Source organism: Penicillium cinerascens, assembly GCF_028974065.1.
Source record: "Penicillium cinerascens strain IBT 15544 chromosome Unknown contig_1_segment0_segment0, whole genome shotgun sequence".
NCBI classification, from domain to species: Eukaryota; Fungi; Ascomycota; class Eurotiomycetes; order Eurotiales; family Aspergillaceae; genus Penicillium; species Penicillium cinerascens.
Window position 1 is genome coordinate 3,131,501 of NW_026695287.1, and position 471,481 is coordinate 3,602,981.

Genomic DNA, 471,481 nt, shown 5'->3' on the forward strand with positions numbered 1-471,481 from the left:
AGCTAGGAAAAATAGGAATTAAGTCTTCTTCGATTTATTACTAAATCGAGGCTACCCTTCTAGCTTCTAGAGCATCTAGGGTTCTATAATATAATATCTATAGCCTAAAATGCCCTAAGATAGCTTAATATTCTATCTATAAAGGTAGTATAGCGCTAGCTATAAAGTATAGTGCTCGAACGCTATTAGAATATACTATAGAAACTTCCTAAAGATAGAAAGATTTCTATTACCCTTAACTATTAGATATCTCCTTTCCAGTAGGCATTTATAGTAGTTATAGGCTACTTCCTTAATAAAGACTAGAATTATTAGGAGCTACTTCTAGGATTTAAGCCTCTTTATAAAATACACTTAGGTATTAACCTTAGCGCTATTCTATTCTAGCTTCTATAGAAGTATAATTTAACCAATCGAGTACTTATAATCACTACTAATAATATATTAAATAATAATACTTTAGTAGTAAGTATCTAAGAGACTATCTAGTCCCTTAATCTTAGCGATGATACCGTAATCATTCGCGTTCTATATATTACCTATATTATCTAACTAAGCTTAAAGTAACTCCTAGGTTAGATAAAGGCAAATCTAAAGAACGACACTACTTAAATATAATAGACTAAATCCTAGGACTAATTAATTCGTTCTAGATAACAAAAATAGGAGATTATTAACACTTTAAATAAGGCTCGTCACTATTAAACCTATTAAAAACCTACTTCTAATCTATTTTTATAGCTTCGAAGCTTAGCTATCTTTATTAACGTAAGCCTATAGCGCTATAAAGCTTTCTATAGCCTCTAGATAGGTTCTATAGCTCTTATTCCGATATAAGACGTTCGTACGCGATAGAATTCGACGTTTCTAATGCTTCGTTGTGCTAAACGACTATAATCTATCTTAGATGAGTTTTGCTTAAAGTATAGCTATCCGTATCTTATACTTAACTAAGAGTAATAGCGTTAGATTAACTATTTACTCTAGATTATATAGCCGTTCTTCTAGTTCACCACTACGCTATCGAAAACTAAAGATATTATCGTCTACCTTATCTTTGCTATCTATAATAAGCTCTTCGACTATCTTAAGAAGTCGATTAAGTAGCTTATAAGAAAGAAGATAGCCTAGAAGAAGCTTATGCTTACCACTCTCTATATAATAGAGGAAAAGCTTAGGTAGTACTATAGTAAGACGGATAATATTCCTAGTGATCTCTTTACTATTAGTATAATACTCGCACTATAATATAAGCTCTAGTTCTTCTAGAGTAAAGATTAGGGCCCTAAGTGGCTTACTAGATATAGGTAAAGCCTCGTAGACTACTTTAAACTATATAAGTAATATCTATTAGAGGAATAGATAGAGAACGGTGAAGGATCTTCTACGTAGAGTGTAGGCATAGACCTTAATTAGATAATTAGTCTAGATTAGACTATCTAAGCTAGCTAGTAGGACGAGCTTATAAGATATCTTAATAGTAGTAAGTATCCTTATTTTATTAATCACTAGGCTTATACTAATATATATATCTTAGCCACCGTTTCTAGTATTCTAATACGAGCGTTCTAGAAGGAGAACTAGATTATATTCCCTACGCTTATAAAGCTCGCGCGTGATATACTTTTAATTCCTATAATTGGCGTTAGCGTTGAGTGGCTATTTAACACTACTTAGGATATCTGTTACTATCGTCGAGGCTCACTAAATACTATAATAATCCAGGAGATTATGTTATATAGATATACGACGTAATTTAAAGTCGAAGAGGACGAAATCGCTTTTCGGAAGGAGTATCTTTCTATAGGGGAGATAGAAGCGGATCATAAAGAGAAAGATGCCCAATAATAAGAGGGTACTGTCGACCTAATTAGTGACAATGAGGAGAGTAATAAGGACGATATATAGGTGGGTTTAGTCCTTATTTAAACGTAATTAATAACGGAAGGTCCCTCGAAATATGCTCTTGGAAAGAGAAGAAAGAGTGTTATATCTAAACTAGACACTAAAGGCTATAAGGATAGTAACGAGGAGGAAGATATTCCTCTACTAGAGACATAATAGCGTATCTTAGGAAGATCTAGGAAGCGGCCGCGGTATGATGATGATTAGTTTATAGTTTATTAGTTTGGTTCTAGAATTGAAGACATTTATACTTATTCTTAACCTTATTTCTATAGGAATACACTACCTATAAGCTAGATACCTATAAATATAGCCTATAAATGCATAATATATATATATCACGAGGTTCTTTATGTTTATATTGTTTACTAACCCGCGGGTTTAATATCTCAACCTGTACCCGACCTTTGGGTCTATACCCTCGACCCAAAACCCACCAAGAAACGGGTACGGGTCGGGTCCAACCCGTCTACCCGCGGGTTTGGGCGAGGTCTAAGCTAGGGATCCAGCACTAACCGCACTAGCGATCGCCGCTACGAATTCCCGTTATAAATCCTTAGATAGGGAAGGTGAAGATACTATAAGCTATTGCACGAGAGTTTCCTTTAAAGCGATATCGCTAGAGCCGAGCCTAGCGAAGCGAGTAACAACCGAAGCCTTAGACCGAGAGGAGGCTTTCGGAGATCGGACGCTAATTAATTATACCGCCTAGTCTATTCCTGGAGGGTCTAAGGCTAAAAATTTATTAAATATTGGTTAATATAATAGGAATCGGGGATTAGATATATTTATTACTGATTTAAGGAGAGCCTAGGAAGAGGAGGAGCGATTAGAAGAAGGATTAGCGTCTAAGTGGATTAACAACGAGTTAGGACTCTCTAGTAAAATATATATGCTTCCTGATTAGCCTAAGCGGCCTATTCAATCTAAGAATAGGCAAATTCCATCACTATTGCCGCCGCTACGCGATGAGGAGCCGACTGACGAGTCGACGGAATCAGTGCATATAGATATAAAGCACCCTACGACTATTATATACACCCAAGAACTATAGTTAGCTCCTATTCCTGCGAAACGGTCGGAACCCTTAGGGAACTCCAACTCTATTAACACTAGTTAGCGACAGCCCTAGTTAGGCTTCACTATAGTATAATTATGTCGCCTTAGTAACGGAATAAACGAAACGTCGAACGTCGCGAGAAGCTATTGAGATTTAATTCTAGTATTTTGAGCGAGAGCAGTGGAGGCGGTCGGACCGCCTTTAAGTGAATCCGGTAGATATATCGTTAGTGGAGCGACTTATAGATAAATATTTTTGGAAAAACTATAATTTTTATCTTCAAGACGTTAAACCTACCTAGACTGCGGCAAGAACCGCAAAGACCATGGTTAACCAAGACCGCAAACCGCTTGCGGTTAGTGTTGGTCTTTAACTCAAAACCGCATTGCGGTCTTAGTTAACTAGCGGTTTTATAAATATTACAAAACGCTAAGCATCGTGACTTTCTAGAGTACGCAATCTTTATGCAGTTTTTCTTTATATTTTATAGTATTAAGTTAGTAAACGTTTCCTGCCTAATTTTAAGAATTTAGTATAACTATAAATTATTTATTTAATATCTATAGAGTATCAATCTTAAATCCTTCTAGCATTTTTGGCTTCTTTCGTATTCTCCTATTTCGCTGTATGCTACTTTCCCTAACTAGAATCTCTTAAAGATATTAGTTATTATCTTCATTATCATCCTAGGAATGTAGGCCTATACGCCGTGGCCTTTTATATCTTGCCTGTTCACTATAGATAGCTAGTTATTTAGATAATAGCTCGTTTACTAACTTATTTTCCTCGTTATTACTAATTAGATCAAGAAGAGGGAGGGCCGATATAGAACCTCTTTCCTGGTCTATGATGGTAGCCTCTCTAGCTAAAATAAGCTCTTTTATAAAGTCTATCTCCCTTTACTTAATCTCAAACTTTAACGCATATATATAGAGTATTAGCTGCCTAATTGTATTAGGCTTGAGTTTCCCTCGTCGATAATGATAGATGTCACGAGCATAATTAAAGAGACGTTTAACGCCTACACCACTTACAGGAATAGAGAGAATATTATAGGTAAGTATTGCAAGCACTAGAAACTTATGCTAATGCTCTTTCTAGAAAGTTCTAGGGTGTAGTTATATAAGCCCTATTTAATTAGCATCGCTCGTTTAAAACCGAAGTAATATAAATTAATAAATATACCTTTTGCAAGATAGCGTACGAGCTTATCGTTATTATCTATAATTTTATTGGGTTGTATAGATATCTACGAGTCGACGAGCATCTTAATTAAATTATCTGCGCTAAGTGGGTCTATTAACCCCTTAGATATGATAGGCCCGTTGCTTTCTGAAAGTCGTTGCTTATAGCGCTAGAATTCCTTCTCTAAATAGTCACGATATCGCTAAACGTAGTCAATATCGCTACGCTAATCCTAAGTAGTGAAGAAGCGGAGCTTCTTTGATAGAGCAAGGATAGTTATAATCGCGTAAATGTCACTATAAGCCTTATCGTTGGTTATAGTATAGTACTCTAAGAGCTTTTTCCTTATGGCTTAGAGAGCCTAGAGCATAGTCCGCTTCTAGGGAAGCTTCTTACGAATAAGTTATTTCTTAGAAGCCTCGAGGTGAGTGAAAAGCTTATTATATACTCTAAAAATAAGGTGAACTATGATATCTCTTGACTTCAAGAGGGCTATCGTAAATTTAAAGAATAGCTCTATAATACAAAGTCGATCTAGCGCTATTCTTCTTTGTCTAGTTGGAACTAGGGGTATTTATACGTTATATAATATAGATTGAAGGTCGATTGTAATCGTTTCGCACGACCTAGCATCAAAAAAGTCGAATTCCACTAAGTGTGGACGTCTTAGATAGGAATTAGACGAGGCTCTTCGGTCTAAAGGCTTAAAAAGGCCTCGTGGTGTTATAGACTTACATTAACAAATATAACGAGGTTCCGGACCTAGAATAAGAATTAGTTGATTAATAGTGGGATAAATATTCTATACTAGAGCTTATACCTTGTTTAGCGTATTAATAATCTCCCTTTTTAAGCGGTTTGAATATAGCGAGTGGGCGCGCTTATCTAACTAGTCCACTTCAGCCTCATTATTTATTGGAGCCGCCTTTATCTTGCCAAGAAGCTGATTTAGACTAAGCTAAATAATATAAAAAGATATTTGCATTGCTATTACCTTGCGCCCAAATTTCGTCTTGGATACTCGATATTATAGTATTATTATTCGTCGTATTATCGGTAGTAACGGATAATACCTAGTTGGCTATACTATGCTTCTAAAGGATTTCAATAATAGTTATACTAAGGTTACTTCTAGTATATAAACCGTGGAGAGGCTCGAACCTAAGAAGAACCTCCTAATACTCCTAGTCCTAGTTAAGAAAGTAACTAGTGATAGTTATAAAAGCCTAGCTAAAGGGAGATATCTAGTAATTAAGTGTAATTGAAATCTAGCTTCCCTTAGGGAGCCTATCGAGTACGCGTCTTTGTCCTTATATAATATCCTCGTCTAACTAGCGCTATATAGACCTAGGCGAAGGTAGTTTGATCTTAGAATCGGCTAGTTATATCACATCGTATAGTTCTTATAGCTTAGGACGTTCGAGGATACGAAATAGGAGTCGGGCGATAGATATTAGCTAGAGAAGTTTCTAGGAAAGAACGTCTTAAGAAAATCCTCGGTTTAATATAGTTTATGGCTTTATTGTAAAGCGGTTAGCTAAGAAAGAAGGCCTATATAGAGTATTTTGGCTTACTAAGTTTTGTATAAGCTAATTAATACCTCGCTTTAGTAGACTTAGGTGGTAAGTACTACCTTTAAGATATATTCTTATTAGAGAAGTCCCTCCATAACGGAAATAGGGATAGACAAGAAGCGTATTATATCGCTAATATATAATCTTAGGCTCTCTAGTCTTCTGATAGGCAACTTAACTAAAGTTATCCTAAATACTAGACTTCTTCTTACCGCTCTAGTTAATTAACTCTTATATATCTTTCTTTAATCCAAAATCAGTTAATAGCCACTATTCTATAAACTTCGAGCGAGAGTGATCTATATTAGGCTTAGTATTATAGATTACCTAGAACTGCTAAAGTCGAGGTCCGACACGCTAAAGTGATACTAGTGCTAATATAGGATACGAAGGTAGGTGATTCTTAGATAGAGCGATCGAGGTGACCGTTCTATAGGTACTTATAAGGATAGGTAGGTCGTCTAACTGAAGGAAGTTAGTTTTAGAGAACTAGTCCGTAAAGTAAGATACTTAGGAAAAGGCTATTTTAGGTAACGTCTTATAGAGTAAATATAAAGAGAGTGTATCGGAACTAAGAACTTATAGAGAATAGTATATAGGGGGAAACGAGCAATTAAGTCGCGACTAGGGTTAGACGCTATAGCAAAAGAAATTATAGATTACCTAAAATACTACGTGTTAATTAGGTATATACGTATAATAGTGCGGTTATCTATAGTTATCTTACTATTAACCGCTAAAGACCACCAAAAATCGCAAGGTAACTATATAAAAACCATAAATAACCGCAAAGTAACCGCTAAAGACTATACAATCATTTCTTTAGATAGCGAATTCTTTATTATTTTATATAGGAACTTATTTTCTAAATTTATCTATATAAATAGATATCTCAACTATATATTTGAGTGTCGTAATAGGATTGTAAACTACGTAATTGATAAAGTCAAGTCCTGTAAGTGAGTTTTGTAGGAAGGTGCACTAACTGATGTACGCAAAAATATATATTTCTTAAGATATATCCGACCCTTTCGCTGACAATAAATTTACTGGCTATATATATTTCACATCCCTTATCTCAAGGTAAAAACACTATTAGCCCTGGTCCTTGCAACTGAATACAGTTATATTTCTAAAAGTTTCGGTGGATAATAGGCATTACGAGCATAATAGTCTTGTTATAACTAAAACGTAGGTAAACTAGCATTAAAACCTAGAGTGTGTCAGCTATATAAAGGTTATATACGTGGTTATAATAGGCAAGATCGACAAGAATTATACTAGTGCGGTTAACCGTTGGTTAACCGCAATATAGGTTTAGTTAACCGCAAAATAACGGTCTTGGTCTTAGTTATCACTTTACTAACCAAGACCGCAAATTTGCGGTTACAGTTAGCAAAGTGATAACCAAGACCAAGACCATCCCGCAGTCTAATTCTATCTATCGGCCTAAATAGCAAAGTTGATTATTTTTGTAGGGACTTCTTTATCTACTATAAACTACTAGCCCTCTATTATAGGCATCACATTAACTAGGTTTGGATTCACAACTATCTTTTAGGGAGCCCTTAATTATTTAGTCGATATATTCACTCGCTTCAGTGCTAGTGCGATGGCCGCTAACACCTTCCTTCGATTAATGATAGCTGGTGCATTTCCTTTATTCGTTATCCCTATGTACTATAATCTCGGCGTTGATTAGGGCACGACTATTTTCGGTTGCATTGCAGCAGTCTTGATTCTCGTTCCATTTTTGTTCTTTTTCTGGGGAAAGCGAATCCATGCTCGAGGCGAGTGGAGCAAGCACACCGTTTAGTGTTTCAGTGTTCAGGATTTGCTTCTTGCTCGAAGGCATTTGCCCAGATGGAAGGTGGTCAAGAAACATATAGACGGGTGTTCATAGGCGGCGTTGCTAGTGTTGATCTGAATAATTATCTATACTTAAGTGAAAGGGGTTTCAGGTTCAAGTTCCGCTCAAGTTCCGCGATTTCAGTAAGTTGGGGGAATATATGACCACGATCGCAAACTATTTCCACATTTTGGAATGATCCTATACGGCTTCGGGATATCTCTGGGTTGCAGATTTGTCCATTCCTTCACGGCGTGGTCCATGATGGTGTTATCTCCGTCGTATCTTCCCAATGTGCCATTTCAATTTCTGTTGGCCGCAGATTCTGGGTCCCATTTGACGACCTCATGGATCTTTTGCGGTATCCTACTCTCCATCGTATCAATAAACAAGACCTCCATTGACGGGAGATATTTGAAGCCTGAGAGAAGTGCTTCTGTTAGCCAAATCGAGGGACGAAAGACTTGATTCGATTGAGTATTCGATGGATCTTCTGAGCTCAGCTTCCGTCACGATATCTTTGTACTGGGAACCCGACGTACATGGGTAGAACTAAAAGATTCCGAGTTTCGCATGCCGTTATACCAGCATGTTTCCAGCCGGGCTCAAGAATCCTTTCAAACTCACCTGGGGATGAGCATATGTTGAAATTGTGTCGGGTTTGGTGTCTTCACAAGGTTATTCGAGGGCCCACAGTTCGCGCGGCTTTGCAGAGCCGGAGGCCGGTATCGTTTGATCGCTGGGTTGCAGCTGCGATGCACTCGGCACTCGCTTGATGCGGGTTACTGCAAACACCGGCAGAGTGGCGTCAGGGGTCCCTGTTTAAGCAGCGTCTACGGGCATTAGTAACGGCCACTAGGACAGATGTAACATGGGAATTTATGAGCGATCGGTATGGCTTCAACGTCAAGTCCTCCATTATCTTTCTTTTAGATATCATTTTTGACTTATTTCTGGGTATGTTTCCTTGGAAGTGTCTCCTGGGGCCTTTAAACGTGCCCAAGGCCTTTACTACATAATCTACTGCTATACGAAAGCAGGCTATATCATTGTGTCCCGGTAACCTATATCAGGCCCGTAACGGTCTCATAAACCCCTTCACTGCAGGAATTGATGGGACCACGGCCATCCAGAAGAAGGCATGCCAACGATAACCTACACGCGACCTTCCTCAATTGATGATTATCTTCTCATTTCACATTGCTTATTTCACGACCCTGCATCACCTAACAAAATTTCTTACCCCGGTATGCCATCCCCAATTGAAATACCCTCTCACAAAGTCAAAAATGAGAAATTGGCTTCATGGGGCTATCTGATATACTGTACCACCTGCAACCCCGATCTTCTCTTCGATGGCGCATCGGTAGATTCCATTTGTGCATATTTCGATACCAAAGATACGTGAGGATTCTATCAAGTATCATATGTATATTGCGGTTGATGAAAAATGTCTGCAGAGGCTAATGGGTGCTCCGCTAGCGGCAGAGTTCCCGAATCGGAAGATGGGCGCTTTACATATTGGGAAGGTAGTGGAGGTCTGCCCGGATGTTGACAAGTATATCGATTTTCAAGGCTGAATGAGGCGCTCAATCAATTCATTGTGAGAGCCGTGGAAGATTATGGTGGTTGGGGGGTCAGATTCATGCTTTGTTCATCTATCTATACCTGGTGGCTCATGTCTCTTCCGGAATTCGAGAAAGCGTCCATCGGGATTAAACCCTCAATGGGAGAGAACTGGAATTGAACGGCCTGGGGAGCGGTAAAGCAATTGAATTAGTGCCGAGGCTGCACATGTGTGTTACTCGAATCAACAGTGGAATGAACAATGGTTTTCATTTCGCCAAAGAATATAAGGTTTGAAAAAGGGTTGTGTGGATCTAATTCGTTTTCGGTAGGTCGTCCCAATACCAATTGAGTTGGCGGACGGGTCGATTTTCAATCACCCTCAAACCTCCTATTTTCATTCAATGTCCACGTGGATTATAACCCCTACCGGGGCTTCTCTTGTACGTTCACGCGACAGCTGCCCGAGTGGATCGTCTTGATCAAATCTTCCGTAATAGACTTTTGCGGTCGGGTTTGGTTTGAGTGAAACCCGCCCCAGGAATGAGTGGGCCAGCCACGAAAAAGGGTCCTTGGTAGAGCATTGCTGCCTGGAGGCTGTTATCCTGCGTGACACCCATTAATGACAAGCACAATTTGATGAAATCTGCTTGCGCGGGCGGAATCTGAAAAGGGTCTTTGGTTCACACGGCCTCCAAAGATAATCCCGAGCTCGTATGTTGGCACCGCAGTCCGAACGGTACTTAGTCCACGAGGCTGTCGAGAATTGGGCACGGATGGATGGTCAATTGCCTGGCAAATGCGCTGTTTTTTCGTTCTCTCAATTGTATCCGACATTGAATCCCCGCGTGTTTTCGTTCCTCGCCAGAAATAGATTCATCCGTGGGAGAAGAAGTCGAGATGATCCTCAGGGTTCTGTCACATGTGGCCGTTTCCATGGTCCCCACCAACACCGGCAATTTCCAATTCAATCACCAAATCCCGCCGTGAAAACCGAACTCCTTATCTTTGAGACATACGTCGTGGACCGCGGACGAGTTGGCCCACCCGTCATCATCTAGACATGGAATTCCCTTATCTGCATTTCCAAAGGCACACCCCCGTCAGTGGCGACTGGTCAGTAGCAGGGCTACGAAGCCGATTATGTCATTTCGTTCAAGGATTGAAGGCGCCCCTGCAGTCACGGCTTAAATGGCTTGACGGACTCGGGTGGAAACCAGAAAGGGAATAGGAGAAATCTTATCCGCCAATGATCAAGTAGACCGGGGATATAGCCTCATCCAACCACGGCGCCCCATCTCTTCCCGGAATACCGTGATTGGAAGGGTACCTGTGTTGTTCGGTGATCATTGGTCCGATCAGCGTGAGCGAAGCTTGGCCTGTTACATCCGAAGTGATGGCCTGCATAAGCGTACTCGGCGCCCAGCTGTAGCCATCCTCAAATGTCCCAGGCCCTCGAGATCCTCTTTGACAGCAAATGCCGCACCCTGCACAAGGTCGATTCCCCGCCTTATCCACACGTTTCTCTTATCTACACGTTTCCAGTGGGTCGTAGCTGGGGTCCGCAGGTTCAAGATCGGAAGGGATACGAAGAGCACACGGGCGCACGTCTCGGGCCACTCCACTGGCCATTGCTTGAGTTCAACTCAAGGCGTCAAATCCCAGCTTGGCGAAAGTCATGGTCTGTCGATCGCGTTTCCCCGTGTTAGACATAGAAGACCCCGTTGATCCCGCTGATCCCGTTGATCCCGAAGAAACCGACGAAACAGAGTATGGCGTTTAGGCCGCCGAACCTGTTCAAGTCGTATGGTCTAGATCTCCTTCGTGAACCTGCAATGTGGATAGATTCATGCTCAACAGCCCCCCGGCCCCCCTGCTCGATGGAGAATTACCCCGGAATTTGCCACGGGAGGACAGCCACGGCCTTTCACAGTAGCGCATCCATCGGATTCTGACCGCTTCTTCGATCGAGCTCCCGTGCTGGGATGCTAGCATTACGCTACGTCTCGAACGGGCAGGCACTAAGGTCTCTGCAGGGTCACTTATATTGCACTTGGTAATTAAGTGGAGCCAAGCTGTGGAGATGCAAGAAGCGAACCTCGGACGGAATGTCCCATCTCGCAAGGTCACTCAGCACCACTCAGCAACCGCGATTGAAAAAGACTTTCCGCGGCCTCTTGATTCGCGTTTCGAGCTAAATAGCCAGTCGGTTCCGATCCACCGCCATTGAGCCTGGACGCATCGGGGGGCAAAAATGCCAACTTCGGTCGATCAGTCGAGAGTATAACTTATTCCCGAAGTATTTCCAAAGTTTCCAGGCGGCGACAGCGGGTAACGATTGCCATTGCTGCCTGCCAAGGGAGCCCTCGGGCGACACTTGCTGGACCGTGCTCTCCCTAGAGTTCGTCAATGGGCGCTAGTTCTCACTGCACTCCTCGATTCGATATCGAGTCTGGTCGCTAAGGATAAAGCTAGCAGGGGCCCATGCAATACCCGGGTAGAGATCCGGCGTTAGCCGGGCCCAGAAAGTTACAATGTCGCATTGCTTCGAACACCCCTGGCCACCACTCACTGATTAGCCTGGGGAAGCCCTTTCAGCCGACAGATTGCTGCGGGACATTTGCACATGCTCGACAAATTTCCCGAGCCTTGTTCTTTCTTTTGTTCTTCTCCACTTCCGTGCCTATCCACGACCCACCTCACGATAGGATATCAACCCCACTTCGCACGATCGATTCGGACGGTGCCAGGATTTGGGGGAATTAACCAATTGCCTATACAGTAGCGCCATGTATGTAGAACGGTTCGGAGATTTCCGGCATTCCCAACTTCCCGTCCTCTTACACAAAAGAATGGCGAAAGGAGTAGATAAGACCGGCAGGGGGAAGTTCACGATAAGGCCAAGGATGGCTTTTAGCGAAGACCGAAGCAGAATGGGGGCTACGGGCTACTTTCCAACCCCTCACGGAACGTTTCTAGACGGCTGACACCGGCGAAGTTGTCAAGAGGGGGTCAGCGAAGCAGCCAATACGCGCCTATCAACCCCTCTCTTTCCAGAAAGTCTGCAGCAAAGCATGGTCATCGCTACCTTTCTAGAAGCCTGGTACAGAAGGTTCGGATTGGTGGATGCCTGCGATTACCCCAGGTCCGCTGCGAGTGGATCACGTACCTGCGCACGGCGGAGTCGATATCGTCACTAAGTAGTCGCTTGTCGCAATTGGCTACCACCGCCTGCTCTGCTATCTGTTATAAGCCTTGCTCTCTCCACCTGGCCCTCAATGATCTCCATAAATTTGAAACTCGGCGAGAAAGGGTCCAACCGTTGAGTTCTCGTTCTTCGCCACTAATTACACCTCAGCCTCCCCCCCCCTTATTCACTCTCCGGGTTGTCCGAATAAATGTTTTCCTAAAGATCTGACCTGATTACCATCCGATCGCCATGACGCGCACCGAGCCTGCCCATAGCAGCATGTCGTGGGAGACCAAAAGTATTGCTGCTACTGATGATGGCAACCGAATTGAGTCGGTCGGCCAAGATCCTCGGCCAAGAGGACGAATCCGCCGGTCGATGACCGCGTGCAATACGTGTCGCAAGCTGAAGACCCGCTGCGATTTGGATCCGCGTGGCCATGCATGCCGTCGCTGCCTTTCACTCAGGTTTGTAACACCTTCCGTTTCATCCCCCGGGACGGTCATGGTCGCGTGAACGGTCACTGTTCTTTCGTTCGGGAGCCGCCGAAGTCCTCGACGATCAGCATCCTACGATCAGCGCTGATGGCCCGTTGTACATGACGCTAACTCCTTGAAAGACTCGAATGTGAACTACCGGAAACCCAAGATCGTTTCTTCCAGGACAATGCGTCGACATGGTCCGAAGCTAATGCCGCCATTCCCTCTATTGAAGAGCGGCTTGTCTCACTGGAACGCGGCATGGGCGAAATGATACATCTGATGCGGCAGATGGTAAATCAACCGTCCAACGCCTCCGGCAGTCCAAGTTCCTTTGCAGGTCGGGGCTTGGATGAAACGTCCAACGAGAATAATGGCCCGGTGCCCTCGTTCTCGCTCAAGCCCGTTCAACTCATTAGAGACCTGCAGATCGAATGCTTTAACGGACGAGAGAACTTCCCCACCGATGTCGATCTCCTGGGCGACATCGTTTCCCAGGGAATCATAGATGCCAAACTATCTTTGAAACTTATTGAACTGTATGTGTTCCGTGAACCTTGGGTTGATGACTTGGCTAACGATGCGTGCAGCTTTGTGGAGTACTTTAGTCCGTGGGTGTCAATAGATCTTTCATCTGGCATCCAGCGGACGGATACTCTTCTTTTCAACACTGCCTGTCTACTTGCTTCTCGATACCTGCCCGGCATGCCTTCAAACACCGTCCATGAAATCTCCCTTCAAGTGCAGCATGCCGTAACCAAAGCGATGTGGCGAAAAACGCCCTTGTCCAATGAATGCCTCCAGGCACTGGCACTTCTCTGTCTATATCCTACGTCCGGCCACAAGGAGGGATTCATGGACGGCTGGTTGTTGAGCGGGATCTCAATCAACCACGCCTTACTTTCTTTCTCTTTTCTCAACCAACCATCTAATAATAAAAGCCTTTTGAGCGACGAGATGCTTTCTCAACTGCGTCTCTGGAACACATTCTGTCTTACCCATTTACAGTATGTCTAACCCAATCTGATGAACGGACTTTACTAACCAAAACCCCAGTTCTGCCCTCGGCTATGGCCGTGCCATCAATGTGCAGCCACAATACCTCGATCACTGCGTTCGCATTCTGGATCATCCCAGAGCCACCTCTGAAGATGGAAGAATCCTCGCAGAGATTCAACTCTACCGAATTGCATTGAAACTCCAAAATAACCCTCAACGGCTCCGTTTCGCCGAGCCCGAATACGAGGAGATTGAACGCTGGAAAGTGGAATGGGCTCACCTGCTCAGTACGTCCGTCCAAACTCCAACACCGTTCCAAGTATCTAACCAAATCACAGCCAACGAAGGCCAATCGACCCTCGAACTAAGCCTCTGGTTCACCCAACTCCTTCTACACCGTACAGCAACCCGCCTCCAACCAGAATCCGACCGCCTAGCACCCGAAATATGCAGCAACGCACGGCTGATCTTTTCCCGCTCCCTGCAAACCCGCTTCTCAGCCGCACCAGGGCTAATCGATAATGTCTACTACATCCTCGGCTACGCCGCACTTACACTCTGCGACTACAACCCCTCCGACCCGCTCATCAACCAAGTGCGCTCGTTCCTCTTGCACCTCGCCCCGAACAGCGACCACATTGCGTACAGAATCGCCTACATCGTCAGCGAAGTTCAGCGCCGCTACGGTGAAGGTGCTTCGGACCAGGCGTCCCCAGGTGCGGACGTGATGAAGACTGGAATCTTCGCGGCGCCTCGGACGGAGAACATCGATCTGTCGCACCTTATTACTGCAGGCTCCATGGAGAGTCTTGTTGATGGGTATGGGTGCTTCGATCAGCTTATCCCGGCTGGGTATGTGCCGCCGCAACCGCCCTTCCAGGCGCAGACTATGTTCCAGCAGTCGACGCATGTCGTAGGCGGGTCGATGCCTGTTAGTCAGGTGCCGAGGATGATTCATGACTTTTGAGCGCGAGGTTAGGCTTGGGTTTTGCGGGATTGGGAATATGGGCAATGGTTTGGCGAATGGGTAATGGTGGATTTGGTGGAATAGCTTTGGTTTTAATTAAGATGCAACGATTTCATCCTTCTATTGGAGAGTAAAGTACATTCTTGGAAGAGAACTTGTCAAGTGGCTTGGTGTTGGAATGAGCACGGGCAGATCTGAAGCGGTCATGTGGCGTGGATGAGTGTGGTTGGACCTGTCAGCTGCTTTAATGGCATCCCTGCAATCTTCACTTTAGCTGAGCATTGACCGACAAACCATGAGATCTGCGAGGTGGCGACTACCTCTTATGGAGCGATTGCATTCCAACGGCCCGAGCCATGTAGATCTTGAACCATCTTGAGATTGAAATTGTAGATATTTAGTTGCGGTGAGGAGATCATGTACAATATCTAGAGAAGATCATGCCCCGCCACTATTCAGTTCCGCTGTGTACTACGGCGACCCCAATATTCTGCTTTCCACGTATAGTTTTCTTGGATCGTTCTTGTAATAATGTAGCCAGCAGATCCATCTTTGGCACTCAGCCACTCTGCAGAGTGACGCTCTTGAGTCTCATCTAGACTTATCAAACTTCATCCGTTTCGATGATCAGTTGCCATGTAGTCTACACCAAATTTTCTGCGCAGACTACGCATCAATAGCACCCTAGTTTAATTGTTGTAAATGTCATGGACATTCTCTAGGTACTAAACTCCATTGTAGACACCCTCCCTGAATAATGCCCAAGAACCACAGTACCTCCTCGAATGAATGAACAAGTAGGGCGGTACTCAGGAGGCATCCATAAGGCTCTATCACCTTGAAGAGCTATCCATTGATCGTGAAGGGATACTTTGACAGTGGGCTGCTTCGAAGAGCGGACGCTATTCTCATGCTGCGACTGAATATCGAACGACCCGATGCTGGTCTCAAGACACTGACCATTATCAGACCACACCATGGACTTAATATGGCCCGGATGGCGCTCCACGGTATCTTTTAGTATGCCAGTGGCGATTTCCCAAATTTTGATTGTCAGACTGCCGGAGCTCGATGCTAGGAAATTGCCATCTGGCGAGAACGCCACAGACTGGACTAAGTGCGGTCTACCCTGCGCTAACCAATTGTCTAGGAAGTCCTTTGTCACGTCATCGAAGCCTGACTCTGACAGATTACCCCTTGGTGTGAACTCGATACTCTGTTTCAGGATGCCGGTGGTGATGTCCCAGAGCTCGATTTGCTCGTAATCAAAACCCGCTGCTAGCAGCTCTCCATCTGGTGAGAATGCTACACACCCGAGCCCACCTCGATGACCCTTTAGACCCTTTAGTTTCTGTCGGATAGTTCCGTCAAAGGTAGCCCAAGTGCTTATAGTTCCATCAATGGTACCTGCTGCCAGCAGTCTGCTATCTGAGGAGAAGGCCACTGATTCAATTGGACCTATATTTACCTCCAGTGTGTGTTGCAATATTCCAGTGGTAGTGTCCCAGAATTTGACTTTGTGATCAGCAGAGCCCGTAGCCACCATCTTGCCATCTGGCGAGAAGGCGACAGCCCGGACTCTGTTTGAATGACCTTCTAGGCTGTGTTGGATGGTCCCACTTACAGCATCCCATAATTTGGTTGTCTCATCATCGGAAGAGTAGGATGCTACCAGCTTTCCATTCGGGGAGACCGTGACACAGACAACTGGTTCTAGATGCCTCTCAATTTCCGCAGCCGGCGGGAAGTTTCGCGTGGTGATTTCCCAGAGGTGGATCAGGCCAGACCAAGAGCCCGATTCCAATAGCTTGCCATCTGGTGAGAATGCGAGAGAGTACAAGTAATTCCCGTGACCTGTCAGGGCTTGCAGTTCGGTTCCAGTGGTAATGTCCCTAACTTTAGCTATACCTCTGAACGCTGATGCTAATCGCTTCCAATCCGGTGAAAACGCGACACAATCAACGTAAGATAAGTCTTCGTGTATGGTATGTTGAAGAGTTCCAGTGGCGATATCCCAGATTTGGAATGTTTTGTAAACGCATACAGCCAGTTGCTTGCCATTCGGTGAAAATGAGAAGCCCAAAACTGGAGATTCACACTCCAGTGTCTGTTGCAATGTTCCAGAAGCCGCATCCCATAGCTTGACGGTGCGATCCGCAGATCCTGATGCCACCAGTTTGTTATCCGGTGAGAATTTCACGGATCGCATGTGAGATAAGTGTCCCTTTAGTGTGTGTTGCAGCCCTCTAGCAGAGTCCCAGATTTTGATGGTGCCATCCATATGGCCCGTTGCAATGATCTGGTCATCTGACGAATATGCGACAGTATTGAATCTACCCCTACCATATTCGTCAGTTTTGACTATATCCGGGTGGCCTTCCAGAATCCTTTGTAGGCTTCCAGTGGCTGTATCCCAGAATTGGACCATTCTTCCGTTCCCTGCTACCACCAGCTTGCTATCGGGTGAAAATTTTACCGATGTAACTGCGCCGAGGTGTGTCTCAAGTGTCTGCTTTAATGCCCCACTAGCCGGTTCCCAGAGTTGGATCGTGCCAAGCAGAGAGCCTGATGCCAGTAGCCTGCCATCTGGTGAGAATGTGACAGACGTGACTGCTTGTGAATGACCTTCCAAAGTCTGCATTTGGGTATCCCATTCATCATCCACCCAAGGCAACCTTGTGATCCAGCCAGGAATCTTTTTCTCAAATGCCTTTCTGATGCAGCACTTCCATGGTGCGTACACGAGGCACGAGCAGTATAGCTGCAACGGTGCGGTGTCAGCTATCTGTATGTTTTTCAGAATGAATCGTTTTGCATCTTGGAGGAACCCTGATATTTTGGGTTCCGTTTGATCCTAAGGTGCCAAGTAAATGAATGATTCCGAGTAATATTTTTGCCCATCCACTTACTTGAGTGAGAGACTGTAGAGTGTGGATCATGTCAACACATTCGAATATAAGCTCTAAAAGACTCATTGCTTCAAGCCAGTGCAGGAAATGTTGTTGAAGAAACATATTAAGCCGGTTAGGGACACAGAATCCACCCTGGTCGAGGTGGTATACCCAATATCGACAGGAGTACTGTAAATCGGTCGACAGGTAGCAGTTGATTGCTTGAGAATCGAGGTCTGCGCGACTCGTTCCGTGGCTTGGTAAATCGCAGATATTCTCCTTCAGACCCCTTTGCATGATGGTAAGACATTGATTGGCTATCTTTCGGTGCATTTCTTTCTCGTCTATCCAGAATGGACTTTTACCTTTCCTGTCCGGATTCACAAGAAAGTCCCGAAACGACAAGTGCAGAATTCGTAAAGGAGTATCAGGATCCTTCGGAACACTGAGGACCGAATGGAATGAATCCAGTCGATTGCAGATGTCATCTTTGGGGATATCCAGGAAGCGAGAGAGGGCATTAACCGAGAGAGGGGAAGCAAGAAGGACGATGATCCCGATAATATCTTGGAACTCTCGCAACAGCTGCTTTGAATCTTCTTCATCCTGGCCGGTGAGAAGCTGATTCAAGATTGGAAGGTATGTTCTGTCCAGTCGCGATGTGCGGTTCAGCGCTTGGTCTTGGAGGATTGCTGCAAGGCGCTTCTCTGGACTCCAGTTCCTATCTCCAACGAAGAGGCACACGGTGGCGGCAAAAATGAATAATGGAGCGGATAGGGCCGCCAGAGCTTCGATATTCTCACCTCCCGGCCAGTCTGGGGCTAGTGCACGCTCGCATCTAATCTTTGCGAGTTTGTTGTTCAGAAACAAAGACAGATCGCGCTTTATCACCAACTCGGGTATCTCATGGAGTATCAGGTCCTGATGTTCATTGGCAATTTGCTTGAAGCCCAGTCGTATCGGTAATTCAGGCCTGCTTGTCAAAAATATACGGATTGGCACGCCCGAATCCCGCATTCGTGGTAGCAACTGGAGGAGAACCCGCACATCTTCTTCCCGGTCGCATTCATCCAAGGCATCGATCACTATCACAATTTTCGAACTATTTTGGACCGGCCGTAGTTCTCGGAGCGGCTGGTAGATGAGATTTTGAAATTGATCCCTGAGTGACTTTCCTACAATACCAGGATCGGCCTCAAGTGACCTCCTTACGGCTGGTATTAACTGAGGCATATGGTGCATCAATTGAGTCACGAGTGTACTGAAGAACCTGGTCGCATTTCCCCGGTCCCCTTCGCCTCTCTTAAAGAGAAAGCTAGCGCCCAGTAGTCTTCTCCCCTGGAATGTTCTGGCCACAGTTCGGGAAATCGTTGATTTGCCTGTTCCAGCCATTCCATTCAACCAGAAGATGCACCTCCCTTGTGAAAGCTCTACCCAATCATTGATCTCTCCAAGTATTTCACTTCTGGTTCCCGGTAGACATTGATCTTCGTGTTGGTCTGAATATGAATCGAACTCGGCGCCTAGGGCAGTTGGCAGCTTCGCAAGGTCGATCGTTTGGCTCAGGGCATTTATAAGTGTCCTGGTTGATTTTAGACGTCTTCAATCCTCATAGAGAATCATGAATATGCAGACGTACGTTTGATCAACTTGCAAAGCTAAGTTCAAAGCCGTCTTGCATCTCTCGATGTCTTCAACGGTTTTTCTCAACTCGTCCTTTTTTAGAGGCCACTTGAGAGCTCGAATACCCCATTTGGTCATTATCTTGTGTCTGTTGCCCGGGTCGATCCTTTTATCCAAGGCCGTGAGCGTTGAGAAACACTCGTTCATACTGTCAACCATCATCTTAGAGGCCGAAAGGTCCGTGCCGTCTGGACTGTGCAGAAGTTCTGACACCTTGTTCAGTAAGCCAGTAAGACTTGCAACCTCCAGGTGTAGGCGATGAATATCATTCTTGGCATCTTTCACCTCATTGAAGTAAGTCACACAAGTCGTTAGAACAGTCCCGGCAAGTTGGATGACTGCTATAATGCTGGCTGCATTGGAAACGCCGTCCATTTTGTCGGAGAGCAAACGTGTCGCGCTCAGATTGTCACCATGGTAGACATGAATCTGTGTTGATAGCAAGGGAGAGGAGAGCGGAAAAAAGACCAAAGGTGGAAGGCTGCCCCTGATAACCCCGCCTCAATCATGAAGAGCTGAGGGCACGTGTGATTGGTGTGGGTTTGGGGGCTGAAGATAACTGGTTTGAGGTGTTTCGGTGAGCTGGCTATTTGTGTGGGCTATGAAAAGATCGGTAACTGGATTCCTGCTTCTGTTTGTCGGTGGTACAAATTACGGGATATTCGGAGATCGGGTTTACGGAGCGAGCACTCGCTGTACTTGAGGATTTAGTTTTGTTTCAAGGATTGTCTTCATGTCTTACGCAAGCAGAGGCTGAGGATAGGTAATTAACGATCGGGTTTAAGGGTCTGTATTCAATCCGACTCCCCAGGTCGTCATTGGGCTCGGGCTGGGTGTGCATTGGGTCGGAATCAGCGGTGTGCCCGGGGTGAGACCGGAGGATGACGGAAATGAAGATGGACATTGGAATCAATTGAATAGGAAAGATTTGCATTCACTTTGGAAGTTCTTAACGCGTGCAAGTTGCTGTTCAGGACATGATCTGGTCTTATCATTCGTGGTCAAATTATCATCATTCTCCCTTCATTCACCACTTCAGGACCCAGTTCTTGCTGAATGCTCCCTCTGAGGTAGTATCCTGCAGACCGTTCACAGACAGTACGTGTGAAGTAGCATTGTACTGCACAGCCGAGTCGGGGATAGCCTTGCCATTGAGAGTCACGCCGTTAGGTTTCTGGGACACACCCAAGACGGTAACCTTGGAAAGCGGGTTGGTCTCCTTCCAGTTACCACAAGCCATGGCACTAAGACTAGACTTGGTGGCATGGAACTTCACATCGAGGGTAGCGTTAGGCGAGATGCTCACGCCGTCGTCGAGGTAGAGCTCGCCCGAGGCCGTGCCGTTGCCGCTCAGCGAGGTGAGGAGGGACCAGGGTGTGTTCCGGGCGTCACGGGTGGTGAGAGCAGGCTCTTGCATGGGGAGGACGCTACCACCACGGACAAAGACGGGGATGTGGCCCAGAGGAGCGGGAATGGTAGTGTTGACGCCGGGCTTGGCATCGACAGCGGTCTGGGTGTACCAGTCGTACCAGACTTCACCCTGCTTCACGCCGGGGAAGACGCCCTTCACGGTGTCGACCTGGGGCGCGAGGACTGGGACAACCATGATCGCGGGGCCGAGGAGGAATTGGGTGTCGACTGCGGCAAGCGAGGGATCTTGCGGGAACTCCCAGGCGAGTGCGCGCATGACGGTTGATCCGGTGGTGTGTGCCAGGTGGAACAGTGTGTAGAAATACGGCAGGATGGCGTAACGGATCTTCATGGCAGTCTTGGAAGAGTCGATAACGGATGCCCATCGGTACGGCTCCTGGGGTATGGCGCCGAGAGTGTTGTGGTTTCGGTAGAAGGGGAAGAATGCAGACAACTGCATCCAGCGGTTGCAGAGCTCCTCATCAGTGTTATCTTGGAATCCACAGGTGTCAACACCGAACATGGGGATACCAAATAGAGAGAAAGAGAGCGCCTGTGGGATAGAGAAGAACATGTATGCCCACCTGGAGAAGTTGTCACCTCCCCAGTGGCCTGCCCACCTGCCAGAGCCTGCAAAAGTCGAGCGTCCAATAATGAATGGGCGCTTCTCGGGGGAGACAGCAAGCAGACCGTGGTAAGTGGCATTGAGGATCTGGGTGCCAAAGAGGTTGTGCACGTCGTATTCTTGAACGCCATCCGAGTGTGTCGCGTTAGGAGACATGGCGTGCACGGCGAGGTCGTGGCCAGTCTGGACGTTGTTGATCACGTACGGAGGATAGTTAATATCGCGCACGCCTGGAGTAGGAGTGGTTCGTAGATAATCCGGGGTGGATGAGGAGCTGGTAGCACTTCCAGCAGCTTGACTCGCCGAGGCCGCCGAAGCCGAAGCAGCCTCAGTCGAGTTAGTGATGTTGAATTCTTCCGGATAATCAAGAACCAGGTTTCCAGGAGTTCCAGGAAGCGAAGTGCCCATGATGGGGTTCAAACTAAGATTGTGAGACCCGCAGCTTCCGACGCAGAAGGATGACACCTCGCTCATATCAATCCAGATGCCATCGAAGGGAATCTTGTCGTGCCAGGTGACAATTTCGTTGGCCCAGAAGGCGCCGGCCTTAGGACTATGCCAGTCAGGGAACACGGTGTATCCAGGCCAGACAGCACCGATGTAAGTACTTCCGTCAGGGTTCTTCATGAAGACATCATCCTTCGCACCACGTGTGTACGTATCATAGCTGTCTTTGGGTCAGCAGAACTCTTCAAGAAGGAGTGTATGGTACTCACGCATCGGACTTGTTGTGCGGGTTCGGGATATACAGCGCAGAGTCGACAATAGGAATATAGTGGCGGCCACTCTTGTGCAATTTCTCCAGGAATGCTCGTCCCTCGCTGTAGGAGTACCGAATAGGATCGTTGTCGAAATCACGCCAAGTCTTCATGTAATCAATGTCGTTCCTACCATTGAATCAGCTGGTGTTCCACAAAGGATCACATGGAGGTTTGTGCCCAACTTACCACATGTTCTCGAGAGGAATCTCAAACTTTTCAAAGTTTGCTACGACATTCTCCACTTCGGACCAGTTGGTGTAACCCCAGCGGCACTGATGGTAGCCAAACGTGAAGTACTGCTGCATCGCAGGCAGCCCAATGGTACTCATCTGGTAGTTCTTCGTCACCTCAGGCTGAGTCGGACCCGCGTAGAAGGTCAAGTCGAGGCCACCACCGAGCGTGCGCCAGGTGAGATTCTGAGCCCCAGTGAGGATCTCCTGACCGTGTGCGTTTCGAAGGAAAACACCATGGGAATAGGAGGTATAGTCCTTGTCAGGATTTGCATCATCGCTCGAAACGGGAGTTCGGCAGCCCTCGTCATCGACCTCGTAGTAGCGGGTATCCAGATAGAACGGATGAGCTCCATATATGTTGCTAGCACCATGTCAGTCTCAATGATAGCGCAGTATTTCATCAACAGATGAGTTACTTACCGATCTATTGGATCTCCAGCATCCGCGTTATAGATAGTCAGAGTAGCATTCGGCAAAAGGCGCAGTTGCTGGATATGCTCTCCAAGACCATACAAGTTGTAGTTATCGGGCAGGGCCGTGACAAATTCGATGAACTGGTCCTGGTACACCAGAACGGAGCCCACAGTGTCAAAGACCACATCCCCAGTGGACTTTCGGGTCACGGTGAAACCGAAAGAAGGGTCGTTGGACCACGTGAACTCGAGATCACTGTCGTTCTCTGAAGAGCCATCCTTGTCGGCCAAGGGGCGGGGCACCATATGTTCGTTGAGCAGGTACCAAGAAGCATTGGAGGCATCAATATGAGTCGGGATGATCACGACATTCAAGCGGTCTTTGGCAAGGTACTCGACCGTCAAGTTCAGGGACTCGATATCCGTTCCATATGCATTGCAAGCCTGACCAGCCAGCTGCAAGGTTGCCGTAACCCCGCTAGACGTCTTCTGTACATTGGATGCCTTATATCCAGGACAAGCGGACTGTGCGTTGATAGCCTGCGGGTCATCGATATTGGCGATCAAATTGGCACCGACGTCCGCAGAGGCAGGGAGGCTGAACTGATGGTATGCCGAACTAGTGGTGGCGCTTGGCGAGGGCGTCGAGCTCGCGCCATAGACGGCCGGGAGAAGGCAAGCGCCGACCAAAAGATCCACAAAGCCAACCATGGTGATCAGATGTGCACTTGGGGATACAGTCGGAACTTCGAGCTTCCACCCTTCTTATAGTCCTGAGAAACGACCCGATGCAATCGTAGCACTGCAGAACAGTTTTCCCGAGATCAAAACCCGAAGGCATCCCGATGGACAACGCGCTTCAAAATTTCCGCTGAATCCCCGTGCTCGGCGGGGGCGCGCTGTGGACAGAGTCACATTCCTCAGAAGTGAGTGGCCGAATACTTTTGCGGGGTTGATCAGTCTCGATGAGTCCGGGCATTGCGGGGACGATCGTCAGCGTCCCTGCCACTTTCCGTCCGTGCGACCCTGAAACCGGTCAAGACGGGGTTCTCAACCCAGAAAGAAGCCCAGACCTAGCAAGTGCAGCTCCAGCACAGTGTGAAGGTTTCACCCACTCTGTTCTATGCCTGTTACGTAGCATGGGAATCCCGGGCCGTGATTGGCGGATCGCCCGATAAATGCCCGAACCCCTTCGGCGGACACTCTTGAGGGCAAAGTGGGACTCAGCTTTCATATAAGACACTGTTCAGCAGTCAGAGATGATAGTGTTGGAGACACTGGCTAGCCCACTTGTCTATAACAGACTACGTGGGGGTAAAAGGCAATCGTGAACTCCCGGAAGGTAAATACAGCACCACAAGTTTATTCAGCACAAACCCGGGGAAAGTGGGGACGAATGGCCTTAGGTTCACAAGGTTTCCAGAACGGGTTCACCGGTGAGTGTTTTCTCTCTAGCCGATACAACGGATGGCGATGCAAGTGATGCAATAATGTCAGGGCCCTCTGAATCTTACGAGGGCGATCCGGGGACGCAAAACCGGCCTCTGGGGATAACTGGGGAACCCGCTCGCAGGTACTTCGGGGATTTTCCGGCAACTTTTGTTGTTGGGTTCAAAGCAGGAACCGGCAGTCTCCGTCAGTTCCACCCGCTGAAGATGGCCTGATCTTTCTGGTTGTTGGGGATGGGGTCCTTCTGTGACTTCCTCGGCTTCCCGAGGTAAAGTAATCTCGGCATCTCCGTCCAATCCTGATGGAGTTTGCCCTGGACGCCTCCAGCGGCCGGGTTGCTGTCATGATTGGGTCGGCCTACGATGCCAACCCCGAGAAAGTCGAATCCGTTGAAGACTGCGGAGACGGCTCGAGGTCTAATGTAGCTAAGTGGGTGCTATACGGCCGAATTAATCTGCAATCCCAGAAAATCGCGCATCGCCCCGCTCACCAAGCCTTTGGTCGGCCTCCGGATTTGCCGATGTCAGTGTAGCCGAGTGTGCTATTTCTGCGTTGACCCTTTGCCCCTGTTGATAGACAGGGGATCGCTGCCAGATTGGAGATTTCGCTTAGCTACCGACGGCTCAATAACGTGCATCAGAATTCCGGAAGGCTACTTGGCACGCTCCTATCATTGGGTCCAATTCAATAATTGAGTTTCTTGTAGCCTAAGTTAAGCCGGAATCACGCCCATGGCACGGCTAGTCTCGATGTTAGGCATGGGTCTTACCGAACACTTAATGTAGAGGAGGCTACAGAAGTTGTAGTATCAGGGCCTCATCTCCTCTCTTCTCGTGCAGGGGCCTTTGCGGGGTCTCAACCAGCCCCGCGCTTCCCCAGATACTCTCTATTTTCTATTTTAAATTTCAATCTTCACATCGACTCGACAATTACCCCCTACCATGCGCTACGCGGCTTGATTCAGACTCGACCACCATGGACCTTGCACCACCGTCCAAGCCGGCGCCGAAACAGGCATGTGATAATTGTCGCCGACGCAAAATCAAATGCTCGCGCGAACTGCCCTGCGACAAATGCCAACGCCTGCTTCTGTCCTGCTCCTACAGTGATGTGCTCCGGCGCAAAGGCCCCAAATTCCGAACGCTCTATCCTCTTGCGCCTATCCACCCGCTGTCGAACCAAAATGAAATAGAGCGAAAACAAACATATACCGACTCATCCTATGGGCTAAGTTCGCCAGCATCGCCAGCATTCGCGGTCAGCGATGCACAGTTTATGCCCCATGATCTTTCGGATACTCTCTCTCTTCTCCCGCCTCCAGACCTGGTGTCTTCGCCGGACTCCACGGAATCCACGGTGGAATCAGCAAATGGTCGGGTACTTCCGCACGCTCGTCGTCTCTCGCCGCAAATTTTATTGGCGCATGTCAACGTCTACTTGAAGTACTTGTTCCCGATCATGCCGGTTGTGCGCGGGGAGGAGCTGCATTTGGATAGTCAGCAGCCTGAACGGCTCTCCCCACGACGATATGCCTTTTTGGCCTCCTTGTGTGCGGCCACGCATATTCAACTTAAACTAGACGGAACCACTCCGGTACCGGACCATGTTCGTCTCCAGAGCTTGGGCGATGGTCATTCTTTGGTTTCAGGCGAGAAGCTATTAGCCGAAGCCGTGCGGGCGCGACAGGAGTGTGATCCTGTAGAAGATATCAGCATCGAGACACTCTTAACCTCTTTCTTTTTATTTGCGTCCTACGGCAACATGGACAAGCAAACCCATGCCTGGTTCTATTTGTGTCAATCTACCTCGATGGCATTTACATTGGGTCTGCAACGCGAGGCAACTTATGCGGAACTCGGTGTCGAGGAAGCCGAGGAGAGGCGGCGTGTCTTTTGGCTGCTTTTTATCACGGAAAGGTGAGTTGACCCCGCCATCTCTTTTCTTTCTCAATACTAATCAACCGAACAGAGGATACGCTCTACAACAATCTAAACCAGTTATGCTCCGCAGTACCATACACAAACCGCAGGTTCTCTGCTCAGAAGACCCAATCCTAGCATACGGATTCATCAACTTGATCAATATCTTCGAGAAACTCACTGCCAATCTGTATGACTGGGTCTCTGCTGGCGGCGGTGACGGACTCTTGGAGAAACCACCTACATCTGTCATCCAATCAAGCCTCTCCAAACCGATCTCGCTAGATGGGGTTCTTGAAATTCAGCAGGTGGATATCCTGATCACACAGCAGTGGTTACAGGCGATGATGTGGAAATTGTCCATAACCCATGCCACGCAACCTGGCCCGCGAGATGATGGCGTATTGCCATTCCATCTGCCAGTACTGGTTGGTAAAGCAGTAATGAGTGTTATCGGAAGCGCGTCACAAGGGGCGGTCGACGCCCATGGAATTGGCATGGTACGTCCCTCAAACAGCGACACAATGAAGATTCTAACCAAGTGAGTACAGGAGCAAAAGCTATTCGATATGGGTTCTTCGGTCGCCGATGTAACTCGCTCGCTCGGATCAAAATCTATGCATCGTCTATCTGAGTCGTCTATTGATCCTAGGGAACTCCTTTGGGGTATTCTGCACACACTATCGCAGATCCGAGGCTCACCTTCCTACCTTTTTCCATCGCTCCTGGAACGTTGCAAAACGGTGCTGGGACTCGACTGCACGATTACCATGGGCAATTTCCTGCCAACTCTTGGTGCACCCATGCCCGACCAGTTCAGTTCATGGGCTGGTGAGCAACGCTGGGATATGCTCACCGGCCGGAATCCTCACAGCATGGGCGAAATGGACGGTGAACAAAACGAGTCGGTGCCTCATTTAGCCGCAGTGTCCCATGGAGAACTCGGATTCCCAGACTGTCTTTTGCCATGAATATGCATTTCTGCAACGATTACGTGCGTTTGTATGACTGTTTTGGTTTGATCATGATACCATAGGCGTTATATAGATCGATGTCTTTGTCGCGATGTACATTTACCGCGACAAGATGTGTGTTGGAAAATAACTGGATAGGATATATTGCGTAAAGCCCCACTGTGAATACATTGCTCAACTCTACCAATTCAAAATGGCTTGTGTAGGATTGTTCCTGAGTGGGTGGGAATGGGATCGGCCCGTCAAACGGTCTTGGCGTGTTTGTTTCGGCTCGGAGATTCCATCGAATGTGGATAGCTTCAACTTTCTTCCTTTCCGACTTCAATTGAAACCGACAGCAATTGAGGATGCGCTAATACTTCTGGTACGTCCCTTTGTGCCTGCGCGAACCTGTGACGGACTGCGGAGCCATGCTAACTGCGACCAACCACGTAGCTTACGTCCAAATACTCGAATTCGCAAAGCTCATCAAGCAATCCAAAACATAAACCCGGCCCTTCATATCCCATATAACCAAAACAGAGGAGACATTCTCCTCTCCAAGCCACCATGGCATCCCTCCGCACCCGCTCTCTGCCTCTCCATGCCCTCCGCACTGCACCAACTGCGACACGGCCATCATCATTCCTCCGCCAGATCTCCCCTCTTCCCGCAACCAAGCCAGGGAACCCCTCGACATTACGATGGCACTCCACTTCATCCGTCTCGCCGGATGAACTATCCCACTTCTCTGCCCTGGCCAGCTCATGGTGGGACCCAATGGGCCCCTCCCGAATCCTGCATCTGTTCAACCCCCTCCGGCACGAATTCATCGCGACTTGCCTAGCAGACAGCCCACCACCAGCAATCCAAGACCCTACCTTCAACACCGCAAACCTCCATTACCTCGACATCGGCTGCGGCGGCGGCATCTTCGCCGAATCGCTCGCGCGCACAATCCCACTCGACCCTTCCGCCGCATCCCCCACACCCACGCGCGCAGCATCCATGACAGCCGTCGATCCCTCACCAACACTAATCCAGATCGCCCGCGATCATGGACGCATGGATCCAACGGTAGAGTCACACCTGCGTAGCGGCAAGCTACGATACCTAAACACAACCCTCGAAGACGTCCTCTTCACCTCCACGCCAGAAACACCCGCGCAATTTGACATGGTTACCCTCTTCGAAGTAATTGAGCACATTGACCCAACAACGACAACACCACAAGCCTTCCTGGCCAATTGCCTTCGAGCCCTGAAGCCAGGTGGCTGGTTAATCGGCTCCACAATCGCACGCACGTTCCCATCCTGGATCCTGAACCAGGTTATTGCCGAAGCGCCGTGGCCGATTGGTGTTGTTCCTCGGGGTACGCACGAGTGGAGCAAGTTTGTGAACCCGCCGGAGTTGAAGTCGTGGGCGCAGGAGGGGTTGATGCGTGCCGCTGATACGGCTACTACTCGTGGCGGGGCGAGAGACCTTGAGGGGATGCGGTGGAAATGTGTTGGGACTGTTTATGTACCTGGGCTTGGGTGGAAGATTGTACCTGGGTCTGAGGATTGGGGGAATTATTTCTGGGCCGTGCAGAAGAGTGTCTGAGTTATCGGAGGATATAAACTATCATGTAAAATAGATCCTTTTTGTTGTATACTATGTTAAACTTTTGATATCTCGTGGTTTGTTCACGTATCAGTGTCTATTCTTTGACTGGGTTATCATTTTTCATCTTGCAGAACTCAAAGAAAGTTCCTGGTTCTCTGCATTGGATTAGCCTCTCTCTTCAACAGTTCAATCATATCTGCCGAATCCTTATATCATTCGCTACTCAGGAAAACCCTATTTTTTTTTTTTACTTGAAGCCCAAACTTCTAAGTAGTCATCCTCATCCTTGAAAGCATCCATCAAAATCGTTGCTGAATGCCCAGGTGTAGCCCGGATAACGATGAAGGGCATAGTTTGGAGGGCCGTTGAGCGATCAGTGTCTATCTGCTGGCCAATGAGCTCCTTTCAAACCAAAACCAAATTAAACTCCTATGATACAATAATCTTACTGTAAGTGCCTCATCTGACACCCATCATAGATAACAGCGGGAGAGGTGGTAAAAGGTGCCTCAGGCGGCTCTTTGATCAGCACAAAAACCGATTAAATGCTGCCCAAGTAGCCTTGGGCTTCAACCCCAGGGGCTGAGTGTTATCCTGCGCTACTTGCATCCAATAATAGCATCTAGCTTAATCTGGCACAAGCCTGGAATGCGGTCTTGGCTGCAGGGCTGCTAGTTCCAGTAGTCGTCGTTGAATGGAGCGGGACAGGCCCAAAACCAAGCTTTTGGGCGGCCCGGAGTCATCATTCGGGTCAACAAAGAACATAGACAATCAACATAGACCATTTCCAGGTACCCAAGTAAGAGCAAAAGGTACTACTGTAAGTAGTAACAGCCCACTTGATCGACCCGCAGCTGTTAAAGGTCCACACATAGTTCAGCTGGCAACAAAGTCAGCCCTGTCCCAAGTCCGCGGGTCAGGCCCCAGCAGACCGCCTTCAGGGCGGGGGCAAACGTGACTGGTACTTGCCAGGCACGCTATTTTTGTGTACGGCCAGATGTACCCGGCCCTCGTAAGGCTTCCCCTTTAACTTCCTTTCTCCCCACCCTTCGCCTGTTAACCCCTCTACACCTTCCCTATCCCCTCCACGACCACTAATTTCATTCACGATGGTACGCTACGAAATTCACCCGGTTATCTCCCTTTCTGCATTCGCCAGCCTGATAAATGACTCCCCGCAAAGCGGGGCAGTCCGACTTTCCATTCGAGACCTCGTGCTGACCGCGCCATCGCACCTCTCTAGGCCGATTCTCTGACCGAAGAGCAAGTCTCCGAGTACAAGGAGGCCTTCTCCCTGTTTGTGAGTGACCGGGCCCAATTGAAGATGGCGCCGAGAACGCTTGACTGATAAGACTTTTTTCCACAACAGGACAAGGATGGCGATGGTGAGTGCGATCGTTCCTGACAGCTCGTCGCGGGTGTTTTTTTCTGCCAATCGGCGATACACAATCCACACGAGAAAGATGTATACTGAGACGAATGACCAATAGGCCAGATCACCACCAAGGAGCTGGGCACTGTCATGCGCTCTCTTGGCCAGAACCCTTCCGAGTCTGAGCTCCAGGACATGATCAACGAGGTTGACGCCGACAACAATGGCACCATTGACTTCCCCGGTATGATTCTTTTTCTTCGCGCTGATTGCGCCCGCGGTACTGATCTCCGCCCGCAGAGTTCCTCACCATGATGGCTCGTAAGATGAAGGACACCGATTCCGAGGAGGAGATCCGGGAGGCGTTCAAGGTTTTCGATCGCGACAACAACGGCTTCATCTCCGCTGCTGAGCTGCGCCACGTGATGACCTCCATCGGTGAGAAGCTGACCGACGACGAGGTGGACGAGATGATCCGCGAGGCGGATCAGGATGGCGATGGCCGGATCGACTGTACGTCATACACGGGATGGACCATGATTGCAGATGCTAACCATAACCATACACAGACAACGAGTTCGTCCAGCTCATGATGCAAAAATAATCTCATAGCCGTCATGTTTTTCCCCCCTTTAGCTGAAGTCGCGGTTTCTTTCCAACGAGGATGTTTACTACTCTTCTCCTTCTGTTTTCCATCTCCGTTTCCACCGTCTCTGTAGTCGATGCTTCCCGGCTACGGCTTGGATGTGTTCATGATCAAGCGTGCTCTTTGAAATGCGGTTCATACTTTCTGGTGGTGGAACCATAGGTTGTCCTTTGGGCTTGTTCGTACCTAGAAGCTATAGGATATGAACTTATTTTATGAGTACCCACTGAGCTTGCAGTAGAACTTGAGATCTAGCTATAGATGCTTAGTATACCTTCGCCCGACTACTATAGCAGACCCATCCTCTAAATAATACCCAAAATCTACCGATTAAACCTCAACACCTCCATATACTGCCTCGCAACATCCGTCCCAGCGGACGGGTCAGGATCCTCCTCCTCACCCTCAACCAGCGGCACCGTCACAACCCCATTACTCCCTTTCTTCTCTCCCCTCCTCTTCAACTTCTCCTTAACTTCCTTCCCAACTCCAGGGACCAAAATAGCCTCCCTAGCCCCCTCAAACCTCAGCCTCGTCCAAAACTCCCTTATCAACTGCGCCGTCGCGGCATACTCAGCATCAACATCCGCCTCCTCCACCCCCGCAAACCCCATCTCATCCCCATCCTCCTGCCCTAAAGCAACAGATTCCACAACCGACGGCCCCAGCCACTCAATCTCCACAACCGTCCCCCGAACACGGGCAGTTGGATACGTCTGCCGCACGTCACCCATCCGAACCCGGAAGTCACCAACCTCGTACACAACACCAGCCGGCACGGCCATCGTCAACCGATGGCACCAGAACGGTTGCGCAGCGTACACGAAATGCTGGAATAACGTCCCGTACGACGACGGGGGGACCGTCGTCATAACCATCGACGTTTCCGCCGCGGCATTAGCTCCCGTGGGCGTCGCGGGCGTCGGCGTAGAAGCCGGCGGATGGAAAGGCTTCTCTGCAGGCTCAGAGGCGTAGATGAACCCGTGAGATGGGTAGTGGCTTAGTGTGAGGAATTGCATGTAGCGGGGTTTTTTGGACTGTGGTGAGGCGGGGAGTAGACCGGGAGTGTCGCGCATCAGTTTGTGTTCTAGGGCCCACCGGCCGGCTGGGACGAGGTCTTGTTCTGGGTAAGCGGTGCGGAGGCGCTCTGTTAGGGTTGGAAGGGCGGTTGTGGTGTTTGGGTGGGAGGGAATGAAGTATATTCTTCTTCGTTGTTAGTTTTCCATGGTTGGTTTTTTTAGATAGGGCTTGGTTGGTGGGATGTACCCGGTGATTGGCATGGTGGGTGGTTGGCCTGCGGTGCAGGGTTGATATCAATTTGAGATTGGATTGATTGGGTGGTCGGATGGATGAGCAGGCCTGATGTGGTGGGCTCTGGCGAGTGGTAAGAGTTCAATCTCTCAGTTTCGAGTCAATTGGCCTGATTCAATCATGCAAATTGGTGGGCTTAAGGCTTTATGCACAGGTTTGAGGCGTCGAGCTCTCAAAGCTTTGTGTTACGGAGCTCTTGGCTGGGTGGTCAGGTGACTAGAGCCCCTTATCTCGTCTACGGACGCAGCTTAGATAGCATCATCAAGAATCTATTATAACCTCAGTCTTGCGTTCCATTTCCTTCTTACTTTTTAATGACTATTAGTTTATCCGTGTTACGGCCAGTGAGCCCTCCTAGTGTTCTTTTCGTTCCCAGGCTGTGTCGCACGCTGGGTGGCGTTCAACTGTGTTTAGTCCAGCAATAGAGAACTTCAATGGAGAACTTACGTTCAATTACCGACGGCGTATGATAATTTTTCTATCTGTTGCCATTTTCGTCATAGTCAACGCGCGAACCAAGCCCAGTGGCAGCGTAGACGAAAGTTCGGCATTTGTGTGGGGTAAATAACTGGGGTAATCATGGAGAAGTGCCGAGACGGCACTTACAACCAGAGGTTACCATGAATGAAATGGGCAAAGCTGGGATTCTTACACGTGGTGATCCTCTTCAATTGCCGTTTGTTTTTGATAGCCGTGTGGGAGCGAAATATAAATTGCAGCTATATGGAGTGGTTTGATCTATCAACGACAGGCAGACCACGAAGACAGTCTATGATTGAGCAATATGCGGTTTTCGAGCTCGGCACTGTTGGGTTCAGCCCTCCTCATCGGTCAGGGACTCTGCAATAGTAACCCCGAGAACAAGCCTAGAGCCATTCCAACACCGCGGTGGGATACTCCCACTGTGCCCAACGACCTCCAGGCGTTCTCCATTGAATTTGCCTTCTTTCCTGACTATGCGGGAAACAAATCTCATCCCAATGAGTTCTCCAAGAACCTTCTTACCAACTTCAAGACTCTCACGGGCGTGCCGCCGACAGTGAGAGTCGGGGGGTACTACTCAGTATGTCGTGATCCATTGAAAAGCTGCCTTTACTTTAACCAGAGAAACTGACAAGCACACAGAGATCATTCATATTATCATCCCGACCAAAAGGAGAACGTCGAGCTCATCTATGCGAACCCGAATAATGACCAGCCAGACACGATCTACTATGGCCCAGCATTCTTCGAGTCCTACCATACACTGGGCAACGTCAAGTTCTTCCACGGACTGAACTTGAACCAGAACCGCTCTATCCAGATACTTCAAGAGGCTGCGATTGAGGCATGCATTTCTATCGGTCCTCAATTGGAGCTCTTCGAGTTGGGTAATGAGTGGAATTTCGCGCCTGGAGAATACCGCACAGCTAACTACTCAATGCTGGACTATGTGCATGAGTGGAACCAGAAAGCTGCCGCGGTCAAGGCCGCTGTTCAGAAAGCTTGCCCTGGACATTTCCCCGGGTTCTTCGCGCCTAGTTTTGCGCTGCTTAACTTCATCAAGAGCCAGTGGTCTGCGGAAGACCTCTTCAAACTTGGCTACGATCCTCATAACTTGATAAAAGAGCTTTCGTTCCACAAGTGAGTTCCCCTCCCTTTATCACTCCCATTTACCCAACTGACTTTGCTCGCCTCAAGCTACATGGGTGTCAACGAGCCACCTAATAATCCTCCGGTGGATTGGGATCTCCAACGTATGATTTCTGAATGTAACATGTCCAAACAAAATCTGACTGCAACAGGCCTCCTTATGAACCATACCAGTATCCAAGAGAGCCTAGCGACCCAGATCCAGCGCGCCAAGAACCTCGCGTACCTCGGACATCCTTATGTTCTTGGAGAGCTCAACTCCATCGCGAATCAGGGCATCACTGGCGAAACCAATACATTTGGAGATGCATTGTGGCTAGTTGATTTCTCCTTCTGGGCTGGCGCTCATGTACGATCATTCCAATGCCCCTTCTCATTGCGATGAACCCTCGTTAACGTATCCCTGCAGAACATCAAGCGCCTCCATTTCCACCAAGGCCTTGACTACCGCTACGCCTCATGGCAACCAATCCTCGGCAAGGGCCAACCCCCTACCACTCGTCCCCCGTACTACGGCCAGATCATGGTTGCCTCTGCTCTTGGCCACTCGCACAACGCTCGCGTTGTCAACATTCCCTTGAATGAGGAAACCGAGTCCGCTTACGCCATCTACGATGGAGACAGGCTATCCAAGCTTGCCATCGTGAATATGCAAGCTTTCAACGAGACAACTACTGGTACCCGCCCGAGCAAGGAGTACAAGTTCGAGGTCCCAGGCCACTACCGTCAGGCCAAGGTTGAGAGTCTGATTGCGCCAGGAAGCGATGCTACAGAGGAAGTGACCTTTGCCGGCATTTCGTATGACCATGACCTTGCGATGGGCAAGCCCGTTGTGGTTGATCCCAAAGAGAAGTTTGTGATGATTGAGGATGGTGTACTTCGTGTTGATGTACCTGATTCCTCTGCCGTTGTTGTGTCGCTTAATTGAGGTATCATGTTCTGAGGTCGTCGCACACCTACTAGCAGTAGATAACAAAACTGAAAATGATCGGCAATACCAATCGATGCCGAAGTTAAATACTTCATAGTGCGAGGAAGCAATTTGTTTTCTAGTCGGGCAGATATTACGGAGCCCCTTATCTCGTCTACGGACGTAGCTTAGATAGCATCATCAAGAATTTATCCATGACCTCAGCCTTGCGTTCCGTTTCCTTCTTACTTCATAACACTTTGTTTCAACTACCAGCCAGGATATGTGCTTGCGCGGTGCTGAGGTTCGCAATCTATCATTATTATTAGCGTGCATTCTCAACTAGAGGGCATTATGTTTTTCTATGCAACCTTAAGGTATAATTTATGTATCGAATGATGTATGGCGAGTCTGAAGATGTCGACCTTCAATCGAGGTGTTCCAAGGTGCGGACCCCCGCCAGTTGAATACTAAGCACTCTACCGGGAACTTGCCATCCAGAGAGGCGGCGTCTAGTCGCAGAGCTTCACTTCACCAAGAACCAATGTTGGCAATGTCTGCGAAATAAAATGCAATTCAGAATATATGTATAATGATGTTCCTCTATGTGCAACCCCGCTATATCCATGACTCGAGCCAAAAGAAGCATCCAAAAATAAAAACTCCCCGCAAACCAGTATCAAAATAAAACATTTCCCAAATCAAATATGCACCCCTCTTAAACATGCTAAAGCTGCTGCTTGTCAATAAAATGCAAAAGGATGGATCAGAAAAAGTCCTGCTCAGCCAACCATTGCGAATCCATCGCATAAGCAACCAAATCAGCCGCACAGCACATGTCCTCGTGACCATGCTCGATATCCAGAAGCTCGAGGACAGATTTCAGCCTGTCTTGTAGCGTCTGCTTGAGATTTGAAACCCGTGCAGAGAGGTCCTTGGCTTGTCGCTTTTTCACCAATGCACCTGCTACCTCGTGGTCTTTAGCTTTTGGCTTGCCTCTGGCAGATCCCCCTTCTGTGAGTTTCTTGTTCGGAGAACAGGGTGCAAGGGCTCTTCTTTGGACAGAGACAGCTGGCTGTTCGGGCTCCATCTTTCGATTCTTGAGGAGGTTCTTCAGGATGAAGAGCAGCCAGACCAGGTTCGTTCGCGGGACATATTCCGCCCAAATGCCCGGGATGTCGGGTGTTTTCTCGGTCTCCGCGGGGTTTCCAGTATAAAGTGTTGCGCGCATACTATTGGTGACTGTTAGAAACTTCGTTCCTAGGGAAAGGAAATGCTGGGCCCAACGTACTGTCTATATGTGTTTCGCAACAAGATTTCGTCCTTATCGCGACCAACAGCATCGAAAATCTGCTTCTTGTCCAGATCGGATGAAGCAATCTCAATAACCCCCTCCGGATCATCGAGCAAGTCGGCAAGGCGAAGATCAGCACGCGAAAGTGAATAATCGATGATGGTTGTCTCGAGGGAACTAGCTCCAAATCCACTAGATGATTGCTGACGTGCAACCTCTAACTCCGTAGGGGGCTCCATCGAACCATCTGGTCGTGTGGAGCGAATGCAGACATTGCCCAAGTGAAGATCGCGATGCTGAACATAAGTTAGAAAGCGCTAAACAGGATATCATGCTTTAGATGAACCCACCTCGAAAAGAGCATACTCTTCGGCGCGCGCCAACGCCATAGCCACGCCCCAGAAGATATCATAAATCTGGAAGATCGACGCCCAACTAAACTTTTCAAGCTCACATCCCGCATCGTCCATCTCCACAATCGCCCAGAGCTGCGTATCAGGGTATGCCTTCTTACTCGACGGATTGGGATTCATGCAGTCATCTTTGGTCTTCTTGTAGTAATCCCAAGCACTTTGGAAAGACTCTGGGAATCGACCCTGTACCACATGGATCTCCCTGAACCGCGCAAACCCTGGAATCGGATCAAGGTACTTGAGCATCTTGACCTCGGACACAATTTCATCAATGGTGGTGAATTTCTTCGAGCCGGGGCCGCTCTGCGCTCGCAACGGGACGACCTTGAAAACACCATCGCCGTAAGCTTGCAGCTTGGCTAGTTTGGACTTGGATACTGCAGGTCGACAGCTCTCTTCCCGCAGATGGAGCTTGTATACCTCGCCGTATGAACCTTCTGCTAGCTTCGCGACGTGGAACATTGTTGCGGATCTGGAGGCCCATGTGCTGAATTTCTGGATATTTTGAGATGCGACTGCGGACAGGGCCTCGTTGAGGATTGGGCGAACGTAGGTGTTGGCTTTGGTGTCGTGGACAAGGCCGGACGACCGCCGCCCGATGGGAATCTTTTGCCTTGGGACTCTTCGGTCTATTGAGGGAATGCTTGATTTGCCTTGAGGCTTTGAGGGTGTAGGTTGTAAGGTTTTGGCGCTGATTCTGACCTCCACCATGGTTTCGTAGGGCTTCGCTTTCTCGGGGGAGGTCTGCGGGGTTGAAGTTTCGGATTGTTGAGAGGCCGGGCTTGAAGGTTCGGGGGTAGCGTCTTTTTCTTCCTGCTGAGTCTCTTCCGCTGCACTGTCGACATCTGCTGGTGGAGATACCGACTCATCTTGAATGGTCACTGCGGCCAATTTGGATTGTATGGCCTCGACGGTATCATCTGATTTTGTGGGTGGTGGTGAGACCTCCTTGGCGGGGCTTTTCTTCTCAAAGACAGCTCTAGCCGCATTGTTTCTTCGTTTGCCGTAGACTCTCCGTTGGGTACCAGCTCTGGTTGAGGATTTTCGTAGCATTGGTGTCGCGTGACCCGCAAATGGGGACGATGGGGGAGAGGGCATGATCCCTGTGGTGTCGTAGGGCCTCTTTCGGTATAATTAGCTGTAAGGAGTCCGTCAAAGGTGATATGAGGAAATTCAGAATCGAAGACAACAGATAGAAGGAGTGACGATGTTGGATTCGAAATCGTATTGACGTTTAGCCGAAAAGGGTTTAGCGCTCCGTTGCTCTGGTGAGCCATTCTTCTACCTGCAGCCAATCACAGGCCGTACTTATACTCCCTTGACTCCCTGCGTTGCTACCTTCTTTGCTTTGTCTATTGACGTCAAGTAGATCTGGTTTAATCATCTACAGAGAGTGAATATCAAGGATGTGACTCGAGAGTACTTTTTTTTAAAAAAAAAAAAGGTGCAGGCTGGTGGTGGTGGTTCGGCGCTTCTGCCTCGTCTAACAAACAGCCACACCCGTGGACCCCTACAATATAGAAACCCCCGATATGTACACCGACGTTCCAGAAGACTCTTTATCAGACCAAGAAATGGTTCTTGTTATTGTATTGAAACATCTTCCCCTTCGACGGTTCTGTAATTCGAAAGAAAAAAATCTTTGCGACGTCGTATTGTTGATTACCATTCTCGCCGACGGGATGTGGGTTCACTACAACATATGACGAAGTGTCAAAAGTGAACGTCAGACATGCAGGAGTGGAGCATTTCTCCCTTACTCCAATCATTGATCAATCAGAAATCGAAATTCTCCTTTTTAGGCTTACGAGACAGAACGTGGGCTGGACTCAGGAGTAGACTCGGATCTACAAAGACCAGGCCGTTTTTGGCCCGCGGTCGACCGAGAGTTCGGCGTCAGCAATTATTTTGTTTTGTCGCGTCGAGACCCCCTTTCCCCGGGCAGGTGGGTGCTTAGCAGGGCGTAGCGCTTAGACTTATGCGGCAGCGGGCGATGAAGGTGATGTGAATGGCCTAGAGAGGGCGAAGTGGGAATACTACTCGGGGCGGGTCGGGGGGAAATCCAAGTTCCTGGAATGACGTTACCCATGCACAACAACGTCCACGAGATCGATAACTAACTCTAGATTCTAAAATACAGCAATGCATACCAGGAGAATAACGAGACAAGTAATACAGGAAAAAAACAAAAAAAGAAACACGCGTAGGGACAGCAAATTTGCAAAAAGCAGAGGGCGAAGTGGTCCGGGCACGCGACGACTTCGGAAAAGCTCGCTTTAGGATTTTCACATTCCTCCTGACCTCGCCATCCACCCTCCACCCTCGCCTCACGCCTTAATCTCTCCACCACCCTTCTTTGTTTCATTCTTTGCTTTCTATCCCAATGCGAGGGCATGGCGTTCAACTTCAACTGGTCGCCTTTGATGGCGGACGCGAGTTTTTACTCGCGCGCCCAAGAACTGCTGACGGCCGCGCTCAATAAATCTCCCAAGCCGCCCATCATCGTCGATGATATTATCGTCACCGAGCTCAACCTGGGCTCCATGCCCCCCGACCTGGAGATCCTGGAGATCGGCGACCTTGCCGAGGATCGCTTTCGCGGCATCTTCAAGATGTCTTATTCCGGCGACGCCTTCTTGACCCTCAAGACCCGAGTCCAGGCGAATCCCCTCAATACCTACCTTCTCACGAGGCCTGCTTTCGCATCGCCGCAACCTCTCGCCGCTGCGTAAGTTCTTCCTGTTGCGCTCGCACGGTCGCAATAATTTATTTTTTGGTCGGCTTTGGCTAACGTCGCGCCTCTAGTACCCCTCTTACCATTCCTCTCCAAATTACCCTCTCCGATTTTAAGCTGTCCGGCTTTGTGATTCTCGTTTTTTCTAAGCAAAAAGGCATTACCGTCGTCTTCCGCAACGATCCACTCGAGTCGCTCAAGGTATCCTCGACCTTCGATTCAATCCCATTTGTGCGCGACTTCCTCCAGAAAGAAATCGAAGCTCAACTACGAATACTGTTCATGGACGAACTGCCCGCCATCATTCATCGCTTGTCGCTTCGTCTGTGGGTTCCGGAATATCGCACGGGCGACGAAGTGCAGAACGAGACCGACAATACGGAAGCGGCATCAAGCGAGGGCCCCGGCCAAGATCCTTTGGCTAGCCCTCCGCAGGACCCCGTTGATTCGCTTGGAAATGCTTTGAACGAGACGGAAATTGCCTCCCTTTCGCTGGATTCCTCCGTCGAGACGCACTCGCTCTTCTCGCAGAAGAACCTCCTTCGCCTCGCCGCTCTGACAGACTCGCAACGGACCCTATCGCTCTTCACACCTTCCATCAATGAAGTCGTGTACCGCGCATGGACTTCTCCTTCCGACCCCAGCGAAATACCGTCCAGCGTCATCTCTCCTTTGAGCCCCACGCTTTCCCGAACGCATTCTCAAGTCGGCAGTATTTCGTCATCGCTCCACGAGACCGCCAGCAACGCTTCTCTGCACAGTCGTCCTTCTTTGGGAGGTCACTCGTTCAGCAGTTATGGTTTGAATCTCGGGACCGGACGTCACTCGAAGGCTCATTCTCGGAGGCGGAAGAGGCGCGTGGTGGATATGCGTCGCCCCAAGACAACCGATGATGCCATGAGCGTGAGCGACGACAGCTCAATGAGGGAATCTAGCAGCCCTCCTTCCATCTACTCCGCCCCGCTACCCTTCGTCAGCGAGCAGGCGGATGACCCTGTTACGCCTCCGCTGTCCCCCGAGATCGACTCTCTCCTGCCTTCGATCCCCGAGCGCCACCGGGCGAGCCTTTCCGGACTGCAACAGCGCCAGGGTGCCCATGAATCTGGAGACCTCTCTTACTCCTTGGAAACCATTCGCGCCTCTAGATTGGAGGATGTGGAAGCCACTCCTCGTGCGACTATGCGCGGTGGCTACCCTAATGAGAAGGCCGAGGCGGGATCCTCCCGACCACCCCTGCCCGCTACAGTTCTTCCATTTACCAAGGAAGGCAGCGCCGAAGAACCAGTCGACTCTCTCCTGGTGGAGCGACTGGCCGGGGAAATTGCCCGTCGCATGCGCGACGAGAAGATGATGACCGGCAATGCATGCAGCAACTTCTGGTCTCGTGCCCACGATGATACTCCCCCGCCGGCCTACGGCCACTAAGATTGCGACCTCCCACCTCTATTTCCTTTGTTTTCTCTTTCCTCGAGATTTTTAATGACCCTTACGACTTTTTATTCATCTTTTGTTTGGAAGCGGGATTGTACAAAACTGGGTTTTTGGCTGAAAGATTTGGCGCCTTTGTTCTTTTTCGCTAGATACCACACTCACTCGAGCATTTTGTGTATTATGTTGGATTTGCGGTATTTGGATTCGGAATATAGGACAGGAACATGAATTGGACTATTTTTCTTTTTACAACGGATGTGTGTGCTGTCATATTGTAAATGCGAGGCTCGAAGGCAAAAAAACTGGAGAAGTCCCGTGGGGCGGGCGCTAGAAGCAGCTTAGCTCCGCACCGATTCTCTCAACCTCCTTTCTCTTCCACCCACCATCCTATCTCTATCACAACCATGGCGGGCATGCTCAAGAACGTGTTCGGCTCGTCCTCCGGACCGGCCAACCCTGACGATGGTAGGCTCCCGTTTGCGCCCCAATTGCCGCCGTGCGCGATGATCTAACGCCGTTCTATCATAGACTTCGCTGATTTCGTCGAGGCCCCGAACCCGTCGCCTGCGTCCCTCGTCGCCGACTCGACTACCGTCCAGGCATCGAGCACTGGTGCCGTGCCCTTCACGGCATGGTACCGGGTCTGGGAGCGCACCTCCCCCCGCGACTTCATGCAGGAGGCAATGATCATGCCCTTCATCCTGGTCATCCTCCTCTTCCACGTCTGGGGCACGCGCAAGAACCGTCGCAAGGCGAAGGAGTGGGCCCGGGCTCACATTCCTGCCCTCCAGAAGGAGTTCGCCGTCGTTGGCTTCGACGGCGTGCCGCGCTCCGAGGAGGGTGACTCCGTCACCGTGGAGCTGGTCAACCCGGAGAAGAGCCTGAAGGAGAAGTCGGCCAACGAATTCTCCACATATGCGACTGGACGCCAGAATGTGGCTTTCTTGGACATTGCGCTCAAGATGCCCAAGCGCTATAACCCTATCACCTACCTCATGGAATACGCCTTCAGCTTCTTCTTCGATAGCTGGGAGGCCCCCTCCGAGAAGTACGAGGCTGTGATGTACACTTTTGACGGCAAGGAGAAGGACCTGGTTCCTGTTCTTGGCAAGGACACTGCGTCTCTGAAGGTGAACAACTCGACCTATGATGGCTTCATCTGGGCTGTTGTTCACAAGAGTCACATGCGCAAGTTCCGCACTGATCGCTATGATGCTTCCATCACTTTCTCCAAGGATCACCCCAAGCTTCCCTCCTGGGTGACTGTCATGTCCGAGAGCGCTGAGATCACCGACACTCTACTCACCCCGGACCTTATCAAGGCTATTGAGGAGGCTGGCCACGACTTTGAGTTCCTGATTATCTCCGACCAGCCTGTTGACAAGCCGACCAAGTAAGTCTTAACCGCACGATATCGGTCATGCCCAGCTAACCTCCAATAGGATCGATGAGACCGTCCCCAAGAAGCGTATCCAGCTTTCCATCAACCTTGCATCGGCCTACACCGCGACTCTGCCCCTCTTCAACCAGTTCCTGCGTCTCGCTGATAAGCTCGTTGCCTCCGCCCACTTCCGCGCCGAGGTGATGCGCAAGCTCCGTAATGTCCGCGAGGAGGAGATCAAGAAGCTGCGCCGCATCGAGGAGGAGGAGAAGGCCGAGGAGCGTAAAACTGCCGCCGAGAAGATCAAGAAGGAGGAGCGTGAGCGTATCCTGCGCGGCATGACCGCCGATGAGCAGCGGAAGTTCCTGGAGCGCGAGACCCAGAAGGACCAACGCCGTTCCCAGAAGAAGCAAACCCGCCGAGGCTAAGCGGTTGGAAATGGGATCTAGGGAACAACAATAACATTCGTTCCCCTCCACTCGCAAACCTCGAAGTGGTGGAGTTGAATGCGAGGGGAAATTGTCTTACTCCTCTTTTTGATACCTTTGCTCCCCTGGATGTATTCATACGGAGGGATTATATGCACGGTGTGGATGATGTCTTCATGTTAATTTTACACGTTATACTTCCACCACCCTGGCTATTGCCATGTTCCAGTCGTAGGCAGCGGCGATGCCGTGCTTGCCCCGAGTCAATCTCCGGGAGCAACCAGACTTCAACCCAACAACTTTCAAAGTTGTCATCAACTATCTATACCCATAAACAGCCCATTACATTCATTACAACCATGCAGCTACTCGCCTTCCTGGCCACAGTCACTCTTTTGGCAGTCCTATCCTCAGCAGCCGTGATCCCTCGACCACAACACGAGCTCCGCTCACTCTTCAACGCAAGCCTCCAAGACCATATCCAAAGCCGTCGAGACAACATCCAAACCAATCAACTCCCAGCCGGCGCAGTGCTCAACCAATGCACCGTCCCAGGCACAGTGGCCCTAACATTCGACGACGGTCCTTACATCTACACTCCCCAACTCCTAGACACCCTATCCGCCCACCATGCAGTCGCAACCTTTTTCCTAAACGGCGTGAACAAAGGCAGCATCGCAGCCTTCCCAGACCTCGTCCGCCGAACCCTGGCCGAAGGTCACCAACTCGGTTCCCACACGTTCGTCCCCTTAACCCCCCCCCAAACCCATCCCAAAACCCAACTAACCCGCCAATATAGATGGGGCCACCTCTCGCTCCCCAGCCTCCCGTACCCGTCGATCCTCGACCAAATGATCTCCCTCGAAGACTCGCTCTCCGCTCTTTTGGGGTTCTACCCAACATACATGCGCTTCCCGTACCTGCAGTACGACGGCGTGTCCCTAGCTGCGATGGCGGAGCTAGGGTATAGGGTCATCGGCGCGAGTGTCGATACGAAAGACTACGAAAATGATGACCCTGGGCTGAGCTGGCGCAGTTTCGAGAAGTTTAAAACGGAGCTCAATGCTGGTGGGACGATTGTGTTGGCGCATGATTCTCATCAGACGACCGCGGAGGTATTGGTTGATAACATGCTTGCGGAGATTGAGAGGAGGGGGTTAAAGAGTATGTTTTGCCTTTGGGAGTGGTTTTTGGGTGTATGGGTGGCTTTTGGCTAATGCGTTGTAGTGGTTACGGTTGGGGAGTGTCTTGGGGAACCGGCTGAGTTTTGGTATCGGCAGGGTCGTTGAGGACTTGAAGGTGAAGTGGGATTGGTTGTTGGAATGTGGTGTGAGGGATCATGGCTGCGTTTGAGTTCTCTTATGTTGTAGATAGACTTATTGTGTTAATCAGTATCCAATAATCTTTGCTGCTTTTGCATGAAATGCATACATCTTGTGGCTGGAGACCTTGGTTGTAATATACAACAGAGCGCAGTGAAACGATGGGCAAGGAGCAGGACACTAAGCATTCATAGAAATATAACGCAGACAAAGCCATAGGACCTATAGCCAAAATCATCTGGTCCGAAGAAAGCGATAATAACGAAGGCGAATGGGCGCGCGCGGCAGTACACTAGAATTCGAACACAGATTACCCCCAAACACTCACGAGTTGTTTCTCGGCTAGGCGTGAATAGTCCTTTCCCGGCCGTGTCTGGCCATGCAATTTGCGTGCTATTCTCATCCCCATCGTCAGGTGAAATGCTCTTGTGGGAATGAGGGAGAATGGGAACGGGAAACAACAATGATCAATAAATTCAACGGATTTACATAGAGTATCCTTCGCAACATCTAAGTGCCGTCCGGCATAGCATGTCCTTGTTCAAGTATTCGTCCGATTGCGGCGACAGCTCGGGAAACATCATCTTCATCTGTCTGCCAATTGAGTACGGAGACACGCATACAGCGTTGTCCTCTCCAGGTAGTACCGCTGAAAAACGCTTCGCCTGTTTCTGCAACGGCTGAGATCAACGTATCCGTCCATCGATTGTGATCTGCCAAAGTCGTATCGGCCCTCCGGTCCAGAAAGCGCACCAATCCTCGGTTCACCGAGGACTTCCATACCAGCTCCGCTCCTGGCAGGGCTCCAATTTGGACGAGCAGACTTTGAGCGTGGGAACAACACCGTTGAATTAGATCGGCCACCCCTGTCTTTCCGAGGTGATGCAATGCGGCGTACGTCGCAAAACCTCGACCCCGTCGGGACCATTCCGGATTCCAATCGATTTGGTCACGAGCATCTGCATGATGTGTGAGATAACTCGCGCGATATGACATTGAATTCCGGTGAGCCTCCGAGTGGGCTGCAAAAGCATATCCAGAATCGTACGGCACGTTCAGCCACTTATGGCCGTCGGTGGCCCAGGAGTCCGCTTGCTCGGCTCCCGCCAGCAGATGGCGATGGGTCGGACTTGCTGCCGCCCAGAGCCCGAATGCGCCATCAATATGAACCCAGGCGCCCCAGAGGTGAGCTAGAGGAATGAGCTCAGAGAACGGGTCGTAGGCTCCGATGTTCAGATCACCAGCTTGCAACACCACGATCACAGGTCCGTCAGAATACTCCGCCAAAGCTTCATTTAGTGTTACCGGTGCAAGACTGCCATTTTCCCCGGCCGCCAACTCCACCACACATCGGCTCCCCATTCCGAGCAAACGGACTGATCGATCAATAGAACCATGCCTTTGACCGCTACTCAATACCCGAATACGAGGAGCCGCGCTCGCAAGTCCATCAAGCTCATGGTCCCAGCCATATCGGGCCAAGAGGCCGTTGCATGCGGCCGCGAGACAGGTGGTGTGCGCCATTTGACAACCTGAAACAAGAGCAAAGCTAGCTGAAGATGGCAAGCCTAGAAGCTCTTTAAGCCACATCCCACACACTTCTTCCGTCACGGCCGCTGCAGGGCTGCAATCCGATAGAGCTGCATTTTGATTCCACGTGGATGTAAGCCAATCTGCCGCGAGGGCGACGGGAAGAGTGCCTCCTATGGCCCAGGCAAAAAAGAGACCTCCGGCATTGCCCATGATTCCTCCCTCCGTACTGGCCATTAATTCATCAAGGACCTGTTTTGCATCTGTTGGGTTGTCCGGCAGCGGTTTGGTTAATCGGCGACGAAGGTCGGGAAGAGAGGCCATAGGGCGAACGGAGTTCGTCTCGAGCCCCTCGAGGAATTGGAGTGCATGCTCTAGAGCTGATCGCAAAACAGTAGGAAAGGTCGACCCCTTCATCTTTTCCTGGTTCATGATGCGAGGGTCGCGAGGGTCGCGAGGTTCTTGCTCCTTGAGCTCCATTCCAGGAACCGAAGTAATAAATCAAAAGATGTGCAGAAATTTTAAGACTGGGAATATTTCACGATCTTCATTGCAAGTCCTCTTCGAATCGAATTTATAGAAAAGCCAGGAAGGCCCCTCGTGCTGTTGCTGCCGAATTGGCGAATCAGAACCGGGTATTCACTTTTAACTTCCGTATTTTCGGCCAGCATCTTACATCGGAGATGAAGTTAGATTTCTGTTTACTATCGAGCTTAGTACGCCTCTTCAACCAGCTAAAGATGGCCCTGGAGCCTCAAGGTCATGGCAGTCTCCTTTTTCTCGCAATAATGCAACTTTTCGGGTATCCTTATTTACAAAATTGAGCTTCTAAAAGAAAGGTTCGTACCAAATCACCCCCTAGAGAGCACATGCGCCATCATGATAGATCGGAGAGCGAATTTCAGCTGGTAATGTTGGAGAGTCGAAGATAAGCTGAGCGACGAGTGGAATGAATTATTATGGAGGACTAGGCGCAGTACAAAATTATCTAAAATTGGATTGACCCATCATTCTACTGTGTTGCGTAAAGCATCTTTATATGGAGCGCTGAAGAAACTATTTTACCTGCAAAAGTCACATAAACTTCTCAGGTTTCCCACCTACTAGTCCACAGGAGAATATGGCGAACAAAAATTATGGAAGATGATCGTCAGAACGGAGGAATAGTTAACTAACGTAAGTCTTAAACGAGTAGCACACCAAGCGTGCGGCCATCTCCAAAAGACCATAGTAAATCTTCGGATGGTGGTGGAGATACACACTTGGGTCCGGCGCGATCGTGATGTCGTCCATGATGGAAGGGGTTGAAAAGTCAAAAGGCAGGCCGGGATCAGGGATCACCCTGTACGGATGATGAACTGTGCATACGATCACGTGAGACTTGCGGATACTTTTGGTTGTGATCCTAATTAACAAAATTAACAAAACAGAATCAACGCGCCGTTCCATGGGATATTTCGAGAGAAGAAAAAGCCACTCGGACCTCCCCGCCCCTTTCTTTTTGACCTCTTCGGCAGTGCAATTCTGGAGGGGAAAGTGTTTGCTGATCCCAACGAGTAGTGCGGCCCCCTGGTCAATTCCTGACGAAAAATAGTGGGTACTTCATGCAGGAAGCTGGTTTTCGTCGTGGGTGCCGTCATCTCTTCTGTTAACACCAATAGCGCCGTCTCACTGTATCCCGCTAAACCACGAAGGTTTTATAATCATTATTATTTGGGAAATCCTGCAGGGTAACCAGCATCCATGGCCAGATCATTGAATGCAGTGGCCCGCTGAATATAATTTGCGGGCAGAGTGGGGATCGGCTTTTGGAAGGCAGCGGTTATCACACGGGCGCTCGTCCGCAAAGCCAACTAGTGCTTTTGAGCTCTCGACGCGGGATCCGACCACGAACGCCAGTAAAGTATAAGTTCCATTGCATAGTCACTCCACCTGCCAATTTTGGGTTTTCTGACACTTGGCCTGGAAGCGACGGCATCTAATCAGAGTGCAAGGAATTATCATCCCTTTGCCCACTCGTCATCCTAGTATAAATCGCCACTGTGCCGTTCCCCTATTCTCATGCTAGTCGTGAGAGTCGGGAACACCCCAGCACTCTGCCGACACGCAAATTTTAACGTCACGTCTCATGGTACCCGACCTCATGCCGTCAGTTTACACTTGGGGTCCCTGGGCACTGGCTCTTGTAAGCGCAGTCTTTGTGCGCGCCATCTTTAGACGATATTGGACCTCGATTAGAGATGTTCCCGGCCCGTTTTTGGCGTCTTTTTCGACTTTGTGGCAGGTCGTGCAGATTCTGAAAGGCCACACCGAATCGGAAACAATTAGATTACACAGACAGCACGGTAAGCTTGTGTCTTGTATCCCAAGAGCCCCTTTATAAGACAACCTGTATTCTTATCTTATTTAATGCAAGGATACTTTGTTCGCATCGCGCCAAATGAAGTCAGCGTTTCTCATCCGGATGCCGTCCGACAACTACTTCATGCACAGATTGCCAAGGTATAGTGAGCTGCTTTGCTTTATATGATGTAAGCTTCGCGCCTAACGTCCATCCTACAGGGCCCATGGTATGCAATCATGAGTCTACCGGATTATCGCTATGTGAACCAGATGTCAGAATTAGATCCCAAAGAACATATCAGAAAACAGCGCAACATCGCGTCGGGATATGCACTTTCCAATATCATTCAGCATGAGCCACATTTCGACGCAATTCTGCGGCTCTTGACCACCCGTCTAAACGACTTTTGTGAATCCGGGCAACCGGTTGAATTGGATCGGTGGTTCACCTTTTTTGCATTTGACGCCGTGGGCGAAGTTATCTTCTCCAAGTCTTTTGGCTTCCTGGAGCAAGGGAAAGACGTCAGGGACGCCATTGCAAACCAGAGACTATTAGCGCCATATGCCACCGTGATGGGCCACTATTGCTGGTTTCATAACCTGACGCTGGGGAACCCGCTACTTAGTCGACTGGGTATTCAGCCATCTTCGCATGTCTTCGACACATGTATTGCGGCTATCGATGCGCGCAAGAAAAACCCTGCCAAGCGAAACGACATGATGCAGAAGTGGATTGACACCCGTGCCAAGTATCCTGATCGCATGGAAGAAGTTGAGATATTTTCTACTGCTGTCGGTACTCTTGGTGCCGGAGGAGACACTGTTAGTGCAACGATACAAGCACTGTTTTATCTCTTGATTCGTCATCCTCGACATATGATCCGGCTCCAGGATGAACTGGACGCTGCCCACGACCGCAAAGAACTCTCGCCTATTGTTAAATACGACGAAGCTCAACGATTACCTTTCCTTCAAGCTTGTGTATGCCGAAACACTCTCCCCGTTGTGAAAGTCTGGTTTTAACACGGTCATATAGATAAAAGAGACATATCGGTTTCATACCGCCGTTGGCCTTGGCCTTCCACGAGTCGCCCCGAGCGGTGGAATTACGATCGCCGGCAGATTTTTCCCAGAAGGGGTAATATTTTCCCGAAACGCCTTCCCTTCGTGGCCTTGTGTATGGCATTCACTGACGGCAAACTCCAGACCATTCTTAGCGTGAATCCTTGGGTCATTCACCGCAACCCCGAAATATTCGGTGAAGATTGCGATAGCTTCAACCCAGACCGCTGGCTTCAAACAGAAACAAGGCAGATGAATGCCTTCTTGATCCATGTATGTATACGCTATTTCCTGCCACTACCTTGGCAAATTTTTCTAATGACCATTTACCTACCACAGTGGGGGGCCGGGTATAATGCATGCCCCGGACGAAATTTCGCTCAATTTGAAATATCAAAGCTGGCTGCCACTTTATTGCGGGATTATGATATTGAGCAAATAGATCCCAAGCAAGAATGGACGTGGAAAAATCATTTTATTTGCGTGCCATATGAATGGCCCTGCAGAATTCGACATCGTTCGAGGTAAAATAACCTCGGATCAAATCTTCACCAATGATACCCTCTCTTTCAGCGAGTCAGCACCCTCTGGTTAATATCATCATTTGGGGGCACTGCAGAACGTGGTCTCGCCTCTTGAACGAACAATCTAGTATAGTACGCCTTGAAATTGGTGACGTCACCTTACAGCCAAACATAGCACTGGGAATATCATTGATGGGATACCTAACAACAAATGTGATAATCCTATTAGACTACGTGGAATATACAAACTAACCTAAAGAGGAAAGAGACTCGAACCTACAGGAGTGGGGGGGTGCGTTAGTCCCGATTGGGTAGAATCCTTCTGTTACGACTCTTTGCGTCACGATCACCCTTTTCCCAACCCTTCTCGTCATGCCGGACACCGAGCCTTTGTGAAGCTCGAATGCCGTCGTTTTTTGCAAAGCTCAAAGACATCTTCGCTGCCCCAGTCCATGCTCTGTCCACTTGTTGCGCTAAATGGGCTGTCTTGATGCCTGCCAAGAGCCATCTGGATGACCAGTATGGATTTCCGCAAGCAAGAGGGGCGGGGCAAGGACGTGGGTATTAGAGGTTTCACCGAACGAAGGTAGTACTAATAACACCGGATACCTCAAAGTATGGAAATACTGATTCTCCCCAGCAAAAACCATCGGTTTCCAGACCACATTGACAATACCGGGTCTAAAAAGATCTCTATTTCTGTATCTTTCTATATCTAATTTTTTTTTTCACGCTAGAGCAAACAAAGGAAATTCATCAAGACGTCAAGCTCCAATTTACAGCTTGCCGAAGATCTTCACCCGCTCCTCGATAGGCTTCTGCGCCTTCTCGCCAGCCTCGACCTCGGGGCTACCGAAGACCAGCTGTGCGACCAGCCGCCACTCGGTGGGCAGATTCCATTGCTGAGCGACCTTGGCGTCGATCAGAGGGTTGTAGTGCTGCAGGTTGGCGCCGAACCCGACCGATTCCAGAGCCGTCCAGACTGTATCTTTGTTAGCAGGGAACTCTGATCAAAGGAAAAAGAGTGCACGTACGGAAATACTGATGCATGGCGTTGGTGTGGTCGGCCCAGGGCTCGAACTTGTCTGAGAAGGCTGGGAACTTCTCCTGGAAGTCCTTGATGTGGGCTGGGTCTTCGTAGAAGAGGACCTGGTGGTTGTCAGTTCTGTCTCAATGCTTCGTCTTCAACAAAGGGTAAAACCTACAGTTCCAAGAGCAGCTCTGAAGCCCTGCAACTTCGGCAGAGTCTGATTCTTAAACACCTCCTCGGGAACGGCACCAGTCGAAACAAGCCCGCCAAATGCCTCGATGGCGATATCCCAGAGCTTCTCGTGCTCCTCGCGTAGAACAACAACCAGACGAGTCGACTGTGTGTTGAACGAGCTAGGAACGTTCAGAATAGCCGCATTGACCAGCTCTTCGACCTTGGAGTTGGGCACAGGGCTGTTCTTGCCCAGCTTGTAGATGGTGCGGCGGGTCTGGGCGGCCTGGACGAGTGCGTCGGTCATGGTGGGTGGTGTGTACTTGCGGAAGGAGGTTGAGAATGGTCGGAGGGGTGAAATGCGCGAGGCTGATAAGTATTGATGCGTTCCCGTGGAGCCAAGTGCGCGGCTGATGGTGTGGAGATTGAATGGTCGGAGGATGCGTGTTGCCATTGTTGAGCTAGGTTGGTCCTTTTATACCTATGTACGGATACAAGATGTCTTTCTTTTATAATGGATCGATAGTAGGCTTTGAAAAATCTTCAGAGATTTTCAGTGTTGACTAATTCGAGATATTCGTTGTTCGGTGTTGCGATGTCCCGAGGCGTTTCTTATGCGATTCTTATCTCCGGATCTCGGAATTACGGACTTGATATTTTGCATTTTGTCATCCGCTTAAAAATCTGCCGAAGCGCTGAGTCAGATTTTCCCATCAGTGAAAAAGCTGATTGCAGTTTTTCGGTCTATCTTCGTTTTTCACCTCATTTTGTTCGATCGTTTCTCTAAATGTTCGTAGGATTTTCCATACATGGACCCCACATTTCTGTCCCTCCGGTACGAACTATAAATAGTCCACATCAGGTACTTAGCACGCGTGCTTGCATGGTTGAAGAGGCTTATCTGACTCGTGCTAAAATGAGGAGCCGTGAATGACTGGAACGGGGAAATGGGGTCCCACTCGCGGGCAGCAACCCGAGAAGGAAATTAGTCTGAATCATGGCGTCCAATGGTGGCGGAACCAAGCCTCAATGGGGTTTTGCGCGGTAAAAGTAGTAGATTTTAGCGATATCGCCCCCAATCAGGCCCGAAGAGTCCTGACCCGGAGCCTCCGGTGGCCCGGGCCCTTTCTTCTTGGCCTTGGCATCTTCGTGTTGGGCCGTCTAGAACGAGACTTGAGATGAGGCGGTTTCGCCAAGCTGACGGGGCTAGAATATATCCTGATCCCTGATCCCTTTTCTTCAACTTATAATTTTCCCCTTACTCTATACACTCGTTACTACACCTTAAGATATACACTCGTTAAAATGCAGTCCAAGGTCGTCGCCGCTCTTTTCTTCTCTACTCTGGCCCTGGCTGCTCCGGCTCCTCAGGCTACCAGTGACTCGACCGTCACCGACGGCTCGGGATTCGATCTTGGAGATGCTGCTGACGCCCTCTCCGATGTCCCCAGCTCCATCTTGAGTGTTCTGGAGACCGCTATCCCCGCGTCATGGTACAACGATCTCGCCGACCCGGCTTCGCAGTCCTCCATGATCGCTGCTATGGAGGCCGGTACTATGCCCGCTTGGTATAACAACCTGCCCGCCAGCGTCAAGGCCTGGGCTACTTCCGCTGATGAGTTCGGCCTGGCTGATGTCACTGCCACTGCCGACTCTGCCGATTCTACTGACTCTCCCTCTGGCTCGACTGGCTCTGCCGCTGTCCAGACTACTGCTGCATCCACCTCGTCAGCCTCTGAGTCAGCCTCCGTTGCCTCTGTCTCTGGCTCTGCTGCTATGCAAACTACTGCTACATCCACCTCGTCAGCCTCTGAGTCAGCCTCCGTTGCCTCTGTCTCTGGCTCTGCTGCTATGCAAACTACTGCTACATCCACTTCGTCCGGCTCTGCCTCTGCTTCCTCTAAGGCCGCTTCCTCAACCTCCACTGGCGGTGCTCCCATCGCGACTGGCAGTGTTGCCATGAGCCTCGCCGGCGCCGTTGGCCTGCTGGGTCTTGCCATTGCCCTGTAGAGCAATGAGAATCGTTCTACGACACATGTCGGATATGTATACAATGTACCTTAGAATATACATCTAATCAATTTTCCAAGCACATTCGCGATTGGAAATGTTCACTCGGTTATTGGCTGCGCTGGAACGTATGTTGTAACAAATATGACACAACTTACGCCTGGCGTGTTACATCTATGTTTGTCCAGATCCTGTAGAATGCCTCGAGGTGGGTCAGGCTGATGGGCTCGAGCCACGGGTGGGCTGTTTCAATTTGGTTGTTTTCAAAAGTAAGTTGCAAAGAGGAACCTACCAAGCAGGCGGATGCAATTGCGAGATGATCTACCTAGTCAAGGTAGTTTCTGGGGCGACTCATTTGGAAAGCTTTAGTTGGAACATTCACGAATACTAGGCCATGTTCGGGCTTGAATGGATGCCAGTCGGGAAAGAAATGTACTGTGAGATTATCCGCTTTCATCGAACTCCTAACTAGCTGGCTCTACGTGTATTATCCGCTTGTCTTTTTGCAAACTGTCTACGATAAGCAAATTACCGTCCTTAGGAGAGAGTAGATTGACGATAGAAATGATAAAGTATTCATGTAAAAAGGTATACCTGGGCACCAACTACGAGATGGCTCCAAATGCCATCCACCTGTCTCTTCACCGGGCGCGCCGACAGAGACTCAGCCGTGTTCAATGTTCAAATTGGGATTGGCACCAAGAGCGTAGAATAATGAAAACCTGGTCGAACCACGCGAATTAGTGATCATTGACACGAAACGAAGCCAGCATGACGGAATGATAAAAATTTCAAGCTACTCAGAGACCCGTCTTGAAACATAAAAGGTATGTAAGTTTCTCCAAAGTTGTTCAGAGGCAAAATGGAAAAGATGGGTATCATCATCGAAGCTGCGATACGGTCGCAAGGGTGTGGTAAAGGGGACAGGGGTTCCTTACCTGAACCAGTCAGAGCCGTCCCGCCAGTGGGGAGTGGCGGGGACCACCACGGAAGTGTTTTCCAGAGTTATATAGGAGGTTCGCATTGCGATCTTTCGTTCCTGAATTCGGCGTGAGTGTATTTCGGGAGGTCAAAAAAGCATCGACGTTGGCTCCGATCGCGATTGATTAGTAAAGGTGTGCTGGTGGTGGTGCGTGGAAGAAATTGCTGATTTCGGTCTCAGGTCTCAAGGCGGGTTGAGAAGAACATCACTAAAAAGTGATTTGCCTGGCATCGTGGCAGTTTCTTCGCCCTTGAAAGCATGTCAAGAACCAAATCAGAACTCTTTGAGAATTCTACTTTTATAATGTGAAAGGGCTAGGGCCTGCCCTACCCCTGTTTTCACTGTTTTCACCTGAGCGGAGCGGAGAATGTCGTCATAGATCAGCCCATGCGACGGGGTGGAGAATATTCGGCTACTGAGCGTTCACTCATTGGAGAAAAAGAAGATGGTAACCATGAACCGTTCTCTTTCTGGAAATTCGATGGCAACGTGTCGCGTGCTATAGAAAGAAAGCATCCATCACAAGAAGCTAAGGCTCGAGGTTTTTCGCAGACCGGGTGGGTAGCTGCGAAAGGCTCCGTGGAAGGAAGAAGGCATCCTTTTCTAGCTATTGTTTCAACACTTAATGTTTTCAGATCGTCACTTCCGAGAATAACCCTCACCACCAGACATATCACATAAAAATCATTGGCATCCCATACGGTTCCACAAAAGATCATCCTCATGCGCCGAGCAGATCCTCATACCTCTGTAGATTCACCAGACGTTGTCTTCTGCGCCTGATTACCATTCCAATCACTCATCCTAACCGCAACCACCTTATCTCGCTGAACTTTGCGCTGATGGCGACCCCACAGGAGGAACAGCGCGACAGCAATAATAGCAGCACCTGCGACAGACCCAACCACAATACCTGCGATTTGACCTCCAGATAGCCCATCGGACGAAGACTTTGAAGCAGAGCTTATGGATGAGCCCGTGGTCGTGCTGGAACCAGAGCTGGACGTGCTGGACTCGCTGACATTGAAGCACAGTACGTTTGTGGTGAAAGAGGCCGACGGGACGTATTTGATGTCAGCACAGGCGTAGAACGTGCTGTTTGTGTCCGTGTCGAATGTTGATAGGTAGGATAGCTGTAGAGTAGCATTGGCCCCTGAGGAGATGTTGGATGGTGGATTGGGCACTGCGTAGCACTCGTGGCCGGGCTCAAGGTCCGGGAAGTTGCTTGCTGAGACGAGGGTCACGAAATCGTTGTTTGAGGTTGGATCAGTTGGCAGTCAGCGTGATGAAATGTTGTCTTGGATGCGCTCTTACCATTGTCGTAGGAAATAGCTAGGTTGACTCTGTAGGACTCGTCCTGCAAAACAAGGGATACCATGCCGTTTGCTATGCGAGTCAGCGTCTGCGATATTTCTCGCGAAATAGTAAGCTTACTGAGGGGGAAGTCTGTTCGATTCGTCACCCCAGCAGACGAACCGCAGGGCGCGGTGTTGTCCTGCGCAGCTCCCCAAGCTCGATCGGGGGGCCAGAGGAAGGCCGCGGGGCCCATGTCTGTGTCTATATCAGCGGCATTGGACCCGCTTACATAGAGGCTGGCAAGAACCAGAAGTACTGGGAGTCGCTGCATTGGGCTGAATTTTCTGGTAAAGCGTTCCAAAGGAGCTCAATAAAAATACACTAGCTGCAGACAGAGAAGAAAAGGATCGGTGACGGGACTATATAGCCACGCCTAGCAATCTAGCTCCTAACGCGCCCAGTTCACCGACGGGATACACCACGTCGGTAGGACGTACCGAGTCCACCCGCATATCATCCGTAAAGGAAAGTGGACCTAGTTCATGATTGCTCACTAGAAAGAAGCTAGTGACTAAATCTAAACCATGGGTTCGAGCCGAGTACTACCTTGGCGGTGCAATGAGTCTTCAAATGGGCATGTGATGGTACTCGTTCTAGCGCAGACCCAAAGAGGGAAATGGAAGCGGCAGAAGACGAATAGGGTGGGTGATTCATGATGTAAATTGGTCTCAATCATCAAGGGTTAGGCTGCTGGCAGCTCTAGCGTTGCTTTAGTCTCATACTCTAGCAAAGTCTGGTCAGACGTGGTGGCCGGAAGGTCACCGGAAAGTGACTCGCCGGGGTGATGAGATTAGATTGATAAGATCGAGTGGCTCCAGTGATTGGCGCTAAACCAGCCCCTCACTTCGCTTCCTTCAGCTTTCGATCGGTTCCGAATGGAACCCAAGAAAAAAGGCTGGAGACGTGTTCTCTAGCGTCGGCTATTTATCTCCGAAGCGGACAGAGTTCGGGTCCTGTTTGGTCTTCCATGATCAATTTGTCGGGTTGCCAGTAGAGTCGATCTTTTTCTCACTCAGTGTCCAGTGACTTTAAGTTCAGGAAGAGGAAATAAGGCGCTATCAAGATCTTAAAAGGCCCGCTCCCTTGATTTATGGCACTTTGCTTCTCATCCAAGTCTACAGAAAACGTGCGCAGGGCTCGTACGATGCCCGAAATGGGTGGGGCAAGGGTTGACACCCATGGTGGGACAAATGACTAGCCTCAAGCCACAACGGTGGGGCCTCATAGCATGTTGACTCTGGCAAGGTACCTAGCCGAGACTCCGAAGGTAAAAATCGGGGAAAGCGACAACGCCATCGCTTGGTGCAAGTTCCGATCCGCCGCGAAACTGCTATAAAACGCGGCACGTAGCTCGACTGCGCACTTATGACCCCGCGACAGTCATACAAACAGCTAATTGCTTGCGTTATTCTTTTCGCTTTGTATAGTTTTCAAAATGACTCGTTTCTTAATCGCCACGACTGCGCTTCTCGCTATTGTGGTCTCCTCCATGTCCACTCAATTGTCAAATTCGCTTCAAACGCGCGAAGATATTGAGCCAGGAAGCCCCCTGTACAACTGTCATGAAGCTTGCGGTAAGCCCGAATATTTACAGAATCCATTTCCCCCGGGGAAGCTGATCAAGTTCTACCGCGACTAGGCGAAGTCATCCTCATCTCCGAGACTGACAACTACTGCAACAATTCGACATTTACCTCGGACCTCAAATCCTGCCTGAAATGCGCGGAAACATACGACATCTGGAAGTACTATGGTACCAAAGTGAAATTGGCCGCGTCGGGTTGCAACGATGATGCGACCCCCAGCCCATCTTCTGCTACCTCGGAAGCGGCTGTTACTGCCACTACAGGTGTAAACAATACTTCCACTTCCAATACTAGCAACGCCACTGTGTCGACTACTTCCACTGCTTATACTACGGTATGTACTCATTTAATGGACTGATATGAATATAAAGACGGTGTTGGCTAATTGGCGCACTAAAGGGTACAACTCCGGGCACAGCTGCGACTGCCACCAACACCACCACCACTAATGGAGCTGTGTCTTTTGTTCAACAAAACGCGGCTCTTCCTGCAATCATGGGGCTCTTGGCTTGGGCTCTGACAGCATAATCTCTGTGTGGGATACCATTCACTTCGAACACTTAGATGAGTTAAAGTCAATTCCTACAGTGATATATATTCGTTGAAAGGAAAATTCATGTCTGTGCAAATTGGAAGGGCAAATGTATTAAAACTGTTACGAGTAGTTTGAAACCCTGTATTGTAATTAGTTAGTACAAGACTTTTATTAAGCTGAGTTGAAATTGCATACTCAATCAGGTTCCCATCCGGGTCCCTCACATAAACACTCCGAAGCTTCCCGACTGCCCCAATTCTGTCCACGATCTTGGCTCCCTCCAGGACCTGCATATGATTAGCTTATCCTCGATCAAATAAAGCAAAAATGGTGGTTTTACTTCGATCTTTGCTTCTTGGAAAGCCTGCAACACCCTCTCCACATTCTCGTCAGTCAAAAAACACAGATCGCCGCTCCCCGGCATGACATTCTGCGCTTTCGGCTCGAACTCCTTGCCTGATTGGTGAAGATTGATCTTCTGACTTCCGAAAAGGAGGGCATGCCTAGTGATGTTAATCTAGCTTTTCAGGTTGAGATCTGTGTACAATTCAAATTTACCTTTCAATGGCGGGGTTGGCGGGTGAGGTAAAGACTTCGTGCTTCATCCCCAAATGCGTCGTGTAGAAGGCAACTGTCTCTGGAATGGAGTGTACTGTGAGGACAAAATGGTCCAAGGACCTGACTGCGAACTTTGATGCCATATTGGATGGATTACGGTGCTTTGTAGATGGCAATCGAGTGAGAGATTGTTGGTTGCCTTGGAAAAGTCGCATTACTCATCGGATTCTGAGATCGCTCCCGGCTTCCTTTTCCAACCGTACAACCGAAGTTAATTTGAATCTCATTTTGCGATAAATGATAACTGATTTGATGAGAAATAGGTGTGTACCTGAAGCAGTTTGAATCGGATCTTCATTGGGCTTATATTGGCTGGCTTCTGAAAGGTTACTTCAATGCTAAGGATTAACATACTAGTGGCTTAAAACTCCATTTTCAGAAATGGAGAAGTTACATGAGATAAGAAGCTACACTACTGCTTCAAAATCGATTTCATGCCAGCCATTTGGTGTGTAAAGACCATCCTGTCGGAAGATAAAACCACCCTCGGGAATGCCTGGCGGCATCTCACATTTCTTCATACTCGCCTTGTAGACCGCCTTCCTGTGCTCCTTGGTGTCTTGAAAGCTTGAATTGCTATCCTTACAGGATCGCGTGCCATACCGAATGTAGCTGTTATGTGGCCGGGGTGCGCCATTTATCATGAATCGGCCCCCACTACAGATGTTACCCTGGAGGGGAGTTACTAGCCGCAATAAGTCTGTCTCATTGCGCACTCTCTGCCTTGCCAGTAATAATTAACCCAGGGCGCGGTTGGAACGGCTTTCCTCTGTGAATGAAGTCATCTGGCGCAGTAACCATAAAAAATATCGCAACAAACGAACCATGTGGCCTTTAGTGATATGGACACCTATAAAAAGCCTTTCTCGCACATTTTGAAGCGACACCTAGACCATTTCAGCATTATGTCTTACACTTCTTACTCCGACGCGCGCATGTCGCATAGCTTCCACTCCAATCCTCGGAAATCATTAAGATCACCAGAGCGCGAGCTCGCCTTCCGAAAAGAACAAATTGCAACGACCAAGAGATCCCTGATTCTCAAGCCGCAGGGTGACGCGCGCTCTGCGATGTCATATAAAATCACAGACAGCGATGACACACTGGAGTTCACGGTGACTGGACGAAAATACGGCGATCGCTCATGTCGGGAGTTTCGCGATTCTTCAGGTCTGCCTTTTTTCGAGCTTCACACGGCAGGCTTGAGTATATTTTCCTCTCGCTGGTATATTACCTTACCGGGTGGCGGAGATGTGAAGGTTGCCAAGGCGGGACCTCAGGTTTCCTGGAATGGAAGCGTTATGAAATTCACTTTTCAGAATATGGCTGCTGCTGATACCAAGCGCGAAGAGGATAAAGAGCTCACACTCAGCGTGGCGAAGTATGGAGTGGCCCTAAGTTTCTTCGATATCGTGGATAATGATCGAAGGATCGCGGAGGTGCGCGAGAGTATTCAGCATAATGATAAGTTGAATCTGAGGAGGTCGTCGCGTGCACAGGGTCATCGGCCTACTCTTGAGTTGACTGTCATGCCTGGCGTGGATGCTTCGTTAGTGAGTCTCCGTCGCGATGTTGGGGATGCTGAAGTATGGGGCTAATTTTGTTGTGTAGGTTGCGGCGATTGCTGTTATTCTCTCTGATTGGTATTTTGGATCTAATTGATGGCGTGCCGGTCAACCGGTTGATGATCTCAACATTTATCTAGAGTAATATATTCCGTTATTTCTGGCAACAGTGGGAGACCAAGTTTTCTGGACTTCGAAGGGTGGTCAGAAGGGGTTCAATATTTCATCAAATGTGAAAGCTTTTCACATTTTGTTACTTGCTTCTGATCAGCAACAACTGATAGCAGTTTGGTAACATATTTCTGCGCACGCTGAAATTAACAGCGACACCGAGCAGGATATACTCGAAAGTGGTATAGTTAAAAAGATGAAGAAGATTAAATTGACGTATTGGAGGGAGGGGAGACTTGTTGAAAGAGACAGGTGAGGTATCAAGCGAATTTACAAGGATATGGGACTCATTGCCTTCAGCATCACGAGCACTTCCCAATGCAAAACTGAGATATTCAAAAAGGCAGGTTTGTAAAAAAGCGAAAAGGGGCGAAAAAAGTGTATCATCACCTCGCAATATCTGCTTGTGTTGCCGATAATGGAACCCCGCTTTGCCCCACGAAATCCCCTCGCAGGTCAACATCGACCTATCACGCATCTACGAACCAACGAATCCGGTTCAAATTCACGATGGAGCCCAAAGTTGGAGTTGGTGTCTTTGCCTTGAACTCTGAGGGCCAATTCATCCTCGGAGAACGAAAGGGAAGTCACGGTGCCGGTGAGTTCGCCAATTTATGAGTCACAACCAGTCGATCTTCACGCTGGAACACTATTCCACCGCGTAACACACACATCTCACTGTTATTTTGTTTCAGGCACATGGGCTTTACCGGGCGGACATCTTGAATTCGGCGAGTCCTTCGAGACCTGCGCGGCACGCGAGCTCCTCGAGGAAACGGGTCTGCAGATCCGCAACCTGCAATTCCTGACCGCAGTCAACAGCGTCTTCGAAAAGGAAAAAAAGCATTATATTACCATTTTCATGGCTGGAATTGTCGACGCTGGAGCTCAGCCTCAGGTACGTGCAGCAATACTGCTTTTTGCTTTTGATTTCCTCTTATTCGTGCTTGGAATGACACCCAATCAGAATCTCGAACCTGAGAAGTGCTCTGGGTGGGAATGGATCTCGTGGGACGAGCTCAAGGCTGATAATGAAGCCCATATGAGTTCTTCTGGCGGGCGCAACTTATTCTTGCCTTTGGTGGAGCTGTTCCGCCAACGACCTACGTTCAAGGACCAGTTGAGCTACGTATCTGACTGGCATGGCGATGTTATCAACTTATAGACAGCCTTCATTGACCGTCGGCTCTGGTGATATGCAATGGGAAAGACAATACACGATCGACCGCAATTTGATTAGAGCAACAAAGCCGAAGAGTCGGGGAGTGAATCACAGGGTAAGATCAATACGTGCTTTTTTCAACATGAACAATGTATGCGCTGTTGATAATACTCCATCAATAGTTTGGCTCAGTAGAATCCCAATGCCTCAATTATGGAGATTATAGTATTGTAAAACTTTACGCAAGAGAGAGGATGAAAATTTAATTTGAGGTGTATATTGTAAAAAACATTGTGGTAGTCTGTGCCAAGATCGTAAATACCCCTTAGAAACACGGTCACCTTTATCCTTTCTCTCTATCACCACATTTGACCCGCTATAGACCTCAAGGCCTTGAGCAGGTCATCGTCACCCTTCTCCAAAGGAAATGTTTCCCTATCGCCTGGTAAGCCAAATGGTCTATCATAGACCGGGCACAACGTCCCACGAGTTGGAAGTATGCCGGTTTGAAAATAGCGTCGAACAGCTTTTGCGGTGCAAAGAGAGGGTGTTGCAAGTGACAGATGCTGAAATTTGTCATTATATTTTAGTCATTATTCGGGATAGTAAACGTATCGTTTGACTTACACCTTCTGAGTTTTGTTGGATGAGACTCGACCCAGGAAACCTGAGACTCATCCTTTTGGCACTTAGCAAAAAAAAGCGTGTTAATGTATGTGGCCGATTTCGTAGATTTGATATCAAGATTGGCATACTTATCAAGCGACGTGACGGGGTCCAAACTGTTTCCAATAAACAAGATCGGCTCTGTGAGGACTCCAATCGGCCCTTTAGAGATACCAATAGTAGTCAGTGTATGTTTAAGAGCTGGAGAATATACAGAACAAATGCGATCTCTTACCAGAGTACGTGAATTCAAGTCTGGTTTTCCAAAAAAGACAGAGCAGTCGATTTTGACTCCACCGGTCACCAAGGTAGATGCTCTGGTGACGCATCTTCTGCCAATATTCCACAAACTCCCCTTTTGTTGTATTGCTCTGGTCAGGACCATCGGAGCAGGATATGGCTCCGACCACTTCTTCTGCATAATCAGCAGGTTCAAAGAAAATATCCTGTGGCGGTGATGTTTGCTTTCGATTTGCAATGATGCTCCCATCCCCATTAGCTAAGTTGTTTAATGCCCGGGCTAGACCATCAAATTCCTTGAATGGCTCATATAATGAATCTCGGATGATCTTCTGCACGTCGCTATAGGTGACAATCTCAGGTCCGTGTGCGGATAACACGGATTTAGTTGTATTTCTTGCAAACGCGACAATATCGTCAAGCGAGGATTGGATGTATCTCGGACCCTTTTCAGAGAATAAATCGCATTTATCAGGCCCTGCTTGATAGCAATAGATGCTGAATCGCTCCATGATAGCATCTGCATCGTTAATGTTTCCGTCCCAGGTCCCTATGCTCTTAGCAACCAGCAGACCAGGGTAGAATAATGCACTTACCAGCATAATGGCGATCACTATCAACAATACCATCCAGTACCAAACGGCCCACGAGATGTGGATACATACTTGCAAATGTTTCACCTAACAGAGTTCCATATGAGAATCCCCAATATTGCAGCTTATATAGCCGCAGATCCGGCTTTTCTATAGGATTTTGAGGTTCCCGAATTGGCTGGCTGAACTGAGTCCACTTTCCTCTCCATCTCGCTAAGGCTTCTACAATCGCAGCCATATCCATCGCAATGATTGGAGTATTCATTCGTGTACCAATCCCCTCGTCCCCTACTTGGGAATAGCAGGTCTCAGCAAGAGCCTTCTTCCTCGCCCACATACGGCTAAATGCCACATCCGAGCTGCCTAGTAAGCCATCCGTCTCAGAAGCTACCTGCCACAACCACCTCTGCTGGGCGTTGGCAAAGCATGTGAATGATGGAGTAGTAAAGCCGACACCCCGGGGGTCAAAAGCTATGATATCGAAATACTTCTCTATCCTCGTTGATTCAGCGTCATCGGGGCTGAACGGAGAATCGACGATCGTTTGGAGATTGTTCCCATGAAGACGGGCAAACTTAATGCCTGAGCCTCCTGGACCACCTAAGAAGGCTGTATCAGCAGAACTGGGACAGGTACTGCCGTATATTACGTTGCGGAGTGAATGATCATTGGAAATACCTGGGTTAATCAGAATTGAACCGCCGTACCGTGGGTCGCTCACGTCTACTTTTGCGGGCAGTCTGATTAATGCAATGGCGACTCGTTGTGAATCGGTAGCTTCATTCTTCCAGTCCAATGGGACATCAAGGCGGGCGCATTCAAAAGTGGAATAGCAAGAATGGAAGTGGAGATTTGCCGAGGGGAGAATCTTGAGAAAGCACTCAGCATTCGATCGCGCAGAAAGTCTTATGATTGCGGGGGTATATCTTATACGATCCCATATCGAGTGGTGCTGAGGATGTTCCGGGGACTGCGGGGACTGCGGGGACTGCGGCAATACCGAGGAGACGGATGATGGGACTGTGATCGTCTCCCATATCGCCAGAATGAAGGATATCAGGAAATTCATATTTGCGCGTTGAAAGAGAGAAAGACCTGCTTGATTTCAGGGGAAGGGAAGAAAGGCTCTCGCTCTTGGTATTGATTACGCTATATAAACTGACTGGCTTTCGGTTCAGCTCAGCAACTTCCTGGTTAGGCCTCGCTAGGTATGGGCTTATGTAACCCACCTGCGTAGCTCCTCGATTACACAGCAGCACGCTCTGATGGGTTGAATGAGGAAGCGGTCAAAAGGATCATTGAAGGATTCGATTTGCTGTTTCACATTATTAAGTAGCGGTTGGGCTGATCTCTCTATATGACAGAATGCCCCGCAGCGCTGACGTGCCCCCACTTCTGTTCCGGACACTCCAAATTCCATACTAAATACCCATTTCTTTTGGTCCATATCTCAGCAACTGTACGTTGTTTTGATATCAAATTTTTGCCTGTAATTATAGTCTACTGTTTTCAATAGCATGTCCTGACTTGGTGGCAGATATGTAACGCTTATTATTCATTACCTAAAATTATACCTGTCGGGATTTAGGTGTATGCATTTACCCAAAGCTTCCAATTCAACATGAAGTTCCCGTTCTGTCACCTCTCACCGCTTTTCGTCCGATTTTCCTGCTCTCTCATTTATCTCTCACTTAAGTATTTACTATGCTCTCCCTTTACTAACCTATATAATCACGGTTATTAGGCCTACCCCTCACTTCATAACTACATCTATATCTACCACTCCCGACAGCATTATTAACGTCAGAATCAAGGAAAAGAAGGCTAAGAGGTAGAGAGGCTATAGTGGATATAGAAAGAGACATCCAGGTATATTGCCTTGAATATCTATACGCTGGATAGCATCTCCATCCAAGTCCGGATTTGAGTTCTGTCAAGCTCGGCAGATGATTTCAACTGGCGTGGTGGCTCACATCTATCCCTACCATGCAAGGGGTTTGTGGGTAGGAAATTGCCAACCCGGAGTTTAGAAGCCCTTGCTGGTCTTCGGGAAGGGCTGTCCGCTAATGAGCTTACTTTAAGACTATTGTTTTAGTCCGCGTAAACAATGAAGTCACTTTTACTTAGACATTACCCGTCATTGGGCGAGTCAAATCTGGTCTCGATTAGTGCCGCCGTGACAAGGCGTTTCGTATTCGATTTCGAGATAATTCACATGTTCAAATGCTTCAAACCACATCAAGTGCTACTTTCTCCATTATCCCATTATCGTATTAGGATGGTTCAACCTTTGTGTTTGCTAGAGCACACAAGGCCTTTAGTCCCGCAAGGTGATGCGATCCCAAGTAGATCTTAATTTCGACCACCCAGATTTTTAAGGTAATATGAGACATCAAATCTCCAACAGCGATCACCAACCTCCATGACGCTTCATGCAAGGGCCCACCAACTATACAGACAAAGACTATCAAAGACCCAGAGCCAAATACAAAAAGCCCCGTCCTTCCAGAGCACCGTTTGCCATCCATCCAAATCCCATCCAATCCACCAATCCTCCAGCCATGTATTTCAAACAAATCCTCGTAACCTCCCTCCTAGCCCTCCTCAGTGGCTCCGTTGTCGCTCACGGCCAATACGGCGCTGTTCCCAGCCAATCCATGGCCCCCGAGTCCTCTACTGGCCACAACTCCTCCATGGCGTCACAGTCATCCAACACCACGGCTGGCACCTCATCCATGGCACGGACTTCCTCAGTGCAATCTAACTCCACGGCTGGCACCTCATCCATGGCACGAACTTCCTCAATGGCACCTAACTCCACGACAACTACTTCGGGCTCTTACACCTCCACTCCATCCACCCTGAGCTCGTCTATGAGACCTACTTCCTCCAATGCTACCTCCAGCGACTCTGGCGTGCTCGGCGGTCTTCTGGATAACAAGAAGCTGAACCTCCGTGCTGAGCCGGGTCCGATGGACGAGTTTACTCGTGCTATGCCATCTGGCGATTATAGCCAGCCTGCGGCGCAGCCTGCTGCTTATCCTACCAATTAAGTGGTTGTATGAGGACTTTTGGATTTTGGGACTTTGTATGATGTTTTATATTTCTTGTTCTGGGATTGGCTTTATCTATGATTGGCGGTAATGTACATCTATTGGTTCTTGTCGAGTAATCGAGGAGTTTGAATGCCTGTCTTCACGACTTGACGGAGTAAATTATAATCTCTATTTCTGATTTCACAGAGATATCCAAGCTCCGAAGCATTGTAGATAACCGGACCCAAAAATAGTACCTTGAAGTCAACAAGGTGCTGTGCCCTTTTTCAGGTCATAATTGAAGATGCGCACATTAGCAAACCCATTAAACACTACCCAATGGTAGCATGAAACAAGGTCCCCGAAGTATTGTACAAACAATTGTCCACCTCATAAATATGTCAAAAAAGAAAATCGTCGGACCTTGAGTCGTAACATCAAGCCGGTATGGAACTCATAGATCGTTGTTTTCATGTCAGATTTGACCCCGCTGCAACGCACACTCGCTTGGACCTTGACTGTTGAACCCGTGATACCAGCCCCCGTCGATGAGGTTGTTTTCGAGATCTCGCCAGTACTTGGCTTTGCCTCCGGCGCCTGTTTTCAGGTCGAGGTCGCCGAGGCGGATTTCTACTGCAGACATTTCGTCTCGGGGGATCTGGTAACTATATTAGTGAAAACGTAATCTAGCTGGGAGATAAAGGAAATTACCTTGATAAACATCGTACAGTCTCGGAGCGTCATATCAAGTGACATCTCCTGAGACTGTGCCGGCGGTCCAAGCAGGCCGACTTCTCGCCGGGATTTTTGCTGAGATTGAAGCTTTTGCAATGTAGGATTGCGGTGCAATATGCGCGCAAGTCGGTGTCGGTCATTGCATCCTTTTATGAAACCCGTCGCCCGCAGGACGCTATCCAAGCGTTCGGAGACAAGATCCAGCGGACAGAAGGATCGTTGCTCTTTCTGTCCCAGTCTTCGTGCTTCGTGGTTCTTCATCTCTCTTAATGCACACGTCCGGCACCTGCGGGCTGAGGTAGGTGCCGAAGGGGACTGAATTAGCCATTTTGGCTTCAACTCCGCTAATGTGGCGTTGGGATCGTCGGCAGTGGTCATGTCGGTGATCAGTAGACCGAACGGCTCGTTCAAGCACAAGTATCCGCCATGCCGCTTCTTCGGCCGCTTGCCGTTTAGTTCATCGATATGAAGGAGCTCATTGCAGCGCTGGATTAATCCCTCCGGTAGACGGATGAGTGTCTGGTCGACTAGCTCTTCGGGTTTGAAGAGGGGTCGCACGATATTGTTGAAGTTCTGGACGATTTCTTTGTATGATTGGTTTGCGGCGGTTTCTTTGCGCAGACGGAGCAATTTGCCTTTGAATGAGGCCGGTACGGCACGATTCTCGAGACTGTCGATCGCAACTGGTGACAGTGGTCTCTTGGGTTCCTTTTCGAGAGATTTGAGCGGCGCAGAGACAAAGCGATAGATCACATTTGCGCCACCCTCGGCGAGATAGACAAGCTGAACTCCCGGGGGGAGCTCAAGGAGACTGGGTTTTGTCATTCGTGGAGAAATGATGGTAGGTGGGAATGGACAGTCTCCAGGAGCATGACTTTTTTTTCTCTATGGGGGTTAAGGGGGCTTCAAGCCACGGAGTCGATTTCCAGGGATCTGGGATGATTCGGTGGAGATTTGAGATGAGCGGTCGAGGCGATCGATGGCGATTGGCCATGTAAATACAAGCTACTAGGCCGATCGGTTATGCCTGCATCCAGTACTGGAGCTAAGACTGATTCAGCTTGGGTGGGTTTGAGCCGAGCGAGTAGCGAGGAGAGTTGAGGATCGCGGGTATCAGACTGCAGCGTGGCGCAGGTGAATCGGACGAGTCGTCGAGTCTGGCGGTGACGGCGAGGAACACGAACACGCAAGCCGCCAAACCGCCCGTTGGCGGTTCGCCGTTTGGGACGTTGAACGAGTCGGAGAAAAGACGAAACCCGGGGCGGATAACGTGCAGGGTTTAGTCCCAATGGTGGGGGTTCATCACAACAGTGGCGCTGACCCTGGAGGCGATCATTCCAATCCAATCAGAAAGTAAGTTGGTGATAGTTGATGCCAGGTGAAGGTAGAAGAAGAGAACCTAGGTTCGCGGCGGTCAGCGAACGCGCTGATAAAGCAGGGCCAGCGTCACCGAGTTCAGCCCAGTGAAAATAATATACAATCGATTTTCGATGTTTAATTTTCCCATTTTACCGTACAGTCAAAGGTACGGTACTTGACAACTTTTAGGAAATACTTTGCGGTCACTTTGTAGTGCAGACAACACATCTCCCCACACCCCGCCATCGCACCTTCAACCACCCACAATGGACTACACAGGCCTCCCCACTCCTGAGAAGTGCACCGCAGATTTCTGTCTGATCCCGGTAAGCACATAGCTGCTAGGTAGTCATCATTTGCACCCACTCACAGACCTCCAGATTGGTACCGCCTCGGCTTCAGTCTCGGCGCAAATCGCCGACGTCCAGCGGCTGATCGAGCAATCGGGGGTGAAATACACCATGCATTCTGCGGGGACGACTCTGGGTACGTATTCCCTCTTCGCGGCTATCTACCTCGGTGCCTAGATGTACCTCACTTGGGGAGTCTTTCGGATACTGTGGCACACCACGCCAAGTCCGGTTTTACGATCCAACCACCATATATCACCACCCAAGACACTCCCTCAAACACTATGACGGCCTAAAGCTAACCACTGGGTCACCAACAGAAGGTCCCTGGGACCGAGTGCACCAGGTGATCGGGCAGGCGCATACACTCCTCCATCAACAGGGGATCGTGCGGATTCAGACCGATATCCGAGTTGGGTCGAGGTGAGCTTACCTCGTTTTTCTACTTTTGCCTCGTCGCTATCACGTTGCACGTTTCCCTATCCCTGCACCAGAGATCACAATTATACTAACGGCCGGTCTGGTTCCGTTCAGGACGGATAAGGTGCAGACTGCGGAGGATAAGGTGAACAAGGTGCGACAGTTGTTGGGCAAGGATCCTCAATAGAACAGCACTATTCATCTGGACACGGATGTATCGACTTCAAAGTTGAATTTCATTTCCTAATACAGAAGACAAGTCGTTACTCATTCCAGCCCAAACCCAAATCATCCATAACGCCGGGTTTCCTTTTGCGGGAAAGAACCCGTCTCAATAGACCCATATCCCTATCCATATCTATATCTATGCTCTATGTACTGGCCCGAGTCTTTGTGGATACAAGACTCAAGACTCCAAGGAATATCCGAGAAACAAGAACGCTGCACGATAAAACAGAGAATACGAGGTGGTGCGTTTAGAGGGAGATTCCTCCTCCAAGCACACTGCCCCAGTTCCCACCAACCCAGATCCAGTTGCCCATGGTTGGCGTAGAACCCGCCGCCGCCGCCTCAGCCAGTCCAACCAAGTCCTTGAACACGTTGCTGATCGTGGACCCGTCGCTCGACTCTGCGGCGGAGGTGGTGAGCGATGTACGGCCAACGGCATTGGTAACATTATTCAAGTTATCGACTGTTTCAATCGCAGGGCCCCGGTTGAAGAAATCCACCAGGATGAATGTCGGCTGACGCCCGTCCCACGCGGACTTGCACTTGGTCGCCGTGCTGCCGAGGTTACCCACCCCGCCGGACGGGGCGTTGGTGGTGGACACGTAGCTAGCGTTCGGGTACTCGATTCCGAGGGAAGAAAGATCGCTCGAGTACAGGAAGTGGTTCATCAGCGGGAGACGGTTGGAGGAGAGAGCTGTCGAGGCGGAGCCGGAGACGGACGAGGGACGCTGGGGGACGCAGGAGAAGTTCGAGGGCGAGATTACGTTATATGGATTCTCCCAGACGAAAGTGAATTCATCCATGAGATATGGGTAGCTGGAGCTGGTCGTGAGGGAGGCGATGAAGACGACGAGGCGCTTGCCGTCATTGATCATTGTTTGGAGGGTTGGCCAGGAGGTTGGGGCAGAATCGAGTGAGGTAGGCTCGTAGGCGTAGGAAGTTATGTTAGCTGTCTCGAACTCGGTGTTTAGGTCTGAGGCAGATGCGCTGTCTGAGTTGACTAGGAGTACTGTGACGACTGTGCGGGTCTGTTAGTCCGTTCTCCGCATCTGCGTGTTTCAAGTAAACATACCTTCATTGGGATTGTCGTCCAGCCAGGTCTTGATGTCTCCTAGCCAGGAGCTCAATAGACCTGCGTCTAGCAGGTCGCAGCTTGTGTGGCATAGGTGCCATTGCGAGTTGCTCTGGTGTACTTGGCCTGTGACCAGCCGGACGCCGGCATCTAGTTGTGTAGGGGTATCGTAGTATCTACGCGCGAGAATGGGTTAGGATCAAGTTACGACAGGCTTCACAGAAGAACGTACTGGTCGCCTGCGACGGAGTCGCTAGTGGTGGAGTCGCGCACAAAGGGACTGTCGTGGGCACCGAGGTGGGTGATCTCGCCGTAGGACTTGGAGCATAAGTCAGGGGAATTGTTGCAAGCTGTCGAGCGCACATTCAGAGGGTTGGCAAGCGCCACGGGCAACAGAACCAGCAAACTGAAGGCCCTCATTTTGGTGTAGGATGGTATGCTGAGGACAGCCGGAGAGGAGATAGAATAAGAAGGGACCGGGGAATGTTTAGAGTGACGATGAATTGCGGGTCCAGGCCGCGTTGCCGTCTCAACTATTCTTAGATCGTGGATCTGCACCGCCGCCGACTGGTTTTTATTGGTTTTTATTGGCTTATCACCTATTGTTTAATGGTAGGCCAAGGCGTGCGTTAGGTAGAGTACGCATGCCCAGAATGGCTGAAGCGTTGACGAGTGTTGCACAGCCCGTGTTCTCGGACTTTGGGGAGGAGTCCGCTTCTACCGATGGATGACATGCGATCACAGATCAGGCCTGGATTCTAACATTGAAGTCGCTATTATTTGTGAATGGGTATAGTAATGTACATTGGATCACCGCGGCATCCTTCGTGGCAGGATCACTCGCGCAGTGCGCCGTCTCGAATATTTCGTACGCGATGGATTCACCAGTCGCCGTGGGTTTGAGACTTCCATTCCGTTGAACAGGCTGAAATTACCCCAGGCACGAAGGATGTCCACCGCTACTTGTTCCAGACTGTAAGGATTCTCTCGTCGCAGCATACGGTTCATTCGTTGCTGGGAAGGGCACCACCGGCTGAATAGCATGGCCAGCCGAGACCGAGCCGCGCGGCGAATCTCACGCCTCTGGAGTGCAAGACCAGCTTGCTCCAGCTCCCGAAGAAGGATGATACCCCGAGTCCAAGGAATAAGCTTGGCCCCCGTGATGGGATGCGTGTAGGCGAGTTTTGACTTCCTCTCTTGATTCACGGCGAGTTTGAAGCCCCAGTGGACGATGGCATGCTGCATCTGCGGTGTGAAGATGAGTTTAACCATGCGACCGTCTCGTCCATGGACTGGAGCCGTGGTCGATTGTGAGGGGTCCCAGGGTATTCGTGATTGGGACACAGCCTCGTTAGAATATTCACGGGCCAACCAAAGGCAACATTCTCGAAGCCCTACCCAGTGATTTGACATGCCAAGCCGCTTCAGCAACTCCACCCAGAATGCCGCACTGACATAGACTCCTGCGGGGACCACGCGCTGCATGACCTTGAAAATGAACATGGCCTCCTCTGCAGTCGACAGCAGCTTGCCGGGCGGTGGTCGACGGTTCAATCGGCGAGGCGTTAGAACTTTCTCGGCCATGTAATCCACGCTGTCCGCGTTGAGGGATCTTCCTCGTAGGGCCAGCTCATCAACCACTTTGATAGCCGCGTCGAATTCCCCGGCTGCAATGTGCTTGCGGAAATGGATGTCCAGCAAATCCGGGGTATCGGGGAATAGCTCTGCCAAGACGGCGAGAGATATCTTGTATTGGTGTGAATCACGAGCCATGTAGTAGGAGACAAGTAGTGACTCCTGCATTTCGACATCCTCGAGCACGTCGGGGTGCTGATCACTGCCCAGCAGGTCGGAAAGAAGGATATCGCGGTTTTGCACGGCTAGTTTCTGGACCAGGCGCGTGAACACCGTGTTTCTGATGGAAATACCGGATTGTCGGAGCATCTTGAGTTTGTCTAGGATATCCTGGCTGCTGTGAGCTCGGATGGCCATCTCACGTACGGTTCGTGGCCCGATTGCTGATACGCCAAGCATCTTCAGCGTACCAAGTATCATGTCGAAAGTGAGGGCCCTTGTCGCGAACAGTCGGGCTCCTATCTCATCTTTGAAGGGCTTGCCTTCGGTAACATTCTCCTTCGCGTGTCCCAAAGCTGACCTATGCGGGGGTTGTATTTGTTGCTCGGCGGCTGTAATTTCCTCTTCGAATCGATCTTTGGCATAATCTCGAATTCGTGTGAAGTCCTTCTCAAACCCATATTTCTTGACATATTCCATCAAGGGCTGTAGTTCGTCCAAGGATTTTGGATGGTCTTCGTTTCTTATCAAAAAGGCATGCAATGAGATGGCGTCTTCTCCATATCCCTGCCGTAAAAGGGCCGGAATGACTGAACCGTAGACCTGATGGCCTGGAATTTGACGGATCATGGTCTGGAAAGTCGAAAGCCTCTGGAAAGCAGATAGCAGTTGAGGGTTTTTCAATGAGTTTGTGCTGGCTGAAAGGTATTCTGGATGAATGGCTGGCTGGATGACCTGGACCAGATCATCTGGGCGGGCAAGACCGGAGGCTTGAAGCTTTTGGTGCCACTCCACGGCCTGTTTCTGCATCCCCCGGTCAAGAAGACCACCCACGACACTTCGGTAGAATTTGCTCCAGCAAGCATTTTGCGTTTCCCAGATATTTACTGCATATTCCACCACGTCCTTGAGAAATAAATGTCGCTTCAAACCCAGGTCCACAAAGCTTTGCCAAAAGAAGTCTGCCCTTTCTCCGGTCACGGGAAGCTTCACACCATCCAAGCGGATGGTCAAGCCCTCCCAAATATCTTGTGTACCTTTGTCACCATAATGACGCTGGCGAAACCGTAGCAGTTCCTCCCAAAGCTCACAGTCATGCCGATGCGCCAAGCTATCCACTAGTCGTGTTCCAATGTCTTTTGTGTGGCCGATATCCGATTCAAACTCCAGTTGCTCTTGTTGTAGCCGCAGATTTTTTTTGACACGCTCAGCCGTACTATGTCGATCTGTATTGTCCGGGCGATGTGAAGATTCGGAGGAACGGTTCTCGGATGGCGATTCAATCTCGTAGATAGCAAAGCTGAAAGGCCGTTTCTCACCCCCAGTCTGCTGTCTATACCCAGGCTCCTGTATAGACGATCTCTCCTCGGTCTCATCGAGAGAAATTTCACCGGCGCATCGCGATCGGCAGCGCAGACGCGTGTATCTGGACTCCAACTGCTCGACTCCGACCGGGGTGGCTGCAAGGGAATTGAGGATCGAGAAGGCGGACGGCCTCTTCAGGAGTCGAAGAAGAGCCGGTCGCATCGGGCGTGCAAGGGAGGAGGTGCTCGCCGACCATCCTTCTAGTTCAACATTCAATGACGGGACACTTAAATTCACAGATGACGCTTTCCCCTTTTAGGTCCCATGACTCAGCACGGAACGAAGAGGAAAGTCATGTGACCGAGAAGCTCTCCCGAACTCGACGACATCGTCCCATGGCCCTTACACCTTCTCCCACCAGATCCTCGTCTCTCCCCTCCAACCAGCAAAATGTTCCGCACTGTGCCTCGCATGGCCGGGTATGTCTCCCCCGAATTCCGCAACTGTTTCCACGCCAATCGTGCCCCGCGCGCGAGTGCGATCGAATTTCGCTTCGCCAATCCTTGCGAGTGTCTGCAGTCATGCAATTGCAATTGACACTCTGACGGACGATTGCTCGACCCACGATACCAAAAACAGTTTCTAATTCGTGTTGTGCTTCTAGTTTCGTGTTCCGCGAGAACCGTGTCCCCCACTACCAGCGCCTGTTCCAGAACCACGACGGCAAGCGTCAATGGTGGAAGGTCAGTTCGCACCGAAGAACCCGCATTTCGAACCATTCAACGACAGCAATCTAACATCAATTTCGTCGAACAGACCTCCCGTAGCGGTTACCTCGTGTACCCCTACCTGCTCTCCGTCTACGGACTCGGTGCTGGTGAGTGGAGCCTTCTTGAAATTAAGAATGGCCCGACCAGACAACTGACATGACTCCCTTCCAGCTACCACCTACGCCATGTTCCGCATGGTCTTCGTTAGTCTACCCTCACCCCCTCCCCTCGCTATGGAGCGAGGACTACCTACTCGGGGTTTCACGCACTTATATTAACTATGTTAACAGGGCCACAAGACCTGGATTTAAACGCCACCCTTGGATGGGCCTGGCAGCTGAAGCTGCAATGTTAGATTGACTCTATATTGGCGGTGTATTTCTACTCCGGTTGTGGGTTAGATGGATTTGGAAGCAGTTGGTTTGGGCTGTACATAAACCAATTCAAGCCCCGATCCGAGGATTGTTGCCTTTACACAAGTTTGCTCCTAAACTCGTAGCCCGATCCGTTTTTATCATCCACTTGAGTCATGTTTGTCACCGCTTACTTTAATCAGCCTGTCATTGGCTTACGCTAAAATCGCATGTCGCACTTCTGGGGCCAGAACTTTGACTTACAAGCCAGATGATTACAGTTAATCCTCTACATCCTTCTCATGAGTAACATCTTACACAAGACCCAGGACACAACCTACAAAAGACGAATACATCACATCGCTTCAGCTCAGCTGATCCCAAACCGGTGTGAAATGCTTAGTCAGCGGGTTTGACGGCCTCGTAGGATCGTTGTCTGGACCTAACTCTTGTCTTTACTCGATCAAATGAGGGAAAGTATCTTGCTCCTTTCGACGAAGTACTGTTCATCCTGGTAGTTTGGATTTCGTCTGTGGACCTGTCTGTGAATGAACACAATCCTTATCTCGAGATATAAATACATTGGGCAACACCGCAATCCCACCACTTACGGATGCCCACTTTCAGAAACTACGCACATGTGAATGTTCTCTGACATGAAGACTCTATCCTTGAACCATGGACGAAACAAGCTCCACATATCCCGAACGGCCTTCCAAGCGGGTTCGACAGGCCTGTGAGCCTTGCAGGTCAGACCAGAGATGATGTCCCACTTGCAACACCAGACCTGGCTAATAAATACCCCAGAAGAAAGAAAGCAAAATGCCCTGGGGAGCAGCCCGTCTGTTCCCTGTGTGCAAGACTACGTCAGCAATGTGTTTATGCAGATGAGAGACGTCGTCTACCCCCATCTGAAGAGCCGCCTAGGCTGAGTGCCTCAGGAGTCTCAGCATCAAACACGCTGGTTAGCCCCTTTGACACCTCACTGTATCATGTCCCTCTAATGACCTGCCCCTTACTATAGGAAGATAGACTACATAGCCTAGAGAACAAACTAGGAGCTGTACTTGATCACCTAGGGTATGGATATTGAACCCCACGCCGAATCCACTTACTGATCCCCGCTAGTGCCGGTTCAAGAGAAGAGCGCTTAGGCGAAAGCGAGTCCTCTGCATATCCTGGATCCAGCTCATCAATCATCCTTCCATCATGGGATGACATCACCCCTATAGCGAAGCTTTATCTGGTGTATTGCGAGTCTCAGCCTCTTCCTCTCTTTCATAGAAGCAGCTTTCTTGCCAGTCTCCAGACGCGTGAAGTGGAGATTATATATGCCATGCTCGCTTTGAGTCTTCGGTTCTCAGATGCATACCCCAGGACTAGGGACCTGACTGAACTGGTCAACAGCTATGCTGAAGTAGCGCGTGGCTTAGTGATGAAACGGGTCTCAGAGGGTCCTGTGGAGTTGTCAACGCTACAGTGTCTTTGCCTTTTGAGTCTTGTTGATTTTACAAGTAAGCTCCTGACAAAGCGTGAGTGAATTGGGCTAACGGTCTGTATCAGATGGCAATACACATCGTTCCAGCATTCACAGCAGCCTCGCAATGAACCTTGCACAATGCTCCAACCTTGCACTCGAGCCCCGTACCCCAACCAGCAACGTCCTTCGTGAAGAGCGCAGAAGATGCTTTTGGAGCATATGTCTGCTCAAGCGGCTCCATGGCGGCGAATTCTCAACCCTCGACTTTCCAGACGTGGGAGGTCCACCTTTCCCCCAAAGTCCAACCCGACCAGCTCGCGTTATGTCCCCAGGCCCATCATCAGTCGAAGTACGCAGAAGCAATATTCAAGACCAAGGCATAATGGCCTACGCAATAATTCTTAGCGAAGTATTCGCCCGCGCCGCACGGTACGTGCGCCTACGCGGAAGACCAAGCAATGTCCCACCGTGGTCCCCTCATTCCGAGTACTCCAAGATTATCGCGCTTCAGATGGATCTCGAGACACGCATGCCTCTCACTCATCGATTCAAACCAGCCAACCTCAGCGATAGGTCGCTGGATGAACTACAAGCCCATCGAGACTACTGGGGCCCGTGGTTCTTGAACCAATTCATGTATCACACTATCTTGTGTCTTTTAAACCATCCCCTGCTTCTGTCTTTGAGTCTGCGCACTTTTCGCAGCACTATTCCTGAGATCTTTCTCCAGCATACATCTGATTTGATCTCGTCGCACACGACATGGATCATTCATTTCATTAACTTCTTCGAAGAGAAATCGTTTCTGGTGTCTGATCCACTGCTGGGATATAGCGCCGCCGTTGTGGCAACTATCGAGCTACAGCTGAGTTTTACGGATAATTTGACTATCCGGGAGCAGAAGCGTGAAAGGTTCACCAAATGTGTCAAGTTTGTGCAGCAGATAGGGGAGAGATGGCCTCATATGGCTCGCTTGGTAAGTCTCTTATCTGTTCTAACAAGAATATCTCTGATCAATAACCGCTCCGTACAGGCACAAAGGTTGCAACATTTGGAAGACGCCGTTTCGGCAACCTACCAGTCTGATCCGGAGGCACACAACCAAAGTCTCCTCATTGACCTGTCTAAATTCTGGGAAATTCTGGAATACTCCTCGAACAGTGACGCCGACTCCGCGAGGCGATTGTTCGGAGACTCTCTCTATTCCGGATCTCATCTTGCGGCTGCGGAGGTGTCGCAAACTTCGCCCTTGCCCGCCCCAACTCGCATCGGAGAAGAACGGCCCTCTAACTACACAACTCCCAATTTCGGCACCAACGCTGCATTTACCGGTGCACACGACTACCATGCTGGCTCTTTGGTTTCACCACAACAGTTGACCCTTACAAACGACGACTTTTCCATCCTCGCCACCAACTTCTTTTCGCAGGGACAAGAGTTCCTTCGTAGTGGAGATACGTGGGATAATATTGGCAACTTTTGAAAATTTAAATGTGTATGCATGAATAAATTTTGTGTCTATGGTATTGTCATAAAATGCGATATGGTGTGCGCAAGACCCTACACCACCAAAGCAGACTTGAACACCTCCACGAACCGGAACACTTCCGAAAACGTATTATAAAGAGGCACGGGAGCGACACGGACAACATCCGGTTCGCGCTTATCACAAATGATGCCTGCGTCTTGCAACCGCTCAGCCACCTTGTGAAGCAGGCCAGGCTTCAAGAGAAGACTGAGCTGAGCTCCACGAGCAGTGGGAGCTGAGGGGGTAATAATCTGGAACTGACGGTTCTCGTCGGTGGTATCCTTAAGAAGTAGATACTCCAGGTATGCGGTCATCTTAATTGACTTCTGGCGCAGGGCTGCCATGTTTGTCTTGTCGAAGACGGACAATGAAGCGCAGAGAGTTGTCAAGTCAATGACGGAGGGGTTGGAGATCACGAAGCCCCCAGCGCCGGGGATGGGCTTGAATTCTGGAAAATGTTAGCATCGAATCCAGATCCCACAGAGTAGGTTACTCACTGTTATCCATCTTAAACCGCACAGATCGGTCACCGCCGTACCACCCAGTCAACCGGTGGCGGAATTTTGGCTTATCTTCACCTTCACTGTAATCAACTTGTCCATGACGCTCATGCACAAAGAGACCGGCCATAGCGCCAGGACCGGCATTACCGTATTTGTATGTGCACCAGGCTGCAAAATCGACATTCCACTCATGCAGCTTGATCTCCACATTGCCGTAAGCGTGCGCTAAATCCCAGCCAACGATAAGCCCGCGCTCCTGCGCGTACTTGGTGATCCGCGGGATATCGAACAGCTGGCCCGTGTAGTACTGGATTCCAGGCAAAAGAACAAGTGCAGCATCATGCACATGCTGATCAATGTAAGAGAGGATCTTCTCGGTGGAGATCTCATACTGCCCCTCATCTGGACCAATAAGGACCATGTTCTCCTTGGCGTCAAGGCCATGCCATGCAAGGTGGGATTCGATGGCGTACTATTCAAAGATCAGATCCAGCCAATCAAATTTATCGTATGCAGATGCACTGCATTAGCGCATCATCAATTATTTGTACTTACGTGGTCACTGGGGAACGCCTTCCAGTCCATCAGGATCTTGCGCTTCGTCTCAGTCGGCTTGTAAAAACTAGCCAGCAACAGATGCAAGTTCATCGTCAGGGTGCCCATTGCAGCTACTTCAGCGCGCTCAGCACCAACAATCTTGCACATGGAGTTTGCGGCCTGGTCGGATAGCAACTGCCACTGCGAGAGCGGGGAATCCTCGAGATCAGTAAAGTGTCCACAGACACCGATGGATGCCCATGTGTCGAGCTGCGCTTCCATGTACTTGGACGCAGCCTTGGGCTGGAGACCCAGCGAGTTTCCGCAGAAGTAAATGCTGGACTCCGAAGAGAGACCTTATTTGTACTAGTCAGAACAAGCAATGAGCGAAGTACAGAATCGAGAACATACCAGGCTTCGCCAGCTTCTTGCTTGCAAGGTTGGCCTTGGAGGGAATGATAAACTCCTCTCTCATCTTAGTCAAAGGCTCCGCCGCATCGAGAGAAGCGGCATATTCTTTCGATGCCGCGTCGGCGGGGAAGGTGGGCTTGGTGGTCTCTACAGTCATGATGGTGATGGTGGTGGTGGTGATATGTGTGGGCGTGAAGGACGCAAAGGCGACAGCAAGAAAACGCACACCACTTGGACCGAGTTTAGGGAATTGAGACGCAGACAGGACGTAACGCACAATCCAGCTGCACTTTATAAGGTCATCGCCAAATCGGACATCTGGGTGATCGCAACCCGGATGCTACATCCGCTTCCGCCTCTACGATCCGGTTCCACTGATAAGACCGTCAGTGGTTGCGTTTCCGGCGGTGGGGTTTCCGTCCCTTCCCGTGTACATGCGCGGTCTTTCTTATGACAAATTGAAACTACTGAAACCTTGGAAAGTATTGGTCTCGCATGTTTTTGTTTTTGCCATGCGGATTGGTGGAGGTCGAGGTCCAGAGATGTTGGCGGTCAGCAACGCCGACACAACATATGCAGGCGGGATTCGAATTATGGGCTGTCGAGCATAGCAGGAGTACGTTCATGGAAATGTACATGTACACTTTGTGAGACTATGGCACAATGATAATTACCTGCATGTTTCTTTGCAAAGAAAGAACAAGCCGCGAGCTCGTCTCGCAAGATCATATTGCATCATACAAAAACCCAGCAAGCCGGAACACGGATAGAGATCCGTCTAACATCCGGACTTCATAGAATAGCATCGAGGAATTAACACCCGATGCAAGCCGGCAGACAACCATGTTCTATATTATTCTTGATTAACGCCAGCCTTCTGCCGGGATTACTTCACCTATATGAAGACTGGCCAGAACTCACAAACACCGACTTTTTAGTTTTGGCAACTGCGACGCCTCCAGCGCCTGTTCACCTTTACAAACTACATTAGATTGCCTTGCGTCAACTTGCTTCAAATTTTTCTTCATCATGATCCCATCTCCAAACATCTGTCTTGACGACTATGCCGTCTCCCCAGACCATGGATTCCTCCCCAATGGTCTGCCTTTGTCAAGGCTCACTCATTCCTACTACCACCCATGGGAAACGCTGGCCTCCCAGCTCCCATCTCTCATCAAGAACGGCCAGATCAGATCGATGATTGATAACCTTCCCATCCTCACAACATCATGGTTGCGATCTGAACCAGAGTGGCGCCGCGCATATTCCATTCTGGGATTCCTGACGCACGCATACATCTGGGGAGGCGAGAAGCCCAAAGATGTAAGCCCTCATCACTGACATATGAAACCCCGTTCAAATCTAATCTCATTAGATCCTCCCTCCCTGCATCTCCAAACCACTCATGGAGATTTCATCTCGTCTCGGCCTGCCCCCCTGCGCAACATATGCAGCCCTCACCCTGTGGAACTTCACCACAGCCCCAGAAGCAGACCTCACCGACCCAGACAACGTCTCCCTGCTTACCTCATTTACCGGAACAAAAGACGAAGAATGGTTCATGGTCATCTCCGTCGCCATCGAAGCCAAAGGCGCCCGTCTCCTCTCTCTCATGCTGGACGCAATCGCCGCTGCAACGGTCCACGATATCCAACGTCTGACTGCCCTGCTCTACAGCTTCAGCGATGGCCTTCGGGACCTCACCACTACTCTTAACCGTATGTATGAGAAGAATGACCCGAACGTCTTCTTTTACGTGCTGCGGCCTTTCCTCGCTGGAAGCAAGAATATGACCGCGGCTGGGCTGCCAGATGGGGTCTTCTATGATGTTGGTGAGGGCCAGGGAAAATGGCATCAGTACAGTGGTGGTAGCAATGCGCAAAGCTCGTTGATTCAAACGTTTGATATCTTCCTTGGCGTGAACCATTCGGCGACGGGGGATATTAAGCCTGGTACTGGATATATCCAGGTAAGATCATTCCCGGCTACACCTCCTGACACAAATGTTGTCATCTGTTTGATCGATGCTAACAAACCAAAAGGAAATGCGAAACTACATGCCTGCCTCTCACAGGCACTTCCTCGAGAAACTCTCTGACCTCTCCAACATCCGCGCCTACGTGACTTCCGCGCAGGATGCGCCCGAGCTGAAGGAAGCATATAATGCAGCAGTGATGACACTCAGTTCATTCAGAGATGCGCATATCCAGATCGTCACGCGGTACATTGTCATGCCGGCGCGAAGTGGTCTTCCGGCAGAGCACACGAGCGACAAGGTCAATCTCGCTACGGCGAGTTCTCAAATTGACGGGCTGCAGGATAATAAGCCTTCGGGTCTGTATGGGACCGGTGGGACTAGTTTGATTCCGTTTTTGAAGCAGACTAGGGATACCACGAAGAATGCTGCTTGCTAGAGAGGGTTGGAGATAGAGTCACGCTGGCGTGATAGTTTAATGACTTGTTTAAAATAGACGTTGATTGAGCTTAGTTATATTTCATGTGCTCGTATTTTATTTCAGATCTGATTGAAATTTGAGGAATGGTTGACATGAGCGTCGCTATCTTGATCCTCTTTAGACTCGAACATGAAGGGATGTATAGTTCCATCTCGTTAGGAACTGTACCCCTTGAACCCGCATCCACGGACAACGTTATGCTCCCCAGCGTGTGGTGGAATAGCGCTCTGCGCTCACAGAGTCCAATTTGCCCATATCGCGCATGGTGTAGAAGAGACTCACATTCCACAAATGCAAGCCCTTATTGAGTTCGGGCGAGCCGATGGGGGAAACCAGCAATTTAACCTTCCCAGTAGCGGCTTATTTGTCGTCGTTCAATCATGAACCTTCGGGAGGTGTAGTACAGAAAAGACCACAGACAGAAGCTGATGACCATAGGCAATATAGCTGGATTTCCCATCAAGCTCGGGTCATTGGAGGAGAGCGTGGCTCCTATGGGGCGCTCGAAAAGGTTGGGGAGCGGAATGATATGCCAGCGAGAAGACCGTGGTTCGAAGCACTCAGGTTGAACATGTGTCTGGCCTAAGCAGGGCAATCGCAGGTTGAGACGATCGAACGCTCATTTTCTCTTCGTGTTCGCGGGGACACCCTCACTTTCGCGCAACTCAGCCAGCGTCTTCTCCCGCTCAACCAGACGATCCTTCTCCTCCTTGATCATCTGCTCAACGGTCTTCCTAGCCTCGGCCATTCGATCAAGCTCCTTATTCTCAGTCGCCCGACTGTACGGATTCTTAGGACTATCGCCCACAGGAATATCCGCCGTGCGGCCCCCGACCTTGGAGTTCTTCCCTTTACCCCTCGGCACCCCATTAGCCGGCCCACCCGTAAGGATCTCATAGAACGGCTCAACAGGCTCATTGAAAATAACCTCCTCGTAGTTCTGGCTGACAACCACCTCGCGGCGCTCCTTCATACCCTCTGCATCAGGGCCGTAAGGGTGCAGCTTCAAGCTGTGCCAAAGGGTTTGCGGCTTCTCGTTCGACTCCGGTGCAAAGTAAAGCTTGATCTGGATCTCGAATTCACCCCAGCCAGTCTCGACGACTTCGAAGGGGGGTTGCTCGACTGTGCGCACATTTTGCGGGTAGGTCTCGTGGAGCTTGAACTGCACTTTTTTCAACCAGTAGGAGATGTCTTCGCCGTTGATGCCTTTCACGAATATGCGCCATTGGTGCGTGTGGTCGACTGGGGCGTTTGCGGGTTTTTTCTCGGGGTCGAAGGGTTGCGCTTCGCTGCCAAAGACTGTTTGAGTTAGTATCGAGAGTTATGGAGTGGCGAGCGGAGCTGTAAGCGGGACATACTAAATGGCCGGAAGACGGAGACGCCCTGGGAAAGCGTTATTAGTCGGATTCGCACCTTGTAGCTTGAAGGACGAGATACTCACTCGGACGCGCTTGTTTCCAGGATTAGAGGGCATTTTGCGGAGCTGAAGAGAGATGAGGCCTGTGAACGGTCTTGCAGGGCGGAGGGAAATCGACGCGACAGAAGGCATTTGCGGTGCACGTGATCCTGTGACGGCACGCCGGAGCTTCCCATAGCTTGTTTCGTGCAACCATTCGTTGTTGGACTGGGTCTTTGAACTGCGCAACTTGGTTCTAACCATTGAATATCTTCATTCTTGGGATATGGCTGCCAAAAGACTTGTCGTGGCCGGAGGAAGCGGCTTCTTAGGTTCGCATAACATCCCCCACTGAATGCAGGCGGTGCTCAGGAAACTAACGAGCTGCTCCAGGGTCCCGAATTTGCAAATCAGCTGCTGCTCGAGGATGGACAGTAACGTCATTAAGGTTGGTCCCTACTTCCAGTCCTGTCAAATCTCCAATGTTCGAGACGCTAACTTCTCCAGTCGCTCTGGCGAGCCACGGTGGGATACCGTCACAGATTCATCCGAACGTCCAAGCTGGGCCAGCTCAGTAGAATGGGCCAAGGCTGATATGCTCAAGCCGGAAAGCTACAAGCCATTCCTCAACGGTGCTTCTGCTGTTGTTCATTCTATGGGCATCCTTCTCGAGGCCGATTACAAGGGTGTGGTACAAGGACGAGAGCCGATACTCAGTGGGTTGCAACGGGCATTTAGCTCTTCCAAAATGGGAAGCCAGAACCCGCTCTCAAGGAAAGAAGGCGAAACTCTGGTGCCAAAGGAGAAGGATGGTCAATTAACTTATGAATTGATGAACAGAGATTCAGGTACGTCATAGCGCAACTAATGGTAGTGTTCATAGCTGGGTAGAGCTGACTCGTCTGTTATGTAGCTATCGCGCTGGCTCAAGAATCCTCGACCGAACATGTCCCAGCTTTTGTTTACATCTCCGCCGCCGCCGGTGCGCCGGTGCTTCCAGCCCGATACATCACCACCAAGAGAGAAGCCGAAGCGACCATCACATCCAGTCTCCCTGAGCTTCGAAGTATTTTCATTCGCCCGGGCTTCATGTACGATTCCAGCAGGAAGTTCACGCTGCCGATCGCCTTGGGTGGCTTTGTCGCCTCTGAATTCAACACTTTCTTGGGAAACAAGCTTGGCTTCCTTGGGGCCATGGCTGAAAAGCCATTGAAGGTAGATGTGGTGGGTGAGGCCGTGGTCGAGGCATTGGAGGACGAAACGACAAAGGGTGTCGTCGGGACAAAGCAGATTGAAGCGCTGGCAACGAAGGCCTGGAGAAAAACGATGCTTTAAGGACGCCAGGTTGCCGTTTGACAGTTTCAACCCTTTGCAGGACGTGCTCGAAGGAAGTTCTGGGCAAAGTGGTCGAAGTTTTGGCTGAATGATGACTGGCGTCTCCCGGGCGTGACTCAAAGTGTCCAACACATGTATATCATCTCTATTCTCATGCCACGTTAGATCATAGTACCGCGTTCGAAGCTGTCCCGAATCTCGCTTGTGTACTGGTAGAAAGTTAGCATCCAATTACCGTAGTCTTAGGCGTGTGTTTGACATACCTTGTTGTAGAAACGAGCCAGTTTCTGGTTGAACTGCTTGTTCTTCTCGTTGATGTATGTGACGTCTTCCTCCTCATTGCCACGACGCTCCTTGCGCTTCTTCAAGCGGACCTCCTCAGCCTTCTGGATATCACCGACAAGTCTGTCCACAGCAGCACGGTTTGGTTTGTTGTCGGTGAAACCCACGCTGTCCGCGGTGGAGTAGAAGCTTCCATTCTTGTCGATCGCGACCATCTCGCCATCCTCAGTTTCGACAATCTCAAGATCACCGTTGGCCGCAGCCTTCTCGATAGCGGCCAACTTCTCTTTTTCGTACGCCTCCAGGTTAGGAGGGAGTTCTCGCATCTGGCGCTTGTACACCTTCAGCGCATCTTGGGTATAATCTTGGAATGCCACATTGTCACGGTGTCGCTGCTTCTTCTCCATGCGTCGGTCCCACTTCTCGGATTCGTCGATAGTCCAATCCCAAGCTCGCTTGCGCTCGAAATCTTCACCCGCGGCTTCTGTGTCCGCCTTGAGGAGATTGTGGGAGGCGAATGCATGCTTGCGGGATAGCGAGTTCACCAGACCAGGATCAGTGGAAAGTCTCTGAGTTTCTGCGGCGGTTTCTTTCAGGTTGCGTTCCGTGGCGGATTTCTGTGTAAGGTCAGTATCGCGATCCAAAGACACCCAAAAGGACCGTAAAGCAAAAATGGATACTGACAGCTCGAGCCTGAAGGGCTTTAAATCTTGCTTGTCTATCTCGCGCCTTCCCAGCAGCGTCGTCATCTTTCTTTTCTTCATTGGGCTCGGATGAGAAGGGAGCTTCGTTGGTGGCAGTCTCGGCCTGCTCATGCTTTTCAATATTTGAGCTTTCCTCCGCAGAGAGCTCCTGTTTTCGTGTCGTGACCATGGTAAAGCGGGTATGACACCAAATCGTTGGTGTGTTGCGGGCGTTGAGAGGGAAGTGAAGCGCAGGCTCTGGCCGCGAGATGACATCTCGGTCTCACCGCCCACACACACCGCCCGGTATCTGCCACCCCGGACGAGCCCCATATGTTGTTTATCTCCACTCGTGGGTCGTGCTGCCTCCGCATTGATTTGGGTGTTCGCGATGGGGACTCCGTCTGGTCAACTACTTTTGGGTCTCAGGCGACGAGCCTTGGGCGGCTCAGGTTTGCGAGCGATGACCCGCAACTACTCGTCTCTCAATTCCAATATCCGCATCGATGCCCGGTCTCATGAGCCGACCTCCGCAGAGCTACTCCGCTTCGCCCTCACGTCCTCCAAAAACTCCGCCGGCACAATTGAACCTGATCGGAGCTTGCGCAAACAAGTAACTGAGCTTCTCGACTCGGAGTGGAAATCAAATAGTCCACCTCCGGCATTGTGGTTTGCTCTCAAGGGTGTTAATCCAATGTTTGACTCAGAAGAGAGACGTCGTCTCCAATCAGTGGCTGATCTGACTTCACTGAGAAATGTCATCGAGCGATTGGTCGTGGATGACGGAGGAGCCGACCGCTTGCAGCAGAAGGAATGCAACACACTGGGAAAGGCACTGGAACGTTGTCAACGAGATGCCACCTATACAGAAATACTTTCAACCCTGAGCGACATTACCGCGAGGCTCCAACGTCTCAAGCTGAATACTAAGCCCCAGATACTTGAGCTTGGCATGTACTATGCGGCTTTGAATCTATCAGGTCCCGCTCTTCGGCAGTTCTTGCAACGCTATGATCAACTGGCCGGTCCCAGACAGACTTCGTGGCTTAGTGCGAACCGAATCTTGCAGGCGGTTCTTCAGGAAATTAACTCTGCTCTCTTTGAAAACCCGAACCATAACACGGGAGCTTTTCTTGCCGAGATTACCGGCGAAGGAGAACCCAAACCACAAGTCCGGTCCCGATTGGCCAATTGCTTACTTGGAAACCCGGCAAAAGAGCACCAGAATTGGGCTTTATACCTCTCCTTGCTATCAAAGTTACAAAGTGTGAAGAAACTAGACTCCAGATGGAAGAAGTTTATTAAAGCCTTTGATCCGGAGAATCTGCCGGTCTGCCACTACGCTTACAGTGTTATCTTGTCTCTGATACAAGCCGGACGGTCAGAAAAGGCTGCGAAGTTCCTGGAGGATATCTCAATTCGCAGTGGTGATACTTTACCCTACATTGGAGACTTCCAAAACATACATGCTCTACTTGACGATCCTGTTGTTGGCGAGGCCTTGCCTGACTTGGTCCAAGGCGATCACTATGAAAAGCTGCTCGAAGTCCGCATGGAGGACATGGAACGGAGATTAGGTATTCGATGGCAAGGTGGCCAAAAATCAACGGATCAGAAAAGTCATTTTGGCACTGCGCCGGGCGCGTCATGGTCGGTCTTCCAGGATCAACCGTTGTTCACCATCGATGGTGACTGCGCTGGATATGATGACCCAGCACGAGTTTACCCCAGTCTTCAAGCCCACGGTTGTTCCAAGTCAGAAAGTGATTTGAGTCTACTGATGGACATGCTGATTGAGCAGACGGGCAATGAGCAAGAGATAGTCGCTCATCTCAACTTCGACTCGGACCGGCCGAACTCGATTCACCTGGATTTCCCAACCCTTCAATGGCGGTGGTGCATCGAACACTCCCCAATAGAGTTTTCAGACTCTCTACTTGCAGCCGCTACTGAGGGGTCGAGGAATCGGTCGCCCGCATCTCTCGGGCTTATCAGGGCTAGAAGCATCATGAATGGCGTGCCGCAAATGGGGTCAAGAGCCTTGCACCTCATGCAACTGGGATCTTTGGATCTGCGGCATGGACCAGATGAAACATGGCAGCCCTCGGGATACATCGTGACATGGGACCGCCAGTATGGGGGAATGGTTGCCCTCTTCGTTGGGAAGAACCATGGTGTCGTCGATCCGGGAGCAGCACCGTCAAATGCCCCATTTGGAACATTGATGCACATCAAACCCTCAGACATGCCAAATACTTTGCCTCTGCCCACCAGTCGCGTTCTCCGGGATCCAATGGGCCCATACTATGTGGATGTTGATCCGAGCGTGGACCTAGGCTTTCAATAGCGTGGTCGGCCCGTTGGAACACGTTGCAGACGTGAGTGCGAACGCCGCATGACCAGGAAGAACCGTTGGAATAGCTGTGCACGGGTGACAATCTCACATGTAAGAAATACCAGCTATGTGTCCAATTCTTACATAGGTGCAAAAAAATGTGGATATCATTTCCTGTAGACCCGCTTTTGATTGTTCTATGTCTGGTGCACCGGGTGCATGTCACCTCAACTAGCAACTCCTCCAGCTACAACATCCCAATGGAGCTGTTCTATACGACAGTCTCCAACGGAGAACGGTTTCCGGATCGGCAGTGGCCCTGATCAGCGCCGAGATTGAAGATCCGGATTTACATCCCTGCTGAGTCCTCCCACTGGCTTGCCCATCACAGGCCAAACATCAGGAGCACGCACTCGATCCAACCTTTCCACCGAGTGAGTTCAGCTCCAGAGCGAGGCTAAACGCGCGGAAAAGACAAGTCAACCTTTTTGGCAGCCGAAAGTCCCCTGCGTCGACTCCAAGGTGGCGGTCGATGAGTCCAGACCCTGCCTCGTCTAGAGCGGTAGCCATTATCAGACGACATCCGCAGATTAACCAAATTTGTGGCGGTTACAAAAAGCCGATCATAACTCCTTTCGACACTACAGGATATTTCCATTTCGCGGGATTTCACAGCAGGGAATGACCCCGCAAGGCTCGCCCGCCACAGGGAAATCACAGTCTCCCTCTTTATCATGATCCGATACTCGGACCCGGTGAGGGGCTACGCTTCACCCCCATTTGGGCCGCACACGACTGTGGGATTCTCAGTGTCTCTGTACGCGTGGCTCAAGCGCAGAAATTGTGGATATCGATCATGGTCTAAAATCAAATTCTGCCGACCGGCCGCGAGAACCAGTTTGTAGAGCCAATGGCGCCAACGTATCCTTGGCATATTCCGCCTGTTGTGGATATTGCCGAGGAATCAATCACCAGTAGCTCTACAACACGGGTCGTTCGTGGTTCGTGCGGGTTCGTAACCGAACATCGACCGGGCTCGAATGGGGCCTGGGTGAGGCGCTTGAGGCTTGGGTTACGGCGCCCAGTTGTGTGGATTTTGACAATTTCACGGTGGAAAATCTACCTGCGTTGCCTCGCGCGGCCCCATCCGACCCAACTGGCGTCAAATAACGATTCAGACGTGGTCCGCTTCTGCAAGCCCCATAATGGCTGCCTTTGCCGATCAGATCTTGACAGCGTTACGATGTGTCCACGGAAAAAACCGCCAACCCATTTGTGACTGATACAAGACGCGAGGGATGGTTTAAGTTCGCTGCCGTGAAACCCCGATTGACTTTGACGTTCAATTCCCGGAAAACCGACTTACCGACTTTCAAAGGCGTTCGCCCCAAGCTTTCCACCCCCTAACGCGGGCATCGCGCGGAGCATGACTAGGATTATCAAAGCCTGCCACCACGGTGAGCCGGGTGCCACCGACGTACCGTCACGAACCCCTTTGTGGGGTTTCCAGGAAGATCCTCTGGACTCGGAACGATTGCCAAGCCGTCGGTCGCACGCTAATCATCGCCGGTGGACTCGGCGAACCCCATTGCAGCCCTCGTGATTCGAAGTCGGCCTCGACACCGGTTCAAACCCACCCAGATGGCTACTCGTTCAGGCTCCGATCGACGGGACACCCCGTTCGCTACGTTCCGCCGGTACTGTTGGTGTTGTCCACTCTATAAAGCGGGGCACAAGTTTTCCTGGGAAGCTGGGGCCCCGTTCCACCGTTCCATGGGTAACACGGTCTTTAATTGAGAGGGCCCCAAATATGGAGTAGAACCCCTGTGCTCGCCGAACGTATCCGTATTCGATCACGTATATGTCAAAAGATGGTTAAGGTTTGCCGTCGGTGTACTCTCACGCCTGGAGAGTCTCATCCTTACACCCCCTGTACCATCTCCACTCCGAAACGGGCTGGGTTGCAGGCGACTGGACCTGAATAATTCAAAGTCAAAAGCCACCACCAGGATCCTGAATCGCAGGTATGCCAGCGCTAACGGCTCCAAACCGAAAATCCTTTGACCGTCTTTCGCAACAGTCCCCCTCAGGTGTGAGACCTGGCCAGGAACAGCCCCTGACGGTTCGTCGAATCTATCCCACGCACTGGCTCTTTGGAGACACCTCCCACTGCACTGGCCGCTTTCCTTCCGCCAAATACCTGCTCGGCCCGTTCCCCCGGCTCTTCCCTTTTCATTGCCCTCGGTGGAGGCTCGGCACCAATAGCAGTGCTGGAACCAGCTGGGACGGGGGTTGTGCCAAATAATTTAATACACTCGACAGTCCACTCTTGTACCCTTGTCACCCCTACCAAGGGTGATTGGACACGGGAGGACCGGGCGGGGAATTTCCGCATGTGCGTTGACATTTTTCATCAAGCTGAAAAATACCAAAAAATCATTTCCAACCTAGCTCTGCAGGCATAGTTTCCTACGGGGCGACTGACCATCACACCGAAATCAGGGTTTTTGGGTCCCATGGCGCCTCGTTGACGGGCTGCATTCACTTGCGGTCTATCAGATGCTTTCACTCGACCGCAGGCAGATCCAGGATATGCACCATTCTATTCTAACACACAATTCCCCACGCCGCGCACTTTGACGTATAAAAAAGACGATCTCTATTTCTGAGACATCGATTACTCCCGGGCGGGTGTGGCGGACCTGACCGCATCCTGGGTCGCATTTAAATGCTTGCGAGCTGAGTCACGTTCAAAGACGGCATTCATATAAACACAAACGGTCGTACGCCGGCAGTGCTCCGGGGGTTCTGTTCTGTATAGATGTCGAGGACCCCATCGTCACAATGTGGTCATCCCACACCCGACTCGGCGTATATCGACCCTGTCTCTCAACACCACCACGCCCAGATGCCTATGACATATTATCCGTGCTCACGGAACGAGCCTCGACACTTTTCATCTCCCAATGTCGGTTATTCGCGCCCAGTCACATCAGTACGACCTGGTCCTCGTTTACCCTCAATAGGGCATTTTCCAGAGAGAAGCGCGGACCCGGCGCATATGCCCACCTCCGACAATGGCTACAAGCGTCATTCTTCTATCCCGCACACACTGCCACTACGGATGCATCATTATGACCCCGCTGATATTGATCCACGCGGAGGTCCTCCTGTTCCCCATGAAGGAAGATCGAATCCCATGGTGAACCATGGCCGCGAGTATATTCAGCGGGTGCGGACGCACGACCTGGAGTCCCAGTAAAGTCCCTCCCTTCTCGTTTTCCTTTTCGATTGAGCTACCTCTATCTGCCAATCGTTCGTGCTCGGCGATGCCGCCTATCACGAGTAGTTCTTTCATGTTAAAAATGTGAAGAACCTCTGCGCGAGTTCAACCATCAACACAGAATTCATGCTGACAAGCACGGGTATATGGACATAGCAGCAGCTCAACAGCGATGCCGAGCCCAGTCTATTCGGAAAAGAGTCCTCGCACATTTATAGAAGCACCAGCAGCAGCTACGCCACAAGAACCCAGGCCGCGGAATCCAAACTACAGCATGCCCCACGGCTTCGACAAGCTCCTCCATCACGAACCCGAATCATCACCCTCTCCCCCACCCCGACAAAAATCCACACAATCCCGCTACCACCTCCACGTCCGCCAGCAACCGCTCGCCGCACGGGCATGTGGCGCGGGCGACCGAGACCGCCGCCCAGTCGACCCACCCCCAATAGTCCAAATCCTCCTATTGGATTTTGACTCAGAATCGCAAGACGACCGTGACATCCTTCAAGACCCGCGCTTCACAGTGGGCTGCCTATTATTCCCGGTATCAGGCTCATCCGCTCCATCCAATCCCCAAGACGATCAAGAACCAGAACGAGACAGCGAGCGAGAAAAAGACGGTGTAGCCCGCGCAGACGACGATCTCTCAACGCCCCTCCTCTCAGGCAAAGCCTTCATGTCCCCCTTCTACGTCGACGCAGACCCAGACCCCAACTCCGCCCCTACACACCCCTCCTCCGAATACCCACAAAGTCCCTCCCTCACATCAGGCCCCAGCAACCTCCGCAACGCATCGAAACTTCACCAGCCGGCCACGTTCTTCATCTTTGCCGACCTTTCCATTCGCTCGGCTGGGACGTATCGGCTTCAGTTCAGGCTTATGAATTGGGGCTCGGTTGAGGATACGGGTCAGTCTATGCCTATTCTTGCGGAGGCTTGGTCGGATCCTTTTCGTGTTTATCCGGCGAAGGACTTTCCGGGGATGCAGGATTCGTCGATTCTTGCGGAGGGGTTGAAGGAGCTGGGATTTGTGGAGTTGAAGACCAGGGGGAAGGGGAAGGGGAAGGGGAGGAAGAGGTATTGAGCTTGCACCTCCATATCCTTAATGCAACTCTTTTGCCATTTTGGTTCTGGTTTATTCGGTGAGATTTTCAGGTCTATCTTGCTTTGCTTGGGGTTCAGGGGCAATGCTTGGGGTTCAGGGGTAATGAACTTGCATCAGTGGGGATAGATGGATGTGGCGTTTTTTTCCTTTGTTGAATTCATTGTTGGCAATGTTTGTCTTGTTTCTGGATGAGACATGAATGACGAGGCGAGGTGTGGCTTATCTTCTTGATCATGTTTCGTGCCTTCACATCTTTCCAGTGGCCTATTTGGCCCTCTCCGACGTTTTATAACCGTGGAATGCTTGCGATAGAGTAGAGCAGAATGAACAGATGATTAATATAGAAGTGAAGCTCGAGTAGCATAAAATCAATCTACAGTGAGAGTCGAAAACAGATTCCCCTCTGGACATACACGCTTTTTTTTTCGGCCGGTACCCAAAACCACGCTAGCTAGCATTGGGTTCCTTTGTGAAAGCCCTGCTTAGCGTATCATGGCTCGTAACTTACTGGATTTCAGCATTCAGAGAGTCATTTGAAAATATTGTGAATATCGACAAAATGTTTTGGCATGTTCTTAAAGACGCGTGGGATCTGGCGATGTGGCTTGATCCAGCCCGTGTCCTCTCTTCCTTTCCTCCACAGCCTTTGTCTTCGTCTATTTCCTGCTATAACGAGGGCTGTGCTATAGAGAACTGACCCTGGTAGGTTTATATATTCTCGTTTTAGTTGCCCCATGGATCCTGCTCGCTACGGCCGTTTCTATTCGCTCATGGCGTCTCCTTTCAGCTGATATCGCGCACGTAAGCTGACGCTGATTTCCCAAGCTTCAATCATATGTAATAAGGAGCGTTAAATCCCTCAATACATAGCCAAGACTATTAAAGAAGTACATCTTTCGTCTTTCAAAGCCATTTCAGGAAGCATTGTACAGTGTTGGTCTCGGAATAGGATTCCTATGTACAACTCCCTCCTGAGATTTGTACGGACAAATTGCGTTGGAAAGTGCACAGCTGCGGGAGCTTTGGCCTCCACACAGAAGTAGAATTGGAGCCTTGGATTCCTTTTCTCAAATCTAGTCAATATCAAAGCACTCGGAATACTGCCAGCTCCTGGGTTTGATAGACCAGTATCGTTTTGCATATTGGAAAGCAATAAATGCAGAATATGTTCCTTGTAGAAACTGTTGAGAAGCATTTGAACACATTTATTCCCTCGTCTATGGGTGAAATAGTAGCGTTACATAGCCCGACGAGAGCAGTACACTTCTTTAAAGTGTAAGAAGCTTCCAGTCTCTGCTTCCGAAGTTGAGTCCGCTTCCGGAGCTCAACTCCATCTTTATCCAGACTTGATCTCCATCGTTCAAGTAGAACAAAATCCTACCACGAGTCTGTTCAAGGTCAAGCCTAATGGAAAGCTCATCCTTGAGACTCCCATAAAATTTCCTAGGCTGACTGGACGGCTCTCTGGAGTGGGAAAGATCCTCACATTCACGGCAACATCAAGTGTATTGGAATCAACATGTCCAATGGCCTGAACTCAGGTTAGTAAATAAACAATTAGATTCTTACCGACTATCATACCCTAGCAAAGCCAATGTAGAAATCAAATTCCTTGTCAGGCTCGGTGGCAGGGGGGAAGGGGGTGTTTTGGGGGTCGTCAACAACAGTATACCATCCCTGCTGATCATCGTCACAGGTGCTTTTAACTTAATTAATCAATTCAGTGAGTACTCTAGAAATCTTGTCTTTAGGATGATGAAAGACTTACTACCAGACATGATGTGGGCGAAAAACGCGAAGTTCCGTATTCAGAGATCAAGTAAGAGGATAAAGAGTGAATTAAAAAAGTGCAAGGCGAAGATAAATAGGTATAAATAAGTTGAAAGACGACATTTCTCCCGAAACATCACCTGTTTGCAGCACAATGGAAAGCTACAGGTGACGTTATCGAGCACATCAATTCCTGAAGAAGTTCATGATACCCACTTCAGGGCTGAGAAGAGCCTTAACATTACATATATATGCACGTATGAGCTGTACAATAGTCAAGGAAAGGGCCTTTTCTACCCTTTCATAGCTAACAATAATTGATCCACTGGTTCTTGCAAGCTGAACGATCTACATAGATCTTTCAGCTCGCCACAATAGTGGATCCTAGGTGAGGGGTGCTGCGAGCTTAGTGGGGTACGGGCCCACCAAAAAACACCTCGCCAGCTATACAAGTGTCAAAGTGTCTACTGTACAGTATGTCGCAGGGATGCTGCATGTTGTAGAAACTATTACATAAAACCTTCTTAAGAGTCGATCATCACTGCATTGAATTCCATACTCAACTCACCGGTCTATAGGTTCCGACATGATTGGGAACAGTGTTACTGCCCACATATAGGAGCTGGAGAGGAGGAAGGATGAAATCCGAGAGGAGGATCTGCTAACGATTGTTGAAAGGCAGAGCTATGTGGCCCTCACGTGGTCGTCGAGAAGTCAGGCCAATGACCGAGTAAAGGATGAACGAGCCACTTTTACCTTCTTTTGATAGAAATATTTTATCAACTCTTACAAATATTAACTCACGATCACTTCCAGGCCCATGATCAAGTTACACACTAAGACCTGCGTGTCAAAACTGGCCCTTGGGAGTTTCTTCTCTTTCGTGTTTTTCCGTCTCAATATGAATTTCCGACGCCGTTGTTCCGTAGGAAATTCTCAATATCTTTGAAACGCCACGCATCCCACATAACACAGCCCGCATTTCGTTCAACAACGTACTTTTTGCTGAGAGCCTGATCATCGGATAGATGCACCTGACACCAAATGTCCGCAGGCCCGGCATTTAGACCATCGGGATCTTGGTATTGCCAATTATTTCGTAGGGCTTTCATGTAGTTTACACCAAACGATGGCATATGATCAAACCGTTCATTGTGGTAATCGTCGTTAAGATCCCCAATAGCGGTATCCAGCTGGAACCACCTCGGCTTCCTTTCAGCACACAATAGTCCACGTCGGCTTCGTCTGTCTGTGCTGTGACAATTTCGTAGACATAACTAATACTACAGATACCTATGAACATCAACATGCCTTGCATCTTTAGAAATGAGTGCGGACTACTGACAAGAACCCCATTTTCGCCGTTTAGATGGTGTAATCTTTCCGATTGGGCGGCCGTCGAGGAACCCCAGTGGATGTCGTGGGCTGCAAGCTCATCAAAAGCTTCAGGTGAGCAGTTCAGTCAGCTCCACTGCTACCTCTGTAGGGTTGGGACTTAATTGTAGAGAGACAACTCAACAAATACTCGTAAACCGACGCAATCTGCTCGTTTACCCAATGGGGAAATTCCAAATAAACGGGCATTGACAGCGTAGAATCCCATGCAGTAATAAATGGACCTTCGCTCCAGATACAGCAGAAAAATTCAAGCAGAGAGAAGCTGCGCTGCACGCGGTGGATCTCAGTTGGCGATAGCGCGGGCGGGGAATGATGCAGCGTACCCTCAACAGCGAGGAGATCAAGGGCTGTGGATGTAAAGTCGATCGTGAACTTATCGATAGCGCAATGCAGTTGGTGCAATTTGTGAGCTTCGGTCAGATCTACACTGGACATATCTTCCCATGCATCTTCTGATGTGGTGTTTTGGGTTTCTTGGAGAACCAGCCAGGAATCTTTTTCGTTGTGAACTTTGTTGGTTTTTCTGTGGGTTCGCATTTGCCAGATCTTCACTGCGAGAGGCCAAAGCTTAGGGTCAATCTCGTTTGCCAGGACATGGCCGACGATAGTGGGGGATTCGCGTAGACCTTCGGCCAGTGACTGGAGGCTGGAAACTGTCGCGGATAGATCGCTGATATTGGACAGTTTTTGTAAAATGGAGATTCGCAACTCAATAGGAAGGGTCGTTATATTGACCATGACTGCTTGTCCTTGTGGATGCCTTGAAGAGACGGAAGTAATGTGATGATTAGTTTTCAACAAAGACGCTTGAGGGGTGTGTAGGAAGATATGGAGTGACTCAGCGAGGTCGAAGGTTGGAGGGGAGGGCATAAAGTTATTACGACGACGCCACACATGGATAAAGGTTGCCTGTATGAACCAGTATTGCTCCTCGGGCAGCTGCTTCGTTCGTATGGGCGTTATTATAAGAAATTGATGATCGTGATTTATAGCTAAATCAAATATAGATTAGGACAGGTTGAGTAGGCTCTGGTAGGTACGAGTCTTCGCTCGAAACTTGGGCCACACTGGCTAGTGAAAGGTCAAGGAATAAGTCACGAGATCCCACTCAAATTATCATAAATAATATGTGAAAAATGGAGAAGAAAATCGTCTTAGAGAATAGCGGGATTGACAAGTCATTGGTACAAGGTATTTAAAAAGTATACTAGGTAAATTGCCCTTAAATTTAATCGCCGGTGATGGCAACCAGAACAAGGAATAAGCCACAAATCTGTAGTTGCAGAAATATAAAGTCCGAGACGAATTTTAACTTCTAGCCGGTATAGAAAGGGTTCGTGCAGGTCCAAGAAGAAAGGACAGAACCACCAGGGCCATAAGCGGACTCAAGAGCCAAGACAGCGGCCCAGGTACCCATACCAGATGAAGCAAAACCGCAGCAAGTGTAGATCAGAATAGGAATACTGATATACCAGGTCTTCCTGAAACCACGAATCCAACGCTTGTAACCGTTATCCAGGCGAGTGGTCACACCAGTCTCGGGATCGAACCCTTCACCGGGCAACTTAGCACCCTGCTGGATCTTATAAGCCAGACACATGACACCGGAAAGGGAATATGTGAAGTTCAGACTGAACAGGCCTCCGACGAAGTTCGTGAAGGCGTTGAACTGCGGGACGGACATGGAGACCACGAAGGCGAGGATCCAGTAAACGGGACCGAGGGCCCACCAAAGGTATTTGCCCCTCTTTGTTGTAATTGGAGGCAGATTGCAGAGCTGTTGGCCGACCTCGAGGTAGACAGTCTTCATTCCGACGTTGAAGTACAGGACTAGATGTAACCGTTAGTTGATAGGAAATGATATGCGAGGGAACATATAGAAAACTTACAGATGGCGAGCCAACCAGTAATCAGCGAGAGCACGTTGCCAACAACCTGAAGGGGGAGGGGCTTGACGACCTGAGTGATGATGGAATAGGCGTATTGTCCGTAGAAAGTATAGACCTAAGTCGTTGTTAGTTTTAGCCTACAAGCATGCGAGAGATTCTTGTTAGCTTACAAAGACTCCGAAGAAGATATAGACTCCGGTAATGAATGATTGGGCGAGCAACATAGCCTTCCAGAAGTCCATAGGATGGCGCATTTCGGACAAGAAGGCAACGAACATAATAGCTCCGGAGTAAGCATCTGATCAGATATATTAGTCACACTAGATTATGATTTCATGGCGGATATATGTGTCAAACTTACAAACCATGCTGTTGATACCGTTGAACTTGGCAGCAAACAGGTTGCGGTCGGTAGGCTGATAATCGGCGGGAGGGGTGGCGGCAAACGTTTTAACCGGCGCCATGTGGCCCGGCACAGCCCATTCCTTGTTCAGAATACCGCCATTGACTTGAGCGGTCGGGTCGGGGCCATTCTTTGCCGCGGCAGCGCAACTATTTATTCATGTCAGTGCACTGGCATATACGACGCTAGGTTTGTACTCACACAATGATGAAGGAAATAATGTTGAGCCACACTGCCGAATTGCAGAACCAGCCGAGGTGCTTCAGGGAACGCATGTAGCCACTCGCCATACTGACAAGGAGGGAAATAATGCCGGCAACGATGAAGCAGAGGTTAACACTTCCACCGAGCTGGGCAATGATATCAGTCTGGCCAAGAAGGACGACGGCCACAGACAGGAACATCTGGATGGCTTGCATAAAATTGATAAAGTGACGGGTTTTCGGGCCGTACAGACGGAAGAAGGGGTCACCAAAGCTCAGAACGGGGAACCGGGAAGAATCGAGACCGCAGAAGACATGCCAAATCATCCATCCAGATGCGCCCGCAGCGAGGCCCATCAGGGCGAAGATACCAGCGCCGATTCCGTAACCGGTGTTGGAGAACACGTAGGGGGTTTGACCCCAACCCAGAATATCGGTTGTGATCAGATAGAAGATAGTTCCCCATCCAGCAGTTCGGAGGGCTCTTGCAGCCTGGCGCCACTCGGCGTCGTAGTCGTGCGTGCCGACGGGCGCGATAGGGCTGGCGGTGGGATCGTCCACGACAGTTGAGCTCTTCTTTTCGGACCACTCGGTGTTTTCCTCTTGTCCTTGCACCGCGGCCGAGTGAGTTTTGGCATCTTCGTAGGCATTGCTGGTGAAGTAGTTCCTGAGGGAGCCGATGAGGCCTTGCCCGCCGGTGACAGCCTTGTAGCGTTTATACTCCTCTTGTTCCATTTCACGCTCAACCTTGGCCCAGAAGGTGAACTCCTCAAAAGTCACGGTGTGGTCGAGACGTGCTTCCAAGCCCCAGAGGCGTTGGCGAACACCTGGGTGGGCGCCGGCGACGGACATCTTGCGAATATCGTCTTCGTCGGCACCCAGCTCGCGCATCTGCTCCGTGGGAGCGGTGGGAGCCGCCAATTTAGGATACACAGACATCGTGAACAAATGGGACACTTGGTCTCACGATGAACGGTCAAAAAAAAAAAAAAAAAGGGGGAGGGCAGAGGGAAAGAGGCTGTCCGATGTCACGGGATTATAGGCAAACTGCTCGAAACAGTGTAACGAAACCCGCAGCCTTGAATCAACACGGCAGACAGCACGGGGGAGACAAGCAGTTGGTTATATAGCTGGGCACGGCACAGAGGCGCGGCGAAATGGCCACATCGGGCCAGCTGATAGAAGGCACTTTTGTTCTAGTCGGATGTGGCTGCGCCAGGGGCCAGCAAATGGAGGGAGAGGACACGCTAGTTCTGCAACACTGTCCTCGCGTGGCGAAAATGGTGCCCACTCTCCAGCCTTCCTTGAGATAAGCTTCATGGATTGGATTGGGTTTTCATATTCACGGTTGCGGTAGCGCCAATAATCCCCGTCCATTCCATATCTCACGACCGGGATACGCAACAGGCCGTGGATATCCGCTAAGAACGAACACGAGAATAAGCTCTCCGTGCACAGGTACTCCGTAGAACCGCGTACTCCGTGCCTCCGGGTCGAACTTTCTCTGGGTCCTCCCCGAGAAAGTTCACTAAGAACCAAACGTAAGATACCTGACAACGTGGCCGCCCCATTCTCCACTCCGGGGGAGATAAGCCAAACCTTGGAACGAAAAGAAGTATAGTTGCCGGCTCTTTCCAACGTTAGGGCGGGTGGAAATAAGCGAGTCGCCTATTCCATTGGTCCTCAGCAAACAAACCTTTGGCCACCGATGGTTATTCCCACGTGTTGCGGAAGGCTGTTGGATAAACACCCGGTGGTCCGTTCACTCCGGGGGGCGAACAACCGCCAGTCTTCTACCCCGCGTTACCAGAGGCTAAAGAACGTCCAGACCGATCATGCGACATGGGGAAGGAAGGTAAGCAATTCCAAAGGCCCGCTGATTTCCTCGGTCCACGGTCTGTGCACGTGGAAACGACAGATAGGGAAAGTAGGTCCGTTCGCGCTAGGTCGCAATCGAAGCAGGTATAGCCGGGGCCCAACCACCGGGTCGGAAATGGGTTGGCCAACATTGGCCAAGAAGAGTCAAGTGGCGCCACCACGTCGCGTTCAAGGCTTAGCTCTAAAAAAGCTTCGTGACAGGACTGGGGTTATCAATTTCCCGGATATTAAGGAAACCCCGGTTTGAGACAACGGCACAAGCAAGCACCGGGGCACCGACGCGCGACCGACGGCTCAGGACAGACTGGGAAAGTAGGCTTGTGCGCTCGCGTCCCCCAATCATATGGCTATCGCCCGCCGGATTCCCCGGCCGAACATTGAGAACCATTTCCAGGTTTCGCCCCGCATGGCAATCCCCGGATATCCATCTTTCGCAAAGTCAATGGCTCGGCCTCCTTTCCCCAGGTCCCCAGGTCCGCCGTAACCCACCATATACCCACAACGGGACATGTCTCTCGATTTCGTCGGTGTCCTCCGTTCCTGCAATTCCGGGCAGTTGACAGAAATTTCAAAGCCTTTCCATCTGTCGGTAGCGAGCATTGAGACCTCAAGAACGAGTAATATTCGGTGGTCGGTTCATCCAAAGCAATCTACCTTATATCTGCCAAGGACGAACCATCTGCAGTCAGACGGCAGATCAACCATTTCTAGACCGGATTTTCATACTTAAATCCCCGCAGTTTCTATTGATCTACATGGAACCGTGTGATCTGCACCTCGTCAAGTAGAGTGGATGATATTACAAGGTTCGCCTACTCTGGCATACACGGTTCTGAGCCTTAATTAAATAACTATTCTGCGGCCGTAGTCTCTAACAAAGAAACAAAAAAAGAAAGCAAAAGGCATATTGGGCCACAGCGACAAAAGAGAGACCAAGCAATACTCAAGTATGAAGGCGGGCTGCTGCCCCCTCGCTATGAATCGACTCCCATACTGTAATTTCTTCGGTTTCGGTGTACGTCCTTGGACGCACCTGAAATCCCTTACGCTGCAAGCATGAGCACCCGAGGCATTTCACATGCATACGTTGGCAAGTTCCTCGAAGCCCACCCTTTACTTTCTTAAAATGAAGCACTTTAAATAATCCACTCATTGAAGCTTGCCGCTGAAAAATCGCTTACATTGATCTGCTCCACAAACATGGGGCTCGACTGATTTGGCTAGAGTCACCCGGTGGAGCCGAGGTTTTGCGGGTCGGCCAAAAAGTCTCAAACGGGCCGATAGCATCACTCGATAGCCCAAGGGCGAACATTCCGAGCGTGTGACAATTATCGAATGGTGATGGATTCGCTTGCACGCTAATCGGCGTCGGCTCTCGCCGTTTTACTCGCTGCGGAAAACTGGGGCCAATGGAACACGCCGACTCCCGGAACCAGGCAAAGTAGCGGCCCGATATCGCCGAGAATGCTCACCGCCGGTCCAAAGTCGAGGTTTTTTTTAAAAAATCGGCCCCGATACGATGGGGAAAGCTCTAGCCGGAGAGAAACAGGCCTATCGGCAGGAAGGTGCTCGCGATATAACGAAGTAAAGCCGCGGCTCTGGAACACACTTCCCCCATACATTTCTTACAGAAGGATCCGAACCAAGGCATGCCGATCGGCTTCGTCTTGTGGCTCGGTTCGCGCTGCCGGTCATTTGGTGAATGTTTCAAGTGCGATCGCTCGCTTGATTCTACATCTGTAAATGCACAAGGTTGAGAATGTACCCTTGTTGCGTTCTCTACGTAGGGCTGATACGTGACTCGAAAAGTTCCTTATCGGGAAGCGATTTACATCGATGGCATCTCACGAGACAAGCACTTGAATCCCGGGCTTTCTCGGTTGCTCGGGATAGTTTTCCCGCTAGATTCTTTCCAGTATACTTTCCTTTCTGGGATGTCCATTTCGTACAACTATCCGCTGCTCCCACTATCCCCTTTCACAGGTATTCATACCATTATCTGCTCATGATGGCCAAAAGAAATGCTGCTTGGATAGGCCTGGGAAGCATGGGAGAGGAAAGAATGAATCTTCGAACGAATCTCTTGTCAGGGTCCCTCCACCAGTCTCGAGAATATAGACCAATACCGCCGGGTCTTGTGCATTCAGAAAATCGCCATAATTGTTGCCTGAAGAGGCCCCAATCCTTCATGGAAGAAACATTTTCGAAAATCAGAATGTTCTCTCCTATATTCTTATTTTAATCACTTGCATTGCGAAGACAACTCTCACACAACTCGTTATGGTATGGCGGGGTTCATTGCCCTATCTGTTATCAGTGGACCTCAATCTACGCGCAGACGCGCTAAGAAAACATGGTCTCTCGCACAGTGATCCTTTACTTCAAAACAAATAGCAGAGAATTCGAATACAAAAGGGTTATTTCAAAGATGCAATCACCTACATAATTGACAATTATTCTAATGGAACCCATTTTCAAACCTCAAAACTCTTCACCATTCTGTGGTCGCCGAATCGGGCTTAGCGTGCGCCGCGACTTTTCTCTCCGCCGCATTTTATTTTTTTTTCTGCCCCGATTTCCTGCAGTTCGCAGATCAATCGCGCCAAAATGAAGTACGTTTTGGTCTCTGGAGGTAAGTTTCTACCGCTACTTGGCCACAAAATGGAATCGCTGACCATGGGCAGGTGTCATTTCCGGTGTTGGCAAGGGCATCATTGCCTCCAGCACTGGTCTGCTCCTCAAGACCACCGGTCTCACCGTCACCAGCATCAAGATCGATCCTTACATCAACATCGATGCTGGCACTATGTCGCCAATTGAGTGAGTGAGCCGGAATCCGAGGCTTGCGCGATCTAGCGCATGCTAACCTATGCTCCTCCAGGCACGGTGAGGTTTACGTAACGGACGACGGCGGCGAAATGGATCTCGATCTGGGCAACTACGAGCGCTACCTCCTCACGACTCTCACGCGCGATCACAACATTACAACGGGCAAGATCTACAAGTCGGTCATTGAGAGGGAGCGTATCGGCCACTACCTCGGCAAGACGGTCCAGGTCGTACCGCACATCACCAACGCCATTCAGGAATGGATCGAGCGCGTTGCCAAGATCCCCGTCGACGAGTCCGGCGCCGAGCCCGACGTGTGTATCATTGAGCTGGGTGGTACCGTGGGAGATATCGAGAGTGCGCCGTTCATTCACGCTATCAGCCAGCTCCAGCGGCGCGCCGGCAAGGGAAACTTCGTTCAGATTCACGTGTCTTATGTGCCCGTGATCCACGGCGAGCAAAAGACCAAGCCTACGCAAAGAGCTATTAGCGACGTTCGAAGCGCCGGCCTTAACCCCGACTTGATCGCTTGTCGCTGCGAGAGGCCGCTTGAGGATGGCACTATTCAGAAGATTGCGAACATGTGCTCTCTGGATACTGCGCAAGTCGTCGCCGTGCACGATGTCGCAACTACATATCACGTCCCAATCCTTCTTGAGAAACAGAAGCTTATCAACACAATCGGCGATCACCTCGGCCTTGCCTCTGTCCAGAGACCTCCTAAGCTGATCGAGCAGGGTAGTCGCATGTGGAAGGACTGGGTTGAACTTGCCCGCGGCCAAGACCACCTCCACGACACTGTCTCAATTGCGCTTGTTGGCAAGTACACCGCTTTGAAGGACGCTTATATTTCCGTGTCCAAGGCGCTGGAGCACGCATCTATGTACTGCCACAAGAAGGTCGAGGTTATCTGGGTTGATTCGTCGCATCTCGAAGAGGAGATTCTCCAGACCAACCCGGCCAACTACCACAAGGCTTGGCATGCCGTTTGCACTGCGAATGGTGTCCTCGTCCCCGGTGCTTTCGGTACTAGAGCTACCACTGGAATGATCAAGGCTATCGAGTGGGCTCGTACCAAGAAGGTCCCCTTCCTGGGCGTCTGTCTGGGTATGCAGCTCGCTGTCATCGAATTTGCTCGCAATGTGGCTGGCATTGAGGATGCTGGAAGCGAAGAGCTGCATCCCCATGCTGAGAACCACGCTATTATCTACATGCCCGAGGTATGTCTCCCTCTCCCCTTTTTTTTTCGGTGATAAACATGATGCTAATTTTATTTTCAGGTTAACAAGGACCAAATGGGCGGCACGATGCGCCTGGGCAAGCATCTTTCCATCTTCCAAAAGGGCACCGAATGGTCCCGTCTGCGCGCACTGTATGGCCCCAACGTCTCGCATATTTCCGAGCGTCACCGTCACCGCTACGAGGTCAACCCCGAGATGGTGGAGAGCCTCGAAAAGGCCGGTTTGACTTTTATCGGCAAGGATGAGAAGGGTGAGCGTATGGAGATCATTGAGATTAAGGACCACCCGTGGTTCGTGGGTGTTCAGTTCCACCCGGAATACTTGAGTCGCGTCCTGGCGCCGAGCAAGGCTTTCCTCGGTTTCTTCGCTGCGGCTGCTGGCTGCTTGGATGAGGTTACACAGGCCGTTGTCGAGGGCCAGCGGAGTGTCTTGTTGAAGCATTAGACGATACCTGGATTGGGAAGATTGCTGGGCGATAGACGGTCGATTGATGATATGATTTAACGAGTAGTAATAGCAAATAGAATTTTGTCCGTGTTTCCAATGCTCAAGCCTGTAAATGGCCGCCTTTCCACCCGTAACTTTGGACGGCACGCCGCCGCTTAACCGCCCACCGCCCTATATCACCTCTATTCTGCACGGTCCTGATATTAGCGTTCGACTTTAACGGGTGCTTGGTCATTTAGCCGGCCGATTCACCCAAAGCCAGTCAACTGGCTGTAGCCGGATATCAACGGGCTCGATGGGAATACCCCTCCTGCTCAAGTCCAGCAAACCGGGAACAGGTTTTAGATCTAAGCCCCTTCCCAAGCAAGTGCAAACCTATTCCTTAGAGTGGGTATACGTTTCTGCATCCTGATTGGTGACGACCCCACGTGGCCCTAGAGGAGGGCCTAATCCATTTAACATCAAGTTATTAGCACCTACTGTACTGTACATATGTCGGAGATCTAACCCGGACCGGCCGGAACGGAAGTGTTTTATAATCCTCTACCCCGCAATTCCAAAAATAAGCAATGAAAGTACGTGGATACTACTGCAATCGATAACAAGAACATGTGGACTGGAGTCAAGTTGCGATGCCCTGGAAAAGTACAATTGAGCTATCACCCCTAAAGTAATAAGAAGCATGTGATCTTATTGACGAGCTTGCAGGGGACCCTGCTGGTTCCGGACGGAACATAATAGTACCAAGTACGCCACCAATTTGACCGATGGAAGTCACGGCATATGTGACTACTTTTATTGGACGGGTGGTCGTCTGCTTTGACCATAGACTCTATCCTCCCTTGCACCGACGGTGGTGACCGTGGCATCTAGGCCATCCTGAAAGTTTGGGCATTTCATGGCTAATAAAAGCCATCTTCACAGTAGCACTTTTGATAACGTGCTCTGCCATGGTTCAAACAGGTTTTGAGAGTTTCTTCGATTCAGTAGTGAGGCGTATACAGTACCATTGATGTCATTGAAAGATGCGAGAGAAGATTAACCACGATTAGGCTGCAGAAGGTTGGAAGATATATGAGACGACGAATATTACTTTGTACTTAGAATATTGACGAAAGGTAGCGGTCTGTTCACTGTATTACATGCAGTGAACGGCCACATGATCAGGTTCGCGAGGGGATAAAATGTACAAGGTATTTACAATACTACCTCGATATAGCGTACTAATTCGATTTCTGCCTAGTGATGTTGTAGAGCATGGTAACATTTAGTCATATAGTCCATTACACCAATTTTGTGGGTTTAAACACCTTTTTTGTAAAAATAAGAGCTTTGATCTTCTTACATCAACTCCTATTATTTGGAAAACGTGCAATTCATCCTGACGCTTAGTTCTGTTTCGTTATAACAATCACGTCTTGCGCTATTCTGCTACCGCTGCTCTTCTAGTCGCCCTCGGTGGCTTAGTAGCTGCCCATCCAGCAGACGATGCTGTCTTCAACGGGCTCGAACGCCGCTGCCTAGAGTCCGGAAACTTATGCGACCCTGAGGCAAACGGCCAGTGTTGCGGCGACTGCTGCACTTACTGCAGTGTGAAAGTAAGACGCGACGATGATACAGAGTTGGCTGAACGCATGTACTCATCCTGCAGTTCCAGATGCGGCGACAAATGTGGAGACCCGGGTCGAAAATAGAGTCCGCAGTAAATGCAGTGCCTCTGCAATAGCGCTGCGGCGCCTCTTACTAGTCGTACGTCATGGTGTGTACAACCGTCCCTTCATTCTCAGGCTTGTTGTATTTGTTGGATTGATCTAAAGTTATTTAGTCGAAAGTGAGACGTTTCAGCCAGATCTTATGTCGATGGAAACAGCTTGGCAATAGTTTAGCTGCTTGATAATTGGGATGGGTCATTTGTTCTAGAAAACGTTCTTGCGTCGTTTTGTGGCACCCTTTAAGTGATGGCGATTGGGTCTGTGCTGTCAATCTAGCCAAGTCTTGGTCAATACATGTTGATAAGAATTTCAAGTCTGACATATATGGAATGTATTCGTCAAAGCAAATTAACCATCACAGTTCATAAGTAGTGTCACTCAAAACGTCAGATCTTGCTCATCCCGCTCGAATCCTTCGGGAGCCCAAACTTAGAGATATCCTCCTTAGTTTTCCCATCAACAGCCAACTCCGCTAGCGCACGGCCAAAAGCAGGCGCGAATTTAAACGCATGCGCAGCACCCAGCCCCACAATAATATCCTGGTTCTTCTCAAGGGGGCTGATAATGAACCGACGCTCAGGCGTAATCGTATATTGGCACGTAATAGTGCGAAGAGGCTGGCGACCCTGGTCAGGCATCAGACCCTGAAGGAACGTGCACAGTTCCTCTAACAGCTTCGGTGAATGGACAAAGGTTCTCTGCTCCGGAGTCATGAAATTCATTGCCTGGTCGTGCGCTGCTTTAATTGTGGGCTCGCCGTAGGTCGGGAATCCGTAGTAGTTCTGTGGGCCGCCCCAGATCCATACGGGGAACTTGTCCTGTCCGAAGGCGGACGGGTCTGTTGGCTTGAAGTACGTGACTTGTTCCTGCATGATGCGGAGAGGAATGTGCACGCCGAGTGGTGCGAGGAGCTTGTTTGTCCATGCGTCGGTCGTGAGGATCACTCTCTTCGCGTGGAAGGTTCCCTTTGATGTCTCGATCGCGACGCCACCTGAGCTCTTGGGAGTGACGCGTTCCACACGAGTATGATCCTTCAAGGTGGCGCCATTGGAACGTGCTAGGTACTGCATTGTCATGACGGTCTTCGCAGCATGGACGATACCGCTGTCCGCGTCATATACCGTGTCGACTCCCTCCGGCACGTTGAATTGAGGCCAGCGCCTGTTGACCTCCTTGTGATCCAGTACCTCATGCGGAACGTCATTTTCACTTAAAGCTTTTCTATAGTTGTCGATAGGGTAAGGTGCATCCTTGGGAAGGAAGAAAAGACCGCCGGTCGTAGTCAACAATTTCTGACCAGTGAGCTTCTCGAGCTCAGCCCAATCCTTGTAGGCAGATTTAACAAGCTTCACATTCTCTGGCTCCGAGTTCGATTTCCTGACAATGCGCGACGTATCATGAGAAGCGCCCTGTACATGTCCGAATTCAAATTGTTCAAGACCGATCACTTTAGCGCCCTTGAGAGCAGCTTGGTAGCTTGCTGCACTGCCCAGGACACCAAGTCCCACCACTGCGACGTCGTATTGGTCCATTGAGCTTGATGTTCTGAATGATCTCAGGGAGCTGGGATCATGGAATGCGAGATCCATTCTTGGGTGACTCCGCATAGAGCGAGCGTGTGGTTTATGAATGGACTTGCGATGATAGCTTCCATGATAGCTATCGCGGGACACGGCCCGCTCACGTGGTTGCACGAGAAGATTGTGAAATTCAAGGACTACTAGAGTTGTAGGAAAGGCGGGGACGAATATCCAGGCTGTGCTCTGTTGGATGGGTTACCCAAAGTCGGACATGGTATCCCGTTGCCCGTGCAAGTTACCCACTTACCCCACGTCTGTATACTACTTTAAGACATGCTAATAGCCATTGTAAAAATACTACCAGAACTTTTGCTTATATATTATTAAATGTTGAAACTTGATTATGCGCTGATCTTGATAATGCAATTTTAAACAGCATATATACTCGAATGACCTGCCGACGTAGCTCTCATGTTCATGACGGACTGGCGGATCGGTATCCGGACACGTGAGCGGGTAATTGTCAATATTCCTCCTCGTCAATGGTCACAGATAGCAGACTTTAAGTCTGTGCGTTAAGCTGGTAGACGAAGACGAGTCAGCGGAATTGATAATCTGTTTGAGTAATTACTGCAGGTTCAACACGATAGGTAGAATACACCTGATAGCATGAGAGCCCCCATCACTTGTTCTGGATGCATTGTACTAGTATTTCGAAATCAGCCCTCATGAAACCAGTCCTGAATACCAGGTACAACATGGCGTTCGGTATCTTCGATCACCCTGTGGGGGGTAACTCTACTTTGCTCCGATATCAATGCGCTTCACTAGGTGTTGCCTCCTGGCACGTGCATTATGCACGAAGTGATAGCTTGATGTCGGTGAATTAGTGCTTAATCCTGCACATTTGAGAGCTGGTCGCCGGTTTCCACTCAAAACATAGCTACCTTCGACGTATGAAGGTAAAAGTTTCTAAATTGCCCATGAATACTTGTCAGATCGGACCAAGGAATTTCGAAGTACTTGACAACATTGGAAAACTCAACATAGATCATTTTTTCCAGGTTCTCAAGCAAAATTAATCTGCGATAATCTAGACATACCTTCCCATTTTCAGCGAACCTAAACTTAAAATCCATATATCGCCACGAAAGGTCATGATGTCATCGCCGGCATACAAATTTCACAACCATGTGGCCAAGAACCATTTTGAAGCCCGGGGTTATATTAAACTTTGCAGATACTGCAGAATCTCATTCTGATTCAAAATATCTTGACTGGCGGCATGCCGTTGTGAAATATGACCAACATATCCACGGATCCAACATTCTTAACCGACGAGACACTACACGAAGCCTACGAGCTCGAAATCGAGGGCAAGAATGGCGAGCCTGTTCGATTCGGTGAGCTCGTTGCCGGGAAGGGGGATTCAGTAACTACGATAGTCATTTTTGGTGAGTCCTTTCCACCTAGAAACTCGGGATATATCCAGAAGCCAATGCAGCCCGTCTCTTATCAGTCCGCCACTTCTTCTGCATCTACGACCAAGACTACGTCCGCAGTCTATCAAGCCAAATCACCCAAACCCTCCTCGACACGATCCCACAGCACGCCAAGCCAGCACAAGTCATCATCATAGGATGCGGCGATCACACCCTTATCGGCCCATATATGGAAGAGACCTCCGACGCCTTCCCTATATACTCCGACCCTTCAGCCAAGATCTATGAGAAACTGGAGATGAAACGGACTTGGGATGGGTTTAGGAACCCCCCGCCGTACTCGTACGAGTCTTTCCCTAGTGCTTTCTTTAAAGATCTTAAGCAGAGGTGGAAGCGCGGGTGGGGCGCACTGAAGGGTGGACCTGGGAATCAGGACGGTGGGGAGTGGATTTTCCAAAGGGGAAAGTTGAAGTATGCCCATCGCATGCAGGCTGTCAATGATCATCTTACGGCGGATCAGTTGTTGAAGATTTTAATGGCGGATCAGGGTGGGGGGTTGAGGGTGGGGGATTCTCAATGTCCCTCTGGTGAGGATGTACAGGAAGGTCAGGTTGGGGTTGGAACTTCGGCGGGAGAATGACTCCAGTTAAGTTTAAGAAGTTATGTACGAATATAATTGATGTAATTGTTCAGTTTTCAGCTATGCACCTAGATATGCACGGGTATAGGAAGTATATACACCACTCCACGAAAACGGCAGTTATTGCACGTCCAGCATCCTCTTCGGCAGCTTCGGTACATAGTCCGGGTTCTCCCAGTTCATCTTCAATGCCTCCAGTTTACCCGCAAAGTCCCTATCCTTCTCCATCTGCGCCTGCTCGAGGAAGATTAATCCATTCGTCGTATCGCCATCTTCGCGGGCCATCAAGGCCATCATCAGTGATGCTCTCTTATTGCCATGGTGATAGGCAAGATAGTACCAATCCTTGGCAAGGGCACGGTATTCCTCACGTTTCAAGGACTGTCCGAAGAATGAGGTGATCCACACCCACACTGGCGATGCATCTTTCTCGGGAGAGGCAGACGGCTTCGCCTCTGGTTTTGAAGATTCCGCCCCTTGGCTAGCGAGCTTATCCGCTCTCTCGCCGCGAGTTGGGTATCTGCCGTGGAAGGTAAGATAGTAGAAGTTGGCGAGGAAAAAGCAGGCATTCGCTTTTCCGGCAGTGGCAGCTTTCGACATGTACTCCTCGTATAGGTCGAGGTTGTTCTCGTTCATCATCATGGACGCGTATTCAACCAACGCATCGGGGTCCTGGTACTGCGTCGCAGCGATTTTGATCGCCTCGTCTGATTTCAAGCGCGCGTCCGGCACATTATGAAGGCTGTCATACCGCGCCAGAAGCAGCGCATACAATCTCCACGGTGATTCAAGCAGCCCACTGAGCATAACGTCTTCGAAAAAAGTGGGGAGGCGCTGAGTAGGACTCAGGAATGGGAGCACCTCCTTCTCAAGGAGCTCGCAGGCTTCTTTGTATTCGCCGCGTAGACCCAGTATCTTGGCATGCAGAATTAAAGCAGGCGGGAACTTTTGAGCTGCGAGCTTTTCCACTTCAAGCGTCCACTCCGTGCGGGCAGGCACTTTTGACCACTCTATGCTTCTGTTCGTAACAAGAATCAGGGGAATGCGCGCCTTTGCCATCGCACACGACGCGATGATCCATTCTCGAAGGTGTTTCTCAAAGATTGTCGCGCAATACCCAATGCGAAAAACGGCGTCGACGTCTAGCGGAAGTTAGTAAAGCTCAAAATCCAAAACAAACCACAGTTTGAGAGGAGTGAGCACTCACCAACAGAAATTGCCCGAATCGCCTGTGAATTGGGCCGAGCAGCGAATGACGCATCGACCAGCTTCATCTTCACGCTTTTGAAAGTCTTGAAGCTGATCGCGCTTGGAAGAACCCCATCTCGAATAGCTTGATCATACTCGGGCCCGGCCGACTCTTGCATCTGCCTGTACCACAACTCCTTAACTTCATCTTTCATGATGTTGTCAAGACAGTGTATGAAGAATCCATCTCTGTTCATGGTGGTTGCCGTTCCATGCGGCAAGTCTGGCATCTGGATCTGTTGGATGAACTGGTTGTTTTCCCGTTTCCGTCTTGCTGCTGGCGCAGGTCGGGCATTGCGCTGCACATTTTGGACTCGTGTGTTGTGAAATGGTCGTTTAGAGCTGGGTGTGTGTCTTGTGAGGGCGAGAGGATTTGCGGACGGAGAGAGGGTGTTCGCGTGCGAATTCGACGGTGCGCCGGGGGTTGGAGACAATGATTGGCGGAGCTTTAGCCATTGCCGTAGGGCTATCGCTGGCCTCGTCATTGCGGGCGCAATGAGGGAGGTTTGTGGAGGGCGTATGTGGCAGGTGGTGGTTGAGGTTGGCGGAAGGTGGAAAATCGCGGAGATCTGTGTTGGGTCCGCCTTGACGGGGAGAAGGAAACTCGGTCTGCAAAACACAACACGTTCAATAGCTTCTACAAATCCTACAGTCTACGCAGTTAATACAATATCTAAACATGCTCAATGCATCAATTAACCAAACGAGCCCTTTGTACCAGGGGTCCATAACACAATGCGTATAATGTACATTTGCCCTCACACGACCAGGCCATAACGCTCAAATCCTCGAAGCCGAGTCATCCCAGCCATTCCAAGTGCCGCCGCGCAAGAGGGCAAGGAGAGAAAGAGAGAAGAAGAGCAATTCTAAGGAACAGCTCCATCCAAGTCCACCCGACTCAATTTTCTTTTCCCAGAAAGCAAGCTCCGGCCTTTTAGTCCATGGTGACCTTCGCACCAACAGCCTTGAGGGTCTCGATAATCTTCTCGGCCTCATCCTTCGGCACGGACTCCTTCATCACCTTCGGCGCGCCCTCGACGAACTTCTTGCTGTCCACCAGCGAAAGTCCCAGCATGTTCTTGATCTCCTTGATGACCTTGGGCTTGGAGGCGGCTTCGAAGGACTCGAGCTTCAGGTTGAACAGCGTCTTCTCGGCGGCGGCGGGCGCAGCCTCTTCCTCCTCGACGGGTGCGGCGGCACCGGGGGCACCGCCGCCGGGGGCCATGGCGAAGCCGCCGACGGGGAGGTCGGGGATGTTCAGGCGGGTCTGCAAATGGAAATGTTAGTCTCACCATAAACCAAAGAGCATGTCTAGTGATGAAAGTCGAGGAGACGTTCCAATTGACGCAGTGCAGACGTGTGTATGCGAATAATAAATCGGGGCTAACAAACCTTCAAGCTGGACACGAGGTCGGCGGTCTCAAGGAGAGTCAATGTGCTGATCTGGTCGACAATCTGTGCGATCTTGGGGTTGGTAGGAGTAGCAGCCGCGGCCTCGGTGGACTCCCATCGCCGACTGATAGGTGTGCGGCGGGCTGTGTATGAAGTCGCGATGCGCAGGGAGGACGGGCGGACGGAGCCGGAGAGTTGTCTGCAGCAGCGGGCTGCGGCCTGGGTGGGGAAGGACATGGCGGAGGTAAGGACGAGGAGCTCGGAAGGAAAATAGAATCAATACACAATTGGTGGGAATGGAAGAGATATTTCGGCCGCGATTGCGAAGCAAAAAGAAGGACGAGAGTTTCGGGGAAAATCTCGATGTCACGTGATATTATGTAAGCGTATACAATGGCTACGAGCCCCCATCGCAATTTAGTAAACACCAAGATAACTAACTATTGGGTACCGTTGAGGAAACTGTTCACCGAGCAGATAAAAGCAACGAATGTTGTCTCCTTCGGTTACCTGTGACTTGGTGTGTCTCTGCCAGCATCGCAGACTCGTGCCTGGATTCCCGAGGGGCAAATTGACTTCTGGAGAGGATCAATGGTCATTATGGACCGTGACTACTTATAGAATGTTTTGCCTTAATCGAGTGAACAGTGGGTTTCTTAATAACAGAGTAGATTGATTGCGAAGTATTTAAAGTACAAACAACTGTGACCTTATACATACCCTGCTTATCCGCTGTGCCACTCTTTTGGAATAGCTCATGGCGTTGTCATGATGGTGAGCTTGCTGCCATTCAGTGTTATGATATTAAAAAGTTGAGCTCTTCTCCCAGGCAGAGGGTGCGTGCGCCTAACTAGCATCCAATTCCTTTAGCATGGGAAGATACTCATTACTATACCTCCCCAAGGCCCATGCAGTGAAATAGAACTTGTAATTTGGATATCCGATCATGCTTTATTGCAGGTATCAATTGAGTCAGCGATACCTGAGTATTCAAAGAGATAATGCCAAACTTACCATGTGTTATTAAAAACGCCTTCCACGCCCTCCTGGAGCCATTCTCCATTGGCCTGCTGCCGACTCATAATCAACTATAGTAAAACGTCAGTTTATGTGCCATTCCCCATAAAGAGATGCTGTACCTTGAGCCCTTTCTCAATGGCTTCTTTATACGGATAATGTGCATGCATCAGTGCCAAGCACGCCCAGGCAGTATTCACCACCTGGCTTCTCTCATGCTGGACATATTCTTCCACCTCGCAAGAAGTGTAATGCTCACCCCAGCCTCCATCATTCTTCTGTTTGGAAATCAAAAACTTGCAACACTTGCGAACAGCGTTGCTAGTCTGCCAAGTCTGACCAACCACTTCTAGGCTCTGCATGGCAAAGAGCGAAGCATAGGTGAAGCACACTCCCCATGACCCATACCAGCTCCCGTCAGGCCGTTGCGCATTGATGATGTATTTTATCGCACGGTGGATTACCCTATCAATTTCGGTAGACCTGTAGGTGGGGAAATGGCGGCGGAAGAGCGATAGGGCTGTCACTACAGCCGTTGTGCATTCGGGATATGAGTACTCGACCATGATGCGGTCAAACACCTCCGACGCATTTAGATATTCGAGCAGGCTGCTCGCGCGGGTGCGTTCATAACTACTGAACCCACCGCCTGGGTTTTGCATGAGCAGCAGGGTGTCGACACAGTCGTGCAGGCGTTCGTCGGAGATGCGTTTGACAAAATGGCTGCGACAAATTAAAAATCAAGTTTTTCAAAAGAATATCACAAAACCTACCACTGCTCTTGAAGCATCAGAACGGCCTTTAGGCCCTCCGCCGCACAATCGGATACCACATAGCCATTGTCTCTGGTGCTGAATGGCCAACCACCTTTCCGTGGCTGGCGATAAGGATCGGCCAAATCTTCCCTCAATTGGGAGATGTCCAGGTAACTCAGGGCATTTTCCAATGATGAACGGAACTCCGGCTCCATGGCTAGGCCAGCCTCGAAAATAGCCTGGATGCTGAATGCCGTGTCCCAGGCTTGGACACCATTAGTGCCACTGCAGGTCATCCCCGTTTCTCCCATCCACATATATGGAGCTATTTTTTCACGGTGACAGCTCATGCGAGAGCTATTGGGGCCATCAGAATGCCAAACGGTAACCATGTGAAAGGCTTTATTGACTGGAGCCAGACAGTTGTAGGAGGTGTTCTCATCCTCGCGCTGGATCAACGCGCAAACTCGCTGATTAGCCCATTGAGCAATCCAATTTGGTCGAAAATACTGTTCCCAGCAGCGTAGGAATACATTGGCGACGCGAAGTAGTGCGGATATCGGCTTTTTTAGGTCAACAGGTGCCACGGTGTTCCGGAATTGCTCGAATATTATTTCCTCGTACGGTTGTGTATAGATCTCTTGGCGGAGGCTGGTGAGAAGCGGATCTAACGGCTTTGTGACCTTGTTTGCATAAAGATACGAAACAGGGAGATAAACGACGCGGCATTGAACCCACCAACGCCAGGGATGGAACGGAATCCAATCAGGAAGCAACCTAGATCGAGGCACATGTCATGATGAATCCAAGAGACAGATTGCGAGAGATTGGGAAAACATCTTACCAGAATTCCGGGGGGATTGGGTTTACACCGCTCCAACTGTAAAGATTCAATAATGCCAGCCATATCTTTCCCCACTGGGGGATTCCAATGGCCCCTCCTAATAATTTAATCAGTCTAGCCCCGTTTTCATGTTCAGGCAGGTTATATCATACCTAGGGCGTGAAGACGGGCGCGAGCCTTGGTAGACAAAGGATGTGTCGACTCGAGACCCAAGATTCGCAGCGTGATGTAGTAGAGAGTTGTTGCAAAAACTGTCGAATCACCAGCAGAATGTAATCCCCAACCGCCATCTTTGTTAACCGTGCTCATTAGATAGTGTATAATCTCGGTTTTCCATTCTGGAGGGATCTCGGTCTCGGTAATGTACATCGCGATGACCATGCCAGCAAGCAAGAAGCTGGGGCCACCATATGCACATCCCCAATGGCCATCATCCAGCTGGAGATTCTGGTAAAACCGGAACCCATTGCGAGCGGATTCTTGGAAATTCCTTGGAATAGGAAGTTGCGGCAATCCCTAAACAGGTGAGCAAGCAAAAATCGTACTGTGTGGAGCATTACGCACTGTGGGTAGTGCAAGAAAGTATTTCTCAGCCGCAGACTGTGGCAGCCGCGTGGATGCGGGCTCATCAAGATATCGCCACCGGTGGACACCGCTGTCGACGTCAAGTCGCCATCGCTTAGGATCAGTCGCACTTGTCGACATAATGAGATGGGGCGTGGTTGTCAAATACTTGGGGTCTGAGATAAATAGGGTCCTTTTAGTTGTCAACAACCCTTTTTCCTTCTTTGGCCAAAATCTAGCAATTGGGGCATCTGTGCCGGATCGTCTGCGAGGGAAAGGGTTCAAGGGGAAGAGAAACTTTGAACGGAGGTAGGAGACGTTGTATAGCCTATAACCACACTAGTAACATACTAAAGTACCAAAGAAAGCAATGTGAGTAAAGACTTTTGAAAGCGACCTCGGTAGATAACGGATTTCACGAGCGAGCCGCCCACCTAACCATCTACCTTTTACGTTACATCACGATTTCGACGCTAGTACTGGAATTAAATACTTCAAGACACAAGCTAGAAACTCAATTGAAAGAGTCATTGACCAATGTATGGATGTATTATCAAACTCTGCTATACACACACCAGGCGACCTTTTTTTTCGTGATATCGTACGGAGATCTATCCCCCGTCCCAACGGTCTCGAAGCCATATCTTCAATCATTTAATCCTCATCCCAGTTGGGGTTCGGCCCCGGCGGCTTAGGGCCACCAGCTTGCCGAGCCACAATGATCTGGTCAACACTGAGCACAGTCCGAGCAGACTCACTGGCCAGACGGATGGCCCAGCTCTTCGAGGCCATCAGGTCGAGAATACCCTCCTCAACGGTATCCAGGGTGCCGGCGGAGGTGCTGGCCTCCAGGTCGACACCGGTGGTCCAGTAGGGCTCCTCCTCGGATGAGCTGCCCTCGTCCTCTCCGGAGGACTCTTCAGTGGCGGTGCGGTGGTGTGCGGTGTACAGGCGGGAGAGAACCTCAGTGGCATCCAGACCGGCGGAGTCGGCGAGAGTGCGCGGGATCACTTCAAATGCCTCGGCGTACTTGCGGATGGCGTACTGTGGCAGACCCGGGGTCTTGTCAGCGAAAGCTGAGATGCGCTCCACAAGCTGGATCTCGGTGGCTCCAGCACCGGGCACGAGGCGCGGGTCCTTGGTGATGGCCTTGACGACGTTAACGCCGTCATCGATAGCACGCTCGACGTCCTCCAGGTGATTCTGGGTGGCGCCGCGCAGAACGATTGTGGCGGTGCGCGTCACAGCATTGGCATCTTCTTGACGGAACACGGTGACACGGTCACCACCGATCTCGGTAGTCTCAACGACATCGATCTGACCCATCTCGTCGGGCATGGGGGCGCCCAGACGGGCCAGAGGGGTAGCACCGACGACGCGGCAGAGGCGGCGGAGCTCGAACTTGGACAGAATCTTGATGACCAGGATGTTAAAGCGGTTGAGGTAGTGCATGGCAAGATCGCCGACAGTAGAACCAGCAACAACCACGCGAAGGCCGGAGTCATACAGCTCCTTGATGGCAGTCTCCAAGCGCTCCTCCTCACCCTTGGTATAGTCGACCATCTCCTGGGCATTCTTCAGCAGAACAGTGCCCTTGGTCTCGGTCTGCGAGGTGTCAATGGGGCAGCTGAACACGCCGACCTTGGCTCTGCGAGCCTGCTTGACAATTCCATCTGGCTCCCGACCAAACACCATACCCTTCACTACACGAGACTGTTCCAAGCTGCCACCCATGATCTTAACGACCCGCACATTGTCCACGTTGAAGTTGAGGGGGTTCTTAGGCAGAACGGCCAGAACGGCCTCCGCAACCAACCCAGCAAGGATGTCCTCCGTACCGGACTGCTTGCTCGCCACGACCGTCCGAAGCGCCTTGCTGAGTTCCGTAACCGAGCGCATCTCCTTGAGACGATCGACCTCGAGTTCTGCAGAAAATCCAAAATCAGCGAATATTCCAGGAACGCACTTGCTATCCACCGCAACCCCTCGTTCAAAAAATCCCAAATCCGAAATTATAACCTGCAAAAAGACGTACCCTCTAGAACCTTCAAGGCAAAGTTTTGTGCCTTCTCATAACCGGAAGTAATATCACTGGTCTTCAATCCCATCCGAATAAGCTCCTCCGCCTTCTTGAGCAACTCGCCCGCAAGGACGATGACCATGTTGGTACCATCGCCCATCTCAGCATCTTGCTGCTGGCTAGCCATAACAAGCAGCTTAGCAGCGGGGTGGACAACATCGAGCTCGCGGAGGATGGTAGCAGCGTCGGAGGTCAGGATCATCTTCTGCAGGTGGTTGATGACGATCTTGTTGCGGCCGTAGGGTCCCAGGGAGGTCTGCACGGTCTGCGAGATAGCCTGGCAGGCTTCAATGTTACGGATAACGGCTCCATCTTCGGCGTCGTGGCTGGCAATTGGGTTAGCGGATTTGGTCCGTTGGGCCAGATAAGGAGGTGCGGTGGGATGGATAGGTGCGTCTCTGCTGTCTTACCTCTGGTAGCCGGCCTTGAAGAGACCCGCCTGGGAGGGCCCGGGCAGGGAAAGCGACATTGTCAAAGGTCGTGTCCGAAGGATACGACTTGATTTGACGGGGTGGAGGGGGAGAGTTGATGACCTGTGTTTGTGCCGGGGAATTTTTGGGAGCTCGACGGGGAGTTGGGTGCGTTTGCGGTGTTTGCACGAGGGGAACCCGCCAGTTAACTCCGCCCGCTTTCTATCTACTTCGACGGTGCCTTTCACCAGGGAATTTGAATTTGCGGGTGCATTAGGAGAGATGGGTATTGATGTTCGCTAATTCTATTATACAAGAGAGTCTTGTTATATCTCCTCACCACCCATAAGAGGGAGTGTACGACTTGGCCGCATCGTGGAAGCCCGGCACTTTCAGAGTCAGTTCTTGCTCAAATTCATTCTTAGTACTCAGAATCTTACTATATTTTCCAACGGAGCTGCAACCATTGTCCTCGTAGATGCTTTCGGCTTTCTCGAGCCTATGGAAGTTAGCAAGAGAAGCTCAGCTCAATGGGAAATAGATTGGAGCATTCTCACCATCCACGAATGGCTTCCTCTCTGTTGTAGCTCTAGTGGAAACGTTAGTAATTGAATACCCGATCGAAAGGGACAAGACCTACGGAAGGATGGGTGGACATAAACTGCGGGGGGAGAGCCCTTTTCCTGCTTTTGCATCCGAGCCCACCTGATGCGCCATTAGTATTGATTGTCGGAAACATTCAAAGGCGAACTTACAGTCGAACAGCAGCCTCTGGGTTAAAGCAGGCCTTGGACATCATCACTAGCACGAACCGTCAGCATTTCGAAAGTAATCATGTCGGTTCCCTGCATACTCAGCCCAATATTATCCGCCTCGGCCTAGAGCAAGGGTCAGCCAACGCTCGAAACATCTTCCATGACCGGAAATAACTCACCTCCTGCGATCGCGAATTTGGCAAATTATACATCAAATTGAGCACAAGCGAAGAAAGCTGCCCCGAGACGTCAAACAGAAGCGAAACCGCAAACACAGCGCCGAGCGTAAGGAAACTATTGCTCATCCGCTCAGCCGGATGCCGTGCAACAACGTGCGCAATCTCATGTCCCAGAACAGCAGCCAAGCCATCCTCATCTTCGCAGATTGGCAGAATACCAGTGTAGACGAATACCTTTCCTCTGCACCAAACCCAGTCAGCAACCCAGCAAACCAACAAACATTCCGGCTTATAGGATAAGGAGAACTCACCCAGGCAAAACAAACGCATTCGCCATCCCATCATCCTTAATAACATGAACCTTCCAATCAGCCCCCTCAATCGGGGCAAGCGGAATCAACCTCCGCAACACTCGATCCACAGACTTCGTAAGCGGATGATAGTCAGGCAGGATCTTGCCACGCGCCTGATTGAGCGTTTCGCGGTATCCCTCCTCGCCGAACTTGAGTTCTTGTTCGGGCGAAACGCAGATGAACCGGCGACGGCCGGTTTCCTATTCCACAAGTCAGAGACCACCTCTATTGGGAAGTTCGGGATTGCGTTTGGCTTACCGACACGACGTCCGTGTTGTAGAAGTATACGCCTGAGATCCCGAGACCTAGGATGACGAAGTGGTGCGGTTTGGCATTTTGGATTAATGTGAAGAAGAGGGAGCCGCGGTTGTTGCCGAAGCGGTTGTATTGGTTGTAGCGGTTGTATTGGGATTGGGGGTTTGGGTTGGTGGTGAATGCGCGTCGGGTGGAGGAGGGTCCTGGTGCCGCGTGGTTTGCCGGCGTATTAGCTCTTCGTAATGGTAGACTGGATATCCATCGCGAAGACTTGTGAGGGGAGACCCTTTGAGCTATCTGAGACAGTTGCGAGGCGCGAAGAGCAGGTTGTCGCAGGAATGCGGGTTGCGCCAATATCGATATGGGGGCATGGGCGCGGAAACCGCGGAGGGTAGTTTGAGTGAGCATGTTCAGCGGGAGGTTCGCATGGTATGTGCAGAGGTTCCGAAAAGTCAGAGGTGGAAGTTGGAGCTGGAGCTGGAGCTGGGTGAGTCAAAAGTGAAAGTGCCTTCCATATTTCAATGCGGCTGAGCCACACGGCGATAAGCAGCCACTTCCGGCGTTTACGCACCGCCCGCAACTACTATCAAGTAACTTCACAACTATGTAGACCTCAAAGTAGTCAATTAAAATGAATGTCGTTATCAACGCAAATCAATTATGCAGGGGCTATATAATAAGTGCAGTATATCGTCACAGCTAATTTTGAATAACAAGCATCAAAAAAAAAGGAACCCATCCCATCCGCGCACCATTCTCGAGACCGACAGAGCAATTGCAGAGAAACAGATGTATCAACACGGCACCAATCCAAAGGAACCCATAGGATAAGCATGATAAACACATCAAAAACAAAGCCCCTGGTATCATGCTGCACAGTCATGGCGGGAACAAAGTGGTATCATAGGGCAAAAAAGATGAAAATGAACATGAGGAAATCGGGGCATATGGAATACGAGAAACATGGGTAATATGGACGGACAAAAACAAGTCATGAGCCGACTCCGCGTGTATGGAACCCCGAGAAATGAATAAGGGAAGAGATTTTTGTTTACTCTTCGGTCAAAGCATCGTCGCCCATCTCGCGCCAGTCTTTGGACCGGTCGGTCAGCCGGCGGACTCCGGCGATTCGTTGCGCCCAGTGGGCCTCGGAGGGTGTGCGGCAGGTGTAGGCGCGCTGGGAGGAGATTACGCCGATACTTTGGAGTACGGCTTTCCGTGAGTCGCGCGCGAACACGGCGGGGTGGTTGATCCACTCCAGGGCTGAGTCGAGGTCTGCGTTTAGGGCGATCATCGTCTGAACGTCGACTGCGGACGAAGGCGTAATGGTAGCTGTTTCGGAGACCGAGGAGGTGTGGCCATCTCCGAAGGTGGATGGGTTGGGCGAGCCGGAACCTGGTGTGTCACCTCTGCTGCCCGAGTCGCTGCTTCCTGAGGGCCGAGAGACGGTCGGGGGGAGAGGCGGCAGGCCACCTTTGCCGAGACCCTTGAGAATACTACGGGTTTCGTTCAGCAGGTGCTGGCCACGGTCTTGTTGACCGCGGGAAACCAGAGTGAGGGCCCGGGTGAGCATGTCGGATGTGAGCAGTTCCATGCGGCGCTGCACGATCGAGGGATGAGGGGGAATGGGAGGAGTGGAAGGCCGTTGGCCCCTGGCCTTGGGGTTAGCCGGAAGCATAGTAATGGCAAGAAGAGATGGGCGAGGCGAATGAGTCAAGTGTCCATCACGGAGAAGATCACCGTAGGTCAAGTCGGCCTGGATCAACGGAACTTCTTCAACGCTCAGAACCCGCTGCTCATCTCCATCAAGCCCACCACCAAGTGCCTCCAGGCCCGACACCAAGCTTTCCCACGGGTCTTGGGGCATGTTGTCCTGAGTAGCATTGTCCGGCTGGATGACCAGCTGCACCAAGACATCACGCTTATCACCAAATCGAAGATCTCCCAGAGCAGCCTCAGCATCACGGCCAGTTGCACGCTTGGTCGTATGAAGAGCGCCGCTGATCTTAACGAACTTGGCCGGCGAACCTTCTGGCAGACGGAGCTTTAGCTTAACGTTCTGGTGGGAGGTGGACTGCAAAGCACCCAGGCAGCCCGCAACACATTCACGCAACATCATCCAATCCTTGACGTAAAGATACGAGCCCTTGGTGCGAGTGGAAAGCTCGATCATGGTATCGGGCTTATGAGTCAAGCCAAGTCCGAAAGAGTGAATGCTGATCTTGGCGGCTTCCGCGCGAGAAACAACGAAGTCGACGCTTTCGGGGTCCGAGGTAGACGAATCGCTGATCAGAAGAATGGTTGAGACCGGGTTGTTGAACTTGCGCTGCATCAGAAGGTCCATGGCCACATTGGAACCCTCCACCACATCAGCACGGAGACTCTTCTGGCCAACGGGACGAATGGAGTCAAGGATCTTGTTCCAGCCATTCCATGACTTGGTAGTCATGCCTACGAGAGGCACGCCGCCGCCACTTGAACCAAATGTTACCAGGCCCATGCGATCACGAGGACCGAGGTTCTGAACGAGGAACTTGAGGGAATCGCGCAGAAGAGTGATCTTGAGGCCTTGCATCGAGGAGGAAACGGGGATTACAACGACAATATCGAGAGGAATGTGGAAAGAATTGATCGAAGGCTTCTCAGCATCCGGATTGGTGTAGTCGGTGATGGCAGTGTTGTTCGACTTGCTTGCTCCATAGGACGAGTTGAGAGAAGCCTGGCGTTGGATGCGGCTGGTCCGGTAATCATCGTCTTCAGCACCCGAGTTGTCAAAGTCATAGTCGTTCTGGCGCGTCAGACTCTCGACCGGGTGCAGATCCATCAAAGAACGGCGCCACATTTCCAGCTGGTTTCGGCTCTGGAAGCGGAGGAAGAATCGGGGAAGCTCAGTGACTGACAGGTTCAGAGTAAGAACCGACTCGTCGGAGGATGCGTCAATTCCCTTCAAATGCTTTTTGATCAAAATGGAGCCTTTGAGAGTGCATCGTGTCGGCTTGCGCTTGCCCGAATGATCATCGTACTGGTGAGCATCGGCGACTTTCTTCTCCTTGACGCAAATAAGCATCTCTCCGAACAAATAACACTCCAGCTCTTGCCACGATTCCCGGTCTTTGCCAACACGGACCTGCCCGTGCAGGCGCAGCTTGCCAAACCGGTTGAATTCAAGTCCGTGCCAATTGTCAACCCGGTTTCGCAAGTCCTCGGCGATTTCATCCAGGTTCTCCGACTGGTCAAACTGAAGAGATCGGGCATCCTGCGAGCCGCCAAACCGTGCGGAGTACGGCTCGTCGAGCAGTGGTTGGCCGCCAGGCGCTTGTCGGAGATCCTCCGCGTCCGGACGCCAATTGCCCTCCGGCACTTCTACCGTGATCAAGCAGGTGAGGGATTGTTGCTGGCGGGATCGGTTCATGGTGGGGAATTCGCTTCGCACAGTCACCATCGGGGCGGGGATGGGGTTCTTCGTCACGCCCGGGCGGGGGCTCAAATCGGACTCCATAGCCTGAACATCGTAGTCGTGGCGTCGCCCAATGCTTGTGTGCTGGCCCTCATTATAATCGCCGGAAGAACCAGCCGCACTACCGTTCCGAGAATGCGGTTGGCGGGGCTGAGAAACTACCGTCAAGCGCTCCACGCGGTCGCGCTGGTTGGTGGTCTCGCGACTGTCCCGTCGACTGTCCTGTCGGCTATGATTTGACGGCTGGGGGTTGAAGCGGCTGCCGTTATCGCTGGGGGGCGGCTCCTAGAAGACTGATCCCACGGTGTCGGGGTTGTCAATTCGCTGCGTGTCGTCGCGGAATCGCTCATAGTCACCGAGCGAACAATGTTGCTAATTTTTTCTGATATGGCCGGTCAGTAGCTGACAGTCAAATGTGCCGTGCGGTGGAACAAACCAATATCCAAAACATTTCCACCTCGGCTCGTATCAAGGCCCAGGGGGGCATTGCAGGTGGGACAATATTGCGATTCAAATTCGCGAATATACTCGTAGAAGCATGCTTCGTGGGAGACATGGCTGCATGAGAACTGGAGGACGCGCTCACCACGCAGGGTATGTTCCAGCGGCTCCTCACAGACGGCGCATTCGGCGCCGACGAAGGTTCTCTCCCTCCGGGTACGAGTGCGGTCGACCTCCATTGGGCCGGTCATATAACTTCCCGATCTCGAATTGAAGGACACGCGCGAGGCGTTCGAGTGAGCCGGCTGTCGAGCAGAGTCAGGATAGCCGGAATAAATGGAGCTCGAAACGGCAGAGGGCGCTCGTGGGCGAGTGGCCGTGACGTCGGTGTAGTTTGACAACGTACTCTCGGGACGGTCTTTGCCTCGAGTAAATGAACGAAAGGACCGCAGCGTGGAGCTGGTGCGGGATTCCGGCCGCGATGGTGATTCTGTACGTCCCCAGGGTTGCGTTAGCAGTGCGTGGGTGCAAAAAGACCGCTGACGTTGGATGCGAATTGATCAAGAAAGGTCGGAGGCAAAGAAAAGAACTTCTTCAGGGGTGGGATTCAAAAAGAGCATCTAGAACGTCATGGGAGGGTCTCAGATCGGAAGACCGGGTTTTATATGATACTGACCGGAAGTAACCAAGTTCCTCTTTCTGGATCGCCCCAGAAAGCCGATGTCAGATAGATGAAGAAGGTTAGAATCGCTACCAGACTTGGAATCCGATCTGGGCGAAAGTCGAGGTTTCCACATGGGGGGTCTGCCCAGAAACCAAAAACCAGGCGCAAGGTGAATAGGGAGTGGGGGGCGGGTTAGGAATGAGGAAAAAAGACGAGGGGACAAAAAACGAGACACCCGAAACCTAAAAAATAGAAAATAAAGAAAATTAAAAATTGGGAAACAAAAAAAAGTGTAATAAAAAGAGGCCAAGGGCCGCGGAGCTGAGGAGCGTACTGTAGAGGCGTAAAAGGAGGAGGGGGGCAGATCGTGCACTATCGCGAAGTGGACTAGTGGTATACAGAGTACAATTGCAATGTAAAGATGTGTAAGAATGTAAGAAATCAAGGAGCGACAGGGGTTAAGGAGAGAAAGGTTTACGGGGGAAGGCAGAAAGGATTGGATGAAGAGGGGGGGAATAATTTACGCCGGCTGTATTACTAGTCCAAGTACTACTAGTCTCCAAAAGCTTCTGCGGAAAAAAAGATTAAAAAAAAAAAAAAAAAAAGGAAGATCTTGGACAGGACGTATGGAGAAAGGAAGGAACCCGATCGTAGGGATCCACACTGGTGCCGAACATGGAGCGCTAGCAAATGGGTGAGCCATGGGTGATGCTGTGTGCTATTAATTAGATTTGCGTGGGTCACGCCTCGGATAGAGGTCGAAAAAAGAGAGAATGTTCCACGAGGGAAACGTGGCGTGATGACAGACAGGTTCGCCCCCTTGCTGCAGCCGTGCAGTAGTGCATTACTAGCTATGGAGGATAGCGTGCGGACTACGGAGTACAAGGTTGTGAATGTATAGAAGCTAAGTAGTAGAGTGGACACTTCATGCCCTGGAACAGGAAAGTGTTAAACTCTGCCTTCCAACGTGGATCCTATCTGCTACGCCCGAGCTGAATGTGAGAAACATGTCCATTCCCATGAGGCTATACGGAGCAGTGTAAGCACACGCGTTTGCGCCTAGGACGTCGGCTATGGAGATGGCCCCTCTCTTGCCTGGCGACCCATCTCAGCTGGTATCCACGGTTCAGCCTTCAGCGTAACCCGGGGGCGATATCGGGAATCCTGGTCGGACATCGCGCGAGAATGCAACCCTGCGGGCTGTACACGGGTTCTCTACGGGTTATACGGACATCCGTGCACTCGGACTATCGCTATCATCGGCGCGCCATTCAAAAACCCGAATCTCTCTTGATTTTCGACGATTTTTCAAGCCTTCGCCGGCCTGCTCCAGGATAGGGAGACACAGACCTCGGTCGGTCCTGGATCTCCAATCGATCACCCGGTGTCTCCAATTCCCGCGTGCCCGACGAGCCTTTGGATTCATCATGATGGTAGCTTATCGTCAATCTTCCCACGGTCACCAAACTCCAATAGCACCGTAGACTGGTCAACCCCTACCCAAACCCCCGTTTTGCACGGAAACCCGCCACCTGCGATCTGCTGACTAAGGTCGGTTGAACGGTCCCGTGACAATCACACACGGCAATTGGCTCGCCAAGCTGCATATACTGGGCCTCTCGGCAAACCGTCGATCTTCTCCAAGCGTTTCCTGTCACCAAAACTTGGTTCATTTTCAGGGTCACCGTTTAATCTTTTGCCTCAACTCTGCGAACGTCATATCGCTCCGATTCCATGGGAGTCAGCGACCTCTGGACCACGGGAAGGCGAGACGGTACTCCTCCCGGGTCTCACGGGTCTCGCGTGTGGCGTATCTCCTCTGCGCAATGGATCACCGGAGCGTGCACCGACAAGAGGCCCAGATCGTCGTGAACCCCTTTCTACGCGTCCAGCTATTGCGTGTCTTGTTTTTCGCCGCGCTATGGCGTGTCAATCCCTTCTCCACCCTCCCCTTCGGCCTTCGGGTGCTGGCGTTGAAAATAAGAGCTGAACCACCGGCTAATTGCCATTATTAGCTCATCATCGGCTCAATTACCCGTGTCACTGAGGGAGCTACTTCCAGGTGGGCGCCAATATCGCGTGCAAGGTGATCATCCTGGGCCGGAAATTTCGGGGCACTGCGTAGATCGACAAGCCGTTGTCATATTATAGGCCTGCGAGGACTAACTTGCTTTGGAATATCAATGCGTGGTCCAGGCCTGGTTGTGGACGAGAGTCGAGTCGACCTGTCTAGCAGATCCGTCGATGACAAGTCGGAGAATAACATGGTCCTGCACGTGGACTGGTCAGAGCGTCAACTCGTGCTCCTTTTGACCGATGTGTCGAATTCAGTAAATGCCGCTGTCAACCATGTGGTCCCCGCCCCTGAGGAGCTGTCAATCTGGCCCTGTCCGAATTAAATGCGTCATCGCGGCCCCGAAAATCCCTTCGTGCCTCCATTGCTAGCTTCCCAGCCACCTCCTGAATCATGCGAGGACAAGTGCTTTCATGCGTACGTGGTAAAATAAAAAAGAGGGAATCGTGGTGATCCTTATCTCGGCGCCTGACTCCAAATTTCAGTACAACGTGCAGCATGATCACCGCCGTTGAAAGCTTGCAGAGCGGAGACAGTTGCACATCCTCTTGAAACTCCACCATTGTATCCGTTAGTATTTGTGAGTGTCATACGAGTATTCCTGTACGTCTATGCGTAAGTTAACCAGTGCTGTGGGTAAAATTTTTCCTCCATCCGTGCTCAGGGGTGATCGTAGCGGGCCAGTGTTTCAGTCTATTGATCGGCCGGTCCCCTCGCACCCGGGCTGTGCTTGCCAGAACCTCATGAAGGTACGTAGTATTTCTTCATAGTATGTAGAAAGTCAAGAGGCATTTGTCTGCTAGATTAAGGTTCGGAAATGAAACGCCCTGCGCGTGCAGGATGCGGGTCTTCATTGGACGGATCCAGGACCCAGGTGCAGGTCCACATTGACATGCTTTTTGCTGGGCAATGCTGCGTCTGCACCTGCATGACTGGGGGTTATACTTTAGGCTGGCAGGTACGCCGGGCCCGCTCCTGTTGTCCCGGTACCTGTGAAGATGTAAATACGCCAGACATGCGTTTCAGCACGCGATGACAACGTCAGAGTCCAGCAGGATCATGCTGGACTCTGAGATCCTTGCGAGGGCCAGTGTCGCATCGCGATTTCACTTCAAAGCGACCGAGAATGGTGAAACGGCTGGATCGGTGTTGAAACTTGCACAAACCGGCGATCGTCGTGTCACACTATCGCAGGGAATTTCCGTACGGAGAAGGTGTGGAAAGACATCAGATCCGGTGCTTTGGAAAAGCCCAGACCAGTCCGGCTCAGTTCAACTCGTGCAGAGACGTTACCGGTGGATCCGTATGACACTGGTCATCGTTGGTATTTTCCGTAGGTCTGAAGCGGTCGGGCTTTGGGTGTTTCCAGCTTGGCTATCGTACGAACTCGAGTCAATGCACGCCCGGCTGAATCCGTACAAGACTTTCTAAAAATGGTCGCTAGGACTGGTGTTGTTTGTCTTGGCTGTCTGTTTGCTGACTGGGGTCTTCAGTACACGATAGACACTTGACGTTGTCAAGGAAATGATCTGTCGATTCAAGGCGGGGTCACTGGATCCATCGCATGTGATGGTAAGCCGAAATGTAAGCCGTTAGATTGGAACATGCAAACAGACTCCGGGAATCCGACGGGTCACTTTTTGGGATGTGATGCGACGCATTGTAAATTCTACCTTGGGCGATGAGTTAGCTGGAATCTCAATGTTCTTAACACTGACTCGACATGTCGTCGTACTTTTGATATGATATGGGGCCCCGCTCCGGTGTCATCGAATAAGGCCCAGGGAATTGGCGCCACTCCACTGATGCCTGGGTGAGGCGTTGGCCCGATGCCTGGGTAAGATCCGACTGGTTCTGGGAGATCCGAGATACAAATATTTGGATCTTTGTCAGTTTAAACCAGCAGCTCCGCCTTTGAAAGCGACATGACAACCTTGTTATTACGGAAAATTAATGGCTCCAAGGTGGCCTGGGGACAATAACTGGCTACCATTCGTGTTTTCTGTTTCATTCCAATTTAAACCGGACTAAGGTGTTTTCATATCCTTGGAAGGCTTTCGATGAGAAACCTCTCGAGCCCTGCATGCTCAGGTGGAGTTCAGTGATGTGCTCGCCAACCGTGTGACCGTTGTTGGTGGAAAGGGCCATATAATTTACTGCAGGTGGGACTATTATACGTAGCACTTGAACCGTTCTTGGTTTCGACGACTAAGGCAATCAATAGAAAAGGCCCTGCAAGCTTCATACCATAATTCCTAGGAGATGGGACCAAGCTTGGGAGACCTCAACTAGACATTGTGACCGCGTAGCATATTGACCTCCACCAAAATATGTTGTCTTCACACTCAAAATATTTGTGTAGGTAAAGCGTTGGGTTAAAGAGAACATCAAACATAAATGGAATAAAATGGATTCTGCGTTGTGTATGAACATCATTCACCGGAATTCTCCTAGTTTCGAAGTAAATATTTGATCAGCTCTTCAGGAATTGCACCTTTCCCCGCTGGCCTCAGAACCACCAATCCTGCCAGGTCCAAGTCAAAGGTCTGCGGGCTAGTGCTGTGCTCGAGATAAAGATGAATCAAGAAAACCAATCAAGTTTTGCAGGAGGGTGTCACCATTGATCCTCTTCGCTCCAGGTTAGATTTATATATAATCGCTGATACGTTGAATCAAGGGCTTCATGAGGTCAGAAGGAGCTTTCTAAGGCGAATCACTAGTAATGTTTTCTAATTAAAGGACCTAGCATTCTCATCCATTCCCTCGCGTTATCGACGTTATCCTGCACGATATAATCTATATCTCGGCCCGGTGGTACCCATCGTTGGATGCAGCGGGTATCCCCTCCAAGGTCCTGATGTATGCATATGGTCTCCAATAGTAGGGACACTTCTAGTCGACTCCTCAGTTCGGATACTCGTCGACCTTTGAGTACATCATGTTGATGACCCTGTCAAAATTCGGATCACAGAAGCACTAGCAGGAAATGAGAAAGTTATCCTGGGAGCTCCTGGGCTATGCTCGAGACTGCTTCGAGCTCTGGAAGTTCGATAATTGGAAGTAGATCTTCGAACGAAACATTGAAGGATCTTAGGTTCTTCACCTGAGCCTTATTAATTTCTAGATCCATCGTCCCAGTGAATTCCATAATGTCGTTTAATGATTTTAGTACCCCGGGGGAATTAATAACCTTGATAAGAACATTATCTTATTTCAAGTGAGTAGCAGTCCGACCTAACGGCATATTGAGGAACTATTGCGGGGTCAATGAAGTAAAATCTTGCCCTCGAGGCCTGCATAGTCAATATTGATGAAATGTTGGGATGGTCAGCTAAATACCGTTGGGTCACCATGGCGACATTCCCAATCCGTGGCCCCTAACCGTGATGGCCAAGATCACCTCACCGTGCTTTCCGGGTTCAAGAAAGCACAGTTGTCCCTCAGCACTCAATTACTAGTTTTGCTATCGCTCAGCTATTAATGAATGGGCTAGGCAAGCTCCGAGTTTTGCTCTGTTTGCAGCGGACACACCGGCGGCCCCCGAACGGGAAGCGCTTAGGTAATCGGGAAAGTTTGCGTTCCCAACATCTGACGGAAAAGTATCGCTATCTCCCTCTCATCCCTCTCCCATCTTCAATTGGGCTCATTTGCTGCACAATGCTCTTCCGTACTGCGGCCCGCCAGGCTGCGCCTCTTCGGCGTCAGTTCGCTCCTCTTGCCCGTCGTTCCGTCACCACCGACGCCGCCTCTGCGCACGCCGAGAACATCCCGCAGGTTTGTTAAGACCCATCCGGAAAACTGGAAAAGTCGCCGGAGTACCCAGGAACCCTCAATGCTGATTCTGGCGATCGCTGTGTATAGGAAGATGACAAGCCCTTCACCGTGAAGCTCTCCGACGAGAGCTTCGAGACCTACGAGCTCGACCCTCCTCCGTACACTCTGGAGACCACCAAGAAGGAGTTGAAGCAGATGTACTACGACATGGTCTCCATCCGGTATGCGCCAGCTTCACTCTCGATGCTTTGAGCTTTTTCTAACCGCTGTATTACTATTCCAGTCGCATGGAGATGGCCGCCGACCGCCTGTACAAGGAGAAGAAGATCCGTGGTTTCTGCCATCTGTCGACCGGCCAGGAAGCCGTCGCTGTCGGTATCGAGCACGCTATCAACCGCATGGACAAGATCATTACCGCTTACCGTTGCCACGGTTTCGCCCTGATGCGCGGTGGTACCGTCAAGTCGATCATCGGTGAGCTGCTCGGCCGCCGCGAGGGTATCGCTTACGGCAAGGGTGGCTCCATGCACATGTTTGCCGAGAACTTCTACGGTGGTAACGGTATCGTCGGTGCCCAGGTTCCCGTCGGTGCCGGTCTGGCTTTTGCCCAGCAGTACAACGAGCAGCCCAACACCTCCATCATCCTGTACGGTGACGGTGCTTCCAACCAGGGTCAGGTCTTCGAGGCTTTCAACATGGCCAAGCTGTGGAATCTCCCCGCTCTGTTCGGCTGTGAGAGTACGTATTTCATTCTCCGGGTCTTCTCCGAAGTTTCCCGGCGCGCAGTTGAAACTCTACTAACATCTTCTAGACAACAAGTACGGTATGGGTACCTCCGCCGCCCGCTCCTCCGCCCTCACCGAGTACTACAAGCGCGGCCAGTACATCCCCGGTCTCAAGGTCAATGGCATGGACGTCCTGGCCACCAAGGCCGCTGTCCAGTACAGTAAGGAGTACACCGTTTCCGGCAAGGGCCCTCTGGTCTTGGAGTACGTCACCTACCGCTACGGTGGTCACTCCATGTCCGACCCTGGCACCACCTACCGCTCTCGTGAGGAGATCCAGCGCATGCGTTCCACCAACGACCCTATCGCCGGCCTCAAGCAGAAGATGATCGAGTGGGGCGTTACCTCCGAGGAGGAGCTGAAGAGTATCGACAAGACTGCCCGTAGCGCCGTCGACGCCGAGGTCGCCGAGGCTGAGCAGATGGCTGCCCCCGACAACACCTCCCGCATCCTCTTCGAGGACATCTACGTCCGTGGATCCGAGCCCCGCTGGATGCGTGGCCGTACCGTCGATGAGACCTTCTACTACTAGATTGCGTCACGGTACGGGCTGAACTCCGGCTTCTTTTCCTTAAAAGACATGTTTGTTTGAGTGGGCTCGAGGCCTTTGAGAGACTCGAGCAGTGCATCCTTTGTTCCTATCTACCATTATCTGTAATTTAGCCGATGACTACCTAAGGTACTCTTTCTTATGTTTTGTTTCTATTTTAGAATAGAGAAATTGTCATCTCAGATTGTTTTTCTAAGGATTGTCGGTACTCCGTAGTCGTGTCTCGCTGGAAGCTTTCGGCATTTAAACTTTATATCTGGCCCACTGATCGTCATGCTTTTCTATCTCTTCAACAGCCTCAAATCTCATTCCAAAGTTCACCTCCTTGGCCGATGCACTGTCAAAGAAAATAATGCTTTCCAATTGACCTAGGGACAAATAATAGTGGCAACCATGGAACTCCGGGTCCAGCCAAATATGACGACTGCCCTGGTAATCACACACCCCATAACCCACAATCCCACAACATAATCTTCCATCCCCTACATTCATTCTTAAGACCTCCAATCCAAACCATCCATTATCCCCGGGACATCCATGGACATTGGTAGTCCAACAATGGCAATCCAAGGCCCTATAACAAACGACCCAGTCTCCGCATACAACGCCGTCCGCGACGGCTCCCTCAAATACGCAATGTACCACTACTGCCCGGAATCCGACAAAATCGCCGTAAAAGAAACAGGCCTCCCCAACCCCGACGCAGGCGAGGAACGCGCGTGGGAGACGTTCCTTGACCGGCTGAAGAGTGATGAGTGTCGGTATATCGTATATGATTTTGTTTATCAGGGGATTCAGGAAGGGAAGGAGGTTGTCAAAAGGAAGTTGCTGTTTATTCTTTGGTTGGTTTTTCCTGAGCTTGGAAGTGTTTGGAGTTGGCTTGTGGTGATTGTCGCTCATACTTGATAGGGCCCCGGATGGTGCGCACGTTAGGGAGAAGATGAATCTTTCTAGTCATGGGAAGAGGTTTCGAGAGACGTTGGGACATTTTGACGATGAGTTGCATACCACTGAAAAGGAAAGGATCAGATATCCGGAAGGTGTGTATAATCTTGTAAGATTCGTTTGGATGAATGGTGATGCTGATTTTGCTTAGTTGTGAAGAGGTTGGAGCGAGAGGTGAAGTGACCTCGTAAGGTTTCCTTTGCCGGGAATAGAGTTAAGAGAGGACATAAAATACAATCTATTTGGCGTTTCTTTCAACCTTTGCGAGCAGGAGCCCTGCCGAGTACCCCCAGAACGATATACTTTCGTAGAATTACGACTTGACATCCGCCGGAATATGTCCATGAAAAGGTACGATAGATATCACGCATATACGTATGTCAGAAATTAATACAGAATTACCCAGTGCAAATCTCATCTGAACGCCTTGCGTGGACTGGGTATCATTTAAATCATACAGAATTAGGGAAATAGATGGCCACCGCAACCCGTGTGCAGCAGTGCCACAATGGAACACAAATAAGCAGAGACATCATCATCTCACAAACAGCCTCACGTAGATCTCTGCCTCAACATCTCAAGAATCATCTCCTGCGTTCTCTGCACAGAATCCAGCCTCTCTTCCAAGGCAGCACGCTCTTGACGGATCTCGATTCGCATTTCCTGGCGGAGTTCTTTTTTCAGTCGATCATATTCTGTTGTTTGTGAGCTGTTCTGAGCTGATTCGGATGCAGCGTGAACCAATGCTGAAATCACGGGAGAAGAACTCGCGTCAGTACTTCCATCTCTTGAGGCCTCATCGAGATGCTTATTTAGTTTACCGAGGGTATTAATCACAGCGCTGACCGTACGATTGCTCGGTTGATCAGAGCCTGTTAATGGTGATGTGGGGACGGGTGCAGGCGGGGTCGGTGTATGTATGGCGGGCGGAGTGTTGGAGAACATGTTCTCGAACCCTGGTGGCAACTTGACAGATGCAGAGATGGAGTTTGAAGGGAGCTCGAATAGACGTGCGGCTAGATTTGGCGCAGGTGTTGGAGTATGGTTTGTAAGTGGGATAGCAGCGCCAGGAGAGGTCGTGCCGTCATCGTGGAATGAATGACTTCCATCCTCTCCGAGCTCGAGCTGAGGCTTGCTATGCGAGCGCCTCCGGATCACCTCATCGCGTTTTGAGATACGCTGGGCCTCGGCCTCTTCCCAGCGCTGCCACGTGGGGATCCAGGAATCAAGAGCCGCGCACCACTGCGGGTTCATCAGGTCTTGAACCTGATTGGAGCCGGAAAAGTCCCGCTGTCGCTGCCGCTGGTCTTCGAGAAATTTGATGCGCTGCTTCGTGCCGAGTTCCACTTTGCGCCGCACTGAATGCCACGAGTACGGGCGCCCATGGACCTTCGTGAATTCCGTGGCAATAGTTTTCCACCAGTTGCAGATGTCGCTGCGCTTGCCGAACGTGTCCGCATGTTGATTGCAAAGCTCGAAGAGCGATACTTCTTCTTTGGTCGTAAGCCTCTTGCCGTGTTTCCGCGGTATATCCCCGTCGTTCTCGGCATCTTCACGGCCCCGTTTAGTACCTTGCGCATTCGTGGGCGTGAACATGCCCAGCCCGTTCCCCTCCCGAATAGCTCCCACAGTAATCGGCGCGTAATAAAGATTCTTTTCAGCGAGCACGCCACCAGTAGTGCCTTGTCTCCCGTACTCGATCGATGCCTCGCTCCTTTCCGAAACGGTATTATTTTCCGGATTCCGTACCACAACCGAAACAGACGGCGTGTCTGGGCTTAACCCTTGACGCAGACCTGTCGAAAGCCTGGTCTGATCAGACAGAGGAGACTGATATGGTGAGTGCGAATACTCTTGCTGAGCGTGTACCATTGGGTACGGTATTCAGTCTGAGTGGGACTGGTTCATACGGCGGAGGTGCCGCAACCTGCGCGAGCGCAAACGGGAAACTGGCTGATTGCGAAGACAGGATGGAACTGATAACGAGGAGCTCGCTAGCGAAATGGGATGGACAATACGTCGTACAATGTCACGAGCGCCCTGATATTGTTGATCGCGGGGAGGGGAGAAGTGCAAATCCGGGTTCGGGTTTGCAATTTTTAGCGGGCGGTAATTTTCACGCGCGGAGCGGGCCTTGTATACCTATGCCTTGACATCTCATTTCTCGATTACTTTTGACATTCACTGCCTTTCTGCTATATAAACTTGTCGCATGAGAATTGATTTACATATTACCAAATAAATAGATTGGACTATGTATTTCTCCGAATTACCACTTCTCTCGCGCCATTTAATGGCTGTAAATGTTAAGGTCAAAGCTACAGTAAAGGCTCCAAGTCTAAAATACCAGGGGTCGCAATGCCAAGGCCGATCGCTGGCACAGGCTGACAAAACGTGATAAGATCACCGGCCATTACCAGACTTCAGTCTATAGATCAATGACGCTGTATGGTACCATGATCAGTTTTCCTTCTTCTCAATCGAGATTTTTGGTTCCGTTACCGGGCTGACATCCATGACCTCCATTTAATAAGGTAAATTTATGCTGTAAACCTTCTAATCAACATGATGTCTTCCCAGACCGCACAAAAATAAAAAGACAAAGCAAAAACATATAGCAGCAGGGATTCGCTAGTGGTCACCCACCCAACTACTAACCTGCCGGCGTGGCACCGCTTTAGCGTCGCGCGACTTAGACGAGAAAGGTGAGTGCGCAATAGACGAGGTGAGCAGCCTTGGGTCACCCCGCTAGCGGCTTTGACCCTCCTTGTTGGTTTCTTATGGAAAACTATCAAGTCGCCTTGATCCACTTGAAACGCTTGATCCCTTGGCATCTGCACATAGCCATCCGGAGGTTCGGAAGAACCAGAAAGAGCATCCTTTGGATCCTTCTTGGTAATCAACCATTGCCGTGTAATTGTGGGGCCGATTTCGAGGCTGCGCTGGGGAGTTCTCGTTGATAGACGTGTGTGTGTGATATGAGGCGCTTTGACCAGTCTGCCTTCGAGCACCTATCCACTTTGGAGGAAAATTGAAGCGAGTTGAAACAGCTTAGAACCTGGTGATTTTCTAGTGGTTCCTATAATACGGAGAAGTGTACAGCTATATGTAGGAATAATAAGGAAGTGTACGAACCAGAGACTATCTTCAGTAGCCTTTTGAAACGAGTTGGTGGGGTAAAAGCCGTAAAAACATTTCCTGAAGGATTTTCCGCTCGAGAATTGACAATCTTCATCTAAATAACGTTTGACCGTGTACTTTGGGACGTACGTGAAGCATGTGTAGGTGTGTGTATTGGAGAAGCTAGCTGAGGGAGCGAGACTATGTATAGGCCAATCGGCAGGTGCTACAGCACCTGCATCCACCAGCACCCACGCCTACCAACTAACAGACTGTATTAAAGAGGCAATGAACATCATATATTCAAAGAAGCCCAGTCACTTCAGGAAGATTGTTAATGTAGGCCGGCCGCCAATAGCCCACAAGGAAGGTATAACCGCCAGCATGATTGGTCCTGGCAAGTGTACCGCCGCCTGGTATAGCAGTATCATATTGAACAAGCTAGGTTAGTACTGAAGAGGGATAGGCGCGATAGCAGTCTGGCAACGCAGACGGGTCGACCGCTACAAACAACACCGCCAGACCTACACTATAGGGGCGAGCGAGGTGTAAGAGACGATACGATCACAGTAGCACTATAGAGCCTATAGGAAGGGTCTGTTTTTATAATCGAGAACTTGACGGAAGAGGTATGTATCCTTTTTTCTTCTTTCTAAACGTCTCCGCTGTAGTTATAACTAGCTGGAAAACCGCAAAAACTATTCTCTGATTTGTCACGCATCCTCTACATGATGTCACATTATATGCCCGGCTCCCCTACTCCAGTACATTGTTATTTAATTATTTATCTTTTGATTTGAATATTCCAATCTATATACAAAACTGGAGAAAAGATACCTTCCCCGATGCATGTCCCAGAGCAAGTCTGTCGCCATTGATTTTGAAGCGGTTAGGCCGAAACTCGACGGGTAGCCAGAGAATCCTTTCGCCGTCTAATATTATCCATTGCTCGTCCTCAATAGAGATGTCTCGATTCACAGAAGTTGTAAATGACATTTCAACATCAAGGGAGCTTAAACCGGCGTGGAGATATAAACCGTCCTGGGAAAATTCGGAAGTGTCGTCTGTTATTTCGAAAGTCCAAATTTCCGAGAGCCCGCCCGCGTCTAAGGCCCAGAGACACACCGTTTCATCCATAGACCAGGACGCTAGTAGTCGGCTATCAGGTGAGAATGCCAAGGAATTAACCCAATCTGAGTGACCATCAACTGTCTGATACAATGTAGCTGTCGCAAGGTCGCAGATACACACTCTTCCATCATCTGTGCCGACCGCTAGTAGTCTGCCGTCAGATGAGAAGGCCGCCGAGTGAACCGAGTCTGAATGACAATTAAAGGTCTGGTATAGTGTGCTTCTCGCGAGGTCCCAGACGCAAGCTCTTCCATTATCTGTGCAAGACGCTAGTAGCCTGCCATCAGGCGAGAAGGCCGCCGAGTGAACCGAACCGTATCGAGAATTCAGAGTCTGCTGTACAGTGCCTATCGGTAAGCCCCAGAGGCGCACCGTCCCATCAGCAGAGCAGGATGCCAGTAGTCGACTATCGGGCGAGAAGATCACCGAATTTACAGAACGGGAATGCCCATCAAGAGTATGGGTAAGGGCACCTGTGGCTGTGTTCCAAAGGCACACTGCTGAACTTTCGAAAGACCCGGATGCCAGGGAAAGGCCATCAGGCGAGAACTTCATGAATTGCACCGGAGGCTGAGGGTCATCTCCACTAAGAATTTCAGTACTTTCGCCCGCCATCGGGTCCCAAAGACGTATTGTTTCATTTGCAGAGCAAGATGCCAGAAGCTGACCGTCAGGTGAGAAGGCTACAGATTCAGAGGCTGCCGACAGAACGAAGCCCATGGTCATATGGCCATCAATAGTCTTCTGTAGGGTGCCTGTCACCAAGTCCCAGAGACGCACAACCCAATCGACAGAACCAGTAGCTATCACCCGGCCATCAGGCGAGAAGACAATCGTGTTAAACGAGCTCGAATAGCTATCAAGAATCTGCTTTAAGACACCGGTAGTTGTATCCCAGAGGCGTACTGTCCGATCTTCAGACCCAGATGCTAGAAGGTGGCAATCCGGTGAGAAAGTGACCGATGAAACCGAATCCGAATGGCCCTCGAGAATATGCAATTCTTCACCCGTCGCTAGGTTCCAGATCCGCAATGTCTTATCATTAGATCCAGACGCTAGTAGGTGACCATCAGGCGAGAAGGATAATGAGTTAACTGAGTCGGAATGGCCTTCGAGGGTTTGTATAATCGAACCCGTTGCTGGATCCCAGAGATTTATTGTCCGATCTCTAGACCCGGATGCCAAAAGGTGGCCATCCAGTGAGAAAGTGACCGATAAGACCGAATCCGAATGGCCCTCGAGAACATGCAATTCTTGACCCGTCGCTGGGTTCCAGATCCGCAATGTCTTATCATTAGATCCAGACGCTAGTAGGTGACCATCAGGCGAGAAGGATAATGAGTTAACTGAGTCGGAATGGCCTTCGAGGGTTTGTATAATCGAACCCGTTGGCGGGTCCCAGAGATGTATTGTCCGATCTTCAGACCCAGATGCTAGAAGGTGGCCATCCGGTGAGAAAGTGACCGACAAAACCGAATCCGAATGGCCTTCGAGAGCCTGTAGTTCTGCACCCCATATTTTATTAACTATTGGTGACTGGCTTATCCAATGAAAATGCTCGTCCGCGAAAACTGTACGAATTATTGCCGTCTGGGGTGAAAATAGAAGTCCCGCACGATAGACCTGAAGTGGAGCTTGATCAACGATATGTTGATTTTTTAGAATAAAGCGCTTAGCATCGTGGAAAAACTGTGAAATCGGAGAAGAGCCGTTTCCCTAAACCTATTAGTACAAATCATAAGTAGCGTCTTTGAAAACTTACCCCTATAGCTGTTCGGATGAGATCAAGAATACCCGGTATTTCTAACGCATAGCCCAATAGACTCATTGCCTCTACCCAGTGCAAAAAATGCGCTTGGAAAAATAAATGAGCTTCATGGGCTATGCTCGTCAACCCCGCGCATTGCACTAAGTGATGTGCCCAGTACCGACAAGCATACTGTAACTCTGGAGGAAGATGATCATTGATAGTTTGGCAATCAACTTCCACACGTTGGTTCCCATAACTCGGCAGTTGACAGATATTCTCCTTTAGTTTTCGACACACAAGGAGGCATTTTCTGGCCAGCATATTGTGCATTTCTGTCTCGCTTATACCGAGTGGGGTCTTTGTCCTAGTGTCTGGATCAAGAAGAAATTCCCTGAAAGATAGATGAAAAAGCCGTATAGGTGTTATGTCATTGTCTGGCACTCTTAGTACTGACTGAAGCGGGCTTAGTCGAAGATATATAAGCCGCCGAGAGATGCCTAGAAGCTTCGATAGTGCGTCTGTAGAGAGTGGACTCTCTAGCATCACTATAGCACCGACCACCTGATGGAACTGCGAGACCAGCTGTTCTTTTCGGCTCTTATTTTGTCTATTAAGAAGACGATCAAGAACCGGAAGGTATGTCCCAGCTAGCCTTGTTCGATCATCTTGATGCGTCAAGACTTCAGAAAGGCTATCGATAGGGTCCCAATCACGCTCTTTAAATATACGACAGATAGTGGCAGCGAAGATGAATAATGGAACGGATAAGGCGACCAGCCTTTGGAGATCTCTCTCGCCTGGCCATTCTGTGGATAGGCCATGTATTATCCTAATTTCTGCAAGTTGATGAGCAAAGAATAAGGATATATCGTGCTCGATCACTTCTAAAGGAATATCATGGAGAATAAAGTCCTTATAATGATCGTTTTTCATCCTTGAAAATTCGAGACGGGGTAAATCAGGCCTACTTGTTAAAATCACTTGTAGACGTATTGTAGCTGCCTGTTGAATTTGCGGGAGGAGTTGGAGTATAAGCTGTATATCACCATCTCCCTCGCATTCGTCTAATGCGTCAATAACTATCACCACAGTCTGGAGTGAGATATTAGATCGGTTAAGTCTTTGGAGTGGTTGAAGAAGGAGTTTGTCGAATTGCTCCCGCAGTCCCTTTGTTGCAATATCTGGATTTTCATAAACTGCTTGGTGCAAGATTGGCATTAGCGAAGGAATAGTAATTGCTAGTTGCCTTGCAATTGTTGGGAAAAGCTTCCTTGCATTCCCTCTGTCTCCTTCGCCTCTCTCAAAGAAAAAGCTTGCTCCAAGTGAACGCCTTTCGCTGAACGATTTCGCTATCGTTCGAGAGATAGTCGACTTTCCTGTTCCAGCTATTCCATATAACCAGAATATGCCTTCCCTATATGGGGACGTAGCCCATTCTTTGATTTGATTGAGGATATCGGTCCGTGTGCCCGGAAGACATTCATCCTTATGCTGATTCTCATAGGAGTCAAACGCAGCCCCAGACACGATTGCTAGTTTATTGTCAAGATCTGCATAGAAGTTAGCAATGCCGACACTGAGCAACTACGCTCATCAGATACCTAGAGAAATATAAAACTCATTCGTCACCGAGCCATGGTTGATCCCTATCTGTGATCCGTGATTGAAGCCAGGAAATGATATGGCAGGATCCATGATGCTGCCTGTAGCATTTTAGAGAAATTGCGGGGTTCCTCGCCCTTGGGGTCCCCCCCCAAAGTAACATGACCTCCCGGCTCGAATAATCTATTTTCCAGATTTCGGGCCACCCTCGGCGTGGCCCAATAATTGTTGAGCTACGATCCCCACCCTCCCACAATCTAATTGGTTGGCATTTATGCATTATGTTCACATAATCCATAACTAGCTTATGAGATCACGGCCACGGCCACCTAGCTAGCCTCTCTTCTCTAGCTTCACTACCTTTATACAATACACGCTGTCCTATGAATTTGATTTCTCGCATTGGTTTATTATAATTAGTCAGAAATCAACGGAAGGATCACGTTACTTCATCAGCCACGCTCAGCAAGAAATCCTAATCACGTGACATGGCCCTATGCCTGTTTGGATCATCGGCGAGTAGTCTTACCCAGTTCACCAATAGAATCACTACAAGTCTAAGCTTTTCCTGTATCCCTTCCATATTATCCAAAGAGCCTATCTAATGACCAGCATATCTTGCTGTAGAAACTTGGCAATTCCCAGTGCTGTGGATCATTCGTTCCGATCTCTACAGGCCTGTATTCATACCGATATTCTCTTTGGATATTCCCTGGAAGCATCTTGGTTCAAATGATTAGAGAGACAATATCGCGAAAGTAGCAGACAGGAGGTGCACCCTGTAGTTAAGATTTATCACAACAAACTGGTACAGTGAAAGTGGATAATGTTGTCACCCTATTATCACTCCTTCTCACCCTGTTCTCACCTCTGAGATCCCGGACCCCAGAATTCTCACTCTAACGCAAAAAATAGCGCTATTTAAGTATCAGGTATTTTTCAGGATTGATTGCTTTTAGTATGTGGCTTAAGTACGGCTGAGCGGACGGGAAGCTCTGTTCTCCACACCCTATGTGCTTCACTTTCAATGGAAACAACTTATAACAAGAAATGGGCAACAATCACATTGAGGAACCGGGTGAGAATCACACTCCATCGCGCGACTGCCGCACTGAGTCTCATATGAGAGTTAATGGGCAGTCATTAGATCGCAGCGTTCAATCTGAAACACTTATTCTCTTGATACCTGTACACCGCCACTAGGTAGTACCCTCGCAGAAGATTACCCGGATATGCCTGAAAGAAAGGGATCTGAGCGCAAGTGATCTAGAGTACAACTCCGCATCTTGTTCAACCCATGCCTGCCTCACTCCAGGGTTATAACAAATGCTGCATAGGTGTCCATTCTTAGTAAATCCCCGTGCTAAAACTAATACTAGCTATAAGATATTATCCCTTCTAATTTATAAAGGATCTAAAGTTTATATGCGGTAGAGAAAGTAGGATTTCATCGATCTGGTGTAGGATAGTAAATAAGTGATACCTTTCTATATAACAAGCCTTCTTTAGAAGCTCGAGGGGATTAAGGCGCTAGTGGATTATCGCGGTGGTGTAAGTATAGTAGAGATTGCCTCTAGTACGGATAACTATAGCTAATTCCTACTTTACTAGGCACTATTTAGTGATTAGGGTGAACAGGTTAGAGAGATAGGCGACAAAAATAAAGATAAAATTCCTGCCGGTTAACAAATACCGTAAAACTCCGTAAGGCCAACCTGAACATGAATAACCCTTGAGACCATCAAGGCACGATGATATTAAATTATATAGTGAAATCCGATACGAGAATCACGAATATCCTTTCTGTTATAAAAATACTTCCACGAACGTGCCATCAAGCTAATACAGTATGACGTATGGCATGAGGTCTATTCAATCCCTATATTATGGAATATTGTGATAAATCCATAATCAGGCTAGAAAAATCAGAAATATCTTAATGATAATATTTCAAACCTCCCCCGAAACAAAATAAGCCTTATTCTGTAGCTTTTGCATCACTACCTTAGGGTCATATTTGGTCGCAACTGCGTCGATATACTTGAGATTTTCCTCCCCGAATGACTGCAGCGGCTTCTGATTAGGGCCTGCATCATTGACAAAGATGTACGGGAGAAAAATCCCCTCTGACTTTGTACTGGAAGTAAGACTATCCAACACCGAGTCCACAGTCCGTGTTACAACTGACTGGCTGACATTTGCTGGGAACTGGACGAATATGTTGGCCCCTGTACGAGAAGATTGTTAGTCATGTATCCACCGGGACAAGTGCATGGCTACAAGGGTATACGTACAGACTTGAGGGGCAGCCTCCAGACCAAGCAGATTACCTCCATTTTGCGATGCACCTTTAGTCACTAGATTCGTAATGACACCTTGAGGCACATAAGAGAGAACCGCACCCGCAGGCAGAGATGCGGCGGCCTTGAGATAGACTTCATAGGTCTCCTTTAGAAACGTCGGCCCTGTCACTTTATAGGAGAAAGTTCCGCTGTAGGATATGCCGGCGGATGTCAGTCCGGCGGTGCCAATCCCAAGGAGAAACTCAGTCAGTGAGCCATTTTTTGGCGGGTACCGTGTCGAAGCCACTGGTATGTCAGAGAATGGATCGAAGGCCGAGGGTGTGGATATGGGCAAGATAGCCGTAGAAAATCAAAGTATAGCCAGGGTTGATCTGAATTTCCATATTGCTGTTGACGTCGGTATCCAGGAGGTAGGTCGCGTATGCTGCAAGCACGGAGGGTGTGTTGGGGACGGTGTAGGTTTTTATGTCGTAGTAGATATCGATTCCAGTGTTAGTAGCGAGATCATAATCAGTCACGATACCTGGACTCATTAGTCGAGTGAGCGAAAATTTGGATAGATTATTATTCGTCTAACCAAAGTTGTTCAGACCTCCCTTCAGGCCTTTATATAGATCGGCATGCTCTTTTTGGCTGGCGTTGACGATAGTCCCGTCAGGGAGCACCTCCTGAAATCGGGTAACGCTGTCAATGGCCAGGCCATAGCTGTTGTAGAAGGTGCTGAGACCACCTGGCTCTGTCAATGACTTGGCTGACTATTCTGATGAGGTTTTATTCACTTACCACCGATGATGAACCCGCCAACGCCTACGACTGCTTCACGACCGCCCAAAGTTGTGAGATTATACGGCTGGAGGTACTCGTAAACGGACTGCCACTTGTTTCCAGCCCCGATGGTGACTATTTTGTGATCAGTGCTTATAGAAAGGGTGTCCAATTTCTCAAGCGCGATCAACACTCCGTTGCTACCAATTGAACTGAACCCCGGGTTGGTATTGTGTCCACCCGACCTGATAGCGAACTTGGTCTTCAAAATGCTCAAAATACGCAGCAAATGCGAGACTTCTTGAGCGGACTTAGGTGTAACAATGCAGGACGCATGCAATCGGCAATTCTGTGACCAAGCTTCGTCGATCAGAGGATCATACTAATAGGGCGTACCTGCTGTAAAGGTCTCGTTCCGGGGAAAGACGTGGTTCAGAAGGCGACAAGTATACCCGGTGTTCCAGATGAGGATGTCGCCGGAGGGGGGAGAAACTCCCAACGAAGAAAGAGCAGCAGCAGCTGAGGATGGTGCCGGCGAGGTAGTTGTGGTGGCTGTTGCGGTGGCTGCTGCCACCACCACAGCCAGCAGGGCTCGTATGCTTAAGATATTCTTGATCATCGTAATGTATGGTGCAAAACAGCCCATGAAATCGTGTCTCACTAGTGTAGGGTGCTTTTTATATTTCCCCGGCATGGAATCTCGGACGCGACTTTGTCGTAGATGGATGGCATCATTCTCAAACATGAGGCGATGCAAAGAGTTTTTTCTGCACCGTCCGAGCTTCTAGGTGGAGTTGCTGGCAATCTGATCACTTGTTCCTGACTAGCGATGCACCGCTCGGACTACCGATCTAGCTCGGCCGACGAGGCTAAAAGGTATTGGTTCTCGCCCCGCCTGTATGCTGGTGCGACTGGTATATGGGGGCCGTGCGCACACACTTCTGTGCACACACTTCTGTGCCTGACGGCTTCACAGCCCTCTCGGGTATCTTATGGTTAATCTCGTATATCTTGATGGCTCGTAAGGCTTTCAAAGACCGATCATACGCAATGCCTCTTCATTGCCTCTGCCTGAACATCTCCTGGGGGGCAGTCTATGGGTTTGTCTACGGCCCGGGCCTGATCAATCAAATTGTGTTCGCGCAATGGATGATTGTCGATGTGGTCCTCTTCTATGCCATCATTCGATCAGCCCCGCATGCATGGAAGAACTCACCCCTGATTTCACGCCATCTAACAAGTATAATTCTTGTTGGATGTGCAGTCTGTCTATGGCTGCATCTGGCGGTGGCGGCCACTTTCATCCCAAGCATTGAGCGGCAGGTCGTATTCATGACTGCTTGGCCGATGCAGGCTCTTATCAACTTCAGCTCAATCGCACAGTTACTGTCGCGTGGAAATACTCTTGGTCATTCCTGGGGAATTTGGTTAGTTGATGGATTCTGATCTATACAAACACGCGAATTCGATGCTGACTTGGTGAACAGGTGGACAAGAATGTTGGGTACTATCACGGCGGCTTGCTGCTCTTTCTGGCGCGCGAATTACTAGCCTGAACGCTTTGGATACATTTGGACCCCCTATGGGCAGTTCCTACTGCTGGGTAGTATTGCCTCTGACATGGTGTATGCTGTGGTCTACATATATGTTGAAAAAGTAGAGAAGCAGCCGGACACTCTCGTTAGCACCACCGCGAAGAAAAGTCATTGATAGGCGAAGATTGAATGGTAAAACACACAAAGATGAAGGAAACAGTTGTGTATTACCAATTATCGAGGTAAAATATGTATTTGTGTATGTCCATATCTTTGAGTATTCCTATGAATCGAGTCCAGCTAGTCCCTCGATGAATGTATATACCTACTCCTGTAAAGGAACGCGTTCAATAATTCAGAAATGCTGATTCTACTCATTTTTCTCTTTCTTGGCCTTTGCCTCCTGCTCCAGTTGTTCACGAAACTTTTCCCATGCTCGATTTTGTGCTTGTGGATCGGCAAACCTACGTTGGAACCAGCTCTGTTGCATCTTCTCACAGGCTGCCTCCCAGTCGGTCGTTCACTCTGGATAAAAAGGCGCATAGCCAAGCAGCCCACCAATCCAGCGACCCAATACAATCCCAAGAAACAGTCCGACCCACGAGCGAAACGGCACCCACCACGGTGGAGAGAGATAGGTGCCTCCAGCATCAAACATCTACACCCCCGTCAACAAGTCAACATTTCTTCAAAGGAGAATAAATTCGCACTCACCGAGAGCACTTGTAAAAAGTCCAGCTTCTCTCCCCGTTGGAAGACATCCTCCTGGTAACCATACCAATTCTCGAAAAAGGACTGGTCCATGAACGTGGCAACATCCGCATCCTCACCCGGATCACTGGCGCTAACGACAAATTCAACTTCATCCATCTCTGTGCCAGGGGTGTCGTAAATAACGTGATGGGAGTAGGGAGGCACTGCCAGTTCGCCATCACTAGGCGTACGGTGAGTCGGATGCCCATTGATATAGATCGTGAGATTGCCCCGGAGAACGCGGAAAAATTCCCACTGCGAGGGATGGAAATGGGTGGGCAGTTTTTTCCCAGTGGCGATCAGCTTAGCATAGATGCCGCGACTGGGCCGCATGATTCCATGGAAGAGGAATAGGCGATCCGGAGGTCGTGGCAAAGTCCTGACGGAGATGGCTCCATCGAACTTCCTCAGCGGATCCTGACCAGCTGTAAAGGTACGGGGCTTGCAGGGGCCCATTTCAGAGTCATATGAGAGTTGGGAGGTGAGCGTGAAGAGGAGGGAAGCGGGATGAATGAGCTAGTTGATCTAATGTACATAGATTTACATTGATTTAGGTATCCGCTGTTTCACCGAAACTCCGGATAGAAAGAGCAATCTGACGCCGAATGTCTCGAGATTATACGAGAAGAGGTGCCCCCTATTCGGCCGAAGTGTCGTACTTTGAAGTCGACTTCGGCTTGATGGAAGTAGGTGCGCGGGAAGGTCAATAAGTTGCAGCAAATCAGTTGCCATTCATCACTGAAAGCGAGATGGCATTTCCAGAACATTACTCTAGCTCTAGATATTACCAAGGGTAGTGTCAAATAGATACCTTCGGAGCATTACCATTAGAATTTGCCTAAACTTGGAAGACATGGGCATTATCTAAACTACACAGACTGTAAAAATTACAACTCAACAAGGAGACCCTTTGAACATTTGAGTAAGCTATGATAGTTGATATGAGGCTGTAATCTATCGCACCTTCAACTGTGTTTGAGGTTGCTGACGTGTGAGAAGCTTATCAACATCTGCAACCATTAGAATTCCAAGTCCGAAATTAGCTCCAAAGTGCGACACCTCGCCCGAAAGATAGCGCGGTACCGGTCTGTGTAATTAATACGGGAATTTGGGGCCGCCGATTCGCCCATGTTCACCTCGGGGCCTCCCGATTACATTACAGTACGGTATATAGTTGCTCGTAGCTTCGGCCGAATGCTAACTCAGCACCGTCAACCACGAGAGGTGACCGGCACCATTTGTCAGCTCAGTAAACAGAGAACTATAGGGAAATACGATGAAACGAAAAGAAAACCAAGCGATCATGTCAACCTCGACTTCTTCTCCTCTCGGGGCCCAGTGTGATTGCTGTTCTCGTCGACACTGATTATCTCCTCTCCAACCCGTAACCCTCCTCCAATTTCCATCATGGTCAACTTTATCCAGCCAAAGGTCGACCCCTTGCCAACGGGCATTGATCTGACGGGCAAAATTGTCGTCATTACTGGCGCTAGCTCAGGCATGGGCCTAGAAGTGACCCGACAGTTACTTCGACTTCGCGCCTCGACTGTGATTCTCGCCGTCCGCAATGTCGCCAAAGGCGAGTCTTGTGCCACTTCCCTCCGTCATGACCCCCACATCAAGGACCACAACCCTAAGGCTGTCATCAAGGTCATGGAATTCGACATGGACCGCTACGACAGCGTGCAGCAATTCGCGAAAAGGCTGCGCGACGAGATCCCCATTGTCCACATCCTCATCCTCAATGCAGGTATTGGCCTGCTGAAGCTCGAGCGTACCCCAAACGGCCATGACCGAACCACTCAAGTCAATTACCAGTCTAATGTTCTGCTGATCACCGAGCTTCTGCCGTATCTCGTGGCGGGTGCCGAGAAAACGGGCTCTCCTGCGCGCATTAGCTGGGTTGGCAGCCGTGCGCATGAAGTTACGAGCTTCGAGAAGAAATCCCCCATTGAATCCGGCGAAGGTGTGATAGAGCACATGGACAAGGACGAAGCTTTTGTGCCGTTTCAGCGCTACGGGGACTCTAAGCTTCTCTGCGCTCTGTTCATGTACAGTCTGGCGCCGCGGCTGGATCCTAAGAAAGTCGTTTTCAACATGATGTGCCCGGGCATGGTGAATACAAACATGAGCGATGTTCTTCCGCTGCATCTGCGCATGATTGTGAATATTGTCAAGGCGATTCGCGCTAGGCCCGTTGAGGCCGGTGGCTGGATCATCTTGAACAGCGCACTGGTGGCAGGTCCGGAGTCTCATGGGAAGTTCTTGATGGACAAGACCATCGCCGAGTAAGTCCTTCCAACGCTTTTTCCGAGACATCTTTTTGTGTTTTCAATTACTGACGCATCGCTCCCTGTAGCAAATCGGCATTCATCCAGTCGGCGAAGGGACAGGAGACCCAGAAGAAGCTTTGGGAGGAGACAGTTGCCGAGATGAACCTGTTGACCACGCTCCCTGCGGAGTTTAAATAGACTATTTGGATTGCCTGCTCTTGAAACTTTGTTTTTTCTAGTTCAGATCTATACCTAAGTGGACGCCATTAGGGTTACGTTGTCTAATACAAGCCGATTGATCCTGATGCCGTTCATACAGTAGACGTCCCATATACTCTATCCCTTTACACTGTTCACAGCAACCTCGAAATTCCACTGATGTTCATTTAAGAGCCTCCCATACTGTCGCAACGAAATTGCCCGGCACCGCCGGGGCAGATTGTCTGACCAGCTCCAACGCAGCAAACAAGTCTCCCATTTCATCTCGGATCCCCATAGCTAGCGCCATCGGCATGGACTTCAATTTCACACGACTCCAGACATACCATGACAGTGTAATCATATATCCTAACCACCGCCGGATAGTGCCGGAACTTTGTCCTGACCGATCATTAACGCCCAGCGCCCAACAGCCCAAATCCTCAAATATGATTGCCACCCCTTGCAACACAAAATACTTGACATCAGAAAGTGGCAGTCTAAATCTCCGTGACACCTGGTAAGTCCCACACGCATGAATCAATCCAGAAACGACAAAACTCATCAGGAGCAGCGAGTACCGTCTTCCCAATCGAACCGACATCCGCTTAGAAGATCGCACGCTCTCTAGCATGATGCCGAGAAGATATGCACCAGGTGCACCCGCCTGACGCCGGAGCTGCTGGTGCCAGGTATATCCCCAGAAGCGCCGGATACTGTATGCCTCGCGAATACTACCGAAATTCGGTGGCCAGGAGGTACTGCCCTGCCACGAGCGAGGTCCAACTTGGCACCCGACACAGAAATCAGAGAGCGGAAGCATAAGGATCCCAAAATGGCTGTATACGGTTATGGCAAAACCACCGACAATCAGTGCGTAGATGTGCAAGTTGCCCGGAAATGGGAAAAAGATATTAGGATTTAATAAGACTGCCTGACACGTCGTCTCGACAAGGTGTAGTCCCGCGTACATAGCAACCCATCTTAAAAGCTGCGCTGCTGAAAACTTAAACCGGGTGGCTTTTGTAGGTGTCTTGGGGATCCCAGAAACGCGCCAGTTCCAGCCGATACCGCGGGTGACACTATGCAGTACCCGATAAACAGGGCCTGCGTGATGAGCTCCTGACTGTCATCTCCACTGGGGACGACACGATAGGAATTGCCAATACAGTCACCCTCTTCAACATCTACAATAACCGTGAGATTCATGATCGTCTTTTGGAAGAGCTCAGAACTGTTATGCCAACGCCTGATGCTCATGTGCCGTACACCCAGCTTGAAAAGCTGCCGTATCTGGTTTGTCATCTTCATTCCTTCCTCGCTTCATATTTGAGACATCGGCGGGACTCGCCTCTCCTTTAAAGCTCTATCTGACTATAAGGAAGACTGCAGTGATCAAAGAGGGCCTTAGGTACTCGTCTCCCGCGGCCTCCCGGACTCCGAGACTCGTTCCCCCAGGTGGCGTCCGTCTTCCAGACGGCCGGTTCATCCCTGAGGGAACCCGGGTAGGAATGGCCATCTACCATATCCACTAGAACGAGACTCTTTTCGAGGAGCCGCGCAAGTTCGATCCTGAACGTTGGCTCCAGGGACCAGAGGTGACGGCGGAGAGGGCGAAGTTTCTGGTACCTTTCTCGCGCGGGAGTCGGTCGTGTCTGGGAATCAAGTATGTATGAAGTCTATTTTGACAAGTGTTGTCACTAACGTGCTGTGTTTTCAGCCTGGCTTATATGGAGATGTACATGGCCATTGCGTATATTGTGCGACGATTCGAGTTGGACTTGGTGGGGACCAGTGCGGAGGATATGCAGTGGGATGATATGGTGGTGCCGCAATTCCACGGGGAGTTCCTGGCGTTGACGAAAAGGCGGGTTGATTAGATGGCGATTGAGCTGTGGGTTTGTCGGGAACTATTTCTGGAACTCTTCCTCGAGCAGGTCCACCTTGCATGGTACATGTGCATATAAGTAGTCAAGGATCAACAGCCATGCCGTATGCGGAATGCAAACTACAGTATGCGGAATGTGTACACTTATGATAGGTTGGGATGGGCAGGGGGCTATACGTAGTAATAGTGGAAGTATATACGAATGGCTTTTCGGGTCACGTAGTGCTTAAATGCCTAGAGGCTTGAAATAAAGTTATATCCGAGGGGCTGAATTATGGAAGACAACAATAAGCCGCTATCTCTATTCATCGCTTGGGGTACTCTATTGACTTCGCCGTATTTGCCTATCCTCAGCCATAAGCGGTGCACCGCTCTCTTTCAGACCACTGCTCCAGCGTGACCATGCGACCTCGGACGGTCACTCTTATATCAGCGCATGAACCAATGGGCATCTGAGGCTGAGGTTTGCGCCCCTCTACCGACAATATCGGTGGATGCAATGATTGCGATGACTGCCTAGAGTGGCCTAGCCCTGGCCAGGCACACTACACACTAACTAACGTAATAACTCAATTTATAGCTATTAGAGCGTGATTCTATTTAGAATATATCCCCAATATCGGAGGGTTATATGAGGCACGTTAAACCGTCGTGCTGCTTTGATATTAGAACTGATTTCTTCGTTTTTAATAGCTTTATAGCTAAAAGGATGCGGCCCTCCTACTCGATAGATTCATGGCCTGTTTGAGAGCGACCTAGAGACATAGTGGTTGGTAGAAATAGAGGAGACGTGCGTACGAAAAATGGGTAAGAGGGCCGTCCACTCGCTTAGGAATTACGCTACACCTCGTATAAGCACTCCTTGAAGCCGGCGCAAGGATTCCGGGCCTGACTGGCAATCAGGTGGCCCGCAGGAAGCGCCGCCCCTCTCGGGCGAGGGAGGCTTAGCGGGCTAATCTAGTACATTTGTTGTCTGTGGTCGTCCGTCTGTTCTGACTGGATCGATGTCGATTTGCCGTCTCGGCGTCGAGCCCCTTCCGCCTTGACTATCCACCATCCACCTGGCGATCCACCTGGCGACCCACTTGGATATGGCTGCAGTCTCACGGTAGTGGCAGCGGTAGTCTAGACACTTTATAACACACGAGGCATCCCTGCTCCGGCCCCCACGCGTTCGCAAATTAAATATCGCAAGACGCTGAGATTGCGTTAATTCCCCCTCCTCCGCCACCCCGGGGGGGCCCGATGGGATCTATTTCAGCGGGACAAACAAAAGGACAGATCTGAGTTCCAATAAAGAGCCAGTGAAACCCCTCCAGCAGTCCTGGATCCTCCTCCTAGATGCCAGCTCCAGCTCCAGCTCCAAGCTCCAGGTCGCAGCTCGCAGCTCGGAAGATGCCAGCGCCCCAGTCTCGCCCGATCAAAAAACCCCGAATCTCCCTGAGTTGCATTGTATGTCGCCGACGCAAGGTTGGCTGCGGCCGCGAACAGCCAGAATGCGCCAACTGTGTGCGGATGAAAGAGACCTGCGTCTACCGGGCCATGACTCGGGACAAGTCCACCGGCCGTGTACGGCCAGCATCCCCGTCGCCGCAGAACTGTCATTACGGTGGATCAGATCCCCATCACCATCAGCATCGTCTTTCTCATTCTCATCCCCATCCCCATTCCAAACCCCGGCCTGGCGTCTCCTGGACTCAGCGAGATGGACGGGCGCCATATCCCGCCGATCAAAATCAGCATCAGCATCAGCCCTCGCCTTCGAGACCGGCCTCACACTCGAACCAGCTCTCCGATCCCAGTCCCCACACCCCACATTCGCTTCCCCATCCCCATCGACAGTCCGTGGGCCCGTCCTACCTGGCCGTGCCCTCATGGGAAGAGGCCATCCAGCTCCCCAATGAGCCTGATTCGAATCCTCCCTGCGAGCGAGGTAGCACAGCAACGTCCCAGGGTCCTCTCGAGTCCCCAGAGTCAACCGCATACCCCTTTAAAACCTCCACCGATTCCAATGATCCCAGACCGACTCCCCTCTGTCGCGATTATCTCAGTCTACGTCGTGGGGGCCATGTACGATACGTCGGTCCAACGTTCTGGGGCGTCGTTGCAGGAAAGGTGAGCTGCGCCCCGCAAGAAGAGCTGTTCCGTGCCATTCCTCGTTCTTCATGCGGATTTGATATCTAAAACAAAGACAGAAAATAGCTGACCTCGCTGGATGTCTTACAGGAGAGTCTGAGCGATGATTTCTTTGATGAAAATCATCATGCACCCCCCGACCTACCTTTGCCTCATATCTCCTCCATGGGCATGTTCAATCTCCTCCGCTCCTTACCCACAAAGCCTGTCAGTGACGCCCTGCTCGAGTCGTTCTTCGTTGCCGTGTGGCCACTGTCTCCCCTTCTTCACCCGCCTATCCTCCAAGCAGATTACGACCAGTTCTGGGACTGGTGTCGGAATAGCGATAACGCCTTGCCCTCGGAAAAGCTCCGTGATGACCCGACCTTGATCTGTCTTCTTTTTGCAGTCCTCTATTGTGGCGCATCCGCCGCGCCAGCGGCCAGCTGGACAAATTCCAACCTCCAGGGTCTACAAAAGGAGACAACTGTAAGCCACCTTCAGCTGGCATATACGACGAGCCTTTCTTTGTGTCAGCATCAAGAACATCCGACTTTAAATACTCTGATTTCAAGTTTGCTGACTAGACCGTTTCTGGACCGCCCTTTGGACCCGATGCGTAACTTGCTTCATGTTAGCACCACGGTCCGCATCGCCCAAATGATGGGATTACATCAGGAAAGGGCGTGGTATATGCTAAATGCCGTGGACCGCGGAATTCGACGTCGGGTTTGGTGGCACATTGTCTGTCTCGATGTGCAGTCGAGTATCTCCACCGGGCTGAACCTCTGCTGTGGCACCGAGACCCTCGAGACTGTGAGAATGGTGGACTCGGACAATGAAGAAACCAGCGACCTCCCTGGTGAAATTTCTCCACCTAACGACTCTGTGGCTGGTGGACAGTCAGTCGCGATCATATACGCCACCGGGCGCTTTCAGATGGCTCGCTTACAAGCAAGGATCGTCGCGCACCTGCAAAGTCCCCAGGGTCCGACTGAAGAGGGATTTGGAAAGCTTGTCACAGATGCAAAGCAGCTTCTGCGGAAGTTGAACTCGCTTATCGCTCTTGTTTCGACGCGAGGAGTCCCTGAAAGGGGCTACATCTCATCCCGACTAGCCAATGCATCTCCATTCACCCATCCGTCGTTGTACAAGGACGATGCCAGTCAGCCGACTGTCTTTGCAGCATGGACGCGCATCATGTTGACATTGTTGAAGTTTGAACTCGCGATCTTATTGCGGAAACCATTTTTGGTACCTCCTGACAGTGAGAATCCAGAATCACGCAAATCATGGACTAGGTACGACACTTTTTTTTCGTTCGAGTTCATCACTGTTCCCCCTTATATCGCATTGCTGGTATATATGTGCTTTGCCCCCAGAGCGGATCCCGGCTATATCTTGATATCTTTCCACTTCGCCTCGTTGTGGCAACAAGCCTACTGACAAGTGATCGAATCTATAGCATCGTACAGCTCTGCGTGAACTATTTGCGTATATACCTGCAGCTCCACCAAACACCTGCGTTCGCGCCATACGCATGGCTCTGCTGCAGTCATTATGGGCCTTTTCAATGTGTATTCATCACGCTAATGTACCTCCATTCATTCCCAGACGCCGGGGAGATCTTTCTGGCCCGATATCTCGTCGGCGAGGTTATACATCACTGCACGGCTCATTACCAGTTTTCTGACCCCTTGTCAACTTCAACGAGGAACAACCCGGAAGAACTCGAGTCCAATGGAGGCAAATTGCGGATGCCTTTGGCCATCCAGGTTTTGGTAGAACTTCACGATCGCCTCGACTCTTCTCGTGGACCGCAGGAACGACCCCTGTCGCTGCCAGATACAATTGAGTATTCGTATCGCTTTCCCGCGTCTCATCTTGCCAAAAAGGCCACCTCCCACTTGCGCGCTACACCCAATCAGACCTCTCCTGAGACATCCTCCTCCGCCAATCACACCAACCACAGTTGCGAAACTCCGCCCACTGTTACAAGACCTCCACCAGTGGTGGCTGCGGGCAGCAAACCAGGGCTGCCGGATAGCGTCTTTGAAGCTGAAAGTGATTCTGGCCGAGATACGGACTTTCTTCCGACTATCTCCGATCTCGACGCCTGGTCGTCGATGATTATTCTGGACTCTGAAGATATCCTGGCCAATTCTGATAACCTGATGACTGATCACGCAACCATGCCAGGATTGGGCATGTCCAATACGACGTGCGACCCGTCTGCTCTATCTGAAGGTCTTACTTTCTCAACTTAATGGGATTATACACCCGATAGTATCTATTCATCGACACTCACCCTCCTGTCGCATGCTATAGAGAAGAATATATATAGAATCTTCACTTTCATTTCCTTCTCTTTTTCTAACATCAAACCTGTCTCATAAAGTTATTTCAAGTCACGGAATAGTCCACGCCGCTGGCATTCTCCACGACCAGCTGGTCGAGCAAATCACTCCAGAAGCATTCGAGGCTGTCCTGGCGCCCAAAATTTCAGGCGCACTGGCCCTTCATACTGTGTTTCCTCCCAACTCTCCTGGTTTGGACTTCTTCGTACTCTTCTCTTCCTGTGGTCAACTCCTGGGATTCCCGGGACAGGCGTCGTATGCAAGCGGCAATGCTTTCTTGGACGCATTGGCGCGATCGCGCAGAAACTAAAGTGACAATTCTCTCTCGCTCCTCCAACATCTTGGAAAGGGATGGGGATGGGTGCCAGTTCCAGCGGCGCGCTGGAGCTGGAGCTGGAGCTGTACAGCCGGGGAATATCGGATGGGACCCCAGACGAGGCGTTCCGAGCATAGAGTTTCATTTCCGCGGTTCCTGAGGTAGATCATGGAGTTGTTCTTCGAGCTCGGCCGCTCGAAGCTGCAGAAATGCTGCCGCATGCGATTCTGACAGATATTGTCACCCGGAAAGAAAGAGATGTGGATAATGGGCTGCGGGGGACTGAAGGCCAGAGGAAGAAGCTCACTGGCCAAGACCTTTCGGAACATGTGCGAGCTGTTGTGAAGCAGTGCGTATCGAAGACATTGTCGATCCCAGAGGAGGAAGTGGATGATAGAGTGGCATTGACGGAGATGGGGATGGATTCAGTCATGGCGGCGAATTTCCGGATGAACTTGCAACACACCTTGCCAGTGAGTGTTGCGCCAAATTTAGTGTGGAAGTACCCCACGGTGCATCATCTGGTAGAAAACTTTACTCAAATACTTGATGGATAGGTTTGCTGCTCGAATGCAGATAAGTAGATAGCATCATGCAAGTGCGACAAATATTCCTAAAATCAATTTTACAAAATTAATGCAATGACCCCTAAGAATTGCTCTCTTTAACGGATGAGTGCGAGTGCGCCCGTAGAAGTCGACTGGCTAGTCTACTAGATCAGAATTTAAAAACGCGAATCTTCTGCCCACCGGTAGAATTCTTTTGTCTTGTAGACGGGCTTCGAGGATACCATAACTTCTTAAACTATTTGCGGTCCGCTACCTAAACGGGACCCGTCTACCTACACCGCCCCGAGTATTGTAACTTGGTGCAAAGAAGGATTATATAATCCGACGTCGACGTCAATTCTATGTTCTTCACAGAACATGTGGTCTTCATGTCTCAGATCTAGAAGATCGACGCAAGATCCTGACATCGTTAATTCCAAACAGACCAGTGTCTCATGTGCTCGCTTATTACTGCCGATAACTTCCTGGGTCTCGATTCTCCAATCATGTCCAGTCTTCACGAATTCGTTCATCGACAGCGACCAGGACCATGGCAAAAATTCCGGGCCCAGCCTTACGTCTTCCTCGCACGAATGCTTTACAGTTGGTATAAACCTATTCCAGCTGTGCCTCTCACAAGTCCTGTTGCGATTGTCTGTATCTCCGATACTCATAACACCCAACCCAGTGTTCCGGATGGAGATATCCTTATTCATGCTGGTGATCTCACACAATCTGGGTCTTTCCAGGAACTCCAGGACGCACTCGACTGGCTACGCGCCCTGCCTCACCCAATCAAAATCGTGATTGCTGGCAATCATGAGCTATTACTTGATTCAGCATGGGATGATTCATCAGGTCAAGCAGCCTCTGAGCGAGCTCAGCTCGACTGGGGCGACATCACCTACCTGGAAAATGATGAAGTAACAATTTCCTGCCCGAATGGTCGTCAGCTCAGGGTCTACGGGAGTCCTTACTCTACCCGGCACGGCAACTGGGCCTTTCAATACCCCCGAAATGAGGATGTATGGGCTAGCTCCGTACCAGATGGAATTGATGTGCTCATTACTCATGGTCCACCACTTGCTCATCTTGATCTACTCAAGTTTGGCTGCCCTCATCTACTACGGACGCTATGGAGAGTTCGACCAAGGTTGCATGTATTTGGTCATATACATGAGGGTTCAGGAACCGACTTGATGTTGTTTCATGGACTCCAGGAGGCGTACGAGCGCACTGTCGCTGCTGGAGGAGGCCTTAGAAATCTTCTGTTTACAGCGTGGGAATTAGCTATGGCATGTCTTCGTCCGGCCGTGGAAGCAAATTGTTTACTCGTAAACCCGTCCATCGTTGGAGGTTTGCGGGATAATGAACGGAAGCAGCCCGTTACAGTCTTTATTTGATGTTGTAATCTTGTTGACCCACTGAATTGAGTCCCACCTTTCTTGGCTTCCAAATTCCTCTATCGTGGTCCCGCAAGGTTTTGATCGAGGGAGAGCAAATTTGTTCAAAGGTAGGTACATAGGATATACTCGCTACAATAGTATTACTAGATAAAGACGAACAATTTTTTCGTGCTAGCGTGCCTATATCCTCCCAATCTTTGGTTTTACAGACAGCGTAATCTCAGTTCGGTGGGAATGCAGGGAAATTATGGAGTAAATCGTACAAAGTTAGTACTTCGTTCTTCGGAGTGCTAAGTTTTAGAGTAGTTTCCGCCAGCCGAGTCACTGGTAGCCAAAAATCTCTATCGGTGGCTCCACTGCCTCACCATTGAAGTCTTGCTCACCCTCGAGGGTATAGCTGGTATGTAAAATCGATTGAATGTGTCTCTACAGTGGTGTTTCATACTGGGCTCGATGTGCGTATTCATGTAATGTGTGTGGTTTGCGTGGGGTTATGGGAAGACGCTGCCTGAGGCTGAGTGCTGCCTTCCCAGATCAGATCCATGTGCACCTGCCCGATTAATTCGATTATTCACGGATAATTGGACACCCACGAGTCAAAGCAAAGCTTCATCTTGACAATTCCATACTACAAACTTCAACATCGAGCATTATGGGTCAGTCGTTGTCCAGTCTACGTCGACGCCGCAGCGCTCACACTCTCCGGGGCCTTGCCGCTCGTCCAACCCAGAGCAGTCCCCCAGATCTCTCCCGCGAGACCCTCATGAATGCGCTACAAAATGTTGCAGCATACATTGCCTCCAAGAATCAATGTATTACTCTCATTGTCGTTGGTGGCACCATCAATACAATATTACTCCGGAGTCGCCCCAATACCCACGATGTGGACTTTTTCAACGACAATCTTACACCTGCTGAGGTCAAGTGCCTCTCGAAGGCAACAAAGTCAGCATTCAAAAGAAACCGCACGCTGGGGCAAGAATGGCTCAACAATCATATCGTTCTATTCATTCCTCTCCATATACGGCGCATTCTCCTTATGGAGGCTCTTGACCAGCATGCAATTGTTTTTCAAGCTCCGGGGCTCACTATTTTTGCCGCCCCTTGGACATATCTATTTTGTACCAAGATGCATCGCCTATCTGGTAGTGGAATAAGCACTGTACAACCTTATGATCAAGATGACGCGGTTCACTACTTGGAGAAATACCTTTCCCAGCACTCTACCGCAAGTGTGACCCAGGTCATTGTGCGATCATGGTTTGCTCAGTATCTACTTCAGTGGACAACAGAAACAGCAATGTTACTCCCGGCAGTTAACTCAACATACAAAATTATATTCAATGTCCAGCATGATCCAATCAACCTCAATAACTGAGTTTTCAAGTCACTTCCACCATGGTACCGACAACTGCATACGACAACTACAATGTGGGGGCTGTCGTACTGGCAACAGTGTGGGCCCTTACTTCAGCTGTAGTTGTCATCATAGCTTGCGGATCGTCGCCAAGGTCGAGATTTCCCTCTTCGAATTGATGTCGATGATGTTGTGATAATCAGCAGCCTTGTGCTTTGGACCTGTTCCCCTCCCCCGGCAGGACGGAGGGCTGACCCTGTCATTATGCTTCTATTAATTCTAGATGTCTCTCTTATAACAAACCTCTAGCTATTCTATCTCTTTAGCGAGGTGGATAAGTTTAGTAAAGAAATTATTAAAATTATCTTTTAGCTTTAGTATTAAGCCCTGGTATTAGTTATTAATACGCTTTAGCGACGCAATTTAGGTTATTAGAAACGCTCTCTAGATATTCTATAATATTTGAGGCGTCTTGGTAAAGGTCTGAGGTACTTTTCGATAAAAAAGATCAAAATAAAAAAAGCCTTACCCTTATAATAACTCGCGATATAGATTACGCGATCTTTAGTAGTTAGATAGTAATTAGCGTTCGCTACTATTGCTTCTATTAGAACGCATACAAAGATCTTGACTGTAGGCTGAGTCGCTTCCTTAACCCTATTGTTCTCTTATAAATGTACTCTTGGTTACCGTGATTTAGCACGCATAACTCACCTTACAGGTTTCCTATCACACATATGTATTCACATGTATGAGTTTATGTTGGATTGCCAAAGATGCCTGATGCAGGATGAGCACCAAAATTTATAGACACAGTTTCAAATTGCACGTTTATGTCTTGTTGATGCTGCAGTCCCTTTTGCAGTTCTAATTACAGGTGCTCCAAGAATGATCTTTCTATATAGCGAGCTAATAAATAACCTGGAGGAGCCAAGCTCAAGTCTCTATCGCGAAGATTTAAGACATGCCATGACCCCCGCAATCGCTTTCAATGGTCTTGCAATTGGGTTCTTGAGTGACACACCCCATGGTTGATAGCAAATAAACCACCGCATGATGACAATTTGATGTTGCATATTCCAATGGAGTTCGGCGGCACAAATGCTCCTGAAATTCCGTGTCAATTCCTTGTTCAAGCAGACTCACGACCACTGGCAAGTGCCCGTATTCTGCTGCCCAGGACAATGAAGTACGACCCTGTTTGTCCTTGCTATTTGGATCAGCGCAGCTTTCAACTAGAGTATTCACAATAGACACATACCCACCCCAGGCTGCATATGAAAGAGCAGATTTTCCAAATAACTCATCCCCGTCATTGGAATCAGCACCACCCTTGAGAAGAATGCGTATCATAGACTAATTTCCACGTCTTGCTGAGGTTGACAATGGAGACTGGCCATCATTCTTTGAATCTTTTTTATGGATTTACTTTGTTTCAAATTTCATATTAAACGCCTTGCCCCCTCCCGCTGTTGCTTATCTTTATATTATATCCCCAAACCGCGAGGTCTGATGCTTTTGTCTGAATTAGAATTGAAATTCATTCAAATTAATATTTTGAATATTATACTCACTCCATTTTATAATCTAAAAAAGAGACTGTCGTTGTTACCAAGTGCTCCTTATATAGTGAGAGCAGTTTGAGGACAAAGTCCTCAAATCCTAGTCGTTTACCAATAACGCAGCGGTTTAGCTTTTAGAATGCTTCCTAGAGGTTAGGCGGTGACAGTCGTTGCATTACCTTTCTTTGGTAGTAGTTAGTAATCTGACTGAATCGAAACGTTGGGCTTTTGTCTATGTGCTCTGCCCTGCAAGGTATTAATTGATAGAAAGAAACATCTATAAATAGGGGGTAGGCTAGCTGTTTGGGTGGGACGGGAGGTGAATAGGAAGTTCTATTCCTACAAGGGATTTCCCAAAATAATCCTATCCTATCCTTAGCATCCTATTTGCCATCCTAAACGGCCAGCCTCAACTATTACGTGGAGTTGGGCTTCACTTTACCCTATAGATACCTAACTATAGAACAGGAGATAAGAATATCAAGAAGAAAGGATTATAGGTTAAGAAGAAAACAAAGATGTAATGTATTCTAATATACCTCTTATATCCCATATTCTACTACTTTTATAATCATCGATACCAGCTAATGAAGGCGGTGGCTCTCTGCCCTTCTGTCTGTAAGTAAATTCCCTTCGCATTTTCGCTATTCAGATGGCTTCGTAGCGTACACAAACGTCCCTTACCTAACTACTTCAATCTTAGCCTCTCCCACTTACTACCGACTGCGAAGAAAACCGCGACGCCGGCGTAAGCTGTAACAATTAAGAAGACAGCGCGCAGACAATAGAGATAGGCCTGCACGATGCCTGGAACAGCATCGGCGGGGAAAACATGGCGGATCTCAGTAGCGCCTGTGGCGATGACGCTGAGCGGGTCGACACCAGGCGCCATGGACGGAAGCTTCGACAAGAGGACATTGCTTAGCACGGATTGGCCAGCCCCTAGGGAAGTCGAGGAGCCGACACAGAAGGAAACTGGAGGTGGGGTAAGTTATTCATTAGATTTGCATGACTAGAGTGTGCAGGGCTTGACTTACATAACAGCATAGCTGATGTTGAGGCAAGGTCTTCTGGCTGAGCCTTGGCCTGACCCGCGATGATTGCTAGCGGGAGGCCAGACCCGTAGGCAAGCCCAGAGAGGATCTGATAACAAACCCACGCGGCAGTGGGGGATGTAGCACTCAGGGTATAGATAAGGCCAGAGCCAATGCAGCCGCCAGCACTTGCCCACAGCATGAGCGGGACATAGTGGCCATAGACCGAGACGAGGATGCCCGCAAGCCCGGAGCCTATGCCGCAGCTAATGAGCAGCGGGAGATTATGGACACCAGCCTCGGAGGGCGAGACACCCACGACGACCTGGAAGTAGATTGGGACGTAATAGAGCAGGAGATAAAAAGCTCCCTCGTGAAGGAAGCCGTATGCCATGCCCACAGCGACGACACGTTTCCTGAGAAGCCGCGACACAAGGAGGGCATGGTCACCCTGGAGGTACTGTGAGACTATAAAGGCTATTGCGGCGACGACGCAGGCGACGAGCAAGCCAATGACCTCAGCCGAGTTCCATGCATTGTAGATACCAGCTACCTCGAGCGCACGTGTGAAGAAGATGAGCGAGCCGAGGGCGAGCACGATGCCGATTGGATCCATGTGCGACAATTTCTCCTTCAGCGGAACCTTGGCCCGACGAGCGGATTTGGGGGGCTGGAACAGCAGAAAGATAATGATAGCAGCGGTGCCGCCAATTGGTAGGTTAACATAGAAGCACCAGCGCCAGGTCGTCTTCTGCGTGAAGACACCGCCTATGATGGGACCGAGGACGTTGGCAACGCTATAAACGGTGGTGATGAAGCCTGTGAAAATAGGCCGAAGCTGTGGGCGCACAACGACTCCCAGGATGGCGTATCCGCCCGACGCGATGCCTGCGCCTCCCGCGCCCATGATGGCTCGCCCGACAATGAGGACGGTGCTGTTGGGCGCAACGCCTATAGAAAGCAAGCTAGTCAGTTCTGGGACGGTATTCATGTAGATGTAGTGTTTGATTCCTTACCTGCAAGGAGTGAACCAAGGTCAAATATAAAAACGGAGGCTAAGAAGGTGTACTTGATCGAGAAGAAAGGATATACCTTGCCCCTGCGAATTTTGAGTTAGTAAAACCTATGCAGGAGGTGTAGACGACTTAAGGTGTGGAGAGAAAGAACTAGGTACTTACCAGAAGGGCTGGAAGCAAGCCAGCGCAATAAAAAAGGCCGAAGCGTACCAACCAACGAGGTTGATGCCTTTGAAATCATCAGTGATGCGAGGGATGGCAGTCGCAATGATAGTCTACTGCGACCAAAATAATAAGAAACGCAAGCATGAGCGAGTAAAAGAGGCAATAAGCGATCAACACTTACCATATCCAAACCGACCTATGACATCCACGTTAGCATTTGATAGTTACAGTAAGAGTGATGGTTAATACCAAAAAGAGGCCCAGAGCAACACCGACAGAGATGCAAGCCGCCCAGAAGGCGCTAGGATATTCGACAGTATCACTTTCACTATCACGGGCGGGTGCTTCCCCATTGTAACTATGCGGAAGATCAACCGTGTTCTCGGACTTCGACTCCATGGCGGCGTGGGTAGAAACCTAAGGGGTCCTAGGAGAGGAATGGAAAGAGAAAGGAAAGCGGAGAAGGGAGGTGTAAGAATTTTGGGCGAGATAGAGATTAGAAACAGAAGGATTAAGGCGTTTCCATTACGTTAGAGCGTAAGTGTATGCAGGCTTCCAAAATAGGTGTAATTAATATTTGTGTTCACTTATAGTAAAGGGTTTTTTGTCGGAGTACATAATATAGGGACCAATCAGCGGCGAAAAGAACTCTATATTTCTGTACCCTTGGTTCTGGCAATTTGTACGGAGTAGTTAGGGGATTATAGCTGAGCGTTACCGAGGCTATTATCCATTAATCGGGTCTCCATAGTCTGTTCGTTCGGACATTTTTGGCCAGTCACATGTGTTGTTCGCATTTTAAACCTATTCTAGGCCCTAGTCAGCCTAGTGAATGTGAATCAGCGGAGCGGACGGACAATAAGGACGGAAACTAAAAAAATCAGCCGGATAGACCCGGAACGCACCTTACAGCTACATATTAGCTCATTTTGGGGAAATAGTGGAAATTGAGCGGTGTGGACTTGTGCCATAATGTCTAAACAGTCAATTGAGCAGAATGATGGTGCTTTCAGAACTGCTAAGGTTATCTATCGGCCTAATATCATAAATCAAAACAGGAATGGCTCGTCTTTATAGGAGGACTAGATCCCGTCTGTTCACGTTCAGTATTTCAAACGGATGCGTTGTGTGATAAACGAGACAAGCTGAAGACGAACGACTCAAATCCTCGATTATCAATAACGTATTCGGTAAGCGAGCGACGCGCGCCAAAACACTGTAGTAAATGCGATAAATTACAACTTTATATCTCCACGGCCATAGCTTCTCGTAAAGTCTTCCTGTATAAATATATTCTTTATATTGAGTCTGACGTATTTTGAAGGTCTCAAAAGTTTTAAATATATATTTTCAATTCACCACGTCTTGAATGCTCAGACCTACACATTACAGTGTGTTTTATGGTAAACGTAGACATATCATAATTAAATTATCCCAGACCCCTAAATTAGGCTACTTGTGCTCTAAATTAGTGAATTACTGAAAGCTAAGTAGAATAAGCTTGTGGGTGTTGAAATATTGTGTTCTAAATATCGCATTTATTACGGTGTTTTTGGGGTGCGCCGCTCGCTTACATGCGCCACTCGCTTTCCGATTACGTTAGTCAGGGGGATGCTGAATGATCAGGATAGGGCCCTATGATTGGTTATTATGAGAGATGCATATAGAAGGCGAAAAGAGAGCGGTTTAATAGGATAAAAACCAGGGGTTTTACTGTGTAAACCAGAATTAAAAATCTCTGCGGGTAAGAAAATTGGCACCTTAAAATATAGGCATGATTAATTCGGCAGAAGTGTAGGTGCCTAAGAAATCGGACAGGGGATTGGTAGTATCAATCCTATATATTTTATAGTCCTTATAAGTTGAGTACATACGACCATAGGGTGTGGAGAACAGGGCTTCCCGTCCGCTCAGCCGTACTTAAGCCACACGCCGGCAGGTTAGTAGTTGGGTGGGTGACCACCAGCGAATCCCTGCTGTTGTATGTTTTTGTTGTTTTTCTTAGTTTTTTGACTTCGCCCGGAACTTCGGCACTTCAAATGTTGATGTAGAAAGCCGAGTGTTGATATGTGTTATACGCATATTTTCCTAGCCAGAAGCGGTTAGAACCTGCCGCTTTGGCCTATAAATTACAGGTTTTAATTTCGGCTAGGTAAAATCAAGCTTTGCCAAGGATTCCAAGATTCCTTCTGTTACAAACCAATTTATGTGAGACTAGTCCTGGCCCCCTAAAACATAGGGTCGTATCACATTCATGACAGACTTTGGTAGCGCCCTTGAATTTTCGTACAATAAACCGCTAATAAATTTCTCAAATTCACGCTTTAGTACAAAACGGTTTGTATATGTCTTCGGCTATCACTTGTTTGGCTTCTCATGATCCTTCGTCCCTCAGCCTCTCACAAATCGAAAGAAAGGTAGTCAAAGCGATGAGGTTGAAATCGAGACCGTAGGGCACTAGTACTTCTAGTGATCCAAGTTTAGGATGATCGAACGTCACGTCGGGGGCTATAGCAGCCACGTTGTTGGTGGCTTCATCCACTAACTCTAACCTTGACGTACGCTTCCAGACGAAGGTTTTGTACACACTGTCGTTTCCGTGGCCAGCACGCACCACTGCGGAGAAACGGTACAGTTTGGAAATGGCAATCTTGCGGTCTGTATCCGACCACCACATGGTAGAGCTTTCGCCACTGGGGCTTTTCAAAATGCCGATGTCGCATTGACCAGTTTTCTCTCTGAACTCGCAGTGGCACAGTTCCCGATCGAGCTCTTGACCGCACAGATAGATAACTAGATTCGGCTTGGTGAAGTTCCATCTGTGAGCGCGGACGTAAAGCCTGGGATGTCTGTCTGAATGGACCTGATAATCGCGATTGGTTTCACAGAATATATGAAAGACGTCGTGGTCCGTTGGATTTGACCCCCGCTCCGAGATTCCTGTGCTTACTAAGGGATCATGAGCGTCGTATGGCGGTGGGAGATCATGTTCCATTGTCACTTCAGGAAGATATTAGGACTGCAATGGAGGGAGGGCGAGTGAAAGAAGCGAGAGAAGGTCTCGAAGAGCGATGCACGTCAGTCTATTTGGGGGAGAAAATACCGCTAGCCTAAAAATGGTGGCAACTTTTCGGTACGTACTGTCAATTCCTGTAATTAACAACACGGTAATTTATCATCCGACCGATCATCGGACCTGTGTTAGTTAGCAGGAATGAAGGTTGTCCAAGCGGCAGGTGGTCGGTCTTCTTGCCCTTGCTGGCTTCCGGCAGGCACGGTAGCAACAACATCCGCCACAGCCGCAGCCGTCACAGCCGAGGAATTTATCGATAGGGCATCTTCGGATCCGGACCTTTTAACACGGCCACAGGCGGCACAAAATTCAGATACGATGGCGATGGCCACAGCTTTGGGAATGCTATCAAACACATACATTTACAATTCATGGTACGGGATGGATTTTGTAGGCATTGATATATCCATTTACAGATCATGGGCTATGGTGATACAAAGGGGCACAAGCCCAACAAGAAACAAAAAAAAAGGCACCAACACCATGGTCAACATGATCCCGTCAAAGGGAATCCCTTATGAGCACCGGAGAGAATATGCACGCAGAGTAGGAAAGATAGAAACCCAGTAATACACTCATGGGAATCGAAGCGATAATGGAAACAGGGAGGTTTGATGTTCGATAAAGAAGACACGGTGATGATTCCGTGTCTTCTCTACCACCGTCTCTTCAGGTACCAGCCGTAAGCCGGGGTGCTGACTGCCTCACCGAAGGGCGTGGGCACTTCAGCGGAACCGGGCCGGGCCACGGGGTGGCGTAGGTACACGGCGGCACAGATGTTCTGGTTGACTTCGAGGTAGCGCGGGATGAACGAGAAGGCGGACATGTAATCGCGCGGGCGCCAAGGTGTGGCGTAGGACTTGGTGTTGTCGATGGGGTTGTCGCGCATCTGGGTGAGAGCGCGCTTGAGGACGTCGAATTCTTCGTCGGAGAGCTCGGAGGTGTCGACCTCGCCGCCCTCGGCGGCAGACTTGAATGCCTCGGAGAGCTTGTCGCTGGCACCTTCTGATTCCTCGGCCACTGCAGTCTCCTCGGTCGAGTCCTTCTTATCCTTCTTTGACTCCTTGGGCTTCTTCTCAGCACGTTTGGCCTTCAGCAGCAGAGTCAGTTCTGAAAACTGAGATTCCAAGTTGTCGGTGAGGACTGTGCTGGTTTCGGAACGGGACAGAACACGGCGCACTGCCTTCTGGAACCCGCGCAGCTCCTGCTTGCGCTTGGCTGGGAGGACATCCTTGTCTTTCGACATGATGGTCTTGGCCTGAGCCATCAAGGCCTTGAGGGTATCTTTGGCATTCTCCACCTTATCCTCCTTCGCCTCGGCACCCTCCGATTTGGCCTGTTCCGTCTCGCCCTCGGTCTCTTCCTCCTTCTGCTTGAGTTGGCGGGTCTCACGTCGCTCGAACTTGGTCTTTGGGGCACCGGTTGCAAACATCACACGCTCGGGGTCGACTTGGAAGAGGTCACCGGGGTTAAGGAGATAACTAGGGTGTCTCATCTATAAAGCCGAGTACGTTAGCAAATGCAGTTCATGCCCCGAGGGAATCTCCAGAATCATACCTTGTGTCCATTAACTGTAACTGCACCGTGAATCACAAACTGTCGTGCCTGACGAGTGCTGCTGGCGAACAGAGAACGGAAGATCGCAACATCCAATCGGCGCTCCAGGGGAGCGAATGCCATCTGAGTGTAGGGTGTGAGACGTGCAGTCACCGAGTCCCTGCCACGCTTCTCAAGTCCGGAACCACGACCGGCTGATGTCTTGGATCCATCATCTGCTGCCAGGTCGGAGGTGCTCATGGGGATGACGCTGCGAATCCGCTTCGAGAACATGCGCTTCCACTGGCCCTCGCGGACCTGCTCACCGTGGTAAGCGCGGGAAAGAGCCTTTGCGGTCCATTTTTGTTGGAAGAATGTGCGGTTCGCAGTTGCCGGCGTGCGGAATCGTTGCAAGTTATACAAGTTGTACTTGCTCCATGATTGACGGATTTTCTGCGCGAGACGCAACAGTTAGTCTGTGGAAACGGTTCGCGTATCGAGGTCAATTGGGCTTACCCCCTTGGCTAGGGAAGTGCTGGCCCTGTTCCGCATTGTGGCGAGTGAATGGACGCAACTTTGGGGAAAGTTTTGGTGGTTCCTCGTCTGGCCTGTTGCTGGTGGATGCTGCTCTCCCAAAACTTCCGCATGTCACGTGACAAGGACCGATTTAACTCACGTGATATTTATACGTTCTGCCACCTGATACCGCCTCATCAATTCTGAGAGCCCTTATTGGCCAAGTCCTCTCTCGCTTAGCACTAGCGTCATCGGATTCGCTATAAATACCCGACCCTTCCCGCAACCCTTCCTCCTCTTTTCTTTCTTCTTCATACTTACCTTGTTTGGGTGGCTGCGATCAACACGGCGGTCCACCACAGATTGGTCCCTGCATTGCACAGCGCGGCGGAACAGTTTGTTCAACGGCCTTCGGGTCATTGACAGGCGTATTCTTTGGCACCTTCCACTCAGTGGACCTATCTTTTCATCACGCCTTGGGTCAGTGACCCGAGCTTGGAGAAGAGAAATGAACATGCCACGTAGCCAGTGTATATGTATGGTCCTACCATGGGGTCACTGTAGCTCTTAGAAACGTTGCTTCAGCTCCTCGCCCTTGAATCGTTTTCTTTAGACTGGTTCTAGCCTTGGAAGGGATGTCTTGAGGCCATTCCACACTTATCTCTGGTGCGATGCATCTGCTACTGCTTTTTTGTCAGAGTGTAGCGCCACATAGACGCGTTGGTTTCGCACAAGGCCTTACGCTGATTTGTGATCCCACAGATCTACCGACCACGACGACGAAATAGCCAGGGTGTTCGTTCATCTCCACCTTGCCGAGCTACAATCAATGATTCGCAACCAACGTGTCATGAGTGTAGTGGGTAGACCTCGCCTCCAGTTACCGTGTTACCAGCGCATGAATAGGAGTACAATCCTGGGAATCTCTCCCAATATACGGATGTTTAGCAGCATCAAAGTGTTGGAAATTGGAGCCCTCATCCTAAGGCGCCAATATCGGTCGGCATCTCTCTGCCCCGATGGCTGCTGATTGGTCAGCTAGGCCCATGAGGTTATTGGAAATGGGCGCCCGTATATGCAGGTTCCTTATCTATATCGCCTTCTTTGCTTCTTTTTAGGGGGTTTCCCCATGGACACCGGGCAGCGGTGTAGGAGAACATTTTTGTATGCATTTCTCTTAGAAAATAGTTCTCAGGGGTAGGATATAAATATCCCCCTGAGAACGAGTAGAAAAGACAATCAGAATTTACCATCAATTACCTATCTATCTTCTTTTCGTCTAATTATCTACCCCCTAATTCTCAACAGGTTATGAGCCCGGTTGTCTGAACCATAGACACTGGATACCCGCCTAGTTTACCTCACCTCTGAGAGGCCCCCTGGTCGTATAGATAGCATAGCATTATGCTATCATCGACCCATACTAAGACGGCTAATGCTGTAGCCACAACCGCTGTCGCTAGAGCATTTCCGCAACACCTAGTTCTATAGACGTCGTTGAGAACGCTCGTGGAACCCAAAGACGATAGACTAAGCGCGTAGATATCGCGCGAAACGGCTTATAAGTAGCTATATACACTAGACAGCGCTCAACAGTAGCCTAATAGACCCTCCGACGACGATGACCTATCCTCCGAGGATGATAAAGACGACGGCAACGATAGCGATGCTAAAGAAAGAGACGGCTCTAAGGATAACGATCCTCTAAGGGCCTCCAGTGCCCGCGGCACATCCTTAGCACGTCGTCTAAAGAGCCGGTCGCCTATCCTAGGCACCGATATCCCCAAGGATAGCAAGAAGCGTATTAAGCACGTATTCCGTGCTATTAAGCGTAGTGGAGACTACGTATAGGTAGAGAGACTCACTAGCGCGCCTACCTATTGTTAATAGCGAGAAAACATCTCCGTAGCCCTTGAATAGGATAGCCTAATAAGTATCCTCGACGGCACTATTAAGGAACCCCTGAAGGACCACGACCTTTGATTCGAATGGGAATCCATTAATATCCGCGCTAGAAGAGTCCTACTAAGCACTATCTTAAAGGAGATAAATAAGGACCTCGCGTAGTACTATCTACGGCCACGCTTTATCTAGAAGCAGATTAATTCTTAGCACTCCGTCTTAGACATCTAGACGACGCGCGACGGTTTCGACGCACTTAGACGTATAGTTATTAGCCGCTGCTCTAGAGTAGCAGATTACGTCTATAAGATCGAGTAAGTATACGAATATATATAGATAGGACGCCCCTAGAACACTAATTAGGAGATCAATCGATGCTAGCACCTCCTTACTAACCTAGACACGCCTAGATAGAAGGACTAGAAGTAGAACTTCCTCGAGAAAGCCGAGGAAAAGAGATAGACTAAAGATCTATTTAATTTCCGTAAGATCGCACGAAAATTATTACTTATAGAGACTAAAGAGAAATAGCTATCTCTAGTCTTCTCGACGAGTATAAAGAGCGGAAAAGGACGCTCTTATAGGCCCCCTAATAGCCGCAGCGCCTATAAGCACTACGGAAAGAGCGGCTATAATATTAACTAATACTAGAAGAAATACCTAGACTAGCGCCCACTACGCCCTCGCGGAAGCAAAAGCAGCGAGAGTATAGGCAGTAAGACTTTAAATCAAGACGATTAAAGTAAAGATAGCTTCTATACTATAGCTATAGAGGTCATTAACCCCCTAAGCTACGCGCTATCGATAGAATTAGAGATCCTAGATATACTACGGTGGATTATAGATATAGCCTATAATAAATATATAGTGTCCTTAAGCGATTTCTTTACCCCTAGAAGCACTAGAAAGGTAACTAGGACGGTCTAGATAGCTCTAGCTACTAAGAATGTCGACTATATTATTAGCGATATCAAGATAGTATTATATAACGCTAGTCGCGAAGGACAGCGAGTGCGCCTATATAACGTACTATATATACTAGGGATCTACTATAACCTTATAAGTAGCCCAAAATTAGCTAATAGAGGCATCAAAGCCACGTTCGACTATAGAAACCTCGCCCTACGGATAGAAGATAGCACACTACTAGCCACTAGCACTAGGCGAGGACGTCACTAGCTCCTAAACGTTAAAGAGATTATATAGGACGCTATAGACGTCCTAAATATATCTATAGAAATGTCTATGGAAATACTTACGGAATCCACGATAGCTACCGAAGCTATAAACGCGTAAGACCCTAGAGATATAGTTATAGCACGCACAATCAGCGAGGTAGAGCGATAAGAATCGCTAACCTCTAAGCTAGATTAGTCAAGACTAAACGTAGAGATATAGCACCGCCGTCTCTGCCACCTAGGCATAAGCATTATCGCCTAAGCGGCCTAAATATATAAGGGCATTAATATTAAAGGCCTAACGGTCCCAAAACGACTATACCAGCCCTACGTAGTAGGAAAAGCGCACTAAAGGATAAGACGCGCGATACTAACTATCCCGCGCTTAACTAAGCCAAGAGAGCTTATCTACGTCGACCTCGGAGGAGGCGGTAGGCTATCGAAGGGCATTAACAACGAGAGATACTAGGTGGCCTTTATCGACGACTACAACGAATAGGCTATAGTTAAATTCATTAAGTATAAGAGTTACGCGAAATATATAGTCTAGGAATTCGTCAAGGAATACGAATGGGACTACGAGACGACTATTTAACGCCTACACTCGCTAGTAGATATAGCTAGCCTCCTAGACCACTAATAGCGCTATCCACCGCGTAGAGACACTATCGTAGGCTTCTAGAGCGACCACGGGGGCGAATTTATTAATACGAGCCTATAGTAATAGGCAAAAGATAGGAATATAGTATAGTTCTTTAGCGCCCTATATATCCACTAGCAAAATGGCAAAATCGAGCGCCTAATACGTGTCCTCGGCGAAAGAACTAGAGCTATCCTCGAGGATAGCAAACTGCCCCTATTCCTATAGCCAAAGATTATATGTAGTGTCGCATTTACTCGTAACCTTCTCCTATACTATAGAAGACGCATCGAGGGCGTAAAATCCCTATACGAGATTAGATATAGCCATAAACTAGACATTAGCTTCCTAAGTATTATCGGCAGCGACGTCTATATCGTCCTATAGTAAGAGCAAATACGCAAGAACCTAGTGGGCTAACATCTCGTAGACCGCGTATAGATAGGCAAGCTAGTTAGCTATAATAGCCTATATAGCAGTGGCTACTAAGTCTATAGACCCTACCGAAACGATCGCCCTCGGGGCATAATATATAACGTCCGCGATATTATTATCGACGAGGGTAGCGATTTTACTATCTATAGCAACCCCGACCTTCCTACCACTAATACGAGCGCGAGAATAGCTACCGAGGGTAAGGGGGAGGCATAAATAGACGAAAAGGATAGCAGCGAGGCCATCGAGGATAAGGCTATTATTATTCTTAATAAGAGCGATGATTCTAGCTAGGAATCTAGCTAAAACACTAAAGATTCGAGCGATTTAGGGGCTGAATCGACAGAATCCAAGGCCTCTAAGAAAATAGCCTCTATTCCCTACTTAGGACTAGCGCCCTATACCCTAGCATTAGACGTATTAGCTATTTTAGCTATCTTAGTATCGCTAGCACTAAAACCGATCCGCTAGCGTCTCGAAACCTTGGCCCTAAGTACTACTATCACGAAATCCCTCTCGATAGACTAACTAGCCACTAGTAAAGCTACTAAAGGACTACTAGAGCTACCCGCACTACTAGATCTATCGACCATCGATATAAAATAGATAGACTCACCGTAGAGCCTTAAGGACGCCTAGAGATCGCTACTCTAGCCCTAGTGGTAGCGAGCTATACAAACTAAAAAGAAATAGCTAGAGATCCTAAATACCTAGGAAGTCGTTGAGCCACCTAAGAATGCCTACATTCTTTTAGGAAAATAGGTATTCAAGCTAAAAACGAACGTAGACGGTACCCTAATAAGGTTTAAAGCTCGCTAGGTCGCACGAGGCTTTATGTAGAAAGAAGGAATCGATTACGACGAGACCTTCACTAGCACTAGCCACTACGAAACGCTACGCGTCCTACTAGCCACGATAGCTATAAAGAAGCTATTTATAGCTTACGTAGACATTAACCTCGCTTACCTAAACGCGAAGCTTAAAGAATACCTTCTCGTCGACTATCCCTATAGCTTCGAGAGCGAAGCGCCTAGGAAAGTCTGCCGTCTATTATAGAGTTTATATAGTCTTAAGTAGAGCGCCTATAACTAGTCCGAGACTCTTAGGGAACTACTAATCTCGAAGGGTTTCACCCACTTAATTATAGACCCTTGCCTCTATATCTCTAACTAATAGGGGATATATAACTATAAGTAGCAAGATACTAAATAGGACGACCGCGAATAGTAGGGGGTGGTCTATATATTCGTCTATATCGACGATATACTGATCGCGGCATTAATAGACGACCTTATATAGCGCACTAAGCGCTACGTCTTAGCAAAATAGTCTATCTCCGACCTAGGCCCTACGTATTATTACCTAGGCCTTAAGATCGACCACTAAAGAAAGAGAGGTATCCTATATATCTCGTAGAAGACCTATATTAATAGGATCACTATAAAGATAGCCACGGGTAATATAAAACGCCGGAAACCAACGACCCTAATAACTAAAGAGCTCCATCCACTAAAAGAAGGTTATTAGGCCTCGTAGACAGCCATCAAAACCTACCAAAGCGGTGTAGGATCGTATATTTATGCGATAATAGTGTTAAGACTAGATATCGCTTTCTACGAATCTACCCTCTTAAGCTACCTCCTAAATCCTAATAATGACCATTTTGACGCCTTATAGAGAGTCAATAACTACCTCCACTACTCTAGCGACCTCGGAATCACCTACCACGCATCGAAACACCCTATTAGGGGCGATATAGCTATATCTACGGCGAGCATTGATGGTAATACTAGTAGAGAGGACGGAATAATAAGGGGATATATAGATACATTATTTATATCTACGATCGACCGGAAAAGCTATATGGGATATACCTTCTTCCTTGTAGGAGGGCTAGTTATATAGAGCTCTCGCCGCTAAAGCTATATCGCTAAATCATCAGTAGAGGCCGAATATATAGGTATCTCTAAGGCTAGTAGCGAGGCTATCTAGCTATAGAATCTAATGCGAGAGATTAGTATTATAGGCCCCTCTCTAGCACTCATCGCGACCGATAGCCTATCCATAATGGCTATATCAGAAAATAGGAAGACCTACGGCTGGTCAAAGCACATCGACGTCCATTACTATTAGATAAAAGAGTAGGTCTAGACCTCTAAGATCGCCCTACACTATATACTAGGGAAATAGCTAGTCGCCGACGGCCTTACGAAAGCTCTACCCTAGGTAGCTTTCGAATAGTTCGTTAGATAGCTATAGCTTTAGAGAACACCGATAACGAGGTCTAACGGCGTAGCACGGGCTAAGGCGTGCTAATGGCACCTCTGGGGGTGCAGTAAGTATCCTACGAAACTAGCTACTATACTAGTTGGCTAGAGACCCTAGAGACTCAACCTCTCTAGGACGAAAGAAGGCGATTTAATACCTTTCTACAAAACAATATCTATTTCCTATTTAGGATTAGTGCCCATCTAAGCGAGATTTGGTTAGACTAATTAGAAGACGCTATTTTATTACGTTTTTTCCCTTTAGAAACGAGAGAAGCCAAGGGGGTGTGTTGGAAATTGGAGCCCTTATCCTAAGGCGCTAATATCGGTCGGCATCTCTCTGCCCCGATGGCTACTAATTAGTTAGCTAGGCCTATGAGGTTATTGGAAATAGGCGCCCGTATATGTAGGTTCCTTATCTATATCGCCTTCTTTGCTTCTTTTTAGGGGGTTTCCCTATGGACATTGGGTAGCGGTGTAGGAGAACATTTTTGTATGTATTTCTCTTAGAAAACAGTTCTCAGGGGTAGGATATAAATATCCCCCTGAGAACGAGTAGAAAAGACAATCAGAATTTACCATCAATTACCTGTCTATCTTCTTTTCGTCTGATTATCTACCCCCTAATTCTCAACACAAAGCACCGCCCATTCAAGGTGGACAACCCCGTAGCATGGTGGGCATTAAACACTAATACAGAGAGTCAAGCGAGTGTCATGACATATTATATACATATCTTATCCTCGCCGCCGCGGCACCCATCGTTTACGCGCCTCAATACTTTTCCTCTTCATCCTCGCCGCCGCGGCACCCATCGTTTACGCGTAGACTGCGCCAAAGCCCATACATGGGCCCAGAGGTCGGGCCCAAGGCCCAACCCGCATAGGCCGTGGGCCTTAAACTAAAAGCCTAACCCAACCCACGGCCCACGATGGGCCGAAGGTTTTGGCCCATTCAGGCCTATTTAGGCCCATTTTTGCATAAAATCATGGTCTTGGCGTGTATAACTTAGCTGATTAATCGTATTTAAATTCTGTTATTTATATATGTTCTGGTCACCAATTAACTTACCCTTTAATTCTATTTATTTACTACTGAAACAAAAGGAAATTTAAGTGTATCTATTAATAATCTAAGGGATAATTTATTAATTACTAGTTCTAACCGTACTTATATAAAGCTATTGTGGTAGAAAAGGGAGTTTTTTATTATAATGCGTCCTATCTAGTGACGTGGAAGTGGAAATATATATTTTTCCTTACTGAAGGTAGTGTGTGTTTTAGAAGGAAACTCACTTTATTTTTTTTTAGCCTTAACAACTCGTTAAATTTATTATTTAGGTAGATGAATTAAATCTATTAGGATCCTTTTATTATTAATTAGTATTTAACATTATTATAGGCAAAGCGTAGGCTATAAATTCGGATTAAAGGTAGAGATACTGAACTTAGTTGTAAATTTTTGAGGGGAAACTTAATCTAAATGGGCTAGGTATAGGCTTTTAGTGGGTTTTGTTAGGCTTTTAGTGGGTTTTGGTAGGTTTTAGTGGGCTTTGGTGGGCTTTTGATGGGCTTTAGTGGGCTTTAGTGGGCTTTAGTGGGCTTTAGTGGGCTTTAGTGGGCTTTAGTGGGCTTTAGTGGGCTTTAGTGGGCTTTAGGGGGGGCGGGCTTATATTAGGTTATTAGAGTCTACTAATTATAGCTAGTGTCTAGGATCTGACTTAGTGATAAGTCTATCCTTAACACTAATATAGAGCACTTAGTATATTTCTATTCTTTTCCTACCTCTTTCTCACTTTTCTCTTATTTTTCTCTTACGGAGCTTATCTTTTGCTATAATGTCCTAAAGCCAACACTCTAATATCTTTCCGTTATCTAACTTCGATGATACGGAAAGTATCCCGTTTCTCTCGCGAGGGAGCCAACTAGCACTTAATTTCGATCACGAGATAGCCTTCTCACTACCGCCACTACACCCTCCCTCTATATTTAAGCGTATTAGACCTACTCGTATAAAGGGATACGTTCTCTACGACCCTATAATACATTCCGAATAGGCAGAGTGGTGGGTTTAAACCGATAGGGGTAGGATAAGCAAAATCAGCTAGGATAGTAGGCGTTAGTCTTTAATTTAGAACTATTTTGAGTAGGTGGCAGACGCCCTTAAGGGCACACTAATACTTATATATAAGCGCTATAGGACGATTCTTAAGTATCTATCTTCGCTTATTCCTGCTAGTACCTCGCGATATAGAACTTCGACGCATCGAAGACATCTTGATATAATTATATATTAAAGGGTAATCGGTACCACAAAAACGATTACTAAGTTTCTTCAAGAAGCAGTAAGTCTTCTACTATCCAACGAATATAATACTAATTATTTAATAGAGAGAAAACCTAGCAACAAAGAAAGCGTTTATATAAGACGCGTAGGAAGAGTAAATCCTTACCTTTGTTATTGCCACTTAGCTCCCATTTCGCCTTATTAAGCACCCTAAGTTCCACTAGTTATTACAAATGATATAGTCTACCCCTTTAATGCCTAAAGTACCTAAAGTAAAGGCTATCCGTGGTCGTCTTAGGATAATAGTTAAAGAACGGCACTAAAGTATTATACGTAGGCTTCTAGAGTATTCGAAGATCTTAATTACCCTTGACTGTTAGACATCCTTATTTAAGTAATCATTTATAGCTATTACTAGCTATTTTATTAACGAGGACTAGTAATATCGTGAGGTTCTACTAGGCTTTAAGCTAGCCCCTAAAGTCTATTTAGGAGAAAACCTTTATATATTACTTCTAGATATATTAAAGGAGCATTAGATCTAGAATAGAGTCTTTATAGTTATCGCTAATAACGCATTAAACAACGAGACTCTCTTTATTACGTTATAGTAGTTATTACTAGATTCTATAGATCTTATTTAAGTCCTATGCCTTGCCTATATTATTTAATTAAGCTTAAATGAGCTACTTAATAGGATAAATATAGCCCTAGAGAATGATATAACTAAGCTACGCTAGATAACTAAGCGGTCCTAGAGGGCTCGGGCGAATACAACCGTAAGTGCGAGGAAGCGATAGATATCGTACACTTTAAGCAAGGTATTTCTTCCTTTCTCTTACTTCTAGCTTTTAACTCACTTTATAGTAGATTCGCGACCTTACTATCTATATTAATTATAGCTCCTAGCGCCGTAAGGCGTTTCGCGACCTCTAGACTAAAGAAAGTAAGCTACTACTACTTTAGGACGTTAAGACGCGATGGAACTCTACGTTTCTAATACTTCGACGCGTAAAGCGCCTTCGATTAGTATTAACCGACTTCTATTATGCGTTTGATCGGCTAGATATAATACTTAATATAGATAAATAGCGTTAAATTAATTACCTTTTATAGATTATATAACTATTCTTTGACTTTACCCTTAAGCTTTCAAAGACCACTAACGTAACTATATATCTTATCTTTCTAATCTATAATAAGCTATTTAAGTATCTTAAGTCCTTAGTTAACTAGCTTCGACGGAAGAAAGTGCCTTAGAAGCAGAATATACTTATAGCACTTAAGGCTAGGAAACAAAAGCTAAGCAAATATTATAGCTAGACTAACTATATTTAGGGTGATCTCTATACAATTAGAACAATCCTAGCACCTATTAATAAGTTCCAATTCTTTATAACTATAGATTAGGATAAATAGTGGCGCGAGAGGTACCGAAAGAGCTTTAAGGAGTACCTTCTTCCTTATTAGGAACGTCTTAAGTCGCAATAAGATCAACCTACGCTTTAAGCAGCAGCAAAGAAGGGATCGTGGCTTAATTAGATACTTAATAGACGTAAGGGCTATAAAGCTTCGCTAAGGGACGAAATAGCTTAATATCTTAATAGTGGTATGTCTTTTATTTTACCTAACTCCTTACTATACACTTACTTACCTTTTATAGATACTATCGAAGCGTAGCCTCTTTCTTTCTAGAAAGAGAACCAGCATTAGTTCCCAGCGATAAGTGCATTTACGTGGGATATCCTTATAGTTCCCACTATAGATGCTAGTGTTGAACGTCTATTTAATACCACACGAGATATATACCACTATCGACGAGGCCGCTTAAGGACGGAGACAATTAAAGAGCTAATGATGTTTCATTATTTAACAAAGTTTGATCTTTAAGAAGAGGAGAATACCCTCTTAAAGGAGTTTTTTACTACGAAGGAGATTGATCTCTTAAAAGAAGAGCAAAGGGAGGATACACCTAACCAGTTCGGGCTTGATCTAATTAGTTTAGACGAAGAAGGCTCCTAGGAAGCTAAGGGGGAGAGCGAGGATGAACCTTAGCTAAATAATAATAAGGGTGACGATAATAACCTTCCTAAAATGGAAAGCACTTAGGCGCGGCGTATATCTAAGAGATCTCGCAAGCGTCCTCGACAGGAGGACGATTAATAGTCATATTATTAGTGATTAAGACTATAGCGAATTAAACCTATATTTCTGACGGCCATCAAAAAAGCCAAAACTATAGCTAAATACCCCTAAAATTCTAACGGCCGTCAGAATTCTAGTGCCGTAGCTTTAAAAATTCTTCGAACGTATATCAGAAAAAATAGACGTACAAAGAGGGGCTAATTGCAAGTCAAATACCCAAAAATACAGACTCATATTATATAAATAATGCATACCATTTGTTTGCATGGTTTGTAGCCCACTTAGGCCCAATGGGCCCCTATAGGCTATCTACCCCAGCCCATAGCCCATCGATAGGCCCGGGAACCAGGCCCAAGGCCCGGCCCATAGGGGGTTGGGTTGGGCCCGGTGGGCTTTGGCGCAGTCTATTTACGCGCCTTAATACTTTTCCTCTTCATCCTCGCCGCCGCGGCACCCATCGTTTACGCGCCTTAATACTTCACCTCGAAAGATAGGTCCCGCCGCACCACCTACATCGATATATATATTAGTAATAACCTATAGTATCGTCACCCTAGGGTATCTATTAGACCCTAACACCCCCTAGACTTTTCGACATTCAAGATCACGCCAAAATCACGGTAACTAACTAACTAGAGCCTAGGATCATAAGCCGTCCTAACCCACCCACCCTCACCTAACTAGGGCCGAGGATCACTATTTATGCTATAGGCCCCACCTAGACGGGACTAACACCCCCTAAGGCCCCCTAGAACGCGTGCGACGCGTACTACAATAAGGGTGTATAGTTAATAATTAGGAGGCCCCACTAACGCGGTGTAGAGATATATAGTGCCGCACACCGAGGACGCAGGCTAGTATAAGGTGCTACCTAGTTTATACATAGCGTAGTAGAAGGCCCTACCACTACTAGTATAAGCCAAAATCTCTATCACTATTATTATTCTAGATCCTCCTACCTCCCCTCGCTATTGGCCTCCACTCGCACGCGCCCCCCCTAAAGACCTTAGGTGTAGGTGCCTAGACCGCGCGGATCCTTAGACTATCTCTTGCCTACCCTTTAACGAGCCTCCTTATAGATAAAACCCTCGCTAATACCTATTCTAGAGATAATTACTAAAGTGCTATATTATAAGTCCTTTTCTATATAAAACCCACTCCGTACGCTAAGTGTAAGATGCCTCGCACTATATAGCTAGCTCTACCTAATATAGACTAAATACTCGTCGATTCGATCCACCACTTATATACCTACTATCACTAGGTGTCCTTAATCGCAAAAGATCGCGCACGGTAGTTAGTGCTAGTATCCTACCTACTCGAGATATCTATAGCTATAGAATCCGTATTAGTATAGGTTATATATAAGTCCCTAGTGGCTAGTAAGTATAAGATATAACTTATCTAAGACTAAATTATAAAGGCTAGTGCTAGAATTAATAGCTAATGCCTACTAGGCCCCGCCCTAGGAACCACGCTAGTACCACTAGCGTATATCGTCGCTACCGCGACCCCTATTAGCACTAGTACCGAAGCAACGCCCCCCTATCGATACGCACTAAAAAGATAGCACTAGAGTGGCACAACCAAGGCCTAAAAGTCCGATAGGATAAGGTCTAGCCTCTATATCGAAATTAGACCCTCCCTAACCTTATTAAGGAGGTCCAATAAGTAATCGATAAATATCTATCTATAGCCGCACGATATATTAACGCTATCTATATCTTTAGTAGCGGCGATATCTAGATCTTTTTAGATTATATAGATCACCTAGTAGAGAATAGTGATACGTGATTATTCTATCTTTAGCACGGCCGCTAGGCCTATATTATCTATACGTCCTTCTCGATCCTAGCCCACGGAGTCCCCTAAGAGTAGATTTCTAAGATAGATTTAGCTATTAGCTATAGCGAGGCTAAGGAACTAATTAAGTATACGAATAAGAAGAGAATCCCTAATACCTATATTATCTATATAGGATAGATAAGCGACTGTAGTATCCTATATTATTTAAAACCTAAAAGTTCGTTAATAGTTAGCTTTTATCGTGCTAGCGACGCTAACTAAATACTACGGAACCCTCTCTACTTTAAGGGGACTACCCTATAGATAGAGCTATATAACCCTCGAGGGCGCTTAGCTTAGTGCAACCACTATCTTATTTATAGATACGTCTAGCGTGGCTACTAGTCCCTAATTCACTGCCTTTTCTATACTAGAGATCACGAGAATACTAACTATCCCTATAAAGGGAACCCTAGCTAATATAAATATACTAACTACTACGGACCATACGTCGCTAACGACAAAAACTACCTTAATCGCCTCGCTATAGCCGAAACGGCGAAATACTACTAAGAGAATAAGGCGAAGTTCTTCCCTAAGGAGCCCGCCCTACTACCAACCCCGCCTATACACTAGGCCCTATATCTAGCATCGACCTTATTAGTAGAGAATCTACTAGTCGATATAACCCCTATAATATCGTTATAAGATATTATACTAGCGTCCTAGGCTAATAGTAGGAAGCGAAAGAGGAAGCAAATTCTCACCACCTATCTACTAATAACGCTAACCCCCCTTATCTAGGGCGTCCTTACTAGCCTAGTATCCCTCTATAACGTAGGCCGCTAGACTAGTATAAACTAATACCTCGTCGTGATATCTAACTTAGAATAAGCTAGCTCGTAGCTATTAACTAAGCCTCTAAGTTTATTAGAGTTATTAAAGCTAGACCTATCTAGCCTAGAGAACTCCTTAATAGATATTAATTAAGATCCCGCTAATATCGACGAGGCCTAGCTAAGAATCTAAGAGGTCTAATAATTCTTGGCGTCTAACTTAGAAGCTAATAACTAACTAATTTCCCTATTTAGTTCGCTAAAGAAGGATTAGCGAAGATCCACCCACCTTAGCGGCGACGAGGCTATATAGTCTAGCCCCCCTATAAAAAAACGAAAAACCACTAGCCCCTAGGATATATTATAACCCCTACTAGAGTAACAGCTAAAGATACGGAGCTCGTAGTCCCTTAGGTGGCGTAAGAGATATCTAGTGCTAATAGCCTTAAAGGGCCTATATAAAAATAGATGACTAATCACGGACCTAATCGCTCTCTATAAAGCCTAGTAGCTAGTTCGAGACGCTTAGCTCGCTAGAGAGCTCCACGATACCTAGGAAAGGGAAAGGATCTCGCACCCTTCTAAATAACTAAACTAGCTAAGGAGGGGGAGCTAGGACACCTACGATAGCTATAACGCCGCTAGCCTAGGCGCAAGACACCACGAAGCAAACCCTCTATATCCTATAATATAACGTAGAGAAATCCCTAGATAATATAATAGCCTTATTCCTAAGAGACTCTTATATCCTCGATTACGCTATCCTCGTAATCTAAGAACTATAGGTATATAATATCTCTAGCGATATCAACACCACCTATTTCCCGCTAGAGGTAAAGTAGTACTTTAACCTCGTCTAGCTAATAGTACGCCTACCTAATATACCTAGGGTATACCTATACGTTAAAAAGACGCTACTATAGCAACTAGCGCACTTTAGCTAATATATACTCGCGATCTATATCACCTAAGGACCCTATAAGTTCTTTATACATAATATATATAACCCTCCTAGGAGACTCGATGGTATTAACGACCTTAAAGAATCCCTAGCTAAGGTAGATAGTATCCTAGGCATCTACTACTATATAGTGGTAGGTGACTTTAATATCCACGACCTAATATAGAGCGCTAAGAACCACCTAACACTAGGCGGGAATATAGAATAGGTAATTAAGCTAAAAATCGTCATCGAAACCTTCCTATTAGCCTTATTAACACCCTATAGCACTATTATAAGGCTATATCGGAACCGACGATATATAGGATAGGATATAACGTAGCCTATAATATAGTCCTCTAAGGAATATATTAAAGACGACTACGTTAATCTTAGTATAACCCTCAACCTCTACCTTATATCTAGCGACCTCTAACACTAGCTATAGCACGTTCACGAGGTTCCTTAACTATTTAGTATCTCTAATCACCTCCTATTTAAATTAGAATTCGATATCGACCTCTATCCGAAGCCTATACATTAGCGTAGGAACTAGAAGGCCCTCGACGTAAAGCTACTTAGAGCGTTAGTTATACTCCCCCTATAATACTAGCACGAGGAACTCCTAAATAACACCTCGCAACCACTCGATAGTGTAGTCGCTAATCTAGTCGACCTCCTCTATAACGCTATTAAGGCGTCCACCTCGTAGTTAAATCCTATAGCCCTATCCCACCCTAGTTTTATATCTAAGTGCCGCCTCTTATAGAAGGAAGCGAAATAAGCTTACTAAGTGGTGGTCTAGTTCCAAACTAGATACTACGCCTCCACACTAGACACACTCTAGGACGAGTTCCGGTATAAGACCGCGCTTACTAAAAAAAGAATTAAGCGCTTTAAGTAGGATATATATAAAAGCAAAATCACTAAGGCATCCAAAAAGGGATAGATATAGTAGCTCTCTAAATAGGCTAAGGATAAAACCCTATTCTAGTCCTATACCCCCCCCGTTACGAGATTAGGAGGGAAACCTCTACTTCCTTCTAGAATAGAAGATAGACCTACTAGCGTAGTCTTTCTTTCCCCCTCCTCCCTTAGCGAATCTAGAAGATATATAATACTTCTAGTACCCTCCCACTATAGACGCGCCGAAAATTAATATAGACGAGGTCCGACGGACGATCCACTAACCTAGACCCCTAAAAGTATTAGGCCCTAACGATATCCCTAACCGCGTCCTATAAGCGTTATCTAACGCTCTCGCACCACCACTAGCCACTCTCTATAATAGATACCTCTAAGAAGGCTATTGCCTAGAGCACTTCTAGGAAGTATATATAATTACTCTACGGAAGCCTAATAAGTTAGACTATAGAATCCCAAAAGTATACTAGCCTATTACACTCCTTAATACCCTTAGAAAGGTTATAGAGGGAGTCATCGCGCTTAGGCTAAGCTACTTAGCGGAGGAGTATAATCTCCTACCTATTAACTACTTTGGTGGCTAGAAGGGCTAAGGGACGGATATAGCGAGAGGCAAAACAGTCTTAGCACTCTTCCTTAATATCTCGAGAGTATTTAACAACGTCTCTTATTAATAGCTCCTATATAATCTTAAGAAACGCTAGATCCCTACCTATATTATCGCTTAGGTGGCGTTATTCCTTAGGGAACGGTTTACGTCCCTAGAACTACCTAAATTTAGCTAACTACGCGCCCGCATATAAACTAAAATCCTATAAGGTTCTCCGCAATCACCTATCCTATTCCTATTCTATAATATAGATTTAATAGGGGACTACGCACTTAGCTATAACTTTAGTTATATCGACGATACGTTTATAATAGTAGAAGGAGATATAGTAAAAGAGAACTACCTACGACTCGCAATAATATTTATAGACGTCTACGACCTATAGACGCGAACCTACGTATTAATATTTATACTAGAAAAGTTCGCACTAGTCTATTTCTAGCCCCTCTAAAAGCGCGCTATAGCCACTCCTAACCCCTAAGAGCGCTATACTAAGGCTATAGACCTTAGATAGGGCTAAGTCGTCTAGCTAAGTAAGTTAGCAAAACTACTAGACGTCGTTCTTAATTAAAACCTATTATTTAAGGAATATATAGCCTAAATTAATAGGAAATACACTAAGGGCCTATAAGCTATAGCATCGCTAGGCTATAGTAAATAGGGCCTATCACTAGAATAGAAGAGATAGATCTATAACGCGTATATCGCCCTAAGGGCACTCTATATAGCCTTAGTTTAGTAAATCCCTCGCGTCCGAGGATAGAGTAGACTCTATAATAGATAAATCACTACCCTTAATAGTATCTAGCGACGCGTAGCTTATAGGATCTCTAGAGGCTTCTAGGCTATTATAGGCGAGGCCTATAACGCGGAACTATACCTCCTACCTATAGAGTGTCGACTATGGAATTTACGACTATAGACCCTTACTTAGCTTATATTATCCCTAGCCTTCTATCGTAGTATCTAGTCAAGATATATTCACTACCTAAAATCGGTAATGCAAACGACTCTAAAGGCCACGGAAGAAGAACTTCTACTACGCGCTAATATAGATATAATAGATATAGAAATATAACGACTATTTATAGTACCTTTATAGTGGACGCTACCCCTAATCTTTATTATAAGTTCGAAAATAGAGGCAATCACCTATTATAATATTATATAAGTAGCTACGCTAGACACCCTAAAGGTATATATAGATAGCTTTAGCCACTATAGGGAGATAGGTTATTCCGTAGTCTACCTCGAACCGCCTATAGAGGAAAAGGCCTACCTAGGCTATAAACGATATTATAACGTATAGGCTTCTAAGCTCGCGGGATTAGTGTTAGCCCTATAACTCTCTAGATAGCCTAGTAAACCTAGTAATACTTAATTTTAATAGGATATAGAGATCTATACTAATAACTAGAGCGCGCTATTTTTCGTATAGAACCTATAATAATCCTTTAGCTAGTATCTAGTTAAAGAAATCACCTATCTACTCGATTAGCGCTCCTAATAAGGCTAGTAGACCTCGCTCTACTAGATCCTAACCTATATAGGCATCGACGGAAACGACTAGGCGGACAAGGTAGCAAAAGCTATAATAGAGTAGCGCCTATTATAGAGGGACACTCTTAGCTACTACGCTACGTTCCTTAATAACCTACCCCTATAACCTATATAGTCTATAGTAGTATATTACGACGACTCTAACCTAAAATCACTCGCAAGACGCTCGCGCTATACTAAGACCTCACCCCCGCGAAGCGCAGCGCGCTTATTTAAGCCTATATAGAGAAGATTAGCCTAAATACCTTCCTCTATAGCGTAAATTAGGCTAATATAGCGCATTGCCTATAGTGCAGCGAGGCCTCAGAAATAGTACGTTACGTCTTAATCAACTATCCTAACTACTCTAACTAGACTGCGCCATAACCCGCAATGCGGGTCAAGACCTTCAACCCGCACCCGAACCCGCTGCGGGTTCGGGTTATGAGTTGTAACCCGAACCCAACCCAGCGGGTTACAAATTTAGATTTGAAAACCCGCAAATAACCCATCTTGACCCGAATTTACATAAAATCCTGGTCTTGGCGTGTATAATTTGGCTGATTCATCTTAATTAAATACTGTTATTTACATATGTTCTGGTCATAATCCTCCTAAGTTATTGACTTTGGCTCTAATCACTTGAAATAAAATGAAATTCCTCTGTATATTAATTAATTAATATCAGTAATTAGTTATTTACATATATTTAGTAGGATCCGTCTAAAGGGTTACGGTGGAAGCGTGAGAATGTTAGAATGGCCTTTCTATTCTATAGAAATATATATCTGACATATAATAAAGGTGGTGTACCTTTTGGAGGAAACGTCTTGCTTTTATTATTTTATCTTATATATACCTTTAATTTTATTATTTCCTCCTATTAAATTAGTCCTTATGCTTTGTTTTATTATAAATATAAGTCTATTCGTAATTTATTTAGGTGTGGTGTCTATAAAATAGGATTAAACGTAGTAAGTTAGAATCAAGTTGTAAAATTTTGAGGGCTAAATATACTTTCGCGGGTTGGGCATAGGTTATATATAGGTTCTAGATAGGTTTCGTGGGTTATGTGCGGGTTCTAGATGGGTTTTGCGGGTTATGTGCGGGTTCTGGATGGGTTTTGCGGGTTATTGGTGGGTTTCGTGGGTTTTGAATAGGTTCTGTGGGTTATACTCCACTTAATATTCCTACTATTCACTAATTATAGGACTCTTCTAGTCTAAGATAGTAATAAAATGATGAGTCTACTATATCTAGCGCTTGACTTCTATAAATGTCCTTTAGTAAGCCTTCACTTCTACTCTCACTTATCCCTTACTGTTCCCCTACCTCGTGATATTATGTCTTAAAGTTAGAATTCTGATATATTTTTGTCATCTCTCTATAATAATATAGATAGTGTTCCGTACCTCGCATTGGATCCCCTATAGCTATTTACCCCTGAGCCTTCTAGCAGTTAGCGAACATTCGACCCTTTTAATCGAGACTTTATCCGGCCGTAGCCTCGCCTATTAATTCCATCCGCTTTAAAGCGCGTTAGCCCTAATCGAAGGAAGAACTACGTACTTTACGATCGTATAATGTATACTGAGTGGGTGGACTAGTGGATTGAGACTAACTATAGAAAGACTAGCAAAATCCGCTAGGATGCTAGCTATTTAGCGGACTTATAGTAGCACTTTAATTAAGTAGTAGAGAGTTCTAATAGCTAGCCTAAGGTTATATATAAGCGCTGCGGTCTAATCCTTAAGTATCTATCTTCTACTAGGACTCCTAGTGGCACAAATCGATATAGTATATCTACGTTGATAAAGCATCTTTACACCACTATATATTAATAGCGCGCGAGGAATATTCAATAAAGGGCTAGTATTACTAGATTTCTATAGGATACAGTAAGTTCTATTATATTTAAAGATATAACCTTAGAAATCGCTAATAAATATAATACTTTGAATAGAAGTATACCTAACCTATAAATGAATAGTTCACCTAAGAGGCCTAGGAAGAGAAGCTACTTATCTTCCTTACGGTCGCACGTCTTCCCTTTCGGCTTATTAAGTATCCTAAGTTCTATAACCTAATTCAAATGGCTTAACGCGCCCCTTCTAGCCTTGAGATCCCTTCCGTAAAGACTATTCGTCGTCGCCTATAAACTATAGTAAAGGAACGGCACTAAAGTATCCTACGAAAGCTCCCTAATTATGTAAAGATATTAATCGCCCTTGATTATTGGATATCTCCTTTTTCTTAAGTATTTATAGCTATCACCGACTATTTTATCGACGAAGATTGGCAGTATTAAGAGGTTCTACTTAGCTTTCAACCACTTTCCGGAACGCACTCTAGTGAGAACCTTAGCGCTATACTCCTAGATATGCTTATGCAGCATTAGATTTAGGATTAAATACTTATAATAACGGCCGATAATGCATCGAATAATAATACCTTAGTTAATGCCTTATAGCAGTCGCTGTTAGATACAACCACTATTATTTGAGTTCCGTGCCTCGCATATATTATCTAACTAAGCTTGAATAAGCTACTTAGATAGATGAAAGCGGAGCCTACGAACGATATAACCAAGATACGTTAGACGACTAAGCGATCTTAGCTTGCCTATACAAATGCAAAGATAAAGAAGCGGGATATTACTTAGATATTGAATAAGGTAAATAACTCTCACTTTTCTCTCACTTCTCTCACTATACTAATTATCTATCTTAAATAGGTTCGCAACCTTACGATCTATATTAATATAAGCCCTTAGCGCCGTAATGCATTTTCTAAGCTCTAGACTAAAGCAACTAAGCTTGTGCCCTTATAGGATGTCAAAACACGCTAGAACTCTATATTTCTAATGCTTCGACGAGCAAAGTGGCTCCAATCGATATTTAATCCCTTTTATATTAAATATGATCGGACTAACCTAGTGCTTAATGTGGATAAATAGCGTTAGATTGACTACCTTCTATAGATTATGTAGCCATTCTTTAATTTTACCCTTAAGCTATTAAAGACAAAGGACGCTACCACTTATTATGTGTTTCGAATTTATAATAAGCTTTTTGAACACCTTAAGCGGTTAATAGACTAGCTTACACGGAAAAAAGTTCCCTAGAAAAAGACAATACGCAAGGCGCTTAAGGCTACGCGTAAGAAGCTCGCTAGCTATTATTAGCAGACGGATATAATCTAAGGGGATCTTTATACGGTTAGAATAATGCTCGCGCTAGTAAATAAGTTTTAGTTCTTTATTATAAACGATTAGGACGATTAATAGCGCGATTAATATCGAAAGAGCTTTAAGACGGCTCTATCTCTATACTAAGAGCGTCTTTATTCTCAGTAAGGCCTCCCTATCTCTCAGGCGTCAACCTAAGTAGGCTCACATCTTAATTTAATGCTTAGTGGAAGCAAACGCTAACTATCGTCGCCTAAGGACGAGGTAGTTTAATATCTTAATAGCGGTGTATCTCTTTATCTTCTCTCGCTTTCTCCTCTTCCTAATCAATAATAGATACTATTAATATCTCACCCCTCCTATTTTAGAAGGAGAATCAACATCGCTTTCCAGCTATTGCTACCCTTGCCTAGGATATCCTTTTAATCCTAGCAACTAGTGCTAGAGTTGAACGTCTATTTAATACGGCGTAGGATATCTATTATTATCGCCGAGAACGCTTAAATAGCACAATAATCTAGGAACTAATGATATATCTTTATATATCAAGGTTCGACCTCTAGGAAGACTCTTTTATATTTTTGAAAGAGTTTTTCACTCTTAATGAAATTGAAGCGGGTAAAGAAGAAGAGAGAGAGTATACGCCTGATTAGTTTAAGCTAGATCTAATTAGTGATAATAAAGAACAGGATACATAAGAGGGCGAGGATCAGGACGAAGAGGAGCTTCCGTAGCTAGGTAATAGTGATAACGATGAGGTAGATCTCCCTCAATTAGAAAGCACTCAGGCACGCCGCGCATCTAAAAGATCGCGCAAGCGTCCTCGGCAGGAGGATAAGTAATAGGTATATCATTAGTAATCAATATTATAAACCAATTGAACCTCAATTTCTGACGGCCGTCAAAAAAGCCAGTACTATAGCTTAATAACCCTATTTTCTGACGGCCGTTAGAAATTAGTGCTATAGCTTCAGGAATTCATTAGCCCTACATCACACACTATAGTCATAGAAAGAGGCCTTTCTTGTAAGTCAAATACCTAAAAATATAGACTAATACTTCATAAATAATGCTAAGATGAGGACCCACCTAAATGGGTTGGGTTCGGGTTATGCGGGTTCGGGTTGGGTTATCTACCTCGACCCAAAACCCGCGTGCGGGTCAAAGAAGTCGACCCGAACCCAACCCATTTGCGGGTTCGGGTTGGGTTGGGTTCGGGTTGGCGCGGGTTTTGGCGCAGTCTAACTCTAACCTTCGGGCGTAGACTTAGGGTTACCCCTAGTTAACCCCACGGAGCGCCGAGTAGGCGCTAGCGATAATAGAGCACGCGCGGAAGACTACGAGATTCCTACTAAATACTAGCCGCCTCTAGTATCTATTACCTACACCGCTACCCCGCGCGGACAGCGAGTGATCTCCGACTATAGTAGCAGGCGAATCAACCGTATAGCTGGCACTATACGGGGGACTAATTGCATATTAGAGCAATTTATATCGATTCTTCACTTTTTCTATAGACAACTATCCATTAACCATCACGGACAACGAAATGCTAATGCGAGCTACGAGGACGGGGGATAAGTAGTGAATAGGCCGTATGGAACGCCTATAGAAGCGATGACGGATGGCGGAATGAGTTTGGCAATAGGACTACAAGGATGATAGAAGTTTGGCAAAGATAAAACGGGGGTAACTGGCGGGGTAAAAACAGGCTTAAGACCGATGTAAAACTACTCATTTTCCGGCCTCACGGCCGTTGGCGACCCAGGAAGAGCCCCGCAGACGGGAGCTATATTCGGGGATAATGCAACTCTCTCTCTCTCTCTCTCTCTATATACATATCTTGGCTGTCGCAAGGATATAAGTATTTATTCTCTCGCTCGACCATGTACCCGTGCTATTCAGATCAACTTCATCCTACGTCTTTCCCAGCCCAATGCATCGAAGGTGCCATTAGGATTCACTGGCTTACCCAAAAAATTGGGTCCGACCGTCAAGACTCCAACCCTAGTGAAAGAATCGCCCTTCTCGGAAGCTTTCACTATGAGACACATACACGAGCCGCCTCCTTCACTCTCCGTACTCCAGTCACTAACCTTGAGGATAACGCAGAAATGATGCTCAATCTCTTTGTTGAATTTGCTTGAGTCCGACTCTTGGACCTCTGTGGGTCTGGGTCTGCAGCAGCCGCAATCAAACATCAACGAGCTATCCAGAATTGGTCTTACTTGAAATGCCCCCTCCTGCCCCATGACACCATCTGTTAGCTTTTTGAAGCCAATACAGGCCGCATCGAGAACAATATGCGACCCTTCTAAGACACGACCATAGGGGTTCGAAGGGTCGCTGAGTAGAATGTGGTGCGAGACGAGAACTGGGTTGTACTTTTGAATCCACAAAGATTCCATAGCACTACCTGGCTGAACATTGTCTATGGCCACGGGACCATTCACACTGGCCCAGCTCCAGGTCGGAGCTACGTATTCTGGCACCGGAGTCAGAAGAGAAAACATTCGGCCCCAGGTGAGTCCAGATATGATGTGGTTGCTCCAGATCCCGGCCAGATAGTCTCCCATTGAATAGTTGCTCATGATCTGCGCTATTTTTCCTATCACAGGGAATTTGTCAGACGGACTGTCGAAATCGCCCCAGGATAGTGCATTAACACTTTTGGTCCAGGTCTGTAGCCGAGCCGTGGATTTTTCGCTTGTATCATTGGTGCTGGTATCGAGCTCGAGGGAGGATTGTTGGAGTGCATCCTGCACATATTGCTGAAAAGCACCTTTCTCATAGGCGTTGATGGATGGGCCAGAACCTTGATCATCCGTAATTTTTGCAGCTTCAAATTGACAGCCAGATGCACATTCCCAGACCATCTGCCATTTTGTGAAATGAACGATGCGCGGAGCGAGCATTCTCTCCACTGTATTCCAACCGCGCCCAGCAAGTGGTGATTCTTCGATATTTGACATCCAACGTAGGGCTCGTGGGCGGAAATATCTGTCTTTTCCAGTTCCAAGACCTGGCGAACAGAGAACTTTCCTATCGTGGAATATTCCGTGGCTCGCTTCTGGCCCAGCAGATGCTGTAAGCATCAATGCTGCTTGGGCATAGACGCTCACAAAGCGCAAGGAGTTCTCAGAGAATGTGCTTGCTGTCATGCAAATCTCTCTAACCCAGAGATACCGATAGCCCAATTTCCGGGTGATATCAATGGCATCAGCTATAGCCTTAGGAAAGCCGATTACGTCCAGCGTGACGGGCAGGCCGTTTTCTAATAGCTCTGAAGCATTCGGAATCTTAGATTCCCCGGAATAATGATGGCTCAATATGACATAGGATCCGTTTTGTCCGTCAGAAGATATGATACGTGGAGCCACCGTTTGATCGGGGGAAATCTCAATGACCCTCTCAGGCAAAGAGACGGAATTTGATTGACGGCACTCCTTATGCTCTGCGCATTCAGATATCCAGGACGAAATCTGACTCAAACACCTTTCGTCCTGGGAATTGATTGGAATATGCCGAAGGCGATCAAGCCCGTCAACAGGTGGGCCTAGCACATTACAATTAGCCTTCAATCACTTTACAAGAGTTCGAGCAGACAGACCATCATAATCACTGGCAACGCACATGTCTAAACACAGGTCGTCCCAAGACATCGTCATACCAATTTCTCCCGGCTCTCTTGCATCTAGACGCATGTTGCAGAAAGCTACAACTTTCTCGGATAATTTATCAAGTTGATGTTTGTAGCGGTCTGAGTTTTGAAGAATCGCACAGAAGAATTTGCACGAGTCGCACCCTTTTTCCGCTTTCACGAGTAGGTCACTATATGTGCCCAAGTTGACACCAAATATACCCTTCATCTCCAGGTCCCACGTGTCACAGTCTTCGCAGAGGGGCATTTCGACTGAATGAAGAGCAGGTCAAGTATTGAGACAATATAATTTCCAAAATGAAAAATTTGATAAATAATGTGAAGCTACATATGTACCGGTCTGTAGCCGGTGAGAGACTTTATAGTGCTCCTCGGGCAAATGATAACATTGTTGCCTTCCCCTTGGTAGTAGTTACGCTATACTGAAATGCCTCTAGTGGTGCCCTATAAATATGCTGACTGAAACTAGGTAGACGATCAGACCCTCGCGGCGTAACTGCACCCCATGACTCAACAGTGAAAGGCTGACCCACTCGCCGTGGCGGGGAAGGGAATGAATCGCAGATATAAAAAACTTCAAAAAACCACTACGTGCCATGTTTCCATTCGCTAAGAAAATCCCTTTGCTTTGAAAAAAAAAAAAAACTAGAGATCGATCAAAAACCGTAGAATATTTCAAGGTATGAATTAGAAAGATCTTCCATGAGGTTTTCTCGGTGCTTTTCCTAGTTCAAATATAGCCTACATTGTCGTGTTACAGAGAACTAGGGTCAATGTCTGCAAATTTGCGCGAGCTTTTGGCCTTGTCCTAGAACAATAGTGGGTAGGCTCCAGTGCCGGGGTTTTATGCCGCTATACCGAGTTTGCAGAGATCCATCACTGCGATGAGGCTAGCGGGCGCCACTCGTGAACTAACGAGTGAAAAAGTGACGATTGTCCCAGCGGCTCATTCCGCTGCGAGACTCATTGAAGCGAGGGTCCAGGCACCCTGTACCCGAGATGCAGCACATATGCTTATACGGGCTTGGCTTGAATAGTCACACGATTGTCCCAGCGGCTCATTCCGCTGCGAGACTCATTGAAGCGAGGGTCCAAACACCTTGTACCCGAGATTTAGCGCATATGCCAATACGAACTCGGCTTTGAATAGCAACCGTAGGCAATGCCGGAAAAGTCCCAGTTCGCCATCTTCCCTTTAGATTTGAACTCGACTGTTTCTTGTTTGCTTTGGCTATTGTTGGGTAATTCATACTCCAACGCTGTTTTCTCGCGCGTGGCTGGTCGTCTGTGGTGCCACTACTATTGCCGCCTAACAGCACATTGCTGACTCGCATTTCTTAAAATCAATAGGTTGTCGATTCCGGCTATGTATCCATTTCCACAGCTGGAAGTATACGTGAAATTCATGAAGTTCGAAATGAACATACTCAATTGTGGTTGCGATTTAGGATGCCACTCACACCACCTACATCATCACATATTTGTTACGAATGGTATCAGCCTTGTAATTCTGTCCCATCTGGACCGCGAGAAAATTGATTTTAATAATGGTATCTCAGACTCGTAAACTTCATAGGAACATGCTGTGTCAACTCCAAAGTCCATAAATGCGCCACGCCAAATATGCGAATATCTCATACAAATGCTTCCCTAATCTCGCCGCGAGCTCGGAAACGCTTCAGCCAGCGACTCCGCCTCCTGCGGATTCGTCCACTCCTCTAGCAGCTCATGTGCCATATCAATAGTCTCATCATCAATGCCGGCCTCGAGAATAGCCCCATCGCAGAAGGCTAGGCGGGTCAGCACCACCAGGTGCTTCTGCTTAGTTCCTGGCACGCAGGCAAGCTTCTCTTGCATGTTGATGAACCGCCCGTGGCGCCGCATCACACCGAAAATCAGCCGCATCAGTCCATTGACCAAGGCTACCCGCAAGTCGCGCTCTGGCGGGAACGAGTACAGTGCGTCTAGCTCGTCGTGCATTGACCGGAACAGCCGGGGCAGTGCGTTGGGATGGGCGGCGATGATGCTGCTGCCATGCTCTTGACCTGGGGCTGCGGGGTTAAATGACAACGACTCCAGCAATAGTAAGACATCCAACCGCATGGCGCAGATGTCGTAAGGGGTGTAAGGCTCCATGCCCTCGTCTGGCTGTGCGGATTCACTCAACATGTGCGTGAGACGGTCGACGATGTACCGTTGGACATCTGTCTGCTCTTGCTCGGAGGACATGATGGGGCCGAATGACTCCGGGCGAATGCTGGTTGATAGTAGCTGCAGAATGAGCATGATGTCCTTCAGTGGCTGAGAGCCGTGCAACATCACTAGGATGAATGTATGCCTTATATGTTTCCAGAGACTCTCAAGTGCGCCTTTGACATGCAATAGTCCACACGCCATATGGTAAAGCAAGCCGAGAGCCTCGGTAGAATCGACCGGTTGGAGATCGGCTTGTGGTGTTTGTCGTACCACTCGTGCTTTTTCTCGTGCAGCTGGTGAGTAGCGGAACCGAGGGACCGCGTTGACCTCGACCGAGTCTTGAAGGACACCGGCCAAAGGTGCAATCAGGTCCAAAAGAGGAACATCATCCATCATGAAGACGTATTTGGTAATAGACGCGAATCGAGATACCGGGTCGTAGAACCGCTCCGTTAATGCACGCTGCCAGAGAGGTCCGATAATGTACATGTATTCCAACACGTAGCTGCCGAGGTCGAGCTTGGCTAACTCGTCCATGACGATGCTAGACAGAGGCCGGTGCGGCTCTGAAGGGAAGGCAAATTTGGTCAATGCTTCGAGGTCGGTCTGTTGGCCAGGGAACATGCGGTGATTGAGAAGTCGTTTCATGACTTGATTATCACGGCTATCCGTCCCTGATAACTCGTGCTCTGCTTCAAAGGAAGACGCAGCAGTACCCCCAGGTGCGTCGACTATCATCGTTTCTCCTGCAGGACTCAATTGTAGTGGGACCGGGCTATCCACACTTGCTTGTCGCTTCCGTTTCCCGGGTACTGTGGGTGTGGCTCTCTTCGATCGTGCCGCTGACTTGGTGGGCGACAAGGCGGCAATCTCGTCATCGTCGAATCCATCACGGAACGGTAATACTCGGGACTTCCTAGGGGTCACAGGGGCAGCCTTCTCCTCAGCTCGATGCTTGGTTTTATAGTTGCGCAGCTGATGGGCTTCCTCGGCCAGGTCGTGCTGGAGGAAGATGTTCTCTGTCGCCAACATTTTCCCCTCTGACATTGCTGCCTCCACTTCTTCCCTGTGTTTGCTGGCCTCATCTGTCATGGACTTTCGTAAAGCCACCAATTGTCGGTCGTACTCCTCTATCATTCTTGTCTGTTTCGACCGGATAATTGCGATTTCTCCGGCTTTCGTTTCTGCCAGCATTTTGGCCTCGGCAAGCTCGCGTCGCATTTGCTCTCGTTCTCGTTCCATCTAAAAGGCTAACATCAGCCGTTAAATCCAATTGGAAGGGTTGCAGGACTCTCTCTACCTGTTCTAGGCGAGCATTCAGCTCGTAGGCATTTGCCTGGCCGTACTCGTCATCCACCTCCATCACATCGCCCAGCCCGCCATTGGTGGGCCATCCATTGTCCGCAGCCAGGGCATGATGGCCTTGCGAAAGTACTGACTGTCCATCCGCATTGTCGTGGATCTCCGCCTCCAATTCTCCCACCTCCAGTGTATTGTAGTCATTTGTCAACCCTGTGTGTAGACGCGGCGGCGGTTTCAAGGTTGCGAATGCGGGCGCAGACGCGCCCGCTTGAACGGGCTCAATCACGGTCGGCTGATCATGTTGCTGTGTCGCGGGCGCCTGCGTGGCCTGGAAGGCGTGCTGCTCTAGCTGATACAAGGTACTTGGAGGTAGGGAATCGAAGTCGTCGGAGAAGTAGTCATCGTCGTTGTCCATGCCCCCGCCATGAATGGAGTACAAATTCACGAGTGGAGTTAAAGAACAGGCCTGAATTTTAGCGCAGGGACCATATTGTGGAGAGGAATCAGACGAGGCGCAGCTGTCGAGGCGCGTTCAACAAATCCCAACCGTGTTGACGGAGCTGACCGCTTTCGGATTGACAAGCTCAGTTCGCTCCGCTCCATTCCTTCTCTTCTTTTGAGAGTTTCAACGACCCCCCTCCAAGTCTTTATCCATCATGCCTCGTCGCAATATTAGGTTCAATCACCAAAAAGGTGAGCGGCGGGCGAGCGTGTCCTCCGAGGTCAGCGATGTAGCCTCGGAACCCTCCATCGCCAGCAACGGCCGCGTCTCTCAGCCGACCACAATCCCCGAAGAGGTGAGCTTGAGTCTTGCTGGACTTGTGAATCGGAACTGATCTCTAACCCATTCCGTTGATTTCGCAGAAATCTGCTCAATCCGAATACGAGAAAAAGAAACAGACCTTCATTACCCGCACGATATGGACCTTCGTGATGATTGCCGGCTTTTTCATCGCTATGTTCTCTGGTCACATCTACATCATCGGGCTTGTAACTGCCATCCAGATCGTCTCGTTCAAGGAAGTTATTGCTATCGCCAACGTCCCTAGCAGGCAGAAGAACCTCCGCTTCACCAAGTCCCTGAACTGGTACTTCCTCGCGACGACCATGTACTTCCTATACGGGGAGAGCGTCATCTACTATTTCAAGCACATTCTGCTCGTGGATAAGGTTTTGCTGCCTTTGGCAACTCATCACCGCTTTATCAGCTTTACTCTCTACGTCATGGGTAAGTAGTGACCCCAGCTATCTTCGATTTTGAACTTTTGTACTGAGACAGTCAGGCTTCGTGTTCTTCGTCGGATCGCTGCAAAAAGGACACTATCGGTTCCAGTTCACCCAGTTTGCTTGGACTCACATGGCGCTGTACCTGATTGTTGTCCAGGCTCACTTTGTGATGAACAACATTTTCGAGGGCATGATCTGGTTCTTCCTCCCCGCTGCGCTGGTCATCACCAACGATATCTTCGCCTATGTCTGTGGTATTACATTTGGACGTACTCAGCTGATCCAGCTGTCTCCCAAGAAAACCGTTGAGGGTTTCCTTGGCGCGTGGATGTGCACCATCATCTTCGGTTATTTCTTGACTAACTGGCTGATGCGGTACAAGTACTTCATCTGCCCTGTCAATGACCTGGGAGCAAATGTCCTGACGGGCCTCGAGTGCGTGCCCAACAAGGTGTTCATCCCCCAGCCCTACTCGCTCGATATGTTCGGCCTGGACAAGACTTTCTTCGTCGCCCCTATCCAGTTCCACATTCTTTGCTTCGCTACATTCGCCTCTCTTATCGCTCCCTTCGGTGGATTCTTTGCTTCCGGTCTGAAGCGTACTTTCAAGATCAAGGACTTCGGCGAGTCGATCCCGGGCCACGGTGGTATCACCGATCGCATGGACTGCCAATTCATCATGGGATTCTTCGCCTTCATGTACTACCACAGCTTCATTGCTGTGTACAAGGCCACTGTGGGTGACGTGATCGAGGTTGCCATCAACGGCCTGACCCCCGAGGAGCAAATCGATGTTGTTCGGGGCCTCAGCAAGTACCTGGTGAACCAAGGCGCTGCTACGGAATCGGTATGTTTTGTCTTTCTTTTTTACCTCTTCATCAGTCACTAATTTTTCACAGCTCCTTGACTGCCTTGCTACTGAGCTCAAGCGCCGATAAGTTGCCTCGGCCCAGACCCCATTAAACAAAAATCACGACTTCCCTTACTTTTTTCTTTCACCCTCCATCCCGAGGACGGCCATTCAACTTGTGTTTCTCGCCTCACTTAATTTTCCTGATGGATTCTGCCATGGCGATCATCCCTTCTCCACTTGCTTCTCCGGGATGCCCCTGCGTCTTTCCCGAGTGACATGCATGAATGCAACTCATGCATGCCTATGCATGATATGATATTTAACCGTCTACTCCGCCTTTCATCACCGCAATAAACCCATTGTACCAAAACCATGACGACTGGCAAGACCTTCAATTGAACTTGTCTTATGCTTTAGGTTCGCTTAAGGCACGGGGATGATCTTTATTCATTCATGGCTGTTTTTGGTTACCTTTTTGGTCCGCTATTTTCTTTTTATGTTCTTTTCCTATTGGATCTGGGGTCTGGATTGATCCTCGACTTGATGACTATGCTTTCGATTACTGACGAGGCCTGGGGTTGCTGAGATACCCCATGGATGCGGAGAGAATACGAAGTCTCCTCAGTGCATGCAGATATGGAAGGGCAATACCTGATGGGGGATGGCTAGGCTTGCTTTTTCTGCGATAACTTTGCTCTCTGCTTAGATATTTCGCAGCGGATATGGGGTGTAAAATGTGTACATAGCTTCTATTCAAATGCTGAAGCTGATCTTTTATCTTCATGGCATTTAATACCCGATGCGTGGAAAGTCATCGGGTCTGATCTGAGAGAGTTGTTTGAGAGTATCGGAAGCTTTACTACTATGTAGCCAGGTATCACTTTTGCCAACCAACCAGTCAGATGTTGAACACAGAGTTCTTTGCAAGCTTACCTAGCTTAAGGATTAGAAACGACATCTGTGTCTTGATCCTCATCTCCCAACCTTGCAGGATCACTGAAAATCCAGCCGGCCATAAAGAGCAAGATTGGGATAGCCGACATCCCGGCCATCAATCCTAACGCCCACGTCATGGCTTTCCAGCCAGCGCTTTGACGAATAAAGCCAGCAAAGAATGGTCCAATAAGACTGCCAGCGGAGAACCTCATGTTCGTTATTCCAAAGGCCATTTCCGTGACTCCGAATCGATCTGTAATGTACCCGACAACGGGCGAGAAGGCCAGCATGGAAGCTGAGAATAAAGCTAGGAGAATTGAGGTCCAGGCTTGTATGTTCTCTTGAGAAATTCCCACTCTGTCTCGTAGTGCGGTGGGTGTCACCGGTACGATCAACCCGTACATGAAGATATCTGTTGCGGAGGCGAAGGAGACGACAAAATATGATGAACCATTTTGAGGACCTCAGTTCTGTGAACCTGGGTCGTGTATCCTGGTCCTGATTATGTTGGAACCATGACGATTTCCACAATCCCATCGTAAGGACTTGGATGAAGTCAGAATGAGATGTAAGATGTCTCGTGGGGATACAGAGTGTATAGGCAAGAGCGAGGACTGCCTCGAATATTAGGGAAAGGAACTCGAATATACTCGATGCTAATTATCCAGTTTATCAGCCAGGATCGATAATTGACCCCGAGATCCACGGCCCGAGAATGAGAATCGAATTCCTCTCTGCTTCGGGCTTCGCGCTACACCCAACCGAGTCTCCGACGCCATCCTGTATCGCCCATCTAGATTTACTTGAGCTAAAATCAACTCCCCTGATGGAAGGGGGGAGAAAAAGGCTCCCTCCAAATAAATCACTTCGTGCGAGATGGTTTCCATCGCTCGGGCTATCTGCATGGAAATTGCAGCAGATTTGACGCTCCTTAACATCATGCCCCACTACTACAAGGCTGAGAACGTCAGATTATCCGTCTTTAGTGTACAAGCACCGAGATTTAAAAATACCTACCCGATTTATTCCTCATGGCGAATCACGGCGGAAGTTGAGGGTCCGCTGCCAAGCAACTTGGCCCAGAGCCCACCTCACGCCAAGACAGAGGAATCGATGCTGCCTGGGGATTTGTGGCTAGAAATTCCTGTTGTGTTCCTTAACTTGTGAATACTCTTGAAATACCCAAGAATTCTGTCGAGAAAAATCAACAACGTCTTGGCGCCATGAATTGCCCATCCCGGACCGACGATACTCTGCTGCACGATGAATGGAACCAGAACCCGCCGCTCTTCGCCCCTGATCTGACCACCCGCCAAGATCTCAATGGAATTGCGAATATTCGCGAGAACAAGTCTGAAGAAAAGGGTACCACTGGGCCTCACGGTGGTCTGAGTTGGGGATATGTTCCGCATATAGAGGAATCTGATACGGAGAAATACTCCTCGGGCGCGGGCCGCGGGGTGTCTCTGACCCTGTCAGGTAGGAATATTATCTTTATAGAGGGCCCTTTTGGTTTCTGACTGTCTGAGCAGAGCACCTCGGGCCCACCAAGCCGGGCACTCTAGCTGCCCCAAGAAACCCAACTTTAAACAATACATACCCATCGTTCCAGACCATCAAAGATTGGGCATTGTGGCTCTTCTCAGTGCTCTGTGTCGCAATACTTATCTCGTCTAGTAAATTGGGCGGGTATTTTACCTCGAAACAACAATTTATTGTTGAACAATCTATCGAGAAACAGTATACAGCGCCGGTCAAACGATCAAAGTGCGCAAATGGAGGTGTCGGCGGTGATGCGTACAACCTCCCATTGCATGTTGCAGCCCTTTTTATTATCCTGGGCACATCGACTGTTGCTTGTGCGTTCCCTATTCTCGCCACTCGATTCCCTCGCCTGCATATCCCAACCTCGTTTCTATTTTTCGTCAGTCATTTCGGAACCGGGGTGCTTATCGCTACTGCATTCGTGCATCTTCTACCAACAGCGTTTACTTCCCTGGGTGACCCATGTCTGTCGGATTTCTGGACAAAGGACTACCCGGCTATGCCAGGTGCTATTGCACTAGGCGGTATCTTTCTTGTCACTGTTATTGAGATGGTGTTTAGTCCAGCTCAGAATATTTGCCGTGGAGGGAGGCAACACAAAGCTGAGAGGGCATCCTCGCTCCGTTATGACGAGAGACAGCCCCCAGCGGAGAAAATGAATGAGACAGGATATCCCAATCAGCCTCAGTCTCAAAGATCGGATTCGCCTGCACTGGAAGGGCGACCTCATCTTAGAGACATGGGTCCACTAATTGGAAGGTCGTCGAGTATCAGCAGAGCCATGAATCGCATGGGCGAAGGCTCAGAGGAAATCATTCGTGTTGCATCGGCCCCCGAAACTCAAACCCATCACAAAAAAGAGAACGGAGCAATCCAGCCAGATATCGAGCGACGCGAAGACCATTTCGACTTGACCCCGGAGCAGAAACAGAACAAAGAAACGATGCAGGTCTATCTTCTCGAGATGGGAATTCTGTTTCACAGTGTGTTCATCGGCATGTCACTAAGTGTGTCAGTTGGGAATGAATTTGTGATTCTCTTGATTGCCATCGTCTTTCACCGTGAGCTTTTATACCTTTGGTCCGAACTGCTTGATCAAACTGACCACACCCTATAGAAACTTTCGAAGGCCTGGCGCTAGGATCACGAATCGCCTCACTCCCTTGGTCCGACAGACAACTCCAACCTTGGATCATGTCATTTGCATACGGCTGCACGTACGTTAGGCTTCATGCCCACTCATTCAAGAATGGAAATATTGATACTGGCTCAGGACCCCAATCGGACAAGCCATCGGCCTCGCAACCCATACGCTATACAGCCCGGACTCGGAGGTCGGCCTGCTCCTAGTGGGCGTCATGAATGCTATTTCTGCCGGGCTATTGATTTTTGCCTCGCTTGTGGAATTGATGTCCGAGGATTTCCTCAGCGATGAGAGTTGGCGCGTTCTTTATGGGAGACGGAGAGTTTATGCTTGCATTCTGGTTTTTCTGGGTGCATTTTGCATGAGTATTGTTGGGGCCTGGGCTTGAATACTGTGGGGTTCAGGTGTGGGATTCGCTCTTATCAAGTTTTTGGATACGGACCAAATTGATTGATCTCCTGGCGAAGGGCATGCCACTCACGCTAGAGATAAAAATGACATACAGGAGAAGTATAGAAATGAGTTGAGTTTACCCAATCGACATGACGGATAATTTCACAGATTACCATATATTACACGGCTTCAAAGAGTGAACGTAGTATTGTATGGTATGTAATACCTAATCGGGTTTACATAACTCCGATTATCCAACGCGGAGTGGGGCTTCGGGGACCTTGGACAAAAAGATCCTATTCGATCAAGACTTGTAATCTTGACCTTTACCAAACGCCGTCGGTTTATCTGTCCAGACATGGTCGCCACTACTCCTGGGGCAGACAGACATCACCTTTGCCGGAATGCCGCCACTTCCCGACACGAGGAAAGCGAATATGTAGATGAGACTACAGCTCTGCTGGCCTCCGGCACCGCTACACATGGTGATGTACGCAAAACGGACCCTCCAAACGGCTCGACAGTGCCAAGCAGCGATGGAGACGGCTCAGACAGTGATGATGAGGAAAAGCCCCTGCCCAAGGTCCAGGTCCTGCTCCTCTGCTACGCCCGGGTGATTGAGCCTCTGGCCTTCTTCTCCATCTTCCCTTATGTCAACCAAATGATCCAGGACAACGGGAGTGTTGCGGACTCGGATGTAGGCTTCTATAGTGGATTGATTGAATCATTATTCTCTCTGACGCAGGCTATCGTCATGATCTTCTGGGGTCGAGCAGCCGATCGTTTGGGGCGCAAGCCGGTCTTGGTCTTCTCACTTTTCGGCGTGACCTTTGCGACGGGTCTCTTTGGCATGGCAAAGACTATTCCGCAGATGATCTTGTTAAGATGCCTTGCTGGTATCTTTGCTGGGTCCATCGTCACTATTCGCACTATGGTGGCCGAGCACAGCACGGCCAAGACCCAGGCGAGAGCATTCAGTTGGTTCGCCTTCAGCGGAAACGTTGGTATCTTCCTCGGTCCCCTTCTAGGCGGTGCCCTTGCCGATCCGGCGAGCCAGTACCCAGGTGCCTTTGGAGGCGTCCATTTCTTCAAGGACTATCCCTACGCGCTGTCCAGTCTGGTGGTAGCGCTGGTTGGAGCCACCGCAGCTGTATCTACCGCTTTGTTTGTTCAAGAGACGTTGAAGAAGGAGCCGGCCGAGGATGGCGAAGAAGCAGGATCTGACGCGGCAGCCCAGCGCGGCAATCTCACGACATGGGAACTTTCGAAATCCCCCGGGGTGGCCATAGTTCTCTACATATACGCGCACATCATGATGCTCGCCTTTGCCTATACGGCCATTGTTCCTGTCTGGTGGTTCACGCCTGTGCGCCTCGGAGGATGCGGTTTCACGCCTCTGCAAATCTCCCTGATGATGGGTCTGAACGGCGCCGCGCAAGCTGCCTGGCTTCTCCTTGTCTTCCCAGTATTACAGCGAAGAATCGGAACGAAGGGGGTGATACGCATCTGTGCCCTTGCTTATCCGTTTTTCTTCCTGTGCTGCCCCCTTTCCAGTTCCCTCCTGCGGATAGGGACGGATACATCCGTCAAAGCTTTCTGGGTCTTCGCGCCGACGACGCTGGCTATCGGTTGTGGAGTTAGCATGAGTTTCACGGCAATCCAGCTGGCCATTAACGACATTTCACCCTCGCCGAGGTTCCTGGGCACGCTCAATGCTCTGGCCTTGACCAGCATCAGCGTTTTGAGGGCTTTCTGTCCAGCTCTCTTCACCACTCTCTTTGCGATTGGAGCGAGAACTCAGCTATTGGGAGGTTATGCCATCTGGGTACTCCTGGTCGTGCTTGCTTCTGGTTTATCCGTTACGGCGAGATACCTACCGGAACCGCAGGAGGTCCGCAAGCGTCGAAATGACCGAGAGAGATGAAAAGTTTCCATCTAGTGGATCTAATGGCCGCTATTCACACCCATCCTTGGGTCTGTAGTAAATAGTACCCATGAAGACTGAACAGATATAGAAATTAGCACTATCTGAGATCTGCATAATTATATACAGAAGAGCCATTGAGATAAAGAGATGGAATCCCCCGCTGATAACTTCGTACATGAAGCAAATTTGCATATATAGACAAGCGTATATAGGCGCTTTCCTGCGGCTTGGTTCTGAATAGGTTCATATACAGAAGGGTTAAATTATCCGAGATTCCACTAATTTGTAGTGAAGATATGCCGACCACGTTGGTGCCTCGTGTGTATGGTACCAATGCATTACTAATCATAACTGCAGCAAGAGAAACAGAATAGGGAGAAAAATAAGCGCAAAGGAAGCCATACTGTGTATCACGAATCACCCTCACCCAAATTCACCCTCCCTAATATCGCCATATTCAACGCACTTAAGTGTACTTTATGCAGGGCGAGGATGTTTCCTGCGGTATTCCTTAACCGATTCACCCGGTGGATGTAAGGTAGTATTTGGGCTGAAATAGAAATAACGGTCCTCGATGTCTTCATTATTTGCTTGCCGCCGTAAGTTGCGTTCCAGGGCCCGCACTCGTTTCTGGTAGGCCCTGGCGCCCCGCTTACGTCTCCAGTTAGTGGACGCATTGCCAGCGAAGAAGCTCTTGAGCCATTCGAACATTGTCGCTAGATGTTGATGCGATAGGGTTTTTGATTACATTTGTCCTGCGTGTGTCAACAATATCCTTGTGTTGAGTGAAGGAATCACTAAGGGAACCAACTGCGCGGGGCGTTATAGTTGATAGATGGATAGAAGCCGTTTAGATTATGTACGTGATGGTGAGAGTAGTAGGTACGTAGTAACAGGAAATCTCGCCGCTTATTTAACAGTGTCGGACGGGGCGCATGATACGGTGGGAATTGAGGCTATGCTTGCTGTGCCTGCCTGTGCTATGGGGGACGGGCGCAGCTAATAGGGTGGGACGGGAGAACACGCTGTTAATAGGTGGGTTCCACGCTCCACGCCCTAGAATTTTACCGCCTTTGCGCTTATCCTTCTCCTACCTCTACTATTCCTCTATATAGAGCTCATCCCGGACCTTATCTGGAGAATCTTTATGCGTCTTTAGCCACTCTCGACGTAGATAGCCAGATGTCTGAGGGTTTGCGTGTCAAATTGCTAATGCCTTTTCCCTGTTGGACTTTATTGGCGCACCAAAAGAAGGGGAAGCGGGAAACCCATTGTTGGTCAATGATCCGCCGTCAGGTTTTGAATAATGGACCGACCCGATTTAATGGCTGGCTTGAAGTAATTTCCCCTATAGCTTTAAGATAGGGGATTCTAGAGTAACGAAGAGGTGTGGTGCGGCTACACGTATTGATCGACTGAGACTCTTTAAGTAGGCGGTGTGGAAAGTCTTATTGCAGAAGACGTCTATCCACGTTCCTTTTGGTTTGACATTCACCGATTAAGGCCGCAATCCTATCTTCTTATGGGTGGTGGTACGTAAAGATGGCACCGCCGCGTACTATCCCAGATAGTGCAGGCGAACTCAAAATACCCAGTACAGAATCGGTGGCCAAGCCACAGAAGAGCTATGAACCAGCAGCACAGACGCGGAGTTTCCAATACATAATAAAGAGCGGTCTGGCCGGAGGACTGGCGGGATGTGCTGTAAGTGCGATTTGCTTTTGGCTTCTTCCCAAAAATAATAACACGGGATAGGCAAAATCCCTTGTTGCACCACTTGATCGCGTCAAAATACTTTTCCAGACTTCCACTCCAGAATTTGCCAGATACACCGGTAGCTGGGCGGGCTTTATGTCCGCTATTACGGCAATCAGACATAAAGAAGGCTTCAGAGGGCTCTATAAAGGTCACTCAGCCACCTTACTCCAGAAATTTCCATACGCCGCTATCAACTTCCTTGCATATGAACAGATTCGAGCAATAATCATCCCAACGCCAGATAAAAAGACACCACTACGACAACTCTTATCCGGAAGTTTAGCGGGAAGCGCATCGATTCTATTCACGTACCCGCTAGATCTCATCCGGGTTCGATTAGCCATCGAGACTCGAACGCATCGACCCAGCTGGAAAGATATTTGTCTTCAGATATACCACGAACATGACGCCCCTCTGCGCCCCCGGCATTTGAAAGGTTTCTTGCCGCAATTAGGAATTACGAACTTTTATCGCGGATTTGGCCCTACAATCCTCGGAATGATCCCCTACGCGGGAATGTCATTTTTCACCCATGAGATCATTGGTGATTGGTTGCGCCGCCCTGTATTCGCACCGTATACAGTGTCAGAAAAACGGTCATCTAAACACCCAGAACGACCGCAACTTGTAACCGCTGCAGAACTATTTGCCGGTGGACTCGCTGGTGTGATTGCTCAGACTGCTTCCTATCCTCTAGAGGTCCTGCGTCGTCGGATGCAGGTCGGTGGCAATCGTCTTGGAATGGCCGAGACATGTCGCAAGATCTGGTCCGAGAAAGGATTCCGGGGCTTTTATGTTGGCATGACAATTGGATACATCAAGGTGGTGCCAATGGTCGCCACGAGCTTTTTGGTCTATGAGCGGCTGAAGTGGGCTATGGGGATATGACTGGGAGGCCTATTTTCATGGTCCTCGGACTTTCCATGTAATTCCTGTACTTATATGAAGTAAACTGCTGTACCCTATCCTTGGGTATCAATCTCATCAAGCTCTTTGTAAATCGCCCCTTTGACATGATCCTGTGCCCAGCACATATCGACTGCATTTCTCGCCAACTGTACCATCTCAGCCTTGCTGAACTCACAATACGTATAAATCTTCTGCATATTCCCATCAATCCAAACATCATGCATCAAGGTGTTGGAAATTGGAGCCCTCATCCTAAGGCGCCAATATCGGTCGGCATCTCTCTGCCCCGATGGCTGCTGATTGGTCAGCTAGGCCCATGAGGTTATTGGAAATGGGCGCCCGTATATGCAGGTTCCTTATCTATATCGCCTTCTTTGCTTCTTTTTAGGGGGTTTCCCCATGGACACCGGGCAGCGGTGTAGGAGAACATTTTTGTATGCATTTCTCTTAGAAAATAGTTCTCAGGGGTAGGATATAAATATCCCCCTGAGAACGAGTAGAAAAGACAATCAGAATTTACCATCAATTACCTATCTATCTTCTTTTCGTCTAATTATCTACCCCCTAATTCTTAATAGGTTATAAGCCCGGTTGTCTGAACCATAGACACCGGATACCCGCCTAGTTTACCTCACCTCTGAGAGGCCCTTTGGTCGTATAGATAGTATAGCATTATACCATCATCGACCCGTGCTAAGACGGCTAATGCTATAGCCACAACCGCTGTCGCTGGAGTATTTCCGTAACACCTAGTTCTATAGACGTCGTTGAGAACGCTCGTGGAACCTGAAGACGATGGACTAAGCGCGTAGATATCGCGCGAAACGGCTTATAAGTAGCCGTATACACTGGATAGCACTCAATAGTAGCCTAATGGACCCTTCGACGACGATGACCCGTCCTCCGAGGATAATAAAGACGACGGCAACGATAGCGATGCTAAAGAAAGAGACGGCTCTAAGGATAACGATCCTCTAAGGGCCTCTAGTGCCCGCGGTATATCCTCAGCACGCCGTCTAAAGAGTTAGTCGCCTATCCTAGGTAGCGACATCCCCGAGGATAGCAAGAAGCGTATTAAGTACGCATTCCGTGCTATTAAGCGTAGTGGAGACTACGTATAGGTAGAGAGACTTATTAGCGCGCCTACCTATCGTTAATGGCGAGAAAATATCTCCGTAGCCCTCGAATAGGATAGCCTAATGAGTATCCTTGACGGCACTATTAAGGAACCCTCGAAGGACTACGACCTTCGATTTAAATAGGAATCTATTAATATCCGCGCTGGAAGAGTCCTATTAAGCACTGTCTTAAAGAAGATAAATAAGGACTAGACCTCGCTTCGGGTCGGGTTTGGGTCCAACTTCAGGACCCGTACCCGCGGGTCGGGTTCATACCCAATACCCAAAACCCATACCCGTAGACCCGTGGGTTCTTAGCGGGTAACCGCGGGTTACCCGCCAAGAACCCGTTTTGGCATAAATATCCTAATTTAGTCTACGCCAAGACGCACAAAACTGCTGATTAACCTCAATAAAATACCGTTATTTACATCTGTTTCGGTCACCTCTGTGGTTCTAATTAACAAAACCCTCTTTCCCTTATAAAAGATTAAGAAATTAGTCTATTTTCTAATTAATAAATAGCAGTAATCTTATATATTTCGCTTTGAGGACTATATAATATTATTGGGGTTGTAAAAACTAATATTCATCAAAACTATCATTAGAAGTGCGGAAATATATATAAACTATAGAATGCAGTACGTATATTTTTGCAAGGACAATATAATTCTATATTATCCTTGCAATCCTATAGCTTATAAGGAATTTTTGATCTCACAACAATTAGCATATATTCATTAAGCTATACGTTAACTAATCGAATGCTCTTTTATCTTATTTAAGCTATTAAATGCGAAAAAGTGGATTGATTTTACCTTGATTGAAGACTTAGAAGGAAATTATTTAAGGAAAACGGGTTACCTATGGGTTTACGGGTTATAAGCGGGTTACCCACGGGTTACCTATTATATATATAGGCTATAAGCTAATAAGCATAGCTTTTATCTACCTATATAGGCCTTTGTTGATATATTATATTTTTCACTTTAGAAGAATAGGGTACTACGAGGCCCTAGAATCTACGCTTACGCGTTGAAATTCTTTTGTAAGACTTTTAACTATCCTTAGCTAAGTGCTCGTTAATTATTATATCACTAGATGTCTCAATTCACTAATACCTACGTATTATCTTTATATAATATAGACCTTTTAGATAACCTTCAACTCCTCCTATTAGGTAATCTAACCCTTAATCTATCGATTAGCCAATAAAACTTCGCTTGTGTCGCGAGCTCTATAGGCGATACTGATTTTATCCTACTAGGATTACCTTCGCCCTTAGTGCCTAGTTCCCTCGAGAGCGTTCGACCTAATCGTATCACTATATACGTGGTCTACTCTAAAATAATGAGTGATGACTATATATAATAGTGGCTACAAACGGACTTCGGAAGGAAGAAGCGTATACGCTAGGACTCGCGACACTCTTCCGACGTTTAGCACCACTTTAATTAGGTGGCTAGGGCTAGTGATGGCGCGCCGAAGGTTATATATAAGTATTATAAGGCTATCCTTGATTACCTAGGGCTTAGAAATGGAACTTCCACGATGAAGAAATATACTACTAGCTATAGTAGGAAGCCAAAAAGCCAAAATATTAGGCAATTTATATAAGCGGTAAGCTAGCCTAATAGTCTATAAGATATATACTGATTTCGACTACTTCTATAGGCGCGGAGCCCTCTAGTCGATACTCTATTTAGCTAGGAAAAATGGGAATTAAGTCTTCTTCGATTTATTACTGAATTGAGGCTACCCTTCTAGCTTCTAGAGCATCTAGGGTTCCGTGATATAATATCTATAGCCCAAAATGCCCCAAGACAGCTTAATATTCCATCTGCAAAGGTAGTATAGCGCTAGCTACGAAGTACGGTGCTCGAACGCCATTAGAATATACTGTAGAAACTTCCTAAAGATAGAAAGATTTCTATTACCCTTGACTGTTGGATATCTCCTTTCCAGTAGGCATTTATGGTAGTTACGGGCTACTTCCTTAATAAAGACTAGAATTATCGGGAGCTACTTCTAGGATTTGAGCCTCTTTATAGAACACACTTAGGTATTAACCTTAGCGCTATTCTGTTCTAGCTTCTACAGAAGTATAATTTAACTGATCGAGTACTTACAATCACTATCGATAATACATCGAACAATAACACTTTAGTAGTAAGCATCTAAGAGACTATCTAGTCCCTTAATCTTAGCGATAATACCGTAATCATTCGCGTTCTATATATTGCCTATATTATCTAACTAAGCTTGAAGCAACTCCTAGGTTAGATAAAGGTAAATCCAAAGAACGACACTACTCAAATATAATAGACTAAATCCTAGGACTAATCAATTCGTTCTAGACAACAAAAACGGGAGATCATTAACACTTTAAATAAGGCTCGTCACTATTAAACCTATTAAAAACCTACTTCTAATCTATTTTTATAGCTTCGAAGCTTAGCTATCTTTATCAACGTAAGCCTATAGCGCCGTGAAGCTTTCTATAGCCTCCAGACAGATTCTATAGCTCTTATTCCGATACAAGACATTCGTACGCGGTGGAATTCGACGTTTCTAATACTTCGTCGTGCTAAACGACTGTAATCCATCTTAGATAAGTTTTGCTCAAAGTACGGCTATCTATATCTTATACTTGACTAAGAGCAATAGCGTCAGATTAACTATTTACTCTAGATTATATAGCCGTTCTTCCAGTTCACCACTACGCTATCGAAAACCAAAGATGTCACCGTCTACCTTATCTTTGCTATCTATAATAAGCTCTTCGACTATCTTAAGAAGTCGATTAAGCAGCTTACAAGAAAGAAGATAGCCTAGAAGAAGCTTATGCTTACCGCTCTCTATACGGCGGAGGAAAAGCTTAGGCAGTACTATAGTAAGATAGATGATATTCCTAGTGATCTCTTTGCTATTAGTATAATGCTCGCACCATAATATAAGCTCTAGTTCTTCTAGAGTAAAGATTGGGGCCCTAAGTGGCTTACTAGATATAGGTAAAGCCTCGTGGACTACTTTGAACTATATAAGTAACGTCTATTAGAGGAATAGATAGAGAACGGTAAAGGATCTTCTACGTAGAGTGTAGGCATAGACCTTGATCGGATGATTAGTCTAGATCAGACTATCTAAGCTAGCTAGCAGGACAAGCTTATAAGATATCTCGATAGTAGTAAGTATCCTTATTTTATTAATCACTAGGCTTATACTAATATATATACCTTAGCTATTGTTTCTAGTATTCTAATACGAGCGTTCTGGAAGGAGAACTAGATTACATTCCTTGCGCTTACAAAGCTCGCGCGTGATATACTCTCAATTCCTATAACTAGCGCTAGCGTTGAGCGGCTATTTAATACTACTCGGGATATCTATCACTATCGTCGAGGCTCACTAAATACTATAATAATCTAGGAGATTATATTGTATAGATGTACGACGCAATTTAAAGTCGAAGAGGACGAAATCGCTTTTCGGAAGGAGTATCTTTCTGCAGGGGAGATAGAAGCGGATCATAAAGAGAAAGATGCCCAACAACAAGAGGGTACTATCGACCTAATTAGTGATAATGAGGAGAGTAATAAGGACGATATATAGGTAGGTTTAGTCCTTGTTCAAACGCAATCAACAACGGAAGGTCCCTCGAAACGTGCTCTTGGAAAGAGAAGAAAGAGTGTTGCATCTAAACCAGACACTAAAGGCTATAAGGATAGTAACGAGGAGGAAGATATTCCTCTACCAGAGACATAATAGCGTGTCTCAGGAAGATCTAGGAAGCGGCCGCGGCATAATGATGATCAGTTCATAGTTTATTAGTTTGGTTCTAGAATTGAAGACATTCATACTTATCCTTGACCTTATTTCTGCAGGAATACACTACCTATAAGCTAGATACCTATAAATACAGCCCATAAATGCATAATATATACATATCACGAGGTTCTTCATGTTTGTATTGTTTACCAACCCGTGGGTAACCCGCGGGTAACCCGCGGGTTTAATATCTCAACCCGTACCCGACCTTCGGGTCCATACCCTCGACCCAAAACCCGCCAAGAAACGGGTACGGGTCGGGTCCAACCCGTCTACCCGCGGGTTTGGGCGAGGTCTACCTATCCCTGCAAAAGCTAGCGGTCAGAACGACCCCAACAGACCAATCTGTTAAGGCATCTAGGACCAGCATTGTCAAGTACTTGCCAAAACGGATGCCTCGCTTTTATAGCGTCGGTAGCACAACAGTTACACTGCATTCACGCCCAGAATTCTGAACATCATGAATACCTATCTAGGTGTCCTACATCTTCACATACGTGTCTTCAGCTTTAAAGTCCCGTCATCTATACAAATTGATTTCACCGCTGTTTTGTACGTATAATATAGACGCCTAGATCAAGAAACGACGAGTCGCTTATCAAAGTCGTGAGTTGGTATAAATAGGAGGGTGTCAGTTCTACAAGTAGGACAGATTCGATAATTATTTTTACACTCAAAGTCTCTAAAACCCTTTCGTTCTTATTTACAAGGCAACCTGCTCATTCTTGCAATATTACCCCTACATCCCCAGCATTATGTCCGAAACCTCGCATCAGCAGCCATCCCCTCTTGCCCACAGAATCGTTTATAACCCCAATGAACGCAACGGCTTAAAGAGAAACGAGCGCGATGTGGTGGAGGGAGATCGGCTTGTTGGGCAACTGAGGGAAGACTTCGGCTGGGACTGGGTCGCGATTACAGATGTGGAGCTCTACAAGTGCGAATGGGCTTTCCAGTTCAGCATTGAGAACGAGAGCGAAGGCACGCGGACGAAAATGGAGTCTACTGAGCTCGGAATGGTTGTTACTGAAGGGAGAGAGGTCTCTGAATCGGTCTCAGCTAGTGCCGGTTTTAGCGGTTTCGGCTTTTCGGCGACTGTCAACGGGTCAACCGAGTCCAAAACTTTCACCTCGTCGGAAACCTCGCAAATCAAACGCATTGAAGATACTTACGTCATCCCAGCCAAATCCAGTATTTTCGTCTACAAAAGAAAATACTTCTTCCGCTGCACGACATGGTTTTACCATAAAGGCGAGAAGGCGTACCTTAAGGCTGGGAGTCGCAAAACCGAGGGGATTTTCGAAAACAGCATCGTTGCCAATGAGGAGTTGATCAGCCCTACTCGTCTGACTGGGGAAGGGAAAATTGTCGTGAATCCTCCTAGGGATGCTGTTAGGACCACAAAAGTGTATAATGCGGGGTCTTTCGAATCCAACGGCATTGCTATAGCCTTGCAAAGAGTCTACCCGTGGGTTAGAATCATCATCGGCTAGCTTGCAGCAGACCTAGGATCATGAGAGTTATTGTGATTAGCGGCAGCTGCCATTCACCCTACCTCTCTGTCCATTTCACTATGGTACTTGAAGCTTCTGTGAAAGTGCCACAATTTCGGGATATCCTTTTTGGATTGTACACTCATTACTCACGAATTGAAGCCTTTTCTTGGAAAATACGAGGATGATATGCCTGGGGTAGTACAGCGAATTCCCTATGAATGGAAAGGCGTAAGGCTAACGCCGTGATTACCACACATCATGCCGTTGTGTTGAATTGCTTCTATCGTAGTTTAAATGGTTCTATATAGTGAACAAACAGAGGAATGGGTGGAATGGAAAAGGTCAATGGGCATGGGAGATGTATTGAGGTCGCAGACGTTGTAGGCCTTTCATGTATGATACGGCGTTATACAGTACGTCACACCATCGCTCTATAGATAAAGTGATCTAAGTTTAAGAATAAGGCGACTTAAGACAGCCAAATACAGACTGGGGTGATTTCAGAGACTGGGCGGAGAAACACTGCATGGGTGTCTTTAGGGAAATCTACTTTTCAATTTGCTGGACCAAACATTGAACTGAGACTCAGTGTCGAATCCAAGTGTTATATATGGAAGTGAGGAATAGCCTGATTACTACTCCCAACGCTATTAGGCCCCAGGCGCAACTAATGATAAACCAGAACCTTACATTTTAAAGGGTCATGTCGATTGAGCTTATATCCCTGGGGAAGTATCATACAAGGTACGGAGGAGATGATCATTTAAAAGAGGACAGGGAAGAAGCCAATGTGCATTTCGTCATCACGAAGCCGAGGAATATCGCAAACAAAGGTATTTTTTCCCCACCATCTCGGACCTTGAAAAAGCTTGTATAAACGTTATCTCACTTTCCCTTTCTGAGTTACAGTACTTCACAATTAGATTTCACTCAACCTATAACTTCCTGTATACAGAAACAAAAGACCTTTATTCAGAACTAGGCACCCCCCATCACCGAGCGATCCCCCTGTGTCCAAATAACATCCAAAACCCACTTCTTAATCTTCCACATTCCATCGCCAAGGTCCTTCACAAGATCAACCGCGTACTCCCCACCGGAAATGTACTTTGGTCCATCCGGCTCCTTGCCCCTGCCAGGCGGACAGTGCTGAGCCAATGCATATGCAGTCAGGGACGCAGTATCCTCTCCTTCGTTGTGATTGACTCGGACGTTGCTAATCATATGGGTGGTGTCCATTGGTCCGACGTGGTTAAGGACTTGTGCTTTGAATGCAGGCAGACCATTGATGGTCCTTTTTTCGTCTGTGCCCAATTTTAGCTCGAAGACGAAGTCTTCTCCGGTGAATGTGGAGTCGAAGATGGAGATGTCATTGCGGTCGAAGCCGATAGCGGCACGGTATAGGGCGTCGGTGATGGCCTCTTTGGTGTTGAGGTTTGGGAGGGACGCCGTATAAGACATGTTGATGAGGAATCTTTTCGACGTTGATAAATTTTGTTAATCAATCTTTGCATCTTGTCTTCACGCCTTTATAGTCTTTCGAAAAGAACGGCTGGTTCGGTTCCCAAGGCCATCGGCGATAAGCGGACTTAACGGGCTGGAACTTGCTGAGAGCGCGGAAATACGACAGTGTCCGTCTGGTCCGTCGGGCCCGAAGAGAGTAATAGTTGGGTACAGTTTTATCATTTAAAATAAAAATAAAGAGGGCGTTCGGTGTTCGGACTGACGCGCGCTCTGAAAGGAGGAAGTAATGCCAAGAATCGCGTGGTGGAAAGCCGACGGAGGAACTTGGTTGAGAGATACAATTGGTGCAGTGAAGCAAGTATGCAGGCTGGGAGTGAAATTATCTCAAGTGAATTGTTTTTCTTGCGCTTCTTGGTGCATCCCTTAAACACGAACACCTCACTACTGTAGCTGACAAGATCGGCAAGGAACGACACCGTGTGTGAGCATAATTGAATAAGCCTGCATTGTATCAATACGGCCATGCATGGGATCAGACTTGGCAAGAAGCTGTGGCATGTAGAGCAAGTTTAATGGATCCGGGCCGCCATAAGAACACCCTGAAATTGCTCTGTTAATCGTTTTGAATTGCCTGTTGGTCCTCCGGTCAATTGACCACTATTGTCTAAATGACCCCATCACTACTGACGGTCAGTTTATTAGACTGCTCAGTAACGGAGCTTTGTGTTGACCATCAAAGGAGGTCGGAGTGACGCATTGCCCAGTCTAGGTAAAACTAGATTGAATTATCTATTCTTTATGAACAAAATGGAAGGGTATCACGAAATAAGCATTAAACCAGCCATGCCACCTGGCCCCATATGACTCCATGTAGAGCGTAGCATGCAAATCCATAAACCAAGCCATGTTCATGCATCCACCTCATACTCTTCCATCTCCACTCTGAAGTACTCTGCAACTTGCCTCTTCTCGCAGTCCGCGATGTCGTGATCAAGCATGAATCGTACGGCCGCGTCCTTACCACGGTCAGATGTTTGGTGTCGATCTCCATTAGCTGCGGTTGGCGTCAATGGGTGGTGAAGTCGTGGAGTATCTGCATCATTGGGCCGTGTGCTATTTTGTGCGTTTCCAACGTTATAGGGCTGGCGTGGGCGGTCTATCCAATGCGCGTAACGCGGAATGCGGTGTTCGCTCGCTTCTTGGTTGAGTGGGATTCGGACGGTGAGGAAGCGGTCTGCTGGGAAACGCGGGCCCACGGATGTTGAGGAGCGATGATGAGTGTAAAGTTCGAGGATGTCGAAAAGGGTTTCTGTTTGGATTGTTAGTATGAGCTGCAAGTATGCAGGTCGTGAATATCTTACCCATGACTTCGGGGCGGCTTGTGTCCCAGTGGGCATAATCTCTTCCTGACTCCACCGCGTCTATGCGCTGATCCATGAGCCGTCCTGCAAGCTCGAGGCAGCTAAATGCCATTGTTGACGTTGTCTGCTTGATTGGTGCAAATGTCCGGTAGAGATCCAGTGAGATAAGGTAGGCCAGATCTGACACTTCGGACTCTTTCGACAGCTTGTAATGCTGAGCAAGCTTGGCCAGAGTCTTTTGTGGGTGGCGGGTACGGAAGTCAAAGCCAGACGCTTCGAGCATGAGTCTTTCGAGGCCGATAATTCCCCGCGCATTGGTTTCAAATACCTGACATGGAAGTTAGCCGCCAGTTCCTGGAGAGTTCACACTTGAGTGTCATGACATACCGGACTATCAGGAGACAGGTGCTCCGAGGGCGGTAACTTCAGATTGTACGCCGCACACACAATATCCCTCGACTTTTTCAGAGTATCCTCAATCTTGCAAGCGGTGAACAGAGCCGCCGCCGCAGCATCCTGCACAATGTCAGAACAAACATCCAGAACCACGGGTAAAGTCAACATACCATGAAGTTGTACTCACTGTCCGCATGCGACAGCCGAAACCGGTGGTAGTAAATCACAGCTGTATTAAAGGTGCGAACAGGACTGTGTTCTCGATTAGTATCATTCCCGCATTCTCTCAAGCGGACATGAACATACAGGTGGAGCACCTTGCGCACGTTATCAATCCATGAGACACCCTGCAAACGCAATGACTCCTCGCGCATAGGGTTCACACCCAAGGCCTGGATGCTGTCCTGGATTGTCTGCTCAAAGACATAAGGCCTGGCCACCTTGATGAATGACGGGTGGATGGCTGGGAGCTCCGGCGCGACCGAGTCCGAGTCCAGGCGTGACCCTGCCCGTTCTTCTTTCTCGTGTGACATTGCCGGAACGGGGGACCCGATGTGATCGAGGAGAAACGTCAATGCAATTGCCCTGGGAAGTCGCAGGATGCGAAGTTGCAGCTGAATGGGTTTCGATATCGATAAGGGATCACGTGTGATAGGCGGAGATTAGTTGATCCGGATGTATAGAAACGAAGTAGGTCATGATCGTTCAAACACCTTTGATATCGAAGAGAAATGAAAAATAAATTATAATCAATAAGATAAGATACTCAAATCGATAGCAAAAGGCTGAATAATGGTAGTTCACGGAACACCCCGTCCCGACCGAGTAGCCTTGGCCAATTCACTCTGCGCAACATTATCCGCATACCGCTTGTAAATAGGCAAATAAAACTCCGTCTCACTCGTCGTCTCCCTCACACTCTTTCGACTCTCGATAGCACTAAACCACTTCCTAAATCTCTTCCACACTCCCTCATCCGCCCCACCAGCTCCATCAGCCGGAATACCAACCTCATCCTTAAACTCGTCAAACACCCACAACCGCACAGCCCACGGTGCCAGCACAAGATCCGGCAAAGATAGCTCTGAACCAAGGAAGAATGGGCCCTCAGGGTGCATCTCCATTGTCCATGCCTTTAGGTGGGTTAGAAAATCCTGCCGGGCCTGGTCTAATCCCGGGTCGTTTGAAGCGGTTCCTTCCGGCTGGTACTGCAGGAATCGGTGGAATGATGGAATGATGCGAGAGGTTACGTAGTCAATCCAGGTGCGGGCGCGGGCGCGCTCGTATGGGTCTTTTGGGAGGAAACTCGGACTGTGTGTGGGGTATGCTTCTTCCAGGTATTCCAGGATAACGGTGGATTCGTAAAGTGGTTGGGGATTCGGCTTTGTTGGGCATGAGAGGGTTGGGACTAGACCGCGTGGGTTGAGAGACAGTAGTGAGTCTGGTTTGTTGTATGGATTGACCTCAATGTATTCGTAGGGGATCTGTTTCTCTTCTAGAGCGAGCCAGACTCGCTGGACTTGACGGCGGTTAGTTTGTCTGCATGTATGAGTTTAATGTTGTTCTTGGACGCACCAAATCTGTGGCGGGTTAACATGGGCGAAAATCATTGTGCTGGTGTTACTCACGGACAGAACCACCCCGCATACAACTTCAACGGTTGCTCTGCACTGTGCTTCTCAACCAATGCCTTGGCGGTACCCGTTGCCTCGGGATGAAGATTAGCGTCTGGATGAGCGGGCATTTTAGTCGTGATCGGACTAAGTGGGAGGGGAAGATGTGGGAAACTTGAAGTGTTGGAAACAAAGCCCAGGTGGAGAACCATTGTAGATATCTCCGCGAGCTTGACGTGACATCATTTGCTTGTAAATCAACATTCAGTGTACAAACCTTGAATTTTGGAATACTTGACTATGGCTGCATATGCACTCTAGTCTAATTTGGCATTTACTTCCCATCCCCGTATTTCCTTACCAATTTCTGCATAATCGACATCGCGCCCGAGCGATACCCACCGCCAAAGATAGCATGATGATTCAAATGATGATACCTAGAACCCAATTAGCCCGCCATTCCTTTCCAACACAAACAACCCAGGTCTAGCGCAGGGGAAACTCACAGCTCATACAATCGCACCCGATCATCATACTCCTCCACAGGCTCAGTCTTCGGCACAATACGATGATACTGTTCGAAAAACCTCGACCCAAACCCACCAAACATATGCATGATGCCCAACTCAAACTCACTATGCCCATAAACTGCACAGGCATCATAAACCACGTCTCCAGGCTTCTCATCACCTCCATTACCCACAATTCTGCCCCGATCTGCGTTCCCACCCCATAGATCCCCATGCACGACCACAGGAACAATTCCCTCCCCTTCGCCGCGCGAGTTATATCCTAGATGATCATCACCGAGCAATCGCGGCACAACTTGACCCGCCGTCTTCTCAACGAGCTCCCGCAAGCCCGCGTCGCGCCCATTCCGCTTCTCACTCGTCGCGAGAATAGTAAGTAGACGCTCATTCGCGTAGAAATCGGCCCAGCTATCATGAAACTTGTTAGGTTGTTTCGTATCACCACAGAACGTCGGAACAGGGAACCCGAATCTGCGCCGTCCCGTCTCCGGATCCGCAGGCGCAGGTGTAGTATGTAATTTGCCCAGACGATGCGCCAAGCTCGTGGGTGTAGTTTCGTCGCCGCTACTCCGACCCATCGCACCACCGAGATCAAGGAACTCGGTTACCAGAAAGAAGTTCTTTGGTTTGCTGCTTTCTTCGTCGACGGCGCCCCAGGCTAAAGCGCGCGGACAGAAGCCGGGCACGGAGGAGGCGATTGCGTTTAGGGATATGTATTCGCCTCGGAACATTTCTGAAGCGACTTGGCCATTTGCGGAGGTTTTCACGAAGTAGCGCCGTTCTTCTGGGGTTCCGTTTTTGCTTGGGACTTGCGCGCGGATTGCGCCTGTGCTTGTGAAGCCGGAGCCTAGGCCGGAGAGTTGGACTTTGGATGGATCTGGCAGGGAGAGGGCGCGGAGGATGGCTTCTGGAACAGGGGACATTTTGGTTTGGTTCTTTTGTGCTGGAAAAGTGTGTTGGATTTAGAAGTGTGTTTTATTCATATATAGGGATGTGAGCTTAACAGGATTGTTCGCGGGCCTGTGACGTTATTTCTCCACCATTTTGGCGATAAGCTCCGATAAGGAGCTTCGGTGGGACTAGAGGGTGAGGAGAGTGGAGGAGATCTAAAGGAGTGTGAAGATGCGAGACTCGCTATCTAAACAGTCGTTTTGAAATTATGGTCGAACCCGGACATGGCTTATGCACATTCATTTCAAATAAAGACGCCCCGCCCAATTCACACACGACACGCAAAATCATATCCCCATACTATGGCGCCAACAGCGAGTTCAGCAGATGCACTGCCGTCTTGGTGCGCTCCTTGATATCCAGATCCGAGTCATCTTGGAGACTAGCCAACTTGTCAGTGACCCCGAGTGTTTTGAGTCTCGAGGCTCGTGCCCGGCATCCCTCGTGGTCGCTCTGGTCCTCTTCGTAGATCAGGTTAATCACCACCCAGACGCAGTTGGCTCGCACATCCCGGTGGGAGTGATTGAAGTAGTTCGTGAGCGATCGCAGTAAATTATCGTGGGACATGAGTACTGCTCGGTGCCGCGGAAGACCTGCGGCTATGTGGATGATCATTGCACTGGCCGAGATCAGGATCTCATTGGGCACGCTCAGAGACAGAGTGGGAGATTCGCGGCGGTGCTGGAGTTGGATTGTGCGCGGGCGCAGTTTGTTGGCTAGCGCATCCAGTAGCTCGGTTTCTCCAAGTTCCTTGAAGAGATAGTCGATCATCTCGTTTGCGCCCCCGCCGCAAATGATGTTGCGCAACAAGTCGAAGGTCTGTTCTTGGACGGCGATGTCGTCTTGGCGAGACTGGGTGGACTGTTCCAAGTTGCCATGTAGAACTAATCTACGTCGACGCCTTGCGTCTGGGAGGAACATGTCCAGGCTCATCTTCGATGGTGGCATGGTATCGGTCATTTTGAAATCTTCTGACGGCTCACCGACGTCCTCCATGGGGTTGAGGATGTCAACCTGTTCGCCAGCAGAATTGACCCGACCCATGGCAATTCCCGAGGCTTGGTCTGCTTCATCTTCCATTCCACGTCTGGTCAAGGCGATGACTGGGTCTTGGGTGATGACCTGGCGGATCCACGAGGGACCCAGTGCCTCGACGACTTTCATTTTGATGTCGTTTGGTGTGTTGTAAACAACATGCTTGAGCGCCCATAATGATTCAATTCTCAGCTTGGTGTTGGATGACTGAGCATGCTCGCACAGCGTTGGAATGATGTCGGCTGAGATGATTGCCTGGATAGAGTTAGAGTAAGTTTGATATCAAAAGAAATACAAGCCGACTTGCCTCTTTCATGGGACTGAAATCCAACGCCAAGTTACAAATCGCTGCCGTAGCCGCAATCTGCACTTCAAGGTCGTGGTGCCGAATCAGTACGAACAGCGGCTGAGCGACTCCAGCATCAATGAGACTGGTCCTCAAGACGCTAACCGATCGCGTCAACATCCGAGCTGCGCCACAGGCAGCCAAGAGTGTCGGAGTTGGATTACCGTCGGCAGCTGTGTTCTTGGGCATCAACACGGCATCAGCCGGTGCATCACTTGGTCGTGGCTTGAGGGAGTCAATGATGTAAGGAACCACACCGTTCTCACAGACCGCTTTGCGATATTCATCTTTGAACGGCACCAGGGCCGCCAGGGCCTTCAGAATACTTTCACGGTATCGCATAACATGGCACAATATGGGAGAGTACCCAGGTGGTCCGAGCCGGCACTCAGGCGCCATTGACTCAGGATCAAGGGCTGGGCTGTCTCCCTCCGGGTACCACATCGGCCGGGAGCTTTCTGGAACCGGATTGTAGGTCTCCTTGAGAAGTTGCGATAGTCGCTTGAGCGCACTTCCTTCCACCGCATGCCTCTGTAGCTCTTGGTCATCCATCACCAAGTTGGCGAGCACAGCCGGGGCCTCCTCCTTCAAGTGCTGAGTCGCCGTGATAAGCCCATCTTCACTGGTACCGTTCTCTTGCGGCAATTGAAAGTCCTTGTCCAGCATCCGAATGAGGATTGGAACGAGCAGGTAACTGAACATAGGAACACGGTGCTTTTTCGCGAGTCCCAGGCGGAAGAGGACTGTCACCAGACGAGCAGCCATCAGTCGCACCATGCCACCTTCCGAGCGAATAATGCACAGCAGCCATGGCACAATCGAGTTTTCATCTTCTTCCGGAGCAGGTGTTTCGGCCAGCGAAAACGGTGTTGGGAAAGAGTGGCTGCTACGGCGTTGTGAGCCTGCGTTGCCAAGAGGTGGAAAGTTGGCCGAGCTGGGGGATGATTTGACGTGCGCAAGAGGCACCGAGGGTAGCAGGCTATCGACTGGGTTTCCACCGTGGTGGCGCGGCACTGCAGATCCCGAGAAGTAGGTAGACCCCCAGGGGCCTTTCTTGATATCAACGGAAGCAAACCCAGGGACCTGTTTCGGGAAAACGGTCACAATTCCTGGAGAGGAGAGGAAATGCTCAGCTCTCCACTTGGACTGTTCAATAATCACCGTCACGGCACGAAGAATGGGTGCTAGCCGCGCAGATGCTGGGGCAGGTGGTGGGATATCCCCCAATGCACCCGGCTCCTGCAGATGATCCTCGGCGCCAGGTAGAACGAAGCCTTGGGCCACGACGAAGGAGGCAATTTTGACAGCTAGAGCATCCAGTACCCCACATTCCGCCAAATCCGTCTTATGAATCTCTTCCGTGCATAACTTCCCAATCAAGGAAGCTGCTAGTTCAATGCAGGTCTGGCTGCGCGTAGTGCTGTACTCTTGGGCCACAATCCGTCTCAAAGCGCCGATGTTCTCCGGCGACAAGACCATGTCTGCCAGGCGGGTGTCTCGAGGCCATTGCTCTTGACTCTGCAAGGGCAATCTGTCAGCAATTGTGTTCAGGAGTCGAAGAATCGGAAGAGAGAAGGTCGACGGGCAATCCGGAGAAGATAGGATAGTTAGGAGAGTTGGAATAATGTCGCTGGCGAAGATTGGAGCAAGGAAGGTTGGGCCACCTGGTTTGATACGGTCAGATGCTGATATGTGGAAGCATCAGTTGGAAAACGTACCTTGTGCCAAACTTCCAACAATGAGAATTGCCTGGAGACAGGCCTCAGATTCTTCTGAAGATTGGTAAGATCTAGCCTGGCTTATTGCGGATCCGTTTGACTCTGCAGCTGCAGCTTTCCCCGGCCGACGCAGTGCAAGCACTTGTGCCAGCGCAGGAATGATCCCTCCGGCCACATAGGCTTCCTTGCGCTGATCATGACCGATCAACTCATTCTTGAGAGTCCGCAGGGAAACCACCTGCTCGGAGACGGACTCCGAGCTGCGCAGCTGCAAGAGTATCGGTGGAGCAGCGGCTCGTGTCATTGTCCGAGGACCACCGCCTCCCGACGGGAGGGTCTCCAATAAAGCGCAAGATCGGAAAGAACAAAGTCAATGATGTGAATCGGTTCTCGGAGCTGGATCGGGATGTCGCGCGACTCGTTTGGGTTGTGATTCAATAAAGCCCTGAGGATGGCAGGACCGGGATGCGGCCGGTGCACCAGTCCGGATTCAGCGAGTTGCGGAGAGGGGTCGCGTGTACAACGAGAACATGGAATTCAATGACAGACAACTACCTGTATATCCGGTCAGCGTTGCCTCGTTGGTCAATCTCACGGCAAGGCCTTACTTGGTGCATATCTCAGATATCAGATCGCCGCAGTATAGCTCTCCGATCTGACTCCGCACTCGGATGAGCTGGCAGTTACGTAGCCTGATGCCTCAGGTATAAATTGTCACCTGAGGCATAAATATTCTGCCTGAGGTGTCAGTGCAGGCAGCCAAGATATAAAAGTGGGCCTAAAAACTCAATTCTACTTCGCCTTTCGGCTCTTTGTAACCCAATTTTTCTAGATAGCTTTTTATGTATCATATTTGTTCCAAATAGCCTGCGGCTGCTATTCACAGCAGGGCGGTCAATCTAGGTAGGGGGGCCATTCTGCCGGGTATCAGGGGCGTCGACAGGAGAAAAACGCGCAAATCAGGGGCACGGGGAACCCCGGAGGCGCAAATCACGTGCACGCCACCGTCCTACCCGATCAGCTGATGCCAACGCCTAGCTTCGCGTATTGTCACGTAACGTCAGAGGCGGCGCCTCCAACCCGTGCCAACCAGTCAGCGTACACGTTGATCGCCGATTGAACGCCCGTTGGAGACTGCCGGAACCCGATGGAGCCTGGCAAAGATCTGTACGGAGTAGAAACCGGGCAACATTGGCAGAGGCGGAACCATGTGTATCGGATGTAATAAATTACCTCATCGCCAAACAGGATTTTCCATCTGTTTTCTCCCCTCTCTTTCATCTTTCTTCTTCAGTATTAGATGGGGTTGATACCTCCACGTTGTGTTAGAGACCCCAGGATCCGATCTCGATCCCCCGGTCTCCTCTATCGCCCCCCTTAATCTGAGCGAGAATGAGGCCGTGCGCCAGCGCCATCGAAGCACAGCGCCAGCCCCCGTTGACTCGTGCGCCCACGTGGTGCTATCCGGCACTCCGAGCGGCTTTCACCCAAATACCAGCATTCCTCCTTGCGGCCGCTAAGCCATGTTAGCTTCCTCCCCCTCGCCTTCCCAGGCGGCAATGCGCTCTCCTCGCCAGACGGGGGCTCACTATGAGTCTGCTCCACAATTCAATAGCCCACGCTCGTCGCGCTTGGCTATTGAGGAGCTCCGCTCGGCCTTGAACCGCCATACCGTCGATCCTGCCTCTCCTGTCTCTCCTGCAGATCTTCGGCGACGCACCTCTGCAGCAACGGCTGCCAGTGTCACTCTTACTCCTGGAGAGGCGTTGGCCAATTCCTCCACTCCTCCCGCTGCGCCGACGACCGCAAGCGCTGCCGCGATCCCGCCGCCCGCTTCCTCCGCCTCTTCCTCCATGCCCGCCCCGGACACTCCGGTGTCCAACAAGCGCAACAGTCAGACTGACCACCACGCGCCTGATGCGACGCTGGTGCAGGATGCGCAACCCTCGCAGGCCAAGCGCCTACGATCCTCCAAGGCCGACGTCAAGATCCTGCCCGCCCAGTACGAGGACGTTGATACCCGTGATCTGGTCGTGCTGATTTCCAGCATGCTCCTGGAACTGATCCACTTCAACGACAAGATCCCTCTGAACCAGGGCCGCCTGACCCGCTTTCACTCTCGATCGCCTCCCCGAATCTCCGTGCAGGATTACATGCAGCGCCTGACGACGCACGCCACCCTCTCGCCCCCGATTCTCCTCTCCATGGTCTATTACATCGATCGTCTCTGCGCCCTCTACCCTGCCTTCACCGTCTCCAGTCTGACCATCCACCGTTTCCTGATCACCAGCGCAACTGTCGCCAGCAAAGGACTCAGTGATAGCTTCTGGACCAACAAGACGTATGCACGCGTAGGCGGAATCAGCATGACCGAGTTGGCCATGTTGGAGCTGGAGTTCTTATTCCGTACCCAATGGCGCATCGTACCACAGCCGGAAGTCCTGGTGGATTACTACAAAAGCCTCATTGAACGATGTGATGGCTATGAGATCGATCGCACCCCCGTCGATGACAGCGCTCCAATCACCTCTGCAGCCACTCCCTCATAGCAGGATGGTTACGGGGTAATTGTGCACCTTGTCACCACATCTCCCCGCAGTTCTTCAATTCTTCCAGGCTTAACTTGTGCTGGCCTCTGGTTATCCTTGGAGATATCTTTCTTGATCGACCACCCTCCGCCGACCCTCGCAGCGCGATCTTAATGAACCATTATCTTTGCATCCAAGGCGTTGTTGGACGGACGGACCGCGTCCGAGATCTATCGGGAAAATACCCGTGAGATGGCCCGGTACCTGAGAGTGATATATCTTAGCATACATCCGCCAGGCGGTGATTTCTATCATGATTTCAGCGATTTTCAGCGGATTGATCCGGCGTTTTGATACCTTATGGGATTACGTGCTATTTATTAATGAAATTTCACAAATTCCATGATTTTTAATCTTTTTGTGCCTGTAGATGTTAGTGTAGATGTGATGACAACGATCCGCAAGTAGTGTCGGGAGAGCGACAGCCTTTTCCATATCGGGCAGTTAGGGCATAGGGTGCGGGGGTTAGGGCATCAGCGGGACTGAAATCTTAACTTCGTTGCGTCACGCGCTGTTGTCTACGCTCGCGGTGTTTGCTGTGTTGACGTTCGGCTTGTGTCTGGCCATGCTGCGCGCTCATTAATTTCAGTCCTTTTCCACCCACACCCACCTGGAATATTCCCCCTGCGTCGAGGCAAGACCCCAACTTCACGCCACCAGAATGCAGCTCAAGCAAGCTATTGAGGCTCTGCGGCCTCTGCAGGGAGAAGTAATTCCTATCCGGACGGTTCAAGAGACCCGGCCGCCTGAGGAATTTGGTATGTCCCTCATCTTGGGCCACGTCCACTCGTTGCATGCGACAAAAAGCTCATAGTCTACAGCCGATGCCTACGCCGCCGAGGTCAATGTCAAAGCTGCGTCTAAAGTTGTCAAGTATGGTCACCACGCCGAACTATCTATAACGCAAATAACTAATCTGTTTCCTCCTCTAGGGCTCTCGACTCGGCCTTCCCCCGCGACCCCGCCCTCTCCCTGGGCCACCTGCGACGATTCTCTAAGCGGGAGAATCTCCCGGCACCACTCAAAGCCGCAATTGAGGAGGATCGATCATTCTCAAAGACACCAGCACAGACAATCTTCGTGCTGATCTCACCTCCAGTCCCGGACCTCGATCAGGTGCAAGCAGTGCTCGCCCCATTCGCACCCGCCTCTTCTCCCTCAGCAAGAAATACCCCTTCAGATGCATCTTCTCCCGAGCTCACGACTCCGAAGATCAACCTGATCCCTACCAAAGTCCCCATCCAACCCCCATTCAACATTACCCAAGCCGAAAATTGGAGCAACAATCTTTGGCCTGTGGTCTTCAACGCTGCGGCCCCGCGCGCAACCATCGCACCGCCTCCCCAGGTCCTAAACCGCGCTCAGGAACATATCAGCACACAGGCAGGGTACTACCTCTCACTTGCGCGCAAAGTCGCCGAAGAGGCAGAGCAATCTGGCCATGGCCGCGGCGTCGGTGCAGTGATCGTCGACCCAGCCATTGAGACTCATATTGACGCTATCTCCTGGGGCGCAGATTGGAACCCTAGGGACCGATGGATGGAAGCTGTGGTCGCAGTCGGTGGCGATGCTAGATACGGCCGGGGCGAGGCTGGTGCTCCTTCACAGAAAGACCTCCACCCCGGTCTCGTGCCCAACCCGGCCAGCACAACGTACGACGCTGACCTAGAGGGTGGCCCTGATCTCCACGCCTTGATGCGTGCTACGGAGCTTGTTGCCCGCCGTCGCCGGGAAGATGCGGTCCATGAGGCTGCCATGGAATCGCTCACTCCTCCGGCTATCGTTGCGACAGATCCGCAACTGTCGACTCAGCTCAGTCCTCTCGAGTCTTACTTCTTGTATGACGCCGACACGCCGTCTGCACACCCTCCTCCTGAGCCTTCCTCGCCGAAGAAGAGGAAGCACGAAGAACCCAACCCCGAGATCCGTGCTACACAGGTAGAAATCAGCGACGATACGGATCCTCAGTCTATCTCATCTGCACCCCTCCCTGCCCCTCCCCCTTCAACAACCGCCCTCGCCGACCCAATAATCGCCGCACGCACCAACGCCCCCGAATGGCCCTCTGACCCCTTCTCTGACTCAACAATACCCCCATCCTCCCGAATCCGCACCCGCGCCCAAGGCGGCTACCTCTGCACCGACCTAGATGTTTACATGTCCCACGAACCCTGCCTCTGCTGCTCAATGGGAATTCTCCTGTCCCGCTTCCGCGCCGTAATCTTCCCGCGCTCTGGACGAATGAAGAGCGGTGGTCTTGCATCCGAGCCTGTGGGTCCCACCACTGACGAAGAGTCTGCTCACAATGAGTCTGTCGTGGCCACCGATACAGAAGATGAGCGTCTGTACTATGGACTTCACTGGCGTAAGGAGCTGAACTGGCGCGCCCTGGGATTCGAGTTTGTGGAAGAGGCTGATGGTGTGGATGGGCATGAGGGCGTGGCTTTTCATGCTTGAGACCTCGGAACGTACGTTAGAAACCGGATGTACTATCATGATAATGGACAGCGGATTTGAATGACATGTTTTATTTTCGTATTGTTTATCGTAGTGGTAGAAGTATTTTCCCAGATAGAGTAGCTAGTCGGGCGCGGCCATGTCTAAGCTGGCTGAATTGGATGACTTGATCGACTTATCTACTCTTCTTAGACTAAGTCTTGGCTTTTCGGGATACCGGAATATTATGCTTTGTTAGGCACTCGGATTAGAAATATAGTGGCAATATCGTGCGCTCGTTGCCCAGGTTTTCTTGGCTTTTGTCGTGTTCTCGAATATCAGAGAATAGATGATCGTATTCAATATCTACTTCTGTGTCCCAGTCACAGCGTTTCCCAACTTTGGCTATCCATCACCAGGCTCGAGGATTTCATTCCCATAACTCCTTACATTCCGTGCAATGCGGCAGCTACCACGGCGGATTTGATAGGCCCTGGAATCATGGGCACGTCCTGGCTCTCAAAATGAACAACATCCCACGCTGAGCGAACTCGAGTGAAGCCCGGTGTCACTGAAGCAAGATAGTCGAATACGCGTCGGGCGATGTTACTTTGTGCATTTTTACTGGTTTTCCCGTCTTATTTTTGGAGGTCTGTCAGGATTATCAAAAAGCCGAAAGATAGACAGATCAAAATACTATCTAAGTATATTCTATTTGAGTCTGAACTCCTCGCCCCCATATCGCGACATGACTGTCGAAACAAAAACATTCCCACTCATGACATGCAAGGTAGCATCAACGAAGCGCCATTCCTCGCCTGTTAGAGCATCCTCAGTTATCAGTCGCTCAATCTCAACGTCTATTTCTGTCTCAATTTGGAACTGAAGAGACTGCGTCATGGCCACAGCTGCGTGATCAGTTCGCAATCTTAGCAGGTCTTTAATGACGCTCACCACGTTGATCATATACATAACTTTCTTCGATTCAAAAGCCTTTTTCTCCTTTTCCCACGACCCCAGATCATTCGCGATAGAAATGTGGTCTTTCATCAGGCGAATATATCTCGCTAGACGTGGACTGTTGAGGTCTACGGAGGAGTTAAGACCAAACTTGGTACAGCCCAATACATGTCTGTAGATGCATCAGCCACAATCTTTAGGTTCAAAAAGATATTTAAGAAAAGTCGACAGCAACTTATAGGTTACTTACGGGATCGCAGCATCCTCGTGTCGGTATGTCAAGAACTCCTCCAGGTTCTTGTATTGCTCTGGTGGGGGTGGCCTCTTAAAGAAACGTATCATGAGATCAATCATCTCTTGACCGGCGTTGTTTCCGGAGATGGAATCGAGCTCTCTGATATCCAAAATTACTTGGTCAATCAACAACTTGAGAAAGGATCTAGGCTCATTCGTATGTGAGAATCCTGATTCCATGCGAGCGATAAAGTCATCATTTACGCCTGCGAACTAATTCCATTCGACAGTCAGAAGGGTTATCACTTAACAAAAGAACATTTATTCACTCACTGAGTCGATAGAGTTCATCTCCCAAAAGTCTAGTGGATTATTAAAGTCAATATACAAACCCAGCTGTGTACCGGAATATCCGTAATTAAACTTACCGTCAAAAACGAAGATGAACACATTTACCGCTGCAAGAAGCCTTGTACGTTGTCTATCCCCCTCCGAAAACATATAACAGGGAAATTTGGCCCATCCCTCTTCCATTCTGGGGCCCAATTCCTCACGTGAGATTTGAGAAATTGATTTCCCAGATTTGGAGATCTGCGGAGTTGCCTCATCGGCAGCGAAATGCGCAAGGAATACCCTCGTTGTATCAAGAGTCAGTTGCCAATACTTGTTTTGGCGACATGAGAGGATTCCAGTTGCCCATGGGAGTCCCGCCTGAGGGGGAAAGATATTGATTGCGTGTTCACTTCGGTGAATATCGTCCAGATTGCCTTGCTGGCCCATTCGAAGGAACCTTTTAGACTGCAAATGGTCATTCAGCTTCAGACAGGGAAGCGAGAGGTATCAAATTCCCCCGTTTAGGTAGTCATAGGCGTAGTTCACTGGGAACTGATATTCTTGATCCTCTGGCAAGGAAAGACCCTCTTTTTGAATGAAAATTCGAGTCAAAAGGACGGACTGAGGAAGTAAACCCGGAATTCTTACCTTTAACCGAGAAGGTAGTTCTGACCTCATTTGTGACCATCTTGGAATAGATAATCAGGATATGAGACGATTATAAATCTGATGAGAACTCGAGAGTTTGTGAAACGAAGTCAAGCCTTTAGCACACAGGAGTATGACGATGATGAATTTATAGAACCGACCCCGGCCAAGCCATTCAAATGAACGTAATTTAGGCACTACGCCAATGACAGGTCTACACGTAATAGATAGCCAGGGGCCCAGTTGCAATATAATATTTTCTTGCAAATGCCGCTCGAACCCCCAAGCTAGCCTCAAGGTAAATGAACTCGCATATACCGATGAGTCTAAATCTGCACTTGTCCTAAAACTGCATCTTCACTAACAACAAATTCTAGCATAATATGTTCTAACACCTTTGGGAATTTACTAACCGCTTTTCACTCCAAATCACTATTATCATCCATCATGCAGTATGCTCTCAGCGATGAGCCGTCTCAACATACCCAAGGCTTTCCCTTGATTCTCACTAGTAAGAGTGGAATTTTGTTTGCGTTGGGCGAAAATACGGCACATCATAACGCACATAGTAGAGTATTCATTCAACCACAAAACCAACTTCCAAATATCGTTGAACTTCAGGACAGTACAGGTATGGTTACCTTAGATAATTGCTTGGCATTCGGGCAGGACTTACCTGGTCTGCACGTTCCATATTTATTTCGAGAAGCTGCATGGTTTCGGCCCCCAGCCAATGCAGGGGGCCGTATTCAGAACTATGAATTTACCCAGTCCAAAACACGCAGTCGACCATGTGAGCGAGCCCGCCTTACTGCAAATTTTGCTCTTGAAGAGCTAACCAAGCAGGAAGGAGCAAAAAAAGAACATTGGCCCAGACCTATAAATCATGAAAATCACGCATTCAACCAATTTTGCATCAATCTCAGGCGGCTAAAAAGTTGCGTTGAAACATGGAATTTTGATGAAAACCGTTGCACAGCAAATCTTCAGCATCTTCCCTACACCACTTCAAAAGTTCAGATTTTTGGTGTCAATCCTTGACCTATTTTGATCGGGATTACCTTGCGCCAAAACCCGCGCTAACCCGTTGCGTGTTCGGGTGAGGATCGTAAGGTCTTGACCCGCATTCCGGGGTTTGACGCTGTCTAATCGGGATTTGGTATCTACTAACTATGCACTATGAGCCATTTATAAGCTTTAAGAAAAGACGATCGTATGCAACACAACTAATTGTGTGCTACCGCGATCATTTTCAACTTCGTGACGGTGTCAGTCTTTCAGGAATAGTGATGATATATATATTCCAACAAACATCGCTCTTTGAACTACATCATACGCCGTGCTTTTTCACCGTGGTGGCAGAAAGCCTTTAAGTTATTACCGTGGTCTTCAATGGAGGGTGCTAGATGGCTTTCAAATATACATATTCGAAAATCTTTTATTTTTTTTAGGAAATTTGTACCCGCACAGTACCAAAATATGGGTCTTTTGAATGAATACTTGGGAGGTTTCCCCTTGAAGGATACATTTCAGCCTTGGCCAAGTTGGCAGCTGGTATAACCACACGGTATATAAAAGTCTCGTTCTTCATTTTCCTTCACTACTGCGTAGTCACTCGGCTCTGAAACCCCTCTTTGGCTTTGTCTTCCAGGCCCTTTTCGGCTGCCAATTCTGGGAAACATACATCAGACATCCATGAATGGTATATGGAAGACCTACAAGACATGGCACAATAAGTACGGTCCAATGGTTTGTTTGAAATATGGTGAGCGGTTTGGCCAGATCGACTACATTGGGGCGCTACTGTCCATTGGTACCCTTCTATGCTCGATTATGGCCATGAACTTCGGCGGCGTTCTGTGGAACTGGAGCAGCTCGAACAGCATTGGTCTCTTTGTGGGTGCCGGTGTCCTGTTGATCCTGTTTCTGGTGCAACAAACATTCAAACTGGGAACCAGCTTCGAGAATCGCATGTTCCCCATGCATTTCTGGAAGAGCCGTACCTTGATCGTTCTCTTCTTCACTATGAGTGAGTACTCCCCACATTTATTGCACAAGAATGGCGCAAAGTCTAACTACCTACAGTGTTGGCGACGTTCGGCAGCTTCATCGGCATCTACTATTTGCCCATTTACTACCAATTTACCCGCGGAAGCACAGCCATTCAGACCTCCGTCCATCTCCTACCCTTCATTCGGTTCCTGGTCGCCTTCAACATGATCAATGGTCATTTCATGGGCAAGACCGGCTACTACTACCCCTGGTACATTTTCGGAGCTGCTCTCGAGTTAATCGCGGTATCCTCCTCTGTAAGTCCTCCTTCGCACACACTCTCCATCTACCACGAAACACACCCTAACGAGCCTCGCTACAAAACAGACACCGTGGACGAACATACCTCCGATGCCAAAATCTACGGCTACACTATCATCATGGGCACTGGCGTGGGCTGTTTCTGCCAGGCCGGCTTCGCGATCGCACAGATGAAGGTCAAGCCTGAGGAGATCCCCTTCTGCGTGGGCTTCATGACGGTCGGACAGATGATGGGAATCGTATTTGGCACGGGCATCTCCGGTGCCCTGTTCGTGAACTTCGCGCAACAGGCCCTGCAGCAGGTGTTCCCCCTAACCAGTGAGGATGAGATCTCGAATGCAATCTCGGGCGTAGGAAGCCAGCTTCTCCGCTCTGCAAGTTCCGAGGATTATGCCGCGGCAATTCATGGTATCACCAGGGCGATCCAGCTGGCCTACGTCCCCATTATTGCTGCGGGAGCCATTTGCTTGGTCTGTGGCTTGCTAATGAAGCGCGAGAAGGTCTTTGTCACTGGTAGCTTCGCTGGCTAGATTCGTGGCTGGAGCCGTGGAATATGATCTTCGAACATTTGAATGACAATTCCTCGTGAGAGGAGGAATGGTTAGCAGAAGTGGAGAGCTGAAAGGTGATATTGGATATGAATTTATATAGAGAGATGTAGTCAGGTTAATTACACACCTACATTTGAGCGAGGCAAGCCCTTGACTAGAGGGAAAAGAAGGGCCACTGCCGGAAATGATGACACTGTTTTTACTGCGCTTTGCAATATACTCCTTAGTAAAACCATCAATAATTCGAAAATTTATTACTGGCGCTCAACCAACCAACCAATCAATTCAAGGCTATTCACTTACTTATGAATTTGACCTAATATTGGACGTCTAGCTTTGCAGGCGCCTCGTTGACGAGGGGGTCTCCGAATTCAGAATGTCTTTGAGACTCCCAATCCAAAATTCAATTTGTGACGTGGATGAGTTCTTATAATGTTTTATGTAACTTATATAAATCAGAATTTGAGTATGGTAAGTTGTGAATGAGTAGCAGAGATTACAAATAGATTCATTGTCAGCTCTTCTACGGGCTATGGAGCAGAAAGGAAGAGAAATAAATACAAGACGAGGATACTAATCATATCTGGAAAAAGCTAGACCTGATATAGACAGAACTTCATGCACCCATTGATTTATTATCTAGATTCTCAAGTGACATAGGGATAGCTTTTGATTCTCCCCTCTACAAGGCTGAATAGTCACGATCGACGTAGAACTAGGTCGCCTAAGGATGTATTCTGGAGGCCCAGATCAATAATTTCACGATATCAATACGAAATCTATTGCAAGACCGTAATATGCTCTAAAACCGGAAGATAGAAGGTTCCTCAGAAAGATCGGTGTAAGCCTAAATCAAGTCAGCTTGCTTCATATAACAAGCATGAATGATAATCAAGCTTACCCAGGAGTCTAGTTGTACCCACCAGGCCGAAGTATCGGAGTTATCCGGGAAACCAAAACTATCGTATAACTTGATTGAGTCGTCCACAAGATGAGAGGCAAAGAGGTCGGCTGGCAATGCATCGAATGCCATGTTATGCGGCTTCGGGGAGACGGCGGTAACGGGGGTGGGATCGAAGCTAGGCGGAAGAAAACTGTCTGCTTTGGAAAGGTCCTTATGGCTGTCATCTTCTGTCTCCACTTGAGCGCCTGGTCGGAGACTGGAGACGACTTGTCGGTGGACCTCCAGGCGCAACTGCTCCAGAATAATGCCGTAGCGACGGTTGGGACTACTCCGGGAGGTGGCCTTCCTCAGATGCTGTTGGCAGGTCTCTGCGAGGCTGAACAGATATTGCAGCTGGCTGCTGTTTTCCACCTTCTTGTTCGGTGGAGCGCCCGTCGATGAAGCTTGATACTGTTTGATAATGTGGATGTACACCACAGTAACGGCACAGAAACACACGTAATGGGTAAACCAAAACCCATGAATGAGAGTCTTTTGGCTGGCGAGTCCGTTAATAATAGTCATGATATCCTCGGCGGCCCCGATACATTTATGAACATAGGTGGCGACGCTCGATTAGCTGATATCCTTCCAGTCATTTAAGAGAAACAACCGCGTGACGTAAATAATCGCGTGGAAGTAGGCGAGCTGCTGGATTTGAAATCGCTAGCGATCCATCAATGGGGCTGCGGTCTCCTTCCATCGTTCTAACTCGAGGGTTAACAGGATAGCCGCCTCAAAAGGGGACCCTCTGGGCGGATTGAGGGTGTACAACTTCCTTGAAATGTCTGCCAGCACCTGTGAGAGTCTGCTAATTGTTAACTGGGATTGGTTTTCTTTTCGAACCAACGATTCAAGTCAGAGACAGACCGGTAATGCAGTACGGATGCAATCATCACATCATCCGCCACTCCAGATCGCATGCTCGGCTCATTGATCAACAAGTCTGGATCCGCCACCTCGTCCGGAAGCTCTTGATCAAAGTCCTCATCGTGCAGCAACCGTGGCCGGCCGAACATCACGCTCAGATACTTGTCCAATGTGCACACGCTCCAAAAAGTTCTCTTCCAAAGTTCTTGTTCAATGTATGTGCCCTTGCCCTCCTTAACCATAGTGGACGGCCATTTGCGGTGCATGTTAAGAGCGGTCAAGAACTGAACGGTGGTGCCGAACGCGAACCAGCACTCACTGGCTCGGGACGACGCCAGTAGGTAGAGACTTTGGTTCAGTCTCACTTGTACTGTCTCCAGCTGGGGTGCGCCCGACTCAATGGACGACATCCACTTGGACAGGGCAAATCAGCGTTCGCTTCAACAGTCAATCAGCGAGTGGACTGGTAAATAAATGCGCCAATTTCGGGCATACCTCTGCTCATCATAATCTACGCCGGACTCGGGAGCGCGCCTCTCATAAAGTGTACCAATCGCAAGAAAACTGTACACAATACAGCACCGCCCCACCATCAGGTCTGTGGGCAGGTTTGTCGTCAAAATATTGCTCTGGTAGATCTGACGAAGCCATTGCTCGACATGACCGCGATGCAAGAACCGGTAGGTCACAACTGCATATTCAAAGTACGTTTCGACCATCTCCAGTGCCCTCTCCAATGGAGGAAGGGTGAAATCAAGCGTATAGAGGCTTGAATACGCTTGTCCCTAAATTTGGTGACAGAAAGCCTGCCTGAGAGTTCGCCATGGAACCCGTCCGAGACACTCACGGCACCCGTGGACGTCTTGTCTTGGTTGAGACGCTGACATACCCGGTTGATGAACGAGGTTCCTGATACCAAATCTAGGTAGCCTCCCTGGAAGTCCGCCGTCAAGAGATCGGTACTGCTCGTAGGAGCACGATGGGTAGCCTCATGCTGTACGGGCTGTTGAATGGATGTTGGGAAGCTTGCATCATGTTTGAAGTACTGCTGCTCGTCTGGCCGGTCATCGGAAGTCAGCTCCAGCGGTGGTGGCAGCGGCGGTGGGCCAAGTCCCCTGGAGTACGTCATTTTGTATTCACAGACCAACGACAGTCGTTGGCAACGCTCACATGGACGAGTCCCACTGCAGCGAGTCTTTTTCCCTTTGCAAATGTCGCACGCTCTGATTGTCTTGAGTCGCTGGGAGCTCTCTCCCTTGACGGGGCCAAAAGGATTTCTCTTGCCTTTGATGATGGTGGGGGGATCTGGATCCTCCCCGTAGCTGGGATTCACCAGAGGCGTCACTTGCGGCAGATTCGCCGAGGTGGATCGGTTCATTGGCACTGATTAACTCGCAGTCATATAAAGATCAGTTTTTGACGTCAATGGTGGGTCGGGAGAGGAATTGAGTATCTTTCCAATGTGAGAGATCAGGAGGTGAACGCAGGGTATCGAAGAGTTGTTGGTACTCCGTCGTGTCCCGAAAGCACGGCATGGGGGCCAAGCAGGTGGTGCATCGTACTAAACTTCAGCCACGACCCTCATTTACGGCCCACCAAGGCACTTTGCGCGTATGAATTGTCCTGAATGCACAACATTGAGATTATCTGTGTACGTAAACCGAATTAAAATATGCCTGCGAAGAAAATGCGAGATATCTGCTAACCAATGAAGAAAGTATCAATGGGCCCGAGCGTTCACGGTTGAAGGAATCTGATCCTAACGGCGTCAAGTCAACGGTCAATCTGACCTGGCGAATTTAGGAATTGGCTAATCCAGGCTCTAGACAAGCCCCAGTCATCCAGTCACAGTGGGTTGGTTCCACTTTATCGGAAAGGGCCGTCGATCCCCGCTCCCGCCCCTGACTACTGTGATTTAGGGCTTCGACGGAGAAGTCCGCATCTCACCGATGTAACCGTACAGTAGGGTGTTCATTGAATATTACTGGCCAAACAGCACTCTCCACCCAAATGACGCGCATTTTCTAGAGTGAATGGTATAGCGTAGAGACAATAAAATTCTCACGCGAGTTGAAAGACAGATTGAGGCGACCAATTGAGAGTACGAGAGGGGCGAGATCAAGGTACTATGACGAGGAACCAGGTGATCGCAAGTGGGCACTTAGGTCGCTGCAAGGGTCACGTGGCTTTTTTGGCAGTTTTGGTCCGTGCTCATCACCTATAGTCACTACTATGACGATTCACATATGGTGATGCCTGATGCCTGGTTCGATGCCTGCTGCCGCATGCATCCCACTTGTATTTAGATCTTCTCTCATCATCTCTCCTTCTTTCATTCCCATGCTTAGATGCTTCGTTGGAAATGCTACTACCTTGGTTGATGGTTGTCTCTTCGTAACGGAGCTGTAACAATTACTATAGCAACGTGCGAATACGTTATATCCTGGTCTTCGCTCCTAGGAACGCCGGAAGTAGGCAGGTAAACAGTGCCGTTATCGTCGGATCAACTTAAAGATTGGAGAAGTAAAATGAGATCAAGTAGGCTGATCAGCTTGCTCGGCCTGTGCTCCGGGAGCCGATCACTTCTCGAGGCGGCAGTTTTACCGTCATCTAGATTATAGTATAAACATTCCAGTTAGTTGACACGAGGTTAAACTATGGGAAATAATTGATATAAACTTCCTTTGAAATTTTTTTGAGTTCCGAAAAGACATGCTTTTTCTCCCCAACTTCCCAACTTCCACCGTTTATCTCCATCTCCTCCTATAATCTGCCCATTCACTTCATCTCAGACCAGTAACCACCCCACCAACACAACTCAACGCCATCGTAACATCTCCCACCAAAGCAACAGCCACCGCAGCCACCACCACTGCGCCTCAACCACCGCAGTCTATGGCAATAAAGAACAGAAGGAAATTCATGACGTCGTCATAGATCCCCCATCCACGCCACACGTCATAATAATTCAGCAAAGTACAGAGAAATATTCAAAAGTAACCATCAGATCACACCGCAATGCCTCGCTCTGCACACGAAAACACCCCGGGGATTTATCCATGAGAAAATGGGAGATGGGTATAAACCGGTTTGACATCCGATAAGATACAATCCAGATATGGAGGGCCAAAAAATGTCGGCAAGTGATGCTCAAGATAACAGGGGAATGTTCAAGTCCGGGAATCGTAAGAACACAGGATAAAAGCAGAAGGAATATGTGATGAGGTAGGAGTTGATAGAAGAGGGGTGTTCGAGAGCGTAGTGTCAAGGACACTGTAGATGAAAGTTCAATAGCCGGTGGGGCGCTGATTGGATGGAACCACAGAGTCAGGAGCCAAGGGTCCGCTATACCCAAGCCTGTTTCTCTGGTCCAAGTATGCCAGCCAACGTCCCAGTGTGCATGGGCAAGCCGTTGGCACATATAGATATGTGTAGGTCACAAAGCTAGCCAGGATGCGATATGTACTCGATGAAAGCAGAGATAGTCAAAGAACCTGCAAGTGCAAAGGAAATGCAAGGGGTCAAAGAAAGTGACAGCGTTCTTGTGTCACTAGGGGTATGATGCAGTCGAAATAGAAAATGTCGGAAAGGGGAAATTATTCAGGTATTCGATCAGCCTAGTAGGAAGGCTTGAGAGGTGATGTGGTTTGATGAGATCAATAAGTGAGCGTCTCGTATAAAAGAAGCTCAGGCCATGCGCTGGTAGAACAGCAGATAGGCGACTCGGTTGTCCCGACTGCCATATCTGCCAAGCGGAGTGCGAATTCCAGACGAGGTTTGAGGCGAGGGAGTCACTCCATTGACGGACTTCTTGCTCGCATGTCCGCCAGAGCCATTTCCGTTGACCTGGCTCCAGCCCTTTTCGCTGTCAGTGGATTCCATGTCGTCCTGATCAATATGGTCAAAGATGTTGCTGCGAGGAGTCTTGTCCTGCTTGTGCTGCTCAAGAGCTGCTGCAAGCACCTTGGGATCCTCCTCGCCGCCAGCCTCCGCAACATCTTCGCTGCGGACCCGGCGGATAACAGTATCATCCAGACGAATCCACTCACGACCATCTTGGCGTCTGACGTCCACTGTATAATGACCACCGCTAGCGTTCTTTCCGTGGTGGTAAATGACACCCATGAGACGGTACTTGGGAAGACCACCCTGGGCCGCCATGGCATTGCGTTGATGGGCGGGGAAAACCTCGCGTGGAATCTCCAAATCAAGCGGGTATCCGACCTTCTTCCAAATTTTCTGGGTTGCTCCAGTCAAGCTGTCATACTGGAAGCGCTTGAGGTGAAGGATGAGAACCGGGGGCAACGTCTCAATGAAGATTTGCTTGGTAGCAGTGACGTTAGGGCCACGCGACGGGTTGAAGTCTCCTTGGATACTCTCGGGCTTGGTAAGTCGCTTCAGCGCATCGATGATGTTGTGGACATCAGGTGCTCCGATGTCCAGCTGCAGAGGTTGATAGGGTTCCATGGTGACAGAGGTCTTATTGCCTGGCACTTTGAACTCCGATCGCAGCTTGCCTCCGAAGATCCTTGTGACTGGCGACTCGGTGGAAATAGCCCCTGAGGATTGAGTCACCGCTGCCTTTTGCTTGTGGCCAACCTCGAGCCACCCATCAACAGCCCCATCGCCCTCATCCTGTGCATTTTTAGACTTGGAAGCGTGCTTGGCAGCACGATCACACTCTTCATGCAGCTCCTCAAGGAGGAAGCCCAAAAATTCTTGAGCGTCTTGTTGGTGTCCACGCCGCATGTCTCTGAAACGCGGCAACTGTCGAATCATCTCATAAACAAACTCGGGAACAAATGCCTCGCCATACTGCTCCAGCTCATTAGGCTTCAGTCGCATTTTCAACTGCTCTTCCGAAGTCGCAGCGTCGATGACACGGAACTCTCTCATGAACATGATCAAGGCATCGACCAAAGGCATATCGCTGTGGAAGCTATGCGAAGCACGGCGACCAACATAGTCAAGGAACTGATGGAAAGGAACACAAGAGACAAGGATTTGCAGGACGGAGTTCATGTAGCACATATTGCCAGTGTTAACCAGACCCCGAGGCTCGAGGAAGCCAATTTTGTCACTGTACTGGGTGACATCTTCACCAAGGCTGCTGAGGACATCTGCAAGGGTTTCGTTCTTCTGCACAGCCATTGGATTCGGCTCGGCCGAAGCAGTAGGCGCAGCTTGGCGACCGGCCTGCTTTGTGCCGAACAATCCAGCCCAGGACTTCGGACCCGCTGGCTTGGGAGTTTCAACGGTAGTAACTTCCTCCGAGCCATCCTCGATAGCAGCGATTGTAGTCGACCTGGGCGTTTCTGAGGAAGTACTGGCACTATTTTTGGTATGATGGCGAGGTGCTCCAGGAACACTCGGGAGTACTGGGACAACAGGGGCCAGAGGAATAGCAGGTCGTGAATCATTCGGCTGAGACGGGAGTTTCGCAGTTGAGGAGGGAGTGGTAGGATGGGTGGAGTTTGTATCAGACGGAGGAACGGAGCCAGTAGGTGTTTGGGGCTCTGACGCAGCTTGCGCAGCTGCTTCCTCCGGTGTGACTTCATCGACCTCCCCCTTCTTTTCACCAATGATCCACTGACCATCCTTCTTGGGAAACTCAACAGATGCCGGCATGGCTCGGGTCTTTCGGCATCCGCGTAGAGCTCGAGCTGGGAAAGGCAGTTCAGGGACAGAAAGCCAGGGAACCTAAATTTAAAGTCAGATCACATGCAGGATAAAGTTATCAGTCCAGTTTGGAATAGGACTTACGGGTGCAACAAAAGCGGGCTTTGACTCTGGGATTACCTTGGGCTCCCATCGTGGTGGCGGTGACGCGACGGGGTAGTGCTGAGGCTGGACAGGAAGAATAGGGTGGTCCGGCATTTCAGGTTGAAGGGGAGGTGCTTGAAGCGATGGAGACATGGTCGGCTGCAACGGAGTTGATGTTCGTGGTTGCATCGGTATAGTGGGAGGGGGGAGGTGGTTGGGCGCCATGATAGGCTGTGAGTGAGGATAGGATGAGACAATCATCGGTCCATACGGGGCAGGTTGGTAGTGTCGAGGGGGCATTTGCATATGACCGTATGGCGCCGCAGGAGGGTACCACGGGGAAGGAGGGAATTGCTGTGGTGAAAACGCAGGAGGCATATGTCCGTTGATGGGTGCGTTCATGTGCGGTGGGTAACCCATATACGGGGGAGAGCGCATGTTGGGAGGACCCGGGTTGTATGCAAAATCTTGCTGCCGTCTCGATGGGGGCATCGGCGGCTGCCCGTGGTGCATCGTGGGCAGATGGTGATTCATCTTGAGGCTCGACAGAGAAGTTGCCTTTGATGGTTCAGCCACGCGTTGCGTCAATGGAAGCCATGCGCAGAGGGATTCGATCTGAGCGCAAAATCGGAAGCCTCAGGCGCGCTTACGCAGCCATATTGGCCTCTTTGGGAGATCGAGGAAAGAAGGTCACGAGATGGGTGGTGTAGCGAAATTGGTCGAGCTCAATGGCTAGAGGGTGAGAATCCGTGAGCATTCGCAATGCGCAACAAGATAGATAGGGGGCAAAGTATCAAGTACCTTAGCAGCAAAATCCGACAGTAGGAAAACGGGGCTGGCGGCCAGGCAAGAAAAGGGCCCGTGAACTGAAGGGAGGAGAGGCAGACTGTCCCTCATTCACGTCTTCCGAAGCGAAGCTGAACTGAATTTGGTTAGTCAGCGATCTCTGAGTCAGCCAGGCACGTGCCGGCGATGTCATGTTTGCCCCTCTCAACCGCCTGTGAACAGCCAGCGTCCCGAACGCTTTTCTTATTCTTAGATGGCCTCTCGGGGCTTCGTCTATCCTTATTCACTAGACCTTTCAGACTGACTCTGGGCCTGTCGTGTATGGCTCAGACCTTGGTGATCTTCTCCGATTGACGGCTCACGTTTTCAGGTGCTGGTATATCCAGATCCTCACGAACCGCTCGTTCACCGATACAACCGATTGTCGATCTTTCGCGTGCGCTTTGTCTTCGTGCTAAGCTGTGTGGTTTGTCAAGCGTTATTTCGGAGATGTCGTCCAATGTAGGACCAAACCAGGCTCCCTCCAAAGCGATAAACATTTCGAATACCTCGGCCGCGTCTCCACTCTACTTGCCAGCTTCAACCGACAGCGGTTCTCAGCGACGTGCCGGAGGCTCTGGAAGCTTTGGTGCTGGTTCATCTTCAAGGAACTCGCCCACAGCAAGGAATACACAAGGCCGAAAGAGTCAACACAAGCACCAGAGGAAACCGCGGCTGCTCGATGATGAGTACAACGAATCGGTGGGTGCTCCAGCGCTTGCTCCCAAAAAATCATCGCCAGCTGACTCTATCATCTCCTCTGCCCAGGCCGTCATGAGATCAACAAATAGCCGCAAGGGCCAGACGTCCATTACCCACTTGATGAACTTTTCCCTCCCCCCTCGCCCGCAGTATCAGCCACCGCCCCGCAACACGCGTCGCTATCAGTCATGGGGAGCAGGATCCGGATACCATGCAGTGGACAAGGCCCGCTATGTCCACGCGAATTACCGGTTTATTGTATCGCCGGATCGCAATTACCATGCGCAGTCGGCCAATGCTGATGTCCACCTGGACTGGGATTCAGTTCTTCAAGTACTTGTGTCTGCTCAAACTCAAGCTGCTAGCTGTCCGATTTGCCTGTCTACGCCAGTCGCTCCTCGAATGGCCCGTTGCGGCCATATCTTTTGTCTACCTTGTCTGATTCGATATATGCATGCATCATCTGATGACGACACACCAGTCCCCGAGAAAAAAGCTCGATGGAAGAAATGTCCGATCTGCTGGGATTCAATATACTCGTCAGAAACTCGTCCCGTTCGATGGTTTCGCGGCCAGGAAGGTGACCTACCTGTTGAAGGTGGAGATGTTGTACTGAGATTGGTCAAGCGGGAGCCCGGTAGTACGCTCGCCTTGCCGCGCGATGGTGCGGAGGCTCTCGGTGCCGGACAGGATATTCCTTGGTATCATGTGGCAGAAGTTGCGGATTACGCCCGAATCATGAAGGGCGGGGAAGATTACATGATCTCTCAATACGAGACCGAAATTGAGGACTTGCGCCAGCAAGCCGTCGAGGACGAGCTGCTGTTTGGGGATGAGAACACCTGGACCCGCAAGGCCATTAGCGCTATCAATGGTGCGAAAGAAAAACTCAAGGGCATTGGTAATCCGCCTGACGTTTCACGGCAGCCCAATAAGGCTGCCAAAGAGCCAGCTGTGGTGTCCATTGCCTCCGTTGTCGACACGCCCGAGCCCACGATTCCATCTATCAACGGTTCTTCGGCCGAGTCTGTGCCTGAATCCAGCACGGATACAACACATCCGCTGCCAGAATTTACATCAACCCCCGCCACATCAGATGAAGCGGAACATCTCTCGGACGCATTGGATAACACCAAGATTTCACCCGAATCCAATACTAAACCCAAGCCCAAGGGCAGGGGCAAAGAGCCACAGGCCTCCCAGCAATCCGACCAACCCTACTACTTCTACCAGGCTCTGCCTCAATTCTACCTATCGTCTCTTGATATTCGGATCCTCAAGGCAGCATTCAACGAATATGCTGATTTCCCAGCGACTATTCTACCTCGGGTAGAGCACATCTCTACCGGTCATATGGTTGACGACGAGCTCCGCAAGCGAGTGAAATATCTGGGCCACCTTCCTTACGGCTGTGAGGTCAACTTTCTTGAATGCGACTGGAGGGACGTGGTCGTACCCGAAGTCCTCAACCGTTTCCGCTCTGAGATTGATCGGAGGCGAAAACGCAATCGCGAGAAAGAAGCTCGCGAGGAGAAGGACCGAATCCGTGCTGAAAAGGAAGAGGACGATAAACGATGGGCTGCTGCACGGCGCAAACGGCCCAGCATCGGCGGTGCCAGTGAGGCACCATTCTCTGCACAAGATTTCCAGCCATTATCTAGCGGCCACGATCCCGACTTGTTTGATGCCGGCGCATCCTCGGCTTCTCCTCCCCGTGCATCCTCCCAATTTGGGGCGTTGGCTTCCCCCTCCAACAGCCCTCCAGGCTCACGCACTGTTTGGGGAACCACGGTTGTCGCATCGCTGTCTCCGACTCTTGAACATCGGAGTGAAACCCCCAACGATGGATGGCTACACGGCTGGGAGGATGAGTTGCTAGCGCAGCAAGAGTCTGCGGTCATTGCCCAGTCCGCTGCTGAAGCGCAACCCGCAGCCTCCGGCCCAACTACGTCATCAACTGGTGGGAAGAAAAAGAAGAAAAACAAGATCACATTGATGTCAACCAACAGCCACCGAGGCGCATAACCCCTGGCGGAGTAGCCAGGAGGCTATTGATCATATGGCGCGCAACACGTATGCCTATTATCCCCAGTGCCTTTGCATCGTATATTTGATTGAACCTCAGTATTCGGGTTGTTCATCTCTGCTCCTGGGGCCCACATTCCAGTCCCAACATTTTGATTTAAGCGCGCACCTCTGAATGAAAATAAACATACAATAGAGACTTGTCTCAGACTATATGCTATAGAATTTATCTTTGATGTCTAGGACCCTGTCAGATTCTTAAAAGTCAAATGAAAGTAAGCTTGGACACAATTGAGACTCGTGCAGCGAACGGCAAGCTTGGCGCGGAGATCGACGCTGCAGGGCAAAAAGAATTCTCAGTGCAAGCTGGCACCTAAGCACGAGAGACTGATCGAGAAGTGAGAAAACTACGGGATGCATTCTACATAATCGCTGGCTAGACAGCTAGACAGATCCACCCTACTATAGCAGTCCAAGAAGGAAGTTGACAGCGAGGACAATTGTGGGGAGTCAGGGCGGAAGTGTGAACCGAGTGTAACCTCCAGGTAACAAACAATGGAAATCGCCCTGGGCGGTATTTTTGCCGTACCCACGCATACTCGAACGGGCGGAAGTGTACACGGCCGGTACGCAAAATGTAAACATCTCCGTGTTTTTCCCCGTTCTCCCTTTCCCACCCTCTCCTTCCTCTTTCCTCCACCACCTCCCAATTCCTATCGGATCCCGGTCTTCCCAGGTTCCGATCAGGCCATCATGACTCTCACGCGCTCCCAAACGGGGAAAACCCCCAAGTAGGTGATTCCCGCCCGGATCTTGCTCGCGATCCACCCTCCCGTCGCGCATGGCTATATGATGCCCCCTGCAATCCCGACCTCTCAGTCTTCTCAGGACCTCTCAACTAATCTGTTTCCTTTTCGCGCACTTCAGGAAAATGGAGCGCTCCGGTTATATCGAAACCCCCGGCCGTCGTTCCACCCGTAAGAGCTTAGCTTTCGACATGAGCGAGAACGACGGCTCCGACTCGCCTGCCCCAAGGTCCAAGTCGACTACTCGTCGTCGCACGTCTGGCAAGGTCAAGGATGAGGAGGAGGAGGAGTCGCCGTTGAAGCCCGCGACCAATGGCAAGGCGGCCACTCCTAAGAAGACCAAGGCCCAGTCCAAGTCGCGCATCGTGGATGGCTGGGAGGAGGGACTCGACCCCAAAATCGACTACAGCGGACACTACGAGTTCGGTGGCTCTATGGGTGTTCTGTCTATGATGATTGGTTTCCCAATGCTCATGTACTACATGTGGATTGGTGCGACTTACTACGATGGCAAATTCCCTACTCGCGAGGAGGGCCAGAGCTTCTCGGAGTTCTTTGCTCACATGGGTCAATTGGTTTACACTGGCGCATTCCCATCGCTCAAGGCTTGGACTATCTATTGGGTGTTCTTCCTCTTTGAGGGTGCCTGCTACGTGCTTCTGCCCGGTGTCTCTGTCTCGGGACGTCCGCTTCCGCACCTGGGTGGCAAGCAGCTGCCCTACTACTGCTCGGCTGTGTGGTCGTTCTACACTAGCATTGTGCTCGCATTGGCTCTGCACTTCACTGGTTTATTCAAGCTTTACACTCTCATTGATGAGTTTGGTCCTCTTCTCAGTGTTGCCATTCTGTCGGGCTTCCTGGTCTCTTTCGTTGCCTACTTCTCGACCCTGGCTCGCGGCGCGGAGCACCGTATGACCGGATCTCCTATCTATGACTTCTTCATGGGTGCCGAGCTTAACCCACGCATGTTTGGCATTCTCGACTTCAAGATGTTCTTCGAGGTCCGCCTGCCTTGGTTCATCCTGCTGTTCCTTTCTATGGGTGCTGCCGCTCGTCAATGGGAGGTTTACGGATATGTGTCTGGCGAGGTCATGTTCCTTGTCATGGCACACTTCCTGTATGCCAATGCCTGCTCCAAGGGTGAGGAGTGCATCGTGTCTACGTGGTAAGTCTGTCTGTTAAATTAAACAGGTAACTCGAGCTCACGTTCGTTAGGGACATGTACTATGAGAAGTGGGGCTTCATGCTCATCTTCTGGAACTTGGCTGGTGTGCCCCTCAGCTACTGCCACTGCACCATCTATCTGGCCAACCATGACCCCAGCGAGTACCACTGGAACCGCTTCTTCCTCGCTTTCCTCTACGCCGCGTACCTGTTTGTCTACTGGGTCTGGGACACCACCAACAGCCAGAAGAACCGCTTCCGCCAACAAGAGCGTGGCACCATGGTCAACCGTAACACTTTCCCTCAGCTGCCGTGGCAGACCGTGAAGAACCCCAAGACTCTCACTGCTGCCGACGGCTCCAAGATCCTCGTTGACGGGTGGTGTAAGTGTATTCCACTGCAAATCTCTCGTGACATATACTAATGTTTTGGCTACAGACGGCAAGGCTCGCAAGATCCACTACACCTGTGACCTCTACTTCGCTCTGAACTGGGGCCTGATCACCGGTTTCTCGAGCCCCTTCCCCTGGTTTTACCCTCTTTTCTTCGCCTGCATGATCTCCCACCGCGCCCTGCGTGACATCCAGCGGTGTCGCATCAAGTACGGCGAGACCTGGCTTGAATATGAGCGCCAGGTGCCCTACCTGTTCATTCCCGTAAGTTTCTTCCCTTCAAAAACTGATCAAACCCATACTAACAATTGGAATAGTACGTCTTCTAATGGCCACACATTAATCAACCCCTTCCACCCCGTTTTAATTCCTTGTACAGGGGCTCTGAGGTCATTAGTTTCTGACAGCCCACCAAAATTGCCATGATACTCTTTTGGAATATTCACTTCGCCACCACTCGAGATAATTTTCTTGATAATTCTTGCCTTGGTGCCGTTGCTTCGCCTCTGAGCGCCTTGGTGTGGCCGTTCAACATTCTGTTCCATGTATATTATTCACCGAATACCTCGGGTTTTGAATCTTTTTCCTTCAATTCAAATGAAGTCAATGAAATTAAACAAAGAAAGAAAAAAAACCTCGTTCAAATCTGTAGTTATCTTGGACCGTTGGTGCAATCCCACTTTGTCAGCGTCCACATGATCCGCCCCGCGGTCTTATCGATAAACGTTTCGCGAGCCCGCGTTTACGTCAATTGCTCCAGCTTCGTACCTTTCGAGTCAATGTTCCCGAGGTGATATCTTGGAATAATCTGTACCATGCTCGTTCAAGAATCTACTCACGATGTCCCCACTGCGGCTGATGGGCAGGGCTCGATGCGTAAGTATATCCCCGCTTTAACGCGCCAGGTCCTCTCCACGACCACCTCTAGCGACCTTTTGAGCTCAATTGCGATGGATACAGCACTAACAACTACCAGGCATCTATGTCTTCCACCCCACAATCCCAGGCTACCCCAAAGCACGGTTCCCGGGCGTTGTCGTCTTCAGCGAGATCTACCAAGGTGGGAGCTTCCCGGCCGGCACAATGGACGTCATAGGATATCAGAACATTCCTAACACTTTGACAGTAACGGGCCCCGTTGCTCGCTTTGCGCGACAAATTGCAGGCCAAGGCTACATCTGCGCGGCCCCATCTAGCTACCACGAGTTCACAGGCCCAGAGCCCTTGAAGTACGACGCCGAGGATACGGACAATGGCAACAAGTGGAAGATCACCAAGGCACGTTACATCTTACTACTAATATACTCCCTCTGTCCGGTTGAAAATAGCATTTCCCTCAATAGACTCGCCTCGCCAAAATTATCTCCACGACCGCCTGCTGACCCATTGCAATAGAAACTGGCCGCTTACGACGAAGACGCCCGCCTCTGCGTCGACTACCTACTCTCCCTCGACACCTGCAATGGCCGCGTCGGTGCGACAGGCATGTGTCTCGGCGGCCATCTTGCGTACCGCTGTGCACTAGACGACCGCGTCAAGGCGGCGGTGTGCTACTTTGCGACGGACATTCACAGCAAGACCCTAGCCCAAGGCAAGAACGACGATAGTCTGCAGCGGGCCGGCGATATCAAGGGCGAGCTGTTGATGGTATGCTTCCTCGTCCCCGAGCTTTACCCCCCCCCCAAGCGCTCAGGCTCGAATGCCCAAGCATCGACTGATTCAATAAACCTAGATCTTTGGCAAAAACGATACCCACGTCCCACCCGAAGGCCGCGATTTGATTCGCAAGACCCTACATGATCAAGGGGTTCTATTCAGTTTCTATGAAGTTGCTTGGGCACAACGTAAGTTTTGGAGTTCACATTGGATATTCCGGGGAGCTCGCTCCCGGAAGGAGAAAGCTTCGCCGAACCGAGCTGACGTGGGCTAGATGCTTTTATCCGCGATGAACTCAGCAAGGGCCGGTATGATCCGGCGCTCACCAAGTCCTGCTTTGAGATGTTGTTGGAGCTGTTTGGGCGTACGTTGAAGTTGGATTTGGGGGAGCATGATGGGAAGAAGTTAGTTGTTGAGGATGTCTGCTAGATCGCTCCTTGCTCTTTGAGATCGCGTCGCTCTCCCCCCGGGACCTCTGGGGTGTGGGAGCCCTGGAGATCGGGTGACACAGACGCGGACGGAATAGGGGAACAGACTTCGATAGTAAGGCAGATTGTAAAGATGCCCAAAATCAGAGTGTTTCAAGGGATATCTTCCAAGGGCCATGCAACTAAGTAGGGTAGATAGGGCGGCAGGTCCCAGCCCGACAGGGGCCCGACGAATCCACGGGTGCAGCAATGCGCAAGGGCGGGGGTGGCTCGCCGATGCTTCGACGTCGCCCCTTTTGGGGACGATCAACTTTGCTGGTGTCCACTATGTCCACTACACCTTGAGCTAATGATTACTTGGAGTTAGTATCCTATAAACTTGGAGTTGACCGGAGTCACGGAGAGTCTGTGCTCCCTATGCTGCAGCCTCCTCGCGTTGCCGCACGCCACACCAAATCTGCTTCTAAGAATAGTGGCCCTGAACCACGGGCAAGGCCGTTGCCACAGTTCCATGGATGAGGAGAGAAAGATCCAGGCACAATCACAATTCGAAGGGACATAGAGCTAGAGACCATTGTTACGTCGTCTTCAATTTCACGCCCAGATTTAGCGCTAGCGTCGGCCATTCCCTGTTCGAGCCCACTTCTCCGTGCAGCCTCTCTTCCTCTCTGCCTCATCTTGTCCGTCGCTTCACATCGTGGGATCCATTCCCTCTTGCCTCCTGTCTCGTTACCCCTCGTTCATCATCCGTCCCTAGCGATCGTGTTCCTTCAAGCGCGGGTCAGGGGACTCTTCTAGACCCCAGTCCCCAGTCCTCCCAGCCTCACCCAACACAGCGCCCTCTCGCCCGGTCACCGCGACCGTAATCGCACGCCATGGGTTCGACACAATTTGGCGATTTTCACGTGAGTCTGCATACTCAACCCTGGATTCCTGGAATACTGGAACCATGAGACCCGCACCTCGAGTCTCGGATCGCTGACCTCCCCCTCTTGGGTATGACAGAACTTTTGTCGCGACTCGACACTGCCAGTCTGTAACGTACGTGAACCTCCTCCCAATTCCTCCGATCTCATATCTGACCGTGTATCTCTGGCAACAGCTCTTCGCGGTCAACCAGCCCCCGAACCAGGCCTTCGGCGGGTGCGCGCTCTACGGCATTGAACTCTCCGGCGATCGCTACCTCGCTAACTTAGGTAATGACCCGTGTGGACTGGTGCACGCTAGAGCGAAGCGCTAATATCGGGAACAGGCTCGATTCTACTGGCTTTCATCGCGATCCTGGTTTCGGCAGCTTTGATATGGAGGTCGGACAAAAAGCATGCCGCCGTCGGGCGTCGGTACGCTTTTCCCCTCCCGATATTGAGGTCGGACATGGTTTTTGGGTTTGGAGACTGACGTTGTGACTTTAGTGAAATGCAATTGTTCCTGCTTGGTTACATTGTTATCGAGATTTGTGAGATTCTTACTGTCGGTGGGATTCCGCTTCATGATGCGGTTCGAAAGGTGAGAATTCGGTGGTTTTTGACTTTGGGGGATTCCTAGGGTCTAATTGATCGAAATCAGGGTTTCTCGGCTGTTCATTTGGCGGCAATTACTGCGACGTGCTGGATTCTGCTTATGAACGCGTTTGTGGGCTTCCAGCTGCTTGACGATGGTACGCCGGCCTCGATCGGTTTGATTTGTGCCTCTGCCGTTGTGCTCTTTATCGGTACGGGCTATATTGCACTCGACACTGCGTTCGACTGGACTGGCCACTTCGAATCTAGCCACTCGGGCCAGAACAGGAATATCGGACTCTACGTCCTGTACCAGCTCTTCCCGCTCGTCTGCTTGTTCCTGTTCTTCGTCCTCGAGTCCGTGCTGGTATTGCGGGTTCTGGGCGAGTTCCGACCAATGAGTACGTCTGCATTACCCAAAGTGGAAGAAGAAAAAAATCAACTAACACGTCTGTAACAGTCTATCTCACCGGCGCAACTCTGTTATTCGCCATTGGTCAGATCTTCCAATACGTGATCAGCGTCCACCTGTGCGAAGCCTCTTCTCACAAGATCAACGGAGCCTTGTTCGAGACCCTTTTCACTCTCCTCGCCGTCACCGGAATCTGGACTTTCTGGAGTAGTATCACAGAAGACGACTGGCCCTTGCCCACCGGTGGATACAACTAATTTCTCGTTTATTTTGCGGTTCCCATGTCTCTAGGTCTGCGTGCAGATTATTTTGCCTTCATACACATATCTGTTTTCCAGACTAGCGTTCAGTTCTTTTTCTGCTGATGAGCCTGTCAACGATGGACTGAACTTTTTTACGTTGTGATACCACATTCCTCTGGGTCATGTTTCACGATTTACTATCTTTGTTTCCTCTCGTTTTTCTGCGTGCCTTCGAACCCGGTCCTTCTTTGTCTCTCCCGGATCTCACTGGAGTGATCTGTAAACGGGTCGGTCATCTTGTCGTTGGCATGCTTTTTGTGCTTTTATTGTCAGATACCTCTCCGTCTTGTACTTAGGTTATAATCTTGTCCGATAATTCATTATTCATATTTCAGTCCTCTTCGATTTCCAGCTGTTCACCTGGTCTAAATCTAGAACACCGCTCGAGGGACAAGCAGCACCCTCAATGTGACTCGGTGTGACCTTGTTCCAGCGTAGCTCCCCGTTCTTCAGGTATCCGACCCGTGGGTATGACATCCACCTCCAGCGTCACCTGGAGATCGAGTCTGCTTTTCACCTAGCTGAGCTACCCAATTGTAAATAAATAGTCCACTGGACCTCCCATCCTAAGCCCTGAACGAGACCTCCCTCCCTATCTACCTCCTTGGTCATTACCTTATACGTCAAACTTATTGAGAAGCATCACGTTCAGCATGCGCATCGAAATCCTTGCCCTCCTCGTCTGGAGCTTGACATCCAACAGCATGGCCTCACACAATGAACACGAACGCCAAAACCGGACCTTGACCCGTACGGACTCATTCCCTTGTACCTGATCACCTTACCAGCACCTATCCTCTAGATATATACCAAGCTAACTAGTATAGAACTGGAACAAAATCGCCTAGCAGTCGAACAAATGCCTCCAGCCTGCAGCCTCCCCGCCTGTCTAGGCCTCAGCGGCACAATCACCTGTATAGTCTCAGCCGCCACCAGCGGAGATGCAGCGGCATTGCAAAGATGTCTCTCTGGTGGCTTAACCGAGGTATGCTCTCCTTCCTAATGTGACAACCATATACTACCGTTCATACTTATTTATTCCAGATATGCTCTTGTGCGGCCTGCATCCCATCTGTTATCAATTTCCTGACTTCTCTGGGTATCTGCGTGGCATCTGCATCGCCTGAGAATTCGACTTCCTTTGTTGATACAGTTAGGCCTTCTTTCAAGGCTAGTGCTACTACTCCGAATCATTTTATTTCTACAACTATAACGGTGACTCCGAAGACTTCGCATCCTGATATTAAGTGTGTGGGATGTTTTTGAAGGGGGTTAGTTCTGTGATATATTCAATCCAGGGTCGTCAGAAATGTTTGCAGTGTTTTTATTCCAAGGTTGCGTGAGATTAAATTTGTCGAAGGTATCGTGTATGTTGCTCTTTTGCTCGATCAAAGCCCAGTAATTATACTGCAGACAAAGTAATGCAGAGTCCTGTCTTGGATGCAGGAGTCTTCCTCGACGCTAAGATTTGTGGTCATTAGCTTTGATTCCCGCCATCGAACCTCAGGGATATGGGCAAAGTGGCACACGACATAGCTTGTGTAGATCATAAATTAGAGTTGGTTACAAACTGCGGTGTTCCGTGGCGCGCGTCTTCTGATTGAAAGGCAAAGGAAAAGGGTTCAAGTGTCAGACATTATCCATTCTATATACAGTGTTATGAGATACAAGCTCCAGCGCTTCCGTTGGCTGAGTGCACGATCATTCCAATTTCCATGCCCAGATCCAAGCGTTCAGACCGACATGCAGCCTTGGTACCAATATGTAGCTTGGTCTCCACAATGATAAGTGTGATGATTCCTCGGGTGATCTAGGAAACCCTTCAAAGACAAAAACAAAATGATATCCCGGCTCCAAGAATTTGCAAACTTTTCCGTTTATCATCAGCCTATAACCGCACCTTCACGTCTACGCAGGGAAGCGTCCACTCGCGCCGCCCAAGCAGACTCCGCAACCATTCCAGGCCCACGCCCGTCCACTGATCCGGTTTTGATTCCATGCCGAGGCACTGCTGAGCCCCTTCAAGGGCAGCGCCAGCCAGCGCCTTGGCAGTCGAGTTGAAGGCATCGAAGACAAATCCGGCTAGGCTGTCGCCGGGGAGCGGTGCGGCGACGGTGGCGTTGCCGGGCATGAAGCCATACTCGTTTGGCTCGGAGGTGTAGCGCGGCGCAAACCAGTTGCTGCGTAGATCAAAGATACACCTATCTGACCAGTGACAGGAAGAGACGAAGAGGATGAGCAGGAGGGCGGAGCAGTAGATGCAGGGTCGGTGGATTATGTAGGTGAGTGCGACGAAGGAGATGATGAAGAGAGGCGAGGCGTTGGTGGGAATGAAGAGTAGAGGTAGCCAACTATAGTAATAGGGATCCATGTCAGAGGCTGCTTCTGTTTTATCCTCGCGTAGAGGCTGATGTTGGGTCTTGATGGTGGGCTCGTCTTACCTCCGGAGACAGAACATGATGGATGATGCCAGCCCGGGCGGCTCGGACTGGCTGGAATCCGTTTGTAGAGGATGTCTGTATGCACAGAAGTAAACCAAAGACCCCAGGTCTTTGCTATTGATAGAAACTCTCGTCGACGAGTAAAGGTAGGAAGGAAAGTGACGGGCGGGCAATCACCGCCTTTGTGCCACACACCAGCCACTCTGCATTTTGCTTCCCCAATTTGACCTCATCCTTTCTTCTTTCGCGTCCTCTCTCTTCCCTTTCCACAACCTAATATTTTGTTTCACACATCCATCAATTTGTTCACTCTCTACGCCCTGGTATATTGGTTGTCGCTTTTCGATCTTTTCTTCTCGAAAGAGAGCTTCTGAGAGCTCGAAAGGCTTGGTTTTCGTGCGGAGGTCGCCTGTTCTCTACGGCGCACGGCAGAAATGTCTACCCCGAACGATCTCCAGACCCTCCTGGCCAGCATTCGGGGACGTCCATCGCCCCCCAATGGCCCCGGTCAGGATTATTATCAGCAGCGTCCCCAGCAGCCCTACCAGCCGGGAATGTTCCCACCTCACCCTCAGCAGCCTTACGACGGCCAGGGCTATCATCCTCAGCCGCACGGCTACCACCACCCATCGGTTTCATCGAACCTGCAGAGTCCCGCCCCCGTCAATACCCCGCCTCACCATGGCTCCGATATTGTCAGCCCGAATGTGCCGAGTCCTCGCAATGACTGGCCTCAGCACCCGCCGCCGCCGCACATGGCCAACCCAGACCGTCCTGTCGACCTGCTCAGTCTCCTGAGGTTTAGCCAGGGTCAGGGTGCGGCTCCTCAGCCAGCTCCCGCTATGGCTCCCGAGCAGCCTCGCTCTCCGCCAACACAGGAGCCGACCTCGTCCCATGCACGAAACATTTCCGCTCAGGACTTTGTCGCCTCTCTATTTGGCAAGCAGGCCCCCGCCCCTGCTCCTACACCTCCTGCCCCGGCAGAAGCACCCCCTACTCAGCCGGAAGGCCCGAGTGAAAACACGCAGGATATGCTGCTCCGCCTCCTCAACCGTTCCCAGCCCGGTGCCAATGTCGTCGACGCTCCGTCCCTTGTGCCAACTACCAAGACTGCTCCTCCTGAGTCGGTCAAGATCGAGCCCAAGGAAATCATTGAGATTGTGGAAGCTAGCCCTAGCAACCCCGCGGGGCCGGAGATGGTCGTATCCCCGGGTTCTAAAGAGTCCATGTTCACCTATGTCAATCCTTTCGATCAATTGGCGGCTATTTCTCCTCGCAAACAGTCCCCGCAGCCCCAGTCGGTTGACGAGGCCCCTGCAGTTGAAGTGACGAAGACAGAAAAGATCAATATCACCGCCAGTATTGAACCTTCCGCTGTTCCCGACGTGCCGCGACCTAAGCGGAGCATGACTCCGCCCTTGGAGAACGGTCAGAGGGAGGCAGTCAATGAGGTCGTTGGTCGCTTTGTCGATCAAATTGGCCGCTCTCTTAGCGGAAGCGAAGCCAAGCCCACAGTGGAATTGGAGAGGGAAGCTCCCACCGTGAAGGAGGAGTCTACCCAAGCTGTGCTTTCGGGCATCGCCAATCACTTGCGCGAGACTGCTGCTCAGGCTAAGGAGGAGGCTGGGTTGGAAACGCCTGCTGAGACCGCCAAACAGGTCGAGGCTGACACTTCTTCTACCCCTGTTGGCCAGAGCGGGAACGACAACACCGATGCTCTGGCCGATAGTTGGGAAAGCGCGGAAGATAGTGCCGAGAAGGAGGAGGAGCGCGTTGTCTCTGTCCACAACTTCCCCCTGCGACCGTTCATTTCCATCGCCGTGAAACCGCAATCTGGAAAGCTTCTGACCTTCCGCGACGATGATGTTATGGATATCGCACGCCTCAAGAAGGAGTTTGATCAGCTTGACCGCTCCTTGACTGCTGCTACCTCCGAGTATATTGTTTATGCCCTGGCAAAGACCGGTGGCATTAGAATTATTCGTCAGGATGATGGAACTGACCGACAGGTCTTCCGCTCTGCCCGCGATCGCGTATTTAACGTCGCGTTATGCACTTCTGCTTCCGCGGCTGGTCAGTCTGATGTGCAGGCGCTCCTTGGCATTGGTGTCAGTGGCGCTGTCTATTGGGCTTTGATCTCCGGCCAAGGAAAGGACCTGTTCGAGTTGGACGCTTTGGAGCGCGAGAGCCTCATCTTCCCGCCTTTCCCCGCCTCGGATGAGAACACCTCTGGTGGTCAGCTGAAAACGCGGGCGAAGCGGAGCACTCGCCACGCTGACCTATTCGCCATTGGCCGTGGAAAGAACATCTATGTCGTCTCTCCCTATGCGGCTATGAACTCTAGCTACGGTGTGTCCGGGGCCCAGCGCACGGTCAACACTGAGAAATTCCTCAAAGAGCGTGCTCTGAAAATCTCCACTGGTAAAGCCGGAAAGGACTTTGCCTTCAGTGACGATGACACTGTCATCGCATCTCTGGACAAGACAGGTCGTCTGCGTTTCTGGGATATCAGAGATGTTCTTGACAACCCCTCTTTCGCCGACGGACCTGTTGCGAATGAAGTCCGGGTCCCATTGAACACATTTGTGACCGGTTCACCCGCGGAGAAGTCCTGGCCCACTTCGGTGCTCTTCCTTGACAAGCTTCGCGCCTACTCGAAGTCCACAGCTCTTCGCTACGTCCTGGTTGGACTTAAGCAGAACCATACCTTGCAGCTCTGGGATATTGGGCTGGGCAAAGCTGTGGAGGAAGTCAAGTTCCCCCACGAGAATGAGTCGGATGCGATTTGCAGTGTTGCTTATCACCCATCGTCGGGTATCATTGTGGTTGGCCACCCTACGCGCAATTCAATTTACTTCGTGCATCTGTCTGCGCCGAGGTACAACCTGCCGGTGATGTCGCAAGCCGACTTCATTAAGGCCGCTACTGAGAAGGATAGCAGCTTGCCTAAGCCAGAATCTACTGCCTGCCTGAGCGGAATCCGTGAGATTTCGCTTGGCGCCAAAGGCCAGCTGAGGAGCCTGGAGCTTCTTCCTGCCACCAAGTCTACTACGGACAAACGCAGTGACGAGGAAACCAGTCTGTTCGAGTTGTATGTCATGCACTCGCGTGGTGTGACCTGCCTGAACATCAAGAAGGAGGACCTGGGATGGACCACCGACAACAAGGTCATTCGCCCTATCGACGGATTGGAGGAAGGCACGATTGAGATCAGTGACCTTCAGACTTTCCCGAGCTATGTCACGGACGAGCCGTCTGTGAATGGCGACACTGCATCCACCACTCCTTCCCGAGCTGCCACCGTGAAGGACGCAGTGAAGAAGACTGACGGCTTGGAGTCCACTGCCGGTATTGTTTCTTCTCGCAACGTGTCTCCCGCCAAGTCTGCCAAGAAGAAGACCGTGGAAGATCAGGCTGAATCTGCTATGGCTAGCAGTGCTGAGAAGCCCGAAAAGAAAAAGAAGAAGAAGGCTTCTGCCTCCGAGGCAACAGCGAAGGCCAAGGAGCCCACCGCCATCGCAGGTGTCGAGCCTCTTCCCACCAAGGAGACCGAATTACTTGCTACATCGACTGCTGCAGTGGCTGCGACTCGGGCTGCAGGGAGTGAAGCCCCCGGTGGGCTTGTCTCAAGCCTGCCCAGTGCTGGTATCTCGAGTGACGTTTTGAACAAGCACCTGGAGATTCTTCAGAACACTGTCTCCGCTGAGTTCAACAAGACCCTTGGTCAGGAGTTTGAAGGCCTCTATCGCCGCTTCGACGATGAGCGTCGCAGTTGGGATGCTGCTTCGTCTGCCAAGCAGGACCAAGTGCTCCGTTTGGTCTCCAGCACTTTGTCTGACAACGTAGAGAAGAACCTCGCCCGTATTGTCTCGCAGAGCATCCAAACTGATGCTGTCCCTGCCATCAGCCAGACCGCTGCCGTCGCTGTCGCCAAGCAGGTGAACAGCATTGTCACCCAGCAGCTTGGAACCTTATTCAAAGATGAGCTGCGCCAGGCCCTTCCCAAGGCGGTCACCAATGCTATGCAGCAGCCCGCTGTCGTGAAGACCGTTTCGGACTCTGTTTCACAGAACCTAGCTCCCCGTCTTGAGGCGGAGATTTCGAAGGCCGTGCAGGGCTCGATTGCTCCCTTGATTGAGAATCTGGCACTCAGCACCAAGAAGATCGAGACCAGCATGGAGAGACACTACCAGGCTCAGATGAGGCACTATGAGGCTCAGCGCCAGAGCGACAATGCTAAGCTCGAGGAGATGGCTACCATGCTACGGAGCTTGTCCACCACTGTGGCAACCCTAGCCGCGAACCAGACTCGCCAGAGCGAGCCGGCCCACAACCCTCGGTCCTCCGTGGGGCGTCCGACACCTGAGGACATCGTCAACATTGCTCCCCGGCCAATGCCTCAGCCGCAACCTCAGTCTCGCCCTCAATCTAGACCCCAGAGTGGTCCGCCTCATAATCCTGTTCCCGTGGCACAGCCCGTTGTTCCTGGTCCCCTGGCAGATACGGCTGAAGCAACAGAGATCTCGAGGCTCATCAGTGCCGGCCGCCTTGAAGATGCCACGATGAAGTGGATCCAGTCGAGCCAGCAGGCTGATCTATTCGATCACGTTTTTGTCCACTTGAGACCAGATTATCTCACCCGCCTGTCTGCTATGCTGATCCTCTCCGTGGGTGTGGCTGTCACCTCATCTCTACAGACAAATACCCCCCAGCGTCTCAACTGGGTCAATGTGATATTCAACAGCATGAACTTTGCCGTATGTTACTACTCATATCCCTATTACTATCTAACATTTCACTAACTATGATATCCTTAGGACCCCGAAATGCGTGACGTCACCCCTCGCATTATGCAGATGTTGAGCGAGCGCCTGAACGACTTGTACATGGATGTCGTCAGCCGCAACCCGCAGGACCCTCTTCTCCGCATGATCATCCCGCTTACCCGTCGTGCGCGCGGAATGAACGCTTAAGCCTTTCTTTTGCTCTGTTTGCATTTCTTACGACCTTATCATTGCGCGCACTCGGAGTCATCGTTTTGTCTTTCTGCATGACATGTAATGATATCCCCATGACTCTAGGTAAAACCCGAAAAGGTGGAGAACCCCTAGGTGGGGAACGAAATGCCTTTATGGAATATGCATTGCTATTGTTTTGGCCCGAATCTGGATTTCAAATTATCGCCCCCGAGTGATATCTATCACGTGACTGAGGAATGATCTGTTTTCGTCGGGTTGTCGGCTCCAGTGCCTTGTTAATTGCTTGCCCAAGGAACTAGGTGAAAGTTTTTGCTTGTGTGTATGGATATTTTTGGGTCTGAAGGGCTCTTGGTCTTTACCTTGGAAGCCTCGATTCATTTAGTTTTGTACCTTCTGCTTTCGTGGTTGGTATTTGTATGAATGCATGGGCGTTTCGCGTTTGGATTGCTTAGTAGTAGAAGTAAATCTTCTTATGGTATCCAGTTACTTCTTGCAACTTGCAGATTTGTGGACTGGAATGCTGTCCTTTATATTCATGGAGATAAAATGTACGTCTACCCAAGTATATACAGACTATACCGATAACCGACTTCCTCCACTTCAATCTCGTATGCCACATGCTTCATATGCTTCATATACTTCATGCCTTAAATGCCACCAAAACTAAAACACGAAAAACTCAAATCCCTTGCGAGGATTCAAAGGAGGTAAAATACCCCAGAGCCAGAGTACGTACTTGGCTATTCTATCCAAGGCCTGTCATCTCAGACAGGAGTTCTGGAGCCCTGGTGGTCTTGATTGGGGGTACCAATAACATGGTCATGGGTAACCACATTGACCGGTCTCTCCGGTTCATCGGTCTGTCCCACACCAGGCTGATCCGAAGGAGACCGAGGACGAATAATACTGCGACCGATGCGGAACAGCGGCGGGCGCGGTGATTCGCGTGCACCGCGCTTGCGAGAACGATAATTGGATGATGTTCCATTGTCTTGAGGCGTCGCGGTACTGTGGGTGTGACGGACATTCGAGATGGGTACTGATTCCGGCTCATTGCCGATGCTGGTGCTGATGGCGCTGGAAATGGTGCGCGGGAGGTGGTAGCCGGCTTTGCCGATGGGGACTGACATGCCGTGCACAACCTAGGTTGGATGTTAGAGTTGAGGTGTGTTGGGATCCATTGGGATACTCACGATACTGCAGACTACCAGGAACCACACCACGATGTTCACTGCGTCCATCACCTGCTGTGCGTCCGCTCGCACTTGGCCGTCGACTGTGATTTCTCGTAGGAATTCTCGGCTGACCGAGAGGTAGAAGATAGCGCCGACGCCGATGGGGCCGAAGAAGCCCACGAATGCAGCCTGCTGGAAATGCTCGATTTGATGGATGTACTTGTGCATGGCGAAGATGATTGGCATGCGGCGAACCAAAAGAATAAGGATACCCAGGAAGATGAGTCGGTAGATGGGAATGATGTCGTTGTGAAGGAAAGATGACCATGGGCAGACTGCGCCAAACCACATGAATACTGCCAAGTTGAGAAGCATATCGATTGTTGGTTGAAGCGAATCATCCATTGTCTCGAGGCGGAACCAATCGCTGCAATCGTCAGATTTAGTGTCTCTCGGTTCCTGGAATAGACTCACTCTTGGGTAAACACATTGCCTGCAATGAAGCATGCCAGAAGGTCATCAGTGCCGATAAGGCCGCAGGTACCCACGATAAACAACTATATTCCAATCAGTCAAAGTTCCGCGTTCAATTCCCGGTAAAAAACTCACCGAAAGAGCAATAGCAAAAACCAGGAAACTCTCCCGATCCACATAGTGTTTTTCCTCCGCCCAGTGAAGCAGCTTCCTCGACAGCCAGCCGACCACCGCACCATAAATAACACTCAAAATGATGGTATACACCCACGTTTCCACAAACCACATCGCCATCGCTTTGCCAGCACCGCCACTGAATCCCTGGCCACCCATCCCAGTGTACTTGAGGACGTAAATACCAAAGAAAAGGAACGGATATCCAAGGCCATCATTAGCACCAGATTCCGCGACAATAATGCGCTGCAGCGGACGCGGGACATGCTTGTCCGCAAATTTGCCCTTCACAATGGAGTTAGACAGCACCGGATCAGTCGGGGTCACGCAGGCGGCGACAACCAGAGCATGGAGGAATCTGAAGTTGGGGATCATCGCCCAGATGATCAGACTACTGCACATCCACATGGCAGCCATCCCCGGTCCCAACAACAGCGACAGGCTTCGCCATTCGATGTGGAGATACCGCTTGGGAAGTTGAACTCCGGCCAAAACCAGCTGCACACCCAGAACCAGACGGGTGAAGTTCAGGGTAATAGCCTCGAGATTCAAGTCGTTATGCAGGGCATAGTCCTCGGGCCTGATAAAATTGGCCGCATGAGGGGAGAATGCGACTCCGGCAAGGAGCGAGATTACTAAGTGGGGTCAGAATCCGTAGGGCTGAGAGTGCATCGAAACCACTTACATGCTTCGGAGAGGTAAAATCGCTCCTTGCATAGATAGGAGACTAGTCCGAAGAGGGACACAAAGGTTCCGAGCGTCGCGCAGACAATGTTGAAGTTATTCAGCGCTAGCGTCGGCATCTTGCAGGTGCCACACGCGGGTACCTCTGGGCTGGGTGCCGGGGTCGGATGAGTGACTCGCTCAAGTTGAATCGACCAAAGATTCGATCGGAGGTGAGTCGACACTGATCGGAGAGATCAAAACGGTCCGTATAAGAAATTTAACCGGAGAAAAGAGCAAGCAAATGTTATCGAATCATAATACTGAGGACCTGGGCGAAATGCGAGGCGACCATGCGTGAAGTTGGGAGAAACTGCCACAGAGGCGAAGCCACGGTTGCTGCGATGCAGAAAGAAGAGATCTCAGTAGATACCTAGGTATCTGGAGAGCAGAAGAGCGAGAGAGTGTGAAGAGCAAGAATTTGCGGCCGATTGCGGGTATTTACGAGGAGGGGTCGATCTTTAGCGATTTGCGGAGGGTCGTCGCGTGGGGCTTGGCATCAGGTACGGACTTTGTCATCTCCGCTTCTGTTACATAGCAATATACAGAGCAGGGTCCATCGTGTCCTTGTTTCGTGACTATCATAACATAATATGCTTAAACCTCATCCTGCAAGACCTCATCGGGAACAGTCAGACCGGTTTCCAACGAGTCCGCCTTCTCCTGCACGCCCCGCTGGGCTCCATTAACCGCCAGCCGGTCCGCGGCCTCGTTGCCCGGGTCTTTGTTATGTCCCTTGATCCATTCAAACTGAGTCTTGACCTTGAGTTCGTGGCGCTCCTCGATCTTCACCAGGATCGACTCGATCAGGTCGCGGTTCTCCACCGGTTTCTTGTCCTTGGTCATCCAGTCATTGCGGCGCCAGTTGATGAACCATACTGTCACGCAGTCGATTGCGTACCGGCTGTCGGTGATTATCGTTATATCACGATGACGAGGCGCAATATCAATAGCTCGAAGAATTGCAGTCAGCTCTGCGCGCTGGTTGGTTTGGCGGGAGCCCTTCAATGGTTCCGAGACGTTCCTGCTGGGATGACCGATGTCAGTCAGAAGCACTCCCTTCAAATAAGGAACGACTCAAAACAAACCTGGAGTCTCCGGGTCCGAAGTATACACCCACCCCGGCGGACGCCAATTTGGTACCGTTGCGCAGTGAACTGCCGTCCGTGTATATCCGCAATACTCCCGGAATGCCTGCGGCTTGTGTCTTCGTCGCAGTCTTTTGTTGGGTTGTCTTGTACATCACCTTGCCGGTAGCCGGGTTTAACAACAGATTAGGGTCAAAGCCATCCTCCGCTCCAGGTGGTAGGGGACCGTCGCCTGCGACGAATTCAACACCGTCTGCATTCTTTGCGTTCTCCTTCATCATGCCAGGAGTCACAACAGTTGTCTGAGCCTCGCCAAATCCGACCGCAGGTGGTGGCTTTTCTCCTCCTGATTTCACGAAATCCTCTGCCTCTTCCCGAGTCGAAAACTTCCGATATCGCGGCCGTGTAAACCCGCGGATCTGCTCCTGAGCCTTCGACCAGTCCGTATACACACCGGGGACTCGACCTCGTTGTATCCCGTAAAATCTAGTGTTCTCGATTGCGGAAGAACCGCTGGACGGAAGCTTGACACCGTTCAGAAACGCGTTCGCTTCTTCGAATGAAGGGAATGATTGGACTATGCAACGCGCCTGTGTTAGTTTCAACGTGGAAAGAAGGGCACCGGGATGCGCCGGAAATCCGCGAGAGGAAACTCACAGATAGCTCCCTTGAATCCCGTTATTTGGGCCAGGCAGTCATTCCACGAATAGTAGAGCCCCGGCTTGAACCCATTCTTGACGGCATAGTACTTGGCGCCCGTAGTGCGCTTGCGTTTCGTCCCTGCACTGGGTGAAGGAGACGGTTTCGTGTGAGAGGAAGCTTTCGGCACGGGCGCCGGGCTGGGCGAAGGAGTACTCTCGTTCATCGGCTCGGCTTGCTCCTCTAATGGAGTCGCGTAAGGTAGGTCAGGGTGATCGGAGGTCGGAGAGGAATGAATGTAAGGTCGGAAAAATGGGGTTGCGAGACCTGGTGTCTGTTGCAGACGCGGACGGATAATCCAGTGTCGCGGAATGAAACGCGGCCGGGGGGTCGGAATGGAACACCAAGACCTCAGCTTGGGAGCTGAGGACCAGAAGAATCGGTGAATTGTGAATACCCCGATTCGAGCGGGGTTGAGCAGTGGTTCAAAAATGAGGGGCGCGGTGTCGAGGAGAAGAGGAGCTCCGAGTTCTGAAATGTGAAGTTCTGAAAATGGGGTAAAGAGGGGGGGGGGGGGGGGGGGTCCTTCGCAAATGGGCTTCCGCAGTCCATGTTCTCAACCTCGACCAGATTTAGTGTTTTTGTACTGCTTCAAGGCTGTTAATTGAATCCAGTTCTATGCCCGTATGTATCCTGTGCTATTTTACTTGATCTTTCTACCTAGGTAGTGATTGGGTGCATCTAACTGCGGAGATATATAACGTAGCCGATAACTTAGCAACTAACTTGTGATAACTAACTTCTAACGTTTGAAACATCACAGGGCTGAATGTATACACTTTAAATCCCCAAAAATGCTTTCATGAGCAATATGAAAGCCACTTCGAGCGTTGAGAGCGCCTTTCAAAGTGAACTTCTCTATGCCTTAGAATCGACTAACCTTTGTCCAACTGCCGTTATGAAACCTTTCCCAACTTCAGTCCTCAAAGTTCTCATTTGAAGACCCATTTACAGACATCCTGAGAAGGACTTGAAGGAATTTTAAAGATACCTAGAAAGACGATCGAAGAGATACCTAGGAAGGGATTTAAAAATCAAAGCTACACTAATCACTGCTAAGCTCTGGTGCATTCTGGCCTAGTTGCCGCTAGTTCACGTATGGTCCAAGGGAAACGAGAGTGATCGAATGGTGAGGGTGGTCTGAGGATGATAACCACGATACTATATAGACCCTATGATGCTTGCTGTAGCCACCTTTGCCTCCTGTTGAATCTGTTTAATCAAGTCACTCACAGAAAGTATCGAAGAAATCGACCCGACACTTGCGCCACTGGAGAACACCGTTAAAATAACGTCATGGCTAGTAGGCAGGAGAGGGACACTCACGCCCAGACGGTTCGTCGATGATCCTCTCCTTGCTTGATAGCCTCCTTATATCGCCGAATGACTTCATCATCACTGACTCCGCTCTGTGATTCAGTCCAACTGATCCCAATCAGAGCCCTTCCATCATATTGCCTTGGGAACACATCGGTAGATTGGAAGACATCATGTTGGACAGACTTGACGGTCGAGAAAGCGCCATCCTGGGCTTTCACTATCGAGTTTTTGATATGGGGTGGAGCTGGACACTCCTCAGTTGCAACGAACTGTGATCTATTAGGACCTTTTCACACAAAACAGGTCCTTGAACAACTTACCCTAGTCCCCATAACAACCCCATCGGCTCCTATTCAAGTTAGCACATCGCCATCAATCATATCAAGACGAATTGCATCACCCACCAAGTCCCAAAGCAGCAACACATCCCCTCCCATCAACAATACCACCAGCCGCCAAGATAGCGACCTTATAAACATTTCCCAAGCTCCCTCTCACATCAGGCAGAAGCGACATAAGACTAGCACCCCTCGCCCACTGATGACCTCCAGCATCAATCCCCTGCACAACGATTACATCCGCACCTTGTTCCGCAGCCGTCGCAGCACCTTGCACAGTTCCAACCTGCACAAAGACTTTAACCGACCATTCAGTTCTCGTTTGTGCATCACGAATAGCACTGATGAGAGGCCCATGGTCGTCATCCGACTGTGGAAAGGACAGCCATACAGCAGACACCCGATGCTTCTCCAGCAGGGGAACAACGTTCTCTTCGAACCCCGTCGGCGTGAAGGTGATGAAGCCCACGCCAATCGGTAAAGTACCGGAATCAGTGATTCCTAGCTCACTTCGCGCTTTAGTCAATTCGCCGTCTAGCTTTGCGAGTTGAGCTGATTCGGCACTGAAGTTAAATGCTCCGCCGATGAATCCTGGACTGGATTAGAAAAAGTACATTTCCTAAGGAAGAGAACAAGCATGTCGACGTACCTAGACCTCCGGCTTTCGTCACTGCTGTTGCTAAGCGGAAATCGGCAAATCCGATCATAGGCGCATTAGCGATGAACGGCCTCGTCGTATAGGGGAACCATTCTTTGAGGATTTTTAGGTCTTTTTCTTGATCAGTTGATGACATTTTGATTCTATCTTCTTCCAACCACGGGGTTCGAGGGAAGAAATGGAGAAGTCGAAGTGGAACGCCTTGAAATTCTGGGGAACCCCACCTGGTGACATGTCAGCACGCATAAACCCAGGGTAAAGCTCTAGTACGAGGTATGTCGATGTTCCTTTAGGTGCCACGTCTTCACCTCGTTGGAGCTAGTCAGTGATAGTTGGGAATGTCAGACCGAGGGAAGTCTGAATCCAGGAAACCATCTGACGATGGCTACTGGAGAGCAAGGGGCTGAGAGATCAGTGAATTAACCGCGATGACATGGACTTTGAAGACGCCACGCCCAGAACTTGGGCTTTTCAATCCCCAAAGATTTTGTCTCGTGCGATTACATCATCGGTCTTCAGCGCTTTGTGCTTGTGGGCATCAATTTACCGACGGAATCTTATGGCTTGGTGTGCGGACTGTCAAGGCTTGGAATCCCCTCACTTCATTCTGTGCATGCGCATGCAGATCTTCCAAACGGATCTAGAAATAATCCCAACGTCCAATGTCGATACTAAAAGCATTCATAGATTCTCGATGATACCGATCTTCTTCGCTGTACTGCACAAAGTAGAAAATGGACTGATCAGGCAATAGAGAATGCTTTCGTGCCATATTGAGTCTCCAAATATGCGTTGAATGCAACCAGAGCCTTGGAAAATCGCAGCGCTAAAGCCCCGATAAATTTCGCTAATGCAGACCCATAGTCTAACGGTATCGATATTGGGGCGGACGGCTTAGGTTCCCTGCGGCTCAAAAGTCCGCCAGGTACCACATCACTCCGACAGGCGAAGTGAAGTATCTCAAATCCCGATTGGAGGTGTCTCACGCAAGATACCCATCTGGATGCGTGGTATTCGGGCCAATAAAGCTCGCACGCGCAACCAATGACCAGGGACCGTTGTCATGCCATGCAGGCGGCCCGAACTATATGCGGAAGAAGGCGTAATGCTATTCCTAGAATATGATTGGGTGCTTTGGAACGCTTGGCTGGGATAAAAAGGGGCGGAATAATGCGTGCGATTGTTTCGACTTTTGAGTCACTTTGGACAGGAAAACAGGGAAACCAAATAGAAGCCACCAAATCGACTACTGCGTACAATAAGCTCTGGTTGGTTATAACGAATTAGTTCAGACACAGGATCGGATTACTTATATCCAGGTACCTAGGTTTCTTGTTTCTTCTTGTTACGAGGACAAAATAACCAATCCTATCGTTAGGTAACGGATTTGTGTAGTCTATAAATATCTAGCAGAGCATTCACAGCTTGAGTGTCGTCCGACTCCGCAGCCATTCTCCATACCGATAAAACAGAATCGGCACGGGCGCAAATGCCAATGCTAGGAATCCTAACAGCGTATTACCCCATCCGTAGTTGAGCGTCGAATACATATGCGACCCAGCAAGCGGCAAAAAGGCCCCGAACATCGAGCGAAGGAGAATGTTGGCCCCTAGCGCAGATGCCGCCGCTTCTGACCCGAACAGATCCACCAGGTATAGCTGGGAGGGCATGACCACGAAGAAGGCCCCAAACCCAACGATTAACGTCCCAAGGATCGGAACTATCCAATGCACCTGATAATATGCCGTCCAACCGTAAATGAACAACCCAAGTCCAATGACTGGCGGGAACCACATCATCAGAATCAGCCGGTACTCGGGCTTAGGTTCCTGGACATTGTCCGCTGCCATTTTCGCCTTCAAAATCTGATCGCTCAGGATGCCAAATGTAAATAGCCCCGCCAGTTCGCCAATTCCGAGGCCTAGGTAGGCCAGACCAGAAATGCCGGTGCTGAATCCGTACTGGCCTTCGAACACCATGCTAAAGGTGGCAAAGAGAAGGTATAGAATGCCGAAGATAAGAGCCACGTAGATGGACATTACGAGCACGATCGGCGAGAACATCAAGAGTTTGTGGGGCGTATGAGAGCGGCGACAATGATCTGCTGCCTTGTGAGGCCTCGATCGAGTTTCGATCGGACGTGAGGGTTCCCGGTTGTGCGTCGCAAGTGTGCGGCCTTCCGTTCCAACAGGGTGTTGGGATGTGTTTCGCGCATGAAAACGAGCGTCCCCGTAGCCGCTGCTCCTCCCTGTCATAGTGTTAGAATTGTGGGATACCAGCCGAGAACAAGGCCACTTACGAGGATCGCGACCACCCAAAAGGTCCATCGCCAGTCCTTTTCTTCGGCAACGAAGCCCCCAATCACCGGTCCTAGAACCTAGATCGGTAAGCATAGTTTAATTAACTAGTGGGTGAAAGTGACATACCGGTGCCAGAAGTGGGCCCAGGCCAGACAACGCCGCTGCCGCACCACGTTTCTCGATCGGAATGACATCGGCGATCGTTCCGCCGCCAAGGGAAAGTGGCGCCGCTCCCGCACAGCCAGTTATGAACCGGAAAATCACAAATTGAGCGGGGGTGTGACTCAGGCGCAGGCGACAACAAAAATGATGAAGATGAAATTGCAGGTGTGATAGACGACGAGGCGCCCGTACATCTCGGAGAGCGAGGAGGTGACGAGGGGGCCCAATGCAAACCCCAGCAGATAGATACTGACGGCCAGGTTGCCAGGGTCGTGTTAGTGATCTCCAGGTCCCTGGCGACGCCCCCCATCGCCGGAGCGACCATGGTCGAGGCGATGTTGCTAGGACCTTGGTTAGCATGGTCGGTGGTTTTGTCTCTCCTTGGGGGCCCACTTACACGACCATCGACAAGACGGCCACAATCACGACATGACCAAAGCTCTTGGTGGCAGGCTAGTTGAGAGGGTTCTTGGGGTCATCTGGGCCATCCCAGTCGACCACATCATCCTGCAGTTGATGCAACGGCAACTTGGCCGCCTCCTCATCCATGTTCAGGTTGACTTCAACACGAGTCCGTTCGGTCTCATCACTGCTGGAGAGCTTCATCCTGCGGGCTGTACTCGACGGTTGGGTGAAAAGAAATTGTCGTCCAAGGACGAGCTTTGTGCCTTTTTACTGATAGAAACACTCTCCCCTTGGGCGCAAACGGAGGTGGATGATAGGATTTTTCGGAATTAATGTCCACCCACGGGTTTATTTCACGTCGTTTCCTGTCTTCCGGCTCATTAATACCCCATCGGCTCTTTCAAGGCTGGACTCGGGACCGTTCTCTAAACAGTAGCACCGATGATATAAAGGAGACCATCCCAAAGTATTTTCGACTGCTACTGACGGAAGAATCATTGATAATTCTAAGCTTCCAAGGTTGAACCTCTGAGATAAACTGCAGATAGTATGTCGTAGTGTGAACTGCGGATATAATACGTCCCGTGCGGGTTGTGTAAAGATTCATGTAAATTACCCTCCTGTGTATTTTTCGGAAACCTTGGTGTTTCCGCAAAAACGCCCGTGGACCCTGTGAGACCTGCGTTTGTCGCGTATTCCAAGGTTGTACTAGGGCCAATAGCTTGAAAACCATGCATGGGTATAAAGACCGGTCGCATCCGCATATATTCCACGCTTTGGTTTCATAGGATCAACCTCGGAAATCCAGCCGTGGACGTGTACAACAACCTTGGAGACGTTGGCAAAGCTACCCCTTTCTGCCCACCATGGCCAAAACACTAGAAGAGTTTGCTCAATTAGAGCCTCTCTGGGACAAAGCAATCCAGCATCCAGCGGATATTTCGCCTGATGAAAAACACCAGCTGATGCAATGGCCGCCTTTAGAAGAGATGCAGGCCAACTCAACCAAATACTTGGGTATGTCACTTGAAAACTTGCTTCAAAAGGCAGCTACGGACCGTCAATCCCTCACATACGCGGAATGTCGTCTGATTCGCGATCATTTCCGCATTACGCCAACTCTTGACAAGGGTGATCGATTCGCGTGGCCGCAGATGCGTCCTGATCTTTACGATAAGCTGAAACAGGCACAAGAAGCAGCTCTTCCACCAATAGAGCTTCAGGCCGTTCAAGCTGTGAATGAGGTATTTTCTCAGAAACAATATGATGACTTGGAGGCAAGGCATGAAAAGCGAAAAAAAGAACCATTCCCAGATCTGCAAGACTGGGTGCGAAGGATTGTCGTTCGAGAAGATGATAAGAGCTGGGGCTATGTCTTTTATCATCAGAAAGGAATGGCCAGACTGGATGAGTTTAAGGCGCTATTTACCGAGGTCCTTGAGATGTCTTTCTTTTTTAAGGGATATGAAGAGATACACGATCACAAATTCGCTCAATTTGTCCCATTCGAGGCCGATGAGAGTGACATCGGCCATTTACAGCAGTGAGTTTTCCTACATAATATTAAAGACATTGCTAACAATCAGCCAGAGACTTTCGTGATCGCCGCTAGAGGGGTGACTTAAAGCCCGGTGTTCTCAAAAATGTGTTCTTCTTGTTGACAGACGAGGCTCATTCAGCTTGTGGCACATATGGCCCAGATATGTACTATGGATGGATATGGGCAATTGATCCGGACTGGCCTCTGTCGGGGCCAGATGAGGATGGCTATGATGGCCGCCTCAAAATCAGCATCACCCAGATCTTTTACCGTTTCTACGAATTCATGTCTGATGGTTTCTCACTCAAAGAAATTTGGCAGGATTTCCATTACGTCAATGCTAACAAATTGTACCCAAGCTCTTGGCGGGAGCCAACTTCCTGGGCCATTACCCGACTTGAGAAATCCAAATGGCCATACAATTGATTTGATGCATGTGTCCTTGATGATTGTTATGTACATAGTACTAGATAGTGAGTATCATATAAACATTGAAAATGTGTGATCATCCGTAAAATGTATTCTTCCTTCCGCCCATCTTTTCAGAGAAAAAGGCGCGTGGGGTGATATCCCATGTTGAAGGCCTGAGGCACCAAGGCCTCCCATATCGCAACCCTTTCTGACTGGAGTGCGCAACAGTGGCAGATCGAATTGGCTGTTATTCGGCGGTGTCGAAATGTATGGTGGGGAAGTCGGGCAATAAGCCATCGGTGAAGAAAACTTAGTTTGTGTACGATGCCCCAGTTCTAGTAGTGTTTCTTGGGGCAACAAATTTCTATTGATGGTAGGTACGAGTAGCGGGTCCACTTAGGAGAACAGGCCTTCTACATCATTCATTGCAAACTTCTCCATGAGGTGGCTGTGTAGATTAGCGATGGAGTGTCTGCTCTCAGGGCACTCAGTGAAAGCACACGACAGCTTGAAAACAATTTGAACAACACCATATATCCAGAGCGCATACCCCAAAACAAGACCAACAGGACCTCGAACAAAACACACTCTTATCATGTTCCAGTGGATCAGGGACTTTTTTGCTGGCAACGCATCTACAAACTGGAGACGCAAACGCGCTAGCAGGAGATACCACAAAAAAGTACGGGCTCGTGAGCGCGAATTGCGACGGACGTACAATAACGAGGATGTCGCGAGCCGATATTTCTACTTCGCTCCAATGGGAAGCGAACAGCAACCGACGAGGGAAGAGATCAGAAAAATTCGCGGAAAGCGCTGAAGAAAAGGGTCGATCGTAACTGTTGTAATTGACTCGGCTATTGGCAACGAATGATGTTGTCTGGTGCTCGCTTCTGGTGTCCATGACACGAAACTCCTCGAGTGCTGTCAAGCTCCCGTAGCCAAATGGCTCTGGAAGCACAGGTCTCCATCAGAAGATCAGCTATAACAAACGGACTGGTCAAAATCATGGCTTGATTTTCAAGGCTCATGGGAACATTTTTGGTAAGCGGTGATTTATGCATTCAACCTGGTTGATTCAAAGTATTGACTATCAATAGAATTACCGGAGTTCTCACCAGCTACTCACTGAAAACTGCCGAAAACTTGGAGCCGACTCTTGTTTGCTCTTTAACTCTCAACGCTTGAGACCTCTCATCTTCTGCTGCCAGGGTTCTGACGGACCAAATACCCTTGACCTTTTACAACTCAATGTGCTTTCCAATTTGTGCGTAGCACACGAAAAGAGACCGGCGCAAGTTATGCCTGGAGAAAAAGGCGCGAGAGTATAGCAAAATGTGCGGGGCGGATGTCTGCTTGGGCATACGCATTCGAGAGTCAGGGAAAGTTTTCATATTTTCCGCGGACACCTCTGCGTTCTGGTCGTTCCTGAGCTCTCAATTAGTAAGTGCAGGTGGAAATGGGAGATAACAAGTTATCTGACTCTTTCAGGGCTCTTACTATCCAAGGCCAGTTGAAAGGAATAAAACGAGTTTCTAGACGCAACTCTTTGATGAACCACTTTGAGCGGTTTTGAAGGTCGGGTAAGGGTGGGCCAGCAGCGCAGGTGGAGATCTGTGGAGCCCGGTGAAGATCTGGCGGTTGAAGGACAAATCTCATACCCTCAAAGATAAAAGGGCATCAATATGACTTTCACAAGGACTATGATCAACTTTTTCGCACTCAAAAGAGCAAAGAAGCTCAAATCATTTTAGTCGTTTTGATTATTATTTTTTTGCTTTCCACTTATACTGTATCTTACTTGAGTCGCAAGAAATGAAAAACTGGGCTTGAATTGACCGGATTATTTTTGCTCACATAGATAGGGCTTTCACTTATTGAGCTGTACATATAGAGCAATGCACAATAATAAAAATCTTGGGTTTCCGGATCGTGCAAGTACACACATAAGGATTTCCTATATGTGTAGGTTTACTCAAGTTCATCCATATGTTCCGCATAATTTACCTAGAAAAAAAGAAGGCATTCTCTGGTCACCGTGAAAAGAGTCTGTTTGTCTTCTGCCCCTGTCGAATTTCGCGGTGGTCAAAAAAGCTTATGGTGGGACTATTGATGGACGCTCATGTAGGTGGTTCTTCTGACATACTTGAGCAAAAGCACTGACCAATCATTGGTTTCCTCTACCCGCGCGCGAATGACGATGATGCAGGCCGACTCTTTTTCGCACGCACGCTAACTTCCAGCTCAAGCAATGGCAGGACTCCCAATGAACGCGGCACAATTTTTTAGATGAGCGATTTCTTGCGACAGGCCACAGTTTTCCCTATCCTAAGACAACTGATATCTCCGGGCGAGCGATTTCCTACGAAAGGCCACGGTTTTCTATCTCCCAAGACAACTCGTTTCTCCAGACGGACGGCTTCCTGCGATAGGCCACGGTTTCAATGGGCGCGATGAACCCCCGCACCGCAGGATACGTCGTTTCCCGCGACAGGTCATGGTTCTTCTGTTCTTTGCAACTATCGAGATTCCATTCTTGGGCAATTCGAGATCTCAGGATACGGCAGACTGTGGGATTCAGAGAATCGTGGCCCATCTTGAGAAAGTGAGTATCCCAAGACAGCAGGATTGGAAATTGTGTACCAATCATGGCTCATCTCACTATACCGAAGCACTGAGTTGGGTCTATAGTGAATTGCCTCTATTGCTAGCCATACTAAGAATGTGGTCGACCTACTTTGTTCCTTGCTTCATGGTGTCTTTTTAAGCTTAAGTGCATACAGTTGTTCCTTAGCACAAGAGGAATGCTCGTACCCGTCTCATCTGTTTATGGGCGTTATCGCCGACGCGGAGACGGGAAAACAGCTCGAAGTACTGACAAAGGCGGCGCCAGTACTCATCGTAAGTCTGGAGTCCCTTCTTTCGTGATGTTCTGAACATCCAGTCGAAAAAATTCATATAGATCGCTTGGTCCTCTCGAAGAAGGTAGTCCACGTAGTCTTCATTCGACTGAATGCAAAACCTATTATTCTCAGAGGTTATTCGCTACCCACAACGCCTTATCTGGAGAATATCCGCACTCACTTTCGCCAGTAGCGCTCTACGACGGCGATATCTTTCAAGGTGTTGGGTTTGAAATTTGGAGGTAGCCATCCGGCGCTGCGGAACTGTTCGAGCCTGGCTCAAGTCTCCTCGCAAAGGATGGGATTGGTCCAGTACTCGTGCTCCTCACTCTGAGCCGATCGAACGAGTGGACTTGCCATTTCGGAAATCCAAGGTAAGTGAGCAGGGGTCGAATCTGGAGACACACGCAGCAAGGTTGGCTAGGCCGGCTTGGAGGTGAGGGGTAGGAGACGAGAAGAGAACTGGAGAATTGTGAGGAGATCGAGGGAGGGAAGAGAAGGAGCATCTTATAAGCGCCCCGCCGGGCAGGGCGACGATGGAGGGCACCTGGATGGCACTGCGGAGGGGAGCCATTTTCGGCGTCGTTTTGGGCGCTGTTGGAAGCTAAGGGAATCGAGCGCTAAACACAGGGGCCGGGTTGGTGATGACTAACGGTGCTAGGTGGGTGCAAAATAGTGATGGTGCCGGACGGCGGGCGGTGAAGCGCTCGCTCGCCCTCCAAAGTTACAGGTGGAAAGGCAGCCGTTTCTGGCGTCAAAGGCTGTCATTTTCGGCCTCCTTTTCACAGGTCCTCATATTCGGAATGTAATATAAAATCCCGAGTCCAGCCAGGTCCGGGAGTTGAGTGGGACTCAGGATTAGTCATGATTTCTCTGGATCCCAGCCAACTTTTTCTGGGTCCCAGTCAGCTGGTCCCCGAAAATTACTGATCCTTCACATCTCCATTTCATCCCAAAAATCTTCTATCATGCCACTTCCTTGCCCGCCGAAATTTGGAAACGAGCCCGACGATCCTAGAATCATTATTTGGACAGAACTCTTAGTCCACCTAGCGAGGAGCTTGATACTACCCAATGGGCTCAACATTTCCAACCGGTGGTTCAGCATCCAGCCCACAGAGGCTCTGTGTGGGCAAAGGTCCAGGAGCGTCCTAACACAGTTATCCTAGTAACGTGTAAGTAATACACTAAATGGCACGAACCATCAGTCCACTAATTTATATCTATCTATAGTATGGCAAACAACATCGGCTCTAAGGGACTTTTTAGTCTCCCCTTCCGCCCAGCTTTACTGGGAGAATCTTGCGGCTAGAGGAATACTGCCTATAGCCTCTTATGAGGTAGTATACGGCTGGGAAGACTGGTTTAATTTTTTATCAACCTCATTCGTTCAATTATTTTCGGTCTACTTTTCGGCACCTATGACAGAAGTCCAACGGGCCCAAATTTCCCAACTCAAGGGTATACGCCCACCAATTATGGGGTTTAGTATCCCTCATCGTGAACTCGACCAGTCACGTCTTTCTGTGCAGTTATGGGCCACCCAAACAGAATCCCGATATGGCCAGGAAGTCCAGTTAATGTTGTGGCCGCATTTTTGGCAGAGTGAAAAGAAGGCCGAGTATAGGAATAGCTATACAGACATTATTGAGTATGGTTGTGTAGTCGGTTACCGAACTATGATAGAGGATTTTGGTGCCAAGCTTGAAGAAGTAGGCCCAGTGAAATGGAAGGAAGAATACTGTGATTTTAAAAAATTTCGACCTATTTGAATACAGTCAGTCTCCTCACTTCATTTACTTTAATCTTCCTTACTTCACTCTGTAGTTACTGTATATGCCAAGCGCCTAATTCCTTAGATATCACCTTGATAGTTAAATTCCCTGAATAGTGTGGTTCTATTATAAGGATTCCAAGTACTAGTGGAGTTGTATATACCAAGGCATTCGGGCCAGGTACTAAACATAGAATCTCCTACTTGTTGTTTTCTATCCCATCGAAGAAATAGCCCACAATAGTCAGTTACCAGGGGGGTCTAAATTGTGGCGGGGGGCAGAAAGAGCTAAATGACGTGTCGGTTGGCCCACACTAGAGATAGCGTTGTCAAGGCAGGGTTTGAAGTGATAAAGGAGTCCAAAAGATCACAGATATTGCACTATTCACAATCATCACTTCACTCCCTACTACTATTTAATACTTAATCCACCAAACAGCTCAAATGCAACACAATCTTGAATTTAATATGTATTTCAAAACTATAATCCTAATGCTTATCTCCGCCTGGTAGTAATAATAATCATTTGTTGTTGAGATGTCAAGTTATAAAATATCGTGTTTACTCAGGTGTTTCGGGGTCCGTAGCTCGTTTACATACACAGCAGCCGTCTCCTATCAATGGTCTAGCGATGGGTGAGATCTAGTGTGCCAGACAGGAGGCCAGGGACATTGTTTCACCTGGAGTATATTCAAACCCTCTCTTTTTTTAACCAATTCCTCCGGTGGCAAAGCTTGATTCAGCCCAGGAAGATGCTAGCGAGCCATTCTTATGCAAGAATCCTATCTATCGACGTACCCTTGCAGAGCCTGCAGAGACCGTGCAAGGATAACACTTGGCTCGTGCTCCCCACCCTCTTGTTGACATTCCTGCAACTCCAGGTCGAAAACATGATCAGCTCCACGGACGGGATAATACTGCACCCTAACCCCATTTCCTTGCAACTTCGCGACCAGCTTCTCACTTTCGCCACAAGAAACTTCCCTATCTGCAGTCCCATGCACAATAACAGTTGCTGGAAAATCAGAACCAAACAAGCCCCAATGAAGCGGGAAAAGTCTCTTCGCCAGTTCATCTTCCACTGCATTTTCCAACCCAACACTCACAAGTCTCTCCCCGAACCCAGATATCCCCGTCAAGTAATCGAGAAACGCCCCTTTTTCTAGAATAGCGTAGAGCAAGGGTAAGCGTTTCCTCGTCTGGAGCTCCTCCTCGGACGAGGGGAAGTCCTCCCCGACACTAGTCTCCCCCAGCGCAATCCTTCGGGGGATCTCCTCTAGGAGCAAATTTTGCGCTATAGCCAGATCCACCGTCGCTCCAGGGAGTGAGACTCTCTGTGCCCATTTCTCGTTTCCGATATCCGACATCGGGTAAAGGAGCCAAAGCGCTTTTGGACGGGGGATCCTGTTCTTTTCCTGCGATGATGCGGACGAAAAGTGTAGCGCAGTGACCAAGGCGCACCAACCCCCGGCACTGGCCCCACCAAGAATTATTTGGTTAGGGTCTCCATTGCAATCCGGGTGTAGACGGTTGAGGGAACCTGCGACCCATTCATAGGCCGAAATTAGATCTTCGGTTGTCGCGAAACCGGTGCATTCTGGCAAAACCCTGTAGTCTGGTGATACTAATGTCCAGCCATGAGCAAGGGCGTGGTTGAGAAGCCAGCTGGGAATGGCGGTGCGGCTGCCTGTGACCTGGTGATGATGATACTTAAGCTTTTTGGAAGCAAGTTAGGGTATCCGGTGTAGGTAACATACGAGGTAGCCACCATGAAACCACAAGAGAATGGGCTTGGGCGTGTTTGACCCTTTGTTGCTTGTGGATAGGTATACATCCAAACGGAGATCCGTGGTGAGATGGGTTTTATAGACGTGGATATGTTTGATATATGGTCTGAACACCATATTTGAGGTGAATCAATGCGCGTGCCTTGAGAGACCTCTGAAGGGGTTTTCTTGCGCTGGAGCTTAGTCCATAAGAACAAATTCACAAACTACCTACGTGGCTTGACTGTGGATCCTAATGAGATTTTAGGTGTGGGGAAAGGAAGCAAAAATTGATGGGGCGCCGCGAGAGGCCCGTCCGCTATTGAAAAGTAGCCCGGCGAGATACAAAATATGCAAATAAATAGCTTTATGTACGGTGGTGAATAGCCGCAAGGACGAAAAACATTCATTGGCCTAGGTGAGGGACCGCCTGCGCACCGCCGAAGACGTAAATAAAATCGCCTACCTACCAAGATAAACATTAAGTTTTCAAATGTGAGTCTTTCACACACAGTCGATATAAGTATGTATCCTAAGCCTATATTTTATACTGGGCTTAAAAATAGTATTCTTAAGAGAATAAAAATACAAGAGGGTTAGGTAACTACGTAAGTGGTCCGAATAAGAATCTTCTCTAAGTCACCGCCCCTAGGTCGACTGCTACCTATCTAGTCTAGTGGCGGTCATCGGGGAGCAATAAGTAAGATATGGCCAATAGGCTAATTGTTTTGATAAGTCGATTTATGACTGTCTGTAGGTGAGCAAGGTAATATAAGTCACTATTTGTGATGTCTAGTACCGAATAAACCCCTAGGTTATCACTTGAATATGGTAATGATAAAGAGAAATGATAACGTATTCGGCAAGCGAGCTGCGCCAGTAAACAAGCTGCGCACCCTAAAATACCTGAGTAAACATGATATTTCATAACTTTGTATCTCAACGACAAGGCATTTTATTACTTCATCTAATACCACCTTTTTGTGTCATAAGAAGTAATATATTTTAATTTTGATTTAGTGCAATGAGTTTTCCCTATGTTCCATATATTATCATAACAGAGAAGACAGTCTCATCGAGGGGGAATTGGTGGGTAAGTCCTTGGCATAGTGCGCTGTCTTATCCGAGGAGCCAGACGCTCAGGTAAGAATGCCACCAACACAACCAGACCAGTTTGACCGCCAAGAGACTGCTGCAAGACACTTATGGCGACGTACGTCACAGGGCCGATTTGACTGATATGATGAATTAAAAGGCAGATTTTGGCTGCCGAGGGAGAAAGCGCCAGTCTTAACTACATTTGAGTGGCCTTCAGGAATCTGCTGTAGCGTACTTGTGGTTATGTCCCAGTGTACACTTATTCTCCCTCCCTAAGGCAACTGCCTTTAGTCGTAGAAAATATAGAATCATGACTACAATGAACGGGTATTCCGGAATTGCTAGAGTAACAGACCTGTTCTTTCTTTAGAGTCCTTGGACCTAATCCATAATTTAACGGACCAGAGTACGAGACCCTAGTATGTGCCTTCAGCAACGTTTCCGACCACTGACTGCTGTGTTTCTCCCCAAGCTCTTAATGGAATGAATGTAGTTTGGTTAGATTGAATCAAGCCTTGGTTCAGCCCTTCACATAATCTATTTCTTTATGTGATGTAAAAGCTCTGTTGCTCACACATCCCACAACCTCTAGGGTTGCTTTTACTTAGTAGTGACAGGCTTTGATTTTCTCGCTTCTCCACTAACTCCTCGAAAGGCCCTTGGACGCTCACTCGAGCCAGAACCGGAAGGTTTCTAGCTCTCCAGGAAAAGTTGTGATTGTGTTTGGGGGAGCCTTCACAACAATTCTTAACCGTATGAGGCCTTTCTTCCTTTGATTTCAAGCATCCTAGCATTCAAGGGATGCGGCATGGATTCACAACTTTCAGGCACCAACAGCGTTATAGTCTCTACTTTGTATGGAGCCAGCCTGAAGGATCAATCGCGGCGATCTAGCGCGTCAAGCAGACTTTTGCCCAGAATGGGAAGCCCGCGTTGGAATTGCGAGCCAATTACTATGTAGTGGGTTGGGATGTGACGCTAGGGGATAACGCGGATATCTCGGATAATCGGGAAATATCATTCTCCCCGAGACACGTCAGCTTGGACACCAAGGTCCTCAGTGAACAGACAAGCCTTGAGGCGTCGTTTGCACAGGCCAATGGGGACTCGAAAAGCGAAAACAAGCTTTGAACAATTTACCATCAAATTAAAACAAGTTTTGAAATGTGGGAGTCGTCGAGACCCGTGAAGTTCCCAATGGAATATAAAATGCGAATACTGGCCACATTCATCCGAATAACCATCTCTCGAAGTATGATCATCGCCGTACGGATTGCAAGATAATCAAAATATGTTTCATCTTCGCTGAATGATTGAGCCGTAGAAAAGAGATTATAGTGGCATTCCATCAATCTGAGTCGAAATTTTCACCGCCTGCGTCCAGGGAAAGACTCAGACTTAAGAATACCCACCCGGAAAGATGGACCCGGTATCGGTTTTACAGAGTATTGGTTGCACAAAAATCAGTACGAAATTAGGAAAGAGGGGAGTGTCAAGCCGTTCGCTTTGAGGGTTGGTTAAATAGGAGATTTCATATTACTGTACTCATATTCGCAAATTTTTGTGGATAACTAATTTAAGTGGAGATAACGGATACTGGTACCTGCTCTTCTGGCGCTAACTATGAAGGTACTCAAAAAGTGTGGAGTCGGGTAGGTGAACCGCCCCGTAAGTATTTGTGGAAGAGACGGCATCAGGCGTTCTGGCAGCTCAATGGCTGTCTTAACGAGAAGACACCACTCAAGTGGCTAATTGATACCCATAAATCATCGATTTAATTCGCAGATGGATATCAGTTGAATTAGAGTACTTTTTTGGACCCATGCTGTCACGTCATACCGTCAGCGAAGAAACCGGCTCCCTTCAGCCGTCTAAACGAAAAGAAAAGAGTGACATGGTTCTATGAATCGCGCTAATTGAAATTACGCTATATATTAGAGAATCATATCGCACGTTTTGCAGATTTTGCTACCTCTTTCCAAGCCTCCTATTGTGGCGCTTCTTTTATATCTTAAAGACGCAACTCCCAATCCGAGAGTATCCGTACTTTCTATCCACGAACCGGGACTTGTGAAAATTGTAGGGATCATCAAGGTGGTTGAGAGCATCCCTGTTAAGTCGCCTGCACCCAGACAATGATATTGCAAAAGCCACCTGTCCGGTCCTCGGTATCGGCCAATAGCTCATTTCAAGATGGGAAGACCACGCCTCAAGACGGCTTGAATCAAGTTAACGCTATACATTTGTCGGACATAGCTGCAGACCTCTTTTTGGAGGCGGATCAAGACAGCGAAGTAGAGCTTATGGTGGAGAGTGAATCTGTGAGGAAGAAGCTTGATTGGATCATCGTGCCGATTGTACGTAAAAAATGCGTTTATGAAACGTCTCGGAATGTGATTGCTAAAGGATTTGCAGGTTGCCATTACGCATGCTCTCCAATTCTTGAACAAAACTTCACTGAATTATGCTTCGGCTTATGGGTTGATAGCTGACGTAGGTCTGGAAGGGCAAAGGTACTCATGGGTAGGAATCGTGCATCTCTAGAGTTATTCACCGACTCATCACTGAGGTACGCATTCAGGTCGCATCTACATTCAACTTCGGCTTCCTTTTCTGGTCCATTCCGACGAACCTCATTATTCAACGAGTTCCCATTGGCAAATACACTGGAATAAACATCCTCATCTGGGCCTTGCTTATGTGCTGCCATGCTGCGGTGACAAATTATTCATCCATGCTCGCAATCCGATTCATTCTGGGGATGTTCGAAGCCGCCATTGCACCGAGTGCCATGAATATCATATCTATGTGGTATCCACGGAACGAGGCCCCCTTTCGGATGTGCATTGTTCTCGGATTCAATGGCCTTGCCGCAATGGTCGGGGCTCTGCTTGGATTCGGCGTGGGGCACGTGCACGATGTGGCCATCCATCCATGGCAGCTTATTTTCATCGTTATTGGTGGGATTAACTTCTTATGGGGCATAGTCTTCCTCTTGGTCGTTCCGGATACGCCGAAGAATGCCCGTTTTCTATCTCACCGGGAGAAAGTGGTTGCTACTTGGCGGGCATCGAAGAGTATGGTCGGGATCAAGACAAAAGAATTTAAGCTGAAGCAGGCAATCGAGGCCCTTTGCGATTTCAACGTGTGGTGTACGACCATACTTGGGGCCACGGCCGGAATTATAATTGGCGGCATCGGCAACTTTGCTACTAGTCTGATAAAGGGCTTCGGCTTCCCAGGTGAGTGCAAAAGAATTTGAGCTTTGATTATGACAATCACTGACCTTGTATTTCCATTTGAAAGGGATCATAGCAACACTTCTGCAGCTTCCTTTGGGAGGGTTCGCATTCGTGATGGTTCCGATCTGTGGCTTTGCGGCCACGTATTTTGGGAATTACCGCTGCCTGACCTTAATCTTAATTAGTCTTCCCCCTTTGGGCGGCCTGATTGGAATTAGGGTCACGAGCCTAGATCACCGATGGGTGCTCCTTGGTTGCAGCTGGCTTCAACTCCTTGCACTGGCACTCATAGTCTTAGTTTGGACGTTGCTCACTGCTAACGTCGGTGGCCATACAAAACGATCTGTTGCGAATGGCATGTGGTTCTTGTTTTTTGGTGCGGGAAACATTGGCGGAGCAAATGTGAGTACAACCTCTCCCTAATATCCATGATAGAGTATTACTATTATCCGAAGCTCCTGTGCTAACGATGCCTTTTCCTTTGGTAGGTTTTCTTTGCCCGAGAAGCACCGCGATATTTCTCTGCAATTACCGCGCTTATCGTATGCTACGGTGTAACGATCCTAACTGCGGCAACTTTGTGGATCTATATGACTTTAGAGAACAGACGCCGTAACAGAAGGCTGGCAGAGAGCGGCGAGACACTTGATCATAGTGAGCGAGAAGCTATATTACAGGGTGTGCAAGATCGCACCGACAGACAGAGTCAAGGATTTAGGTATGCCACTTGATGCATTCTGATTTAGAGACCGCTTGCATGAGATCCGAAAACCTTTTGGTATCAAATTGCCTCTTTGAAAACTCCCAAATCTCTTTCATATCTATTGAGAGTAAAAGGAACGACTATCAGACCTAGTGACTCATCATGTTATAATCGTCAGAGTCGATAGAGAATTCCTGCCAAAAGGCTGTCCGGCAGACGTTTTTTCATCTCTAGGCTGGAGGGTTGGGATTCGACCCAGCTTTGGGCTGTAATGTGGATACACTAGATTCGGTTCGAGGAAAGCACTATTTGCCGGGGCGCATCCTGTTGACCGAGGTCAGGACGCTGCCTCTACTGCTCATGTTCCGGACGCAACCATGCAAGTAGTATGGAATGTATCGCATCTTGAAGGGACAACGGCTTTCACCAGCGGTGAGAGTTGATTAAGAAGTTGGGTGGCGTTTTTCATGCGGACCCCAAAGCTTCTCTGCATCTCGACCTTCATTGTTGATCACTAATGGTCGCACAAAGTGCGAAACGCAAGTATGCAGGAGAGTTGGTTGTAGTTTTACCTAAAGGCACTCGATCCCGTTTTCGCTTTTTGGCCCTTGTATTACATGTTCTGACATTCAGGGACCCCCACGTGACCGATTCTATGGAAAAGTCATATTTAAGGTGTCAATCCACTTAGTCATCTATCCTAAAATAGTAAAACGTGTCCTAAATAGGTAAAGTGTATCTTATGCGGGTCGGTCGGACCTTTGGAGGGTCAGGGGGAGGGTCGGTGAGGTTGGATCCTGACCCTCCCCCTGACCCCCGGAGGTGCAGGCGGAGGTTCCTGATCTTGGAACCGCGGGGCGGGTGAGTGCCAGGTCTTTACCCCCTTCACACGTGATTTTCAAAGAGCGTTTTTCTTTTGCCGTCGTTCTTCACCGCCTCTCTTTGACTCTTTAGTTTATCTCTAAAATCACTAATTTTACATGCAGTAGATACTGATATCAGACTGCCTTGGTATTTACTTTTTGTTTGACTCTGAGCCGCGGCCGGAATTTGGCTGCCTCCTTGTTTTCTCGATGCCCTGCAGAAATTCTTTGCTGGGCATCGGTCGAACTTCCCAATCCGGTCCGAACGACTTAATTTTGAGTCGACCCAGCCAAGCCTGCATCCAAGCCTACATCCAATCGAGATTTCTTCGAGTTGTGTCTGATTTTCAGGTATGTTTCATTTGAAAATTCCTCAACCTAGTGATTATGTGTTTTGCTGCGATTCCTTTCCAGTTTGTAGCCAGCAGAAACCGTTGGACTGAAGGTCAAGGTTAGCTGAAGACTGCAATTCACCTACTATTTAGTACAACCAAAAGTCATAATCTCTTTGGAGATACGAAAATCAATTTAAAGCTCTCATTTGTCGAATAAACAACTTGATCAAACTTTGCATGCTATAAAACAGCCGACTGTTTCATCAGCCTTGTCAGGTACTGGATCAGTCAACGCTAAAGCCAGAATAGACTCACGAGTAGAATCCCAAATTTGAGCCTCGGTCGATCTAAATGGTCTAAGAAAATATAAATGAAGTGATTTCTTCGCCATGCGGCCCCCCCAGATTAATACACCGTCGCTCGTTCACCTTTCATTCATTCATTTCCATCATCTCATATTTTCCCGACCCGGGATCTGATCTCCGCACTGGTACTTGCCTTTTTTATTTTTTTATTTTTTCATAAACACCATGAAATTCATCGTCTTTCTCTCGCTGGTCGGAGCTGCCCTGGCGGCACCTACGGCCACCGTTAAGAACCGCCAGCTGGGAAGTCTTGGCAGCCTGTCTTCCCTGATACCGAGTGCAGGATCAGGCTCGAGCGGCTCTCCCACGGATGCTCTTGGCAGCCTGTCTTCCCTGATACCGAGTGCAGGATCAGGCTCGAGCGGCTCTCCCGCGGATGCTCTTGGCAGCCTGTCTTCCCTCATCCCCGGTGCAGGATCAGGCTCGAGCGGCTCTCCCGCGGATGCTCTGGGCAGCCTGTCTTCCCTCATCCCCGGTGCAGGATCAGGCTCGAGCGGCTCTCCCACGGATGCTCTTGGTAGTCTGATCCCCGGTCTGGGATCGGGATCCATCCCTGGTCTCAATGGCCTTGACGGCCTTAATGACATTGCCGACCTTGGCGAACTTTTTGGCAAAGTGAAGCGTTAATTTGGCGGGTCGAGCTCGACGACAGACAATGGCATGACAGACAATACCGGCTGTCAGCCTCTGGCCTCGTTATCCTCGGAGTGATAGCGATGCAAGAGTCGTCTTGCAACGCCAACGCAGGCGGACCGACGCCCGGCATGATTCAGGTGTCGTGCGAGAACTATCCGAATGGACAGTACACGGACTCGATCCAAGACAACTTCGATGTGGGGACGAATTACCTTATGTCACAGCTGGTCTCGACGGGCGAGAGTGCGATCTAGGCGTTTGGCTCGTATGGCTGATTGTTCACTGCCGGCAGTGATTTGAACAATAAGCAGAGCCTCAGGGTGGGGTATCCCTGCCTGCGGAGGGGTAGTCGAATGGAGAGCCGCAGAATCTGGACTACTTGCAGCAGATTCTGAATGTTTTGTTAATGGGTCTGGATGTTTATAGGGCTGATAATTGAATTGAAACTTACAAGTGTGACCTGTCCTGCAGTGATGGTAACAAGTGCTAAAGCTGTTGAGTAATCTTGTGGAGCAGGAAAACTTCAGTTGATGAGGTCTTCCCAAATTCTGGTATGAATAAGAGCTCAGTCTCAGTATCAGGACCAAAATCAGTGTGCTTGCCACACGAGTGACGGCCACAGCGTCCGAATCGTGATATTTTTTGAAGCTGAGCGGAAACTAAGAGAAGTATTCACCAATATCCAAGTACAATATATTCTTCTTTAATGAATATCTCTACACATACGACCATAGGGTGTGGAGAACAGGGCTTCCCGTCCGCTCAGCCGTACTTAAGCCACACGCCGGCAGGTTAGTAGTTAGGTGGGTGACCACTAGCGAATACCTGCTGTTGTATGTTTTTGCTTCTTCTTATTTTGTCACTTTCTTCTTCAATTTCTTTCTTGAGTGCGTGGAGTGCAACAGTTGGTGAAGCCACGCGTAGCCTTGATACAGTAATTTTGGTGATTCCATGTTGCATTGGAAGCTCTGGATAAACGCATAGATAAGGCACCAAAATCCTGACAATTTCTATTATTTATATCCATCTCGGTCTTATGCCGTACTTATTTCTAGCTACCTCCTAGGTAATAATCAAAAATATCCCCTTGGTAGTCCCATGTTCATTGAAACGCGGCTTGTTCGGCTTGTTCAGGGATGCCGCGCGTGAGTTGTCGAAATTATCTGGTAGCATGCCGACGGAGTACTCTCAATGAAGGCCAAAGGGAAGAGACATCGTGAGGTCCAACCTACAGAATTGCAGCCCACCCATGGAAATGTAGGGGATGGCTCCTTACAAGCTCTTAGCTAACCCCTCCACTATTTTTGGGCTGGGTAAACAAAAAGGCCCACTTATTGAAGTGCAGGGACTTTCCTGGCAGGAACGATGAATTTTCCGTCGTGGTTTCGCGTTCTCGCTTTCGGTTTACTTACATACCGTGTGCCTGTAATCATCACCTAGCCTGCAGGTAACGAAGACTTAATCTTGCTTCGTAGGTGCTTAGGCTGTCTAGACTTCTATTAGGTCAATGGAACTATGGAGAGAGAATTGTAGTGTTAGATCGGTTCGATATCATGCTCCGCCAGATTAAGTTGCTCAAGCGCAAGAGCGACGGCCTCTTCGCGGGATCCGCGTCCGGCCCCCACTTTATACTCTATACCTACTAGCGTTTTCCCCCCACCGCCTAATCTACCCGGGGTTAAGCTGGCTTATTTCTTTGTCTTCTTCTTGTCACTGCCCATAATAAGTTTCTTATATATGGCTGATCACGCGAAGGGAAACCGGTATACAAATGGCTCTGCCAAAACCTGTCAGAGCTGCGCCAAGGCTAAGATACGGTGTGTCCGCCAAAGGGCGGCGGGGAGTTGCGACCGGTGAGTTGATCGAAGAGACATACTCACGATGTGCGAATCCCTGGCTCACTGCATCACTGGCTCTAGATGTGATCGCTTGGGTAAGATCTGCCAATATCGCGATGGCCGAAACGTAAATACCACTTCAGGCCGATCGGAGAGTAAAGATAGGTGGGCCTAGTCTATCGATTCACCTTCCAGGAGCCGGTCATGTTAACTTTGCCAAAGAAGGATAGATGTCCTCGAAGCCAAATTAGACCAACTACTAGCACATTCATCATTCCAATCCTCGGTAGGCGATTTGCGCCCCGATATAGCTTACTGACCGCCTGACCGAGTTCCAAGAAGACCGACGACGGCATGAGCGAAGGAAGCCCCGGGGATGTTCCCACGAATGCCCCCGCGAGTGCGCCTGGGCTCCGCAAAGATGTGATCGACCAGGGTCTCCTTACGATTCACGCAGCTGATACGCTCCTGAAAGAGTACCGGGCTACTCTCGCGCCCTACTGTCCTTTCGTCATGATGCCACCCCAGATGACCGCTGAAAAACTGCGTCGCGAAAAGCCGTTTCTATTTCTCGCCATTCTGACCGCTGCCTTGTGCGACAATATGCCTCTGCAGCGCAAACTAGAGACAGAAGTGAAGAAGGCAATGTCAGAGTGCTTGATTTTCGATGGCCAAGTATCGTTTGAGGTTCTACAGGGCATTCTGGTTCATCTTGCGTGGTACGATAGGTGAACCCCTGCTTCTAGATTTCATTTTTTTGACAAAGATGACAGGTCCCAGTATCACTCAAGACCACGTCGGTTTTCCCAGTATTTGCATCTTGCTATCAGTATTATTATTGACCTGCAACTTGACCGTGCCCCCGAGTATCGATTTTGGAAGCACATAGTCAGCTTTGATGGTGAGAATGATAAGAATTCGGTATCATGGGGACGAGAGGAGCAACGCGCTGTCATCGGCTGTTTTTATTTTTCATCCACGCAAGTTGTCAAACCCCCTTGATGGTGAAGTCAGCGTCTCTAACATGTCTCAGGATCTCGCAAATACTACAAAAGCGATGCTCCTTCCCATACTCACCTTATATCGAAAGCTTGGGCATGCTTTTAGCAACGGAGCCCGAATACTCGTCTGACCGATATCTTGTTCATATTGTACAACTTCAAAAGATCTCCGAAAGAATTGTGCTATTCTCGACTCCGGTTGTTCCAGAGATCCACGATCCGAACTTAGGCATTGAGCATTACTATCAAGAGTTGAAGACGGAGCTTGCGCTATACCGAGCCAACCTGCCCTTCCCGCTGACTGAGAATCGTGCGTTGTGTGAGATGCATCATTTTATTTGAACTCAATCTAATGTTGCAATTCAGATGTTCTTTTCATGCAATTTTATGCTGTCGAGTTGTACCTATGTCAGATCACCCTCTTCGACCACAGGCCAGCTCCACAGGAGCAACGCCATGGCTCCGGGTTTCAGATTGAGGCATTGCGTATGGGTCTTACAGCGGCCAAAACTTTGCTCGATTTCTATATTTGTCTTCCATTACGCTGCGACTTGGCATTCAATAATGCGACATGGGTCCAACTTGGCTTTGCAGTCACATTCGCATGCAAGCTGGTAATCACGGCAATGGAGCGATCAGTACATCCGCATACGGCTGACTTGTGTTGTGCGCTGGATATTTCAAACCTATTGAGTCGGTGCATTCTCCGCATCCAGACACTGATCACTTCCGACATGGATGCATCTGGAGACAGGGATGTCTTCTACCATTTTGAAAAACGCCTCAAACGTATACAGTGGTGGTTTGAGAACAGAGCTCTGTCTAGACGCAAAAATGAGCCTTCTCAGCTGGGGACTCAATTAGCTGAGGGAATGACTCCATCTTCGGGTGGCGCGAACCTCTATCTTGACGCTTCACAGCCACCACTGGACGGGTTCGACGCTCAATTCCAATGGCCAGGGCTCTTTCCAGATGCATCCATTGACGATATTTTTGTCGATTGGGTGTCACAGACGACTGCATCACTTGAGCAGCAGCGGTTAGGGTAGATTATCAGCAACTAAATCTTCCAGCATCCGTATTTGCACCATTGCCCCCTTCTGTGTACCAAGCTGTAGAAATCAAGGGAAGACTTGGTGAGCTACTATTTTTCAAATTCTATTCGTACAAAACTCATACAGTAAGGACGGTACGTGACTGATCACCGCCACCCTTGGGGCTCGTTTGAACACCCAAGATCACAAAAGCCATCACACTGAACGATACTATCACTCCACACCACCCAATCCAATTTTCCAACACATGCTCTGAGATGGTAAACTGATCGCCAAGCGGAACTGATCTGCCGTAAAGCATGAAGAAGGCGTCCTCTTTACCAACAAAAACATCAGATGGTAAAATGGCAATTCCGGGACTCCCTCTCATAGAGCCAAACCACGTGCCAAGGACTCGGCTAACGTGAATGGAGCCTGTATTCAGCATGGCTAGCACGATGTCTGGCAGAACAGACCGGTGGTATTCGTGAATCACGAGTACGACTTTCATAACGAAAGGATGATTCGGCTTGCTGGCCACCAGCTTTTGGCTCACCCCGTATGGCCATGCTTGGGGCAAAAGTGCACTGGTTTCATTCCAAAGTGGCTCCAGCGGCCGTTGGCAACCAATCTCTGGATCTAGATAAATGCCTCCATAATGCCAAAGCAGGAAGTATCGCAAAGCATCGACTCGTTGCACTGGCAGTAGATGCTCGGTATAAGTCTGAAGAAACCATGCAAAGTGGGTTCTCATAAACTGGTACGCCGTTGCATCGGTCCAGATATACTGCTCGTAGGAAGGATTCTGCTCTTGACAGGAATGAGTGGCATTGGTCCATTCCTCGGGGATGTCTGTCGCCAAATCCCTCCACATCCGATGAATAACCCTGGGAATCTCTTCTGAATCATTTTGTAACGAGCCGTTCGTGGTAGTCGGAAATGGTGGCGCCCATTGAAATGACCCAGAACTGGATGCCAAATTTCTGTTCCCTGCGTTCAAGTCTGCACAGAGACCGTCCGGAGTAAATGAGTTGGCATGTAGGGCTGAAACAAATTGTATCCAGGAGCGAAGGGATAGCACAGAAACAAAGAGCAGGTAGAGTAGAACACAAGAGATGAAAGGGCCTCGAGTGGCTCTTGACGCTACATAGCGTAGCTTAGGCGATAATGACACATTCGGAGTTGAATGTTTGCAGTTGGTGGCCTTGTAATGAATGTGACGGCGGATTCTCGTGAACGCAGCAATAGCGGCCATCCTGTCGGCACTCTTGGAAAAATGACGAAGAGAATGAGAGGAGAAAAAAATGGAGCTTACGCTAGAATGAGAAAGAAAGGACGGAGAATTGTTGACAAGACTGTGGGGCAATTAGAGCATGAGTGATGGCTTTTCGAGTTGCAGTAAATCCAAATAGTACGTTTCTTTCAAATTACAAGCTTATTCTCCGTCGTACGACCGGGCTGGACCGCCAACAAGACGACACGTGGTTTACACGGTGCATTTGGGCTTTTTCCTGCCCCATCCTCTGCGTACCTGCACGACGGCAACTTAACGCAAGGGTAGTTGCTGCGCCACGAACCTTGAACTAAAATCTGACCTCGTTCTGAACTTCTCTACCTGGACGTCCATGATGGATTCTCCGTATGAATCTCCGTGTCCGTACGGATGTCCGTGTCCGTCTCCGTCTCCGCAGGATTTCTCCGTGTCTTGGCCCGACTAAGCCCGAATTACTTGGCAGGGGGCGGAGCTTGGCCTAATAAACCCACCCCACCAAGCGGCCCCAAGAGTGTGCCCGGTCCGTGCCGCGTCCTGTCTCCAATGACAGCGCTCGATGGGCGTTTTGGACCGGCGGTAACGGTAATGTTCCATACGAAGCGTTACAATTGGGTGACCATCATGACCCAGCACGCCAAGGAACCCTGGTCTGCTCAATCTGCGGGGCCTACGGAGAGAGACCGCCAAGTCCAACGGACATGGAGTTCAGAGTGTTGATCACTCCTGCGGAACAAAGAAATCACGTCCATCTATTTTGGGACCGTCTCAGACTGCTATCTTATAACCCATATCAAGGTGGGCTAGTCACCATTAAAGTGACGAGCAATCAGTGACCAAAGAACCCAACGAGCCATTTCTGCACGGCAATAAACGAAGGCCCGAAGGGAAAAGTCACATTCACCATAATGAGCAATTCCACGGACCCATCCGATTACTGCACTTTGGACATCTGCCCACTCACCGAGGCGTACGTCTATTATGTGCCATCACTGCCTGGCAATGCCTTCTATTTGGCCCTTTTCGCGATCCTCCTAGTTGCCCAGCTAGGGTTGGGTATCAGATATCGAACCTGGGGTTATCTTGCGGGCTTGGTCGGAGGTTTGGTACTCGAGATCATCGGCTATGCCGGCCGCCTGCAGATGCACTACAATCCTTTCCGTTTCAATCCTTACTTGGAGTAAGTCTATCTATCGCATTTGATCTTTTCTCTTCATTGAAATGTAGTTACTGACCACGTACCCTCAGATATTTAATCTGTCTTACCATTGGCCCGGCGTTCTTCAGCGCCTCGATTTACATCTGTCTCGGGAGGATTGTGGTCATCTATGGGGAGAAGATTTCGCGATGTCGCCCTCGAACTTACACCATTGTTTTCGTCCTTTGCGATGTAGTATCTCTGATCCTCCAAGCGGCAGGTGGTGCCATTACCTCCATAGCGGATGCCGACCAGGCCGATTTAGCGCAAACAGGCATAAACATCATGATTGCCGGCCTTGCAAGCCAGGTTGCTTCCCTAGCTCTCTTTGTGGCTCTATGTCTTGATTATGCCTGGAAGGTCCGCAACAACCCTGACTCCCTGAATGAGACGTTTCATATGCGAAAGCTACGGAACAGCACTAGGTGGAAACTTTTCCTAGCGAGTAAGTTTATGACTCTTCCATCTGCCGAGTTTTCTTCATCGATTGTGCACTAATCGTAAACCCAGGCCTGATCCTAGCAACAATTACTATCTTTGTTCGCTCTGTCTTCCGAGTCGCGGAGTTGAAAGGTGGTTTTCACAGCTCGCTCGCAAACGACGAAGTTCTTTTCATGATCTTAGAGGGAGCAATGATCGTGATTGCCACTCTATGTTTGACCGTTTTCCATCCGGGGGTCTGCTTTGATGGGCAATGGGGTGAGACCAAGTGGACCTTCCGCCAGTCGCGTGGCAGTGATATGGAGTTGATTTCTGTTGACGATGATGTGGAGCAAAAGTTCCAACGGGTAAAGTAGAGCCAAGGCAGAGGTAGCAGTCGGGCGAATGAGGGCGGGACTTTCTAGCGCTTGCAATTACTCTCCTATTGATGTGTCTTAGTTTTTTTGGGGGCGCGAGTAGATACTCACATTCTCGGCCTACGGATATATTTTGGCCTTAGACATCATGTTTTTGACTATAGCGTTGTTAATAGACTACATATACTATGACGAGCATATTTGGTCTCATAGACAAAGGGAACTATCAGTACTGTAAGACATACTATCATAACACGGTGCTCAACCTCCAAAACATTCTCAATGGGATCAGTGACCGGAAGCGCAGAGACTCTGCCTCGGAAAGGTACCAGGTCCACCTGGGAACGTTGGACACTGAAAAAAGTTTCCAGATCGAAAACGAATGCCAAAGTATTTCGAAGCCAAATCAATTTACTGCTAGTGAAAGAGACAGAGAAAGACACCGCACAATCTGACACCTGCTTGTGAGAATGCCTCATGAATGATCTAATATTACCCGCGCAGCAACAACGCTGTCCGCCCCCGAATCAGCCACGCCGTGGATGCAACCACTATAGCTGGTGTCACCAGCTTCAGCATCATCAACCCTATCATGCGCCACCAGCGCTTTTTCCTACCCGCCAAAAACTGGTCCGTATTGTTCACATGGGGGAATGGTTCCGGTGGAATTTGGACGCCCAAAAACTCGCACAACGGCTCCCATCCATCACTAGGATGGAACTCTAAAAGCTGATTTGCTGGAACCAACTCCTTGATTCGAGCATAGTAGTTGAGGTAGGCCTGACGCTCCCCCTGAGGCGCAATCAGAGGCCGCAATGCATGGGTAAATTTGTGGTAACGCCACCAAGGACCGATCACCTTCTGTTTCGCTGTTAGGTAGGGGCCCGGGACAACAATATGAAGGAATGAACAAAAAGCAAGACGACACTCACCGGATCCCAAGGTGCAAGCCAATCAAATGATTTCCATCTCACGGCTGAGTCGACCGATTGCTTCATCGACTCGAGCCATTTGTCGACGTCACGTGTGGTCAATATCACCTTTGCTTCCGGGTAGGCTTTGATAAGACCTTCCGCCAGAAGAGTGCCAGGGATGTTGCAAGAGACATTGAAGCCGTCGAAGAGTTTATTATACTCTTCGCGAGTGAACTCTTTGCCAATACCGTAGTAACGAGCTTGGAGCGCCTCTGTCCACAGTGGGTACAGGTGCGGCATCTCGTCCATCATGCGGCCATGAAAAGGCCTGTATCCCAAAGCCTCGAACGCCATGCGAATTGCTATATATGGGTTAGAGAAGTACCACTGGCATGGCCAGGCCTGCATGCAGACTTACAGATGGTACCTGTCCGCGGCATCCCTAAAAGGAGAACCTCCATCTTGGGGTCCTGTTGGGGGGATGGCACCTGGTCGATGAATCGGGACATTGTGTAACAAACTTCAAAGTGATAAAAATCAAGGGGAAAAAGATAAGAGCAAAGAAAAAAGAGGAGAATGAAGCAGTTGTGATTGAGGAGGTGGAGAGGAAACAAGTCCGTGAATCATTAGCGGCTGAAGTAGAGACTGGTTAGCGAGGGTCTATATAATCAGCACTTGACGAGGATTTTGAGATGGCTTTGACTCTTTCTCCTTTTCGGGTACCTACATCACGCAAGCTCAGCCACCGGTGGTGACAGGCTGAGTCGCAAGGCTAACACTATGCTAAATCAGATGCAACCTTCCGAAATTGGAAGATACGAGAAGTCAGCATGATCCAATATCTTCCTCCCGCGGCGAGCGTCGGCTGGATCCTGTGTGCGCTTTGACAACAAATCATTCTTTCCTTGCTACCTTGATGAGAACCATCGGATTGCGCGAGGAAGACTTGTGGTGGAGAAGCTAGAATTAGGCGTCTGAGGGGCAGTAATTTATCACTAAGGGTCTATACCCACCGCTCCACTTGTAAAATAAATCGAGTCTCAATGGGACAGAGGAGTTCCAGTGTAATAACACTAGTGCTCCACTAGAAAACGACCTTTTCAACAGCTGCCATGTTAACACATCATCAATCAATCAACACACACTTTCGAACTTCTGACCAATCACTAGCCTGTACGCCCTTCCACTAGTAAAATCCAACAAGTAGGTATAAAAATCGCCCGCTGGTAATGATACAGTCCCAAACGGAGTCAATACATGTTGTATGGGGACGGTAAATCATCGATACTCAGCCTCGTGTTAGACACACTGCAAGGTTCGATCTCACGCTCTGTATCTTACATTACGAAATTATGCCAAGATTTTCCGCTTGTGGCCTGATCGGAAGCCCATTGGCTTCTATCGGGTAATGGAACACGGGGAGGCTGTGAAATAGCATACGACCGGGGCCACTGGTGTAGGGACACATGCCCACGTCCCTATTCAGCGGCAGTGTTTCACGGATATATAATAGCTCTCTAATCTTCCAACATCGTGAAAATCAGGCCCTGCTACATTTTCGCATTTCCACTTTCCAAATCTTCCAAAATGACTGTCATCGAATGCCAGTTCACCACCGGTGTAGTTGAAATGTTCGACGGTACTACCGACGGCCGCGAAGCATACCTTGACACCTCCACCGGGGCCACCAACTTGAATCATAAAAAGATACATCACATCCGAATCCATGACATTCGCACTCAAAAGCCCGCACCGCAGCTTTTGCGGGAAGGCTATGAGACCATGATCCACCCTACATCTCTTACCGAAGCGGAATTCATGACCTACCGCACCCCGGAGGGCAAGCAGATGATCAAGGACCGATACTGGCCTGAGCTGCAAGCTCTCATCCAGCAAAAGACCGGAGCTGCCAAGGTGGTTCCGTGGCACTTCAGTCTACGCAACCAAACATTGGGCTATCATCCCGACGAGATCTTCTTTATGAAGACCGGTATCTCGCAGCCTGCATCGACCCTTCACATTGACAATGACCACTCCACGGCGTTAGGCCACTTGCAGCGCGAGCTAGGAGAGGAGGAAGCCAAGAGCCTAATTTGCTCGTATAAGCGTTGGGCTATCATCAATGTCTGGAGGCCCGTTGGGGCTCCGGTTCGGCGTTGGCCTCTGCTGGTGGTGGATCACAGCAATGTCCCCAACTGGAATTACGCGGACAATGTGGCCCGGGTTTACCGCAACAATGACCCCAAATATTACAAGGCTCACGACAATTTTCTCAAACCTCATCCAGACTACATCTTCCGCTACGTTAGCGAATTGCGACCTGATGAGGTGATCATGTTCAAGGACTATGACTCGCGCACGGACCGGGTGCGCGGAACTCCACACGGGGGCTTCCAGGATGATAAAACTGCGGATGACGCTCCGGCCCGCCGATCTATCGAGGTCCGCCTGTTTGTGTTTTTCGATGATGAATAGATTGCTAGTGCTCTTTGAATGATACTTGCTCCTTTTAGTCGAGTCAAAATGAACGCATGGCTTCAATCTAACACGTGTATCCTACAAAATACTTTTTGTTAATGGGACTTCGATCAAACATTTCCTGGGCACATCACGCTAGCGCAATCTCGTCGTGTAAACGCATAGTAATTTCAGGATGTAATTTTATGTAATAGCGCGATCCGGGGATCTGGCTCGAGGCTAGCCGCACAGACCAAACGTCAGCCTGAAACATAAAGTGGAATTAGACGACCTAAGGGGCAGTAATTTACCACTAGAAGTCTATACCCGCCGCTCCACTTATAGTAAATCGAGTCTTAATGAATGGGACAGAGGATGTCCAGTGTAATAACACTAGTGTTCCACTAGAAAACGACCCCTTCAAAAGCTGTCATGTTAACACATCATCAAAATACACTCTTTCAACCTCTGCTAATTACTAGCCTGTACGTCCCCATACAAGACAACGCCAAGCCAGCTAGTCTGAAAGTGTATGACAGCAGGAGACTTGGCGACAGGGCTTGGCGATATTACAGCCTCGCGTGGCCGACAAGGCTTGGCGATACTACAGCCTCGCGTGGCTGTGGAACGGAACGGCAAGATGGGTGCATGTGGGCGAGGTTACACTGCAGCATGCAGTAAGATCTATTGACAGAATACTATGTAGATGGATACAAGCTAGTTCATTTTCCACCTTCACAAGGACTTCCAGGGTTGGCTATGGTACCCACGTTAGCTGGAAATGTGAGCTACGCGAGGAGACTGTCTGTCCCAGCGGAAGATTGAAGAACTTTCCCCGTAGCTTATACTTAAACCTCTTTTTCGTTATATTTTACGTAATAACCACATCTCGAGAACATTTTCAGGCCGAAAGGGATAAATTTGAATAATTTTTGCTCCAGGATTCAATCGTGTTTAAGGTAAGAAATATCTGTATATGGCTTCACCATTCGATGTTTGAATTCAAAGTATTTTCGACAGACGAAGGCCTATAACAAACATAGAGTAACAAGAAGGCAATCTAATACTAGTACTTCCTCGCTTCTATTCACTCGTTCCTCCATCTCTAGCTGCTCTGTGTGGGAGTTGCAATTGAGCCCACAAAAATTTGTTGGGGCCGCCAAAGACCTGGGGCTTGGCCTAGAGTTGGGTAAAATAGTTAGACACATTGCATGGGGTGACCAAGAGGGACATAAACAATCCACGTACCCATTGATTCTCTCCAATGAGCCATTACACCAGGCGTGCGTGAGAGGCTGGCCATGGCGACGATAATGTCCGTTTCAAACCCCCTATCAGTCTCGAGTTAGTAACAACAAAGTAAGAGAAGATGCAAGAGTTGAAACCTACAAGGCAGTATACAGGAAGCAGCCGTAAAGATCTGCATTGGCCTTCAAGTTGCGGGAAGTGAAGTAGGGATCTTCACCTGCCACACGGTCAATTTCCAAGGCTACACTGAGTAGCGGATTGGATTTGACCTGCTCCTTGTACTCTTCTATCAGCTGACGGATGAACTTCGTTCGCGGGTCTACCACTTTGTAGATGCGGTGGCCATAACCAAACAATCGCTGCTTCTTTGCCTTCACAGCTGAAATTAGCTTTGGCACATTTTCAGGAGTTCCCAAATCTTCGAATCCCTTATAAGCAAGATCGATGGCCCCGCCGTGAAGTGGCCCATAGGCAGACACGATACCCGTCACACAACATGACAACGGGTCAGTCAGCGTAGATGCAGCATGGAGGAAGGCGGCAGTTGAGTTAGTCATCTCATGGTCGGCATACAGGATCCAGAGACGTTCGAAGCATTTTTCAATCTTTTGGTTGGGGAGTGGTTGCGTGTGTTCAGTTCCCGGCTCGAGAAAGCCCATCATCAACAGAATGTTTCCGATGAAAGACCCTTCTGGATTGGGAGCGTTTAAAGAGCGACCACGCTTATGACAATAGACTAAAGCAATAGTTGTAGCAAGAATTGACATGGTGCGGATAACCGCTTCATCCACTGCCTTGCCTTTGCCCAAGTACTGAGGCTCTCCCTTGGTATGTGTGGCACGGGCACCTTCATCCACTGAAGCATAGGCAGCAAGGGCAGCAATAATCATTGGAAAAGTCATGGAGTCGCGACTAGAAGAAATATATGAGTCAGTACAATGACTTGGGACCGGATTCAAAAAAATGCATGGGAAAGGGATTCTCTTACGGAAACGATCTGACAACATTGATAACACATTGAGGAGCCTTCATCTCAGCAGCCAATTTGCGACGAAGTGTCTGCTTTTTTGCCGAGCTGGGCAATTTGCCCCAGATCAAAAGATGGATAACTTCTTCATAATCGTTGTGCTCGAACAAAGCCTCAATTGAGTGGTTGCGGTACTGAATGTAGCCACGCTTGCCATCAATGAGAGTAATTGAAGACTCCATGCATGCAGTGTTCAAGTAACCCTTGTCAACAATACGAAGGCCGTTGTCAAGCTGGTCGACCATGTCGGCGCCTTCCTGGGCAGCCGTGATACGGCGGAAATCAACGGCCTTGACTGCATTGTGGACAATGGGAATCTGATACGTCCGCTGTGTTCGATTGTCCATAATGCTCAGAGACCCATGACTCGGCCCAACGGCCGTTCGACCCAAGGCTTTGTGATAGGATAGCTTTGCCATAGACAGGTAGGTGTAGAGAACCTTCCTCCATACCAATATGAAGTGGACAAGAATGGTCATCATATTGGGCAGTGGAAATACAGAAGTGATAGAGAAAGCAAAAAGGTGAATGGGTAATGCCCTAGACTTAAAATTCAAAGAAGTATGTTCTGAGCAATGACTTGGTCTCCTGGTTACCTTCACCTTCAGTGGGCTTATAACTCTTTTAAATTCCCACTCAGCCTAGACGATGTGCTAAATTTATATTTTCGTTTTGAATAGTGGCCCTTTCTCACCATGCCCAAACTGAACAACCCCACTAGTCAGGTCTCTACGGTGATAATGCGTATTTGCCAGAAAATATTTGAGAATTATGTTCCAATCAATCGTCTGTTATCTCCGCTACAAGCTAAGTTGTGGGACGGGGCGAAGGAATGCCCCATGACCAATGAACTTGCTCGAGTGATTGAATTTGACATTTGAGGGTAGCTGAGTGTAACGTAGAGAGGAATTCCCGTATAGGTCTCTCCGAATAATCCCTGAACGGCCCCAGAAGGCCCCAATTGATTACAACGGGTCACAGGTGGCGCAAAATAGCCCCTACGTCGCTGACACAAACGAGCACAGGTTCTGCTTTCGCGGCATTTCCTAGCCAGTCTCTTTCTAGATGCGAGTCAGCCGACTTCTCGATACAGATTAATCCCGTATAGCGTGGCCAAATACGATATATCAAGGGCTTGGTCGTTCTACTCTGGGTTAATAGGCCCACTCCCGCACAGAGGCATATTGGCGTAAGCTCAAGAGGACCTGTCGTCGGGTGATGCCCCGCTAGCCTGATTTGCGCCGCCGCGACTACTCGCTTAGGATATTAATCGGGAAGAACTAGTAGTTCCCAGACACCTCACAGTTCTGTTCAAGTACATTACTTGCGATCTATGAGCGGTGGTAACGGTAGATTGTGTACAAATATTTTAGCAACCACGTTATTGTCCAATAGCTAATCTTGTAGGCGCCATTGTGAACACTGATTCGGCCGGCAATTGTCGCTCATGAAATATCATTGAGTTTAGAGGTAAATTTCCACATGCCCACGAGGGCCGGCGTATATCCGGCAAGACAGGTCCCAGCTGGCTGGGACCCCCAAGTAAGACGGGTATGAAATGCGTCCTGAACCCAGCTTACATACGGCAAATTACCAATACGTAAATTGCGTACTGATACCTGTCAATACAGGTCAGTACCTCATCCCATTCCTCTCCGTTTTCTCCGTGCTCTCCGTTCAGCCCCGTGGGTCCGGCTTACTTGTTGGAGATCCACTCAGCGCCATGATGCTTTTCTTGAAATTTTTCTTGATTAAGTACTCATGAAGGGGCGTTGGAAAGGTCAGAAACAACTGAGTACCTCGAGTCAATTCTAAAGTTCATTGTCTTTTGTCTGTACACCATCGGCCTCATCGCATCAAACATGCCGAATTTGCAAGCATCTCGAGCAAATATAGCACCAAATCAGCCATTGAATGGTTCCAATGCGGACGATCCAGCCTCCCTTGATCTATCAACTTCCAATGTCTCAAAAATTAGCTTGACCCTAAATTACAAGCAACAAGCGACCGCGACAACAACGAAAACCGCAGAAGACCAGCAAGCCGTTGAGAACCCCGTCCAAACAAACAGAAAATGTCAATATTCTTTCAACCCTCTCAAATGGGGTAAAATGCCCCCCGTACCCCTCGAAAGGTCGCCCTCGGGCGAGTACGGTGCCAACTGGCTGAGTCAAATGACTTTCCAATGGATGAATTCGATCATGAGTGTGGGGTATCGGCGACCTTTGGAGCTGAACGACATTTGGCTGGTGAATCCAGATCGCCAAATTGATAAGCTTTCTGCCCGCTTTAATACGGCGTTCAAACAGCAAATGGAACGAAGAGCCACATGTCCTCTTTTCATGGCCTTGCATGACACCTTCAAACGCGAATTTTGGCTCGGCGCTTTGTGTGTATTTTTTGCTTCCATTTGCCAAGTAATGACCCCATTCAGTCTGCGCTTTCTGATCAAGTGGCTCACGGCCGCCTACTACAAACATGACCCAGGTGAAGATACCCATGGGTTTGGAAAGCAGATTGGGCTGGTTTTTGGAATCATGGGAATGCAGATTATCCAGAGCTTTGGCACCAACCAGTTCATTTATCGAGGATTCATGGTTGGTGCACAAGCTCGGGGAGTCTTAATATCGGCCATATTTGAGAAGACCATGAAGATCTCTCATCGGGCACGGGCTGGAACCCAGATGTCTACGACGAGCGATCATCCCGATGAAAACAAGCCGGATAATAAACCGAAATCAAAAAGGGATACACAGGATGGTATGAACACGGATGAAGCAGGCTCGCCTAATGGCCGTGTGATGAACATGATGTCTACCGATACCTCCCGGATTGAATTGGCCTGTGGAATGTTTCATCTCCTCTGGGTCTCGCCGTTGACGATCCTCCTCGCCCTGGCCCTTCTTGTTATCAACATGACATACTCCGCATTGGCCGGTTTTGGATTGCTCTTTTTGGGCATTCCATTACTTACTCTCACCATGAGGTCCCTGATCCAAAGGCGGCGGATGATCAATAAGATTACGGACACTCGAATCTCCCTGACCCAAGAAATCACTAGATCCGTACGATTTGTCAAGTTCTACGGGTGGGAAAAGGCATTCCTCGAGGCACTCCGTGCCTGTCGCAGAAATGAAGTCACGATGATTCAAAAGTTGATGGCTCTACGGAACGCAATGAATGCAGTATCGGTATCCCTGCCAATATTCGCATCGATGCTGTGTTTCATTGTCTATTCAGTATCTGGGCATGAGCTCAATGCATCCTTGGTCTTCTCTTCTCTATCAATTTTTAACTCCCTGCGGGTTCCTTTGAACCTCTTACCCGTGGTAATCGGCCAGATGACAGATGCCTGGGCATCAATGCGTCGCGTTCAGAATTACCTCCTGGCTGAGGACCAGCGAGAGGAATTTATTTGGGACTTTGATGCCGCTCAGGCTATTGATGTTCAAAATGCCTCTTTTGTTTGGGAGCACTCCAGTACCACTGTTCAAGCTGAAAATAGCAAAGCTTCTGGTAGGACTAGTGAGGGAGGGCAAGAGCAGACGGAAAAGTCCGAGAATATTTCAACGTGTTCTTCAACCGCATCTCTTGTCCATTCTGGTGATTTTACACTTGAAAATATTAACCTATCCGTTGGACGATCTGATCTTGTGGCCGTCATAGGCAAAGTTGGCTCTGGGAAGAGCTCTTTGCTTTCTGCTCTCGCTGGGGAGATGCGCAAAACTGACGGCCTGGTAACGATGGGGGCCACTAGAGCGTTCTGCCCTCAGTCCGCGTGGATTCAAAACGCCACCGTCCGAAACAATATTCTATTCGGCAAGGTTATGGATCGTCAATGGTACGAAGAAGTGATTCGTGCATGTGCTCTAAAACCCGATTTGGATATGCTACCGGCAGGCGATGAGACAGAAATCGGAGAGCGAGGAATTACGCTCAGTGGAGGTCAACGACAAAGGCTGAACATTGCTCGGGCAATCTACTTTGATAGCCCTATCATCCTCCTGGATGACCCGCTGTCAGCGGTAGATGCGCACGTTGGTCGGCATTTGTTCGACCGCGCTATCTGCGGCCTACTCGGTAATAAGTGCCGCATTCTTGCCACGAACAGGCATGACATTCTCTGTCGATGTGACAAAGTAATTTGGATGGATGAAGGTCGCATCAAGGCGGTTGACACATACGACAATCTCATTGCTTCTAATTCCCAATTTTCAGAGCTGATGGCTTCAAACACACGGGACGAGGCTGGTGGAGGTGGACCATCTGCTCAACAATCCCCGACCGAGCTCACGACAGATGAAAAGATACTCGAGCCAGCGTCTCTCATCCAGGACGAAGACCGATCAGTTCTTAGTATCGACTGGAGCGTGTATATTGCCTACATTCGCGCATCCGGCTCGATTTGGTACGGAATAATTCCGTTCTTCTTGCTCGCTATCGCTCAGTCTGCGAACATCCTTACCAATCTTTGGTTGTCTTATTGGACTGATGGCAAATTCTCTTTGAGCAAGGGCCAATATATCGGCATATACATAGCCTTTGGGGTTATACAGGCAGCTCTCATGTTTCTTTTCTCTCTTTCTGTCTCAATGCTAGCCACCAGGGCAAGCCGGACCATGATGGGCAAAGCACTGGCGGGTGTTCTTCGGGCCCCAATGTCCTTTTTTGACACGACACCTCTGGGTCGAATTATAAATCGCTTCTCCAAGGATGTTGACACGATGGACAATGCCTTAGCGGATGCAATTCGCATGTACTTGTACACGCTGGCTATGATCCTGAGTGTTTTCATTCTTCTGATCGTTTATTTCCACTACTTTGGTATTGTCATTGGGCCACTTCTGTTGCTCTTCTTAGCTGCTGCCGCCTACTATCGTGCCTCTGCTCGAGATATGAAGCGCCATGAAGCCGTTCTCAGATCGGCAGTCTTTGCTCGGTTCAGCGAGGCCATCTCAGGAACTGCAAGTATTCGTGCCTACGGACTACAGAATCATTTTACCTCTGTCCTTCAAGCAGCAATCGATGATATGAATTCAGCATACTACCTTACATTCAGCAATCAGCGATGGCTTACTATGCGCTTGGATGCTATCTCCATTCTCCTAGTGGCCACTACAGGAGTCTTGGTGGTTACATTGCGCCATGTTGTCTCGCCCAGTATATCCGGCCTTGTCTTCTCCTACATTCTGACCATTGTTCAAATGATTCAACTGTTAGTAAAGCAGTTTGCAGAGCTCGAGAACGCAATGAATGCCACTGAGCGCGTGCATTTCTACGGCTCAAATCTCGCGAGAGAGGAAGACGAGGAATCTACTTCCTATAATCCTCTGTCAGTAGATAGATGCTGGCCTAAAATCGGATCGATTGAATTTGACGACGTTCATATGCGATATCGACCGGGCCTCCCACTCGTTCTTCAAGGCCTAACACTTCATGTTGCTGGTGGAGAGAGGATCGGCATCGTGGGTCGGACCGGCGCCGGAAAATCATCGATCATGTCTGCCCTTTTCCGCCTCACAGAGCTCGCTAGAGGAAGCATCAAAATTGATGGAATAGACATCTCACGCGTATCCTGTCATGATCTTCGCTCTCGGCTTTCTATCATTCCCCAAGATCCTACGTTGTTCCTTGGAAATATTCGAACAAACCTTGATCCGTTTAAAGAACATACAGACTTGGAGCTCCAGTCTGCACTCCGTCAAGTTGGTTTGACGAGAGAGGATAGTGCGAACAGTGCCTCTAAAATCCATCTCGACTCCCCAGTGGAGGAGGAAGGGCAGAATTTCTCGCTCGGTCAGCGCCAGTTGCTGGCATTGGCACGAGCCCTGGTCCGTGACAGTCAGATAGTAGTTTGTGATGAAGCCACCTCCTCCGTCGACTTGGAAACCGACCGCAACATCCAAGAAACTATTCGAACAAAATTCCGCGGCAAAACACTTCTTTGTATCGCACACCGACTGCAAACCATAATTACATATGACAAGGTGTGTGTCATGGATAAGGGAGTGATCGCCGAGCTGGACACACCTCTGAATCTATGGGAGTCAGGGGGTCTTTTCCGGGGAATGTGCGATCAGAGTGTTGTTGTTCGGCAAGACTTTTTTGATTGACTTCACTAGACTATTGGTAGAGCTAGCAACCACAGCCAATTGTATATGGCTTTTTCTCTATAATGTTGTATTCCTTTCTTCTTGGACTGATATTTGCGTTTACACACCGGTTATGATGTGTTTGCAATTCCACAGGAATATTGTAGTTCAAAGGATATCCTAGTAAATCTATTCTTTGGTTTCTCGACACTTCAATTCAATCCTTCTGCTGCCAATCATTTCCATCTCGGTCTTGCTTTCAGTGTTACAGGCAAAAGCGTAAAGGGCATAATTCCACCATGAGTCTTACATAGTTTACATCAGTCTTTGTTCGAAATACATCTCAATGTGCATGTATTAATCAGACGAATCAAGAATTTATTCTGAGCAACCAGTGCCTACATTAGCCGATTATTTCTACTAACTTTCACTTGCTCTGAGTGGATGCATCACCGGCTCCTACCCGTTGATTGGATAATGCTGCAAAGAGAATGATTCAGAATGCTCTATTTTTACATCGGTCTAGTTAGCGTTCTCATGCTACATATCTTGCAGAGCAAATGACTCTCGCTGGATTTTAGCGATGGTCAAAGTGTGTTGCTGTCGGAAGCTTACGAAACTGGTACCAAGGATGGCTTTCTCACGTAGAACTTTCCAAAAGGTGGGCATGCGATTAGATGAGCTTCACAGCATCATGAGCTTCTGTCGCTGCTAGGCGTTCCGGTTCTCAGGGAGTTCTTTCTACCGCGTTAGTGATCTCGACTTGAAAGTATCACACTAAGATAAGGCAATTGCATGGAAACGGGATGGGGCTAATTTCAAAAACTCTTTCTTTCCCGCTGTGGCTCTCATCGGTGGACGGTCCCAAGCGGTGCGGTGCCAAAAAAATATCCCGCCTAACAACTTCATAGCTCCCGTTGTTCACGGGCCCGCCCCCTCTTCGCCCCGGTCAGCAAAGGCCTCAACTCAGTCGTCAGCGGCACCGTCCTATAAATAGAACTGCATCTGTCCCTATATATACTACTATTATATTACTAGATGTTGAAAAAATACTTGTGGTCAGCAAGTATCATCTTAGGTCGAGTAAAATGCGTGAACTCTATCATGTGGGGTCAATTACCTATTAATGAGGTAATATCGTTGGTGTTAGCACTGCCGCTTCTGGCTAAGATCGATTCAGTAGGCATGCGATAAGCTGCTGACTTCGCCGAAAGGATAAATTTATTATAGGTATTTGATTCGAGCCATCCCTTGTGACCTGGACTTTGTTCGTAATGCGGGGAAGGCGGCTGTTTTATCCGATAATATCGCCTCGTCTAGAACTTAAGTGGCTTCAGTTAGAAGTGCCACTTACTTCAAGACTTTCAAATGACGGAAGAAAGATAGAAAAAAGGATAGGAAAAATGCTTAATATAAGAACAGCCTGGCTTTCTTGAGATATCTATCACTGTGTGATAATTGTTTTAATCTAACCTTTATCATCAAGTGCACCAATTGCAACGCACCTACACTTACAGACCATCTCAAATTATCAAACAACTGCGCCACAATGCCTACAGGATCTTGTCTATGTCACAAACTCGAATATGAGTATATAGGAGAGCCTCTATCAATGGCAAGGAACATACCTCCCTAGGTACAGCCTCTTAATTAACTTGTGTTCATACGCAGGCCACATGCCACTGTTTGTCCTGTCGCAAGCTCAGTGGTGGAACTAACTCAGTAAATCTGCAGGTTCCAGTGGACAAAATGCATGTCACTGTTGGCTCCGCCAAGCAATACACTGAAACCCACGAGAACGGCAAGAAAATGACTGTCAAATTCTGTGGCGAATGCGGATGTGCTATCTACAAAACACACGAGTCATACCCTGGGACTGTTGTTATCTTGGCAGGAACACTAGACGACCCAGAAGGACTTGAACAGTCAAAGCCAGAGCGGGAGTTATTTACTAAACACCGTTTTTCATGGCTACCGGGTCTCAAGTGGGCCGAACAGACACCGGAGTTTTAATTTTCTAAATCACAGGAAAGTCTTATTCCTTCTTTGATATAGCTTGTATTTCTTGTTTTTCTGCCTGGTGCAATTGTACAACTCGCAATTTATCGGCGTTCTTACTGGAATGAGATGTGCTGGTCACTGGATTTCTCTCAAAATTGAAACTTATTATAGCCGCGCCATAAGGGCAGCCTAACATCACAAACAGCAATTAGGTCACGACATACCTTATAAGTGAGTCTCAAATTTCACCACTCATGAAGTATGAAACAATCCTCGTGAAACACAAAAACATGTAATTAAGGTACTCTAGCCCGCATATCGCTTCAGCAAGGGGTCAGGGTAGATTAAGTCTACCTACTTAACTACCTACCTACTGTAATCCATTTGCCTCGCCAGCCAAGACGGTAAATGCCGTCTTGGACTTTGCGGAAGCTTCACAACGATTTCAAAGCCGCGCGCCACATGGGTAGCCATATAAGCATAGATTCTCAGGGATAGATCCACTTTCATGGATTTTCCTAAATAGCCCTCTGGGGTGCTGAACCCCCCTGTGGTATCGGAAGGATTTCAAACCGATGGAATTGAACGATCTATCTACTCAAAGCAAAGTGTCGAGGCTTTTGGGTGAACTTAATGAAATTAAGTCTGTTAGGACTACATCAGTGTTCTACGAGATTAGTAGGAATACGGATAAAGAGCTTTGGTGATATAAATAGCACTAGAAGGTGCGAAGTGTATTTCAGACTAATCGCTAGTTATCTCTCGATCGACCTGTAAAGCTTCTTATCATTTGTGCTATGCTCAACGAGATCACTAATATGACCATGTATGATAGGGGATCCCTGTGATGTAGCTCTATCGATGGGGGGTCCCGACAGAGTCTCTTCTTTGCTAAGGACAGAAATCGAAATACCACTAAGATATTTCCGTCGGTGGAACTTTAGGACTTTCACCGCTCCACGTTGAATTGTCAGCCAAATTTAAAGCCATCACGGACAACTGGGAGACTCTGTTGGACTGAGCCAAGACATAGAAGCCATCCCCGTGTTGAGTAGATGACATTTTGTGTCTATAGATGGGCCATTTACTTTACGAATCGAAACAAGTTTGCAATTAAAATGTTTGATATTGATTTGACTATTTACGTATCGGACTAGAGGGATATATGTCGAATATACGGGACCAGGACGCTTGTTAAATAGTGATTACTCTAGGATTCAGCGAGTCACATCTGAAGGGACATATTAATATATGGATGACAATATTGGCTTGGAAGATACAGTTGGCCGGATGGCGTAGTTGGTTATCACGATCACGTATCCGTAGGTGACGGTGAGTTACGCTATGTGGTTTAGCGTGCTCCCTTTCGGCTTAGGCGCTCTTATTCCCTGGTCGCACATAATCATCCAAGAAGACGGCTCCATGATCTCCACCCATCACATTGGGCGCTAAACGATTGACCCTCATTGCTCTGTGCCCACGTCTTCTAAATTTGGATTTCCACGAGAGGACGCGCAGCCTGCATAGGACCAAGATAATTTTTTGATCAAGATGCCAGAGACAGGAGAGGAGACTCCTGGTCGAAACCTTATCGTGTCAGGTTGGAAATATTCAAGTACGCGGCACAATACCGTGTCTTGATCATCAAAACCCCTTCAGTACTATTTGTTTCCCATTAAAACTCATCTCTCTCCTCATTATTCTCCTTCAGGGAACAACTCATCGACATGGGGCTGATATCATTTCAAATACTCTCCGACCTGCACCTCGAAACCCATTCCTCATACGGAAGCTTCAAGTTCCCTCAAACCGCATCATACCTCGCCCTTCTTGGGGATATTGGTCATGTCGCCAATGACGAACTCTTTTCATTTTTGGAAACACAGCTTGGCAATTACTCAATCGTCTTTTTTCTCTTGGGAAATCACGATCCATATCATCTCTCGTTCAAAATTGCGAAGGCCAAAATGTGCAGTTTCCAGGCTTCTACGGACAAAAAAGCTTTGATGGGGAAATTTTTTTTCCTTGACCAAACACGTTACGATGTTACCAAAGATCTGACCGTGTTGGGATGCACTCTATTCTCGCACATCTCCTTCCAGCAAGAATTCGCCGTCGAAAGCCGCATGGTGGACTTCAAAGATATCTTAAGATGGAACGTGGATGACCACAATGCTGCACACGAATCGGATCTCGAATGGCTCAATGCTCAAGTTTCCATGATTTCCAAAAACGAGCCCCTGCGGCGGATTGCGATTTTCACCCATCATAGCCCGAGCGTTGATCCGCGGTGTACGGATCCAAATCATATTGGTAGTGATGTGTCTACGGGCTTCGCAACAGACTTAAGTCACGAAGAATGCTGGACTAATCCTGCGATCGTGGCATGGGCATTTGGCCACACGCATTTCAACTGTGCTTTCATAGATACGGATGGGAAAGCTATTATATCGAACCAAAAGGGCTATCGCTTGATTCCTGCAAAGGATTTCAATTCGGGAAGGACATTTACTATTTGAGAGCGCGGAGGAAATGTTTAAATCCGAAGTCAGCTTCAGCTATACCCTGCGCAGCTATCCCAACACCCAATTGTCAGGACCTGACTGGTCGATGTACCGACGCTTAAGAGTAACTGTCGAAGACTACCAGTTTTTATAGGTGAATTGATGAGCGGGGACATTTCCATTATCTTATAAATGCGAGAACGGTTTGACTTCTTTCTCGGAACGCCGCAATAATTGAGTGAGACCCGCTTTGTCGGAATTCGGATGCAGCAATGTATTGCGTAAATCCGGACTAGATGCGCCCAAGTATCTCTGGGAAGTCTTGAATATTTGTCGCGGAACATTGTAGCGCCCAGAAGTCAGTAAAATGTCCCAGGAGCAAAGTCATCAGTTCTGAAGCCCATTGCTTGTCTTGAATAGATACAGCGTGATAGACCCTTATCTCTCTATTCGGAAACCCCTAGGCAGAAACATTACTTTTTTACTTTGATTTAATTTTCTTCTCATCCGTCTACAATAGCCAAAACATTTCCGTTCGTGCGTCTGATCACCAAATCAAAGTGACTAGAAAGACTGGTCGAAGAACTCGCAGGCCTTGGAGCCTATCTCCTACAGATGGAGCATGCTGATTCAGGACCGGCGAGGGGCTTTAGGATCAATAACTTACTCTTTCTTGTAGCGACTAAAACCATCCCGTCTCCAGGGACCTACATAGTCACGGCGTCTTGGTCGATGATCATTGGACATACATGGACTCCTTCACGCGCTTTCGTTAGGCGATCCTGAACAAATAGGATTCACTTTCGGTTGCTATAGGCATAGCCTCTAAGGTTGAATAGAAATATTTGCGAGTAGTGATAGGAAAGCTATATCTGCTAAAGTATAGTACTATTACACTCTTCTACCGATGTGTGTTTTGGATTTCCTGAAAGCAAACATTCATTATCTATATTAGTGATTAGCCTTTCCCTCTTAATACTGTCTTTCAATATCAAAGATTTAGAGAGGAAAATAGCGATATACAGGGTAAACGGGAATAGGTGACTCCTAGACCTAATATTGCTTACTCCTAGGAGATATAACGATAGCTCCTAGAGGGCTCTTATCAGGAATAAATAGTGTTGATCCTAGAAACTAAGTATATCTCTCTAGTGCTAGGAGCGCCACATTGAGTGAGATTAGTTTGAGTTAACGTAATTACCACCCACTCGGCCACCGCAGAGCACCATATTAAATGCTGTTTTTACAATATTATATCTCAACAATCGGGGATCGTATGGATCGGAAACTTTATGCTTATGTTCTATATAGTCAACATAGCACTTAAATGGTGTCTAGGAAATTTTTGTACTGTAAGGGAGTATCTATATTTCTGGTTTATTTAGCTAAATTACAACGTAATTTATGGTATTGTGAGTATACGACATTTTGATCGACTTCAAATTAATGTCTACTATGAAGAATGCTTATAAATACAAGTATACTTATATTGGAATAAATAAGAGCGATAGTTGTTGAGATATGAGGTTGTAAAAAACAGCATTTAATATGGTGTTCTGCGGTGGCCGAGTGGGTAGTGGATTACGTTATAGATGACGAAATTATGACATAAAACATAGTTGGCCGGATGGTGTAGTTGGTTATCACGTATCGTTAACACCGATAAGGTCCTGGGATCGAGCCCCAGTCTGGTCAAATCTTTTTTTTCTGTTTTTAAATTTTTAGTAAATTACTGTCCATTACACCTTTCCCAGAGTCTGCCGAGAAAATCAATATATAATCAGAGTTCTTGCCTACCTTATTCTTGTCTATTGACCACTTAGAGTGAATAAGGAAGAATTCTTCTTTCTCGAAGAGACAATCGCGAGTTCATCCCGCTATTTGCTAATTTTGGGAACATTCGGACCTCTAAGTTGTCAGACGAAAGCTCCATTGACTTGACTTCGGCTCTTACCAATATTTTGAAATATACGTACCTATTAATTGAGTGCTGATCACGGATGTAGCTGCCCCTAAAACCTTGCTCGCGCTGCGGGGTCTTCTGCTTAGAAAATGTGCACGCTGACCCATTTTATTGGGCGATCGGTTAAAAGTAATAATTGGAGGCAACTCAAGCCGTGGTATTATCGACTTGGAAGTGTTTTGAATAGCTGGCTCTTTATCAGCGTGATAAGTATGTCTTTTGGGCTAGCATCATATCAATGGCTGCACAAAAGTGCCGCTAAGGCTTTTATAAGCAGATTTCTACGCTCTAGACACTTGTTTGAATCAACATATACAAGTATGTAATGAAACATGATACGTGTTGAGGATATCTTTAAAACAATCCACGGCACCTAGATATATGCTTTTCGCCGTAGCGGGATTCTCCAACAATCCGCGCACAACCGCTGCTAAAGCGCTTAAAATCTGTGGGCTTAGCGAGGAAGAGAAACGAAAGGAGAGAAGATCGGCCAAATTTTCTCATATATTGAACCCTTACTTTCGCGGCAGAAGATATACTACCATAGGCCACGCTATGGTTCAGACTTAAAGTGGAAAGCTGTGCCAACTTCCTTCCAGTCTCCCGACTCGTGTTCAGGCCAAAGCAAACACCAGACCTTGGCTAATTCTGGGTCCGGTAGGGTCATGGTCGGGGTTAGAAATCGTACGGGCTCTCCGGTCTCTTTTGCGACAGGTTCATCATGTACGTCATAGGGACTTTCCAGTCTATAATATTGCGGTGTGGGGAGCATTCCATGCTTTAGAAGGGCCTCTACTCTAATCAGGGGAAGCTGCAAGAGGCAGAGTAGATGTACCAGCGAGTACTGGCAGGCAAGTAGAAAGCTCTCGGTCCGGATCATACGTCCATTTTCTGTATGTATAAGACCAAGTCCCAATTGCCACAGGCACGCAGATTTATAGAAGGAAGACTATTATGATGCCTGGGAGCTTGTTACAGCAAAATACTTCAAGAATACTGTGCCAAGCTTTATTTGAATCACTCCATTGCTAATGAAATATGCAGAACAACAAATTTAGCATCGACAATATGAATATTACCCCAAGTCCGTACTTGTCATTTAGCTGACCACCTCGGGGGCATCCATTCCGCTTGCAAAGCATACGGCTTCGTTTGGAATATCACCTTTTCCGCTGCAGACATCAAATGAGTAAACCAAGCATCCCACCTTGATGTAGCCTCCACGGCCGCCATTATTACCTATACACACAGGATGGTTAGCGCCAGTCGATCTCATATCCAATGTTCATGGATATCATCACTTACAAGCCTTGAAGACGTCATCTTTCAATATCGTGCTGCATTTATGAGAACCATCCCCAAGCGGATCCTCTAGGTTCTGGTCACAGGTAGAGTGATTGTCGAGAGAATTGACGCCAACATTGAACCAATACGGCACAGGGCCATCATTGGCTCTGTAAACATAGGAGCCTCGGCCGTTATTGGCCTCAATCTTACTGTGTTTACTGAATGCTGTGCAGGCTTTGTCGGCAGCGGCGGCATATTGATCGGGCCGGACTCCGCCGTAAATACTGGCAGGCCGTCGACTTTCCAGGAAGCACGTCCTTTGGCCCAGGGATGCGGTTGGCTTGGCCGGTTCCATAGTGGTGGAGACGGCAGTCGGGAACTTGGCTTTATCAGGCACACTGAAACTGAAACTGTACTCGGAGCCACACTTGAACGTGGCTTTACTTTCGGGTTGGATGGTATGATCGTCGTATCCGGAGCCTAGAAATTCAGATTAATGGGTGGCCGTATAGGATGAAGATGGCTGCGATCTGGCTCAAGTACTTACAAACCATTGAGCGGATAGTAGATTTGCAGTCTGAGAAGCAGCTCTTTCCGGGCTTATATTCGAAGTGAAACACATAATAATCGCTGTTAGAGATGCCAATGTCTTTGGTTGTCAGATCTTTCTTGGTCTCTTTCGACAGATCCAAGTCTGAGCAAAACTTGTCGCCTACTTTGTAGGCCGTTGACTTTTCGATTGCAACCGCTTTTGTGTTGCTGGATGAGCTGCACTTCGTATCTGCCTTGGGCGCATACTTATCAATGTTGGAGTAGACGTCGATAAACTGGTCCCACCACTTAACTGCGTCTTCGAATCCAGGGTCGTCATTGATGATGTCGTCGGTAGCTACTAAACATTTGCATCCTTTGTAGTCACCCTGTTTTTTCTACTTAGTAAAGACAAAATAAATCAAAATATGAGATTGTATCCGTACCTCTTTGCAGGTTGCGAGATCTTCACTCTTGCAATGATCAGAGGCACAATCAATGAACTCTTCTTCATTGTCAGGACAAATGTCTTTGCAATTGCAATCGGCGTAGGGGCCCTATAGAGATACTCAGCTATAGTCTCGCAATATTATCCTGGCACATATAAATTACCGTGGTACATTTCCCTTTTTCTCCCTCACAAGAGGCAGACGAGCAGTTAGGTACGTCCTTGCTGTCCTCAGCGGGGCACTCGTCTCGGCACGGACAGCCAGTCTGAGGACCCTCAGAGCACCAGCCAGAAACAGGCTTGCAGTCCTTGCATTTTGTTTCTTTGAAGTCTTCTGGACAGCTGTCTTTGTTCTTGGGATGAGGGATTCCGGCTGGCGGAAGAATAAAGCCTGGGGGCGGAGGTGGGAAGGGAATGATGAGAGGCGGCTTGATACCTCTACTGTTATGTCAAGTTAGCATTCTGCTATTCATATAGCCTCATATGATATTGGAACAGTCTCAGCATACCCTGTCTTCGGTCCGCATTCACAGTAAAGCGGTGGATTGAGGATTGTCTGGTCCTTGTACGAGCTCTTCTTCCCTTGCAGTATCACAAGTGTACAATGTCCCTTATTGCTTGGATTTTCGCCTCCACAGTACTTGTTATCGCATTCCTATCTTTCTTCGCCGACTTGCTCAGGACAATAATATGCCTGGGAGACGCCTCTTAAGCGATACTTTTTCCAGTCAACCGTGTCAACGAAGTCATCAGCCCATACCACAGAGGCAGCGACTAACGCCAAAAGATAGGAGGAAAGCCGAGGCATATTGGGCCACAAGAGATATGAGCGCTTCTTGTGTTCAGAAATGGTGCCTGCTACCTCTTATAGATCTCAGGATCCTGCTCAATCTATTAATAGATGCCTTGCTGCGATCCGTTGTGCTGTTTCAGGTCACTAGTACGGCAGAATTGTCGATGGAAGTGCTAGCACTTCCATCTTGGCATCATCTTCCAGCACGAAAATAGCTGACCCAATGAGTCGTAATTACTGCTAGAGCTATTCAAAGCCCTGTATATACGTCTCTCACTCGTGACATGCGGGTCCCCGTCTCCCGAGCTGACGGGCGGAAGAAACTCAAAACTCCCTGTCGGGTCTTGGCGAGAACCCCAATCCTACATGGGGCCGCAGAAAGGCTAAATACAGTTTTGGTAGATTTTGGCCCCCTAGGGTTTCTACTTGCACTACACTGTGGCCTATTTATAGGTGCAAAGTATGATTAACTTCTGTTGGAATTGGCTTCTGAAATGGACCCTGACGGGTCAAGATGAGCTCCGTAGTGCCGATGGGGGCGAGTTATAGGGCATTATACGACATAATCGGGGTCATAGATCTCTCCGACTACTAGTTATTATAGAATTGAGTTTTGTGTTTATGTCTCATGATCCTAGAATAGCTTCAACTGTCATTTCAAAATATCAGACGAGCGGAGACAAGGCAGGTTTTACTTCCCGAGAGTAAGCCAGCCAAGGTGATCCGATTTATGCCAGTAGTGTCTGAATATCTTTAAAAAGCCAGCTCTTCTGCTTCGTAGATATTTATTGCTCACTCACTCATCCCCAAATTTTTCTATCTACCAACTTCACATGCTTCAGTATGTGGGTCAATTCCGCGTTCTTCCTTGTAATTCTTTGCATCACTTTTGTTCAGGTTCCAGCTTGGTCAATAGATACGGAATCATGTGGTCCGCGTAAGTTAAAACACCAAATTCAATATGTCCCAAGCATTACTAAAGCCTTGACCAGCCCAACGGACTGAAAACCTCAGAGATATGTTGAACTACATCATGCAATGGCCCGAGGTTGTTGACAAGTCTCTCGGCAGCGACAGAACAGTCAATGAGTTTGCAAAGAAGTTGTTCAATGAGGAAAGCTTTGCACATGTCAAATGTAAAGTTGATACAATAAGACTCGTTATTTTCTCCGCTAATACCTTCTACCTCAGCTGTCATCAATAAGGTCGGCGCTATGAGCAAGGAAGATACGTCTGGCACTGATACAATGGACCCCGTGAGTTTTCCTTATCATATGCGTATAACATACACACACACACACAATAATAACCATTCAAATTGCAGATCATCTATTGCAATCAGCAAAGGCTCCAAGTCATCAAGGATGCGACAGATCCATCCAAGATATCAATCAAAGATACTAAGCATGACAAAATCTTTTCTAAGGTTGAGCTATACAAGGACTGTCTAAAACAAGACGGAAAAACAAAGGCCTATACTCGCCAATGGCGCAGCAACGACAAGAAATATGCCTACATTTAGCTGTGCCCCAAGCTCTTGAACGCCAATGGACAGACACTCCACTTCGATGGCGAGAATTTCGACGTCAAAAAAATAAACGTTGCTCTTGAGGTCATGAAAAGAATGAACAATGCCCCTGCTCACATTACTTTTTCCCCATCCTCAAGACTCTCTTCCACGAGGTACGTCGGTGATATTTTCTAACACTGCTATTTGATCTACTGAATTCTAACCCGTATATGCAGTTTATCCATACATGGAAAGTTCAAGACCGCCCGGATGATATTAAAGACGGGGACAAAACTTATGGATGGAGGAAATGCACTCAAGCCACTCAAGCCACGGCACTCAACAATGCGGATTCATATGCGTACCTCGCTATGGGTAAGTGCCACGAGCACCAATAGATTGTGAAAATTATGCTGACAGACGCTTAAGGTACATGGCTCATTAAGAAATTTGGGGCAAGTATATCGAGTGATGGCGTGATCGAAGGGCCAGACGAGCTCGCACCCCGAAATGAATGGGTTGGTCTGCCTTGGTTTGCATGAAAGGTGGTATCATATATGCGAAGAGTGTTCACCTTTTAGTTTGAGTTCATAGTTTGTGGTTTCAAGTCCTGTTTTGCAAAGTCTTGGATACACATTCACGTTCGACGGCGCCAATTCTCCATCAATTCTCCGAGCGGCCGCGGGTACAGGATCGTTAAATGTAAATGGGTCAGAGAATGTCATAGTTCTGGTGCCTCAAAATAACAGGTACTTTCATGGCGTAATTTTGTTTCGATATATCTCTGTACGTCTCCGTCTTCACACCCCGGCATTTCCTGGTAGTTCTGATCTTTCTGAATCAAATACCATACTACGATTACCATGAATACTTACTAGAAATGACTAGTCTAGCGATCTAAGGCGAGAAATAATACCCTAGCGTTTTCGGCAGATCTTGCAGCTACGACTCCTGTCAGATAGTGACGACATTCCGAAGCCCTCGCCAAAGGTTTTCGCCAAGGAAAGATCCAGTGTCCTAGGACCATAGCTTAGGAGATTAAGCAGTCTCCAGAATATAGGGGTCTCCATATTTTGAAATAACAACCAAAGACAAAGGATAGTCTTGAAAAGTTGTTCCTCAAGCTGAAATGTAGTCACCCTACATACATTTAGAGGTAGCTTTTGCCCCGGAAGACTCTACATTACAATTGATCCTTCACTCCTTTCCAAGACACAAAGGTTAAGGTGTCTATCCAATACGCTGCAGAAAATAACACCATTAGACTAACTTGGAAGATCTACCTACGCGAATCCTATCTCAACAGAACAAATGTATCGCCTTTGCAAGCTCGAATATGTGTATATAGTCGTATCCTCTCATTATACGCAGAACCAAAAAGAATATAAAATCACAGGAGCCAACAAAAAGAAATAAAGCTGCCGGATCGCGCCAATTCGCTGAACCTTAAAAGAAAGAAAAGCACGGGATCCAAAAATTCCGAAAGCCAAAAGAAAGGACAACAAGCAATGGAAAATGATACGATAAAAGAAAAACAGTTCCTAGATGCCCAATCCCACAGCCCGCTGTGTGTAGCGAGTCTTCACAGAGTCGAGGCTGTCCGTGACACCTTGCCAGATTCCGGGCACATAATTCTGAATCCAAGCACAAGTATCTAGGAGCAGAAGAGGAATCTAGAAGAAAATTACTAAAGACAGTTTTTGACTTTGAGGAGCAAGAGTGTGAGCTAACTTCCCAAGTAAAGTAGAGTTTCCGATCGCTGCCTAGCCCCTTCATTTAGCGGGCCTGGTGCTCTCGGAGATGCTTCTGTTGTTCCTGCGAAATGACCTTGCATCCAATATTAACACTGTAAACAAGAGATACATAGTCATAGGCTTTATATAAAGGTCTCTGAGATAGCTACTAGAGGAATGGGAATCTCCGGCGGGTTTACCTTCTGGCTTGTGACTTGAACTATAGCGCAGTGAAGTATAGCACTTTAATGACGAGATAGTCGTGCCCTAAAGATGTTGTTCTATATAGGATATATGCCAATCTAGTTAACTCGTGGAGGATTTAGTGATCAAGACAACTAGATCGAAACAAAACGTCTTGTCAGGGGGATAATTATATGTATTTATAGCAGATAAAAAGAGATAAAAGTCTTGAAAGAATTGAAACAAAATGAAATATTGACAGATCTAGTATCTACAGCCTGAAATAATGCACACGCTCGTATCTAAAGCTTCGCTCGGAAAACACGCCGTAATGAATCCAGACCCGAAGGTCCATCGTAAATTTGCTGCTCAGCCATGCGGGTGTTGATCTAAAGAAGTCATTATTTGATCAGTGAATGAAGAATGCAGTGTACCTACATGTTGCGGGCCCAATTTATCAACAGTCTCCACACCCAGCAGCCGCATAGCAGTTTTGGTCTCGTCGGCGAGAACTGTTCAGAAAGGTTAGCGACGTTGAAATATGGGATCCAACTTGAAACATACTCTGCAATGTCCTGCGTACACCATCCACACCACCCGCAGCCAAACCCCAAAGAGCACCTCGGCCAATGCCTACAGCCTTGGCACCCAGACAGAGAGCCTTGACGACATCTGTGCCACGTTTAATACCGCCATCCACGTAAACCTCGAGCTTGTCAAAGACTTCAGGGCAGTATTTGCGGATCTCCAGCAGAGTGTACACCGCTGGCGGCGCTGTGTCTGAAGCGCGGCCACCATGGTTGGACAGAATGATGCCCTTGACTTGTGGTGTGTGTAGGGATGCAAGATATGCATCTTCGTGAGTTTGCAGGCCCTTCAAAACAATAGGGAGATCAGTGTGCTTGGCCAGCCAGGGTAGAGTTTCCTGCCATGTCAAGGAAGGATCCGTGCCGGCGAAGAGCTGCTGACCAACTCCACCCGAGGCACCGGAAACATCAGGTGTGTCGTCTGAGGTACGCTCCGCGGCTTTCACGCCGCTGGTTACAGCTGTCGAAGCCCCGGCCAAACTGTTGCGCTCGTCGTCTTCACGCTTGCCAGGAACAGGCGCGTCAAGAGTGAGAACAATGAACTTGATATTCTTGAGCTTGTTTATACGAGCAAGCATGGTCTCGCTCTTCTTCCGATCGACTTGAACATAGATCTGCCAGCCAAAGACCTGATCAGGAGCAGCATCCTTGACAATCTGTTCCGGGGTCATAGAGGCATTGTTCGAGATGATCTGCATTGCACCGAAGCTACGGCACGCTTCGGCAATGCCAGCCTCACCGGAAGGATGTCCGAGACGGGCCATGGCAGCCGGGGAGACATATATAGGCATACCCAACTTGTAATCCAGAATAGATGTATCCAGATCACATTTTGTGCAATCGACAAACACTCTCGGTCGCAGAAGAATGGATTTGTACACCTCGTTATTGAAGCGCTTGGAGAACATGTCGTCGGAAGCCGAATAATAGTACGCCCAAGCTTTCTTGCTCACTTGCTTGCTAGCTACCTCCTCGATCTCGTCCAAGTTGAGGAGAGTCTCCACGGGAGGCGGGCCCTGCGCTGGCTCTTGGGGCTCTGCCAGGCCCTCTACCTTTGGTAATGTGCTCGCATCCACGGTTCCCAGACAGCATTCGGGCTTAAGTTCGGTCTCAAGGGTACCCGGAGGGTGAATAGGGTCATATTCCTCCGTGGCATCCTTGCCCGAAAGCTTCAAAATAATCTTTGCACCGCCGGGGTGTTCGGACAGAAAGTCCGTCACCTAACACACGTCACTGTCAATTTCCACTGCGCTTGACATTTGGGAATAGAGAATCTCACATCGTAGACCTTGCCGTATAGAATGACCCAGCAGCTCTCGCTGGTATTATGCTTTGCGACTACAGATAAAAGTCAGTCTCGAGCCAATTGCGAACGCAGCAGGGATTGGACGTGCGGAGAACATACCTTCTGCCGCGTCGAATACCTTGGCCATTTTGGAACAGCACCGCGGTTAAAATAGCGTATGGGAATCAATCGCGCAGCGCAGAGAGGGGAGTTGAAGGAAGAATTGAAGACCTCGGGGGGTTAAGTGCACTGTTCGGAGAAATCGCCGTTATGTCGAAGTGTGGGGAAGACGGCGGTTGAATGCTGCGTTGGGCAAGTTCGATAGCCGACCGTCTGGAGTAACAGCAACAACAGCATGTCATTGGTGGGGAAATTGGCCGGCGGTTTTGCACGAGTCAGATTCCAGATAAATACAATTGCTCTACAAGCTGGACAGGAGATTTCGGAAATCATTCTCCAAAGCCCAGACTCTCCAAATGACGAGGATCACAAAAAGCCGAAAGCAGTCAACGCACACGTTGCATCCACGTGAGGGCCGGTCACGCGCCCGGAGCCGAATGTCCGCATCGTCAACTCGAACTCCAACTTCAACTTTGACTTTTCTCGACTGAGATCTCCTTGCTGGACATAGTCACGATGTTTGAGGTATGCTACTCGCTAATGTGCTTTCTGTGCCCTTACTCCTGCTTCTGCTTCTCTCCGTCATGACCCTTCACTAATCTATCCAGCGACGGGCGGCTGATCGCTATCGTCTGCGAATGCACCGAGCCCGCTCGGCAGTGCTGACTTCGGACGAAATAGTTGAAGTTCGCGCCGCCCAGCGAACCTTCGAAGGTGCCTACGTCCGCACTGCCCTCTCTCAGTTCTCCTTCGCCCTCGTCGTCCTGAAGATCTTCACCGCCGAGTTCTACAGTATCGGAGCCCTGTTTGCCATCTATGGCACCGGTGTCCTCATGATTGGTCTGTTCCGCCGCTCGCAGGGAAACCGACAGTTCTTCTCAGAGCTAGGAGAGGATGGTATCCATCGCCACAAATTCCGGACTAGTGGGAATGCCGTGTTGGTCCTAACTGTGCTAAGTATCGCGGCATACGCGTGCTTGATCGGCCTGACTCTGAACCTGGGGCCTTAATAAGCGGTTATACGACTATCCATTTTGTATTGAATATTCTGTACAGCCATCTCTCCCGGGCAATGTGTGCGACCCCCCTGCGTTACCGCCAAGCGCCCAGGATTCTGTGCCACGCCACTGGATTGACTATCGCCCTGGCGGCGGACGGCATCGGAGAATCCCACCGTGAGCCTGCGGAGGCCTGCGGTTGGTCGGTGTCCGGGCTGCTGTGCTGAGGGCCGAGACCCGCCAAGGATGCCGAGTATGTCCCGCGGAAAGGGAGGACTGGCCCGAGCGGTGATGCCTTTGTTGCACAAGGCGTCCCGAGAATCCATTCTCCCTCTGCCGCACGCGTCCGGATTCGAATCGGTTGATGGGCCAAGTATCTTGGACATCCCAGCGGACGTGGTATCTGGGCTTCTGGAGGCCGATTGTAGTGGAACTGTATTCGGGGGATAAGCTGGCATCACAGAACTTTGGGATTTGCACAGGGATGAAGCTGTGATTGATCCACCCTGCCGATTCAGCCTAGGATATGTGTTGAGCCAAGCATTCTGGGCTGGAGATAAAGGCAGCGTGCATTAATAGATTTGCCAGACCTTCCTTGCACCTCCCAGCCAGACGTGTATATAGAGCTCCTCAATCCAATTACTATTTTTTTCCAAGATTCACTTGCATACGATCGTTCGCATTGACATCATATGGCGTTGCCAACGCCCACCTAGTGATCCACCAAGTGGACTCGACAATCAAAAAAGAGCTGTGACTTCATCCATTAGGGGCTGTTCCTGATACGATCTCTATTTTATCTTCTCTTTCACTTGGGTAGTTAGCTACCTGCCTATCAAATAAGCACGTTCCTCTTATTCAGGTACCTTGGATTCACCTCAACGCGCCGGCCTGTCTGACCGCGACGGAGGCCCCTAATCTCGTCAGATCGTCGCGCACAACAAAAAGTACCCCGCGAGGCTCCAATCCCGAGACTCCCGGTTTCACGAAACTCCTTCGCGCTGTCTCGACACTGGAAAGCGTTGAGCCACCACGGTGTTCGCAGTGACGTTGTTTCGGAGTTGAGTCATCCGTCCCGCTCGTTTTTCACAAGTGGCTCCTCCCACTTTTGAACCCTCGAGAATCCCGTCGGCCAGCTCATCCAAAACCCTCGAGGGGCTTTAAATCAACCTAAACACATACTATCGCAGACCGCTACGTCCTTCCTGTTGGGGATGGCGCAGCATTCCAGTATCGCGCGGTCGGCGATGACGTCGAGTTCGCCCGATCATGCAGCTCTGGGCGATCAGAAAAATATGAACCGGGCCAACGGCTTCAGGTCGAACGAAACTAGCCCCGGCCCGGCCAGAGATGGAACTCTGATGCCTCCTCCGAAAACCGTGGTCAGCCGAGCGCTAGGAAATGACTTGCATTCCGATGCCCACAAAACATCGCAGGCGCCCAAGGGCGGAGTCGGAACCGCCCTGACTGACACTCCGATTTCTACCGCACCCCCGTCTCCACAGATGTGAGTCCCTGCTTCTGAGTCGTCCGTTACCCTGTGCCTGGAACCTTGTCAAGATGTCCATTTCTCCCGAACCTATGAGCATGGGATATGCTCCGGATCATGCCTGTCGCGCTCGCTGCTGGCGGACGGGGCGTGATCTACACGGCGCATCCCGGACCCTCCTGCTTCTCCATATCTGGTTGAGCCGCGTTGCCCGTCGCGTGATTGCTCCTCTTTTACGTTTCTGTTTTTTTTTTCTGGTATTTCTAATAGGCTTGTGGATCGTGTCTAACCTTGTTGGTTCTGCAGAACTGGTTCATCCGGAACCCCTAGCCGAATTCGGGCAACCACTCTTGATATTCCCGGCCTGACCAAGTCCAAGGTTTCTCCGGATGGCCGTATTGCTCAACGTGATGTCGGCGCGAAGCTGGTCATCGTTATGGTCGGTCTTCCCGCCCGAGGCAAAAGTTACATCACCAAGAAGTTGGCCCGCTACTTGAATTGGCTTCAGCATGACACTGAAATCTTCAACGTCGGTGAACGTCGTCGTGTGGCAGCGGGCAGGTCCCCTTCCCCGGCCAAATTCGATCTTGGCCAGGACAAGAGCCCAAAAAATGTCCACAAGGACCTCGTTGACTCGGTGCGCCGACTGAGTGTCAGCGTCGGAAATACTATGAACCAGAAAGATTCCTCGCCGCCAGAGGAGACCGACGACGTACCTCTCCCGCCTCCTGTTGTTCCTGCCAAGATCCTCGTGAATAGCCAGGATCCTGAGAAGCAAATCTCCCAAAATGGAAGCACCGTGGTGCCATCCGTCGACGCAGGTCCGGGTCAGTCCCAAAACAAAGAAGATGTCAAGGAAGCTTCTCCGGAACCCATGGAACAGACCGCGAATTTCTTCGATCCTCAAAATCAGCGTGCTGTCAAGCTTCGAGAGCAGGTGGCGCTGGACACCCTCGACGAGCTGCTGGAGTACATCCTGGAGCGAGGCGGCAGCGTTGGTATTCTCGACGCCACCAACAGCACCATGGAACGTCGCAAGGCGATCGTGGATCACATCCGCAAGCGTGCCGGCACCGAGCTGGGTATTCTTTTCCTGGAAAGCAGCTGTGTGGATCAGGACTTGCTGGAGGCGAACATGCGTCTGAAACTTTCCGGTCCTGACTACAAGGGCCAGGACCCGGAGATCGCCCTTGCGGACTTCAAGAAGCGCGTGGCTCTATACGAGAACTCGTATGTGCCCTTGGGCGAATATGAAGAGAAGCAGAACATGGCCTACATTCAAATGATTGATGTCGGTCGCAAGATGGTTTCTCATCAGACACACGGTTTCCTCTCTTCGCAGGTTGTCTACTACCTACTCAACTTCAACCTGTCGCCCCGACAGATCTGGATCACGCGGCATGGCGAAAGCCAAGATGACCAGGCTGGCCGCATCGGCGGAGATTCGGATCTGAGTGAGAACGGCAAGCGATATGCCAAGGCGCTGACTCGCTTTATCGATCACCAGCGACAGCAGTGGGAGATTAACCAACGCCAGAAGGACCTGTTGCGCAACTTCCCGCCCCGGCCTGGTGACAGCACCCCACCCAACCCGTCGTACATCCCTCGTGACCGACCGCGCAACTTCTGCGTGTGGTCTTCGATGATGCAACGGTCTATTCAGACCGTCGAGAACTTCAACGAGGATGAGTACGATATCAAGCAGATGCGCATGCTTGATGAGCTCCACTCTGGAATGATGGAGGGTATGACCTACAAGGAGATCCAGGAGCAGTACCCCGAGGAGTACGCCCACCGAAAGAAGAACAAGCTGTTCTACCGGTACCCTGGTCCCGGCGGCGAAGGTTATTTGGACATCATCAACCGTCTCCGTGCTGTCATCGTCGAGGTCGAGCGAACCACCGATCACGTTCTCTTGGTAAGTCACCGCTCTACTGCTCGAGTTCTGCTCGCCTACTTCCGTGGTCTGAAGCGCGACGAGGTCGCTCAACTCGATGTCCCTATGGGAATGCTATACATGCTGGAGCCCAAGCCTTATGGAGTCGAGTTTAAGGCCTACCGCTACAATCCGGAAACCGACTGGTTCGACTACCTTCCCCACTACGAGTTGCACCAGGTGGGTGCAGCCAACACCAGCAACTGAGGTCGTCAGCTCCCTTTTTCAGGAGATCTGATTCGCTTTTATGACTTGCTATGAACCATGACGACTTTTTTTCGCAATATCAGAATGACTGCGGCTCCTCATCGTGAATATCCATTGCTGCACATGATTATCTCTTCATTTCATATTTTCATTCTCTCGGGTGTTCCTGGGGCCCTGTAAAATCTTGCCCCAGCCCGCATGCTGTGTATTATCATGATGACCCTCTTGCCAATGCTCTGAATTTTTTATTTTTTATCCTTTTTTTTTTCTGTTTTCATTTCTTGCTTTTCTCGTGGCTGGCAATCCGGCTCGATGCATGAGCGGAGTTTGCTCCATTTTCTGTATTTTTCTCGCCTCATGATACACGCTGTCTCGTATGAGGTTGGCGTTTGGAAGCGATGGCCCATCAAGACGCTACGACATGGGATAGCTTCATCCGACGAATTCCAGATACCGATACACATGAGCATTGATAGACGTGACGTGGGACTGTTGCTTTTTTTTTTTGCTGGCGGTTCTTGCCAATACTGTGGACGTTGAAGAGATAGCAATACACAATATCATCCATCATTGCTGGTCATTTTCACTGTAGAAATAGGATATAGAATTAGGGGAATCAAATCGCAATAGAACATAACCATCACATCGAACCTATCATCTTCTATCCTCTACTCATCCTCCTTGACCTTCTCGAAAACCTCCAAGAAAGTCTCCGGCTCATCCGCACCCTCCACCGAATACTTTCCCTGCACCAAGAAAAACGGCACTCCAGTAACCAATCTCCTCGACGCCGCCTTCGCCTCGGAATCAACCTGCGCACCGCCATCCTCAGAGTCAAGCAACTTCATCACAGCCTCCCGATCCAAACCCGCCTTGACGCCAGCCTCCAGCAAAACCCGAGGATCGGTAATGTTCTTCTCTTCCTCAAAATAAGCCGCAAACAACTTCTCCACAACCCGAGTCTGCAGTCCCCCAATGCCCGACGAAGTAGGGTGCTTCGCTTCCTCTTCACCAGCATACCACAAAAGTCGGTGCGAGTCTCGCGTCAATCCCGTATTCCCTCCGAACTTGAAGTTTATCCCCTCGCCCTCGCCCACGGCGGACAAGCGCTTGAACATGGCTGTGGCACGCTCAGCGCCGAATTTCAAGCTGTACCATTCCTGCTTGTTCGCGCCGGGGAATTGCGGCGCGGCGGGATTCAGGTAGAAGGCTTTCCAGGTTAACTTGAAGGTGTCATTTGGGTAGCTGTTCTGGTGCGCAGTTATCGCGCGCGTGAGTCGGCGGTAGCCGACGAAGCACCACTGGGTTTGTTAGCTAATGAGCTCTGATTTAGATATAGGTTACCTACGGGGCACACGGTGTCGGAGATGATTTGGATATTGAAGTTGGTCATTGTGGTGGTTGGTGAGGGGAAGTCGAGGTCCGAGGTGTACTTTTTGTACTTTTTATACGAAGATCCGGTAAATCGCGGGATATTTAATTTGTCAGCGGGTTGGATCCACTGGTTCCGTCTTGGTTGTTTTTGAGTTGATTTGTGACAGGTATAAATAGGCAAGATTGAAAAGGTTCCGATCTTAAAGAATTGCATTGGTCATTACGTTGGACCCATAGTGGTTGATATTCCGCAGGGTCAATGCTTTTCACGGCACCCACGCTACTGGCCGGAGCCTTCCTTCCACAGTCTTCGCAGACAAGGGATCCATACCCAGTCTTCGTGGAATATTGAGGGAAGAATTCTCGAAACTCCACTTTCCTGCATATATTCCCCTTATCGCAGAATATCCGCTGGTAACGCAAGAGCGGGCCAAATGGATCCCTCGCCATTCTGCACCAGCTGAAGATGCATCGACTGGGGTCATAAGCGTGTTCCAGTACTTGTCACCATGCAGGCCAGATCACAACAATAGCGCTTTCTCAACGAATGAATGCGGACAATTTACCTCCACACAAGCATGGCCAAATTATAAAAGCAAACGCTGATCATGCTTTCCTCTTGCCTTGGGTCTGCAACTCCCATAAACTTCTCTCTTGCCAGACACGACAATGAAAACGTCTCGAAGTAAGCTACCGCGCACAGGGTTAGCTGCCCTCCTAGTAAACCTCGAAATCCCTGGCGAAATCCAACTCCCAAATGGCTCCATCGTCACCGTCGGTGCCGGCGAGCCCAAATATCGCGTGATTTTCCGCTCCAAACGTGCCCTCCGCACCCCGATGACAGAGCTGGGTGTCGGTCGTGCCTATGTATCAGGCGATATTCAAATCGAAGGAGATTTTGGCGCATTATTCGACGCGCGACAGAAACTACAGGAAAAAGTACCGCTCCGGCAGAAGCTACAGTTCCTATACGACTACTTCCGGACTGCGACAACCATGAACGCCGAAACCGTTGGAAAGCACTATGGTCGCGGCGACGAGCTGTATTTGAAATTCATCGATAAACGGTTCAGGTTCTATTCCCAAGGGCTGTTCAAACATCCGGACGAGAGTATCGAACGGGCTTCGGAGCATAAACTCGAGACTATGTTCAAAAGCCTCGACCTCAAGCCTGGAGCGAGGTTGCTAGACCTTGGTGGTGGATGGGGCGGCGTGACGCAGTATTGTGGTGCGAGAGGTGTGCACGTCACGACGCTGACTCTCACGGCTGACTCGGCGCGCTTTATTCAGCGCCTCATCTCTGATAATAACCTGCCGGGTCAGGTTTTCGTGCAGGATTTTCTCGATCATAAACCCGACGAGCCCTATGATCACATTGTCACCTTTGGCGTCATCGAACACCTGCCTGACTACCGTAGATTCGCTAGTCGTGTCTATGATGTGCTGAAGCCTGGCGGCCGAGTGTATCTCGATGGTTCGGCGGCCGTCACCAAGTTTGCGGTCAGTTCTTGGACTCGAGACTATGTTTGGGGTGGTACGCATACTTTCATGACCGTTCAAGATGTTATGGCGGAGTTTCTTTATCATGGCTTTGAGGTTGTGGAGGTGGTTAGGGAAACGAGGGACTATGAGTTGACTATGCTGGAATGGGCGAAGAGGTTTGATTTGGTTAAGGATGAGATCATTGCAGGCTGGGGAGAGGAAACGTATCGTGTGTTTCGCGTGTTCTTGTGGGGCGGTACTCATGCTTTCAGGACCAATTCCCTGCAGGCGTATCATATTGTCGCTGAGAAGACGGGTTCGTCGGGTCCGCGGCCGTCTACTTATCGGCGTGTTGTCCAGTTCTTAGGGAATCTTCGCTGATTGGCTTTTCCATTCAATTGCAATTGTATACTCTTGTGGGTGGGATTTTACAGAGCCAATGAAACCCAGAATATCACGCGCCTACCCACAGATGTTGTCTCACAGCTCTATCCTAAAGCTCCCAGACCTCCGATGTCAAATCCACTGGAGACCTCCGCTGTCCAAGGCATCTAACGCACCCAGCTTATCCACACATTGACATTTCCGACAATGGCTCCAAGCCGGCAGCACCATCTCGAGGACTGAACCTGACGGCTGTGGAACTTTGTGGTTCGATCATCAATACCGTCCACTTCGTCCCTGTGGTCTTAGACATGTATCATATCACTGGGTCCTACCGTATAGCCATCTCGTCAGCATAGGGCGAGAGAGGGATGCGCGTTGAGTTCGTGGCTAATGCCTCAAATGGGCATCATGGCCGAGGCTCTAATGGCAAACCGAGGTGATAAATTTTGATGGAGTGATACTTCATCTATGAGCTACTTTTCTGGGGGCAAATGGGAACCCCGGGGTTGAGCTGCGAGGGCCTGGATTTGGCATGCGCCCCGTGCGCGAACCCCGTTCAAGTTAGACTTTTTTCGTGCACGGCCTGTCCATGATGTCCGGCCAATGGGAATACAGGGCATTCAAACTAGCTGCAAAATCAAACTCTCGAGGCCTTGGCAGCTTATGCCCAATCTTATTTCAGGTTCACCTTTTTCTTTTAAGTTGGGGTAGTTTCCCCCCTTTTTTTGGGGGCGTCTACGACCTTTCCTCTTTTTTGTTGAATCTGCAGCCACAGTCATTTCCTGAAACTTGCTATATACTACCCTAATCGATTCTCACTAATTAAATCGCTGAATTCGCTCAATATGCGTGTCCAGTCCCTCGCTCTGCTGGCTGGCGCTGCTCTCGCGGCCGCCGACAGCACCGTCACTATTTTCCTTCCTGGATTTGACGCCCAGTCCCTCGAAGGCAAAATTCTGGGCTCGGTACGGGCTTTTTTTGGTTCACGTTGAATAAAATGAATAATACTAATACGCTGTCTTATAGAAAAGCGCCATGACTACCTATGTGCTGAATTGTCCTACCGGAGAGGACCCCAATGACTGCGGTCTCCCCGGTAATGGATACACCGTCACCGCGGGATCCTCTTCTGTAATTTACGGCTTCGGCTACGATAACCAGTAAGTGTGCTCTCGAATCCCTACTTTACATCATTAACACTTCTCTACAGGACCATCTCCCAAACTTGCAACTTCCAGGGTACCACCCACGCAAACTGCGAATGGACCGAGTGGCAGGATGGGGCTACTTCCGTCTCCAGCACGGACTTTGACATGGCATCTATTCCCTACGGTGGATCTATGGCTGTCCACATCACTGCGACCCAGACCGGAGGTGTTGCTGCTTCGACTGGTGCTTCTGCTTCTGCCTCCACGGCTGCCTCTACGACTGCCCCTGCTGGTACTGGTATGTCGACGAGCTCCACTACCATTGCCATTGGTACTGCTTCGGAAACCAAGACCGCTAGTGCTACTGCGAGCCACACGAAGTCCTCCAATGCTGCGATGCCCAAAATAACTGGCAACGCACGTTTGTTTGCTGGTGGAGCTGCTGCTGCCCTGGTCCTGGCTGTTGTCTAATTGATGTGTCTGGAATGTAGAGTTATGTCATATTACTTCGGTGTTGTACGTTCAGCGAATGTTTTTGTTGACGGGGTTTTATTTGCTCTCTATTCTGTCTCTTTTCCTTGGGCTATGAAGCCTTTTCAACCCGGGTGATTTCATTTATATCAAGGCAGTCATCAAAAGTTGACGGGGAACATGGCAGCGACCATCTCGTACACCAATCCCCGAATGTAGAATTGTTCCATCGTAGTGTAGTCCCGATTGTCAGTGATGGAGAGTGTGTATGTGTACATGGGGACAAGAAGGCCTTCCCTCGAATTATAGAATTTCTCAAGCTTTCGGGACGACATCGTCGCAGAACTTCCGTTGGGTAAACCGTGGAGAGGTAGGTTTTCCGACGGCGAGGATCTGGAAACAATTTGAAAGCAGATACTAAACATGAAATGGTTATCTCTAACGGAAGCGTCTTAGGATTTTGGAAAAAAGGAAAGAAATAGAATAGAAATAGAAGTAGAATAGCAACTCCTTAAATACTATTGATGCAAACTATTCATAATACATACACCATGGCTCCACAAATGCAAAGAAACGGAAGCCGCAACAACTATGTCGCGACCGGACGCCTTCTTACAGTGGCAACCATAGACAAAGGGTGATACCAAGACCTCCGTGAGGGAACCTGCCCATGATATCCGTTTTACAGAACTTGCTGGCCGTTAATTGACTGCCACGAGGCGGCGTTCAACACAGTGGAGTTGGAGTGGACGGGGGCTCCGGGTTGGTGGGCTCCAGGCTGGTTGCCCCGAAACTGCTCGAGCATGGTGCTGTACTGTTCAGCATGTTAGTGGATATAGTCATTGAAAACGTGGGGAAGGACGAACCTTAAAGGCAAAGTTGAGGACCAGAGCAACAGCCAGGCCAATGCACACGACGAGAGGACCAACCATGTTGTCCAAGTCCTTTCCGCTGCGCTGGCGGATAAGGCGAGCGCGCTTCTCGTACATGTACCAGCCCCAGGCGGCAGAGAAAAGAGCGAAGAATGTGTAGATGACGGCGAGCGCCTGGGCCACACGGTTGTGCTTGCCGGCAGCGTTGTAAAGACCCAGAGAAAGACTCGAGAGTAGGATACTGATGTGTAACCACTTGATGAATGTACGCTGGTTGGCGAGCCAGACCTTGCTCTCCACGCGCACAGGGCCGGTATCCTTGATCCAGATTCCCGGGTGCCGCACACCGGGTGGCAGGGAGACGGTCTCCTGGTCCATCCATTTCGGCTTGATACCCACAGATTGCAGCATAGAGGTGATGCGAGACGATGCCGGTTCCGGGGTCTCGGTATCTTCCGCGGGTCCGGCTGGAGGTTCCATGTCGCGGCGCTGCGGCTCAAAAGACAGGATACGAGGGTTTGCGTGCACTTCGCTGACAGCAGACGGTCTGCGAATGTTGCCACGAGCAAAATCTCCTTGGAAGACATTCCATCTGCTGAGAGGGGAACCGATCAAGGGATGCGTGTTTGGGCTGCCCGTGCCACCCAGGAAGCTGCCAACAGCAATATCCTCCTCTGCACGCTTCGCCAATCGCTCTTGCTCCTCGTGGAAGGCAGTTTCAGGGTCCCGGCGAATGTCATTCTCCAGCTCGCCGAGCCAGAAGGGGAAACTGTTGACATAATCCTCGAACAGCTGGGCGACACCGTGCACGAATTTGGAGAAGCGCGGTGCCTCCTTGACCAAGTGGGAGGCCATGAGTTCATTCACCCACTCGGCATCATGGGCCTTGCCGCGCAGCTTAATCTCCAGCAGAGCATGTGGGAAGCGAGAGATCTCGCCGGTGCGGATGTCGTTGTAGGGATATGTCATGGCGGCATTGTCCAGGTCGGTGCGGTGCCACTCGGAGGGGTCGCGGCAGGGACGCTCACTGTCAAGGGTATCCTCACGAATAAGAGCAAGGTTGGTATCAAGAGAAATGCGAATGCGATCATCGCCTGGGATCTGGAAAGCGGTGCGGGTGTAGTTGGCGCGGAGCATAGGCTGCAGGTCATTCTCCTTGATGAAGGACTGGAGCTCCTCCACATCTTTCTTGAGGTTCTCGGCCTCGGCCGATTCACCGTTGTTCCTGTCTTCCATGCGATGAACCTTCTTGTCCAGATGGTATTCGCCATCCAGGAACTCCTTAACGTGCTTCTCCTTCAGCTGCACCTTGACCACGTGACTGCTGTCGTCCTCGCCGATGATCTTCTTCTCCAGGAAAATAGGCGGCTTGTCCTGCAGCTGCCCGGTCCAGCGCAACCTAAGGGATCCAGCTTCGGTGGCACGGTCAACCTTTTGGTTGTACAGTTCGAAACGAGGGTTGTCGAAGTAAAGGGAGGTGATGGTGGGGTCCTCAGTCATGGTATCCATGTTCTTAGACGTGGTGGGGTTGTAGATGAGCACAGGGAGGCGACGGAGAATAAAAGTCTTGACCTCCAGTACATTGTCCGAGTGGACCCAGAACTTGTAAGAGGAGTAGACGTCACGTCCATGGAGGCGGTCGGATTCCTTGGACTGCGCGACATTCTGGCTCAGAGCTTCGCGCACAAAGGCGTACATCACCGACAAGCGGTGGACCAGAGGCGAATAGTCCTCCGAGTTGAATGGCAATTGGGACAGGCGGACCTGCAGCAACGGCTTCACCTTGTACCGGGCGCCGCGCTTACGGTCATGCTTCTTGGCGGCCTTCAAGAAACCGGTAAAGTTGATGCGGCTGTACTTTTCCAGCTCACTGACTTCCTTCGTAATACTGTCGAGCTCCTGCAGGACCTCGGAGGCAATGGTGCGTCTCTCCTGGCCCTCCGGGGCCTGGCCTTCCTGCTCGGCGGTCGGGGCCAACGGGCGCAGCTTGGCTTCACAGGCGGAAGTGCGCTCCCGGAGTTGCTGGGAGGTCTGGGCCTGGAAGGAATTGACCTTATCCAGCTGCACATTCAGCAATTCCTGGACAAAGGCCTCCTCATCCTGCTCGGTCCATGGACTGTCGTCGGAGTCACTGGCGTCCTCGCCGTTGAAATCATCCTCTCGCAGAAGGGTCTTGAGCTTGCCGTAGTCGATGTACTTGCCCTTCCAGGGAGCGTACACGGCGTGCCGAAGCGTCTTCCCGAAACGCATAGTGGGTCAGCCCGCGGGGTTGGGCCAGATGGAAAGGCTGTGTAGCGGAGATGTAGCTACAGACGTACAGGTGAGGTGAAGACAGAGGAAAGAGCAAAGGTCCAAGTCCAAAGTCACAAACCCGTAGCACCGTGTAACCAAGAAGGAAAAAAAAAGAGAACGGACTAGAGTTCCGCTACTTCAACGAGGCGTCGTCTGCGCGTTGGGATCCCGAGCACGTGCGCCCGTCCTGAGCTTAAGCTGCGTTTAAAATTTCGTTTGCAGCCAATCAGCCGCGGTGGGCATCCCGTGGTCGACAGCTGTCAGCATCAACGTTGTTCCGTGGTTCCGTAGTTCTCGCTGGTCCGTGCGGGTTCTCGGCAGACGCCAGGGATTCCCCGTACCGACTATACTTGGTATACACCCGTCAACTAGTTAAGATGGACCCTCCCACGTCGGGACTGTCTCACCATCTGCACGATGTCCTGTCAAATCTCCATCGTCGTCCTTTCCCTCATGTTCCCAACCCTCCCGCATGCAAAAAACGAGCCTCCGTTGCCTTGATCCTCCGCGTTCGCCCGACCTATGAACACTGGCCGACCTCCGATGAGACCCTGGACTCCTCTCTGCCGGTGGAAGACCGCCTGATTGAGTTCTTCGCACAACCCTGGGTCCAACATGGTGAACCCGAGGTCCTGTTCATCAAGCGCGCAAGTCGGGTTGGTGACCGGTGGACTGGCCATGTTGCCCTGCCGGGCGGGAAGCGAGACCCGGAGGATGAGGATGATAAAGCGGCGGCGATCAGAGAAGCATCCGAGGAAATTGGATTTGATCTGACGGCAGAAGACTGTATCAGTGTGGGCAATCTCCCCGAGCGTGTGGTCACCACCAGCTGGGGCGCTCTGCCGTAGGTCAGACTCTCGGGCTGTTCTCTTTCGTGCTAACATATGCCTAGGTTGATGGTCCTTTGTCCATTCGTCTTCCTTACTACTCGATGTGACTCACCGACACTCAAACTACAGCCCACCGAGGTGGCATCAACACATTGGATCCCTCTCCGAGCCCTCCTATCCCCATCCCTCCGTACCGTGGAATATGTGGATATTTCACAGCGATTTGCCCGGCAGGGCGGGTTTTTAAGCCGTCTTTTGATTCGGTCTCTGATGGGCTGGATGCAGTTCTCGGCCGTCCGACTAGTCCCATCGGAGAGCCAGCAGTGTACCTCGGCCCCTGGATCTATCCCCGAAGACCATGATGATAAACCAACATTGGTACAGCGATTTGAATCATGGTGCTTGAGTAGCCAGGCCGGCTCCGGTGATAGGAACCGGCCACTGCTCCTTTGGGGTCTGACGCTTGGTGTTCTGGCCGATTTCTTGGATATGCTTCCTCCTCATACTGCCGTGCAATTGTGGAAGTACCCAACATTTACAATCCCCGACTTGCGCTTCATTTGTGCAATTTTAACGTACCAGTTGCGGAAACGCAATATGCTGCTGTTGAAGATGGGCCCCCGCCCCAATGATACCGCGACGGACGGCGAGACTCCTGCGCGACCCGTCATCCCGATCAAATCCACCCATGAGCCCAACGAAGTTGGCATTGGCGGTCTCGGAGTCGGAACATACTATGGACCCACTGATTTAACATCCGATGGAACCTCGTACGCGGTGGGCATCTTGCTGCGAGGATACTACCAGCGCCTGCGGGTGGCGATCTACGTCTTCCTTGCCTGGCGCATGGCCGTTGGCTCTGCAGCAGCCATCACAGCCTGGCGCATTCTCCGCCGGCGACTTGAATAGAGGGAAATAATTGTACCATAGCCCTAGAAATATCCATGGACATTCCATAAATGGACTAATTGCGGAGATAGAAATGTTACATAAGCAGCCCCCCCCCCCCCCCCCAACACACCCGTCTTGGAGCTCGGAAGTAAACAACGCTCTTTAACTCTCAACTACACGGCCGGACACAGCTGGACACCATGGCTGCCACCCAGAAGCTCTATCCACGTGGTACCGTCAAGCGCATTGTCAAGGCCCACTCCAACAAGAGTGTCAGCAAGAATGCCGACATCCTGGTGAGTCCACCTTTGACCCGGCGCACGCGCCCTGAAGCACATTACTGATAGCGGCTTTTACCTAATACAGATCTTCCTCGATTACATGCTATTCATGCAAGAGTACGATCTCAACCTCCCTTCGAGTCACTTAGCCCCGGGCGCAACCATTGCGGCCTTTCACTGAGCTGAACTGAGCTGGAACGACATGCTAATCGGATACCAGGTTGATGCGCGAGGCATCGATCCGATCGCGAAAGTCGGGTGAGAAGAATATCTCTGCGAATTCTGTTCGCAAGGTCACTGAGGTATGTCTTCGATCTGATCGCGTGTTGATTCTCATGGGACTGTATCTGATATTGATTGTGCTTTAATCTAGAAAACCCTGCGCAAGTTCCAGGGGTGATTAAAGCCGCGATGCCGTTGGCCTCAGTTACATGGAGGGGATACTGGTGGCGTGTCGGGATGAATGGTCTCTAGACCGGTCGTACTTGGTTGATTATGGCGTATAGGCGTACAGAGTGATTATGATACCCAGGAAATGCAAATCTATTGAAGGTGCGATCCCAAGTAGATCAGTCTTGTAGAGTCATAGAGGTGGCGTTGCGTAGTCTTTGTTGAATGCGATATGCGATGTGGGCCACTCACAGGGTTCGGGCGACTTCCACCCGTATCGATTCCTCTACACCTCAGCTGGATCTCCTTCTCCTTCATTCCCCTTCCGTTTCCTTTCCAATCGAACTCCGTGCGGTTTCGTCCAGTACTCTCACTTTGTAGAGCACTCTCCTCGTTTCTTACCTTTCCTGTGTCACCCACATTCCAATCATGGCTCCCGCCTCCGCCACCTCTCAAAAACCCGACGTGAAAAGCAAGAAGCACAACTCCCGAGCTTCGAGCACCTCCAAGACCGAGGCTGAGAGTTCTGTGCTCGATGTGAATGGCAATGAGCCTACTTACTTGAAGGAGCTGCAAAAGTGCGTGTTGCGATCGCGTTGTGGACTGGGGAAAGCTAACTGATTGCGCCTCTAGGAGCCTCCGCAACGCGGTCAAGAAGCTGGTATGTGATACAGTCTCAAGCTTTCGATCTTTTTTAGCTTGCTAACACCTATTTCTCTTCCATAGAATGCTACCGCTAAGACCGACGCCGTCATCGCTGAGAACCCCGGCAAATCCCTCGATGAGCTCGTGGCCGAGAAGAAGATCAATGCCGACCAGAAGGCTCAGATCCTGAAGAAGCCCGCCCTTCAGGCCCAGGTCGCGCAGATCGAGGAACAATTTGCTCATTATAAGGAGTTTGCTGCTCAATACGAGGAGCGCCTGGCCACTCAGAAGGCCGCTCTGGAGAAGGCATACCAGGAGGAGCTGGAGGCTGTGCGCGCAAACGCTGTCGCCGATACAATGGAGGCTGCTGCGAGGGAGCTGCGCCAACAACTGTTTACCCTCAGTAAGTTCCTGTGCGCCGCGGCCAATTCCCGTCGCGCTGGTGAGACGGAGTCCATTGAGAGTCGCGCTCTCGAAGGCGTGCTCTTCCAGGTGTACGCTGGAAATCAGGATGCTGTTTCTTCCATGATCAAGTTGATCAATGGTGCGGATGAGAAGGTGCCCTCTGTCGAGGGTCCTGACCTGGAATTCTCTTGTGAGTACTCTTTTCTTTGGGAGTCGGTTCGGGCGCTAATTTTCCTTAAGACGGAGACGTGAAGCAGGCATGCAACAAGTACGCCCCCGAAGAGACCGAGGCCGTCGAAGCTCCTATCGAGAATACCACCGTCTCCGACCCTACGATGACCAACGCTGGTCTCACCGAACTCCAAGACACCTCTGTCAGCGCTGTAGTGGCCGCCTCTGACACCAATGCTCAGGCCATCTCGAACGCGCCCGCTTCGCAGACCTTGGTCTCCGATGCCGGCAACCAGGTCGCCGAGAACACATATGATCCTAACGGCATGGCCTCGTCCGCCACTACAGATGGCTGGGTTGAGGTTCCTCGTGACCCCGCTGAGACCGACACTGGTCTCCAGGCCACTCTCGCAAACACAGATACCCACAACGCGACTACCGATGATGCTAGCGCAGGCAAGGGACAACCCAACGGACGTGGTCGCGGACGCGGCGGCCGTGGTCGTGGAGATGCTTCTCGTGGGCGCGCTCGAGGTGAGCGCGGCCGTGACAACCGAGGCCGGGGCGGACGTGGACGTGGTCGGCGCGGCGGTTCCAATGGCTCTCCTTCGGTGACCCCGGGGCCGCAGGAGTGATTGATCTCAATCTCAACCATTGCTCATTTCCCATTTCTACCTGCGCCATCGATCTATGCGGCTCATGTCTATGCCGGTCTGGTATAGATCACGAACGCAACGAATTTTCTTTTCCGGACTGCGAAAAGTGGCCATTAATGTTGTTTCGAGCGTGCATATCCCCAGACTTAAGAAACTTTCAGTATCAATGTATTCTATTATTATTCCCAGATGGTGGAAGTTCGATAGTGAAATGAATGCAGAATGCAGATTGCAGTACCGCCCGAAGCTCCCGGAGGTACCCACTATTTACTTCGTCAACCGGCAACTTGGTTTCTAATCGCATTGAGACCACCATTTCCCTCCTCCAACTACTTCCACTCCTTTATATTCGCCGGCGCCAGTAAATCAATATGGCCATCGCTGGCGCCCAACGTAAACAGGTGCTCAAGGTGTTGATGATCTCGCTGCTGCTAGATCTGGTACGCATAGCTGATCCTCATCCCACTTGCAACCCGCTAAAACAACCTCCAGATCTCCTTCACCTTCATCCTCCCACTCTTCCCCTCCCTTCTATCCTTCTACCGTGCTCAAGACCCCTCCCCGAACTCCCTCCTCAACCGTATCTTCCACTACCTAAACGCCTACAAGAACGCCTTCGCCCGCCCCATCGACTCCCGCTATGACATCGTCCTCCTCGGCGGTGCCCTGGGCTCTCTCTTCTCCCTGCTACAAGCCTTCGCTGCTCCCGTGATTGGCCACCTCTCCGATCGATATGGCCGTCGTCGCGCTCTGTTGACAGCAATGGTTGGCAACGTGGCTAGTGTTGCGCTCTGGGTCTCCGCCACGGACTTCCGCACTTTCCTAGCTAGCCGCGTCGTTGGAGGCCTCAGCGAGGCTAATGTACAGCTGGCCAATGCTATAGTCGCGGACGTGACCGATGAAACGCGTCGTGGCGCGTCGATGGCCCTCGTTGGAGCATGTTTCAGCGTCGCTTTCACCTTCGGCCCGTTGCTCGGTGCTGGTCTAAGTACCGTTGAGACCGTGGCTGCGAATCCGTTTATCGCCGCTGCGCTGGTCTCGCTTGCGTTGATTCTGCTCGAGACTGGGTATCTTTGGGCTTGTTTGCCTGAGACGCATCCGCGTTTCACTACCCTTAAACAGGAGGAGAGCGATGAAACGTCTAAGAGCAAGACTAGGGAACAGTCCAAGTCTGCGGCACCGCGTGAACACACCAATAACCCGGCCATCCTCAATGCCATTCATTTCCTCTTCCTTCTGCCCTTCTCCGGTTTGGAGTTCTCGCTACCTTTCTTGACGACCACCCTCTACGCGGGCTCCACCACTAGCCCCGCGGCACTAAACGGCCGTCTACTATCTCTGATGGGCCTGATTGCCTCCCTTCTCCAAGGCACAGTCGTCCGTCGTCTTCCCCCATTGGTAACAATGCGCGCCGGTGTCGTCGCGTGTGCTATATCATTCTTCTGCCTAGCCCACGTTTCCACACCCAAGGGCCTCTACGCTGCAGGCGGGCTTTTGGCCGTGACCACCGCTACGGTCGTCACGAGTCTAAACAGTCTGGGTAGCTTCGAGGCTCGGGATGCGGATCGTGGTGCTGTGATGGGCCGTCTTCGGGGCTGGGGCCAGGCTGGACGTGCCGCGGGGCCTATTCTGTTTTGTACACTGTTCTGGTGGGCTGGTCGGGAGGCTGCATACACCGTTGGTGGTGTGGCGATGTGTGTTGTGGCGGTTGGCGCTTTTGGCTTCTTGAAGTCGCCTTCTGTTCATTTGAAAAAGGAGTGAGTGAGATAGATAAGGTCTAGTGCTGGTCACTGCCTGGGGACATGGCTGTACGGTGTTGTGCATTTTTGGGAAGGGTTTGTACGCTAAGAAGAGTAGATCTAAGATTATGTATCACCAGTGAAAAACACGGAAGACTGGATAAAAGCCGTGAAAATGAAACTACTTATTTAATCCCGCACCCAAAACTAAACTAACAAAACCAACCATCCACCCAGGCCTCGACAACCTCCCCGCCTCACTGTAGCCAATATTCATAAAAATTTTATTAAATCTAACCGTCCTAATCCACATCGGTGTATCAGTATCATTCTTCAAAACATCCGAATGATACCGATCAATCACACCCGCAAAACTAAGCTTAAACTCCCCCTCAACCCAACAGGCCCAAGCTCTTCTGATTAAGGTCATTACTAGAATTCCCTAGCATATAAGAGACAGTCTCGAAATATCCATCGACTGTGAAATTGGTCGTGGTACTGTCAAAGAATAAATTCACGGTTGCGGCCGTCTAGTTCCAGTTTGCTTCGGGGCCCTTCCAGCCCTCGAGTAGTTGGATCTGGTATTTGTTCTTTTCCCTACATTTGCCTGAGCTACTTGACAATTGGATTCAAAGATATTGATTTGATTGGATGGACGAAAGGACCGAGTTCTTTCTAAGAGGTAAATATAGCTTGCAGTAGGAGACATAAAACCCCGAATTTCTCGGTAAACAACGCACGGCAAAACAAGGCAGAGTATCTGGATAAGCTCCTGCTTCGACTGCGTGTTGGCTCCGAAACGGTAGTTGTTTCGGACTACCCTAAGTGATAGTCTTTTTGGAGTTTTGTGGTACGCTTGTCGTAACTCACTCAGTTGTGGGACTGGAGATCCTCTAGTGTTGGATTGTTATAGGTCGATGAGGATACTTGACTGAATAATTCTTGACTTAGGTTCTGCATATGACAATGCTGTGCAGATTGATATGGTTGGCCCATGTTGTGGAGACGATAACTTGGTTTTATGCAGATGATGATGATAAAAATCTCGTGGGCCGAGGGACTTTATGTATCGCGAGACTCGGTCATTACCTTGGTATTACCTCCTATTACAAGTGGAAATTCCTAGGAGATCCTATTTTTTGTATCAAAAGGTGACGGGGGAAGAAGGTGTCCACCCCGTCACCCCGTGACCCCTGTACTCGCCTTTGCTAAAGAAACAACTGTTCCCAGTACATACAATGAAATCATTATGTGTCAAGCATGCAACACAATGACGGACATAAAGACAGCCGCCGAGTCACGAAATATAAAACTCCCTAGGTAGACTCAATTTACCGTCATACTTGAACAAGGTCCTCTATCACCATCGTTCAATTCCTCTAGATTTGAGAATCAATGTCTATGCCCTTTTGGTGTCGAGACTTTCCCCGTAAATCTAAACAATCATTGCGAAGAATACCTTAGAACAGCCCTACGGTATAGGGACCCTAAGGCAGGTATTATCTTCTCTTATCTCTCTCTATACTATCACTTTCGACACAGACTAATCTATATTGGAAATTATTCCGGAGTATCTCTGTCAGTGATCAGCACTTGGACACCGCTACTGATTAGCGTTTGGACACCGCTACTGATCAGCGCTACGTCATATAAGTCTCCTGGCTCACTTTCACAGAGCCTATGCTCTCATAACTTGATACTGTGACATCAATATACGTACCCTCTCAGCGATTCTTTATCGTAATAGGAAATGATCCAGAAGAAAAGTAGATCCTAGGTCTTCTAAGTACTGAGATCAAAGGCTGGAACTAGTGTAAGCCACAGATGCGCTTCGTTGAATAATGGCCTTTAATTGGGCCGTTATATGCAATAGATGCGTACAATTTCATCATAGAAGTTTGGCAGCAAGAATCCATTGGACAGGTCACCGAATTACGTGTACAAGTTCGAGAGGTTGAAAATCTACGCCACGGTTCTTCCTTGCTGAAGAGATTAAAAGTAGGGTAAAGCTCCACTTAACTCGATTATTAAAACAAAAGGTTTGACGAACGCAGCTATAAGACAGCCTACCCCTCTCTCATCTGCCCTCACGTTGTGTTTCTTAATCAACTCTCCATCTAAATTAAGCAGGCACCGGCATCTATTTTACCCAAACCTACTTACAGACACTCAAAAAAATGAGTTGGCAAGGTACCGCGATACTCTATCATTTTTGCTCCGATATACGATCTCTAAACTATAATTATGTTTAGCTTATGTCGACTCTTCTCTTATAGGGTCTGGGAAGATCGACAGAGCCGCTATATTCTCAGGAACAGGTGATAGTCAATGGGCAGCCAGTCCAGGTTTTAGTGTAAGACATCTCATTCATCGTTTAAAACTGGTTACAATGATGAATTTACCTATCCTATTAACTTATAGGTTGGAGCCGAGGAGATTCAAAGCCTTGTAAAGGGCTTTAACGATGCAGGCTCTATAAATACTTCTGGGCTCTATATCGACGGGGAGAACTATAGGATGGTCAAAGCGGGCGACCGGAGTATTTATGGCAGGAATGAGGTATGATCCAGCAACTCTAACTCTAAGACAAAATGAACTAAAACGCATGGTTTTAGGGCAAAGCGGGTGTACTTGTGGTCAAAACAAATAAGGCACTTATTGTCGCGCATTATCCTGAAACGGTGCAAGCCCAGGAGGCTACACAAGTTGTTGAGCAATTAGCAGATTACTTGATTGAAATTGGTTACTGAGGTACCTTCTATAATCATGGTAAATTATTTTAGTTACTGACTGAATGAATACCTATTACACTCTGCGACTTAGTCTACGGGAATGAAAGTCAAAGAGTGTAGAGGTAAATCTGATTTCGAATACTACTGTACAAGATATGTCAAGAAAACATGAAGATGCCCGGATTCCAATCGCTAGAATTGTTGAGTTCTTTATCCCACTGATCCACGGCTAGCTGCCTGAGGTCTTCTGCCATCGAGGCGCAGCAAAGCCACGAGGGGTCCAACCGCCTCGGCAATTTGGAGCTGTCAGTGTTGCCTTGGGCAAGCTTGTATACCGCTTAGCTGGCCACACCGCATGAGGCTTAACGTCGCCAAAGATTGCCCCTCTATGGGAAGGGGTCCTAGGTATATATTCTTCACGACTCACCGTGCCCTTAATCTGACTATTCATTCTCACGATGAATATTCCTCTGGATGACAACCTTGCCGCTGGGTAAGACTTGCCCTAATTCCTCCGAGCCCTTGGCGCCGACTCTAATCTTCCACGCTCCTAGTGCTGTTCATGAAGCTGTTCCAGAACCACCAAAGCCTACATGCACGGACGTATTTCGAATTGCTCGCGCTGAGCCCTGGGCTGTCAACACGGGCAACTGGTGCCTATTCTCATCCGAACCAAAGCTATGCTTCCAAATAAACCAAGGTTCCCCCTGGAGTGAAGGCTCTATGTTTCCGATATACAACATCTGGAGCCCTGCATACTTCGGAATTACGCTATCACAGTCAGACTCGAAGTTTTATAAGCTGAGCTGCAACGACCTCATTGTCACGAGGTACGAAGATGATACAGCGTCCCTAAAGGCCAGATACACTGGATCGGTTCCCTTCGAAACGCAGAACGTGGTCGGCGGTATCGACGTCGACGACCCCTGGTTCTTTTGCTGCAAGTGCTGCTTCCGGTACCGAGGATGGGTGAACTTGAGTAACGGCGAACGCTGGCGATTCGACGAGAACAACGGGTTTGGCGAGTCGTATTACCAGTTCCAGCGCGTGCATGAGCGTACGCATGCTCGGGAATTCCCAAAAGTGTTCCACAAGACGCTCCTATGGGAGTTTCGTAGCGACTGGCAGTCGGGATTTGGAGAGGCCCCGACGGACTTGCCATTCACTATGGACCGGGACACGCGCCTCTGCCGGGCTGCCTTGGGACAAAGCCAACGCTACTGGAACCCTTCTAAGCTTGTAGCCCCCGTCATTGCTATCATGAATGGAGAAAGCCTTGTCTTTCTTGACACATTGAAGAGGGTCAATGAGATTGAGACTGCTAATCTTCGGGAACTGGTTCTGATGACGGGTCTTGCGATTGCGAAATTTGAACGCCGCGAGTTGGAAAAGTGAAACTTGTTGGGCGGTAGATTTCGAACACCTTTTTTTATCCTATGGATGGTTTTCTACGCTTGACTTCGATACGCTAGAAGTCGGAATATGGCTGGCTAAGCGGGCTTTACTCAAATAACCTTAATACGGACCGAGAAACAAAGCGTGAGTGTCTGAGGGGAATCTGTTTTCGAATTCTACTGTACATAGGGTGCATATCTCCAAGGGCCTGCCGGAGACTGCTCCATTGAAGCGAGTTCACTTTCTGTCCTCAAGGAAAAGATATTAATATCCACGGATTTGAAAGTTGAAAGCCGATTAACGACTGTTCATGACCGCCGATATCCTGTATCACTCGACGGCAAGTCGTAGCTCTCACACGAACCCATAATTAGCCCAGGACTCGGCGCGGGATCAAGCGACCCGCGCGCCTTCCCAATAAGCCAGTCAGTCAGCGTCACGAACTTGGATGTACGGTCCCATCCGTCCGCTTCGTCCGCATGCTCAATCGTATGCGTCAAGATGCGACCCTCCTCGTCAAAGGAAAAGATAAACAGTCCGCTGAACTGCTCTTCCTTCGAAAGTTTGAAAATAGGCTCTTCGCCGCCGAGAAGCACGCTCAGGCCCTTATTTGTTCCGTTCGTCGAGGACGAGAGATGGTGCTTATCTGTTCCTGCGGTCCGTGTGTTCGCGCCGCCTGAGGTCGGTGTATCGTGGAAGGGCCGGCTATCTGTGCGTGGCTCCGTTTTCCATCGTACGACTAGTCGCTCGTCGCCGCAGTCGGGCTGGTCCCTGTTTTCCGACTCGAGGATCGTCCCCGCTCGTACGATCCGCTCACTCAGGATCTGGAGCTTGACGTTTCCTACTAAGGGGACACTGCTCCATGCGACGGGAACAGTCCATAGTGCTGCGCGGTACAGTGTGCGACCCTTGACGGTGGGAAGGTGTTGGTGTGTTGAGGGGAAGAGGTGGAGGTTGACGCTCGGCGCGAGAATCTCCGATGGGAGAGTGTTGTACAGGATTGTTGGGAGGAGAGGGGAGAGGGTTCGTAGAGCTATAGCGATCACAGAACTAGTTAGCGGATCGATTCTTCGTAGCAGGGACGTCGAGCAGTGCGATCTTACTCTTTCCGAGCTTCAGTATTCGTTCATCCGGCGGCTTGTGATCGTTCTGCGGGCCCTCGTTCAATCCGTCAAATCCCCTGCGTACCCGAGTTGGCGAAAAGTATGCTGTAGGGAGTGTCCTCAGTGACGGTGAGGGGAGCCAGGGCTCTTTCAAGATGCCATGACGCGGATGTGCTAGTGAGCGTCGCCGAGAGTATGCGAACGAGCGCCCCGCACTCGTCTTCGGGGCCAGGTGGAGACGCGGGTGCGAAGCTAGCTTCGACATTCCGCCTCTTGAGCAGTGGGTGCAAGTGTCACGTCATGAGCATGAAGGTTGACGAGAAGAAAGTCGGAAGTTGGAAGTTGGAAGTTGCAAGGTTCAAGTCCGGAGTTCTGCGCCTCCCGGCTTACGGCGAACCAATCGGAGGGCGCATGTATACAGTGTTGTTTGACTTCAAAACATCAACTTCAAGAAATCGTTGGCTCCAAACTCCAATGTGAATGCAAATCCACTATGTAATGTACTTGGTATTCCCTAAAACCGTTCCTCGTTCAAGCCAATTCATCATCATCACCCATGCCCATCACTCGTCGCTCGGCCAGATCGCGGATCTTGTCTTCCAGCACGCCGCGTCCATAGCGCTGTGCGACCTTAGCCGCTGCCTCGATCATTTTGCCATTGCGGTCAGTCATCAAGTTCACAAGTTCCAGAGCCTTCATGCCCCGGTCTTCGCCTTCTCTACATTCAATGGCCAGCATCTGCAGCAGCGTTTTGTCAATATCAAGCTCCCTGCGCGCCAGCTCCGTTCGTTGAGATGATGTCGCATTGGTAGAAGCCAGCAAGTCGCGGAAGAGTGACAACATAACACTGCCGCGAACGAAAGTCTCCTCGAAGCGGGCGTTCTCGTTGCCAGCAGCCGCATCTTCGTCGCTGAGATCATTCACCGGTTTACTTGAGATAGGCACCTGGAAGTCAAACTCGCTGAGCAGGGGCCGGGGGAAGTACGGATTCTTGTCGCCACCCTTGAGGATGATACAGTGGAATTTGTCCTGGGCAACTGCCACGGGCCAGTATGTCTCTTCCTTGCGGCCACCGGCAAGACGAGCAAGTTGGCTTGTGTCCAGGAGAGGTACCCATCGTGCCTGGCCAGCCATGCGCCAGTGCTGCAGCACCAAAAGTACACCGGTCGTATCGTAAATGCAGGGATCCTGTTGGTGTGTTAGCACGTGCTTCAAAGCAAGCTTGGATTTCGACTTACCCCCATGTCAGAGAAGAAAACACTCTGGAGTTGAGCCCCCGATGGCAGAGCAACCACGTCCTCATTTTGGCAGATCTCATCTCGCTTGACATTCTCAACCGTGTACTGCAATGTCGTCTGTCGGCCATCGGCTGAAACAGGACCATTGCCAATGGTCATGATATAATCCCGCCATGCGGAGCAGGTCACGGCCTGGCTCTTTTGACGGTACACTCGGAAGGGTGTCCCAAAGAGAGTGTAGACTCGTACGTAGTCCTTCGATGTGATAGCGACAATGTAAGATTCGCTGAGTGCCAGAGCTAACAAAAGGATTAGTATGTAGAAACAAAAATGTTCAGAGTAAACGTACCTCGGACTGTCTCTCCTTCTGGCAGCGCAGTCCGCCAGTCAGCTCGCGTAGTCCAAGTCTCGTGTGGCCGATAAAAGATTGTGGCAGGACCATCCTCGGGGTTGTTGGAGAAGAGTGTACCGTTGTCGTCTGTTATACGTTAGGGATGAAATTGCAACAATCATCACAGAGTAAACTCACTAAGGCAGGCCTTGTCATATTGATATGGATCCGTGAAGTGGAAGTCCCGGTGAGCCTCTCGGTCGTAGAATTCAACGGTGACGGTGTGATGTGTCTCCTGGTCGACGGTCCAGACAGCGCCAGTCAAATTCAAGCCTAGCTAGATTAGCAAAATTCCTCAACGATTGGTGAAAAGCAAGCATACAAAGATATCGCCGATTGCCTGCCCAGGGCGTACTTCCGGGCTGAAGGGGCGGGTGAGCCATAGGCTGGACGGACCCTGAGAAAGCTCGCTTGCTCTCGGGACCGTCTATAGCATCCAGGTGACCGTTGGGCCGCTTTCCGAACGCATTGAGCCCCTCCGCATATCCAGCTCCATCGTCATCTTCAACAAAATCAGCCATTTCCTCATCCTCGCCGAGAATATCATCCAGCGAGTCGGGTGTGCCTGCCCGTGCCGCCCGCTTCACGGCATCTCGAGACCGGTCCGCCAGTGTCTGTCTGGCATTGTTGGAGATCTCGGTCAATGGACCGGGGAAGATAGGAGCAGCCTGCAGGGACTTTGCAAGGTGACCCTCCTGGTCCTTGGGAACAAAGTTGTCGTAAATGAACAGCTCTCCGTCCGAGTTGGTAAATGACAAGGAGTTCTTGTTCGGGTGCCACGCGAGGTTGATAACGTTGGCAAAATCGAAGCGCTGCAGGATTTTTTGTGTCTTTGTTTCCCAGAGCACAATCTGCCCGTCGGCGCCCGCGGATGCCAGGAGCGTTCCATTGGGAGACCAGCTCAGCGCAGTGATGTCGCTAGTGTGTCCTCCAGCGAAGGTCTTTTCTTTCTTCCACTCCGAAATCGAGTAGATGGAAATATCCCTGGTTGCTTCTGCCACCGCAAATGCCGTGCCGTCGGGGTGCCAGACGGCTTTGGATGTAGCCTCCTTCTCCGGCTCGAGAGCTCGAATGACTCCGTCGAGTTTGCGCACCAGCTCCGGCTCCTCTTCGGTCAGCGAGTAGATGTAGAGTTTGCCGTTGATATCGGAGACGGCCACGTAGCGGCCAGTGGGGTCGAAGGTGACGTGCTTGGTTCCTTTCTCTTGCTCGCGGAGGTATTTGGTCTGGGTCATGTCCTCGATCTTTACAATCTTGACTGTAAGCTCACTGATTTATCGCATTAGCTTTCGTCCTCCCGTTCTCCAATGATTGTCCGACTTACTCGCTCGCCACTGCAGCCCACTCCCCATCTCTGGACACCGCAATGTCTCTGATAGGCAACGCGCATCGCAGAAGCAAGAGCCCCTGTTGGCCAGTCACAGCGTCGTACTGCCAGACAGTACCATCCTCCGCGCCCATAAGAAAGCATTTGTTCTATCCAATCCGTCAGTTCCAATGTCCCGCCGCTCGAGCTTCATCCCGCGTACCGTGGCGCCAATTGCACAGTGCCCGTCGATGGCTCCGTCGACCGTCTTCGGCTCACCATCCTCGCCGACCGTATAGATACGAATAGCCTGGTTTGACCCGCCGGTAATGACTCGTCGGCCGTCGGGCGTGTATGCCAATACTGTCGGGCCCGGAGGGTCTGCATCGCAGTCACCTGTTAGCAGGGACCGTAGACTAGGGAACGAAACTTACGAGCCGGCCGGCCACGAGGGCGAATGGCGTCGGAGCTCATGGTAATGCGAGTGGAATTCGAGATCACAGAAAAGTCCGGGGCATCGATCAAGCCAGGCTCGATGTCGCAACGCAGAGCGGAGACGCGTCCGCGACGCGCGCAAGGGATTTAACCCAATTGGGTTAGGGCTCAGGGCACATCACTTATACTTCGTTGATTTCTTGTTCTCTGCAATTGAACTAAAGTAAATGCTACTCTCAATTACTGGCACCCCCAGCTGTGAGGAAATCAAAGTCGGTTCCCTCGTGCGCTTGATTCACCGAACGCTCGTATAACCCGCGATATCCTCTTCTCTGCTTCCTCGCCTGCACCGGGCCTGTCTCGCTTTCTAAAATTTGCTTTCTCTGAGAGATACGAGCTTGCAATACATCATCGGAGACCTCGAGATGAAGCCTACGGCTTTCGATATCGCAGGTAATCATATCTCCCGTCTCAACCACCCCGAATGGAGAATCTGGCACTGCCGCTTCGGGTGAAATGTGCAGGATGATGGTTCCTCCTGCGGTGCCTGACATTCGGCCATCTGACAGTCGCAGCATGTCCTTCACTCCAGTAGCAGCTATTTTCTTTGGGATCGGAATTAACCCTGCTTCTGGCATACCCGGGTTACCGATTGGGCCGATTCCTTTGAGCACTAACACGCTGTCCTTTGTCACATTGAGCTCCGGGTCATCAATTCGCTGAGCTAGATCTGCCGAATTCTCAAAGACGACAGCTGGTCCGGTGTGTGTGAGAAGAGACCGATACTTGGATGCCGACGCTTTGATAATAGCTCCATTCGGCGCGAGATTGCCATGGAGGACAGCCAGAGACGACGAAGGGTGAAGAGGATTCGAAAACGGTCTGATAATATCTTGCGCAAACGAAAGCCTCGATTGAGAGGCATCCAAAACTTCACCCAACGTTTGGCCGCTAATCGTCTTCGCAGACAAATGAAGCAGCGGTCGAAGAACTTGCAGCAACGCCATCATACCGCCGGCATTGTGGAAATCATTCATATAATTATCACCGCTTGGCTTGAGATCAATCAAGAGCGGGGTTTTCTGTCCGATTTCCTCGAATGTTTGCAATGTGATCACGCCTTGGAGATCGGGGTGTCGGTTGGCGATAGCTAACAGATGAACTACCGCGTTCGTCGAACCGCCAATGGCTTGAAGTACCGTGATGGCGTTCAGGAATGATTCCTTGCTTAGGATTTCTTGTGGCTTTCTTGCTGCTTTGGCTACGGCCACTGCATTTGCGCCCGTCTCTTCGGCGATTCGCAGTCGGGCGGATGATACCGCGGGTGCGGATGCTCCTCGAAGAGGCATCATTCCTAGTGCAGCGGTGATGCAGGCCATGGTGCTGGCTGTTCCCATGACACCGCATGTTCCAATCTATATTCTCACTGTTAGCATGGTTATATCCTTATTCATGTTGGGATGGGACATACCGTAGGAGCAAGCTCTTCATTAATGGCCGAAATCTCCTCGACATCAATCTCGCCCGCGCGAAAGGCTGCCCAATTGTTGCGGCAGTCAGTGCATGCACCGATTCTCTTGCCACGATGACTGCCCGGAAGCATAGGACCGGTAATCAGAGGGAGGATGGGTTTATTGGCAGAGATACCACCCATCAGCTGCGCAGGAACTGTCTTGTCGCATCCTAGGAAGAGTCAGTCATTCTAACTGTACTTCATCCCTCCTATCCAGTCATGAACAAGCGTACTAACCTCCAATCATAATACAAGCATCCAACGGCTGCGCCTTGATCATCTCCTCCGTATCCATACTCATAAGGTTCCGCAAAAACATGCTAGTTGGATGCGAGAACGACTCGGCAACGCTGATAGTAGGAAAGTCAATCGCCAGTCCTCCATTGAGCTGCACGCTGCGCTTAGCGGCCTCGATGAGCTGCGGTACATTGGCGTGGCAAGGATTGAATCCCGAGAAGGTGTTGATAATGCCGATTATTGGCCTTGAGAGAGCATCTTCGGAGTATCCGAGTGCTTTGATAAATACTTTGCGTAGAAAAAGTGAGAAATGAGCGTCGCCATAGGAGGTGAGGCCCTGGCGCAATCCTGATGTTGAGTTGATGGGCGTCTCCAGATCGTAGTCTTGGTTAGGTTCTGCTTCGCCTTCGGCCATTTTGTAATTTTATGTTATATGTTTGAACAAGTGGTATCTGGACGAGGGGCTTATTTATTCCCATACGTTTAGTGGATGGTGTTCATCGGCCCAAGTCCGACCGGATATGTTTCCGTCACACGCCCCACGTCGCACCCCGCGTTCATTGAACTCCTCCGCGGCTGTCAGTGCTGAGTGTCGATCTTATTCAGATTGGAACCATTTTATGGGAAACAGGTGTCGTTTACGAGGACTTTGCGACAATGGGCGCTAGTTGCTTTCCGAAGATTTAACAGTTATTCAATGGCAAAAGGCCCAAACGCTTTCTATACGGACATGCAACATGTTACAATACCATTCAATAGTTCACAAAGTCGCGGTTTATACCGTCGGCTTCATCTTCACCTTCAAGTCCTTCGCCGGATGGAATGCACCCCAGGTCGTCTTGTGTGGGGGCACTGCAAGCTCCTCCCCACTCGCCGATTGAATATCCCACATCGACACGATAGACGCAGTAAATCCTAGAATGGCCCGCTCCGTGAAATTATTGTTCTTCGAGCCGTACAATCCATCCGCGAAGGGTGCAATTGGGTCTGCACTGACCCGCTTAGCACCAGATGTGGCGTCTGTCGTGATGAAGCGTAGTGGATCATATTGATCCGGGTTGGAGAAACGTTGTGAGTCACTATGGTGCACGCCGTGCGGTATGATGACCTTCCCACCCTTGCTCAACTTGTACATGCGAGTCTCGGTTGCGTCTTCGGTCGATTCGACCAGAGTCAGGTCTGAATCCAACTTTCTGAATGAGATTCCTGCAGAGTGCAGGCGGAGGGTTTCGTAGTAGCATGCCTTGAACAGTGGGCATGAATCGAGCAGTTTCTCGAGATCGAGACTGAGTCTAGGAGGCTCTTCAAAGGGGAAGCCTGTCTCCTTGCGGCTAAGTCGAGTGGATTTCGCGTAGGGGCCAATTTCCGTGCGGATTTCTTTAAGAAGCGCACTGTCCGCAAAGATGTGAATGATTGTCCAGAAAGTAATCTTGGTGGTGTGTTCGATGATATCCCAGTACAGAGACAAGTGACCCGCTGCGCTAGCTCTTGGGGACAATTCCAGTTTACGGAAAGTTCGCATTCTCTGCTTGACCAGCTCGGACATATCGTCGAGATCACGAAGTTCGATTCCGGGGTCAATGCCGTCATCCCAGGCTGAAAATGCACGGCAAAAGATTGACATGATATGAAGAAGCCGGTCACGCGCAGCGAACCCCGAGGATACTCCGGGCGTGGGCATCCAGCGACGAGCACCAAAGAACAAAGGCACAAAGTTTCTGTCCAGAGTCCACAGATCTCCAAGGAACATGGGGAAGTTTTCCATAAAGGCTTCGCCCATCATCATAGTAGTGAGATTGTGGCCAATGAAGCTTCGCACGAGCTCAAAAAGATTCGCTTCGCAGACTGGTTGGTCCTCTTCAGACACGGTCACATGGCTTTCACGCTCCCAAGGGGTCATGTCGACGGGACTGCGAGAAAAGGTCACTAAGCTTGAAGCGTTCCTCTGCAGCAACTTGGTGATGGTGGTTGATACATCGTTAGCAAATGAATCTTCACTCATGAGCTTGGCTACATCGTCATTGATTTCTCGATTGCGATTACGATGCAGATTGCGCACAAGGCTGCAGTCGCCGAAGACATTTTGTAGAGCCTGGTCGAGCACACGGGCGCTTGAAACATCTGAAGACATGACAGTCTTCATCATTGATGGAGATACCACGGTCTCATGTGTTTCACCACGCAGGTAGACGCCAAACACGGGCTCGTTCATGGATTGTCTAGGTGGTGGTTAGCTGCTGCAATGCATCGCATATTGGCGAAAGAGAACTAACTGTAAAGACTCAAGAAGGCCGACATGATTCCAGACAAATTGGAATCCATGACCGATCCAGGGAAACCAGTAGGGTGCCAACCGCGAGGTACGTGGCTCTTTGGGATCATATTCACGCTGTCGGCTCTGTAGTCCGCTAATAACGCGGGTCGCGATGCATGAAAATACCAGAATGGCAAAGAATGTGGTCCACGTCATCTCGGATAGGCCATCTCGAGCAGACTGGATCAACCTGGAGGGAGATGTGTTGTGTCGCTCCATGTTGGCGGCGCGAAAGGAAAGGGAAAGCACCCGAATGTCGACTCCGCTGGCGCAGGGCCAAATTCAGTCAGCGCCCACACAAGACGCAGAATAAGTCGCAAACAAATGAATAGTTTATGACTGAGATAATGCGTTCATTTTTTTGATCTCCATGGGACGATTCTGTGAAAAGGGAGGCTGAGCAGGAATTCGCGGTGCCTCAGGAAATCGCTTGCTTAATCATCATGTTGGCCTCAGGTGCGACACGTTTCTATATTTGCAAAACATACAACACACGTTATATTAAGAGGTGTTTATTACATTGGAAACATGTTGATAATTGATTGCTCTGTCGTTCAACACATGGTTGAGTGGGGATGTACATATGACAGTCATAGTCTTGAAAAACTCGCACCTTGAGAAGTCCACACAATCCAATAATACAAAAACAAGACATTGGTTATTTCTCACCCTGCAGCATCTTCTGCAGAGTAGAACTTTGGTTTTCATACTTCTGTATCTTCGCCTGTGATCCCTGAACCTTGCGCAGAAGCCACTCAATGCGCGACGCAAGCTCCCAAGGATGTTTCGGCAGCGAGCCGAGCACTTGCAGCTCCTCCTCATACTTGCCGACACTCTTGTTCTCTTCGCCGATCAGCCGGGCAAGAATCATTAGATCCATACGGCCCTCTAAGGTCTTGTTCTCGGTTAGGCGCTGGAATGCAGCTCGGTAGACGGGCTTGCCGGGCTTGATCCATCGTGGGAATCCTTTCTCAGATGCGACTGAGATAAGCTCTGCTTGCTCTAGGGCTCTAAGGGTCGCTTCGCCGTCACTTTTGAATAGATCGGAAAGAAGAACCTTGTTGAATAGTAGGACGCCGTCCTTGGCGTGTGCGAGCGATTTGATGAGGTGCCACGCCTGCTCGCGTGTCCATTGGGGTGTCGTGGAGTCAGTCCCCAGTATAAAAATCTTCATGATCTCGGAGGCTGACTGGTCGATGATACGGTCCACCGCAGCTATCGAACGTGTGAGTAAATATTTTGAACAGGGAATTCTGAGTAAACAAACCTCGGGGGCTCTCTCCAGCCTCAATCCGATGCGCCATGAATTCCAGGTCAGTAACGCGGCCGCCCAAAACCTCAATACAGTCATCGAGGCCATCGAGGCACTCCTTTGGCTGCTTGGATGAGCTATCGCTATCCTCTGCGGACCCGGAGTCCAAGTGGCTTAACACAAAGCGGCGACCCACATCAAGCGAACAGTCGCCGAGGCCGATAGTGCGGAATACCTGATTCGGAAGGGCTTTGCCGAGAGGTTTCGCGAATGACGAGTCCGTGGTCAAAAAGATGACATGGGCGATGTTCCCTGAAGTCAGGCTAGCGGCCCACTCGGTAAGCTTGTCCAGCACAACGCTGTTTTCTGGGTCATAGATGAAGTTGTCGATGACCAAAACGGGCCTTCTTTCGGGGTGGACTTCAAGATACTCGTCTTCGTTCAGGTTGGCATCCTTGTCATCTTTCCTTCTTCCATCCAGCGCCACCCGCTTCATGGCGACCGCAGTGTTTTGCCAGATCTTGCTAAGCTGTGCATCTAGGGTCTCGGAGAACCCAGCCTTGGTACCGATCATTCCTTGTGCAGCCAAGTCAATGAAGCTGCTGATGCTGTTCATCCAGGAGAATATCGGCCAGTAGCCAACCTGCGCGGCTGCTCGAGAGATCTTGGCAGTGTCGCCGCGAGCATCCTGGATCTGTTTACAGTCGATGACAACCTTATAACTGTGATCCTTCAGCACCTGATCCAAAACCAGCTCTCGTTTTCCTGAACCGCGTGGACCATGAATAACAATGAATGTCTCCGCCGTCTCGGTCAGCCAAGCTTGCAACTGCGAGATTTCCTTCTGCCGGTCCTCCCAGATGGCGGATAGACCCCGGGGATCACCTTTGCGTTGTCCAAAGTAAAGCACGTTGGCCTTGTCCGCTTGTCTGCGGATCCACTGGAAAACCGCGTTATCCTCAGTACGAAGAGTTGATTTGATCTTCATCTTGATGAAAAATGTCCGGATAGGGTCGAATATGATGACCGTAATTGTGGCCACCAAGGCTGCTAGGGCGGGAATCACAATTCTGGGATGGCTAAAAAGCCAATCCTTGATCATGGAGAACTTGATCTTGCGCTCGTAATTGATCCTGAATCTAGTACCTGTCTTTCCACCGCCATCTTGTTCAGATGCAGTATATCCATGCATGCAGTTCCTTGCCATCACGGCGAATCGAGGCCGGCTGAATCGCAGAGTAGCGTACCTCGGCTCGATCTTGGAATCAGAGGGCTGTGGCTGGATGTCCAGGAGCTTGCCAAAGGGACGGAAAAGAGAATACAGAGCTTCCTGGGTCAATTCCCCGGCAGGGCCATCGGTAGAGCCAGGCAAGAATTCCACTTTCAAGGTTTGGCTGGGGATCCGATATAGATCCTCAATCCATGGCCGCCCACGCACCAGATCCGCATCAACGGTCTGGAATGGGTTGAACCAGGGCCTAATGGGGTTCTTCGCGATGTAATCGTGAGCTGCGGTTTGGATGTCCTCATCACTGACGCCAGGATTGCGTGCGTACTTGATGAATAAACCTCCTTCTTTGTATCGAGGGACCACTTCTTTAATTTCAAGGCCCAGATCCTTCGGTAGTGCCCGTTCAGCTATGTGCAAGGGGTCTGCAGCAGCAAAATCGGGTTTGTTGATCCGCGTGAACAGTCCTTCGAGAGGTTGGCTGTGGCTGAGTGGACCCCGCAGGAACCATTGGAGCCGCTGGGGAAAGATGTCTAGAGTTGTTTAGCAGAGAACCAGTGGGAATACCCTCGATAATTCGATACTCACTGTTCACGTAGAGAATACCCTCATTCTCGTCAAGCTTGATGTGTCCAGAATGAATCGAGGACGTCGACCGTACACCGAATGGCGAGAGTCTCCAAAGCGGAGCTGATCTCCTCCCCATGCCATGCGTACGGACATTGCCGGTGGTAGAGCGCAGCGGTGGCGCCCACGCCGTCGAGGTCGCTCTCGCGAAAGATGCTTGCCGCATATCAAGAGTCACGCATAGTGTTAGAACCAAGTGAGAAGAACAAGTTTAAATCGATCGGTACAAATAATGACGTCGCGCGATCATCTTATCGGGGCGCGATGGCGTGCACGTGACACAATCGATAGTCGGAAAACCGCGTTGTCACTCCGATTTGTCGATTCGGGACTCAATTCTCGCGATACCCTCCACAATCATGGGCTGGCTATGGACATCAAGTTCTCAAAAGGACGAACCCGTCAGCACACCTACGCCATCCACGAATACCCCCGAACCAGCGTCTCAAAATGTCCCACCGCCAAACACGTTGACCCCGGCCGAACAAGCCGACCTTGAATTCAGTCAACTCCTGGCCAGCCTCCAAGAAGCAGAGAATGGCACCTCCAAGAACCCACAAGCCAAGCTGTCATCCAATGGCGAAACATATCCATCCGAACCTACCTCCTCCATCTCCGAGGAATCTCTCTACGCAGATGAGATGTCATGTCGCACAGCCTTCGACTACGCCTTCTTCTGCCAATCCTTCGGCGGCCAATTCGTGAACGTCTACCGATACGGCGAGATGCGCTCATGCAGCGAGCACTGGGATAACTTCTGGCTCTGCATGAGGACCCGGTCTTGGTCAGATGAGTTGCGCAAGAAGGCCATCCGCGCCCACAACCAAAAGAAGGCTATCAAGTACAAGACCGGTCCCAGTAGTGAGGATGTTTGGGACCTTCGGCTTGAGCCGGCGCGCGAGGCTTTCAAGGGTGACTTTGCTGCCCTGGAGCGCGAGATGAAGGCTGAAGCGGAGGCTAGTCAAAAAGCAGCTGCATGATTGCATTTGCCTTGAGCTGTCATGGAGCGTCCGTTTTTTTTTGTCTCACGAATGTACATATATACCTCTTGGCGTGGAATTTGTATAATAATTGATCTAGATGTTGGATTCTCTACTCTGACAACAATCCATTCCCCGATCCAAACTTCTATTTGTATTTCAAGGCGGTATTGCAATAAGAAACTCTATTTGAAGAGGAGGACCTGACATCTAATTGTCTTTACGCACCTAAGGCAAACTCAAAACACCATGAACTACCAACATAATTCCAAGCACCGCAAGCCGAAAAGGGAGTTCTTCACCAGCAAAAGACACTAAAACAGCAACCGCAACAATAGTAAAGATCTCTAAAACCAGGTGAAATCGAGGACTGAAAAGAAGCCTTTGAAACAAGCTGACCACTTGACCTGCAATATCCCTCAAAGAAGTCAGGATAGAGTCCATCGCCTGCTCTGCCCGTGGAAAGTAGTTGCTTACTGGTCTTGCAGGGTCCATGTCCTTCGTCGCACTAGATGGGGGATCCTTCCTACCATATCGTTCTCTCGGGCGCGGGGATTCTTCACTTGCCCGCGTAGGTTCACGCTCCTGAATAATTCTGGGACCAGTAGTCACGGACTCCGTAGTTCCGGTTGTAGACTCGGTCGGACACTCATAAAATCCACACCCGGGGCCTTTCTTTCGGATCGAATCAACGTAAGAGTTCTTCCCTATTGCTATCTTCGCTATAGCCGCGTCCTTCTCTTCCTGTGTCGGGAGAAGCGCAATGTCTATCATTTCTTCGTATCTGGCTTTCCAACTCTCGGCGCTGGAGCGGCGACTGTCAGTTTCGGATTCGACTGCGAGTTCGCTGATACCTGGACAGATGGGCGTGATTGGTTTCTTGCTCTTTCTCGTCATGGTGAGAGGTCGACGTATACTAGGTAGAGGTGGGGTGCCAGATGCATGATCTGATGACTGGATAATATTAGGAGAAGGGGCTGGGGGGTTTTGATACCTTCGATTCCATGTGTTGGGCTTGGTATCAAGTGTGTCTGTCGGGTTGAGTCACCAGACAATAGCATTCTAAAACAAAGTATCAAATCTCTTTCAGCTGAGGTCACGAGGGAGCAATAGCATTCAAGGAACAAGTGACATCCTTTATACGGGTGAGACAAAGTCGATCATGAATAAATCTGGAATTCAAAGAGATGGGAAACGACGAGGTATGTACAACATAAAGTAAATAATCACCGCTCTGCGGACGCTGTAAACACCTTGCATAGAGAAACGCTGCTGACAGGACAAGATAAACACGCATGGGAATCAACAATTCAAAAGATATCAGAGAAAGAAATCTTGGCAACTTTCATGAAAACAAGACCTCCCACTATAGTGAACGAGAGTCCCCTTCTAACCAACCCCCTTTTAAATTTTGCACGTTTAAACGAACATTTCATCGTAGCCTTCATAATAACCCGATACCCGTAGATATATCACTCATTTTATTTAAGCAACGACCTGGGTCTCGGCGGGCTGGGGCACGGAGTCGATGGCTGGGCGACGAATAATGCCTCCGGTCACGGGCAGCAGGGAGCTGATACCGCTGAGGAAGGTATCGACCTCGCGCGCGCACTGACGGCCCTCGTTGATACCCCAGACGATCAGGGACTGGCCACGGCGGCAGTCACCGGCGGCGTAGACGCCGGGGACGTTGGTGGAGTAGTGGCCCGGCGGAGTCTTGACGTTCTTGCGGGCGTCACGCTCGATCTCCTCGCCAAGGAGGCGGTCCTCGGGACCCAGGAATCCCATGGAGAGGAGGACGAGGTCAGCGGGGAAGAACTGCTCGCTGCCCTCGACGGTCTTCATATCCCAACCGCCAGTGGCGCTCTTGGTCCACTCGACGCGGACAGTGTTGATGCCCTTGACACGGCCGTTACCGTCGTCAACAAACTCGGTTGACATGACACAGTACTCACGGGGGTCCTTGCCCATGTGGGTCTTGACCTCGGAGTGACCGTAGTCGACACGGTAGATGCGGGGCCACTGGGGCCAGGGGTTGTCGCCGGCGCGCTGGGGCGGGGGCTGGGGCAGAAGCTCGAAGTTGGTGACTGACTTGGCACCGTGGCGGACGGAAGTACCAATGCAGTCGTTACCGGTATCACCACCACCAATGACAACGACGTGCTTGTCCTTGGCGGAGATGTACTCGCCATCGGAAAGACCAGAGTCCAGAAGGGACTTGGTGTTCTTGTGCAGGAACTGCATGGCAAAGTGAACACCTTCCAGCTCGCGGCCAGTAACCTTGAGGTCACGGGCAACAGTAGCACCGGTGGCGATGATTACCGCGTCGTTGGAGGCACGAAGAGAGTCCAAAGACACCTCGCTGTCAGGGCCAACGGTGACACCAGTGACAAACTTGATACCCTCGGCGGCCATCAGGTCGACACGGCGCTGAACGATCTTCTTGTCGAGCTTCATGTTGGGAATACCATACATGAGGAGACCTCCAATGCGGTCAGCACGCTCGTAAACAGTCACGGTGTGACCGGCACGGTTGAGCTGATCGGCAGTAGCCAAACCAGCAGGTCCAGAACCGATGACGGCAGCGGTCTTGCCCGACCGAGTCTTGGGGGGACAAGGGACCATCCAGCCCATCTCGAAACCGCGGTCGATGATGGCACACTCAATTGACTTGATACCGACGGGGTCCTCGTTGATGCCCAGAACACAGGCACCCTCACAAGGAGCAGGGCAGACACGACCAGTGAATTCGGGGAAGTTGTTGGTCATGAGCAGACGGTTCAAGGCATCCTGCCATTGGCCCTGAAAAATTAATTCGTTCCATTTGGGAATGATGTTGGAGATGGGGCAGCCGGTGTCGGACTGGCAGAAGGGGACACCGCAGTCCATGCAACGAGCTGCCTGGTACTTGAGCTCATCCTCGTTCAGACGGTTGGACAGCTCAGCCCAGTCACGGGTACGAGTAGTCGGGTTGCGGTACTTCTCGCTGCGGCGGCTGTACTTCATGAAACCACGAGTCTTGTCCAGAATCAGGGCAGAACGTTTCTTCTCAGCCTTCTCGCTGCTGATGCTGTCCTCGATATCCAGAAGATCGGCCTTCTTGGAGTCATCGTTCTTGGCCATCCCAGTAGGAGTAGGGGTGCTGGGAAGCTGGGGAAGAGAGAACTCGGCCTTCTTCGCAGCCTTAGCCTTAGCCGCCTCTTCATCCATGACGCGCTTGTAGTCAGTCGGCAGAACCTTGATAAAGCGAGGGAGAGCACGGTTGAAGTCGAGAAGGATACGAGCAGCCAGCTCGGAGCCAGTATAGTGGTGGTGGTCCTCGATCAGTCCGCGGACAAAGGCGATCTCAGAAGGATCCTCGATGCCAGAGACCTCCACCATCTCCAGGTTGACCTTGGAGTGCGAGTCCTGGTTCACGTCCAACACGTAGGCAATACCACCAGACATACCGGCAGCAAAGTTACGGCCAATCGGTCCCAGGATGAGAACGCGACCACCAGTCATGTACTCACATCCGTGGTCACCGACACCCTCAACAATAGCCGTGGCACCCGAGTTACGGACAGCGAAACGCTCAGCAGCCATACCACGGAAGTAGCAAGTACCGCGAGTAGCACCGTAGAGACAGGTGTTTCCAACGATAACGTTCTCCTCGGCCTTGAAGGCAGCACCGCGAGGAGGATAGACAATGAGACGACCACCAGACAAACCCTTGCCAACGTAGTCGTTGGAGTCACCCTCGAGCTCAAGAGTAATACCAGGAGCAAGGTAAGCACCGAAAGATTGACCAGCAGAGCCCTTGATATTGGCGTGGATGGTATCCTGGGGAAGGCCAGCCTCGCCATAGCGTCGGCTGATCTGGTATGAAAGGGTAGCTCCAAGGGCACGGTCAGTGTTGACAACATCGCACTCAATACGGCAAGGGAGACCCTTCTCTAGAGCGAGCTCAGACTCGAAAATCAGCTTGTTGTCGAGACGGGTGTGGAGGCGGTGATCCTGCTTGCGAACGTTGTATGTAGCAACGCCAGGCCGCAGCGAGTGAGCAGGAGTCAGGATGAGGGAAAGATCGATACGCTCCTGCTTAGCACGGAGGTCATCACGGGTCTTGAGAAGTTCAGCACGGCCAACCATCTCGTTGACACTGCGAATACCAAGCCTGGCCATGATAGCCCGCATTTCATTGGCAACGTAGTAGAAGAAGTTGATGACTTGCTCGGGGGTACCATTGAACTTCTTGCGAAGTTCAGGGTCTTGAGTAGCAATGCCGACAGGGCAAGTGTTCAAGTGGCATTTTCCTATACCGCTGTTAGTTCTTTATTCCATTGGTAATATGATAACCTTGACGGCATTTTTTGGGTTGTCTTACTCATCATAATACACCCCATAGCAATCAATGGAGTGGTGGCGAAGCCGAATTCTTCAGCACCGAGCAAACAAGCGATGGCGATATCACGACCAGTACGAAGCTGACCATCAGTCTGGACGACAACACGGCCACGGAGGTCATTAAGGACAAGAGTCTGGTGAGTCTCGGCAAGACCCAACTCCCAAGGAAGACCAGCATACTTGATACCAGTCCAGCGGGAAGCACCGGTACCACCATCGTGACCAGAGATCAAGATATGGTCAGCCTTAGCCTTGGCAACACCCGAGGCAACGATACCAACGCCAACTTCAGACACAAGCTTGACGGAGACACGAGCACGAGGGTTCGAGCACTTGAGATCATAGATAAGTTGCTTCAGATCCTCGATGGAATAGATGTCGTGGTGGGGAGGTGGGGAGATGAGACCGACACCGGGGGTGGAGTGACGGGTACGGGCAATAGGGCCCAGTACCTTGTGGCCGGGCAACTCACCACCTTCGCCGGGCTTAGCACCCTGGGCCATCTTGATCTGCAGCTCATCGGCATCAGCTAGGTAGTTGGATGTCACACCGAAGCGACCAGAGGCAATTTGCTTGATGGCGGAACGCATGGTGTCGCCGTTTTCCATGCGGTTGCTGCGCTCAGCATCTTCACCACCTTCACCGGTGTTGGACTTTCCGCCCAGACGGTTCATGGCAATAGCCAAAGTCGAGTGGGATTCCATGGAGATAGATCCGTAGGACATGGCACCGGTCACGAAACGGCGCACGATCTCGGTCCATGGCTCGACCTGATCAATGGGGATGGGAGTACGCTGCTCGAAGTCGAACTCGAGCATACCACGCAGAGTGCAGTTCTTGATCTGCTCGTGCTCTGCCTTGGCGTAAGCCTCGTAGGACTTGTCATTCTTGGTGCGAACGGCATCCTGCATGTTAGCAATGCTGACGGGATCGTTGATGTGTGCCTCGCCACCATCGCGCCAGTGGTACTCGCCCGTTTCGGTCAGACCAGGGATCTCGACAATCTCGCGCGAGGGGTATCCGCGCTCGTGGAAGGCGAAAGCGTCCTGAGCAATCAGCTCGAATGTGATACCACGAATGCGGCTTGCAGTACCGGCGAAGCAGCGGTCAATGACGCTGTCGTCGATACCGAGAGCCTCGAAGATCTGAGCACCCTTGTAGGACTGGAGAGTGGAGATACCCATCTTACTCATGACCTTGAGAATACCACCATCGCAAGAGGCCTTGTAGTTTTCAATCACCTTCTCGTCGGTGATGTCCTTGCGGATCAGTTTCTCCCGGTTCATCTTGAGGATACACTCCAGAGCGAGGTAAGGGTTGATAGCGTCGGCACCATAACCAAGGAGAACACAGTGGTGGTGGACCTCACGAGCTTCAGCAGTCTCAACAACGAGGGCAGCAAACGAACGCCACTTGTTGCGAACCAGGTGGTGGTGGACAAGACCAGTGGCCAACAAAGCAGAGACGGGGACACGCTCAGCGGAAGTGGCCCGGTCAGACAGAACGATCACCTTGTCGCCTTGCTGAATAGCCTCGGTAGTAGCATCACAGATAGCATCCAGTGCCTCAATGTAGCCATTGGTACCCCCCTTCTTGTCGAAAGTAATGTCGATGGTACGAACAGTCCAGTCATTATGAGCGTAGTTGATGTTCTTAAGAGCATTGAACTCAGGGATGCTCAAAATGGGAGACGGCAAAAGCAAGCGGTGGCACTGAGTAGGGTCCATCTCCAGCAAGTTCCCTTGGGGACCAACGTAGCACTCCAGGGACATGACCACGGCCTCGCGGATGGGATCAATGGGCGGGTTGGTGACCTGAGCAAACAGCTGGCGGAAGTATTCGTAAAGCAGGCGAGGCTGCTGAGCAATGCAAGCCAGAGGAGCATCATTACCCATGGAGCCGAGGGCTTCCTTGGAGTCCGCGCCCATAGGGCCCAGCAGGAGACTGACCTGTTCGAAGGAATAACCGAAGGCTCGAAGACGGGGGTCATTCTGCACGGTGGTTTCGTCAAGGGTGAAAGAAAGGTCGTGGCTGCTGTCCGCGAGCACCTTGGTGATAGCGGGCAGCTTCAGGAGCTCCTTGTCCAGCCAGCTGGCAAAGTCCTGACGGTTGGCGACGGTCCTCTTCAATTCGGAGTCGTCAATGATCCGCCCGGCCACAGTGTCGACCAGCAGCATCTTTCCGGGCTGCAGACGACCCTTCTGGACCACACGCTCAGGGTCAATATCAATAGCACCGACCTCGGAAGCGCAGACGATACGGTCGTCATCCATCACGTAGAAACGGCAGGGGCGCAGGCCGTTACGGTCGAGGTTGGCACCACAGTAACGGCCGTCGGAGAAGGTAAACAGAGCCGGGCCATCCCAGGGTTCCATCTGACAAGCCGCCCACTCGTAGAAAGCAGACTTCTTCGGGTCCATGGCCGGGTTGTCCTGCCAGGCCTCGGGAATCATGATCATGACAGCCTCGGGCAGAGACAGAACTCCGTTAATCATCAGCAGCTCCAGCACGTTATCAAAGGCAGCGGAGTCGGAGCCGCCATCCTCCACGACAGGGTACAGGAGGTCGAGCTCATCGCCGAAGACCTCGGAGCGAAGGACACCCTCACGGGCACGCATCCAGTTCTTGTTTCCTCGCAATGTGTTAATTTCACCGTTGTGAGCGGCCCATCGCAAAGGCTGAGCACGGTCCCAAGAGGGGAATGTGTTGGTGGAGAATCGGGAGTGAACAAGAGCGAAGTGGCCCTCGTAGTCGACGTTAACCAGATCGTGGTAGTATGTGTAGACCTGGACCGGGGAAAGCTGGCCCTTGTAGACGATATTCCGGTTGCTGAGGGAGCACAGGTAAAACCAGTTGCCCAGACCAATGACATGAGTGGCACGCTTCCGCAAAACGTACAGCTGGATCTCAAACGTCCGCTCGTCGAACTTGTCGGTGTCGGTGATCTCCGGCTTGTTACCTTCGCCGTACGCAGATTTCAACACGACAAACGGCTGCATAATAATAGGCTCACGCGAGAGCGCAGCCGGACCCAGGATAGTCGAGTCGCGAGGCACCTCGCGCCATCCCAAGACGCGCAGGCCAAGAGAGGTAGCGAGCTCCTCGAAGCTGGCGATGGATTGCTTAAGAGCGTCCTCATCGGGCTTGAAGAATAAGTTTCCAACGGCATACTGACCCAGCGGTGGCAGGTCCACGCCAACCTCACGAGCGAAATTCTTCACGAAGAATTTGTGAGGGATACTGGTCATCACACCGGCACCGTCACCGTCTCGCGCGTCGGAGCCAACGGCTCCACGGTGGGTCATGTTGCACAACAGATTGCGGGCTAAACCGCATCGACGTCAGCGCACGCTTCCTTGTTTCGATTTCACCGGGGGAATCGGAGACTTACCATCGCTCACGATCTTGTGGCTCGGCTTGCCCTTGATGTGGCTAAATCGTAAAAGACAAGTCAGTCGGCCGGTCAATGGCTCAGCAGCGGAATCAAAGAATCACTCACGCAGCAAAGCCGACACCACAGGCATCCTTTTCGTATTCGGGGTCATAGAGACCCTGCTTCTCTGGCAGAGTATTGGCCCAGCCATAACCCTCCTTGGGCTGGTACTCCGAATACTCCTGCGGAGCCTCTTCAATTAAATCATTGCCATATATTTCCTCCAAGTTAAGACCCATTCTTCCGCCGGGGGCCGACAGAGAATGGACAAGGGGTTAAGATGGTTCTCTTTTCTTTTTGGGTGAAAGATCTCCGCTGTTTTTGGGGCGGGACTATCGCGGGCAATGTCGTCACTGACGCAGCGCGGTTGAAGGGAATGGACAAGGTGAGGAAGCCCCTGCTGCGACGAAGTGAGTGAAAGATGAAGATGGGAAGGAAGGAAGAAGGAGGAGGAGGGGTGGAATAAAAAATAAAAGAGAGCAGCGATTACGGCGGTACAGCACGTCCGAGGATTGTACTCTGCTCCGAGACGTTCCCCAATCGCAGGAAACGGATAAAATACGGCCGTGGGGTTATGCGCCGTGGCAAAATTGCTGAAGCCAGATGAGAGGGGAGTGTCCACGGTAATAGCTTCAGATTGGATCAAGACTGGCCTAGCGGTTTTTACGAGAAGAAGGAATCGAAGGAGATTACGGTCATTACAGCCACCGTGGCCTAGGAACCCCTCATGGACGAAAGCAGTAGGGGAAGGGGGGAACATTCCATACAGTATGGTCGTTGGAGAGAGCTCCTCAGTCAATAATGGGTCGAGTAATGATAATCATTATGATTACGGAGCGCAAATCGTCGAGATAAGCGTGCGAAGGCCAATGAGAGTGAATGCTTTGCAACATGAGCCCGAACGATTAGCTTTCTGCTACGTCAAGATCCTCGCCGGTGGAGCGGATGTACATGTATTGTCACGTATCGATCCCTCGAGATCTATGCACGCGAGGCATGCACCCTACAGATCTCCCCGGAACATTCACCATCCTATCCAAGATCGTAGCTACTCTTTCATTTCTTCCATTGGCAATTTGGTTAGATGTACCTGGCTCGGGTGGTGGTGGGGTGGACCAGGAGGTCGTCGGCCGCAAACAGACAAAACCGACTCGCCCGAATGAGGGAGCTGGAGGCATCCTCACATGTGGGCTCGGTCCTACAGCAGATCCGAGTGGGCGGTTGGTGGGGCATAGCGAAGTGCTTAATCCAGTCAAATGTCCTTATTCCCGAGCCGCTAGTTTGTGGGAGCGCAACTCTTCCAACATGCAGCCTGAAAGAGCAGGACGCGCATACAGGACTTGGCAGGCACAAAGACGGGGTAATGTTGCAGGGAAGTAGGCTGGAATCGGGAGTAACGAGTGCATACTACTGTACTACTCAGATCCAGGCCACGCACCTGAGATGCTATTACCCGTTCTGAACGGTAATGTCGTTTCCGACAACGGCCAAGCCCCGGGATCTCCCTCTTCCACTGGTATGGCAGACAGGGCTCCCGACCAACATTGTTTCTGCCCCGAAATCGGGGATCCCAGCCGCCCGGCATTCCAGCCGTGAATCCGGATTGGTCCTGTCCGTTTCCCCCATCTCATCAGCTCATTCCTTGAGGTCATCCCGACCTGCTTATCGCGGCTTCTTGGAAATTGTCTGCGTCCTCACTCGTCCAATGCGCAGGTCCCCCAGACCTCCAGAAACTCCCCGGACCCCCTCCCCCAGTGCTCTCCGCGTCCGGTTTGGAATAGGCCTGGGATCTTCGTTACGACATGCTTTCGACGTGCGTTTTCTCCGAGTTCTCGGACTTAACGCGGGACGGCCCTGACACGTGAAGCGGGATGTCCTGATAAGCTCGACTTGATAATAAAAATACATAAACCCTTTCTCGCGGCCTCGTTTCCGAGCCCGCAGTAGATGGTGGAGGATGGGATTTCTTCTCCTGTTTTCGCCTAGCACGGATGGCTGCACCGTGACTCACGGAGCAGATCAGACATACGGAGCACACGGTGCTGCATCAACGGATACTAGTGTCGCCACTCGACCCGATTATTTCTTTTTTCTTTTCCCCGGTTCCATGTACATCGAACAGCGTAAGTGTATATGACATATACATCGACTCCCCGGGATCCACTGCCCGGTATCACATGACTCACCGCTCGATCCAATGGGACTGCAAGTGAAAATAAGACCGACGGTGCGTGCTCCGTTCCCCTTCCAAGCTCCAAGCTCGCTCCACTCCGGTTTCGCCCGTTCGTCTTGACCCTTGCCTGCTTTGGGTTCACCGGAGTGCTGGCTGCTCGACGGGGCAGAACACTGCCAGGATCGGGTGAACTCGGGTCTCCGTCATCTCGAATGTGTATGTATTACCCTGTAACGAGGTCTCGTAAATGCAGGATGCGCAGCCGAACCTCCAGTGCGTTTGGTTTGGGACTTGAGGAATCCGGCGGGTGAAACTCGTCCGGCTCGGCGAATATTCTCGGTCCGCGAGATCTGCTACCGCTCTTCTAGTTTCTGTCTTGACGCTGCATATGATCCAGTGGCCCCCGGTGACTATGATTTCTGCAGCCGAGTCGAAGCTTCTTAGATGCAAAACCTTTTGTAGGATCCTTGTAATAAATGGCTTGGTAATGCGTAGATCTAACTTGGTACGGTTGATCTCAGCTTTGAGTCTGTTGCCTAGTGCCAAGTACCCCTACCTTGAAGTGTGCCATACTCTTCCACAGTACCCGGTACAATTCGCAATATCGATGCGTTCATAGTCAAATATAATCAATTAATCAAGAATATCCCACATGATACTCGAACATTCCCGCCTGGTAAGAAACACACTCAATGTAGTCGCAGTATAAACGAAAGTCTTCGCCAATCATTCAAATCATAGCAAGAAAGAAGGATTGATCAAGCGTTACCTGAAGGCAGGGCCTTGTTTAAAAAAATCTTGTGCTTGGATGTAGAGAGAAAATAGTAGGTCAGTGGCCTGCATGTTGTGAAATTGGTCGTTGAACTCGTAGATATGTGGTGGAATCTGAAGCCCCGAGACTGAATATACCTCGGAGTGGCCTGAAATGATTGCTCCAGTATCATCCCAAAATCCAGTTAATTATCACCTGAATTGCTCATGATGTCGGCTTGTATGGCCTTACTCGAATAATAACTGTATAGACTATGATAATCGGATGCACAAGCTCCCCGCAATCGCGCCAATGTTATGGTTTGCGGTGGAGCCGCAACTTTTGTGTCCCGCCCTAGCTCCGTTGCCCGAGCTTGATGATCACTTCACTGCGCATCGATATCTCCAAACGGGCCCGACAATTCCTCACCTATGACATCCACCGAGAAATACCGCGGCCTATGAAGTTCCTGTAGATTTGAACCCTTCGGGACTATACCGGCCACCGTGCCTGCAACAAAAACCTTCCACTGCCCACCTGCAGCATCGCAAGACGCAGGAACGCGCAAAGGCACACTCCACGCCCAGAGCTCCTCCTCAATCATCCTAGACACACAAATTTGTCTTATCACGCCATACAGAGCAATCCACCACCAACACAACAATGCTCTCCCTCCCATTCATCACCCCCCGCGACGTAAGTGACCACCCTCCACCTCGACTTCCAAGCCCCCAGTTTGACACAATCCTACAATAAACAGTCCCATGAGCTCTGGTTCGGAGGCTCCCAACCATACCGATCCTCCTCCCCACAGCAAAACCCAAATGACCCCGCCAACCATCCCCGCCGCAATGCCAACACAACCACCCATCGCGCCTTCATGCCCTCCCGCTCCCCAGCGAACTCCCTCTCAGCACTCCTAGTCGAAGAACGCGCCCTGCGCACCCGCAAACAGAATATCGCCTCGTTTGGCTACTCCTGGATCAGACCCGCAGGATGCGCGAAGACTATGCTTGGCATGAAAGAAGAGGAGGCTGAGCGCGAAGAAGCCCTCTTGGCTGCGCAGGCTGAGATGAATGCTGCTGAAGGGGAGGGACTGATGGATGATGATACAGGGGTGCGTGAAGAAGAGGAGGAAGAGGGAATGGAGCGGGATTTGGATGATGAGATTCCTGATGCCGATGTCGAGGCCGAGGGTCTTGTTGAGGAAGGCGAGGAAGGCCTTGAAGAGGAGGACATTGCTGACGAGGAGGGCTATATGGAACGTGATCTGGATGATGATATCCCCGAGGGATATCCGGACGATGACTACGATGAGTACGAGGATGATTTCGATAATCAGCCGGATTTGGATGCGGCGGTTCCGACTGCCGAGGGGCTGAGTGATGGTATGGAGCGGGATCTTGACGATGATGTTCCCGATGCTGCGGAGGATGGTTCGGAGCAGGAGGGTGAATGGCAGCATACGGATACTGAGGACGAGCTTGATGAGGAGGATGAGAATGAGAATGGGGATGATGAGATCGTCGGTGCGCGTCCTTCGGAGCACTTCAGGACCAGCACGCCTAATAGCCGGGGTGGATTGCCTCCGCCGCCGCCTCGGCGTGAGCGGGAGACGGAAGCTCAGTCGCGCTTCTTGCAACGTTGGAGTGGCGGAGGTGATGCTTTTGATTCAAGCAGTATGATGTTTGAGGAGGATGACTTGCGCGCCTCGGTGACGAGCCAGACTAGTCGCCGCAGTGGGTTTGCTCGACGATTCCCTCGACGCGTGGGCGGGCCTCGAGACAGTATCAATTGAGCTGGCCTATGGGCTGTTGTGAGGGTACGGTTCAGCGATTTGCATTGTCATCGGCGTCTGGGTGGGCTCAAGGCCCTGGGAACCATAGAGGTGTATGGTATCCAAGATACTCATTGCTGCAAGGATACCACTCTATTGCATATTTGTTCTGAGAATTGCTCGTTATCCTATCACGAAGCCTATAGTATTCGCCGTAAAAGAGGACATTTCCCACAGTGATGCTCGCGGTATGTAGAGAACATTCGGGGTTAGACTTACGAAACCAAGCTGATTGAATTTCTCTGCACAAACGAGCCCTCAAGGCTTGTTTCCTTTGCATTATGTACTATATACTTATACATCAATCGAATTTCAAGGAGCCTAAGCTCCTGGCCGAGGAGCTCTGCCCAAAAAGACCGCCAATCGAGATTCCACGGTATAGCAAGCACTCGAAAGAGCTGCCAGGAATAGCTTTAAAGAGCATGATTCCCAAATTCTGGAAACGAAGTCGACATTATATGTAGGTACCGCCAGAGAAATCAAATGGCATGTTATTCCAATGAAAAGCAAACTCCAAAACACCGCAGTCAAAAACCATGCTGGTACTTCATAAAAATGTATGTATGCACGCCCGTCAACCAAAGGAAACCCAAAGCAATGGTCCCGGTAGTGTGTCGGCAGGCAAAAGTATTAAATAAGACGTAGGAAGGAACCGAGGCGAAAGTAAAACGGGCGAGTGCGGCGGTGGCCACTAAAATATCCACACGTAAAAGAACAAGAGGAAGACGGCGAAGAAGAACCCAAGCCACACTCTCCAGCCGACGCCGGTGCTGTCAGCCATGCGGAGCATGCGGTTCATGTTTCCGCGGATCCGGACTCGTGTGTTTTCGAATGAACTTTCGAGCCCCTCTAGGTATGTGGTATCCCGAATCTCGTCACCGATGGCGATAGAGATCTGGCGGTTCGTTGTCAGCGCTTGTCCTTCGAGGGCTCCCCATTCATCTCGCAGCAATAGTCCTGCAAATGAGACGCGCTTACATCTTTCAGCATCTTCACCTTAGCGGTGATGCCTTCCACTTCCGCATCATTTTGTGATTCGAGGGATGAGAGAACTGCGTCAGAGTAGTGGCCCCTACAGTTCAAAGGTTAGGCTCGATATTGATAAAGCGTTGGGCAGGCTCAGAGCACTCGGACGTACTTCTTATCCGGGGTTGCGCTCCTATATGAGGCCCCCGCAGCACTTCCATTGCCATAGCTGCCTGCCGGACTGGGGTAACCTCCGTATCCATATCCGCCTGACGGCGCGGGCGATCTGCTGGCCGGGCGAGAGTCGCCACCATATGAGTCGAAGAGGGAGGATGAGGCGCGGGGGTCGCGTTGGCGGGGAAATCTAGTCGACGTAATATTAGTTCCAAGATACGTTGAAGGGTCATCAGAAGAAGGACCCTGAGAAAAGCAGGGACCGGGGACTATACCGTGAAGACATGATGGTCGTTCGGGTTGGTTCAGAACGAACCGAGGTCTTTGGTAGAGTCGCTCAGGAGGAATCGGGGGGCGGTCAATAATAGTTCAGGAACATTGCTGGCTATTAGCGACTGGAGTTCACAACCATGTCGTTTGAGTAGTCGACTTGGATGCTTGCGGAGGGCAAAAACACAAGGTGGCCAAAGCTTGTTGGTCTCGCCCGAGGCGGCCGCACGTGATGACGAGCGATGTTTACAAGGGATTCGAGCAGAACCAATAGATTGTTTTGGTGAGATGGAATCAATTAAACATAAGGAGATGGCCTAGCTTGCCTCGGGCGAAGCGTATAACGGGCGTGCTGATCGCATAGCTAAAGCGCTAAGCTTGAACTGCATCTATTGTTTACGTCTCCAGGTACTACAGAAAAAAGACCCGCCGCGAAGTGCAACTCGGGAGAGAAAATAGAGTAGAAAAGATCGTAAAGATCAGCTTCATTGATTCATTGTCATCGCCGATTTATCGCGTGACTCGGAGAACAAGTTAAGTCTCAAGGAGAGCACAAGAGAGAAAGAGAGAGAGCCTCCCCCCAAATGGATAGCGCCGATCCACAGATCATTCCCCATGTCACTTAAGCTTTTTTCATCAAAGCCAGCCGCTTAGTCGCGCATCTGGTCGTCGTTGTCGTCACCGGCGCCCTGGTAGTCCTCGTCATCATCCTCCTCATCCTCCATCGCGTCTGCGTTCTGGGAGTGTACGGTCTCCCAGTTGATCTGCTTGCCGCGCGTGCGACGGCCGCCAGAGATGATGTTGTCCTGCGAGATGGGCTCGAGGTTGCCGTCGCCGTTGTCTTCCTCATCCTCGTCTGTCGGGAATCAAGGTCAGTATGGTCTCAATTGGATCGGGGGCTTGGATTATCGGTAGCCATTGGCTACAGACTATGTGGTGGCGGGATTCGTACCATTGTCGGGCTGGAGAAGGTTTCAGTCAGTGTCGATGTCTCGGTTGATGGCAATGTGGATGGATTGCGCAAACTCACCAGCTCGGGTTCGCTCTCGGACTCGCTGTCGGATTCCATGTTCTGGTCATGGGTAGGGTCCTGGGCCTTGCCCTTGCCCTTGTCCGCGAAGGCGGTCTCGTTGGGGTTGGTGGTGGTGGCGTGGTCACCCATGATGAATTATGTGCGTGGTAAAAAGGTGGGAGATGGGGGAGAATTACGAGGTGGAAGAAGGCGAGGGAAGGGATTTAAAGAGACGGTCTGCAAGTAAGGTAGTTCAACCAAAACAACCCGCAACAGTAAGGGACGCCGCGATCCCGTGACGTGATTCGCCATGGCGGTGGCGGTGGGGGCCTTAGGGTTCGGCCTTACCGCGAGACATCTTTCTGGACCTGTGGATGATCCGATCCGTGCTTGGTGACTACTATAGGCCTTGAATTGGAGGTCATAAAAAGCAATCGGATTCGTTTGGTGCTAAGATCAAGGCTTATTGCTACTGACTATTCAAAGCAAAGCACCGTTCCACCGAATCGGCGTTGTTGCCCCACCACTTCGGCATCGAGATCTGCTTGCCAGCCCCGAAGAAGAAAAAGATGAGCAGCATGTTGAGATTGAAACCTGCATCAAAGGCCGCTGCTACTAGATAATTATAGCGCTTCCACACTTCGAAGTGACGTCGGTAGGCCCAGTACATCGCGATGTATGCACCGATGATGGCCGATGTGTACCCCGTACTGATATTGCCGTAGAACATGGCCAGACCACCGAAGAAGATGCTGACATTCCACAAATCAATCCGTAGTCGTGGGAAGATGCGGTGGAAGATGAACAGGATAGGAGGGATGACGGCTCCCACGAGGAAGGACCAGGGGAGCGGGGACATCTCCGCCTCAGCAAAGAGTCGCTTGGGTCCAAGAATTGCGTACTGCACACCCATCGTGTTGGAGGTGACCAGTTTTTGACCCGTCCACTGGTTGAGTGGGTCGCTCTTCTTCCCCGTCAAGTAATCGCCCTTGGTGTTCATGACCCAGCGGATGACAGCGTAGTTGATCGGAACACCCATGAGCGTACCGAAGATCTGGGAGAAGAACACCTGACGGGGAGGGATGTGCATATAATGGCCGATTTTCTGATCCTGGAGCATATATTGCGCGCGGTACCAAGCATCACCAGCAATAGAGCCGTAGACAGACGGACCACAAGGGTGCTGATGATTTTCACCGGCCTTGGTGTGCACCATATAGCCATACACCAGCTCGTTGAACGAACCGGTCTCAAGCTGATAGTTCGAGATGGCATACAGCCAGGCAAAGGGAATAACAAAGATCGCTGCACTGGCAAGTGCCACGAACAAGGTCCAGATCGGAATGAAGAGGTACCCGCACGCAATGCTGGTGACCAGGATGACAAATGCCACCAGGAACAGGGCAATGTACCACCACGACGGGATCTCTTTATACTGTCGCTGAATGACATTGAGGCGATCGTTGTACTGGTAGTGGATGCCCTGGCCCGCTGCATATGTAGCCTTCTTGCGAGTGAAGACCTTCTTGAGGTTGCTGCTCACCTGGACGAACCCAAAAGTAGCAATCCAAGTCACCGCAGCCAGCAGCTTAGCATAGTCAAAGAAAGTCGCCCACACATTTTGCAAGCCCATATACATTGGGCCGTACTCCTGGTATGCAGTCTCATTGAGATGATAGGTCGGAGTGAGCACCTCCGAGATCGGGTATTTTGTGCCGTTGGCTAGCATGAGGCCATTTGACATGAGACCATGCTTGAAAGATCCAAGGTTTCCCCACTTTGCTGCAGGAAGCAAGACCCAACAGCTGAAGGCAAAGGCCAGAAACAAAATAACCTGAGTCCACCATGGAGTGAGCAAAATGGAGGACCCATTCCAGTTGATGTTGGACCAGTCCAAGGAGAGGTTGAGGAAGCCCATGCCACCTATTCCGGACCCAATGAAGTTGGCTACTGGGTTTCTCGGTGCAACCCTACAAAGGAAAGCCAGTGACGAGGTGAGCGGAAATACGTATTCCGGCAGGAATTGCCACATGGTCATCCCCAGCAGGGAAAAGAAGAATACTTTCATCTGGCGACGTGCGAGGCGAGACGATGTGTCGGTTTTCCGGAATGTTTCAAACAATATTGTCTGCATCAAGGCTTGCGGCCAGATGTATTCCGGGTCCGGCAGAAGGATCTGTCGAGCCAGAGCCACAAAAGCGTACCCAGTCCACACAATGGCCAGCATGAAGAAGAGTGCAACGGCCGGCGGGATTCTCTCTCCATACCAGAGCTCAGCCAAGACAATCGGAGCATACCCCATGTTGTACGTCGCCCCCGAGGCCGCCGTCACCGTGACCAGCACGTGTTCCTTGATACTCCAGGCCCCAGGATTGAGGCTAAATGACCAGCTGGTCCCCGGCACTCGAACTACCCATCTTGGCAGTGTCCTTGCGAGGAAGTGTCCAGCATAGTGGCAGGCAATTTGGACGAAGAAAACCGAGTAGTTTGCACTGGTAGTCCGGAAATAGCTCATCTGGGACAGAAAAGCACCGGGGATGACGAAAATGGCCGAGAGCACAAAGTAGCGGAAGGTAATGGTGGGCAGAGTCGGATCGTCGGTCAGGTTGATCAACTGACGCACCTGGAGAGGCAATGCGGCGATTTCTGGGTCGTTGTGGCTTTCCTCTTCGATAGCCACGGTCTCGCTCGTTGCCTTCAGTTTCTCTTCATCGGGGAAGATGGTGTCGACGACCTCTGTCTTGGTCGAAGGCATATCGACGGGATCTTCCGACGCATGCTCTGATGTGTTCTCTTCCTGGTGTTCCTGTTGCCGCTTGAACGCATTCAGAAGAGCCATCTTCGCGAGAGATATTCGTGAACCCCCTCTGCAATTCTGGGAATACCAACAGGTGGCGGGGTAGAGAAATAAGGACCGTCCATTTTCACGGAGGGGCGTGGGATCCTGCTTTTTACAAGGTCACACATTCATGGTCTCCATGGCGTGCGAGCCAAGCGTATCGAAGCCACCAGCCAAAGTTGCCCGGCGGAGCTGCCGTAGCTTCAATGCGATCTTCGCATCGGATCAAGCCCAATCAGGAAGATGGATAGGTGGGACAACAGCTGGGATTCGAGACTAATGTGGGTGAGTTACATTGGATGCGCGTCAGAGAGCTCGAATGCGGTAGAACTTGAGCGGTCGGTCAATTATAGCGTGGATGGCGTTATCAGGGCTGTCTCAAAGAGGGTTGGTTCAACAGGCCTTTCCCCTTTTTGCTCAGCGGAATCTCAGCGGGGGAATTTGCATGCATTTTTCCAATGGTGTGAGTGTGAGTCTGCGAGATCGGGCTGGCGAATCTGAATTGGGCGTTCTACGTTTCCGTGTTTCTATTTTCTCTTCTCGTTTTCATTCAATTTCCATGCGGGACATGGTCATGCGATCAAGGAACGAAGGAAACGTGCGACATTTCCATGGGTGTCTCGGGGCTTCGAAGTCAGCAATCACGGATGCAAGCGTTGACGGTATGAAAGGCATAAAGCAAGAAAGCATGGGTTGCGCGGTGAGTGATCATATCGGACCATGTACATAGTAATTAGAGTATTCAGGATAAGCTAATGGGCTGGTCCATACCTCGGGTGGCTGAATGCGCGACTGTCTTGTTGCCTCGTTGCCTGAATACCTTAAATCTCTTAATTTGACGCCTCAGGCAGCGATGGAAGAGTCATCTGCATTCTGTGGAGTCGAAAAGATGAATTCATGATGACGCCCACGAAACGGTGACCGTATCGATACTACCATGCGCCCTGGCCAGACCCGCCGAAGGTGGCCTGACCCGCCAAGGGTGGCCTGACCTCCGTACCCCGCCGGTACGCACGGTGGTAACAAAAGAATGGTAACTTTTCTCGCTGACATCATTCACTTGCCCCGCCAAAAAAAATTGACCAGCATCAACAATGCAGAACGACGAATTGTACGCTATCCAGAGCAGCTAGGGAATATCCTGTAGCTTCGAGAGACAGCTTGTCTCCACTAGAGCCGTCTGGAACCAGCGGGTCCTTTCAAGAAAGACCGCGGACAGGCTGTTGCTGGGGCATCGAAGACCATGGAAACCCGTGGACTCCCGTGGAAGCTACCTGCTAGAAGCTTCTGAGCAATACACCGCTCACTATATAGGAGGATTTCGCAGCCCACACTCCCTTCTTTTCTCTCTTCACTTTTCAAATACCCTTAATCCTCCCGCCTCCTTTCCACCCTGTACACTACCTTCTACCTATTCCACGAATTTCTTTCCTTTTAACGACACACATTCACCATGGCCCCCGCCGTCGGTATCGATCTGGGTACCACCTACTCCTGTGTGGGTGTGTTCCGTGATGACCGCATTGAGATCATCGCCAACGACCAGGGTAACCGCACTACCCCCTCGTTCGTTGCCTTCACCGACACCGAGCGTCTCATCGGTGATGCTGCCAAGAACCAGGTCGCCATGAACCCCCACAACACCGTCTTCGACGCCAAGCGTCTCATCGGTCGTCGTTTTGCGGACGCAGAGGTCCAGGCTGATATGAAGCACTGGCCCTTCAAGGTCGTCGACAAGGCCTCCAAGCCCATTCTCGAGGTTGAGTTCAAGGGTGAGACCAAGCAGTTCACTCCCGAGGAGATCTCCTCTATGATCCTCACCAAGATGCGTGAGACTGCCGAGGCCTACCTCGGTGGCACCGTCAACAACGCTGTCATCACTGTCCCCGCCTACTTCAACGACTCTCAGCGTCAGGCTACCAAGGACGCCGGTCTTATTGCCGGTCTGAACGTCCTCCGTATCATCAACGAGCCCACTGCTGCTGCCATTGCCTACGGTCTTGACAAGAAGCAGGAGGGTGAGCGCAACGTGCTCATCTTCGATCTGGGTGGTGGTACCTTCGATGTTTCCCTCCTGACCATTGAGGAGGGTATCTTCGAGGTCAAGTCCACTGCTGGTGACACTCACCTTGGTGGTGAGGACTTCGACAACCGTCTCGTCAACCACTTCGTCAACGAGTTCAAGCGCAAGCACAAGAAGGACCTGACCAGCAACGCTCGTGCCCTTCGCCGTCTCCGCACTGCTTGCGAGCGTGCCAAGCGTACTCTCTCGTCTGCTGCCCAGACCTCCATTGAGATCGACTCTCTCTTCGAGGGTATCGACTTCTACACCTCCATCACCCGTGCCCGTTTCGAGGAGCTCTGCCAGGACCTCTTCCGCGGCACCATGGAGCCCGTCGAGCGTGTCCTCCGCGACGCCAAGATCGACAAGTCCTCTGTCCACGAGATCGTCCTGGTCGGTGGTTCCACCCGTATCCCCAAGATCCAGAAGCTCGTCTCCGACTTCTTCAACAAGGACGCTAACAAGTCCATCAACCCCGACGAGGCCGTCGCCTACGGTGCTGCCGTCCAGGCCGCTATCCTGTCTGGTGACACTTCCTCCAAGTCCACCAACGAGATCCTGCTGCTCGACGTTGCCCCTCTGTCCCTCGGTATCGAGACTGCCGGTGGTGTCATGACTGCTCTGATCAAGCGCAACACCACTATCCCCACCAAGAAGTCCGAGACCTTCTCCACCTACTCCGACAACCAGCCCGGTGTCCTTATCCAGGTCTTCGAGGGTGAGCGTGCCCGTACCAAGGACAACAACCTGCTCGGCAAGTTCGAGCTCACTGGCATCCCCCCTGCCCCCCGTGGTGTTCCCCAGATTGAGGTCACCTTCGATCTCGATGCCAACGGTATCATGAACGTCTCTGCCGTTGAGAAGGGTACCGGAAAGACCCACAAGATCACCATCTCCAACGACAAGGGCCGTCTCTCCAAGGAGGAGATCGAGCGCATGCTCGCTGAGGCTGAGAAGTACAAGGAGGAGGATGAGATTGAGGCTGGCCGTATCCAGGCCAAGAACGGCCTCGAGTCCTACGCCTACTCCCTCAAGTCCACCGTCAACGAGGGCAAGCTCCCCATCTCCGACGATGACAAGAAGAAGATCGAGGAGAAGGTCAGCGAGGTCATCTCCTGGCTCGACAACAACCAGACTGCTGAGAAGGATGAGTACGAGTCTCAGCAGAAGGAGCTTGAGGCTGTTGCCACTCCCATCATGAAGGGTGCCTACGAGGCCACCGGTGGTGACCCCAGCGGTGCTCCCGGTGCTGAGTCTACCCAGAAGCCCAGCAGCACTGAGGAGCCTGAGGAGCTTGACTAAAAGTCTCGTTTCCCTTTTTTAGTTTTTTTCATGATGCTCGCCATATGGCTTAACAATTTTCCTTTCACGTCTTGTTTTACGACTTATGGGATATCGAGTTTTCTTTTTTTGCGCATGATTGCATAGATCCAAGGTTATCTCTGCTGGGACATATACAGTCCCAAGCCAATTCAAAATTTCCTTCTTATTCAATTATATCCTTTCGTAGTGATTTTGTAGACTGGCATGAGTAGTAGATGTAATTGGGTTTTGAAGTTATTGTTATTTGCCTTGACTGCTTGACTGTTAGTGAAGCAATACCTCTTGTCCCCCGGTATTAATCACGGAAACGGTAGCAGAACACCAAAGCCCAAATCCAAGGAAATCATATTATTACAGGAAAGCGCTCGACAGTTAAGAAAGCAGTGAAATGGCTTCTTATCATAAGTCCTTGAAATCTCCATTCCACCACCGCTGTAGTCGTCGTTGGCCAAGTTGTGCGATGGTTCCGTACCCAATCTCCGATGCTCGTTCGGGGTTCTTCTCTTGTTGGTCGCGGCGGATGCGAGTGAGTGCAGCTGTGACACCCATTGTGAGGGCGAATAGGGGGTCACCTATCCTGTTTTCATGCAGAGGTATTAGATTGGAGCTTGCTTCGGAGGAATGGAAGCCCTGGGTGCGGTGATGGAATAACTGGTCACAGCTATTCTGTTGGGCATGGAGATGGGAGTGCTTCATTGGATGATGCGAGAGCGCTTACTTCGACAGAAGGTAGACGGTCATTATGAATTTTCTGCTTTGGTTTGTGGAGCTCGAGGTCAATTTGGATTGAAGTTGATGCGGAATCGCGGGACTCGCAAGTTCGATATGCAATCACGTGATAATAATGAGTTCGATTGGATACTAATGAAGATTCGGGTTCTGGTCGGTTTTATTCAATAAGATTTCAAAGAACAAATAACATTCGACATTAGTCCAGGTGGTATGGAAGTTTGTTTTATTTCTTGACTGCAACTAAACCCCGTTGGAGTAGAATAAACCATGTCTATGAGGGAAAAAATACACAGGCTAGCCAATGAAGAGCTGCCAAAGTCCGAAAGACCGAAGAGAAAATGAGAAATGGAAAGGGGGGGAGTGTCAAAAAAACGCCGCGGCTATAAAGAACTCGTCAAGCATGGCCTTTTTATACAACCTGGCCAAAGGCAGGGATCAGAGTCTGTGCCAGCCAGAAGCTGAAGACCAACTTGGGACCGGTCATCAGCAGCTTGGGGGTGAGACCCTTGAAGAAGCTGCCCATGCCCTCGTGCTTGGCCATGTTGGAGACGATTCGGAATCCAGACTCGGGGTTCTCGAAGTTGCGGTTCTGAATACGGGTCTTGATCACGTCCAGGGGAGCCGAGACAATCAGGGAGGCACTGGCACCGCAGATGGAAGCGACAAAGTTCTGGGACCAGGAGGCCGTGTTATAGTCCTTCAGGCTGTAGATCCACTCCTTGGCAAAGGCAGATCCACCGAAGAGCTAGAATACAAATTAGCAAACGGGATTCTAGGTCTCGAGCGTGATGCGATCGGCACGTACAGCGAAAGAGCCGGGGGCGTTACGGGCGGCAGTCCAGCCGGCACCGCGGTAAAGACCCATACCCTCATCAGAGATGATCTTGAACAGGCCACGGCCACGGAAGGCCTCGGGGTTGGTCTGACGCTTAATCTTCAGGACATCCAGAGGGAGCAGAACGATCTCGCCAATACCGATCAAACTGGAGCATGTTGTCAGCCTCTCAAGTCTTCCCATTATCAATCCCGATAGGCGTTTCTCACCTGCCAGCAGTAGCGTGCATGATGGCCTTTCCAGTTCCCTTTCCGAAAGCGTTATCGAAATCGGTACCGTAGTGCTGAGCCAGGTAGTCCCGAGCGAAGGGCTGGCCACCGTACTTGTAAATGCGTTGAAGGACCTTGAGAAGAGTATCAGCTGGCTGCACATAGCCCAGACTGGTGTCCGTATAAAAGACCAACCTTGTAGCCAGCGGCGTAGCCCAGACCGGGAAACAACGAGGTGAACTTGCGGCCGACAGTGGCAGTAGCGTACTCCTTGAAGACGACCTGGTTGAAAGTAGTAGTCGAAGTGATCTAGGAAAATCTCAAGTCAGCGACAATCGCAGCGCGCGTATCAACAATCGAGTCCGATCTCACCCTGGTCTGGTTGCTCATCAATCGCTTTGCGGTGGTGTCGACCTGGGGCAGTACGTCAGTGCTGAAGCTGGGCAGTTCTAGGGGCAATCGGTTCGTACGGGATGGAAAACCATCAGCTCGGCGATACCAGCACAGCCTATATTCCGGGGTTAGCAATTGGTGTCGTTCGTTCCTTGGATGAGACGGTTTCATCTTACCGGAACCGAGGAGACGAGCAGTCGCAGACTCCTTCTTGACATCATTGGAGGCGGCGCCGGCACCGGCGTGGGCGAGAGCGGGAGACATTTTTGCGAAGTTGGGAGAATGAACTGGATAAATTCCAGACACATGTTCTTGTAAATTTTATCGCGACGATGCGGGTGGGGCGCTAGTCCCGATCGGGGGGCCGGCGTCGGAGCTGGTTCCAGCACCTGCTAATATTTCCAGTTGGGTCCTTGTTATGCCGTATATTTTTTGCTAACTGCCATAATAATTGCTCGTTCTACTGCCAGGTTTAAGCCGTAATTAATGGCTATGTCTGCGGGTCAAACCCTCTAAGGTAGGAGACCGAGGCAAACAGTCAAGTCGTAGGTTAAACCACGATTGTAATTTCATTCGAAAGCTAGCATAGGGCATAATGGCCTAGCAAAGATGGAGTTAAAATTTGCACAACACCGAAGGAACGCCGCTTTGACCGAGAAAAACCGTCATCACAGAGGCTGAGGGAGACTCATCCGCCAACATCACTGAAGGCCACCGGATATCATGAACCCGTCAAAGATCCAAACGGGCCACTTGAGACCACTCAGAATGGCGAATGAGATCAAAAGCATCAACGTTTACAAGTCACCGAAAGTGTTCTCGCCGGAGTATCTAGAATCCATCAGATCAGCATGGTCTCCTTTCCAAGGGACACCCAGTGTGCAGGGGAAGGGGAACATACGTGATGTACAGGAAGCCATCCTCATCCTTGTGCTCCTCGTAGATGCTGCTCATGAGGGCGGCAGTGGGAGGAAGAACCTCATCGACGAAGATGAAGATAGCCTTCTCAGGGGAAAGCTTGATGCGCTTGCGGATCACGTAGACGAACTGGCCCACCGTGAGATCGGCCGGGACGAGGTACTTCTTCTTGTCGATGGTAGCGATGTCCGACTTCTCGACTTTCTCGCAGATGACCTGTCGCGAGTCCGTTAGCCACCGAACAAGCGGTGAAGGGCGGGTGTGATAGCCTTCCAAGGTCCATCCGCTCCAGAATGAAGACACCATTATGTCGATGGGAGACTTACAGGGATTCTATCAGCGTACTTCTGGCGGATGCGCTCAGCCTCCGCCTTCCGCTTCTCGAATGGGTGCTCGTCCTTGAACTTGGACCGCATGACTGATAAGACCTGATAAGTAAAGCGGGTCGGGAGGAGTGGGGATGATTGAGGAAGCTCAAGCAGAGACGAACTGGAAATATTAGCAGGTGCTGGAACAACTGCTTTGATGAAGAATATTTGAAATGGTTGATGGAGAAGGAGAGAGTGATGAAGAAGAGGGGGAGATGCTGATCGATGACAAAAGGCAACACCCCGCTGATGCCGTAAGGCCATCACGAGGCGGTGAGCGGGTCCCATGACTCAGCGGTTTGCGCACGTGCACGGAGTCATTCGCGGGTTTGCCTTACTTAAGAGTTGCCTATGCTATCGTAAACAAATATAGGTACTGCCGTCACGCCTGCGGAGTGCAGTGGCTTGGATGGTGCTACCGGGTATTCCAGCGATCCTCGATCCTCGGTAAACTCGGAAGAGGTGGATTCTCCACTGATGTACAGCAAATACTTGACCATGGAATATTCCAGGCCAAATAGATTCACCAAGGCAAAGTATCGAACCTAGGATGGATATGTGCTTTCACCATACCCGATCTCTCCAACATATCATGAAATTCCGAGCAACTGTCGCCGCTCTGCGGTATAGATCGAATAAGTTCTTGCGGCTCCGGGACGGCGCCATACTCAATGTGGTTTAGCGTACCCACCTGCCCGTTCCAAACGTTAGAGCTTTGCCTTTGCCAGCCTCAACACAAACCAACACTTGTGATTTCCTGTAGCTGATTATCTTGGACTAACTGTTCTGAGAACCGCAGGCAAATATCGTCCTATCTCACAACAGAACATCGGAACGAACGCACGAAATGATGGCATTATATCTATCTTTCTAGCACTATACCATGGTTAGGAGCGGTACACTCGAAGACGAAACGATGCGAAGGTTATGAAACACATTAATCAAGGGAGCCCTCCTTCCAGGTCAACGGTGAAGATTTCGGGGCCATCGTTTTCCCACCTCATTCTAACCGTATGCTATCTGGATTGTTTGATCCGCGATCTCCGCTGCCTCCGACAGCCTGCCTTGCTTTTTATAGAGGTCGGCGAGACTGAAGAGAGGTTCCATTCTTGGCTACTGACCTCCCCAATATCAACGGGTGATAATCATTTTTCGACTAGAATAGGTTGGCCCAACATCAGTCCATGAGGGCGAGTGGTCACAAGGATTACACCTGGTTGAGTCTCTGGGAAGAAATCTCTGATCTGGAACTCAGAAGGCGTGTCGTAATTATCATAGATCAGCAGCTACCGCGTATTCCTGGGTATGTTTAACCACTCTTTGACCGCCTTAACCTCTTCGACACCTTCATCAAGTCCTTTCTCTTTCATGCGAGACCAAATTTCTTTGAACGACGGATTGTTCTCGATCCGTTCTGCAGCGTTTAGAAGGCTTCGTTTCAACGTATCCATATCTTTGCTGTTAAACCAAAATACTGCAGAGTAGATATTCCGTTATATGTTGGCGTAGTTGCGAGCCAGCTGGGTCTTCCCCATTCCCCCCAGCCCGTAAAGTACAACGGTTCTTCGATTTTCGGCGTGTCTCAAGTTGTTTCCAATCTGTGAAATTTCCTGGTCTCGGCCAACGAAACATTCTGACTCGGGGGCCTCAGGTATGCCGAAAGTGACTGTGAATGGCCCGTCAGGTGTCACTATGCACGCGACTTCAAGTCAATTACAAACTCACTGTTGCTATGGCAGTAACCTTTTTAGCATATGTACGTACTTTGCGGGATTGTTGACTCTGCCCATTGTGGATCAAGCTCGCTTGCCTTCTCCGTCATGCGAAAAATGCGAGTTGACACTGCCCTATACCCATCATCACTTTTCGACTCAAACCGAACCATTTCACGATGGTCTGCATGTATAACAATTCGCTCGGCATTAGTCATTCCCGGTATCACGGCAGAGAAACGTGGAACAATCTTTCGATTTGAGTTAGTCACATATAGAAATTCAAGTATATCATCTCCTTACCATTGTCTTTGCACCTCCCGGGATCTTCGTCTCGTATTCTTCGTAGGCAAAATGGGTCACGAACAATTTCGAAATTGGTAAGTATTGCTCATTTTGCATTTCCAGCCATTCCGAACCTCGCTGAAGCGTTTCGATAATCTTTTTATTGGTCGGCATAAACAGCGAGGCCATATTTAAGACCAAACGGCCAGCTTTCACACCATTAACACCCTGATGCGGCGTGCCCATAAACATAATACCATATGTGCATGCTTTGATCCAGTGGTGTTCTGGTAGGTGATCACTGGTAGTTCCATTGGAGTAGATCAATGCCTACGGTGCAAATGCATAAGCTATCAATCAAGGAAGGGCTGGATGTCATAAATGGCGTACACTTTTAACCACGATACCACCCAGATCGTGGGCGATAAAAATGATGGGGAGACGGCTTGTCTATTGAGACTTTGGTGTGAGCCTGATCGTGAAGTGACTTTATATAGTATTCTTACCTTGCTCAATTCTCTTTCGTTGGACAGGGCGCCTACAAGGGCTTCTCCATGGTCCCAGATTGTGTTGTGGCTCACCCCAAAGCGGCTATGAGTGTTTGCATCGTAACCCCAGCTCCAAATCCTGGAATTTGGAATATCCTTGGGAAGAAAATCGGAAAGCCAGTTCTTGCCATTTGCCGCTGTCCATGTCGTGTCTCTATGACCATTTAGACCATGAACAGCAACGATACTGTATCACAGTGAATATTAGTTCCGGATGATATCCTGGTTGCCAAATTAAAAATGGACATACTCGACGACTGGGTTGAGCCCCTTCTCAATAAGTTTCAATCCTAGGTCTTTCCGCTGGGTCGTCTCCTATGGAACCGCCGTCAGCTCATGAAAGCCACAAAATGGAGCGTTGTCCCGTACGGTGTTAGCATTTTCTGCTCGGCTTGTTCGTAAGGAAGGTAGGCGCATTGTGGCGATGATATCTTCAAATTGGCTCTTCTGAAATTGGGATATATTCGAGATAATTGATTCTGTGCTTTCTGGACGAGACCCCAGCTAAATATATACCAGCTCCTAGTCTTTTTAATTCCCGCCCCTGGCCCCATTATTAAAGTCCTAATCCCCACTCTTCTGTTCCCTTACATACGTAACTCTGTTAGCGTGATTCATAACTGCACGCTTCGTCACATCATATCCAATGAGTCTCGCCCCCTTAATCTTCAAGCGCCTATTCTGCTCGGCCAACTTCGTACTATAAGACTTAGCCCCCGGCGTATTGCCATGCCAATTACTTTGCACTGTGGGGATGTTTGGCCCCCACGGCCACCGTAACAGGATCGGAAACACTGCCAGCCGCTAATTCTTATTAAGGCGATTAACATGATAGATTCACCCATAGTGGGGGTTTGTCTGGAAATTTACAAGCTCACCTGCTGTGCCTCGGGGTTGTGTAGTCTGCCAGCGCCGGAATTCAATCCACTATCATGGACTCACTTCTCTCTAGTAGCATTCAAGGCGGCTCTTCGTAAGACAATGGGTTATTTGGCGTTGCCGCACCAGCCGAACCTACGGAGCCGGTGGCTGGAGAGCTTGTCGGATCCTTGACGAGAATATCGGGGCAAACTAGGTGTCAGATACTCTCCAGAAATCTGAACGTGTTTCGGCTTGAATCTAATGCAGTTAGGGACATTGGTCCACTTAGTCGCGCGGGTAAAAGGATATTTTTAGCAAATTCTTCGCCCATCTCCCACAGTTCCAGGCGCAATGAAACACATGTGCATGAAATCCGCTGTTTGCCGCCGTAAGAGCCACCTAGCGGCTACTAAAAATTGTTTCTCATTGCCGGCGCTAACATCTGTTTCGAAGTTGCTCTCTATATCCTCGCGATCGAACGCATCTTACACACTATTCATCAGTCTCGGACGCGTAAGCATGGGAAGCGAGGGAGATCATAGGTAAGAGTGCAGGGTTGCCTGTCTCCTCTGAAACACCAGAACTTCTGTAAGCGCCATACTATAACTCTATTTGGAATCTCCAGTAAGAATCCTGCTTCCTTCGAGTTGACCGATCTAGCTTTGAGTGGGTTAGAATTTGGAATATTGAGAAAATCTCTCACCTGAAGGCTGGCGAGCTTCGTCGGACACAAAGTATTATTTCCTATTGACTCTACACACAGAAAATAGGAGCACGGAACTGTTTATGTCATGCCTGTTTTGGACACTGGATTTGTCATTTACCACATACGGACTGGTCGCAAAATTTAATGATTCACTGAGAATTTCCGGTTAGGTTTGAGTTCAATGCTAACACCATCCTGAAGGCGTAACATTAAGCTCATGTAGAGCGCTGCTATCAAAGTCGAATCGAAGGCTTATCGGGTGCTTATCTCATCTGTGCAAACACTGCAAACATCGGGTGATCGTACGACTGTGTTCCATGATCTCGCGATTTGCCCGCGGAAATCCAGTTTACTCTTTACATTCATTCATTCTTAAGGCGTGGGTTAGACTGGTTTCAACTCTGTCCAATTGCTCTCTCCGCCTACCCCGCCAGTTTTGCGCACATCCTCCCATCGCGAAGATGGCTTCGCGATCATTCATGCCTCTGCGGAGGTTTGGCCAGCTGTCTGCTTCATGCGCTCGTACAGCCGGTCGCAATGCTGGCAGATCATTCCGTGGTTATGCCACGGAGCAGAGTCCACGTCAAAAACATCAATTTACTGTGTGGCGACCCTACCTGCGTCTGGCAATCGGCGTACCCTTCATCGGCGCCATCATTTACTCCATGGTATGTGACGAGTTCTCCACACTTCGTCTACTCAACTTGCTAACATGTCTACAGGCCACTGGCGAAGTTACCGACCTCGATTCCCCGTCTATCGTTGAGCTGGATGAGGCCCTGAAAAAGTCTTCGCCCATCACTGAATCCTCTCCCATGCGCTTACGAATGGAGAAGCTCATCAAGGACCACCAGCAGAAGATTATTGAGGAGCTGGGCAGGATAGACGGCAAGGAGTTCAAGACGGATACTTGGACGCGTCCTAATGGCGGTGGTGGCATCTCGTGCGTATTGCAGGACGGTAACGTCTTCGAGAAAGCCGGCGTGAACGTGTCAGTGGTGTACGGCGAGTTGCCGCGGGCTGCCATTGAGAAGATGCGCGCCGACCACAAGTCCTTCGTGGGCGCCGATGTCGAATCACTGACGTTCTTCGCTGCCGGTCTCTCTCTGGTCCTACATCCGCACAATCCCATGGCTCCGACAGTTCACTTGAACTACCGATACTTCGAGACTTCGGACCCAAAGGACCCAATCAACGGTGACAAGAACTGGTGGTTTGGCGGTGGCACTGATCTGACACCCTCGTATCTCTTCCCCGAGGATGCGCAGCACTTCCACAAGACCATCAAGGACGCCTGCGATCGTCATGACGCCACTTACTACCCCAAGTTCAAGGCTTGGTGTGACAAATACTTCTACCTGCCTCACCGCGGTGAATGCCGCGGTGTCGGCGGTATCTTCTTCGATGACCTCGACGCCAACTTCCTCCAGACTTCCGCTGGCTCGTCCTCCAACCCGCAAGAGACCTTGTTCTCTTTCGTCTCGGACGGCCTGGCCTCCTTCCTGCCATCCTACGTACCCATCCTCGAAAGGCGAAAGGATATGTCTTACACCGAATCTCAGAAGGAATGGCAGCAGCTGCGCCGCGGCCGCTATGTCGAGTTCAACTTGGTTTACGATCGTGGTACCAGCTTCGGCCTTCGTACCCCGAACGCCCGCATCGAGAGTATCCTCATGAGTCTTCCGCGCACTGCAAGCTGGGCTTACATGGATCCTGTCTCTGGAACAAGGACCGAGAGCATGCCAGTGGAGGAAGAAGCGCTAGCCGAGGACAAGACCAGCGAAAAGGAGATCATGGATGTGTTGAAGCACCCTCGGCAGTGGGCTTAATCAAGGGCCAGTTCCCTGGGAGAGAATTTTGCACACGTCTGCTCCCGATCTAAATGTTCATATATGTACACTTCATGTAAAACAGTAAACAAGGAGATGTTCTCTCGGTATATCATTGAAATCTCAGGAAATCCTGGCATATCTCTAATGATAGCTTACAATGGATTAATATACTCGTGACCAGCCTCTTGTTTCACATCTCCAAACGCTATACTTTCTGCCTAGGTATTCAAACTACCAATTGACATTCGTATTTTTGGGTATAGAAATTGAAGTCAAATAAATAGCTTCAAAAAGCCCAGTCTCTGGTGTCCGTCCCTCAAGACCGAAAAATGCAAAGACAACAGACGATGACAAAAAAAGGATGGACCTAGGCGGGATCGATCCGCCAACCTTCCAGGAATATTCATGTTAGTCTCCCGGTGGGGATGATTACATAAGCTGGATGCTCTAACCAATTGAGCTACAGGTCCATTTTAATGGCAAGCAAATCCGCAATACCTAACCTTGGCCGCCTGATGTTTCAACTACATAAGTAGCCTAGAGGGCCCACCTGGCGCTGATTGTAGGTATCAGGGCTGTCCGAGTTGGCCATTGGACATTCATCAGCCCTAACTGCATCATTCTGGCCGTCAAATGACATAAACAACCACGCGATCGAATGATACAACAGGCATCGGATCAATTTAAGTAAAAAGTTGACCCGGGCTACGAGAGAAAAAAATCAGTTTACCGGGTGGATCACGTGTGGGGCTCGAGCCCTACTTCCATATGCGGAAGGTCAGGATGAAGTATGTTGCCAGCTTCAATCAAAAGCACAACATGAGAAAGGCTTTGTCTTTGTATTGAATTTGGTACTTCCTCTCTCCCTCTCTTACAATTTTAATTTTTTTTACTCAGGCCCAATCAAATGAGTCTGAATAATGTCAAAAAGAAAGCAAGACAAAAAAGAGATGGACTCGCCGGGAATCGAACCCGGGACCTCTCGCAGAATCGCTATAAGCATGCGAAGCGAGCATTATACCCCTAAACCACAAGCCCAAGATCAAATTAAAAATACAAAATATTGATTTCTGGCGGCAACACAAATAAGCCCAATATAGATGAGAAACGAGGTGCAGATTCAAGGCTGAAGAGGTCCCTTTCAAAATACACATCACAAAACACGAGATACGGCACATCAAAGTATAATGACTGTCTAACATGTCCGATAGCATAAGTCTAAAGGAATAAAGTATAACCCAAAAGGTATTTCCAGCCTCTTTCAACTTGACGATGGACAGCGTATATATGTACACAAAAGACAGAACATGCATTCTATATGCCACAGGAACAGCATACAAACCGAAGGTGAAGAACAGACGATCTAGTGGGAATATAAAAGAAATCTTTAACCAAAATGAAAGAAAGTGTGCACCCTAAGTGACGATCCTCGAGACTTATTGGCCTGCAACCACCCTTCTCTGTTTGGCCAGCCAGCCTCGGGGATCGGCCACGTTAGCACCGTGTCGGTATCGCGAGACAGTCATGTTGTTGTTCTGCCACCGGCTCTGGAGATGATACCAGGCCGAGCTGACGAGACTCAGCTCTCGAGCTTGGTCGTCAATGGTTCTTTGAAGCTCGAGCTGGAGTGTGGGTTAGTACGTAGGTTTGGGATATTGGAGCACCATAAGTACTCACTTCTCGCTCTTTGGATATGCCATCATCCAGGTTCTCTTCGTAATTCTTCATGCTCTCCCGGAGTGACTTGATGAGTTCGTTTTGCTGCTGGATGTACTAGAATCATTGGATTTAGCATTCTCCCTCGGACGGAACCTTTGAAGTTAAGTCTCACCTCCGCCCGCTGAGCGAGCCGTTCAACATTCTTCTCTAAGACACCAGCACATTGTTTCAGGAGCTCGAAGCTCGATTTCTGAGGCGTGTCACCGCCCTCACTGTTATGGGTCTCAAACTCGCCCAACAGCATCTGCATCTCATTCATCACTTCTTGGTCCTCGGCGCTGATTTCGTTCTGCTTGTTGTCAAGCATCTTGCGCAGCTCCTCTCGCTCAGAACACACCTCGCGCACTAATGTCTGACTGGCATCCACTTCGGCTTCCAAGTGGTGCACATTCTGGGCAAGATTATTCCATTCCCCGCGAAGCTTCGACAATTCGCCAGAGTTGTGCTCTTCAAACTCGCGGAAAATTTCGGCTTTTTCCATGTCAACGAGACCGACTAGGCAACGATTAGCAGATTATCTCGTGGTTCAGTCTTGAAGAGTTCGTACGTTGAGTCTGAGCTTCGGACAGGTCCTTCTTGGTGGTTTCTAAAGTGTCCTGAACTTCGGCGATCCTCTTCAGTGTGCTAGTATAGTTCTCGTATAATTTCCAATACTCGTCACTGTAGGATATTAGCGCATGACCTGGGGGGCAAAAAAAAAACCCCTAGAATGGCGTACCTCTGCGTGGAGTTGGCTTTGGCGAGTTGCACGGATGTATTAAAGCTTTCGGAGAAGCCCTCTGACTGAGACTCCGGCTGGCGCATGTCGGTTTAAGAAACCATCAAGGGGAAGGCGGGAAACTTACAGCTGTCGATGGCCCCTTCAACGATTCCATCTCCCGCTTTAGATCGTCATTCTCGGATTTGCTGCGTTGATTAGCCACGATCGTCAATACTGTGGATGGCGCAAGACACAAAACATACAGCTGAGACTCTTTCATGCCGATTGCCTCGAAATCCTTGTTCAGCGTTCCTTGCATCTTGGGAGTGTCGGAACCCGGTGACGGACTGCCAGGCAAGCCCTCTAGTTCCTGAAGGCGTTCACGAAGCTCGCTGATCAAAGCATCATCTCGCTCATGTTGCTCATCCGCGCCCTGCAGTCTCTCGGTGAGCGCATGGTTGTTAAACTCGAGCTGTTTCTTGAGGTTCTGGATTTCGTTGCATTCCTGTTCAATGCGTGGCAAGAGTTTGCGGTATTCTTCTAGCTCCACATCACGCTCAGAGGTCCATCGCTGTTGCGAGTCTGACTCTTTCAATTGCTGCTGGAGGTCTTTGATCTGGTTCTTGAGAGTCTGGTTCTCTTTCTCAAAGTCCTGGCTGGCCTGAAGCTTTTGGCGGTACTTCTCAGCCGCATTCGCCTTGCGGGCGAGCTGGTCCCTCTCCGTACGGAGCTCATCGTAGTCATCCTGCAACTTTTGGTAACGCTGGTTCTTGACCTTCAAGGACTCCACGGTCATGCGAAGACTGTCGACTTCATCTTGGGTAGCAGAAAGCTTAGCCTCTTGAGATGCAATGAGGTCATCCTGTTGGCGCGTCTTGCTCTCCAACGCCTTCGCGTTGAATCCCAAATCACCCTTTCCAGACTTCAGCGTCACCAGACGATCCTCGGTGGAGGCCAGGCGGTTCTGGAGAGTATCGTTGTTCTCCTGCAGACGCGCCAAACGGTTGTGCAAGTCCTCCAGCGCTTTCTCCAGCTCCTTCTTCTCATGACTAAGGCGATCATTCTCTGCGAGCACTTTTCCGACGCGCTCCTCAAACTTCAGCTCGGGGTCCAACGCGTGGTCACGTTTCGCCAGCTCCTCCTTGAGCTCGTCGGCCGCATCCAAGGGCTCATGATGTCCGTTATGTGCCTCCTCAATAATATCCTTGAGGCCTTCCTGAGTCGAGGTGCTCAATTCCTGGAGTGTCTGCACGTATGTCCCCGCGTTTTCTGAGCTGATGGCCGCGATCAGGAGAAGTTTCAGCAACTTATTGGTTTCCTTGACCGTTGCTTTCTCGGCGATAGCTTCGAGATCGGGGGAGGGGTTAAGACCGGACGGTAGGGAGTCATCGTTCCGGTACCGGATGTAGCTGAGCAGAAGCTTGTGGATGTGCTTCAGGTTCTGGAATTTGGCGACCCAGTGGTCGGCGGGGTTGCGTTCGGGGATCTCGTCGAGGAAATACTGCGGGTCGATATCCTGGAGGATCTCCCATAGGATGATTCCGTCGGTCAATTCATCCGTGGCTCGGAGTGTTTTGCCTAGGGAGAAGCTGTTGATCCATTCCAGCAAAACCTTAGTCACCGTATGTTCCGATGCCATAACGAATGGTCGTATCTTAGTAGAATTTCAAGAATAGATGCACGCGCAGCATTCCCAAGACCAAAGGGGGGATGTGTGGAGAAGGAAAGTGGCCTTGGGGAAGTTGCGGATCCACGCGTTTCGGGGCCGCGAGCAGAGGCCGAGTCGCTAGCGGGGATGATCGTCCCCCCCCGGTCCCCGAGTCTCGGTCTAGCGACTTTGTAACCCCAATCATAGTGGACTTGTAGTGTAATCGAATATCGCATGGAATGAATGTATTTGTTAAAATATTACTGGAAACTACTAGGCCGAGTAATACCCCTAATTTGTCCTCATAGATCGCGCGTCCTGCAGCCGTCGTCCATAAGAGTCGATTCCGTATACACCAAGACGCCAAAGACAAATCCCAATGTTCATGTATATTCGTTGAAAAGAGTGCGCCTTCAGTTTGCGCCGGCACGAAGTACGGGCGTCCCGCCGAGGTTCGCTGTTCGTCATACGTTACCCAGAACCAGCCGTGGGGCGGGATTCGAAGAATTCCTCGTATCTGGTGGGAGACATCACTCCTCAAAGAGAGAGCTTGTCACCCTCATAGTCACCATTTATAGACACGATCTTGTCCTCCTCAATCTCGGGTTTATATTGGGTGTCCTGGGTGGAGAGTGTCTGGAGAGCATTGACCGGAGCCTCAGCGGCGAATCCACTGAACCATAAGTTAGATGCGGAGCACGGGTGTGAGAAGAACGAATGCGATCATACTTGATGAGATCTGTGGCGAAAGATATGAATTAGCCTCGGGTGTCTGACAGGACGGGATGGAACATGCAACTTACGATATTCATGCGTGATGACGCCACCCTATATGTACCGGTTAGTTACAGCTGAAGAGTGCGATGTAAGGTGCGCGTACGGAAGCCACGATTGAATCCTTCGCCTGGTCAATCACTCCGGAAGGCGTTCCCTTGGGAAAGGTCACGATAACGGACTTGAGTACTTTGGCGGCCAGCGCCAGCGGAAGGAGACCCAACAAAGCAGTGAACAAGAAGAGCTTCATCGTGAACAGGAAAAGTTTAGATGGTCGGAAATGGTGGAAGGAGAGTGCGAGTTGTGCAAGTCGTGAGAGTCTCGTGCCCCAAAGCGGACTCCTGCGTCATCCATGATCAGGTGATCCGACTCCGACAATCCCTTTCAACCTCCGCTCAACTTCCGAACCTCCAACTCCGACGTTCTCAACACCACCTTTCCTTCCCCAGCGTTGCATTCTACCTGACAGTATCCCCGGTCTGCATTTGATTTCGTTATTTCTCCAGACGTTTTCTCTCGTGTCTCACCAGCGTTGCATCTCCCTCGGCGGTTATTGACGTGAAGGAAGACCAAGTCGGTGGACAGGACTCTTGCTGGATTGGAGGACAGGCGCATTTCTTGTTGTCTCATTCTCGCGAATATAGCTAGCAAGCATTTACAAGTTCCGACTTTTCTCTCCATCTCGTGTTGATCGTCCAAGAGAGTTTGCCTTGAGGACGCAACGAGGACTAAGAAGAAGCATCCTGGGATAGTCACCGAGGCCTACGGCCCCGAAGATCAAAAAACCACAGCTGGGAAGAACAAAACAAAGAAACAAGGCATAGCAAGCTGTGGGAGAAAAAGAAGACCAGCAAAAGAGGCCTGGAAGAAACAGAAGTGAACGAGAGTACGAAGACGTTACGGGGGACGTGGACCACTGAATCTCGCCCGCATATTCAGCCTCGTTTGGCGTTGGCTTCCATTTTTCACTGATATCATCTTCTTCTAGCATCAACTTTTCTTCCCCTTGCCAACATGTCTGGACTCGTCTCCGACGAGGTAGCCGAGGACTACAAGAACTCCTTGGAGGACCTTACCACCAACGATCGTTTTCAGATCAGCAACTTGACCGTCATAGCCAAAGAAAACACGGAGCATGCGATGGCGATCTCGAGGGTTTTGGAGAATCACATTCGATCAGTAGGTGTCTCTCTCTTATGTTGTTAAATGGTGTAGGCCTCTGACTGTCTTTGTAGACACCACCGCCGCAGAAGCTGCCGGCTCTGTATGTAGTCGATTCCATCGTCAAGAATGTTGGAACCCCCTACACGCTCTTTCTGGGACGGAACATGTATCAGACCTTCATGAATGCGTACTCCTTGGTCGACCAACAAACACGTCGCAAGCTCGATGAGATGCTCAGGACGTGGAAGGAGCCCGTGCCGGGCTCTTTGGATACGCGCCCAGTCTTCCCTCCAGATGTCACTCGCAACATCGAGAGCGCCTTGATCAAAGCACGCACCGCCATTCTCGAGAACCAGAAGAGCCGTCAGCCGGATATGCTTCGGCCCCGCGGAGTTGTTACTCCGACTGGATGGGCCAACAGCCCTACACCACCGGGCATGCGACCGAACCAACCTACTGCCGGCAACGGGGCGGGCCTTAGCACTTCGGTAAGGACAACATATATAATGCATTGTCACTCAATCAATCTAACCACACATCACAGACTCCTCCTTATGGTCATCGCCCAGATGTCCAGCTCGAATCACTCAATCGGGACCTGGAGGCTTTGATCGCCTCGGCAAGGAATGACTTTGCCAACAGTCCCTTTAATCCCACCTCTCAACAACGCCTGAAGGCATTGCTCGACCTTCAGAGGATTTTGCAAAACCAGCAGCTTCCTCCCGATCAGTTGAAAGCGGTCCGCGACCAGCTCGCTACATATGCAATCCCGCCAGCTCCTGTCCAGAACCCCGCCCCGGCGCCTCCAGCTCCGGTTCCTACACCTCCCACGTTGCCTGCCTCACAACCGCTGTCGCAACTTTTGAACTCTGAGACCCTCGCAGGGCTTCTCAAAGCAACGGCTGGTAATCAACAACCGACACCTCCGCCGCAATTCCCTACCATTCCCCAAATGCCAACTACCAGCACACCGCAGCCTGCCGAAAACCCTCTAATTGCAGCCCTCAGGCTGCGTGGGCTGCTGCCTTCTGCATCTGCACCGCCGTCCTTGGCCTCTGGGACACCACCGATGGGAGGCTCCTTGCCATTTATGATTCCCGGTCAATTACAATCTACACCTCCCGCCTCAACACCACAAGCATCAACTCCGTCTTCATCTACGGTTCCCATGAACACCGCATCTATGAAAATGTAAGTTAGGCTGTAATACGATTGCATTCTCCGAATTAATGGTTTACAATAGCCCTCGAATCACTCTTGTTGTTTCGCTTTACGAGGCGAAACCCAACCGATGTGGCACTTGTGGCCGGCGCTTCCCCGCTACGGATGAAGGGCGAGAAAAGAAAGCCCGTCATTTAGACTGGCACTTCAAGACCAACCAGCGCATGGCTGATGCTACTAAGCGAGCTCAGACGCGCAGCTGGTATGTCGACGAAAGGGTACGTATACACCGGTAATCACTTTCTACGTCTACATAACGCTAATTAAACCCTATATAGGATTGGATCAAATCCAGAGAGCCTAGTGACGATCAAAACCCGGAAGATACTGGGGCCACCGCAGAAGGGGCTGCGGGAGCAGATGGCAGTGCCTCCAAGCAAGGGCCGCCCAAGCCGTGGATCCGGGCTCCGAATGAAGCCACTCTCCGCAACACCCCCTGTCCTATCTGCCAGGAGCAATTCGAGTCGACCTGGTCGGAGGATGTGCAAGACTGGATCTGGCAGGATGCAGCCAAGGTCGGTAACCGGGTTTATCACGCCAGTTGTTATGCCGAAGTAACCAAGGACGGGCCGGCACCACGGGCCTCAACACCGCAAGCACGGACTGGTACGCCGGACTCGATACTGGGCAAGCGAAAGGCAGAGGGTACGGAATCTCCAGGACATAAAGTACGTGTCAAGACGGAGCCGTGAAAATGTATCATAGTCCAAATGTAGCATCATGACGTTGCTTTCTGCCCCGCTCGGCGCATCTCCGGGTCAACATCCCCCACCGGGGAATACGTCCTAATATAAATCAACGCGGATCCTGTCCTTGAACGGTTTCGAATAAATATTTCACTTTCATCATGGCACACACAATCCGATGGGGTATTATGGGTATGAAGATTCCGATCCTGATGTTGTATTCACGAAGCTAATCAAACTGTAGCCACTGGCTGGATCGCGGAAAGTTCGTTTCTCTGACAAATCCAAGACCGTATAGCTTGACTAAAATGCAACAGCGTTTGTCCGCGATCTCTTGAAGGATCCCAAGGCCCGCGATGCTTCTGACGTCGCCCACAAGGTCGTCGCCGTTGCCTCGTCCTCGTCCAAGGATAAGGCCGACAAGTTCATCTCGACCCTTGGCATCCCCGCTCCCTGCGACGCCTACGCTACTTACCAAGAGCTCGTCGCGGATCCCAATGTCGACGTCGTCTATGTTGCTACTCCCCACTCTCACCACTATCAGAATGTGATGCTGTGCCTGGAGGCCGGCAAGAATGTTCTGTGCGAAAAGGCCTTCACCGTCAACGCTGCCCAGACAAAGATCCTGTGCGAGACTGCCCGCAAGAAGAACCTCTTCCTCATGGAGGCTGTGTGGACACGCTATTTCCCGCTCAGTGTCCAGGTGCGTGAGCTCATTCAGAAGGGCGAGATTGGTGAGGTGCTTCGCACTATCGCCGATACCAGCTTCGGCGATGACGTCGAGGAGAAATGGGGCACTAAGCACCGCATGGTGAACCCCGATCTTGCCGGTGGCTGTCTTTTGGACTGTGAGTGCTTGTTCCCTACATCTATGCTGTCGGAGCTGTGCTGATCCGCTATCTTGAATCCTAAGTGGGCATCTACTCCCTCACCTGGGTCTTCCAGACTCTTTACCACACCTTGCCCCGGGATCAGAGAAAGGCACCTACCGTCACCTCGCAGATGACTCCCTACCATCTCACTGGTGCCGACGAGTCCACTACTATTCTGCTGAGCTTCCCGACCAGCACTCCTTCCAACGGCCCGCACCCGCACCGCTCGCAGGGTATCGCCATGACCAACATCCGTGTTTCGGCTGATCCGGACGAGGAGGGCACCTCCGGTCCCCAGATCCGTATCCAGGGCACCAAGGGCGAGATTCAGGTGTTCGGACACCCGTTCCGCCCTACTAGCTACCGTGTGATCCCAAAGAAGGGCCTTGGTGAGGTCCGGACCGTTGAGGGTTCATTCCCTGCGGAGGGCCATGGTATGTTCTGGGAGGCGGATGAAGTTGCTCGCTGCCTGAGAGACGGCAAGCTGGAAAGTGAGGGTATGCCCTGGGAGGAGAGTATTGTCATTATGGAGGTGATGGATGAGGTGCGCAAGCAGGGTGGTTTGACTTATCCTCAGAAGATCGAGTCGACCGAGTACCCTCTGCAGCTGTAAATGATATGTATCAGGGGTTGAAGTATGTACATCCAGGATATCACTCTTTCGTTGAACCACAACCTCGTCTTGTTGAGAAAATTTCCAGAGCGCCTGAGTAGAAGACTCTACTCATCTGCTTATCGTACTAGGTAGATGTTGTCTACGGAGGTAAATTTGTCGGTGACAGTGTATGGGGTACCAGAAAAGTACACGTACTATACATGGCCCTGGAAGACTATTGTTCTGCGTCTATATGAGGACTTTATGCCAGTTCGTGCTTGCTGTATGCTCTCCCTAAACTAAACCCAAGACAAAAGAAACGGAGAGCATCAGAAGCCGAACTGTTCACTCGTCACCTGTCTTCCACTAGATTTTAGATCTTTTGAAAACGTCCAACACTTAGTTCTTGTTGAAAACGCCGAGCATGCTCTTCCACACCTGGCCGGGCTCCTGGCTGGCGTCAATGCCACGCCAGATGCCGGTCTTCTTGTAGTATTCGCACACGGGGGAGGTCTGAGCGTGGTAGGTGGCCAGACGCTTGGTCAGGGTCTCGGCGTTGTCGTCGGAACGCTGGATCAGGGGCTCGCCGGTGATGTCGTCCTTCATGTCAGACTTGGGGGGGTTGAAGATCTTGTGGTACGAGCGGCCGGAGGCAGGGTGCACCAGACGGCCAGTGATACGAGCCACGAGCAGAGAATCGTCAATCTGCAGCTCAACGGCGTGTCCGAGCTTCTGCTGGCGCGCCGCAAGCATGTCATCCAGGCGCTCGGCCTGCGCGACGGTTCGCGGGAAACCATCCAGAATGAAACTGTGATTTCAATGTCAGTCTACTAGAGCGTTCGGTCCAGCGGAGGCAATGATCCATACCCGTTCCTGCACTCAGTGTTATTCTCCAGCTCGCTCTTGATCATGTTCACCATGATCTCGTCGCTAACGAGACCACCCTGGTCCATGATCTTCTTGGCTTCCTTGCCGAGGTCGGTCTTCTTCGCAACCTGTGACCGCAGCATGTCTCCGGTAGCCTATTCGGGTGAATCCATCAGCAAACAAATATCCACGCTGTAATTGGGCGAGCCGGTTGCTACGTACCAGGTGGCACACGCAGTACTTTTCCTTGATGTTCGGGGCCTGAGTTCCCTTGCCTAGAAACACATTAACAACCATTGACTTTCCCGTCGATACCATGACAGCATACCTGCACCCGGAGGGCCCATCAGAATGATGCGCATCTGCTCCGCGACCGACTTGGGCTTGCTGCCGCCAGTCAGGCGGCTCTCGAGCTCGACAACGCGAGCCTCGAGCTTGCCGATGGTGTCCTTCAGACCGGACACGATATCGTCGGTGATGGGAGCCATTATGATTGAGAGGGGAGAGGCTTCTCTGAAGGGACTCGAGGGTGTGGGGGGAGCGATTGCAGAGGTTGGAAAGGGAAAGGCTTGAAGACGGAGAAATGGAGAAATGGAGAACCGGAAGAGCAGGAAACTTGGCGCCCGAGGTTCGGAGCCACGGATACTACAGTGCATATACGTAGCCAATGGCTTCTATAGAGATTTATATAGCAGAAAGTATGGCCAATTTCAACCCAAAGTACTCTATTTTACCTGTTCCGTCAAATATGTAAATGGTATTCCATATTTATACTCTTCTCAACAAAACCAAGTGACCCCCAACCTGAGCACCCAGGAACAGGATGACTAAGTCACCCGCCACAATGAGGCGGTTGTGTGGCGCATCGAAGCTCGGAGAGCATCATCGCCCTGCTCTTGCGACCATCCAAAGCAATCACCTTCCGATCCTCATTAATCTGCTTGCCCCCCTTCCTACCTTGATCTTCTTCAGCTCCACCCTTCTTTTGACTTCTTGCCTTTCACCTTTTCCGCCATGCCTGCCACCACGGCGGAAACGCTATCCCTCGTCAACCGCTCCGTCACGGTTGCCCCGTTAGTCCTGCTTTCCGTCGCCGATCACTATGGCCGGACAGCCAAGGGCACCCGGAAGCGTGTTGTTGGTGTGCTGCTGGGCGAGAACTCGGGCAATAATGTGCGAGTATCCAACAGCTTCGCTGGTATGTTCAAGCTTTCGATGGTTGATTACGGGTTTGTCAGATGAGCTGACGATTCGTGATTCCGTGTCTAGTTCCGTTCGAGGAGGATGAAAAGGACCCGTCTGTCTGGTTTCTAGACCACAATTTCGTCGAGTCGATGAGGGACATGTTCAAGAAAATCAATGCCCGTGAGAAGCTAGTCGGCTGGTATCACTCCGGCCCCAAGCTGCGCGCTTCGGATCTGGAGATCAACGAGCTCTTCAAGAAATACACTCCCAACCCTCTGCTGGTCATTGTCGATGTGCAGCCAAAGGAGGTCGGCGTCCCTACAGATGCTTACTTTGCGGTGGATGAGATCAAGGATGTAAGTGGTTGGAAGCCGAGTGGCCGGTCCTGGTCTGTAACCTTGGAATGGAGCTAACACACTTTCGCTATACTAGGATGGAACAACGACTTCGAAGACATTTGTGCACACCCCGTCGGTAATCGAGGCCGAGGAGGCAGAGGAGATTGGTGTGGAGCACCTGCTCCGAGACATCAGAGACGTCGCAGTCGGCACCCTTTCCACCCGCATCACGTCACAGCTGCAATCATTGCAAGGGCTGCACCTCCGCTTGCGCGATATTGGCCAATATCTCCAGAAAGTCCTCGACCACGAGCTCCCCGTCAACCACGCGATCCTGGGCCACCTCCAGGATGTCTTCAACCTCCTCCCCAACCTGTCCACCCCTCCCACGACACAGCGGATTAGCGGCCAGGAGCCTCAGATGGAGAACAGCGAGCTTGCACGAGCCATGAGTGTCAAGACCAACGACCAGTTGATGGCTATCTACATTAGCAGTCTGATCCGTGCCATCACGGCCTTCCACGATCTGATCGAGAACAAGATCCAGAACCGACAGCAACAGGAAGAGAATGACTCGAAGCGGGAGCAAGAGCTTAACGCGGCCAAGGGCGACAAGGATGCCAAGAAGGCTAACGAGTCGCCGAATGGCGAGCAAAAGGAGGAGCAGGACAGCTCCGATAAGAGCAAGAAGAAGAGCTAAAATGCTTCATTCTTTCTTGTTCTATTTGAGGGAGTGATGCTCATCAAATGATATGACCGCTTAGAAGTGCATCTGCCATTGTGCACTGTATAGTACGGATAATCAAGGATATGACCCGGTGGCTGCGCTGTTGGCAAACTCTCATTCCATACATGGTAGTGTCGTAGTCCGGTGTAGTTACCCTGGAAGATCCCATCCCTATCTCCAGGGAGTTCAAAATCCGAGTGCTTTGAAGCCGTCGATGTCTTGCATGTTCGGGTCAAATCGACGTAACCCATCTGAACTCTATAATCTCCCTCTTCGATCTTGTACCACGAGTAATTTCGGTTATCTGCAGTCTTGAAGAGCATTTCCGATCCCATTGAAAGGATGACGGCAGCTGGATAGTCGAAACGCCTCGCCATAGCTGCTTCGGCTAGCACTGGCTCACACTGGCTCGCACGAACTGGCATCTTTCACAACGCATAGGTCCAAGCACTGCAGTTGGCCATTGGGACGTCTGTCGACGCTGATTGCCGCGATGGGGAGGTTCAACCTCCCCAGCCAGCACACCAGCCAGCCAGCTCCTCCATAGAAATCGCGCGCCTTCCGTCTCCATCGGCCCCGAACAACCCCGCACACCGAGCAAACAGAATGCAGGCTAGAATATGCTTGCAGACTGGTGGGGATTCCCTGTCCGTAGCACAAGTAAGCGTCCCACCAAATGGATAAACAACAGTGTCATCCAGGTCACGCAGATTCGCAACACGGGAATGATGCTCCGGGGAGTAATCCAGTCTGGAAGCCAGGTCTCGGAAGGCTGACAGGGCAAAGGTGGGACAGGTACAATTCCACGCGTGCAGGCGTACCTCGTAGCCCTTTTCCGGGTCTTGTGTGGCGAAGGCTGATGAAGCGGCGCCGTGGGGAGGGGCAGTCGAGGCGGATGTGACCAGGAAGATATCTTCGCGTAGTATGACTTGGCCGTCGTTTGAACATGGGCTGTGCAAGTCACTTGGGCTATCTGTGCTTTTTGCTTGCTCTTGATCGGATACAGCCATCGCATCGACCTGGTCGGCGCGCACCAAACGCTGCACGAGTCCGCGATCCAGGATGTCGAGTGCCGGGAGAAGGTCATTAGGGAAAATGCAGTGCAGTGAAAGCATCAAAGGCTTGACTCTGGCCAGCTGCGGTGCCGAAAGCACCGAGAGAGGGTTCTGCGTTTGCTTCTCCGGGAGTGCGGTCTGCGTCCTTGGCTTGTCCAATTCGTTGCCATTGGTATTTGGTGATGCGGAGTTGAAACTAGCTAACTCAGCAATCAAATTGTCCACAAAAGCTCTAGTGGATGGAAGAGGGTTCTTTGTGGTTGAGGCATCCATTCTTTGGGGTGAGGTCGTCGTTGGATGACGGCGGTTGAGAGAAGCCGATCTTGAGAGCGGGAGAGTGTAAACGCGACGGGTTTGGACTACTATGCTCGACTTTCTGAAATAAAGCTATTAATTGGCGTTGAATTATGTAGATATGGTACTATGATTGAACGTAAAAGTCAAGGTCCCGAGAAAACAAAAAAAATCCAACGTTGGAATATAAACCAGGACATGCCGGACATATTATAGAGCTATCCGGACATGTCGAGTAAGTCGTTTCCTTCCGATCATATTTTTTTCTTGTCGTACATGCGAAGCTCATTGATGATCTACCGTGACCAGTCGCGTGGAATTACATCGCATTCGCAAATTCTCAGTTGTCACTCTAAGGAATTGTGAAAGACCCGACGCTTGCATTAACTCGGCGAGTATCCTCGCTTCAACAAGAGTCTTGTCAAAGGCCTTTTCGAGCCTTTGGCAGGTTCAAAAGGGAATTCATTATCGCTAATATCGACGGATGCGAGGAAAGAAGCCCGGCAATACCCTTCAGATCAATATTTTGCAGACGACTGAGAAGCAGCTTCATCTCTATACGTTTGCTTGAACTCGGTTCCTTTTAATTTCCGAGCCCTCAACATGAACAAGTATGCACTTGGGCCGTACTGTCCTCTCGATGCATTCCTACGTCCACGCTTGAACAAAAGCCAATTCCATGAATACATAGGATCTCAAAAGCCAAAGTATGTCGATACTCAATCTATATTCAAGGTTCTCGGCAGAGAAGCGCTGGACCGATTCCGAACATCACTCAAAGAACCTTGGCTCGGACCCGGGCCTGGAATAGCCATGGACTCATCCGGGCATAGGGATGAAACGATCACATTACAATCCCGTTAATCTGTCATTCTGTCACGGTTGTGGGGGCTGTCATACACGAACCCGTGGTTTGGCCCTGCCCCGAGAATGACGATCAACAGACTCCGCAACGGTCTGGATTCACGGAGTCTAGAACTCGGCTTTTTTTAACACTCTTCCCACTTTAATGATCCAGGGACACCTGTCTGATTCGGAAGGAGTCTGGACCAGCTTGTGAGGCATCAACTGTCAATGAAGATCGACCCTGTCAATACGAGAGATGGCACCGGAACACTCCCGGTGTCAGGTCGTTTTGGATGTAGCTTGGATGAAGCCGATGGACAGCACGCATACCGAGTTCACCCCATGAACCGGTTCACCTTTGGACCAGTAGAGAAACAGGACAGCAGAGAGTCTAGACGTCTCACGAGATCCCCACAAGGCACAAGGCACAAGGCAGACTGTTTCATAAAAAGTGGAGCTCCACGTCTGATGAAGGCCGATTTCATCCAAACCGGGTCTGATTGGGTACGCGTCGCGAGCTCCGGCCGAGTGTAACGGAGCAGCTCCTTCTGGATCGGGCGGGATCGATTGTTACTGCGTTGTCCTCATCGTTGGGTAGATCTGTAGCCGAGTACTTGTGGACTTCCGGGATGCATTTACAGTAGTACCTCCTCGGTTGACAGCGGAGTTCCTCAGCTACACGGCCCCCCAAACGGGTGCCACTTTTCAGCTCTGCCACCGTCCGACTAACTACATGGGTGCAAACCATACTACAAGCTCGCTAGCACCGAGTAGTCCCGAGTAGTCCGAGTATAGTCTGCGTAATCTGAATAGTCTGAGTAGTCCAAGGAGCACTCCGTAGCAAGAGGGTACTGGCTCGTGATCCCAAGTGGAACCTACCCCCGTCGTTCTCGGGCCTTCCGAGAACCCTCGTGTCTTTCTTGTTTCTTGATTCTACTCTGCTTTTGTTCCCCCCCCACTTCTCCCCCTCTCCCTTGACCCTTGGGACAAACCGGAAACACAGGCCAAGGGATCACAGAAGTCGAGCAGGAGCAGCAAGATTCATGGATCTCCGCCAATGGGAGGGTTGAAACGCAAGGGAAATGAAGTGTCAGGAGAAAAAAACCGGGTCGGGTGGATGTGTCGGACATTTAGGTCGATCGCTGCGAAATAAATAGAAGCAGCAGGATCCTGCGCCACCAGCTCGGCCACTTCCACTTGTGTCACATTACGGAGTAGTCGTGATGATCCACGTTGGGCCTCTCCACTCGTCTCCCTGGTTAACTAATGTCACACCGTACGCGTCCTCTTGTTAGTTTCAGCGCACTCTGTTGCAGCGTGATGAGTTGCCTCTCCTGCCGTCAGACTTCCCCGACCTCCTACTTTACTTACCACCCTGGCCCTCCCGGTTTAATCCTCGTAGAGTATAGTATTCGTAGACCAGCGCGACCCGGGATCGTCAAGGATCGTCCTCGCTTCGGATCACAATGGAGTGGGCTCGACCGTTGCCCCATTTCTCCGACGCGTCCTCCCCCCTCCATCTGCATCATCTGCATCATCTGCATATCAGGTATGAAATCGACGAGCCCGTAGATGCCGACCGGCATTGGGCGAAAGGGTTCACTCGCCGACCCGCGGGGCAATCCCCCAGAGGGTCGACAATCCCGTCTTGAAATCAGGGTAAGTTGCACGCTGATCGACCGTTTCAGGCAACCGAATCGTGCAGACGGCAACACTTCCCTTTCCCCCCCACCAAAAAAGTATGAGGCGGATGCACAGGCATGAGGCGTTCTCGGCACCAGAAAAAGGAGAACTCGTGTTCGAGCATAGGATGAAGAACCCACCCCTCCACCGCCACTTTGCACAACGGTCGACCAGGGTTGATTGGGGGGGCATCGCCACTTGGGGCTCGAGAGCGTCCAATCACGGAGAATAAACCCAGACCCCGTCACGGTAGGAAAATGACAGGACTTGGTAAAGTATAGGGAAGGAAAATCAGTGGCATCAGTAGAATGAGAGCTCCACCGGTCCCTTAATCTGGTGGGAATTAACGGCCCCGTCGTTCTTAGAGTGCGGTTCGGTAGCATTTCCTCCTTCTGTCAGCGCGTCAGCCCCAAAAGCCATGTGGATAGTTTGGGGCTTGGAGCTCTCATATTAGATGCCACCGTCCTTTTTTTGTGGGGGGTTTTGGGTTTTGTTTTCATTTTATTTAAATGAAAAAAACCGAATCTGAGACCCTAGTCTCGTCCCCGTCCGAAGCAAACCATCCCTCGTCACGGCCTCCCCTTCATCTCCCTCATCTGCCTCCCGCTTCCCAGGTGTTCGTTCACGTTCGGTGGGGGGGGAAGAAGACGGAGCGCGGATTCTAGGCCCAACAGATCAACGCGTCCAATTTCGCACGGGTCTGGCCCCAAGAACATCGCAATTGCGACGCCGTGCGACCAAAAGTCCCTGCGAACGATGGGCCTGCCGCGCAACGCCCCGGGAGTACAGCGTCGAGCTTATCCCGCTTTGAAGTGACGGCAGTTTCTGGAAGCAAACCGGTCGGAGTGTTGTAGTACCTAGTGCTCCAGGGTTCTCGGGTTCCCGGGTTCCCAAGGCTCCCAAGGTTTCCCAGATTCCTTCAGATCCTCGAATTTTCAAATCTCATAGTCCTCGGGTTTCTGGTTCAGGTACGTCCTGGATGGAAATGACGTGGAAAAGGTAATGAAAATCCCAAACGGGAATCTTTGGAAATCAACACATGGAAGAAATACCCACAATCCGACAAGTCGGGAACCCGGACTCAGGGGGATCCACCACGGAGGCAAATCCTACAGTTTTCCACCAAAGGAACAGGGGTTCAAGCCCCAGGGAAACCAGAAAAATCCCCGAGTGGTTGCACGAGAAGCTGAGGCTGCAAACCGGAAGCTGGAGCTCGAAAGAGGCAACGCCCACTTCTTGCGGGTGGGACAGGCGAACGCTCGGGGGCGCATATGTATAGTTTACAGGAGGCATACCGCAAGATACGCAAAGACCCCGGATCCTAGCAAGCGCATCTGTTAGTTAGAGCACTAAGGGACGAGAGAGGGTCCCGGACAGAGGACCGGCTCGGTTTAGTGAAGGGGACTAATGTACCAGCTCAAGCCATACACGGCCCCTCGTGATGGTCGGTGGAGCCCCGGGCGGCAGAAAGCCGTTGAGCAGCCTGCGATCGCCTGGCAATGCGAGGTTTTAGTCGCAACGGCATGGCATTAGGGCCACTGTTAGCGTTTGGGCCGGAGTAGGCCGTTGCCAACGTTGTGACTGGTCAGTGCTTGCTTTAAAGTGTCCTGTTACGCATCCTCATCTCATTTCAGGATGATGCGGGTCTCTGCCCACCTTTCTCCTCCCCTCTCCCCCCCCCCCCCCCCCCCCCCCTCCATCTCCTCTCCTCTCCCATCTCCCCTCTCTTCCAGGAGGAACCATGTTCATCTGTTCGATGGGGGGTCCAAGATTAGCCCCTCTTCCTCGACTCGGTTAGATGTGATACCGTACTGGAGGTAATTCTCCTAGCTACCCTAGCTAGCCTACCTAAACTACCTAGTCTACCTAGTCTACCTGAAGAAGTGATCTGTCTAGCTTCTCGAATCCCAGGGTCACCTGGGCAATACCTAGGTACCTTCACGGCAAAGCGACCGAGTAAACCCGTAGACCTTCAAACCGGGAAATGAAGTTGCTCGGGTGCCAGAACTATAGTAGAACAAGCACGAGGGGGCTCGACCTCTTAACACTTTTAATTAAAAGCAGCGGCCCTGAGTGGATCGGAGATATTCTATTATTTATTTATTTTACAATACCGATACTTGGGGCTTCACGGTCTTAGACTTGACCCATTCCCGGCTTGTGGTCTGTTAGGTCTGTCACCGTTGATCGGTTTCAAGTCTGGACTCTTTCCCTTGTATGCCTTCTCATTTCTCTCTCTACACTTCTTTTCGTATACGTCGACTTTTTTCGTCTTTCACTTTCATCTTTCCATCTTTCATCTCTGACACTTGCCTTCACACTTCCATCCTGTTCCCGAGAGATCCCACCATTCCACGGTACTCTGCTTCTGTACCGCCATTCTGCCGCTGTAGCCCTCACAAAGCTCCTGCTCTGACCTCACCATTCGTTGCACGAGACCGCGATATCCTTTTGAGTTTCTGTTCGTCGGTGCATTTGATCCAGACTTCTCCCTGATCACCTGGAGATCGAACGTTGGCTGTCGCTGTCGTCATTCGACTGAGATCACGAGCCTCGATCTCTCAGTTCCTCCCCTCCCTCGACGCTGCTCTGGAGGGGGCTTGACTTTCTATTTACTCTGAAATCCCGAAAAGTCCCGCCGACGTCGCGCATATGATTGCGTTACAAAACCGGCCTATCTTGCCGCCCGCCAAAGTGGATATCTCACTACTACTCAAGCCCCAAGATGAGGAAGAAGCCACCCCGGCACACCCTACATCTCTCTATCCGCCTAGGTCTCTGCCGGCTCCGCCTCCAGGGACGACGCCTCTCATGACGGGTCCGGCACCCGTGGCGCCGTCCTTGACCAAGACCGCCCCCGGTCTCCCAGCAAAGCGTCTGCAGCCCGCTCACACGGCGGAGTCACCCGCCAAGAAACAGTCCAAGTGGTCGCCGGAGGAAGACGCTCTCATCATCGAGCTGCGAGGCAGTGGCATGAAGTGGGAGGATATCAGCAAACGGCTGCCAGGTCGCAGTGCGATCAGTTGCCGTCTCCACTACCAGAACTATCTGGAGCGCCGCAGCGAGTGGGATGAGGATAAGAAGAACAAACTCGCTCGGTTATATGAACGGTAGGAATCAGAACGGGAAATCAGCAGGCTTGCAAAATGCTAACGGTAGATAAAAATAGATTCAAAGCAGAGATGTGGTCCAAGGTAGCGGAGGAAATGGCCATCCCGTGGCGTGCAGCAGAGGCCATGCACTGGCAGCTCGGTGAGCAGGAGATGGCCCGCCGCGCGGGCGTGGTGCCCTTCTCTCTGTCGAGTGCAGCAATCGATCCTCCCACCACTCGAACTCGCCGAGCAAGCACGTCTTTCGCCCGCCCTCGGAAATCCTCCACCTCGCGCGCGATCCCTGGCCACCTCCCAGGCCTTCCAACGCAGCTTCCATCCCTCGAAGAGCTGACCGCGGGCGTTCCTGCGTACGCTCCCCCAGCTCCTATGCCACCGAGAGAGTTCTATGGAGTTGGAAGACCCCCGGACATGGGCATTCCTCCGCCAGGGCTAATGGGCCCGCATCTGGGATTGCCTCCACGAACTCTGCCCTAAGATGACGATAAACGATCACGCCCGTACGGCTTCCCTTTGTTTCCTTGATACGAATTGCATAGCGCCGGCTGGAGGTATCCCGTGATTTGTGGGAGGCCATGAAATTATATAGAGAATTTTCCGTCTCCTTTTGCGCGTTTGAAAGCTCTTTGCTTGTTTTGTTGGGCAGGCATTTGTCGAAACGCCTTACTTTTTTGGCAAGCGCGTCTGTGCTGATGGCAACTTTCGAGGCTGGTTCTCGGAGCGATACCACCCATCGCACGCATCATGACGCAGTTTTGGGCGTCGCGATGACCCACCAATTGTCTTTCTCGTATCCCGACTCGAGAACGTGGCCTCCGGCCTGGTCGATATCTCGCTCCAGTTCCCCTTCTTCATACAGATGATAGTAGCGGTTGAACGTCTGGGGCTGATCATCGGCTGATTTAGCCTTGCGAACCCAGGGCACCATGATGTCTTGCGGGTCACCCTTATCCCAGCCTCGACGGCTGTTCTTCTGCTCGAGAGCCCAGGCATAGATCAGAATTTTACCACCTGACTGTGTCTCTGAGCCGCGTTTCACGGTTCGCAAAATCTCGGCGATGGCCTGGACTCGCCGGGCTGAAGTGGATATATGGTGCACGACAGCAATCGAAATTGCGAAGTCGAAGAACGCATCTCGGTGCGGGAGGTCCATGATATCAGCCACCACGGTTGAATGGGGCTGATGCTGAAGCGCAATTCGCGCCAGATTTTCCGATCTGTCAATTTGAATCAGTCCAGGTCAAGAGAGAGATACGAAAGAATGAGATGTAAACACAGAAAAGATAGCCCCCAAAAAAAGAGAGAATCTGATATAAGAAACAACGTTCCCTACGATGCCCGACGTACCTATCTGAGGCAATTATAAAAACATCTTTGTTGACGGTGAGATATTTGCCATTGCCGCAACCCACATCAAGACCGACGGAGCCGGGTTGTAACTCCTTGAGGAATTGCTCCACAATGGGCCATGGCTAGAAAATCCCGTTAGTCCCAGCAATCAAGGCAGGACAGGAGACACATACCTTGTAGCGGGTGGAAGAGAAGTGCTCCGCGATCTGTTGGTAGACCTCGTGCACATTCTTCTGCTCGTACACTTCCGCGGCGTCCATGGTTGCTGAGGGAGAGAAGTGAAGTCGCCGTCAAGCGAGAGGCGGGTTATGCTATCACGTGGCCTCGAACTCTTACGTTGGACCCCGCCAACACGATTGTGTTTACGATTTCGAATAGACAGATTAGATTCAGATAAGTGTAGATACAATTGATACAGTTGACTCTCTGAAGTCACACCGAAGAGACCTACGCTTGGGCCATCTCCCGAAACTCAGCCGCTTACATGCATTGTAGAACCGACCGCAGATCGAGATAGTGCTACCTGGGATCGACCCTCGAAACAAGCATCTGCCTTGCATCTCCACCAGCCAAGAAGGACCATGTTCATGTTCGACTTCGCCCATGTTCAATACGTGAATCGTGTCCCAGGGCGTTCCTTGCACGCTGACTAAGCGCATCCCGACTTGAGCGGTGCGTTCAGGAGAGAATCTCTCGTCTCGCTGTGCATTAACGTAAGTACATCCTGTTGCTTTGACCAGACCGTGTGTTTGGTTCCGTGATTATCTCCCATTACTGTCCCCAATTCAATATTCGTTATCCTTGAGCCTCGTACTGGGGGTCAATAGGAGACCGATATGGCAATATCAAAACCCACCAAATAGAGGAACTCTTCTGGACGGTTCTATACAGCCCGTCTCCCATCCCAACCTCGACCTCTTACATTGCATTGCCTGCCCTGTTGATATCTACCGCGTGCCACCATCAAACTCGCATAACCGCAATCCTGACACATCCACCCAGATACCTTTCAAACAACCCCCCTCAACGGGCACAGTCAAAATGGCATTTCAGCCTACGTCGGCGGATATCTCCGTCTTAATCACCAGTCCGGCTGCGGTCAAGTCTGCAAATGGAGAGCCCGGCTTCGTGACCGAGCGCCGCGTGACCCCCACGTGGACCGTGATGCAGCTCAAGGGGAAGCTCGAGACCATGACGGGTGTCCCGCCGGGCAGCCAACGCCTTCGCGTCAAGGTGCCCGGTCGACCAGATCAGTGGGCAGACTCCGATGACCAGCTCATCGGGGACTACGGACTCGCCAAGGGTTCCGAGATCGAGGTATGTTTCCTTCTACAGAGGACCGGATTCACGCTAAGTACATCGTCAGGTTCACGACTCCCGTCCGCAGGCGATGCGACCCAACTTTACCGACTTGTCATCGGTTGAGAAGTATGAACTGCCCACCGATACTTACGAGTCGCTTCCGGACTCTGTCCTGGCCTGGAAGAAGAACCAGAAGCTGGGCCGCTTCGACCCTAACGCCCTCTCGCCTGAAGACGCCCTGCGGAAGCAGGTCCAGAAAGACCGGGGAGAGATTGCCTCCAAAGGTTTGCTGGATCTATGCTCTCACCACGGTACATATATCTCACAATGTTTGCAGGTATCGCTGTGTCTAAACGGGCCATCATTCTGCCCTCGTCTCCACCGCATATCCGGCGAGGCATTGTTCGCTTTGTTGGGCCCGTGCCGACGATTCCCACCCCCGGCACGAGCCGTGAGCTTGAGCAGGATGGGCAGCTTCCCCAAGACCTGCAGCCCATTTGGGTCGGTATCGAGCTGGATGAACCCACAGGAAAGAATGACGGTAGCGTGGGTGGCCTGCGCTACTTCGAGTGCCTCGAAAAGCGAGGTGCGTTTGTGAAGCCCGAGAAGGTGGAGGTTGGAGACTTCCCGCCTCTGGATGACGACTTGGATGAGCTTATGGAGGAGATATGATTGATGATACGGATGAACTATTCCATTGTAAATTGAGATTCTAACTCCGATTGCCCCTCCAGTCCTCCCCCAATTATCATGAAAATAATAGATTACAAGATTGCCGACACCGACGCCCCGGTGACTCGGGTTGGACGTAAAAGATTCGCTGGAAACAAGACTGACAGATAGGTATCGTGGCGCGTAGTCAAAACACCGGCATGGCTTGAAAGAAATCAAATGAGCAAAACGTAGATCAACACAATCATTTGGCCTTTTGTTTGCCTTTGGGCCGACCTCGAGACTTTGCCGGGGGAGCAGAAGCGCCGCTGTCAGGTTCAAACTCGCTCTCCTGCACACCGTTCTTGGATGTAGGAGAGGCCTCGCCCTCGCCTTCGCCTGGAACACAGCCTTGCGTGAAGAAAAGTCGAGCTTCTTTGTTGTGCTGGTTCATGAAGCTATAATAGTTGCCTGATGAAACGAGCAGAAACGTCAGTCACAGGATTGCAAAATCCGCACGTATTCAGTTTTGACCTACCTCGAGGGACCTGGAATACGCACCCCTTGCCGGCGCTAAACTGTACACCCGAAATGTCGACTTGAACACGGCCATGGCAAACGTAGAAGACCATATGCATCTTCTTCGAGTTTTTGGGCTTCTTCACACCCTCGGGGGGAAGCTCAACGACACCCGACCCAATGAACGAAGAGCTGAGCAGCTTCGCGAACCGGAATGTGGAATCTTTGACTTCTCTGGTTTCAATGCCAGAAGGAGCGTATGCAATGTCTGAACTATCGTCAGTATGAGATACAAAAGAGCACGAGGAATCGGTCTTACCGAGAACTTCTTCCTCCGAGCTGCTGGCTTGTGCCTTGGGATCCCATTTGGGTACGTAACCATGAAGAACACCTTCCTTTTCCCAAATATCGGCATCTTCATCCTCTTCATCCGACGACTCGTCCCTCTGCTTCTTTTTCTTGGATTTTCGACCAGCACGCTTGCCCTTGTTTTGCTGGTCCGGTTCGGCATCCTCAGTGCGAATGACTTCTTTGATTGTCGAGAGTGGGAAGCGCTGCCCCTCGGCAGCTTCTCCATCACCAAACACGCACCGTTCGTTTCGCCAGTATGCAAGAGGCCGGACAGATACTCGGCCCGAGCGAGTGTGTGTGGCACTGGTATCGGAGGGATTCTCGCGCTTGAGAATATACAAGCTGCGTCCTTTCAGTGGACCTGAACGCTGGGCATAGTTCTCAACCATCCGGTCAAGCTCCGGGTCTAACGGTTCACGCGTAGTTTGAGACTCCCCGCTCGAAGTCTTCTGCTTCTTGGGTGGCCTGGCATCACCAGCCTCATCATCGGCAGGGCCTTGGGTTTTTGGAGGCCGTCCTCTTCGCTTTGGTTGGCCATTATTTGCTTGGGCAAGTTTCGGCACGGGTCCTTTCTTCGCTGCTTTTGAGGTTGATGTTGTCTTGTCTGTCCTGCGCGAAGCCAAAGCAGGTGGAGACGAGTCGGCGCTCAGATCCTGCTCAGGCACCTCGACACCGCGAACAATAGTTTCGTCGCCGACCTCGAAGCTGTCGCCAAAATCGGGTTGGAGCTGTCCGAACGAATTTGCGTTTTCATCACCCTCGCCATCCGAAAAATCGTGTACAGCGACCGGTTCTGATGCCAGCTGCGCCTTTGTATGTCGCGCATTATTATTTTGATTGAGCACGCCCGCATTTACTGAGCGAGTGGACAAAGGAAAAGATTCTTGACGCGATTCAATCAAGCCTTTCCCATCGGAGGGACTGGAAGACACGAAGTCATTCGCCAGCTCTGGAGAAGATCGCAACACAGGGGACTTTCGAGGAGAACGCTTCGCAGACGATCGAGTAGGCGGGGCCAGAAAAGAAGTGCGCGTATGATTCGAAGGTTTGAGAAAGTCCATAGGGCCAGGCGCGTTGCCTGATAAGAACGTCAGCTTCGATTCTGCGAAATATTCACATTGATATGCCGGCGTACCTTCGTCAATAGACATTTCTGAACCGGCAGAATCGTCAGTTTCGTCATCTTCATACCCGTTCAACTTTGTAGGCGACTTCTCCGGGGATGAGAAGAGACCATCCACTTCCTCCATTCCATGCTCATCGCGCCGCCCCTCCTTCAGGGTGATACCGGTCCGTCTAAGCGCATTGCCTGCATTAGCACCTCCGCAGGTCAGAATAGAGAGCGACTCACCGTCCGGCAGTCCCCACGTTCGAATAGTCGAAGTCGCGGGCCTTTCCTGGCCCACGAGCCATGGCGAAAATCGATGCTAAATAGACAGACCTGAAAAAGTGAAGGGAAGGTTTCACAACAAAGTGCAGGTGGAGGGGGAGGAGGAATGGTTGCGCCGGAATTTGGGGAGAACAACGCGCACCCGCCGCTAAGCCCGAACAGTCGACGCGTTTTCACATACTCGGCTTGAATGACTGCACCCCTTCAACTTTCCCTCATATCGACCATGGCTGACGATCAATCCCCCGATATCTCCCAGGACTCCCAGTGCTTTATTCCTCCTAGTGTCGACTCAGCCCAGTTGCTCTCGGGAGAGTCCTACGCATACTACACGCCCTGTCCGGCAGCAATCACGTCCCGCGCCAAAGCGTCACGCGATGGCGTCGAGACGACTCCGTGTGTGCTAGGTGTGGACGAGGCTGGCCGTGGCCCCGTATTGGGCCCAATGGTCTACGGCGCCTTTTATCTGCCAATGGAACTTCACCACTCTCTCTTGGCTGAAAAGCACAGCTTCGACGATAGCAAAGTTCTCACACCCGGCGTACGCGCAAGCCTAATGCGACTTCTCAATACGCCCGGCCAGGACTTGTTTGAGTCCTGTGGGTACGCGATCAAGGCCCTGTCTGCCCGCGACATCGGTTCTGGTATGATGAGACCCGGCACCGCCGTTTACAACTTGAACGCCCAGGCGATGGACGCAACGATCGAGATCATCCGTGGTGTGGTGGAAGACCGCGGAGTGGATGTCCGAGAGGTATACATCGATACTATTGGCAATCCGGCTACCTACCAGTCTAAATTGGAGCGAATTTTTCCAACCTTGAAAATCACGGTGGCTAAGAAGGCAGACTCGCTTTACCCATGCGTGAGCGCTGCGAGTGTGGCAGCCAAGGTGACGCGTGATGTCGCGCTGGAAGTCCTGTACGAGGCTGTGCTTCACGCTCAACAGTCGGATGGCGCGTCCGCTGGGGGATGGGGTAGTGGCTACCCATCCGATTCCAAGTGCGTTGGCTGGCTCCGACGGAACATGGACCCCGTCTTTGGGTGGGGTAATGAGTGCCGCTTCAGTTGGGGAACTGCGAAGGAGATGATTGAAGTGAAGGGCGGAGCACGAGTGGATTGGCCAGTGGATGAGGAAGACGGAGCAGGGCAGCTCAGCGAGTTCCTTCTGGCATCAGGGCCAGGGAAAAGCTCGAGCCGGAGTGGACTTGGAGAATGGTACGGTCAAAGACAAGCTGAAATTCTATGATTCGTCCATCAACATGGAAACTAGACATAACGAACCTAATGTAACATTGACGATACCCTATGAGAGGCCTGTTCAAAGAGCTACAAACAAAAGAAAACGTTCCAATCACGAGTGTCGTCAAAAAGATGCCAAAATAAAAGGAAAAAAAACTGGGTATCACGGGAGAAGGTAGTGCAAGTAGAGCAATCACAACGTGGAGGTCGAGAAATAGTAATTGTCCCACAGATATCCGTAGTCCTCCACCACGCTTCCCACGAGGTCCAGGAGCGGCTTCCCTTTCATCTTGCCGGTTACACTCTGGATCCACGACCTGTTTCGTTGTCAGCCTTCTGGTCAATATTTCAAGGGGTGAATCATAGCGTACTTGGTGATGTTCTCATAGAACGCGCCTCGCATCATCCACCAGCCCATGGACCATCCACGCTTTTTGAGCTCCTCTCGCTCTAGACCCGTGAGTCCGCGCAGACCGCCCGCGACTCGTTCACGGAAGTCCCGCTTGGCAAGTTGCCGACAGCCATACTCCATTCCGAATCCAATCAGCCATGGCCGCCAGCTTCGCTTATCTCCACTCCATCGCTGCATCGCCAAAGCATATACCACAGGTCGCAGGATGTACAGAACCTCCGCCAATTGTCCCTGTCCTGTCACACGGTGTAGCAGAGTTTTGGGAGGTTTGATGTCATCAGCAGTGAGGACTTTGGAGATGAGATAATTCGACACGTCGTTCACGTCTGGGAGAGATGGGAGAGACAATCCCGTACGAGGCATGGTCCAGCTGAGATCCGAGGAACGTTCGCTAACAGGTGTCTGCATGCCATTCCAATCGCTCTGGTCCTCCTCTTCTTCAGTCGATCTGGGGTCCACCTCCCTCTCCGGGAGTGGCGGGCTGACCAGCGGCCTGGAGTTGGTCAGCCGAAGAAGAAGCAGGCGGCAGACAGCCTTGGCGAATTCAAGGAATACGACGACGCGCCAACGAGTCTTCTGGCCACGTCGCCTTGCTGCCATTTCCCACAGGAGCTCTGTGTACTGAAGCATTTGAAGCGCGACGGCGACCTTCCGGTACAATGAGGAGCGGGTGCTCCAGTACTTGGTATATCGCGCATGAGGGGTGGGCGGCGGTCGAGGCACCGTAGACGGTAGTCGGGAGATTACTCGCGCTACCAACGAGTCATGGTAAAGCGATAAGAGCTGTACTCCCGAGTGCACTGCATTGTCATGTTAGATACGCGATTCTCCCTCCTCGAGCGTGGGGACTTGGAACTAACCGCATTCGGATGCTATTTCTGATTCACGATAGCGGCCTGGTGAATGAGAGAGTTGTTAGTGATCGCTTCCAGGAAATGAAACGCGTTCTGTCGTACCTGGAATGATGTAGGTCAGCGACCTCAAAGCGGACTCGACCTGTCCAACCGAGCTGGCATTCTTGGTGACAAAGTCTTCATAGAGTGATAGCCATTTCGAAGGGCTTAGCATCACTCTAGGTATGGGAGCGTTATTGCGAGCGGTCTCCATGGTTTAACCCGATAGCCATGAAAGACGGGGGAGAGAAGGCGGGAGGCCGGGGAAGGAGGAGGAGGTCACGGGGCGCGCCAAGACGGAAAAGCCGAGGTCGATGTTTTCGGTGGAGACGTTCCCTGCCTTCTACAGTACTCGTAACGTCATTCTGCATGACATGGGAGCTATTCAATTGTGTTTATATTCGGGTATCATGGGTATGTTAATTTCATTCATCTGCCCAGGTCCAAAGTCCTCCAGGTCGCATGGCCTCTCGGTACCGCTCCTCCACCTTTCCCCGCTCCAGCCTTTGTGCTGCTTCCCGGTCTGATTTCATTTCCTGTGTGTCTGGCATGTCTGTTCTCCAAAAACCAGGCGGAGATTGAGCGCGCTGATGAGTGTGTCGGTGTCGGCCATATTGATTAGCAAGAGTTCTGGCTCTGGCTTCCACAAGAAGATTGTCACGATCCTGGCCACTTAGGCCATCCAGTAGGTGCTGATCCTCGCCTACATACTCTTCCAGGGCCCGTTGGTCTTCTTCCGTTTGCTCTGTGGAATTATTGGCTGGGAGGCCTCCAAGGCGTGCCATAGCACGAAAGCGATCTCCACAGCACCCGGGACGCGTGCATCCGGAGATGCACTTGCGATCATCTTTCTTGCGAACAACCGAGTCATATGCGTAGTCAAGCCCCTGGTTTCGGGTTGGATTGATCTTGAAATGTTCAAGGGTTAAACGACTTAGAGGGAGCGATCTGTAGGGCTCGTCTTCTGGGCGCACCTCCGGGAAATTCTGGGAATCAGTTTCGGTCGCGGAGTCACCGGATTGGTTTCGAGATGAAAGGGACTCGGTAGCAAGACGATGTCTTCGTGCAGCGGCATTCCTGATTGAATCCTGGGAATTGCCCGGTCCATGAAGATTTTTGGCAGACTCGAGTGGTGATTTGGAAGGCAATGATCCCTCCAAAAGGCCCTGGAGCCGGCTCTGTGTGGTTTTTCCGTCACCCTTGGATTGCGGTGGCCTCGTGTGAGGTGTTGCTGGTGTGCTTTTCGGGAGATGCCGTTTGGAATAACTACCATCTTCTTCGGCATCGCAGTCTTCTGCCATTGAAAATACCGCACGGTGGTTTGTCAATTTCTGCTTTTTCATCCCAAGCTCTTGTCTATAAAACTTGTCTGTTCGGGCGTTCCCATCGACCGAGCGTAGTATAGATGATTGTTGAAATGGTCGATCTGACTGGGTCTGCTGGGTACCGGTGCCACTTGGCTCGTTTTCCATACCCGAGTCTTCCCAGTGCACTTCTCGGTGGGCATTCCGTTTTGTAGGCGTCTGCACAGTATCACCAATTTCATCCAGATCTTGAGTGCTAGGCAAATGCTGGCCGAGGGAGAACGCAGAGTGATGCAATGGACTTGATGACGCCGGTTCATTCTTAACAAGTACTGGTCGTTTAGGAGCAGTCTCCATCAGATGGTCATGAGAAGCAGCAACAACCCGCTTTCTCTTCCGACTTTGCAAATGTGGTAAGGGGGGAATTATATCCGAAGACGACTCTGAAGATGGCGGATTCCGCGTAGCACGACCGGGCTCTGGTGGGTTTGGGCGATTCACTGATTGACTGCCTTCCTCGATCTTAACCATAGGTTTCACGTTTGTTGGGCAGTCTTCATTCTGGACCGGTTCAGTGAATGATGTACCAGCAACAGAGTCCTGCGTCGCTTCACGTTCCGAGGGCGGTGCCGCTTCTGAAATTGGGGCTGTCGACTTTGCAGTGTCACTGAATCCCACATTTGGCACCTTTCGAAAAGTTACCGATTCGCCATTGGGAAGAAAACATGTAAACTCATCCCGCTCTAGCAGCCTTTCCCAACATCGTAATTTCTTCTTGTGTTGCAGTACTTTTGCTTTAAGACTGGTCCAGCTTTTGGAAAACGTCTGTAAGCTGGTATAGAGCGTTGTGTATTTATGATCGAGGATTTCTTGCAGCTGATCCTTCTTGTTGTGATGATTGTTCCAGAGGTTTTCGGGTGCAAATTCATCCTGCAGATTGGCAAAGGCGACTGGAAATTCAAGGTCCTTCGGGTCGACTTCATAGCGCTTGATCTCCTCCTGGAGCACGGATATTTGGTTCTGCAACTCTTGAATTCTGTGCTCTGCCGTCTCGCGGGCCTCGCGGGCAGCTGATCCGTCCTCTTCGGCTTTTCTCAGGTTTGCTTCACGGATGGCAAGTTGAGACTCCAGCTTCGCGTAGGCATTGTCAAACGAGGCATCGCATGCTTCCGAAATTGAAGCATGGAGTTCCTTAAGAATCTCCATCGGGAGGTTCGTGGTGTGGAAGCTTACCACGAGAGAAACGCGGTGATAAGGCGCGTCTTAGCGGCAATAAGCTCACCGCTCTAGCCTCACGTAATATAATGCCCGACCGCTTTCCCCGATTCCTTATCGGCGACCGATAAGGGGCGCTTGACGTAGCACGCAAGCCTCGCTTTTGTATTCTCCATTCACCATCGAACCGCCGGAAGGATATCATGTGTTTGGATGATCTACCAGGATGTCCAAACGCCTTCGGGAAGATGATACGTTTGATCTGCCTTCTGCAAAGCGAAATCGGGACCTTGTGACTGGCCCTGTCGATCGGCTATCTTCTTTGAGTGACGAACTTCTGCTCAATATTCTGTCATTTCTTCCAGTATCGTCTCTGAATGTGTGCCAGACGTAAGTGACCCCATCATCATGCTCTGCAGCCGGTTTTAACTTTTGTCATCAGGTTGTCTCATCGATTCCACACTCTTAGTGGGGACTCGGAGTTGTGGAAACGACAGTATTACTCGCAATGGGTACGCCCTCGTGCCCGTCGACTGGCCAATGTAAGGCGTTCAACATTGCCGGCCAAAACAGAGTATTCGCCAAAGGTCTCAACATGGCTTGATCACAGCCATTTAGCCGAGGAAGGAAAAGTGACGAATTGGAAAAGACAGTATCGATTGCGGCACAATTGGTCGCGCGGACTATGTCGGGTCACTGAAGTCGAGTTTCCTCAACCGACATCTCCTCCTTCATTGGTCAAGCTTTGTGCTGGTAATGTCTTCACGGCGGATGCTCCCCATGGACTTAGAGCGTGGGCCGCAAGAGACCCAGCGAGCTGTCTAGCAAATATCCCCTTTTCAGACGAAAGAGAGGACTCCACCGTGCTTCCAACAGCACTAGCGGTGAATCAACAGCAGGATCAACAAGAGATTGTGGTGGGTTTTGAGAATGGCCGTTTCAATCGCTACGTTTTTGACGTCCAGACCTCCCGCTTGATCTTACACTCGTCACATGTCGGACTCAGTGATGGGGCCATTACCGCTATGGCTCTTTCGTCGCCATACCTCCTGATCGTCTCCCAGCACAAGACTTTGTCGTTATACAATCTCAGAGGTCAGTCTCACCGGCCTGAGGCAGCCAACGATATCACCCAGCCGCGTGAACTTGTATCACTCAAAGCGGAAAACATGATCGCGCCAATGACGCTGTCTCTCCGGGTTTCAGCTTTGGAGATCGTGGCCACCATTGTGTACAGCTTCTTTCATATTGGCTGTGGGTGGTCACAGGGGATGCAAGAACTACGGTTTGATAGAGACGGTCAACAACTCGACTGTCGTATTGCGAGTACGGTTGATTCACAATACGGAATGAGACCGCTGCAAGGTCTATCGCCATCATTGAAACGACGGCATTCTGCCTCTTTCGAGCCCACCGACATTGAAGGTTCGACCCCCGCCGTCCCCTCCATCTTGCACCAACAGCAGCCAACTTCGATGTCATATTCTCATCCGTATCTGCTGACCTCGCATGCGGATAATACTCTGACCATGTATATTGTGGTCTCCGATTTGAGCTCTCTGTTTGTTCGCGGAGGGCAGCGTCTTTGGGGCCACACATCCTCCGTGTCTACCGTACAAGTCACAAATCGCGGCAAAGCGGTGTCAGTGAGCACTCGTGGAGATGAAATCCGCATATGGGAACTTGAGGCAGCGGTCCCTTCGCTGGGCAGCCGGAGGCCCTTGAAAGCCGAGAACAGCATTCAAGTCAGCCCTGAGAACAAACGACGGATGGAATCGGGGTCGGGCCGCGTGCCCAAAAGCATCCAACAGGATGCGGGCGGACTTGGGACAGTTCCCAGTGCCCCGCAGGAGATATCGCGAATGCATGAATGCGTTGGGTTTGATGAAGAGCGAGTTCTCCTCCTCCGAGAGAAGCAAGTTGGCACCCAGCTTCTGGAATGTTATGATTTCACATAGCTGCGCCGTTGGTGTAGAAAGGCATGGTCAACAGGATACGTTCGATTCTGATCACTTGGAATGTCTCTGAGGCCAAGTCTCAAATCCATCCCGGTGGGAGTGTGGGCGTGGCTTGACAGGCGCGCTAACGCAGGTCCAGGGACCCGGTCGCGCGAGTCCCCGTAGCACAAGGTACTCAAGGTCCTCAACGTGCTCAGGGTGCGAGCCCCTCGAGCTGGGGACCCTGGCGGATCTCGTGCCGCCCCAGGATATAAATGTCATGCAGTTCCCAGTTTTCTCGTCGCTGAATGCGATTCCCATCTCTGGTCATCCTTGAAGTACTCTTGTTATCTGTGCTCAGTCGCAAATTGGCCAGGTTCTGCTCATGTGCTGGCGTTCCTGCCCAGTATAGTCTGAAGGCCATAAGGAACTCTGTGTCATCTTTCATATGACGATTCCTCAATAAGTGACTACAGCGGACACCTGGACCTTTTGCGCAGAGACTTGCTAAGGTTGCAACGAGCCAAACCGATGCCTTCCTAAGCATTGTCATTTAGTTGCCAGAACTCAGCTACGCCTAAGTTCAAAAAGATATTGGAACTGACTCTCAGCAAAAATCGGGGCTTTGGCAGAGCAATCTGGGTCTTTCACTATGAGATTGTGCATTAGCAAGGTACTCTGGAGGGCAATTGATGCCTCTACAGGGTGCAGGATTTGCTCAACCACAGAACTTGGTCAATGGAAATATGAATGCGACCTAGCATAATGCACATGCAAAGTCAGATTCATATCTCGTGAATGCTCAAGCGTGGACATTTTATTATGTTTAGTGGGAAGAGCCCCGAGGTTTCAAATCGTTTACTGAGTCGCGCGGGAAGTTTTCTCCCCTCCCCGCACTACAAAATTCCTCCCTCACCCGCTTCCCTCAACGATTCCTCTTCATCGCATCCCCCTCCGTTTTCCTTACCCACAAACTATTTCCAGTTCCGTCAACTCCTTCTAATCGCTCAAGATGGATCCTCGCTCCAACCGCTCCTGCTACAACTGTGCGTTATTGCTCTTATCCTCCCACCCCGCTCGCCTATCCCACCGCACAGTGCCAGCTCACTGCTCCGGAGATAGGCCAGTATGGCATCTCTTGAGCAGCTGAAAGCTAGCTCTGATGTCTCCCTTCCAATATCCCATTTTAGTCCATTGTTCTTACCTTCCCCGCGAGCCTCCGGGCACGTTGCGATCGCTTTTAGTTGGGGTTTTTTGACTGACATTTTTTCTCCGTAGGCGGTGACGCCTCCCACCAGGTAAGACCATGGCTTTCCTCGCGACGTTTTGCGCATTAACGATGCCTTTCTGATTGCTGGGTTTCGCACGATCGACTGAATGCTCACATGTTTTTTTTAGGCGAAGGACTGCCCCAAGAAGGGTACTCCCACCTGGTAAGCGCCGTTCTCATCAGCCGGTGGAGCTTTTGGCTGATATGTCTTGGATAGCTACAACTGCGGTGGTGAGGGCCATGTCAGTAAGTTACTGTCAATTCTTACGACCGTGAGTGATATCGGGATCAAATTAACCGTCCTATCTTAGACCGCGAGTGCCCCAACCCTCCCAAGGAGCGTACCTGCTACCGTTGCGGTCTGACCGGCCACCTGTCCCGTGAGTGCCCTCAGGGTGGTGCTCCCGGCGGCGGCGGCGGCGGCTACGGCGGTGCCTCCGGTGGCCAAGAGTGCTACAAGTGCGGCCAGGTTGGCCACATTGCTCGCAGCTGCCCCCAGGGTGGTAACTACGGTGGTAGCGGCGGTTACGGCGGCGGCGGCTTTGGCGGTCGCCCCCAGACCTGCTACTCCTGCGGTGGCTTCGGCCACATGGCTCGTGACTGCACTCAGGGACAGAAGTGCTACAACTGTCAGTTTTTACCCATTCCAAATTCCTTATTCCGGGCTTGAGATTAACGTATGAGCAGGCGGCGAGGTTGGCCACGTTTCCCGTGACTGCACCACCGAGGCCCGCGGTGAGCGTGTCTGCTACAAGTGCAAGCAGCCCGGCCACGTCCAGGCCGCGTGCCCCAACTAAAATGGATCTTGCAATGTCTTTTCTTTCGTCCTTTCCACCCCTGGGTAATTTCGGAACAAAAAATTTTCTATTTGCATGCGCCACGATCTGAGATGTCTATTTCCCCTGGGTTCTTTTTTGTATTATCACTCACGGCTTGAATCACGACCATGGTCTTTTTCTTTGCATGTTGTTTCATGTCTTCCCGCGTTGATCTTCCTTTCCGTGTCTACCGGGCTTTCTCGTGTGGAAAGCGAAGTGCAAAGGGCGGTCTGGCTTGCAAATAAAATGGGTTATACATGGGATTCTTTTTACGGCGCGTTACGGGAGATACTTAGTTGCATGGGGAAATGCATATTTAATCTCCAAAAACAAACAGCCTCTTTCTCATGTAGTTGTTATCCCTAGGGCCCTTTAGGAGCTACAGCTGCACATCATCGCTCGCTTGTACTTAGGGACATCACCGCAGAACCGCTCCTCTTCCTGTTTGTGAAGACCCCATTCGTCGTTGAACGGGTTTAGACTCATCTGCATCACCCGGTCCAGAATCTCCCGGTCCCCTTTACGCTCCACCCGCTCAATAATCTCGTCGAGAATCCATCCTCGGGGCACAAACTGTATTGATCAGCTGGTCAGGTCCATAGAAACCGAAAAGGTAGGGTTGTAATCTCACGTTCGGGTTGACAGCCTTCATGGCTTTCCGTCTTTCCTCGTCGTTGCCGGCTCCCCAATCTTCCAGCACCCGGGCTTGCCAGCTATCAAGCCACTTGGCAATCCGTTCCCGGGCGGAGGCATCAGTGTAGCCAATACCACCAAAGCCCTCGGCGTGGAAGAAGATCGACGCTACTTCTTTCCGCTTCTCATCGGAGTGCAGCTCGGATAGAGACAGCCCCGACAAGCGTCGGAAGAAGTGGTTGAAATCCAGCTCCAGTGCCTCCAGAGTATCCAGCATCTCCGAAAACAGATCCTGGAAATCCGACTCTTTCTGTGTTTTAAGTCCCAGTCTCTGAGACATCAATCTCTTGTATTCATTTAGGAAAACCGCTCTGAACTCCTCGCCGGTTCTTTCGATGACGGATTCCGCACGCTTAATGACCTCCGCCTCCATCTCCTCGGTGACGCCGTCCTTGATGAAAGCCTCCTCGTCCACTCGGCTCCCAGCACCAATTAACTCGCCAAGGGATTCACCGAGGCGGACCAGGTTCCACCAGATAATACTGGGTTGATTCTTGTAAGAATACCGTAGCATATGATCATCGTGGTTAGGAGTGTACGACGGGTCAAAGTTATCCATGAAAGCAAAGGGTCCATAGTCAAGCGACAGGCCATAGAGCGACGTGTTATCTGTGTTCAGCACACCGTTCATAAACCCATAGGCCTGCCATGCCGCAACCGTCTTTGCGTTGCGTCGGGCAATCTCGCGATAGAGCCTTGCGAATCGGTTTTCTTCGGTCTCTTGGGGTCCTTGCAGTTCGTCCCGGGGTACGTTTCTCTGGGGGTTATCGACATTCGACTGTTGTTCACCCACGGAAACCGCGGCGGGGAGGTTTTCCCATCCACCAAAGACGTCCTCCGCGACGTATGTAGCGAGCTTTCGGATGAGTTGACGATCACCTCGGACCCTAGGAAGATCAAAGGTTCCAATTCGCAGCCAGGACTCGGCAAATCGGGCCACGATCGCACCCGGTTCGATGCGCTCTCGCAACACCTTTGCGTCAGGCAATAGCGTCAGGGATAGTGCACGAGTCGTCGGTACACCCAGGGCATTAAGAGCTGTACATGTTCAGTGACTGGCTCTTATCAAAGGTTCGGGGGAACTACCTTCGGAAACAATATACTCGCGAATACTGGATCGAAGGACAGCTTTGCCATCTGCAAAACGCGAATACGGTGTCTTGCCCGCACCTTTCAGCTGAAGCTCATACCGAGTACTTGTTTGAGGATTGGTGCATTCAAACAGACTGATTGCACGCTTTTGACCCATTAGCAATTGTTTTTTTCATAGAGCCAAGCGGGGTGCATCGACTTACTCCATCTCCAAGTTGCCCGGCCCACGAACCACTGCGGTCTGTTAGTTCCGATATTGCAACGAACCTACAAGTTGACTTACAATTGCCATCCTGTTAAATTCGAGTCAGCCTTCCCGTACGAGGAATGAGCACAAGTCACGATAGGGATACGTACCGCCGTAGCACTGAGCCCACGGGTAAATGCCCCCCCTTTTCCTCATCCCACCAGATTTGATTGCCGGCAACCAGCGCCTTGAATTGCGGTGTTTCTTCCTCTCCAGGCTTCAACCCCAAATCCTCCATCGCCCTGGGGCTCACCCCAAGCAGCTCCGGCTTGTCCACTGGTTCCGGGCGGACATAGGTAAACAGAGCGCCCTTGACCATGCGCGGCCCCAAGGTTTCCCGAGGAGCTTTGTGCGAAACCTCGGGTGTCTCGAAAGCCGGGTCCGGGGGTAGCTTTGACGTAAAGACATTCGATTTAGGCAAATCCGTCAGGGACGAACCCGTGGAGCGGGAAAGATGAGAGGCCATTTGAGCCAAACGGTTCCGAGTCGGTTGAAAAGTTCGCGAGGACATAAATCGACGTCCTGAACAGGCGCGGAGCACACGAGCCGAGATCATGAAGGGTTTTACTCTTTGATTTTGACGCGTCTCTTTCAATTTGATAAACGCGGAGAAGAACCCTGCAGCACCAATGACATCATGTCATTATTAATCGCGGCGAGTCCTGCCGCGACTACGCTTCGGTATCGTCGAAATCGATATGATTATTCAGGGCCCCCCAGGCGGAACCGACCCGCGCCATTTTGCCCCGCCCATGACTTGTTCTTAAAAATGGATTAATATTCCGGACATCCGGACATTTCCTGTCTGTATCTGCTTCACTCAACAATGGCGAGCCCTCACACCATCCCGACTACCAAGCTCAATGACGGTTCCGTCATTCCCGTTGTAAGTACCCACTTTCGGGGTATTCATAGAACATAGCTTACAACGGTACATAGCTCGGGTATGGCACCGGTACTGCATGGTACAAGACTTCGGACAGCGGGATCAACCGGGAGTTGGTCGATTCGGCGAAGAACGCGGTGAAGTTGGGCTATCACCATCTGGACGGAGCAGAGGTGTATGGAACCGAGGATGAATTGGGCTGCGCGATTAAGGAGAGTAGCCTTCCTCGTGAAGAGCTGTTCGTGACCACCAAAGTTCACACCAGCATTGCCGACATCCCTGCGGCCATTGACGCCAGCCTGAAAAAGCTTGGGCTCGATTATGTTGACTTGTAGGTTCTCTCGGGTCGTTCTGGCAAGCTCATGCACCGTACTGATGGCGAAAGGTACCTGATCCATGCCCCCTTCTTTGCCGAGACGGAAAGTGAGCTTCAAGCCGCCTGGGCTGCAATGGAGCAGGTCAAAGCATCTGGAAAAGCTCGGTCTATTGGCGTGTCCAACTTTGTGCAGAGCCACCTGGAGACCCTTCTCAGAACCGCCAAGGTCGTGCCGTCGGTGAACCAGATCGAGTTCCACCCGTACCTCCAACACGGGGATCTCGTGGAATTCCACGAGAGTAAGGGGATCAAAACGGTCAGCTATGCCGGTCTTGCACCAATTACTCGCGCGGGTGGTGGACCGTTAGATCAGCTGTTGTCGGATCTGGCTAAGAAGTACGCGGTCAGTGAATCGGAGATTCTGCTGCGCTGGTCTCTCGATCGGGGATGCGTGGCTATCACGACGAGTGGCAAGGAAACCCGCCTGGCCAGCTATCTGCGCGCGTTGACGTTCCAATTGACCCCTCGGGAGGTCGAGGACATCTCGCGTCTCGGGCAGCAGAAGCATTACCGTGCATTCTGGCGGGAGAAGTATGCCGCAGATGACCGGATTTGAAGTCACTGTCATATGAATGCAGGAAGGAATACGGGCAGATCAGGACAATAGGCGATTCCTGCTGGACGCATGTATGAAGGCATGAAGCAGTGATTCGCAGCTCGCGATAGCACCTGTCATTTTATAAACATGGGAATCCGTCTCCGTATCTGGTTCATTCAACCGAAGTACCCAAGTAGGTATCCGCCTGGGCAGGTCACTACCTATTGGCAATCACAAGGTCCAATTCTCTCGTGCCGGCTTCCTTATCCCCCAGCGACGAACGTAGAAGTAGAGAGCCACGTAGATCGACGCCAAAAGCGGCGAGGCGGGCGCCCCCGAAACAGAACCCCGGATCCCCCATCTCGTCCATTCATCTTTCACCATCCTCGTCCTGAACCACTGTGTGGCCCTTGACCTTCTTTCCTTCCGTCACCTATACCTCAAATCCAATCTTATCTCGGGGATCGCGATACGATGTTCCGCTGAGCCCCCTCGAGGCCGGTGCAGATCTCTCCGCCCTCGCCTCGATGTTTTGACTCCCGATTCTCCCCAGGCGCATGCTACCAGGGACCACAGCTTTGGTGACACGCTCCAGCTCGGCGAATTTATTGCTCGGTGCGCGCACGGTACGATCGATGGTTTACCAAGTCGTTCAACTCCGCGGACTGCGATGTCGGTGAACGATCAGCCCCCCTCTGCGGACACGACTATCTCCCAACTCGCGAACCAGCCCTTTGCATCTGATCTCGAAGCTCTTGACCAACGATTGAAGCGTCTCTCCGACGACGTCCTTCCCCCTCACCCTTACCTCCTCACCCTCCCTACGAATGCGCCTTTCCGCCTGGGATCCCGTGCCGCGAACAATTGGGCAGTAGGGCATGACCGTCCATTCAGCCCAGAGGAGCAAGAACTTCAATACATGACATTTTTGAGACACCACGACACAGACTCGCTACTTGTAGCCGTGGGAGATTGGTCAGACGAGTCGGGGCGCATGATGGCTGACCAGTCTTCGGCCCCGAGCACAACAGAGACCCCCAAAGAAACGGTAGCTAAGAAGAAGATCAGTCTGAAGGACTACAAACACCAAAAGACCGCCGCGCCGGTCGCGTCCTCCACAGGTCACGATAAGCGAATGCGCGACGGCTCAAACTCCAAGCGCGAAGTAACCCAACCTGCTCCCAAGCCCGACTCCCCAAAGAAAAGCGATAAGACCGACCTGCCTCCGACATCCATATCACATTTACGCCTTTCTCCTTCCAAGGGCCCTAAGAAACGGCCCTCGACGTCTGACCTAGACTACCTCGGCTCTGAGCCGGCCGTGAGCTACGACATGCATTCTCCTAAGAAACCGCGACTATCCCCCGAGAAGGATACTCGCACGGAAGCTACTTTGAAGAAGTCACAATCTCCAAGGCTGCCCGCACTCTTGTCACCTACTCTCCCTCCGACGAAACTTCCTCCCTCCTCGACTCCCCCCGCAGCTAAATTGCCGCGGTTGCTCTCCCCTACACTACCGCCGGATCTCGAGAAGGAGCTGGCAAGATTCGAGGAACGTTCTCCAGCCCGGCACTCGCCTAAACGCGACATTGCAGCAACCAAAGGAAAGCGGGATGATGCACCTCATTCTCGAACCCCAATTTCCACGAACAGCGGCAGCAACTCAAGTTTCCAGAACAACCGCGCCGGAACTTCATTGAAAGACTCTCATTCCTCAAAGCAACATTGCATCGTCAAACTGCGGTATGGCAAGGCAAATCGCCGACGAGTCGAAGGCCTTCTCAAATTTTCCGGTAAAAGGAAAGCATATCGGTCCGATTCGCCGCTTGGTCAGGATACGGACCATGAAGACGCATCCCATCTTGAAAGGAGAAAAGACGCCAGCTCATCTCGCGGCCCTGTTGCATCTGATAGGCCAAAACAAAAGACGAACCCCGAGCCAGAAGCATCGATGGGTCCTACAGGTGGCAGTCTCAAGGAACGCAAAGGTTCTGCCGAACAGCCTCTTACGCCAGCCTCCAATTCCTTCCCATCCAAGAGCGACAGACCCAAGTCAACTACCTCAACTCCGGTTAAGGACCCTAAGGCCTCCATTTCACGCCGAGTTGATACTGGTGAGATCGGCGGCAAGACCCCCGTGAACCCGTCGAACAAACGTCACTCGGTTGACCCGGGATCGAAAGAGTCGCCTTCCCAGCCAGAAAGCCGTCCTCGTAATAACGAGCGTCGAGCCTGGCGTGATGACTTCCAGAAGTTCAGCAACACCGGTCGAGAATTGAAACATGCCTCGGAACGGTCCAGAACCAAGACCGGAGCCTCGGCCACAGACGAGAAACTGGCTTTGGTGACTGCAATCGAGGCCATCATGTGTTTCATCCTTGCCTTTGTGGCCGACGATCAATCCAAGGCTCTTGTGCGGCAGGGCGGGGATTCTTCTGCTTGGGTGTCCATCCTGGCATACTGGCGAGTGGTCCGGAATTACAGCAACTCATATCCCGTCCTGCACGGTCTTTGTCTTCTTTTGGGTGCCGTATCTTACGATGCCATCCACGCACTAGATCTCGAACGTCTTGCAGTTAGCCCATTACCGGGCGAGCACACCCCGGTGCCCACTCCCGGCAGCGATGGCAATACTGTTTTATCGGACGAGAACAAGAAAAGCCGAAAGGAGTTCCTCGAGCTGAGAACTCGACTTCTCGAGTGCTACCGAGAATCGCAGAAGCTATGGCTAGAGGGAACACGGGTTCTCTCTGAAGACGTTCTTCATCAGGAATTTCCCGCCACTTGGTCTCATCGGTCTCACAATCATGCAGAACGAGGCAAAATAGCACTCAAAGCTGGGGACTACGCCGGTGATTATTTTCTTCCCTTTGGTGGCACGACCCCACCCGTCGAAGTGGTGCGTTTCGGTTATTCATTGCTCAAGGAGTGGTGCATGCAACAAGATGTGACGTGGAAGCGGCGCCTGTCTCTTTAATGATGACATTTGAAATCATCGCGGCGTCCCAGTTGGTGGGGGTGGGTTCTTCTTTTTCCGTTGCATTTGAAGTGATTTCTTTCTTTCTTACCATGATACCACGAGCCCTGGATTTCTCTTTCTGATGTGTAGCTATTCCATGTTTGAATATACCACAGTCAATACAAATGACTTATTTACTTGTCTTGTTTTACGTTTCGCGTCTGTAGACCGTAGACCGCAGGCCTTAGACCGTAGACCTTAAACTTTAAAATGAAGAATGAAGAGAAATGCCATTGTTCAACGCCGTAAACTCAGTGTCGCTAAGATCAATCGCCGTGTGATATCCGCTCAAATATACACTAAATAGTGAAGGAAAAGATCATGAACATCAAAAGAAAATGAAAGGGGAATGCGTCGCTCAAGAAACAAGGAGCAAAGCAAGGGGACTAGACTTCTCCATACTCGGGTCGGAAGTCCGAGCTCGAGTCACCAAAGAGCCAGCCAGCCTCACGACAGTAGCGGGCTTCCCGGCCGTAAATGCCAACTTCGCTTGCCCAGCAGATCACAGAAGCATCCACGATATCTGCGATAACACTTTCCATGGCACCCAATATGCTCCATCCAATGGCTCCGGCTATCAGACCAACCACATAGGCATACAAGCTGCCGCGAATCGTACCGCCAGTGGCGGCAGTGGTCAGGCTTCGAGCAGTGGTGACCCAGCCACCGAAGCCCAAAGCCAAAGACATGATAAAGCGTGTAGCATGGAGAATCAACTTCGAAAGACGATAGGAAATAAGAGACGTAGACGCTCCTGGAGAGCGGGAATAGGCTCGAGGATGCAAAGATGACGAGGCTGCCGATGGAGCCAGAACCGTCATCTGGCTCAGTCCCCGCGCCGATGCAGCCAGTGGCTGGGAATGAATGGCTGCATAGGTGAGGGAAAGAGGGTTCGTCAGGTAGGCAATGGGAGTGGGGATTAGAGAATAGGCAAAGAGGCTGAGCAACGAGGACAGACGGGTGGGGAGTACTATCAAAGGCAGCCGAATCAACAAGCCGAGGAGGCGAGAAAGGCAGATCGTCCCGAACAGGGTGGTGGTGGCATGCACGATGGCAGCCTGAACGATCTGCCGTGATGCGGGTGCCGGACTCGCCAGGCGATGGAAGTACCATTGGCTCACTGTCGCGGCCGTGACGGCGCGTTGAACCCCGGAAATCACGCCGATCGACCACAGATAAAACACGACAAAATAGACACCCAGCCACCAGCTGCTCAGATCAATGATAAAGGATCGTGGTCCAGCCAGGTGCCCGCCCAGGAACACACGGGTGAACATCAGCATCCAAATCCATGTCCATGATACCACGCAGACAAGAACACCCAGTCCGAGGGCAAGCAATTCGGGATTCGCGGCCAAAATTCGACATGAGAATTCGAGAATGCCAATCGCTTTCCCAATGGATCGACGACCTCGAACGACATTGTAGGTCCATAGGCCGGCCAGAAGCAATGGGATGAAAGAACCCCAGCGCATCGCCTTGTCCTGGACGCTCGATCCATGCCATGCGCCCTTGAAGCTCGAGATGAAGGGGTACAGGGAGAAGGAAAATAGGATGGTAGGAACGGCGACGATAATCATATAGACTAAAATTCGCACGTAAGATCGTAGCAACGCGAGCCAAAGGAGAGACACGAGAACAGAAACAAGCGTGTATATCCCAAGAAGGAAGAAAGATCTGTGGACAGTCAAGTAGATTGTGTCACCCCATTTAGACTTGTCACCGGATGGCGTAGATGTATGCAACCAGACCAGGAAAGATGTAGCAAACAACCCAGCGAGAGAGATGAGGAACAACTGTCCCCAGAATATGTCGTGTACAGAGGTTTCTGAAGCGAGCGGCGAAATAGAAGCGGGGAAGGAACCTGCCGAACTTGGCGGCCGATTCAACTCGGAGGTGAGCGGTTTGGTCTGCTCAGCAGGAGAGCTGAATGAGTTGAAGTCGCAAGAGTCCTCTAGAGTCGAAGGTCTTTGTCGGAAGCGTTGAATAGGCGGGTCATCACCGACAATTTCCGACGGAGTGCGTTCCTCATCCCCAGCGTTGTCTCGTAGGGAGTCCTCGAGTCCTATATCGACCAGATTGCCTCGAGTCCTGCTACTTCCCGGGCCCGTGAAAGATCCCGGCTCCTGCTCCATCTCTTCTGCCACAGTTTCGATTCGAGAGTGATGGGGGGCAGGTGCTCCCTTTTCACCACGCCACGAGCTCTTGATCCCTTTTCCATTACCGGGGCGATCATCGTAAGAAGAATTTCCCTCATGTAAACTGGCCGAATGTTCAGAGGAGTCCTCAAGTTCGGAGGAGTCCTTAAGATTGCTGTCACCAAACTGCCGTCTTGATCGTTGTAGTGCATAGAAATCGGCTATCTCGCGTTCCCGCTCAGTTTCGTCGTCTTCTTCCCGGAATTCATCAGTGGCGCTATAGAAGAGAGGGGCCGGTTGCGCTGAAGTTCGCGAGGCAAAAGGGAAATTGGAAATCTGGGATGTCCCGGGCCTATATGGATCGCCGGTTCTCAGGGAAGAGCGGGAGGGTGGGTTCCTCGTACTGCCCTGGCGTTGGTTCGGATGAGCACGGCCGGTTCTCTGGAGCTCGTCCGGGCGAGAGGCTACTCGGGACTGTGACTGAGCAAGAAAGCGTGAGGCATCTAAGGGTCATGGTCAGCCCCGCATAGAACCAAAATAAGGACGTGAAATATACATTCCGAGAACATGGCCCACTATCGGTGTGGAGATCAGGTTGAAAGGTAGAAGAGTTGCCCGCTGTAATAGCAAACGGGCCAGCATACAACTGTGCTAAGGGAGAAGGGGTGAGAGGGGAAGGGGAAGAGGTAATATGATCCCGACAGGAGAACGTGAGAGAGAAAGACGAGTTTCAAGAAGGTCATTCAGGCGATGCAAGCGTCATCTGGGCAGGTCAGGCCCCGATAGCTGACTCAGCATCTCCGATAACCATCAACCTTCAGCTCTTCAGGAGCCCCGTAGCTCTCCGCATCTTCGGAAAACCGACTCTCTCCATGTCACAGCCATGGGATTACATCGCTAAGCTTGTCTGTATTGGTGACTCGGGCACCGGGAAGTCCAGCGTGAGTATTCCACGATGATGATTTTCCCGGCCAAGCACTAATCAACAATAGCTCACCATCCGCCTCTGTGAAGGCCGCTTTTCCCCCTCTCACGATGTCACTATTGGGGTTGAGTTTGGGTCGAGGATTGTGCCCGTGGGCCCACCTGCCTCGCTACAGCTGGGTCTAGACGAGCGTTCTCACAGTTCCTCTGGACCTTCCGGCGAGACCCTAGAGGAGTCTACAGCCTCGGGTCTTCCCACCCCACCGCGCAAGCCGCAGGACTCGTCCGTTCAGAAACGGATGAAGCTTTCTCTCTGGGACACTGCTGGCCAGGAAACCTACAAATCCATCACTCGCTCCTACTTCCGCGGCGCCTCCGGTGCCCTCCTCGTCTTCGACATCTCCAGGCGATCGACCTTCGTATCTTGTACGCAGTGGCTCCAGGATCTACGCCAGATCGCGGAGGAAGGCATCGTGGTCATTTTGGTTGGCAATAAGACGGACTTGACCGGGCAGGAATTCGGATCCAACCAAAGACAGGTCACTGTGGAAGAGGCCGAGGAATGGTGCCGTCTGAACAACATCGTGCGCTATGTCGAGACGAGTGCCAAGTCTGGAGATGGCGTTGAACGGGCCTTTTTAGAAGTGGCCGAGAGGATTTACCGCAATATCGAAGCCGGTAGATACGACCTCAATGACCGACGCAGCGGAGTCAAAGGCTTTGGAGCCTCTGGAGGTGCCAATACGGGAGTCCCGAGAACCGTAACTCTAGGCATGGATGATGCGATGCGCAAAGGCAGCGGCTGGTCTGGAGGGTGTTGCTAGAGCACGAGCTCGATAGGGTATTACTTCACAGCAAGCTTCAGGCTGAGAAAGCCGTCTTAAGGTGTACAGATGAGACACTTCATAACTAATGAACTCGATTCCATTTACAATAATGCATAGCCTATCGAGACGAAATGATCATCATTATAGTTCCAAGATTCTCCTTACTCCCTGCTCTCTCGCAGGGCATTCCCATTAAACTTGAGGTTGGACAGATGTGGGTCAACCTCTTGCACCAAGGGGGAAAAAGAGAAAAACATCGCAAAATCTCCCCTTCTCGAACTTCATCATTAGTTCGCAATCTTCCAGCCGGGCAACCAACGCAGGTGAGCCCACTGCTGATTAGAGCCCTCCATTCCAAACACAATATCTCGGAAATGAACGAACAAACCGATAATGATCGCATACAGAACAGCATAAACGGCGGTGACGACCCGAGCGTTCGCGCTCCGGGTGAACCAATCAACGCAGAAACCGAAAGTAAGAATGGCGTAGTAGAGAGCCGGATAGTAGTGATGGACGTAGGTCACTCGTGCCATGATGATAAATGGAAGGTAGTGCAAAACCCAGCCAATGACGGGATAGAGTCCAGAGTAGTGAATGTGATCAATGTCCGCCTTGCTCAGCTCCTGATAGCCTCTCTGCCACCGCAGAAGATACCACAGGAATGCAAGACCAAAGCCGACGAGACTCGCCGAACTGCCCCAGTAGACGAGCGGATTTCCAAGCAAGTAGTACTTCACCACACTGTCATCCCAAGAGCACATCCGTAGACCGACATTTAGAATAGGCCACTGCCAGAATGCAGACGCCAAGTCGTCCTGTTTGTCCGGGTCAGGAACCAGAGCGTTATTTGACGTCATCATGGCAACGTTCAGGTGGATAAAGTCTTTCAGGAAAGGCGATTTGTAAGAGCCAGGGTCACCGGGGGGCACTGCATATACTTCGTTAATAAACAATGTCTAACAAGGGCCGAAGGCTAATTGGGAAAGGAGGCCGTGGACTTACAGCGCTCATTGGTATGCGACTCGACATTCCAGTGAGTGTACACATCCTTCGGCTTGTTTTCCTTGACGCAGGTTGTTTCGATCTGTTTGAAGCCCCATTGGGGCAAATTGACATTTCCAGCCCGCAGATAGCAGCCGAGGGATGGATGGCGAAGCCGGAATGCAGTGGTTAGGGTACGAATCTTCGAGTGATCACGGGATGCAGCATCATCCACCACCTCAATCTTCCAGTGGTCCTTGTCATCTCCGATAGTAATGTTTCCGTAACTAGACACTTCATAGTGGGACTTGGAAATCGGCGCGGGGATGGCGTGGGAATGCAGGTTGCGACCGGTCTGCCCGTGGATCAGGCGAATGACATCTCCATCGCCAATAAACTTCAAGTCCGCAGTGTCATCAAAGTCGGGCTCGTTGCGGTTCGGGTAGATGAACCAGTCGTTGTTGGCATCCTTGTGGTGGTAACATGTGACCTGCTGCTGGTTCGATCCCTCGGGGTACGTCTGAACATGCGAATGCAGAAGGCCGCCTCCGTAGCCCATGTTCTTAAGAGTGACTCGTGATCCGAGTGCAATCTCGAGAGGGCTGTCCCTGCCGACCTCGGTGCCATGCAGGTTTGCCTGGAAAAGAGAGCTCATTTGGGCATCACCAGGGCCACTGTTCGAAAGGACGAGGAAGTGCAGGTAGAAAGAAAACATATATACCAACACGGGGATAACGATCAAGCCTCCCACGCGGGCGAAGAGGTGTTTCGCAAGAACAGTCTAGTCAAACCCCAGTCAGTCAACTATGTCCACAAGGTTTCAGGTCAATACTCACTTGCGGCATCTTCAAGTCGCCAAATTTGTTCCACAGATCCTCGACGGTGTAGAGACCAACGATCGCGGTGCAGAAGAAACCGACCCATTTGACACTGCAGACACAGCCGATGCTTAGTCCAGTCAGGCAGAGCCAGGCATACCATTCCAAAGAGAAGCTAGCGTTCTGGAGGCGGTGGAATCTTGCCCAGCATAGCGTGGTTGTGAAGGTGAAGCAGAGAAGCATCGAATCCAAAAGAATGAAGCGAGAAATGGTCGCATAGGAGTTCTCAAAGAGAACCATCAAGCTGATCAGCCAGACGGTGGCCCGGCGGAAATTCAAGTCGCGAGCAGTGTAGTAGGCGAGAGGGACACAGACGACGCCAAACAAAGCATTGAAGGCGCGCATAAAAGTATAGTTCACATCTTCCGGGTACTTCTCGCCGGACTTGAACTCAAAGGATCCGTTGTAGCCGGCAAGGTAGCCCGAAAGGCCAACAAGCATCTTACCCAGGGGCGGATGGACATCGAAGTAGAACTCGCGCTTCAAATAGTGAGAACCGAACTTTCCGAAGCTAGGTCAGGTCAGTCAGGGTCGATGTGTGTTGTATTGGTGGGATGGTAGCTTACTGAGCTTCGTCCCACGTCACAATGTTGGAGCGACCGATGCGGTACAGTCGAGTAAAAAGGGAAAGGGCCGTCAAGACAATGGGAGCAATAATCGGTTCCCAGCCAGCGAGGACGTGTATGAAAGAGGGCGACTATGCCACGAAGAAGAAGAAAAACCGTTAGAAAAGCTCGTGGGACACAATGGATTGAGAAAGCCCTTACCTGCGATGAGCGGGTTTTCTTCACATCGTGCTCGACCGGTCGCAACGCGGGGGCCTGATGTATCCCAGAATCTGGGACAATTCTCCGCCGCAGGTCGGCATCAGGTTTGGCCCCAGTACTCGTGGCCGTGTTGATGTCCGCCATGGTGTTGATTGTAAACGAAGGAAGGTTCAAGGGTCGGATCGGGGAGAGCAGCAGGGAGTTCGTAAAGGAGAGTAGGAGAATGTCTCAAAGAATCATAGCGGCCGCAGAGGCCACAATGACTATAATCTGAAAAGAGAAGATGGTAAAGAAAAAGAAACAGAAGAGGGGAAAGGAAAAGTTGGAAGAGAAAGAGAAGAGGCCGAGCTGGCCAGAATAAACAGTTCCGCTTTAGCGTTCAGCGCCGAGGGGGCCGTTTTCGGGTGAACGTGGCCACGTCCGATTATAGTAACATCAGCCCCCTTTCCAGGATTCGGTTACCTGTGTACTCGGGGTAGTTATTAATTTGCTGGACGGCCGCATTGATTGATCCTAGTCTCGTTGTTACTCGCGAAAATGCTCATATTCATGCTGACATGGTCTGTAATTACAACTTGGAAGTATACATATGTAGCCCCGCGACAAATAAGCAATGGACAGAGGCTCGGAGCAGGGAAGCCTCTTTGTTTCCTCTATCGAATATACCAGATGGAGAAAGCAACATAAATGACAATACAAGCCCAGAGAGCCTCGAAAGAGACAATCATTGGATGTGCAACTCTGAAGGAGTGTATGAGAGGTTGAAAGAGTCCCAAAAGAAAACGACATCCATGAAACTGAGAACCGAGCAAGGCGGAAAGCAGGCGGGAAGCAGGAGAGATATGGGGGATGGACGTGGTCTTCCTATGCTCCATCTCCTTCCTCTCCTTGATCAAGACGTTTGTACTGACTCGGGCTGCTACCAACACCCGGCCCTCGGTGGCGATTGACCATGTTCGAGATCCAGCCACCAATACCCTCTCCCCGAGTACTCTGCGAATCGCGTCGTGCAGCTTTGCTAGGACCACTGTTGCTTAATGAGGGTGGATCAATATCAAGCCCCGGGATGGCGCTCTCCGCACCAAATTGGCCATACTGCCGACGAATATCGAGCGAAGGGACGGGCGAGCCAGCACCCATCAGAGACCCCCGTTCACCCTCCGTAGCAGGAGTGGGCATAGCGGTGGATGCATCTCCAAACAATATGTTCATGTCTTCTAGCCGGACACCGCTGGTCTCGGGATATAAGAAATAGACTGCGGGAGCTAGAATTAGATATGAATATCACTCGCGTCGGGGGAAATATCTTACCAAGAACAAAACTGCATGCGCAGAAAAAGGCATGCACCAAGTATAATCGCCACTTGATGGCACCCTGCAGCACGGGGGTCACCTCTCCAACAAGCCAGTTGAACGCCCAATTGGATGCAGTGCTCAGGCTCGCTCCTTTCGCGCGGATGCTCAAGGGCAGAATCTCCGGTGGGTAGAGCCAGGGAATTGGACCCCAGGAAGCCCCGAATGCAGCATTGTAGAGCATGACAAAGATGACAGTTAAGGTGGGGGTGGCAGGGATCTCGATATAGATAAAGTACGAGATCATGGAGAGTGAGATGATCATGGCCACGGCTCCCGATAGAAGAATGGGACGCCGACCCCAGTTATCCACCAGATACCAGGGAGGAATGGTGGATAGCAGGTATGTAATGCCGTTGATTCCAGTCATCAAAATGGCGGATCGACCAGCCCAACCAGCCGATTCAAAGACCAGGGGCGCATAGTAGGAAATGACATTGATTCCGTTCAGCTGGGCCAATGCCTGCGCCGACATGGCAATCAAGACTCGCTTGGAGTAGCGCCGAAACATGTCGGAATAAGATCTTTCACCTTCTTGCCGTTGCAGCAGAACGTTCATTTTGATCTCGCGGTATTCTTGACGGGCCTTGTCGTTGTGAATGTCTCCCTCGCCGTAGAGGTTGGCAATCACAACCATGCCTTCTTCATCATGGTCATTATCTAGGAGCCATCTAAACACCAATCGAGTTAGAAAAGCACGTAGACGCTTCGGGTCTCTCGGTCTTACCTTGGCGACTCGCAAATGATCAAGCTCCCCATACCAAGTAATGCGCCCATAACGCACTGACAAAGCAAGGGCAAGCGCCAGGAGTAATCTGACTCGATATAACTACAAAAGTAGTCCACCCACACACTGGTTGCATATCCAGAAATATTGCCGGTGAACTCTATGCAGGCTAGCTTTCCTCTGTTGTGTGGAGGCTATACCCCTCGTCAGCACATCAAATGAACAGATTTCAGCACTCTCTCGAAGACAGCAGATCAAGCTTACCGATATCTCAGACTGATAAACGGGCACAATTGTCGACAGAGCACCGACGCCTAGACCGGCGATGATTCGACCCACCATCATAAAGGCCATGCTGGTTGAAAATGTTTGTAGAGCGCCGCCTATGAAGAACACGATGGACCCGTAGAGAATGGTCCTGCGGCGGCCGATCAAATCACCGATACGTCCTACAAGAAGTGAGGATACGAAGGCGCCGACTTCAAGAATGGCCACCGCGGTGCCGATCGTAGCCCGAGACGGTTGGCCAAAGTAATCGCGAAAGTACCATCCGCTGTTCATCGGTTAGTATTGCCCGGTCCCAGGTTTTTCATGTTTAGGGGGTGGGGGAAACTAGAGATACAGACGTTATTATGCCGGACATGACACCTTGATCGTAGCCAAAGAGGAAGACGCCTAGCGATACAAATACACTCGTGAAGTATCTACGAGGCCCGGTCAGCAAGCCGTGTCAAATCACCCACTTAGACGATACTCACAGCAACGGCTTTCCCACCAAGCCATGGATCTGGGCATTCTGCCGATTGCCGGGAGACATGATGGCGGCCAAGATACGCTCAACTCTGGATACACGCCGTGGCGGAGGTCTTGGGATTTTTATTTTCTGTTTCTCGTCTTGTATGCTCGACTGGGAGTCGTCGTCCAGGTCCTGCGGGTAATGGACCCGCTTTGAGCGTTTCTTCCGTGAGCCTAAGGGTTCTCGATCTGAAGAGTTGCGAAGGCGGGACCGGAACGGGTCCTCGGCGAGCTGCTCGGCGAGATCACCGGTGTCCGACCAGATCGAGAAGTCCGACTCGACGGAGCGAGCAGACGAGTGAGACGATCGTCGACTACCCTTCTCGCTGGCTGGTTCCTGCACGGGGGACTTGTTGGGGTCGGGTAGTGGACGGAGGGGTATGGCGCGCGGGGAGGTTGGAGAAGGAATGTTGGCGACGGGCTGGAAGTCAGCCCAAAGAAATGCGAGGTCGATCCTCCGTACGATCAGGCAAATCAGGCAGGGGGAATGAGGCCCCTTTCGGCTCTGGGGATCAAGCCAGGAGCGGTCACGGCGGGCAGTAACTCGATTCTCTGAGAGCGTTGGAAGTCTATTGGACTCGTTTCTGGACTCTCGCTAGGTCACGGATGTCACACAGCTCACGCGGACGCAGGATGACGGAGTCGGTGCTAAGGGTCAGGCGGGGCGGAGTTGGCGCTTGGGGTTTCGATGTAAACTTCCGCTTTTGCTTATACGGAGAGCAAGAAGAATGGTTGCGACGAGATGTGTTGGGTTAAGATGATAGTTACGATCTGGAGAATCCTATCATCTTTGGGACAAGAGCAATGCTTCAGATTTGATGAGAACAGAAGCTGAGGACTTCAGGGGAGTCTTAACAAATACGGGTCGCTTTCAGCCTACGTCAAGTAACCGCGTCAAATCAAATCCGGGAAATGATCCACACCGGTGGAGAACCCAGAACACGCGCAGAAGCTCCGTGGATTAGTAGATCATGGCATTTGATTGTGATCATTGCACTTTATTGTACTATAATTCCACTCTGGCACGTCGCTAGGAAACTAGTTGGGCATCTCGGATTACTTCGTGCCTGCTATACATATGAGCTATCTAGCGTAGAGGTTGGTCTGGAAAGTCCCCGCATCTCACATCCCGCATCGGGTATTCTGCTTCTGGTCTATAGGGTATCATCTGCAAAGACAACGTGACTAAACTTCAAATATGTTCACAGCCCTCCCCGGTCACAAAATAACACCAAATCCAAATCCAAATCCAAATAATAGAAAAAAAGAAGAAAAAAAGTAAATAAATAAGAAAAAGTGCGGGCCCTAGGCAAGAAGGATATCGTATCCGTCCTTTTGGATATGCACGGTATCATCCAGACTCGCATATCGCCGACGCACGAGTTCGAAGATCACCAGACCTGCACTTGTGCTAGGCACTTGACGAATGGCGCTGCTCGCGAAACCGCGGAACAGCCACGGTCGCCAACCACCAGCTCGAACGGCCATGCGTTCGCATCGTTTCCACGTCTCCTGGTAGGCGTGGTAGTATAGACGCAGCATCTGCTTCCGCGTGTGGTCAAGACTGGCCTGGTGATCAAGGTACTCCAATCGTCCCAGATGTTGGTCCTGAATTCTGCTCAGTGGATGCTGGATAGCTTGTTGCGCCACTGAGGCTACCACGCCGGCCATCATGAGGAAACACGGCTCCAGCGCATAGTGCGGCTTGATGAGAGGGACACCACGATCACTGGAGCCGGATGAAGGTAGCATCTGCAAATGGTCGGCACGCAAGGATCCATAATACCATGTGATGAAAGAGTAATACGACTGAGACTTGACGTATTCAAATGAAGAGAAGAACACGGCATAGCCAAGCGAGTCGCGCAGGAAGGATAGGCTCCAGCCGGCGAAGACACCCCGCAGACCGATTTGTTTGAGTTTATGGTGTCCGTAATGCCACATACTTCGATACTGGCCTTGTAACATGTCGCTGGTCTGGAGTCGAACCTGCAAAGCGTCTAGCGGGGCCGCAATGATAGACTGGAGGGTGCCCGCTGCAAAGCCGGCCGTGAAGGTCGCGGAGGGAGGTGCGGGAGGCCAGATTCGCTTCGCTCCCTGGGACTCGGGTTCATGAAGGGCACCCAGAACTTGAAGATAGGACGTATACAGGACAGCGCCAACACTACGGTAGAAAAGAATGGACGTCAGACTTTACGATCTCGTCAAAAGGTGCTGCTGTGTAGAACTCACCCGGCATTCGCTATCAGAGGAGGCAATACTTGATTCGGTATGAATTGCCAGCCGTATGTCCGGACGGCATGAATCAACAATCCGGGGGTAGTAGTATGGATGGACCATTTTCCCTCTGCAACGCGCGGGTTCACTGCTCTTGCAAATGCCTGTTTAAATAAAGAGGGCCGGTGAGTAGTGGATCTAAACCTGTGCAGAGTGAAGAAAGATGTACCATGTAACTATGCTAGGGTCAGCGAAGAACGGCTGGACATCATGAGCAGCAGGAGTACTTACTCGACTCGGGTGCGAAAAAAGGCTTTGATCGGTGCCCTGAAGTAGAAAGCCACCATCTGCGCACTGAGAGCGCGGACACCGGCGGCGGACGCTCCGGTGGCAGCATCGTTGCGTGATTTTCTCCGATGCCCCGGTTCGGTCAAATGAGGCTCGAGGAAGATAGGATTCATATCAGCTTTCGGATTTATCGACAGGCAGTCACGGCCATGATATGGTTTGTTGCGTTGCCGAAGAGAGCGCGGAGAGAGCAGTTCGATCACAGGGAGGGGGAATTAATGACCAAGTAGGATTCCAAGTCAAACATGTTTGCAGCTGCAGAGTCTAAAGACTCTTGGGAGAAGCAGAATGCAAAAGAAAGTCAAGGCAGAAAGCGAGTGCAGAGTGAGAGAAGCAGAAGAGCGGAGCCCACGCTAATCCGTAAAAGGGCAAACTGAGCACGGGAACCCGCTGCGACTCAAAAAGCGCTTTTCGCGTCCTCTTCAAGGGTCACTCCCCAAACCAGCCGCACGTTCTTTTTGCGGTTTCTCTTCCATCCTCTACCATCGATTCTTTCATCAATCCCCTGATTGGACCCTCCTCGCATGCAATCTTGATCCCTACCTAGCTCCCAGTTGCCCGTTGCTCGTGTCGTCAGTCTCGCTGCTGCCGGGCTCTTGCTCGCACCAGATCGTCCAAGATGGCCGAGAAGATCGCGATTGACAAAAACAACTTCTTCAACCACCTATCCAACCTCTATGCATCATGGAAGGCAGACAAGCGCTCGGGGAATGCGCTGTTCGGTGGCGCGGACTCCATGGTCATCCTCATGGGCAAAACCAAGACCGATGAGAGCTCCTTCCAGAAGAACAACGCTATGCACGTAAGTCATCTGCTTTTCATGTCTGGAGCTTCTGTCCGTCTTCGATACTAATGCCGTTGACTCACAGTTCTGGCTTCTCGGCTACGAGTTCCCCGCTACCCTCTTCGTCTTTACGACGGAAGCTGTCTACGTAGTCACTACGGCCAAAAAAGGTGACTTGATCCGCTCCAATCGTCATGTGTGTTACATGCTAACTTGTTGGCTTCTTAGCTGAGCTCCTCGAGCCCTTGAAAGGCGGCAAGATTCCGGTCGAGCTTCTGGTGACGACAAAGGACCCCGAGACCAAAACCAAGGCTTTTGAAAAATGCTTGGATGTGATCAAGAGCGCAGGAGTAAGTGATTCACAGACCGTAAGCTCAATTTGTTCCCTCTGGCCGTTAGCTAAACCCCCAACCAATAGAAAAAAGTTGGCACCCTGCCGAAGGACACCACATCCGGACCTTTCGCCGACGACTGGAAACGTGTATTCGGAGATATCTCGAAGGAGGTGGAGGAAGTGGACATCACGCCTGCACTTTCAGCTGCCTTTGCGATCAAGGACCCCGAAGAGCTGGTGAGCTTGGCTGCCTCTTTTGGGATCATCTGCAGGTTGCTGACAGGAGACATAGGTTTCAATTCGCAATGCCTCCAGAGCGTGCAGTGGTCTCATGTCCGAATATTTCGTGGATGAGATGTCGCGATTGCTCGATGAGGAAAAGCAGATGACTCACAAAGCTCTTGCTGCGAAGGTTGATGCGAAGATTGACGATGCAAAGTTTTTCAACAAGCTGGCGCGCCTGCCATCTGAGTTTGATGCTGATCAGATCGATTGGGCCTACGGCCCTGTGGTTCAGAGCGGAGGATCGTACGACCTGAAGCTGACTGCGACATCGGACGGCAAAAACTTGGAACCTGGCATTATTCTTTCGAGCTTTGGTATCCGATACAAGACGTACAACTCGTTGATCGGACGGACCTATCTGGTGGATCCCAGCAAGTCCCAAGAAGCAAACTACGCATTCCTGCTGAATCTCCATGAAGTGGTCATGAAAGAGATTCGCGACGGGGTGGTTGCTAAGGATCTGTACAACAAGGCACTTAATCTCGTCCGGTCGAAAAAGCCCGAACTTGAAAACCATCTGGTTAAGAACATCGGTGCGGGGATTGGCATTGAGTTACGCGACTCGAACATGGTCCTCAACGCAAAGAACAACCGAGTCCTGAAAAACGGCATGACACTGTCAATCACTGTCGGCCTGACTGACGTAAAGGATTCTGACGCGAAGGGAAACAACGTCTACTCCATGGTCATCACCGATACCGTCCGTGTTGGAGACAATGGCCCTCACATCTTCACCAAAGATGCCGGTATTGATATGGATTCTGTCTCGTTTTACTTTGGAGATGACGAGGAGCCAGAAAAGCCGGTGAAGGAGAAGAAAGAGTCAAAGTCTAGTGCAGTGGCAAGCCGGAATGTCACACGAACGAAGCTCCGTGCTGAACGACCAACTCAAATTAACGAAGGTGCCGAGGCACGTCGTCGTGAGCATCAGAAAGAGTTGGCCTCGAAGAAGACCAAGGAAGGCCTGGACAGATTTACAGGAACTACTGGAGACGACAATGGTGTGGCACAGAAGAAGTTCAAGCGTTTTGAATCTTATAAACGAGACAATCAGCTGCCCGCCAAGGTCAAAGACCTCATTGTCTACGTTGATCACAAAGCCTCCACCGTTATTGTGCCCGTTATGGGAAGACCGGTACCGTTCCACATCAACACGATCAAGAACGCCAGCAAGAGCGATGAAGGAGACTACGCCTATCTCCGCATCAATTTCCTCTCCCCTGGCCAAGGAGTGGGCCGAAAGGACGACCAGCCCTTTGAAGATCCGTCAGCTCACTTTGTTCGCAATCTGACATTGCGCTCCAAGGACAATGACAGACTGGCACAGGTCGCGCAGGACATCACCGAACTACGCAAGACTGCCTTACGCCGGGAACAGGAGAAGAAGGAGATGGAGGATGTGGTTGAACAAGACAAACTCGTTGAAATCAGAAGTCAGTTTTTCAATACCTTTGGAATGCGGCCTCGTTGATGCTAACATAAATCTATAGATCGTCGACCAGTGAAGCTCCCAGATGTCTACCTTCGGCCTCCGCTGGATGGAAAGCGTGTCCCCGGGGAAGTGGAAATCCACCAAAACGGTCTTCGATACTTGTCTCCTTTCCGCAATGAGCATGTCGATGTGCTCTTTAGTAACGTCAAGCATCTTTTTTTCCAACCATGTGCCCATGAGCTGATTGTCCTCATCCATGTGCACCTGAAGACTCCCATCATGATTGGAAAGAGAAAGACAAGAGACGTGCAGTTCTACCGCGAAGCCACCGAAATGCAGTTTGACGAGACTGGCAACCGCCGTCGCAAGCACCGGTATGGCGACGAGGAAGAATTCGAGGCCGAACAAGAGGAAAGACGTCGGAGAGCTGCGCTTGACCGTGAGTTCAAGGCGTTTGCTGAAAAGATCGCGGATGCTGGCAAGGACGAGGGCGTGGATGTCGACATTCCCTTCCGTGAGATTGGTTTCACCGGTGTTCCCAACCGCTCCAATGTCTTGATTCAGCCGACCACAGATGCTCTTGTTCAACTGACTGAGCCCCCGTTCATGGTTATCACCCTGAACGAGATTGAAATTGCTCATCTGGAGCGAGTACAGTTTGGTCTCAAAAACTTCGATCTGGTCTTTGTTTTCAAGGACTTTCACCGACCCCCTGTGCACGTCAACACAATTCCCGTCGAGGCACTGGAGGGTGTCAAAGACTGGCTTGACTCGGTTGATATTGCCTTCACCGAGGGCCCGCTCAACCTGAACTGGTCCACAATCATGAAGACGGTCGTGAGTGATCCGTACGGATTCTTTACCGACGGTGGTTGGTCGTTCTTGGCGGCCGAGTCGGACTCTGAGGGTTCTGAAGACGAAGAGGAGTCGGCTTTCGAATTGTCTGATTCTGAGCTGGCTGCAGCCGACGAGAGCTCCGAGGAAGACAGTGAGTTTGACGACGACGCCAGTGCGGACGCCAGTGAAGAGGACTTCAGTGGAGATGAGGAGAGTGGTGAGGATTGGGACGAGCTGGAGAAGAAGGCGAAGCGCCACGACAAGGAGAACAAGGTGGATGAGGATGACCGGGGCACAAAGCGCAAGCGCTAATCGACTTCTCAAGCCAGGCGGTTTACTACTTAATCGTGTTACTCTTATGCCTTTGTTATTCTCTCTTTGAATTCTTTCAAGTTCGCAGGGATTGGGGAAAGAAAGATCGAGCTCTTAAGTCGAGTCCCTGGAAATGTGATGTGTACCCTTTTATAATTTTCTCAAATTCTTTGGAATCTAAATCGTGGTGCTGAACAATCCTTATATTCTCCAGCAAGTAGAATAAAATCTTCATGACTCTCCGCCCAGCAGAGTCGCGTAGCTTGGATGTACAAAACTTCGTCCATCCTTATTTCCCTTCCCGCATAGACGCCCACATATTCCGCATGCGTTGCATCTGGCCAGGTGTGAAGCTATCGTAGCACACATCGGATGAGTAGTCCATGAAGTCGTGGACTAAATCGAACCCAGGAGAATCGGGGCATGAATTCTTGCGGGCAGGGCAGCCGTCGGTGGGCGTGGATTGCTGTGGAGTGTCGGTGATGTAGTCTCCGGGATTATCTGGAGAGCAGGACTCTCCCTGAAAGGTGTGCAGGAGGCCATTCCAGTGCCCGATCTCGTGAATGGCGGTTCCTCCCCGGTTATAGAGATCCAATGAGCCTCCGGGCATCGTCTTGGCTAGCACATTGCAGCCGTCCTTGATATAATCGGCACGGACACTGGTGGCATTGATATTTGGATCAGGTAAAGTACAGAAGCCCAAGACACTGGACGAGAGATCGCTGGGGACAAGGGCCCCTCGGTGATCAGCACGGCCGGTGTCTTCTGGAGAGGCTTGAAGATCGGTTTGAAAATAGACGTTCAGAGTTCGATAGCTTCCTCTCCGGAGTGCGGTTTTCATGGCGACCTCGTCCTCGTTACGAGCCCAAATATCGTTGACGTGCTGAGTAACACCTTGCAATCTATAGTGAATGGAAGCATCCTGGTACGCATCTTGCAAAATGGAGATCTGGTTGGACGGTTAACGCGGAACTGCTGGGTAGGCGGGACACTAAAACCGACCTGGGAACTGATCATGTCATTGGTAACCTGGTCTACCTCCGCCCTGCTGGTCACAATATGGAACCAGGTCTCTATCTCGATAGGCCCCCGACGAGCCTCGGAGCCAGGAGACTTGGGCCGGGTCTCGTCCACCTGTACTTGATCAAGGGCGCTGAGGAAAGATGGATCTGGATCCTCGGTGGCGCAGATACCACGTTTCTGAATCACAACGGGGGTACACTGAGCCTGTAGGATGTATAGGGCTGTGACAAGAACCACGAGCGGAGCAAAAGAGTGACGGACCATGATGGCTGGTGTAAAGATGCCCTAGTATCGTGATTCCCCCGTCACGCCCATGAACGAAAACAACGAGATCGATCTCCGCGGCTAACTTGGCTATATTACCGGCGCTCCAAGCCCTACGAGCCCATTGCAATTCCATGAGTCCGGGGAATGCTGCATCACGGTGGAATGCATGACCCACGCAAGGGACAGGACGTACAGAGGAGGATCAGCATGAAAAAACCGGCGGGGCGGAGGAAATCAGACAAATCATTGGCATCCAGAGACGTCCGGCCGATTCTTCGGCCGACGGGATGAGGTCAGCCCAGGGTGGACGAGGGCGAGTGCAAAAGTAAGAAAGAATGCGCGTTGTTGTGGAAATGTTAGATACATGCAACTCCTTGTTTAACACCCGATCCGGAACGGTCCATTTATTCACAGTAACGACCTTCCCCCAAAAATAATAGAAAAGTGAAACGTACAAGGTGGGGAAGAGAGGAAGTCACCAAAAGGAGAAAAAAAAAAAAGATTCCCGTTTTGTTCTGATCGCTTTTACGCACCGGGGCGCATGCGATCATCCCTTCCCGTTGCCGTCGCGGTACTGGGATGGTTAGTCGAATCCCAAGTCAAATAGGTGTGGTCACCCAGTTTTCTATTTAGAAAAAGAAGAAGAAAAGGATTAGCCTAGCCCTTTGTATATCGGTGATGGTCGAAGCAATTTTACCTGGGTCGAATCAAATGGGCAATTGTGAACAAAGCGCCCAAGAGAACACACACTCCTCCGACGACGACGTAAGCGATTCCCATGAAAGGATTCTTGCCACCAAGAGCCGTCCTGGTAGAGAGGAGGATAGACTTCGTTCCGTCGTACTCGGTCACGTTAAACCCTTAAGACATTGTTAGTCGATCTCCCGCCATGGTACGGTGGCGATAGACGTACTGTAGTTGATGCTCAACTCATAGGGACCAGGCTTCATCGCGTGAGTGTCATTCCTGCGGGAAAGCTTGCTGAAAGACGGCAACCCAGCTGTTCTCATCCAGACCATGAACTCCTCGTTCTCATGGAGATCAGGAATACTCTCGGTGTAGTTGTAATCGACCCAGTTGGGCGGAGGAACGACTTGTCCGGGCTGGTACTGTGTCTTCTTGATCAGCTCTTTGTCACTTTGCCAGGCGATCCCCTTGTTTGTCATGTTGTATGGTTCGGAGCTGTCTCCCGTGAGAACCGGCTGACCGATGGTGTCATTGAACATGGAGTTTGCGATCAGGCCACACGGATAGTATGCCTTGCCAGAGTCGCCGGTCGCGAGAGGAGAACACACGCTACCCGCGATTGTTGAGTTGCTGACCGGCGTGCCCTTCAACTGTTCGAGATCAAGCGACTGGACATATCGGCGATGATTTTGGTAAAAGTTGGTCAAACGGTAGTACATGAAGACCGGGGGTCCCATCGACTCTGGGATGTTAAACTGGAGAGTGCAGATCCAGTTCTGGCCAGTAGAGTTCCATGTCTTTTGCCAGGAAGGCGGCGTACCCGACTTCGCTTTCCATGTTGTGGACACGTATTTCGACAAATCTCCGAATGAGCCGGTGGGCGCCTCGGTGGGACAGTTGGTGTAATCGATCACGATCTCTTGAACCTATCACGGGTTGTTAGCAGAGCCCGAGCCATCAATCAAAAGGCCAAGCCATGCATACTTGGGAACTCGCCCAAAGGAGGACACCGCCGATGGGTGCAAAGAGGACGCCGACGATGAAGAATAACGGTAGGACACTCTTTGGGGTCAGGATCGGTCTAAGGGAGCGCGGTCAGTACGCGGCAGGGGGCGGAATGGTCGGGATCAAATATCTCACTGCCAGGCTTTCAGTCGCTGTTGACGGAACGCAGTATCTAGAAAATCGGGTCAGCGTGGGTTGAGGATTCCAGGGAGAATTAATAGTCGGGGCAGGGGATGCCCACTGGCTGGTCTCCGGGACTTGGGCTTCTTATCGCCATCGGCCCGGGCGCGCTCCTGCTCTTCGATAGACTCGGCGCGGGTCACCTCAGCCTGTGACATTGCGGCGAGTTTCACGTCTCTGAATGTGAAGGATGGTAGATGGAGAAGGTGAAATAAGGGAGACGTCAGAAAAAGGTGGCGTCGGGCGGAGCCAGATCACCGGATTGGCGTGCACCGCCCCCCCACACACGGGAGAACTATTGGAAGCGCGGTCTGGCCCCAACTTTTCCAACGTCAAGATTTCGTGTACTACGTGATAATTATAGATATTTTCTTTACTGGGATCATCATCTTTGCAATGGGAATATTATTCAAAAGAATTGTATGGGGTCAGGGTATCATATCGTCCCGGTTGCTCGCGTCACAGGAAACAATGTCGGGCGGGTCAAAGGAGCAAAACAAACGTAAAAGGTCACATGAAACACCGCGGTATCCCAAGCCTGCCATTCTAGATGGGAAAATGGAAAATGAAAAAACACCAAAACGCCAATGTCAATCGTCCCTGCGGTGCAAGAAAAAGGAAAGCCATGCATCAAGCCAATAGCAAACCGCGTATTGCAAGCGGTACGGCAATGAAATGAAGTCGAGTAAAGCAAAATGAAATCGGTGCCATGTAATGGAGAGATCAAAGTCAAAAGGAAAGACTGTGTCGTCATGCATAATGGGACATGGAAAGGCGATCATGAAAAGAGGAAAGATGTCATGGTAGGAGGTACGGAATTGGAAGTAAGGATCCTAGAATGAACCGCGAACTGTCTCGGGAAGGCACAGCCAGGCTGGAGTCACTGGGGATTAATATTGCCAAGTCGGTCGGGTCCAAGGGAGACGAGCACGGTCAGTTATTCGACGCCTGAGAGTAGCAGGCGGGGGGTGGACGGGGACAGGATATTTCCCCGAGTGGAAAAAATCAAGGTCCGGTTCTATCGGGCCAGCCGTTGGAATGGAGAGAATAGATATCAAGGGAGTGGGGGTCAGGCTGCTTGCAACGCCAGTTGTACATCCCAGAATTGGGGAGGGGAAGGCGGGAGAGTCACGATCATCTGAGGTATTGCTGAAAGTATTCGGGCTTGAACCAACCCACCCGCTCGTAGGCAGTCCAAAGCTTGCTAGCCTTGTTGACGTCAATCTTGCAGGCCTGCTGGGCATCCGTCTTGCGGAACTCCTTGCCCACAGCCAGGGCTCGCACGCGAGCCTCAAATATGCGGCGCTTGCTGCACAGATAGGTGGCACAGGACAGACGGAGCGTGGAGGCGAGATTGAGCTCGGCGGGACTGAGCAGATGTCTGTCCGGGTCATTGCTCAAATCCAACATCTGGCCCTTCCAATCGGCCTTCAACGCCTTGGCATTGCTGCCGAGGGTGTCGAGCGGGGGCGAGAAATCCTCGAGGGCATGGAAGTCTGTATCATCCCGGTTGGTCCCCAGGGTACGGGGCTTGGATGCCGAGGGTGGGGAGTCAAAGGAGTCCAGAGCGTGCTGCTTGGGGGTAGATTTGGGGGTACGTTTGACTCGGGTTCGTGGAACACGCGGCGGGGCCACACCCATTCTCTTCACGGGGGCAGGGGCGATCTTCTTCAGCTTGGCCTCCAAGTCACCCGGGCGGTATCGATTCATCAAAACCAACTGGCGCTCCAGCGTCTCCCGCTCCTCTCGAGCCCAGGCCGCAGGGTTGCGGTTGTACTGGGTCGAGACGATGGGCACACATGACAGCGCGAGAAGGTATTCATCGCGCGTGGGTTTGTTCCGCTTGTTCTCAAACCTGGCCATGTGCGAGTTCATGTGATGCTCCACGAGAGCCTCGGCAGCGGGAGGGGGGATGGGACCGAACAGCGGCTCATCCGAGGCGCCAGCCATGGAGTCATGGCGAGGGAAAAGAACGGGATCCCGGGCAGCGCTGGCATCCCGCTCGATCTGTTCGGAGGTGTGAGATCGCCGTTTCTTGTTGCCCGTGTAGGGAGTGACGGGTGGCGAGGGCAAATCCATCTCCGACTGTGTTCGTTTGCGATCAGCTGAGATCGGGGGCAATTTGATGTCACCCATGACAGTTGAGTCGCGCTTGGGGTAGGGGTGAAAGTTCTCCAACGGCTTGGACTCCGGGGGTGACATGAGGCTAGACACAGGAAGACGATTCATTGTGGTCGGGTGTTTGCCCGGAGGCTGTAAACCAGAGGTCATTCCAGATGACGTTGGGGGAGGGGGGAATTGAGGGAGAGGGGTTGAGGGATTTGTCGATTCCAATGAATTGAGGTTTGAGTAAATTCGTAGAACGGAATTGACCGGGGAGGGAGAAGGGGGTTGGTGAGGAAGAAGCAGGAGGAAGAGTATTTAATTGAAAACCATGTACAAGAGGAAGGCGAGAGGGTAGAAGTCAATGGAAGTGAAATGCCCAAACGGGATGATTTGTCAGGTGTTCCGGTGGCAATGGAGTTAAGCGCCAATGGCCGCGATGAGTCACGCCCGAATAATTGGGCAATTGGGCATCGCCTGGTAGCCTGGTAGCCTGGTCGCCTGATATTCCGGTAGCCTGTCGCTGATATCCGAGAATGCAGAGTACGGTAGGCAAAGCCGCGGGGGGGGGGGGGGGGGGGAGAAGGAAAGGGGGGCTTCGGGCAGTTTAAGAAGGATGAGTCAAAGGGTCAAGGGGCCAAAGATAACGAGAAAGTCACAAGCAGGAGTCATCTGAGATGACACAGGGAGCAGGGTGATCAGCCGGCGATTGGGTTCAATTGGGCCTCCCGACGGGCGCATGACAACATCCTATGCGGGCATTCTCCTCACTGGTTCCGTTCATCACCAATCGTGCCCGACCGGTGGACTCCCGTCCGACCAATCTGCTTGCGCCGGGGTGTCCGGGGGGTCTCGTGGTTAGCCTCGGTCCTGTTTTTCGGTCTTTTCGCCGTCATGGCGCAATTGTTATCTGCACGACTGAGGTAGTCATCGTTGGTAGCGATAGGTAGCGGTAGATAGCGATGTTCGTGGTGGTGGTGGTAGTGGTGGTAGCGGTGCTGGTATCTCCGTGGTACTAGTTCTACTAGTCGTCGTAAGGCAAAGCACTCCGTACTCGTACTCTCACGCGCGCCAGCAAGTCAAAGCGGGCTCCGGCCCCCCCACCCCTGCACCTGCACCCTCAGCCCCCCTCAGCCCCTCCAGCCCCTCTCAACCCGGGTACGGTCACTTTCACTATCCTCCTTGGAGTCTAGCCTTTGCGATGATATGATCATCGATCATGATCCTTGGATCATGGATCATTGATCTACCCTATCTCTGCATCCCTGGATCTGCATTGATTTCCCGTCAATTGGGTTTTGCCTTCTCCTGTCACCTGTTTCTTGGCCCGATTGCTGCCTACTTGCCCCGATCAGGCAAGGTTCATCTTACGTTGGCATCATCGTGACTAATCACCGATGGGAGGTGAATCGGGTGATATATATTCCCCGCTGGATTTCCAAGTTCCAAGGCACCACGCCCCAAGTACGTACGCCCCGGAAACAAGGCCTTGTGCAAGATTAGACCGTACAGACTCCATCGTGTCGATGGATCTCGCCGGGATACTTGTAACTGTAAATGTCTCGTGACGTCTCGGGTTCCGATGCGCCGATGACGTTGCGATGCCATCGCAGGCCACCCTTACGCAGGATAACGTTGGAAACGACCAATTCTCAATCATGGGTTTCCATGAGTAATTGGCACGTTCTGACTCGGTTTCGCTCACAAATTAGGAGGTCAATTGAATCAAGTGTGATCATTGTCTATCACCTCCCGTTGAAGTATAGGAAGCGGGGTCTTGTTTTTGGCTCTCGTGACACTACACGCGCGCCCTAGCTCATTCGGTGCCAGTACAGAGCCGAGTGATCTCCGTCCGGATTTCTGAAGCGATACTCGACAACATCACCACATGTCCAGTGACCGCGGTTAGATACGGAAATTATCGGGTCCATCGGAGATTGTTATAACGAGAATCGTTGAACAATTCAAAACTCAACCTTCCACTTACTATTCTCTAATTGATGCTCGAGAGGGGGGGGGGAAAAGGGGGATAGATTTTATAGTTCAGGCAGGGTAGAAGCCTGTCGATCAGGCATGGAACACAGATGAATCCACATTGGAGACCCTCGGGAGAGATGCAGATCTAATTGATACAAAGACTGATTCCCGAAGGTCCAGAACCGGGGGCTATTCATCTTACTTAAAAAAGGTACCGATTTTGAAACTGGGTGACTCGGAGTCTTACAGAATCAGTAGGCTTTAACTTTTGGTTACGTATCACCAAGTCCACAGGAGTGAGTCCCTTACGAAACGCCCATGGTTCTAGCTCGTTTCGTTTCGGACTTTCTTTATATGGTAAGTAAATTTATAGGGCAAAAGTATATGTATTGGTAAATAAAGCTATAGAGGGGATAAAATAGGTGCTAAATGGCAGTATAAGAGGGCAACAGGTAGGGCCTTTAACGTAGCCGTAAACCTATAATAAGAAGCATTTATTATTATATCCCCCTTCTCAAATCGGAACTTATCCGTACGTTCGCTGGTACGCGTTAAGGAGGGCAGAATCGCCAACGTAAGAGAAAAATATAATATTAAATAAAGGAAATCACCGATAAAAAGGCACTTTTTTTCACGTACTCGGTAAGCGAGCTACGCATGAAGATGAGCTCCGCTCCTAAAATGCCGTAGTAACCGGTATATTGTAGAATCTTATATCTCAACAATGGGTTATTATCATAAAGTCTTCTTATATTTTTTATGTTCGTTGTGGTATATATATCTGGGCTATGTTACGGACCCAGGGAAATGTAGAGGTAGAGTGATTCAGAGTTGTATATTTGCGGCCTGAAAAGAAGTCACTTCATACTTTATGGTAATATTTAAAAAGACAAATCTAAGATATAACTTATTGTCAGGATTTTAGGTGTCTGCATTTATAACTGCAGATTTCTAGAGCTTCCAATTCAACTAGACATTGACATGCCCGTGGGTATACCCGTACGGGTAGGCCCAAACCCGCCCGTGGGCGGGCGACGGGTAGGACCCTCAAACCCGTGGGCGGGCCTGCCTACCCCTACCCGCCCACGGGTATACCCACGGGCCGCCAAGAAACCCGTGATACAGAGAGGCATAAGTAATGCATCTTATGTAGTAACTTTTAGTATTCAAATTGTAAAATTATAGACCAAAAGGTAACTAAATGAGAGAGAGAAGTGAGGGTTAAATAAAAGAATAACACCTGTATTAATCTATAGAATTTCAAAGCCCTCAAGCCCCCGAGGACGTCTTTTCACCCGCCCAGAGGCCCGAATCTAGCTTTCTAGTATTATAGGCAAAGAGACTAAATCATCATCACTCTCATCAGACAAAACACTCTTTCGTCTCTTACCAGCCCGGATAGAAGATAGCCTAGAAACATCTAGCTCATCTAGCTCACCCACCTCATCCACCTTATCCTTAGTATCACTAATTGGCTCAAAACCTTCTATTTACTCAGAAGGTTCCTCTATTTCGCCGTCCTCGTGGATAGATAGAGATTGGATATAAGCTAGCTACTCATCTTCTATCTTAAACCTAGTTGTGTAGGTAAACATCATTAGATCTTAGATAGTTAAAGTATTTAGACGACCCCTCCGATAATAATAGATATCACGGGCTAAATTAAATAGCCTTTCTACACCAGCACTAGTAGCAGGGATAGAGAAGATATCCCATACTATACGTGCAAGGGTAGGAAACTCATACGTATAATCTTTCTAGAATAGACGAGGGCTAATTAGGACCAAACCTAAGTGAAACCAAAAAAATTAGACGAGAGGTAAAACAAAAGGTAAAACGAGAGGTGAAACGAGAGGTAAGCTTACCCCCTTAGAGAAATTAGGTCAATTTATCCTAGTCCTAGGTGGATAGAGGTTTTCGCCTAAGCATTTAACTAAACTTAGTTTAGACGGAAGCCTAGGGTTTTAAGATTAAATCGGTCTCTATTTAATATGCTTTTATACGGTCGTGAAAGCTTTTTAAATATAAAGAAGAATAGTCTTTATCCTGCCAATCTAGGCCAAAAAAGAACTATAATTTATACTTAGGGGCGAGGATTATACTATACGTATAGATATCACTAAGTTCTAGATTATCTGTTTTCGTATAGTACTCTCGAAGCTTATTTTTAGCTAATTCAAGAGTTTTAAGCATCTATCGTTTCCACCTAGCCTAGAAGTAAAGGAAAAGTAAGTAAGTGAGACTTAAATAAATCCCCTTTCCGCTAATCTTAACTCTAATTTTTAGCTCTTTAACCCTTATTATATACGTTAAAGTGCTAAAAGTAAGAGTCAAGATTATCGGAAAAGGGAGAGAATAGAGGAGACGAACCTTTTTCCGCCTTAACTACTAGATTAAAGCTTCAAGGTGCTTAAAAAGCAAATTGTAAACACTAAAGACACTATAGATAGTAATATCTTTGGTTTTGGCTATAATTAAAGTAAAATCGAAGAAAGGCTTAGTAAGATAAAGAAGGTAATTAATCTAACGCTATTCCTCTAGATTAATCATTAAATAATCAACCTAGAAGGCCCTAAAGTACTAATTAAGATTAGGTTAAAGCCATTTAGCCCGTTGAAGCATTAGATAGGTCGAATTCCAACGCGTATAGACGTCTTAGATTAGGACTAATATAGGCTACTTAGCCTAAGACTTTAGGAAGTTATCCTGTCTCTATAGGCTTACATTAATATAGATAGCAAGACTGCGAGCCTTACGAAGGGTATTCGTAATATCTAGCTTTCTAGACCTCTACCGAGCCCGCGTAGTCTAATTAAGCTCTTCCATCTAAACCATTTCTACTATATTATTCTAGGGGTTTGCCTTTATCTAACTAAGAAGCTATTTTAGACTAAGCTAAATCACATACGCAAGGCAAGGAATACAAATAAAAGGTAGACTAGGATAACTAGTTTAGATGCTTACAATCATCGTCTAGTTATTTAACGCATTATCCATAGTAATAGCTATAACCTAGTCTAGAATCTAATGCTTTTGAAGGGTCTTAGATAGGACTAAACTAAGGTTTAGTCTAGTATATATATCTTCTAGAGGTTCGAATCCTAGTAGCACCTCGCGATAATCCTAATTCTAGTCTAGGAAATAGCTAGTTATAGCTATAAATGCCTGTTGAAGGGGGATGTCTAGCAATCTAGACTAATAGAGAGCTTTAAACAAGGTAGAAGCGTCCAAAGGATATCTTTCTATCGGTCTTCGACTATATTTTATAGTTAGCGCTATATTATACGACTAGTGGGAAAGGTTAGGACCGAAGGGGCGGATTAGGTTAGGCGTAGAAGCTTCTAGAAGTGCTCATTCTCGATAATCTAGAAAGGTAGGCGTAGGCTAATAATTATAGTTAAAAGCTACTCCTACTAGAGCTCATTAGACTAAGGTTAGGATAGGTAGGAATTGATTGCCTAGTGAGAGAATAATAGGTTAGTTATCTCTCACTTCTCTCTTACTTCTCTCTCACTTCTCTTTTACTTCTCTCTCACTTCTCTCTCACTTTTCTCTCTCTAGTAAATATACCGCTTTCTCTATTAAATACTTAATATTTATTTACTTAGTTTTCCTTCGATATAGGCCATTTTTCTGATGCCTACCTATTGCTAACGTCCTATTAGAGATTAGATATTCTAGTATAACACTACACTTCTTGTAAATAACCTTAGGCTTCCTAGTATTAATATATATAATCTAATCAAACTACGCCTAGATATAAGACTAAAAGCCCTTTTTATCCTAATAGATACGTTTTGCCTTAGGTTTTGTCCTATACTAGGTTATAAGTCACTATTTAATAAACTTAGCCTTCGTTATTTCCGTCTAAAGTACCTACTATTACTTCCAGTCTCTAATACGTTAAATAGAGGGTAGTAGTAGTGGTTGGGTGGTGTTAGGCTCATTAAGCTAGCTTCTAGTTAGTTTAGATAGTTCTAGTTCAAAAGAGAAGGAATTAGATAAAAGAGGATCAATACTATCGCTATAGATAGATTAGCTTATAGGGTCCGAAAGGTGTACTATACTAGCCAAAAGTGAAAAGAAACCGAGACTAAAATAAGAGAAAGAGCTTAGAAGGCAAGGCATACTAAGGGATTTTAGTACGTACGCTAATATAATTAGTTCTTTAGGAGCTAATCACTACTAAGTGGGTTAGGTTAGTCTATCCTATTAGCCTAAATCTCTATATACCTATAGGCCCGTAGAATTCGCTAAGAGCTATGCCCCCTAAAAATTTTTAACTTTTTCTCTCAACTCTACCCTTTTTATCTTAACCACACACCCTACACTAATAATTAAGTGTTTATAAGATAAGTATAGATAAAAGAAGCTATAATAATTTAATTAAATAATAAAATAAGCCCTAATAATCTCGTATTGTACTATAATAAAATTACAAAATTAAAGGAAATAATATAGTGGTGTGGTCGCATACAACAAATATATATCTTTAAGCACTAACTATAATTTGTACCACTACTTTGTTACCTTTACTTCTATAGGCCTAAAGTATTAATAAAACCAATGAACCGACCCTTAACTATATAAAATAAATTTATTTTTTAAAATTACCTAGTAGGTAGGCTGAAAAGTGGTGATATTACTTGTTCCGACTAAAATAGACGTAAATAATAGAGATTAATCAGCAGAATCTGCATAATAATTCAGGCTAAATCAGGCCAAATCAGGCCAAATCAGGCAGAATTAGATGTCCACGGGTACCTATGGGTATAACGGGTATAACTCACGGGCGGGTAGGCAAAGACAATACCCGCGCGGGTATACCCACGGGCGGGCTATGGGTAGGACTTCCTACCCGCGGGCGGGCTATGTCAATGCCTAAATTCAACATAGAAGTTCCCGCTGAAATTCCCGTTCTGCCATTTCTCACCGCCTTTATCTGATCTTGCAGTTATCTCTCATTTATCTCTCACTTTGCTCTCACTTCAGCCTTTACTATGCTTTCTCTTTCCATTTGCCTACCGGTCCGAGGTTATTAGGCCTATCCTGTCTATAGCCGCGGGTAACAGCACGTTTACCTACCTCGGGTAACAGCACGTTTACCTACCTCGGGCAATAGCACGTTTACGGCAAGATTACCTCGGGCGAATATTACCTTAGGTAATTAGCCAGATGAACTGAATATTTCTGTCTATAAATATAGCCTAGAAACCAGACTGAATAAAAGAAGAGCTTTCATCTCAATTATTCTCTTACTACCTTTCTCTCATAAAGGCAGACTAAAGAGACCCTTTATCTTTATCTTCATCCATCTTCCTGGGGTAAGCTACTACGCCGCAGTAGTAGCCGACCTCTACGGGAGGTAGTATTTCTCTCTACAAATATTTGTCCTAAGGACTGCCCTGCCGCATAGGGACCCTTAGGCATTTATTTATCTCTCTTATTTTCATATACTACCAATCCCGACATATAATTAAATAGATTATTATATAAAGTAATTCACCACCCACCTCACTAAGTACTCACGTTGTTATAGCCCCTGGATAATATAAAGCTACTTGGATACCTAATTATGTATACTGGGAACTCTACAAGAGTGTTTCCTAAGAACCTATATGAAAGCTCTACGTGATCGTATAAAGGAATAAATGGCACCCTCCTATGATTAATAAACTCTCTTCCTTAAGGATTAGTTTAGTTATAATTATATTATTAAAGCTCTCGTTCGTATACTTATAGTTCTATCTAGTCTAGACTTCCGCAAAACCCAACTTGGGTCGAGACCTTCGACCCAAAACCCAACGCCAAGAACCCAACAATAGAGTTTATTGCATAAATATACATAAAAGTGCCAAGACCTTCCTAACTAGGGCTACTTATGCACTATTATGCACCATGTTGGGTCGAAGTTGGGTTATTGGGTTCTTGGCAATGCCAAGATTGGGTCGAAAGTTGGGTTCTGCGGAAGTCTAATCTAGTCCCTTATCTAGTCTAACTCTAGCCCTAATAGTTCTAATCCTCCCCCCTCCCCCCCTTAACCACCCAAGAGAAAGATAGTGACTACGCATTAAAATACCACTATATAGGAATCGAGCGATCTTATTAGGTCTTTTATCTAATAATCCTTACGCTTAGACTGCGCCCTAACCTATAATGCGGGTCAAGACCTTTAACCCGCACCCAAACCCGTAGTGGGTTTAGGTTATAAGTTGTGGCCCGAACCTAACCTAGTAGGTTATAAATCTAGATTTGAAAACCTGTAAATAACCTATCTTAACCCGAATTTATATAAAATCTTAGTCTTAGCGTATATAATTCGACTAATTTATCTTAATTAAATACTGTAAATACTATTATTTATATATATTATAGTCACAGTCCTCCTAAGTTATTAACTTTAGCTCTAATCACCTAAAATAAAATGAAATTCCTCTAAATATTAGTTAATTAATAGTAGTAATTAGTTATTTATATATATTTAGTAGGATCTGTCTATAGGGTTACGGTAGAAGCATAAGAATATTAGAATAGCCTTTCTATTCTATAGAAATATATATCTAATATAGAATTAAGGTAGTGTACCTTTTAGAGGAAACGTCTTATTTTTATTATTTTATCTTATATATACCTTAATTTTATTATTCCCTTCTATTAAATTAGTCCTTGTACTTTATTTTATTATAAATATCGAATTAATACTCCTACTACCTCCCTTTACTGCTCCCACTACCCCTAATCTAAATTTTTAAGTATTTTTACCTAATTAGGCTTAGGTCGATAAAGTTACTTATTGCCTATCTTACCGCTTTATTATTTTTCAAGTGGTCGCGGAGGAGATTAGAGGGCCTTATTTATTAGTTAGCGTAGAGGTTAAGGAAATACTAAGTAAGTAGGATTAACGTAGTTATCTAATTATATACTAAATAGAGATATATATAGATAGATAGTTTAATAGAATAGGGAATAATAGGCTAAAAACTAGTTATTTTTTAAGTAAACTAGAATTTAAGTTATTTAGCTAAATAGAATAGACACCTAAAAAAAGGCTAGAATCTACTAGCAAAAAATACCTATATCTAAGAATTTAGGTTAGGGGTAGGAGTATTAATTCTCTATATTTATAAAATATAAGTCTATTCGTAATTTATCAAAGTATAGTGTCTATAAAATAGGATTAAATATAGTAAGTTAGACTTAAGTTATAAAATTTTAAAAGCTAAATATACTTTTACGGATTAGGTATAGATTATCTATAAGTTATAGATAGGTTTTATAAGTTATCTATAGGTCCTAGATAGGATTTATAGATTTTTAGTGGGTTTTATAGGTTCTAAATATATAGTCTTTTAAAAATAGCCACTCGCTTAGGAATTACGTTAATAATAGTCTTATTGTTTTAATTCTATACTCTATCTTTTTTTTGTCCTTGTTCTAATATTTCTTATATCTTAATATTATTTATTTTAGATTTATAATATACTAATCCTATTATTATATTATATTATAGTATATAATTTACTTTTACGTTATCGTTTAAGGTTATAATTCATCTAAAGATTCCCTTTTTACTAGAAAGGTATTATTTATACTATATATTAATATTATTATATTAATAATAAATAAATCCTATAAATAAATATATTTCCATTATTTTAATAAGTTTTTATCTTAGTAACTTTTTTAATGCAGATTATTATAGATATAGTTAGAGATAATTTAGAATTAGATATAGGCAAATGATTTATTCAAACTAGTATTAATACCAATATAACTTTGTCTAGCGCTTATAATAATTATAATTTAGTTTTACTAATTTTTTTAAATAGGTAGAACTATTAAAAAGCCTATAGCGTAACTTATTATAACTATATAGAGATAGTATATTTCTCTAATATAATTTAATATCTTTTTATTGATATTTTAATAGACAATCTATACTATATTAGTTATTATTTAGTAGGTTATATGGCTAATTTAGTTTTTTCAATTCTTTTTTTTTCAGTTATTAATATATTATAAGAATAAACTAGATTCTATAGCAAATATAAGCAATATATAGAGATAGATAATGCTAAATATAGTTCTTAGACTATACATTTCTTTTTTTAAAAAGGCTAAAATAGTATTCTAGACTATATATACTAATATATATTTATTAATAATCCTATAACTAAATTCTTTCACTAGATTATTAAATTATTCCTTTTTTATTATTTATTATAATATTTAAAGATTAGTTTTACTTCGCTATAGGTATTTTTTAATAATATATTTTAATATACTAATTTTAATTTTTTTAGTTAAAATTTCTTAAAAACTTCTTTTATATTTTATATTCTATATACTATAGCTACATGCTTATTAGTTATACTTTCAAGGTTAGCCCTTTTAATTAATTATAAAATATAATTAAATCTTGATTCTATTTTAATCTATTTCTTATCACTAATAATAGCCAGCACTAATAATATATTAAGGGTCATCCTAGGTGTTATTTTTCTGTAGTTTTAAAAAAATAATATATAGAAGATATTATAAATGTAAATATATTTTTATAGTATTGTTAGATAATAAGCTAAGTAATTAGTGAAAAGCGACTAGGAGTACAGAAAACTTTAATAGTATTTTTACCTATATTTCTTATAGGAAATCTATTTTTAAAAGACATATTATAAAATTAATAAGGATTTTATTTATAGATATAGTAAAATAAGTACTCATTTTATTTTGAAATAAAAGTTATTACTACTAAAATTGTAGTTTTATAGGCAGCCACAAGGAAAGAGAAAATGTAGTGTATAAGGCAGTAAGAAGAGACGTAAACCTTTCGCCACTTTAGGTAAATTTAGGCAAAAATCAGATAGAGATGGGGTTGAATTACTTCATCCCTATAATTAAAGCTATATCTATCAAATTGTAAAAGTAATATTTCTAAGTCTAATTTATATACCATATTTGGCTATTAATTAATAGATTTTAAAACCTACAGTTCAGTATAGAATAAAATATATAGTTTTAACTAGAATTTATTAGCAAACCCTAACCTAAACCTTACAAATAATATTATTGAGTGATCTAAACTTAAGTTCTACTTTGTTATAGAATATTTTATCGCATTTAGCTATATTAATTACCTGTAAATAGGATGAAATATATAATATTTCATAAATGTATCGAGTTTATTGCATAAATATACATAAAAGTGCCAAGACCTTCCTAATTAGGGCTACTTATGCACTATTATGCACCATGTTGGGTCGAAGTTGGGTTATTGGGTTCTTGGCAATGCCAAGATTGGGTCGAAAGTTGGGTTCTGCGGAAGTCTAACCAAAATCGACCTGTCCTCCATGAATCGCGCATCCGGGCAGAGAGAGACGGTCCACCGGGTTGTTTAACCTCTGATACCATTTCACTTTCCACTCGCTCTAAAGCTCGTAAGAATTGCTCCATTCTAGGCTCATAGAGGGTCAAAAACTCTTCCATCGCGCAGCGCTCAAGCCACATTTCCGGACCAGAGAGCAATAGCCACCAGGGCGGGTCATACGTGAACTCAGCTGGCATAGCATTCGTGAACTCAAAATCAAGAATAGCAGTGATCTGGAGTGTTTCTGGGTCTATAAGCATATTTGAGGGTCGCATATCGTCGCAGAAGGGTATAGATAGCCCGCAGTCCTTAGGATAGTACTTTAAAACTAGCTGTGCGAACCGATGACGGGCAATGAACCGCTCCTGAGCGATTTCCGTATCGTCGGCAAGGTTGCGCTGGGTCCAAAGGTGGGTTAAGTGCTCGTTCGCGACCGACCTTAAATAATCGCTTGCACGGTCAAACGGCGCGGTTGGAAATTGACTATTAGGGTAGCCGGCGACAGTGGCTAACTCGTTCATATTATACGTTAGGGGTCTTCCGGCAACGTGCCATGCACCTAAAGCATAGTCCTTCGAGATGGCCCCAATACCATTAAACGTAAGTTGGGAAAGCTGGAACATATAATAGGCGATTTGATAATAGACCTTGTCTAATGTTGTGTTGTCGATGTTCGGGTTCAGAACCATATTTTCTTGATCGGGTTGTTTCAAGATAGTCGATAAAAGTGTACCATTGACATAATCCATAATCATGAATGGACCAAGGTGTTGTGGACTCTCGGCAATTAAGCCCCAGCTGTGAACACGAGGAATAGGGATATCAGTGTTTTGGTGGAGGTATTCCATGATCTGGACCTCATTCACAATTTTTTCGTCCCTATAAGCTGTAGCCGTGTCCGGGCTTCGGAAACCGAATAATGACATCCGGCCGTCCATCGTCGAAGCTGAAGCGGAAGCTAAAGTTGAAGGAACCCTTAAGAAAACCAACATATTTTCCGGTTCCCCCTCCTTCCCGCCGCCCAGCGACAAAAACTGCCAGTTCAGCCCTTGAGTCAAAAGCTCTACTTAACCAGGCCTTGCATTCGTCATCGCCGTTGGTTTCTTCTAGCTCGTCAAAATAAGTCTTGAGCGAGGAGGTCTTCTGCTGAGACATCTGAGCAATTGAGATGCGGAGGAGATGGGGAAAGGATGCAGACTAGGCAGAGTAAAAACGTGAAGAAAATATTGCGTTAGAAGATTCAAATCGCACTCGACACAGAGCTTCGACCGTATCAGATAATATAATGTGGGTGGAATAAGAGGAAAACAGGCTGGTTTGAGAGAATGGCCAAGTGGAGCGGCATGGATTAATAACCTGCCGCCTTGGGTCGCAGCCCCTGAACACGCTCGGTTTGCGGCCCCTACTCCACGTATGCATGGCCCGCCCTGTGCGGTATCCGCTCCCCCAACCTATATGTGGTATCTATCCATGCCAACGAAATTATTGGAGGGAGCTCGCTGGACTTGGAGGATGACGTAGACCTCGGAGCCAATAAGGGATCATGGACACATGTACAGTCCCTCATATCACTAATTGGCTAATGCAGGGGATAGATTTCCCCAGCACTGATAGCCAATAAATGGCGGTATATAGCCGCCCGTCTTCCTATTCAAGGGTTACCATACTGAGACATGCATACTGCGCTGAGCGATGCCGCGTGCTGACGGCCATTCAAACCGGAACGTCCCTTGTATCTTGAAACGTGCAAGGCGGCTGATGGAACGTTTGAAACTTACACCAGGTACACCACTGCTGAGTTGCTTTAACCGCCGTCCACTTAGCGAAGTACCATATTAGCATCATCCTGCTTCCTAGATTATATAAAGCAGCCAATTTCCCGTTACTGTAGGACCAGAACCAGACATTCTTCGACGATAGAAATATTATCTTCTCGATTTCCGTGGTTTAAGAGGTAAAGCTTTGGATCTTATGCCTACGACACTCTTAGAATTACCGACTGATAATTTAGCCAGCCCCTTGTCCAAGACTATTTCTGCTACTTCAACAATTCAGCTCAATACAAAGCCACCCTCTCAAGCAACAAGATGACTGATAGCGGCAGCTACATCAAAGTCCCTAATGACGAGGAAGAGGAACGCATGCGAAAGGCAGCAGAGGAATCCCAGCGAAAGCGCGAGGAAGCAAGAAAGAAGCGAGAGAGATGGAAGAGGCGATGAAAAAGGCGGGAGAGAGTTCTCAGCAGCGTAGGAGGGGCGGAGGTGCTTAAGCCTCTCAGTTGCTATCTTAGGTACGCTTCTGGAATTCTATCCATCTCCACGTGAAGGAGTCTCACTGGGATTCAAGGTACCTCGTGCGGCAGAGACAGCAATCATCCGTTCGGGAGGTAGCAGTGAGACGTTCGATAAGGAACGACTATTACTATCAAGAGGCTATAGCTCCAAAATATCGCCTCTATAGTAAGTTTCAAAATCTACTAATTCCTTACTAGGTTTTTACTAAATTGATAATAAGCTTTACTGTAAGACTCCATAAAATAATATAGAGCTCAAGTTTAGTTAATACTATTCTAGTTATTATTGTTGGGTTCTTGGCGTTGGGTTTTGGGTCGAAGGTCTCGACCCAAGTTGGGTTTTGCGGAAGTCTAATTTTGGTTCGACTATGCGGCAAGAAAGAGCTTTGATGTAGACGCCATCTATTGGGCTGCATTACATAACGACGGTGCAGGTGTTGAGTTGCTTGATGATAAGGCGCGTGCAGAGATGGAGCTATTTACGCAGATTAAGATGGAGCAGTTAAAGGCATATAAGGAGGAGTGTACTGCGCGTTTTTCCTCGGAGATGTAGAGGATATGTAGCAATATTGTCTGATCTTCCATCGATGCCATTTTTTCCCTACATTCATCAAAAATCATGTATGGTGATATTCTCCACGAGGTAGAGTCTCAGGATTTGGGTCAATGACAACAGTTTTATAGCGGGCTGAGCGGGAAAAGACATCGTAGACATTATGTCATAAGCTATCCTGCTTGATTCATATGATCTCTAAAGGATTAATCTTTAAGATATGCGATCCTATGAGGTTCATGGTTGCGCTGACAGACTACTAGAAGGACGAGGACCGTGGTTCTGAATGAGCTTGTTCTGAACCGCGAACTTGAAAGTATTCTTGAACCCCTAGTAGACCCTCGGCCACACGATAGTGGGGAACTTGTGGATCTCCGGAAGGCTGATTGGACACAGGTATTTGGCGGTTTGAAACTGCGACCCCTCGAGCCTTCTGATTTGCTTCAGATTCTGGGATGACCAGTGGTTGCCTCTAGGAACTTTACGTAGGGTTCCAGGAGCAATATAGCTCCCAGGAGAGGTGGTCCATGTTCCTAGAGACAAACTTTACACTCCTGGGAAGCTGACCCGCGTATGCTAAGCGAGGAAACCTTCTCTAGGGTTATGCTCCAGGAAAACTTCAACGTTTATTTATTAATTATCGCTTCTAGGATCATGCTATCGGCTTCTGGGAGCTAAACGTCCTCCAGGAACTATACCTATCACTTCCGGGAGCGAGCCAGATCGCTCCTCCCCTCTCTACCTTGGTCCTGGAGAAACAACCACCCGTTCACAGGAGCCTCTGGTCCTTCGGGAACTAACGTAACACTTCCCGGGAGGCACAGGGATCGTGCCGTGGAATTCTACAGGGGCATGTCAGGGATGATATGTGTGGTAGACAGCAACTTTGATATTGTACTTCCAGTCGACTCCCCAAGTAACCATTGGTTGCATTATATTATTTATCAACATCAGGCCCCGACACGCCTGAGCTCCTGGAAATCAATCCTAAAGCCCCCAGGAACAATACTTTGCTCTGGGGAACTTTGGTTGGTTCCTGGAGCCACCAGCTTATAAGCGTGACGTGTAACTTGCTGGCGTTAATGGTGCATCACTATTGTGTAGGGCTACATGGGAGGGCCAGACTGCTACTGAAGAGTGGAAACGGTCAAGCAAAGTATAAAAGGATAGAGTTTTAAAATTTGACAGAAAACCTGCAAGCCTCCCAATTAATCGGTATCAATGTCCGAACCCGTATCTTCTTTGGCGTAGTATATAAAAATAAGAGAGATAAATAAATGCCTAAGGGTCCCTATGCGGTAGGGCAGTCCTTAGGACAAATATTTGTAGAGAGAAATACTACCTCCCGTAGAGGTCGGCTACTACTGCGGCGTAGTAGCTTACCCCTGGAAGATAGATAAAGATTAATAATATCCTTACTTTTATAATAGGGATTTCTATCTAGAAATATTAGAAATAGCTAGTTAATCTTAATATTATATTTAAAGCTATATCTAAATAATATAATACTAATATTTAAAAGATATATAGAGCTTAGTATTTTATAAACTTATTCTATGGAGTAAAGTAGGCTAAGTTTATTAATAAAAAGCCTTTAGAATAGTAGTAAGAATATATTAAATCCTAAGATATATTTATAGATTAGATACTCTCTTTTCTATAAAACTTTGCTAGCTTTTAGGCTAATATTTAAGACTAAATTAAGAAAGCTTCTTAGTTATTATATTAAGACTCTTACGAATTCTACTTCTGTCTCTATAATAAAGAGTAATATCTAGACTATAAATTAAAACTAAATTATGCTCTTATCTTCTTTATAAAGCTATAACCTTAACTAAAAAAGGCTATTCTAAACTTTAATATCTCTCTATTAAAAACCTATAATAAAATAGTTATTATAATAGTATATTATTAAAATCTTATTTAGCCTATTTTAGCACTTAAATACTTTTATAATAATATTAATATAATATTATAATAGGATTAAGACTCTAAGTATCTTAGATTTAATTAATCTAGATCTTATAATTATTATTTTTTAAAGAGAAATAACTAAAGTCTAAAATAATTTATATAATCTAGAAACCCTCTATATTATTTATAAAATACTACTAAATAGAGTAATTATATTTCTTAGTACTTTATTTATAATAGCCTTAACTATTTTAAACTAAACTATCTGTCGGGATTGGTAGTATAGACGATAAGAGAGATAAATAAATGCCTAAGGGTCCCTATGCAGCAGGGCAGTCCTTAGGACAAATATTTATAGAGAGAAATACTACCTCCCGTAGAGGTCGGCTACTACTACGGCGTAGTAGCTTACCCCAGGAAGATGGATGAAGATAAAGATAAAGGGTCTCTTTGGTCTGCCTTTATGAGAGAAAGGTAGTAAGAGAATAATTGAGATGAAAGCTCTTATTCAATTCAGTCTGGGTTTTGAGCCATGTTTATAGACAAAAATATTCAGTTTCACATAAAATGAATGGCCTGATTGCTTGAGGTTATAGACGTCATGAAGTGAGGGGTTGACCTTATGACCTTGTCTTATGACTAGGTCTCATGACCTAGGCTGATGTAAAGGGAAAGTGTAGTAAAGGCCGAAGTGAGAGCAAAGTGAGAGATAAATAAGAGATAATTGGAAGATCAGATAAAGGCGGTGAGAGATGGCAGAACGGGAACATTAACGGGAACTTCCATGTTGAATTGGAAGCTCTAGAAATCTGCAGTTATCAATGCAGACACCTAAAATCCTAACACTATCTTTATTATATTTAGATTTAGGCTATTATATAGAGTATAGAATAGCTAGGAAATAACCTTAAACTAGTGTAAACTCTATAATAATAACTTAGTATCTATAAATAGAGACTACTATCTACTTTTATATCTTAATTACTATTTAAAATAGTATTAAAATACTTATAGACTTTAATAGCTATATTAAGATTAATATAGCTAGCTACTAATTTATATAATAATATTATTTTAAATAAGCTAAACTTATAGAATCTATTATTAAGGCTATAAACTATTTTAATACTTCTTCCTATAGTGTCTAGAAAATACTAATTATTATTATAGACTCTTAAGAAAGTACCTAATCCTTTATATAACCCTATATAGCTATTAATTGCCCTCTCTCTTTAGAAGTAAGCCTAATTCTCTTATTAATAACTATACTTTAGAACTATTCTATTATTCTTTTAGTAGCGAATTATAAATAATAGTACTAAGTATCTTTATTTATTAAAATATATATATCTGAATAATTCACTAAGGATTATTAAAATTAAATATATATATTTATAGTAATTAAATTACTAAAAGAAATTTAGAAACTAGATAATATAAATAAATTACCTCTAAAAATCTAATAAATCCCTCTTAAATTTATAGAGTTCTAGGATATTTTCGAAACTAAATAATCTAAGATTCTTCCTAAAAAGTAACTAACTATACTATTAATCTTAACTTAGGTAAGATAGTTCTATATAGGCTTATATATCTTTTATCTTAGATAGAACTTTAGGCTTTATAAGAATATCTAGATAAAAATCTTATAGCTAAAAGGATTTAACCTAAAAGCCTAATAGATATTTCTATCCTTTTTATTCCTAAGAAAGATAGTAGCCTCTAATTATATATTAATTATTAAGAATTAAATAAGGTTTTAGTTAAGAACTAATATCCTTTATTCTTTATTTTAGAGATTCTAGACTAATTAATTAGCGCTAAATTCTTTAGTAAGATTAATATTAGAGATATCTACTATTATATCTATATTAAAAAAAGCAATAAATAAAAAATAGCGTTTTATATCTATTATAGCTATTTTAAATATATAATTATACTATTTAGCCTAATTAATATATTTATTATCTTTTAGAACTATATTTATATAGCCTTATATAAGCTATTTAATATCTATTATATTACCTATTTTAATAATATCCTAATCTTTTTACCTAATTAAAAGACTTATACCCTCTATATCTAATAAGTCTTAGGATAGATATATAATATAGAGTTATTCGTAAAGCTAGATAAATATATCCTTTACCAAGACTATATAGAATTCCTTAGATATATTATCTTATAAAATAGTATTTTAATAGACTCCTAATAGATTAATATTATTATTTTATAACTACTCTTTAAGAATTACTATAATATCTAAGTATTTATTAGCTTCTATAATTTCTATTAATACTTTATTTAGGACTTCTCTAGGATTACTTATCCTCTAATATCCTTATTAAAGGGAAGCTAAAATAGTAGAAAACCTAGGAAAGTCTAACTATTCTATAATAAAAAGGTAGCGTTTCGCTACCTAATCGCTACTTTTTAATCTACTCCTCTACTTCGACACTTTAATCTATAACTACCTATCTAACTTAAGCTTAACGGCTTAAAATATAGAATAGCTTATATAATATTATAACCTAATAAATAAAGTCGCTAGTATCCTATTACGTTTTAGTCCCAAAAATTCACTAATATAGAGATAAACTATAGAATATCTATTAGGATTAGTAGTATATAAAATAAGAGAGATAAATAAATGCCTAAGGGTCCCTATGCGGCAAGGCAGTCCTTAGGATAAATATTTATAGAGAGAAATACTACCTCCCGTAGAGGTGGGCTACTACTGTGGTGTAGTAGCTTACCCCTAGAAGATGAATAAAGATAAAGATAAAGGGTCTCTTTAGTCTGCCTTTATGAGAGAAAGGTAGTAAGAGAATAATTTAGATAAATGCTCTTGTCTTATTTAGTCTAGTTTTTAGGCTATATTTATAGACAGAAATATTTAGTTCATCTAAAATGAGTGTGCTGATTACCTAAGGTACGTATGCTATTATTTGCCCAAGGTAAACTTGCTATAAACGTGCTATTTGCCCAAGGTAAATATGCTATATCTAAGGCTATAGATAGGATAGGCCTAATAACCTTGGTTAGGTAGGTAAATAGAAAGAGAAAGCATAGTAAAGGCCGAAGTAAGAGCAAAGTGAGAGATAAAAAAGAGATAATTAGAAGGTTAGATAAAGGCGGTGAGAAATAGTAGAACGGGAACTTCAACGGGAACTTTCATATTGAATTGGAAGCTCTAGAAATCTGCATTTATAAATGCAGACACCTAAAATCCTGATAGTATGTAGCGTTTATCTAAGAATATCTAATAATCTATTCGAACCCTTAGGAACTATATTATTACGCGCTAATACGCTAGAAACCCTAAGCGATATATAAATAAAAGTAAATAAGTTACTACTTATATAGGCAATTTAGATGAAGTATATATAAGATAGTCTTATTATAAGAATAAGTTTTTAGCCTAGTAACTAGATATTAATTAGGAATTAAAGTAGAAAAAAGTTCGAGAGTAAATAGTTTAGGCCCTATAAGATCCTTAACTCTTATCTACTTAGAATATATATACTAGCGGAACTAAATAGCTATATACTATAAAATCTTATGAATAGATTAAGATTACTAGAAGCGAATATAGATAATCTCTAGACGCTTTAAATATCCTTAGCTACTTATATAGCTTTACGTTAGGCTAAAATATAAATAGAAAGACTTAAAGAGATCTAATTAATCCTAGAGAATAATAGTAATCTCTTAAGCTACTTTAATTTATCTATATTTATCTAAGAGAAATAGGATAATTATAAATATATAGATATACACTAGGGCTTAGTAGATAAAGAAATAATACTAAAATAGCTTATAAATAAACTTATAAAGGCTACTAGACTAATAAATCTAGTAGAAATTAGCTAATAAATAGGATTTAAAGATAAATAATTAGGAATTTATTAGGACTAGAGTTAGACTAGATAAGGGACTAGATAGAACTATAAGTATATAGATAAGAACTTTAATCCTACGATTATGACTAAACTAATCTTTAAGAAAGAGAGCTTATTAATTATAAGAGAGTGCCTTTTATTTCTTTATATAATTATATAGTGTTTACTTTTATATAGCTTCTAATATACCTAATTAGATATCTAAATTACTTTATATTATTTAAGGGCTATAATAACTATCCTCCTTATCTAAAGGGTTGTCTATAACCCTTTAAAGGTTAAGATAGAATAACTAAGATATATTATTATTATAGTCTTAGTGGAGGGAAGTATAGTTAGATTATTAGGGCGTCTTTTTATTAATGTAATTCACTACCCACTCAGCCACACCGCCTACTTGGCCACCTAACCACCTACTTCCTATTTTACCCCTATTTTTTTAACCAAAACGCCTTTATATTAATTATTCTGCCTGACTAGGCATATAGGGGACTTATTTCCTATCTCGCTATATATAGAATAGGTATATAGACACTATCGTGCTAGTGCTATCGCCTACTAAATAGGCTACCTAGGTACTGCTAGAGAGGGTGCTATAGGCTATAAACTAGCCTTATAGGCTTATAAATACCTCTAAGTTTCTAGCACTAATAGACTAGTATTAGAGGCTATATATCTATTGATCTATATACGCTTTTGCTTCTACACTACGTAAGTAGCGCGTAATTCCTTAACTTCTTACTTAAGTAATATACTATTTTGTATAGCTATTTAATAGCTCTTAATAAGCTAGTTTAACGCAGTTTTCAAGGGTATTAGTAGGTGTTAGGATTTTAGGTGTCTGCATTTATAAATGCAGATATCCAGAGCTTCCAATTCAATATGAAAGTTCCCGCCAAAGTTCCCGTTCTCCTATTTAACACCGCCTTTATCTAACCTTCTAATTATCTCTTATTTATCTCTTACTTTGCTCTCACTTTGGCCTTTACTATGCTTTCTCTTTCTATTTGCCTACCTAACCAAGGTTATTAGGCCTATCCTATCTATAGCCTTAGATATAGCACGTTTACTTGGGTAAACAGCACGTTTATAGCATGCTTACCTTAGGTAATTAGCACACGTATTCTAGATAAACTAAATATTTCTGTCTATAAATATGGCCTAAAAACCAGACTAAATAAAATAAGAGCTTTTATCTCAATTCTCCTCTCACTACCCTTCCTCTCCATTAGGGCAGACTAGAGAGATTCTCTCTTATTATCCTTATCTTTCTCTATCTTCCTAGGGTAAGCTACTACGCTGCAGTAGTAGCCCACCTCTACGGGAGGTAGTATTTCTCTCTTCAAATATTGTCCTAAGTAGGCATTGACATAGCCCGCCCGCGGGTAGGAAGTCCTACCCGTAGCCCGCCCGTGGGTATACCCGCGCGGGTATTGTCTTTGCCTACCCGCCCGTGAGTCATACCCGTTATACCCATAGGTACCCGTGGACACCTAATTCTGCCTGATTTGGCCTGATTTGGCCTGATTTAGCCTAAATTATTATGCAGATTCTGCTGATTAATCTCTGTTATTTACGTCTGTTTTGGTCGGAACAAGTAATATCACCACTTTTCAGCCTACCTACTAGGTAATTTTAAGAAATAAATTTATTTTATATAGTTAAGGGTCGGTTCATTGGTTTTATTAATACTTTAGGCCTATAGAAGTAAAGGTAACAAAGTAGTGGTACAAATTATAGTTAGTGCTTAAAGATATATATTTGTTGTATGCGACCACACCACTATATTATTTCCTTTAATTTTGTAATTTTATTATAGTACAATACGAGATTATTAGGGCTTATTTTATTATTTAATTAAATTATTATAGCTTCTTTTATCTATACTTATCTTATAAACACTTAATTATTAGTGTAGGGTGTGTGGTTAAGATAAAAAGGGTAGAGTTGAGAGAAAAAGTTAAAAATTTTTAGGGGGCATAGCTCTTAGCGAATTCTACGGGCCTATAGGTATATAGAGATTTAGGCTAATAGGATAGACTAACCTAACCCACTTAGTAGTGATTAGCTCCTAAAGAACTAATTATATTAGCGTACGTACTAAAATCCCTTAGTATGCCTTGCCTTCTAAGCTCTTTCTCTTATTTTAGTCTCGGTTTCTTTTCACTTTTGGCTAGTATAGTACACCTTTCGGACCCTATAAGCTAATCTATCTATAGCGATAGTATTGATCCTCTTTTATCTAATTCCTTCTCTTTTGAACTAGAACTATCTAAACTAACTAGAAGCTAGCTTAATGAGCCTAACACCACCCAACCACTACTACTACCCTCTATTTAACGTATTAGAGACTGGAAGTAATAGTAGGTACTTTAGACGGAAATAACGAAGGCTAAGTTTATTAAATAGTGACTTATAACCTAGTATAGGACAAAACCTAAGGCAAAACGTATCTATTAGGATAAAAAGGGCTTTTAGTCTTATATCTAGGCGTAGTTTGATTAGATTATATATATTAATACTAGGAAGCCTAAGGTTATTTACAAGAAGTGTAGTGTTATACTAGAATATCTAATCTCTAATAGGACGTTAGCAATAGGTAGGCATCAGAAAAATGGCCTATATCGAAGGAAAACTAAGTAAATAAATATTAAGTATTTAATAGAGAAAGCGGTATATTTACTAGAGAGAGAAAAGTGAGAGAGAAGTGAGAGAGAAGTAAAAGAGAAGTGAGAGAGAAGTAAGAGAGAAGTGAGAGATAACTAACCTATTATTCTCTCACTAGGCAATCAATTCCTACCTATCCTAACCTTAGTCTAATGAGCTCTAGTAGGAGTAGCTTTTAACTATAATTATTAGCCTACGCCTACCTTTCTAGATTATCGAGAATGAGCACTTCTAGAAGCTTCTACGCCTAACCTAATCCGCCCCTTCGGTCCTAACCTTTCCCACTAGTCGTATAATATAGCGCTAACTATAAAATATAGTCGAAGACCGATAGAAAGATATCCTTTGGACGCTTCTACCTTGTTTAAAGCTCTCTATTAGTCTAGATTGCTAGACATCCCCCTTCAACAGGCATTTATAGCTATAACTAGCTATTTCCTAGACTAGAATTAGGATTATCGCGAGGTGCTACTAGGATTCGAACCTCTAGAAGGTATATATACTAGACCAAACCTTAGTTTAGTCCTATCTAAGACCCTTTAAAAGCATCAGATTCTAGACTAGGTTATAGCTATTACCACGGATAATACGTTAAATAACTAGACGATAATTGCAAGCATCCAAACTAGTTATCCTAGTCTACCTTTTATCTATATTCCTTACCTTATGCATATGATTTAGCTTAGTCTAAAATAGCTTCTTAGTTAGATAAAGGTAAACCCCTAGAATGACATAGTAGAAATGGTTTAGACGGAAGAGCTTAATCAGACTACGCGGGCTCGCTAGAGGTCTAGAAAGCTAGATATTACGAATACCCTTCGTAAGGCTCGCAGTCTTACTATCTATATTAATACAAGCCCACAGAGACGGGATAACTTCCTAAAGTCTTAGGCTAAGCAGCCTACATTAGTCCTAATCCAAGACGTCCATACGCGTTAGAATTCGACCTATCTAATGCTTTAACGGGCTAAACGGCTTTAACCTAATCTTGATTAGTACTATAGGGCCTTCTAGGTTAATCATTTAATAATTAATCTAGAGGAATAGCGTTAGATTGATTACCTTCTTTATCTTACTAAGCCTTTCTTCGATTTTACTTTGATTATAGCTAAAACCAAAGATATTACTATCTATAGTGTCTTTAGTGTTTACAATTTGCTTTTTAAGCACCTTGAAGCTTTAATCTAGCAGTTGAGGCGGAAAAAGGTTCGTCTCCTCTATTCTCTCCCTTTTCCAATAATCTTGACTCTTACTTTTAGCTCTTTAACCCTTATTATATAGGTTAAAGTGCTAAAAGTAAGAGTCAAGATTAGCGGAAAAGGGTTTTATTTAAGTCTCACTTACTTACTTTTCCTTTACTTCTAGGCTAGGTGGAAACGGTAGATGCTTAAAGCTCTTGAATTAGCTAAAAACAAGCTTCAAGAGTACTATATAAAAATAGATAATCTAGAACTTAGTGATATCTATATATATAGTATAATCCTCGCCCCTAAGTATAAATTATAGTTCTTTTCTGGCCTAGATTGGCAGGATAAAGACTATTCTTCTTTATATTTGAAAAGCTTTTACGACCGTATAAAAGCATATTAAATAGAGAGCGATTTGATCTCAAAACCCTAGGCTTCCGTCCAAACCGAGTTTAATTAAATGCTTAGGCGAAAACCTCTATCCACCTAGGACTAGGATGAATTAACCTAATTTCTCTAAGGAGGTATGCTTACCTCTTATTTTATCTCTTATTTTACCTCTCGTTTTACCTCTCGTTTTACCTATTATCTAATTTCTTTGGTTTCACTTAGGTTTAGTCCTAATTAGCCCTCGTCTGTTCTAGAAAGACTATACGTAAGAGTTTCCTACCTTAGCACGTATAGCACGGGATATTTTCTCTATCCCTACTACTGGTGCTAGTGTAGAAAGACTATTTAATTCAGCCCGTGATATATTCTATTATCGGAGGGGCTATCTAAATGCTTCAACTATCTAAGACCTAATGATGTTTATATACACGACTAGGTTTAAGATAGAAGATAAGCAGTTAGCTTTTATCCGATCTCTATCTATCCACGAGGAGGGTGAATCAGACGAGACTTCTAAGGAAACAGAAGATTTCGAGCCAATTAGTGATACCGAGGAGGGTGAGGAGGATAAGATAGATAAGGTGGATGATTCTGATTTGGTCCCTTTACCTATAATTCCAGAAAGCCAGATTCAGGCCTCTGGTCGGGTGAAAAAGCGTCCAAGGGTATTGGATAACTACGAAACTACATAAATTAATATAAATCTCAGTTTTCTCTCATTTAAATATTACTTTTCTCTTATTTTAGTTACTCTTTCGTCTATAATTTTACTAGTAAAATACCAAAAATTACTGCATACACTGCATTAATTATGCTCTCTGTATCATGGGCATCTTGGCGGCCCATGGGCATGCCCGTCATGGGCATGCCCATGGGTATGTCAATGTCCAGTAGAGGTCAGCTACTACTATGGCGTAGTAGCTTACCCTAGGAAGATGGATGAAGATAAAGATAAAGGTAGAGATAAAGGGTCTCTCTAGCCTGCCCTAATAGAGAGGAAGGGTAGTGACAGGAGAATTGAGATAAAAGCTCTTGTTTAATTCAGTTTTGGTTTTGAGCCATATTTATAGACAGAAATATTCAGTTTCATATAAAATAAATGGCCTGATTGCTTAATGTTCTAGATGTTATAAAGTAAGGGGTAGGCCTTATGACCTAAGCTGATGTAAAGGGAAAGCATAGTAAAGGCCGAAGTGAGAGCAAAGTGAGAGATAAATGAGAGATAATTAGAAGATTAGATAAAGGCGATGAGAAATAGTAGAATTAGACCTTCAATAGGAACTTCTATATTAAACTAGAAGCTTAGGATATATATATTTATAAATATATATACCTAAAATCCTAACAAAATCTATAAGCGGTTTAATATTATTTTAAATAATAATTAAGATATAAAAGTAAATAGTAGTCTCTATTTATAGATATTAAGTTATTATTATAAAGTTTATACTAATTTAAGGTTATTTCTTAATTAGTCTATACTCTATATAATAGCCTAGATCTAAGTATAATAGAGATAGTCTAGTTTAAAATAATTAGGGCTATTATAAATAAAATACTAAGAAATAGAATTACTCTATTTAAGCGCTTTATAGATAATATAAAGTTTCTAGATTATATAGATTATTTTAGACTTTTATTATTTCCTTTTAAAGAGTAGTAATTATAAGGCTTAGGTTAATTAAATCTAAGATACTTAGGGTCTTAATCCTATTATAGTATTATATTAGTATTATTATAGAAGCGTTTAGATACTAAAATAAGCTAAATAAGATTCTAATAATATACTATTATAATAACTATTTTATCTTAGGGTTTTTAGTAGAAGAATATTAAAGCTTAAGATAGCTCTTTTTAATTAAGATTATACCTTTATAAAGAAAGTAAAAGTATAATTTAGCTTTAATTTATAATCTAGATATTACTTTCTACTATAGAGATAGAAATAAAATTCGTAAGAGTCCTAATATAATAAATAGGAAGTTTTCTTAATTTAATCTTAGATATTAGCCTAAAGACTAGCGAAAGTTTATAGAAAAGAGAGTATTTAATCTATAAATAAATATATCTTAGGATTTAGTATATTCTCGCTACTATTCTAGGGGCTTTTTATTAATAAATTTATAAAATATTAAGCTCTATATATCTTTTAAATATTAATACTATATTATTTAGATATAGCTTTAAATATAATATTAAGATTAACTAGCTATTCTTAATATTTCTAAATAGAGATCCCTATCCTAAAGATAGAGATATTATTAATCTTAATATCTTTTTTCTATTCTATATTATAGTAAATAGCCTATTAGCTTAAGCCTAGCTTAATAGGGTTTTAGCCTAACTTAGCTAATACCTTATTAAGATAAATATACTAAACTTAAAGTTTCTTAAGATATTTAATATAAAATTAGATCTCTTATTCTTTAGCTTATATATATTTAATTAAGCTAGCGATCTTAAGAGACCTTTACTAATATAGGGATTATTAGCTTAAGGATCTAATTAGATTAATTAACTCCCATATAGAGGTATTTTATTATATAGTTACTATCTTTCCCTTATATAGTTAAAAGGAGAAGGATTAGAACTATTAGGACTAGAGTTAGACTAAGTAGAGGACTAGATAGAAATATAAATATATAGATAAGAACTTTAATCCTATAATTATAACTAAACTAATCCTTAAGAAAGAGAGCTTATTAATTACAAAAGAGTGCCTTTTATTCCTTTATATAGTTACGTAGCGTTCACTTTTATATATATTCGTGGGAAACCCTCTTATATAGCTTCTAATATACCTAATTAGGCATCTAAGTTACCTTATGTTATTTAAGGCTATAGTATAAGAGTAATAAATACCTTAGGGTCTTATATATTAGGCTATCCTAGGAGCAGATATTGAAGCTTACTACCCTTCTATAGAGGTAGACTACCACTATACCATAGTAGCTCACCCCTAGATATTGATATGCCTATAGGCCTTTATGGGCTAGGCTATAGGCCAAGGTCTAGCCCTATAGGCCGCTTGGCGGCCTATAAGACTAAATATATAAATAATATAGTTTATATAGTAATTTTTGGTATTTATATAGTAAGATTATAGACTAAAGGGTAACTAAAATAAGAGAGAAAAGTGATATTTAAGTAAGAGCAAACTTTAAAGTCATATTTAAATAAGAGAAAAGTGAGATTTATATTAATTTATATAGTTTTACAGTTATCTAATACCCTCGGTCGCTTTTTTACCTAACTAGAGGCCTAAATCTAGCTTTTTAGTATTATAGGTAAAGAGACTAAATTAGAATTATCTATCTTATCTATCTTACCCTTCTTACCCTCCTTAATATTACTAATTAGCTTAAAATCTTCTATTTCCTTAGAAGTTTCCTTTAATTTACCCTCATTATAGATAGATAGAGATTAAATAAAAGCTAACTACTTATCTTCTATCTTAAACTTAGTTATATATATAAATATTATTAGGTCTTAGATATTTAGAGAATTTAGACGACCTCTCTAATAATAATAGATATCCTAGGCTAAATTAAATAACCTTTCTATATTAGTATTAGTAGTAAAGATAGAGAAGATATCCTATACTATATATATTAAGGTAGGAAACTTATATATATAATCTTTCTAGAGTAGATAAGGGATAATTAGGACTAAATCTAAGTAAAACTAAAGAAATTAGATGAGAGATAAAATAAGAGATAAGCTTACCTTCTTAGAGAAATTAGATTAATTTATCTTAGTCCTAGATAGATAAAGGTTTTCGCCTAAGTATTTAATTAAATTTAGTTTAGATAGAAGCCTAAGATTTTAAGATTAAATCACTTTCTATTTAATATACTTTTATCTAATCTTAAAAGCTTTTTAAATATAAAGAAGAAGAGTCTTTATCCTATTAATCTAGGCTAGAAAAGAACTATAATTTATACTTAGGGATAAGGATTATATTATATATATAAATATTATTAAGTTCTAGATTATCTATTTTTATATAGTACTCTTAAAGCTTATTTTTAGCTAATTTAAGAGCTTTAAATATCTATTATTTCTACCTAGCCTAGAATAAAGAAAAAATAAATAAGACTTAAATAAACCCCTTTTCCACTAATCCTAACTTTAATTTTTAGCTCTTTAACCTTTATTATATAGGTTAAAGTGCTAAAAGTAAGAGCTAAGATTATTAGAAAAAGAAGAGAATAAAGAAGACGAATCTTTTTCTACCTTAATTACTAAATTAAAGCTTTAAGATAGTTAAAAAGTAAATTATAGACACTAAAGATACTATAGATAATAATATCTTTAGTTTTAGCTATAATTAAGATAAAATTAAAAAAAGACTTAATTAAATAAAGAAGATAATTAATCTAACGCTATTCCTTTAAATAAATTATTAAATAATTAATCTAAAAAGCCCTATAGTATTAATTAAGATTAGATTAAAGCTATTTAGCCTATTAAAGTATTAGATAGATTAAATTCTAATAGATATAAATATTCTAAAGCTTTAAGAAGTAATCCTATCTCTATAGATTTATATTAATCTTAATAGTAAGATTATAAGCCTTATAAGGGTATTTATAATATCTAGCTTTCTAGATCTCTACTAAGTAGCTTAGCTAAGCTCTTTTATCTAAACTATTTCTACTATATTATTTTAGGGATTTACTTTTATCTAACTAAGGAGTCACTTTAAACTAAGCTAGATAATATAGGTAAGGTAAGGAATTTAGATAAAAGATTAACTAGGATAATAAGCTTAAATATTTATAATTATTATCTAGTTATTTAATATATTATTCATAGTAATAGCTATAACTTAGTCTAGAATCTAATACTTTTAGAAGGTATTAGTTAGGACTAAACTAAGATTTCTCCTAATATAACGTATTTCACTACTGAGTGGGCCACACCACTAAGTGGGCCACCTAGCCACCTACTTTTAGTTTATATCTAGTTTTTTTAACCAAAACGCCTTTATATTAATTATTCTACCTAACTAGATATATAGGGGACTTATGCCCTTTCTCACTATATATAGAATAGGTATATTAACGCCGTCGCGCTAGGGCTATCGCCTACTAAATAGGCTAGCTAGGTGCTACTAGAGACGATACTAAAGGCTATATAGGAGGCTTAGGGGCTTATATAAGGTCCTAGGCTTCCTAGACTAATAGGCCTACTAGCGTAGGTATATACCTATTAGGACGAGAGCGCTTTTATCTTTTTTTCTCGTTCGCTATATATAAATCACTATTTTCTTATACTAAGATAATAGCGCTATTTATAGTATATTAATACGCTTTTATAAGTTAGTCGAGCGCCTATTTAGTAGGGCTTCTAGGGCTATATAAGCGCTAATGTAGTAGTCTTTTAATTAATAAAGCTTATCGAAGTGTTTTAGCGATGGTTTTAGGTATTTTAGGACTAAATATACTTAATCGACTACTTAGGTGGCTTCTAAGCGGCGTAGGCGTCCAAAGCTAAATATTAAGCTTTAAAAGTACTCGTTCTAGATCGAATAGCATTAAACTAGCTACTACGAAGCTATTTTTAATTATATTAGTTTTAAACGTATCTACGCGCGCTTATAGGTATACTATAAGGAAATTAAATTTATTAATATAGTTAATA

The 471,481-nt window shown here is 49.0% G+C and overlaps 172 protein-coding genes across 172 annotated transcripts; 84 read left to right on the plus strand and 88 right to left on the minus strand.

The window, feature by feature from the left end:
* Positions 1-12,578: 12,578 nt before the first annotated feature.
* Positions 12,579-14,774, plus strand: N7498_002716 (Zn(II)2Cys6 transcription factor domain-containing protein; the record flags this gene model as incomplete). Its single annotated transcript, XM_058449778.1, has 5 exons — positions 12,579-12,796; positions 12,949-13,347; positions 13,399-13,815; positions 13,865-14,094; positions 14,146-14,774. 5 exons carry the CDS (start codon positions 12,579-12,581, stop codon positions 14,772-14,774), a joined length of 1,893 nt encoding a protein of 630 aa, XP_058312122.1.
* A 718-nt stretch (positions 14,775-15,492) lies between these two features.
* On the minus strand, positions 15,493-19,723 carry N7498_002717 (uncharacterized protein; the record flags this gene model as incomplete). The annotated part of the gene is made up of 3 exons (XM_058449779.1): positions 15,493-17,628; positions 17,684-19,247; positions 19,305-19,723. The coding sequence occupies 3 exons, from the start codon at positions 19,721-19,723 to the stop codon at positions 15,493-15,495; spliced, it is 4,119 nt and encodes a 1,372-aa protein (XP_058312123.1).
* Positions 19,724-20,375: 652 nt separating this feature from the next.
* N7498_002718 (glycoside hydrolase family 31 protein) lies at positions 20,376-23,501 on the minus strand (the record flags this gene model as incomplete). The annotated part of the gene is made up of 4 exons (XM_058449780.1): positions 20,376-22,050; positions 22,100-22,270; positions 22,331-22,738; positions 22,798-23,501. 4 exons carry the CDS (start codon positions 23,499-23,501, stop codon positions 20,376-20,378), a joined length of 2,958 nt encoding a protein of 985 aa, XP_058312124.1.
* A 1,039-nt stretch (positions 23,502-24,540) lies between these two features.
* N7498_002719 (uncharacterized protein) lies at positions 24,541-24,771 on the plus strand (the record flags this gene model as incomplete). The annotated part of the gene is made up of 1 exon (XM_058449781.1): positions 24,541-24,771. The coding sequence occupies one exon, from the start codon at positions 24,541-24,543 to the stop codon at positions 24,769-24,771; it is 231 nt and encodes a 76-aa protein (XP_058312125.1).
* Positions 24,772-25,214: 443 nt separating this feature from the next.
* N7498_002720 (putative C6 transcription factor (AmyR)) lies at positions 25,215-27,129 on the plus strand (the record flags this gene model as incomplete). Its single annotated transcript, XM_058449782.1, has 3 exons — positions 25,215-26,155; positions 26,208-26,658; positions 26,710-27,129. The coding sequence occupies 3 exons, from the start codon at positions 25,215-25,217 to the stop codon at positions 27,127-27,129; spliced, it is 1,812 nt and encodes a 603-aa protein (XP_058312126.1).
* A 552-nt stretch (positions 27,130-27,681) lies between these two features.
* On the plus strand, positions 27,682-28,713 carry N7498_002721 (3-demethylubiquinone-9 3-methyltransferase; the record flags this gene model as incomplete). The annotated part of the gene is made up of 1 exon (XM_058449783.1): positions 27,682-28,713. The coding sequence occupies one exon, from the start codon at positions 27,682-27,684 to the stop codon at positions 28,711-28,713; it is 1,032 nt and encodes a 343-aa protein (XP_058312127.1).
* Positions 28,714-29,739: 1,026 nt separating this feature from the next.
* On the plus strand, positions 29,740-30,808 carry N7498_002722 (calmodulin). Its single transcript, XM_058449784.1, has 6 exons — positions 29,740-29,828; positions 29,960-30,016; positions 30,086-30,101; positions 30,207-30,332; positions 30,389-30,601; positions 30,658-30,808. The coding sequence occupies exons 1-6, from the start codon at positions 29,826-29,828 to the stop codon at positions 30,690-30,692; spliced, it is 450 nt and encodes a 149-aa protein (XP_058312128.1). The 5' UTR covers positions 29,740-29,825; the 3' UTR covers positions 30,693-30,808.
* Positions 30,809-31,057: 249 nt separating this feature from the next.
* On the minus strand, positions 31,058-32,014 carry N7498_002723 (uncharacterized protein; the record flags this gene model as incomplete). The annotated part of the gene is made up of 2 exons (XM_058449785.1): positions 31,058-31,937; positions 32,001-32,014. 2 exons carry the CDS (start codon positions 32,012-32,014, stop codon positions 31,058-31,060), a joined length of 894 nt encoding a protein of 297 aa, XP_058312129.1.
* Positions 32,015-32,829: 815 nt separating this feature from the next.
* On the plus strand, positions 32,830-34,605 carry N7498_002724 (glycosyl hydrolase family 79 C-terminal domain-containing protein; the record flags this gene model as incomplete). The annotated part of the gene is made up of 5 exons (XM_058449786.1): positions 32,830-33,098; positions 33,171-33,668; positions 33,726-33,781; positions 33,830-34,026; positions 34,087-34,605. The coding sequence occupies 5 exons, from the start codon at positions 32,830-32,832 to the stop codon at positions 34,603-34,605; spliced, it is 1,539 nt and encodes a 512-aa protein (XP_058312130.1).
* Positions 34,606-35,353: 748 nt separating this feature from the next.
* Positions 35,354-37,392, minus strand: N7498_002725 (uncharacterized protein; the record flags this gene model as incomplete). Its single annotated transcript, XM_058449787.1, has 3 exons — positions 35,354-35,819; positions 35,879-36,177; positions 36,232-37,392. 3 exons carry the CDS (start codon positions 37,390-37,392, stop codon positions 35,354-35,356), a joined length of 1,926 nt encoding a protein of 641 aa, XP_058312131.1.
* A 1,243-nt stretch (positions 37,393-38,635) lies between these two features.
* N7498_002726 (MDM34 family protein) lies at positions 38,636-40,453 on the plus strand (the record flags this gene model as incomplete). Its single annotated transcript, XM_058449788.1, has 2 exons — positions 38,636-39,022; positions 39,100-40,453. Exons 1-2 carry the CDS (start codon positions 38,688-38,690, stop codon positions 40,451-40,453), a joined length of 1,689 nt encoding a protein of 562 aa, XP_058312132.1. The 5' UTR covers positions 38,636-38,687.
* A 410-nt stretch (positions 40,454-40,863) lies between these two features.
* Positions 40,864-42,268, plus strand: N7498_002727 (CCDC47 family protein; the record flags this gene model as incomplete). Its single annotated transcript, XM_058449789.1, has 3 exons — positions 40,864-40,924; positions 40,988-41,852; positions 41,902-42,268. The coding sequence occupies 3 exons, from the start codon at positions 40,864-40,866 to the stop codon at positions 42,266-42,268; spliced, it is 1,293 nt and encodes a 430-aa protein (XP_058312133.1).
* A 359-nt stretch (positions 42,269-42,627) lies between these two features.
* Positions 42,628-43,557, plus strand: N7498_002728 (chitin deacetylase; the record flags this gene model as incomplete). The annotated part of the gene is made up of 3 exons (XM_058449790.1): positions 42,628-43,007; positions 43,068-43,432; positions 43,496-43,557. 3 exons carry the CDS (start codon positions 42,628-42,630, stop codon positions 43,555-43,557), a joined length of 807 nt encoding a protein of 268 aa, XP_058312134.1.
* A 543-nt stretch (positions 43,558-44,100) lies between these two features.
* On the minus strand, positions 44,101-45,600 carry N7498_002729 (pyridoxal phosphate-dependent decarboxylase family protein; the record flags this gene model as incomplete). The annotated part of the gene is made up of 1 exon (XM_058449791.1): positions 44,101-45,600. One exon carries the CDS (start codon positions 45,598-45,600, stop codon positions 44,101-44,103), a length of 1,500 nt encoding a protein of 499 aa, XP_058312135.1.
* A 1,929-nt stretch (positions 45,601-47,529) lies between these two features.
* Positions 47,530-48,486, plus strand: N7498_002730 (uncharacterized protein; the record flags this gene model as incomplete). Its single annotated transcript, XM_058449792.1, has 2 exons — positions 47,530-47,622; positions 47,683-48,486. 2 exons carry the CDS (start codon positions 47,530-47,532, stop codon positions 48,484-48,486), a joined length of 897 nt encoding a protein of 298 aa, XP_058312136.1.
* A 1,290-nt stretch (positions 48,487-49,776) lies between these two features.
* Positions 49,777-50,704, minus strand: N7498_002731 (nitroreductase family protein; the record flags this gene model as incomplete). The annotated part of the gene is made up of 3 exons (XM_058449793.1): positions 49,777-50,031; positions 50,084-50,198; positions 50,255-50,704. The coding sequence occupies 3 exons, from the start codon at positions 50,702-50,704 to the stop codon at positions 49,826-49,828; spliced, it is 771 nt and encodes a 256-aa protein (XP_058312137.1). The 3' UTR covers positions 49,777-49,825.
* An 851-nt stretch (positions 50,705-51,555) lies between these two features.
* N7498_002732 (uncharacterized protein) lies at positions 51,556-52,260 on the plus strand (the record flags this gene model as incomplete). The annotated part of the gene is made up of 1 exon (XM_058449794.1): positions 51,556-52,260. The coding sequence occupies one exon, from the start codon at positions 51,556-51,558 to the stop codon at positions 52,258-52,260; it is 705 nt and encodes a 234-aa protein (XP_058312138.1).
* Positions 52,261-53,988: 1,728 nt separating this feature from the next.
* On the minus strand, positions 53,989-54,869 carry N7498_002733 (copper acquisition factor BIM1-like domain-containing protein; the record flags this gene model as incomplete). The annotated part of the gene is made up of 3 exons (XM_058449795.1): positions 53,989-54,470; positions 54,557-54,628; positions 54,677-54,869. Coding segments are annotated over 3 exons (747 nt in total), but the record flags the coding sequence as incomplete, so codon positions are not given.
* A 1,164-nt stretch (positions 54,870-56,033) lies between these two features.
* On the plus strand, positions 56,034-56,712 carry N7498_002734 (uncharacterized protein; the record flags this gene model as incomplete). The annotated part of the gene is made up of 3 exons (XM_058449796.1): positions 56,034-56,172; positions 56,193-56,518; positions 56,584-56,712. The coding sequence occupies 3 exons, from the start codon at positions 56,034-56,036 to the stop codon at positions 56,710-56,712; spliced, it is 594 nt and encodes a 197-aa protein (XP_058312140.1).
* Positions 56,713-56,839: 127 nt separating this feature from the next.
* N7498_002735 (VOC family protein) lies at positions 56,840-57,420 on the minus strand (the record flags this gene model as incomplete). Its single annotated transcript, XM_058449797.1, has 4 exons — positions 56,840-56,858; positions 56,915-57,006; positions 57,060-57,222; positions 57,278-57,420. The coding sequence occupies 4 exons, from the start codon at positions 57,418-57,420 to the stop codon at positions 56,840-56,842; spliced, it is 417 nt and encodes a 138-aa protein (XP_058312141.1).
* An 822-nt stretch (positions 57,421-58,242) lies between these two features.
* On the plus strand, positions 58,243-58,999 carry N7498_002736 (uncharacterized protein; the record flags this gene model as incomplete). Its single annotated transcript, XM_058449798.1, has 2 exons — positions 58,243-58,890; positions 58,949-58,999. 2 exons carry the CDS (start codon positions 58,243-58,245, stop codon positions 58,997-58,999), a joined length of 699 nt encoding a protein of 232 aa, XP_058312142.1.
* A 584-nt stretch (positions 59,000-59,583) lies between these two features.
* On the plus strand, positions 59,584-60,238 carry N7498_002737 (nucleotide triphosphate diphosphatase NUDT15; the record flags this gene model as incomplete). The annotated part of the gene is made up of 3 exons (XM_058449799.1): positions 59,584-59,671; positions 59,769-59,971; positions 60,041-60,238. 3 exons carry the CDS (start codon positions 59,584-59,586, stop codon positions 60,236-60,238), a joined length of 489 nt encoding a protein of 162 aa, XP_058312143.1.
* A 459-nt stretch (positions 60,239-60,697) lies between these two features.
* Positions 60,698-62,803, minus strand: N7498_002738 (uncharacterized protein; the record flags this gene model as incomplete). The annotated part of the gene is made up of 4 exons (XM_058449800.1): positions 60,698-60,801; positions 60,863-61,102; positions 61,137-61,691; positions 61,738-62,803. 4 exons carry the CDS (start codon positions 62,801-62,803, stop codon positions 60,698-60,700), a joined length of 1,965 nt encoding a protein of 654 aa, XP_058312144.1.
* A 1,492-nt stretch (positions 62,804-64,295) lies between these two features.
* On the plus strand, positions 64,296-64,787 carry N7498_002739 (uncharacterized protein; the record flags this gene model as incomplete). The annotated part of the gene is made up of 1 exon (XM_058449801.1): positions 64,296-64,787. The coding sequence occupies one exon, from the start codon at positions 64,296-64,298 to the stop codon at positions 64,785-64,787; it is 492 nt and encodes a 163-aa protein (XP_058312145.1).
* Positions 64,788-65,244: 457 nt separating this feature from the next.
* Positions 65,245-66,329, minus strand: N7498_002740 (inositol-pentakisphosphate 2-kinase; the record flags this gene model as incomplete). The annotated part of the gene is made up of 2 exons (XM_058449802.1): positions 65,245-65,427; positions 65,481-66,329. 2 exons carry the CDS (start codon positions 66,327-66,329, stop codon positions 65,245-65,247), a joined length of 1,032 nt encoding a protein of 343 aa, XP_058312146.1.
* An 800-nt stretch (positions 66,330-67,129) lies between these two features.
* Positions 67,130-67,820, plus strand: N7498_002741 (thiamine-binding protein; the record flags this gene model as incomplete). Its single annotated transcript, XM_058449803.1, has 4 exons — positions 67,130-67,189; positions 67,244-67,349; positions 67,534-67,636; positions 67,748-67,820. The coding sequence occupies 4 exons, from the start codon at positions 67,130-67,132 to the stop codon at positions 67,818-67,820; spliced, it is 342 nt and encodes a 113-aa protein (XP_058312147.1).
* Positions 67,821-68,109: 289 nt separating this feature from the next.
* Positions 68,110-69,353, minus strand: N7498_002742 (uncharacterized protein; the record flags this gene model as incomplete). The annotated part of the gene is made up of 3 exons (XM_058449804.1): positions 68,110-68,879; positions 68,934-69,109; positions 69,166-69,353. The coding sequence occupies 3 exons, from the start codon at positions 69,351-69,353 to the stop codon at positions 68,110-68,112; spliced, it is 1,134 nt and encodes a 377-aa protein (XP_058312148.1).
* A 390-nt stretch (positions 69,354-69,743) lies between these two features.
* Positions 69,744-72,254, minus strand: N7498_002743 (uncharacterized protein; the record flags this gene model as incomplete). The annotated part of the gene is made up of 1 exon (XM_058449805.1): positions 69,744-72,254. One exon carries the CDS (start codon positions 72,252-72,254, stop codon positions 69,744-69,746), a length of 2,511 nt encoding a protein of 836 aa, XP_058312149.1.
* A 173-nt stretch (positions 72,255-72,427) lies between these two features.
* On the plus strand, positions 72,428-73,132 carry N7498_002744 (cytochrome c oxidase subunit 7). The gene is made up of 5 exons (XM_058449806.1): positions 72,428-72,511; positions 72,697-72,775; positions 72,849-72,909; positions 72,974-73,005; positions 73,093-73,132. The coding sequence occupies exons 1-5, from the start codon at positions 72,483-72,485 to the stop codon at positions 73,111-73,113; spliced, it is 222 nt and encodes a 73-aa protein (XP_058312150.1). The 5' UTR covers positions 72,428-72,482; the 3' UTR covers positions 73,114-73,132.
* Positions 73,133-73,833: 701 nt separating this feature from the next.
* N7498_002745 (uncharacterized protein) lies at positions 73,834-76,118 on the plus strand (the record flags this gene model as incomplete). Its single annotated transcript, XM_058449807.1, has 6 exons — positions 73,834-73,904; positions 73,963-74,119; positions 74,180-74,235; positions 74,284-74,687; positions 74,719-75,611; positions 75,669-76,118. 6 exons carry the CDS (start codon positions 73,834-73,836, stop codon positions 76,116-76,118), a joined length of 2,031 nt encoding a protein of 676 aa, XP_058312151.1.
* A 77-nt stretch (positions 76,119-76,195) lies between these two features.
* Positions 76,196-77,771, minus strand: N7498_002746 (kynureninase; the record flags this gene model as incomplete). The annotated part of the gene is made up of 4 exons (XM_058449808.1): positions 76,196-76,611; positions 76,661-77,138; positions 77,222-77,559; positions 77,615-77,771. 4 exons carry the CDS (start codon positions 77,769-77,771, stop codon positions 76,196-76,198), a joined length of 1,389 nt encoding a protein of 462 aa, XP_058312152.1.
* An 872-nt stretch (positions 77,772-78,643) lies between these two features.
* On the plus strand, positions 78,644-80,028 carry N7498_002747 (indoleamine 2,3-dioxygenase; the record flags this gene model as incomplete). Its single annotated transcript, XM_058449809.1, has 3 exons — positions 78,644-78,937; positions 78,990-79,583; positions 79,657-80,028. 3 exons carry the CDS (start codon positions 78,644-78,646, stop codon positions 80,026-80,028), a joined length of 1,260 nt encoding a protein of 419 aa, XP_058312153.1.
* A 661-nt stretch (positions 80,029-80,689) lies between these two features.
* Positions 80,690-81,544, minus strand: yaf9 (YEATS domain-containing protein YAF9; the record flags this gene model as incomplete). The annotated part of the gene is made up of 3 exons (XM_058449810.1): positions 80,690-81,369; positions 81,429-81,453; positions 81,512-81,544. 3 exons carry the CDS (start codon positions 81,542-81,544, stop codon positions 80,690-80,692), a joined length of 738 nt encoding a protein of 245 aa, XP_058312154.1.
* A 193-nt stretch (positions 81,545-81,737) lies between these two features.
* On the plus strand, positions 81,738-82,886 carry horA (ubiquinone biosynthesis protein COQ11). Its single transcript, XM_058449811.1, has 4 exons — positions 81,738-81,798; positions 81,860-81,914; positions 81,974-82,314; positions 82,380-82,886. The coding sequence occupies exons 1-4, from the start codon at positions 81,753-81,755 to the stop codon at positions 82,799-82,801; spliced, it is 864 nt and encodes a 287-aa protein (XP_058312155.1). The 5' UTR covers positions 81,738-81,752; the 3' UTR covers positions 82,802-82,886.
* Positions 82,887-82,962: 76 nt separating this feature from the next.
* Positions 82,963-83,956, minus strand: N7498_002750 (pre-mRNA-splicing factor SYF2; the record flags this gene model as incomplete). The annotated part of the gene is made up of 3 exons (XM_058449812.1): positions 82,963-83,010; positions 83,065-83,700; positions 83,768-83,956. The coding sequence occupies 3 exons, from the start codon at positions 83,954-83,956 to the stop codon at positions 82,963-82,965; spliced, it is 873 nt and encodes a 290-aa protein (XP_058312156.1).
* A 201-nt stretch (positions 83,957-84,157) lies between these two features.
* N7498_002751 (uncharacterized protein) lies at positions 84,158-86,113 on the plus strand (the record flags this gene model as incomplete). Its single annotated transcript, XM_058449813.1, has 1 exon — positions 84,158-86,113. The coding sequence occupies one exon, from the start codon at positions 84,158-84,160 to the stop codon at positions 86,111-86,113; it is 1,956 nt and encodes a 651-aa protein (XP_058312157.1).
* Positions 86,114-89,658: 3,545 nt separating this feature from the next.
* N7498_002752 (velvet factor family protein) lies at positions 89,659-90,471 on the plus strand (the record flags this gene model as incomplete). The annotated part of the gene is made up of 1 exon (XM_058449814.1): positions 89,659-90,471. One exon carries the CDS (start codon positions 89,659-89,661, stop codon positions 90,469-90,471), a length of 813 nt encoding a protein of 270 aa, XP_058312158.1.
* Positions 90,472-91,760: 1,289 nt separating this feature from the next.
* Positions 91,761-92,270, minus strand: N7498_002753 (uncharacterized protein; the record flags this gene model as incomplete). The annotated part of the gene is made up of 4 exons (XM_058449815.1): positions 91,761-91,880; positions 91,979-92,023; positions 92,074-92,198; positions 92,261-92,270. The coding sequence occupies 4 exons, from the start codon at positions 92,268-92,270 to the stop codon at positions 91,761-91,763; spliced, it is 300 nt and encodes a 99-aa protein (XP_058312159.1).
* An 888-nt stretch (positions 92,271-93,158) lies between these two features.
* On the minus strand, positions 93,159-94,398 carry N7498_002754 (uncharacterized protein; the record flags this gene model as incomplete). Its single annotated transcript, XM_058449816.1, has 3 exons — positions 93,159-93,470; positions 93,608-93,705; positions 93,984-94,398. 3 exons carry the CDS (start codon positions 94,396-94,398, stop codon positions 93,159-93,161), a joined length of 825 nt encoding a protein of 274 aa, XP_058312160.1.
* Positions 94,399-94,975: 577 nt separating this feature from the next.
* N7498_002755 (uncharacterized protein) lies at positions 94,976-97,094 on the minus strand (the record flags this gene model as incomplete). The annotated part of the gene is made up of 5 exons (XM_058449817.1): positions 94,976-95,490; positions 95,550-95,664; positions 95,720-95,847; positions 95,911-96,101; positions 96,154-97,094. 5 exons carry the CDS (start codon positions 97,092-97,094, stop codon positions 94,976-94,978), a joined length of 1,890 nt encoding a protein of 629 aa, XP_058312161.1.
* Positions 97,095-100,640: 3,546 nt separating this feature from the next.
* On the plus strand, positions 100,641-102,547 carry N7498_002756 (CTP synthase; the record flags this gene model as incomplete). Its single annotated transcript, XM_058449818.1, has 4 exons — positions 100,641-100,665; positions 100,718-100,853; positions 100,915-102,082; positions 102,143-102,547. 4 exons carry the CDS (start codon positions 100,641-100,643, stop codon positions 102,545-102,547), a joined length of 1,734 nt encoding a protein of 577 aa, XP_058312162.1.
* A 2,101-nt stretch (positions 102,548-104,648) lies between these two features.
* Positions 104,649-105,794, minus strand: N7498_002757 (FAD dependent oxidoreductase; the record flags this gene model as incomplete). The annotated part of the gene is made up of 1 exon (XM_058449819.1): positions 104,649-105,794. The coding sequence occupies one exon, from the start codon at positions 105,792-105,794 to the stop codon at positions 104,649-104,651; it is 1,146 nt and encodes a 381-aa protein (XP_058312163.1).
* Positions 105,795-107,082: 1,288 nt separating this feature from the next.
* Positions 107,083-107,864, plus strand: N7498_002758 (peroxiredoxin-like family protein; the record flags this gene model as incomplete). Its single annotated transcript, XM_058449820.1, has 2 exons — positions 107,083-107,236; positions 107,302-107,864. 2 exons carry the CDS (start codon positions 107,083-107,085, stop codon positions 107,862-107,864), a joined length of 717 nt encoding a protein of 238 aa, XP_058312164.1.
* Positions 107,865-107,984: 120 nt separating this feature from the next.
* Positions 107,985-109,597, minus strand: N7498_002759 (uncharacterized protein; the record flags this gene model as incomplete). The annotated part of the gene is made up of 2 exons (XM_058449821.1): positions 107,985-109,006; positions 109,072-109,597. 2 exons carry the CDS (start codon positions 109,595-109,597, stop codon positions 107,985-107,987), a joined length of 1,548 nt encoding a protein of 515 aa, XP_058312165.1.
* A 449-nt stretch (positions 109,598-110,046) lies between these two features.
* Positions 110,047-110,741, minus strand: N7498_002760 (mitochondrial 54S ribosomal protein bL12m; the record flags this gene model as incomplete). Its single annotated transcript, XM_058449822.1, has 2 exons — positions 110,047-110,379; positions 110,505-110,741. The coding sequence occupies 2 exons, from the start codon at positions 110,739-110,741 to the stop codon at positions 110,047-110,049; spliced, it is 570 nt and encodes a 189-aa protein (XP_058312166.1).
* A 609-nt stretch (positions 110,742-111,350) lies between these two features.
* N7498_002761 (terpene cyclase/mutase family protein) lies at positions 111,351-113,825 on the minus strand (the record flags this gene model as incomplete). The annotated part of the gene is made up of 7 exons (XM_058449823.1): positions 111,351-111,453; positions 111,519-111,592; positions 111,644-112,244; positions 112,295-113,053; positions 113,121-113,217; positions 113,273-113,636; positions 113,685-113,825. 7 exons carry the CDS (start codon positions 113,823-113,825, stop codon positions 111,351-111,353), a joined length of 2,139 nt encoding a protein of 712 aa, XP_058312167.1.
* A 513-nt stretch (positions 113,826-114,338) lies between these two features.
* On the minus strand, positions 114,339-116,233 carry N7498_002762 (chaperonin-containing T-complex subunit CCT8; the record flags this gene model as incomplete). Its single annotated transcript, XM_058449824.1, has 3 exons — positions 114,339-115,609; positions 115,720-116,090; positions 116,175-116,233. The coding sequence occupies 3 exons, from the start codon at positions 116,231-116,233 to the stop codon at positions 114,339-114,341; spliced, it is 1,701 nt and encodes a 566-aa protein (XP_058312168.1).
* Positions 116,234-116,510: 277 nt separating this feature from the next.
* On the minus strand, positions 116,511-118,124 carry N7498_002763 (M48 family metallopeptidase; the record flags this gene model as incomplete). The annotated part of the gene is made up of 8 exons (XM_058449825.1): positions 116,511-116,673; positions 116,739-116,763; positions 116,815-116,879; positions 116,930-116,975; positions 117,028-117,052; positions 117,109-117,349; positions 117,420-117,661; positions 117,720-118,124. The coding sequence occupies 8 exons, from the start codon at positions 118,122-118,124 to the stop codon at positions 116,511-116,513; spliced, it is 1,212 nt and encodes a 403-aa protein (XP_058312169.1).
* Positions 118,125-118,767: 643 nt separating this feature from the next.
* N7498_002764 (VWA and PH domain-containing RING finger protein) lies at positions 118,768-122,102 on the minus strand (the record flags this gene model as incomplete). The annotated part of the gene is given in 3 exon segments (XM_058449826.1): positions 118,768-121,458; positions 121,477-121,545; positions 121,623-122,102. Coding segments are annotated over 3 exon segments (3,240 nt in total), but the record flags the coding sequence as incomplete, so codon positions are not given.
* Positions 122,103-124,461: 2,359 nt separating this feature from the next.
* Positions 124,462-124,677, plus strand: N7498_002765 (uncharacterized protein; the record flags this gene model as incomplete). Its single annotated transcript, XM_058449827.1, has 1 exon — positions 124,462-124,677. One exon carries the CDS (start codon positions 124,462-124,464, stop codon positions 124,675-124,677), a length of 216 nt encoding a protein of 71 aa, XP_058312171.1.
* Positions 124,678-127,955: 3,278 nt separating this feature from the next.
* Positions 127,956-129,618, plus strand: N7498_002766 (pyruvate dehydrogenase (acetyl-transferring) subunit E1 alpha). Its single transcript, XM_058449828.1, has 4 exons — positions 127,956-128,126; positions 128,214-128,347; positions 128,410-128,864; positions 128,938-129,618. Exons 1-4 carry the CDS (start codon positions 128,010-128,012, stop codon positions 129,441-129,443), a joined length of 1,212 nt encoding a protein of 403 aa, XP_058312172.1. The 5' UTR covers positions 127,956-128,009; the 3' UTR covers positions 129,444-129,618.
* A 380-nt stretch (positions 129,619-129,998) lies between these two features.
* Positions 129,999-130,589, plus strand: N7498_002767 (cofilin; the record flags this gene model as incomplete). Its single annotated transcript, XM_058449829.1, has 3 exons — positions 129,999-130,303; positions 130,371-130,501; positions 130,558-130,589. The coding sequence occupies 3 exons, from the start codon at positions 129,999-130,001 to the stop codon at positions 130,587-130,589; spliced, it is 468 nt and encodes a 155-aa protein (XP_058312173.1).
* Positions 130,590-130,958: 369 nt separating this feature from the next.
* Positions 130,959-132,278, minus strand: N7498_002768 (uncharacterized protein; the record flags this gene model as incomplete). The annotated part of the gene is made up of 1 exon (XM_058449830.1): positions 130,959-132,278. The coding sequence occupies one exon, from the start codon at positions 132,276-132,278 to the stop codon at positions 130,959-130,961; it is 1,320 nt and encodes a 439-aa protein (XP_058312174.1).
* Positions 132,279-134,336: 2,058 nt separating this feature from the next.
* Positions 134,337-137,955, minus strand: N7498_002769 (NACHT and WD40 domain protein; the record flags this gene model as incomplete). The annotated part of the gene is made up of 2 exons (XM_058449831.1): positions 134,337-136,373; positions 136,420-137,955. Coding segments are annotated over 2 exons (3,573 nt in total), but the record flags the coding sequence as incomplete, so codon positions are not given.
* Positions 137,956-139,959: 2,004 nt separating this feature from the next.
* On the minus strand, positions 139,960-141,696 carry N7498_002770 (FAD-binding oxidoreductase; the record flags this gene model as incomplete). Its single annotated transcript, XM_058449832.1, has 6 exons — positions 139,960-140,237; positions 140,304-140,553; positions 140,708-140,835; positions 140,890-141,042; positions 141,096-141,437; positions 141,474-141,696. 6 exons carry the CDS (start codon positions 141,694-141,696, stop codon positions 139,960-139,962), a joined length of 1,374 nt encoding a protein of 457 aa, XP_058312176.1.
* Positions 141,697-142,982: 1,286 nt separating this feature from the next.
* On the minus strand, positions 142,983-143,821 carry N7498_002771 (Cupin 2 conserved barrel; the record flags this gene model as incomplete). Its single annotated transcript, XM_058449833.1, has 3 exons — positions 142,983-143,076; positions 143,233-143,270; positions 143,327-143,821. The coding sequence occupies 3 exons, from the start codon at positions 143,819-143,821 to the stop codon at positions 142,983-142,985; spliced, it is 627 nt and encodes a 208-aa protein (XP_058312177.1).
* A 951-nt stretch (positions 143,822-144,772) lies between these two features.
* N7498_002772 (uncharacterized protein) lies at positions 144,773-145,836 on the plus strand (the record flags this gene model as incomplete). Its single annotated transcript, XM_058449834.1, has 2 exons — positions 144,773-145,653; positions 145,725-145,836. 2 exons carry the CDS (start codon positions 144,773-144,775, stop codon positions 145,834-145,836), a joined length of 993 nt encoding a protein of 330 aa, XP_058312178.1.
* Positions 145,837-146,671: 835 nt separating this feature from the next.
* On the plus strand, positions 146,672-147,716 carry N7498_002773 (uncharacterized protein; the record flags this gene model as incomplete). Its single annotated transcript, XM_058449835.1, has 5 exons — positions 146,672-146,709; positions 146,828-146,861; positions 146,941-147,132; positions 147,372-147,502; positions 147,557-147,716. 5 exons carry the CDS (start codon positions 146,672-146,674, stop codon positions 147,714-147,716), a joined length of 555 nt encoding a protein of 184 aa, XP_058312179.1.
* A 1,403-nt stretch (positions 147,717-149,119) lies between these two features.
* On the plus strand, positions 149,120-152,106 carry N7498_002774 (Zn(II)2Cys6 transcription factor; the record flags this gene model as incomplete). The annotated part of the gene is made up of 3 exons (XM_058449836.1): positions 149,120-149,839; positions 149,951-151,140; positions 151,305-152,106. 3 exons carry the CDS (start codon positions 149,120-149,122, stop codon positions 152,104-152,106), a joined length of 2,712 nt encoding a protein of 903 aa, XP_058312180.1.
* A 615-nt stretch (positions 152,107-152,721) lies between these two features.
* On the plus strand, positions 152,722-153,096 carry N7498_002775 (acyl carrier protein; the record flags this gene model as incomplete). Its single annotated transcript, XM_058449837.1, has 2 exons — positions 152,722-152,985; positions 153,070-153,096. 2 exons carry the CDS (start codon positions 152,722-152,724, stop codon positions 153,094-153,096), a joined length of 291 nt encoding a protein of 96 aa, XP_058312181.1.
* Positions 153,097-153,566: 470 nt separating this feature from the next.
* N7498_002776 (metallophosphatase domain-containing protein) lies at positions 153,567-154,463 on the plus strand (the record flags this gene model as incomplete). The annotated part of the gene is made up of 1 exon (XM_058449838.1): positions 153,567-154,463. One exon carries the CDS (start codon positions 153,567-153,569, stop codon positions 154,461-154,463), a length of 897 nt encoding a protein of 298 aa, XP_058312182.1.
* Positions 154,464-155,118: 655 nt separating this feature from the next.
* N7498_002777 (uncharacterized protein) lies at positions 155,119-155,844 on the plus strand (the record flags this gene model as incomplete). The annotated part of the gene is made up of 1 exon (XM_058449839.1): positions 155,119-155,844. The coding sequence occupies one exon, from the start codon at positions 155,119-155,121 to the stop codon at positions 155,842-155,844; it is 726 nt and encodes a 241-aa protein (XP_058312183.1).
* Positions 155,845-158,073: 2,229 nt separating this feature from the next.
* On the minus strand, positions 158,074-159,999 carry N7498_002778 (MDR family MFS transporter; the record flags this gene model as incomplete). The annotated part of the gene is made up of 6 exons (XM_058449840.1): positions 158,074-158,360; positions 158,423-159,370; positions 159,436-159,518; positions 159,598-159,710; positions 159,782-159,796; positions 159,850-159,999. The coding sequence occupies 6 exons, from the start codon at positions 159,997-159,999 to the stop codon at positions 158,074-158,076; spliced, it is 1,596 nt and encodes a 531-aa protein (XP_058312184.1).
* Positions 160,000-161,974: 1,975 nt separating this feature from the next.
* Positions 161,975-162,595, minus strand: N7498_002779 (uncharacterized protein; the record flags this gene model as incomplete). Its single annotated transcript, XM_058449841.1, has 1 exon — positions 161,975-162,595. One exon carries the CDS (start codon positions 162,593-162,595, stop codon positions 161,975-161,977), a length of 621 nt encoding a protein of 206 aa, XP_058312185.1.
* A 206-nt stretch (positions 162,596-162,801) lies between these two features.
* Positions 162,802-163,035, minus strand: N7498_002780 (uncharacterized protein; the record flags this gene model as incomplete). Its single annotated transcript, XM_058449842.1, has 1 exon — positions 162,802-163,035. One exon carries the CDS (start codon positions 163,033-163,035, stop codon positions 162,802-162,804), a length of 234 nt encoding a protein of 77 aa, XP_058312186.1.
* Positions 163,036-163,328: 293 nt separating this feature from the next.
* On the minus strand, positions 163,329-164,761 carry N7498_002781 (mitochondrial 37S ribosomal protein uS4m; the record flags this gene model as incomplete). The annotated part of the gene is made up of 3 exons (XM_058449843.1): positions 163,329-164,168; positions 164,231-164,662; positions 164,726-164,761. The coding sequence occupies 3 exons, from the start codon at positions 164,759-164,761 to the stop codon at positions 163,329-163,331; spliced, it is 1,308 nt and encodes a 435-aa protein (XP_058312187.1).
* A 22,539-nt stretch (positions 164,762-187,300) lies between these two features.
* Positions 187,301-189,307, minus strand: N7498_002782 (putative HET domain protein; the record flags this gene model as incomplete). The annotated part of the gene is made up of 2 exons (XM_058449844.1): positions 187,301-188,955; positions 189,010-189,307. 2 exons carry the CDS (start codon positions 189,305-189,307, stop codon positions 187,301-187,303), a joined length of 1,953 nt encoding a protein of 650 aa, XP_058312188.1.
* A 1,403-nt stretch (positions 189,308-190,710) lies between these two features.
* N7498_002783 (uncharacterized protein) lies at positions 190,711-192,973 on the minus strand (the record flags this gene model as incomplete). The annotated part of the gene is made up of 2 exons (XM_058449845.1): positions 190,711-192,498; positions 192,557-192,973. The coding sequence occupies 2 exons, from the start codon at positions 192,971-192,973 to the stop codon at positions 190,711-190,713; spliced, it is 2,205 nt and encodes a 734-aa protein (XP_058312189.1).
* A 241-nt stretch (positions 192,974-193,214) lies between these two features.
* cds1 (phosphatidate cytidylyltransferase) lies at positions 193,215-194,723 on the plus strand (the record flags this gene model as incomplete). The annotated part of the gene is made up of 4 exons (XM_058449846.1): positions 193,215-193,355; positions 193,423-193,786; positions 193,842-194,632; positions 194,685-194,723. 4 exons carry the CDS (start codon positions 193,215-193,217, stop codon positions 194,721-194,723), a joined length of 1,335 nt encoding a protein of 444 aa, XP_058312190.1.
* Positions 194,724-196,797: 2,074 nt separating this feature from the next.
* On the plus strand, positions 196,798-198,651 carry zrfD (putative plasma membrane zinc ion transporter; the record flags this gene model as incomplete). The annotated part of the gene is made up of 4 exons (XM_058449847.1): positions 196,798-197,053; positions 197,107-198,180; positions 198,237-198,336; positions 198,393-198,651. The coding sequence occupies 4 exons, from the start codon at positions 196,798-196,800 to the stop codon at positions 198,649-198,651; spliced, it is 1,689 nt and encodes a 562-aa protein (XP_058312191.1).
* A 363-nt stretch (positions 198,652-199,014) lies between these two features.
* N7498_002786 (MFS transporter) lies at positions 199,015-200,580 on the plus strand (the record flags this gene model as incomplete). Its single annotated transcript, XM_058449848.1, has 1 exon — positions 199,015-200,580. The coding sequence occupies one exon, from the start codon at positions 199,015-199,017 to the stop codon at positions 200,578-200,580; it is 1,566 nt and encodes a 521-aa protein (XP_058312192.1).
* Positions 200,581-202,125: 1,545 nt separating this feature from the next.
* Positions 202,126-203,229, plus strand: N7498_002787 (Mitochondrial carrier protein LEU5; the record flags this gene model as incomplete). The annotated part of the gene is made up of 2 exons (XM_058449849.1): positions 202,126-202,287; positions 202,339-203,229. The coding sequence occupies 2 exons, from the start codon at positions 202,126-202,128 to the stop codon at positions 203,227-203,229; spliced, it is 1,053 nt and encodes a 350-aa protein (XP_058312193.1).
* A 5,722-nt stretch (positions 203,230-208,951) lies between these two features.
* N7498_002788 (uncharacterized protein) lies at positions 208,952-209,689 on the plus strand (the record flags this gene model as incomplete). Its single annotated transcript, XM_058449850.1, has 1 exon — positions 208,952-209,689. The coding sequence occupies one exon, from the start codon at positions 208,952-208,954 to the stop codon at positions 209,687-209,689; it is 738 nt and encodes a 245-aa protein (XP_058312194.1).
* A 981-nt stretch (positions 209,690-210,670) lies between these two features.
* On the minus strand, positions 210,671-211,153 carry N7498_002789 (nuclear transport factor 2 family protein; the record flags this gene model as incomplete). The annotated part of the gene is made up of 1 exon (XM_058449851.1): positions 210,671-211,153. One exon carries the CDS (start codon positions 211,151-211,153, stop codon positions 210,671-210,673), a length of 483 nt encoding a protein of 160 aa, XP_058312195.1.
* Positions 211,154-212,064: 911 nt separating this feature from the next.
* Positions 212,065-213,446, minus strand: N7498_002790 (putative cyclin; the record flags this gene model as incomplete). Its single annotated transcript, XM_058449852.1, has 5 exons — positions 212,065-212,465; positions 212,518-212,845; positions 212,905-213,033; positions 213,084-213,165; positions 213,220-213,446. 5 exons carry the CDS (start codon positions 213,444-213,446, stop codon positions 212,065-212,067), a joined length of 1,167 nt encoding a protein of 388 aa, XP_058312196.1.
* Positions 213,447-213,713: 267 nt separating this feature from the next.
* N7498_002791 (uncharacterized protein) lies at positions 213,714-214,657 on the minus strand (the record flags this gene model as incomplete). The annotated part of the gene is made up of 3 exons (XM_058449853.1): positions 213,714-214,432; positions 214,489-214,493; positions 214,542-214,657. 3 exons carry the CDS (start codon positions 214,655-214,657, stop codon positions 213,714-213,716), a joined length of 840 nt encoding a protein of 279 aa, XP_058312197.1.
* A 371-nt stretch (positions 214,658-215,028) lies between these two features.
* On the minus strand, positions 215,029-215,979 carry N7498_002792 (putative fructosamine-3-kinase; the record flags this gene model as incomplete). The annotated part of the gene is made up of 1 exon (XM_058449854.1): positions 215,029-215,979. One exon carries the CDS (start codon positions 215,977-215,979, stop codon positions 215,029-215,031), a length of 951 nt encoding a protein of 316 aa, XP_058312198.1.
* A 328-nt stretch (positions 215,980-216,307) lies between these two features.
* Positions 216,308-219,410, minus strand: N7498_002793 (armadillo repeat protein; the record flags this gene model as incomplete). The annotated part of the gene is made up of 3 exons (XM_058449855.1): positions 216,308-217,297; positions 217,350-219,052; positions 219,107-219,410. 3 exons carry the CDS (start codon positions 219,408-219,410, stop codon positions 216,308-216,310), a joined length of 2,997 nt encoding a protein of 998 aa, XP_058312199.1.
* Positions 219,411-220,629: 1,219 nt separating this feature from the next.
* phoB (regulatory cyclin phoB) lies at positions 220,630-221,655 on the plus strand (the record flags this gene model as incomplete). Its single annotated transcript, XM_058449856.1, has 1 exon — positions 220,630-221,655. The coding sequence occupies one exon, from the start codon at positions 220,630-220,632 to the stop codon at positions 221,653-221,655; it is 1,026 nt and encodes a 341-aa protein (XP_058312200.1).
* A 700-nt stretch (positions 221,656-222,355) lies between these two features.
* On the plus strand, positions 222,356-224,151 carry N7498_002795 (putative tRNA-specific adenosine-34 deaminase subunit Tad3; the record flags this gene model as incomplete). The annotated part of the gene is made up of 3 exons (XM_058449857.1): positions 222,356-222,452; positions 222,516-222,567; positions 222,627-224,151. The coding sequence occupies 3 exons, from the start codon at positions 222,356-222,358 to the stop codon at positions 224,149-224,151; spliced, it is 1,674 nt and encodes a 557-aa protein (XP_058312201.1).
* A 690-nt stretch (positions 224,152-224,841) lies between these two features.
* On the minus strand, positions 224,842-226,104 carry N7498_002796 (terpene synthase family protein; the record flags this gene model as incomplete). The annotated part of the gene is made up of 4 exons (XM_058449858.1): positions 224,842-225,262; positions 225,341-225,597; positions 225,658-225,686; positions 225,753-226,104. 4 exons carry the CDS (start codon positions 226,102-226,104, stop codon positions 224,842-224,844), a joined length of 1,059 nt encoding a protein of 352 aa, XP_058312202.1.
* Positions 226,105-228,000: 1,896 nt separating this feature from the next.
* On the plus strand, positions 228,001-229,148 carry N7498_002797 (major facilitator superfamily domain-containing protein; the record flags this gene model as incomplete). The annotated part of the gene is made up of 2 exons (XM_058449859.1): positions 228,001-228,334; positions 228,391-229,148. The coding sequence occupies 2 exons, from the start codon at positions 228,001-228,003 to the stop codon at positions 229,146-229,148; spliced, it is 1,092 nt and encodes a 363-aa protein (XP_058312203.1).
* Positions 229,149-229,971: 823 nt separating this feature from the next.
* On the minus strand, positions 229,972-232,360 carry N7498_002798 (fungal specific transcription factor domain-containing protein; the record flags this gene model as incomplete). Its single annotated transcript, XM_058449860.1, has 6 exons — positions 229,972-230,016; positions 230,071-230,611; positions 230,983-231,330; positions 231,478-231,767; positions 231,830-232,097; positions 232,203-232,360. The coding sequence occupies 6 exons, from the start codon at positions 232,358-232,360 to the stop codon at positions 229,972-229,974; spliced, it is 1,650 nt and encodes a 549-aa protein (XP_058312204.1).
* A 2,309-nt stretch (positions 232,361-234,669) lies between these two features.
* N7498_002799 (mRNA-binding ubiquitin-specific protease UBP3) lies at positions 234,670-237,279 on the minus strand (the record flags this gene model as incomplete). The annotated part of the gene is made up of 2 exons (XM_058449861.1): positions 234,670-236,682; positions 236,746-237,279. The coding sequence occupies 2 exons, from the start codon at positions 237,277-237,279 to the stop codon at positions 234,670-234,672; spliced, it is 2,547 nt and encodes an 848-aa protein (XP_058312205.1).
* Positions 237,280-238,020: 741 nt separating this feature from the next.
* Positions 238,021-240,297, plus strand: N7498_002800 (RING-type E3 ubiquitin transferase MAG2; the record flags this gene model as incomplete). The annotated part of the gene is made up of 1 exon (XM_058449862.1): positions 238,021-240,297. The coding sequence occupies one exon, from the start codon at positions 238,021-238,023 to the stop codon at positions 240,295-240,297; it is 2,277 nt and encodes a 758-aa protein (XP_058312206.1).
* Positions 240,298-241,050: 753 nt separating this feature from the next.
* erg4 (c-24(28) sterol reductase) lies at positions 241,051-242,988 on the plus strand (the record flags this gene model as incomplete). Its single annotated transcript, XM_058449863.1, has 5 exons — positions 241,051-241,088; positions 241,225-242,268; positions 242,319-242,650; positions 242,706-242,923; positions 242,977-242,988. 5 exons carry the CDS (start codon positions 241,051-241,053, stop codon positions 242,986-242,988), a joined length of 1,644 nt encoding a protein of 547 aa, XP_058312207.1.
* A 486-nt stretch (positions 242,989-243,474) lies between these two features.
* Positions 243,475-244,744, plus strand: N7498_002802 (dienelactone hydrolase family protein; the record flags this gene model as incomplete). The annotated part of the gene is made up of 6 exons (XM_058449864.1): positions 243,475-243,535; positions 243,636-243,719; positions 243,786-243,937; positions 244,055-244,306; positions 244,392-244,503; positions 244,590-244,744. 6 exons carry the CDS (start codon positions 243,475-243,477, stop codon positions 244,742-244,744), a joined length of 816 nt encoding a protein of 271 aa, XP_058312208.1.
* A 746-nt stretch (positions 244,745-245,490) lies between these two features.
* Positions 245,491-246,911, plus strand: N7498_002803 (chitin synthase export chaperone; the record flags this gene model as incomplete). The annotated part of the gene is made up of 7 exons (XM_058449865.1): positions 245,491-245,648; positions 245,749-245,784; positions 245,846-245,939; positions 245,996-246,083; positions 246,156-246,249; positions 246,310-246,643; positions 246,703-246,911. The coding sequence occupies exons 1-7, from the start codon at positions 245,619-245,621 to the stop codon at positions 246,909-246,911; spliced, it is 885 nt and encodes a 294-aa protein (XP_058312209.1). The 5' UTR covers positions 245,491-245,618.
* Positions 246,912-247,609: 698 nt separating this feature from the next.
* On the plus strand, positions 247,610-248,197 carry N7498_002804 (uncharacterized protein; the record flags this gene model as incomplete). Its single annotated transcript, XM_058449866.1, has 4 exons — positions 247,610-247,706; positions 247,784-247,941; positions 248,001-248,108; positions 248,132-248,197. The coding sequence occupies 4 exons, from the start codon at positions 247,610-247,612 to the stop codon at positions 248,195-248,197; spliced, it is 429 nt and encodes a 142-aa protein (XP_058312210.1).
* Positions 248,198-248,844: 647 nt separating this feature from the next.
* Positions 248,845-249,414, minus strand: N7498_002805 (uncharacterized protein; the record flags this gene model as incomplete). The annotated part of the gene is made up of 2 exons (XM_058449867.1): positions 248,845-249,307; positions 249,398-249,414. 2 exons carry the CDS (start codon positions 249,412-249,414, stop codon positions 248,845-248,847), a joined length of 480 nt encoding a protein of 159 aa, XP_058312211.1.
* Positions 249,415-249,831: 417 nt separating this feature from the next.
* On the plus strand, positions 249,832-254,585 carry N7498_002806 (uncharacterized protein; the record flags this gene model as incomplete). The annotated part of the gene is made up of 2 exons (XM_058449868.1): positions 249,832-254,154; positions 254,215-254,585. 2 exons carry the CDS (start codon positions 249,832-249,834, stop codon positions 254,368-254,370), a joined length of 4,479 nt encoding a protein of 1,492 aa, XP_058312212.1. The 3' UTR covers positions 254,371-254,585.
* Positions 254,586-255,140: 555 nt separating this feature from the next.
* N7498_002807 (putative Na/H antiporter) lies at positions 255,141-257,002 on the minus strand (the record flags this gene model as incomplete). Its single annotated transcript, XM_058449869.1, has 5 exons — positions 255,141-255,518; positions 255,570-255,978; positions 256,026-256,108; positions 256,161-256,834; positions 256,885-257,002. 5 exons carry the CDS (start codon positions 257,000-257,002, stop codon positions 255,141-255,143), a joined length of 1,662 nt encoding a protein of 553 aa, XP_058312213.1.
* Positions 257,003-257,519: 517 nt separating this feature from the next.
* N7498_002808 (RNA-DNA hybrid ribonuclease) lies at positions 257,520-258,875 on the minus strand (the record flags this gene model as incomplete). Its single annotated transcript, XM_058449870.1, has 3 exons — positions 257,520-257,946; positions 258,011-258,587; positions 258,668-258,875. 3 exons carry the CDS (start codon positions 258,873-258,875, stop codon positions 257,520-257,522), a joined length of 1,212 nt encoding a protein of 403 aa, XP_058312214.1.
* A 1,156-nt stretch (positions 258,876-260,031) lies between these two features.
* N7498_002809 (nitronate monooxygenase) lies at positions 260,032-261,161 on the minus strand (the record flags this gene model as incomplete). Its single annotated transcript, XM_058449871.1, has 4 exons — positions 260,032-260,298; positions 260,350-260,378; positions 260,434-260,958; positions 261,017-261,161. The coding sequence occupies 4 exons, from the start codon at positions 261,159-261,161 to the stop codon at positions 260,032-260,034; spliced, it is 966 nt and encodes a 321-aa protein (XP_058312215.1).
* Positions 261,162-262,443: 1,282 nt separating this feature from the next.
* On the minus strand, positions 262,444-264,093 carry N7498_002810 (uncharacterized protein; the record flags this gene model as incomplete). The annotated part of the gene is made up of 6 exons (XM_058449872.1): positions 262,444-263,273; positions 263,321-263,402; positions 263,452-263,555; positions 263,722-263,828; positions 263,885-263,940; positions 263,986-264,093. 6 exons carry the CDS (start codon positions 264,091-264,093, stop codon positions 262,444-262,446), a joined length of 1,287 nt encoding a protein of 428 aa, XP_058312216.1.
* Positions 264,094-264,758: 665 nt separating this feature from the next.
* Positions 264,759-265,581, plus strand: N7498_002811 (uncharacterized protein; the record flags this gene model as incomplete). Its single annotated transcript, XM_058449873.1, has 2 exons — positions 264,759-265,435; positions 265,483-265,581. 2 exons carry the CDS (start codon positions 264,759-264,761, stop codon positions 265,502-265,504), a joined length of 699 nt encoding a protein of 232 aa, XP_058312217.1. The 3' UTR covers positions 265,505-265,581.
* Positions 265,582-268,633: 3,052 nt separating this feature from the next.
* N7498_002812 (uncharacterized protein) lies at positions 268,634-269,320 on the minus strand (the record flags this gene model as incomplete). Its single annotated transcript, XM_058449874.1, has 3 exons — positions 268,634-268,865; positions 268,928-269,002; positions 269,076-269,320. 3 exons carry the CDS (start codon positions 269,318-269,320, stop codon positions 268,634-268,636), a joined length of 552 nt encoding a protein of 183 aa, XP_058312218.1.
* Positions 269,321-269,791: 471 nt separating this feature from the next.
* On the plus strand, positions 269,792-270,518 carry N7498_002813 (uncharacterized protein; the record flags this gene model as incomplete). The annotated part of the gene is made up of 2 exons (XM_058449875.1): positions 269,792-269,921; positions 269,980-270,518. Coding segments are annotated over 2 exons (669 nt in total), but the record flags the coding sequence as incomplete, so codon positions are not given.
* Positions 270,519-271,302: 784 nt separating this feature from the next.
* Positions 271,303-272,424, minus strand: N7498_002814 (alpha/beta hydrolase; the record flags this gene model as incomplete). The annotated part of the gene is made up of 2 exons (XM_058449876.1): positions 271,303-272,214; positions 272,278-272,424. 2 exons carry the CDS (start codon positions 272,422-272,424, stop codon positions 271,303-271,305), a joined length of 1,059 nt encoding a protein of 352 aa, XP_058312220.1.
* Positions 272,425-275,519: 3,095 nt separating this feature from the next.
* N7498_002815 (putative MFS allantoate transporter) lies at positions 275,520-277,357 on the plus strand (the record flags this gene model as incomplete). Its single annotated transcript, XM_058449877.1, has 5 exons — positions 275,520-275,741; positions 275,800-275,907; positions 275,966-276,626; positions 276,700-277,028; positions 277,115-277,357. 5 exons carry the CDS (start codon positions 275,520-275,522, stop codon positions 277,355-277,357), a joined length of 1,563 nt encoding a protein of 520 aa, XP_058312221.1.
* A 1,700-nt stretch (positions 277,358-279,057) lies between these two features.
* N7498_002816 (murein lytic transglycosylase YjbJ) lies at positions 279,058-279,782 on the plus strand (the record flags this gene model as incomplete). The annotated part of the gene is made up of 2 exons (XM_058449878.1): positions 279,058-279,514; positions 279,577-279,782. The coding sequence occupies 2 exons, from the start codon at positions 279,058-279,060 to the stop codon at positions 279,780-279,782; spliced, it is 663 nt and encodes a 220-aa protein (XP_058312222.1).
* Positions 279,783-281,720: 1,938 nt separating this feature from the next.
* On the plus strand, positions 281,721-283,416 carry N7498_002817 (fungal specific transcription factor domain-containing protein; the record flags this gene model as incomplete). Its single annotated transcript, XM_058449879.1, has 4 exons — positions 281,721-282,085; positions 282,140-282,346; positions 282,400-282,677; positions 282,734-283,416. The coding sequence occupies 4 exons, from the start codon at positions 281,721-281,723 to the stop codon at positions 283,414-283,416; spliced, it is 1,533 nt and encodes a 510-aa protein (XP_058312223.1).
* Positions 283,417-283,540: 124 nt separating this feature from the next.
* On the minus strand, positions 283,541-284,275 carry N7498_002818 (glycosyltransferase family 32 protein; the record flags this gene model as incomplete). Its single annotated transcript, XM_058449880.1, has 1 exon — positions 283,541-284,275. One exon carries the CDS (start codon positions 284,273-284,275, stop codon positions 283,541-283,543), a length of 735 nt encoding a protein of 244 aa, XP_058312224.1.
* A 1,304-nt stretch (positions 284,276-285,579) lies between these two features.
* Positions 285,580-286,666, plus strand: N7498_002819 (RTA1 domain-containing protein; the record flags this gene model as incomplete). The annotated part of the gene is made up of 3 exons (XM_058449881.1): positions 285,580-285,851; positions 285,920-286,314; positions 286,380-286,666. 3 exons carry the CDS (start codon positions 285,580-285,582, stop codon positions 286,664-286,666), a joined length of 954 nt encoding a protein of 317 aa, XP_058312225.1.
* Positions 286,667-287,158: 492 nt separating this feature from the next.
* Positions 287,159-288,041, minus strand: N7498_002820 (sulfotransferase family protein; the record flags this gene model as incomplete). The annotated part of the gene is made up of 3 exons (XM_058449882.1): positions 287,159-287,527; positions 287,599-287,942; positions 287,999-288,041. The coding sequence occupies 3 exons, from the start codon at positions 288,039-288,041 to the stop codon at positions 287,159-287,161; spliced, it is 756 nt and encodes a 251-aa protein (XP_058312226.1).
* Positions 288,042-289,167: 1,126 nt separating this feature from the next.
* On the plus strand, positions 289,168-290,055 carry N7498_002821 (uncharacterized protein; the record flags this gene model as incomplete). The annotated part of the gene is made up of 1 exon (XM_058449883.1): positions 289,168-290,055. One exon carries the CDS (start codon positions 289,168-289,170, stop codon positions 290,053-290,055), a length of 888 nt encoding a protein of 295 aa, XP_058312227.1.
* A 1,180-nt stretch (positions 290,056-291,235) lies between these two features.
* N7498_002822 (citrate synthase) lies at positions 291,236-292,794 on the minus strand (the record flags this gene model as incomplete). The annotated part of the gene is made up of 3 exons (XM_058449884.1): positions 291,236-291,368; positions 291,427-292,197; positions 292,274-292,794. The coding sequence occupies 3 exons, from the start codon at positions 292,792-292,794 to the stop codon at positions 291,236-291,238; spliced, it is 1,425 nt and encodes a 474-aa protein (XP_058312228.1).
* A 1,380-nt stretch (positions 292,795-294,174) lies between these two features.
* On the plus strand, positions 294,175-298,425 carry N7498_002823 (ABC multidrug transporter; the record flags this gene model as incomplete). The annotated part of the gene is made up of 1 exon (XM_058449885.1): positions 294,175-298,425. One exon carries the CDS (start codon positions 294,175-294,177, stop codon positions 298,423-298,425), a length of 4,251 nt encoding a protein of 1,416 aa, XP_058312229.1.
* Positions 298,426-300,153: 1,728 nt separating this feature from the next.
* N7498_002824 (uncharacterized protein) lies at positions 300,154-300,417 on the plus strand (the record flags this gene model as incomplete). Its single annotated transcript, XM_058449886.1, has 1 exon — positions 300,154-300,417. One exon carries the CDS (start codon positions 300,154-300,156, stop codon positions 300,415-300,417), a length of 264 nt encoding a protein of 87 aa, XP_058312230.1.
* Positions 300,418-302,132: 1,715 nt separating this feature from the next.
* On the plus strand, positions 302,133-302,924 carry N7498_002825 (uncharacterized protein; the record flags this gene model as incomplete). The annotated part of the gene is made up of 1 exon (XM_058449887.1): positions 302,133-302,924. One exon carries the CDS (start codon positions 302,133-302,135, stop codon positions 302,922-302,924), a length of 792 nt encoding a protein of 263 aa, XP_058312231.1.
* A 3,047-nt stretch (positions 302,925-305,971) lies between these two features.
* On the minus strand, positions 305,972-307,946 carry N7498_002826 (uncharacterized protein; the record flags this gene model as incomplete). The annotated part of the gene is made up of 7 exons (XM_058449888.1): positions 305,972-306,111; positions 306,178-306,639; positions 306,707-307,079; positions 307,137-307,247; positions 307,303-307,579; positions 307,648-307,715; positions 307,899-307,946. The coding sequence occupies 7 exons, from the start codon at positions 307,944-307,946 to the stop codon at positions 305,972-305,974; spliced, it is 1,479 nt and encodes a 492-aa protein (XP_058312232.1).
* A 911-nt stretch (positions 307,947-308,857) lies between these two features.
* N7498_002827 (uncharacterized protein) lies at positions 308,858-309,983 on the plus strand (the record flags this gene model as incomplete). The annotated part of the gene is made up of 5 exons (XM_058449889.1): positions 308,858-308,868; positions 308,946-309,067; positions 309,123-309,187; positions 309,678-309,816; positions 309,871-309,983. 5 exons carry the CDS (start codon positions 308,858-308,860, stop codon positions 309,981-309,983), a joined length of 450 nt encoding a protein of 149 aa, XP_058312233.1.
* A 1,676-nt stretch (positions 309,984-311,659) lies between these two features.
* N7498_002828 (FMN-dependent alpha-hydroxy acid dehydrogenase) lies at positions 311,660-313,377 on the minus strand (the record flags this gene model as incomplete). The annotated part of the gene is made up of 5 exons (XM_058449890.1): positions 311,660-311,746; positions 311,796-311,869; positions 311,922-313,164; positions 313,224-313,282; positions 313,350-313,377. 5 exons carry the CDS (start codon positions 313,375-313,377, stop codon positions 311,660-311,662), a joined length of 1,491 nt encoding a protein of 496 aa, XP_058312234.1.
* Positions 313,378-313,865: 488 nt separating this feature from the next.
* Positions 313,866-314,359, plus strand: N7498_002829 (uncharacterized protein; the record flags this gene model as incomplete). The annotated part of the gene is made up of 2 exons (XM_058449891.1): positions 313,866-313,874; positions 313,958-314,359. The coding sequence occupies 2 exons, from the start codon at positions 313,866-313,868 to the stop codon at positions 314,357-314,359; spliced, it is 411 nt and encodes a 136-aa protein (XP_058312235.1).
* A 1,202-nt stretch (positions 314,360-315,561) lies between these two features.
* Positions 315,562-317,979, plus strand: N7498_002830 (6-phosphofructo-2-kinase PFK26; the record flags this gene model as incomplete). The annotated part of the gene is made up of 2 exons (XM_058449892.1): positions 315,562-315,854; positions 316,143-317,979. 2 exons carry the CDS (start codon positions 315,562-315,564, stop codon positions 317,977-317,979), a joined length of 2,130 nt encoding a protein of 709 aa, XP_058312236.1.
* A 668-nt stretch (positions 317,980-318,647) lies between these two features.
* Positions 318,648-319,372, minus strand: N7498_002831 (DsbA family oxidoreductase; the record flags this gene model as incomplete). The annotated part of the gene is made up of 2 exons (XM_058449893.1): positions 318,648-319,280; positions 319,328-319,372. The coding sequence occupies 2 exons, from the start codon at positions 319,370-319,372 to the stop codon at positions 318,648-318,650; spliced, it is 678 nt and encodes a 225-aa protein (XP_058312237.1).
* A 650-nt stretch (positions 319,373-320,022) lies between these two features.
* N7498_002832 (uncharacterized protein) lies at positions 320,023-321,216 on the plus strand (the record flags this gene model as incomplete). The annotated part of the gene is made up of 1 exon (XM_058449894.1): positions 320,023-321,216. The coding sequence occupies one exon, from the start codon at positions 320,023-320,025 to the stop codon at positions 321,214-321,216; it is 1,194 nt and encodes a 397-aa protein (XP_058312238.1).
* An 851-nt stretch (positions 321,217-322,067) lies between these two features.
* Positions 322,068-322,841, plus strand: N7498_002833 (uncharacterized protein; the record flags this gene model as incomplete). The annotated part of the gene is made up of 3 exons (XM_058449895.1): positions 322,068-322,187; positions 322,249-322,382; positions 322,433-322,841. The coding sequence occupies 3 exons, from the start codon at positions 322,068-322,070 to the stop codon at positions 322,839-322,841; spliced, it is 663 nt and encodes a 220-aa protein (XP_058312239.1).
* Positions 322,842-323,398: 557 nt separating this feature from the next.
* Positions 323,399-325,963, minus strand: N7498_002834 (SPX domain protein; the record flags this gene model as incomplete). The annotated part of the gene is made up of 2 exons (XM_058449896.1): positions 323,399-323,655; positions 323,708-325,963. The coding sequence occupies 2 exons, from the start codon at positions 325,961-325,963 to the stop codon at positions 323,524-323,526; spliced, it is 2,388 nt and encodes a 795-aa protein (XP_058312240.1). The 3' UTR covers positions 323,399-323,523.
* A 419-nt stretch (positions 325,964-326,382) lies between these two features.
* N7498_002835 (NUDIX hydrolase) lies at positions 326,383-327,744 on the plus strand (the record flags this gene model as incomplete). The annotated part of the gene is made up of 2 exons (XM_058449897.1): positions 326,383-326,849; positions 326,898-327,744. The coding sequence occupies 2 exons, from the start codon at positions 326,383-326,385 to the stop codon at positions 327,742-327,744; spliced, it is 1,314 nt and encodes a 437-aa protein (XP_058312241.1).
* Positions 327,745-327,926: 182 nt separating this feature from the next.
* N7498_002836 (uncharacterized protein) lies at positions 327,927-328,407 on the plus strand (the record flags this gene model as incomplete). Its single annotated transcript, XM_058449898.1, has 4 exons — positions 327,927-328,022; positions 328,093-328,124; positions 328,228-328,309; positions 328,381-328,407. 4 exons carry the CDS (start codon positions 327,927-327,929, stop codon positions 328,405-328,407), a joined length of 237 nt encoding a protein of 78 aa, XP_058312242.1.
* A 419-nt stretch (positions 328,408-328,826) lies between these two features.
* On the plus strand, positions 328,827-330,253 carry N7498_002837 (uncharacterized protein; the record flags this gene model as incomplete). Its single annotated transcript, XM_058449899.1, has 4 exons — positions 328,827-328,975; positions 329,031-329,058; positions 329,124-329,637; positions 329,688-330,253. The coding sequence occupies 4 exons, from the start codon at positions 328,827-328,829 to the stop codon at positions 330,251-330,253; spliced, it is 1,257 nt and encodes a 418-aa protein (XP_058312243.1).
* Positions 330,254-330,645: 392 nt separating this feature from the next.
* On the plus strand, positions 330,646-332,035 carry N7498_002838 (putative tetracycline transporter; the record flags this gene model as incomplete). The annotated part of the gene is made up of 2 exons (XM_058449900.1): positions 330,646-330,714; positions 330,767-332,035. 2 exons carry the CDS (start codon positions 330,646-330,648, stop codon positions 332,033-332,035), a joined length of 1,338 nt encoding a protein of 445 aa, XP_058312244.1.
* A 2,155-nt stretch (positions 332,036-334,190) lies between these two features.
* N7498_002839 (profilin) lies at positions 334,191-334,763 on the plus strand (the record flags this gene model as incomplete). The annotated part of the gene is made up of 4 exons (XM_058449901.1): positions 334,191-334,203; positions 334,266-334,366; positions 334,435-334,572; positions 334,629-334,763. 4 exons carry the CDS (start codon positions 334,191-334,193, stop codon positions 334,761-334,763), a joined length of 387 nt encoding a protein of 128 aa, XP_058312245.1.
* Positions 334,764-335,203: 440 nt separating this feature from the next.
* Positions 335,204-336,140, plus strand: N7498_002840 (uncharacterized protein; the record flags this gene model as incomplete). Its single annotated transcript, XM_058449902.1, has 2 exons — positions 335,204-335,238; positions 335,300-336,140. The coding sequence occupies 2 exons, from the start codon at positions 335,204-335,206 to the stop codon at positions 336,138-336,140; spliced, it is 876 nt and encodes a 291-aa protein (XP_058312246.1).
* Positions 336,141-336,448: 308 nt separating this feature from the next.
* Positions 336,449-337,508, minus strand: N7498_002841 (uncharacterized protein; the record flags this gene model as incomplete). Its single annotated transcript, XM_058449903.1, has 2 exons — positions 336,449-337,173; positions 337,244-337,508. The coding sequence occupies 2 exons, from the start codon at positions 337,506-337,508 to the stop codon at positions 336,449-336,451; spliced, it is 990 nt and encodes a 329-aa protein (XP_058312247.1).
* Positions 337,509-337,774: 266 nt separating this feature from the next.
* N7498_002842 (uncharacterized protein) lies at positions 337,775-340,652 on the minus strand (the record flags this gene model as incomplete). Its single annotated transcript, XM_058449904.1, has 8 exons — positions 337,775-338,431; positions 338,482-338,780; positions 338,831-338,959; positions 339,011-339,145; positions 339,195-340,141; positions 340,197-340,348; positions 340,402-340,559; positions 340,613-340,652. The coding sequence occupies 8 exons, from the start codon at positions 340,650-340,652 to the stop codon at positions 337,775-337,777; spliced, it is 2,517 nt and encodes an 838-aa protein (XP_058312248.1).
* Positions 340,653-340,849: 197 nt separating this feature from the next.
* Positions 340,850-342,778, minus strand: ilv3C (putative dihydroxy-acid dehydratase; the record flags this gene model as incomplete). Its single annotated transcript, XM_058449905.1, has 3 exons — positions 340,850-342,028; positions 342,085-342,296; positions 342,364-342,778. 3 exons carry the CDS (start codon positions 342,776-342,778, stop codon positions 340,850-340,852), a joined length of 1,806 nt encoding a protein of 601 aa, XP_058312249.1.
* Positions 342,779-343,138: 360 nt separating this feature from the next.
* N7498_002844 (uncharacterized protein) lies at positions 343,139-344,896 on the minus strand (the record flags this gene model as incomplete). The annotated part of the gene is made up of 2 exons (XM_058449906.1): positions 343,139-344,582; positions 344,637-344,896. The coding sequence occupies 2 exons, from the start codon at positions 344,894-344,896 to the stop codon at positions 343,139-343,141; spliced, it is 1,704 nt and encodes a 567-aa protein (XP_058312250.1).
* A 439-nt stretch (positions 344,897-345,335) lies between these two features.
* yme2 (uncharacterized protein) lies at positions 345,336-347,950 on the minus strand (the record flags this gene model as incomplete). The annotated part of the gene is made up of 3 exons (XM_058449907.1): positions 345,336-345,892; positions 345,945-347,690; positions 347,746-347,950. The coding sequence occupies 3 exons, from the start codon at positions 347,948-347,950 to the stop codon at positions 345,336-345,338; spliced, it is 2,508 nt and encodes an 835-aa protein (XP_058312251.1).
* A 193-nt stretch (positions 347,951-348,143) lies between these two features.
* N7498_002846 (EMI1 family protein) lies at positions 348,144-348,764 on the plus strand (the record flags this gene model as incomplete). Its single annotated transcript, XM_058449908.1, has 1 exon — positions 348,144-348,764. The coding sequence occupies one exon, from the start codon at positions 348,144-348,146 to the stop codon at positions 348,762-348,764; it is 621 nt and encodes a 206-aa protein (XP_058312252.1).
* Positions 348,765-349,237: 473 nt separating this feature from the next.
* Positions 349,238-349,661, minus strand: N7498_002847 (uncharacterized protein; the record flags this gene model as incomplete). Its single annotated transcript, XM_058449909.1, has 2 exons — positions 349,238-349,272; positions 349,295-349,661. 2 exons carry the CDS (start codon positions 349,659-349,661, stop codon positions 349,238-349,240), a joined length of 402 nt encoding a protein of 133 aa, XP_058312253.1.
* A 588-nt stretch (positions 349,662-350,249) lies between these two features.
* N7498_002848 (glutamate synthase (NADH)) lies at positions 350,250-356,822 on the minus strand (the record flags this gene model as incomplete). The annotated part of the gene is made up of 4 exons (XM_058449910.1): positions 350,250-353,059; positions 353,131-356,475; positions 356,542-356,582; positions 356,650-356,822. The coding sequence occupies 4 exons, from the start codon at positions 356,820-356,822 to the stop codon at positions 350,250-350,252; spliced, it is 6,369 nt and encodes a 2,122-aa protein (XP_058312254.1).
* A 3,348-nt stretch (positions 356,823-360,170) lies between these two features.
* On the plus strand, positions 360,171-361,305 carry N7498_002849 (uncharacterized protein; the record flags this gene model as incomplete). Its single annotated transcript, XM_058449911.1, has 2 exons — positions 360,171-360,203; positions 360,268-361,305. The coding sequence occupies 2 exons, from the start codon at positions 360,171-360,173 to the stop codon at positions 361,303-361,305; spliced, it is 1,071 nt and encodes a 356-aa protein (XP_058312255.1).
* A 730-nt stretch (positions 361,306-362,035) lies between these two features.
* On the minus strand, positions 362,036-362,919 carry N7498_002850 (SNARE domain- containing protein; the record flags this gene model as incomplete). Its single annotated transcript, XM_058449912.1, has 4 exons — positions 362,760-362,919; positions 362,483-362,674; positions 362,323-362,416; positions 362,036-362,239 (listed from the first exon to the last, which is right to left on the minus strand). The coding sequence occupies exons 1-4, from the start codon at positions 362,768-362,770 to the stop codon at positions 362,036-362,038; spliced, it is 501 nt and encodes a 166-aa protein (XP_058312256.1). The 5' UTR covers positions 362,771-362,919.
* Positions 362,920-363,404: 485 nt separating this feature from the next.
* Positions 363,405-363,916, minus strand: N7498_002851 (histone H2A.Z-specific chaperone CHZ1; the record flags this gene model as incomplete). The annotated part of the gene is made up of 3 exons (XM_058449913.1): positions 363,405-363,610; positions 363,707-363,716; positions 363,785-363,916. The coding sequence occupies 3 exons, from the start codon at positions 363,914-363,916 to the stop codon at positions 363,405-363,407; spliced, it is 348 nt and encodes a 115-aa protein (XP_058312257.1).
* Positions 363,917-364,235: 319 nt separating this feature from the next.
* N7498_002852 (OPT family oligopeptide transporter) lies at positions 364,236-366,605 on the minus strand (the record flags this gene model as incomplete). The annotated part of the gene is made up of 1 exon (XM_058449914.1): positions 364,236-366,605. The coding sequence occupies one exon, from the start codon at positions 366,603-366,605 to the stop codon at positions 364,236-364,238; it is 2,370 nt and encodes a 789-aa protein (XP_058312258.1).
* A 1,453-nt stretch (positions 366,606-368,058) lies between these two features.
* hsp70 (molecular chaperone Hsp70) lies at positions 368,059-369,969 on the plus strand (the record flags this gene model as incomplete). The annotated part of the gene is made up of 1 exon (XM_058449915.1): positions 368,059-369,969. The coding sequence occupies one exon, from the start codon at positions 368,059-368,061 to the stop codon at positions 369,967-369,969; it is 1,911 nt and encodes a 636-aa protein (XP_058312259.1).
* A 420-nt stretch (positions 369,970-370,389) lies between these two features.
* On the minus strand, positions 370,390-370,731 carry N7498_002854 (uncharacterized protein; the record flags this gene model as incomplete). Its single annotated transcript, XM_058449916.1, has 2 exons — positions 370,390-370,567; positions 370,709-370,731. The coding sequence occupies 2 exons, from the start codon at positions 370,729-370,731 to the stop codon at positions 370,390-370,392; spliced, it is 201 nt and encodes a 66-aa protein (XP_058312260.1).
* A 400-nt stretch (positions 370,732-371,131) lies between these two features.
* On the minus strand, positions 371,132-372,450 carry N7498_002855 (putative mitochondrial GTP/GDP transporter Ggc1; the record flags this gene model as incomplete). The annotated part of the gene is made up of 7 exons (XM_058449917.1): positions 372,336-372,450; positions 372,237-372,274; positions 372,139-372,180; positions 371,962-372,075; positions 371,767-371,900; positions 371,528-371,705; positions 371,132-371,467 (listed from the first exon to the last, which is right to left on the minus strand). The coding sequence occupies exons 1-7, from the start codon at positions 372,421-372,423 to the stop codon at positions 371,132-371,134; spliced, it is 930 nt and encodes a 309-aa protein (XP_058312261.1). The 5' UTR covers positions 372,424-372,450.
* A 506-nt stretch (positions 372,451-372,956) lies between these two features.
* On the minus strand, positions 372,957-373,493 carry N7498_002856 (autophagy-related protein 8; the record flags this gene model as incomplete). The annotated part of the gene is made up of 3 exons (XM_058449918.1): positions 372,957-372,990; positions 373,061-373,293; positions 373,404-373,493. The coding sequence occupies 3 exons, from the start codon at positions 373,491-373,493 to the stop codon at positions 372,957-372,959; spliced, it is 357 nt and encodes a 118-aa protein (XP_058312262.1).
* Positions 373,494-374,938: 1,445 nt separating this feature from the next.
* N7498_002857 (uncharacterized protein) lies at positions 374,939-376,407 on the minus strand (the record flags this gene model as incomplete). Its single annotated transcript, XM_058449919.1, has 7 exons — positions 374,939-375,135; positions 375,210-375,408; positions 375,461-375,772; positions 375,833-375,892; positions 375,949-376,177; positions 376,241-376,305; positions 376,360-376,407. The coding sequence occupies 7 exons, from the start codon at positions 376,405-376,407 to the stop codon at positions 374,939-374,941; spliced, it is 1,110 nt and encodes a 369-aa protein (XP_058312263.1).
* Positions 376,408-378,018: 1,611 nt separating this feature from the next.
* Positions 378,019-379,386, plus strand: hem13 (coproporphyrinogen oxidase; the record flags this gene model as incomplete). Its single annotated transcript, XM_058449920.1, has 2 exons — positions 378,019-378,225; positions 378,280-379,386. 2 exons carry the CDS (start codon positions 378,019-378,021, stop codon positions 379,384-379,386), a joined length of 1,314 nt encoding a protein of 437 aa, XP_058312264.1.
* Positions 379,387-380,792: 1,406 nt separating this feature from the next.
* On the minus strand, positions 380,793-383,532 carry N7498_002859 (putative microtubule binding protein HOOK3). The gene is made up of 7 exons (XM_058449921.1): positions 382,072-383,532; positions 381,954-382,014; positions 381,827-381,903; positions 381,656-381,768; positions 381,221-381,603; positions 381,067-381,162; positions 380,793-381,011 (listed from the first exon to the last, which is right to left on the minus strand). Exons 1-7 carry the CDS (start codon positions 383,445-383,447, stop codon positions 380,826-380,828), a joined length of 2,292 nt encoding a protein of 763 aa, XP_058312265.1. The 5' UTR covers positions 383,448-383,532; the 3' UTR covers positions 380,793-380,825.
* A 461-nt stretch (positions 383,533-383,993) lies between these two features.
* N7498_002860 (uncharacterized protein) lies at positions 383,994-384,480 on the minus strand (the record flags this gene model as incomplete). Its single annotated transcript, XM_058449922.1, has 4 exons — positions 383,994-384,129; positions 384,186-384,195; positions 384,260-384,284; positions 384,337-384,480. 4 exons carry the CDS (start codon positions 384,478-384,480, stop codon positions 383,994-383,996), a joined length of 315 nt encoding a protein of 104 aa, XP_058312266.1.
* A 764-nt stretch (positions 384,481-385,244) lies between these two features.
* On the plus strand, positions 385,245-387,307 carry N7498_002861 (putative mRNA cleavage factor complex component Pcf11; the record flags this gene model as incomplete). Its single annotated transcript, XM_058449923.1, has 5 exons — positions 385,245-385,409; positions 385,466-385,882; positions 385,939-386,585; positions 386,638-386,833; positions 386,894-387,307. The coding sequence occupies 5 exons, from the start codon at positions 385,245-385,247 to the stop codon at positions 387,305-387,307; spliced, it is 1,839 nt and encodes a 612-aa protein (XP_058312267.1).
* A 155-nt stretch (positions 387,308-387,462) lies between these two features.
* Positions 387,463-388,786, plus strand: N7498_002862 (Gfo/Idh/MocA family protein; the record flags this gene model as incomplete). The annotated part of the gene is made up of 4 exons (XM_058449924.1): positions 387,463-387,493; positions 387,546-387,566; positions 387,619-388,149; positions 388,215-388,786. 4 exons carry the CDS (start codon positions 387,463-387,465, stop codon positions 388,784-388,786), a joined length of 1,155 nt encoding a protein of 384 aa, XP_058312268.1.
* A 381-nt stretch (positions 388,787-389,167) lies between these two features.
* adk1 (adenylate kinase ADK1) lies at positions 389,168-390,123 on the minus strand (the record flags this gene model as incomplete). The annotated part of the gene is made up of 4 exons (XM_058449925.1): positions 389,168-389,576; positions 389,636-389,790; positions 389,858-389,910; positions 389,964-390,123. The coding sequence occupies 4 exons, from the start codon at positions 390,121-390,123 to the stop codon at positions 389,168-389,170; spliced, it is 777 nt and encodes a 258-aa protein (XP_058312269.1).
* A 526-nt stretch (positions 390,124-390,649) lies between these two features.
* Positions 390,650-391,858, plus strand: rpn8 (proteasome regulatory particle lid subunit RPN8; the record flags this gene model as incomplete). Its single annotated transcript, XM_058449926.1, has 3 exons — positions 390,650-390,833; positions 390,905-391,176; positions 391,253-391,858. 3 exons carry the CDS (start codon positions 390,650-390,652, stop codon positions 391,856-391,858), a joined length of 1,062 nt encoding a protein of 353 aa, XP_058312270.1.
* Positions 391,859-392,388: 530 nt separating this feature from the next.
* On the minus strand, positions 392,389-393,213 carry N7498_002865 (uncharacterized protein; the record flags this gene model as incomplete). Its single annotated transcript, XM_058449927.1, has 1 exon — positions 392,389-393,213. The coding sequence occupies one exon, from the start codon at positions 393,211-393,213 to the stop codon at positions 392,389-392,391; it is 825 nt and encodes a 274-aa protein (XP_058312271.1).
* A 5,202-nt stretch (positions 393,214-398,415) lies between these two features.
* Positions 398,416-399,350, plus strand: N7498_002866 (MYB DNA-binding domain protein; the record flags this gene model as incomplete). Its single annotated transcript, XM_058449928.1, has 2 exons — positions 398,416-398,873; positions 398,933-399,350. The coding sequence occupies 2 exons, from the start codon at positions 398,416-398,418 to the stop codon at positions 399,348-399,350; spliced, it is 876 nt and encodes a 291-aa protein (XP_058312272.1).
* A 265-nt stretch (positions 399,351-399,615) lies between these two features.
* On the minus strand, positions 399,616-400,483 carry N7498_002867 (tRNA (carboxymethyluridine(34)-5-O)-methyltransferase; the record flags this gene model as incomplete). The annotated part of the gene is made up of 3 exons (XM_058449929.1): positions 399,616-400,090; positions 400,221-400,345; positions 400,397-400,483. The coding sequence occupies 3 exons, from the start codon at positions 400,481-400,483 to the stop codon at positions 399,616-399,618; spliced, it is 687 nt and encodes a 228-aa protein (XP_058312273.1).
* A 781-nt stretch (positions 400,484-401,264) lies between these two features.
* N7498_002868 (tubulin-folding cofactor B) lies at positions 401,265-402,197 on the plus strand (the record flags this gene model as incomplete). The annotated part of the gene is made up of 3 exons (XM_058449930.1): positions 401,265-401,540; positions 401,590-401,809; positions 401,863-402,197. The coding sequence occupies 3 exons, from the start codon at positions 401,265-401,267 to the stop codon at positions 402,195-402,197; spliced, it is 831 nt and encodes a 276-aa protein (XP_058312274.1).
* A 244-nt stretch (positions 402,198-402,441) lies between these two features.
* On the minus strand, positions 402,442-404,459 carry N7498_002869 (Cupin domain protein; the record flags this gene model as incomplete). Its single annotated transcript, XM_058449931.1, has 5 exons — positions 402,442-402,647; positions 402,715-402,963; positions 403,015-404,124; positions 404,182-404,342; positions 404,398-404,459. 5 exons carry the CDS (start codon positions 404,457-404,459, stop codon positions 402,442-402,444), a joined length of 1,788 nt encoding a protein of 595 aa, XP_058312275.1.
* Positions 404,460-404,662: 203 nt separating this feature from the next.
* Positions 404,663-405,685, plus strand: N7498_002870 (ribonuclease H2 catalytic subunit RNH201; the record flags this gene model as incomplete). Its single annotated transcript, XM_058449932.1, has 1 exon — positions 404,663-405,685. The coding sequence occupies one exon, from the start codon at positions 404,663-404,665 to the stop codon at positions 405,683-405,685; it is 1,023 nt and encodes a 340-aa protein (XP_058312276.1).
* Positions 405,686-405,871: 186 nt separating this feature from the next.
* On the minus strand, positions 405,872-407,197 carry N7498_002871 (peroxisomal membrane protein PEX16; the record flags this gene model as incomplete). Its single annotated transcript, XM_058449933.1, has 4 exons — positions 405,872-405,995; positions 406,050-406,890; positions 406,951-406,986; positions 407,047-407,197. The coding sequence occupies 4 exons, from the start codon at positions 407,195-407,197 to the stop codon at positions 405,872-405,874; spliced, it is 1,152 nt and encodes a 383-aa protein (XP_058312277.1).
* A 211-nt stretch (positions 407,198-407,408) lies between these two features.
* On the minus strand, positions 407,409-409,493 carry N7498_002872 (SAE2 C-terminal domain-containing protein; the record flags this gene model as incomplete). Its single annotated transcript, XM_058449934.1, has 1 exon — positions 407,409-409,493. One exon carries the CDS (start codon positions 409,491-409,493, stop codon positions 407,409-407,411), a length of 2,085 nt encoding a protein of 694 aa, XP_058312278.1.
* Positions 409,494-409,728: 235 nt separating this feature from the next.
* On the plus strand, positions 409,729-411,460 carry N7498_002873 (WD domain protein; the record flags this gene model as incomplete). Its single annotated transcript, XM_058449935.1, has 2 exons — positions 409,729-409,892; positions 409,945-411,460. The coding sequence occupies 2 exons, from the start codon at positions 409,729-409,731 to the stop codon at positions 411,458-411,460; spliced, it is 1,680 nt and encodes a 559-aa protein (XP_058312279.1).
* Positions 411,461-412,278: 818 nt separating this feature from the next.
* Positions 412,279-413,849, plus strand: N7498_002874 (uncharacterized protein). The gene is made up of 6 exons (XM_058449936.1): positions 412,279-412,485; positions 412,718-412,737; positions 412,838-412,872; positions 412,927-412,955; positions 413,021-413,338; positions 413,397-413,849. The coding sequence occupies exons 1-6, from the start codon at positions 412,452-412,454 to the stop codon at positions 413,504-413,506; spliced, it is 546 nt and encodes a 181-aa protein (XP_058312280.1). The 5' UTR covers positions 412,279-412,451; the 3' UTR covers positions 413,507-413,849.
* Positions 413,850-413,899: 50 nt separating this feature from the next.
* On the minus strand, positions 413,900-416,025 carry N7498_002875 (uncharacterized protein; the record flags this gene model as incomplete). Its single annotated transcript, XM_058449937.1, has 5 exons — positions 413,900-414,100; positions 414,159-415,258; positions 415,307-415,457; positions 415,516-415,546; positions 415,670-416,025. The coding sequence occupies 5 exons, from the start codon at positions 416,023-416,025 to the stop codon at positions 413,900-413,902; spliced, it is 1,839 nt and encodes a 612-aa protein (XP_058312281.1).
* A 360-nt stretch (positions 416,026-416,385) lies between these two features.
* Positions 416,386-417,377, plus strand: N7498_002876 (aldo/keto reductase; the record flags this gene model as incomplete). Its single annotated transcript, XM_058449938.1, has 3 exons — positions 416,386-416,445; positions 416,499-416,776; positions 416,831-417,377. 3 exons carry the CDS (start codon positions 416,386-416,388, stop codon positions 417,375-417,377), a joined length of 885 nt encoding a protein of 294 aa, XP_058312282.1.
* Positions 417,378-418,029: 652 nt separating this feature from the next.
* N7498_002877 (uncharacterized protein) lies at positions 418,030-420,336 on the plus strand (the record flags this gene model as incomplete). Its single annotated transcript, XM_058449939.1, has 1 exon — positions 418,030-420,336. The coding sequence occupies one exon, from the start codon at positions 418,030-418,032 to the stop codon at positions 420,334-420,336; it is 2,307 nt and encodes a 768-aa protein (XP_058312283.1).
* A 428-nt stretch (positions 420,337-420,764) lies between these two features.
* On the minus strand, positions 420,765-423,173 carry N7498_002878 (uncharacterized protein; the record flags this gene model as incomplete). The annotated part of the gene is made up of 2 exons (XM_058449940.1): positions 423,073-423,173; positions 420,765-423,019 (listed from the first exon to the last, which is right to left on the minus strand). The coding sequence occupies exons 1-2, from the start codon at positions 423,083-423,085 to the stop codon at positions 420,765-420,767; spliced, it is 2,268 nt and encodes a 755-aa protein (XP_058312284.1). The 5' UTR covers positions 423,086-423,173.
* Positions 423,174-423,388: 215 nt separating this feature from the next.
* N7498_002879 (uncharacterized protein) lies at positions 423,389-424,264 on the plus strand (the record flags this gene model as incomplete). The annotated part of the gene is made up of 2 exons (XM_058449941.1): positions 423,389-423,457; positions 423,509-424,264. The coding sequence occupies 2 exons, from the start codon at positions 423,389-423,391 to the stop codon at positions 424,262-424,264; spliced, it is 825 nt and encodes a 274-aa protein (XP_058312285.1).
* Positions 424,265-424,554: 290 nt separating this feature from the next.
* pmt2 (uncharacterized protein) lies at positions 424,555-427,040 on the minus strand (the record flags this gene model as incomplete). The annotated part of the gene is made up of 5 exons (XM_058449942.1): positions 424,555-425,198; positions 425,273-426,032; positions 426,088-426,640; positions 426,696-426,826; positions 426,897-427,040. 5 exons carry the CDS (start codon positions 427,038-427,040, stop codon positions 424,555-424,557), a joined length of 2,232 nt encoding a protein of 743 aa, XP_058312286.1.
* A 720-nt stretch (positions 427,041-427,760) lies between these two features.
* Positions 427,761-429,793, minus strand: N7498_002881 (putative MFS monosaccharide transporter; the record flags this gene model as incomplete). The annotated part of the gene is made up of 6 exons (XM_058449943.1): positions 427,761-428,152; positions 428,208-428,920; positions 428,977-429,170; positions 429,241-429,529; positions 429,603-429,680; positions 429,735-429,793. 6 exons carry the CDS (start codon positions 429,791-429,793, stop codon positions 427,761-427,763), a joined length of 1,725 nt encoding a protein of 574 aa, XP_058312287.1.
* Positions 429,794-431,076: 1,283 nt separating this feature from the next.
* N7498_002882 (putative mitochondrial carrier protein) lies at positions 431,077-432,449 on the minus strand (the record flags this gene model as incomplete). Its single annotated transcript, XM_058449944.1, has 4 exons — positions 431,077-431,935; positions 432,004-432,152; positions 432,218-432,224; positions 432,280-432,449. The coding sequence occupies 4 exons, from the start codon at positions 432,447-432,449 to the stop codon at positions 431,077-431,079; spliced, it is 1,185 nt and encodes a 394-aa protein (XP_058312288.1).
* Positions 432,450-432,955: 506 nt separating this feature from the next.
* On the plus strand, positions 432,956-436,320 carry spt16 (chromatin-remodeling protein SPT16; the record flags this gene model as incomplete). The annotated part of the gene is made up of 6 exons (XM_058449945.1): positions 432,956-433,138; positions 433,206-433,290; positions 433,349-433,470; positions 433,539-433,691; positions 433,747-435,172; positions 435,230-436,320. The coding sequence occupies 6 exons, from the start codon at positions 432,956-432,958 to the stop codon at positions 436,318-436,320; spliced, it is 3,060 nt and encodes a 1,019-aa protein (XP_058312289.1).
* A 289-nt stretch (positions 436,321-436,609) lies between these two features.
* Positions 436,610-437,607, minus strand: N7498_002884 (zinc metalloprotease; the record flags this gene model as incomplete). Its single annotated transcript, XM_058449946.1, has 2 exons — positions 436,610-437,269; positions 437,323-437,607. The coding sequence occupies 2 exons, from the start codon at positions 437,605-437,607 to the stop codon at positions 436,610-436,612; spliced, it is 945 nt and encodes a 314-aa protein (XP_058312290.1).
* Positions 437,608-438,135: 528 nt separating this feature from the next.
* N7498_002885 (CDC50/LEM3 family protein) lies at positions 438,136-439,750 on the minus strand (the record flags this gene model as incomplete). Its single annotated transcript, XM_058449947.1, has 6 exons — positions 439,544-439,750; positions 439,438-439,474; positions 439,282-439,378; positions 438,524-439,223; positions 438,308-438,470; positions 438,136-438,235 (listed from the first exon to the last, which is right to left on the minus strand). Exons 1-6 carry the CDS (start codon positions 439,638-439,640, stop codon positions 438,136-438,138), a joined length of 1,194 nt encoding a protein of 397 aa, XP_058312291.1. The 5' UTR covers positions 439,641-439,750.
* Positions 439,751-440,616: 866 nt separating this feature from the next.
* On the minus strand, positions 440,617-441,753 carry N7498_002886 (SWIRM domain-containing protein; the record flags this gene model as incomplete). Its single annotated transcript, XM_058449948.1, has 1 exon — positions 440,617-441,753. One exon carries the CDS (start codon positions 441,751-441,753, stop codon positions 440,617-440,619), a length of 1,137 nt encoding a protein of 378 aa, XP_058312292.1.
* An 11,052-nt stretch (positions 441,754-452,805) lies between these two features.
* N7498_002887 (uncharacterized protein) lies at positions 452,806-453,867 on the minus strand (the record flags this gene model as incomplete). Its single annotated transcript, XM_058449949.1, has 1 exon — positions 452,806-453,867. One exon carries the CDS (start codon positions 453,865-453,867, stop codon positions 452,806-452,808), a length of 1,062 nt encoding a protein of 353 aa, XP_058312293.1.
* Positions 453,868-471,481: the final 17,614 nt, after the last annotated feature.

Bases quoted from the DNA above. Each gene is read 5' to 3' on its own strand.
- N7498_002874 (XM_058449936.1), top strand. From the start codon at position 412,452: ATGGATCCTCGCTCCAACCGCTCCTGCTACAACT. The intron at 412,873-412,926 runs GTAAGCGCCGTT...TGTCTTGGATAG, and splicing joins AAGAAGGGTACTCCCACCTG to CTACAACTGCGGTGGTGAGG. The intron at 413,339-413,396 runs GTCAGTTTTTAC...ACGTATGAGCAG, and splicing joins GGGACAGAAGTGCTACAACT to GCGGCGAGGTTGGCCACGTT.
- N7498_002859 (XM_058449921.1), bottom strand. From the start codon at position 383,447: ATGGCATCGGAACATACGGTGACTAAGGTTTTGCTGGAATGGATCAAC. The intron at 381,904-381,953 runs GTAAGTTTCCCG...GACATGCGCCAG, and splicing joins TGAAGGGGCCATCGACAGCT to CCGGAGTCTCAGTCAGAGGG. The intron at 381,604-381,655 runs GTACGAACTCTT...ATCGTTGCCTAG, and splicing joins GTCCGAAGCTCAGACTCAAC to TCGGTCTCGTTGACATGGAA.
- horA (XM_058449811.1), top strand. From the start codon at position 81,753: ATGGCTGCCAAAAGACTTGTCGTGGCCGGAGGAAGCGGCTTCTTAG. The intron at 81,799-81,859 runs GTTCGCATAACA...GAGCTGCTCCAG, and splicing joins CGGAGGAAGCGGCTTCTTAG to GGTCCCGAATTTGCAAATCA. The intron at 81,915-81,973 runs GTTGGTCCCTAC...TAACTTCTCCAG, and splicing joins TGGACAGTAACGTCATTAAG to TCGCTCTGGCGAGCCACGGT.
- N7498_002744 (XM_058449806.1), top strand. From the start codon at position 72,483: ATGTTCCGCACTGTGCCTCGCATGGCCGG. The intron at 72,512-72,696 runs GTATGTCTCCCC...TTGTGCTTCTAG, and splicing joins ACTGTGCCTCGCATGGCCGG to TTTCGTGTTCCGCGAGAACC. The intron at 72,910-72,973 runs GTGAGTGGAGCC...ACTCCCTTCCAG, and splicing joins CGTCTACGGACTCGGTGCTG to CTACCACCTACGCCATGTTC.
- N7498_002722 (XM_058449784.1), top strand. The intron at 30,333-30,388 runs GTATGATTCTTT...CTCCGCCCGCAG, and splicing joins TGGCACCATTGACTTCCCCG to AGTTCCTCACCATGATGGCT. The intron at 30,602-30,657 runs GTACGTCATACA...AACCATACACAG, and splicing joins TGGCGATGGCCGGATCGACT to ACAACGAGTTCGTCCAGCTC.
- N7498_002766 (XM_058449828.1), top strand. From the start codon at position 128,010: ATGCTCTTCCGTACTGCGGCCCGCCAGGCTGCGCCTCTTCGGCGTCAG. The intron at 128,127-128,213 runs GTTTGTTAAGAC...CGCTGTGTATAG, and splicing joins ACGCCGAGAACATCCCGCAG to GAAGATGACAAGCCCTTCAC. The intron at 128,865-128,937 runs GTACGTATTTCA...AACATCTTCTAG, and splicing joins CGCTCTGTTCGGCTGTGAGA to ACAACAAGTACGGTATGGGT.